This window comes from Squalius cephalus (genome assembly GCF_949319135.1).
Source record: "Squalius cephalus genome assembly, chromosome: 20".
Classification (NCBI taxonomy): Eukaryota; Metazoa; Chordata; class Actinopteri; order Cypriniformes; family Leuciscidae; genus Squalius; species Squalius cephalus.
Window position 1 is genome coordinate 19,700,527 of NC_137141.1, and position 461,880 is coordinate 20,162,406.

Sequence of the window (461,880 nt, forward strand, 5' to 3'; positions counted from 1 at the left end):
CACCGATGGTGAGAGGACCCTATTGTTTTTGCTCCGTTTATTATTATTATTCTTCTCCAAAGTGAATCGCTTTTTAGAGGGCCTAAACATGCTCGAAAACTCATGAAACTTTGCACACGCTTCAGAAGTGGTGAAAATTTACGTGTGATATGGTTTTCAGAATTGGGGGGGGCAAATTCGGTAAATTATTGCCCCCACATTTTGCCCCGGCTCCTGGTTTCACGTACAGGTATGAAATTTGGTACATACATGTAATGACCCAATACCTACAGAAAAGTCTCTTGGAGCATAGCCCTAAACACAACAGGAAGTGAGCTATTTTGAACTTCCTCCTGGATTTTGGGCATTTTTCGTAATTTCCTGATGTTGTACTTTAACGAACTCCTCCTACAGATTTGATCTGATCCTCTTCAAATTTGGTGAGTGTAATCTTAAGGCCTTTGTGACGTTAAATTGCGAAGATCTAGAGTTTTCGTCGAAGGGTGTGCCCTCGGCGGCCTGACAAACATCTATCTATAAATTACAGGAACGTCTGTCTGTCTGTCTGTCTGTGTGTGTGTGTGTCTGTTCCTCGCATATCTCTCAAACCGTTAGTCCGATTGATTTCAAACTCGACAGGTGTCTTGCCACGGGCACGAGTAAGTGCAGTGCCAAGTTTGACATTGTTTGGATGAGAAATGCAAAAGATATCGTTAAATATATCATTTTTAGAAGGTTGTGGTTTAAAAATAAACATTCTGACATTAGAGAGTTGTATCGGTCAAAGAAGCCCCAAGAAGGTTGTGGTTTAAAAATAAACATTCTGACATAAACACTCAGTCAGCTACACTGTTTACTTCTGAATATTATAGTTTGGTTCCCGAACGTGATAAATCCATCTATCTATAAATTAAAGAAACGTCCGTCTGTCTGTCTGTGTGTTATTCGCATATCTCTCGAATGTGAGATAACCACTAAATGTGTGAAAACCACTATTTTCTGTTTCAAACTTTCACATAGCATCTTTAGGTTATAACAACATTGAAAATCAAAATCTGGATTTGAATTTTTTAAGATTTATTATAAAAACGGATTATTTTTTCCCAAAAATGCAATAAATTCATGACTTTTTTTTTTTTTTTCAAAATGCTATTAATCCATTGAATCAATATAAAGTTATTTTTGATCATATTGCCATCGCAAGAAATATCTCCTGAACTTTTTTGACGGCGATCAGCTCACAAAAACTGATTTTGCACGGGCACTTTGCACTGCTCCCTGAATCGAGGTGCTTATTCATTTGTGGATGTAAACTGAATCTGTAAGTCAGCTATGCTGTTAGTGTTTACTTCTGAATATTATATTTCATTCTGGTGCGCTTAACGTTGTCGCTACTGTGTAATAGTAGCCTATGCTATTCACCAACTAAACATATCCTATTCAATGCGTTCACAGTCTCTTTCACGGGCATCATTTGTAGTTGCCTATTCACAAACTGTTTGCTCAAGCATAGCGTTTTCTCGGAGTTCACTGTGTGCTTTTTACCATGCACAAATAAAAATGTCACTGAACTTTTGCTGTGTAATTGTAACAATGAGCACACACCAAACCAACAATTACTAAAAACACACACAAAAACTGATTTTGCACGGGCATTTTTTGTACTAGTTCACCCAATTTCGGCCTTTTGGTGATATATGCATGATCAGATAAGTTCAATATTAATGTTGCTTGCAGTTCTGATGTTGCTAGGCAACCACAGACAGCCTGCAGTAACTCAGGCATACAATTTTCAATTTGCCCCAAACTTCACATGTTTGATAAGAGTCCTGTCCTGAACACATGCCAATGCTCATTATGATTATAGCAATAGCGCCACCTGCTGGTAGCAGGAAGTGTGGCAAATACAAAACGTGCTCGAAAAATCATGAAACTTTGCACACGCTTCAGAAGTGGTGACAATTTACGTGTGATGTGGTTTTAAAAATTGGGTGGGGCAAAATGGCTTACTTATTGCCCCTACATTTTGCCCCGGCTCGACGTTTCACGTACAGGTATGAAATTTGGTACACACATGTAAAGACCCAATACCTACAAAAAAGTCTCTTGGAGAATAGCCCTAAACACAACAGGAAGTCAGTTATTTTGAACTTCCTGTCAGATTTTGGGCAGTTTTTGCCATTTCCTGATGTTGTACTTTAACAAACTCCTCCTACAGTTTTGATCTGATCCTCTTCAAATTTGGTGAGTGTAATCTTAAGGCCTTTCCTAAAGGTGCCGGGTGGCGGTGGCAGGGGTGCGAGGGCCCCTTTCATCGCTGCTTGCAGCTTTAATTATTATTATTATTCTTCTCCGCATTGAATTGCATTTTTGAGGGCCTAAACATGCGCGAAAACTCACGAAACTTTGCACACGCGTCAGAACTGGCGAAAATTTACATCTGATATAGGTTTCAGAATTGGACGGGGCAAAATGGCTCGATAGCGCCACCTATAAAAGTTCAACGGAGTGCGCCTCCTGCAACGTTCCACGTACGTGCACGAAATTCGGTACATACGTGTAATGACCTAATACCTACAAAAAAGTCTCTTGGAGCATAGCCCTAAACACAACAGGAAGTCAGCCATTTTGAACTTCCTCTCAGATTTTTGTGCAGTTTTTGCCATTTTCAGGCCTCGTACTTTAACGAACTCCTCCTACAGTTTTAATCTGATCATCTTCAAATTTGGTGAGTGTAATCTTAAGGCCTTTGCGACGTTAAATTGCGAAGATCTTGAGTTTTCGTCGAAGGGCGGGTCCTCGGCGGCCTTACAAATTTCGATGTTTCGCCATGAAACAGGAAGTTGCTGTAACTCAGGCATGGAATGTCCAATCTCCCCCAAACTTCACACGTTTGATAAGAGTTCTGTCCTGAACACATGGCCATGCTCATATTCAGTTATAGTCATAGCGCCACCTGCTGGCAACAGGAAGTGACATGTTTAACACTGTTATGGACTCCTAATAACATATAAAAAAGTGCCAGCAAGTGCGAAACATGCTAACAACATACTAGAAGCATGCTAAAACATGCTAGCAAACTCTTAGCTAAGTGCTAAAGCATGCTATTATTGCAATTAAATAGGAATTTGCTGTAACTCAGGCATGGAATGTCCAATCTGCCCCAAACTTCACACTTTTGATAAGCGTTCTGTCCTGAACACATCTACATGATAATATTCAGTTATAGTAATAGCGCCACCTACTGGCAACAGGAAGTGTCATGTTTAACACGTTGATGCCATTCTAGCAACATGTTAAAAATGCCATTGAGGTCTAAACATGCTAGAAACATGTTAAAACATGCTAGCAATACTTAGCTAAGTGCTAAAGCATGCTAATTCAATGAAACAGGATGTTGTTGTTACTCAAGAAGGCAATGTCCAATATGCGCCAAACTTCACACTTTTAATAAACGTTCTGTCCTGAACACATGACCATGCTCATATTCAGTTACAGTCATAGTGCCACCTGCTGGCAACAGGAAGTGACATGTTAAACACTGTTGTGGACATATAAAAACATATAAAAAAAGTGCCAGCAAGTGCTAAACATGCTAACAACATACTAGAAACATGCTAAAACATGCTAGCAAACACTTAGCTAAGTGCTAAAGCATGCTATTGCTGCAATTAAATAGGAATTTGCTGTAACACAGGCATGGAATGTCCAATCTGCCCCAAACTTCACACGTTTGATAAGAGTCATGGCCTGAACACATCTACATGAGAATATTCAGTTATAGTAATAGCGCCACCTGCTGTCAACAGGAAGTGACATGTTTAACACTGTTGTGGTCTCCTAATAACATATATAAAAGAGCCAGCAAGTGCTAAACAGGTTAGCAACATACTAGAAACATGCTAGCAAACACTTAGCTAAGTGATAAAGCATGCTATTACTGCAATTAAATAGGAATTTGCTGTAACTCAGGCATGGAACGTCCAATCTGCCCCAAACTTCACATGTTTGATAAGAATCATGGCCTGAACGCATGCCTATGCTCAAATTCAGTTATAGTAATAGCGCCACCTACTGGCAACAGGAAGTGACATGTTTAACACGTTGATGCCGTTCTAGCAACATGTTAAAAATGCCATTGAGTTCTAAACATGCTAGAAACATATTAAAACATGCTAGCAATACTTAGCTAAGTGCTAAAGCATGCTAATTCAATGAAACAGGACTTTGTTGTTACTCAAGAAGGCAATGTACAATCTACCCCAAACGTCACACGTTTGATAAGAGTTATCTCTTGAACACATGTCCATGCTCATATTTAGTTATAGTCATAGCGCCACCTGCTGGCAACAGGAAGTGACGTTTAACACTGTTCTTGACTCCTAATAACATATAAAAAAATGCCAGTAGGTGCTAAACATCCTACCAACATACTAGAGACATGCTAAAACATAATAGCAAACACTTAGCTAAGTGCTAAAGAATGATATTACTGCAATTAAATATGAATTTGCTGTAACTCAGGCATGGAATGTCCAATCTGCCCCAAACTTCACACTTTTGATAAGCGTTCTGTCCTGAACACATGACCATGCTTATATTCAGTTACAGTCATAGCGCCACCTGCTGGCAACAGGAAGTGACATGTTTAACACTGTTGTGGACTCCTAATAACATATAAAAAAGTGCCAGCAAGTGTTAAACATGCTAACAACATACTAGAAACATGCTAAAACATGCTAGCAAACTCTTAGCCAAGTGCTAAAGCATGCTATTATTGCAATTAAATAGGAATTTGCTGTAACTCAGGCATGGAATGTCCAATCTGCCCCAAACTTCACACTTTTGATAAGAGTCATGGCCTGAACACATCTACATGAGAATGTTCAGTTATAGTAATAGCGCCACCAACTGGCAACAGGAAGTGACATGTTTAACACGTTGATGCCGTTCTAGCAACATGTTAAAACATGCTAACAATGCTTAGCTAAGTTCTAAAGAATGCTAATTCAATGAAACATGACTTTGTTGTTACTCAAGAAGGCAATGTCCAATTTGCACCAAACTTCACATGTTTGATAAGAGTTCTGTCCTGAACACACATCCATGCTCATATTCAGTTATAGTCATAACGCCACCTACTGGCAACAGAAACTGACATGGTTAACACAGTAATGCAGTACTAACCACATAATTATTGTGTACTAAGCATGCTAGAAACAGACTGAACATGCTAGCAACACTTAGCTGAGTCATGAAGCATGCTATTATCACCATTATACAAAACATTTTGTAACTGACTTTGACATACTCTTACTATATATACCTCCTTAAATGTACATTTCCCAACCATGCTCTGCCTTCCTAAAGCCACCGAGTGTTGATGGCACGGGTGCGAGGGCCCTTTCATCGCTGCTTGCAGCTTTAATTATTATTATTATTATTATTTTGTCAACCTTTCGGCCACTTTTGGGGCCCTTAACATGCTCGAAAACTCTTGAAATTTTGCACACAGGTCAGAACCCGCGGCCATCAGGGCCGGACTGAAGCTGGTACCCGGGCGTGGCAGGGGGGCTCGACAGCGCCCCCTGGAACGGGATCCGAACACTTGTCCATAAATCAGACACGCTTGCATGTAATAATATGAAACTCGGTACACATATAGAACTCATCGGGCCGAACAACTTTCGTGCTCTAAGTTTTACGCCAGCCCAACAGGAAGTCGGCTATTTAGGGTTGTTTGGAAACGCATGCTGTGGAATTTAATGTACTCCTCCTAGGGAATTCATCGATTCGCCTCCAAACTCGGTGTGCATGAAGTCAAGACATTGAGGATGCTAAATTGCGGACGGATTTTTGATATCTCGAACGGTTTGGCCGTGGCGAGGAAACGAATTTATGGCGAAAAAATGAAACAGGAAGTGTGTTATAACTTCTGCATACATTAACTGATCTTGATGAAACTTCAGCAGTGTGTTCGTTGTAAGAGGCCGATCGCACAGATGTGACTATTGTGAGTCAAAGTTATAGCGCCACCAACAGGCAGCAGGAAGTACATCACTATTAAAATGCTTTGAAATCACTGTCTTATTTTTACCAGATTTGCTTCAAACTTTATGTGTACAATGTAGACACACGGCAGATGTAAACCTGTGAAAGGATTATTGATATCTTAGATACTGTTGCCGTGGCAACGCATCAAACTTTAATATTCTTTTTTTATGCTTTTGAGACTCTTAACATACTTGAAATTGCATGAAACTCGACAGACACATCACATTTATTATCCAGTAGACATGTGCAAAGTTTCAGAAACGGGCGTGGTGAGGGGCTCAGTAGCGCCACCTTTAGTCATAAGTGGGGGTGTTAGTTTTATCAACAGCAACAAAACTTGGTATGTGTATTGTTCTCATCAAGACGGACAACTTTCTAATTTACATGAACCATCTCTGACCAACAGGAAGAGAGATATTTTGGTTTGAATGTGGATTTTCTGAAGAATTTTCTCTCCCTCTCTGTGTCTGTGTGTGTGTGAGGGGAGGGGGGGATTTGACTATTGCTTTTATATTGTTAATCAAGGTTTCAGGGGCTTTTGGGGTCCTTAACGTGCTCAAAAACTCTTGAAACTTTGCACACAGGTCAGAACCCACGGCCATCAGGGCCGGGCTGAAGCTGGGACCCGGGCGTGGCTGGGGGGCTCAACAGCGCCCCCTTGAACGGGGTTCTAAAACTTGATCCATATATCAAACACGCTCGCATGAATTAATATGAAACTCGGTACACATATAGATCTCATCGGGCCGAACAACTTTACCCCGGTCAAGTTTTACGCCAGCCCAACAGGAAGTCAGCTATTATGGGTTGTTTGGAAAACGCTTGCTGTGGAATGTGAAATACTCCTCCTAGAAAATTCACCGTGCCCCCTTCAAACTCGGTGTGGATGTAGTCAAGACATTGAGGATGCTAAATTGCGGACGGATTTTTGATATCTCGAACGGTTTGGCTGTGGCGAGGAATCGAATTTATGGCGAGAAAAGAGAAACACGGAAGTGGAATAACTTCTGCATACATTAACTGATCTTGATGAAACTTCAGCAGTGTGTTCGTGGTAAGAGGCCGATCAGATGGATGTAGCTATTGTGAGTCAAAGTTATAGCGCCACCAACTGGCAGCAGGAAGTGTGTCACTTTCAACATGCTTTTGACAAAAGTGGGGGGGTTAGTTTTAACTACAGTAAAGAAAAAATAGTTTGTATATTGTTCTCATCAAGCCGGACAACTTTCTAATTTACATTCAATAGCTCTGGCCATCAGGAAGTCAGATATTTTGGTCTGAATGTGGATTTTTTTGCAAAATCAGCCTCTGAATTTTTAGCCACTCCTCTTAAACTATTTATTTTATTCGTACCAAACTTTTTCAACATGATGAAACTACATTAAATATGCTAAATTGTGAACGGATAATAAATATCTCAAACGGTTTTGCTATGGCGAGGGATTAAATAATGTCCAAAAAGGAAACACTAAAAATCTTCTAAAAATGTAATTATATACCATTTATTTCTATATAAAAGTATACAAATATCACAACTAAACCCATTTTATTCTGTTTTTGCAATTCAAGAAGAATGAAAAAGTTAAAACAGGCTATTTAGTGCTATTTGGTTCAACAAAAAAGCAAACATAGGGCTATACTGCCCTCTTGTGTCCAAAAGGACATCAAAATAGTATATAAAACTTTTTACCAGGTAGGCCAATATAGTATTTAAATATACATGTATTAGGGATGTGTCTGAGGATATTTTCCCACCGGTTAATCGACGTGTGACACGAGTGGGTGCTTTTAAATCGCTAATATAATAGTGTAAGAAAAATAATGATAATGTTGCACACACAAATCACACACATGTGGGAAAGAATGATGCTTTTAAACAACACTAAACCGCCATTAGGTGTCGCCAGGCATCCATCTTAATAAGCGAGTCATTGATTCATTCGTTCAAACGATTCGTTCGAATGAGTCGATTAAGACAGATGTTTATGGATTGATCATTCAATCTTTGAGTCAACCGATTCGTTAAAAATGCTGAATCGTTCAGTTATGAGAAAACACGTGATGCGTGATGGTTCTGCCGTGATCTTTGTTTAACTATTTTCGCTGCTGAAACAGAACAAAAACAGTCAACATTGCATCTAAAATGTAAATGACTTAATTGTAACTGTTTATTAACCTGTTGTATGAAATCTAGGGGTGGGAGAAAAAATTTATTCTTAGATGCATCGCGATGCGGACGTGGACGATTCTGAATCGATTCACAAATGTCAAAAAATCGATTCTCTAAAAAAATATTTTCTAATAACGTAATATTGACGGAAGGCAAAAGGCGGAACTCTAAGCGGACGTGCGTGCAGTCTGTGGCGCGCACATAACAGAGAAGTTTCTTCTGCTCACCAAGGCTGCATTTATTTGATTAAAAATACAAACAAAAACAGTAATATTGTAAAATATTATTCCAATTTAAAACAGCTGCTTTCTATTTTAATATATTTTAAACTGTTATTTATTCCTGTGATCAAAGCTGAGTTTTCAGCATCATTACTCCAGTCGTCACTGTCACATGATCCTTCAGAAATTATTCTAATATGATGATTGATACTCAAGAAACATTCATTATTATTTTAAATGTCGAAAACAGTTGTGTACAGTCTTTGATGAATAGAAAGTTCAAAAGAACAGCATTTATCTGAAATCTAAAGCTTTTGTAACGTTAAACACTACCGCTCAAAAGTTTTGGGTTAGTAATAATTAAAATTTTATTTTTTGGGGAAATAAATAAAATAAATCAGTACTTTTATTTATGAAGGATGAGTTAAACTGATCAACAGTTACAGTAAAGACATTTATAATGTTAAAAATATATATATTTGAAATATATGCTGTTCTTTTGAACTTTACATTCATCAAAGCATTTTGAAAAAAAAAAATCTGTACACAACTGTTTTCAACATTGAAAATAATAATGAATATTTATTGAGCATCAATCATCATATTAGTATGATTTCTGAAGGATCATGTGACACTGAAGACTGGAGTAATGATGCTGAAAACTCAACTTTGATCACAGAAATGAATTACTATGTAAAATATTTAAAAATTGAAAACAGCTGTTTTAAATTGGAATAATATTTCACAATATTACTGTTTTTGTTTGTATTTTTAATCAATAAATGCAGCCTTGGTGAGCAGAAGAGACTTCTCCTAAAAACATTAAAAATCTTACTGACCCCAAACTTTTGAACAATAATATATATATATATATATATATATATATATATATATATATATATATATATATATATATATATATATATATATATATATATGTATGTGTGTGTATGTATGTATGTATATATATATGTATATATATATATATATATATATATATATATATATATATATATATATATATATATATATATATATATATATATATATATATATATATATATATATATATATATATATATATATATATATATAGCTGCGAGCAGCGATGGAGGGCCAAAGCCGGCGGTACCGCCACCCCGGTGCCTTTAGGTAACTAAAGGCACCGGGGTTGCGGTGCCACCGGCTTGGGCCCGTAATCGCTGCTCGCAGCTATATTTATCAAATTGATGCTGTTTAAGCTCCATCCACACACAGAAAGGAATAAGCATATTTTAAGCCGATACATCAACATCTCTCATCATTGGGGTGGGGGAACGGATTCCGACAGCTGTTTTTTTTGCCGTCGGATTCTGTTCCCCCTATGTTTCTTACACCATGAGGTAATACTTATGACATTGCAGCAGATTTCAAGACACAATAGCCTAGTGGTCAGTGCCCTGGCAATATTTTTTTTTTAGCTTTGGGCGACCCGAGTTCAAGTCCCGGGTCGTCGAACTTTCTTGATACTATACTGTCCTATCATAATAAAAGGCAAAAAAATATATTCTTTAAACTGATGCAAGTTAAGCTCCATCCACACACAAAATAAAATCAGCATTTTTTAAGCCATTACATCAACACCTCTCATAATGGGAGTGGGGGAATGGATTCCGACAGCTGTTTTTTTTGCCGTCGGATTCTGTTCCCCCCATATTTCTGACACACTGAGGTTCTAATATTTATCAAATTGATGCTGTTTAAGCTCCATCCACACACAGAAAGGAATAAGCATATTTTAAGCCGATACATCAACATCTCTCATCATTGGGGTGGGGGAACGGATTTCGACTGCTGAACTATTTGCCGTCGGATTCTGTTCCCCCTATGTTTCTTACACCATGAGGTTCTAATACTTAAGACATTGCAGCTGATTACTAGACCCAATAACCTAGTGGTTAGTGCCCTGGCAATATTTTTTTTTTAGCTTTGGGCGACCCGAGTTCAAGTCCCGGCTCGTCGAACTTTCTTGATACTATGCTGTCCTATCATAGTAAAAGGCAAAAAAAAAATCTTTAAACTGATGCAAGTTAAGCTCCATCCACACACAAAATAAAATCAGCATTTTTTAAGTCATTACATCAACACCTCTCATAATGGGGAGTGGGGGAACGGATTCCGACAGCTGTTTTTTTTGCCGTCGGATTCTGTTCCCCCCATATTTCTGACACACTGAGGTTCTAATATTTATCAAATTGATGCTGTTTAAGCTCCATCCACACACAGAAAGGAATAAGCATATTTTAAGGCGATACATCAACATCTCTCATCATTGGGGTGGGGGAACGGATTCCGACAGCTGTTTTTTTTGCCGTCGGATTCTGTTCCCCCTATGTTTCTTACACCATGAGGTAATACTTATGACATTGCAGCTGATTTCTAGACACAACAGCCTAGTGGTCAGTGCCCTGGCAAAAAAATTTGTTTAGCTTTGGGCGACCCGAGTTCAAGTCCCGGGTCGTCGAACTTTCTTGATACTATACTGTCCTATTATAATAAAAGGCAAAAAAATATATTCTTTAAACTGATGCAATTTAAGCTCCATCCACACACAAAATAGAATCAGCATTTTTTAAGCCATTACATCAACACCTCTCATAATGGGAGTGGGGGAACGGATTCCGACAGCTGTTTTTTTTGCCGTCGGATTCTGTTCCCCCCATATTTCTGACACACTGAGGTTCTAATATTTATCAAATTGATGCTGTTTAAGCTCCATCCACACACAGAAAGGAATAAGCATATTTTAAGCCGATACATCAACATCTCTCATCATTGGGGTGGGGGAACGGATTTCGACAGCTGAACTATTTGCCGTCGGATTCTGTTCCCCCTATGTTTTTTACACCATGAGGTTCTAATACTTATGACATTGCAACAGATTTCTAGGTACAATAGCCTAGTGGTCAGTGCCCTGGCAATATATTTTTTTTAGCTTTGGGCGACCCGAGTTCAAGTCCCGGGTCGTCGAACTTTCTTGATACTATACTGTCCTGTCATAATAAAAGGCAAAAAAAATATTCTTTAAACTGATGCAAGTTAAGCTCCATCCACACACAAAATAGAATCAGCATTTTTTAAGCCATTACATCAACACCTCTCATAATGGGAGTGGGGGAACGGATTCTGACAGCTGTTTTTTTTGCCGTCGAATTCTGTTCCCCCCATATTTCTGACACACTGAGGTTCTAATATTTATCAAATTGATGCTGTTTAAGCTCCATCCACACACATAAAGGAATAAGCATATTTTAAGCCAATACATCAACATCTCTCATCATTGGGTTGGGGGAACGGATTTCGACAGCTGAACTATTTGCCGTCGGATTCTGTTCCCCCTATGTTTCTTACACTATGAGGTTCTAATATTTATCAAATTGCAGAAAGTTGCAAACTTCAATAGCCTAGTGGTCAGTGCACTGGCAATATTTTTTTTTTAGCTTTGGGCGACCCGAGTTTAAGTCCCGGGTCGTCAAACTTTCTTGATACTATACTGTCCTATCATAATAAAAGGCAAAAAAATATATTCTTTAAACTGATGCAAGTTAAGCTCCATCCACACACAAAATAAAATCATCATTTTTTAAGCCATTACATCAACACCTCTCATAATGGGAGTGGGGGAACGGATTCCGACAGCTGTTTTTTTTGCCGTCGGATTCTGTTCCCCCTATGTTTCTTACACCATGAGGTAATACTTATGACATTGCAGCTGATTTCTAGACACAATAGCCTAGTGGTCAGTGCCCTGGCAATATTTTTTTTTTAGCTTTGGGCGACCCGAGTTCAAGTCCCGGGTCGTCGAACTTTCTTGATACTATACTGTCCTATCATAATAAAAGGCAAAAAAATATATTCTTTAAACTGATGCAAGTTAAGCTCCATCCACACACAAAATAAAATCAGCATTTTTTAAGCCATTACATCAACAGCTCTCATAATGGGAGTGGGGGAACGGATTCCGACAGCTGTTTCTTTTGCCGTCGGATTCTGTTCCCCCCATATTTCTGACACACTGAGGTTCTATTATTTATCAAATTGATGCTGTTTAAGCTCCATCCACACACAGAAAGGAATAAGCATATTTTGGGCCGATACATCAACATCTCTCATCATTGGGGTGGGGGAACGGATTCCGACAGCTGTTTTTTTTGCCGTCGGATTCTGTTCCCCCTATGTTTTTTACACCATGAGGTTCTAATACTTCTGACATTGCAGCTGATTCCTAGCCTCAACAGCCTAGTGGTCAGTGCCCTGACAATTTTTTTTTTTTTAGCTTTGGGCGACCCGAGTTCAAGTCCCGGGTCGTCGAACTTTCTTGTTACTATACTGTCCTATCATAATAAAAGGCAAAAAAACATATTCTTTAAACTGATGCAAGTTAAGCTCCATCCACACACAAAATAAAATCAGCATTTTTTAAGCCATTACATCAACACCTCTCATAATGGGAGTGGGGGAACGGATTCCGACAGCTGGGTTTTTTTGCCGTCGGATTCTGTTCCCCCCATATTTCTGACACACTGAGGTTCTAATATTTATCAAATGTATGCTGTTTAAGCTCCATCCACACACAGAAAGGAATAAGCATATTTTAAGCCGATATATCAACATCTCTAATCATTGGGGTGGGGGAACGGATTTCGACAGCTGAACTATTTGCCGTCGGATTCTGTTCCCCCTATGTTACTTACACCATGAGGTTCTAATACTTATGATATTGCAGCTGATTACTAGACCCAATAGCCTAGTGGTCAGTGCTCTGGCGATATTCGTTTTTTAGCTTTCGGCGACCCGAGTTCAAGTCCCGGGTCGTCGAACTTTCTTGATACTATACTGTCCTGTCATAATAAAAGGCAAAAAAAATATTCTTTAAACTGATGCAAGTTAAGTTCCATCCACACACAAAATAGAATCAGCATTTTTTAAGCCATTACATCAACACCTCTCATAATGGGAGTGGGGGAACGGATTCTGACAGCTGTTTTTTTTGCCGTCGAATTCTGTTCCCCCCATATTTCTGACACACTGAGGTTCTAATATTTATCAAATTGATGCTGTTTAAGCTCCATCCACACACATAAAGGAATAAGCATATTTTAAGCCGATACATCAACATCTCTCATCATTGGGTTGGGGGAACGGATTTCGACAGCTGAACTATTTGCCGTCGGATTCTGTTCCCCCTATGTTTCTTACACTATGAGGTTCTAATATTTATCAAATTGCAGAAAGTTGCAAACTTCAATAGCCTAGTGGTCAGTGCCCTGGCAATTTTTTTTTTTTAGCTTTGGGCGACCCGAGTTCAAATCCCGGGTCGTCAAACTTTCTTGATACTATACTGTCCTATCATAATAAAAGGCAAAAAAATATATTCTTTAAACTGATGCAAGTTAAGCTCCATCCACACACAAAATAAAATCAGCATTTTTTAAGTCATTATATCAACACCTCTCATAATGGGGAGTGGGGGAACGGATTCCGACAGCTGTTTTTTTTGCTGTCGGATTCTGTTCCCCCCATATTTCTGACACACTGAGGTTCTAATATTTATCAAATTGATGCTGTTTAAGCTCCATCCACACACAGAAAGGAATAAGCATATTTTAAGCCGATACATCAACATCTCTCATCATTGGGGTGGGGGAACGGATTTCGACTGCTGAACTATTTGCCGTCGGATTCTGTTCCCCCTATGTTTCTTACACCATGAGGTTCTAATACTTAAGACATTGCAGTTGATTACTAGACCCAATAACCTAGTGGTTAGTTCCCTGGCAATATTTTTTTTTTAGCTTTGGGCGACCCGAGTTCAAGTCCCGGCTCGTCGAACTTTCTTGATACTATACTGTCCTATCATAGTAAAAGGCAAAAAAAAAAATCTTTAAACTGATGCAAGTAAAGCTCCATCCACACACAAAATAGAATCAGCATTTTTTAAGTCATTACATCAACACCTCTCATAATGGGGAGTGGGGGAACGGATTCCGACAACTGTTTTTTTTGCCGTCGGATTCTGTTCCCCCCATATTTCTGACACACTGAGGTTCTAATATTTATCAAATTGATGCTGTTTAAGCTCCATCCACACACAGAAAGGAATAAGCATATTTTGGGCCGATACATCAACATCTCTCATCATTGGGGTGGGGGAACGGATTTCGACAGCTGAACTATTTGCCGTCGGATTCTGTTCCCCCTATGTTTCTTACACCATGAGGTTCTAATACTTATGACTTATCAGTTGATTACTAGACCCAATAGCCTAGTGGTCAGTGCCCTGGCAATATTTTTTTTTTAGCTTCTGGCGACCCGAGTTCAAGTCCCGGGTCGTCGAACTTTCTTGATACTATACTGTCCTATCATAATAAAAGGCAAAAAAAATATTCTTTAAACTGATGCAAGTTAAGCTCCATCCACACACAAAATAAAATCAGCATTTTTTAAGCCATTACATCAACACCTCTCATAATGGGAGTGGGGGAACGGATTCCGACAGCTGTTTTTTTTGCCGTCGGATTCTGTTCCCCCCATATTTCTGACACACTGAGGTTCTAATATTTATCAAATTGATGCTGTTTAAGCTCCATCCACACACAGAAAGGAATAAGCATATTTTAAGGCGATACATCAACATCTCTCATCATTGGGGTGGGGGAACGGATTCCGACAGCTGTTTTTTTTGCCGTCGGATTCTGTTCCCCCTATGTTTCTTACACCATGAGGTAATACTTATGACATTGCAGCTGTTTTCTAGACACAATAGCCTAGTGGTCAGTTCCCTGGCAATATATTTTTTTTAGCTTTGGGCGACCCGAGTTCAAGTCCCGGGTCGTCGAACTTTCTTGATACTATACTGTCCTATCATAATAAAAGGCAAAAAAATATATTCTTTAAACTGATGCAAGTTAAGCTCCATCCACACACAAAATAAAATCAGCATTTTTTAAGCCATTACATCAACACCTCTCATAATGGGAGTGGGGGAATGGATTCCGACAGCTGTTTTTTTTGCCGTCGGATTCTGTTCCCCCCATATTTCTGACACACTGAGGTTCTAATATTTATCAAATTGATGCTGTTTAAGCTCCATCCACACACAGAAAGGAATAAGCATATTTTAAGCCGATACATCAACATCTCTCATCATTGGGGTGGGGGAACGGATTTCGACTGCTGAACTATTTGCCGTCGGATTCTGTTCCCCCTATGTTTCTTACACCATGAGGTTCTAATACTTAAGACATTGCAGCTGATTACTAGACCCAATAACCTAGTGGTTAGTGCCCTGGCAATATTTTTTTTTTAGCTTTGGGCGACCCGAGTTCAAGTCCCGGCTCGTCGAACTTTCTTGATACTATGCTGTCCTATCATAGTAAAAGGCAAAAAAAAAATCTTTAAACTGATGCAAGTTAAGCTCCATCCACACACAAAATAAAATCAGCATTTTTTAAGTCATTACATCAACACCTCTCATAATGGGGAGTGGGGGAACGGATTCCGACAGCTGTTTTTTTTGCCGTCGGATTCTGTTCCCCCCATATTTCTGACACACTGAGGTTCTAATATTTATCAAATTGATGCTGTTTAAGCTCCATCCACACACAGAAAGGAATAAGCATATTTTAAGGCGATACATCAACATCTCTCATCATTGGGGTGGGGGAACGGATTCCGACAGCTGTTTTTTTTGCCGTCGGATTCTGTTCCCCCTATGTTTCTTACACCATGAGGTAATACTTATGACATTGCAGCTGATTTCTAGACACAACAGCCTAGTGGTCAGTGCCCTGGCAAAAAAATTTTTTTAGCTTTGGGCGACCCGAGTTCAAGTCCCGGGTCGTCGAACTTTCTTGATACTATACTGTCCTATTATAATAAAAGGCAAAAAAATATATTCTTTAAACTGATGCAATTTAAGCTCCATCCACACACAAAATAGAATCAGCATTTTTTAAGCCATTACATCAACACCTCTCATAATGGGAGTGGGGGAACGGATTCCGACAGCTGTTTTTTTTGCCGTCGGATTCTGTTCCCCCCATATTTCTGACACACTGAGGTTCTAATATTTATCAAATTGATGCTGTTTAAGCTCCATCCACACACAGAAAGGAATAAGCATATTTTAAGCCGATACATCAACATCTCTCATCATTGGGGTGGGGGAACGGATTTCGACAGCTGAACTATTTGCCGTCGGATTCTGTTCCCCCTATGTTTTTTACACCATGAGGTTCTAATACTTATGACATTGCAACAGATTTCTAGGTACAATAGCCTAGTGGTCAGTGCCCTGGCAATATATTTTTTTTAGCTTTGGGCGACCCGAGTTCAAGTCCCGGGTCGTCGAACTTTCTTGATACTATACTGTCCTGTCATAATAAAAGGCAAAAAAAATATTCTTTAAACTGATGCAAGTTAAGCTCCATCCACACACAAAATAGAATCAGCATTTTTTAAGCCATTACATCAACACCTCTCATAATGGGAGTGGGGGAACGGATTCTGACAGCTGTTTTTTTTGCCGTCGAATTCTGTTCCCCCCATATTTCTGACACACTGAGGTTCTAATATTTATCAAATTGATGCTGTTTAAGCTCCATCCACACACATAAAGGAATAAGCATATTTTAAGCCAATACATCAACATCTCTCATCATTGGGTTGGGGGAACGGATTTCGACAGCTGAACTATTTGCCGTCGGATTCTGTTCCCCCTATGTTTCTTACACTATGAGGTTCTAATATTTATCAAATTGCAGAAAGTTGCAAACTTCAATAGCCTAGTGGTCAGTGCACTGGCAATATTTTTTTTTTAGCTTTGGGCGACCCGAGTTTAAGTCCCGGGTCGTCAAACTTTCTTGATACTATACTGTCCTATCATAATAAAAGGCAAAAAAATATATTCTTTAAACTGATGCAAGTTAAGCTCCATCCACACACAAAATAAAATCATCATTTTTTAAGCCATTACATCAACACCTCTCATAATGGGAGTGGGGGAACGGATTCCGACAGCTGTTTTTTTTGCCGTCGGATTCTGTTCCCCCTATGTTTCTTACACCATGAGGTAATACTTATGACATTGCAGCTGATTTCTAGACACAATAGCCTAGTGGTCAGTGCCCTGGCAATATTTTTTTTTTAGCTTTGGGCGACCCGAGTTCAAGTCCCGGGTCGTCGAACTTTCTTGATACTATACTGTCCTATCATAATAAAAGGCAAAAAAATATATTCTTTAAACTGATGCAAGTTAAGCTCCATCCACACACAAAATAAAATCAGCATTTTTTAAGCCATTACATCAACAGCTCTCATAATGGGAGTGGGGGAACGGATTCCGACAGCTGTTTCTTTTGCCGTCGGATTCTGTTCCCCCCATATTTCTGACACACTGAGGTTCTATTATTTATCAAATTGATGCTGTTTAAGCTCCATCCACACACAGAAAGGAATAAGCATATTTTGGGCCGATACATCAACATCTCTCATCATTGGGGTGGGGGAACGGATTCCGACAGCTGTTTTTTTTGCCGTCGGATTCTGTTCCCCCTATGTTTTTTACACCATGAGGTTCTAATACTTCTGACATTGCAGCTGATTCCTAGCCTCAACAGCCTAGTGGTCAGTGCCCTGACAATTTTTTTTTTTTTAGCTTTGGGCGACCCGAGTTCAAGTCCCGGGTCGTCGAACTTTCTTGTTACTATACTGTCCTATCATAATAAAAGGCAAAAAAACATATTCTTTAAACTGATGCAAGTTAAGCTCCATCCACACACAAAATAAAATCAGCATTTTTTAAGCCATTACATCAACACCTCTCATAATGGGAGTGGGGGAACGGATTCCGACAGCTGGGTTTTTTTGCCGTCGGATTCTGTTCCCCCCATATTTCTGACACACTGAGGTTCTAATATTTATCAAATGTATGCTGTTTAAGCTCCATCCACACACAGAAAGGAATAAGCATATTTTAAGCCGATATATCAACATCTCTAATCATTGGGGTGGGGGAACGGATTTCGACAGCTGAACTATTTGCCGTCGGATTCTGTTCCCCCTATGTTACTTACACCATGAGGTTCTAATATTTATCAAATTGCAGAAAGTTGCAAACTTCAATAGCCTAGTGGTCAGTGCCCTGGCAATTTTTTTTTTTTAGCTTTGGGCGACCCGAGTTCAAATCCCGGGTCGTCAAACTTTCTTGATACTATACTGTCCTATCATAATAAAAGGCAAAAAAATATATTCTTTAAACTGATGCAAGTTAAGCTCCATCCACACACAAAATAAAATCAGCATTTTTTAAGTCATTATATCAACACCTCTCATAATGGGGAGTGGGGGAACGGATTCCGACAGCTGTTTTTTTTGCTGTCGGATTCTGTTCCCCCCATATTTCTGACACACTGAGGTTCTAATATTTATCAAATTGATGCTGTTTAAGCTCCATCCACACACAGAAAGGAATAAGCATATTTTAAGCCGATACATCAACATCTCTCATCATTGGGGTGGGGGAACGGATTTCGACTGCTGAACTATTTGCCGTCGGATTCTGTTCCCCCTATGTTTCTTACACCATGAGGTTCTAATACTTAAGACATTGCAGTTGATTACTAGACCCAATAACCTAGTGGTTAGTTCCCTGGCAATATTTTTTTTTTAGCTTTGGGCGACCCGAGTTCAAGTCCCGGCTCGTCGAACTTTCTTGATACTATACTGTCCTATCATAGTAAAAGGCAAAAAAAAAAATCTTTAAACTGATGCAAGTAAAGCTCCATCCACACACAAAATAGAATCAGCATTTTTTAAGTCATTACATCAACACCTCTCATAATGGGGAGTGGGGGAACGGATTCCGACAACTGTTTTTTTTGCCGTCGGATTCTGTTCCCCCCATATTTCTGACACACTGAGGTTCTAATATTTATCAAATTGATGCTGTTTAAGCTCCATCCACACACAGAAAGGAATAAGCATATTTTGGGCCGATACATCAACATCTCTCATCATTGGGGTGGGGGAACGGATTTCGACAGCTGAACTATTTGCCGTCGGATTCTGTTCCCCCTATGTTTCTTACACCATGAGGTTCTAATACTTATGACTTATCAGTTGATTACTAGACCCAATAGCCTAGTGGTCAGTGCCCTGGCAATATTTTTTTTTTAGCTTCTGGCGACCCGAGTTCAAGTCCCGGGTCGTCGAACTTTCTTGATACTATACTGTCCTATCATAATAAAAGGCAAAAAAAATATTCTTTAAACTGATGCAAGTTAAGCTCCATCCACACACAAAATAAAATCAGCATTTTTTAAGCCATTACATCAACACCTCTCATAATGGGAGTGGGGGAACGGATTCCGACAGCTGTTTTTTTTGCCGTCGGATTCTGTTCCCCCCATATTTCTGACACACTGAGGTTCTAATATTTATCAAATTGATGCTGTTTAAGCTCCATCCACACACAGAAAGGAATAAGCATATTTTAAGGCGATACATCAACATCTCTCATCATTGGGGTGGGGGAACGGATTCCGACAGCTGTTTTTTTTGCCGTCGGATTCTGTTCCCCCTATGTTTCTTACACCATGAGGTAATACTTATGACATTGCAGCTGTTTTCTAGACACAATAGCCTAGTGGTCAGTTCCCTGGCAATATATTTTTTTTAGCTTTGGGCGACCCGAGTTCAAGTCCCGGGTCGTCGAACTTTCTTGATACTATACTGTCCTATTATAATAAAAGGCAAAAAAATATATTCTTTAAACTGATGCAATTTAAGCTCCATCCACACACAAAATAGAATCAGCATTTTTTAAGCCATTACATCAACACCTCTCATAATGGGAGTGGGGGAACGGATTCCGACAGCTGTTTTTTTTGCCGTCGGATTCTGTTCCCCCCATATTTCTGACACACTGAGGTTCTAATATTTATCAAATTGATGCTGTTTAAGCTCCATCCACACACAGAAAGGAATAAGCATATTTTAAGCCGATACATCAACATCTCTCATCATTGGGGTGGGGGAACGGATTTCGACTGCTGAACTATTTGCCGTCGGATTCTGTTCCCCCTATGTTTCTTACACCATGAGGTTCTAATAATTAAGACATTGCAGTTGATTATTAGACCCAATAACCTAGTGGTTAGTGTCCTGGCAATATTTTTTTTTTAGCTTTGGGCGACCCGAGTTCAAGACCCGGCTCGTCGAACTTTCTTGATACTATACTGTCCTGTCATAATAAAAGGCAAAAAAAATATTCTTTAAACTGATGCAAGTTAAGCTCCATCCACACACAAAATAAAATCAGCATTTTTTAAGCCATTACATCAACACCTCTCATAATGGGAGTGGGGGAACGGATTCCGACAGCTGTTTTTTTTGCCGTCGGATTCTGTTCCCCCTATGTTTCTTACACCATGAGGTAATACTTATGACATTGCAGCTGTTTTCTAGACACAATAGCCTAGTGGTCAGTGCCCTGGCAATATATTTTTTTTAGCTTTGGGCGACCCGAGTTCAAGTCCCGGGTCGTCGAACTTTCTTGATACTATACTGTCCTATCATAATAAAAGGCAAAAAAATATATTCTTTAAACTGATGCAAGTTAAGCTCCATCCACACACAAAATAAAATCAGCATTTTTTAAGCCATTACATCAACACCTCTCATAATGGGAGTGGGGGAACGGATTCCGACAGCTGTTTTTTTTGCCGTCGGATTCTGTTCCCCCTATGTTTCTTACACCATGAGGTAATACTTATGACATTGCAGCTGATTTCTAGACACAATAGCCTAGTGGTCAGTGCCCTGGCAATATTTTTTTTTTTAGCTTTGGGCGACCCGAGTTCAAGTCCCGGGTCGTCGAACTTTCTTGATACTATACTGTCCTATCATAATAAAAGGCAAAAAAAAATATTCTTTAAACTGATGCAAGTTAAGCTCCATCCACACACAAAATAAAATCAGCATTTTTTAAGCCATTACATCAACACCTCTCATAATGGGAGTGGGGGAAAGGATTTCCAACAGCTGTTTTTTTTGCCGTCGGATTCTGTTCCCCCCATATTTCTGACACACTGAGGTTCTAATATTTATCAAATTGATGCTGTTTAAGCTCCATCCACACACAGAAAGGAATAAGCATATTTTGGGCCGATACATCAACATCTCTCATCATTGGGGTGGGGGAACGGATTCCGACAGCTGTTTTTTTTGCCGTCGGATTCTGTTCCCCCTATGTTTCTTACACCATGAGGTAATACTTATGACATTGCAGCTGATTTTTTAGACACAATAGCCTCGTGGTCAGTGCTCTGGCAATATTCGTTTTTTAGCTTTGGGCGACCCGAGTTCAAGTCCCGGGTCGTCGAACTTTCTTGATACTATACTGTCCTATCATAATAAAAGGCAAAAAAAATATTCTTTAAACTGATGCAAGTTAAGCTCCATCCACACACAAAATAAAATCAGCATTTTTTAAGCCATTACATCAACACCTCTCATAATGGGAGTGGGGGAACGGATTCTGACAGCTGTTTTTTTTGCCGTCGAATTCTGTTCCCCCCATATTTCTGACACACTGAGGTTCTAATATTTATCAAATTGATGCTGTTTAAGCTCCATCCACACACATAAAGGAATAAGCATATTTTAAGCCGATACATCAACATCTCTCATCATTGGGTTGGGGGAACGGATTTCGACAGCTGAACTATTTGCCGTCGGATTCTGTTCCCCCTATGTTTCTTACACTATGAGGTTCTAATATTTATCAAATTGCAGAAAGTTGCAAACTTCAATAGCCTAGTGGTCAGTGCCCTGGCAATTTTTTTTTTTTAGCTTTGGGCGACCCGAGTTCAAATCCCGGGTCGTCAAACTTTCTTGATACTATACTGTCCTATCATAATAAAAGGCAAAAAAATATATTCTTTAAACTGATGCAAGTTAAGCTCCATCCACACACAAAATAAAATCAGCATTTTTTAAGTCATTATATCAACACCTCTCATAATGGGGAGTGGGGGAACGGATTCCGACAGCTGTTTTTTTTGCTGTCGGATTCTGTTCCCCCCATATTTCTGACACACTGAGGTTCTAATATTTATCAAATTGATGCTGTTTAAGCTCCATCCACACACAGAAAGGAATAAGCATATTTTAAGCCGATACATCAACATCTCTCATCATTGGGGTGGGGGAACGGATTTCGACTGCTGAACTATTTGCCGTCGGATTCTGTTCCCCCTATGTTTCTTACACCATGAGGTTCTAATACTTAAGACATTGCAGTTGATTACTAGACCCAATAACCTAGTGGTTAGTTCCCTGGCAATATTTTTTTTTTAGCTTTGGGCGACCCGAGTTCAAGTCCCGGCTCGTCGAACTTTCTTGATACTATACTGTCCTATCATAGTAAAAGGCAAAAAAAAAAATCTTTAAACTGATGCAAGTAAAGCTCCATCCACACACAAAATAGAATCAGCATTTTTTAAGTCATTACATCAACACCTCTCATAATGGGGAGTGGGGGAACGGATTCCGACAACTGTTTTTTTTGCCGTCGGATTCTGTTCCCCCCATATTTCTGACACACTGAGGTTCTAATATTTATCAAATTGATGCTGTTTAAGCTCCATCCACACACAGAAAGGAATAAGCATATTTTGGGCCGATACATCAACATCTCTCATCATTGGGGTGGGGGAACGGATTTCGACAGCTGAACTATTTGCCGTCGGATTCTGTTCCCCCTATGTTTCTTACACCATGAGGTTCTAATACTTATGACTTATCAGTTGATTACTAGACCCAATAGCCTAGTGGTCAGTGCCCTGGCAATATTTTTTTTTTAGCTTCTGGCGACCCGAGTTCAAGTCCCGGGTCGTCGAACTTTCTTGATACTATACTGTCCTATCATAATAAAAGGCAAAAAAAATATTCTTTAAACTGATGCAAGTTAAGCTCCATCCACACACAAAATAAAATCAGCATTTTTTAAGCCATTACATCAACACCTCTCATAATGGGAGTGGGGGAACGGATTCCGACAGCTGTTTTTTTTGCCGTCGGATTCTGTTCCCCCCATATTTCTGACACACTGAGGTTCTAATATTTATCAAATTGATGCTGTTTAAGCTCCATCCACACACAGAAAGGAATAAGCATATTTTAAGGCGATACATCAACATCTCTCATCATTGGGGTGGGGGAACGGATTCCGACAGCTGTTTTTTTTGCCGTCGGATTCTGTTCCCCCTATGTTTCTTACACCATGAGGTAATACTTATGACATTGCAGCTGTTTTCTAGACACAATAGCCTAGTGGTCAGTGCCCTGGCAATATATTTTTTTTAGCTTTGGGCGACCCGAGTTCAAGTCCCGGGTCGTCGAACTTTCTTGATACTATACTGTCCTATTATAATAAAAGGCAAAAAAATATATTCTTTAAACTGATGCAATTTAAGCTCCATCCACACACAAAATAGAATCAGCATTTTTTAAGCCATTACATCAACACCTCTCATAATGGGAGTGGGGGAACGGATTCCGACAGCTGTTTTTTTTGCCGTCGGATTCTGTTCCCCCCATATTTCTGACACACTGAGGTTCTAATATTTATCAAATTGATGCTGTTTAAGCTCCATCCACACACAGAAAGGAATAAGCATATTTTAAGCCGATACATCAACATCTCTCATCATTGGGGTGGGGGAACGGATTTCGACTGCTGAACTATTTGCCGTCGGATTCTGTTCCCCCTATGTTTCTTACACCATGAGGTTCTAATAATTAAGACATTGCAGTTGATTATTAGACCCAATAACCTAGTGGTTAGTGTCCTGGCAATATTTTTTTTTTAGCTTTGGGCGACCCGAGTTCAAGACCCGGCTCGTCGAACTTTCTTGATACTATACTGTCCTGTCATAATAAAAGGCAAAAAAAATATTCTTTAAACTGATGCAAGTTAAGCTCCATCCACACACAAAATAAAATCAGCATTTTTTAAGCCATTACATCAACACCTCTCATAATGGGAGTGGGGGAACGGATTCCGACAGCTGTTTTTTTTGCCGTCGGATTCTGTTCCCCCTATGTTTCTTACACCATGAGGTAATACTTATGACATTGCAGCTGTTTTCTAGACACAATAGCCTAGTGGTCAGTGCCCTGGCAATATATTTTTTTTAGCTTTGGGCGACCCGAGTTCAAGTCCCGGGTCGTCGAACTTTCTTGATACTATACTGTCCTATCATAATAAAAGGCAAAAAAATATATTCTTTAAACTGATGCAAGTTAAGCTCCATCCACACACAAAATAAAATCAGCATTTTTTAAGCCATTACATCAACACCTCTCATAATGGGAGTGGGGGAACGGATTCCGACAGCTGTTTTTTTTGCCGTCGGATTCTGTTCCCCCTATGTTTCTTACACCATGAGGTAATACTTATGACATTGCAGCTGATTTCTAGACACAATAGCCTAGTGGTCAGTGCCCTGGCAATATTTTTTTTTTAGCTTTGGGCGACCCGAGTTCAAGTCCCGGGTCGTCGAACTTTCTTGATACTATACTGTCCTATCATAATAAAAGGCAAAAAAAAATATTCTTTAAACTGATGCAAGTTAAGCTCCATCCACACACAAAATAAAATCAGCATTTTTTAAGCCATTACATCAACACCTCTCATAATGGGAGTGGGGGAAAGGATTTCCAACAGCTGTTTTTTTTGCCGTCGGATTCTGTTCCCCCCATATTTCTGACACACTGAGGTTCTAATATTTATCAAATTGATGCTGTTTAAGCTCCATCCACACACAGAAAGGAATAAGCATATTTTGGGCCGATACATCAACATCTCTCATCATTGGGGTGGGGGAACGGATTCCGACAGCTGTTTTTTTTGCCGTCGGATTCTGTTCCCCCTATGTTTCTTACACCATGAGGTAATACTTATGACATTGCAGCTGATTTTTTAGACACAATAGCCTCGTGGTCAGTGCTCTGGCAATATTCGTTTTTTAGCTTTGGGCGACCCGAGTTCAAGTCCCGGGTCGTCGAACTTTCTTGATACTATACTGTCCTATCATAATAAAAGGCAAAAAAAATATTCTTTAAACTGATGCAAGTTAAGCTCCATCCACACACAAAATAAAATCAGCATTTTTTAAGCCATTACATCAACACCTCTCATAATGGGAGTGGGGGAACGGATTCCGACAGCTGTTTTTTTTGCCGTCGGATTCTGTTCCCCCCATATTTCTGACACACTGAGGTTCTAATATTTATCAAATTGATGCTGTTTAAGCTCCATCCACACACAGAAAGGAATAAGCATATTTTAAGGCGATACATCAACATCTCTCATCATTGGGGTGGGGGAACGGATTCCGACAGCTGTTTTTTTTGCCGTCGGATTCTGTTCCCCCTATGTTTCTTACACCATGAGGTAATACTTATGACATTGCAGCTGATTTCTAGACACAACAGCCTAGTGGTCAGTGCCCTGGCAAAAAAAATTTTTTAGCTTTGGGCGACCCGAGTTCAAGTCCCGGGTCGTCGAACTTTCTTGATACTATACTGTCCTATCATAATAAAAGGCAAAAAAATATATTCTTTAAACTGATGCAATTTAAGCTCCATCCACACACAAAATAGAATCAGCATTTTTTAAGCCATTACATCAACACCTCTCATAATGGGAGTGGGGGAACGGATTCCGACAGCTGTTTTTTTTGCCGTCGGATTCTGTTCCCCCCATATTTCTGACACACTGAGGTTCTAATATTTATCAAATTGATGCTGTTTAAGCTCCATCCACACACAGAAAGGAATAAGCATATTTTAAGCCGATACATCAACATCTCTCATCATTGGGGTGGGGGAACGGATTTCGACAGCTGAACTATTTGCCGTCGGATTCTGTTCCCCCTATGTTTCTTACACTATGAGGTTCTAATATTTATCAAATTGCAGAAAGTTGCAAACTTCAATAGCCTAGTGGTCAGTGCACTGGCAATATTTTTTTTTTAGCTTTGGCCGACCCGAGTTTAAGTCCCGGGTCGTCAAACTTTCTTGATACTATACTGTCCTATCATAATAAAAGGCAAAAAAATATATTCTTTAAACTGATGCAAGTTAAGCTCCATCCACACACAAAATAAAATCAGCATTTTTTAAGCCATTACATCAACACCTCTCATAATGGGAGTGGGGGAACGGATTCCGACAGCTGTTTTTTTTGCCGTCGAATTCTGTTCCCCCCATATTTCTGACACACTGAGGTTCTAATATTTATCAAATTGATGCTGTTTAAGCTCCATCCACACACATAAAGGAATAAGCATATTTTAAGCCGATACATCAACATCTCTCATCATTGGGTTGGGGGAACGGATTTCGACAGCTGAACTATTTGCCGTCGGATTCTGTTCCCCTTATGTTTCTTACACTATGAGGTTCTAATATTTATCAAATTGCAGAAAGTTGCAAACTTCAATAGCCTAGTGGTCAGTGCCCTGGCAATTTTTTTTTTTTAGCTTTGGGCGACCCGTGTTCAAGTCCCGGGTCGTCAAACTTTCTTGATACTATACTGTCCTATCATAATAAAAGGCAAAAAAATATATTCTTTAAACTGATGCAAGTTAAGCTCCATCCACACACAAAATAAAATCAGCATTTTTTAAGTCATTACATCAACACCTCTCATAATGGGGAGTGGGGGAACGGATTCCGACAGCTGTTTTTTTTTGCTGTCGGATTCTGTTCCCCCCATATTTCTGACACACTGAGGTTCTAATATTTATCAAATGTATGCTGTTTAAGCTCCATCCACACACAGAAAGGAATAAGCATATTTTAAGCCGATATATCAACATCTCTAATCATTGGGGTGGGGGAACGGATTTCGACAGCTGAACTATTTGCTGTCGGATTCTGTTCCCCCTATGTTTCTTACACCATGAGGTTCTAATACTTATGATATTGCAGCTGATTACTAGACCCAATAGCCTAGTGGTCAGTGCTCTGGCAATATTCGTTTTTTAGCTTTCGGCGACCCGAGTTCAAGTCCCGGGTCGTCGAACTTTCTTGATACTATACTGTCCTGTCATAATAAAAGGCAAAAAAAATATTCTTTAAACTGATGCAAGTTAAGCTCCATCCACACACAAAATAGAATCAGCATTTTTTAAGCCATTACATCAACACCTCTCATAATGGGAGTGGGGGAACGGATTCTGACAGCTGTTTTTTTTGCCGTCGAATTCTGTTCCCCCCATATTTCTGACACACTGAGGTTCTAATATTTATCAAATTGATGCTGTTTAAGCTCCATCCACACACATAAAGGAATAAGCATATTTTAAGCCAATACATCAACATCTCTCATCATTGGGTTGGGGGAACGGATTTCGACAGCTGAACTATTTGCCGTCGGATTCTGTTCCCCCTATGTTTCTTACACTATGAGGTTCTAATATTTATCAAATTGCAGAAAGTTGCAAACTTCAATAGCCTAGTGGTCAGTGCACTGGCAATATTTTTTTTTTAGCTTTGGGCGACCCGAGTTTAAGTCCCGGGTCGTCAAACTTTCTTGATACTATACTGTCCTATCATAATAAAAGGCAAAAAAATATATTCTTTAAACTGATGCAAGTTAAGCTCCATCCACACACAAAATAAAATCATCATTTTTTAAGCCATTACATCAACACCTCTCATAATGGGAGTGGGGGAACGGATTCCGACAGCTGTTTTTTTTGCCGTCGGATTCTGTTCCCCCTATGTTTCTTACACCATGAGGTAATACTTATGACATTGCAGCTGATTTTTTAGACACAATAGCCTCGTGGTCAGTGCTCTGGCAATATTCGTTTTTTAGCTTTGGGCGACCCGAGTTCAAGTCCCGGGTCGTCGAACTTTCTTGATACTATACTGTCCTATTATAATAAAAGGCAAAAAAAATATTCTTTAAACTGATGCAAGTTAAGCTCCATCCACACACAAAATAGAATCAGCATTTTTTAAGCCATTACATCAACACCTCTCATAATGGGAGTGGGGGAACGGATTCCGACAGCTGTTTTTTTTGCCGTCGGATTCTGTTCCCCCCATATTTCTGACACACTGAGGTTCTAATATTTATCAAATTGATGCTGTTTAAGCTCCATCCACACACAGAAAGTAATAAGCATATTTTAAGCCGATACATCAACATCTCTCATCATTGGGGTGGGGGAACGGATTTCGACAGCTGAACTATTTGCCGTCGGATTCTGTTTTCCCTATGTTTTTTACACCATGAGGTTCTAATACTTATGACATTGCAGCAGATTTCTAGGTACAATAGCCTAGTGGTCAGTGCCCTGGCAATATTTTTTTTTTAGCTTTGGGCAACCCGAGTTCAAGTCCCGGGTCGTCGAACTTTCTTGATACTATACTGTCCTGTCATAATAAAAGGCAAAAAAAATATTCTTGAAAACTGATGCAAGTTAAGCTCCATCCACACACAAAATAGAATCAGCATTTTTTAAGCCATTACATCAACACCTCTCATAATGGGAGTAGGGAAACGGATTCCGATAGCTGTTTTTTTTGCCGTCGAATTCTGTTCCCCCCATATTTCTGACACACTGAGGTTCTAATATTTATCAAATTGATGCTGTTTAAGCTCCATCCACACACATAAAGGAATAAGCATATTTTAAGCCGATACATCAACATCTCTCATCATTGGGTTGGGGGAACGGATTTCGACAGCTGAACTATTTGCCGTCGGATTCTGTTCCCCCTATGTTTCTTACACTATGAGGTTCTAATATTTATCAAATTGCAGAAAGTTGCAAACTTCAATAGCCTAGTGGTCAGTGCCCTGGCAATTTTTTTTTTTTAGCTTTGGGCGACCCGAGTTCAAGTCCCGGGTCGTCAAACTTTCTTGATACTATACTGTCCTATCATAATAAAAGGCAAAAAAATATATTCTTTAAACTGATGCAAGTTAAGCTCCATCCACACACAAAATAAAATCAGCATTTTTTAAGTCATTACATCAACACCTCTCATAATGGGGAGTGGGGGAACGGATTCCGACAGCTGTTTTTTTTGCTGTCGGATTCTGTTCCCCCCATATTTCTGACACACTGAGGTTCTAATATTTATCAAATTGATGCTGTTTAAGCTCCATCCACACACAGAAAGGAATGAGCATATTTTAAGCCGATACATCAACATCTCTCATCATTGGGGTGGGGGAACGGATTTCGACAGCTGAACTATTTGCCGTCGGATTCTGTTCCCCCTATGTTTCTTACACCATGAGGTTCTAATACTTCTGACATTGCAGCTGATTCCTAGCCTCAACAGCCTAGTGGTCAGTGCCCTGACAATTTTTTTTTTTTTAACTTTGGGCGACCCGAGTTCAAGTCCCGGGTCGTCGAACTTTCTTGTTACTATACTGTCCTATCATAATAAAAGGCAAAAAAACATATTCTTTAAACTGATGCAAGTTAAGCTCCATCCACACACAAAATAAAATCAGCATTTTTTAAGCCATTACATCAACACCTCTCATAATGGGAGTGGGGGAACGGATTCCGACAGCTGGGTTTTTTTGCCGTCGGATTCTGTTCCCCCCATATTTCTGACACACTGAGGTTCTAATATTTATCAAATGTATGCTGTTTAAGCTCCATCCACACACAGAAAGGAATAAGCATATTTTAAGCCGATATATCAACATCTCTAATCATTGGGGTGGGGGAACGGATTTCGACAGCTGAACTATTTGCCGTCGGATTCTGTTCCCCCTATGTTACTTACACCATGAGGTTCTAATACTTATGATATTGCAGCTGATTACTAGACCCAATAGCCTAGTGATCAGTGCTCTGGCGATATTCGTTTTTTAGCTTTCGGCAACCCGAGTTCAAGTCCCGGGTCGTCGAACTTTCTTGATACTATACTGTCCTGTCATAATAAAAGGCAAAAAAAATATTCTTTAAACTGATGCAAGTTAAGCTCCATCCACACACAAAATAGAATCAGCATTTTTTAAGCCATTACATCAACACCTCTCATAATGGGAGTGGGGGAACGGATTCTGACAGCTGTTTTTTTTGCCGTCGAATTCTGTTCCCCCCATATTTCTGACACACTGAGGTTCTAATATTTATCAAATTGATGCTGTTTAAGCTCCATCCACACACATAAAGGAATAAGCATATTTTAAGCCGATACATCAACATCTCTCATCATTGGGTTGGGGGAACGGATTTCGACAGCTGAACTATTTGCCGTCGGATTCTGTTCCCCCTATGTTTCTTACACTATGAGGTTCTAATATTTATCAAATTGCAGAAAGTTGCAAACTTCAATAGCCTAGTGGTCAGTGCCCTGGCAATTTTTTTTTTTTAGCTTTGGGCGACCCAAGTTCAAGTCCCGGGTCGTCAAACTTTCTTGATACTATACTGTCCTATCATAATAAAAGGCAAAAAAATATATTCTTTAAACTGATGCAAGTTAAGCTCCATCCACACACAAAATAAAATCAGCATTTTTTAAGTCATTACATCAACACCTCTCATAATGGGGAGTGGGGGAACGGATTCCGACAGCTGTTTTTTTTGCTGTCGGATTCTGTTCCCCCCATATTTCTGACACACTGAGGTTCTAATATTTATCAAATTGATGCTGTTTAAGCTCCATCCACACACAGAAAGGAATGAGCATATTTTAAGCCGATACATCAACATCTCTCATCATTGGGGTGGGGGAACGGATTTCGACAGCTGAACTATTTGCCGTCGGATTCTGTTCCCCCTATGTTTCTTACACCATGAGGTTCTAATACTTCTGACATTGCAGCTGATTCCTAGCCTCAATAGCCTAGTGGTCAGTGCCCTGACAATTTTTTTTTTTTTACTTTGGGCGACCCGAGTTCAAGTCCCGGGTCGTCGAACTTTCTTGTTACTATACTGTCCTATCATAATAAAAGGCAAAAAAACATATTCTTTAAACTGATGCAAGTTAAGCTCCATCCACACACAAAATAAAATCAGCATTTTTTAAGCCATTACATCAACACCTCTCATAATGGGAGTGGGGGAACGGATTCCGACAGCTGGGTTTTTTTGCCGTCGGATTCTGTTCCCCCCATATTTCTGACACACTGAGGTTCTAATATTTATCAAATGTATGCTGTTTAAGCTCCATCCACACACAGAAAGGAATAAGCATATTTTAAGCCGATATATCAACATCTCTAATCATTGGGGTGGGGGAACGGATTTCGACAGCTGAACTATTTGCCGTCGGATTCTGTTCCCCCTATGTTTCTTACACCATGAGGTTCTAATACTTATGATATTGCAGCTGATTACTAGACCCAATAGCCTAGTGGTCAGTGCTCTGGCAATATTCGTTTTTTAGCTTTCGGCGACCCGAGTTCAAGTCCCGGGTCGTCGAACTTTCTTGATACTATACTGTCCTGTCATAATAAAAGGCAAAAAAAAATATTCTTTAAACTGATGCAAGTTAAGCTCCATCCACACACAAAATAGAATCAGCATTTTTTAAGCCATTACATCAACACCTCTTATAATGGGAGTGGGGGAACGGATTCTGACAGCTGTTTTTTTTGCCGTCGAATTCTGTTCCCCCCATATTTCTGACACACTGAGGTTCTAATATTTATCAAATTGATGCTGTGTAGGCTCCATCCACACACAGAAAGGAATAAGCACATTTTAAACCGATACATCAACATCTCTCATCATTGGGGTGGGGGAATGGATTTCGACAGCTGAACTATTTGCCGTCGGATTCTGTTCCCCCTATGTTTCTTACACCATGAGGTTCTAATATTTATGACATTGCAGCTGATTTCTAGACACAATAGCCTAGTGGTCAGTGCCCTGACAATGTTTTTTTTTAGCTTTGGGCGACCCGAATTCAAGTCCCGGGTCGTGGAACTTTCTTGATACTATACTGTCCTATCATAATAAAAGGCAAAAAAATATATTCTTTAAACTGATGCAAGTTAAGCTCCATCAACACACAAAATAAAATCAGCATTTTTTAAGCCATTACATCAACACCTCTCATAATGGGAGTGGGGGAACGGATTCCGACAGCTGTTTTTTTTGCCGTCGGATTCTGTTCCCCCTATGTTTCTTACACCATGAGGTAATACTTATGACATTGCAGCTGATTTCTAGACACAATAGCCTAGTGGTCAGTTCCCTGGCATTATTTTTTTTTTAGTTTTGGGCGACCCGAGTTCAAGTCCCGGGTCGTCGAACTTTCTTGATACTATACTGTCCTATCATAATAAAAGGCAAAAAAATATATTCTTTAAACTGATGCAAGTTAAGCTCCATCCACACACAAAATAAAATCAGCATTTTTTAAGCCATTACATCAACACCTCTCATAATGGGAGTGGGGGAACGGATTCCGACAGCTGTTTTTTTTGCCTTCGGATTCTGTTCCCCCTATGTTTCTTACACCATGAGGTAATACTTATGACATTGCAGTTGGTTACTAGACCCAATAACCTAGTGGTTAGTGCCCTGGCAATATTTTTTTTTTAGCTTTGGGCGACCCGAGTTCAAGTCCTGGGTCGTCGAACTTTCTTGTTACTATACTGTCCTATCATAATAAAAGGCAAAAAAACATATTCTTTAAACTGATGCAAGTTAAGCTCCATCCACACACAAAATAAAATCAGCATTTTTTTAGCCATTACATCAACACCTCTCATGATGGGAGTGGGGGAACGGATTCCGACAGCTGGGTTTTTTTGCCGTCGGATTCTGTTCCCCCCATATTTCTGACACACTGAGGTTCTAATATTTATCAAATTTATGCTGTTTAAGCTCCATCCACACACAGAAAGGAAGCTCCATCCACACACAGAAAGGAATAAGCATATTTTAAGCCGATATATCAACATCTCTCATCATTGGGGTGGGGGAACGGATTCCGACAGCTGTTTTTTTTGCCGTCGGATTCTGTTCCCCCTATGTTTCTTACACCATGAGGTAATACTTATGACATTGCAGCTGATTTCTAGACACAATAGCCTAGTGGTCAGTGCCCTGGCAATATTTTTTTTTTAGCTTTGGGCAACCCGAGTTCAAGTCCCGGGTCGTCGAACTTTCTTGATACTATACTGTCCTATCATAGTAAAAGGCAAAAAAAAAATCTTTAAACTGATGCAAGTTAATCTCCATCGACACACAAAATAGAATCAGCATTTTTTAAGTCATTACATCAACACCTCTCATAATGGGGAGTGGGGGAACGGATTCCGACAGCTGTTTTTTTTGCCGTCGGATTCTGTTCCCCCCATATTTCTGACACACTGAGGTTCTAATATTTATCAAATTGATGCTGTTTAAGCTCCATCCACACACAGAAAGGAATAAGCATATTTTAAGCCGATATATCAACATCTCTAATCATTGGGGTGGGGGAACGGATTTCGACAGCTGAACTATTTGCCGTCGGATTCTGTTCCCCCTATGTTTCTTACACCATGAGGTTCTAATACTTAAGACATTGCAGTTGATTACTAGACCCAATAACCTAGTGGTTAGTGCCCTGGCAATATTTTTTTTTTAGCTTTGGGCGACCCGAGTTCAAGTCCCGGCTCGTCGAACTTTCTTGATACTATACTGTCCTATCATAGTAAAAGGCAAAAAAAAAATCTTTAAACTGATGCAAGTTAAGCTCCATCCACACACAAAATAGAATCAGCATTTTTTAAGTCATTACATCAACACCTCTCATAATGGGGAGTGGGGGAACGGATTCCGACAGCTGTTTTTTTTTGCCGTCGGATTCTGTTCCCCCCATATTTCTGACACACTGAGGTTCTAATATTTATCAAATTGATGCTGTTTAAGCTCCATCCACACACAGAAAGGAATAAGCATATTTTGGGCCGATACATCAACATCTCTCATCATTGGGGTGGGGGAACGGATTTCGACAGCTGAACTATTTGCCGTCGGATTCTGTTCCCCCTATGTTTCTTACACCATGAGGTTCTAATACTTATGACATATCAGTTGATTATTAGACCCAATAGCCTAGTGGTCAGTGCCCTGGCAATATTTTTTTTTTAGCTTCTGGCGACCCGAGTTCAAGTCCCGGGTCGTCGAACTTTCTTGATACTATACTGTCCTATCATAATAAAAGGCAAAAAAAATATTCTTTAAACTGATGCAAGTTAAGCTCCATCGACACACAAAATAAAATCAGCATTTTTTAAGCCATTACATCAACACCTCTCATAATGGGAGTGGGGGAACGGATTCCGACAGCTGTTTTTTTTGCCGTCGGATTCTGTTCCCCCCATATTTCTGACACACTGAGGTTCTAATATTTATCAAATTGATGCTGTTTAAGCTCCATCCACACACAGAAGGGAATAAGCATATTTTAAGCCGATATATCAACATCTCTCATCATTGGGTTGGGGGAACGGATTTCGACAGCTTAACTATTTGCCGTCGGATTCTGTTCCCCCTATGTTTCTTACACCATGAGGTTCTAATATTTATGACATTGCAGCTGATTTCTAGACCCAATAGCCTAGTGGTCAGTGCTCTGGCAATATTTTTTTTTAGCTTTGGGCGACAGCTGTTTTTTTGCCGTCGGATTCTGTTCCCCCCATATTTCTGACACACTGAGGTTTTTAAGCAATTTTAGGTAATAGTGGCGCACAGCATATTAGCAGAAGTATTTCAGTAAGACAGTAATAATGTGAGTTAGCCGGTTAGTCAAAGACCTAGCACAATATAAAACACAAAACTAGTCTTCCTCAACACACGCTTGTACCACCGCTGGTGAGATAGACTATCAGCAGATGGAGATATGCATCGGTACTCTACTGCTATTCCTGCAGTTCCTGGATGTGCAGTGTTGAATATTCTGTCGAATTTGTTGAAGCGAATTTGTAAAACGAAAAAAATTGGTCCGAAAATTGCCTGTCGAAAAGGTTGTATTTTTAAACAGACCAAATATTTTGGAAGTGAAATCTGAAAGGTGTATTATGGATTATTGAATTTTGAATAATGAAAATGTGTGTGAAATGTTTTGAATTGAAATATTCACAGCTTAAATATACAACCATGTTGATTTTCAGCCAATAAAAATTTAAGCCCTAAAAATACAATGCATTAAAATTCAAAAGTAGTACATAAAGTAGTGCAATTCAACAAGCTTTTTTGTTTCAAATACATTTGCCATTATTTTACTTCTATACATGAAACAGACAGTTTAGCAAAAGAAAGAAAAATGATAGATTAAGCCTGACAAAGACTGAGCCAGTCAGTGAAGTCTGAAAGTCTAAAGTCTGAAGTCTGACTCTGGTAAAAGCTTTTTTGTCTCCCCCTCATGGGACATAACAGAAGGTGAAGGGGGCTATTATTAGTATTTTGGTCAGTTCATATGTATACTATTTTACACCAGGGTTACACCCATAGTCTTTCTGAGACAGACTCTTGGGTTTATAGCAACCGCAGAAGGTGCATTTTTACAGCAACATCTCACAGACTGCAGGACGAGCACCCCCTGCTGGCCAAGGGCTCTTCCCGCACCAACATTGGCTTTCCCTTTCATGTACGGACCAGGGTTGTTCCATAAAAGATGCTAAGAAAAGCGGGGATTGAACTCCAAAACCCGACTTGAATAAACCTAAAAAATAAGTTGGGGCTAAAACGGTTTCATAAAAGGTAATTCAAGTTCACGCAATCCCACTAATTTGATCCAGGTTTATCTAGTCTAGATAACTGCGTGTACACGCGTTTTTTAAGCAGCCCTAAAGGTCGATCAGATCAAATCGATCCACCATCAAACAGCGTATATTTTGTGCTGTTTTATGCGTTTTGAGACATGGTGTTTGCAAAACTTACATTTCACAGGAATATTCTCCATTGTAAATCTTAGAAAGTCGTGCAAATTTTCCATTTTGCTGCTAAACTTCACATTGAACGAGCGCTGCTGCGCGCATGCGCGCCAAATAGGAGCGCAATAATTCTGACCAATATACATTTTGCTTGGAAAATTAATAGGCTATGCGATATTTTATAACACCAGAAATATCTTCTAATTATAATAATTTATCTTTAGGATAAGTTGCAGTGAACTTATAGCTCATTTAAAAAAAAAAATTAACAGAAGTAATTCAGGTAAGAATTTTTTAAGAAACCAAATATAATAAAGATACAAAATATAGTTTTGGGTTTAGGACCTAAGCTGCTTAACAAAAACGTGAAATTAAGAGCAAAAGTATACATTTTGAAAAGATATGTGCAACTCTAAAATTAAAGAATATTCCATAAAATAAAGGAATACATATTAGTCTACATTAACTAAATAACTATTTGTATAATTGTGTTAAATGTGTTTGAATCGAAAGACATAATAAAGTACATAATATACATAATATATATATATATATATATATATATATATATATATATATATATATATATGCTAAAATATTTGTTGTTGGACATTAGATGTGCCTTATTTAGAATTTTAAACCTACAAATGTATTTTTATGATAGAAATACCTGTAAAGGGACCATTGTAATGGGGTAAATCAAGTGTAGGCTAATATAGCCAATTACTAAGCTCAGATTCATCTTACCAGTTAAAATGTAATCTGTGCTTTTGTAATTATTTATTTTAAATTTTGTGATTTTAACTTCTGCTTTAATAAGCTTTTTTTAATTTTATTTTAGATTGTAATGTTCTAATGTTCTTCTAATAACCATAAAAATGTACTACAGCTGCCAAATAAAACCAGAGAGAAATGTATTCATAAATCTTTAAAACTATCTAATTAAATCTTGGGCACAAAACAAAAATAAAACCTGGATAATATATATTGTGTGTGTACACACATATATATATAGGCTACAATGATAAATGAGACACTATAGACCTACAAACGTGTTCAATTATATTATTATATATATATTCAATTATATATTGTTCAATTATATTCAGTTATATATATAACAACGTTAACAAACATTTCATATACAATTTAACACGTTTGTAGGTCTATATTGTCTCATTTATCATTGTAGCCTTATTTAAGTTGATTTTCTTTACTGTATATTTATTTTTGGACTGATATTGGTTAATAAAGTCAAATAATGGTATGTCAGTCATTGTGTTCTTATTGGTCAGTGTTAGAGGATCTGTGTAACAACTGAGGCTTAGCCTGACAGTTAGCCTTCCCTGGACCAGGCTAGTTTCCCAGCATAAGTTGCCAGAGTAACTGAGTTCAAACTATTTTAAGTTTGCTTTATGAAACAGAATCAACCGACAATAAGTCTGACTAACCAAAATAAGTCTGGCTTGTATTCTAATCTTGTTTTATGGAACAGCCCTCTGGCTCAAATGAGGTGCTTAGTGCGTGTGCAGGCGAAATCTACGGGCACTTTTTAGGCATGAAAAAGAAACGGCTGTGGAGAAAAAACAATCCATTAACGTACGGAGCTCTGAAACACTGCCAGCGAGACATTAAACAGGAAGTGATCTGTCCGAGCTCAAAACAGGTTTTGCGTGGGAACGCAAATATCTTTGCGAGGGAACGCAAAAGTTTTGCGTGGGAACGCAAATAACTTTGCGTGGGAACGCAAATAACTTTGCGAGGGAACGCAAAAGTTTTGCGTGGGAACGCAAAGTTTCTCGGGGGAACGCAAAAGTTTTGCGAGGGAACGCAAAAGATTTGAAAAAAAAGAAAAATCCCATCCTAAAAAATTTTCCACCACCACGTCCCTTTAGGGGCTCCGTAATATACACCTAGGATGGCTTGAGGGTGAGTAAATCATGGGCTAATTTTCATTTTAAAGTGAACTACTCCTTTAAGGACTCAGGACTGACAACAATATTCTGCTGCTGTGTGAACGTAGATTTATTTTAAACAGCAGGGAGCGCCACACATCACCACACAGACTCCACTCTCTCTGTCTCTCCTAATTAAGATTGAGATTTGTAGGGGTCCAAGCACTAAAGGTTCTGGAACCCTATTGTGTTTGTACTGATTTTCTTCTTCCTTATTTTTCTGCCCTAAAAGTATGGTCGCCTGAGGTCGTAAATCGCAGAGAACCCAAACTCAGCAGGATGGTCACCACTACAATTTCATTTCTCTTATAAAATGTTCACGTCATTTTGGATTCCTTCTTTTTTAACTCCTCCTTAGCCGTTGGTCCGATTTTCACCAAAATAGGCACACAGCAGGGACGGTACTGGCAAAAAGTTATCAAAATAATCTTATTTGTCAAAGCATTGCAAATATATAAGTTAATTAATTGATAAAGCAATGCCCATTTTTACATGTTTTACATGTTTACATGTTTTTACTATGGTAATTGTAATGTTTTTACTTTTATATGGTAACTTTGTAATTTCAGCTGCTGACGCCTTCGTCTTGCTGTATTATTAGCAAAATCATCTGCTGAAATCTATTTCATATTCATACATGCGTCTAACTACGGTTGCAGCAGATGCTCAGTCTCGCTCTCAAATGTTCACGGACCGTTCGAATGTGGCGGACGACTTACGTGTAGTGTTTTTACAGTCTATGGTAGCGGCCCGTTGAAACTGCCGCTAATGAGACATCTATGTATGGTTCTTAACATATCCTCTATGATTTGCACACTTAAAAAAAAAATGGCCACCAGCAGCCAATAAAATTTCAATGGCTAATAATATAAAATCTGAATAGCCCACTGTTACAAAAATGTATATATCTTACTGCATCTTATGTGTAGGTTAGCCTACTATTGTGAAAATCACCCACAAGGTGGCGCTATAATAAGCAATTTTACATTTTAGCTAACTCCATAACCGGTGTGTAACAGAATCAAAATTCTTGTTTCTTCTGAATCCTTGATTTGAGCCCGAACCATAGAAATTTAAACTTATCAGCCATTCTAATTTGTTAAAAATATGTCTTTTCATGTCTTTCAAACATTTCATGTAAGCCTATTTAATAAATAAAAAAATTAAAAAAGAAAGCACAGTATATATTGTGAAATATTACTACAATTTAAAACAATTTAACTGTTTTCTATTTTCATATATTTTAAAATGTATTCCTCTCATGGCAAAGCTGAATTTTCACAGGCCACTTTGCAGTCTTCAGTGTGACATGATCTTTCAGAAATCATTCTAATATGCTCATTATAACCTAGTTATAATGTTAAATATGTTAAAAACAGCTGTGCTGCTTAAAATTTTTGTAGAAACTGGGACATTTTTTTAGGATTCTTTGAATATGAAGTTATAATAAATATGTTCTGACCTTTGGCACACTTGTGATGTCATCAGTGAAATGTAACACACTGGGTGTCCTTCCCAAAAAATAAACTGTAGTGATGTCACTCCTATATATGATCCTATTGGTGCCATGTGGCTTGTTCTTGAGGTCTAAATTTGGAAGGTCAAGATACCACTGACATTAAACTTATGACTTCATGGGAAGAAAAGGTGAGGGAAATAGAGAAAGAAGGTGACTGACAGCAACCTCTTGGATAGAAGTTCAAATGAGATCATCCATGCTAACAAGATCCAAATGAACACAGTGCTACCAGAATACACCCAGTGATCAGCTTATCTGGCCAGTGACAGGTCTAAAAGAGAACAGCTGTGTTATTGAGTCATTGGACAGCACTCAGGAGGGACTATAACTGTGACTCTCATGAATAATGCAATTAGCCAATAGATACTAACAGACTAATACACATGGCAGCAGAATGACGCAACAAAACAGCAAGTGGAGAGGATAACAAATCAAACACTATTTTGTGTCTCCCTGCCCTCTCTGTATCCTATTTTTAAACATTTCTTTTTAGAAGGCTTTTTGATTCACTGGCTAATGGTGATGATCAAAGAATAAAAATAGGTATATGAAATAAAGTACTTGTATATATGGAACTAAGAGCACCGTTAGTGCAATATACTGAAATTATAGTTGTTGTAATGGAGAATGAAGATTCTGTCCCAAGAAAGAAAAGTGACAGTGAATTGAATCATGAACAGTGTTGTATTCGAGCCTGAACTTATGAAGCAATGCTTATATAATCTTCTTTTTTTTTTTTTTTTTTTTTTTAAGTTCCTAATGTCTGTGCCATTAGTTTCTCCAAATGGAATCAAAATAATAGGTATGTTTGACTTGAAGGGGCGAAGCGCAGACCCATCAGTGTATGACATCAAAGTACCATGAGAGTGCTCTCTAATTACTATTGCAGTACTTTGATGTCATACATTGGATTGATCTGCGCAGCGCCGCATCAAGTCGAACACACCTCTCGATGAGTTTTCCCAGAACATCCCCTACGCCTTTTATTGGTTGGATAAAGAGATAGCCCCACCCATTTGCTTCTGTTAAGAAACACCAAATATAAGTTGTCTGGCTTTCACCAGACCAAGCTCAATCTTTTAAGATTGAACATTAGTTTGGGGAGTTCAAATGACTGTGCGCAATTGGATAGTCCTTCAACCAATCAGACCAACGATCCGGGTGACATACTTTACAGCTAAAACTCCAGGCATAAAACGTGTGATCAGCGGTTTGCAGAAGCAGCAATGGAATTGAGCGATTTTTGCAGGTTGTGCAAAAAAAAAAAAAAATATGGAAGTGAGTGTTATTTACACCCACTCGAGCGATTTGTTTGCTAAGCTAAAGAAGCCATTGAGCATCTTCGAGAGGTTAAAAGGAATTGGATTGACTGTCGTGCGAGAGACTGCTTGCCGTCGCTTCTCTATCGTCATCGTGTTAAACCCATCAATAGTGCACCAGGTGGATAAGCCAGTTTGTGATTGGTCCCTGCAGATTTGTAACGGAAGCAGGATAGAAAAATGTACAGGTTTCCAGCCTGAGCAGCAGGGCGAAATCAAATTGCCGGCAGATCGGGCTGGGTTTACCCAGTCTAAAATAGAAGGACAATTATAGGTCAAATGTTTACCAATCAAAAGCCTTAGGCGGCTCTCTGTCCACATCAGCCAATGGTGTGAGGTGTTCGCCTGTTTGAAAACAATCATTAAATTCCATGTTTTGCTGCTAAGGCTTGTTTGAGATGTGCCTTGCCTTGCCTCACCTGAAATGTAGGTGTGAGTAGGCGGCAGCAGTCAGCAGTGAGGGGAGGAGTGAAGAAAGTGCAGGCAAGCCGGACAGTTCTCTCTTCTCGCAGTGGATCAGACATCTGTGAGATAAAAGATGGATCGCGGGATTCACAGGATTCATGCTCGTGCACGTGTTGCTAATAAACTGGATGTAACTTAAGTTCTGTTGCTTTTATATGAAAATAAATATAATGAACAAGACACTCAAAGTACTTGTTATTTAATTCCATTCCAAATACATGTTTATCAATCATTTTTACTTTAATACAAACATGTTTATATATATTATTTTTTTTTAATAAAATGACATCACATAATGTATTGATCACACTGTCAGAAAGTTTGGGAATATTTGCTCATAATTTATACATATAAAACATGATATCAGAGTTTTAAAATCAAACATTTTAAAAGAGAACAATACATCACAGTTGTTTAAACCAATTGAGCATTAAAATGTGTCGTCAGCAAGTCGTTTCCCATCATGCTTTTGATCGACTGCAGAATCCGACACGTCCGCCTTGCGCTCGCGAGAGTTTCTGACATACGTCAGCATGACATAGGGTGACCACCCGTCCCGCGTAGCGCGTGCGCGCACAGCGTTTGAAGCCCAATTCATGCGTCCCGCAAATTGAGACCGTGTCACGCATAATCTATGCTTGCTCAAAAAAAAGTTGGTCGCTCTATATACTCGAGCCCCAAGCAGACAAATGAACATTACTTGACATTTCAGCACGCTATTGTTGCCACACCCACCCCTCAGTTGAACTGCTGACTAGGTTGTTGTCAACTTTTTCGTTGTTGTCATGACAGCGCACGCACGCGCATACCAGACACACTGGGAAGGAAGGAACTTTTAGATGCGCGCTTTCCAATTCGAAAAATTCGAGAAAGAGACTGAGAGGCACCGTCATCATCAATTAAAAAGAGAAGGTGTGGGTACAAGAAAGACTGGGAAAATGAATATTTGTGGCTGAAAGGTGTTGAGGGGGATACCGAGAGGGCTTTTTGTGACCTTTGCAAAACGTCCTTCTCAATCGGACATGGAGGGGAATACGATGTCAATCGTATTTTTTTTAAATACTTTTTTTTTTTTTACTGTTCCTGTGGTGTTGAGCAACTACAATTCCTGTTAATCCTATAATTTTATATTATAATTTATTAAAAGTGAATAAATTGTAATGAAAAATAAATTAAATTAAATAGTAAATCTTAAGTGGAAGTACATCTGTCAATTCATTGAATGTTCAAAATATTATGAATCTTTATTTAGAAAAAAAATACACATTGGTTGGCCTATTCATGAGCATACATCAGCAATTACTCATGTTTAGGGGAATAGGGCATTATTACCATGTAAGGTGGTATGTGCTAGAAATGGGTAAACCACTATCAGTGAGTCTGCCCGTGGGGTGGGGGCACCGCCGCGCCAGGCAGTGTCCCACATTGTCCCTCAGAAACATACCCCTTGTCCCCCCTTGGGCTTATTAGCAGGTGGTCACCCTAGCATGACATCAGAGCAAGGCACTTGTCTCGGACACATTTCTAACCGGCATGCATCTCGCGCTGATCACCAGTGATCGGTTCTGCGAAGATTTTGCTCATCTCAAACAAGCCTAATGTCACATAAATCGCATGCAAAAGCAATGCAAAACCAAGTTTACTTTGACATAGTTGAATAACAGCAGCTCGGTGGGTAAAATGGCGATACACAGAAGTTCACCCAAACCTGAAAATTCTGTTATTACTCACCCTCATGTCGTTCCAAACCTGGCCTTTTGTTCATCTTCGGAACACAAATGAAAATCTTTTTAATAAAATTGGAGAGCTTTCTGTCCTTCCATTGATGCTTCAAAACATTCATAAAGAGATTGTAAATCAAATCTAAATGTATTGAGTGGTTTAGTCCAAATTTTCTGGAGAGACACAATTAACAGATTTAATTTCAGCTTTTATTGACATATAAACATTAATCAACTCACACATAGATCTGGTTAACGGAAGCTCAAGTATCTCGCGTGCAGGAACAAATGAGGTCAAGCAGGTTCTGTTGAGCTTCTGTTTACGTTCACTTAGCAATATTTATATGTGAATAAAAACCTAAATTCAGTCTGTTCATCAAAGCAATCTTCTCTCTTCAGAAAATTTGGACTAAACCACTTAATTCATGTGGATTAGTTTTACGATCTCTTTATGAACGTTTTGAAGCTTCAAAGTGGTAGTTGCAGCTGTCAATGGAGAGTATAGAACTGGCTCAGATTTTGTTAAAAAGATCTTCATTCGTGTTCCGAAGATGAACGAAAGTCTTACAGGTTTGGAAAGGCATGAGGGCAAGTTATTGATGACAGAATTTTCATTTTTGGGTGAACTAACCCTTTAAACACCAGATAGCCTATGTATGCTGGATGAAATGGGATTCCTGCTTTAAACCATGTAAATTGAATGAAAACTACAATCTGCTTCCCTTCCTTTTTTCTGTAATGGTTTAATGTTGAGGTATTAGCAGGGGGCGGAGGGATTCAGTCTCACTTTCTCTGTTTAACAAATGAGCTGTGAATTCTCCAACTCATCCTGACTAAAAATAGAGTTGTTTGTAACATTCCATGATGAAAGGGAAGACAAAAAAAGAGAGACAGTGGCAGACTTTCTTTGTTTATTTACATTTGTGGGATGAACGTGTGTTTTGAACATGTTTATATTCTTGTCTATGTTGACATTAACATCTCATTATGTAGATTTCACGTTTAAAGAATTTTGGGTCACTGATTTATTTCACAGTTTACAAAATCTGCAAACACTTGCAATGTACTGTAAACATCCAAACAAACTTATTGCTGACAGCTCTTCCAAAATCCTACAGCAAACATTTCAACAACTTCAGCTCATAACTACAATAAAATAAGTGTTGCTGCATGGGCATGGACAAATTTGTGATTAAGTGTGTGTTGCCTTTGCCCTACATTAAGTATTTTTGACCTTCTCTTTTGCAAGATGAACGGCAGGGCAAACAGACAGCTGAACAAGTGATGCACAGACTAAAAGAAGAATGCATGTCACATTCCACTTCCTTTTGCATGAGTGGGGGAGAAAGAAAGTGAGCGAGAAAGAGAGAGAGAAGCAGGGAGCTGTGCATAGAAACAGTCTAAAAGAAGGCACATTCTTGTCTTTGTTTTTCATTGTCAGATTTAAACTCTCACACACTAATATCATCACACACTTGAAATGGTGGTTTCGAAGAATGGCTTTCAACAACTTCAAAGGTTTAGCTTCTCTGTTTTTAAGATCTACTGCCCTCAATTTATTTGAATATGAGTATTTAATGCAAAGACTTCTAAAAATTCTTCAATCTAATATGTCTAATAGATCTAATGGCAAGTTATACTGTCATGCAAGTATAATAGGCAGCTTTCAGAAAAAATAAAATGTTTCTGGAATACAGTCGAAGAAAAGCCACTATTTTTTGTCAAATTTTAATGTTCATTAATTAAATAACAATATGTAATGAACAGCATTAGGTAGCTTTTCATGTACAGTGCGAACATTTACAAGGGGAACACATAGCAGGCGGTGGGACGTATAAAAAAAGAATAAATTACCCCAAGCAGCATCATCTATTAGGAAAAAGACAAGCATTGACAAAATCTTTTGATTATAGGTTCAAGTGCGTCAACATACAAAAATACATTGTATTTATAATCAGAGCTCAAAGACACTTCATATTTGATTTGCATGTTTTCTTAGTGGGGAGGAAATTGGATTTGGGAGTGCAGCCAGTGGCCTTTGTCCTAAACAACAACGTCAAGAATTCCACTGAACTGACAGACAGTGCAAATGATTTTTAAGATTCAGTACAATAGATCATGTTGGTATAACATGTTTTAGCTTGTCATAAGAAACATTTGGACAAATATATTTGTACTATTGGTAGACAGGTACAATCCACTTAAAACAGTGTTGCTGAGCAATTCAGAATCATTCTATATTCATCTTTTGATTAACTGTAATGACTTACAGCACTGAAGCGACTCTAATTTCAAACACCCATAGTTAAGATTCCTTGATTCCAAAACTGAACTGGAGAACACAGAACAAACCCTCATTTCACCCGTTGTCACCCCCTGAGATGATCCAAATCAAAGGTTCACGTAATGATTCATGTAATCCTTTTCTACTTTGAGTACCATCACATATAATTTTTGTGGAATATAATCTGGATTGGCAAAGCTCCATGTTTTGAACCCTTAATTCTCAAAAAGCATTCTGAGAATGTGCATGAAATCGGTTTGGCAACTTTATCAGTTTGGCGATCATTTGCTTGTAATTATGATTTTAAATGATTCCTAGGCCACTACACATACAGTAAAGATTTACACTGTCATGTAAACAAACTTAGAAAGCTAACCTATCACCTTATCTGAACTAATGCTCCAAAAAACACCCTTAATATTTAAAATATTTAAAACGTGATGACTGAATTTTAAACTCTCCTTAGAATCATGTCCATGACTTGATATAGTGTAGTAGAGGACCACATTGAGAAATATTGGATTTTGACTTTTCTTCCACTTTGTGGAGGTAAACAAATGCATTATTGCATGTCCCTTGCGCAGTTGTTTTTCCAGACATCACACATTTTTAGAAAGTGCATAAAATAAAACACGTTTTGCACTTAATTTTGTTTAACCAAACATTGTTGCATCAGTATAGCATTATTTTGCTGCGTTACACTCAAAATACACTGTAAAAAGTGCATTATTGACATTCTGGGTTTTAAAATTCAAACATCTAATGAGGTGGATTTGATTGGAATGTCTCAAATATATTTCTGATTAAACAGGAAACAACAGAATGTTTACAACTGACAGACTGTGAGCCAAAGCAACTCTTAGAGAGATGCAGCTGGAACCCTTCAGTCATTCCCCATTCAGCTGTTTTAAAGATGAGAATTTTCAATGAATTAATGCATTAAGCATATCTGGCATCAGTTAATCTTATATCATTTCTATTAAGAAAACAATCTGGTTTGGGTAAATGTAAGACTTGGCCTTCACAGTGTGAAGGAAAAATGCTTACCCAGAGTGCCTTTCAGTGCTGTTATTTTGGGACATATACAGCGCTCTCATTCAATTCCATCTGAATGAGATCCATCAATACTTCAGACTAGAGCCAAAAACACCATTGGAGAAAAATGAGAGTATGAGGGAAGATGGAAATTGGCTGAGAAAGAGGGAGTGAGTGTGCGTGAGCTAAAGAAAGAGAGAGAGAGAATGATGACATGAAAAAGAGTCACTGAATTTATGAGGGACAATGTGGGCGGTTAGAGCAGGAAAGAAAAGTAACTAAAAGTAAAGAGAGAGAGTGTAAAAGGTAAGACAACAGGAACACTACAGTGAGACATTTGGATTTGCCTCTAGTGCAAAATCTTGGATAAAAACACCTAATAAAACATTCTAAAATCTACCTTCTAGCGAGACTTCATTTTAAAAACGTCTCCATTTTCTCTCTCTCCTGTCACCTGGCCAAGACGCAGCTTTGCGACGAGTTTTAGCTTACTTTCTGTGATTGCTAGATTGCTATCAGATAATCCCAACGGGCCACTGAACGCTAAGGCGTTGTCATAGAGACAACATGCAGAGAAAGCTTTGGAGGAATATAATCATCAAACTTGATACAGTGCCAGTGGGCGGAGCCACAACTGTCAAACAGGAACATGAAGGAGGGAGGAATGGAGGAGTAGAGGCTGAAGCAGTGCACAGAAGGAGAGTAGTCCTGTCAGTCATGGAGCTTTGTGTTGTTGAGGTTCAACAGACGCACAATCATTCAGTTTTTCTGCTTTTTTTTCCATCTCTTGACATCAGTCTGCATGAGATTTCCACTAAAGCTGTAAGTGCTGTTTAACCAAAGTCAATCCTCGGACGGTATTCGAGAACCATGGGATAAGCCTGGGGTGAAAACGAAAGTAAAGAATGACTTCACATTTTCTGATGTAAGCACCATATCATATCCATTATATTGTCATAGTTCTCTCCTATTTTCTTGTGGTGTAAAAGGCAAGGACACAAAACTAGGGGCATCATTGTGTCCTCTGATCTGATTTTGTATCAACCTCTAGTGTGTGTGTGTGTGTGTGTGTGTGTGTGTGTATGTGTGTGTAACTGGAGAAATATGACTCATAGATGTGTCAGTAGCTGCGAGCAGGGGTTTTTTTTTTTTTTGCCTCTACCCCCCCCCCCCCCCCCCCACAATCACCACCAACTCAGAGACAGCTGTTCACACTTCTCATGAGCACACACCCACATTTTCAGGGTCAAACTAACTTTTCAATAATTTACCTGTCAATGTTTCTAGTAAAGGTTTTTCAAACTTTTTAATGCCAAAGATTTTGAATATAATATGATGATCCCCGATCCTAAAACATAAATGCAGCTATATATTTTAATAAAAAAAATAAAAAAACGATTTATACTGTGTGAACAATTAAACAAAAGTAGTGACAGTTTTTCTTATTTCGTATTGTGATGTATATCCAAGTGAAACAGTTAATCGAAAAAGCAAAAAATGCATGGTGGGTCTTGGTTCTATCCATACGTTGTTGATTGGATGGAGGCAAATCTAAATGTAAGCTTGCAGTCGAATGTAAGAAAGGTGCTGGGTTTAAGTAGACTAAATGAGAAAAGATTAAAAATTACAAGTTACAAAAAAAAATGAAACATGCATGGATGAATCATTTATAATTAGATCAATAACACCCATTTAGATGTGCAATAGATTTACCATTTCCATTTTATACTGGCTTTAAAATTTTATCTGGGGGAAAAATATACTTTTTAGTCAGTGTGTTTTGGTGACAAAAACAGTTTTGTTTTTGTTCTTGTTCTTACTGGTAAAAACTAGAATACTAGAATAAAATAATCACAATTAATCTCATGATTTATTAGCAGTCTTCAGACAGTAATATTATCAGACTTGGTGAATGTGACTGTAAATGTAAAAATCTGTATCTTAAGAGCACAGTAACTTTGACAGCCCATAAAATTATAAATGAAAGGTAATGTTGCAACACACGCATAAGCATATATATACACACATACATTTGCTTTTCAATAATAGTGGTGACTTTCCAATACCTTTGATTGTTTTAACACTGAGGTAATGATATTTTTCATCCCCAAACCCTGAAGAAAATATTAAGCATGTTTATGAAGCCATTTTCCTTCTGGGGATGATAGGCTGGTCCATATAATGTAAGTCATTCTGGTTTTACTATCGTTGGGGGACATTCAGTCCAAACAATGTTGGTAAAATTTGACCCACACACATACAGACTTACGCTGTCACCCTGAAGTCTCCAGCGAGTGCGGTAGATGAATTCCAGGGTGTGGTCTTTGCCCATGATCTCCCCGTTACACAAAACGTCGAGCTGTAAGAAATACGGACAAGCATCTTTTATGAGCTTTATGAAATCAAATAATAGGCACGTTTAGACTATGGCATGTTGTGTGTTACACATACACTTAGTCAAACATCATAGAGAACAGTAGAGGCTAAGAAAAACAACCTCAGAAACAATTTTCATTGAATATTAAGTTTCACAACTGATGGGTAAACCCATCAAGAGCTTATTTATTAATATCTGTATTGAACTGTGAAAGAAACCTATTAATTCTCAGTACACTCACGCAAATGCAGTTTGCCTGCATTGACAGCCCAGTGATACTGTAATAAAACAGTATTTTACCTCATAAGAGCTTGGCAGCTTCAATTTTACACCAAGGAACTTCTTAATGGTTCCCACCGTAACACGTGTGGAGCAACGGATGAATTTCTTCATTAAACCCTGTTTCAGAGAGACATGGGGTGCAAATTATAAACACACGCACACAAACATACATCTCAACATATACACACAATATATTAAACTATACTGTCTCTGTGCACCTTAACTGTGCTTTCTCCTGATTGGCCATTGTTACGTAGACAGTCCAGACAAATAGCGATCTGAGGATCACTCCTGTGGTAGTCTCCACCTTTCCCATCATCATCCTCTTCATCACTCAGGCGAGCTTTCTTAGCCCTAGGGCCATCTAGAAGACAAAGGAAACCTGACCTTTAATCTTAAAATATATCTGTATATTCACTGTACGTGTAGTACATGTGACTTTGTGTGAAAGGGGTTGTGTATGGAATGGTTAATTATTACCTTCTCCATTTGCTTTGATTTTATTTTTTCTCCAAAACTCACTTTCCTGTTGTTCCTCCTCTAGTAAATAAACACAATAATTTAAAGAAAGTACATTAAGAAACAATTTACGGATATAGAAACACTTACCAACTAAAGCACAACTACATAACCTACAGAGTGTATCTCTGAAGTGCATTATAAAGCATAAAGTATGTATGTCTGTCTCTCTCTCTCCCTCTCCATACATACACACAGACATATACATATAAATGTATATATATATCTCACTCTCTCTTAGTCCAGGCACCAGCTTGAAGATGATCTCCTCCAGGGTTTTATCTAACCTGCAAAAAAGTGCAAAATACCATATAAAACACAGAGGACTTGTGTGTGTACTTAATCTGTGCATGTGAGAAATTAGTGCGGGTGAGTTTGGTTACCTCAGCATCTCTAAAGGGTTGGTTTCATGGACCTGTATCCCACATTCTGGACACTCATTACTCTCCTCAAAGTGCTGAACGATACAACTCTTACAAACTAGAGGAGAATGGAATAAGAAGAAAAGGAGGAACAGAAGAGGGACTTAATGTACTTTCTAAATAAATGAAATGAAATGGACAAGAGAATGAGAGAATCAGGGCAAAGTACTCTAAAACCATAAAAAAAGTTTGGTGTTAAAATGATTATTGTTAAAAAACAATTTATTTTACCTACTACATAACTATCAGATTATATTTTTTGGTTACACATTATTTTAAGGTGTGATTGTTAGTGTAATTATATATTTAAGTACTGAGTAATATTATTTAACAACATTGTAATTATGCATAATTTACTGTTATTACTGTGATAAGTACATGTAACATATGTAACAAGGACAGTGTAAAATAAAGTGTTACTTTTTTTCATTTAGAACAGTATTTATCTGACAAAAACAATGAGTGTCTCAATAAAAGTACCAGCATTAAACAGCATTTGAACAGATTAGATTACAGTGCCACCAACAAAACTAGAAAAAAACACAATAATTTAGAATATTTAGTAAAAACTCTAACCAAAAGCAGCATTAAATAAGCATAATATATTTTGTATAATTATTATACATTATACATCACTGCATTTAAATTATGTTCAACATACACTACCGTTGAAAAGTTTGGGGTCAGTATGATTTTAAGAAATTCATATTTTTATTCAGCAAGGATGCATTATATTGATCAAAAGTGACAGTTAAGACATAATGTTAAAAAAGATTTATATTAAAAGTTTCACTCTTTCCACAAAAATATTAAACAGTGATAAGTGAAAAGTGTTTTCAAAAGTGACAATAATAATAAATAAATAAAAATCTTGAGCACCAAATCAGCATATTAGAATGATTTCTGAAGGATCATGTGACACTGAAGAGTGAAATAATGACTGCTGAAAATTCAGCTTTGGCATCACAGGAATAAATTCATTTAAAAAAAAATTTAAATATATTCAAAACATATATTTTAAACTAATCTTTTTTTCTTTTTTTACAATATTTAAGTTTTTAACTTAAGTTATGAGTTTTTACTGTATTTTTACAGCTCTTTCACCCCTAACTTTTAAACAGTAGTGTACAATACAGTTTTCTTAAGACTTTCGAGTCCTATTTAGACACCCAGACACAGCAGCTCTGCCAAAAAAATCATTCAGGTGGATCAGACAAAGATGGAAATTTGAATGTTAAGCAGAGTGTGAAACAAATAGGTTTTGATATGAGATATGAAACAGGTCAGGCATGCAGGTATGGGTAGGTCTAAGAGACATCCAGATAGTTGCAATTTTTCCATTACATATTATTGACAATAATGGCAGCTATTTTTGGCGCTATAGCTGAACCATACACATTTTTTCAAAAATCTTGCTTATAAATAAACTCACCACATAATGAAACAAAACAATTCTAGAAAAAGGACATTCTTATTTCTGTTAATGAATATTACAACACAGGGGCGTAGAATTTAGTAGGGAGGCTAGGGACATGTCCCTACCAATATCCAGTGACACTGATATGTCCCTAGCAATAATTTTGATCAAAACTTAAAATATATTTATAACCATGCTGTCCGGTGGTGAAATCCGAAGGAAACCTAGATGCGGTAAGCTAGGGAGAAATGCGGGGCAAATCAGTTTTTACTACTGTATTACCATCGCGGGAAAAGTGGCAAACAATCGTTAGTTTTGTGTGTCTATGAGAGAGAGAGAGAGAGAGAGAGAGAGAGAGAGAGAGAGAGAGAGAGAGAGAGAGAGAGAGAGAGAGAGAGAAATTGTGTATGTATGCTTAAGTGTGTATGTGTAACACTAAATTTTAGGGACAAAATGTTACCACAAACTATGGCAATATTTGTACAGAAAGTTTTCTGTGATAGGCAGGGTTAGTGTAGGGGAATATAATATACAGTCTGTAAAAAGTCCCCATAAAAAATAAAAACACAACATTGCTTGGTCTTGTTGAAATGAGAGGACTGTTTGATGAAGTTGAAACCCTTGTCATCCCAGTCTCATGAACAATGGCACAAGTAACACTTAACAGTATTGCTGTGTGCCATGTCCAACAGGACAAACTGGACATTATTAATTTGAAACAAATATGCCAACAGTTCATTTCTGTTAAAGGGACAGTTCACTCGAAAATGAAAATTCTGTCATCATTTACTCACCCTCAAGTTGTTTCAAACCTGTATGCATTTCTTTCTTCTGCTGAACACAAAAGAATATATTTGGAAGAATGTCGGTAACCAGTTTTCTACTATGGAAGTCAATGGGGTCCATCAACTGTCTGGTTACCGACATTCTTCAAAATATCTTCTTTTGTGTTCAGAAGAAGAAAGAAATTCATACAGGTTTGAAACAACTTGAGGGTGAGTAAATGATGACAGAATTTTCATTTTCGAGTGAACTGTCCCTTTAATGACAGATGCAGCTCAGCTTCTGGGGATGTCCCCATCCCCACCAATTTCAAAATCAAACCTACGCCCTTGTTACAACACCAAAGAAAGAAAAAACTATTTGGGGAGAAGAAGGACCAAAATATTTGGTTTGCTGTTATTTTCAGAAAAGAGAGATGGTCATAGAGAACATAATGCGGATTAGCGAGACATGAATGACTTACAAGTGTGCAGGCATTCCGTGACAGCGGTGGGCTTGATCAGATATCCATGGCAAATTGAGCAGGTAATGTGTCGGTTAAAATCTCGGACCAGATGCTTTCGGTGGGTTGCCATCTCGACTCACAGAGGTCAGGAGATCACAAGCTAGAGTCACAGTGCTGCCTGTGCTCCCACACAGGGTTGCCACGGTGATTTCATCATTGCCTCCGTTTTGAGGCAGTTGTAACACTGATCTGAAGACATTATTGGTGAGAGAGTGATCCTAGAATAAAAATAAAAAAACATATATAAAGGGTTATTGTAAGAATTTTCAGTTACATATTATGACTCCACACGACAAGCTAAGTATCAAAAATGATTACACCACACATTCTGTTTTGAAACCAGTCCAACTCAAACCAGACTTGAGCTGAGCCTGCTTTCAGTCTGAAAACTTTTAGGAAAGTCCCTGTCGGGAGAGACGGGAAAAGCGAAGGGTGCGTCATTTCAAGAGTTCTTTTGAGTTTTCATTGGCTTGGCCACAATATAACCACCAGATCCAGCAGGATATTGAGGCCCTCTTTCTTTTGCATCAAATGCACACACAACAAAGTCTTGCCTATTTAAAACTTATGTCAGTACTGAGCAAAGTCTCCCAAAAAGAAGAATATGAATCGATATTTTTAGTGGGTCAGACTCAGTACTAAATATTGTACATTAGCATCATATCAATCACTTAGAGATTATTAGAAGTGTCGCACCAAGGCATGTAGCCTAGCTAAATTGCAATGCTTGATTAAACAATTTATTTACACCTATTTATTTTAGTTTAGAGTAACACTCTGAACTATCAAAGCAAATGTTTTGGTGGGGAAAAACTAAAATATCATACAGCTTTCTAGAGTCACACAATAAGCTTACTGCCTATTAACACAACTGTTAACTTTTTTGTAACAAATAGCGTATTCTTTTTTCAAGTAAACATTTGAACTGTTCTTTCTTAATTATATTAAGCAAATGAAAAATAGACTGAAAATCAGTAAATCAAAGATAAACTACTCTAAATGATCAGTATAGGCCTCTAAACATGACATGAAAGTATGTCATTGCACACATTGACCCCATTGTGACAACATGCCCCAACAGCATGGCACTATATGAAGTCCTCACAGTACAAGGAGCCTGCCTATGATCGTAAACAGTTGTGAAAGTCCAGCATTTTTACAATGTCAAAATTCACATCAAAAACAAAATATGCTTTAAATTAATGATATTTATAACTAGCAGCTTTTTAATGCACTTTCAACACGGAAACGAGAACATACGATTGTAAATAGGCTACTTGGGTCTCTGAGGGTTAAACTTTTTAACAGATTTACACATTTACATGCACTGATACTGTGTTTCAGAAACAACGCCATCGGTCAATCATTTCTAACGATGACGTTCTCCTTACGATGTTCTCTGCCTTTTATGTAATACATATTTGTATAAGAGGAAAACAGCAACAAACAGGCTGCTTTGTGAATAATAACTTACACGAATGGATTGTTATCGTCCCTTTTAAACGCATTATAAACCAATAACCTGTTCCTATGAAGCTTTTAGTGTGCATCAGAAACGCGCAGTGTGTCACAGTCCCGTTATCTCATCAGCGCAAGCTGCGCGCACGGCGTCAAGGACTGCGTGACGTCATCCCCATGGAAATTATAACACATGGTAAGTTGAGCTCGTCTCGCGCGACGTCGTTTCTACATTCTATAATTATGTATCTGTCTGCTCCACTAGAGCGGACTGGCGGGCACACAGACTCTGTCTTACCACATGACACAATTTCTCCCCTCCCCAAACTTTACACACATTCGCTGTCCCCAAACCGATAACGTAGCGCAGATTCCCACGTTCAGTGGCCATCCGAAATACACTCACCGTTACGAATCCCCTCGCCTCGCTCTGTGCTGGGCCGTTAATGGAGACTGAAAAGGGGGGGTTCTGGAAGCCAGAGAGAGTCACATCGTTACAGCCCGGCGGTGGATTGAGCGCGTGCAGGCAGTGCGTGGCTGGTAAACTCGCGGCCGACACGGAACTGGCAGCAGCACGCGCAGAGAGAGGAGCGCTCGCGCAGAGAAGGGGCGGGGGATTCACGCGCTTGTTTACGCGGTTCTGTAGATTGATACCAGCGGAGGGAGAGAACAGTTTAGAACAGTTTCCCAGCATTCGTAACATTATTAAGAGAAAAGTCATTGGGCCAAAAGACAGACTGAATTGAAAATTAAATATATAAATATATATAAATTATATATATAGAGCACTGATATGTCTATAATTTCTCTTATGAATGTGTTATCTGAATCTTCTCTTATGAATGTTTTTTTTCTGTGTAATCTGAATTGGATTTAATGTTTTGGCTACACATCGCAATATGTTACAGAAGCCTGAAATGTAAAAAATATCCAACATTAGGGCATTTCACCCTATAGTTGTCTTAATTTGTTGTCTTGTCAATCAGTTGGACCTTCGTCAACTCCGTCAGTTTATTCAACTTCCATAGTATTTAACACCATCAAATGAAAGTTTCTGTTAAGGTTTCTTAAATATCTCTTTCTTTTTTCCATTTATTGTGTTAAAATATTAAAAGATTAACTGAACTACATGATATTATGCCTGATTTAAGAATATTGGTTATATATGTTTAATATTAAAAAGGAGGGTAGAGAATAAAGGAATAACCCGGAAAAAAATGTAGACAAAAATGTAGACAATGTATTTTTTCACTTGTAAGCTCCTTTACTGAACCCCATTATACATAACGGACGACTTTACATTTTTGTTGGATGAATCAAATTAAAATAGCATGCTTTTTAATGCATCTGATGAAGTTGACACAAATTAAGTTATGAAGTGAATAAATGTAGCCTACATTTTTAGAAAAAAAAAATTTCAGAAAAACCTGTTCCCTTACATTCTTTAGCTGAGACCTTTGTCTACAAATATATCAGTTTATAATAATGTATTATTAAATAATAAAAAAAATAACTTATTTTGTCCCTTATCTCAAGAATCAGTGATATATTTATATTGGTAATATACATTTCAAAACACATTGACCTTTGTGACCTTTCTGATATTAATATATAATATCAAACCAAAAAACAATTATGACACACATAATAGCTCAAATCTAAAATATTGTAATTTACATTTATACATTTTCATTTATTGAAAATAAGTATTAAATTATATAAAATTATTTTGTAACAATTTGATAAAATATTAAAATTTTGAATATACATTTTTTTTATTAAATAACATTTTAAAACATAGGCTATACCTTTGTCCATGAGAACAAAGTTCAAACATTTGGTTGAAATCTACCTTCATTAGTTGACTCATGAATGTATTTTACTGTGAATTTATGTTCACCTGCTTGCACTATTACAAAAAAAAAGTTTAATTTAAATAATTTCAGTATTATATTCAGTATTGAGCTATAGGCATTTTTAACCAACAGGCAAAATTACTGCTAAAGAGGACATCAATTATGACTTTTGACTCAAAACCAGTTACTGATATGAGAGTTCCCCTGTGTGACAACTAGCCCTTGTACTTTACTTAAACCTGTTATCTCCGTTTCAGCCCATGCATTTCTAATCATGTTTAAGATGCTGGGAACCTTTCTACTAACATTGCCCATACAGGGTAGTAGGACCTTGCTCTACTCCTAAGTGTGTGGGTGAGTCCTTGAGTGGGTGATACCACAGGCTCTGATGGGTGAATGGTGATGCATGTACATTTCTTAATGAGATACACATCTGTGTGTTATAGCTTTGAATAATGTAAACACTCTCCATCCGTATGTTACCCTAGCAACAGAACATCAGTGCAGTGCCCTTTGAACTGAAAATCCAGCTCCTCAATGAAAGATCTTCTGACATCTCTGCTGCCTCGTGCATTTTGATGTCTTTATTCAGATGTGTATATTAATGCATTATTTACATGGATTCTAAAACTATGCGTGAGCGCCCATTGACATACAGAACAATAATTTTCTTTTAATTTAAACATGCACAATGCAAATGCATTTTAGAGTGCGTAAAAAGGGTTTTAGTGAGATTTTCTTTTTATACCGCTGGCTGTCCTTCAAATCCGTATTTCACTTGCCATTAGATGCCACTATTTATAGAAAATAAATAAATAAAAACAGTGAGATGTAAGGAAGTGATCGCCTGTCATTTCAAAGGATTTTAGAGCCGGAGTTGTTAACACGCAAATAACATCTTCAAGACCAGCTAGATGTTCAAAGCATTGCACAGATACATTATAACATCAGAGAAGAGTCTCACCAACAGTGCATAAAGCTTGAGGTTGCTGTGTCTATTGAGTCACTCTGACAGCTGGGTTGCTATAGCCGTTTGCTTGTCAAAGCCTAACCTGTCATGAATATAATAAAAAATACCTTTGGATCACCCTCACATAATAAGCTATAAGCTATAAAAATGTTGCACATGGTCACTGAGAAATTACTTAAATTAAACTTTAATTAAAGAAATTACTTTAATTAAAGCTCCTCTTGAACATTTTTTTTAGTATTGACACAATATGTTATTTATATCAACAAACTCATATGCAGACCAAAAGAAAGAAATAGAAAGAAAAATGCAGGGCCAAATATTTAATACAATTCTTTTTTATCAATGTATTAATTATTTATTCAATTAATTTTCTTTCTTTATTAATTGTATTAAAGCTACACTGTGTAGGATTTTCTCCCATCTAGCGGTGAAATTGTTTATGACTACCAACTGAATATTACTTTCTAGCCCTTCCCATTCCGAGGGCGTTTTAACTCCTACGGTGGCCGTATTATTTTAAAATCTGCCGGCAGTCGTGAGTAATCTCCCCCTCGCATTCGTCACGGTGCCACTGAGTGTCAAAACGCGAAAGACGAAGCTTGAATTTCCAGGTATGTCCCTCTTTGGCTGATGTATTTTCAAGATGGAGGCGCAACATGGCTGCCGCCATTCGAGCGACTCGCTCGTATGTATTCTAAATGGCAGATTCTACGAGAATTAGTTGGTACAATTACACATTAATGAGCACATATATTTTTGAAAGAACAAAGTGTTTTTTGCTAAGAATCAACTTAAAAAATTACACAGTGTAGCTTTAAGTTAAAGATTCTAAAAAGGAGTGAAATACCAGGAACTGAGTAAACATATACTGACAAATGAAACATTACATTAAACCTGATGGATTTCTTATACTTTTTAAAGCTACTGTCCCCAGCCAACTTTTTGCCATTCCATAATGATGAAGCAATGGAAAAATCTGAGATAGAAATGTAAAAAATAAAATAATAAGCGAGAGAGAGACTAACGGATTCATTAGCATGCATATTTTGCACACTTATACTGCTTGATGACATTTACCTTAAGATATTTGTATGTACCCTCTCTTGCTCTTCTCTGCTCTGTCTTGCTCTCTCACATCTTTTTTCTCGTCCTCTCACTCTTATCCCCTCACACAATGACTGCCGAAGCAGATAAGATTCTGTTGCTTTGACTAAAAAGAAGGGAACAATGAACTCTTTGCCTTCTATTGATAGTGCTGACTTAAAATAGATAAATAGAAGGGGAGAAAGTAAAATAGAGAAATACTGCTTGCAACATAGTATTGCCTATGTAAATAACGTAACATAAGCAAAACGCATTCTTAAATCATAACACACAGACTCATAAGAGACACATTTGAATTACTAAGAATCATTTCAGCTAAAAGTGAACAGCTGTGGGAAGAACCTGCGTACCAGGTGATCACATTATGACTGTATGTGAAAGAGTGATCAATTTGGCACAAAGAAGGGAAACAGAATACAGTCCCATGAAGAATTATGTGTGTATGTCCATGTAATTTATAACATTTCAACAGCTGCAAGAAAGGCCATAAAAATACAATCTTAAATCTCAAAACCAAATGTTCATACCAGAGCGTGACTGCATTCTCATATGTCTGCAGTATAGGCAAACACACAATCCCTTTTCCCTATAGTGTTTATGGCTGGTTTAGTGTTTAGAGACACAAAGCATCAGACAATCATGTGGAGTCTCAGAAACCTTCTGCAAAAACCAAACACATTCTAAAATTCTAAATGCCATTGGTGGCAACAATAATGGTTCTACGATCTACTTAGGCTTACAGTGCTTTTGGGAAACGCAGCCCCATATGTTTTCTGACTAAATACACCTCCAGCATTGACTAGATTTCATTTTTGCCCATTTAGTTTGAAGTGAGCTCCATCCGTCCTGCCCTGACAGTCTTGTCTGTCTTGTCACTGTTTAATGTTTCCTTGTTTGTCATGTGCTTGAGCACATGGCTCTGTCTTTATTTGTGTTGTTGGCCATGTGCTCCTCTTGTACCGCCTCCTCATTTCCAGTTAAAGCAAAGGAGTACTAGACAAGAGGCTTGTTCGACTTGAATGTGTCTGTGTGTCTGTAGTGTGTCTGTAGTGTGTCTGTAGTGTATCGTTGTTGCTATTTAGTTTTTTCCTCTTCCCAGTCTTGTTTTGTTTTTCTATTTTGATTTCATTTCTACTTAAGATTTTCATCTCCAGTATCTAGTTCCCTGCAAGTTTGTTCTTTTGTTTCATTTTTTGTTTCCAAGGTCCAGTTATTTCTAGTGTGTTTTTTTTTTTAACATTTGTTTAATTTAGTATCTTCTCTCTTGTCTTGCTTTATCTTGTGTCTTGTCTTGTTTCTTGGCCACTGACCCTCACTGCCTGGCAGCTAGATGGGGTAACAGTCTGATTCTCAAGAGTCAAGCCTCTGGTTCTGTGAGCCTCTGCCTGGCAGCAACATTGAAGAGATCATCAAGCCCTGCCCTACAGTTTGAATGTTTTCACGCCTCACTCTCCTTGTTCCCTGTCTACAATCTTGTCAATAAAACATCACTGCTCTTTCTGCATCTGGGTCCTCTCTCTTGCAGAACCATAACATTATTGTCATAAAATGTATTTATTCATGAACCAACCCAAGTTCATGCTGCATCCACCCTTAAAATTAGGTCTCCATTAGGACCACAGTTGATTCCATTGGCTCAAAAATCTTTTAATGGGTGCTCTTTAGCACCCAGTTACAATTCAAAAGCATGTTATGATGTTGTTTGATCTATGTTTATAATGACCATTAATGTCTGTTTAATTAGCATAAGTATAGCATAGCATACAGATAACCTGTTAGCTTAGGTTATCCACCTCAACAATATTTAATGTAATTACGTGTTAAATGTCCAAATATCAGTTATAAAAAGAAAGATGCAATGATGTTCAATTATTAATTTATAATTTTTTTATAGTGTAAGAAATTATGTCCAATTTGTTTTATAAAGTGCAGTATACTAAGATATTATATACATACAGTATTTTAGCAGGCCCTCATGCAAATGTTTTTTTTTTTTTCTTTACGTTTTTTCATGAGATCAGGTTGTTGATACCATGCCTTTGCCTTATAGTTAATTCATTAATGTGCTGTTGTCATAATATCTCACACTGTAAACTTAGTAAAACTTAAAAATCCAAGGCAACTTGATGCATTCAGAATTTTTAAGTTCTCTCCACTATTGTACTAATAAGTAACAGTTTGTTTTGTCAATTAGAATTTGTTTGTTCACTAAATGCAAAAATAACTCATTCAGCCAATGAATTCATCAAAACAATAAGAGTTTTCTTGTTCTGCAAATTTTCATTTAGTAACACAACAAATTCATTTATTGTTTTGATAGCAGTATATATAGTCGTATAGGAAATATTTATATAAGTCAGTAAACTGCAAAACAATAATCATATAACAGTAAACATAATTTATTCATGCTGTAATGGATGCTGGGAATGCACAAACTCTTATTTCAGCTATATGAAGTTCTTTGTTCAGACAACTGTGTTTGGGACAACATTTGGGGGAATTATGTTGGTCTGTCATCGGTTTTATGTAGTTTCAAGAAAACATTATTTCTTTTTACTAAATGTTTCGTTAACTCGAAAATGTAGTTGCTTTTTTACAATGAAGGGTACAATAAAATAAATATGTAAATGAACTAATTCATGAAAATAGAACCTCTTATTAACAATAAAACACATAATGCATGAATTGAGTGATATTGTTTTTTTTACTTTTTTTAGTTTTAACAGACTGTGCCCATTCATCACTAAGACCTAAATGTGGAAGTATTTAATAGATGTGTTGTAAATCAACAGAGAAAAACGTTATCATAGAACCTTGTCAGGTGCTCTTGGAATGGTCAGGTGTTGAGGAAATATATTTGTTTTGGACACATTGAGGGATCAAGTGATTCGCATGCAAGCTGTCATGTGAACCAAGAGGGGAGATAAATTATCTTAAAACAACACACATGGCCACAGCTGAGGACATAGAATCCTAAATCCCTTCACCATTCCCAAAACTTCATAGCACTTCTGAATCCTTGTAGCATTCCAAGCCCCTGCCATTGTGAGAACATGATTCCAACATTCTTGTTTGATTTGTTGGTGTTCTACTGCCCCTGTCCCAGTATGGCCTGGGCTGTTTTTTCAGTTCTGGGATTAAATAAGAATTCCAAATAGCCATTTGTATTGGGAACTGATCTTTTTTTCTTTTTTTTTTAAGCAGAACATTATGTGTTATTTTCTTATTGTGCTCAATCCATGCATGCATGTGGGCAAGGAAGAGTGGGATGTTTGTGTACATTCTGCTAATCTAAACTCTAAGGATGGTCAGTTATTTTGGTGTAGTGCCTGTTTGGATCCACACACACACACACACACAAAAATCATAATAAACTAAGGCAGCTGTTGCATGTGCAGCACCTGCAATCACTTGCCAGAGAAGCCATTTGCCAAGGTAAGTGGGTTAGAGCTCAGAATCCCTACAAGCCTTCAGTAATACTGAAACATATACTCTTGGTAACACCCTGTAAATAACCCTAATTAGAGACACCAACAAAGCCAATGGCTAAATTTAACTAAACCTCACAACTGTTAATATACAGACACACATTCCCAATTGTGTTTGAAAACACGTGGGGTTATGCCTTAAAACCCTATATAAAAAAAATACATGTGAAATCTACAGTAATTTACTGTTTGTGCACAGGAAATTACTGTATATGAGTTCACAGTAGAATACAGTGTAAAGTATTCAGCAAATATACTTTACACGTATTCAAAAAGTGTAAATATACTGCAAGTCAAAAATTGCAGTAATGAAAGAAATACTGTGATAGTCACATCAGCAAAGTCCTGTAAAAACCAACTCAGGACTGAGTTTTATGTCTAGAGTCAGTAGCAGTAGCTTTCTCTGCATAAAAGACCCGCGACTGCAGATCTTAGTGCTACTGCATTTCTCTCCGATACGGTAGGAAATTAAATGTGGAGGAATTTATATTTGACAAGATGATTGACAGGTCAGTTTGCATGACAGGATGCGTGTAACTAAGCGACAGAGAGCAACTGTTAAAGACGCAAATGTATGACGTTATAGTAGGCCTATGTCCCAAAGCTTGTCTACTCTTCTGTACACACTCAAAATGCACTTTTTCTTCACAAAAAGAGTAGCCTACATACTTTCAGGGTGTAGTATAGGCTATAAGTAGGCGAATTGAAACGCAGCATAGGTCCCGGCTTGAATAGGCTACTTCCACCTGCTCACCCTTCAAATGTGAAACCACCCATAGCTGTGGCCAATGATATCATATGGAGATAAAACCAGGAACCCTCTTGCACTCAAGGTTGGTTTGTTCTGGCTACAGATTGCTGATGAGGTGCTGAAGATGAGGGTGACATACTGAAGAGACTGGAATCTATATAATCCCTGCTAACTCCTCTGTGAAGTATTGCCTTTTTCCTGTCTTATCTTTACTTTTGACGGTGGCATAGATTTGGTTCAGGCATGTGGAAGAAGCTGCCATGGATAGGCTACCCCAGATCAGCAAGAACCTCTGTTCAAAATGTACTTCCTTCTCATGTTTTTTGTCTAAATTAAAGATTTGTTAACCATATTCTGCCATCTCTAGGTGGTCTTGTTTTGATGACGCATAACCTCTCTTTGCCTGGGAGGCGTGTTAAAAAAAAAGTATCTGCTATCACATACTGTGTGTGGTAGCATCATGGCATGCTCACCCATTAAGGACAAGAAAAATGTGTTGTTGTTACTGTTCAACAATTAATAATAAATATTGTCTGCTGGCTTTCTGCAGTTATTGTTGAACCCTAATACTGTTTAAGAAAATCTGTAGTTTAGTTAACATTACATTACTGGCACTGTAACTTAGGGCTGTTTACACGACACCATTTTAAATTAAAAATATAAAACTTGTGCGTTTTTGCCGTTCAATTATGACAAGGGTTTAAAAACATGTTTCAAAGTTTAAGTTTTTGAAAGCGGTCTCAATGTAAACAACTAAAAACGTGCATCTCTGAAAACGATAACGTCATGCACATGCGTATGTGTTCAGTCTATAGTGTTTCATCGCCATCTAATGGCCTGGCAGCAGAATACAGTATTTTTAGTCGTTTTTCGCGGATCTGTGTGAGTGGGGATCGTTTTGACAATGGTGTCGTCTGTACGCGGAAAACTCAAAGGAAAAACTTCTCCATTTTAAGCATAGTGTTGTCGTGTAAACGTACCCTAAAAAATACAGAATTAAACTTTCTATTTTACAGTAAAAATCAGAAATGACTTTTATTTTAAAGTTAAAACACTACTTAAATACGTTATTTGGACATTACTATTTTATTTTACAGCGAAAACATTATTAGGCTACCATTAAAAAAGCAGTACTTGCAAATTTGTGTTTTTCTTTACAGGAACATAGTTGCTATTGTAAATGAAAACAGCAAAATACAGTTATTTCTTCTACAGTAAGTTACTTGACACTTGCTGCCAGTTAATAACTGTTTTTATTTTACAGTAAGTTACTTGACACTTGCTGCCAGTTAATGACTTTTTATTTTACAGTAAATTACTTGTCACTTGCTGCCAGTTAATTACTGTGAATTTTACAGTCAATTTAGTGTAGTTTTACAGATCGACAGCTATCATTAAATGAGCAGTTCAGCATAGAAAGCATTATGAGGGCTATAGTCGATTTGAAAATTAACGCTTTTTTCATGCAGTCTGAATTTCATTTTGAATATCAGAGAAAATATACAGCTTTTTTTTCAGTGCTCCATTTTATACCATTACCATGTTTTTTTGTTTGTTTGTTTGTTTTTTTACATGACCGGCTGTTCCATAAAAGAGTTTAACACCACCACTCAATTTATACTACTATTATAGGCATATAAGAGTCCTATTTTAAGGGCTGCTGTCTCAAGCGATGTGGGAGCACTCCTCTCCCACACCCATACAGAGAGCTAAAACTGATCTCAGCCCCACAAGTGACTTTCCTCTCTGCTGTTCAGACCATGTTTCAGGCCATTAACCAACTATATGTTACTTAATCGTTTGTTGCTAATATATATTAATTAATATATTAACCACTGCCATTTCAAAATATTATAAAAGCTTCTTTAAATTGTATTATAAATGTAATAAATGCTAATTTTCCACAAAAAAAAACTATTTCCTCTGTAGCATTCAAATTAATAGAACATGATGTATATTATTCAGTTTAGTACTAATAGAAAGCTATATAGACCAATATGCTCTCTTTTTAAGATCTGTTTAAATACCAAAGTCATGTGTTATTTGTGGATAAAATATTGTGGATTAAATATTTTATTGTATTTAGTTACAAAGGAGACTTGGAGCTGGCCGACGAAGAAGACCTGGGGCTGGGGAGAATCAGTGGGAGAGACAAGGCTTGAATGTGGGCTTGACAATGCAAGAGTCAAGCACTCTGTAAAGTCTGTTCCAGCACATCCCAAAGACTTTCAATTAATTTAAGGTCTGGACTCAGAGATGCCAATTCATGTGTTAAAATGATTCTTCATGCTCGCTCCCAACCATTCTTTCACAATTTGAGCCTGATGAATCTTGACAATGTCATACTGTATATGGCCATGTCTTCCTACATGGTTGTTTAAGAAATGAAAAGCTACATACTCCATCAATTATTGTTAGAAGAACTGTTGCCAAACATATAACATAATAATCACTGTGATAATGCAGCAACTTTTTTTGTCCATGCAGACGTTGTATATAAATAGGCTTACCATTGGGGAAAGTAAAAGTAACCAAAACGCTTTTTAATTATTTTTTATGTACTCGCTTAATTCATTTTGTAAAGATAAAAAATAAAATAAAACGTGTAAGATAATTTATTATGGTTTGTGCAATAATGTTAATAACTGTAGAAATTATTATATTTATTCAGTTTAATCATTAGTACATCTGAAGTGGCTGTTTTTTGTTTGTTTTTTTTTTTTGTTTTTTTTTTTGGGGGGGGGGGGGGGTTGTAAGATTGAGATTGGTGAGAAGGAGAACGTTTGAACCTCACAAATGGCAATCCAGCCCTGTGCCCTTAAGCAATACACTCTCCTTAGTCATTCTTTCTTCATCTCCAAAGTCATGACCTTTGGTATCTCTCAGTGTCTAGTCAAAGTGTCAGTCTAGTGTCCTGGCCTGAGTGTCTCCTTTTAAGGAAAACTCCATTGCAAATAATCTTGTGATTGATTTTGATTTATGTCTGATGGACTGGTTGAGCTCCTCACTCTTTACAGTAAACTCATATCACAGAGTGATCACACTTGTGTGCAATTCTGCACCTGCTCAGCTTGTGGCTGAAGGACATGAGCACCTTGCAGATACATGCATCTGCAAAAACACTGCTGTTGATGGATGACATCAGCTCAGATTTATCTGTACGTATTGCTCTCTGTCCATAAGTGGTGAAAAGGTGTCTCAAACATGTCACTCTGTCATTACCATAAGGCTATTAAAAGCCTATGTTACTGACTGTCATCAGACAGTATTGCCATGTGAAAGGAAGTTCACAGACATCATTCCATACCTGTCATGCTCATGCCAGACTTGCACAACTTCACAGACTGGCACGTTATTTTTGAACATTTGTTACAATGGAGTCTTTAATTATAACGGCCATTAAATATAGTGAGTGTTAACAGCTCTTGATTGCAAAAGGACGCATGGTGACATGAACACTAAAAACGAGCCCATGTGAAAACAGAGAGCGCAAAAATAAATAAATGTCCTTGAATATAAATGTAATCATCACAAACAAACATACAAAGAAATTGTATACTGCTGTTCTATGGGGGTGACTGGGGCTAGAAGTTATTGCATCTTTGTTGTCATACTGTATGTATTTACATATTATCTTGACCAAAAAGATGATATAGGCTATTTGTGTTATCTTTTTTAAATGAATAGAATTTTGTCATTTGTAATTATTTTTAATCTTTAAATTGAAATTAAACGCCTTTAATAGATAGTGTAGACTTTATCATATGCGCCTTAACAGAAGCTGAGTTAAAAAATAGACCTACCCTGAGAAATATTAATTGGAGCAGCAGGCCTGAAAAGTGTGACAACTAGTCTCCCTTACTATTGATTGACAAAAAAGACACGTCACACACTGCTTTATTGCTTTTCTCACGAGAGGAATAGACTATGCAGTCATGCCGTTGTGCACCTGTTGCACACGTGTCAGTGGTCGCAGGTCAGTCCTGTAAGTCTAGAGCTAGGCTACATACCAGAACGGAAGCCGCGCGTTCCTGGCTCGTGCAGTCATCGTGCGCGCGAGATTCATCAGAGGTTCGGGAAGAATGAATGAAGGTGTCATTGGAATTTTGTGGGCGGTGAAAGAGCAGGAGAGAAAGTAAGGGATATGATCTAACTTTTTTATGGTCCGCGCCAGAGTCTGGAACCATATATATGGGTGATGATGGAGAGGAGATACACAGATCATTAGGGAGCTGAGCAGGCAACACCGATTGCTTTGGGACTCTTAATTTACCATTAAAGAGAACTATCGCCCACCTCTGACAGGCAGCCTTACAGCAAAACTCACAACCGAGAGCTGAAGACACAAACTCCAGATAATAGACATGGGACTGCTGCGTGTTGAAGAGCTGGTAAGTTTTGTGGTGATGCATGCGCGTTCTCGTCTTAATGTTGTTGACACACTCTAAACGTTAATGTGTTGGCTAAACAGTTTGCATCTCTTTTTCTTTCTTTCTTTCTTTTTTTTTTTTTTTTTTTTTTTGAGTTATTAATGAAATTATGTTCAACCAACAAACTATATTGAGTTAGTTAGAAGAACTTAATAATTTGTAATTAAACAAATGACCGCATTAGACACTTAACAGGTCTTTCCCTTTACTCTTAACATTTACTCTCCTTGTCCAGTCCTGTGCAAAGCATGCTGGGAACTAGAAATCCACTATACCCAATTTCCAATGTTATCAAGACAATTTCATTATTAAGTTACAAATTAATTTAAAAAATAATTTAATGCAAAACATTTAATTTAAATTACACAATATTAAGTTAATGTAATCAACATTATGTCAACAGAACTCAACAAAATAATGTTTGCAACTTAAAATGTTTAATTATATGAATACGTTTTTAACTTGCAGCCAAGCATTTATTTAAGTTGTGGTAACCGCAGGTTCCCTGAATTACTTGTGCATGTTATGAACTAACTTCAATTTTACTAACAAAATTTATATGGATAGAATTTATTTGCTAAAGAAATGCAAATATCCAATGCAAATACGTGTCATATTTTTTTAAAGAGAAAAAAAGAGATAGAAAGCACACCCACACAACATTGTATGTTTGTGTGTGTATATAAAGGCATAAATGAGAAAAAAAGAAAGAATGGGGTGGGTGGGGGGGGGGTAGTGATGTGGTGTTATTAAATATCTGTCAGCGATTAAGAAGGTTCCAGGATGTCTAGAATAAGCCAACTGCATTGGCCTGTCTTCCTATTTTAAACAACAGAAATGTGTGTAATTATTTTAGGTTCTCAAAACAGCTGAACACTCCCTTCACCCCACCCACACAATCACTAAATCAAATTACATCTACTTTAAACTACACACTTGTTCTTTCTCTGGAAGCTGTTCAATCCTTGAAAAAAAGCTGTGGTCACAGACCACAGATGCTTGTGCTACATTGACTTCCACTCATATGCATACAATATCCAGGACTTATGTGTGTCACATCTAATCACAGGTCACCGGGAAGAGAGGTGAGGGGAAGGTGGCAGGAGGTGCCTGTGCAGAGGCGTTCGCTGCAGGAGAATATGAGACCAGCATCATTCAGGAGAAACAGGATGGTCTTCAGACACAACAGGACCTGAATGACACCTCCCAGAAAGACATCAAACTGAGTGAAGAGAAGCTCAAACTCAATGTAAGACTGAATAGGCATACAACTTGATAAAAGAGAACATGGCTTTACATTTTCGCACAGTAGCATAATGAAAAAACATCTGTCTTTTTATTTTTCTTAGGTTGACCGGTCAGGACATTTAAAACTAGAAACTGTAGAAGACCTCTTTAACATTTTGGAGTTAAGGAAGAGGAGAAAGGAAAGGAAAATTCAAGTGCTAAAGAAACAGCCAGAGCCTGATATCCTGGTAAGGAACTCTTTCCACAATATACTACAAATATAGCTATATAATTTTAAACCCCTAAAATGTACAGATTTGAGGTGTAATTATTGGCTAACATTTTTTCAGCCTGATACAGTGGACCAGGATTTGTTCCTAAAGGCTGTCACAGAGAAAAAAATACTTGTTGTTGAGAAATATTTATCAGATGGTGGAGACCCCAATGCCTGTGATCATGTGAGTGTGTAACACAAAAACACTCACACACACCTCACACTCTCCTTCAGTTGTGCTGCGTGTTCCAATACACATTAAACCCTTGTAAACTAGTGTTATTTCAGTACATATATGTATATTTATAGGCCTATATATATATATACAGTCAAACCAAAATTTATTCAGACACCTTCAACATTTCTCACATTATCACAGTTTATTCGCTATAGTTTAGAAAATAGTAATAAAATATGACAAGAACTCAGAGTTATCAAATCAGTTGATATTTCACTGGTTTTGGCCTTCCTTCTCTTAATGTCTCACAAATTAATTAAGTTTAATAGAATACAATTAACAATTAGCATACTATATACAATAGCAATAGTCTGTGGTGTAAAAAGGTCACATTAGCAATTAAAGAAAAAAACACTTTGTCGGGTCACAAAACATGGTCGGGTCAAAGTGTCTGAAAAATTTTTGGTCCCAAATTTTTATAAATTTTACTTTTTGGGTATAATATGTCACAGTTTACTTCATTTTGCTATCCTGACATAAATGAACTATAGTGTCCTGCACCCACTAGTAAAAAAAAGATCAAAAATTAATTATGGTGTATGAATATTTTTTAGTTAGACTGTATATTTCTATTCAGCTTTAATTTATTTTTATTTCAGCTTTAGTTTTAGTATTTTTGGTAGTTTTTTGTACCTGATATATATATTTTATATTTTCCCTCTTTATTTCAATTCGTTTTTATTTTTTAGTTAACAGGAACAACACTGACTCTCACTTGTTCTCTCTCTCAGTTTAAACGCTCAGCTCTACATAAAGCCAGTGCACAAGGTCACACAGAGATCATGCAGAAGCTCCTGGAGAGTGGAGCATCCATGGATCAAAAAGACAAGGTAGCACAGATGGCTGATGTGACTTTTACACCAGTGCTACAAGATTATTTCCTCACATTTATTGTATATTATAATTCTGAGATGCAATTTTTTTTAATCATAATCATAGCTGGATGCCTCAGCTGTGCACTGGGCCTGTAGAGGTGGAAGCCTGCATGCTCTGGAGCTGCTTCTAAATAAAGGAGCCAAATTCAACACCAGAGACAAGGTAGATATAAAGCTCCTGTGAGCATATGACACCAGATGGTCTTTGGACAGTGATAATAACATCCACAAATCATTCTAATGCTTTACATGCTAAAGTTTCTGTAGCAAGCAACGATAAAGCATAATGTATCCTTCTTGTGCTTAAAGTTTTCAATTTGCGCCTCTGGGTTGGCACTGTAGTTTGCACTCTTAGCACTAGGTGCACTAACTAAAACTCTTCTTGTGTATCTTCAGCTATGCAGCACTCCCCTCCATGTTGCAGTTCGGACGGGACATTACGACTGTGCTGAGCTTCTCATTCACTGTGGAGCGGATGTCAATGCTAAAGACAGGGTAAGAATTCATTTTTTCCACATTTTTTCTATAACATTCAGAAGCTTTAAAGTGCCATTATTATGCTTTTTCAAATATTACCTTTCATGCAGTGTGTAATATAGCTGTCTGTGAGTGTAAAAGGCCTGCAAAGTTTCAAGATCAAAGTGCACGACAAATAAAGTTAATGTCTCCTAAAAGAAAGAATTGAGTCGTCAGCAATTCCAGTTACAAACCTACTTAACAATGTAACACATTTGCATATATTTGCATATGGTCTTCATTGGCTAATCATGCGGATCATGTTTACTTTGACCCACCCTCAAACACTGTAGTTGAAGCTGAGTTTGGTTTGTCGACATGTCAATAGACGCTGTTTTTTAGCTCTGCAAATCCACTTTGCATGCACTTCGAAAGAATGAGGACTCAGGCTCGAATTGATAGTGTAAAACCAACTCCATTATTACTGTTTTTATCACTGTGTGTACAAGTGCTGAGGCAGATCCGGAGCTAATTGTCGTTTGCACTGTAAGTGGTAGACAAATCACAACAGACTGGGCTGTCTGACCAATCAGAACAGAGTAGGCTTGCGGAAAGAGACAGAATGCATTTACGATGCATATACAACAACGTATATTATGAGGATGCATAGGAGACCTACAAAACAAAATTAGGAACCTTTAAAATAGCATAATAGGGGCACTTTAATATGGTAATTTTAATATTTAATGTTATAATATTATAATGTTAACATGACACTATGGTCTTGAGGAAAAGTGAAAAAAACTCATCTCTTCCATGAGCACTTAACCTCATAAAAAAAAAAAATTCCTTTTCCTTTAATCCTTCGTCATCTGGCTTATGCTAATCTGAGCAATGCCTGAACTTTGTATTTTGAGCACTTCTTGCGTTGTTTTTGCCACTTCACGATGACTCACTTAATTTAGCTTAAGTCGTTTTGGACAAAAGCGTCTGCTAAATGACTAAATGTAAATGTGCATTTTTTTTAAATAATTTTAAATAGCAAATTTATAACATTAGAAATGCATTGTCCCATATGTTGCTTTCTTCTCTAATGCTAATGTTTTGTGCTTGTGTAGGATGGAGACACACCAATGCACGACGCAGTGAGGATAAATAGATTTAAAATGATAAAATTGCTGATGATGTATGGAGCCAGTCTAAATGCCAAAAACAAGGTAAGTTCAATCAGGGTACATACAATCTTTACTGTATGAGTTGAAGGTTACATGGTGCCCTCTAGAGACAGATTCAGTCACTACAGGATTATGTTTAATGCCCCGATGCTGACTCTCCACAATATCAAATTTAAGAAGCAAGATATGCAAAAAAAGATGACAGTGCAAATGATAAAATAACAATGAAAGAATGATCTCTTACTGTATTCCTTGGAAGTCTTAGCTGTACAAATATATATGTTTGAATAGGTATATTTTTAATGGATATGTCCTTAAAATGATCTGTCATTTACAGGATGGAAAGACACCAATGGAGACTCTGCTTTCATGGCAAAAAGGTGTGAAACACATCCTGAATAACTTTAATGAAGAGGAAGCACCAAAGCCAGATGAACAACTTTTGTTTTGAATGTTTTCTATCTTTCTTTCTTTCTTTCTTTCTTTCTTTCTTTCTGAACAGTACTTTTCAATTTCCGTAATGATGACGCTAATTGCTGGCAATAGAGCGTCCGAAATATTGATGAGGTTATTTGTAAATATTGTTTTCTCACTTGATTTTGAGAGAAAAAGAAGCTTGAGGGAGTGGCACAAGAAATTAACATGTGTGAGTGGTTGGATGTTTGTTTGCTTGTTCAGTGTATTTATTTAATATTATTTTAATTTATTTTCTAAACTTGTGACAGCATTTGAAAAATGTCCATGGCCGTTTGATCTACTGGAAAAATGTCAAGAAAGAATAGAGACCGAACTATAAGTTTTCAGAAAAGGAACAGAATGTGAATGCTGGTCTGAGAATGTTTATTATGATGGATATTATTATTGTAATTGATTTGTGATTTTGGACTGGATTTGTGAAAGACTTGGTACTGGGTTCACGGGCATTATGAAATGTGCATTGATAAATGTGTTTTGTAATTCTTGCACTTAAATGTAATTTTGAATAATTTGAATCATAAAATAAAGTGTATTGGTATGTGTCACCAATCACCGTGTGTTTCCACCTTCTTCTTTTTGTTAAACAAACATTTGAAATTATATTATTTACAAAAGTATGGATAAATTTGGCATAAGCATTTTGTTTATTAAGAAGTTTTACAATAATACATTTAAATACACAAACTGAAAAAGCCCATTTTAATATCCTCAAGCAGGAATTCAGGCAGCTTTTAAGGCACAGTCTCAAGATCTATTAATAAGAAAGTAATCAAAACATCTAGAATAGGTTATGTATGACATTCTTAATGTTTTCATCAGCGTTAAGGGGCAGACATGGGGACTTGTGACTTGGTGACTTGGACTCGAGTCGACTCGAGTCGCTATTTTTATGACTTGTGACTTGACTTGACAAAAAATTAAATACTTGAGACTTGACTCGGACTTGGAAGTTAAAGACTCGGGACTTGACTTGACTTGAGACACGATGACTTGAATGACTTGAGTGTTAATCCTCATGTTTTCAAGTTTGAATATAAAATATATAAATTATTTTAAAAAATAAAGTTGATTACCCAGCTGGAGCGCAGGCTGAGAATAGCGTTGTCATGACTGGATCACGACACTATCATCAGTCGCGCCCTCTCGTACCTCGCACACCACGCCCACTTAGATCAGATATCACATCAACATGTCAGCCGGAGGGGTACTGACTCCGAGGGTCATCGCTTTCGGCTTCAAGAATTATTCACAAGATGGCAAAAGATGAACAGCGCTTTGCAAGACATGCAACATTAACATCGCGGATAGCCAGACAGAGCTGCCAACTCACGCATTCACCGTGAGACACACGCGACACTTTTCACATGCTCTCACGTCGCCACACATTCATTTTCTCACGCACAGAAAAATCGCGACGCAAGAGCAGGTTACATATGATATAAAAAAAAAATCAGCTCTCAGATTCTGTCACTTTTATTACGAAATTCAAACAATAAATACCGTTTTGGCGCTTGTAAATGTGACGCGACAGATCCTTAGCGGCACGTGAACCGATCATCTCTAGAAATAAACACGAATGAACAATGTTGAAAGATACAGTAGGCCTACAACTTACCGAAATGTATATTCCTCATACATAATATCGACCAATCAATCAAACAAATGGGTCAATAAAACAGCTGGAGAACAATTATGTCACATAACATTTACCCCAGGAAAGCCATTTGATGACCATAATATGGCTATAGCACGTTAGTTGGCTAGAAAAAAGTATTTTGCTAAATATGTGTACTATTACATAGTTATTATATTTTTACTTATCATTAAATAAAGTTGTTATTATAATAAAAAACGCATTATATCTCTCTGTATGTTTACAGCATTAGGTGAGTTGTTTTTTTTCTTGAGAAAAATTAATGCCTATCTTGTGTAGCCTACCTAATATTTATCCAAATGAGTCAATATTAAATCAGATCACAATAATTGAATTGAAATAATAAAAAAGCGTAGCTTACCAGAAATTGTACCATGTAAACATTGTAACATGTTGTCACTAAACCGAATACAATTCAGTTTAGTTACTAAAATGTTTTGACAATCACAATACACTTATTGTAACACAGTTTACGTACAACATTAAACTTTGTTACATTTTAAACACTGTTGGCAGAAGTGAAAAATAAATAATTTTATGAAGTTACAATTTTGTTTGATTCCATGATGTATTTTACTGAACATGAGTATTTACAATGCAACTCCAAATTATTGTAATTTATTGACAGTTACCCATATCTGGTCTTTTCACTTTATTAAGATCAGATTCTGCAGGTAAAATTACAATAATAATGTGACTTGACTTGGACTTGACTTGACCTACTACAGGACTTGACTTGACTTGACTTGACATAGCCTGTGACTTGACTTGACTTGACTTGCCCAAGAAAAAAATACTTGGGACTTACTTGAGACTTGAAGGTTAAGACTTGAGACTTACTTGAGACTTGCACATGTGTGACTTGGTCCCATCTCTGTTAAGGGGTAACCTTTTTTCTTATTTTATCTTCAGTTCTGACTGACGAATTACACTTTAAAAGCGAAATACAACATAGGAAATTAAATAACCACTCTAAAAACCAAACCAAACAACTGTGTTTATAATGAGAAATGCGCATGCAAATCTAGCTGCTGCGCATTTATAACGCCACAATGACGTGCACGAGCACGCGCTCCCAGCAGCCTTTGCTGCTGCTCTCGCTTATCCGATTGGTGGGATTTGAAAATAAGAACGCGCGACAGTTTGGGAGATGAGACAACACAAATAAAACACAGTAACGAAGTCAAACATAATATAGCACACATTTTATCCTTTGACAGCCCTGTAAGTCAACTAAATTAACTTGTTTTAATTCGCATGCTTTGCTGACCTGTTCTTATTTGCTGTTTTTACTCAGTGAACGTGTGAGTTTGGGAGGGTCCTGGTGGCATTTTTTCCCCAGATGCACTTGTAACGTAACATATCTGTAAAAGTTGTGTAAATTGTCTGTTAAAATGTACGTAAGATAATTGAGAATGTGTAAAAATAAGTAGGATCTTTAAAATGTCAAAGGGTCTTTTTACCATCAAATGTGATAAAAGGGTGGACATAAATCAGAGGCTTTTATTTCGTTTTCCTATTTTATGTTTTCTTAAATGTTTCTTTAGAGCAGAATGATGGAGTCAGGGCTAAAGGATGATCCGGCGAGACCGCAGATGATGGTTGTGGAAGATCTAAGGAGAAATCTGTCCTCCGAGTTCAGCGAGTGTTCGGATTTCCTGGTAAGATGATAGACTTCATGAACAAGTCTGTTCATAAATGTATGATTTTTGAAATGGTCAACTGAAATGGTTGGAGCCTTGATGTTTCTTTTGTAGGACCCGTCTGACCTGGAGAAGGAACATTTGAAGGTGTATCTTAGAATAAGACCATTTTCAGCAGCTGAGATGGTGAATGGAGAATCACAGGTGAAAATTAGGAAGAAATGGTTCAGGGATATTTCACATATTTCAAGCACTCATAAAATACAAACCCTCATGTAGAAGTGTTTTGATATGGTGTGCCTTCTCTCTGTTTTTGAAGGAATGTGTGGCCATTCAGCCTCCAGAGACTGTGCTTCTCAAAGCTCCACGATCATCTCTCTCTGCCAGGCTCAGTGATAAATCAGTGCCAGTTACAGCTCAACGTTTCCAGTTCTCTCAGGCAAGCTGATCCATCAGCACACACAGTCTAGATCAGGGGTGTCAAACTCAGTTCCTGGAGGGCCACAGCCCTGCAGAGTTTAGCTTCAACCCTAATTAAACACACCTGATCAGCTAATCAAGTCCTTCAGGCTTATTTGAAAACTGCAGGTGTGTGTGTGTGTTGAAGCAGGGTTGGAACAAAACTGTGTAGGGCTGTGGCCCTCCAGGAACTGAGTTGATAGTGACTGATTGTGTGAGCCAGTGTTTTTTTGACAACCAAATTTGTAAATAAAATGATCTTCTGTTTGGAAATACTACTTTGTCTTGAGTCATGGTCATAACTTGCTCATGAATGAGATACAATGTTTATATTATTGTGTGTTATGTTTAGGTTTATGGCCCAGACACTACACAGAAGGATATGTTTGATGGCACGGTGAAGGGTCTTGTAAAGGATGTTCTAGAGGGACAAAATTCTCTGGTCTTTACATACGGTGTCACCAATGCTGGGAAGACCTTCACATTTTTAGGTTTGTATATTTTATGTTATTGCATTGACAGACTTAATTATTTTCTAAAAAAGAGGTAAAAGTTACTACATTTTAATAAAAGATTACAAAGATTTTATTTTCATTGAAGCAGTGTAAACCTAATGAATGTTTCGCAAAAAGGCCAGGAATGTATATTAGGGTCAATAAATTAAGATCCGTTTTGATCAGAACAACCTTGTAGGGTCTGTATTGATGATCTTGGTGATTAAAGGCACAATGAAACAGAAGTAGCGACAGATCATTTCTTCCGTATTGAAAATAAAAAAGCGGGGTGAGGACTTGGTTATATCTAGTTGTTGGTTGAATATAGACAGATCTGAATGCAAGCTTGTGGTCTACTGTAAGATAAGTAGACCTTTGTTCCCGCAAGACCTTTGTTCATCTTCGGAACACAAATGAAGATATTTTTGATGAAATCCAAGAGCTTTCAGTCCCTCCATTGGGAGCAATGCAATTTACACATTCAAGGTCCAGAACGATAGGAAAGACATCATTAAAGGGGGGGTGAAATGCTATTTCATGCATACTGAGTTTTTTACACTGGTAAAGAGTTGGATTCCCATGCTAAACATGGACAAAGTTTCAAAAACTAAGTTGTACGTTTGAAGGAGTATTTTTGTTCCAAAAATACTCCTTCCGGTTTGTCACAAGTTTCGGAAAGTTTTTTTCGAGTATGGGTATGTGTGACGTCAGATGTAACGGAATTTCCAGTTATATGGGTCCTAAGGGCACTTCTCCGGTAAGATCGCGGCCGCGCGCGCACTCGTAGACCAGAGCAAGAAAGTGAAAGCAGTTCGCCATCAAAGCGCCCTGCCCGGCTTTTGGGAAGTCAATGTCACCAAAGAAGTGTGTTTTTGGTTGCCAGGGCAAGACAACCCTGCACAGATTCCCAAAGAACCCAGCGTTAAGGAACCCGTGGATGGAGTTTGTTTTTCTGAGCATAAACGGAGTTGTGTAGACTGTTTGTTCCCTGCATTTCGACGATGATTGTTTTATAAACAAAGCCCAGATCGACGGATTTGCAGATCGTCTAATGCTTAAGGATCGAGCAGTCGCAATGATAAAGTTTCGCGGTCGTGCGTTGGAACCGGACGGTGAGTAAAACTGTTGAACAAATGTCTCTGTGTGTTGTCACTAGCTCGGCGCGTTAGCACAGCTAAGCTTCGCCCACAGGGCCCGCCCCCAGCCGCTCGTTTTTTTCCGGAAAGACTCGGTACAGCCAATCTTTCTTTTATAAATATAATAAAACAAAAGACTTTTTGGAGATATGAAGGATGCAATATTACTCTATAGGTACTCAAGATTAACAGGAGATTGAGTGAAAATGAGCATTTCACCCCCCCTTTAAAGTAATCCATGTGATTCAAGTGGTTTAACCTCAATTTTATGAAGCAATGCAATGCAAAAATTATATTTATTATATTTATATTTATAATATAATATTATATTTATAAATATATTTACATAAAAATATTATCAAAAGTGCGTTCACGGAACAACTTCTTGATGTCTTTCCTATCGTTCTGGACCTTGAATATGTAAATTGCATTGCTCCCAATGGAGGGACTGAAAGCTCTCGGATTTCATCAAAAAGATCTTCTTATGTGTTCCGAAGAAGAACGAAGGTCTTACGGGTGTGTGGAACAACATGAGAGTGAGTAATTAATGACTAACCCTTTAAGCGCACTAATTGATTGGAGAAGTCGGGTATACTCCATCAGTGAGAATTCTGTCGTTTCACTGAATGACATTTTGATTAAAAATTATGAGTTTGTAAAAAAGAAACGTAATCATGGATTATTTGCAATAAGATCATTAAGATGCCTTTAGTAAATAGATTGGGTGAATTTCCTTTTCATGCTAAATTTAACAGTGCTTTGCTTTTGTAAATTATTCAGATTTAACCATAATGTCCTGATTGTGTTTATGTATTAGGTCCAGATACAGATCCAGGCATCTTGCCACGTTCCCTCAACATGATCTTCACTAGTTTGGATGGACGCATCTTCACTCAGATGTGCTTGAAACCCCAAAGGTGCCGGGATTTCATCAGACTCACCAAAGAGCAGCAAAATGAGGAAGCAGCTGGCAAACGCAACCTGCTCAAGCTTTTCAAAGAGGTACAGTAATGTCATAATGAGTTCAACACCCTCAGTTTTTACAGGAGTGTTCATTTGACTGAATCTTAAGATTTAATCTTCTCTTTAGACTGATGCGCAGAAGTCTTGCCACAGCTCACAGTCTGATCTTGAAGGTAAAAAGAGAATTTTTCAGCTAGTGTGCACATCTCTAATGTTGTGCTTGGCAGTTTGTTTATATTGTTTGTCTGGCTGAAACTATTTTCTGGTTGCCTGTTAGATGGTTCCACTCTCTGTGATATAAGCTCTGCAGCGAATGAGAGGAGTTTGGCTGTGGATATGGACATGCACACTAAGTTTTCTATATGGGTCTCATTCTGCGAGATCTACAATGAGAACATCCACGACTTGCTAGAACAGCATGCGAGCAATGCTTTACGGAGAACCAACCTCCGCCTTTGTCAAGACGTCAAAGGAAACTCATTCATCAAAGGTAAAGGAGCACCTGCTTCTGTAATTTGCTGTTTATTCTGTCAATAAATTGTTAATTTACTGTTTATGCATATGGAGCTCATGTTGCATCCAAGTAAAAGATGAACCCTGATAATCTGATATAATAAAATTTTGCATGTAACAACAAAATTAATCCAGCTTGTAAGGCTAGGATGAGAATGCAATAATGTGCATCTTCATTTACATTTTACCTTTTCTGCATTTTTTTTTTTTTTTTTAAATCTAAAGCATCTTAATTTACCATTTTATTAGTTCATGCATTCCCTAGGAATCTAACTCATGACATTGGCCTTTCTATTGCAGTGTACTGTTTGAGCTACAGGAGTGAGACACTGCAGTATTAAACTGCAACATTTCTTCATTAAATCATTCCAAAAAAATAATTACATATAGGTTCATTTGAATGTACTGGAGTGACTTTCGGGTTTGTTTGGAAATAATGTGTTATAGCTAAAACTGGCCAGGTGCTGGTGCTAGAGCAACAAGAAAAAAATGTAGCAACAATAGCATTTCCATGGGTGATTCAGTTGGTTGATTATGAAAACTGTTTATGTTGCCTATGCAGATTGCGTTCGCGTTCAAAATCATAACTGTTTTTGTGTTTTTTTTGGTTAATTTTCCAGATCTGAAATGGGTTCAGGTGAGCAGTGCTGATGAAGCCTTAAAAGTGATGAAACTGGGGAAAAGGAATCAGAGCATCTCCAGCACTAAACTCAACCTGCTCTCTAGCAGGAGGTACAAATTCCTTCCTGGTGCTTATCTGTTTTAATGTGGTGGATTCTGTATGGAACTGTTATTCTGACTTTGTCCCTTTTTGTTTGATTTTTAGCCACAGTATTTTCTCTGTCCGGATCCTGAAGGTGGAGGATGTGGGAATACCCAGAGTGGAGTCAGTCAGCGAGTGAGTCTGTGTGTTCTGATCTGAGCTCTCTGCAGGGTGTTTGTGTTGTGTTTCAGAATGTTTTGTAAAAGTATGTACTCTGGTTCCAGGCTGGCATTGTGTGATCTGGCTGGATCGGAGCGATGTGCTAAGACACAAAATAAAGGTGAACGGCTGAAAGAGGCTGGAAACATCAACACCTCTCTGCTCAGCCTGGGAAAATGCATCAATGCACTCAGAAATAACCAGCAGGCCAAGTATGCTAGTGCCTTTTTCTTTTATTCTCCCTTTTCTTTGTCTTTTAATCACTCTTACTTTGTCATTTTAGACAGCACGTTCCATTCAGAGAGAGCAAACTCACTCACTATCTGCAGGGATACTTTACGGGCCGGGGCAAAGCCTGTATGATTGTAAACATCAACCAGTGCGCCTCCATGTATGATGAGACACTCAATGTGCTCAAGTTCTCCGCAGTAGCTCAAAAGGTATGTAATGTCCTAATATGTCTGTATCTCACTCATATAAGCATTAATTCTCCAAAAAATGAAAATTCTGTCATTAATTATTCACCCTCATGTCATTCCACCTGCGACTTTCATTCATCTTCATATTTTTAATGTTACCTGTGTGATTTCTGTCCCTCCATTGAAAGTCCATTCCAAAACTTTAATGCTTCAAAGAGTTAATGAAGAGGCACAGTTTCCTTGTACTGCTTTACTCGCAAACTACAATTCCTGTTCATCAATAAGGCGAGAACCAGACCAGTTATAAACCCTAAATATACTCAAATTAATTGAAAGATGTACAGTCCGAGTAGTAATAGAAGATGATTGCTGTCGTAATGATGACATTTAGCGCACAAAAGTAGTAGCTGTTCCGTGCTCTGGCGCTAGCCCAACTGAACCGCGCTCTGGCACTGTACGGAGCAATTACACTAGTCAAACGAATCAGACTTTGGGGGTCAAACGCTCCCAAAGATCTCTTTGTGTGAGTACAGCCTTAATGCATTATTGAGATGTTTTAACTGAAAGCTACTTGACTTATCTTAAAATATGTCAGTGCCATTGTTTTGTCACAAGATGCACACAAGTAATGTTATTTTCTAAGGCAAGTTTATAAAAGCTACTTCAATGTTGTAATTGAACTACGGCCTAATCCTTAATCTAAGCTCTGTCTGTGAAACCTATGCATCAAAGTTTCGGTCGAGTAGACTTTTAATGGAGGGACAGAAATCTCAGGTTTCATTAAAACTATCTTGGTTATTTTTGTTGTGAAGATGAACAGTCTCATGGGTTTGAAATGACATGAGTAGTCAGTCAATTATCCTTTTTGGTTGAACTATCCCTTTAAATGGGCTGTATTCTACACAGTGTACACTTTTGGACCATTTTATTGTTTTCCCATCATGTTTGTTTGTCAAGTTTCTTGACATTACTCAAACTGCTGAAATTTGTATTTTTTTTCTTTCTCTGCTGAAAGGTTACTTGTAGTTATGTTATGGACAGTTCTGTCTTGTTTTTCAGGTGGTGGTCGTCACCACTAAGAGCATTCCAGTAGTGGTGAAAAGGAGTGCCAGAGAGGTGTCCTTCATTATCAACAATGTTGATCGACGGGAAATGCGACGCAGCTCGCTTGTACGATGGGACACCAGCCTTGAGGATGTCCGGGAAGATTCTGACACTGAGGAGGGTGAGGATGAAGAGGGGAGTGAAATGGAGGACACCATACTGGATGCTGAGGAAGAAGGGAAAGAGACTGTGCTGCTTGATAAAGAGGTTTATGAGGTGAGTTTTGGCACCTTCTAGGGCTGCACGATATTGAAGAAAATTGCGATATGCGATAACTCATTAAATAATGCGATACGATAATGCTTAAAGTTTGTAAAATAAACTTAAATTATCTTTAGATTATATTGAAAATTATATAACCTACATGCATGTTTCACATTCTTTTTGTGACAAGAAAACATCCCTACAGCTTCTGAAAGCGAACATCAGTGTTTTACTGTAGCATAAGAAGTGTTATTTTAACATCAGTGTAAACCACAGGGTTTAGGGTTTCAGGAAGGCCTACATTAGGATTATTTAACAACAGAAACTGAATAATCAAATGTAAAAATAAAACACTGCTTAGTTTTCACTGTATGAGTTAAATATATACTGATTATTATAAAAGCTACAAAAGTTATTTAGCCAAGAGCAGTGAGTGATTTTCTTTTTGTCTTTTGTTCATAACCACAGTTATTGCAAGCCGTTGCGTTATGCATATCGCGATACGTACATTGCGATATTTCGATAATTTCTATATATTGTGCAGCCCAAGCACCTTACACAGTAAGTCACATCTATGGTAATTTTAGGTTTTGTCCAAATCAACCATAACTTCAACAAAAATCACACAAGATGTTTTTAAGAATTATTTTTGCTGTGTGATTTTATGTTTGTACAACAATGAGGCTTCTGCATTATGTTTTGTGTTGTATGTAAAGGCCCAGCTGCAGTTTATAGAGGGGATTCAGCAGCAGTTGAGGAAGGAAAAAGCAGAACACTTAGCTCTCGAGGCACATGTTCGAGATGAGGTTACAAAAGAGTTCTCTGAGCTGATTTCCCAAATGCAGGAAGATTACAGGTCAGAGATCACAGGCTTCCGTGTTCAATTATGTGAAATTATTACAAATTACAGGTCCTGCTTTATGATGACTCTGACGGCTTTCTGTGTCTTTTTCTATTTTAGTGAGCGCATATCCAGAGAGAGGGAGCTGATTGAAGAACGGTGTGAAAGGAGACTGGAGATTCTTAAAAACTTGGTGGGAAAAACAGCTGTGGAGGACGACAGCATGGTTTCAGCTGCGACAAAATCCGAGGTTCAGATATGCTTTCAGAATAGATATTGAAGGTTATATAAATACTTCCTTTGAAAGATGATTATATTTCATTTGGGAATAGTAATTGTAGTTGTGAATTTGTGTGTAGGAGGAGAACCATGTTTTTCTAGACAGCATGCTTGACTCTATGAGCAGTAACCTGGCTGAAATCAGACAGGATGCCCAAGCTGCCCAGGCTTGCTTGGTGACCTCTGACCCTAGAGTCTCTACAACGCTGCATGACCTTGAGAAAAAGGTCACAGAACTTTCAGAACTGCTCAGTGAAACTCAGAATCAGTTGTCACTCAAATCAAAGGGTGAGAAATCATTGCAGATGAGCTGACATGCACCAAATCTCCACCTGCACACTTCCACAGAAATATGCTGTGCATCCCCTACCCCTTGTTTGTTAAATTTATTTTTTTATTTTTTTTATTTCAATTTAGGGTTCCCACTGTTCTGGAGAACCTGCAAATTTCTGGGAATTAAAAAAAAAAGGTCTTAAACGTTTTAAAGGGCACCTATTATGACTCTTTTTACAAGATGTAAAATAAGTCTCTGATGTCCCCAGAGTATGTATGTGCAGTTTTAGCTCAAAATACCCAACAGATAATTTTTTACAGCATGTTTAAATTGTAATTTTTTGGGGCTCAGAAAAACGCGCTGTTTTAGTGTGTGCCCTTTAAATGCTAATTAACTGCTGCTGCACGGCACAGGGGGCTGAGCCTCACGAGCTCGCGCTCAGAGTCAGGACAATCTCATCTGATAATATCAGAACAGAAACTCTGTTGCGGTGTTCATTTCGAGTCGGACAATAATGCCCACAGAGCCAGATAATATATGCTGTATGGACATAGAACAGGTATAGTTCAGTTTAATTATGGTTATAACTTATTTGTCATCTGCTTTTATCCACTAATACAAGCCTGCTGTAGCAAAACCCGTCCGAATGATGACCAAAATATACTGACGAGTCCTGTGAAGTTTATTGTACATCACACAAAAGATGAGCGTTAGTTTTACTCCAGAGAATCTCTTTAAGAGCTGAATAAACATAGTATAAGAAGTGCGCATTAAAGTCTTATCCATAAACTCTCTCTCTCTCTCCCTTTCATTATCAACAACATACACAGCGAAGTACTCAAAACACTCGTTACAACTAACAGTAAACAAATATACACACCTTTTCAGTGGGTGCTAAATAAACTGGTAAACCTTATATCCGTAAAATGACTCGATGAGCTGTCACTCGATGTGCGCGCTCGCACTTTCATTTCTTCCGTGTCCAGTCACGTTAGGCCTGTTGCTCCGGAGAGTGTAAGCTTGATCACAAACAGTACAGATCCATCCTTGATTAACAACGAGAGTAAATGAAGACTGCTATGTTCATTCTTACATCCATCAACAACACACCTCAATCGCTTAGGAGACATTCTTGTCTACAGCTGCTCAAGCGTCGAACAATGGCGGACTCTGTGTCCAGCTCACTCAGGGCGGGTCTAGGCTCAAACTGAAGTGTCACTCAACAGTCGTGGGAGGGGCCTGCTCAATTCTACGTCACATTGCGCCGAATCTGAGAACAGCTCATTCTGAGACAGTGCTTATGATGTATTGAGATTGTAAAAAAAACACTGGGTGGATTTTTATCATTCTAGGGTGCTTTTGCTCACACACTGCCAACACACATTTATTTTCAAACACCATGTAAAAGTTAATTTTGCATAATAGGTGCCCTTTAAATTTTGATAAAATTTTCTTCAGCAAGAGCAAAATTTCCTTTGGAAAAGTCATGGAAATTCATTGGCCAGAAAGTGTGGGAACCCTGTATTATGAGACACGGATGCTTTTATTGTAAAACTGTAACCACAATAGACTTGCTTAGTGTTCATACTCCATACTCCAACTTACCAGGCTTCCTAATCACTTGATCTAACATCAAGCCCCATACTCCCTCACAGAGCTGGAAACCAAGAGCCGAATGTCAGATGAACTGGAGGAGGTTAAGAAGGTAAAACTGACATTGTAAAATGCCTCTGCCATTTTAACACGCAATATGAAGTCCAGACTGTGAGGTAATGCTATGCACCACTGTGGGTTTTGCATAAGCAAGCGCCGCTTTTTTTTTCTTCAGAAATTGTAAAAAATCTTGTAGTGAAGCTGTGACTTGTTCTGCTGTTTTTAGGCTCTGGAGAGCCATAGGCAAAGGGAATGGGATCTGAGTGAAATGTGCAGACAGAAGGATGAGATGGTTTCTAAACTCCAAACAGCTCTTGACCAACATGTAGAAAACACGGATCAGGATGTGAGTGTGAACATCTAGACATTGTTTTCCAATGTTCAAAATAATTGGATGTATATTACCTTTCAAAAGTTTGGGTAAGTTTTGGAAATGATTTTGATTTAAGATTTTGAAATGATTTTGAAAGTAGTTTTCATTTATTTGATAAAAAACAAAAAAGAATAGTGAAATATTGCTTAATTTTAGCAGTTAACTGTTTTCTAGTTTAATATATTTTAAAATATAATTTATTCCTGTGAAAGCAAAAGTGAATTTTCAGCAACCGTTATTCCAAAGTTCAGTGTCACTATCCTTCAGAAATCATTCTAATATGCTGATTTGGTGCTAAAGAAACATTTCTTATCAATGTTGAAAACAATTTTGCTTCTTAATATCAGTTGTGTTGAGTTTTCTTTCCCCCAGGATTCTTTGAATATAAAGTTGAAAAGAACAGCCTTTATGTGAAATTTGAATCTTTTATAATTTTATAAATGCATAAAGGTGAATAAATTAAAAGTATTAATACAAAATATAAAAATTACAAACTTTTGAACAGTAGTGTATCTTTTGGTAAAGGTTAAAAGGATATTTTGTCATTATTAACTCATCCTTTCATGGTGTTGATCCTATTTGGAGCTTGTCAGCCCATTGTCACAATGACTTGTTGTGTAGAAAATATCTATGCAATCTAAAATAATTTTTCCACAAGTAAAATATTGGTTTAGAACAACATACGGGTGAGAAAGTGATGACAGAATCGTCATTTTGGGTGAACTGTTCCTTTAATGCAGTTCCTACCTGATTCAAATTTTAGCATTTTTTTTCTTTCTCTTTTGTTGCGGATATCTAGAGAACTCAAATTGACTCCATCAAAAAGGAGATCATCCAACTTAAACGCAATTGTACCTGCTCAGAGCAGCGGCCCAGCGCCCGGACTGACACCAGAAAGCGGCGTCAGGAAGGGGAGGGGCTTGATGGACAACCCCCACTCAAGAAAGGTATAGACTCCGTCTCAGGTGCTGAAAAGTGCCTCCCAGCTTTTGTCACAACCAGAGCGGCCGGCCGAGAGAATCGGGTCAAAGGACGACGATACCTCCACAGTCGAAAAAGGCTATCAAGCATAAAGAAATAATCGTTATAAATGTTTTTGTTTTTTTGTTTTTGTAGAAAAAGTTACCACAGTGCATGATAAGCCCTGTATTTCAAAGTACTTCTGTGAAGTGTATTGTTTTTATGAGCTCAACTGAATAAAGAAGCATTCATTTTACACATGGAGAGCATTGCACAAAAATAAAAGCACTGTAAGCCATATAAGGGGGGCAGAGGATGTTTCACTTTAATATAAAAAAGAATGAGTAAAAGAAATGTAATTATAGTATCAAAACATTCCAGACACATGAGGTGCTTCCTGTGCATAAATGGGAGGCTCTCAAGACTGAGTGATTTCACATTTAAATGCCCCTCTTTCATCTTCAGAATGAAATCAAATTGAAAATTAATTTTACGCTCCATGTGTAAGTAAAGACTAGTGCAATTTAGATACAATAATTACTGGCTTTGTTGCTAGACCAGTAGCTAAAAAAAAAAAAATACCTGGTTGTACCAAACTATTTTGAATGTTGAAGCAATATTTAAATTAAAACAATTTATATTAAGCACACACACAAATACTGTATTATTGCATGTCACAGACACTTCACAAGATTAAATAAAAAAAACGTATATATGACTTTTAAGTATTTTCAAAGCTCTTCATTCTTCATAGGTCCCCTGGAGGACTTTAAAGTCCAAGATGATGTTGCAGATAATGAGTGTCAAGACTCCGCCCTTCTTGAGGTCAAAGGTCAGCTGGAGTGTTGCCTTGCTGAATCCAAACAAAAAGACAAGCAGATCACAGAACTGGAGCAGGAATGCCACACATTAGAAGTTTGCATACAAGATCTGAAGTCTAAACTGGAAGAGAGAAATCCACAGGAACATATTTCATCAGAGAAGCTTTGTCAGACATCCTTGGAAACCAAACATATGACAACGGCAATGGATTGCAGGAATTTGAAGGTAGAAGTTGTGTCCAGTTATACCAACACTACAGAACTTTTGCAAGGTGTGTATCAAGAACTCTCTGCTTCCAAATCACAAATGGCTAAGCAAGATCAGGAACTGGGAGAAAAGAACAAACACATCTTGACTCTTGAACAGGAAATTACACTACTAAAACAGGAGGCTGAAACCTTTGCTTTGCTTCAGTCTAAAAATACATCAGCTGACTGTGATGACCTCAAAAAAGTCAACTTTGACCTGCAGGCTGAGGTTGCTACCCTTCGTGGTGTCAAAGCTGAACTAGAGAAGAAGATCGGATGCCTTCAGAAAAAGGCGGAGACAGATACGGCACTTCTGTCTAAAGATGGGGAGGTGGGGCTGACAAACCCTAACACTCTTGGATCTAAAAGCAGGGAGATCGATAGTGAAATAAACATGCTGTCTGAAAAGGAGGCTGAACTTGCACAGAGGGAGAAAGCCCTAGCATCAAAGGAGGTTCAGCTTTCAGTTCTGCAGAAGAGACTGAAGGAAGCACAGGATCGTCTGGAGGAGGAGGAGACACAAGCGGTGCAAGAGGCGCGCAGGAGGGAGGTGGAGAGAAGGAGAGAGCTGCTGGCTGTGGCAGAGGAGGCCATCGCTCAGAAAGATGCAGATCTACTGAAGAAACAAGAAGAGATTAACCGGTCAGTTATTTTCCTCTTGAACTATAATACCGTTTCCTAAAACACAAGTCACATTAAACCACCATACAAAATCAGTCAATTTTATTACTGTTGCCAAACATATAATTCATTATTTTTGTATTTTGCATATATTTTATTTATATCCAATACCATTCAAAAGTTAAAAGAAATGAATACTTGCCATTCAGCAATGATGTATTAAATTGGTCAAAAATTACAGAAAAGACTTTTACATTGTTACAAAAAAAAAATCTATTTCAAATGAATGCTGTTTTTGAACTTTTTATTCATCAAAGAATCCTGACAAAAAAAGTGTCATACTTTCCACAAAAATGTCAAGTAGCGCAACTATTTTCCACATTAATAATAATATAACAATTATTTCTGAATGATCAGTTGATACTGAAGACTGGAATAATGACTGTTAATCAGCTTTGCCATCATAGAAAAAAATAAAAATAAATAATTCACACATTAAAATAGAAAACAGTTGTTTTAATGTTTTACTGTTTTTTATAGTTTTGAACAAATAAATGCAGCCTTGGGTAAGCATAAGAGACCTCTTAAAAACTTTAGAATGGTAGTGTAATTTTAAAAAATATGTAAAATACAAGAAAATTATTATTTTATTAGGACAACTACCACTAGTGGTGCCGAAATTAGACAATTCACCTGTAAATGTTCCTTAGAATTTAAACAAATTGCTTTTAATGTTGATTCCTTGTAAAACAAAGATTTATGTCTTTGGAACTGACTTTAATGGTGTCAGGCATTAGCAGTTTTTGTATAAGCAGTGATGAATTGTTTGATTACCAAGTGATCAGGAAAGCATTAAACGGTTTGAGAAATTTTTGTGCTCAAGATTGCTGCTTTTGTTAGATTAATTATCATCCCATTCCCACACACAAGAAGACATTGATTTATTTTGGTATTTTGAAAGCCTTTTTGTTGTTTGTTTGTTCTTTCTGAATAAGCATGAAAAGACGAGTATATTCGTAACGGGGATTATGTGTACACTATTCTGTCAGATTAATGGTCTGTGTTTTAAAAGTTTTTAAGTAGTTGATCAACATAGATTTTCATTAGCTGATGCCAATATCTAGGGAGCAGGGTGGGTGACATATACAATCCATTAGTAGAAAATGAGATGTACACAGCCTTGTAGAAGTAAAAAGAAAAAACTTAACTGGAATAAAGTAGAATCTGGAACTAACCAAAATGGAAAGATACGGCAAATAAATATTTTAATTGGCCAAGAAGACAGTTTGATGATGCAGAAAAAATTGCCCAAAAACTGGCCAATTCATCAGACAACAATTTATCAATACTTTTGTCTCAGATTTTTTTTTTTTTTTAATTGTTATTCATTTTGTGTGTATGTGGTTTTTCATCTCAGATTAAAGGAGGAGATTAAAACTATTGAGTGTAAGATGAGCAGTCTGGCTGTTGATCTACGCAGAAGGGAAGATGATTCATCTGATCTTCGGGAAAAACTTGGTGACTCGAAGAAACAGATTCAACAGGTCCAGAAGGAGGTGAGAACTCACTCTTCACTCATTCAAACGTCTTTACTGTCCGGGCTGAAACGTGTCAGAGCAGAGCTTGAATTGAATCTAACTGTTGCTGACCTGTGCTAAAACTGCTTATGTTGTTTGATATAGATCTCCTCCATGCGAGATTCTGAGAGATCTCTACGACTGAAGCTCAGTGATCTAGAAAAGATTAAAGCACAGCTCCAGAATGAGATCGCCAACAGGGACCGCATCATCAACCAGCTGAAAGCTGTAAGCACCATCCAGCGATGAATACAAAAAAACCTCAAAGAGAGAAACATTTACTGAAATTGCCATGTGACCTGAATATTTTCTCTTTCTTCTAAAACAGGAACGATCCTCTGAATCTAAGTCAAATGAGAATCTGCTGCTCTATCAGAAAGCATGTAAAGGTATCGGTTGTTTACTTCCATGTATCTGCATGATGAGTGTGAGCAATAATGGATGTCATTTATTTTGAAGTGCTTAATTAAATGTGTGGCATCACAGTAATGAATGTTAATTTTTGTTGATGGTTTCTGCAGATTTGCAAGAGCGTGAGCATGTTATTGAAAACATGCGTTTGGCTCTGACAGAACAGGAGGAAACACAAACACAGCTGGACCTGGAGCTGGACAACAGAGAGACTCAGATAAATGAGCTCACTCAGGGTATGTGATTACATGGAGAATATTGCATTCATGATACATTAATGTACTGTAATAATATATCATACAATTAAAAAAGGATTATACACAGAAAAAAAGTTATATTTCTGAAAAAAAGTATAATTGTAAAAAAGAAAAAAAAAGAAAGAAATGCACATTTTATGTAACAATTTAAATCAAGCTAAAGATTGTTTAAATTAAAAACCTTTATATTTATGAATTCATGGTAGATATTGAATCCCTGTTATTCAGTATTGTCTCAGATTTTTGACATCACTGTATTTATTTTCAGAATTGGTGAGGTTGAGAGCAACGCTTCCTGAACAGAGGAACAGGAGAGATTCTAGACCAATCTCTGATGACGTTTTACAGGCCAAACAACAGACCACTCAGGCCCAGGAGAGCTTGCAGGTCTGGTGTCCAAATTTCTCTTCAACTGTAAGAGAAAATGTGTGCTCATGGTCTTATAGTGTGGTTGTTCGGTGTTCATGTTTGTAGCTGGCCAATGAGAAGCACCAGGCAGAGCGCAGGAAGTGGATGGAGGAGAAGTTGGCTCTGATTGGTCAGGCTAAAGAGGCTGAGGAGAGGAGGAACCAGGACATGAGACGATTCGCTGATGATCGAGAACGGCATGCCCGCCAACAGGCTGAAATGGTAAAGAGCAGTGTGTGTTTCCAGAGACAATATCAGACAAGTATTTTAGTTAAAGAGAGAATCATTCTCTTGATACATGTCAATTAGGAGTCTCTGGCTGCATGTCTTGCTGCTCGTGATGAAGAGATGGAAAGCTGGAGAAAAGAGAGAGACACACTTGTCTCTGCTCTGGAAGTTCAGCTGAAGAAACTCATCGTGTCCAATGCAGAGAAAGACCAACAGATCAAGATCCTACAGTCCAGTAACACCCCCCAAACACCAGAGGTCAGTGTCGGTTACAGATCTCACCATCTACACAAACTCTTAAAAAAAAATGTGGGTCAGTAAGAATTTTTTTTTTTTTTTGAAATAAATAAATATTTATTACAGCAAAAAATGCATTAAATTGGTTAAAAGTGGAAGTTAAGACATTTATGATGTTCTATGTCAAAAAAATTAAGCGTAGCGTAAGTTCTGGCAGGTCAAGTTAGTCAAGCTCGCATCAGCTGACTCTCAGCTGTTCCACGTCTACCTATAGGAATACGACGCCTATCACTGTATACATATATAGACCTTATGCGCCAGAGAAACAAGGGCGCCGCCATCTTTAGAATATTGTCTTTGAACTTCCGTTTTTGCAGTCGCTCTGTATATTTCTATGGCATTGCTGTCCAGGAGTAATTCGATTTAGAAGTGGATTTACTTAATGTAAAGTTAACGAAAGTTATCATGAGGATTGTAATGTTTAAAGCAGATGTCTTAACAAATTTCAGTATACCGGGAAGATTTTAAAACGAGCCGTTCATTCATAAATACGCAAGATCGGTGTGAAAATACAGACCGGAAGTCAAAAGACAACGAGCGCAGCGCTGAAAAGGGGCGGGGCTAAGGTCTATAAGCTCCTTCAGCATTATCAGCAGCTATCGCGTTTCTCAGGAGCTAATTACCCTCCTCCATCCCCAGCTCCTCCTCATCCGTCAGGATTTGGCATTCTGATTACCCCTGGCCTGAATCAGACTAAAATTCTCTAATTATGTTCTAGATTAAAATTAATTAATGATATTTGCAATACATTCATGTTGGTTCTGTTCTCTTTACCCTAAGGGGGGTTATTGCTGCTCTCCCTGCTCTCATCCATGCTAGGCTGCATGGATGCGCAGGGAGTTCTTTCCCAGAACAGAACCATACCGCCATCCAAACTGTATGCTAATTGTCAATCGTATTTGACGATAGTGGTCATGACAGAAATGCTGTTCTTGTGAACTTTTTCTGAACGTTTTTCACTTTTTACAGTTTCCACAAAAATATTAAGCAGAACAACCATTTTCAACATTGATCATAATTATAAATGTTTCTTGAGCACCAAATCAGCATATTAGAATAATTTCTGAAGGATCATTTGACACTAAAAACTGGAATAATGGATGCTGAAAATTCACCTTTACCATCACAGGAATCTCTGATGAAATATATTAAAATGGAAAACATTTAGGCTATTTTAAATTGTAATAATATTTCAAAATTTTTCTGTTTTACTGTTTTTTGATTGCATAAATGCAGCTTTAGTGAGCATAAGAGCATAAATATATATTTTAAAATCTTACAGACATACAATTTTTGAATGGTAGTAAAATGGTCTGATACATAAAAGCACATTTTAAACCTAATTGAAACCGGTAGATGCATCAGCCCATTTAAAGTCGGTTGCAACTTCTAGTTCACTCAAACTATAACGTTTACACATAACAATGAGCAAAAATCGAAACATTTTATTGATTGATATTTATCATAATATACACCTTTTAATGAAAAATATTTATTTTAATGTCATGTACATTACAGTGAAACATCTTTATCAATAAATAATTATTAACAATTAATTATATTTACTTGGAACTTCACATTTTTTTCATGCAATTTATACATTCATTTGTTTATAGTTAAAAATAATATTGCTTGGTATGAAAGCATGGTTAATTTAGATATTATTTAATAATTCCTGGGGCAAATAACTCAGTGGCAGTTCAGGTGCATGTAGGAAAGTGTGATAGCAGTGCCTTCATTTGTTCAGCGGTGCTGAATAGTTGATTCTGATTGGTTGACAGACGTTCTAAGAGTTAACTTCCTATTAACTGTACGACTATTAGGCAGTCCAGATTTGTTTACAGCATTACAGTTTAATATCACATCAGCAGAACTTCAAAGAGCCGTACAGCTCTTTTGAAGCCAAGCAAATCTAATAAAAATGACACAATTCAGAAGTTATTTTTAGCTGGACTAAAGCTGAATGGGATCTCTGTCCAGTCGGAATTAGTTTTTAATAATATGGAGGCTTAATAATGTAGCCTGTATGACTATATCATCTGGATATGATGTATACATGCAGAACCTTATAATTGTCAACAATAGTTTTACTGAAAATGTAGTTTCTGAAAAAGGTAAACTGCAAAAGCTAAACTAATAGCTGTGTTACCAACTGATTGTTTGCTATATTGTTGTATAATTCATTCCTTCATCAATTTTCCTTACATAAAGTGTTATTTTAACACTCTTAGGAGGTCACTGAGGACAGCAGGACCGAGGCACTGCAGGCAGAGCTGATTGCAAAGGACGCAGAGATCCAGAAACTGAAGGAACTGCTCAGTGTCAGTGTCATGGACGGCAGACTTCGCAGAAACTCATCAACCCAAGTCAGAAACACGTGTTTTATTACTGCCAATTCACCCGTTGCCTTTGATGATTCATTAGAGTCTGCATATGACAAATATAATCACTGTCAAAAGACCGAAGTGGCTTTACTCTGAATGTTGGCATTTGTACAAAACACACTGATAAGTAAAGTGTGGCCTTGTCCTTCAAACAATCATTATTTTATATGAGTTGACTGTATGCTAGGAGGAACTGAGAGTTATATGAATTGAGCTTTTATATGGATTGTATTGTATAATTATAGTCAGAATAGAAACTGCCCTTTATTACTTTTTACTTCTTGGTACATCAATGCCTTCCAAAGAATCATCTCTCCAAACTGATTTGAACACATGGGGAGCTCTCAATCTATATTTGTACCAACCTGGGTGATATGTGTTGTTTATTAGACATAGCTGTGTAATTAAATTGAGTTGGTAATTATATAGAGAGTGAGGAATGTTTTTTGACTCTCTTAATTGTTGTGCTAGACGATGGAAGAAGAATTGTCTGATGTGAAGCCTCTGAACACCAGTACGCTCAAAAACACAAGCAGAAACAGAGGATCTGTCACCAGTCAGGTAAAACAGAAATACACCCTTCCTGGTTATCATTTCATTGTGAAAATGGTGAATCACAATTACATTCTGTTCCAATTTTTATTTTAGTTTTTCATTTAGTTGCTACCCGTTTTATGCATTTAGCAGATTGTATTTGTTTTTTTTTGTTTTTTGACAATTCTAAAACAAACCTGCATATTCATCTCTCTTAGTTTTAAATGATCCATCTGTCAGTAACAAAATTAAATTGGGTTACACTTTAGTTTAGGGTCCAATTCTCAATATTGGCTGTTTATTAACTTACCTTACTAAGAATTAATAAGCAGTAATTAGGTGTTATTTGAGGCAAAAGTAGTTAATAGCTAGTTAATAGTGAGAACTAGACCCTAATCTAAAGTGTGACCGAAAATTGAAACAAGGAATAGAATCATGAAATGACAATTAAATAAAGTAATTTATAATTTGTTACAATATATTTCTAATTTAAATAAATGCTGTTCTTTTGATCTTTCTATTCATCAAAGAAACCTGGAAAAAATTATCTAAATTTCCACAAAAATATTAAGCAGCTCAATTGTTTTCAAAATTGATAATAATAATAATAGATGTTTCTTGAGCAGCATATTAGAATGATTTCTGAAGGATCATGTGACACTGAAGACTGGAGAAATGATGCTGAAAATTCAGCTTTGCATCACAGGAATAAATTAAATTAAAATAAATAGTATAATAGTAATATTTCACAATATTACAGTTTTGCTGTATTTTTATCAAATACATGCAGCCTTGGTGAGCATAAGATACTTTTCAAAAATGTAAAAAAAAAAACTGACCCCAAACTTTTGAACCATAGCATAGTTTAATAAGTGCTGTTAAAATATTGTTCACTGCTATTTCATGATAATTAATGTGTTAACCAATGTTAACAAATGTCTCAAATCTACAGACCTATCCAGGTCATCTTGTGGATAACCTTGTCCAGATCATCTATCCAGGCTGATATTTGGCTTCTTTAGGTTATCAGCATTTGGCCAATGATTGTGCTTGATTGGCCACTTAACAATGGTGGTCATCCCGTGTCAGTTCTGACAGCCTTGCCATTAGATCTTTTATTTACACATTTTAGTGAGATTTCAGTAAATAAATAAAAAATCTCTTTAATATGTCATCATTAAATAAAAAGTTTATTTTTTGTGGCACCTCTCATGTTATATCTCGTTAGATAAATTTATTGCGTTTGCTCATTTTTGATAAAAAGTGATAAATGCACATATTTCTCAGTCCATTGATTATCAAGTTGATGATAATAATCTTCATGTCGCAGAGTTCGTCCGCTAGCTGTCCGCTGGTGCTAGATTCCTCAGTGATCTCCACGGAAACAGGCAGACGTTCCAGGTTTCCAAGGCCTGAGCTGGAAATTTCCTTCAGCCCTCTGCAGCCGGATCGTTTCGCTCTCAAGCGGCAGGGAGAAGACTCCGCCGTTACTGTTAAAATCTCCCGACCCACTCGCAAGAGGAAGAGCGGGGAGCTTGAGAAGGTGAGAAATTAATCCGATGGGGGGTTAGAAAATGGTTCTTAGTTCATATAAAGTGATATAAGTGCTGTGACTGGAAGGACCTGCAATCATCTTGTGCTTGAGCGAAATGTCTAATCTTTTTGATTTCTAGCCTTAAAATCATGGGAAATTTTGTAGAATATTAGTTCAGATTTATCACACAAAGTTAACTCCTCTTTCTCTCTAGTTGATGTTTTACTTTAATTTAAAACCTTAATTATTTTTAAATTATTATTTTTTTAATATAAAATCCATTGACCATCTGATGCTGACCTAATCTGCACAGCCAGTAGCCCTTTAATTGTCCTAATTAGTCATTAACAAGGCTCCAATTTTGCTCACTTACACTTAACGATCAGTGTTCATTGTGCATGGGCAGCAAAATGGCAGTCCTATTAAGCATAAAGTTCTGAGTGTGAGAATATATTTATGTGTGTGGTTGAGTATGCCTTGGCCTAACCTCACACACTCTCCAGGCAACTTAAACACTTGCGGATACTTGCTCTGGGAGCAATAACAATAATTATAGAATACACAGAAGGTTTATAGATTTTTAAAACCTGTTTATGGAAATTTAATTGAGTGGTTCAGACAGAGGGATTACCAATGCACAAATACAAATCGACCATAAATGCTGACTAAACAGGGTGTTAACATTTTATTATAACACACTTGAAAAGGGTAGCCATGCACAGAGTCTGTAGTCTAGGTAGGTTGTGCTATTCTCACTGCAAAACACTGCAGTGAAGATGTAATGTTGCACTCTGAAAGAATGCTCTTCACTCGAAATAAGTGACCCCTTATTGTCAAAGAATCTTGTGCTCTTACGCCGGTTGCTCCTGGCAACAGAGTCACTCTTCCACATATTCTGTAGCTGTTAATTGTTGGAGAGTTTTGTAATTGAATGGCACAAACCATTTGTATGGCGCTTCTATTCACTTGAAGCAGAAAGGAGGCAGGAGCAGCGTGGTGAAAAAGAAAGCTTTCTCTGAACCCAATCCTCAGGTACCCTCTTCCTGTTTAATCCTACTTCAACAGCTGTTCCACCTTCAGGACTCCTAATAGTCTGGAACCAGACATTCACAGCCAAGACACTAAGGGTCATGTTAATTTCGTAAAGTTAACCCACAGAGCTGGAGATTAGAAGTATAAATCCATAAATTATGTGATTACTTTTTTGCCCTCTGAAATTTTCCTCCACACCAAATCAATTTGAGCAAGTCTCTGTGATGTACAGGTGCTGGTCATATAATTAGAATATCATCAAAAAGTTTATTTATTTCAGTTATTCCATTCAAAAAGTGAAACTTGTATATTATATAGACTCATTACATGCAAAGTGAGATATTTCAAGCCTTTATTTGTTATAATTTTGATGATTATGGCTTACAGCTTGTGAAAACCACAAAATCAAAATCTCAGAAAATTAGAATATTACATAAAATCACACAGTAATTACACAGTGATACCATGGTCATTGAACCAGGTTTTGGTTATTTTGCCAGTGTGGGCAGGTGCAAATCCTGCTGGAAAATGAAGGAAGCATCTCCATAAAGCTTGTCTGCTGAAGGAAGCATGAAGTGCTCTGGAAATGTCCTGGTAGACGGCTGCGTTGAGTGGACAGCACAGTGGACCAACACCAGCCGATGACATGGCTCCCCAAACCAACACAGATGTGGAAACTTCACACTGGACTTCAAGCATCTTGGATTGTGTGCCTCTCCATTCTTCCTCCAGACTCTGGGACCTTGGTTTCCAAATGAGATGCAAAATTTGCCCTCATCAGAAAAGAGGACTTTGGTCCACTGTGCTTTATTAAATCCAGAGTCAACGCAGCCGTCTACCAGGACATTTCCAGAGCACTTCATGCTTCCTTCATTTTCCAGCAGGATTTGCACCTGCCCACACTGCCAAAATAACCAAAACCTGGTTCAATGACCATGGTATCACTGTGTAATTACTGTGTGATTTTATGTAATATTCTAATTTTCTGAGATTTTGATTTTGTGGTTTTCACAAGCTGTAAGCCATAATCATCAAAATTATAACAACTAAAGGCTTGAGATATCTCACTTTGCATGTAATGAGTCTATATAATATACAAGTTTCACTTTTTTAACGGAATTACTGAAATAAATAAACTTTTTGATGATATTCTAATTATATGAGCAGCACCTGTAAGTGTCTCATTAAATAAGATACTGGCAGAGCTTGTCCTTAAAGTCAGCATCCAAATTTTCAATCTTTACTTTCTTAAAAGATGCAAAAATGAAAGTTCTGTTGTTATTTGCTTGTCCTCATGTCGTTCCAAACCCATATGCTGTTATCTTTTCAGTGGAACACAAAAGGAGAATTCTAAGGAAATTTAATGCAGCTGCTCTTCATACAAATAAAAAATGTTAAAAGGAAATAAGGATAAAACCTGTATTCCAAGTCTTTTGTGGAGCAGGTTGGATGTCAGTAACAAATGTCATTGGTTCTTGCACTTTTTTGCACTAATGTCAGACAAATATACATCAGGTTTAACATACATCAGACTCTTTAGCATAGAGCTGCTTAATGATTCCTCAGATATTTTTTTAGTTCCACAGAAAGAAAATTACATATGTTATGAAAAATGTAGTTGAGTCATCTATTCCTTTAATATACATTCTTGGTTGGTTCACAATTCACATGGCCTAGTCCAGACGTCTTTGAACAGAGTACTACCTATAAAGTAGGTAAAGATGCAGAAATTAAAACATTTGCAACTACCAGTAATCTTATTAACCCTTTAAAGTTCCTATTAAAGTTTTTGTGACCATCTTATCCAGGCCATTTGGTTAGAGTTCCTGATGGTGGAAATGCAGCTTATGAGTCATTATCCCTGAAGCCTTTGATGCATCAAAGAAATAACATTTCTATCATGGTGGGTGTGTAAATGAAGTGGGTTTTGCTATGTGGTTTTACAGATCCATTAAGGTGATATTGCCTGTAAGAGCTGTCCATGCCCTCAGTGGCAGGGCTTTTTTTTTCTTTATGATGCATAAATAACAAAGGCTTTGGGGGATAATGCTCTGTAGAATTTAAAATAGATCTATAATTCATCATTCACCCATAAAATCCTCAAGGTCATGACTTTTCACATATAATTGGGGGAAATCATTGTAATCGTGTGATACGTTCACCCTCGACATCTCTAAATGATTGTAATTACACTTTCCCATTTCACGGCAGGGAAACACCTGCACCTGACTTCAGAACAAACCATCATGATGATTTTCAGTCAGTCAGTTTCCCTCCGATGCGATTGAACGGTGAATGACTTGACAGGTTCCTGGGAGTCAGGGCATTAGTCTGCTTTTAATGTGAGCTTGCAAGTCGGAGAGCAGGTGACAGGTGTGACAGACAGAGATCCGCCCCGTTTAGGCTGGCAGGTGTTAAGAGCGTGGCATTGGCTGTCACATGCAATGTCACAGATACAATCTTGTTGTCTAGAGAGAGAGAGAGAGAGAGAGATAGTGACAGGAAAGGAGTGATGGAGGGAGAATGCAGAATGGTTGGAGAGAGAGAAAGGAAGAGACTGAAACTGATGAGTCACTGGAGAGAGACTAAGAAGATTTTACTAAAAAAGATTTGAGTATTTTTTTCATGCAGCATTTGTTCTTGCGTGTGTATAAAAGAGGAATCAGACAGATGCTCTGCTGTCTTATTAAAGATGCTTTAATGCACTGCATTCTTGGCACTAGATCTGTCAACTAATCCTCAGGGGTTTGTGCTCTTTTGAGTGTCAAAATTAAACCGCCACTCTTTCCAGCTGACCTGAAACCAATGTGTGTTTTGTCAGTAGGGATTAAAGATTCAGATCATTTAGATGCTGTGTGTTTCTCCATATGCATTTAGCATTGTAAAATTGCCTGCTGACCTGATCATCAGCAAGAGGGTTAATTAACCACCGCGACTGGGTAATTGTTTTTTCCTTAACTAGCTCATCAGTGATCATCATAACATCCATCACATCTTATATGACCAATCACAGCCAAACATTCAGGTTCAACTAAGGCCTGTTTCACTGTCTGCGGTGTGTACTGCGCATATTAATTTTGAGGTTAACAGCACATTTTCTGCAATTTATGCAGACAGTCATTTTCACATGATTGGAACAAACCCTTTTATTCCGTATATCTGCGGTTTGGGTCCAGTGTAGAATTATGACCATTTTGTATGTAAACTACTGTTCAAAAGTTTGTAAGATTTTTTTTTAATTATTATTATTATTATTTGAAAGTAGTCTTTATGCTCAAGGCTGCAATTATTTGATTAAAAATACTGTAAAAACAGTAAAATTGTGAAATAGTATTTCAATTTCAAATAATTGTTTTCTATTTTAATATGCATTTCAATTTCTGCTTGCAAAGCTGAATTTTTTTAGCAGCCATGACTCCAGTCTTCAGTGTCACAAAACAAATATGCTGCTGCTCAACTTTTCTTATTATAATTATTTATCTTGTGTTATAATATATATTATCACTTATTTTTTTATTTGTTTTGTGGAAACAGTGATATGTTTTGTCAGGATTCTTTTCATAGAGAGTTCAAAAGAACAGCATTTATTTGAAATAGAAATCACTGGTAACCATATAATAAATAATTGACTGTCACTTTGGATCAATTAATGCATGCTTGCTGAATAAAAGTATCAATTTCTTTAAAGAAAAAAATCTTTCTGACCCTAAACATTTGAACGGTATTGTATAAAAATCAGTAGTTCTAAATCTGGGGCCGTATTCACAAAGCATTTTATCTTACCACTAGGAGTACTCCTAAATCGCACTAAAAGATTTTAGCTAGGAGTTTTCTCTTAAAAGTTATTCACAACGCCTTTCAGACCTACTCTTAGTAAAGAAAAATGACAACTCCTAAACTAAGAGTGAGTCTTCGTTGCTATGGATGACGTCATTACTCATGCACGAGCTTGACTGAAGTGACCACCTTGATTGGCTGATGATTGTAACACGGGAATGATTCCAAACACCTCCCCTACGATGATGAGTGACAGGTGACAGGTCTGAGAATGCGTGCGCTACACAAGTAGTGCGAAGGACGGAAGATGATGAATCACTGCATAAATAGCCTAAAAGAATAAAGAGTAAGGCAAAACAAATAGCCTAGTAGCCTAATGAAACATGGATTGATGCAATATCTTTGCAACATTATTGAATTAATCTGTCACTATATGCCTCTGCCTACGTTTGCAAAGAGAAGAACATTTTAATTTGATTCACAATGAAACGTTACAATTAGTTTACATGCAATGAGTAGCCTAATTTTGGTTGTTGTTGGTGGCGTTATTGCATCCCTAGTTATGCCTACGATGCAAAATTGTTCCGTCGCGATTGGAAGCTTCTGTAGCCGCCGCATACGCATTTCAAAACATCGCAACGTGAAATGCCACAAAAAGCGTGCTTCGTGAATTACTCTTAGTCAAAAAAATTAGGAGTCCTAAAGTTACGAGTGACACGCCCATTATTTTTAGGAGTTGCTCCTAAATTCGCCAGTTAGGAGCTACTTTTAGCCTTAAAATTCTTTGTGAATACGGCCCCTGATGTCCATCCTCATGTAAGATTTATCACTTCCAATAACCATTTTACTAAATAATAGGCTTTATGACAATAAATATTTAATCTTGTGAGCCAGAAATCACTTTTTCTGTACAGAGCCATTGATCTGTTATAGGCGGCGAGCTACATAGGCCTACCGTGCACCCCCCCCACCTCCCAACAAAACCATACTTTTTTGAAAGGTCTGGATGTGTAGAATATGAATCTGAATGTTAACATTGAAAATTTTGGGTTGCACTACCTGTTTTAGCCCTGTGAATAGGGAAACCCTAAAAAACGATTTTAAGCGATTTTAACACATCGAGATTGTCCTAGTCAATCAGAACAGCTTTTAGGTGACCCAATACACACTCAAACTTAACATATGATGACTTAGGTCAAATACCTACCATGCTGCTTATTGGTAGGTGTCTAAAATTAACATAGGTAAGGCTTTATGTCGATATAATGAGCCCATTTCAAGGCCACGACCTAGATTCGCCTATCATGCACCCCAACCCCCTCCCCTTAAAAAAAATCATGCTTTTCTGAAAGGTCTGTATGTGTAGAATATGAATCTGAATGTTAACATTGACATTGTTGGGATACACTAACTGTTTTAGCCCTGTGAATAGGGAAACCCTAATAAACGATTTTAACACGTCGAGATTGGCCTAGTCAATCAGAGCAGCTTTTAGGTGACCCAATACTCTTACTACACTAAATTGATAATTACTTTAAATAGTTGTTTTTAATTATTTTTAATTTAATATAGTTAAGGCCTTGTATGGATATAATCGATCAAGGACCATTTCCATAGCATCAGTTAATATGCTAACGTGCTAACATTCCAACATCCCAACATTCAAACTCCTCACCCTCCCCATCTTTATTTAATATAATTGACCCCTCTTACTACATTGATAGTTACTTTAAATAGTTGTTTTTAATTATTTTTAATTTAATATAGTTAAGGCCTTGTATGGATATAAAATAATATCCTTTATAAAATATATTATGGATATAATGCAAGATTAGCCAGAATGAAAGAAATACGTGACAAGAGATTAACTGAACCACTGGAATCTGCTCACAGAATGAATGTAACCTGTGAACTTATACCAGACACCATTACAGAAGGTGATGGATATCACAGAGAATGCTACCAAATATTTGATACAGAAAATAAATACAGTGGGGCAAAAAAGTAATTAGTCAGCCACCAATTGTGCAAGTTCTCCCACTTAAAAAGATGAGAGAGGCATGTAATTTTCATCATAGATACACTTCAACTATGAGAGACAAAATGAGAGAAAAAAAGTCCAGAAAATCACATTGTAGGATTTTTAAAGAATTTATTTGCAAATTATGGTGGAAAATAAGTATTTGGTCAATAACAAAAGTTAATCTCAATACTTTGTTATATACCCTTTGTTGGCAATGACAGAGGTCAAACGTTTTCTGTAAGTCTTCACAAGGTTTTCACACACTGTTGCTGGTATTTTGGCCCATTTCTCCATACAGATCTCCTCAGCAGTGATGTTTTGGGGCAGTCTCTGGGCAACACGGACTTTCAACTCCCTCCAAAGATTTTTTTATGGGGTTGAGATCTGGAGACTGGCTAGGCCACTCCAGGACCTTTAAATGCTTCTTACAAAACCACTCCTTTGTTGCCCGGGCGGTGTGTTTGGGATCATTGTCTTGCTGAAAGACCCAGCCACGTTTCATCTTCAATGCCCTTGATGATGGAAGGATGTTTTCACTCAAAATCTCACGATACATGGCCCCATTCATTCTTTCCTTTACATGGATCAGTCGTCCTGGTACCTTTGCAGAAAAACAGCCCCAAAGCATGATGTTTCCACCCCCATGCTTCACAGTAGGTATGGTGTTCTTTCTCCTCCAAACACGACTTGAGTTTTTACCAAAAAGTTCTATTTTGGTTTCATCTGACCATATGACATTCTCTCAATCCTCTTCTGGATCATCCAAATGCTCTCTAGCAAACTTCAGACTGGCCTGGACATGTACTGGCTTAAGCAGGGGGACACGTCTGGCACTGCAGGATTTGAGTCCCTGGCGGCGTAGTGTGTTACTGATGGTAGCCTTTGTTACTTTGGTCCCAGCTCTCTGCAGGTCATTCACTAGGTCCCCCCGTGTGGTTCTGGAATTTTTGCTCACCGTTCTTGTGATAATTTTGACCCCACGGGGTGAGATCTTGCGTGGAGCCCCAGATCGAGGGAGATTATCAGTGGTCTTGTATGTCTTCCATTTTCTAATATTTGCTCCCACAGTTGATTTCTTCACACCAAGCTGCTTACCTATTGCAGATTCCGTCTTCCCAGCCTGGTGCAGGTCTACAATTTTGTTTCTGGTGTCCTTTGACAGCTCTTTGGTCTTGGCCATAGTGGAGTTTGGAGTGTGACTGTTTGAGGTTGTGGACAGGTGTCTTTTATACTGATAACAAGTTCAAACAGGTGCCATTAATACAGGTAACGAGTGGAGGACAGAGGAGCCTCTTAAAGAAGAAGTTACAGGTCTGTGAGAACCAGAAATCTTGCTTGTTTGTAGGTGACCAAATACTTATTTTACAGAGGAATTTACCAATTAATTCATTAAAAATCCTACTATGTGATTTTCTGGATTTTTTTTCTCATTTTGTCTCTCATAGTTGAAGTGTACCTATGATGAAAATTACAGGCCTCTCTCATCTTTTTAAGTGGGAGAACTTGGACAATTGGTGGCTGACTAAATACTTTTTTGCCCCACTGTACCACAAATCCTGTAGAGTCCAATATACACAAAATTTAGAAAAATTGAGAAGTGCAAGCACAGAAAACAAGGCCAAACAAATCCAAATAGTAGAAGCTCACGGTGAGACATTTGGTGCTGTATCTCGAGTTATTGACAAGGAAATCATCGGCAGCAACAAAATGATGAAATTGACTGATCTGACCAAAATCTACATAGCTCATCTAGGATGCACAAACTTGCCTCAGCACCAAATGCCTCACCGTGAGCTTCTACTAGTTGGATTTGTTTGCTTGCACTTCTCCATTTTTCTAAATTTTGTGTATATTGGACTCTACAGGATTTGTGGTATTTAGCTTCTGTAGCAAATAGATCCTTTCCTCTAATTCTGCGAAGCAAATTTTCATCAAATTTTTGTTCTGCAACTTTGAGGACTGTTCTCCACCCATCACACTCAAACTCTCTTAACCCCTCATTCGTCCATATCCCTTTCTTTTGTACCTTCTTCCGTGTAATTGAGTTGCAGAATATACAGTCAGGTGTGAAGAGCACCTTGTCACCAGTTGAGGCCCTCTGACTTTGCCTTGAACTTGCTGCTAATAGTTCAGGCTTCTGGTCGAGTCTTTTGAGATTCATGGTGAATCTTTGGTAGCATTCTCTGTGATATCCATCACCTTCTGTAATAGTGTCTGGTATAAGTTCACAGGTTACAGTCATTCTGTGAGCAGATTCCAGTGGTTCAGCTAATCTCTTGTCACGTATTTCTTTCATTCTGGCTAATCTTGCATCAGAATCTACGTTTGCCCATAATTGCAAGAGTGGTCTATATACAAGACCAGGGACATGCACAATGCATCTGGACTTTGGTTTTGTCCCATGACATACCCTATGCCTTGAAGGACCTGCAGTCACTTGGCCCACTGACTCATGTCTTTACTCAGGCATAACTGAGCAGTTCAACTATGTTGAAGAAACCAACTACATAACCGACTAGATTATCTATGTGTGTGAGGTGTGTGTGTGTGTGTGTATGTGTGTGAGGTGTGTGTGTGTGTGTGTGTGTGTGTGTGTGTGTGTGTGTGTGTGTATAAGCTACTGGACGTCTAAAATTTCCCTTTGGGATGAATAAAGTATATATCTATCAATCTATCAAATGTAATCTAAAATAATTAAAAACAAATATTTAAAGTAAGCATCAATGTAGTGTAGTAAGAGGGGTCAATTATATTAAATTGTAAACTAAAATATTCAAACATCGAGCAATTCAGTGAAACAAATTTCTTGCTGTATAGGCAGAGGATGCAGACTTGGGGTATCTGTCTGTGTGAGTAAGAACAGTCTTTCAGGACAGTCTGCCTGACACAGAGGAAACTGTTAATGAAAATTAAAAAAATATCTTATTTTGTCATTGGATGAACAACCCAGACAGGTTTCTGATTTGTCAATGAAATTACTTCGATGGAAAGGGTAATGAGGGTTGGAATGTTAGCACGTTAGCATATTAACTGATGCTATGGAAATGGTCCTTGATTGATTATATCCATACAAGGCCTTAACCATATTAAATTAAAAATAATTAAAAACAACTATTTAAAGTAATTATCAATTTAGTGTAGTAAGAGTATTGGGTCACCTAAAAGCTGTTCTGATTGACTAGGCCAATCTCGACGTGTTAAAATCGTTTATTAGGGTTTCCCTATTCACAGGGCTAAAACAGTTAGTGTATCCCAACAATGTCAATGTTAACATTCAGATTCATATTCTACACATACAGACCTTTCAGAAAAGCATGATTTTTTTTCAGGGGAGGGGGTTGGGGTGCATGATAGGCGAATCTAGGTCGTGGCCTATACATGAAATGGGCTCATTATATCGACATAAAGCCTTACCTATGTTAATTTTAGACACCTACCAATAAGCAGCATGGTAGGTATTTGACCTAAGTCATCATATGTTAAGTTTGAGTGTGTATTGGGTCACCTAAAAGCTGTTCTGATTGACTAGGACAATCTCGATGTGTTAAAATTGCTTAAAATCGTTTTTTTAGGGTTTCCCTATTCACAGGGCTAAAACAGGTAGTGCAACCCAAAATTTTCAATGTTAACATTCAGATTCATATTCTACACATCCAGACCTTTCAAAAAAGTATGGTTTTGTTGGGAGGTGGGGGGGGTGCACGGTAGGCCTATGTAGCTCGCCGCCTATTACACAGCAGAAACTCTGTTAGTGTGAAAGCACAGAACAAGCCTGCTGTTGAAATTGTTGTTGTTTTGCTCACGCTTCGCAGACACAAATTGTGTGAAACAGGCCTAAAAGAAACCAAAGCATTTACGTTAACCTTCCTAACTCCAAAATATTTGATTACTCTTGCACTTTGCTATTCCTCAGGATGGGATGGAAAGGGAGAACATTAGGAATACAAGGAGTAGAATGACTCCTCACCTAACACCTCATCAGGAAGAGGTGAGTTACAGCACATTCTAACATTGAAGTAAATGCATTAAGAAATGTATTCTATGATAATGACCAGTGACATCGCTCTCACAGTATATGATACTGAGATTCTCGTCTAGACCAATGTGAATGATTAGGTTTTAATAAAGTAGAAATCAGGTAGAATTTGGAAGTATGGACAGAGGAGTTAAGAGAGAAAAAGTGGCTCAGAGTCACTGCATCACACACTCAAAGACTTTGATTGAGAGAATCATGATTCCTGATCCTATCAGTATTGAGTGATTACAGTGACTGATGAACTCCCTCCTTATAGCCCTCAACTTCCCAGGAGTCAAACCAAAGAGGGAAAAAAGACAAAACGATCCAGAAGATTGGAGATTTTCTTCAGGGCTCTCCCACCTTTCTTGGGAGTAAAGGTCAGGATTAGAATTATTCCATCATTATTACCCTTTTGTTCATTTCTAGACTGTGTCATACTCGGGCATCCTATTTGTTTATCTGACCATCACAATATTTCTCTGTCTCAGCAAAGAGGATCATGGGATTAATGAGCGGAAAGTCCCCTGATAGCGGGACGATGTCTCTAAAGCTTAAATCCAAACGTGACAAACGGAAACACGACAGACCAGATATCTCCTCCCCAATGGACATACCGGCCCATCAGGTACTGTAATGGTAAAAAAAAGTTTGGGGTCTGTAAGATTTTTTTTTTAAAGAAGTCTCTTGCGCTCACCAAGGCTGCACTTATTTGATTATTTGCAGTTGTGCTGCCTAATAATTTTGTGGAGACTGATAAAATCTTTTTCAGGATACTTTGATAAATGAAGGTTCAAATGAACAGCATTTATTTGAAATTGAAATCTTTTGCAAAAATGTGTCTTTAATGTCACTTTTAATCCATTTAATATCCTTGCTGATTAAACTTGTTAATTTCTTTTTTTTTTTATCTTACTGACCCAAAATCTTAATGACATGATAGTGTACTTTATATAAATATCCTTGTTTTCAATGCTTTTAACTGTAAAATACATGAATTTCAATTTAAAATGACATCCTCATTAACAGCTGACATTTGACCTTTCTTATAGATCATTGGCCGAAATCCAGGGGAGAAAGAGAGTGAAAACCTTATCAAGAAACGTCTTCGTACTAGGACTGCTAAATGAGCTGGAAGGAAATTTTTTGTTTTGTTCTTTTTCTTCTTTCTTTTTTTTTTTTGTATTTTAAATCAAACTAGTCTTTATAGTCTTTTTTTCTTTCTATCTGATGCACTTTTCATACATATCTATTGTTTATTAGTCAAATTCTCTTTTTACTTTTTATCAAATATGGCACATAATATATTATCCTGGAAAGTAACTAACACTTGTGCGGCTTTTAATGGCAAGTTGAAATGATGGACAGTTATCATAAGCTCATGTATGGTGGAATGAACAAATTTTTGCTGCTAGAGTTAGAATGAAAGTTCAGAAATCACTACTGCACATATCTGACACAAGGTTTCGCTGTACAATTAAACCACGGTTATTCGTTTACACTGTGCTTATGCTCCCTGCAAATGAATGCAAAACGGTTGTTTCCCTCTAACCACTTTCTGTTTTTCAAGAGTTAAAAATGCACACACGCAAAATATATCACAAAGTTATTGTGGGGGTTTTTCCCCACTTGTCAAAATTCTTTTTTTTCTGTGTTAATCACCCTGTCACAAACCTTTAATATGTGCCACTCACTTGATAAAGACTCTCCATTACCATGTGTGCCAGATGCCTAATGAAACCCAAAGGACTATTCGTTTGAATTACTGAACAAATGTTTATGTAACAGACGGGTAATTGAATTTCCCGATTGCAGTGTGCGGCCCGGTGCTCTTATCTAAGATGACATGAAAGGAGTGAGGGGAAGGGTGAGGAACTGGGAACAGGTCTATCTCTTTCTTGGCACTGAATGACAGGATGTGAACGGGGTGGCTGCTTGCAATGATCATGGTTGTGAGAGTGTCGAAAGTGTGGGAGCATGTGGTGAAGACAAAATGGAGGGGTGAAAACCGACTGTGTGAGGAGGAATAAAGAGAGATGATGAAAAAACATACAGAATGAGTCATGTGCAGCCCAGCTGTGCTTGTTGAGCAATTTACTTCTGTTATAATTGTGTGACCGTTAGGAATGAGGTCTGAAAAACTTAATTCAGAGTCTGTTTTGTTTACATGCCCTTATATATATTTCCTTCCTGTCCACTTCCACATCACAAGTGCATGATGTACAAATGGATTTTTATGTGCTTTTTAGTGTAGTGTCAAGAGACACAGTAATCATAAGTTTTGATTGTACGCGTAAAATGGGGGGTGGGGGGTTGGCACAAGGGGAGTCATTGTCCCTGTCATTTGATTGACGCAATTACACAAAGTGTAGTCTTTTTATTTTTAGTTCCATTTCCTTTTCGTCTGGTTCCTCTGCATGCAGAAAACAGCAGGGAGGCATGAAAGCATCAGCCTGATCCAAGGTATCCAAGCCTGGTAAACAATGCAGTAATAATCATCTGCTGCACCTATAATTTAGAGCAGAAAATTACCACATGATTTGAAATGATAAAGTTTGGCAGAGTGCAGCTCTAGAGACTGAAGAATTGAGAGCCTAGTTGGGTCTAATTGCTTGGCTTCATCTGGAGATGCGCTTTAAATAGGTTTGAACGTTGTGAGACCGTCAAGAGGAATGCTCTGTGAAGATTTCCACTTAGTGTATCTGATTGCATTAATCCAAACAGTTTGTTCAGACTTAGAAAATTGGCGCGCAATCCATGCACCATCTTGCCCTGTGCCTGGGTGAGGATTTTTATCTCTTTAGCTGGACTATGTAGGCTAGTGTTTAAATAAAGTGCCAGATCTTAGTTGTACACAAAATACAATTTTAAAAAATTTTAGAAATCAGGGAAACTTGAGTTAGGCGGCAGTGTGGAGATATGGAAAAGATAGAGGAACCTCGATGTGCATTATTTTTATTTAGATATATTTCTTTTAAAAGATGCATTTCTTATAACCACCTTATACTTATAACAACCTTCTTCACCACACAACGTAGTTGTAGCCACCTGTTGGCCATGTTGTTAGAAGGTTGGGTAGGCTACGTTGTGCCAACGTTCTGTGTTTGCTGGGATCCACCTTGTTCATGTTTACACCGTCTATGGTTTACACGATGGAAAAATGATTAATTCTGTGTGAACCCGTTCTCATACTGCATTTACATCTACATTTAGGCCGTGTGTCCACCAAAGCGTTTTTTCATGCGGCCGGTCGTGTTTTTTCAATTGTTTTCAATGGGAGCGCCGCGTTTTTAAAACGCCATGAGCGTATGCTGCGTTCACACCAAACGCGAAAATGCGTCAAAATTCGCGCCTGCCGCGTCTAGTTATACGCGTGACCACTTTGTGTGCATTCGCGCGTCAAGAGCGAAATTGACGCGCGTAAAATCAAAAGTTTGAAGCGAAATTTACGCGCGTCACGCGCGTCAAAGGCGAAGTCCGGGGGCGAAAGTTTCGAAAGCTGTTGGCGGCCATCTTTTTTAGATGTTTATCGAGCATTACGCCGGTTTCACACTGCACGCGATAGCAGAGCGTAAAGGCCCTTTCACACCGGATGCGTAACGAAAAAGCGAAACGAAAAAGCGAATAGTTCGTGTGCGAATAGTTCGCATCAAAACCATTCACATCAGCCGCGACGCGAATTTGCGACGTTCAGAGAGCTTCAACATTCCAAAACTTTCGCGCGAATCGCGCCGACAGCTGAGAAAACATGGACACTTCATCATCATCATCCAGTCATAGTCATAGCATCCAGTGAAGACGAGCTTTTCATTTTATTTAAAAGACAGAAAAGAAGGTTTTGGGTGCAGCCAATCTTACAGAACAGAGAGTCTGAAGGGGAGTATGCTTATGTGCACAGTTTTTTTTGCGTCTTCAACTAAACACAGTTCGTTTTGTAATGTAAATACACATTACATGTAACACACGACGTAAGTAAGTTAAAAATCATTCGACTAGAAACTGTAGATATCAAAGAATGTAAAAGCAGCCCTAAATAGTCTCACTACATTTTGTTACGTGTTCAAAGTAAACAAGGTCTCTGTCTCTATCTTTGACGATAATAGTGTTAGCTTTCTATCCCAAATGTAGTTTAGCCTGCTAGCCTACACAGCACAGGAGTCAGGACTATACAACGACTAAAACTATCACACAGTATACTCACAGTCAAGATAACCGAGTTGGTTGGCAATGCTACGCCACACATTGTCTTTCAAATCGTTGTCCTTGTAGTGTGTGATTGGCTGAAGCCTTTTCTGTCGCAGCAAAAGTAAAAAAAAATCGACATCGAAGCGAAAAAAATAAAAGTCGTTTTTTCGCCGCAGCACATTCGCGTTCGGTGTGGAAGCACTCATTACACAAACAGCTGATCAAAAAATAAACCCATCGCGCGAATTATTCGTGCGTCAAAATCGCGTCCAGTGTGAAAGGGCCTTAAGCAGCGCAGGAGCAGTGCATATGGTGAGCGGGAGCAGGACACGCGCGTTTTGCTTTCACACTGGCAGGGTTTGTCACGCGCGCCTGAACTGCGGGTTTTGTACAGACAGAGTAGGCTACTCTATAATGGATAAGTTGGCATTGCTTTATTTCGTTTTCAAATACATTTAAGAGAAAAGACTTGTCAAGAAGCTTATTTTATTAATAATTTCATTTATATAACTTTTGGTTCATCTTTGTTTTTATTGTTCGGGCAACGGACATTTGTTTTCTTTTTAAATTGTTTTTGGTCATTTGATTGACTGTTTAAAACACAATAGATATCATCAATGCGCTTTTTGGATGAAACTGCGGTGTATTTTGGCCATGATCAATGCATTGTCACTTTAATTCAGCGTAAGCGGCGCAGCAAAAATAGACTCGGCGCCGAAACGATCGCTGCACTGCTGCTCCTGCTCTGCTCCTGCTACGCGCTGCCGCGCCGCCTCTGCGTGCGGTGTGAATGCACTCATTGAATAACATGGACGCCGAAAAAAATACGCGCTGCTCACGCGCCGCTGACGCTTGCGGTGTGAAACCGGCGTCATTCGCGCCGCAAGACCTCCAGACGCGCGTAAACGCGTCTTACCATTGACTTAACATTGAAATCACTCGCGCCAGACGCATTTTCGCGTTTGGTGTGAACGCAGCATAACGAGGCGCTGAGCGTTTGGCGTTTTTTACAGGTCGCCGAGAGTTGAAGAATGTTCAACTTTTGGTAAAACGCAGCGCTCATCACTGTCACTTTTTACCCAACCGTCCAATCACAGTGGAGGAGGGGCGGGACTAATACCACACCGACCAACCACGTCCGCCACATTCTGCTTGTACAACGTACGTCAACAGATGACAACAACAAGCATAATAACGGAACAAAATCATTTAAAACAAGAGCCAGAGAAAATACATTACATTATATTGACATTTTAATATAGAATCAACACAGAAACAAAATATGTGTGAAATGAGATACTAGTAACACTTTCGCGGATATTCCGTATCATAACAAGCAAAGTGTCTCAACTGGCAACGCAAAAACGCAACGCTGGCAAAACGCTCTCAAGCGCCCACAGCTAGGCGTTTTCAGCTGGCTAAAAACGCTTTGGTGGACACACGGCCTTTGCTGTGGTGAAACTGAAGGCTAGGTAAATGGAACTCTATTTTAGCCTATGAAAGCATAGCCTAATTGAGTATTTTCAGCTATAGGCACAGCTGGTCACAGCAGCTACTGAAGTGCTTAAGTTGCTTTTATTTTTTTCCACACATAAGAAACACATTTGTGGTGGTGGTTTTGTTTTGTTTTTAAAGCATTTAGCACCTGCTGTTAAACAATGTTCACACCTCCAGCACCCTACAGTTGCAAGTGATTCTGGGCTATTTAATTGGGTCTAATGACCCCTGATCATTGTAGGCTTACATGCTGGTCCTTTTATCACATCACACCAGCAGCCTACCAAATGAATCTATTTTAGAATTGCATAATGTTCCTAATTGCAATGGTGTTAATAGCCTTTCTTTCCGGTTGAAATAACTTTTTCTAATACAAATTTCCAAACTCTAAATGTATGGACCAGCCAGGGTCATCACTGTGCAAACTAAGATAACCCAGAGAGGCAACAAACTCTGTCACCTTTCATTTTCCCCCTCACTTCATTCTGATGTTGTTCGATAAGCCTCCCTCCTCCACCTTTTTCTTCTTTCTTTTCTTATGTCTTCCCTGCCGTGACTTGTACAGTTCACTAGTTACGGTAAATTCATTTGCTACCTCTATTTTAAAATCTGTTCAGACCAGAGCAAAATGCTGGAGAACCGCCCTCATTGAATTTTGCTCATACGATCGGTTTTGTTTCAATTAAATTAAAGATACTTTTACTGTTAAAATTTACACTACTGTTTAAACTTTTGTAGCCTGTGAGAAATGTTTTTGCAAGAAATCTCTTATGCTCACCAAGGCTGCATTTATTTGATTAAAAACCTAGTAATAACAGTAATATTGTGAAATATCAATATTTAAAATAACTGTTTTTCTATATGAATATTTTGAAATGTAATTTACTCCTGTGATGGCGAAGCTGAATTTTCAGCAGTCTTCATTGTCACGTGATCCTTCAGAAATCATAATATGCTGATTTGCTGCTCAGATAACATTTCTTATTATCAGTGCTGAAAACTCTTCTGTTGCTTAATATTTTTGTGGAAAGTGGAAACTGTAATACATTTTATTCAGGATTCCTTATTGAATAAAAAGTTCAAACGCACTGATAAATGACTTTGCATCCTTCACGCTTAAAAACAGGTTCTTTATTGATATTGATGGTTCCATGAACATCTACAGAACCTTTCCATTGCACAAAAGCTTCTTCATTGTGGAGAAGGTTCTTTAGATTTTTAAAATGTTTATTACTAAGAAAAAAAAAAGGTTTTTGAACTGTTCACTGAAAGGTTCTTTGGGGAACCAAAAATGGTTCTTCAGTGGCATCGCTGTGAAAACCCCATTTGGATTTTTATGTGCTTTAGTTTAATCTTTCACGTGAAAGTAGAAACCTCAAATCAAAGAAGCTGTGTATGGTCAGAGAAGGACAAAAAAATACCTTTAAACTTATTTTACTACCTCTGCTACAAAAAAAAAAAAAAATTAATTAAAGTCTAACTTTGTTCTTTCTGGGGAAAATTAAAGTAGCTACAAAAGAATAATTCAGCTTTTTTTTCGGGGTGGTACTTGGCCATTTGGCCATGTTTTGCTTTTGTTCTTTGACCGCAAAGAAATAATTAACGTTTACAACGATTTAAAAGGCAGTTAAACTAAATGGCAGTCAGACAAAAAAAACACAGATTTCCGTCTGACCACTTAAAACGAGACTCTAATGGTGTGATCTTATTGCTTTTGTTTGACTGTAAAAATTCAGTGTTACTCATTATTGCAAGGGAATAAAGCCTTCTAAATGAGAATTACTGTTGCACATATCCAATAGTGTTAAACCCAGATAAAACTGTCACAAATTGAATTTATAATAAAATAAAAAAATAGCAAAAAGGGAAAAAACAACCTGTTGGATATTACTTGTATTGCTTTAAAGGGATAGTTCACCCAAAAATAAAAATTTACTAGTTGTTCCAAACCTGTATGAGATTCTTTCTTCTGTTGAACACAAAAGAAGATATTTTGAAGAATGTTAGTCACACACTTGACGGTAGGCAGTAGCCATTGACTTCCATATAATTTTTTATTTTCCTATAAGGGGTGCTGTCAACTGTCTGGTTATAATTATTTTGTGTTCAACAGAAGAAAGAAACTCATAAAGGTTTGGAACAACATGAGGCTGAGTAAATGATGACAATTTTCATTTTTGGGTGAACTATCCCTTTAAGGAGTGTCATAATATAAACATTTTTCATAGAAATTTGTAAAGTAACTGTTTAACCTTAATACTGGGATTGTCAGCATGGTTTCTTCCAAAAATGTGTCCTAAGGTGAATGGTGTGTGACATTTGATAGAAAAATGCCTGGAGCAGCAGTGGTGCAGGAGATCAGTAATGGCTGTCTGCTCAGATCTGACCGTCTGCAATAAAGGTCACCACCCTTATTACCACTGGTGCTTTGACCTTTAAATTGACATGACGCCACTTTCATTTTTACAACTACACTGTAAAAAATTTGCTGTAGTTTTGCAGCTGTTTGCCAGTAACTTACTGTAGATTTAAATTGATGTTATTTACTGGCAACAGTTTGTTCAAAGTTAAATGAACATTAAACATTAACAAGTCTTTGTCTTTAAAGAATAAAATTATAAAATAACAATCTAATGCAAAGCATTCTGGGAACCAGAAATATTCATCAACCTTTTTCTGTTTTTTTCCTTCAGATTTTGGTTCCCAGAATGCTTTGCATGAGGATGTTATTTTAGTTTTATTCTGTAAAGATAAAGACTTGTTAATGTTTAATTTTCATTTAATTTTGAACAAATTGTTGCCAGTAAATAACATCAATTTAAATCTACAGTAAGTTACTGGCAAGTAGCTGCCAGTAATACTGTAATTTCTACAGATTTTTCTAACAGTGTAAATAAAGAGCTTTTTTTGTCTTTTTTAATATTCAGATGTTCTGTTGTCCTTTTGCGGTTAATGTTGAGCATTTTGTCTGATTGCTGTGTTCACATGCTTGTTTGCCATGCTCTGCAGAGCGTGAATAAGACACACAGCAGGCTCAAAAGCACTATTTCTGTCTTATATTGCCCCTTTTAAGGTCATTCAATAAAAGCTATGAAATTACTTTTTTTTTAAGCATCTTACCAGATTTGAGTGTCCAAATTGGGCTGGTCTATCTTGTATGGTGTAAAGATTTCTAGGTCAAAAGGGTCTCAAACTATCAGCCCCTCAGGGAATTCCCTTAATTCATCCTGGCTGCAAATCAATTTTCACTTTTTGGTATCCTGTAGGTCTCTTAAGGACTTTAACAGTGAGCATGTAATTGTGTGTGTGTGTGTGTGTGTGTGTGTGTGTGTGTGTGTGTGTGTGTGTGGGTGTGGGTGTGTGTGTGTGTGTGTGTGTGTGTGTGTGTGTGGGTGTGTGTGGGTGTGTGTGGGTGGGTGGTCCTGGTACATTATGGGAATTATTTTTTTGGTGAGACAACTTGTAAATAACACAAAATTATCATATTAAAAATGCAGAAAGTTTTCTGTGATGGTTAGGGTTAGATGATAGAATATATAGTTTGTATAAAAAAAATCAATATGCAGTCTTCAGTGTCACATGATCACTTAAATATGCTGATTTGGTGCTAAAGAAACATTTATTATCATTATCACTGTTGGAAACTGTTGTGCTGATGCTTAATAGTTTCTCTAGAAATCGTAATTCTTTTTTTCAAGACACTTTGATGAATAAAAAGTTCAAAAGAAAAGCTTTTATTCGAAGTGGAAATCTTTTATAATATTATAAATGTTTTTACTTTCACTTTTGATTTATGTAAATGCAATTTAATCTACAGTACTGTGCAAAAGTCTTACGCACGTTACAAAAAAATTGTTTTATGCCAGTTATTTATATCTTTTGCTGTAGGAAGGTTTCTTCAAGCATCTTGGAAACGTTGCCACAGTTCCTCTGGATTTAGTCTGTCTTAGTCTTTTCTGTTTCTTCATATAATCACAGACGGACTCGATGATGGTGAGATTAGATCATACCGGCTGTTGTCAGACTCCTTGTGTATACACAAATCTGACTGGATTATTACAATTAATGGCAAAAGGAATGTTTGGAATTGTAAACTGATATTTCCTGCTGACACACTACAGCAAAAGATCTAAATAACTGCTTAAAACCAACACACACAAAACAAAGCCAGATTGTGTTGTGCCACTGACTTGGTTTAACTCAATAATCTGATGAAAAATGTCAAAGTATCATTTGTCCTAAGAAATACCACTGGAATCAAGATTGCAACCACAGATTTGGGGCACAATGATTAAATTAGAAGTAAGAGAATATAGTAGACAAGGATTAGAAAGTTCAGGATCAGTTGTGCATACATATACTGTACAGTGTATTTGTGCACATACATACATATACATGTGACAAACTCCTGTAACTCCACGGCACACTGAACAAGCAAAAGGCACGAGATAGTAGTGTTTTACATTTTTGACATCCATGTGTAGTTTGGTGTGTATGTGGCTAATCATTTTATGTTTGTGTGTAGAGTACTACGCAAAAACAATTTTTGGACGAGTTCAAATAGTTTTGAACGAAGTGTTTGCTTTTGCAAGAGATGGCTGATGTTTTGCTGTGTGTGTGCTTTGTGGTTTTGTGTGTAGAGTTTCAAGAAATGGAGCCATAGTTTCAGAAATTGTGTGTAAGCAATTTGAAAAAACTAAATGCTTTTACAGTTTTTTCCAATTGCTAACACACAATTTTGCAAACTAGGCTGGTTTTTTATCAAAATACTTAACACAATTCACAAAACCACACACCCAAACTGCAAAATCCCTAATATATCCTGCAAAATGAAGCACTGCAACAAAACTACATATAGCAAAAATCAAACTTTTGCCCAAATGGCGCACACTTCATTCATATTACCAGATTTTTGTCTAACCAGCTCACTGTTGGGCCTAATGAAAAGCACTCTCATCTTTAGTATGCTTTGCCATAATACTGAAATAGTTCAAATTGTAGAAAATTCTTCAGATTGTTCACATGCACAGAAATATTTGCAGATACACACACATGCTGTTGAAACATTTATTTTTTTATTTTTCACCAAACAAGTCAGTGCAACATATGAACAGCAGATATATTTTACATTGGACTGAACAAAAATATGCTCACAAAAAACAGTAAACTGAAAAAGATTGAAGTGTTAACAATTACCCGGTGTTTGGCCAGGTGGCACATGCATTGGCCAATTAGCTCATGTAGTGTCATTTTGAATGGCAGTGTTTTGAAATGGCAAACATGTGACTTTGTCAGATTATTGTCTTATGCAGAGAACCGTGTTCAGTGCATTTCAAAGTGCCATTTTGCAAAATGTGTGTGAAGCAGAAAATGTGTTTAGACTTTTGAAGATTGAGAAGAGGTTTTGCTCTCTGTGTGTCAGTTTAAATAATTGTGCTGTGCATGTCATTTTAGTGTGTTAGCAATTGGAAAAAAATGTATAAACCTGCCTGCTTAGGCCTGACTTCAAGATGTTGATATATACTTTTTAAATGATCTTATAATAATATCTTGGACTTTATAGGTTGTTTTTAGGCTGTCTTTTTTCAAACATTTGTCAAACATTTTTGGGGGGATTAGACCAAATTAAAGTAATCATAATGTCATATACAGACATGTATCTCTCTTTTCAGGCACTTATCTTTTGTGGTTGTGACCTTATTTTTAGATTTTTTCTCAAATAAGACAAAGTTTTTGTGAAATTGGTTTTGCAATTTAATAATTTAATGGTAAAAAGGAACATTTAATTGAATAGTTGTTGCGCTCTCTGCCATTTCGTCTTTCACAGGGCAGCTTTTGTGTGTATTTTTGTATTTTTCTGTTTCTCTGTTGCATGCAGGCACAGAATTCGGTGTTTTGATTTATGTAGTGGACTGTGGAGTGTGTGTGTGTGTGTGTGTGTGTGTGTGTGTGTGTGTGTGTGTGTAAATCATTTTGAGAATCATGCATCAAACCAACTGGAAAGTTGTACTGCTGGCTAAGGTCTGACAATTTTAAAGAGGGTTCACGAAGAGCTGTTAGTGTATCTGCTTCTCATATACTGTTTCTCTAATGTAATTTATTAATTGTTAATTGTTATGTGTACAATCATATCTGCAACATTTAGCCAGGAAAGATGTAATATGTCTGTCAGAAAAGTTAGAAAATGGCGTCAGATATATTCCCAGTGGAATATATAACATCAACACATCAATTATGCATGGGAACCTCTAAAGAACATATGGGTGTGTGTTTATATGTCTGATTTGATCTATATGTGGCATATTTCAGAGTATTGGTCAGCAATTTTAGACTGCATTCCCTAAATGATATATGATCTTTCAGAAGAGTCTTCCTGTGTTGTAAAAAAAACCCAACCATTATCTGATATAAGCATTAGATATAAATACACTTCTTATAGCATCCTCCTGTTTCTATTTGTTCTCCCCCCTCTCTTCCACCTGGATATCCCACACACTGTTATTGCCTGATGTCGACAATCTCTTCAACATACCAGATATGAAGGAAGATGATACTATAAGACTCACAGTCTATGTGCTAAACAGTATACTGTCATTAGTATTTGCTAAGGCAAGCAACAATGTAATTGTAAAAAAATGTAAAAAAAAAACAAGCATTAAAGTAAACTTAAACTTTGGGTGGTCAGTGTTTGTGCTGTGGACATAATTTCATATTGGACCTCAAAACCTCCTAATTTCACATTGGACCTCAAAACGTCCAATATGAAATTAGACCGGAAAAAATCTGATAGACTTCAACTGAGGCAGAGACTATTGAGCCATGTCTTGGGACAAGAATATCTTGGAGGTGGGCTCTAATATCATGGCGGTGGTGAGTTTTGCATGTGCTCGCCATAAGAAAATGTATAAAAAAGTTTTTTTTAAAAAGGATTTACTTTGAAACAACTTTCCCTCCCACTAAATCGAATAACCCACTAAAATGTCCCTCAATGTTTTACTCAGTTTCCCATCGTACACACATTCGATATGGTCATATGTTTCTGATATGTGTCAAGGAGCAAATGAGAGTGTGTATGTGTGTTTGGATGTGTATGTGTTTTTCCTGTGACCATGCTGTGAGATTATGAGATGGTTGTGGGAAGCACAGCCCTCTGTAATCAACCTCACAGAGGGGAACTGACCATAGAGGCTTAATTACTCAGGAGATTGAGATGCCTTTTTACAGTGTCCTACCCACTGAGTGCCCATATCATGTGTATCTGGGCAGGTGTCGGCATGCAGTGGGCAGCCTCAAATTTCCAAATAGGTACTTCAAGACTAATGTTCTCTAGAAAATAGGATAATAAACAGTTTGGTATATGCAGTTTGTACAGGGATCACATCAGACCAACGCTATCTCACGACCAATTCGTACGAGTGAGTAAAATGTGACTGATTCCTGTCTCTTTCATGAAGAATTACAATCAGTCAGTTTAAAAAATAATACAAAACCTGTCCTAAATGAATTTTGTTGAATATTGACAAATTTACCCACAAATAATGCTTTTTTCACTCATAAGGTGCATAAGCAATGAGGCCTACGATCGATCAGTTCCAAAAAGAAATACAAAACCTGTCCTAATTGGAAAAAAAAAGTTGACAAAAAAATGTAATCCAATATTTGGTGATAATAGAATAATGAGAAATTTATAAGCATTTTTTGTAGGCCGGTCATTTTTGACCTAGAACACCACAAGTGTTGAGTGTAACAAAAATTCTAAAAAGAAAAATAAATAAAAATGAAAAAGAAAATTCTCTCTGAGTCAAAATGAGGTGGAAGAAGCTGTCCTCTAAAACCAAGGAGGATATTGTTGAAATGGCTAAATATGGTCAAGCGGTTTTGGATATTGCTAATGTACAGGATGTGAATGGTCACAAAGTCTTTATTTCAAAGCTAAGTGAGACCACTACCATGCAGAGAATGTAAAGTGCTGTGGCTGGTCAAGGAACACGCGTGAGCATTTTGATCGGAGGATGAAAATCACCTGAATGTGGGAAGACTTTAAAACAGCAAGACCTGGATGAGACTTCCAACCTCCAATTTCATCTTGAACTGGTGAATAGAGACTGGATTGAGAGGTTTTGTACCAGTAAAGAAACCATTTATTAGATTTATCTACTGCAAAGTGTTTACCTTGCATTTGCCCAAAAAAGAAAAACAAGGACTGGAGTGTGGAAGATGGGAGCCATGTTCTGCAATCTGAAAAGTCCAAATTTAATAACCTAGCATTTGATGGTGTCAGGTATGTTCGTAGGAGACGACTGGATTGTTTTGAAACCAAATGCATGCGTGGCTCCATTAAGTACAGCAGGGGAAACATGATGGTATATAGGGGATGCATGTCTGCAGCAGGTGTTGGAAGGACCTACAAAGTTGCTGGCACTTTGAAAATGGACCAATACTTGGGAATCCCGCTGAACACAATGTATGGAGGATCTGTTTGGACATCAAATGTACAAACCGCACAAGTGTTCATGCTCAGCATCTAGAAGTCTTAAAGTGGCCTCTTCTGTCTCCTGACCTTAAAGCCATTGAAAGCCTGCAGGAAATTATAAACCTGAATTGTGAAAAGACATGCAGGTCTTCCACTGAAGCTCAGCTTTGGGAAGAACTTAAAGCTACACTGTGTAACTTTTTTAGTTGATTCTTAGCAAAAAACACTTAGTTCTTTCAAAAATATATGTGCTCATTAATGTATATTTACTTCTTTCAAGTAATAAAGTATTCTCTTAAGTTTATAATCTGCCATTGAAAGTACATTCGGGTGAGGGGTTCGAATGCCGGTCGCCATGTTGCCCCTCCATCTTGAAACTACATTAGCCAAAGAGGGACATACCTGTAAATTCAAGCTTCGCCTTTTGCGTTTTTCACTCAGTGACACCGTGACGAATGCGAGGGGGAGATTACTCGAGAGCTCGCGAGTGCCGGCAGATTTGAAAGATAGTGTGGTGTGTGTGTGTGCGTGCGTGCTCACACTTGAAAGAGAGAATTAAAACGTCAACGCGACAGACAAATCAGCAAGACCATAGTCAATATTGGATTAACTTTTCCCAGATGGAAAGAGCTCATGAGGAGAAAAGATTTTAAAACGGACGCCGAGGTTGCCTGCTTTCTTCTCGACAGGTAATTCAGCCTGTTGTAATTCATTTGTGTGAATTCGAAGTTTTATAGTTGCTTGTCTAACCATAGCATGGTTGTGCATAACGCCAGAACGACCTCTAGTATAACTTCATCCTCTCGTCAATGGTGAAAAAGTATTGTTTACCTTGTAACATAAATCTGTGCTGCATAAAAAAATCATTTTTTTACAGTCTATGGCTGCGACGGATCACAGGTGATGAATAGTTTTAAAGGCGCAATTTTTTAAGCTATATAAAAAAAAGGACAAGGTAAATTTTAGTTATTTTTAATTGCTTTTACTTTGTACACATTGTAACGTTAGCCTAATCTGATTATGCTGGGATAGCCGATTCCAAGGGTGACGTTTACCTCCTGACATCTGTCCTGTAGTTTTATTCATTTTAGGCGTATTGTTTATTACTGTCATGGACGAAGTCAATAACTGGAAGCCATGTTAATCTTGGAATAATACGGCCACCGTAGGAGTTAAAACGCCCTTGGAATTGAGAGGAACAGAAACAAATATTCACTGGGTAGTCATATACAATTTCACCGCTAGATGGGGGAAAATATCACACAGTGTAGCTTTAAGGAGGGTTGGAAAGAAGTTAAGCAATACACATGTGTAAAGTTTAGCGGGTCAATGCCCAAAATAATGGTCTGCTGTTATCAAGGAGAACCAACAAAATATTAATAACTGATTACATTTTAGTCAATGAATGCCTTATTTCCTGTGAGCGTTTGTTTTTTCTATGCTTTTTGTGTAATACAGTAAAACCCATATTTAATAATATGCTGGAATTTGCCTTTCTTGACAAATAATTTTTATACCCTTAACCGAGTTTAGTGGATACTTCTTCCCAATACAACATACTCCTCATATTTTGATTGTTTATTAGGACCTGAAATGTCATTAAAAGCAAATATTGTGCAAATACCTCCTCCAGACATCACTTTTGTCAAACATCACACATCTTGATTATAACTTTGCTTCAAGTATTTTGTCCAGTTTTATTTAAAAATTAAGAATGATGGGAACTAGGACTTGTTGTACACTTCTCTACATTGTACTGCCTTTTGGTTCTTATTCCAGAGGAACATAACCTGATGGAAGCCAAATGTATAGACAGTCACTCAAATATCATTATGATCTATTTTAGACATAATTACATTAACCTTTATAATAATTACCTGCATTGGCAATTGAGCAAGTCCTTAGGTTATCACATAATCAGTGCGGCGAAAAAAGCCCTGTAGTTAGACACTGAACAGCTTTCCACTCTGATGAAAAAAAAAAAAAAAAAGTGACAGACAAAAGCAATGAGACAGATCTGAGTGGATTTGTGAGTAAAAGTCATCCTCACAGGGCATCGATGAGTAACAGGCAACATTTTAGATAAGCAGCAACAAGTCCTTTTAGCAGCCCAATCAGAACAACGGTTTAAAAAAAAAATCATGATTTTTGTTTTCTGACTGTTAAATAATGTTTTATAATGCAAATTATGTGATCATGATCAGTGTCTGTAATTACTGTTGTAGTGAAAAAAGGCAGCTTGAATATTTATTTCTTTTTTTAAAGCATAACCGAACACAAGTATGGGCTAATCAGTCTTAAGTGTGCAGAATGCTCAAAGATCAAGCCTCTTGTTATTTTTCTGGTTCTCTGTGCTCTCATCTCTCTCGCTTTCTTTCAGCAGGAAGCCGGAGCGATTTCTGTGACCACCTTATGAGGCACTTCATATGTAAATGGCATGCAGACTGATGAAGAATGCAGATGTATCTATTTTTCCGGCACACAAATCACATAAAGAGCAGTTCAACGATCCACTGACTGCTTCTATACAGCAAGACGAGAGAAAAACAGCAAGAGGAAATTGTATTATTATGATTATTATTTATTTTGCTCAGAGCGCTCTAAAAAGTTGACAAAGTGTGAATGCCAAGGACGCAAATGAGCTTCACGGAAAATATTAGCAGAATTTTAGCAGGATAATTTAGCTGGGCCTAATGTGATTTTCAGAATTAATCTCCAGGTTCCAAATGTAATTAATTTAAGCAAAACAAATCTATAATTAATTAGTGTTCATAAGGAGAAATGGACTCAGGTGAGTCAATAATCTGAATTAAATCACATCACTGATCATTTGTCACGATGAATGGAGAGAACACCTTAACACTGATGGAAAAAAAGGAAATAAAGATATAGGAAAATTAGGAAAGTAATAAAAAGACACAGAAGTGTCAGAGGTGATTATAGTCCATGGGCTATAATCACGCTCTTATATGATTGAAAGGATTTTCTCAGTGGGGGAATTATTATGACCTATAATAGTCCTCCAGTCCATCTACCACTGCGGAATCAGCCTTTAGGTTATTTTATTTCTTCAGCTCAGCAGGCAGAAATGATTTCTTTGTGTCAGCAGGAGCTCATACAATACTCATGCCCCAGAGTAGATTCATGTTGAGTGAAACACTGGTGAAATCAGGACCATCATCATCGGCAGTCCAGCCTCTCTGTGAATGAATGTTTCACCAGCGGCAGGTAGCTGTCACAGGTAGACACGATGGACCTTAAAATAGAATTTCCAGCAGGGCCTCAATGACCGGACAACTAATTAGATTTGAGTCATAACAAGTGCTTTAGTGATTCTAAGTGAATACCTCCCCCGCACTTCGCTTCTCTTTCTTTTCTTTCTCCCGCCATCCTTCGCTCACCCTGAGCGCTGCCTAGGTGTATTCAGTATTCAAGGTGCAGTCATAGAAATGGCATGCTAATGAGAAAAAAAATTATTAGTGGGGTAACTAGGCAGCAGTTCAAACGTATATAGATCTGTCAATGTTCTGGAGTTGATTCGAACTGTAAACAAAAGTACTTCACAAAAATCCCAATTTTCTCATCATTTATTCCAACTCGTATGGGAAAATATGCACAAGAAGTGACATTAAAACATGTATACAACAATAAAGACACACTGAGATAGGTATCTTTACATTTTGGTGCATTTTTTTTATATTTACACAAGCAGACTTTAGACTTTAGCACCATACAAAAGTCATTACAAATTTGATGATATTGTTTTTATGCACAGGTAATTCTGAGGGATTCAAAAGAGTGAATCTGATCACAACGAGATTAATTTTTCCGTGACAAGTATACTAAATAAATACTCGTGACATAAAAGCTAATTGCGTAAGATCCAAGCAGAACCGAACTATAAATAGCTGCCAAAAAAAAAAGAAAAAGAGCTGAGTCAATCTCATCAGAATCCCTTTAATTACTGATTGGTGATCAGATTACCTCCTGTTGCTTCTGGCTTAACCACAGCTGCAGGAAGAAGCTTAGCTGACATTAGACCTGTGTTTTTAACGCAACTTTCCATCAAGGCATAAAATCAGTGGTTTTATACGGAGTGAGCATGTGCAGACTGAAAGTAGAAATGGTCAATTGTGTTTAGCATAAAGTAGCAAGAATCAGACACAGATGAATCACACTTAGTGAGCTAACAGGTGCTGACAGTTGACAAACCAGTTTCTCACAGCTCGTTGAGCTCGATTAACGTTTTTACAGCAGAAACGGAGCTGGGAGGTTTTCTATTTTTAAGAACGGATCAATCTAAACAGATATCTCCCTACAGTTCTATTGATCTGTATATCTCGATTCCCTCAAATCCCTCGAGGGACAAGATTTCACAATATCAAGTTATCAGGATACTGATGCAATATTACACGTGTCCTGTATATTAATTAAAAAAAATATTGAATTCATATATATATATATTCTGTCAAGGTAATATAACACAAAGAATGCCGTTTTAAATATTTTTAAAATGTGAAAAACTTTTGAGAAAAGGGTTTGTCCATTTCTTGTTTTGTGGTTTGAAACAGAACCTGTACTCTATTTGATCCATCCGCTATATGCATCTGCTGTTCTACTAAAGAAAAGCCAGTGATAGTGTGTTCCTGTGTCAGCAAAGATGAGAAAATGCAACTGCATTGACCATAATGCACCTCTGTCTGAAGTGGCCACTGTTTTGACTGTGTAGGTACTGTACCGTGACACCTTCCAAACATGACACGTCCTAAATGCCATCATGACCATTTAGGCTTGCGAGTTCCAAATGTTAACCTCTGAACTCTTTGTATGTTATGTGCACTGTTCGGGTCACCCAGAGACAACCACCTCCGGTCTTTCCACCAGTCGTAGGGCCTCATGCATGCCGGCGGCTGACAGTCTGCGGTTAATATTACGGTAACGGCAGCTGAGCAGGCTTCGGTAGGTGGTGCGCAGGTCGCGGTTGAAGAAAGCATAGATGAAGGGGTTGATGAGTGAGTTGGCGTAGCCCAGCCACAACAGAGTTCTCTCCACCCACAGCGGGACACAGCTACACTCTGTGCCACAGATGAAGGGCCGGGCCGTGGACAGGAGAAAGAACGGGAGCCAGCAGACGGTGAACGCTCCTACCACCACCCCGAGCGTGGCTGCCGCCTTCTGTTCCCGCTTGAAGATGGAAATGCTCCTGCGGTCCGAGCTCCTCCCGCCCACTCCTCGCAGGAGTCGAGGCAGACACGCACACTCTTCCACTTCCCTCTGAAGCTTGATCGCAACAGTTACGCAATCCACACCCATGGGACCTACCGTCCCATCGGCCCCTTCCACTTCCACCTCATCCTCCTCTTCCTCCTCCTGTCCTGCACGAGGGAAGCCAGTGATGGTGTGTTTGGCAGCGCTGAGCTTGGCGGCACGGTAGATGCGGTTATACATGACCAGCATGACAGTCATGGGGATGTAAAACGCAACAGCTGTTGAGTAAATGGTGTAGCCAAAATCCTGGCTGATCAGACACACGCGGTCATCGTTCACGTTCTGCGCCCAGCCAAAGAGCGGTGGCAAGGTGATTGACGCAGAGAGCAGCCACACTGAAAGCACCATTTTGGCCATACACCATCCGTTCTGCCTCACCGGGTATGTAAGGGGTCTGGTGATGCCCAGGTACCTGTGATAGAGGGAAAATATAGATGGAACCATGGATGGAAACATTTTTTGACATCACTTTAAACTAAATAAAAAATAAGAAGTATTGCCTTGGCAAATATAGCTGAAATAAGATACGATTAGGTTTTCTCTATTTTATTTTATTTCAATGAATTTTTTTTTTTGTTATAGTTTTAGTTAACTTAAAATAAAATAAAAACTGTAAAATTATGGTTGATTGTTAGTTAATAATTCCTAATGGATTCACTAATGCCTAGCCATCCCTAGGTCCAGATTGAAACACCATGGTGATCGAGCTTTTTCTATTGCTGGTCCAACACTCTGGAACAAGCTCCCTGTGGCCATCCGAACAGCACCATCTCTTTTTGTTTTTAAACCTATGCTTAGATCCTATTTTCTTGAACAGATTCTGTTAGTCTAAAATATGTTATGTATTTGTATTTTATCCCTTTGTAAAAGATTTATGTAAACCCATGGTTGTTTTCAAATGTGCTTTATAAATAAAGAAAAGAAAGAAAGAAAGTATCAATAAACTGATCATCATTATGATGAACATAATCAGTCCACACTCTAAAAACTGCTGGGTTAAAAAATAACCCAACCTTAACCACACCGCTGGGTCACTATTGGACAGAACACGCGCTGGGTTGGTTTGACCCAAGTGCTGGGTTTTACCATTTAACCCATATTTCTGGGTCATTCATTTGACTCAACCAGTGGGTGAAATTAACCCTCTTGCTGGGTTAAGTCTTACTCATGTGCTGGGTTATTTCTTGTCTCATTGCCTTAATAAAATTAGTAACAAATATTTGTTATATTACGAATGTAAAATAATTATTATCTCTGTAATACAATAAACCAGAGAGGCCACAGTATATGTGATTTCAATCTCATTTAATTTTTTTTTTAAATTTTATACATTTCTTTAATACTTTTCGTTATTGAATACAAATGTTAATCAATGTCAAAGGTCTGACATGTCCCCCTCATTTCATCCCTGAGGCACAGAATGTGCAGCAATTCACCAGTCATCTCATTTTGTAAATATTCAACCATGTTGGTCCTCACCTGTTGATCAAGTCAAGTCATCTTTATTTATATAGCGCTTTTTACAATACAGATTGTATCAAAGCAGCTTCACAGTAATACTGTAACATGAAAATAATACAACAAAGTTTGTTTCTAGAAGAAAATTGCATCATCGTCCACCTTAAGGCAAATCAGTAATATTGTTGAATATTAAATGTCCCTAACTAAGCAAGCCAAAAGCCAAGGCAACAGTGGCAAGGAACCAAAACTCCATCAGTGACAGAATGGAGAAAAAACCTTGGGAGAAACCAGGCTCAGTCGTTCAGTTCTCCTCTGGCCATCGAGCGAACAGTGTATGATTATGATTCAGGCAGCATTACAGGTCAGAGGTCAGATTGAATAAGAAAATTCAGAATATTTATCCAGTTCCATCTGGTTGTAAGTCGGAGTCATCACAGCGGTATGGAGACGAGTTTGTTGAGGATCAGTCGTGTCGATGAGGCCTTCACTGGGCTGATGAGGCTGGCCCTTCAGGGATGTCATGGATGGGTCCAGGCGCAGGTCTACCATCTGATCTGGATATGGCCTGGATCCGGCTGACTTCAGTAAACTTTAGAATGAACAGAAAGACAAAAATTAGCATAGATGCCATTCTTCTTATTAAATAATGAGTACATCAGGTGTTATAGGAAAGTGTCCCCGGTTCCGGCTGACCTATGCAGCCTAATAATCATTTAACTGATTTGAATAATAGAAATGTATAATGTTCTATATGAATGCCAGGTAAAAGATATGTGTTTTAGTTTAGATTTAAACTGACAGAGTGTGTCTGCTTCCCAGACAATCACTTAGAGAGTTGCAATAAAACTGACATGCAAGTTAAGTTTTTTTTTGTGGAAGTATCAATTTATTATTGAATATGCAATTAAAATATTGCAAACATTAAATGGCCAAATGTGAAAAACAAACAAAATGTGTATTCAGTATTTGCAAACTGAATTATAGTAATAGTAATAAAAGAGTAATTTGGACAAATATTATCAACATTAAGGCATTCAAATAAAACATTACTTTATGAAAAGTAAAATATTACTGTAATGTTGATAGTGTCTTTAACGTTAAAACTCACAAACCCACAAAGCTGCTGGGTAATCTCCTGACTGGCAGCGCTGATGATCGCCTCGTTTAGATGTTACACACAATAAAATACTTCGGGTAGGCTATCATGTAAGTTTGCATTTTTTAAGTTTTAAATATTGACGATCATTCGTTCAACTAAACGGGTATAATTTTCTTCTCAAAACTGACGCCTGTCCATTTATTTCTCCTTTCCTCAGTCGCTGTATAGCCTATAAAGATTGCAAGTCATATCCTACATAATAAAAACTAGGCTATATCAAGCTCTTGAAAGCCTTTTTTTGGCAGAAACGATGGTTCGAGACAGTACAGAAGACACACGCAGACTGTGCTGGAACTTACCTCAGTCACTTCTTCTGACGAGTATTTCTAAAACTACGCCAGCAGACTTTTCACTCACAACTCACTAGCTAGCCTACATTAGAGACTCATTTCCCGCTGATTTTACGTGCGAGCCCTGTGAGGAAAGTGCGCGTATGGATTTCATACAAAACGCTTATCTCACTTTTAAATACGCAACGTCCACAATGAATAGGCCTACGATAATTACATGATGAATTTAGAATTTAAACTGCATATTTCAAAAAGGCTGCTGATATAGCTGGTTTAATTTCAACTAAGGATTTAACGTGGCATTTTGTCAAAAAATTCTAACCGGCTAGCTGTGGCTATTTAATGTTTCACAGAAATAAATAGTTACCCCTCACACTTCCATATCAAAGACTGTATGTTGAACAGTGAAATTAGCTTGCTGCTACCACCACAACTTATTAAAAATATAGGTAAACATTCATATTAACTTACCATAAAACACTGCCTGCTCCGAGTGGCGTGCTCCTCGAGTCAGAAGTGAAGAATCCAGAAAGTTCCGCAAAGAATGAAAAAAGTAACCAGTTGCTGGGTCAAAATAACCCAACCAGCGGTTTATTTGTGAATGACCCCCTTACAACTCATTTGACCCAGCATGATCAACCCAATAATGTGTTTACAGTACCCCAAACAGCCCAACTTTTTGACCCAGCACAATCAACCCAACAATTTGTTTACAGAAACAACCCAGCATTTTTTTGAGTGCACTGTTAAGAAAACTCACCGGTCGATGCTGATAACGCAAAGGGTCATGATGGACGCGGTGCAGCACATCACATCCATGGCTATGAACACGTTACAGAAGAACTTGCCAAAAATCCATCGGCCACCGATCAGGTCCGTGATGCTGACGAACGGCATCACCGCGAGCGCAACGGAGAGGTCCGCGAGCGCGAGGGACACGATCAGATAGTTGGAGGGCTGCCGTAGCTTTTTCACAAAACACACGGAGATGACCACGAGCAGGTTCCCGCAGATGGTTATGAGTGTGAGCATAGTCAGCACCCCACCGATCAGCACCTTCTCGACCTCTCCGTAGCTGAGGATCTGCTCCGCGCAGCGCGTGCCGTTTGCCACCTCCATCATCTCCAGTAGGATCGGCGAGCTGGAGGGCTTCATATCCAAGGAACCGGAGCCCGTAGACACTGACATTTCTCCAGACTCGTCTGCAATTTTGAATAGTCGAGGGACGAGGATCTCGGAGATCATTATACCGTTAGATGTTTCAACACCTGTCTCTCTCGTGCGCTCCTCGGCCATGAAGGGCTTCATAGTTTGTCCGTGGCTTTGCGCGACACTAGTTCTGTTGGTATCGCCCAGCACCATGCCGTGCTCCTTTTATTCATGAACTTTTCAGAGAAACCGATGATGGCACGAGACCACAGCTGCGCGCGCAAAGACTGATGCGCATCCGATTAGCGTTCAATCACTGACGCGCGGCTAATTTCTCTATTTTTAGAGGAGATCATTGGTGATTCGTCATTTTCGCACACCATGTTCCGACAAAAACTGAGAGAAGTTTGTCATGTTGTTTTTATGCAAATTATCTAGCAAGCTGGTGTCAGTCTTTTATCCTTCACAACAACAAATAAGAATTTGGAAGATAATAGGCCTAACTTATTTATACACGATGGCAGTTTATTTATAATCGTGATAAATTGTTGTAATTGATATAGCTACTATATTACAGTAACATAATATATCAACATTTTGTGTCTGATGTAAAATCAACAATATATCCCTAAACTGTGTAATTAGTGTTACAGCCTGTACAGTTTTAGTAAAATAAAAACATTTACAGTTTTGTCAGTAAAAAGTGTGGTAATCAAATAAATATTTTGCCATCATCACCATCCAGCACACCTTTATTTCATTTTTAACGTTTTAATTAAAAATGGTATGCTAACCATAGGACACTTTAACTGAAGAAAATGAAGAAGAAAAAACAGGAAATAGTGATGAAAATAGAAAAACATTGCTCTAAATCATAAAAACAATGTGTTATTATTCGCTCTTAAGGTCTCTAATATTAATTAGGTCTCTAATATATTAATATCAGGAATATCTGTGGGTCTAATATAACTATTCTGCAAAGTGAGCTACAACCCCTAGAAAATCACTTTTTAGTATTAAAATAATAATAAAATAACATTATTCCACAGAAACCAGACGAAATATCATTAGCCTACTCTTCTGTTCAATCCTGAAGTTTTATTTAGAAACAAGCTGCACTGTCGCCTCCTAGTGGCAAAATAAATATATATACATTATACCTATTATACCTATATACAAACGGCAAAGGCGCTACCCAAACACATACTTCATAATCACACAAACACATAATCACAAGATTACAGCTGCGCGCATGAGACACATTTGAACAATGTTTTTTCTCTCTCTCTCTTTTCTTTCTAAGACACACGTGTGCTCCTGAGAGCAACTGAAATCATAAATTGACCAAAATGACATTGGGACCAGCTGCTTAAAAGTAACTGCAAAATGTAAAAGTTCATTCTAAGAAATGTTTTCTTCACAGATGCCACTTTTTGAGTCTAATGCAATGACATTCATGCATTTTAAGAGTCGCTTAATTGTTAAATGCTTTTTAGGGTTGTTCAATGCTACATTGGCTGACAATATAGTAAGCCTAAATTTGCAAATGTAGGCTATTTCTGGCTTATTAGATACTTTAGTATTAGTCGTAAATTTTAAATATAGCCTATAATAGCCTACATAAAATACAATGTGATTTGTATAGGCCTAGCTACAATCATAGCTACAATCAACTAGATGTAGGCCTAATCTTTGTAGCCTACTACCTTAAAAAAACACTTTTTTTAATGCCATCAGAATTGAAATTACTCCCAACATCTAGTACGGAAACGCACGATAATACAAGTTACAAAACTAGTTTGTTGTGTAAGCGTCCTTCTGCCGCCCATAGAGGGCAGTCAATACAAATTCACGTGCGTCTGCTTTTGGTGAGGAGTCATGGCTGCTGTGGCGCTTGTGCAGGGAGCAAGCAGAGGTCTGGGCTTAGACTTCTGCAGATATCTACTCTTAAACAAATCTCCAGCAGCCGTTATCGCGACATGCAGAAATCCGGACGCCGCACAACATCTGACAGAGCTGAGCGCGCAGCACGCGGGCAGGATGACTGTACTGAAACTGGATGTCAACAGGGAAGATGACATCAAGAGAGCAGCTGAAAGTGTCAAATCTACCTTTGGGAAAGTGGATTTGATCATTAATTCTTCAGCTATGCTTCATCCATCCGGTAAAGGAGAAACAAGTTTACGGGACGTGTCCGCTCAGGTGACCAATGGACCTTTTAATCAGTATTGAAATAGCTACGTTGTGGGGCATATTCAAATGTTGTGGACGTTAAAAAAAAAATTAACCATTTTTTTTTTTTTAACAGGGAACCATTTCCACTTTGGTCACTAATACGGTGGGTCCTCTAGTGATGGCCAAATATTTTGTCCCCTTGCTTCAGAAGGGAACAGGGGCGTTTGGCCAGCAGCCCCCAGAGAAAGAGAAACAGCACAGCGGCATCATTGTGAACATGACTGCGAGAGTGGGATCTATAGGAGACAATGGTTTGTATCCCTATGCAAAACAGTTCAAGTGCAAGTTTTTCTCCATTAGGTTTACAGGTGCGTATCCTAAATAAATAGCCTAATTTTGTTATATTTTAAATATCAATTAAACGCATTAAAGTCAGTAATATTTTTTTTCAAACGTGTTATTTGTCACGTCTGTATTTGATTGGTATGTGCCACCGATTGTTTTGTAATACCAGTGCTACTTTATGTTGTTTATCTCGCAAAGTCACAAACTGCCCATTCTAGGAAAGACACGAAATAAATCTATCATGGGTCTCTACGAATAACGTGTCTGTAAACCTTTATTTTTTGCGTGATGCTGCACGGACGCACGCCAGTAGGTGTCAGTATAAGTGAGTGTAACACTGGCCAGCGCAAGATTCTCATCTGTGGCTTTGAAGTCCTTACAAAAAGTGTATAAAAAAAATCAGTTATTAAAAATAATTTGTTAGGCTAAGGATTACATACCGAGCTACTAGCAATCTTCTTTATTTACAAGTGCAAAAAAGTGCTCAGTGCATTTTAAAAATTCAACAAATGTTTCGGTCATGCAGGACCTTCCTCAGTACTACCTTTAATATTTAAAAAAAAAAAACGAAAAAAAAATTTATGGAATTATTCAATAAGATAAATATAATCAATTTTTGTTGTACAAATTAAGTATGTGCATATGTTACATAATCTACATTATACTCCGGCAGACAGCTGCAGGTGTCACTACTGGAGGTGCCACAACAAAAAGAGACATGTCAGTTTTAGTGACACAGGCCAACTGGATATTGGCATGTGTCACTAACACGTGTGATGTGCCAATGGATTGCGTCATGTGCCACTTGCATAGCAATTTGCTTTATGCTGTCAGACATCTGATTTATTACATCGCTGAGTTAATGTGTACAATATTATTATTCATAATTCGATACAATTATTTTTGAAATGTTAATACGTTATTCGTAGTGACCCATGATAGATTTATTTCATGTCTTTCCTAGAATGGGTAGTTTGTGACTTTGCGAGATAAACAACATAAAGTAGCACTGGTATTACAAAACATTCGGTGGAACATACCAATCAAATACAGACGTGACACAAATAACACGTTTGAAAAAACATTACTGACGTTAATGCGTTTAACTGAAAATATCACAAAATTAGGCTATTTATTTAGGATTTTGTGTCACAATTACGTCAGTATAGGTGCTCGATTCATCTGTCAGTCACTACTGGAGGTGTCACAACATACAGTGACATGTTCCGTGACTCTGTGTCAGTCAGGTGTCATGTCAGTGTCAATACGCATAGTGACATGTGCCATTGGCTTCTGTGCGTCAGATGCCATGTCACTTAATGTTAATACTGCTACTGGAGAGAAAATAATCCACAGTACAAAAATAAAAGTACACATATGGATTTTAATTTTCTAGGAGCCCTGAAGACCTTGGCTGAATCTGAAATCGCCCTCTATACCCATAAAATAGGGCATTACTTGAGGGGACAGCCATTTGTAGTGGTGTCCGAAACCATAGTGGATGTTATCGAGTGCATTCATTCAATCGGAGGGATATAAATCTTGTGAGGAGTCATCAAAAAAAAAATATATATATATATAATGACAAAATAATATAAATTCACACATAATAATTTTAAAGGGATAGTTCACTCCAAAATAAAAATTCAGTCATAATTTACTCACCCTTAAGTTGTTCCAAACCTTTATTAATTACTTTGTTCTACTTAACACAAAAGAAGATATTTTAGTATAATATAATATTATAGTTTTTTTTCCCTTCATACTATGGAAGTCAATGGTGCCCCACAGTTTTTTAGTTACAAATATTTTTATTTTATTACAGTCTATGGTCTTTGCATGACACTTGCAGTGTTTACCGAGCTTTGATGATGGATGATCTGAAAATACGTTGACTATTAAAAAGAAAAGCCTACCATCCGTTTACCAAAATTATAAATTCAATATGAAATTTGTTATAGTTATTATTTTGGAATAAATGTAAAAATTCTTAAAAAGCACTACTCTACAAAATAGAATTGGACTGGTTGTTTTTGTTTATTTGGTTTATTTAACCTGTTTAAATGTTGTTGTTTTTTTACATTAATTTACCTCCTTTGCCTCCTCAATTCAGAACACAACTGCATGAGCTTCAGATCAATAACTCAAAAATCTGATGAAAACTGATGATTTGAAAAGTTACCTGTACTTGAGCTTAAGTTTATTCTACCAATTACCTGATTAGGGTCCTTCAAATATGACAATAATGAAACAAATGTTGCTTTTGTCTTATTTTTTAAGAAACTCATGCACACATTTCCCACAATGTTTTCTATCCCCATTTAAGTCCGTTTCTCAAAATAAAACAGAACTTGAATATGATGTTGCATTTTAGAGCAAGGCCCAAATTATTTACTCCTACTAACATATAATTATAGCTACATGCTAGAAGTGACTTCAGATGAAATTAACTAGAGTTATTTACAGCCACATCTGGACTATTTCTTAACAGCCTGAAGCTTACCACTCTGTTGGTTTATATTTCTGTCTACAGTTCTTGGAGGCTGGTACAGCTATAGGATGTCTAAAGCTGCCTTAAACATGGCCACCAGAAACCTGTCCATTGAGCTGGGTCGAGGGCGATCTAAAATTGTGTGTGTATCCCTGCATCCTGGAACCGTGAATACGGATTTGTCTCGGCCCTACCATCGAAACGTACCCAAGGACAAGCTGTTCAGCGCAGAATACTCTGTCCAATGCCTTATGAACATAATAGACCATCTAAACATTGACAAAACAGGGAAAGCCTATGCATGGGACAGCAATGAAATACCTTGGTAAACAGTCACGTTGAAAACAACAGCGTTGTGTCTACCTCATTTTAAAATAATGCTGAAACAAATAATCAGGCGATGTAGCACAGAAAATAAATGTTTGCATATTAATAAAACACTGGGATTTAAAATTGACTGTTGGTTTTTTTAGAGAGACACACATGCATTCCAGGAAGACTATAACGGATGTCACCACAGATAAAAGAGCTTATCATAAATTTCACAATATAAAACATCATAAGAATCCACTTGTATTTTTATGTTTGTGATATAACAGTATCAATTTTTACCGTTTTAAAGTCTATAAGCTTAGATAAAATGTTTAATAAATTACATTTTTAAACATGTTTGGTGTTTTCTTCATTTCTGAATTCTTTTGTTTGGATCCAAGAAAACATTGATGTTTGTGTTGCCTTATAGAAGTATTCAGTTTTCCTCAAAGATGTCCAGTTCTTTAGTATCTTTCCAAGTAGTTGTTGAGGTCACTGGTGTCACATTAACAGCAGTTTCCTAAATGATTTGGCTCCTCTCAGTCTTGTAGCTATTTTGGCATGTAAAAAGCACCACGCACTGTACTTTCCAGAAAATGTTCACAGTGAAATGACATTTGATGGTGCACTTGTTCCGCTGGTCTAAAGCTAACTGAACTGACCAAAGTCAGTTAACACTGTGGTGTGTGGAGACTTAAAATTGACTTATTTTGTCTCTGGTTATTGTGGTATTTACTGGTCTCTGCCACTCAGTCAACTGGCTTTTACTCTTTATTAAAACCTCATATTAAATAAAACAGTAAGAAACAACACTCTAAATTAAACGGATACAATCGGTGCCAGTCTTTGTTTTAGTAGCTTGCTTTCCAATGATAAATTAGTCATCAGCCCCGCTCATGAAGAATCAAAATGCTTGTTTTAGCAGTTTGCGTTATGCACTGAATCAGCTCGCCCCTGAACAAACAAAGAGCCCAGCTTCCCGTTCACCTTCTCGTCTTCTGATCCTTTGTCTCACTTTAAATAAGTTGTTTCACCTGGTCTAATTTGTGTGACAATTAGCCTATTAATTCTTCTAGCACCCTTACCAGTCATGCCTCACACAATTCTTCCCCAGGTCCTAGTGTCTCCCTCTCTGCCACACGTTTAAACTTCAAAAGCACACTCTAGTCAACCACATATGTCTGTATTTGGTTACTTAAGCAAGAAAATAGATAAGAGAGATTTAAAACGAGCCGAGTTTAAAAATTAAACTGCACGTGTGTATTTGGTTAAAAATACACTTATTTGAACCCTCCATCTTCTCTGTCTTCCCAATGTCCTTTCTTACCTCCACGATACTTGCTAGACACCCGAGAACCACCATACAGAAACTCCCCTTTGACCTCATTCACCCCACAAGCATTCATGCTGAGAGAACTCGCTTTCAACTTGATAGATAGATAGATAGATAGATAGATAGATAGATAGATAGATAGATAGATAGATGGGCAGGCGTATGATCAACACAACAGAAGTGACGCAGGTACACTTTGAAAAGGAGGTATTTAAAGACCTTATCAGTTGACTTGTGAGGAAAGATCGTTTTGTACTTTGATCTTTTGCTTGCGATAATATTAGAAGATGGTTGTGTGTGTACGTGCGCGCATGGCGCAATGCTCTGCATGCACTGAGCCGTAAACTGGCTCGAGCCATTCCTGGTGACGTCATGAGCCGGTTGTTTGACGGGGTATCTGCCGCAGCGCCAGGACTATGGAAATATGACCGACAATGACCTCGACCGCAGCGCGTGTTGGTGTATTGCTCTAATCGTCTTGTATTCGACACTTGTAAACACGCGATTTTATTATTGCTGCAGTTGTTGTAATTGTCGTTTTTAGATTAAATCCGTGCATTGGTTGTAGGTCATTATTAGCCACGCGCTTTTTCTTATCTCGAGAGCGCGGCACATTCATCAGCGCGCATATCTGTGTGTGTGTTTTGAGGCTTGCAAGAGTCGTACGCTGTTGACATTTGCTGTGCATTGAAATATGGATAAGGCCAAATCAGCGATGGATCAGAAAGGTTCTGGTCCTTGCTACACAAACATGCACAACAAGCCAATCCGGCGACAGCTGAGCAACGGGAGCTGTAACGTTAGCCCGTACAGTCCGACGGACGATAATTACCACCATCTTCTTAACCACGACCCTCAAACCAACGGCTCTCCGGCGAAAAGGTGTCGGCTGTGGAGGCGATTGGAGTCGGCAAAGAAAAACAGACCGCGTAAGTTTATAGTTACAGACACCTTCAGTGTTTTTTAGATAGCTAATATCTGTACATGATTTCCTCAGTGTCTGATAAGTGATGCCCTAAAGATACACACAGACCTCTTAGTAAGGACGTGTTCGAGTCAATATTTAACACATTATTGCGAGAGCAATGGAATTTGTCGCAATTAAATTGAAATGTTGCCAGTGTAATGGCACAATATATTACTTTGCCCTATTTTTGAGCCAGTTACTGGCATTTAGATTTACAGATGTCATCGATTTCAGTTAACCCTCACAATTTTACCTCAGGTAAACTCAACTGAATAAGGGTCCAAAGTGGAAATGGAAATCTTAATAAATGTATCGATTCCTTTATGTAGTAGCCCTAGGCTAGGTTACATTTGAGGGACTGTTTGGGGGGAGAAAGTGCAATTCTTTTTTCGTTCACTTCGCTCATAAGTACGTTGCCACATACTACAAAGAAATGTACTACCGTTCATGTATGTTGACATACTTTTAAGTGTAACACACTAACAGTAGCTGGGTCATGTGGAGTGGGGCAATGGGAATGTAATAATTTTCGGTGCATTAAATAAGTCAGATAAATCAGTAACCGCTCCGACTGATTCATAAGCGCTTTGTTTCAATAAAAAGAACCGAATGAACCGAGTCACTGGTCTCGCTGTGGATCAGTATCATTGAAAAGTACTGCAGGAATTGCCAATGGTCAAAATACTTTAATGGGTTTATTTTCATTTGATGTTACTTGCAAAATAGTAATAAAAAGTAATGCAAGAATCACTGTCAGATTATTTTAATACGTTCAGTTCATATAAAAAAAAAACTGATTCTCAGCTCCCAACCTTTGAACAAACTCATTATTTCTGTGCTGTGTCTGACCTGTACACCGAAGAGTGTCTTTTGTTTTGATGAAACCTTTGATACTGTTCTTCTCGCTCTCTGATTGGTCGGTGTGAAGTCAGGAGGTGTGTTGAAATCGCTCCTGATGTAAAGGCTCGACGCGCTTCGACCAATCAGCGCTTGACTTTTGTCTTCGCGTGGCCGCGTTAAAGGGGCAGACAGAAACGCCCCCATTCTTCAGTAATAAGAATTTCTCTGTATTTATTCACTTTTGCTAAACGACGACAAGAATTCAACTTTGAGAGCGTAGTTATAATGCCATTACAAGCCAAACTGAACTTCTAATTTCTGTCTGTTTGTGGGCTTTCCTACTGGTTGGGCTTTTGTGTTGGGCACTTGAATGTATTAGGGCTACCAGCAGGATGAAGTTAAAGTGTTCAAAGAAGCCAGGTAAGACATCACCTCATCCTTGTGTAATGTAAAATCTCTTGCTTCCTTGGAATTGCTCTGACAGTTTTAGAAATGTTATACTTGCAGCATATTCTGGTGATTGCAACACTAAATGGATTTGATTTTTCTTTCTTTTTACTGAAGTGCAAAAATGTTTTAGAACAAAGTGAATTTTTGTCAGGAATTTGTTTTGCCAAAGGTAACGGCTGCAGAAAAGTGACTGCTTTTTACAGTGCTTATGTAGTTCAGCGAGTCTAAGTCTTAGTTGTGTCAGACAGCATGCCAGGCCAGCTTGTCTACATTCCTCAGCTCCAGCCAACTTTTGTGTGTGTGGTAACACCTTTGTTGTTGCAATTGTTTTTGTATTGTTCTTTTATTTATACTCAACCAATGTTAATGGTGTTAAAAAGTATTCTTACCAGATACACAGTATTCTGAAGTATTTCACATGGTCCTTTTTCACATGGACACTCACTTTGCTCGCCTACCATGTTAGTCCCTCTCCTTCACTCGGTCACATTCTCTCTCTCTCTCGCCACTTTTCCGCCTTTCCCAGCGTCTCACATGGACACACTTGCCTGCCAATTTTCTCTCTCTCTCTTAGTCTCTCTCCCTTTCCATGCCTCTGCTGACTGGGGGATGTAAACAGACCTCTCACCCACATGAGTTGTTTGATGTCATTATGTCACACGACTGTCACACCTCGTTCACCTGCTGCTTCTGGCTCAGGTCATTCAGTTTAATGAAGAAGCAACATTGTTCATTCCTGGCTAGTAGGGCTGCACGATTAATCGAAATGAAACTGCACTCGATTTGGCAAAGGCTGCGATTATTTTATGCGCAGCTTGTCAGTGCAGCACGGCTGATCGGCAGTAAATGCTGCTCCATCTGAAAGCCAGAGGGCGCTCTTACGCAGAAACTCCAAATATGCCAAATAGGTTCATAAATGCTTCTTATGTTTGGAAAGATGTTTGACGCGTGTAAGCGACTCAAACTCGCAGTGCTTTCAGATGGAGCAACATTTACTACGGATCACAGAGCCGTACGTCACTGACAAGCTGCGCATAAAAAATAATTGCAATAATCCAAATCGGTTAAGCGCGATTTAGTATGCGTTTTCCTTTGTACAACTGTGTTTTTAAAACTATGAAAGCAAAGCATGTGGATATTTATTTAGTTGGGCTCTTGTCCACTTGATTTGCATGCTTTGAAATAAGAGTGATGTCCAAAATAAACCTCCCAGCATACGCCCACATCTATATTAGGGGGGAAAGGAAGCGTGAGGGTCATTTGAGATGATTTTGTAGCAGAGAGCATTCTGGTCAAAGACAGGTCATCTTTGCAACACCAGCTGACAATGTCAGTCATAAATCTGATAGAACAAATCAGATCTGAGGAGCACAGATTGGTCTGCATCTACCAGGTTATTCAGGTTCAGATCTGTGTGTCCCTGACCTGCCCAAATTTTTCCTGACTTCTCTGGGTTCAGCCCAGTGAACATCTGATGTAAGGGTCATATCAGTAATAATGTACCTATTAATATCTGATAAGATAAGACTTTGCTCTCCCTGCTTGTTTGAGATTTCTGTCTACTGATCTTTTACATTTATTTCGAAATGATAGAAACAGACATAGGAATCTGTGAACGTTTGTACTGGTTCTGCTTCTAAGCATCCTAGAACAGCCATTTGCAGCCTCATGGCTGTTGCCATGGTAACTGCCTTGACTCCTCATTAGCTGCTGCAGTGTTGCTCATCACTGCCTCTTTAGTTGGCCAGCTAGTTATGTTTGAATTAGTTTACTTGCATTCAAAAGTTTGCTTCTTTTTTTGAAAGACGTCTCTCATGTTCACCAAGGCTGCATATATTTTTGATCACAAAATACATTAAAGCAGTAATATTGTGAAATATTTGTTATGTATTTTTTATCATTTATATAATTAAAATAAAATTAATTTATTCCTGATGGCAAAGCTAAATTTGCAGCATCATTACTCTAGTCTTCAGTGTCACATGATCATTTAGTAATCATTCTAATATGCTGATTTGTTGTGTTTGAGCAGTTGAACTGCTTATTGTTTTTGTGGAAGCCATCATGAATTGAAAGTTCAAAACAAAACGGCATTTATTTGAAAGAAATCTTTTGTAACATTATTAATGTATTTATGGTCACTTTTCCAATCTAATGCGTTCTTGATGAATAAATTTACATTTACATTTAGTCATTTAGCAGACGCTTTTATCCAAAGCGACTTACAAATTAGGACTAAATTAAGCGAGTCATCATGAAGAGGCAAAAACAACGCAAGAAGTGCTCAAAATACGAAGTTCAGGCATTATTCAGAGTAGCATAAGCCCGATGTATTAATTTCTCTAAAAAATATGGTAAAATTGTTCTTAAAATGTTTTAACTGACCTGAGTTGTTGTTGTTGTTTTTTAGTAGTTTTTAGTTGCCAATCCAGTTTCAAAGTCCACTTTCTTAATCTTTGGAACACAATTTACACAATGACATTAATCAGTCTCGTTGTCTCTTTCTAGCCTTCCCATGGTTTGGGATGGATATTGGTGGCACTTTAGTAAAGCTTGTTTACTTCGAGCCAAAAGACATCACCGCAGAGGAGGAGCAGGAGGAGGTGGAGAATCTGAAGAGCATACGCAGGTACCTCACCTCCAACACAGCCTACGGCAAAACCGGCGTCCGTGATGTGCACCTGGAGCTGCGCAACCTGACCATCTGCGGTCGCACAGGGAACCTGCACTTCATCCGCTTCCCCACCGCCGCCATGCATAGATTCATACAGATGGGCAGAGATAAGCACTTCTCCAGCCTGCATACCACACTGTGCGCCACCGGAGGCGGGGCGTACAAGTTTGAGAATGACTTCAGAACGGTAAGGAGATGGCCGCAGTTGGGCTTTCAAACCGTTTTGACAATAAAATCAAATGTTTAATATACTGGTATGTGGGGTAGGATTTTGGACCAGTGAGATTTCACAGTCGGGTTACTGCGTCATGCCAAAGAAAATAGAAACCAAGCAATCTGCAAAATTTCCTAACTCCTGGGTCCTAACTTTTTTGACCCTATCAGACATATAAAAAAATATATATATTTAATATTTTAAATATATTTAAATGTATATTTAAAACAAAACATAATAATTCAACAATGGGGTAAGAAATAGATTTCAAAATAGAAATCTTTTCTAAGAATATAAATCTTTACTATCACTTTTTATGAATTTAACATCCTTGCTGAATTAAATATTCATTTCTTTTTAAAAAAAGAAAGAAAAAATATTGAACAGTTGTGTATTTTGTTACAAAAGATTTCAATAAATTCTTTTAAATAAATGCTGTTCTTTTTTTAAAACTTTTTATTCTTCAAAAATCCAGAAAAAAGTATCACAGGTTATTAATAATTATTAAGCAGCACAGCTGTTTCAAAATTTATAATAAATCAGCATATTAGAATGATTTCTAAAGGATCACGTGATACTGAAGACTGGAGCAATGATGAAAATTCAGCTTTACCATTACAGGAATCTTAAAGTGTATAAAAATGGAAAACAGTTATTTTAAATTGTAATATTTCTCAATATTACTGTTTTTTCTGAATTTTGGATCAAATAAATGCAGACTTGATGAGCATAACAGACTTCTTTCAAAAACATGTTTCATAGCTGTAAATGTTTCATAACTTTTGACCAGTACTGTACGATTTGAAAATATCTTATGCTGAACAAGGCTGCAGTTATTTAATCAAAAAATACAGTAAAAACAATAACAAATAGAAATATTATAACAATTTGAAATATCTTTTGTTTATTTCTATAGAATAATTTTGTATCTAGTTTTTAATGTCACTTTAGGGTGTGTTACTTTTAAGCTGACCTATAAACACATTAACCATCTTATTTTGGTCCAAACTGCTCAATGGAAAGTCGAACCCTGATGTTTTTTAATTAATAAACAATGAATCATCAAGAATTACATTTAATGTACAAGTCTATTGCATGCAGAGCAGTGAGTAGCCATAAATGATTTATATTTTTCTTTGTAGATGGCAGACCTAGAGCTGCTGAAGTTGGATGAGCTGGACTGTCTGATCCAGGGGCTGCTGTACATAGACTCGGTCGGTTTTAACGGTCATCCTGAATGCTATTTCTTTGAGAACCCCTCCGACACACAGAACTGCATCAAGAGACCCTGTTGTCTTGACAACCTTTTTCCCATGTTGCTGGTCAACATTGGCTCGGGCGTCAGTATTCTGGCAGTGTACTCCAAGGACAACTACAAACGTGTGACAGGCACCAGGTCAGCACAGCTGAGCAACGTGCACCATGTAGCAGAAACCCCTTCAAATGTGTTACTCACTCTCAATAACTATGTGATTAAACTAGTATTTTGTGCTTTTTTATTCCATTTGTTTCCAAAAGAAATTCACACAGGGATGTTTTACTTGTAATTGTTAATAATGGCTGAAAAAGCTTGTAGTACCAAATAACAAGCTAACAATAATAATAAAAAAAACACTACATTACTGGTTGTAATTTATTAGATATTCTCTGAAAAACGCTCTTTGCTTATTCTGTCTTATCTGTGAGCAACTTTTGCTGAGATACATCCAGCTTGAAATATGAGCTGTATAACTAATAATATTTACCTTTTAAAATATTCTTCCTATGACAGCATTGGCTATTTTCTAAACACGTGAACCTGATTGTTTCCTCATCTCTCATTGACACAGAATCAAAGCCTGTTAGAAGCATAAGAGCACCTGCTGTGCTAATTTTTCCCTTTGAAACATGAGACATCTTCAGAAGATAACAAATCTGTGATTGACAACAGAGTAGGTAGTCAAGTTCATTTTAAATGTGGTTGTACCAGAATGGAACAGCCTTTCAGCAGTGACTGACAGGAGGGAGGAGATTTGTCAGCAGAAGTAAAAGCGCTTGTGCAAATCTGTCACACTTGCAGGAGGATCAGGAGCTATTACTTCCACTCTTCAACGTTTTACAAATCCCTGTGTATTTCCCTGTCACTTTTACTAAAAATTCTGTTTAGTAATTCTGAACATTTAGCACATTCATTTACACTTCAGGTCAAATGTTTGAAATTAAGATTAAGATTGAGATTAAGATTTTGAAAAAGTCTCTTATGCTCACCAAGGCTGCATTTATTTGATCATCAAAACAGTAATATTATGAAATGTTATTAGAATTTAAGATTTAAATTAGAATGTAAATTATTCCTACGATGGCAAAGCTGAATTTTGAGCAGCCATTGCTTTAGTCTTCAGAGTCACATGATCCTTCAGAATCATTCATTGAAATAGAAATCTTATGTAAAGTTTTTAAATATCACTTTTGATCAATGTAATGCATCCTTGCTGCATTCAAATATTAATTTATTTAAAATAAATCTTATCCCAAACCTTTGAATGAAAATGTATCACAGTTTCCACAAATTAAGCAACAACGGTTTTCAACATTGATAATTTCTGAAGAATCATGTGACTCTGAAGATTGGAGTAATGAATAAATTACATTTAAAAATGCATTAAAATAGAAAATTTTTATATTTTACAACATTACTGTTTTAATGTGTTTTTAATCAAATGCAGCCATGGTGAGTGAACATGAGAGACTTTTTTTAAAAACATAAAAAAATATTAATTATTCCAAACTTTTATAACATTTATAATATAATATGCAAACTAGTCCTTGCTTTGTTTCGCAATGACCACATACTGTAATCTGGAATGTTTGAGACCTTGACCATAGGCACATAGTTTAAATTGAGTTTAAAGGTCAGATGTGAATGCACGTGTGCTCTTCAGATGTAGCCGGTAACCATGTTTTGACGCTCAATGTTTCTTTCTCACTCTTTTTCTCCTGTAGTCTTGGAGGAGGGACGTTTTTGGGGTTGTGTTGCCTGTTGACGGGTTGTGAGACATTTGAAGAGGCCCTTGAAATGGCCAGCAAAGGGGACAGCACCAACGTGGACAAACTGGTGAAGGACATCTATGGAGGGGACTACCAGCGCTTCGGCCTACAGGGGTCTGCGGTGGCTTCAAGGTACAGAAGGCACTCTGTGTCTGTGTGTGGTGTCAGGTGACAAAGATCCACGAGTGAAATGTGATGCTATGGGGTCTTGCATGTAGGCCTGCCTGTATCATGTGACACAAATGTACAGTATGAGTCCCTATTCCTTGGTTATTTTAATATACATTACTTTTCAAAACTTTGCAAAAATGATTATTTAAACAAAAGAATTTAATGCTTTTATTTAGCAAGTATGCATTACATTGCTCAAAAGTAACAGTAAAGACATTTATAATATTACAAAAGATTTCAAATAAATGCTGTTTTTTTGTTTGTTTTTCACTTTCTAAACTCAAAGAATTCTGATGGGGAAAAAAAATGTGTTAAGGTTTCCACAAAAATATTAAGCAATGATGTCTGAAAGATCATGTGACACTGAAGGCTGGAGTAATAACTGCTGAATATTCAGCTTCGCCATCACAGGAATAAATTACATTTTAAAATATATTCAAATAGAAAACAGTTATTTTACATTTTAATAATATTTCACAATAATACTGTTTTTACAGTATTTTTAATTAAATGTGTTCATTATATATTTTTAATTATATTTAATAATATATTATTTTAATTATATATATATATATATTATATATAATTGTTTATTCAGCAATAAACTCCAAAATCTACACAGACTTGGTTGCGTGCTTTCTGTGAGCGTCTGTTAGGTACATAAATATGTGCTTGTGTTTTTGTTATAGTTTTGGTCACATGATGAGCAAAGAGAAGAGGGACAGTATTTCTAAAGAGGATTTGGCCCGAGCAACACTCGTCACCATAACCAACAACATTGGCTCCATCGCACGCATGTGTGCAGTCAACGAGGTGTGTGTGTGTGTGTGTGTGTGTGTGTGTGTGTGTATCTGCGCCCAGTCAGCAGCAGCTGTGAGCGTCTGTCTGGCCACTCTGGGCTTCTCTACAGTGTTGCCTTGTAGCCTGGTGATCAAGCAGCATTGTACAGGGCTTTCAGGGTGTACAGAACACCATCAGAGCAGTGACTCCCAACAATACCTGGAGAATACAGGACTTTTATCACATTAGCTAGTATCTATGACAAGTTGATGATGGCAAAAACTTAGAATTTGTCAAAAACACAGATTTAAGCACCTACTATAAAAAGTCCATAAAAGGAATAGCTTGTATCAGGTCTCCCTCTGCTGGTGAAGAAGAAATGCTGCCAGAATCAACCTGCTGGTAATTCAGCAGAAAGAATGTAGTACTTGGCAGTGGCACTCAGTTGAAGTAATTTTACCATGATTAAATCTGTTTCACGAAATTCTGTTGATTTTCTTCCAAAATGCGTGGAAAAAATGTGAAAAACATCCACAGATTCTATGGTCATAACTAAGTGATGTGATTGTGTTTTGTCCTGTAGAAAATCGAACGGGTTGTTTTTGTGGGGAACTTTCTGCGTATAAACACAGTGTCAACAAAGCTTCTTGCCTATGCTATGGACTTCTGGTCTAAGGGCCAGCTGAGGGCCCTTTTCCTGGAACATGAGGTAATTTTGTCTTCATTAAGTTTTACTGTATTGCTTGTATTTTCTCAAATTTGGAAAATACATTTAAGTTCAAATGTTTGGGGTTAGTAAGATTATTGTAATGTTTTTGAAAGAAATCTCTTATGCTCACAAAGTCTGCACTTATTTGATCAGAAATACAGTAAAACCATAATACTGTGAAATATTAATTTATTACAATTTAAAATAAGTTTTTTTTTCTATTTGAATACATTTTAAAATGTAACATTATTTTTCTGGCAAATTTTATAGCAGTCATGTTGATTTGGTGCTCAAGAAACAATTCTTCTTATTATCAATGTTGAAAACAGTTTCATAATTTTGTGTGGAAACTGATCATTTTTTTCTTTGGATTCTTTGATGAATAGAAAAGCCAAAATAACCAAATTTATGTTGAGTCTTTGCTGTCACTTTTAAACAAATGAATCCATTTTCCAACGGTAGTGAATAACAGCGAAGGTCTCTCAGAATCACATATATTATATGGTAGTAGTTCAATGAAATTATTTTCATATATTGTTTGTTTATATGCACACTCATATGTGTGTATGTGCGTTTCAGGGATACTTTGGAGCCGTTGGTGCTTTTCTAGAACTGCTGAAGTCTTCTGAAGACGCATAAAGGAATCCTCATCTCTGATTATCCAGAAGCTGCTTCAAGACTTCAACAAAGAAGCTCCAACAGGAACGCTGGAATACTGGGAACACTGGAAAAATTGAAAGAAGCCACTATAGTAATTAACCTGTAAATAACCCTTAAAATAAGATTTTAAAGAATATTTTTATGAGCAACAGTCTCCCTCAGACTGACGACTAACGCAATCTAATTGTTAATTTGTTTTCCTTTTGTTGTTCTCCTTTTGTACTGTTTGTAAATATCATTGTGTAGTGAACCGGGAGAGTTTACTGATGGCCAAAACCTGCTGTTTAAAGTTTTGCTGTTCTTGACCAGCCACCAGCAGACCCAAATGATGTTTAACACACTATTTTAAATCAGATGTAAGCATCAGGTGTCAGGAATGTGTCCCGGCTGTTTGGGATACAGATCCTCTAAGTAAAGAAAAGATGTTGACACTGTTATCTGTACAGCTTAGAGCAGCCTTTTCCGGTTGCAACTCCTTTCACTCTTCCTCTTTGCTACAGTTAACAGTTTTCCATGCGTTTATGCAAAACAGTCATTTTAAACAGTTAAGTTTAGAATCTGTTCTCTGTTCACTTTTTAAATATATATATTAGCGCTGATTCACATGAAGCCTTTCATTTTAAAAGGATTCACAGAAAGCTCAGGGTGTCTCACTTTTAGGTCTGAGAGGGAATTCTGTGGGACCAAGTGGCCGATTTGACACTTCAGATAACAAGTTCTCCTAACATCCCATATTTTTTGTCCTTTTTTGCCCAACTTTGCCTCTTATTTTTCCATCCTGCCTTTTCCTATTCTTTTTCGTATGCAAACCAAAACTACTTCATTCATCTTTGTCAGAATGCACACAGTCATATGCATATACTTCCTCTTTGGTTGCCTTCCTCGCATCTATGGTTTGAAAAACAGCACTAACAGTATTCAAAGAAGCAGAGAGATGACAAAACAGAAGGATTAAGTCAGTATGACAGCAATTACCCACAAACCCCCCTTTCTTCACCATTCAAATATCAAACATGTTTAGACAGTTCAAAGACTCACCCATTGTGTTTCCATTGTAGTGCCAAACTGAAAAGGGGAGGAGTCAAACCACAAGCCTGCCAATACAAGCATTCCTGTTTTACCAGGCCATGCACATCATTACTTCTCCCTAAAGTCATCTAGCATTATAATGTTAAGATGAAATTCAATATGTAATCAAAATTAAAAACACTACTCCCTTACTCTGTTCTTCAGTCCTCCTGCTGTCTCTCATGCCTTCTATGTGATCGCTCTCTTCTTTTAACTTGTTGCTTTTCTTTTTACTGATTTCTAAGAAAAATCTGAATTAAATTTTTGGGACCTCGTCAACTGCAATATTTTCTTTTTCAGAAAATACCTATCTTGGTGTTTTTTTTTCTTCTTCACCTTTAATATGAGATTTCTTGGGGTTATGATTGCCTAGGTAAAAAAATTTAATTGCTTTATAATATTTAATTATTGCTTTGGTTGGCCTTGTATATTTGGCATTAAATTATTTTCACTCTTGATTTGGATGCTCTGTTTGTTTGTTTGCTTGTTTGTTTGTTTACCAAACACTATATGACAGCAGTAGTATGCCATATGGATGATTAACATTCATGAAGATTGTACATTTATGGTATTGTTAACAAACTGTCCTTGCCACCCAATCCTAGTAAGATACAAATGTGAACATGCTTCAAAGTGTGCAAGCCTGTGTAATTGCACTGTATATTTCTAGATATTACATATACCTAACAAAGGCTGTCATCTATAGTGTATTAGATCAAAAATACAGCTTCGTTTTGCAAACACGGGTAAGGCCCTGAGAGATTGGTAAGGTTTGAAGTAACTAACTTGTGAAGTAACTTACTGGTAAGTATACCAGTAAGCAGCAAAACTAGCTGCCAGTTACAGCAGTTTTATACATGGAAGAAGCAACACCACAGACTGTATGTGTATTCTGTATCGCAGAAGGTAGTTGAGAGGTCATCTTAGTGTTCTTTTCCTCTGAATAGAGTCAGTTGCTCTGAATGTTGTTTTGCTGAAAGCTGCTTGGTTGTTGGAGTCATGTGTCTCTGAGAAACTAGCTGCTCATGTCCTGTTTGCCACTGTTGGCAGTAATGCTGTTATGCAGAGTGAAAAGGGTATTTGAAATTGTTCTTTTCTCAAGATTTTTCTGTGTCTGTGTTTTCTTTTGATTCCTACTGACAATTTTAAACGCATGATCCTTTGCGTTGCTTGTTTGATGCTACTCTAATGGATACTTTGTGCTGTTTGATCAGATTGTACAAACATGTAAATATTCTTATCTTTGTTTTTCACCTCTCAAAGTGTCTTTAAAGCCTGTGTTGAAATTTGCGGCTTTATTAAGAAGACATGAGAGACTTGATATCTGTGTGATTGATGCTATTATGCATAGACTAAAGAAAGGAAATTTTTAAAAAATAAAAGTTTGAAAACAAAAAATGCATTTTGTGGATTTTATTCAGTATGAATTGCTTAATGCCTCTTAAAGGGATAGTTCACCCAAAAATGAAAATTCTATCATCATTTATTCAACCTCAAGTTATATACACCCTCATGTATAAATGTCTTTGTTCTGCTGTGCACAAAAAGGAAGATATTTTAAAGAATGTTGCAACAGATCCCGTGCCCCATTGACTACCATAGTAGGGAGAATATACTATGGTAGTCAATGGGGCCTGAGATCTGCTTGGTTCCAAACATTCTTCCAAATATTGTCCTTTGTGTACAGCAGAACAAAGACATTAAAACAGGTTTGCAACAATTTGAGAAAGAGTAAACAATGACAGAATTTTTATTTTTGGGTGAACTAACCCACCTAGAAATGGCTACTTTTATGTTCTTTTCAATTATTCAGTCACCCATTTTAAATGCTTGCACTTTAACAAATGCACAGGTTTGTGAAAGTCATTTTTGAGTGAAAATCTTAAAAAATCTCTCCGACTTTTCTTCGTTTATTTTGTCTTAACACTTGATCATATACATTTTTAGTTACTTGGTAAAGTAGGCCTAAACTAAACTGAACCCGAGAGAAGTAACGAGGACAAAAAGAACAATTAAACCATTCACTACCCCCTCTCAAACTTCCCAGATAAATGTTTTTCAATAGCAAATGAGTGATCACCTTTACCCCTAGGGTAATATGCATGAGCAAATCGCTGTTCTCCTGTTATCTCCTGTCTGATCCCCTCAGTTAAGCTTGGGATTGAACCCCACGAACTCAAAACAAACGGTGAGGGCGGGGTCTTAGAAATACACTTTTTTTTTACTTTCTTTCTTTTACATATAAATATATGTTTCCCTTGGGTTTTCAAACACTTCAGTAACCATAAAAGTTAGTTTACAATTCATTCAGGGCGTATTTTCACCTAGCTCTAAACACCTTCGTACACTTGTCGCTGATGAGGTAACAGTAGCGCACTCGAACTCTTTTTTAGGATCATCGGGCAAAACAAACACTATTATTTAGAACTGTAGCCTATTATAGATTTACATTTTAAATATATCTCATTGAATGTTGTTTTTTTTAAGTTATATTTCACAAGATAAAATAAAAAAAGAATTGCGTGATACAATTGCGAGTTATAAAGTCGGAATTGTGAGATATACTCGCAATTCTGAGGAAAAAGTCAGTCCCCCCCCCCCCCCCCCCCCCTCATAATTGAACTTAATATAGCTCGCAATTCTGACTTTATAAATTGTGAGATAAAAAGTCAGAATTGTGTGATAAAAAGTCGAAATTATCCTTTAAATTGTTAGGCTATATTCCGTAGCGGACACAAGCTTCCAGAGTTTGACCAAAAGAGAGTTTTGAACGAACTTCAATCTATTGTGTCCTGAAAACTTCTTATTGAAATTCCATTAAAACAATGAACCCCCCTGAAAGTCACTGTATTATAATGAGAGGGAACCATGGCAAATATCCTACCCAGGACAGCAGTTAACTGTAGTTTAGACCAAGCAGCCCCCTCTACTTCCACCTCACGTTGGCTGGCTGTAGTTTCCGCCCTGCTGATCTGTCCAAGCGCGCGCGCACCCCGCGCAGTGATGCAGAGCCATGTGCGCCAATGTGTACCACACTTTGGAGGAGAGCAGTGGTTGTTTTTGTCCCTCGTCTGTTCCAGACTCTGTACACTGGGAAATATGTTTCAGAGTAAGTGCGCTTCTTTTTGACCACTTCGAAAGCTCAGTCATGTATTTTGTTGTGTGTATGTTTAGAAAAACTTCCTAAGTGTTACACAACTGTTATTACTCATGTGCTAATTCATAATTATTTGAGCTTGTACCTACATTGATCCAGAATGATGATTTTTACATGTTCTCTTCACTCTTCTGACCTCTACTGGTTACAACTTTTCAATGGCTAATTATTTTGTTTAAATTACAGGACAGTGCAAAGTACATTCCTTTATTTATTGATAATTGTAACTATAGCATAGTATAATGTCAGATGAAAACAGCTGCTTAATATTTTTGTGGAAACTGTAATAATTTTTGTTTTGTTTTTTATGAACAGAAAGGTCAAAAGAACATATTCTTTTAAAAAGTTGAAATCTTTTGTCTTTAATGTTATTGTGACCTTTTTTCATGCAGAAGACGTTCCATCAGTGAGGCGGCCTGTTGAGTCTTTCATTTAAAGACTTCAAGTCATTGCATCAGGTCTGACTGTGATCTGGTTTACCAGACATAGATTGAGGTGAGTCCAGGACAAAATCTAACTCTGGTAATGGTTACTGTCAGGAGTTGATTGATTGAATGAAGCTTTGTTTCATGTTTACTAATTTTTGCAATAAGTAACTGCTTTTGCCCCATGAAGTAGTTTTTGGCCCTCTTTCTTGGCATTCATAGACACACTGTTCCCTGCCTCCCTTTGAATCAGACTAGTGTGTGTAGTAACTTGGTCACTGTCTGTATCATGGAAAGCATCTCAGAGTGTATATGTAGGATAGACTCAGCCTAGGACAATTTTGCTCTTATTTCTTTGCCAGGTCTCTCACTCACTAACCAGTCAGTCATAGAGTGGTAACTCCTGAGTTGTGTGAGGGTGAGGGTGAGTAAATGATGACAAGAATGTTAATTTTCTGCCTCAATTTTTTTTTTAATCTCAGAGACATTTAGTATTCAATCCAAACCACGACAATGTCATTTGAAGCAATTTCACTTTTATTACAACACAGATTTTTCTTATAATACAGACTGATTTAGATTGCACATACAATGCGACTAGGATTGAAAAAAATTCTGTTTCTGGTGCAGATTTTGCTTGATGGCATTTAAAAGCTCCTCATAGATGAAAGCGAGAAGGAACAGAAGTAATGAGAGAAAAACAGCAAGTAAATACGTCCCAAACAGAGCCGGAGAGAACAAAACCAGCTGAAACTGGACAGAAGAGGAAACAAGAGGCTGAAAGGAGTGAGAGAGTGAGGGAGAGGATGAAGAGAGGACTAGAGATGACTGAGAAAAACCCACATTCAGCGGCCACTCCGGATGGCGGATGGGGCTGGATGATTGTGGCTGGATGTTTCCTCACCACCGTTTGCACACGTGCGGTCACTAGGTCAGTTCATGACTCCCCACAGACACGTTTTTTTATATGCACTTCTTTGCTTACCAGAATTCAAGGTGATACCCTCACATCACCTCTGTTTTGTCAGTTTTAAGAGGCCATATTATGGTCTTGATTTTGTTTTTGGAGTCTACTAGAATAGGTTTTTAATTCTTGAAACACATAATATATATATATATATATATATATATATATATATATATATATATATATATATATATATAAACAAAATCAAGACCATAATATGGCCAATACCATAATATATATATACACTCACCTAAAGGATTATTAGGAACACCATACTAATACTGTGTTTGACCCCCTTTCGCCTTCAGAACTGCCTTAATTCTATGTGGCATTGATTCAACAAGGTGCTGAAAGCATTCTTTAGAAATGTTGGCCCATATTGATAGGATAGCATCTTGCAGTTGATGGAGATTTGTGGGATGCACATCCAGGGCACGAAGCTCCCGTTCCACCACATCCCAAAGATGCTCTATTGGGTTGAGATCTGGTGACTGTGGGGGCCATTTTAGTACAGTGAACTCATTGTCATGTTCAAGAAACCAATTTGAAATGATTCGAGCTTTGTGACATGGTGCATTATCCTGCTGGAAGTAGCCATCAGAGGATGGGTACATGGTGGTCATAAAAGGATGGACATGGTCAGAAACAATGCTCAGGTAGGCCGTGGCATTTAAACGATGCCCAATTGGCACTAAGGGGCCTAAAGTGTGCCAAGAAAACATCCCCCACACCATTACACCACCACCACCAGCCTGCACAGTGGTAACAAGGCATGATGGATCCATGTTCTCATTCTGTTTACGCCAAATTCTGACTCTACCATCTGAATGTCTCAACAGAAATCGAGACTCATCAGACCAGGCAACATTTTTCCAGTCTTCAACTGTCCAATTTTGGTGAGCTCGTGCAAATTGTAGCCTCTTTTTCCTATTTGTAGTGGAGATGAGTGGTACCCGGTGGGGTCTTCTGCTGTTGTAGCCCATCCGCCTCAAGGTTGTGCGTGTTGTGGCTTCACAAATGCTTTGCTGCATACCTCGGTTGTAACGAGTGGTTATTTCAGTCAAAGTTGCTCTTCTATCAGCTTGAATCAGTCGGCCCATTCTCCTCTGACCTCTAGCATCAACAAGGCATTTTCGCCCACAGGACTGCCGCATACTGGATGTTTTTCCCTTTTCACACCATTCTTTGTAAACCCTAGAAATGGTTGTGCGTGAAAATCCCAGTAACTGAGCAGATTGTGAAATACTCAGACCGGGCCGTCTGGCACCAACAACCATGCCACGCTCAAAATTGCTTAAATCACCTTTCTTTCCCATTCTGACATTCAGTTTGGAGTCCAGGAGATTGTCTTGACCAGGACCACACCCCTAAATGCATTGAAGCAACTGCCATGTGATTGGTTGATTAGATAATTGCATTAATGAGAAATTGAACAGGTGTTCCTAATAATCCTTTAGGTGAGTGTATATATATATATTTTACATTGTTGCAAGTAACGCTCTTTTTAGTTTCGGTCTCGATGAAGCCCCTCCTTCCAAAAGCGTAATGTGCTCTGATTGGTCAGCTGGACAAGTGTGTTGTGATTGGTCAACTGCTTCCAACATGTTTCAGAAATGCCACGCCCCTCACCATAACAGCGAGTTTCAACACAGTACTAAGGCAACTCCACCACGCCTCGCCTTTTAGCGGGAATTATTTAAATGAGGAAATAATAATTATTTGTGACGTGTACGTTCCTGGAAGAAAACACAAGACTACAGTCGAAGCGTTTCAGGGAGATCAGAAACAGTGCTTACTGATATAGAGAATAACTCCCTCTGGAGTGGACTTTGTGCTTTGTAACTTTGCAGACATTTTTCATGCTCAAACAGCAACATTACACATTAAAGGAGGTTGAAAATGTAATGAAGCATAATAGATAATCTTTAATGTGAGACTAAATTAAACTAAATGCTGTGGACATGGCCTTTAAACTCAACCAAGATGAATCATTCAATAAGCAGGATAACTACCCCAGGAAAAATACCCAGTTTTGGATGTTGATTGAAAATGTTGTACTTAAAAGAACTAAAATGAATGTTGCAGTAAGCAACAGATGACCTTTAGCATATTGCTTCCTCAAAACTGTCCATTTTCATGTTGGTTGCAGGTGTGTTTCCATCTTTTTTGTGGAATTCCAGTCATACTTTTCCAGAGATTATTCTGCAACTGCATGGATTCATTCTCTGCTGGACTGCACTACAATGTTGTGTGGTAAGACCCATATAAGGCAAAAGAAAAAAATCCTCTAGTGTTCACCCTATAGCAAAACTCGTGACTTAGAAGTGGCAGCTCAACTATATTGATTTTAGGAGATCTGTGTTTACAGTTTTACAGTGCGTAGTCCACTCTAAACCAGATTTATCTGGCTGACAGTGAGAAAGAATATTCACAGAAACACATTTTATTTATGTGGGGTTTTTGGGTGTATCTTTTGGTATTTATTTTTCCACTGTTTCTTTACAAGCAGTTAGATTATTTTGTCATATCAATTGTGATGCATACATACACAATATTCATTAATCATGAGGATAAACACCCATATAAATGCACACAAATGGTAGGGTTTAATAAAAAAAAGTCACATATGTTAATACTAACTGTAAAAAGGGATTTTAAGGAGCTATTTTCACCTAACACTTTATACTTTTTATATATATAAAAATAATGTTTCTGCATGATGAACAATTTATCTTTTCCTTATCAGTTGGTGGGCTGATATTATTTTTTTATTTATTGGTATAGGTTGATAATGTATATTTATCAGTCAATATTTAATTGTGAATGCTCATTTCTCCTCTTTTTACATTTAGATTACTGTAATCTAACTCTCATTTAAAGTGGAAATTAAATAATTTAATAACACTCTTAAATGTAAACAAAAATATATTTTTTTTCATACTGTAAATTCACTTGTGGCTTTTAAAATGATACATTTTAGTATTTAGTTTTTTTTATTTATATATGCAAGATGTGAGTACAACATGTACTGAATTTTCATATTGTCCATTAATCGGTTATCAGTCATAAAATAATACGAACTTCCACTATCATGCAATCCACCTCATTCTTTTTCTCTTTCTCTCTTTATAGCACCACTGGGTAGTTATATAGGGAACCGCCTCTCTTCTCGTATAGCTGTCATGATTGGTGGACTTCTTTCCTCTGCTGGTCTGGTGCTCAGCTCACTGGCCACTAGCGTAGAGTTCCTGTATCTTACACTGGGTGTTCTTACAGGTTTGATACAGATTACACACACAGCAGCATACACAACATTCTCAATATTTCAAACTCAAACAGAGACTTCTATTTCAACTACACTGATAATCATCATTTTTACCCTGTAACTATTATGTTAAAGGTAATGAAAATTGCTGTTAATTTACTCACCCTCAGGCCATCCAAAATGTAAAGAAGATTTTTAGCTGAAACTGTGGTCCTTGGTGATTCATATAATGGAAGTCAATGTGTGCCGTCACTTTGAGATAAAAAAACAACAACATATGCCGACAAATCAAAATGAATACCCGCGACTCCTGACAATACATTGAGGTATTCTTAAGCAAAATGATTGGTCTATGCAAGAACTGATCATTATTTTAAAAAAAATGTTTACCTCTTATCCACAGCCTTGGCAAACAGTCAAGCATCATAGACAGTAAAAGTCAAGCATGAGCGTGTCTGGAGCGCAAGCTTTCTGTCGCATAATGACCTATTTGTCGGAGCGACCTTGCATGTGAGCTGAGCGCTGTTAAATTATGATTTCATGTAGAAATGTTTATGTATTCATTTTAATTTATTAATGCAAATAAAATTCAAAGGCGTATTGTGTATTGCAAACATTTTAATGAATCAAGCAAAAATAGAAATGTTTATGCGACAGAAAGCTTCCGCTAAGAAAAGCTGCCAAAGCTGTGGATTAGAGGTAAAAATGTGGTAAATAATGTTCAGTTTCTTGCATAGAGCGATCATTTCACTTCTTAAGGCCTCAATGTATCCTCAGGAGCCGCGGGTATTAATTTTGTTTGGTCTGCATATGTTTTTTTAAATCTCCAAGTGAATCACCCATTGAATTCTATTATATGAATGACATAGGACCACAGTTTCAGTTAAAAAATCTTCTTTACAGTTCTACTGAAGAAAAAAAGTCACTTAAATCTTGGATGGCCTGAGGGTGAGTAAATTAACAGCAAATTAAATTTTTTGGGTGAACTATCCCTTTAAGGGTACATTATGTAACTTTTGGCCCTCTAGCAGTTAAAAATCAAAACTGCTTACATTTGCCAAAGGCAACTTCACTACTAGGTTTAAGAGATCTAACCAGTTTAGATGGAAAGGATCTCAAGCTGACTAGCTGAAGACATTACTGTAGATTTACCCATTAATAGACACAGTACTTCCTTGAAAATAAATTCCAGCACAGCACTACAACAACCATAATGGAATGACCCTTAACAAAAGATAATGATTTAATGAACTTTGTTAGAGATCTAAATATGGCAGTATCTGTTCAATAAAATAGCCTACTTTACTCACCTTTTGAGTAATTAAAAAGGCAACTCTGCGTCACTTTACAACATTTCAAATCCCTCAGTTCTCGACATGTATAAATGCAATTTCCAGTGAAAACCATCCCGTCATGTCTAAAATATAAACACTTATAATAGGCTTATATTATTTTATAATAGAAAATCAGGATAAGAGAAAAACTCATTTTGAAAGAAAGATTGATGATGTATTGACACATTCTTTAAATTTTGTTAATTTTGAACATAGTGTACATAGTGTACCTTTAATTTACAACAAACTAGCCATGCATATCTGTAGTCTTGAATACTAGCCTTCCTGATTTTCTGCACAGGTTTGGGATTTGCTCTCAGCTACACTCCTGCAATCGCCATGGTGGGTTCTTACTTCAGCGAGAGAAAAGCGCTGGCTTACGGGATCGCCATGTCCGGCAGCGGCATTGGAACCTTCATACTAGCACCGGCTGTGCAACTCCTCATTGAGTTCTTCTCCTGGAGGGGTGCGCTGCTCATTCTGGGGGGTTTGGTGTCTCACCTGTGTGTCTGTGGAGCCCTTATGAGGCCTTTGGAAGGCCAAAGAGGGAGGCAGAAGGAGATGGACTTGGAGGGTAACAAAAAAGTTGATTTGCTGAATGTGAAACTTGCTGATGGAGTCCTCAATGTTGAATTGAGTGCACAGGAACAGAGATCAGTGGAGGTAAAACATATGGATACGGATAAAATGATGAAAGACAGAGGGTGGAAAGAACAAGCTGACAATATGCCATGGGATGGAAAAGAACAGATGGAGGCAGATAAGTCAGGGCCCTCTGATGCAAAGCATACACACTCCGATGAGGAGCTAAACCATAGACAGGATCTCTCTGAAGACTCAGAGACTGTGAACGGAAGCGCAGATGAATGGAACATCTCAGTCCCAGCTTTAATACAATTAGATGACTTGCCAGCTATCCCAGAATCAAAATCCGAAGCAAACGCTAACTACACCAGTCTGGCACAATCAAAGGTGGTAAACACAAACATACTAAAGGAGTCCAAGGAAAATGTATGGTCTATCATAAGGAAACTCGTATTGAGAGAATATTCCTTCCTGTTGATACCAGACTTCCTGTTGCTGTTGGTGTCCTTCCTGTTCCTTGCATACGGTTGCAGTGTGCCATTTGTGTATCTTGTACCATATTCACTGAGCGCAGGCGTCAGCCCTCAACAGGCAGCATTACTCATGTCCATACTTGGAGTGTCAGGGATTGTCGGAACTATCACTTTCGGATGGATTGCTGATAGAAAGTAAGTACGGTTGTTGTGAATTTTTTTTTCTTATTTTCTCGTAAATTGCAATATTTGAGAGTTACATCTACGCTAGACATCGGTTTACTTCATAGAACCTGTGGAGGTAGACATTTAATTCAATTTGTGGTACTGTAATCTGTCTTTAAAATCACATTCATGTCTACTAATGTACTGTGCTGGGATAACACATTACAAGTAATCAATTACTTTTCCCAAGTAACTAGTATTTTCCATCTATTTCCATTTTCCATAGATTTTAAATTTACTACAAAATACCTGAGTTACTTTGTCAAATAAGTTTTCCCATTTATTGACTGACACCTCTCTTGTCCCCATTTTGAGAGAAATTGCAAAATACATTTAAACATGCATTTACTCATCTCACTTGCACAAAAACAGATTCAGTATTCCTTAAAATTAATAAAAATGGTGAAATGCAAACTCAGTTTATTACTCAAACCTGCAATATTTAAATATATTAATTAGCATAAATATACTTTATGTACTTAATCTCACTTTATCAACCAATGTATCAACCAACGACTGAAAAAGGACAAAAGCACTGAAATGTCATTAGAAGCTTGAACAAACATGTATTCTAAAAATGTATTTACCGTATTGTTAAAAATATCTTCTCTTTTTTTATTAATTCCTTGAACGTACTAAAATACTGTTAATGGAACTGTTTATTACTGTAATTCTTAACGATTCCCATCTAACTCTGCGGTTTGATCTGTATCTTGTGTGTGTTTATGTTTAGGTGTTTGAGGCCATATAGGGTGGTGAGTTACATGCTGGCTGTGGGGTCAGAGGGGCTGAGCTGTCTCTTTCTGCCTCTGCTGAGTGGTTTTTCCCTCCTCGTCCCCTTTTCTCTCATCTACGGCTACTTTGACGGAGCTTACGTGGCACTTATTCCTGTGGTGACCTCGGACACTGTCAGCTCCACCCAACTGACCTCAGCTCTGGGAGTTGTTTACTTCCTCCACGCCATCCCCTACCTCATCAGCCCACCTATTGGAGGTCAGAGAAGATTTACCCACTCTCTTTCACGCTCACAAACTTTCCAATACATGCCAAGAATCAATCACACAAGTTACTGTAGTTACGGAGTTACTGTTTACACATACAGTTGCTTATTCACTTGTATGTGCCTGCAGTATATTTAACTAAATCAGAGTGTTTTGTGAAATTTCTCTCTCTCAGGTTGGCTATTGGATCAGACAGGCTCCTACACATCTACATTCTTCCTCAGTGGAGTCTCTCTGATCTGCAGTGCTGTGATTCTGGCTGCTGTGAGAGTGATCATCCGCTGCACTAGAGGGAGCTCTTGCTTAAACTGACTCACAACCAGGTACTGGAGATTTCTAAAGCAGCAGAAAAGTACAGCAATATTGCTGTCAAGAAACATGAAAGTGCCTCCTCTGGAATTAAACAGGGTTATATGAGAGTTTATTCTGTGTTTCTGATCCAAAGCTCTCATCCGTCAGATGGACTGCCACAAACACATGCTCAAACTCACGGCTCTACTGCCAAAAGACAGGATTTTATTTAGAATTTGGTGATTTATAAAGGTGACATTTTGTGCTTGAGAGTAACTTCTGTCATTGTTCCAAATATTTTAATGAGTTTGCTAAAAAATAAAGTGTTTCATATTTGATACTCATTTGATATTGTAATGTGTCTCTCAAGCTGATATCTGATTGGCTGGTCAGATAAATGAACGATGTCCTTTGCCCAGTAATTACATGTATACTGCTTTATTCACAGTTCAAAGTATTTATAATGTACACAACCATTCAAATGTTTGGGGTCTGTAATATTTTAAGGTTTTTAAAAGAAGCCTCTAATGCTCACCTATTTGTTGAAAACAGTTGTGCTGCTTTTTTTTTTTGGAAACTGTGAAACAGTTTTTTTTAGGATTCTTTAATGAATAGGAAGTTTAAAAGAACATCATTGGTTTAGAAATATAAATCATTTCTAACATTATAAATGCCTTCACTGTCACTTTTAATCAATTTAATGTTCCTGTGCTGAATAAAAGTGATCCCAACCTTTTGAATAGTAGTGTATACAGCTACATGCACTACTGTTTTCAAATAGTCAAGCTCATTGGCCTTAAAACACTCAAATCAAATGTCACCCTATTCAGTGTCAAAAAAGTGTTATTGATTTTAGTGCTGCTATCAATATGATAGCTCGTGGCCCAGATGAAATCAAATCTGCTTCTTTTATTTCCACATTTTCTTTGTTGATTTTTTTTGGGAATGTTTTGAATTCTGCTGAATGTTGTAATGTTTTAAATATGCCAAATGTGTTAAATAGAGCTTTCCTAATTCTGCATCAATCAACAGAGCTTTCTTTGGACTTTAGACTCTTGAAAAATATGGCTAAATCATTACCAAGGAAACAAGAATAATATTAGATACTACCGTATATATTAGAAAATAGTATCAGATAGCCTGTAGGTCATGAATACTTTGCCTTTGATAGGAATTATGGGTTTTTGACAAGAAGGGAAAAATTTGAATTTCTTTTTTACATTTTTAGAAAATACATTAAATACCTTGTGATTCTCAAAAATACACATTTATTTGAAAGTGACTTGTAACTGTTCTGTTTACAGTAAATAACATTCAATTTGTCACAATGTATCATCAGCCTTTCCACTGGCAAGCTACAAAGTTTCCTTAAGAAAATGGAAAACAGAAAAATCATGTTTAAAATGCACTCAACTTGTGAGACACTGTAAGAAAAAGGTTTTAATTTGTATGTTACTGCACACTGAAAACAAAGTTGCAAAATCAACTGAGCAGGTCAAGTAAATATTATCAACAAACTAAAAAACTAATCAGAAATGAAAGAGAGACATGTTTATTCTTGTATTTGAAACATGTAGCTACTTTAAGCAACACATCTGTATATCCACATTTCAGAAATGAAAGTCTCAAAGGAAAGCAGTTGCGAAAGGGTTTTCTGTCTCATATGTGAGCAATAGTTATAACTAGATGCAATAAGCATATGGTTTTTTTACATCAATGGAAACAATGAACAGGTATTGGAATCTACAGTCCATTAACACAACAAATATAACACTGAATACAGTATATTGACTAGAGATTGGGAATTAAGATAGTTGTCCCATTTCTTCATTATGGTTTCTGCATTGAGTGAAATTTAAAGATCCTCCATAATGATTTTTGAGGATTGATGTATGACGTTGGGACATTGTTCATACCTTGTCTGATGCGTTAGAGCACATTTTAATCAGAAGCATTAATTCCCTCCAGAAAATGCTGAATTTCCATACAGCGAGGGTCTCTGCCCCTCCTCATAATGCTTTTAAGGACTTTTATACTCTTTTGTTTGCATTCTGTCATTACTGGGATTTCTGCTGCTTTCATGTAAAAGGAGACTGAATCTCTGGATTGTGATTTATTATGATTTAGATGTTGGGCATAACTATAAAATAAGTGCTGCTGTCTATGAGGAGAAATATCATTTTCCTCTGACAGGAGATTCTTGTAAATCTCATCTGCCTTCTCAATTTCATGTGTGTAACAATGCAGCGATGCAAGGTCTATCTTTACTTTGTATGAGTGAGGGTAATATCTAAGATCCTCCTCAAAGAGCTTAATGGATTTCCTAGCCAAAGTCTCCCTTTCCTCGCTGTCGTTCATGTTGTAAACCTTCCATTTGTAGCAGTCTGCCAATTGTTTCAACGCTTTAACTGAAGAGGGGAACTTTTCATGAGCTGTCTCTGCTATTCGAATAGCTTTATCTAAAGAACCCTGTTCACTATAATACCTGAGAATTACATGAAAGCTCTCCAGGTTTTCAGTTTCAAGAGATCTTTCTAGTAAACCTTGCATCTCCCTTTCAATGCACACCTTTTTCTGTTTGTACAGTTTTAGTAAATAATGAGAATAAAGGAACAAACTATTTGGTTCTTTTTCATGTGCAATTTTCAGTTGCTCTACAATCTCATCTAGAGTGAATTCAGACTGTGCAAATTCCGTGTTCATGGCAATGGCAAGTCCTTTGTGCCATTCCTTCCTATCTGGTTCTGCATTTAAAGCCATCTTAAAGTAATCAATCGCCTGCCGCTTCTTGGACATGTCAAACTTCACCAGCGTCCAGCCCTTTTCTCCACTGACTTCAGGGTGTAAAGTGCATCCAGGTGGAGCAGGATGCATTCGCTGAAGCCTCTCCACCTCTTCTAGATATCCTTTGCTCTTATCCATCTCTCCCAAATGGAAGTAGACCCAAGCCAGGTTTGCTTTATTGACCTGAAGCTGGACTCCTGTCTCTTCTGTTCCCTGCTCCTGGATCACACTTTCTGCTTTGTGCAGGTGCTTCACTGCCTCTGTGTTGGAGCCAAGAGTCTGATGGATGTAGCCCAGCAGGTTGTAATAGTGAACCGGCCAAGTGCATGTTTCCTGGTCCACATAATTCAGCTTGCTCAGTGAATCCTTGAGTTCATTTGTACTGCACTCCAGATCCCAGGTGAAGTGGCACTCCAGCCTCTCAAGACGTTGTTTTAGACTAGAGTTACTGACACAGAAATAAAGATCTATTAATGAAGAGTTACAAATTCTGTGTTTTGGTTTACATATAAATATATCGTAGCAGTCATGGGACAGATAATAAACAGATTCAACTAAGCCACAACATTTTTACACAATCTTGAGTTTAGTCTGGTAAATCACATTAAATTCCTTCATTAGACTAGATTTTTTTCACATTTGTATTGGAAAAGTACTTACTCCATAATAATGGTTAGAGGTGGTCTGGTTTGAGATGTTCCTTCTAGCAATGCTGATTTGAGCTTTGTGTGAGTTGCTGAGAGATTGTTCTGTATTTATAATGATCACACTCATAAAACATCTTCTAACCTACTGGAACAGTCATTAAACACGTCAGCTAAGGATTCTTCTCTAGTTTCTATTCTGTCTAAGGTTTCGTTGTTTACTTCAATGAAGTGTAGTTTACGTAATGACAGTGATAAAGTCCAGAGCCTGCCTTCTTCCTCAAGCATAAACTCTTTAGATGCAGGTTTTAAAGGGATAGTTCACCCAAAAATGAAAATTCTGTCATCATTTACTCACCCTCAAGTTGTTTCAAACCTGTAAGAATTTCTTTTTTCTGCTGAACACAAAAGATATTTTGGAAAATGTCTGTAACCAAACAGTTGATGGACCCCATTGACTTCCATAGTAGGAAAAAAAAATACTATGGAAGTCAATGGGGTCCATCAACTGTTTGGTTACAGACATTTTTCAAAATATCTTCTTTTGTGTTCAGCTGAAAAAATAAATTCTTACAGGTTTGAAACAACTTGAGGGTGAGTAAATGATGACAGAATTTTCATTTTTGGGTGAACTATCCCTTTAAGTGTCATGGATGATTATTAGATCATATATTCCAGACATGTTTTAATCATTTGATATTAATGATATAATGTGGGCGTGAGGGTGAGCGAGAGGGTGAAAGAGGGGGGTTTGCTTTTACAAACTGAACCAATCATATTGAAAGAAGGTGACATGAGTTAGTCACGTTGATCTTATTGTTGTGTCTGTCTTTATCCTATAAAACCTGATGTATTCCTTTTGCGGGGGATTCTCTCTGAAATTTGTCTGAGATCCTCCGGCCGTGATTAAAGCATGTTCGAAGGCATTGTCTGAAGTCTGTCGGTTATTATTGCTGCGCAGCAAGTTAGTCAGGGGAGCAAGTTAGGGCTAGAAAACTCGAAGCCAGTTGTCGACTGTAGACGCAGAGCTAGAGTATAAGCAGAGACAATTTATATAAGTATATGTTGAACTAACATTAACAATGAGCAATACATTTGTTACAGTGTTTACGATTTGTTAATGTTAGTCAAAATAAATCTGCTCATTTTTAGTTCATGTTAGCTCAGTTCCATTAAATAATATTAACAAATACAACTTTTGATTTAAATAATGTATTAATAAATGTTGATATTCACTAAGATTAAATTAATGCTTTATTGTTAGTTCATGTCAACTAATGAAGTTAACTAATGATAACAAATGCAATCTTATTGTAAAGTGTTACCAACAAATTTATATTCAGTTTCACTCTCAATGTGTGCTGCTGTTTACAAAGTTAATTTTACTGTTTTTAAAACATTTTATTATTTCCAGCTGATTCTGCAGCTATTTCTCTCTTCATCAGATTCGGTGTGTATTTAAAGTCAGTTTACGCTTTTCTTGATGAACAGAAACAGGAAATAAAGTCATAAGGAGTAAACAGATTTATTAAATAACTTTGTCACAAGTTCCATTTAACAGGTGCTTTTAATACAGGCAATAGGATGGACAATTGCTACAGTTTTACAGTGAGACATATGATAGAGAGAACTCCTTTATCAGCTGATACAATTATTCTGGCAATTAGACATATAGGGGAATCTATTTATATCTAGTATTTCATAGTGTAATGTCTTAAATACAGGGGGTGAATAAAGGTGAAGTGTGATACTTTGATAATTTGTCATTGCCCTTGTTATAAAATATAAGTCCCCTATAAAATGCCATTTTAAAATGTTGATAAAAAAAGACCTTTACTACACTATACAGAAAAAAAAGAAAGAATTATTAAATATAAATTGTTTCAGATAAAATTGTACATGGGATACTACTGTCAAAATACTCTTAATGAGAAATGTAACAGCACAACATTAATATACCTGTGGAAAAAAAAAAATGTCACCTTGTTTCTTGCTATTGGTATTATATGAATAGCTGTTATATCATGCAAAAATGAATACATAAAAAATGTAGAACATATTAAGAAATCATATTTATGATGCATGTACAATACACAAATACATTTCCACCTTTATTTAAGCTGTGGTCACATTTGGTGAAATTTCACAGTCAAAAGTCTATTTCCAATAGTGTAGAGATGTATGAAGCACAGTTTGTACAGAAGTCTCATTCAAACCAAGTAGCTTTCTCTTCAACACGGTGAATCCACATGACCAACTTGAACCCATTGTGAAATCTGACCAAATTAAACCTATTGCAAATTCTTTTGATCACATGGATTCTTATTGAAATGACTGGATTTCACCCATGAAAATTCACCACACAATGACACATCTTTACACTTAATGCTTAACACCTATTTATACATTGGATCTAGGTTGAGTGATTTTTCTAGCTATTGCTATGCTATGCTTTTCATGTTGCATAAATGAAGTGAAATAAAGAGAATATTTACTCATCTTTGAGAACAATCTTTAGAAATTTTGAAATCTCCTCACAGCGAGAGTTTCTGCCATTCTCCACAGTTTTTTTAAGAATCATTATGCTCTTCTGTCTGTCTTGTGAAATGTTTTGGATTGCTGCTGCTTTCATGAGATAGTCGATCGATTGGTCTCTGGACCGTCTACGCTGATATAGATCTCTGGACTGTTTATTATAATATAGATGGCACGAGTAACTATAGTAAAGAAACTGTTGGGTATGAGGAGGGAGATCATCTTTCTCTGATAGAAGCTGCTGGTAAATCTCATCGGCTCTCTTAGTGTTGTGTGCGTAATGGTGTAGTTTTGCAAGAGAAATCCATCCTCTGACACTATCTGGGTAATCTCTGACAACCTCCTCAAAGAGCTCAACGCCTTTCTGAGCCCAAGCCTGCCTTTTCTGACTGTCTTCCTTCATGGAGTACACTTTACGTTTGTATATATCTGCCAGGATTTTCAAAACTTTAGCGGAAGTGGGGAACTTTTCCCGTACCATTTGTCCCTCTTGAATAGCTCTCTCAAAAGAAATTAGTTTAAAGTATTTGAAAATAAAACCCAAACCATTCAAGTTTCCGGTACTAAGGGTTCTCTCTAGAATACTTTGTACCTCTTCCTCATTGTTTTCGGCCTGCACCTCTGACTTTTTTAGTATATAGAGGGATTGAAGGAACAAATCATTTGGGTCTATCTCTGATGCGGTTTTCACCTGCTCTAGAATATCAGCGTCCAGCTCTGGAGTGAATTCAGACTTTATATATGCTGTGTTCATGGCTATGGCAAGTCCTTTGTGCCATTCCTTCCTCTCTGGTTCTGCATTTAGAGCCATCTTAAAGTAATCAATCGCCTGCCGCTTCTTGGACTTGTTAAACTTCACCAGCGTCCAGGCCTTTTCTCCACTGACTTCAGGGTGTAAAGTGCATCCAGGTGGAGCAGGATGCATTCGCTGAAGCCTCTCCACCTCTTCTAGATATCCTTTGCTCTTATCCATCTCTCCCAAATGGAAGTAGACCCAAGCCAGGTTTGCTTTATTGACCTGAAGCTGGACTCCTGCCTCTTCTGTTCCCTGCTCCTGGATCACACTTTCTGCTTTGTGCAGGTGCTTCACTGCCTCTGTGTTGGAGCCAAGAGTCTGATGGATGTAGCCCAGCAGGTTGTAATAGTGAACCGGCCAAGTGCATGTTTCCTGGTCCACATTCTGCATATACCTCTTCATCCCCTGGAGATCATTTCGATGTTGCCCCAGATCCCAGGTGAAGTGGCACTCCAGCCTCTCAAGACGTTGTTTTAGACTAGAGTTACTGACACATTCAGAAATAAAGATCTATTAATGAAGAGTTACAAATGCTGTGTTTTGGTTTACATACAAATATGTCGTAGCAGTCATGACAAGTGATCAACAATTTCAACTAAGCCACAACATTTTTACACAATCTTGAGTTTAGTCTGTAAAGTCCTTTAAAGTCCTACATTAGACTAGATATTTGCATATTTGTATTGGAAAAGTACTTACTCCATAATAATGGTTAGAGGTGGTCTGGTTTGAGATGTTCCTTCTAGCAATGCTGATTTGAGCTTTGTGTGAGTTGCTGAGAGATTGTTCTGTATTTATAATGATCACACTCATAAAACATCTTCTAACCTACTGGAACAGTCATTAAACACGTCAGCTAAGGATTCTTCTAGTTTCTATTCTGTCTAAGGTTTCGTTGTTTACTTCAATGAAGTGTAGTTTACGTAATGACAGTGATAAAGTCCAGAGCCTGCCTTCTTCCTCAAGCATAAACTCTTTAGATGCAGGTTTCAAGTGTCATGGATAATTATTAGATCATATATTCCAGACATGTTTTAATCATTTCATATTAAAGGGGTGGTTGATTGTGATTTCACTTTTTTCATTTTAAATAGTGTGTAAAGTTGCTGTTGGTGCATGAACATTATCTGCAAAGTTGCTGTGCTGAAAGTTCAATGTAAGCAGAGATATCGACTTTTAAAAATCAGGAAGTTTAATGCCTACAAAAACGACTCGAATGGGACTACAACGAGGTACTTCCCGGGTTTTATACGTAACTAACCCATGCAAAAAAGGGGGCATGGCCATATTTCTGCGGCTTTGTCGGAGAGGAGGAGTTATAGTGGAGAGCTGTAGCTTATTTTCACCCAGCTGCCAGGTCTTCTGTGTTCGGGCTTCATACGGACGCTGTAGTTCGTCAACAATGGCTAAAATTTATGTTTGATTATGTTCCTGAAAATTTCAATCGTAATAGCTCTCTGTGCTGCGCATTTTACGGAAGACAGCTTCCAGAATCTCCACGAATTCAATGCCGGATTCAACAAGAAACTGTTACTAAAACATGAAGCAGTTCCAACTTTACAACCAGAGACAGCAGTTGTTGGGCCACAACCTGTAAGTAAGACTAAATCATTTTAAATGTATTTGCATGTATAATTTCAGACGTAATGTTTTAGTTTTATCAAGGACGTAAACAAATGCCAGCGCTGGCTTTAGTAGCCACTTACACGTACAAACATTTTGAACCTGAATTTGTAATTATGCACTAATTTTGTAAATGTATTTTCCATGTATATTTTATGACGATCGATTTGATCAAGAACGTAAACCAATGCCAACGCTGTAACTTGTTTATAGCCAGTTAGTTCGATGCTATTTTGTGTGTATAAGACAAACGTGTATAAAGTTAAAAATATATATATGTAGCCTAATCGCAACAGCAAACTTCAAACTGCTGAAGTTAAAACAATAACTTTAAAAAACGGTATTACTCAGTCATTTATTCAGTTATATTAAATGTTTAATCAGGAGAAAACCGTATCTCAAAAGCTAACAAGCAGCAGTAGCATTTTCAAGTAACAGCATATCGAAATACATATATAATAATAGTAGATTAGAATAGAATAATAATAATAAAAAATGTACCATTCAGAAACGTTTTGTAAGAGCCGTGTTTGCGGAGGTTGCTTGACTCTCTTCATTGCCGCTTTCTGGGTCTGATATTTACATTTGACCGGAGCACATGCAACTTTCGCCCGTAAAGGTAATGGGCGTGAAGTTTCCGGACAACATGCACTACGCAGTTTAGCCAATTACAACACACCGGCCCAACTAACCAATCTTAGCCCATTGCCTGTTTCCGAGGGAGTGTTTTCATAGAATCGGGAAGTCAACCGGTCGTACAAATGACAGAGGAGAAAGCGGCTTACAATAAAGGTGAAATTTATGAAAAATAAGACTTAAAAAAAAAAGAAAAACCCCGAAGACATGTTATATTGCACCCCATAAACACAATCATACAAAGAAAAAAAGCAGTAAACCACCCCTTTAATGATATAATGTGGGCGTGACCTACTGTATTTCTAGCTGGCTGCTCAGATGGTTGAATTGATTTACATATTTACCATATTATATTAAAAATTTAGTAACACTTAACAATAAACATGAACTAACAACAATGAGCAATACATTTGTTACAGTATTTATTAAGATTTGTTAATGTTAGTGTGGTGGATTTTTAATAGATAAGATAGTAAACTATCTTTTAAACTAACCATGACTAACATCTAAACCTTACTCACCTTTTAGGCCTAACACTCTAACATTTGAACAAAATGTACCAAAATGTTCTCTGAATATTGTGTCCATTGAAAATTCTGAAGTGCTGACCATGACAATATCAAAAATGTACTGTCTTGAATTGTCTCATGACATATTGAGTAATCAACTGAAATCTCAACCATTTTCTTTATTTTTTCTGATGATTCGAGATAATTTTGCTCACGCCAGTAACAGAGGGTGAAAGAGGGGGGCTTGCTTTTACAAATTGAACCAATCATATTGAAAGAAGGTGACATGAGTTAGTCACGTTGATCTTATTGTTGTGTCTGTCTTTATCCTATAAAACCTGATGTACTGCTTTTGCGGCTGGGATTCTCTCTGAAATTTGTCTGAGATCCTCCAGCCGTGATGAAAGCATGTTCGAAGGCATTGTCTGAAGTCTGTCGGTTATTATTGCTGCGCAGCAAGTTAGTCAGGGGAGCAAGTTAGGGCTAGAAAACTCGAAGACAGTTGTCGACTGTAGACGCAAAGCTAGAGTATAAAGATTATTAAGTGTCGACTGTAGACGCTTGGGTGTCGATTGGAGACGCCCCAGGTAATTAGGTTCAAGGTACGCAAGAATAATCTACCACATTAGTCAAAATAAAGCTGCTCATTTTTAGTTCATGTTAGCTCAGTTCCATTAAATAATATTAACAAATACAACTTTTGATTTAAATAATGTATTAATAAATGTTGATATTCACTAAGATTAAATGAATGCTTTATTGTTAGTTCATGTCAAATAATGAAGTTAACTAATGATAACAAATGCAATCTTATTGTAAAGTGTTACCAACAAATTTATATTCAGTTTCACTCACAATATGTGCTGCTGTTTACAAAGTTAATTTCACTGTTTTTAAAACATTTTATTATTTCCAGCTGATTCTGCAGCTTTTTCTCTCTTCATCAGATTCATTGAGTATTTAAAGTCAGTTTACGCTTTTCTTGATGAACAGAAACAGGAAATAAAGTCATAAGGAGTAAACAGATTTATTAAATAACTTTGTCACAAGTTCCATTTAACAAGTGCTTTTAATACAGGCAATATGATGGACAATTGCTACAGTTTTACAGTGAGACATATGATAGAGAGAACTCCTTTATCAGCTGATACAATTATTCTGGCAATTAGACATATAGGGGAATCTATTATGTATTACTATATCTAGTACTTTATAGTGTAATGTCTTAAATACAGGGGGTGAATAAATGTTAAGTGTGATACTTTTTGATAATTTGTCATTGCCCTTGTTATAAAATATGATAAGTCCCTTATAAAATGCCATTTTAAAATGTTGTTTTAAAAAAAAAGACCTTTACTACACTATACAGAAAAAAAGAAAGAATTATTAAATATAAATTGTTTCAGATAAAATTGTACATGGGCTACTACTGTCAAAATACTCTTAATGAGAAATGTAAAGCCACTAAATTAATATAGCTATGAAAAAAACAATGTTACCTTGTTTCTTGCTATTGGTATTATATGAATAGTTGTTATAAGTCATGCAAAAATGAATACATAAAAAATGTAGAACATATTAAGAAATCATATTTTATGATGCATGTACAATACACAAATACATTTCCACCTTTATTTAAGCTGTCGTCAGATTTGGTGAAATTTCACAGTCAAAAGTCTATTTCCAATAGTGTAGAGATGTATGAAGCACAGTTTGTACAGAAGTCTCATTCAAACCAAGTAGCTTTCTCTTGGTCAACACGGTGAATCCGCATGACCAACTTGAACCCATTGTGAAATCTGACCAAATTAAACCTATTGCAAATTCTTTTGAACACATGGATTCTTATTGAAATGACTGAATTTCACCCACGAAAATTTGTGGTTATTGTGACGCATCTTTACACTGAATGTTTAACACCTATTGAGACATTGGATCTAGATTGAGTGATTTTTCTAGCTATTGCTATGCTATGCTATGCTATTCATGTTGCATAGCTGAAGTGAAATAAAGAGAATATTTACTCATCTTTGAGAACAATCTTTAGAAATTTTGAAATCTCCTCACAGCGAGAGTTTCTGCCATTCTTAACAGTTTTTTTAAGATGCATTATACTATTCTGTCTGTCTTGTGAAATGTTTTGGATTGCTGCTGCTTTCATGAGATAGTCGATTGATTGGTCTCTGGACTGTTTATAATGATGTAGATGGCACGAGTAACTATAGTAAAGTAACTGTTGGGTATGAGGAGGGAGATCATCTTTCTCTGATAGAAGCTGCTGGTAAATCTCATCGGCTCTCTTAGTGTTGTGTGCGTAACGGTGTAGTGATGCAAGAGAAATCCTATCTCTGACACTATCTGGGTAATCTCTGACAACCTCCTCAAAGAGCTCAACACCTTTCTGAGCCCAAGCCTGCCTTTCCTGACTGTCTTCCTTCATGGAGTACACTTTACGTTTGTATACATCTGCCAGGATTTTCAAAACTTTAGCGGAAGTGGGGAACTTTTCCCGTACCATTTGTCCCTCTTGAATAGCTCTCTCAAAGGAAATTAGTCTAAAGTATTCGAAAATAAAACCCAAACCATTCAAGTTTCCGGTACTAAGGGTTCGCTCTAGAATACTTTGTACCTCCTCCTCATTGTTTTCGGCCTGCGCCTTAGACTTTCTTAGTATATAGAGGGATTGAAGGAACAAATCATTTGGGTCTATCTCTGATGCGGTTTTCACCTGCTCTAGAATATCAGCGTCCAGCTCTGGAGTGATTTCAGACCATATATATGCTGTGTTCATGGCTATGGCAAGTCCTTTGTGCCATTCCTTCCTCTCTGGTTCTGCATTTAGAGCCATCTTAAAGTAATCAATCGCCTGCAGCTTCTTGGACATGTCAAACTTCACCAGCGTCCAGGCCTTTTCTCCACTGACTTCAGGGTGTAAAGTGCATCTAGGTGGAGCAGGATGCATTCGCTGAAGCCTCTCCACCTCTTCTAGATATCCTTTGCTCTTATCCATCTCTCCCAAATGGAAGTAGACCCAAGCCAGGTTTGCTTTATTGACCTGAAGCTGGACTCCTGCCTCTTCTGTTCCCTGCTCCTGGATCACACTTTCTGCTTTGTGCAGGTGCTTCACTGCCTCTGTGTTGGAGCCAAGAGTCTGATGGATGTAGCCCAGCAGGTTGTAATAGTGAACCGGCCAAGTGCATGTTTCCTGGTCCACATTCTGCATTTTCCTCTTCATCCCCTGGAGCTCATTTCGATGTTGCCCCAGATCCCAGGTGAAGTGGCACTCCAGCCTCTCAAGACGTTGTTTTAGACTAGAGTTACTGACACATTCAGAAATAAAGATCTATTAATGAAGAGTTACAAATGCTGTGTTTTGGTTTACATACAAATATATCGTAGCAGTCATGACAAGTGATCAACAATTTCAACTAAGCCACAACATTTTTACACAATCTTGAGTTTAGTCTGGTAAATCATTAGACTAGATATTTGCATATTTGTATTGGAAAAGTACTTACTCCATAATAATAGTTAGAGGTGGTCTGGTTTGAGATGTTCCTTCTAGCAATGCTGATTTGAGCTTTGTGTGAGTTGCTGAGAGATTGTTCTGTATTTATAATGATCACACTCATAAAACCATCTTCTAATCTACCGGAACAGTCATTAAACACGTCAGCTAAGGATTCTTCTAGTTTCTATTCTGTCTAAGGTTTCGTTGTTTACTTCAATGAAGTGTAGTTTACGTAATGACAGTGATAAAGTCCAGAGCCTGCCTTCTTCCTCAAGCATAAACTCTTTAGATGCAGGTTTTAAGTGTCATGGATAATTATTAGATCATATATTCCAGACATTTTTTAATCATTTAATATTAATGATATAATGTGGGCGTGACCTACTGTATTTCTAGCTGGCTGTTCAGATGGTTGAATTGATTTGCATATTTACCATATTATATTAAAAAGTTGGTAACACTTTACAATAAACATGAACTAACATTAACAATGAGCAATACATTTGTTACAGTGTTTACGATTTGTTAATGTTAGTCAAAATAAATCTGCTCATTTTTAGTTCATGTTAGCTCAGTTCCATTAAATAATATTAACAAATACAACTTTTGCTTTAAATAATGTATTAATGAATGTTGATATTCACTAAGATTAATGAATGCTTTAGATGTATTATTTATTGTTAGTTCATGTCAACTAATGAAGTTAACTAATGATAACAAATGCAATCTTATTGTAAAGGGTTACCAAAAAATTTATATTCAGTTTCACTCACAATATGTGCTGCTGTTTACAAAGTTAGTTTCACTGTTTTTAAAACATTTTATTATTTCCAGCTGATTCTCCAGATATTTCTCTCTTCATCAGATTCATTGTGTATTTAAAGTCAGTTTAAGCTTTCCTTGATGAACAGAAACAGGAAATTAAAGTAATAAGGAATAAACAGATTTATTGAATAACTTTGTCAAAAGTTCAATTTAACAAGTGCTTTTATTACAGGCAATATGATGGACAATTGCTACAGTTTTACAGTGAGACATATGATAGAGAGAACTCCTTATCAGCTGATACAATTATTCTGGCAATTAGACATATAGGGGAATCTATTTATATCTAGTATTTCATAGTGTGATATACTGTATGTCTTCAAATACAGGGTGTGAATAAAGGTGAAGTGTGACACTTTTTGATAATTTGTCGTTGCCTTTGTTATAAAATATGATAAGTCCCTTATAAAATGCCATTTTAAAATGTTGTTTTAAAAAAAAAAGACCTTTACTACACTAAACAGAAAAAAAGAAAGAATTATTGAATATAATTTTTTACAGATAAAATTGTACATGGGCTACTACTGTCAAAATACTCTTAATGAGAAATGTAAAGCCACAACATTAATATACCTATGAAAAAAAAACAATGTTACCTTGTTTCTTGCTATATATTATATGAATAGCTGTGTTATATTATGCAAAAATTAATACATAAAAAATTAATAACATTAGGAAATTATATTTTACGATGCATGTACAATACACAAATACATTTCCACCTTTATTTAAGCTGTCGTCAGATTTGGTGAAATTTCACAGTCAAAAGTCTATTTCCAATAGTGTAGAGATGTATGAAGCACAGTTTGTACAGAAGTCTCATTCAAACCAAGTAGCTTTCTCTTGGTCAACACGGTAAATCCACATGACCAACTTGAACCCATTGTGAAATCTGACCAAATTAAACCTATTGCAAATTCTTTTGAACACATGGATTCTTATTGAAATGACTGGATTTCACCCACGAAAATTCACCACACAATGAATGGTAAATGTGACGCATCTTTACACTGAATGCTTAACACCTATTCATACATTGGATCTAGGTTGAGTGATTTTTCTAGCTATTGCTATGCTATGCTATGCTATTCATGTTGCATAACTGAAGTGAAATAAAGAGAATATTTACTCATCTTTGAGAACAATCTTTAGAAATTTTGAAATCTCCTCACAGCGAGAGTTTCTGCCATTCTCCACAGTTGTTTTAAGAAGCATTATGCTCTTCTGTCTGTCTTGTGAAATGTTTTGGATTGCTGCTGCTTTCATGTGATAGTCGATTGATTGGTCTCTGGACCGTCTACACTGATACAGATGGCACGCGTAACTATAGTAAAGTAACTGTTGGGTATGAGGAGGGAGATCATCTTTCTCTGATAGAAGCTGCTGGTAAATCTCATCGGCTCTCTTAGTGTTGTGTGCGTAACGGTGTAGTGATGCAAGAGAAATCCTATCTCTGACACTATCTGGGTAATCTCTGACAACCTCCTCAAAGAGCTCAACACCTTTCTGAGCCCAAGCCTGCCTTTTCTGACTGTCTTCCTTCATGGAGTACACTTTACGTTTGTATACATCTGCCAGGATTTTCAAAACTTTAGCGGAAGTGGGGAACTTTTCCCGGACCCTTTGTCCCTCTTGAATAGCTCTCTCAAAGGAAATTAGTCTAAAGTATTCGAAAATAAAACCCAAACCATCCACCTTTCCAGCACTAAGGGTTCTCTCTAGAATACTTTGTACCTCCTCCTCATTGTTTTCGGCCTGCGCCTTAGACTTTCTTAGTATATAGAGGGATTGAAGGAACAAATCATTTGGGTCTATCTCTGATGCGGTTTTCACCTGCTCTAGAATATCAGCGTCCAGCTCTGGAGTGATTTCAGACCATATATATGCTGTGTTCATGGCTATGGCAAGTCCTCTGTGCCATTCCTTCCTATCTGGTTCTGCATTTAAAGCCATCTTAAAGTAATCAATCGCCTGGCGCTTCTTGGACTTGTCAAACTTCACCAGTGTCCAGGCCTTTTCTCCACTGACTTCAGGGTGTAAAGTGCATCCAGGTGGAGCAGGATGCATTCGCTGAAGCCTCTCCACCTCTTCTAGATATCCTTTGCTCTTATCCATCTCTCCCAAATGGAAGTAGACCCAAGCCAGGTTTGCTTTATTGACCAGAAGCTGGACTCCTGCCTCTTCTGTTCCCTGCTCCTGGATCACACTTTCTGCTTTGTGCAGGTGCTTCACTGCCTCTGTGTTGGAGCCAAGAGTCTGATGGATGTAGCCCAGCAGGTTGTAATAGTGAACCGTCCAAGTGCATGTTTCCTGGTCCACATTCTGCATTTCCCTCTTCATCCCCTGGAGCTCATTTCGATGTTGCCCCAGATCCCAGTTGAAGTGGCACTCCAGCCTCTCAAGACGTTGTTTTAGACTAGAGTTACTGACACATTCAGATATAAAGATCTATTAATGAAGAGTTACAAATGCTGTGTTTTGGTTTACATACAAATATATCGTAGCAGTCATGGGACAGATAATAAACAGTTTCAACTAAGCCACAATATTTTTACACAATCTTGAGTTTAGTCTGGTAAATCACTGGTAAAAACTACATTAGACTAGATTTTTTTCACATTTGTATTGGAAAAGTACTTACTCCATAATAATGGTTAGAGGTGGTCTGGTTTGAGATGTTCCTTCTAGCAATGCTGATTTGAGCTTTGTGTGAGTTGCTGAGAGATTGTTCTGTATTTATAATGATCACGCTCATAAAACCATCTTCTAATCTACCGGAACAGTCATTAAACACGTCAGCTAAGGATTCTTCTCTAGTTTCTATTCTGTCTAAGGTTTCGTTGTTTACTTCAATGAAGTGTATGTACTGTAATGTCATCTAATCTCTTTAGATGCAAGTGTCATGGATAATTATTAGATCAAATATTCCAGACATGTTTTAATCATTTGATATTAATAATATTATGTGTGTGTGACCTATACTGTATTTCTAGATGGCTGTTCAGATGGTTGAATTTATTTACATATTTACCATATTATATAACAAATTTAGTAACACTTAACAATAAATTTGAACTAACATGAACAATGAGCAATATACATTTGTTACAGTATTTATTAAGATTTGTTAATGTTAGTGTGATGGATTTTTAGTAGATAAGATAGTAAACTACCTTTTAAACTAACCGTGATTCTAACATCTAAACCTTACTCACCTTTTAGGCCTAACACTCTAACATTTAAACAAAATGTACCAAAATGTTCTCTGAATGATCTCAGCAAGTTAGTTAGGGGAGCAAGTTAGGGTTAGAAAATTCAAAGCCAGTTGTCAATGTTGTGGCAAATTCAAAGTCTTTTTGGTTCGGGTCTCAAAGAAATCTTTCAGAGTCGAAGTTCCAGGTCTCAGAAGAATTAACTTTATTGACAAGCAACAAAGTGAGATGCCAGCTGGTCATCTGGACATCTAAAGTTAGCATTCCCAGTCATGTCTTATACATTTTTCTTATCGCTTGGGCACCCTCATTTCTATCTCTTCTTTTTTGCCACTCCTTGTATCCTTGCCACCATTAAAATATCTTCCCCTAGACCTTCTTCTATTGGTGGAACATCTCAAAACATCTTATATAACACATTTTTCTTCCAGTGCCTCCCAACACCTGCATCCCTCCTACAGGTTTTTGGGTACTTTTCCATTCTCTTATCCTTGTGACCTATTTTCTGATTGGTATTACTGCATTCAGACTTTTACATGAGACAAGGGAAATTCTCCAACACATCCCCCTTTTGGGACTAACTGTAATCCCACCTTCACTTTTGTCCCAGAATGTATCTTCATGAATAAACCTCTCTCTGTTATCTATCAATCATGGCCAATATAGACATCCATCTTTCTTATCAATAGGCTTTCATCACAAAGGTACACTCTGGAGGAATAGTGAGACCAAACATCTCCACCCCCTTTGACTGGAGTGGAGTAAAAGATCTAACCTTCCTGTTGGATCATCACTTTGAAGGGATAGATTCCTTCAAACATTTGATTTCCAGTGTTATCAACATATCTCAGTATACAGACTTGAAGTTAGGATTGTCCCACGGTGCCAGAGGAACTACACAGGCACTTCTGGTGGCCTGGAGTGCTATCTGGGTTGCTCCATCGTTGCCAGAGGTGCCCTGGTCCTGCCTAGGGCGCTATCTGGTGTTGGAGCAGACAGCGGGTTTTTAAACCACCAGTTGAGTCTGCCCTTGCTGGTCCGGCATTTGGCGACCGCGCTTGTAATTAATTTCTCTTTTTACCCCGTTGAAACGTTTTCCAGTAGTCTGCATGTACTAAACATTTAATTCATAAAACACTTTAAAATATTAAAAGAACTATTTAATAGTGAGTAAAGTGATTAATAAGTGATAAAAAGTAGTAAAAACATTCTTATCTTTTCCCTTTATATCTGGTTGCCTTACCTCGTACCACGGGCAATGACCTGCTTCAAACCTTGTATCGTCCCCTCTCATTCACATGAACAGTTTGTGTGATTATATAAAATATACTCAGTAGGATTATATCTAAGATTATATGTAAGAATATACTCTGGAAGGAGCCCTTGTACCAAATCAAAAAAAAAAAAAAAACTCTAACTAACTCCCTACTCTACCCATGTTCTAATGATCTATCTAATTTTACCCCAAAAATAAAATACACAGTGTGGCTACCTCCCTCTCTATCAAAAACAGTGTCAAATTGTTAAACCCAATAAAGGTAAAGTAAAAAACAAAAATAACAAGGCACCCTCTTCCTTACTCCTTCATCAGGACTTCTTACAGGAAGTCATCTAGCTCGTCCAGCCCTGGCCCAATTGGGTACACTCCTGAGTTTGTGCACCCGATGTCAACTCCTGATGGTTTGACTGGCACATTAATCATCTGTTTGGCGGCCATGTTGGCTAGCATGGATCTGAGAAAAGGCACAACACAGCAGAACAACAAAAGAAAAATGACAACAGCCACAGCTATTATTATTCCCACCTTAATGAACCATTCTTTCCAGGACCCAAATATAGAGTCAAACCAGTATCCAACGTTTCTGTCTCTCCCTGCATCTTCAGCAACCTCTTGTCTTAGATCCTTCAGCTTCTTCATGGCCCTAGTAAAAGCTCCATCAGGGGCTGTATTATTTGGAATAAAGGTACAACAGTCAGTTCCAAACATCACACACACGATTGTGGTCTCTACTTTCTCTGCCAGTAGCCAATTCAGAGCTTGTCTATTTTGCCATGTCATCTTGCTGGTGTATTTCAGCTGATGGCCTAAGGCATCCATTGCTTGATCCGTATAGTTAATAACTCTCTGCTGGTTATAATAAAGATAGTTGATCCACTCTTGGTTCTTATTTGGTAATATCCATACAAGTATGGATTCCCAACCTGCTGATATCTCATTTCTAGCTTTAAATTCATGGAGTATTCCCCTTGGTTGTCCAATTGAATCTATCGTTACTTTAGGGTCTGGGACAATCTAGCAAATTATAGACCCATTTCAAATCTACCTTTTGTGTCTAAAATACTAGAAAAAGTTGTGTCCGCTCAACTGGGCTCCTTCTTGCAAGAAAATGACACCTATGAAAAGTTTCAGTCTGGATTCAGGCCGCATCATAGCACTGAAACTGCGCTCGTTAAAATCACAAATGATTTACTTTTAGCTTCTGACCAAGGCTATATCTCAATACTAGTTTTACTTGATCTTAGTGCTGCATTCGATACTATAGATCATACAATACTCTTAGATCGACTACAAAATTATACTGGTGTTCAAGGACAAGCATTAAGCTGGTTTAGATCGTATTTATCTGACCGCTACCATTTTGTTTATTTAAATGGAGAAAAATCGATCATAACTCCAGTAAACTATGGAGTGCCGCAGGGATCTGTGTTAGGCCCTCTATTATTCTCAATATATATGCTGCCACTTGGAAATATTATAAGGAAACATGGAATTAGTTTCCATTGTTATGCTGATGACACTCAAATCTATATTTCATCACGGCCAGATGAAAACGCTAAATTATCCAAATTGACAGAGTGTGTTAAAGATATAAAAGATTGGATGACACGCAATTTTCTTTTATTAAATCCAGATAAGACAGAGGTAATACTTATCGGTTCAAAAAACCACCCACAAAACCTCTCACAATACAACTTTAACATAGTAGGATGTCCTGTTACTTCATCCTCTACAGTAAAAGACCTGGGTGTTATACTTGACTGCAACCTGTCTTTTGAAAATCATATTTCATATGTTACAAAAACAGCCTTTTTCCACCTTAGAAACATTGCTAAGCTACGTAATATGCTATCAGTTTCTGACGCAGAAAAGTTAGTTCATGCATTCATGACCTCGAGACTAGATTACTGTAATGCTTTATTAGCTGGTTGTCCTGCATCCTCAATAAACAAGCTACAGTTAGTCCAAAATGCTGCCGCTAGAGTTCTAACTAGATCAAGAAAATATGATCATATAACACCAATTTTATCATCACTACATTGGTTACCTATAAAGTCCCGTATTAATTACAAGGTATTGCTACTGACTTATAAAGCCCTAAACGGCTTAGCTCCAGTCTATTTAACCGATCTTCTATCGCCCTATAATCCATCGCGCTCTTTAAGGTCACTAAATTCGAGGCTTTTGGTCATACCTAGGATATCCAGATCCACCAAAGGAGGGAGAGCATTTTCACATTTAGCTCCAAAACTCTGGAATAGTCTTCCGGATACTGTTCGTTGCTCAGACTCGCTCTCCCAGTTTAAAACTAGATTAAAGACGCATCTCTTCAGCCAGGCATTCATATAATACTTTTAATCTTACAGTTAAATCCGGTCTCTAGTTCATAAACGCCAGAGGAGAACTGGCCCCCGACTGAGCCCGGGTTCTCCCAAGGTTTTTTTTTTTCTCCATTAGGTCACCTGATGGAGTTTTTCGGTTCCTTGCCACTGTTGCCTTTGGCTTGCTCAGTTGGGGATATTTGGATATTTAATTTAACTAATCAATCAACGATACTATTGATCAGCATTACCAAACATGGACGTTCCATTAGAAACAAACATTGATGTATTGTTTTAATTTATTACTGTGAAGCTGCTTTGATACAACCTATGTTGTGAAAAGCGCTATATAAATAAACTTGACTTGACTTGACTTGACATAAGCTCTCTTAACTCTGCGTTTTTGTCTATTAAGTTTCTCCAGTGTTCCCGTATCATTATGATCCCAGTCTACAATTCCCAATTCCTGAGCCAATACTACTCTGATACAGAGTCCTTTCCAATCCACTAAGGTGGCTCTTAGTTGCTTACCTCCACACAACCAAAAATAGTCAGCTATTGCTTCATTTTGATTTTCTTGGGGTTCTATCAAAGGAAAAGTCAATGTGGCATTTTCACAATTCTCTTGAACATTCATTATTGTCATGTTATTGTTTACTGTTGCTGTGGCATATATTATGCTGAAAGATTTATACACATTTGGGTCATAATACATTTCTTTGTCTAGGTGCCATATTATGGCACACTTGCCTTGGAATGTCCCCATTTCCTGTCGACCATTACGGTACGTTCACACGGGGCGTGAGCGTCAACGCTTGACGGAAGGCGTGGCTGAAGTTTGGTACTGACGCCATGGTCATAGCAGCGTCAGCCAATGAAATTAGACAGGAAATTAGACAGGAACTCAACAACAAGCTTCATTGTCATTCAACATGGACGCCAATTTGGTTGCATTAGCGATAGCTTGTGTGGTTACTGTGAACGTTCAACGCAAGTTGAAACGACGTGGTACTCGGCGCCTCTGGGTACATTCTATTCTCAGAGAGCGAAAACAACGGGGAGAGTATCACGGACTTGTCCGGGAGCTGCGTCTGGATGGGGTACTGTTTGAGCGGTACTTCAGGATGTCCCCGGACACCTTCGACGAGTTGCTGGGCAGGGTGGGACCACTGATCACAAGAGCTGATTCCGTGATGCGGAAGGCAATTGGACCTGCCCAGCGACTCGCTATCTGTCTTCGGTAAGAATAACTTTATATTACTGCGTATTCTTTATATATACCGGTACACACACATACATACATGTAGAAACCAAGCTCATGGTCGTTGGTAAATAAATAAAATTGAATATCTCATAGTCTGATTGTCTGCGTAGTAAAAGGTAGTAAAACGTATGTGTATGTAATTTATGTGTATGTGTGTGTATATATATATATATATATATTGCAGTGTCTTTACTGTATAATGCTAAAGGTATGTGTATGTATGTGTGTGTGTATATATATATATATATATATATATATATATATATATACAGTATATATATATATATATAGCAGTATCTTTAATGTATAATGTTAAAGGTATGTGTATGTATGTGTGTGTGTGTGTGTGTATGTGTGTGTATATATATATATATATATATATATATATATTGCAGTGTCTTTACTGTATAATGCTTTTTTTTCCCCCAGGTACTTGGCAACTGGAGACTCTTTTAGAACTATCGCCTTCAGTTACCGAGTGGGCCTGTCTACTGTCGCAGGCATTGTGCCGGATGTGGCCAGTGCAATCTGGGAGGCTCTGGTGGAGGACACCATGCCAGTTCCAAAAAAGGAGGACTGGAGGGCAATAGCTGACCAGTTCTATGCACGCTGGAACTTTCCCAATTGTCTCGGCGCAATCGATGGGAAACATGTCCTCTTGCAAGCGCCGGAGAATTCAGGGTCCTTGTTCTTTAACTATAAGTCAAGCTATTCGCTGGTGCTCCTGGCTGTTGTGGATGCCAACTATCTCTTCCGTGTGGTGGATGTTGGTGGCTATGGCAGGACCAGTGACGGTGGGACACTCCGGAATTCAGCGTTTGGAGAGAGTCTGAGAGATGGTACGCTGGACTTACCACCAGATGCTGCTATCCCTGGAGCAGAGCATCGTGGGCCCCTTCCCTGTGTCTTTGTGGGAGATGAGGCCTTCCCGCTCACTACAAACCTCCTGCGGCCGTACCCTGGACATCACATCCCACCAGAGAGAAGGGCATTCAATTACCGCCTCAGCCGTGCTAGGTTGGTAGTTGAGTGTGCCTTTGGCATCCTATCTGCTCACTGGCGGATGTATCGTCGTGTCATCGCGACAAGTCCGAAGGTTGCTGAGGCATGTGTGCTGGCCACATGCGTGTTGCACAACTTCCTCCGAAAGAAAATGCTGGAAGGTCGGAGATGCACACCCACAGCTGCACCTGCCAATGAAGCACCTTCAGCTCCAGAGGGCCTGAGAGATGCACCAAGGATGGGCTCCAACAATGCAAGCCGTAGAGCCATCCAACTCCGGGACACATACTGCGCCTATTTCAGCCAGGAGGGTGCAGTGCCATGGCAGCCGAGTGCATAGAGGACTCCAAAGGCTCTTTTCAGAACCAACCAAAGGCTCTTTTCAGAGCTACCTACACTTTATGTGAAAAGGGCACATTTCAATTATGTCATAAATGTATAATATTAGTCTGTATTTCATTCCATTGCCTTGTATGACAATCTATTTTATGTTTGCATTTTCAGGTTTTTAATCATGATCTGTGCAGATTTCTGGAGAGAACATACAAATGTCTGCATCTGTTAGTTCTGCTGAAATGAGGTAAGTAAAAATGGCATATATATGCACATACATAGACAGCTACACACACACATGCACATATATGTGTGTTTATATATATATATATATATATATATATGTGTCAGTGATGATATACACAATAAAGTGTAGGCCTATGTATTTCAGTGAAAATATATATATATATATTTGTTTATGTATGTATGTATGCATATATGTCATATATATATATATATATATATATATACACATACATATATATATATATATATATATATATATACACATACACATATATATACATATATATATATATATATATACACATACACACACATACACATATATATACATATATACACATACACATATATATATATATATATATGTGTGTATGTGTATATATATATATGTATATATGTGTATGTGTATATATATATATATATATATGTGTATGTGTATATATATATACACATATATATATATATATATATATATATACACATACACATATATATACATATATATATATATATATATATATACACATACACATATATATATATACACATACACACACATACACATATATATATATATATATACACATACACACACATACACATATATATACATATATATATATATATATATATACACATACACACATATATATATATATATATATATGTGTGTATGTGTATATATATATATATGTGTATGTGTATATATATATGTGTATGTGTATATATATATATATATATGTGTATGTGTATATATATATATATATATATATATATATATATATATATATATATATATGTGTGTGTATACATGTTTTTTGTGAGAGAAAACACAGCACAAGCATGAGTTCATTTTAATTGGTTTATTTATGCAAGTAGAAATGTGTGTGAATGTATGAAAAAAAAATATTTTTAATTATTATTATTATTTATCGTATTTATTTTTTTATATTTTTTTTATTACAGGACGACGTCAGCAGCCTCCAGTTCTGCCTGGTACACAAGTTGGTGGATCTCAAAACGCAGCCTTGCTCTTCTCGTCAGAGGAAGTCTGCGAATGGATGGTAAGAGGCTTTTAAAGAAAATTTCATCTTCATCCTCTGGAGATGTTTGAGGCAGTGGGGGACGTGGCAGTGAAGCCATCTGTGTCAGAGGCTCGATTGCTGATAGCATCTCCCTTTCAAAAGCGGACATGTCATGTCCCTTTCTTTTCCTTCCCTTGTTTGCAACCCTGGTTTCCTCCTGCTCCGTCTGCCTTGCTACCATGGTCTGTCTGCCTGCCTCTGTCTGTATGCCTCTGTCTGCCTGACTGTCTTCCTCATTCCCTGTCTCATCTCTGCCTGCAGGTGCTTGCTGGGAATTGCTCTGACTGCTTCCCTCGGCCTGGCTGTCCTCTGGATCTGGATTGAGGGATTCTCGGACAGAAGATGAGCTGGTTAAAAAGGATGGAGGCCTCTGGACATTACTAGATGTCTCCCTATCAGTGATAAATGGAGTGAGAAACCCCATCACCGCCATAAATCGCCATGGCTGTGTGACCGAGGACCCTGCTCCACTCCTTCTCATCTCCCTTTCTTTGTTTTTTTCTTTTCTGAACCTGTCTCTCAAAGACTTCCACCTGGTCTTGCATATGTCCTCTGAGATGCAAAAAAGAGAAATAAACAGTTCCTTCATATACACGTTTTTGTCAATTATTTATAAAATGTGTAGTTATGAAATAAATATGAATATTGGGGAAAATAAGAGTTTAATAACGTTAATAATAAAAAAAAATCCTGTATATATCCTGTATATATTTATATTTGTATATTAATTATATATAATAAATAGTAAAAAATCACCCACCTCTCTGATCATGTATATATATATTTTTTTATATGAAATTAAACCTAAATTTCTGATGGGCCGCTTTTCTTGGCGGTACATTATATGTATGCTAGTTGTCATTCATGGGTCCAGTTATATGTATGCTAGTTGTCATTCACGGGTCCAATACACACCAGATTCACCAACGGCCTCTGCCACCTCCTTCCACGCCTGTTCTCTCCGGTATGAATCCCGGTAGATAAAAAGTGATTGGTCATAAAGGACCGGGTGATTGCCCACCGCAATAATTAGCTTCTCCTCCATTTTAAAATTTATCCTGTTTGCTGCTCTTGAACAGGATGAACGTGATTGGCTGCCGCCTGGCTACTGTATTTGCATAGAGCGATCCTGATTGGCTGACGCTTCCGTCTGCGGCGCTTCACTGGCGTTGCTCGCGGCAGAAGTTGAAAAATTCTCAACTTCTGCCGCGAGCAACGCCAGTGAAGCGCCGCCGACGGATCCACAATTCTTTTCGGCAACGCTTGACGTCACCCATTCAAGTCAATGGGAAGCGTTGACGCTCACTCCCCGTGTGAACGTACCGTTAGTTTTGTTAAAGCATTCATACTCTAATGATGTGTCTAGGTTGGGTCTATTCTTACATCAAGATTTTTGCATTCACTTCCCCACCCTTTCTAATTGTAAAATCTTTGGTAATAGTGACTCCCCAACATTGCTAAACTTTCCGCTGGGCAGTATGGAATTATTTGACCAGTTTGATTGTCTTAATTGTTCCGTTGACACGTTCGCAGCCCAGTCTTTGTTGTATCCTTAGTTGTTGTGTTACTGTCTTTACTGCTCTTTGGATAAGTGCTGATCCATTGTCAGAGCTAATCTGAGATGGTATGCCGAACCTTGGGATGACTTCTCTGGTTAAAAATTTGATCACACTTTGTGCTCCTTGGTCTGCTGAGGGTTTTGCTTCGACCCATCTGCTAAATCTGTCTACAATAACTGTCTATGTATCTTTTTCCTCTTACTGATTTTATCATGTCCACATAATCCAACACTAAATGCTTGAAAGGTCCTTTTGGAACTGGGATAGAGCCTATAGGAGTTGCTGTTCCTTTTCTGACATTAGTTTGTGCACAAATTTCACATTCACTTAGAAATTCATCAACGCTTGTTTGTAAGTATAGTGACCAGAATCTCCCCCCTTGCGCAATGGTCAAAACCATGCGCATCTGTAATTAAAATGTTAAGCAATGGGGTGGGGGCTATCATATGGCCTTCACGTGATCTCCATATATTGTTAGCGTCTCTTGTCGCCCCCCTTTGCTGCCATAAATGTATTTCAGATGGAGAGGCTCTGGATTGCATTTGAGCAATGCTGTCTACGGGCTGGATCAGAACGGACAGTGCCATAACTGCTAATTGACATCCTGAGGCTTGCTTAGCCTGTATATCGGCCGCATTATTGCCTTTAATCACAAAGTCATTGCCTTTTTTATAAGCCTGACACTTGATAATGGCCAGTTGGTGGGGAACATCATAGCTGTGATTAGTTTAGTAATTTGGTACCCATGTTGGATTGGGGTTCCATCACTCTTTTTGAATCCTCTTTGTTTCCATACTGCACCAAAGAGATGACATAAATACAGATAATACACCAAATACAGATTGTTCTGTATTTATAATAATCACACTCATAAAACCATCTTCTAATCTACCGGAACAGTCATTAAACACGTCAGCTCACGATTGTTCTCTAGTTTCTATTCTGTCTAAGGTTTCGTTGTTTACTTCAGTGAAGTGTATTTTACGTAATGACAGTGATAAAGTCCAGAGCCTGCCTTCTTCCTCAAGCATAAACTCTTTAGATGCAGGTTTTAAGTGTCATGGATAATTATTAGATCATATATTCCAGACATTTTTAAATAATTTAATAATAAACATTAATATTATTATCTGGGCGTGACCTACTGTATTTCTAGCTGGCTGTTCAGATGGTTGAATTGATTTACCTGATTTAAATAATATTAACTAATACAACTTTTGATTTAAATAATGTATTAATAAATGTTGATATTGACTAAGATTAATGAATGCTTTAGAGGTATATTTTATTGTTAGTTCATGTCAACTTATGAAGTTAACTAATGATAACAAATGCAATATTATTGTAAAGTGTTACCAACAAATTTATTTTCAGTTTCACTCTCAATATGTGCTGCTGTTTACAAAGTCACAGTAGACCCAAGCCAGGTTCAATTTGTTGACCTGCAGCTGGACTCCAGCCTCTTCTGTTCCCTGCTCCTGGATCACACTTTGTTTTATACAGCAGATGTCCTCAGCAAACAGGGCTGCAATTACTTGAAACATGCCTTTCCACATTTCAAGTGAGGTTACCCAGCATACAGACTGTAGCATTGTAAACGAAGATACAATCCATTCTGAAAGCCTACATATGATAAACATAATTTAAACAGTAACCTTACAAGTTAATAAAGTCTGGGTGGAGGTTTGCTGATTGAAAAAGAAATGACACTGAAATAAGATTTAATTACAAGTTTACCTTTCTGTTTGCATATCAGTCTAAATTGACCTATTTTGGGGCATAATAAACCAGGTGTTTTCAAATTATTTCTCAATATGAAACTTAAAACTAACAATTTGGCTGTTATTTATAACTGTTAAATCTGACAAGGTAAAGTACTTCATTTTTAACATTGTGTATTGTGTAGGGCTGAGCAAATATGGGCAGAACTCTTACTGCCCTAGTACTTCAAAAAGCCTTTTAAAGGTATACATGTGAATTAAACATGGCACAATGGCCTTCATCATCACAGTATGCTAATGCCTATCTAGTGCAAGGGCTTCATCATCACTATGCTGATTTGAGGACTGTTGGGAAACTCCAGGCACAGGATGGTTCTGTGGGGATAGACAGTCATCTGCACCTCAATGACACATCTGTACCATTTGCTTCACAGGACATATGCTTTCAACTACATACTGTTTATTTACTAGTGTGTTCTAATATGCAACTATGCCATGTTTGGTCTCATCTGACCAGCTTATAAACTGAAATGAATGGTGGTGAACTTAATAGAGATATTAAAGTATCCTAATGTACAATCTACTATTGGTTAAACATGCATTGAGGAGAATATGTTAATGTTCTTCTCCCCCTCTTGATCACTCCCCATTTGCCTCATCTTTTGGTTTCCTGTCGGTCAGTTTCAGTGTTGGTATTCCACTCATGTTTAACAATGCTTTGCTCAGGGTATAAGAAGGAAAGGTAACTGTTGATCTGGGAAAAAGGCTTTTACCCCACCACTCCCGCACACCTCATAACATAAGAAAGGCTTTTACGGCCTCTTCTGCACAACAGTGCATTATTTGTTACAAAGTTTTCTACAGTATGTTGTTCCATTCTACTGTCTGAATATTTAAACATGTAACTTAAAAATAAATTTGCCTGCTTTAAAGGCTTTGAGAATCTTTCCTTTTATCACTGATTATGTTGAAAGCAAAAGTGATTATAACTTTCGTTCAGGTTAAATCCTACGTTTTCCTATCAGTTCTAAGAAAGACCTTTACCTTTAAAGAATAAGAGGTTAAAGAATGACAACTTTAATGGAGTCAGATTAATTATATTGGATAAATATTTAAATTATACATGTCATCCTTTGACCGCCTTTTGTTTCCGATTATTGGTTCAAAATAGCAGCGTAAGCTTCCAGCCTTACAGTTTTTCACCATCTGTAAGGGTGGATTTCCTGCAGTGGTTCAGGCTACAAGACTGCTGAATGACTAAAGAAATGTTGTCAGCAAGATGGTAGAAAACTGTACATTTCTTGTCTATTACCACTCACTGCTACTTATACCAACGACGGAAATAAGCGCAGTTACAATAGCTAAATATGTGGGAGAGTGTTGCTTATATAGAGTGATGATATTGTATTGAAATAGGTAGCACTTCAAAGCCAATAGCAAATCAAAACTAGTTAGCACATTATTTGTAACTGAAAGGGTTTAATGACAATATATGGTAATGGTTACACATAAATAGTTAAAAAATAGATGTATAAGATGATAATAACAAACCATTAATTGTACCAAAGTAAAATGTTATCAGAGAGAGAGCGAGAGAAGGGTTTAGAAAAGAGGGGAGAGAAAGGACCAAAGTCAAGAAGGGCCCGAGAATTAAAAAAGCCAGAGCATCAAAGCGACAGAGCAACAGTTACAATCTTCTTTTATCCTTTCCTTGACCATGTGACTGAAACCCAAATGTGAGACATTCTAGCACACCAATCAGATAATTACAACTTGTAACTGTTGTACTAAAGGTGTGACAATTCAATTCTTGGCCAACAGGCCTCAAATATCTTGGATTATTTTCAATCCTACAAGTGCACATCTCTTGTTCAGTCTATGGCTGAGCATTAGCCTGTCCTTTCTCAACGATTTTCTTGATCTCATCTGCTGTTCTTCTTTCCTTTATGGCATGAAGAGTTTTGATGAGAGCTGGGTAGGCTTTATATAAACCTTGTGTCTGGTACCAATCCCGCAGAAGTTCATAGGTCTGTTCTTTCGCATCATTAGGGTGGTTACACTCGTGATTGTCAATAGAAGCTTTAGTCATGCCACTGTGCAGGGCAACACGTTTCATCACTTTCCAGCCCAGATGATCAGCAATTTCAGTTAACAGTTTAGGGTTCAGGTCCAGTTCTACACAGAAAAAGACACCATTGATTTAGGTTTCTTATACAGCTATTTTTTAAGCCAGTGGTTCCTAAACTTTTTCTGCCGGGCTTTTGTGGAGAAAAATATTTTCAGGAGCAGAACACGCATCATTCATTTAGAACTTTCTACGGCTTCCTGCAATACTCAGTTATGATTCTTCAATTGCACAATATAGTTGGTATTGTGTCATCTTGAGGTAATAAAATGTCAAATTAATATTTTGTGTTCAATTAATAACTTATGTGGCAAGTCGCTGCACAAGCGGGATCATTTAGCAATGAAGTCTTGTATCACCCTGAAGAAGTTTCTTTTGCATAAGAATCTGCTGACTGCACCCTTAGCTTTTGCTGGACTGGACCTCCGTTTTTATCATTTTGAGCCCCCCAGGTTTGGAACCACTGATTTAAATGTCTTTTTCTTTTTTTTTGCCCACCATGCACTTTCCAGGTACAGAGTACAAATAACATTTTTTTTTACTGTTAATTTTTTTTCCATACAAAAAAAAGCCAAAATAGGTGCTTAATCTTAAGAAAAAATAAATTAACCTCACATGGCTAAACCAAATATTAAATTCTGCTTTTTCTTCATTTAAAGGGGTCATGACATGGGATTCTTTTATTATTTAATATGTTCCTTCAGGTTCACTTATAATGTTAATGAAGTGTTTTTGCGCACACACACATACTGTTATGATTGGCTCATGTCATTGCATAGGAAAAAGTATCACTCGTTATTGCACGTGAGTAAACAAACAAAATCCTCCGATGTGATCCGGGACCCCACGCAGATGTCCTTCTGACATCAGTACAGAGACACAAACAAGCTGTTTAAACAGGACGTGTTGTTTACACTTTCATTTGACCTATTGTCAGCAGACTCAGGAGTGGAGTATGTCAGAGATTGAACAGGCATCTGTATACTTTATTTAGTGTATACAGTGCAGTGATTATAATGGACGATTATAATTGATGCAATACAAGTGTCTGAAGTAGAAAGCAGTCAGCCGTTAAGCGACTGAATGGCAGTCGGCGTGGCTTGTGGTGCGATGATATCGATGATTTGTCAATATCTTGCTCTAGAGGCAGTCATATGCAAAATGTATTTGCCCGTATGATATGATGTCACAGATCCCACAGCTTGGTAAAATAAATGCTTAGTTTAAAAAGAGGGGGGCGTTTGAAACTTGCAGGATGTTTTAATGGTACAAAGAGCAAATTTGATTTCTCATGCCATGACACCCAGAAGGGGCAAGTTTAGGACCAAATGATAATTAGAAGTTGATTAACATATTTCCCATAAACGAAAGGGAAATATTTTATTTATATATATATATATATATATATATATATATATATATATATATATATATATATATATATATATATATATATATATATACACACACATACATATATACATACACACACATATATATATTTGATGTAGATGAAAAGTACAAGCACACTTACCTTTCAGCTGTTCTGCCTATATGAAAAAAAGGAAGACAAACAATCAGACACAAATGTTTTGAAATACACACACAAACTAATATGCAGTTCCACAGTAACACCACAAGGGTGCCATGAACACTTAAAAAAAGATAACTTACCTCAGGCCCTGTGTCTATGTCCTTTTTGTTCTTTTTTTGTTTCCATAAATAAAAGAGAACCAGGCAGATTGTGATTATTATGAGTAACAGAACCAAAACAGCAGCTGCAATGGCCCCTGGAACAGAAGCAACCATAGATATTTCTCCATTACCAGTTTACCACCCCCTGTACTGTACTTTGTGTTTATACTGCATAAGCTTTAAAGTACATTTCCAGTCACATCTTATACTGTGTGTGTGTGTATAGAGAAGAACACTTGTAACAGAAGCATTTTAACAAATTATCCCTTGGCTATGCCTGTGGATGTGTGTAGCTTGTGGATATACATGCCTTCTGGCATCGTTGTATCTTTGGCATCTTTGCACACTGTGTTGCTGGTTTCTGTGCATTTTTTTTCCACTTCATCACACCTGTTGGATAAACATGAACACAACAAAGACTGAGCTGAAAACTAATTTTCTAAATATAAAGCTTATGAAATGCTGAACGCTAAAACAAAAATTCTGATTTTGAAGGAACTGGGTCTTCAATGTTCCCTCTAACTTTTGCTCTTGCTTAGCAAACCTTTATAAATTACATTTATATTGGGCATATCCTTCAGGCATCTGAGCAGAAACACTCTGCGTATCAGAAATGTGAAGCCCTCACCGACTCCCTCTTTAAGCATGATTCATTTTACACAAACTAAAAACAAACTAATATTTATTATTCAAATATTAAGGACAATTTTGCCAGGATTTAATTTGTTTATTTTTCTGTCTTGTCTATTTAAGATTTTTTTTTTAAATGCTAAGATCATGAGGGGAAAAAAAGTAGAAGAAAATTAAAAGACGGGGCTTTTTGTTTTGGACACAGTCACTGAAATCCGGATGGATGCAGCCATTATCTGAGGAATTAGCACACACAGCTTCAGTTTTGCAGTGAAAATCAAATGGACATGCTTTTCCCCCCGCACATTTCGGAGTCTGACTTCTGCATGAATATTCTTGTGATTTGTGTGGGAGCAAATTAAGTACTGTATGCATCTGCACACAGCTTTTTAGAAGGAACTTTGGTCTCCATTAAAACTAACAATATAACTTTCTTCACACACACGTGTCATTCTGTCCAGAGAGAAAAGGGTCTTTGGCTGACTACATACGTGTCACAAGGCTTACACATCCTGCAGTGTTCACCCTGGTCACAGTAATGATCCTTCTGACACCTGCAGACAGTATTGGAGTACAGTGAACATCTCTCTTTCGCCTCCATGTTTGCTAAAGCAGGGAGACAAAGCACAAGTTAGACTTTTTGCCTGTCCTTCAATTTGAGCTTCAAGATGCACCATTTTTCCCTTTGACAACAGTCCCACCTCTGGCATTAGAAACTTTGAGTAATATTTCCTTGTGGTTTGTGGTTGACTGTCTACTGTTCATTTGTTAGATTTGCATGTTTGTTATACAGTATAGAAAAATGGCCACTCTGAATGGGCTTTTCCTCAGTGCATCATCAATAAGCAATCACAAACATTTGCACAAAATAACCATTAACCTGACTAAACTAACAAGGATAAGATGTTAACACCTACCTTCGGTTTCGCATATTTTACAAGGCTGGCAATTGTGCTCATTGTTCGAGTGGTCCAAATAGGTGTTAGGCTCACACCGATCACAAGCTGTGTCAGTTGTGTCAGTGCAGTAATGTAAGACCCGGTAACCTGTAACACACACAAATACATACATTATGTGTGCATATACCCATGAGAACATCCTATTGTCTTTATTCCTTTTAAATAAAGATAATTACATGGTTCTCTGAAATACTTGATTCTGATTGGTCAATGAGAGTAAAATATCTACTGGCTGCTAAACTTTTTATTTCTCCGTTGCCAATGACAACGCTACTTTCAAGTTTCTCATATCACGCCACAGTCTGTGGAAACAAAAATGTAAAAAATAAATAAATAAAAATCACTGAAAAATAAATAAATAAAAACCTTTCCAGACCCAAACGCTACACTTTTCATGTGGAATAAGACACAAAGTCTACCTCGCTAACCAAAATATAACGTTTAGATCTTACCAGCTGGACAGAGGCAGCAGGTTTTCCCCTCAATCGTGTAGTTCCCGTGTTCGCATCGCGTGTCGCGTCTCATGCGCATGATCCTGCCTTCTGTCAAGCCGACAGCGAACATCTGACACACGAAAAAATACATTTCACAGATAAAATAAGAAATGAAAGTTATGTTTTCTTATTGAAACATTCTTTTAAAAAGATCTTTTGTTAACCATTATAAACCAGTGACGACCTCAAATAGCTTCAGTATACAAATCGAAAGTGAAACTCATGTTTAGTATACAATTTATAATATTTTCAATCAAAATTACATTAAATTGGTTATTTTTAACTGATTAGAATACAATCAACAAATATAGGACAAACCAAGTCCATACATTTCCGTATTCCCCTAGTAAATAGTCGATGTTGTAGGGCGTTGGCTATACACGATATTTTTTCAGCTAACTTTGCTATAAGTTACAGTATACATTGAATAAGGTTTAAAAGGCATGACTTACCACACAAAACAGAAATGCGATGAGATTGCAAACATACATGTCTGAAGAGTAACAGGCAAATAAGAAGCTGTGGATCTTTCCACCTATTTAGCTAATGTTACATGAACAACTCGCGCAGTAGGCTAACTTACACTACTGCGGTCATGCCACCTGTGCTCTCAGATTGCTTGACCGCAGAAACTTAACTGAGTAAGTTACAGTAAGTGTTGTAGAGGTATCCGATTCGTGAGCAAATAGTTATTTTGAACCAGATCTTCTCAATCGGTTGAAGCAAAAACCGGCCAATGTAAACCTGCTGTGCTCGTACTGTAGCAGCTACTCTAAAGGAGCGCGGGATTTTTCCAAAATACGACGTGAGTCACGTGACGTAAATGAATCACTAGAAGGGTTTTTTTTAATCGAAACAAACTGTGCGAAAGAACCGATGTTCAGCTGTGTTTTTCTTAGAAAATGTGTCAGAAAGAAACATCCGTTATTGAGCTGCATTCAAATTTCAGGTCGTTCTTACTGCAGACATTTGTAGACCAAAAATATTTTTAATATATATTTTATATTTAAAATAAAATATTTTTTAGATAGGCATCTGACACTAACTGACTTTTGCAAGTTCTATAAAACAACAGTTAAAAGAATAGTTCATTTAAAAATACAAATTCTGTCATCATTTAGCCTACCTTTAAGATGTGAGGCTTTGTACCAGCTGCATTGGAACAGTCATGTAATTTACAACAATTGATTAAATACTCAAACATTTGTATTCAATTAAATGCAATTAACTAACAATTAATTTTCACTTCTCCTTTATGGCACTATGTGAATCTTGGACATGTCAGGGCAATGCAAGCCATTTCATAACAGTTTCAATAAACTTCTCATTCTCCAAACACAGGAACTTGAGATAAGTTTGAGTTTTTTTAAGTGCCTGTAGTGAAAGTTAACTTTACAGGGGACTTTACATAACTCGGTGTTCACTTCACTAATATGTGCAATGATTGACTTACAGGTTTAATTTGACTTAAATCTAAAATGCACTGGCATCACACATCTGCGCGCTAGACCACAGCAGTTTTCCCCTGAGAGTAGAACAAAGCTCAAACATGCATTTTAGCCTGGGACTAACCGAAAGCAACTTGCACTGAAATATCTTAAAATATGTCCGTGCCATTGTTTTGTCTCAAGATGAACAACATAGTGTTTTTTATTCTAAGGCAAGTTTATAAAAGCTACTTAAATGTCCTAATTTAACTAAGGCCTAAGTCTATGAAACCAGGCCTTAGTGAATAATGTCTCGTATTCAAACCTAAAGTATAATTTGAGATGCCATTACTTTCCCTAAATTCATCTACCTGCCTTTAAACCTAACCGTGACAGGAAAAATTTGGGGTACCTGATACTACCCAACCCTTGATATGCATGACCTGCAGTTGTTATGTGCAGAAACCGCACGCGAGTGAGCGCTCTTCTTTGTTTGGGTGTTACCACAATGTTGCATCATCTTTTTTTTCTGAGACACACAGAGGAAGGTGACACTTATCTGGGGCAGGTGGGGGGAGGAAGGCGAGATGGCCATTTCAGATCAACCCTTTCATTCCTGAAAAACAGTTTCTCAGCAGCCAGGAAGTCTAACTCTGAGACATTATGTGTTCCTATTCTTAAACAACACTGGCCATGCGCTTTCTATCATAGACAGACTCTCAGCTGTGCGACCCAGTTTCTGCTATTTTCTTATTGGTTGAGCCCCTGCTGTGAATTATGGGATGTTTTACTTCTGCTTTGTTACTGGCAGATGGCACCAGAGGACAATACACACATAGTACTTCTCATTCTGACAAATATCCATGTGGCTCACACAGTATGAATATGAAAATTAGTCAATTTAAATTATGATTTGCCATCTAGACTATGGTCAGATAAAGAACTTCAATGGAACCTTTCCATTGCACAAAAGGTTCTTTATAGTGGAAAAACTGTTCTATAGATTATTAAATGTTCTTTACACTAAGAAAAAAATGGTTATTTTAAGAACTATTCATTGTAAGGTTCTATTGGTGAACCCAAAATGGTGGTTCATTGTCATCACTGCAAAAAACACCTTTAGGAAACTTTACTTTTAAGAGTGCAGGAGAGAAATAATTTGATATGAACAAGCAACAACTATTATGTCAACACTTTCCTCTTTCACAATACCAACTAGCACCTCTGTCTGCCATAAATCTGACACATTCATTGATGTATCAACCTGTTACTCAAAAGTGACACTGGTGACACGGAAACCGCAAAACTTACTATAAGCGTCAACTCAGCTGTTGGAGTGGAGAACATGTCGGATGAAAAACCTTTTCCTGCATGACAAGTATTACAAGTTATAGAAGACCAAACAAGTTTTTACATTAGAAATCTCAATTTGTGCTTGCTTAAAGACAACCCATTTCCTCTTTTATGAAAGTCCTTTAATACTAAGCAGCCATAATAACCCAATAAATTCCTGTTCTTATGCTTGTTTGTCTTCATAAATTCTCTTTAGCTAACAGCACCAACAGATGTTTTTTGTTTTAAAACCACATAACAAAGCTTCATGGGAACGACTGCATGTGCACGTATTCAAGTCTAGTGCAGCGTTGGTGTTATCTTTATCCTTGTGTGTGTCGTTGGGTATTAGTGCGTGTGTGTGTTTATATCCTGACGTGTTAATGTGTCACATCAACAAAGACTGAGATAGTTTCTGCGGTTTTCATAATCTAGGGTCGACTCGAAGCCATTTCAGACCTCTTTATGATCGCCTTTGTGCTCGTATGAGATGCGTGACAGTAAGCCGGGTTCATGGAGAGGACACACTCCTCTGTGCTGATAGGAGAAGTGTTGGTGCCTGTTATCTGAGCCCCATATTAATTTGGCGGTGACGGATGTTAGCCTGGTCTAGCGTGGCCGATCGTCTCTAGGGAAAACACGCCATAATCCTCTAATCCTTTCCCTTTCGGATTCTGTCTAATCAAGCGCTCTTTAAAATGAAAGAGCGAACACACTCTGAATACAAACATCTATACATTGCACATTCTTGTCCCTCAGAATCTGCCACAGCTCTTCTCCAAGTAAAGATTTTCCTTCAGAGACTTAAAGGAATATTAGTTTAGTGTCTACATTTATATTGTTTATAGACATTTTCAGGTAACCTATTTGATTTAATCTTAGAAACCTGAAGAGGCAGTGTTTATGTATTGATACTGGAGCTAGTGTGCTGTCCACAAACAATCATAATGTTTGAGCTTGACAGACCTCAAAGGATTATTCCCGGCTCAACAGAGTTAAGCTCAATCAAACGCACTTGTGGCGTAATGTTGATTACTTGTCCCTACTTTCATAAAAAAACTAAAATCTAGGTTAAAAATTAAAGTGAATGAAGCCAATTCAACAGTATAACAGTACAATTAAACAATAAGCCATGATGAAACAGAAGTAGCGGCATTTTTTCTTCTGTATTGTACGTACATGCAAATGTGTAAAAAATAAAGAAAGTGGGGCAGTGACTTTGCTCTACCCATCAATTGTTGAAATTCTGAGATTTTGGTGTTGCACTCAAAAATGAATGTGAGCTTGCAGTCAATTGTGGAGGGGTGGGGTTTAAGTGGACTAAATGATTGGAGAAGTCTGGTGTATATCAGCAAAGAGAAGTCTGATGTTTTCACTGGAAGACACTGATTAAAAATTACAATCTCAATTAAAAAACAAGTAATAAAAACTCAGTGAGTGTTTTAGCGCAATTTTCTGACGTGATGGGATCACAACACTAAGAGATAGTAAATGTTTTTAAGGTTTTTTTTTTTTTTTTTTTTTTTGTGCGTTCCCGAGATTAGACCTTCCTTAACATAATGCCGAAAACCCGAAGTCTCTAGGTGGTCTGGTTGAGGAGGAGATAGAAGTGCAAGATTGGTGCGCACAGACAGAACAGAAATCATGAGTTAACATCGCAATTTTGTCCGTAGGAAAATTGCGCTAAAAAATAAAGGTATATAAATTCTTCATAATAAGATCATTAATATGCATTTAAAAGACAGGGTGAATTTTCATTCATGCTGACTTTGAAATAATAATAAAAATTGGCTTATTTAGCCATTTCTGGGTAGTTGAATCCAATTGTACAATTTTGTTGCCCTGACAATTTGACACCTAAAATGGCCGTAAAAATGCCATTTTAAGTGTCACGTGGTCAGCTCAAAAATAGTTTTAACAATCAAATTAAGTGCTTCTATAAAATAAGCATCACATTTCTGCTTTTGAATCCTCTAAACACTGGCCCCTTCACTCTTCCATCTAAAGTGCCTCACTGTAACCTCGACTTTTGCGGGACTTATTTTTGTAATAACAGTACGCCACAAATGCTGTTGATTGGGCTTAATTTTATTAAACCCAGAATATTCACTTAAGGTCTAAATTGAGGTCATTAGGTTAATTCTTAAACAAGCCTACACTTTCTGATTTCATCTATGACCACAGGTATATTTTCTAAAAAATAAAATAAAATATAGTACAGCACAACTACTTCTCTTTGAGCTGTTTAGAGCTGTTTATCTCTTAAATAAATGCAGAACTTGCCACCCAGGCCAGTTAATCCCCACTTTCGGTTTTATTCTGGGCCTAATCCAAACATAGCACAGCTGTGCTCTAACAGCAAGTTTTCGCTAGATTAGTTTCATACTGTCCCACAGTGTAGATGAAGTGTTGACTTGCAAGATTGAGCGAATACTTTCCAAACCAAAAAAAAAAGACACGAACATGCTAATGCTGCAATTAGATGAAGCTTGAGTCAAAGCGAAGAGAATTTCCAAACTCTAATCAATATTGCTGTATAAAGCAGCTCTTAAAATCTCCTAAAAATATGCATAGCAGGGTACAGCGGTTGCCATATTGTCGTGGCATTGCATCAGCGGCAAGTTCTAAGATGTAAACTGGAGGCGTAGCCGTTCTTGGTGACTGAACATCTTCCTAATGAAAGAAACCGTGCTTGCCGACAGAGGACAAGCACCTCATTGGTCATTCAGGGCTCATTTCTATGACTCCCCAATGGCCAACCAATTACGGTGTAGTGGAACAGTTCCCGTCTCCATCATTAGCGGCTGTGGGTCTAGTTTGATGTTTTTATCAAAATCAGAAAAAGATAAACGACAGCATCGAGCGAACGGACAAAGGGGAATAAAACCGACCAAGAGGAGAATTAAAAGGAAGGAGGAAGACAGAGCGACGAGGAGAGGGGTGGATTATATATCTATGTCCTTTTCTCTTTGTTATGAGATTTATATTTCCCTCCATGTCTACACGCTCTAATCTAATGACTGCAGAAAGCTACAGATATGCAGAGACAGCATTACGGCTGGACAATTATATACAGGATAGACTAGTCAGATTACTGATTCCCACAGTAACTATCAAGATTCTTTTATAATCGTAATTATAAGAGTCAATTTTCACTGCTTATATCAAGCACTAAGCCCTAAATAGCTGCCTGAACCAACATCTGCTTCAGAGCACTAAAGTGCTGTGCCTAAACCCATCACAGGGATTTGCATCATTTATGTCAAGCTAAAAATATCCTCATCAACCTGGAAACCGACAGAAGACCCCAATTTCAAAAATGTATAATACTGCATTATAGCTGAGAAACACATTCTCCATTCACAATATAGAAAGTTCAACCCTCAAAGACCCAAATATAGAAAAAAAACTACAATTTATTGTTTCATCTTTAAAATGTTGTAGGAGGCCTCTAACGCAGAAATAAATGGGTTTTTATATATTTTACATTTTAATAAGTTTTTAGGGAAATATTTGATAGCAGAATTTCAGATTTCAGATTTCAATTGCAGGGTGTACTGCTTATGTAGCCCCATAACCGTAGCCTATATACACACTAATAATCACACAATATTAATAATTGCACAAGTAATATTTTTATGAAAAATGATTTATTATAAAAATATGTTCAGATTATATTTACAAGTCCTGATGAACTGAATGAAAAATTTGGCATTTATGTGATTTAGCTCATAGCCATGCTCAATTGTGATAATCACAAAGCATCAGCATCTTTTCTCTCTCTCTCTCTCAAAATGCGCAAATGGCTTCACATCGATTATATCCACACCGATTTTGTTTTTCAAGCGAACTGCACTTTAGCGCACATCGTTTTATATCGTGACAATTTATAAATTCAAGCGATTTTAAACTATAAAGTACTCGCACGCTCTCTGAGAGAAGGTCTTCAGTCAGTACGTGCTACCAAATCGAACACACACAGTCGATTTTAGCCGCTTATAACACATAAACGTTCAAATACACAGTTATGTCAAAATGCCTGTCTTGGCAAATATTCGCGTTGGTTATGTAACTGTGAACAGCATATATTGTCTCCGTCCATTAGGTCTTAGTGACAGCAGCCTTTTAAAACCTGCTACTGTCTAGGCTACTATTGGCTGTCTGTATTATTAATGAAAATCAAACAACAAAATAAAAGCTTTAATAAGTTTTTATCTATATTTAACTTAATTATGACTATGCAGAGTTATTTTATCTTTGATTATTCAATTTCTGTGGTATTTTTACTGAATTCTACTGTTAGACCTGAAAAAATATACAGCATTGTTTAACTAGTATCTTTATTCCATTAATTATGCTACTGCTTCTAATGTGTTTATTCATTCTTATTTACTGACTATTGCAACAAATTACCTCATAAAAACACAAATACATTGAGTGAGCAAACATTTCGGCAAGATAACTAATTTCTTTTTAAAAAATAAAGTAACCCCATAAGAGTAACTTAAGGGGAGAATTTCCCCCATTTTCCAAAATGAAATTTTTTTTTTAGTCGTGGTATCGACTTTGGTATTGAGTATCGTGTACTTTTGGCTACTATCGATTTTTGGTATCATAACATCCCTAGTTGGGACTGATAAAATCCTTTTTCAGCCAGCGATACCTGTCACGGGACATGGTCTGTGTTCTTGAATGACTTGATTTTGATCATCAGATGGGTGATCACTGGGTTATTTATTTTTCCGGTTCACAGGCATCTCCGCATTCCTCTTCATCACTTGTATCAGAATCCATTTCAAAATCACTGTACCCATTTTGGATGGCATCAATGACATCACACACTTTGTAGATAATATGGACTTTACTGGCTGGTGGCATTCTGAAATGGAAAAAAACACTGGTTATTTTCCATATTCCAATCATTCCAACATTTTAAAGAATTCACACATTCCACAGAATTCACACAATACTGTCTGGTTAGCTTATCAGCCCCCACATTACAGAACGTTATCACCTGTCCCTCACGCAGCAAGCAGATATTTGGTTAAAAATAATTTGATTCAAAATCAAAATTGTAACAAAGACGACATTTAAAACTTGTGAATGATCAAAAACATGTTTCTATTAGTATTTATTTCACATGGAACAGGTGAGAAGTAAAATTCATCCATGTAATGTGCAAGGTGCACAGGCAAACTTTGCTACCCCTTTCACCCATGTTGTAAAAATTACAAATTTGACATTACAAGCTCAAAATCTGACATTAACATCATACCTTAATATCTGCATGATCTAGACATATTATTAATCAAATAAAACATATTTTGGGTATTTTACTTACTTGAATGTTGATTTATTCAGTCCAGTAAAACAAGATGAGGTGTTAAGACAATTTCGTAGGTTGTGTGAGTTCGTGGCTACGTGAACAGGCCTATTCACAAAATATTCCATCCAATAGCATTGCAAGGCTGAACAATAGGACCTATTAGATGTGTAAATGAGGTCTTAGAGAGAAAAAAATACATATGCTAAAATTGATGTTGTAATATTACAACAGTGGGCCTTACAGGATTAAGAGCAAGATTACAGAAGGAATGAGCATCCACCAAGGACAAAAAACACAAAACTTCTACTTAAGGAGAGACTTTCAAAAATGTGAACCTAGAAAATGAAAAAAAAAAAAAAAAACATGTGTTCAAAGAAAAAGAGAACAAAATAGGGATATGTTGATATTAATATTCATATTAACTAATAAATAGCCAATACTAAGTGTATTCTATAATTTACACTGTTCAAAAGTTTGGGATCTTATTCAGCAAGGATGCATTAAATTCACAGTAGACATTTGTATTGTTACAAAAAAAATATATTTTTCAAATCAATGCTGTTTTTTTTTTAAAAACTTTCTATTCATTAAAAAGACTCCTTATAAAATGTATCACAGTTTCCACAAAAAAATATTAAGCAACAATTGTTTTTAACTGAAAATAATACGAATATAATAAGAAAATGCTTCTTAAGCACCAAAGATTTCTGAAGATCATGTGACACTCAAGACTGGAGTAATGATGCTAAAAAAACAGGAAGAAATTACATTTTAAATACAGTTTTACTGTATTTTTGATCAAATAAATGCAGCCTTGGCGGGCATAAGAGACTTTTCAAAAACAATGAAGATTCTTACCGACTCCAAACTTTTGAACTGTAGTGAACCATTTTGTAAATAATTGAAAATAACACCAAAAAAAAAAAACATTTTAAAATGCAAGTGAATTTAGGCATGACCACATCATAATGTACAGTATGAAGTAAATAAGACATTCATTTTGTGATTTGCTGAAAATTAAATTTAAGTGTTGTTAAATGATTAGTGTTTTAAAAAAAATGTGAGCATTAGATGTAAATGTAAAATACGGGAAATGAGCATGTACTAAAAATACTGATAAATAAAAATAAATAAAAAACACTTGCAAACATAGTACTTGTATATTGTGTTTCACTAAAAGTGCTTTAAAAAAATTAACAATTACAGCTTAAGGTCTTAAAACCAATTTACCTTTGTGAATTGATCTCAGACGACCGTTTAAGAGAGTTCTGACACTTCTGTTTTAATAAAAACACATCATATAGCATTTATTAAACATGGACACTGACTCCAATGACATGCACACCAATTTATCCTTTAAATGTTGTGTTAACATTATTGCAAACACTGGTTCCCTGCGCTTTCATGTATTATATTTTTTTATTATCTTAGGATAAAAAAGAAAAAATAAAGAAAAAAACCGACAATTACATGGGATGTCGTGTTTTTCTGCATAATTTATCGTTATACACAGTGGGGGTGGGGAGGGGAGTGGGATGGGACGGGACGGGTCGGGTCGTGAGACTAGGAAAAAGGAATGCTGGCAAGTCGTAGCCTTTGTACAACAGCCTGAAGGACTACGTACACCAGCACACACTGCGCAGGAAGGGGTCAAAGGTCTTAGCGCCTGCGGACAGCACGAGAAGCATTCACAGTAAGGAGGGGAAGAGCGAGGGAGAGGGGGAGAGGGTGATTGCAGCACTGGCCTGGGTGAAGACAGGGAGAAGGAGAGATGTGTGGTCTGCTCTACCTCTCCTCCTCTCCCCTCCCCTCTCCTCGCCTGATTGCCTAGATTTTTATTGTCTTTGACACAAAAAAGGGATTTTATATACACAGAATAGCTACAGGACCTTCCCTCCCACCTCAGGCAACGGTGTCGTTATCCACACACCAAAATCAATCAAAATGAAGTAAAACAATATATTGGTCAGGATATTTTCTTCGTTATGATCAATGGCGTCCGACACGACTGTCCTCGAGCTGTTGGAGGGGTGGGGAGGAAGGGTCCTTTTTCTCTTCAGTTTATTTTCAAGTTTTCTCCTTTTTTTTTATTTCACTGGTGTTGGTTGGTTTTTCTTGTTTTTGTCCGGCATATGTATTTGTGTGTGTGCGTGCGTGTGTGTGTGTGTGTGTGTGTGTGTGTGTGTGTGTGCAGTTGCCAAAAAGTGTTCAGACTTTTGTAATCTGTGCGTGCTGTTCCTCATCAAAAGGTTCGTTTTCCGGGTCGGAATCAGTGGTGTCTGAATACCGGTAGTGATCTGGTTCATTATCACTCACATCCGGAGTGACAGAAGTTGAAGTGCTCGCTTCTGAGTTTGAGGGCTCCTCCACTGTCTTGGTAAAGTACAACTTCACCTGAGAGAGAGAGAAAGAGACAAAAGACAGGGTACAATAAATAAGAGTCATCTGGAGTACACAAGAAAAATAAAATCTATTCTAAATGTATAATTCAGCTTATTTTCTTTTTATGTACACCATCATTCAAAAGTTTGTGTCAGTAGGAATTTTGGATGTTCTTGAAAGAATGCTCATATGCTCATCAAGGGTGTATTTATTGAATCAAAAGTTCAGTAAAATTAATAATATTAATCATAATAATAACTTCTTTATTTAAATATATTTTAAAATGTATTTTATTCCTGTGATGGAATTTTCAGCATCATTACTCCAGTCTTCAGTGTCACATGATCCTTCAGAAATTCTAATATGCTCATTTGCTGCTCAACAAATATTTCTTATTATCAATGTTGAAAACAGTTGTGTTGCTTATTTTTGCGCAAACCATGATCAGGGCTCAAGACTAACATTTGAGAGTAGCACTGGTCCCACCAAGCTCTATGGATGGTGGTACCAGCACCTAATTTGGTAGCTCAGAGGGGGGAGGGGGGATTGTTAATCATAAAAGCAATTTAATCATAAAAAAAATAATTAAATTGCATTAATAAGTGCAGTTACTAATAATATTTCATGTTTATTTCTTGGAAATGCACATTGGACAGTAAAGCTCTGAGCTTGAGTTGCTGATAAAATTAACTTTTAAAAAGTAGGTTGTTTATAAAAGGAACATTTTTAATAATCTTCTCTTATTAAATGTACCATTGTTCTTCTACAGTATCTTACTGAACTGACAGCTTCAGTGATTTTAAAGGAGCACTCTTTACTTGCTTTCTATGCAATTCGAAGAAGTTTAGTTTCTGCCACAATATCAGTTACAGTTAGCATTACTACATTAAATCCATGGTGAATGTTGGTGATTTGTGGACTGAAAAGCCTTCTATAACTTGTTCATTTATGGTACAACGTTTCTCCTGGTTTCCACGCCAGCGTTGTTTGATCTGATATCTGTGGTTTATAAGAGTAAATTCCGTGCTGAACTGAAATGCTGCAGCGAAAGCATCTTCAAACCTGTGTAGTAACAGTGTCACGTGATCAAAGACTGGCCCGCAAATACCTGTTCTGAGCTCACGCTGCGCAAATGTTGGTCCAAGCTGATAAGCGGTACGCGATACGCAGCTCAAATGAGTAGCATGGTTTCGTTCCACTTTTGTTTTGTTTGCCACTTGATGTTTCTCATGCGCTAAAGAAATGGCCGCTTTTGTCAGTTAACCAACTAACAAATTTAGTCTCACGGACAGGAAAAGAGAAGTTGCACAGTGTGGAGCTCTGTGCGATACATTTTTGAGTCTTTAATAAAAAAATAAATGTTCAACATTAAATTAAAATAGAAATAACATGAAATGTCTTGACTGTTACTTTTGATCAATTTAATGTGTCCTCCTTGCTCAATAAAAATTCTACTGACCCCAAACTTTTGAATGGTAGGGTGTGCATGTATATGAATATAATTTGCAGTCATCTATGACTCACTTAACGAAAGGTAAGACAGTGAGATAAAGAGTAATGTTTGGCCAGTCATGTGACCAACACCCTAAACCCAAGAAGATAAATAAAACATGACTGTAAGTGTACATTATTTTAAACTAAATTACTAAAGTTGCACTATAGGCATCTAGGGAGGTTGCTCCACCAGAGTTTCACTGTACATCTACAGTGACAATAAGAATCTTATCTTAGTCAAACAAATGTATATTTTGAATTGTGATTTAAACATTTAAAACTCCACATTGCAGCGGTCTCATATTGCTACAATATTTAACAAATTTTGTCTCCAGTCTCCAAATTAAGTCATGTTTTGCTGCCAGTAGAAAGAGTTATTATCTTATGTATGCATGCATGTATGCCTGTATATATGTATACACACACATACATACACACACACACACATATATATATATACAGAATATTAGAAGAGCATTATACAATAATACATTTCGGTTAAAATCCTCAATCCTGTTACCCTGGTAATCCAGAGTTCTCGCGAGAGCACAAGTTGAATTTGCTCAGCGAGTTATTCTGTGTCGAACAATGATGCTCATTAAATGTGCCCCTCGATCTGAGCTGCACCAATCACATCGGGTTATCTGATATAGGCGGGCCAGAGGCGAGATGACAACAGCTCTGTGACGTCGAAGTCATTAGTAAACATTGCAAGATGGCTATGGATGAACACCAGTTGTTTGAAATGGCTTTGGCCGCTATAATGAACGAGTTAGACTTGGCTTTTTATCTAAAACAGGAACAAAAGACGCCGCTCGAATCGTTCCTTTGCAAGAAGGAAGTTTTTGCTGTTTTGTCGACCGGACACGGTAAGAGCCTAATCTACCAGTTAGCTCCGCTGGTAGCTAAGCGTATGGGGTTTATTGTTGTGATTGGTCGTAGTGTTATCCAATTGCGTGCAGTGAGATTTTCAAATGCATGCTTGGTGCCACCCCTCGAGCTCAGATTCATGTTTTTTTGAGTTTTATAACTTGTAGCCACCAAGTATGTTTGAAATTATGCAAATGTCCAGCGTTGAATAGCGTTTCCTCACCTTGAAGTTGGGTGAGAAGTATCGGTTAGCTTTGTCCTTATTGGCCTTATCCAAGTCATTCTTCGTTAAGGTCAGAATCAAGTAGTCTTTATCTCCATCCGCTATACCCGCTCGCTCTCCTCCCCTTTCCGCTCCCTTTTCTCTTTCAAGTCCGCCTGCTGCAACTCCTCTCTCTTTCTCTCTTTCCCTCTCTGCCGGAGAGCTCTGGCTCTGAGAGGAGAGGCTGTCCACATCGTTGACCACCGACCCATTCTCCACTTTCTCCCCAGCTTCTTCGGGACCCGGGATGAAGAACGTGTTTATCCAGAAATGGAACATTTTATCCTGCGCACGCACACAAGCACACAAGCAAAGGTTTACATTTGGGCATTGGATGGCCATAAATAGCAAGTGTTTACAAACACTGCACAAATACACATTCCAACAAATGCACTTATAAACACATTTATATAGAGCACAGAAACGCAAACAGGCAAAGGACAGTAATGCTCTGTTGGGAGGGAAAAAAAGAGAAATTGAGGAAGAAAACATTTAGAACACACATAGCTACTGAAGCAGAGACCAAAAACATAAAACAATAGGAAAACCACAAAACACCAGAAGGCAACGTCTCTCTGCAGCCATGGTAACAAGGTCAAGATCCTGTGATGCGATGTACCAAAGAGATTATGGTTTTGAGAGGTGGTCACAAGTCAAAGTTTACACAAGATCTTACCTTCTTCATCATCTTGCTCTGTTTGTGGAAGAATTCTACTTTGATGTCGCCACAAACCGGAAGAGGCTGAGGGAACTCAAAGATCATGTGCTTCTCTTCCCTCCGTGTGTGAGCTGGATTTGACGTATGGATCTTTACCTTCAACTGATACACGACGAACTGAGGGTCTGTTTGATAGAACAGAGAGATGGGGAGAGTGAGAAAGGGAGGGAGACAGGGAGAAAGAGGAGATCAAACGGAGGGAATAAATAAAAAAATAAAAGGTAAGCAAAAACATTGTATTGAGGAAAAGAGGACAAAAGAAAGGTGTTAATTATCAAGGAGCCCACACTGAGTGAAATAACTCCACCCCCAGCTCTGACATCATCAGTAAAGACATGTCAGTGATTAGGAACAGGGTTGATGCAAAGGGAGAATATATGTATCCAAGAATAACCAGCCGCCCAACCCCTGCATGCACCCAGCACAGTCAGCATGTTACAAAGGGAGGTTCTTCTTTTAATCAAGTACACTAGGTGTGCGGTATGACAGCCCATAGATGTTTTCCTATATATACACACACTACCATTCAAAAGTTTACATATATTTATTCAGCAAGAATTGATCAAGTGGCAGTAAAGACTTCTACATCGTTACCATTTTTTTGGTAATTTCTATTCTTCAAAGATTCTAAAAAAAAGAGTATCACAGTATGTCAAGTTTGAATGATATATTGATATATTTTTAGACTGAGGCAATATCGTTTATATCGATATACAGTAGTTTGAGCGCACCTGAAAAATAGCGGAGGACACAGAGTGAGCTGCTGCGTGGAAAGTGCATAATCCAAATTGTCCTAAACATGAGACATGCTTCAGGGCTCCAGACTGCGACCAAATGGTCGCATTTTGCGACCAAAATTTGAGAGTGTGCGACTGAATTTTACATCAGTAAATTTCATCTCGTATAGTGTGTCATAGTGGGCAACAACCGACGTCGCGTCTGCGATGCTTCACGACATCACGACAAAAAGACTAGCATGTTTAATTTTTTAACGGTCCTCCATGACGGGTTCCGTCAAGAGTGAATGAGTGTGTGTGTGTGTGTGTGTGTGTGTGTGCGCGCGAGTGAGTGAGTGAGAGAGAGTGAGTGTGCGCGAGTGAGTGAGTGAGAGTGTGTGCGTGAGTGAATGTGTGTGTGCGTGCGCAAGCGAGAGTGAGTGAGTGTGTGAGTGAGTGAGAGCGTGGTGTGTGTGTGTGTGTGTGTGAGTGTGAGTGTGAGTGCGTGTATGTGAGTGAGTGCGTGTGTACATATATGTGCGAGTGAATGTGTGTGTGAGACGGCTCGCGATGACTGGTCGTAAAGCAACGTGTAGTCTGACATGTTTCTTGTCCAGGACATGACAAGATTTTTAGGAGTCAAAATCGTGTAATCTGACACAGTGACTATCGTAACATACAAAAAAAATGTGTAATCTGAACCAGGCATAACTATAACTATGGTATACTATGGTTATAAAAGTAGCCTACACATCTTTTTCCAGCACTTCAAAACTATATCATATTTAAATGTTATTTTTAATGTGTTGACCAAAACATTTTTGTTCATCCTTTAAAGATTGTCTCTATTTATAAAACTGAAGGTTTCAAGAAGTAGGAAAACTCACACTTATTTTTTAAAAAAAAAAGACTAAATTACTATAGTAAACATGGTAATGGTTAACATGATAAGGGCGCTTATTGGCTATTTTCACTCCCTAATATCTATTTTGTCACTCATTTTGCTTTTGAATTAATATTAAGACATAATGAATGATAATAATTAAAGTTAACTATACACCTCAAATTAAGCTCAGTGCTTTGTCATCCCACAGTGCTACCAAACACTTTCTGTAGAATTTAGTGCTGCTGCCCTCAAATGTTAGTCTGGAGCCCTGCGAACTTAAAATAAAACTGCACCATAATTTCTGTACGTTAAGTCTATTTATTATCAAAGCATTTGTCTGTAATAGTTATTTAGGGGGAAAATGTGAAGGTGTGCCCCTAAATTTTCTGCTTGCGCTCCTAAAATTTTAAGTCAGGGGCTACAGCGCTCCTAATAAAAAAAGTTAGTCTGGAGCCCTGTGCTTTACATTAAAGGCTTCAAAATTACTGGTAGGATATAGTTAACCCATATAGTTTAACGCTGCCTGCCCCATCAGATGTTCTGACAGTTGAGATGTGGTGTTTTCCTCAGTGCATAACTTACATTTCACAGGTATTTTCTCTATCTGTAAATGTTAGAAAGTTATGCAAATATATCTATTTTAATGTCAGGAGTGGACGAGCCTTATGTAAGCGAGTCTCCACTAAACTTCATAGACTTCAGCGGACGAGCACCAGAGCACAATAATTCTGACTAAAATATACATTTTGCTAAAAATATTTGTTGTTGGATATTAAATTTGCCATGTAGAATTTTAAACCTACAAGTAAGTGTATTTTTATAACTGTGACTATTGTAATGGGGTAATTAAATCTAGGCTAATATAATTACTGATTGAATGAGTGATCCTCTTACCTGTGCTTTTGTTTTTATTTATTTTAATTTTTAATTTGTTCAATTTAACTTCTGCTTTTAAAAGCATTATTTTAGTTTTTAGATTGTAATGTTGTTGTTACAATGTTAGAATGTAATGTGATTTAAAACTTTTTTGCACATAATATACAGCCTACATGGTTACATGAATTATATTTGTTTTCATAGCCTTCAATTTGAACATTGTTTGTAGAACAACATTGGGCAGGATGTGAACACATTTTCTTTTTTCATAAATACAGATTATTTCTTTATTAAATAAGATATTATTTTTAGGCTATATTGCCCAGGTGTAGCATTATAGTTTCCATACAAATTTTAAGCAGCACAATTGTTTCAAAATAAATTACATTACAAAATATATTAAAATAGTAAAAAGTTGTTTTAAATGGTAAAAATCAAGTGGGTCATACATTTCAGGTCGGAAAACACAGAAAATAAATATGGAAAAATCACATCGCTGAATAATGTTTCACAATATTAGTGTTTTAACTATTTCTGATTAAATAAATGCAGTCAAACTAATTAACATCAAACATAAAAAACATAAAAAAATTGTACCGACCCCAAACTTTTGAAGGTGTGCATATAAATTATAAGTGCATATATGTCCAGAAGTTACAGTATATAATATATCTAACTAGAAGTAAATGTATAACACTATAAACATAATAATAAAATCATAATAATATTAAATATTAATACATTTAAAACTTTTTAGTACTATAATACATTTGATTCTTTTAAAGCATTTAATTCACCAGTAGTACTTAATAATTTACTGCAAAATAAAATTACTCGTACCATGATATGAAATTTAGGTCATACCACCCACCTAATGCACAACAAATTCATTTTGTTACCCAACTTGATTCATTTATAATTATATCATTATAGTTAAATTCCTATTGCTTTTTGTTCTTGATGAAAAGAGTACATCTCTAAGGGTTTTTAGAGAAGATAAAATATTTAGGACTTCTCACTACTTCATGTTTTAGGCTCCTGCCTGGAAGAAACTAGAGCAACAAAAGCTGTACTGAACTGTACTGAATGCTGCACAGGGCAGGGCCTGTCTGACATTTAAAGATGCTTCTATTAACAGTAGTAGTAAAGTAATGCCGTTTTACCCCAGTGCCAGCTGCCTTTCTTGAAGCCCTGGGGATTCACCTCACTCCTGTTTCTAACAGTATTGTCCCCTTAGAGAGAGAGAAGGAAGTTAAACACCACCATCAGCCTGACCAAGAGCTCAGCACCGCACTGGCCTTGGCATGACAGCAACCTCTACACACACACACACACACACACACACACACACACAGGTCTGGAACTCTGGAATCTACCTCTGAATCATGGGAGTTCTGAGACTGACTCTGCACTTTTAGTTCCAATTTCAAAACATGAAGAACTTCCCAAAAATGGCAGTGATGTAGGGTGCAGTTCGGGTTGGCGTTCAGCCTGGCTGTGGCGCACAAGTCCACGAACGTGAACAAAACATGGACTAGCACACTATGTACGAATGGGGGGGAGGGGAGGACAGAGGGCACAATGTGTGATGTCATTATGTGTGAGACTGTGGTGGGCGGCAGGAGCCGATATGTCGAAACAAGAGTTCTCAGTGGAAAATTTTAAAGAAAAGAAAACAGGAACAGAGAAAGAAAACGTACCCATGAGTGTTAGAGTGTTAAAGACAGAACCAAAAGATGTGGTACAGGGTTAAAATGACAAACACAACAGCAGCTCCTTGTGAGTGTGACCACAACCCCACATGACAGCATAACCATGTCAGTTACATCGAACACTTTCAAAACATCTCAGCATTCAAAAAAGCTTCATCGTGTTCAAGAAAGGTTAAAGGAGAGTAAGACTTACTGCAGGTGCCACCACTGAACATGGGCAGAGTCTGGAAAACCATTTTATGGAAGAGGAGAGCAACAGGTTTATAGTCCAGCTTGTTCTTCAGCAGGTAGCTGTAGTAATACACATACCTGCGCTGACTGGGAATGGTCACCCCCTGAAAAAGAAAAAGATGAAAAGGCTCAGTAACATCCACACAAAACATTTTGGTGAACCGTTAAAACTCGGAAATGCAAACTAGCTGTGAGAACTCATCGTCGAAGCAGTTCCAGATTGAAAATAGAATGCATGAGTAACGAGTGTTGTACCTTTTTATCCCTGGTCCTGACTTCCCCATAAAAGTCCAGTGCCTCTTGTGCCTCTGAAAACTTTCTGCGATGCAACAGGTAGGCGCATATCATGACCCCCGTGCGACCTTTGCCTGCCTTGCAGTGGATGGCCGCCACGTGGTTCTCGTCCTCGGACAGCCACTGGTCGAGATCCTCGCAGAAGGGCTTAATTAACTCCAACTGTGGCGGGTTGTGGTCCTCGAAGGGATATTGTGCCACTGAAGACAAAAAGATTTAAGGTTCTAGAATCAACTTTATATTCCTTGAATGTTCCTTTTGTAACATTCACTGAAATAAAAGTGCTTCAGCCAGGATAAAGAATATGAAAAGTGCTCAGAGTTGCCCGACTGATGAATCTGAATGTAGCGTTTACATGAACGCTACACGTGACTGGATTGATATGCGCGTTTATATGTCACAAGATTCAAAACCGAAATGGATTTTTTGACATGTGCACACTGCACAAATATACAGAGTTTCTCACTCTTTGCGCATTATAACCATTCTCCTACATTGGTTTTTTATTTGTATTAAACAGCAGACTTAATATTTATCAATTTCTGGTCAAAATTCGGAGACAATGAACATATAAAACGTTGTGTCGTGCTGCTTATATTTATCACGCAGTAAAAATGCCCCTTCAAGCGCCCGTCGTCTGTGGATGAGAATCCGAAAGAACAAGTACTGGTGGGACATTGTCCTGCTCCACTTCACAGACGCGGAGTAAAAGGAGAATTTTAGAATGATGGGACACTCATTTATATGATACTTTATTCAACGGGAAGAACAGTTTGCTCCGCACGTCATACATCACATTATGCTATTTCTACGTCATTGCACATGCGCAGTCCTTTCAGTTTCGGTTTTCAATCCGATCAAGTGTTTGAATGTCCTATATCGGTTTATAAAAATGAGAATCGTAAAAAAAATAAACAAATCGATATTTTTAAAACAGACATCAATACAGTAGCTTTTTGTGTTTTAAATAAACAGCAGAATAGCTTACAAAGTTCAATACATAAAAGAATTATAAAAAAACCTCCTTTTTCAATATTTCAGGTTAAAAAAAGACCGTCAAGTGTTGGCTTGCTTGTCACAGGTCACTGCATGTGATCAGCACAGCCCGCAAAACTATCATAACTAGCAGCCAAAGCTGCCTAATGACTTCCCACTAATAACAAACCATCTCAACTGCAGTGGACACTCAAATCACTTCATATAATGTGTGATGACTGCTGTTTAACTGTGGATTTAAGAACAAAGCAATTGTTTTTCTGAAATTCTGTATTATAATCTGAATCTAAAACATTTGTGCACATCACATATGACTGCGGTTTCCACAACTTTGACTCCCTCCAGACTGCAAATCTGAGCAAAAGTTGTGTAGTGTATTCTAGCCTTAAAATCAAACTCAGTCACTTCATGTCGGCTGATAGGAAAGAGCGCATGTCTTCCATTTAGGTGTAAAAAAAGAGGTATTGTGGGAAAGTACTCATGTCATCACAAATTTTACACACAAAAAAAACCCTACAAGCGCCATTTAAACATTTTATTATTGCAAAATGGATGTACTCACCCCTACAGTTGAATTTGGATGCATCGTAGTGTCGTTCAGCACATCTGGTAAGAAAAGCATAAGAGCAGCTCTGAGAATCCAATTTTCTTACAATAAACACTTATCTGTAACTTCTTCAAATATAATTAAATACTTACAGGTTATAGATTTTATAATGGTTCTTATGTTTCGAATCAAGAAATCTGGAAGGAAAAACAACACCATAAAACAATTTCGAGGCTGTGATTTAGACAATGTTTAATTCTAACTTACAAAAACACTTGATTTGTCAAATATAAAGGAAGATGAGAGACAAAGAGGAAAAAAAGACAGCTTTATAGGTAACTCCAACTGGACTTACCGGACGACGTCATCTATGTTATTCCTATAGACCCCCTCTAACCTTTCGGCAGGAAAGCCCATGGCAATAATGTTGGGATAAATATCTGATATGCTTGTTAAGGAAAATGAAGAAATATGCGGACCACTTCACAAGTCTAAAGTTCACAAAGAATAATTCATCTACAAGTGGCCACAAGCAAAACAACATGAACATTAAAAATGTCAATACATACATGCAGCAACATAAACAAGCAACAATATTGCTTATTTGGACAGAGATTCCCCAGAGTGTGTCATTCCATGTCTGGTAAAATTGCTGTAATTATGCAGCCGGTCAATTGTTCCCATGGCCTGTACCTTACCAAAGACTTCAAAATCAACTAAGGAGAAAACAAAGGCAAAACCTGTGATGCAAAAGCTCAGCTGTCTGTAAAATGTAAATGTCACACTCTCACTATCATCATTAGAAGTTGACCTTTTAGCAAAGTGACAGACCGTAGGCACAGGAGTGTCTGCACTTTCCACCAACGCAAAGCAGGTCAAACAGCTTCACAATCCTGACCTACACCAACCAGGTCAAAGGTCACCAAGCAGCCTACGCACTCAAATGCAACTTCGATACTTAATCATGCAGCTATTTTTTGACACGGAAAGACAATGCAGTCTCCTTACAAAGCCTCGTTCATATCCATTCTTTCGTTTCTCACTTCCCTTGCTCACTGTGCATCTGCAGGCATTTCTACTGTATGCTCTCGCTCCCATGATGTGTGCAGACTCTGGGGGAGGTTCACACCTCAACCACAACACGGTGGAGAAAGAGGGAAAGAAGCAGGGCTTCTCTGTTCTGCTCGTTTCCTGTCGTACACTGTCAGAATAAAAAGCCAGAAGCTTTATAATTGGATGAGTCATGCTTATTTTTAGCCCAATTCCTTTAAAACGGTTGGCGACTCATTTATCATAACTAATGTTAAATAAATCTAAAGCACTAAAATAGCTGGTGTTCAGAACCCATACAGACTGGACCAACCACAATAGACTGGAAAAAAGAAATAGAAAGGCGGGTGAATTGGCACTGTATGGTACGTGGAAAGGAAAAACGCCATGTTTTTAAGGTAATCACACTTCAGAATAAGGCAGATAGTGAGCAAAGCATTTTCAAGGACTCTCAAAGCAAAGTTGAGACACAACAAAATCAAAAATCAAACTTCTTGCAAACAACCGGATTCTGCGTCAATGGTAACTACAGCAGATGCCCATGTTTCACAAGCCTTGACAACACTTCTGAAAAATGCGGAATCCACATGTCACTGAGCAAAATGATCAGGGCTTACAGGAAGTATGCACAGGATGCACTGATTAGCCGATTTTTATTTTAATGTTATGGACAATAACGGATCAATAGCTGATACTAAAAATGTATTTCAATTATACCATCAATCATTTAAAATGCAAAACAAACAAACATCCAATATCAACCAACACACGCATATACACACGCACATGAAATCTACACCACCTTCATTAATCAGGTCAGGGTCATTAGTCAGGGGCATGTATTTTGGCAAATGCACATCTTATGAAAAGAAAAGATGGAACATCAATGTGAATGAAACATCTATCAAGTCAGGCATGTTCATCATGTGTAAGTATTATGCGTAGCAGACCACAGGCAGAAGAACAAGGCATCTGCATTGCATCCCTCTCCCTCATCAGCTGCTAAGCAATATCTCAATGTCAGCCAAGTACACAAGGCACACTGCTAGAGCTAGTGGTTTTGACATGTAAACCATTTCCACCCAGAATGCTAAAACACCCTCCACCCCTTCTGAACATAGCAGCATGCGAGAATTCTGACATGACACTTCAACCACACACACATAGACTTAAAAAAATCTCAGAAAACAATCAAAAACAAATGAAGTGCGGCTGTTTAAAACAGCAACAGAGAATACACTAATTTAATGTCTCTGATGAGCAGACTTAAGCGTTAAACTCTGCAGCTCAGACAGCTTGAATGACATTTGACCTTTCCCAGCATGCTCAGTACTCCAGTGGTGTAGCTTTTCAGAATCAGAGGTGAGATTTACAGCAGCAATGAAAAGGAAATGCTGGACAACCAAGAGCATCACTGAGTTTAATAATGACAAGCTGGGGTTCTTGATTATTTAGAAAACACTAAAAAGATTCAACCTCATTTATGGATCTGATAGATAGGCTACTCTTTATACTTCCATTCCAAAACGACAGCAGGCCATTTACTGTCAAACACCTGACCTGCCGCACTTCCTCAAATCTACGAGGCTTAGCGGCTGTAAACTCCAACCGCTCGCTGGTGCAAAAACTACACAAGTCAGAACCAGAGATGCAAAAACCAGAGATCTTTTCTCCGCAGATCGTGAAAGTTTGGAAGAACTCACACACTTTACCTCAATTCTCCTGCACCAACAGGGGCCAAAGTTAAAACAAAAGGCCGCCTGATATCAGCCAGATGAAAATGAGGAAGAGGTCTCTAAATGCTAAAAGCAAATGGAGATCTATCATAATTCCTTTAACAGTCATGAGTTCACAACCAAAAGGGAATTTCCACCTTCTGTTTTTATTTATTGGAAAATAAAATATTACTTCTATTTTGTTGTGGATTCATATATAACATATAGACCAAGCTGATTAATCAGCAGGCATCTGGAAATGGAGTTTTATCAGTTCCTAATTGAACTGACAGCTTTGTCAATTGATAACAGATTTGTTTTCAACGTTAATGAATTGTATCTAAAGTTAGTACATTGATAAAACATCTCATTGATATACATCAGCCACTGGCTAAATTGCTCTCTAGACATGGGTCTAGAAATCTAATCCCACTATTAGATACAATAATCAAAATGTTTCAGACATCAGAATCATGACTGTCGTTTATCATTGCCCAGAGCATTTGAACTTGATGACTAAGCGTTACATGCTGACCTTACCATATGATCAAGTAATTACCTTTTTGACAGGCTAAAGATGTTTGACATTTTCTTGTAAAATGGACCAAGTCGGACCTTCCATGGACAGGGTGTCCCAGGTAACCAAACTTCTCTCCACAAGTGTGTTTGGAAATCAATTGATTCCAAGATAGCTAGAATAGCAAGGTTAGAACACACTGCATTATGCTCACTGAATAGACCTCTCATGTCTTTACATGATCAATACTACTGTCATTAGCCAGTAGAAGAAATCACAGATTTGTCAATACACACTGATTTGTGCAATCTCTTCAGCAAACTGTTGTCATTGTTGTGCCAAGCACATATAGGAGCTGTCAAACTGCTAAACACACACTGCTATAAAACGAAATAATAGAGCATCCTATAATGTATGTAATATTGGCGGTCTGGAAAGAGACTGTGCCGTTACATCCATGTAGCTGTCAAACCAGAGATCTGACTGTGGGTAATGGGTATTCTACAGGAGAGGTTAAAACAATATTTCATGATTAAAACAGCAAGAGCGTCATGACAAGCATTTTTACAAGGATTTGCCTAACATATAAAAAGACGTTAAAAAAAGGAAGCCATATTGAGAAAGCATACCCATCATTCTCACTAAAACTTGACGTTAACAAGACATAAACACACACACAACACAAAATGTAAAGAAAAATAATTCAAAAAGTAGTTTAGACACAGTAAATATGAGTAAGGATACAGGTTAGATCCAAATCGAACCCATCCTCCTGGTACCTCCTCTTATTCCGACTCACTATTTCTTTAATTTTAGCAGTCATTGCCATGACAGCAGTTCAAAACACTTCAGTTTTATTCCGGTTTATTGTTAGAAAGGGGATTATGTTTGTTTGGGATGGTTCTGTGCCTCTCTCACCCCTGACTGTGTTATATGTGCGCGCGGGCTGTCTCGGTGGGTCTCGCGCAGCGGGCCGGATTAGAGCTTCTCGCAGGCGGGCCTCTATCCGATCCGGCGCAGCAGGCCCGACTCTCCCGGTCCCGATCGCTCAGTCCTCCGAGCTGCTGAAAAGGTCCTCCGATCCCGCGGCCCGGTCAAGCCGGAACGCATCCGATATAATAACAACAACAACAATAAATCAGAAGTCTGTGTGTCCGGCGCACGCGCCGTGATCAGGTCCAGAGAGAGGAGCGAATCCTCTCCATCTCCGCGCGAAGAAGAAAACACACAGGCGAGCCTTTCCCGACTAGCATCGCCCGCTAGCCACCACAGCTAAACCCCCCCTCCCCAAAACCCTCCTAACGAATGATCATCGTCGTCGCTGGATGGCCAAGTTGGTTCCGTGAAAAATGACAACTGACAGTCTCCACCTGAAGTGTGTGTTAGATATGCGACGGTAGCCGTTGAAGAAGCGTGAAGATGTGCGGTTTATCGGTGGGACTCATCTCTCCTCAGGGCGCTCCGCAGCTCCACTCTCAAACTGCCATCATGGCTTCCCACGGAGGAAAAAAGAACGTAGATCCGGCACGTTTACCCAGAGAAAAAAAAAACATATCTTACCGCCACGAGCAGAAATAGTGCGCGGACGCGTGCCGTTTAGTGTTTTAAAAAAGCGACCCGACCTGTCGTTTTAAAAAATAGCAGCCAAGGAAAAAATGAAACATGTATAACACGCTGTGTGGTAGGGAAATTAGATGATTTCTAAAACGCGATGGTGATAAAGCGACATTCACGTTGAAGGGCGGAAAGATATGAATGTGAGGATGTACGCAGTGCTTCACCCTGTCAGAGCGGTCACGTGCGCGCACGGTGTCGGTACATTGTTTCGTTCCTTGCAGAGCGCTGGTCTCACCCCCACATACATGCAGTAGAGTGAGTAACCTATATTTTCGTGGATGATTTTTTACAGCGGAGTCTGTGGGGGTCGATGGTCCCTAAAAGTACTCCAGGGGCCCCATGATATATATATATATATATATATATATATATATATATATATATATATATATATATATATATATTTTATTGCATTCTCTTTGCATTTCTAGCTATGAATTCATAACTTCATAACTAATGCATTGGTTATCAGTTTGACTTTTGACTTTTTCTTTTTAATGTTTTATTCACCATTTCTACTTGATAATATATTTTGGCGTTTGGTATAACTATGTAACATGTACAAAATATATATTGATTAGCCTATATTGTCCATGGAGTTTTATGATTTTATTAATTTATATGACTTTTCCAGGTTTAGAAATCACACTAATTCAATAATTAAAACAGCATTTTAGTGATCTTGAGGCCCCTTGGAAATTTGTTGAGGACCCCTGGCAGAACCACTGAACTAATGATCTGTTAAAAGTAATTAATACTTAATAATTGCTGCTAAAATTATTGTTATTATGTTGTTGTTAACATACACTGTAGTGATGTTAATGGTCCTAAGTTATTAAAAATTGTTATTGAGAAGATCTAGCATTTTATTTGGTGGGTCCCTGACTGTGCTGACAGAGTCTGGGTGGGGTTTCCTGCATCTATAATACCCCTGGTTTAGTGCATTAGAGTTAATAGGCCTACTTACAAAAAAAAAGAAAAAAGAAAAAAAACAACCCATGAAACATCTTCAGCAACATTTTCAGAAACACAATGAACTTATCAACTTTTTGATTTTTGATACTTTGCAAATTATATTTAAGATTAAACCTTTGTTGTTTTAGGTGTGTGTTGACCTATACTTCTAATATTTAAATTTCTAGTAATATAGTGAATATATGCATATTTACAGTAAAAAATAACCTGTAGGTGGCAAAACACTAAATTTCCCATCTAACTATTTGTTTTTGATGGAGATTTTTTTAGGCACAGGGCCAGGCCTTAAGAGCTGGTTAAAACATTGATACAGTAATAACTGACATTGCGCCACCTATTGTAGACCATAAACACAAGAACTATAGTAGGCTATTCCTTGATGTTTAATGAGTAATGTCACTTATTCACTCATCTTCCTACTTTCATATTTATTATGAAAAAAGCATTGCAGCATCTGATAACCTTGAAGAAAAAGGGAATAAAATAGGTAATTTGATTAATCAATAAAGACCTTTTAGAATAAAATATCTGTTATGTGGGGTTCTGATGCCATGTGTAGTGCACGCCTAAATATTGACACAATTCACCTATAAAATTAGCATATACACATTTACAGTAGCTGAATTCTGAATAGTAAACTAGTATTTAAAGCAGGGTTATTATTGTTAACTAAAACTATATTAAAACATTTTCATATTACCTGCATCTGATATAGCGTTGTTTCATCAGGTCTATGTCCATAATATTATATCCCAAAAAATCTGTTTGAATGTCCGCTGAGGAAAGCGCGCTAAAACAACTTCCTTGTTCTGACTCACTCATAAAGACAGTCTTTGCCGCCATCTAATGGCGTAATGTAACTTTCACTGAAGTCCATATCACGACCCATTCTCAATGCCAAATACGGCATATTATGTATTTAAAATAATATTTATTGAACAACAATATTTAAATTAACAACAATAGCCATTATAAAAGACAATAGGAAATAAACGCATGCAAACAATTCAGTCAAACGTACAAGCAGCACTCTAACGTTACAGGATTTAAGTGTAATGTAGCTATGAAAATTAATTTTCCCCTTAGCCAAAATCGATTTGCTATAGTAATAGATTAGACCAAAGATTGCCCGAGTGATATACACCAAATATCATATTTCATATAATATTTAAACACTACATAAGAGCCAGCGGCAAATTCTCGAAAGACTGGCCGAGATTACGCTGTTCTCTGCGGGTAAGTTGCATGAGCGAAAGGCCGCTAGCCTGGAGCTCGCGTCTGTGAAAGCGTCTAATAATCAGATTGTAAAATAGGCACTATGATTATACATTAGTCACATATTTGAGGTCTTAATAACAACATTCTCGCCTAAAAAAAAAAAAAACTCTTAACCTGGGAACACTTAACGACTGTAAAGCCGATTATGAATGGCATTTGATAGGCCTACTTTTAGCCTACTGATCATGCCCAAACGCGCCGAGAGACAGTTGCGTTCAGTCGGTGTCAGTGTTTAAACTCTGCTCCAGTCAGTGGCTTTTGGTGTGTTCAAGTCCTCCTGGGAAGTTCGTATTTACGAGGCGGGACGTCGTTTACGACGGCAGGTGCGTTCAAGTCACATTGGTCGTAGTAAGATGGTGGTGAAGTGATCAGAGAAATGTGCATCAGGTGTGCTTTGCTTTTTTATGTTTTTAATTCATTTAAGAAGCCACTGCAAACTTTATCGTCACATAATATATTGTTATATTATAATGCAATCATATTCTGTGCAGGCAATTAGATTACTTCACTGTAAATAGAAAAACCTTACCAGAGAAAGTCTAATGAGGGACGGGCTTTGACCTTACAATATCATATATTCCGCCATGTTTTTCACTGACACGCCCCCAACTCGTAAAGATCGGATTAAAGAAAATCCCGAGCCTCCCACTCGTATTTACGACATTGTGGTGGCGTTCAACTCATAAATACGATCTTTACGAGATGACTTGAACGCTCAATTTGACTACTCTTGTCTCTAGTTGGGATTTTCTCCCGTACGTGCCCTGACACGCTAGTCATTTGTCAGTTGCTTCTTACAACAATAAGTTTCAGTCCTTTCAATATAAAAGTCTTATCTACTGACTGACTTACTCATAAAGACAGTCTTTGCCGCCATCTAATAGCGAAATAATGTAACTTCTGTTGCTGTTCACGGTCAGGGACTATTTTTTCCAGCGGAAGGAAGCCTTTTAGTGATTTTACTTCATGAAAGTTGCATTGATACATATTTTTGGGGTTTAATATACATACAGGACAGTCTCTCGTACCTTATTGATTACATATATATATATATATATATATATATATATATATATATATATATATATATATGTATATGATAAATGTTAATTATTTTTTTACAAAAAAAAGTATATTTTTTACTGTCCTGAATAAGTTATTTTACATAAAATGTTTATATATAATTGACAAGACAAAATAAAAATGATAAAAATTGCCATTCAAAAGTTTACATACACTTGATTCTTAATACTGTGTCGTTACCTTGATGATCCACGGCTGTTTTTTTTTTTTTTTTTTTTTTTTGTGATGGTTGTTCACGAGTCCCTTTTTGTCCTGAACAGTTAAACTGCCCAATCAATGTTCTTAAGAAAAATCCTCCAGGTCCCGCAAATTCTTTGGTTTTCGAGCCTCTTTTGCATATTTAAACCCTTACCAGCAGTGACTGTATGGTTTTGAGATCCATCTTTTCACACACAATGCATCAAGAGCAGGGGTGTACTAATTTGATGTATAATACAACCATCGGGTCATGGGGACTTTAAACCCACTCAGCAGCTCTCGGATGATAAAAACCCTTTATTAACACAGTGTTTCACAAACCTGAATACCTCCAACTCTACATAGTTTTCCTAATCAAACATACTTGATTCCACTCTACTTATTATTAATCTACTCCAAAAATGGGTTTTAGAAACACTATAACACAAGGCACTAGATTTAGGGAAATGGGTGAGTGTGTCTTGTCCTTAACCCAAAGTAGGTCTCCCTGCCTCCAGCGGCTTATTTTATAGATGCTTGTTCCCTGGGAAAATCCATGCCACACATCCTGTACATACTCACTCGTAACCTTTTCAGGATTGCATAGCACTGCAACTGCAGTTAGCATATTTAAATAGGGTTACCTAGAACATGTTAGATCTAATGCTCTCATCCGCATTAAGTCTAATTGGGAATCCCCTAAATCCATTTGGGAATGCCTAGGGTCAAGTGGAACACACTCACAGCCCTGCTCCCTAAGTCGATCCATCAGCTTAGGAGTGATTCACCCGTAACAGATTTTGGGACCTATATTCTAGGGTGCATTATTTATGTTCAGGCCATGACCTCATATAATCTGATTATGAATTGCTCTTTGCATCACACGGGAATGAAAAAGTTCCCTAACCCTAACCACAACAGTTTGGTTACAAACTGTAACTGTTACCTGAAGTTATATTTGCATAATCAGCTATTTTTCCCATGGTGCCATGTGGTTTCTGTATGCTGTATACTGACGACCACCAGATGGCAGAGGAGCATCAATATTTCTGTGGATGAGCTGCATAACTTTTGCCCTTGATTCAAAGAACAGGAAGCAAGCTGTACATACAGTCACACTGTGAGCATCTGAAAAAGCAGCCACATGGTCATAATTATGTAATCACAGTACAAAGGTTTAATTAAAACAGAATAAGATATACAGATATCTAATTGACATTATATTTCATTTGCTGTTAAATCTTTGATAAAACAGTGTTACTCATTATCGTTTTTGAATGAACAAAATAAATATTTCCCTATATGCTTTCCCCAATATGGTCCCCAGATAACAACCCCTTTCTTATGTGATGTAAACAAAATTATTCAGGTTACGATGTAAAATCTGACTGCAATTTGGGCCACATGAAGACTGCTTTGATATACGCTAAGTTTGGGGTCAATAAGATTTTATAAGTATTTAGCAAGAATGCATTCAATTGATCAAAAGTGACAGTAAAGACTTTTACATTGTTAGAGAAAATGTATATTTCAAATAAATGCTCTGTTTAACTTTCTATTCATCAAAGAAAATAATAAGAAATGTTTCTTTAGCACCGAACCAGCATATTAGGATGATTTCTGAAGGATCATGTGACACTGAAGACTGGAGTAATGATGCTAAAAATTAATCTTTGCCATCACAGTAATAAATGACTTATTTTTTATTTATTAATCAAATAAATACAGCCTTGGTGAGCATTCAAAAAAAATGTAATCTTACCATCCCCAAACTTTTGAACAGTAGAGTAATTGCTTCATTTAGATTACAATCGATATATATTTTCACTTAAATGCACATTTCTAAATACAATTTAAGAACAAGATCTCATAATCTCTTTGGAACTGGCAATCTATAAATCAAGGCACATCAGTTTAAATTTCACAGTTGAGAAAGCATGTTCATATTTCCCTTTAAAAACAATGCTGTCGTAATATAATTATTCACAGGAAATCTTGACCACCTTTCCCACCAGCTCGTTGTAAGTGCGCACCTTCATTTTTCAATGCCTGAAGTAGTTCTAGAGGCAATGTGAACTACATGCTCTGTGATCTTCTGAGGTTTTCTGTGTTGGAACTTTCTTGTATGTGTCATCACTGGTCTTTCTGTAGGGAATTGTAATACTCGGTAAGGACCTTCCAGGCTTTAGGGGCCATGAAGCCCTCAGGAGGGTTCTCTCCACTGCGAGCCAGCTTGCGCATCTTGGTCCCGGAGATGAACTCAAACTCAGCATGTCTGAATTGAAAAATAGAGGTAGAACCAGTCTGACTTTCATGCTTCAGAACCACTAAGCAACCAGTTTACATGGTAATAATTTTTGCATAAGTCCCTGGTTATTGCGAAAAGACATTTATATACGTCACATCTATTCATAGTTTTCACGTGGCATCACACACTTATTGGAACTCCCACCTGGAGGGCAAAACAAGGCGTTCCTCCTGTTTTACTACATTGCGGCACTTTAAGTGTTTTCCGCATTAAGCGTTTTGGAATGTCCTGCTGATTTTAGTGATTGAAATACTGCAGCAGGTGCTGTGTATGGATCACAAGTGCCCAAAACTTGCAAAGAATTTTGTTCACATAGAAAATTGACAGGCCTGTGCTGCAGTTCTGTGGAAGATGTGCCCTCAATGTCTCCGTATCAGTCACATGACTGAAAACTATGAATTGGAATTTTCCATGGAATGCAATTTCCATTGGAATGCATGCAATCAGCATATTTTCAATGATTTAAATGCCCATTCATCTGTTCCTGTTAATGTCTTGTGAAGTACTGGAAATGCTCGGTCTTTCCATTTTGGTCATTTTTATTACTTTTGCAGTGACATAATCGATGAGCACAATTAATTGAAATGCCAAGAAACATGAGTCATGAGACTTTGCTTACAGGGCTTTTACTGGTCTGTATAATATTTTACTTTCATTTCTTTGGATAACTGTAAAAACAACTCTGTATTTTCTTTTCTCAAATGTGTTTATACTATTTTTGATAGATTTTTATGTACATGTAAATATGGTCAGTGTGTGTCATAACCATTGCCATAGTTAATTAATGGATACCAATAATAGAGATTTATAACCAGTAAATTTAAAAATATTTCAAGTACTGTTAGAATTTTGCACTTTATGCACTTCAATCTCACCTATCTTTGTCATAGAAGTCCATAGCTTTCTTGGTCTTATTGTATGCAGCCACTCTGAAAGGGATAATATCCACAGATGTGAGTCCAGGTGCCATGGACAGAACTTTAGCTCCATGAGTTGGTTCATAAAGGTCCTTCCCTGACTCTGGGTGGGGCATCCCAGCAGGATCACGACCCACAATGTAAAAATTAGAACCTGCTACCATCCTTGCACGACAGTGCCACTGGACCTGACAGACACATGGACAAGGTTAGTATTTGTAAGGGTGGCACTTATATGTTATGTGTAAAATTAAATGAATTCATGAGAATCTTAGATTATGAACCGGATATAATTTTAGATAAATCTCTTTAAATATATAGCTTTATTTAATCTACCATTCAAAAGATTTTTTTTATTTTTTTTTACATTTTTAAAAGTAAAATACAGTAAAAAAAAAACAGTAATACTGTGAAATATTATTACTATTTTACATATATTAAAATGTAAAAAAAAATTCTAAATCATTCTAATATGCAGATTTGGTGCTTAAAAAAACATTGATTTTTATTATAAATGTTTAAAACAGTGATACACGATTCTTTGATAAATAGAAAGGTCAAAAGAACATCATTTATTTTAAATAAATATCTTTTGTTACATTATAAATGTCTTTACTCTCACGTTTGATCAATTTAATGGATCCTTGCTTAAGAGTATTAATTTCTTTCAAAAATAAAATATACACCCCAAAATATTGGATGGTTGTGTAAACTAAAAAAGTGCTTAAAAAATGCTTAGCATTACTAAAATCTGCGTGTGTAAAAGGGCTCTATATGTCATTGTTCATAGGCATGTGTGAAAGAACACCTAGTACGTACCTCTGTAGGCCCAGCGTACATCATAGGAGAGGGAAAGATGGCCACAATGGTGGACTGAGGGTCTAGAATGCCGTCGTCCAGCACGGCAGCATGCTGTTTCATTCTCCATTCAAGAGGCACGTCATCATCTTTGGTCCAGCCACCCAAAGGATGCAAAAGTAGCACTGGTCTACGATACCCATGTTCCTTCAATTGTCGACGCGTGTCGGTCATTAAAAGGGCGTGGCCATTGTGCACTGGGTTCCTCAACTGAAAAGCAAACACTGCGTCTGGGAAAACAATGAAATTGTCAATTCCAGTTAGTGCTTTAATTGGTTTAATTGGAGGTCAATGGGGTCCATTAACTGTTTAAGTTACCAACATTCTTCAAAATATCTTAATTTGTGTTCAGCAGAAGAAAGAAATTCATACAGGTTTGGAACAACTTGAGGGTGAGTAAATCATTTTGGTGAACTATCCATTTAACTGTCCTCTTTAACCCATTTGCTTATACCTGCTTTCATCTCTTTAAATCTCTGCTTCAGCTCCCTTGGAGTGAGACGGTACTGATCCAGTCCATCATTCCATCTGATTCGCTCCAATACCTCTAGCTCACCCCCTACCAGCCAGTCACCGCTTTCCAAAACCATCTATTCACAGGTAAGTGGTTAAAGAATGTAGTTAATGTGCATTTGTGAGTTTTAACAGCAGAGGTGGACAAAGTACACAACTTCGTTACTTGAGTGAAAGTACAGATACTACTGGTCAAATATTACTCCGTTACAAGTAAAAGTTATAAAGACTGATTTTTACTTAAGTAAAAGTACAGAAGTACTTGTTTTTAAAAGTACTAAAGTAAAAAGTAAATGTCAATGCATTGTTTTATTATTGTTGCATTGTTGTATGTAATACTTACAGTTTTTTGCCTCTGAATCTATGGCTGCCCTCATATCATTATCAACTTTATTTCTAGAACGCAGTTCCAGTAGTGGGATTGAATGTGAGATTGAATGAGTGCACTCAATAACGTCCACAATGGTTTCGGACACCCAAATGGCCCAAATAGTGCCCTATTTAAAGTTTTTTGACTTTTAGTATTAATATGTTAGCCTTACTGTTATCTATAAGCTAGTGTGCTCCAAAACAATGACAAAATTCGCATTTAGGAGACCAAACCCAACGTTGAAAATAAAAATCAGGTTGATGTCAGAATCCAACGTCAGATTGACGTTAATCTCCAATGTTGGACAGACGTTCCAAACAAAATCCAACGTCGGATGCTGACGTCAATCCAACGTCGGGTTCAGACGTCAACCTGACTTTCATTTCCAACCAAAATGCAACCTCTGCAACCAAAATCATCCCCTGACTGACGTTACTACTTTCTACTCAAGGACCTTGACACAAATGTAGTGGAGTAAAAAGTACGATATTTGTCTTTCAAATGTAGTGAAGTTAAAGTAAAAAGTTTCCGGAGAAAATAATACTCAAGTAAAGTACAGATACTTAAAAAGTGTACTTAAGTACAGTACTCAAGTAAATGTACTTTGTTACTGTCCACCTCTGTTTAACAGTCATTCATTGCAACAGTTGTATTCTCTCTTTTTTTGGTTTTTTAAAGCAAGTATTATGAGTTTCAGTTAGTTAGTTTTATTATTTAAGAAACAATTTGTGCCATTTCGGAGCCCTTAAGTTACGTGTATTCAGCTGAGACTTCTTAAAGTTTTCCTCAATACTTTAGTATTTTTTATGCATTCATTATCATTACATTGGTTAAAAAATATTTAATACCTTTATGTAAGGGTGTTTGGGACAGGTTGTCCCCCACTGGTGAGCACATCGCTCTTCCTTTCGATGTTCAAAGAACTCTGGGCTGCGTATGATGGCGACACGTTTTCCCTGGTACTCAAGAGCCACAGCTGCACTGCCTTGAAGACGTTCTTTAATCTCGCTGGCAACAGGAAGGACAATGGGTACTGAGAGGTTGATGATACCACCTGTATTTAGGGATAGGTAAGTTAATCAACACATATTATAAATAATTTTGAAGAGATCACTTTATTTATTTATAAAACATCTAAATTCACATTTAATCATGACTTACAAATGAGGAGAACAATACAGTCGATTAAACCAACAAAAGGGCAACAATAAATGCTGTGACGAGTCCCAGTTTGTCTAGCACATTTTTTAAAAATAAATAGAAAAAAATCTATATAATACAAATCAAATAGAAAGTGTTAGTATTAATGGATCAAGCCATTTTCAAGAAATGGCTAAAGTCTCAGCAGCTCAGCTTGAGTTAAACAGATCATTCCAAAAGCAAGGAACAGTCAAATAAAAGTCTGTAAAAGTGATTTTGTGCCTCTTTGAGATGACACCAGAAGGCGCTGTTCAGTTTTTGGAGGGCACATAAGTCTAAAGTAGTGAATTTAGGTATAGGGGAGCAGAGCAAGTGATTGTTCTCCATAGGCAAACATTGGTGCCTTGAATTTGATGCGAGAGGCTGTTGGTAACCAGTGCAAACTGGTGAAGAGAGGTGTGACGTGCTCATTAGCATCATCATTAGCTACCTGCTCAATTAAATGCCGCTAACAATGTATGTCAGTACACTGAATAATATTCGCTTGCATGCAATTGCAAATACTTTGAAAATACTGCCTCCTCCCCTGACCGATGTTTGCTAACCACCCCAATTAAAGCGAGCAAAGCGTGCGAGTTTCACAGAAAGCCAGATCATTGCATCATTCTGTCTCCTGCAAGCAGCACTGGCACCTGCTATTTTATGCATGAAACATCTTCTTTTTCAGACTTCTGCTACTGGTGCCATCGCCAACATTAAGACGATTATCCTGACTAAGTGTGATTACTTGTGTGTCGAATAAAAACGAGTTGTACTAATAATTGGAAGGAGTTGTCTAGTACAGCAACAAGAGACTGCCGATGGCTAAAACATTTGAGACACCTTTTTAAATGTGTGTGCTTGTACGTTACTGAGAACAGGCGCGCTCAACTCCCAAACCGTTTATGGGTGCGAGTTATAAAGAAGTTATCAAATGCTTGTATGTTACCATCCAGGAGGGTGTTGAAGTGAATGACTTGTAGGTATTCTTTCTCCGTCATGAAGCCCTTTAGAGGACTGGCCCATCCTTCAGCCAACACCTGCACCCACTGTAAGTCTAACTACACACACAAACACAGAAAGCTTTTTACAAACGGAACAGCTAGCTAATATCATATTCTTCAAAAATGTCTGTTATGATTGATTGTCTGTAGGAAGGATTATGTAACAACTTTGTGCAATAATAAGTGAAAATACATCTCAAGTCAATAATTTTATCCCTTAAAACTAATCGTTGATAACCGAAATGACATATTTAAATATTTTTTCCTGTGAAAAAATGTATTCATGCCTTAAAATAGCTTGAATGTAACTCTACACCAGCGGTGTCAAACTCAGTTCCTGGAGGGCCACAGCCCTGCAGAGTTTAGCTTCAACCCTAATTAAACACACCTGATCAGCTAATCAAGTCCTTCAGGCTTATTTGAAAACTGCAGGTGTGTGTGTGTGTTGAAGCAGGGTTGGAACAAAACTGTGTAGGGGTGTGGCCCTCCAGGAACTGAGTTTGACACCTGTGCTCTACACCAGTGGTTCCCAATCCTGGTCCTGGGGACCCACAGCTCTGCACATTTTATATGTTTCCTTTATCTGACACACCCAGTTCAGTTCATAGAGCTCTTTCCTAACGAGATGATGATCTGAATCAGGTGTGTTAAATGAGGGAGACATACAAACTGTGCAGAGCTGTGGGTCCCCAGGACCAGGATTGGGAACCACTGCTCTACACCCTTGCTTCATTTAGTATAAGCGGACACATGAATATGCATATTAGTCCCCGCCTCCACTCACTCATACAGGGTCGTCTACAAGTCGATGTATCAGAATGGTAATGGGTTTTATGTATCACTCTCTACAATGTTGGACACATAACGATAATTAATATGATTAGCCTTTTGCTTGACTAAGTTATCAAACAGCTAATGTTACATAAAACTATGTTCCCGTTCGCCATCCTAGAGTCAGAAAGCTGCCTTCTAAAAAATTAGCATCTTTAGAAACGTTTCGAACAACTCAGAACGTCAGTGGAGAAAGGCATATAATTCATTGTAATATACATAATTCACCTGATTTTTCATATCAACAGAAAAATATAGCAGGATAACCTGACTTCTCTTGAGAGAATAGTTAATGATATGCTAAAGCCCACTCACACAATGATATGATTGGTTATAAGGTAGTTTGTGACGTAAGAAACACAGACGATTTCAAACCGCGTTTTTGAGACTGTTTTTCACTGGAGATTTAAGGAGAAAATACTCATCAATGGTGTTGACTTATGAAATTGCACATGGTTTGTCTTAAAGCATATTAAATACACCACATAGACATATAAACAACATTAAAAACTTGATTTTCACCACAGGGGGTCTTTAAGAAATAATTATTGTTGTGGGATTCTGGAATAAATTTCCATCGTAATAAGGGAACACTGTTCACAGGCTGATAAAGCTGCTGTGTGTCATCCTGTCAATAATTCACTCATATTTATGAACACTTGAACATGAGTGGTCCCTGGCCTTGAGGACTAATGCTACCTGTTACCTTGGTGATGCTGATAGAGGGCAGGGTGTTAGCGTCTGCCTGTGCCAGCTTGAGTCTGTTCTCAGGCACAAACAGTTCATTAATCTCCTCTACAACTCCACTGGGAACAATGCTCTGAGAAAGACAGAGAAAGAGAGATCAAAGAAAAAGAAAAAAATGTATTCATCTAATGGCATGTGCAAATGTTACCTTGAGCTATTTCTACCTGATCTGACCCTTGAAAAATACTTTCATTGCTGAAATTGCAATGAAGTCAGGTTTGTTCAGTAATAGATAACTTCCTTGATGTGAATGAAAGCAGTTAATTAAAATTTGACAACATGAAGTACGTTACAAGTTTTTTACCATTATTAATGTGGAGGTGAAGATTATAAGTATAGAATAGTTTGTACTTTCATAATATAATTTTTTCTAATGTTCGGCCAAGGAAAGTTGACATCGTCACCCTTTGTTAAAATATTATTAAAGATTTTATAAGGACTTTGCATTGTTGTGCTTGGAATCAATTGTTTTATTTGTGAAAACACAATGAAATCTGCCAAACTGTGCAGAAGTTATTTTTTGCCAGGCCATCATACAAAGAAATTATGAACACATGTACTGCCAAACAAGAGAGAACTAAAAAATGATTAATAACTGGTTAAGTTATAGTCAAAATAGCTGTACTTTGCATTTTTTGCCAAATAATTTTGTCAGATAAATTCCTTAACCAAGTTTACCATAATGAAAAATAAATATACTAAAATGTATTTGAAATACATTTATTTTATGCTAAGCATACTACAAATACATTTACATATGTATGTACTTAATATAAATACCCTGCAATTGTACTTTTGGTATACTAAATTGATGTACTTAAAGTCTGCTAAATTGGAACAAGTCATTTTGTACTTTGTGGTTATCTGGAAATAGTGCTGAAGTTCAACTAAAGATATACTTAAGTATATTTGATTGTGCTAAAGTGGAACTAGTCCAAGTGTACTCTAGGTACACTTTAAATATATTTAAAGACTTATATTATACAGAGATCCTACTATCCTTACTAATAGTGATATTAAACACATTTTAAGGCTTAATTTTAAGAAATGTGCATTGTGCAATAAAGAAAAACTCCAAATAAAGTTGAATTATATGTAAGTCTCAAGCGATATGTTAGTAAATATTTACTATATATATGGATTTGTAGTATACTTAGTATGAAATAAATGTATTTTAAATACATTTTGGTATAGGTTTTTTTTTGTGTGTGTGTGTTTTTCCTTCATATTTAAAATATATAAAAAAAAATAATAATAATATTTTCCTTATATTTTTATGGTTTAATACTAGTAGGGTAATTAAAAACGTCTTTGGCCAATACTGTATTTAATAAGATGTAGACTATTTGCAAACAATCAAACTTTTCCGTAGTGTTTTTAAAGCTCGCCAGCTCCTAATTATGAACTTATTGTATGGAAAAGATCTATGTATGTTGCATGTCTGGTTGTATTTCTGGATTTCTTTTCATGTTCATGTTGGTCAGCTTCCCGCCACTTCTTGTTCACAGGTTCACCGTCCTCATTAGTTCATTTAGTTTAGCTGTGTCTTGTTAATTAGTCTAGTTAGCTCCCCTTGTTTTCCATGTATATATTCCCTGTTTTCTTCCTCTGCCTTTGTCGGTCGACATTGATGTTGGGTAGTGTTTATCCATGTAATGTTGTGTTCGATGATTAAAGTCTTCTTTCTCCAGTAATTCCTTGTCGTGAGTACTTCTATATGCACCACCTTATGTAACGATGTAAAGGTTCTTTAAAAATTACACTAATGTTCAAAAGGTTTAGGTCAGTACAAACTGTTTTCTATTTTCAGATATTTCATAGATTTTATGCTAAAGAAACATTTCTTTGTATTATCAATGTTGAAAAGAGTTGTGCTGCTTAATATTTTTGTGGAAACCGTGATCCTTTTTTTTCAGGATTCTTTGATCAATAGAACATTCAAAAGAACATTATGTCTTTATACTCACTTTTGATCAGCTCAGTATTAATTTCTCTGGGGGTGGGGGTGGGGGTGGGGGTGGGGGTGGGGGTTGGGGGGTTAGTTCATGGTTCATGACTGTTTCAGGAAGCACGGAAGGGAGGGGGGTGGGGGGGACGGGATGAGGAGGAGGGAGGGTCGAGCTAGCCTCCGTTTTGTTTGACAATACTTTGAACGTCAACAAGAAGTGACGTCACCCAACATCGATTAGAGCACCTTTAAAGAAAGAACCAGATTCAATTTTACTACCAGGAAACTAGAGTAAAACATTCTGCTCTCTCTATTAATGTTGTGGCATTCAGATAGATATGTAGCCAGAGGCTTGTGGTAATATCTGACAATGGCTTCAACCTTGGACTTCTGACCATGAGGTACTCTAAAGATAACGGTAGGCTATTTGTGCACCAATTGAGAAACGGTAAATAAAATGTATTCCCAAGCCTGTGTTCAGCTCCTGACTAACCTGCTCCTTCAACAGGTTCACCACCTGCTGAATGCATTCGTTCACTGTGAGCTCTCCGGTCTTCAGAATCAGCTCACAAGTCACTGGACACTCATACATAGAATCTATACCGGTGAAGCCTGGGTGAGAAATGAAGCATGGAAAACAGGGGAAGATGAGAATGAAAGAAGAAAGTTGAGTATATTTATGTTTAGTCTGCTCTTTTTGCAGGATGTGTCTATGGTTTTCTGTTAAGTTGTTTTGAACATTTTTCTTTTTTTTGGAACAGCACAGTTTTAAAGTTTCAATTTTTTATAGTACCTTTAATCTCCCCAGCTCTTGCTTTTTTGTAGAGTCCTTTAACGTCTCTGCTCTCACACACCTCCAGAGGAGCGTTTACAAACGCTTCAAAAAATGGCAAACCCGCTTTCTCATGGATGCTTCGGGCCTCTGCACGGTCCTGCAGAGTAAAGAAGTTGAGCATTATGGATTTTATTTTTTAAAAAACAAAGTTTTTGTTGCTCTTTGTGTTGCATGTGTCGGGTTATTCTCATTTGTATGTCGCTTTGAATAAAAGCGTCCACTAAATGAATAAATGTAAATGTTAAGACCTTTTGTACTACAGTGAAAAACCCATCAACATATATCCTAGAAGACACATTTGATTTAAAGAAACCTTGCATAAACTTTCTAATAATGTTGTGATTTTGTTTTGATCTTCTGATTCAAATCAAAACGTAGTACAACCAATTTCACTGGATTAGTGATAAAATAATCACAGTCGCTGGTGTGGTTGCTCACTTTGGTAAACGGCGAGATGAAGCTTGTAATGCAAACAAGCCCAGCATCTGCAAACAGTTTGGCCACCTCAGCAATACGCCGAATATTCTCCTCTCGATCCAGAGAAGTAAAGCCCAGGTCCTTATTCAGGCCGTGACGGATGTTATCACCATCCAAAGAGTAGCAGGGAATGCCGTGAGAGACCAGATACTCCTCTAAAGCGAATCCCAATGTTGTCTTTCCAGCCCCTGATAGACCTGCACACACACACAAAGGCAATGAAATAAGAGATTCCTTACACTTGGATATCATTTGAAAAGATTTTTTTTTTTTTTTTTAAAGAAATTAATACATTAAATTGCTCAAAAGTGACAGTAAAGACATTTACCCTCGGTTACACAGATTACAATGCATGTTTGAGCTGTTTTAACTAAAAGGAACTTGCACTGACATGTCTTAAAATATGTCAGTGTCATTGTTTTGTCTCAAGATGCACACTAGTAATGTTTTTCCGTAAGGCACGTTTATTAAAGCTACTTAAATATCCTAATTGAACTAAAGCCTAATCCTGGCTTAATTCAAGCCCTGTCTGTGAAACCGGGCCTAATAATGTAATGGTTTCTACAAGGATATTAAGCAGCACAACTGTTTTCAACATTGATAATAATAAGAAATGTTTCATGATCACTAAATCAGCATATTAGAATGATTTCTGAAGGATCATGTGACACTGAAGACTGGACTAATGTTTGCTGAAAATAAAGCTTTGCCATCAAGGAATAAACGACATTTTAAAATATAAGATTTTTTTAAATTGTAACAATATTTCACAATATTACTATTTTTACTGTATTTTTGATCAAATAAATGCAGCCTTGGTTTGCATAAGAGAGAAATATTACTGAATCTTTTGAATGGTAGTTTATAAAACAGTAAAATTCCCATGATTTTTCACTTCTTTTTAAGTAAATAAAAAAATGTATGAATCCAGTGTAAGATGAGTTTTACGGAATACATTTCTGTTTTGGTGTTCTTGATCCATACTGATGGGGCAGTGGAGGTATAAGGCAAAAAAAAACTTAGTGTTTTTTTATTAGTTGGCGCCTGGGGTTTAAAGTTCAGACCAACTTGTTTTACAAGCATCACAGGTTTGTGAATTTATTTCCCCATTTAAATTTGCTTTGCCAGACATCTTGTGTGATTTCTCCTGGTTTTAAAGTGAAGAAATGCATTACCTGTGAGCCAGACTGTACATCCTCTGAAACCTCCTCTGGTTCCTACGATCTGCCCCCTCTTGCTGCGGCTGACATGATGAGCCTGGAATACCACATTAGTGGACTTTTGCAGATCCTACAACACACACATGGAAACATACTAACATTTAGAGCAATATTTAGTGTAGTATTAGTATTGTATACACTATACCTGAGCATAGGAATACACAATGGGCTGTCATACTCCAGTTACATTTTCCGTTTACAATACATCCACATTTGGCAGATGCTTTTGTACTATTGCCTTTTGACATCAAGGAAGTTTTTTGTCTTTATGTACCTCCAGAGCTTGTAGCCACATTGCATTCAAGGGATATATGCAATCCCTGGGAATCAAACCCTATATTGCCATTAATAGTGTCATGCACTGCTGTTTAAACCACAGAAATGCTGGAACTCTTCATGCACTTTATTCTAATACATTAATTTACTCACTGCAGTTTAAGTCTCATAAAGAGATCCACAGAAAAATAATAATAAAAAAAATTCCATATATATTTTTAATGCCTTTTTACAGTGCATTTACAGGCTGTTTGGTTCTAGTATTTAATAAAAACTGCTTCTTAGTAGAAGCTTTCCTGAGTGCAGGGTTCGTACACATACTGTAAATGAAATTTCATGACTTTCAAGGATTTTTCAAGCACTACTTTTTTGGTTTTCAATGACTACCATCGGAGATCTCACTTTTCAAACAATATCCTTATCTTTTAAATTCGAAAAAAGCTAAATAGATAAATAAAAATATACTATTAAAACAGAATGGTACAAATAAAGTGCAGCGCATGCAAAGTATACAATGACTGTGGCAACTTTAAGTATTGGACCATTAACAAAACCCTAGAACTTTTAGTGTATAAAAGGCCAAATAGAAAGTATATAACCTTCTTATTCAATTCTTATTAAAAGATGTAATAACAGAAGAATAAGGATTTAATTTGTAAAATGTAAAGCATTTCATTGTAACAATCTAATGACTTGATTGCACTAAAATATTATAATTTTTTATGGGTTTGTTTTTTGTTAGAACTTATTTAAATGAAATACAATTAAATACAAAGTTTATAATGGCTATATTCTTCAATAAATAATATTTTATATTATAATGTTGGCGTACTAGGTATTGAGAAGCAAGGTTGTCAACAAGGAAATTATTTTGTCTTTGAACAACACCTTATAATGCGCATTTGACAGGCAAAGCGGCTCTGGGGTGAAGCTGAATCTGACGTTTTACTTTAAAGAGATCAATCCATTGACCAGCGCTGTACCATTTATTGGGAAATCCTCTTGACCATTGAAAGGGCAGTGATACTATGACAAAGATATCGCTTTCCTCATTTAAACAATTTTTTTAATATGAATATATGATTGACCCGAAGAATGAAAGCTGTATCATATACTTGGACGTAGGGGTGGGCGATATACCGGTATTAACCTGTAGAAATTTGTCAACCGGTAGAGATTTTTGACTATTGTCTCTATCGTGTTTTTTTAACCATTGCGGTTTGAAAACAGGTGGTTTTAAACCATTGAAACACAATTGCAAAGAGAACTCATTTCAGTATATGTGCGCGCTCTCTGAGAAACTCTGAGAAACGAACTAAACGGAGTGCTTTTTGCCAACTAATTAGGCTTGAACGGTTAAATATACATACCTATGTTTAAGTGATGTATTTGCAAGTAAACAGTCATTTATGTCTAAAGTGAACGTTAACAGTAGCCTACAAGTTCACTTAACGCACAAGTATATTGGATCCGTGCAGTCGATCTTAAAGTGACAGCATCCAACCAACACTATCTCACGACCAATTCGTACGAATTCGTACGAGTGATAAAAAGGTGGCTAATTCGTATGAATTCGTACGACCCCACTCGTACGAATTTGTACGATTTGTTTAAACCCACGTGATGGGTAGGTTTAAGGGCGGGGTCAGGGGTAGGTCATTCGTATGAATTCATACGAATTGGGCAATTCGTAAAATATGTACGATTTAGCAAAAATCTACGAGTGAGGTCGTATGAATTCGTACGAATTAGCCACCTTGTTGAATTGTTACGAATTGCCGTGAGATCAGGTTGATCCAACTGTACCTGCTTTCATTATTAATGCTAATCAAACAACAAAAAAAGAGAGAAAATCTCTCACTGCTCTTGACTGAATCACTTTTGTAACTTTAAAAAGAATAAATGTATATTTAATTTACACATTAAAGACTGTGCAGTGTTTCTTGTATACTTTAATGTAATATTTCTAGCGCTTGAAGTTTTTTAGGTTGATCTATTTCATTTGTGTCTTTGTTCTATTGTAATTTGTTTTCTTTGCTCTTTCTTTATCCCAGTTTACTTGTCTTCGGTAAGCTTGAGAGTTTATTTAGGCTAGTATTAGTTTTTAAATGATATTGAAAATGGTAATAAGAATCATGAAATTTCAATGGTATAAAAAATGTTGATATCATAACCGTATTTAAAGCAAGAATAACTATAGCGTGATATAAGACTTTGGTCACATTGCCCACCCCTACTTGGAAATATATGAGTAATATCAAGCTCATAGCCAAGTTTCACAATTTCCACAAAAATATGAATCAAAGCAAATGTTTTCGACATTTATAATAAGACAAAATGCTTCTTAAGCACAAATTTTCACAAACAGATTTTCAAAGGATCATGTGGCACTGAAGACTGAAGTAATGATGCTGAAAATTCAGCTTTGCCAAGCAGGAATAAATGACATTTTAAATGATAATAGAACAGAAGTGTTTTAAATTTGAATAATATTTCACACTTACTGTTTTTACTGTATTTGAGATCAAATAAATGCAGCACAAGAGATTTCTTTAAAAAACAAACAATTTTGAGTGGTATTGTATGTGTGTGAGGCAGAAATCAAAGCAATGGACACAATATATTTATTAATCCTAAAGATAAAACATATATAAGCAGAATCATAATTATGCAAGTTGATTTACTTCTCTTTTTCTTAGTTTGGAAAATCCATATGTGCTGGGAAGAATTTACTGTTAAATGCACAATGGATCTAAGATATGATAGAAGAAGTACTTAAAATATCAGTGTTACAGCTATTGGTCTCAAATTGGGAGTTTAATACAATGTGGTTATTGTACAGTCATTGTAGCCATAACTTATACATCTCTCTCTCTCTTACACACACTCATACGTTGTGTTGTATTGCCTTAACCCCAGTTCCCTGCAGAGCTCCGCTCTTGAGAACTGAGTTGGAAAAATACTGTTTGTGCAAGACAAAACAGAAAAAAAAAACAACGCTGGTTTATAAACAGAAAACTATATTCATTAACTAGGAATGTGTCTGCATCAACTTTGGACAGGACACACACCCATAGGTCAGATATAAAAATATTGCTGGCTGCTACATGTCAGATAAAAAAAAGATAAATCATGCATTAACCACTGTCAGTGATGTAATTTATCTGTACACTCTCACACACAGCCTTTTCTTTATACCCCCGTCTCCAATTTACTTGTGGGGTGCTTGAAAAACAAATAGATTCATTCATTACACACCCTACATGGCTACCAAAGAATCCCAATAACAGACCACCTCTCTTAAACGCACACTTTTTCTCTGTTAAGCCAGACATGCAGTGTCAGTAGGCTTATGAATGAACACTGTACTAACAGCCTGAATATGTGAATGACTTGCATGGCATGAAATAAGCTGAATATACTCTGACCTCTGAACAGACTCTGGATCTTTGTCTTTCTGACTGCAGTGCAGATGTCATATTTCAGTGTATTCTAAGACAGCAAATCAGGGCAGAGAAATCTTGTAACGTCTTTGATGGTTTGTCTTATAAAAATATGGTTTTAAAAATCAGTGTTATTTTTTTCAGCTATAACTTGAAGTGATTTCTAAAATATTTAAATGATATGTTAAAATGTATTGAAAATAGGCAGTTAAGAACTACTGCTCCCTTTTACTCTTATCTTTGAGAAGGACTTTATTATATAAAGTTAATTACAAAGTTAGTGTTTATAGACTCAATATAAAGGTACATGGCCGCACGAAAAACACCTAAACTACCAAGTGTGATGATAGTTTTTTTCAAGTGCACATTGCCTCACTATGAACTCTGGTCTATGACTCAGATTAACTGACATGAACTCTAAGACAGAGCACTACGCAAGCGTGAAACATTTCATATTGTATAGATGGAACTGTGCTATTTCCAAATATTACAAGAAATTATTCCTATATTATTTGTACAGTTATTATAGCAATATTTGTACAAATATTATAGGAATGATTTCTTGTAATATTTGGAAATAGCAAATTACAGGAATACTGTTTATTTTCTCTAGCAATGGTTTTGTATATTGGTTTTAAACATCTATTTCAAAACATTCTTTTTTATTTTTTTATAAATGAAGTTTTTATTGGTTTTCTTAATACATAAAACATACCAAAACAAGCAACAACAAAAAAAAAAAAAAAAAAAACTTCATACAAAACAAACAGACAAAATAATAAAAAATAATAATACTAATTATAGAATTTACATTTCAATGCACAACAGTGTAGGCAAGTCTCAACTCCATCATGTGTCCCAAAACATTCTTAAATTAAGAAACTATTCCAGTATTATCATATTTTAGCAGTACAGTGGTTCGATAAACAAGTGAACACAATCAAATTACACTGGCATATTTAGACAAGCATATAGGCTATATAATAAAGGTCGATTTTTATTACATTTTTCTAAAATTTTCTCGGTATTTTCTCGTAAATGGCATGGTGTCACATTATTTTAAATGGTATAAATTTATAGGCAATTTATTAATTTCAGTATAGGCCTACCTATTGACCAACATAATGGTGTTATAGGCTATTTCTGTATATTACATTTTACATTTTTTTCACGACATGAAAATTCATAATTGTTTTGCTTTTTAAATTTAGCTACAAGGCCAACGTTTATGTTCTCACATTTTTGTTTAATATTAATGGGATAGTTCACTTCAAAATTAAAATTTTGTCATCATTTACTCACCCTCAAGTTGTTTCAAACCTGTATGAATTTCTTTCATCTGCTGAACACAAAGGAAGATATTTTGAAGAATGTCAGTAACCTGGGACGTTAACTGGACCCATTTACTTCCATAGTATTTTTTTGTCCTACTATGGAAGTCAATGGGTCCAGTTAACTGTTTGGTTACTGACATTCTTCAAAATATCTTCCTTTGTGTTCAGCAGATGAAAGAAATTCATACAGGTTTGAAACAACTTTAGGGTGAGTATATGATGACAGAATTTTCATTTTGAAATGAAAATCTCTTTAATCACTTAGTTTACAGTATTTTTTTCAGTTATATACATTTAACAAGCTTTTTGTCAAGCCAGTATGTCTAGCCTAACACAGATTTGAAGCAGAGCGCTTGCCCAATATCTCCCCAAATGATCGCAGACTGTTATATAACACTAACACATTTAAAAAAAAAAAAGTTGTCTGACATTACGGCGAACCCCATTCAGGCATCTCAGACAACCCTTGCTAAACACACCGATTGCCTAAAGCACGCCAACGAAGAAAAATACAGCCCTGACAAAATAAACAATCCACGACAGAGAAGTTTTGCCAGCAACGGCTCCTAGTCTAAATCTCACCGGTTTTAGTGTTGTGTTTCCAGGCATCTCGCTGCGGTGAAGTGCGCTCTGGTTTGGACTTTCGCTCGGAGGCGGGGCGGACTGAACGCGCAGGTGAACTTTAAGGAGGTAGCCTAGTCTAGTTTGTGGAGATGCAGACAGAGAAGCGTTTTTAAGAGCGATGCGCGACACGTAGCATTCCAACGGCCCAGCTTTCGTCCCACCTCCCGGGACATACAATCTGCATACGGCTGAATGGAGAGCAGTGTACCGGTATGAGACTGTAAGCACGGAGGAGGAGGGATCAAGAGCTACGGGATAGAAGGGGCGGAGAGAAGGATGTGAAGAGAAAAGAACCCCTTGTTCTGCGTTCATGTGTAAAATTAAAATGATTTTGGGAAGAGTGCAAATGATTTATGGAGTGAAACTGTCGTCAATTGCCAAAAAGACATTTTAAACAAAACTTTTTAACGATATAAAATAAAATGAAATTTCTCACGCGTTTGGTTTGTTAATATTAGTTAACATGAACTAACAATGAACAACACTTACATAGCATTTATTGAACTTCGTAAATGTTAATCACAACATTTAGCCTATTTATCACCATTGTAGTAGGCCTATCTGTTAACATTAGTTAATGATGAACATGAACATTTTTATTAACAAACAATAACAAAGGTTAATAATTGCTGTAAAAAAATACAGGTAACACTTTACAATAAGGTTTCATAACTACTTGAGTTAACATGAACTAAGAATGAACAATACTTCTACAGAATTTATTAATCTTAGTTAATGTTCATTTAAACATTTACTAATACATTATTAAAATCAAAAGTTGCATTTCTTAACATTATAGTTAATGCTCTGTGAACTAACATGAACAAACAATGAACGACTGTATTTTTATTAACTAACATTAACAAAGATTAATAAATATTGTAACAAATGTATTGCTCATTGTTAGTCCATGTTAGTTAAAGCATTAACTAATGTTAACAAATGAAACACTGTAAAGTGTTACCAAATGTTGCCCATTGCGAGTTAATGCATCAACTATCAAATGTTAACATATGAGACCTTATTGTAGTGTTACGAAAGCTTCCAACTCAACACAAATTTGCTGTCAAGGTGCAGTTTAATGTATTTCGGTAACAAATTGACAAATTATATCAAATCATTTCAAAGCTCCCAAAGAGTTTCCCTGACATTTCCAGGCCTTCCTGATAAAAATGTAAAAACATATTTTAAAGTATACTTTAAATATAATTTAGTAGCAATAGTAATTTGTAGTCTAAATGTTTTAGTACTAAGTCATATTCACTATAGACATTTCCATTACTTTTTTGATTTTATTAACTTCCTTACTTATATGGGGGAAAAAATATGTTGAGATGTTTGAAGCAAAGTGTAGCCTACCTTTTATTGGCCTTTATCTCATAGGAACAAAATTGCATGCAAATTCAATTCACTAAATTACACATTTTTACATACAAATTATTTATTTTATAAATGTGGTCAAGAAATAAAGTCAAACAGGCAGTACATACTTGCCAAAATAGTCTTTGGTTTGAATAGATCATATTACAACTGACTGAAGCATTAACAGAAATACTGTAGTAAGCAAGAACAAAAGACTCAGGAGACTCTACCAAAACCAACCATTTACAATTCAAACATGTAAACAAGGTACAGTCGCTGGGTCATTGTTTAAAAATGCAGCCATGATAAAAAATGTATGTGGAATTTAAAAAACAAACCAATGTAAAGACCTTTACTAAAGTGACATTGTAGTGCTGAAAGATTTTTCATGTCAAATGTCAAATGTGCTTATTTGTTTAATTGGTTGCTTTCTCTAATATGTCCTTTTCTTAAAGTACTCATATTTTGGAATTTTCAATCTCTTATTGGTCCAGTAATTCAGTCCATAACATCAGTACGTAATAGTGTGGGGGTAAATTTGGTTATACTTATAACAGATATAATGTATTGTATGGTAACAGATATAATGTATACTGGCAATTTCTTTTTCTACTATATACTGTTCTATCAACAGTAAAATGTTATTCACAGTGTCAGTGAGCTGGCCGTGGTGAGTGGTATTGTTCTTTTATGTTCATGAATAGTTCATTTTACACACAGTCTCTTGGTCACAACCCCCCAGTAGAGCGCTGTAGCGTTCCTTCACATCCTCATACATAGGGACAGGGTCGGTAAGTCCAGGCAAGGTCAAAGATTTCTCATTGAGTCGCACGCCCATTCTTATCCCCTCCGGGCATTTATAGAGCACTACCAGCAGATTGGCAGCGTATGGCACAATGCGCCCGCTGCGAAATATTCTATTCTGTTGGGTTGCAAAGTTAGTTGATTTGAGAGGGACGTCATCCTTGAAGAGATCCAGCAGGGTGAGGAGGGGTATCAGTGTCTCAGCGTGGCCAACCTGCACTGTTACAGCCTCTGATACAGTAACATTCGAGCTGAGAGAGAGACAGAGAGAGAGAGAGAGATCAGTAAACCTTTCATTTTAATAGCTCTCACACATTACAAAAAATAAACGAATATATTTAAAACTATTTAATACATAAACTGTCAATCAAATTGACCCGCAAACATCGTAATTGTATGTAAGCACATTCCACAACAATAAACTAAATTGACCTGCAACCTAATACGATGGTTAATCCTGCCTCTACAAAAAATGCAATATAATACTCTACCTTAAATAGTCCTGAATGCATGTCTTTCAAAGTTTAAGTAAGAGTTATCTCACATTGCCCTTTCATTACAAAACCACAACTACTAGAATTACAAATCATGGTTTGGATTTTTAGCTGACATGAGAGTCAGCCTAGGTACTGTGGGTTTCTCCCTTCCTACTGTTTGCTACCACTGATTGTAGAGGAGTGCTGCTCCGCAACCTTTGGACATGAACAAAGGTGATCTTTGAAAAGAAAAAAATAGAAATATATATATATGTATACACACAAATACCCATGTCCTCGTACTGAGAACAATGAAACAAACACAAAGAGAATGTGAACGGCCAAAACCCAACAAAAGAGAATCAGATTGCAGAAGAGAATCACCACCTGCCACACAATCATTCATAGAACACATTGATCATAAATGGGCCTGTGCAGGGATTTTATGACTATGTAGGTCAAAGCCATCATTTCATAAACACATTTGATAGAGCCAATTAAGAGCTGGGCATCAAAATATGTCACTGCAAATAGGCTGATCAATTGGCAAAGGGAGGAAGCTTGGTCAGTGATAATGACAGTAGTTTTGCAAAGAGTTTTAGGGAGTGTTCAGAATGCACTTTTGCATTCCACTGTAAACGTGATACAAAAATGTTTGACCATTATACCCACTTTCTTTTTTTGCAGTATCATGTGTATGACACAGCATTTTAAACAAGTGACACTAAGGTAAAAGTAGTTTAACTTTTAGAAAACGCATCTCTTGACTTTTTTTCCCATTCCACTTCCAATTTTAAATGCAAAAATGTACTGAGTGTGAGTCACCCCTTAATGTACTTTGAGAATTCTGAGCATTTAAAAATTGGTTAACAATCGAGGGCCCAACACAATACAACATATGACTGTTTTGAAGTTTTCTTTTTACAAAAACTGCAGCAATTAAAATGCTGTAAGCTGTAAACCTAAAGATGTCAGAGATGGTCATTTTCTTGGCTGACAAGGATATCATATCTCAGATGGGTCTTATTGGTCAAAAATTAACAGTTGTACTCAATCACTTGATCTAATGTTGCAACATCCTTCTTCTGACATCAAGCAGTGGGTTTCTAAATAACAGGTAACCTGGACAATGATAAAAGCATAAGCGTTTCTCACACATGGTAACCAAAATCTAACATTGCTAGGATTCAACAGGGTTCAGGGAACTATCTGAAATCACTTCTTTAGCATTAAAAACAGATTTTAAAATGACTGTGGCAATAATCAAAGTTACTAGACAACACGTATAAATATCATAGCCAAGATAATTTAGTTCTGTCAGGGACATTTCAGTTTACAATATTTTACCACCAAATGGAGTATAATCATCTGATTTTCTTCTTGTCTGATGCTATTACCTACTTTCACATTTGCTTAGTTAAGATCATTTAAAAAAAAAAACAGCCAGATAAGTATCGAGAAGCGAATGAAAAACCTGTTTGTTTGGATTTCTGGAAATGTTAAAGGAATAGTTGAATAAAACAAATTAAATTTCCATCATTACTCATTGACATGCAATTCCAAACTCATATGACTTTGTCTTTATGTCTTTCCTCTGTCAAACACAAAAGGACAAGTTTAGCACGAGCTGCTCTTTTTAATTAATTATTTTGTTTTATACAGCAAGAATAAATTAAGCTCATCAAAAGGGACAGTAAAGACTTTCCCAAAAGATTTCTATTTTTAAAAAATGCTGTCCTTTTGAACTTTCTATTCATCAAAGAATCTGGAAAAACGTGCAGCAGCACAACTGTTTTCAACATTGGTAATAATAAGAATATTATAAATATTATAAATTTCTGTCATGACAACTCTCTGAGTGTTTGGCATGGTAATGGGTATGACAATGTTGATATATTTGGTCTTGGCAGAATAAATCTGCTACGCTGCTGCAAAGCAAGTATGGGACTAGCTACTGCCAATACATACACAACACGCTGCTGCTGTACAATATAGCATACATGAATTACCCGTAGCAGATCTATACAGGTGGAGCTGGGGAAGGTGGAGGGTTTCTGAAAGCGTGCTGCAACTGCTACAGAAAATGCTGACCAGTATTTGAAGGTTGATAAATTGAACTTTTAAATATATTAAAATAGAAAACAAATTAATGTATCCTTGGTGAGTCTTCTTTCAAAACATTTAAAAAAATCCTACCAACCCCAATATTTGAATAGTTGTGTAATTGTGAACCATAAGTAGCTTTGTGCGAAATACAAACTGAAATTTACAGTGAGGCACACATTCAGAACCATGTCATTAAATAAAGTTGAATTTCGTACATATAAATCATCATCCACATTCTTAATAGACAACAGCAGTCAAGACATTCAGTTTGGAACAACAGGAGGGTGAGTAAATTATGAGTTTTTGGTAACACTTTATTTTAAGGTGACGTAATTACATACTACTGTACATGTACTATAGTAATAACAGTAGGCTAAATTATGCATAATTAGTAACTAACTATAAACCAAACCCTAACCGTTTACTTTATACTAAGTACATGTAGTTAATTAAAATGACTCAGTACTTATTTGAGTAAGTACAATGTTACATCACCTTAAAATAAAGTGTAACCCAGTTTTTTTCATTTAAACATCAGATCATGGCGCTAGCAATGCAAAAGGTATGGGTTTGGTTCCCAAACAATGGTTTGGATAAACACATATTCCAAATGCATAAATGTAAATATAAGGATGCATATCCGTATTTGTGGATACCCTCAGCCATGTAAATTTATGACACATATACCCCACACCCAAGTTTGCTTAACTTTCAGTATGACATTCAGTAAGGATGTGTGACAGACCAAAGAGAATGAATAGGAGGATTGCTGATTATTACACAAGAGAATTATATCACTCTAGTTCCTGTTCAGATGTTGTGTATTCTGTGTGTAATGTGTTGTGTGGGGCTCCATGTGGGAAGTGGGCAGTGGGTGTGAGGCGTATTTGTGTTATGATGCTAGTTAGGCAATAAATTTAACTAGAACAAGTTTTTATGCATGCTCACCTGCTCTCAAATAGCAATATTACAGGTTAGGCAAACACTCACTCTCTGGCTATGTTCACATATTTAGGGTAGAAAACAATGTTTACTAAGAGGTTTGATGCTTAGTAGCAGACAGGAACGGATAAAACAATGGGCAGGTATTGGTAACCAAAGTCAATGTCCTTCTCATGACAGCCTTGAGTAAAGCCTGAAACCATGGTGACAGATGGTAGCAGCAAATGTCATTGTGTCTGTTCTATCTGGTTCCATGAGGGTTTTTTTTGTTTTGTTTTTTTTTTTTTTTTCATCACAGACGCTTTTTCGATCACACAATGCCCAATTTTTCTGCAAATTTTTTTTTTTTTTCGAGTTTGGGGATAATAAGAGTCTTTTTTTTTTTTTTTTTTAAATAAATGAATACTTGTATTCAGCAAGGACACATTTGTCACGAGGGGCTGGATAACGAAGACGAAGAGTACAAAGGAATAGTCTTTAAATCAATATTCCACAGGAGATGGGGTATAACCATGGGAAACACATCCACTTTACAGACGAGACAGGACAGAACAAAACAGGGAGTACTTAAACCAAAACTAAACGAGGGAACTAATGAAATAATAGAAAAACACTAGGTGAACTAGATTACTAATTAGACACACTGGGAAAACTGGATCACAGGGAAAAAGCTAACTGAAACTAACTAACAACATTAAATTGATCAAAAGTGACATGAAAGTGATTCATAATGATATAAAAGATTTCCATTTCAAATAAATGCTGTTTTTTCTGTTCATCAAATAATCCTCACGGTTTCCACAAAAAAAAATAGAAAAAATGTCAACAGAACTGTTTTCAACATCGATAAAGTTGTTTCGATAAAAATGTTTATTGAGCACCAAATCAGTATATTAGAATGATTCCAGAAGAATCATGTGACACTGAAGACTGGAGTAATGCTTTAGAAAAATCGTCTTTGCCATCACAGGAATAAACTGCATTTTTTAATATATTAAAATAGAAAACAGTTTTAAATTGTAATAATATTTTACAATATTGCTGTTTTACTGTATTTTTGTCAAATAAATGCAGCCTTAATGAGCATAAGAGACATACAGTTGTGGTCAGAATTATTGGCACCCCTGGAAAATATGATCAAAGATGGATGTAAAAAATAAATCGACATTGTTTATTCTTTTGATCTCTCATTTAAAAAAAATGCAAAAATCGAACCTTTCAATGAAGTATTGAAAGTGGGGGAGAAATCACATTATGAAATAAATGTTTTTCTCCAAAACTCATTGGCCACATTTATTGGCACCCCTAGAATTTTTTATAGTAAAATATCTCTGAAGTATATTCCCATTAATATAAAATATTTTTAGCACACCAGGGTGATAGGAACATGATATTGTCTAGCTATGACTTCCTGTTCCACAGGAGTATAAATATGAGGAAACAAAGGCCAAATTCCATTAATCATCCATCATCACAATGAGTAAAACCAAAGAATAGAGTTCCGATGTGCAGCAAAAGTTTGTTGAGCTTCACAAAATAGAAAGTGGCGAAGAAAAAAGCTAAAGCATTGAAATTCCCCCCTTCTTTGAAAAAAAAAACTTCAAACAACCCCTACATCACCACATTTTGTTTGGGAGTGTTTCCAGAAAAATCCATCCTCACAACGACTAGAACTTCATAAGGGATCAGATTCTGTGATCAGATGAAACTAAAAAAATAGCTTTTTGGCAGCAAACCCACCAGAAGGACTTAAAGGTCCCATGACATGAAATTTTCACTTTCTGAGGTTTTTTAACATTAATATGAGTTCCCCTAGCCTGTATATGGTCCCCAAGTTTCTAGAAATTTCAATCGGTGTAAATCGAGCTTTTGCTATTTTTCTCTGCCTTTGAGAAAATGGAGGCTCATTCGCGCTGATCTTGAATCTCCTCTTTATGACGTCATAAGGAGGAAATGTTACCTCCCCTGTCTCTGCTTTGCCCGCCTAGAGAATATTTTCCGCCCATGAGAAAATGCGATAGGAAGTAGGAACGCGCGCGCGCGATATTAGTTTGTCCACGAGAGATATCATGGCTTTTGAGCGAGTGAAGCATAACAATTGCTCAATAATTGGATGTACAAATGAACACCGAAGGGTCAATACAGAGCTGGGCTTACTGAACGTCTGAAACTAAAGTCTGGATCACTCTCTTTGGCTCAGCTACACACCTCGGACAAGTAAGTCAACTAATGATATATAAGTGTGTTGCTTTACTGTTTATGGTTACCTAGATTGTTACACGTAGAATGTGGCTGTAACATTAGCTATGCAGTTTATGTGTGTGAATACACACACTGTAACGCGAGTGTTGTACACTTCTTTGTTATTTGGATAACCGTTTTCCTGTTGGTTATATGGCGCGCGCGATATCCGCATTTCAAGATTGCAGAGCTTGATGATGTAATTGTAATAAGATAAATACAGACGTTACAGATCTCTCATGAAAAGGCAACAGTAGGTTAGCGTTAGCTACATGATAATAACTGTAAACCATCCGAATAAAGTACCGTATTCAGACATAATATTTTAAACTAACCATTCGGAAACGCCCTGCTGGAGCCGCTGAGTTGCAACTTCTTCATCCGTTTCTTCTCCATCCGGATCAGATTCTGGGTCAAACTGAAATGCTTGAAAGACTGCATGTCTTCGTGCCATTGCTATATCCAACGTAAACATGCACGCCACGGTACCGTTGCGCAAGATGGTCAAGGCCACACCCACCCTCCACCTTGCGCCACCTTTCTCCTCCTCATTATCATTTAAAGCTACAGACACCGAAACGGCCTGTCTGAAGGAAGCTCATTCTGGGACTGGCTTGTAGTGGCTATAATTCTGCACCGAGGCTGAATTTTTGGAAAGAGATTTCAGATACAGTACTAGGGAGGGACCACTAAGGCCTATATTAAAGCCTACAAAAATAGCATGTCATGGGACCTTTAATGCAAATAGGGATAAAAAGTACCCCATGTCCATGGTTAAATATACTGCTGGATCTTTAATGTTGTGGGCCTATTTTTTTGCTGGATACATGGTATCATGGATTCTATCAAGTACCAACAGATAAAAAAAATCAAAACCTGACGGCCTCTGCTAGAAATCTTATAATGGGCCGTGGTTGGATCTTCCATCAGGAAGATCATTTATTTTAACAATCATCTTTGAACATATTTACAGGGGTGCCAATAATTCTGACCACAACTGTAGGTAGACTAAAGCCCTATTCGGGCGGTAATTGTTTCTCATGGGGACATAAGGAATTTTCTCAATTTACAGGGGCTGACAGTGACAGGGCAGTTCAAATGTCAATGTTTTTCTCCCACCATCCGCAAAAAAATCCCCGGCCGAAATACCTACAGTTTTTTTGACAAACACTAAGGTACTGTGGTAATTTAATTGCCATCCGAATCCACATCTTTGAGTTTACAAGAAGAGATCACTTCAATTCACTATTTAAATCCTTTTTGACCACTGCGGTGTACCGTATGATAACTGTTGCGCTTCACTGTAATTTGCATGCATTTTAAAGATGTACACTTTTATTACTGAAATGCTGGAAAGTTTTTAAAAGAACATTATTTCGTCACTGCTCCACTTCAGTGAGTGGGAGCTTTTAAGAACAAAAAGGAGAAAGAGAAAAAAGCACTTAAACATTTGAAATGGCCGTTATTGTGGCAGCAATCTATGCAATACAATTTTAAAATATGTATCATATACAATTATATACATTAAAAATATAAACTAAGCAGCTTTATGTTTACCTAACGTAAGAGGCTACATGAACTTATTTCCGCTAATTTCCATATTTTTATTTTCACAGAACTCGCTCCTCCACTGTGGATAAATCGGCCATCCGAATGCATGAGTTTTATCACTCATATATCAGTTGAACTCAAAATTCCCTTAAAGAGTTAAGTCACTTCAGTTAAATGTGGGTTTCAATGAGCCGTGTCTGAACAAAAGCAAATTTATCCCTTTTACGACCGCTACTCTCACAAACAGAAAGAAATCTGTATTTAACTTCTTCTCTTTTGCTCATGTGAATTGGATTCTTAAAAATAAACAGCACCGAATTAAACAAAATACACAGGGTTTAACTGATGTTGAGTAAGGCTGTCACCTTCAAAGCTAAACTAAGACACAACTAGCTAAGAAATCTAGGTCTTTCCCAGGGCCGTCTGTCTGTTCCTGCTGAACTTATTCAATTTCTTCTCAGGCATAACTGATACTGCTGTGAAAGCATGTACCAGATACTTTATTCTTTCTAAGAAAGGAGAGCTGGTCCTCAACTCTTTTATGGGAGTAAAACTTCAAGGTTTTTTCCCCCCGCCAAGGCCATTTGTGACACAAAAGTAAAAAGGTTTTAACTTAAGAAACAAGAAACAACAGCACAAATATAGATGGACTTTTGAATAAAGTGGAAATAGCATAAATTCTTTCTTATATGCAATATATAAAAAGACATGTCACAGTGCTCTTACTTGATTTGGGTTACAACTTGGTCAAGACGATAGAAAAGATCATGGAAAAGAATACAGCTGGATTTGCTGTTGATATCATGTCCATAGCTTCGCTTCCAGTACTGTTTCAGGTCACCAGCGTACTCCATCACCTTAAGAGACACAACACAGTGTCTTCAAACATCTGCAGGAGCGTATGACCTCTCACCAGTGTGGAAGAACATTCACAAATATATTTATTGTCATTAGACTGACATTCTGAATTGAAAATTCACATTAATAAAAGTTGTATCTTAAAACATACACTACCGTTCAAAAGCTCAAGGTCGGTAAGATTCCTAAAATGTGTTGAAATGGCTCTTATGTTCACCAAGGCTACATTTACTTTTTTTTTTTTAAGAAATGAATACTTTTATTCAGCAAGGGCACATTAAATTGATTTAATTTTACAAAAGATTTCTATTTCAAATAAGTGCTATTCTTTCGAAGTTTCAGTTCATCAAAGAATCCTCACGGTGTCCCGAACAATTTGCAACAGAACTGTTTTCAACATCGATAATAATAATAAATGTTTCTTGAGCGGAAAATGAGCATATTAGGAGAATTTCTGAAGGATTATTTGACACTGAAAACTTGAGAAATGGCTGCTGAAAATTCAGTTTTGCCATCTCAGGAATAAATTACATTTTTAAATATATTAAAAACTATACATGGCTTCATTTATTCGCTCAAAGTTTTTTATTTTTTAGGAGTAGGATTTTTTTTGTAACAATGGAAAGGCTTTATTGTCAATTTTGAAACATTTATGCATTCTTGCTGAATAAAAGTATTAATTTTTGTGTGTGTGTGTGTATGTATATATATATATATATATATATATAATTATTATTATTATTTATTTGTTTCCCTCCCATTTTTAAAACTCATGCAGTTCCAAAGCAGTGTGCTATTACATTTTTTGGAACACACAGGTTGAAAGCACCATCAAAATCTAAGTAATCCAAGTTGCTGAAGCAAACAGCTCAAGCTGATATTGTGAAATCATAAATCATTTCCACTTGTTCTTCACACAAACCTATTGTATAACTTCACATGATCAGCTATGATTGAAAAAAAGAGCAATCTCATCCTATATAAATTAAAAACAACCACAGCTATCAGAATGTATTGACAGTACAGATTTTATTTGTTTAATTTTCCATCTGAGGAAGAAATACTCCTGGTAAACTTCAAATATTACCTAGGTCCTAAGATAGGTAAACAGGAAAAACCGCTCTGTGCCAGTACCTGTGCATCAACCTCGTCAAACAACTGGCACCAGGGTGAGTTCACTTCGAGGATAGTAAACTCGTATGAACACAGGTAGAATGCTGCTTCCACTGAATCTACAAAGAAAAATAAATATTAGGACAATGTGTCAAATAAAAAAGGATCAACACTGCCATCTAACGGCCATAGCAGTAAGACTGCAGTAGCAACACTATTCAACATTCTTTCCCTCTCTCACTATCTCTCACTCTCTGTTTGTGCATTGATATACAACTGCTGACAGCAGCAGATCAAGTGAGCAGCCCTGACCTCTAAACTCTGAGTAAGTTAAACTTGCTTCATCGACATTTGGTCGTTTTCTTGCTTTTGTGATTCTCATTCCCAACTCTTCCCATTTTTCTTCTGCTCTCCAGAGAAAACGCTGGAATTTTGGACTCCACAATTTTGTTTATTGATTTTTAACATTTATAAATCTTCTCAAAAACCTCTAATCTGATGCATCCTCACTGCAGAGGAAATAATAAAAATAACAATTGAATTGAATTTATTTGACATGTAAACATGAGGTCAGCCTGACATGCATTGGGGAAGAAAGCGTATGCAATAATCTACCCATGTCCAAAGTTTTGTGGTTATGGTTGTGAGAAGAGAGTAACATTGAAAGGGAAGTGAATTTGACACGTGTGTTCTAAAATAGAAACAGCTCTTTCCATAAAACATAACATAAAAATGAATCACAACATTACCACAGTTTTAAACTGCACAATAGCATCTTGGATGTTGCTTTATTCCAGCACTTCAGCAGGGACTGTGTAACAGTTCATGATCATGTTATGCAATCACTGACCATCGGTGACGCTGGTGTAAGGGACCTTCAGCCTGTCAGCCATTTTCTCCATTACTCTTTTCATCTCAGGGCCTTCACTGAAACGTTTCACTTCCTCCAAGGCACTCTTGTTGTTCTCCACTTCATTCACGAACCGTTCGCACTTGTCAAAGTAACGCATCAAAGCGTCGTTCACAGCAGGTTCCAACTCAACTGAGCAATGAAACATAATAAAACAATTTAGCAGAATTAACATTATGGGTTTATAACCATGGCACTTTGACTCTTAAAACTGGCATTACAATATGTTATCTTATTTGATCAGTGGAGGAAGCTAATCAAGAAAGTAATATAGATTTCTAATACAAATAGGTCAATCAAAATAAATTGATTGTTCAAAATGGATTTTTATGTGTTTTCTGTGTTTGTCTGCCCATATAGCTAACAGGCAATCTCTTTGTTTGTGTGTGAATTGTAAGCATACTATATAGGCTTTATACGTATACTGGTTATAAAGGCAACAAACACAACCAATAAGGCAGATTGCTGAAGGTCCACATGAGCATATTTAAGTTTTTAGATACCCCAAAGTCTATTAAAATTTTGTTTGTGCCTCCTTAAGATTTTTTTTTTTTCTTCAAATAAATGATTTGTGTAATTCAACATTTTGGCATCAATGACTTTTGATGTGTCATACATAAACCACTGCATAATACACATAGTACTAAAGAGCTCAATTTAGGAGAGAAAGAATGCCATCAGCAAATTTTGATATATTGATATATCAGTCAGGATAAAAATCTGAGGAAAAGACTAATTTGTTCTTCACTGAATATCATTGCTCTCAAGGAAAAACAACTAATAAAGATAATAAAGAGATCTATTTTTGATTTATATATGAGCATGTAGAAATGCAACAGGCATGAATTGTTTGGTTAATTACACCAGTATTTAACAAGTCTCCATTTTCTCTCCACTGAATCTCACTGAGGTGAAACAAGTGAGCACTATCATGAATGAAGAGCCAGATTAAATTAAACATATTTCATGCTGGAAAACAATGATGTGGCATTATGGCATGCAGATGATTCAGTGCTTGCGGTAATTGCAGGGCTGGGTCCTCATGCATTACCTTCTTCTTCTATGCGGAGTCCTGTCATTAGTCCCTCTCTGAAAGCGATGGTACTGTTCACACACCTGTGCTTGGAGCTGGTGATCAGTTTCACGCGTCCTTGACGCACATTGTCCTTGGTCAGCAAAGAGGGGAACCATCTAATGAGTCTCTGCGCCAGGTGCATGTGATCCTCACGACCCTTTTTCACCAGTCGCCCGTCCATCTCATCCTTATACCACATCTTCCACCGTGACTTTATCTCTGACAAACAGTTTAAGTTGTCGGTCGCATTACGCACGACGAGATCATAAAAGTCGCGCATCTTTTTAATGTTTTTAATGGTCGGGAACCTCGTCCCGTGCCGGATTATAGCTGTCAAATGAATTGCGAGGCATGTCGAGGAAGGCAGCGTCACGAGGGAACTGTTTATGGCCAAAATATCGTCGGTTAAGTACGTGTTAACCTCCTCATAGCGACCTTTGGTGCCAAAATACCTGGCGATATCTGGTATGCTGGTTTTTGTGGATGAGTGGATGCTACAAGATGACATAAACGCCCAGTAACTTATAATGCAGTGAAAAAGAACAAAACATATTGTTGTTACCACTTGTTTGGCCATGTTTGTGTTTTGGGGTGCGTTGCTCGCCGTCTCCTCTCCGTTGCCTGGTTTTGCGCAACTATAAAGTGACTCATTTCACTAGACTTTACTCGCAAGCTGATGTTTACGGATATTTACAATGACTGAGGACCTAGAAATGTTGGCCAAATAGTAGCTTTCCCTGTTTTTCTGTACTGATAGTGCTGGTCCTAACAAATAGTCAAACATACAGTATTCAACATACGGGATTCCCTCATGAAACCCCTGGAAATATTAAACTTTTAAAAGTTGTATTTCAAATCGTGGAAAAGTCATGCATAAGTTATCCATAAATTCTTAAAAGTCAGGGGAAATGCTTCTTAAAAGTCAGGGAATATTCATACTGTCAGGTCACTTTTTGGTGACTTACTTTTGTGAAGATATTTTCTTATGGCTCTAAAAAGTGACACTTATTTTGGTCAACTATTTTCATTGAACGAATTCATTTAAATTAACCGCTTCATAAGCTATTCAACTTGAAAAGTGAAAACAGGTAGCCTATTGTATGACTATAAGGCGCCTGTAGAGCAACTAAACACATACAAAAAATAACTAAATGTAATTCTATTGAACCTATTTTTCCACGGACAAGAATGTGGCTAAAATATCGACTTCACTTGTGAATGTAAATCCAGTGTTACATTCTGGTTGGACCTCGGAGAGGGGGCGGGGCGTTGAGTACCACGTCACAGGCAGTGGAAGAAGACGGGATCCCCCCTCCCTCCTCCTGTTTCTTCTTCACGCAGCACAGACCGATTTTTAGCAATCCGCCCACTGACGCGCACGTCTCCAGCTTCGTATACGCGGCCAAAACCACCAGCAGCCCCATCACAACACAGCTACCCACTTCTGACGAGGATATATTACGCGAAAGCGGGATTGTCAGGAGAGGCGTGTTGTTTTGGCCTGGTTCGCGATCGCGTTGGATCGCCACGGCTCGGGATCGGACCAGCTACAAGTCTCCTTTGGAGAAAAAAAGAAAAGAAAAACCAACACGGTGAGTTCGACTCAACGGAGCTGCTGATCTCTACTTCTCCAGGCCCTTTCTAAGAACACGTTTCTTGTATTTTGACGTCAACTAGTCCTCTATATGTAAATAATAACCGCCCACTGTGGACTAGGGGGATTTATTTTCCACTAGGGTCGAATGATCCTTTACTGTGTAATCTCTCTTTAATCGCTTGCCTAGTCATCTGGACCAGCTCTACCGTTCCCGAAGGTAAAGAGGCGTTATGACACGACACACCGGCAGGCAATGCCAGCATTTGCCACGCAATATTAGTGGAAAGCACATTTGTTGGTGATTTCGTAGTGTAGTGTAATCAAGCATAACGCACCAGACGCATTATAGTTTATGAAAACCGCAAAAATAATCACAGTGACTCATTGACATGCTGCCGAGTCAGGTGCGAAGAGGCGTTTGTTAACATTGTGAAGAGGCTGAGTGGCCCACATGTTGCTCTCTGTGGTTGTTGTTTACGCCACTTAGCCCGATTTAACATGTCCTAATTAAAATCTTTGCCAACTATGCCACCGAACGATTAAGGTATCGTTCACCCAAAAATAAAATTCATTGTGAGAAGTATCCAGTGACTTTCAGTCTGTTATTTTCGCCTCGCTCAAGTCAAATTGAGTCCCTACAAGAGACTCCCCCTAGTATAATTTTTACTAATCTGATGTCAACCGTCGTAAAGACGTTTTATACAAAACATTAACAATTTTCGAGTTGTATGGTTAAGTGTGAGTCTGTAACGCGATAAATAATGACAGCTCTTACCTCCTCAAGCAAATGCGCTTTCTGTTCGTACATTGGCGCATTCAGACTGAAACGGATTTCCAGAAATGATTTTAATATTTCAAACTACACATAAATGTTGCTTGAAATGGATTTCGGATTTCATGTGAATTTTTTTTTTATTATTGTTAATAATATTATTGCCTTTCACACTTGCTAAATCAGATATGCATAAAAATCAGATTTGTTTACTGAACGTTGTTGGAAAATGGTTATGTAAAAAAGTTTATGGATGTATTTAAAACAATATTTCACAGTTTTTATGACCTCCTTTGGGTGGTTTCAAGCCAAGCATCAGGCCTATTGCTCCAACATCGTTCCAAACCTGTATGACTTTCCTTCCTGTTTTTTCGTGGAATAAAAGAGGGAGATCTTTTAGAAAACCTTTCACTTATTTTCCATCCTTTTCCATGAACTAAAATGAATAGTGACTGAGTCTGTTATTATGGCTATAACTTCTCTTTTTGTGCTCCATGGAAATTAAGTCATATGGGTTTTTTTTTAACAACACGAGGGTGAGTAAATTAAATATTAATTTTGGGTAAAGTCTTCTGGTGTGTTGTAATGGTGGAAGGCAAAATATTATTTGTACCTGAATTCCAGTGAGCTTTTTTTGCACTCTGAATCCATTCAGATACACATGAGTGATGCCTGATGGCTCTCACGTGTCTCTTGATATTTCTCACTGATTGATTAATATTTGTCCACTAGAGCTGTAAAACTACTGCTGCGTCCTCACAGTTGATACTTAATGTACTGAAAGCAGTGAGGACTTTGACCTTGTTCTTTCTGCTTTACAGTAAATGGAGAATATCTTGTAAGAGAGTATTGACCCGTCAAAATGCTGCAAAATCACATGACCTTAATAGGAGAGAAGAGTTAAAACAGTTGGTCTTAAGCCACGTAGAAAATTGCCTGATCTTTTTTAGGGCATGGGGGGAAAGCTGAATGAAATCTACAGATGTTTTCTGTGTTGTTGAGTTGGCCGTAGTTCTGCAGTTTGAGACTCAAGGTTACAGATTGTTTCAGTCTAAAGAGACTCAGGAATGACTTGAAACTGGGCCACATCATGGAAGCCATAGTGAGAAAAATGTGTTTCTAAATACTGGAAAGGAGAGCAGGAAAGAGGGAGATAGCAACATGCTCATATGGCCGTGTTTCACACATAGGCCTATATGTATAAAGGAAGATATAAATCACTGGTCTCTGGTGAGCAGAGGTGTAAAGTCCAGGGGTCAGAAAGTAAAAGTCCTGCCATACGTTTATTCCACCCATGAACTCAGCCAGCTGATTTCACTAATTAGTTTTATCTCCTGGCTAAAAAACTGCAAATCCAGGTGATTGGAACAAAATACTGAGGAGGACTTTTACTTTCTGAACCTGGACTTTACACCTATGCTGGTGAGATGTTATTCCACGTATCCATGTAATCTTAAACAAGTTAGATGTGATGTAAGATTAAAACCAGTTATGCATCTGGTTTTGCAATGTATGTATGACTAGGATGTGGAGTCTTTGTGACATGTCTCTTCAGTTTCTTTCATACTCCACCCTTTCTCTTTCAGTGTTTCCAATGATTTCTTTTTCTCTCTGTTTTTCTTTTTTTACTCAGACACATATTCTCTTGTTCCTGTGTTTTACTTTCATACAATGTGTCCTACTTAAAGTGAAGTGTCATACAGTCTAATTATAGGAAGAGGTCTATATTTTTATCATCAATATCCCAAGGAGGTTAATAACAACATTCACGAGCAGTGCCGTCCCTTAAAATCATTGGGCCCGGGGCAGTTTTTTTTATTTTTTTTTAATGTGTGGGCTCAATGAGGGGACACCTTATGAGACATTAGTAGATCCCCTTTGTCACAGATCACAAGTAAGAGTGTGTGTGTGTGTGTGTGTGTGTGTGTGTGTGTGTGTGAGATATATAGCCTATTCCCCGCTCAAGCACACACATAAAGCTTGTCATAAGTAATGATTATGAATGTGTCAGAAAAAATAGCAAGGTGAGATTTTAATTATTAAACTAGTGTTTTCTGATTCAGTGTCGGGTGCACAGATGATGTTGTTGATGCTGACTCGCCATCTCCGTAGTAGCCTATAGTGTATGCACCTATAGAGAGATGCATTTTTCATACGGATTATTATTAGAGAATATTTGTTGACGATTTGAGTTGGTTCATTTAAAAGTAGACATTTCAAGCTTTCCATAGATATATTTCTCATGTCTGTGAGGCAAGTAGCCTAGGCTATATGTTGAGTTTCGGTTCATTTTTGTGGCGCTCCAGTTCACAGTAGGGCTGTCAAAATTGCTCAAAAATGACGTTCGAATATTCCCTCTAAAAAACACACGAATATTCGAACTATTCGAACATCTGGTGGCGCATTTTGTCAATGACGCACATTACGTCAATAACAGGACACATTAATAAAAAGAGACATAACTACTTGTATAGGTAATTAATTTAAGTTTAAACATATTTGACAATGTATTACCAACACAAAACCAAGTAAATAAACTAATGGCCAAGACCGCAGACCTCTCTCTCTCTCTCTCTCTCTCTCTCTCTCTCTCTCTCTCTCTCTCTCTCTCGCCCTCGCGCTCACGCTCACGCTCTCTCTGCGCATAACGGTTTAAAATGAACAGCAACAATAAGCACATGTTGAGTGCTGATCAAGAGTTTTGTGCAAGCAATTTAAGCGACTCTTGTCCCAAATATAGCAGGCTTCATTCAGTGACTGAAACAAATTTATTAACATTAATTGAAGTTTTACAGTATAGAACCGACATTGAACGCTCCGAGCGAGCTGTGCTGTGGTAAACGTGGAACTTTTCTGTTTAACGTTAAATAAAATGAGGCACACAATTCCGAGAACTGTGACAACAAAGAACTTTTACCCTGAGGTTCATAAAAAAAAAAGTGATATTAAAAAAGAAAAAGGCTACTAACATTCTTGGTGCTTGTATTAAAAAAAGGGGAAAAAAAGAGAAACAAGTAATAAAAACTCAGTGAGTGTTTTAGCGCAATTTTCTCACGTCATGGGATCACAACACTAAGAGATAGTAAATGAAAGAGAAAATAAGTTGCTCGAGAATATAACTTTCTCTTGAAATTCAAATGAACTTTCTGAAATCAAATCAGCAATGGATAATAAAAAGGCACAATCACTTGACTAGTTGAACATCATTTTTTTTATTAGCTCATTATTTTTTACATCTTTTTTGTGCGTTCCCGAGATTAGACCTTCCTTAACATAATGCCGAAAACCCGAAGTCTCTAGGTGGTCTGGTTGAGGAGTAGATAGAAGTGCAAGATTGGTGCGCACAGACAGAACAGAAATCATGAGTTAACAATCGCAATTTTGTCCGGTGGAAAATTGCGCTAAAAACTGACTGCAATTTATTCCATTGTCTTTTTAGTGCACTGTCAACTTTCAGCAGTGACGCTGTGCTAGACAGTGCGACTCGTGTGACCTGTCCCTGACGCCTCAGCAGCGCGCGCGCCCACTCGCAAAGCAGACAGCAGCGCCTCTGCTTCCGCGGGCGTGTTTTTCCATATTCGAAATTCACATTGGAATATTAATTTTCACGTTCGAATTTCTGTTTTTTAAAACTATTCGAATATATATTCGAATTTAGAATATTCGTTGACTGCCCTAGTTCACAGAGACTGAGACGGCAGAAAGCACATATTCTTTTTGTATTATATATTTTACAAAAGCACAACGTTTTTTTGTGATTGTGAGTTTATACAAATAAAAGTACCTTTACAGTTTCAAATGATGTATTACCCTTGTCTGTATGACCATAAATGACGGAGTATTTTTAAGTTGTTTTCGCTGTTATCATGGAAAAAATGCAAGTTATTGTGCCGTGCCGGTGCCTCCATGTCACACTGTAAGTGTGCTATACTTTAGCAAACACTTCGATATGCGCCTCATAGCCCACATTTATCTAGGTTAACGTTAGAGCAAGCGCCCATGTTAAGTTGCTGATACTTGCATGTTTCAAATGATAAGCCATATTTGAGGTCAATGGATGATAGGAGAATGTTTGGATTTCCTGCCTGACATACTACCACAAGGACCTACTGTTAACGTCATCATGGACTGCGTGCCTGTTACAAACTGTATTGTGCAACGTAGCTTCTACAGGTATGAAAAACAGGTGTGCTTTCAGAATTCTGTCCTTTTTAGGGTCGCATCGGTTAACATCATGTCCTGTTTTTGGTTCTTTTAGATGTCTTTGGTCCATGTTGCATTCATATTTCTGTCTAACCACATCAGAGTTTGTTTTGAAGTGCACTGAGACCCACCTTTTCAGCAGTCTTGGTCCGCTTGTTTGGTGTGCACCAGGGTTCAGATGGCAGCGTTCACACTTAATCAAATGAACAGCACCAAGAGTTCATTTCAATCGAACCAAACCTGCCAAGTGTGAGAACACCCATTTACTCTTCGAAAGCTATGCAAACCAACTGCGGTTTGCAATACCTCGCAATCATGTTTGTATGAATGTTAGACACGCTTCTATACATGCATTTAGATGGCAGGTGGTGTTTTGATGTGGTTTTAAGTGCAAGACTCTGGAGTATTCCAGTTGTTTTTTCAACCAGTTAATGCACTGATTACACACTTCACTTCATCACATGCATAAAAATACACGATTACTGCACTCAATGCATATTAAGGAGGTTAAATATCAGAATTGAATCTTATTAACAAAATATGAAGGCACAGAGTGAGTATAATGATGTAATAACAACTTTAAAGCATGTTTTGGGAGACCCACATGCCCTCAATACCACTCTGTTTGTAGCACAATGTTCTTGTAATTTGTAAGATTATACTATAAGACATTTCACTCTTTACACACTAATGGCTACTTGGTTTCAGTGTGCCAGTGTTTATGGATGTGTGTTTGTGTGTTCAGTGGTTCATTATGATGCGAGCAAAGAGTAAATAGTGTAAGCCAAAATTTGTATTTACAATAAACTGTTCAGGGTTTACTGTACATTACTGTTCCTGGTTGTATTTTTATGCAAATGAATTGTGTGGTATTTATTACAAACAAAATTAAAAGAAAGAAAACATGAGGGGAAAAAAGCGGGATTGAAGAAGAATATAAGGAAGAGAAATTTATAATGTGTGGCAGGGAAATTTAAATTTGAGGTAGTGCGTTGTGGTTGAGTTACTAAAATGGGAATGTGTGACCTTCGGGGAGGATTTGTGCTTTCTGGGGCATAAACGTCCAAGTTATGTGGAGGTCAGATAGTTCCTGCTTTGGGGATGGTTATGAGAACATGCATACTAATAAGATTAATTGATTGAAACTTTTAAAAATGCAAATGCAAAGCAGGTAGAGCTAAGGTTATTGGAGTTTGTACCTAGAGCCGCAGGTGTTTAGAGGAGCTGGATGGATGAGGACATGGTCAAGGTCACATGAAAGGAGGAGTACATGTTTTGCATAACAGCAGTTACATTGTATTTCATTACAAGAAAATAAGGGACTGTATTTTGAAGATAAGAGTAGCAGATGCTCCTTCTCATTATCCACACACACACACAGGCGGGGTGTGGGAATAAAAAGACCTTCAACAGTCTTGTGGACAATATCAATGGACAACTTAAGGAGATTTATAAAACTTTTTCTTTGAGGAAATACCAAAGATTATGTGTATGCATAGTCCACCACGCATGGTAATCTATATTGCTGGGTCAGGACAGGAGTAATCCTGTTCGTATAAAGAATTAGTTTAATTAATCAGTTATGGGGAAAATTAATGCGTTCATTTTTAATATTAGCCTACACGTAAAGCCAGAGCAGAACTGTTATCTGTCTCCGAGCAACACGAGCAGCAAGTGTTTAGTTTCTGAATGATTCTGCATTTTAAGCCAATCAATCGGGTGAACCAATGATTCAATGGCCCATTCGTAATGAAAGCCATTTATTCCTGAATTAATCAGCCTTTTGAAAGTTATTGAATGAATAACTCTATTGCTGCATCCCAATTCGCCTACTACTATGGCTTAAATGTACTGTTTTTGTGAAGAAAAAGTACATACTTTAGAGTGTGAAGCAGAAGAGTATACAGCTTTGGGACATGGCCTACTACTTCTTCATAATTGCCTCTTTTTTAAACGGACATCAGCTCTGTTGCTTAGTTACATGCATCCTGTCACCGTATAAACTGCCAGTAATATAGAAATTCTTAGTATGAGGGGCCGTACAAGCCAAAATCCATTCTTCTATTGTCACACTCATACATTCTCCTTTCACATAGATACATTTCTACTGTCATACTCATACATTCTCCTTTCACATACATACATTTCTACTGTCACACTCATACATTCTCCTTTCACATACATACATTTCTACTGTCACACTCATACATTCTCCTTTCACATACATACATTTCTACTGTCACACACATACATTCTCCTTTCACATAGAAATGTATGTATGTGAAAGGAGAATGTGTGTATATTTATATTTATATAATTGCAAACCCCATTCTTCAATGGAAAACAAAAGATACAATGAAAGTCAATGAAGTTCCCCTTGTACTTTCACTGGTATGGACAAAAGACAGTTCTTCAGAAACATTCTTCAGAATATCTTCTTTTATATTCCACATAAGAAAGAAAGTCAGGTTTGGAATGACATGAGGATGAGTGATGATGTCAAATGATGACAAAATAATCATTTCTGGGTAAACGGTTCCTTAAACTGCCCTCACAAATAAATAGCTTTCTCTCTTCATATAAATTGAGTAGAAAACAAAAGTCCCTCTGGCATCAGCTGTTTAAGTTGCATTCCTGTAGCCTGTATTTGGTAGAGCATAGCAATGCTAAGGCCATGGGTCTGATACCAAGGGAACACAGCCCTGTAGATTTTAGTTCCAACCCTGCTCAAACATGCTGCCTTTCACGTGCTATCGGAAATTTCTTTCTTCCTACTTCCCGCATTCAACTGCTTTGTTGTCAGAACGACCAGGAATCATGGAGGACACCAGGTTTATTCTTGCCTAATGATTGGGAATATCTTATTAAAGCCAAAATGATATTTAGCTTCCCATTCTTTAACAACTATAGGCCTAAACATTTAGCATGCTATCTAGATAGTCAGCTTACTGGTGATTCTAGAAGTTTCTGTCAGATACATACAATATGCTTTAAATGATTCATAGAAGTAAATATGCATTACTTTAATGACAAGACAGACACTATGACACTGTTGGAGAAAACTAATAAGAATAGCAGTCACAGCAGCAATCATTCTCCCCTCCGCCAAGTTTAAAGTTTATGGCTCGTCCAATTAAGGAACTTGGATATCAAAATTAATCCCCGAGCTTCCCAGTGGTAAATACGACTTGAGAAGGCGTTCATGTCCAGTTTTGAACCAGGAAACTCGTATTTATGATAATTCCGACAGCATGCAAAGGCAGCATTAGTTTTCAAATAAGCCTAAAGGACTTGATTAGCTGGATCAGGTGTGTTTAAATTAGCATTGAATCTAAACTCTGCAGGTCTCTCGCCCTACAGGAACTTAAAGGGTCATTTCACCCATTTGAACATTGATTTTTATTTAAAGTGGGTCATATATGTAGTCGAAATGTAAAATAATTTTTGAATTTGGTGCCTTCGTGACCGAGAAAAGACAAAAAATAACTTCAGAACGCATTTGTATGAAAGACAACAACTCCCACAATGCACCACATTGCACAGCTCCGCAAGCCACTCCCACTAATCCAGAAAGCGCATATCTGCCTATAAGAGAAATCACTCTTCCGTCTACAAGGCTAGCTACTACCAGAGCTTGAAATTCATTTCACATTCACACAAAATGTCTAGTTAGTTGGCGAACTCATATAGTGCATTACTCCTCGTTTGTATTTCTTTCGAAAAGGTGAATTATTGCATGGTACCTGGATGTTCAGTCAGAACATATGCGGTGCGAAACTAGGATAGTTCTCAACACAAACGTCCGTGTCCTCGTCTGATTCAGAGATTTCGTCCAGGAGAAATTGTCATCGTTGAAATTCTTTGCCGCAGACGGACTCTATCTCTGTGTTCGTAGCGGTTCGTAGCTGCATTGTGAGATCACCGGCGCCACCAGTCCGCCCTAACTCGAGCCAGTCCGGGCTCCTCGTCCGCGGCAGGCAGGTCTTCTGCCTCGGCTGCTCTTCGCTATAATGCGGCTTGTAAAGGTAGCCACAAACACCTGATTCAAGCATCAGACTTCCGAAATCCTCTTCTTCTATATCATATTGAGCACTCTCCTCCGCTATTGTCATAACTTTACATCTGTCTCCACAGCGCCTGTTAGCTTAGCTTCAAACAAGATGGAGGATATTGCTTTCAGTTTCAGAGAGTAAAGTCCCACCAAAGTCCTTTTAGGCAAGTCGTGCCACTCGGCCGCCATCTTGGCAACGCCTCCGGGCAGCTATTTCGGACTAACAAGACCAGGCTCCTATCTAAATGAATGGGCAGAGAGTCAGAACTGCACTTTCACTGGACACCGGGACATGAAAACTGCATGTATAGAAACAGCAGTAAAATATGATAAAAATCGCTGAAAAAGTTTGATGACTTTGCCCCAAAATAAGGTTTAAAACGCCTTTTCCCCCACAGTTTATACTTTTACTACGCATGCGCAAGGATTCACGTTCACGACACCAACTTCATTCACGTCTCTATCCAGAATGCCGGTGTTGTGCCAAGCACTTAAACAATTATATGTATTTAAATGTCTGAAACCTAAAATAAACATTATGTGGTTAAAAACACTGAACAGTTGTGATATAGCCTATGACAAGCGCTGAGCGCGTCCGGCTTTGGCTCAGCGCCAGTCACAGCGCGAAAGCACAGGTTGAATATGGCAGTTATGTCACGTCACTGTACATTCGCTCCTTAGTGGTCAGCTGCTGACTGTTAAAAGCAGATGATTGGCTTTCCAGCGGGAGGGGCGGGACATGTGCATACAACCGCCATCTTTGCCGTTACGGGTTTTCCTTATATATTTGTATTGAGGATTGAGGAAGTGGCATGTCTCATATAAATTGTCTCTGGTCCCACCCACTGATCTGTAATAGGTCTGTAGCGTGAGCGCGCCCCACCCTGGGAAAGATGAGAAACTAGTGTCTGTAGTCTTAACAGAAATCCCCTCTAACACTTCCTCCTACAATGACGCAAAATGACGATTTTTGCGTCATTGTAGGAGGAAGTGTAAGAGGTAAATAACAGATTTCTCCCGTCTCAGGGGAAAATGAGAGAGTGTTGCACGACCATTCAATAGTATGACTGGGTTTCTAACAATGCAAAGCTTAATGCAAATGGGTGAAGTGTCCCTTTAAGGCCCCTGCCCTAATGCATAAATGGAAATAACAAAATGGCATCTGTGGCAGATTCAGGTTTACAGTGCTATGGTAAGGTTCATGTCTGTGAGGAGGATGTGGGCTGTAGATGTAGGGCAGAGCACCAAAATGGTGTTTATGTAGTATTTGAAGCACTGATGAATTAATTTGCACAATATGGAGTCACGGAGATGGACACTGAAAACGTCTCCTAATGGAAAAATCCAAACACACACACACTGACACACACACACACACACACACACACACACACACACACACACACACACACACACACACACACACACACACACACACACACACACACACACACACACACTTGCAGAGCACAGTCAGAGATTCTAGTAGATGGTTTGCTTTTCTTCTCTAAAGAAACATTTGTTTTACCACAGCCAAGAACTAGAGCTTGTGGGAAAGTAGAGAAACTGCAGCTCTCAAGGACCGTATCTCTCAGTGATTATGGTTGCACAACTGGTGGTTCATACACCTGCGTCTTCCATAAATTACTCCTTAACAACATGACCTTTGATTTCCTGTCTTAAGATGTTGAATATTCACATTTTGGGCTTGACTGAGCCCTCTGGCAAAAGTATTTTTATGTCATCTGTTAAATTAGAATTTTGTGTTTTCAGATAACAAGTAAAATGTAAAACAGTTCCTAAAGGACTGAAATGCGTAAGACTTCTTGGGATAATTTTGCTGATAACTGCATGTACATATCTACAATTTTGAATGGTCATATGAACTCCACTAACCTTACGCAACTAACCCAACTAACCCAACACACTCTTTCTTAAATGTGACTTAAATTATAAAAGTCTGAACTAAACCAAAAGTATGATGCCACAAAAGTATAACTACATATTGTATTTCTATCATTCAGAAATGACAGATAGAATTGTATGGGTTGCCAAACAAATGACTTTTACTTTCATGTGCGTTTAACTTTGTAAAATTTAAATATAAACCAAATTGTCCAGTTGTAAGCAAATCTTTATATCCAGCTTGTGCACTTACTGTGAATAAAGGCAAATAAGCTATTTATTACTGCTGTTACTTTAAAGAGAACTGCAGCTTTTACCAAGAGAGAGTGCTTATCTGTCCTGTTTGTGTGTGTGTCTGTGTGTGTGTCTGTGTGTGTGTCTGTCTGTGTCTGTGTCTGTGTGTGTTCTCCTGCATGACTAACTGTTAGTAAAGACATCGCTGTGTGCTGTTTGGCCCAACATTGAACTTTATGTTGGCTATGTTTAGTCCAATAGGCATTCTTTTGTGATAGCAGGTGTGTTTTTTCATAAATTTCATGCATGACTGTTTCCACCTCACTATCAGCATAATAAAGAACGAACAATATTGTAATGACATAGATTTCAATGGCCAGATGACTCTTCTGTTCATTTTTCTATAGCTTTTTTCTTTTGCTTGATTGCATATATGAAAGGAGTTGCGTCCTTGTATGTGTGTGTTCTGTAAATATTTGCCACCTTTTGTGAATAGGAACTGGGCCAGGTGTGTTAAGAGGCCATGTTTGTTTTAAGATGATGTAAAATGAGAGGTTATCAAAACTGTGCAGCTATACACAAATGAAAAGCCTTGCAAATCAGTCATGCAAAAGCTCATTTGATCTGTTCTGCTGCTGATATAAATGCTGGTTTTGTTGAATGGTTTTGTAAAATGCACATGAAATTTTGAAATGAAATTTTTCCGTCACCTAAGATTATTTTAAAAAGAAAGAAAATGTTGAAATCCTTTAGTTTTAAAGGATAATGAGGAGGATATAATAGCTCAAACTTAAGCATTGTGTGTGTCTTTACAATTCATTTTTCAAAATTTTTTAAATGCTTCGATATGATATAAAAATGTCATGAAATACATTTTATGTTTTGGAATTGAATGTTACTCAATTTCACAGAATTTTGTGGATTGTTAGAATAGTGTGTGAAATGAAATGTCATGAGATTCCTTGAAATTCTACAAAACTATGACATTAAATTTCATGATATTGTATTTTCTATGATACGCGATTGCATGAAATCCAATTGAATTTCCTTGCCTTAGTAATTATCAGTGAACAAGGCAATGATCAGATCCTTAATCCAGTTTCATTTTTAAGATTTAAAGAAGACAAAAGGGTTTTGAAGAATCACCAGTGTATAGGATGTTTTATTTTTATTTATTTTTATGGTCACATCATTAAATTATGAAGATCCACTGTAATACGACTAACATGTGACACCCTCGGAAAAATTTTGTAAATGCTAAATCATATTTTAAATTACAATGTAAAGCGTTTTCTGACAAGAGGATGAACAATGGGAAATGTCTGATAAAAAAGAGGAAGACCGTAGGTCTAGAAAGGTGAAAAGTGAAAGCCATGCGTTTGCGAATGTTTTCTTGAATATTGTGGTGTTTTGTTCAGTGTTGCTTATCAGTCATGCAGGTTTTTTATTCACTGTCAGCTGTATATGTCTGTGTTTATCCACGTGGGTGTTCTCGCCCAAGCTGGCCAACATCCGCTTGTTTTGTAATTTTCTGTATCAGATGCTGTCGCTTTTCCATTCATAGCTATTTTGGGGCGTCACCACTTTGGAATTTTTTTGGGGAAAAGGCTATGCATTTGGTTTGTGTACAAAGCATCAGCAGCAGTGTTAAATGATGATTTATAGAAAATATTATTAAGTAGGCTAGGTTTTATTTTAGTCAAGGTGAGATTTGTTTATTCAAGTCAGTTTGTTCACGTTTAATTTGAATAAAACATCATACACCCTGTTTACTGCTGATAAATTACTGGAAAAACTGGTAAACACTAATTAGCATAATCAACAGCTGAACTCTCGTTAATAATTAATTGTATTGAATATAAATATATTGTTTTTGGACTATTGTTAACATTAGTTAACATGAACAAACAATGAACAATACTTCTGCAGCATGTATTAATCTTAGTTGTTAATCTCAACTGTCAAAACTGTTGTATTTGTTAACATTAGTTAATGCACTGTAAACTAACATGAACATTTTTATTAGCTAACATTAACAAAGGTTAATAAATGCTGTAAGAATATATTGCTCATTAACAGCCCAAGTTAAAATGTAACTTTTAAAATGCAAAAAGATATTTCGAGGAAGGAAGTGTTCCAGCACTGTTAATGCCCATCACAAATACTCCTTGTATGTCTAATGAATGCGATGTGTTGTAACACATAAAATCATGAAACAAGATGAGCTGATGAATCTGACCGAACCGGTTTAGCGACATCATAAGGTTGAGAGAAAAATGAAACTAAAACATCATTTTAGAATAAAACAAGAATAGATGCTGTGGAAAATGAACAACTAAATCAGCTTTTGCCCATAGGTCAGTTCACTAAGAGCAACACAGATTCCTATCGCTGCTAAAAGGATAAAAGCTAATGGTTGGCTAGTCATCTGACAAATGTCCTGTGGTTATTTGGCATAATTTCCAAGTTGCTATTTACTTGTTGTTGTTTCTTAATGCTGACTGGTTGTTATTTGTGTGTGTGTGAGTGTTTTTCCCCTAAGCTGATTTAATAACCAAAGGTCTTCCAGACATAATGTTGAGTCAGAGACTTTTAATCTCTCTCTCTCTCTCTCTCTCTCTCTCTCTCTCTCTCTCTCTCTCTCTCTCTCTCTCTCTCTCTCTCTCTCTCTCTCTCTCTCTCTCTCTCTCTCTCTCTCTCTCTCTCTCTGTATTGTTTATGCTCAATTACGCACACATACAAGTTATAGCTTGGCAAGTAGAAGTCATTATCCGCATTCCAGAACATTAAGGGGGTATGTGACGTTTTCTTGTGTAACAAGTAATATAATATCTATCTGTATGCTCTGTCAGCATACATGCATACAGACAGTACATACATAGTTAAAAGCTGAAAATTTAGTTTGTACAGCTCTAAAATTACCTACTGATATATGAGAAAAAATATTTGTTATTAATCATGTTTCTATTTTCCGCAGCTTCGAACCAAACCAAACATCTCAGAGATGAATTACAACATTGCATGCATTTAAAAAAACAAAGTCTATGACAAATGGAAAAAATAGACTCTGCTTAAGTTATTTTATGAGTCAAGGAATGACACATCCCATGAATCATTATGAACTATTGGTAATAAGTGGATGCATTAAATTGACCAAAAGTTACTGTAAAGACATGTTACTAAATATTTCATCAAAGAATCTTCACAATTATTTTCACAATAATATCAAGCCGCTCAACTGTTTTCAACATTGATAATAATAGGAAATGTTTCTTGAGCTCCAGATCACAATATATGAATGATTTTTAAAGGATCATTTGACCGAAGACTGGAGTAATGGCGATACAATGAAGCTTTTTCCCCCCTTTTTTTTGCCATGCTATGCCACAGTTACTGTTGTTGGTCAAAACTGGTGAACAGAATGCATGCTCTTGATACACACAAATGTCTACATAATTGGCAGCAAATATTATTGTTTTCTATAATTGCTTTTTCGGTATAAATCACAGTCTGTTAGCTAACTTGAATGTGCTTTTCTTTTTCAGGGCCATACATTGGTGCACACTGACACTAAGGGATTCAGCACCCTTGAGACTACGAAATTTGAGTTACTGAGTTTATCACCGCAGAGCTGGACCTCCCAGCTACTCTCTTCCAATGTCCCAGAGACGCCATGACTGCTGTCGGGGCACCAAACTGCTGAGTGTGGGCTCAACTCCCCTCCCCAGCCCCTGAAACGGCCCTCCTACTCTCTCTCACCCAGACATGAAGGAGGTGAGGCTGTGGACAGCCAGTGACGTCTCCGATTGGCTGACAGATGAGGGCATGCAGGAGTACACGGATGCGTTGCGGAACAAGGACGGCCCTGCCCTCTTGCAACTCTCTGAGGAAGACTTTAACGCCTCGCCTTTGTCCCTGGTCACCGGGGACGGTGGTCGACAACTTTTGGAGCGCATAGAGACGTTGCGCTTCACCAGCCACATGAAGGCACACAAGAACAACAACCATGAAAACAGTCACCACGCCAACGGACACGTCAGCGGCGGCCTTGCCAACGGCAGTGTTAGCAACGGCAAGATCCTCAACGGCTTTTCAAAGAACAGCTTGCACTCTGATGCAGTTCGTATCTTGGTTCCGCCTCTGCCTGAGCAGGAGCGAACGGCGTATCCCACGGAGTGGTCCAAAACAGGTGTAGCCTTCCTGTACGCTCTGTGTTGCTTCCTCACAACAACAGTTGTGATCTCAGTGGTGCACGAACGTGTCCCACCCAAGGAAGAGTCCCCGCCCCTGCCAGATAAATTCTTTGATCTGTTTGATCGTGTGGAGTGGGCGTTTTCCATCTGTGAGATCAATGGCATGCTGCTTGTGGGAGTGTGGTTTGCACAGTGGCTTCTGCTTAAACACAGGTTGGTTCCTCACTCATTATACCAGTGGTTTTCAACCTCTTTGATTCCAAGGATCTGCATTGTCCACATTAAAATGTTGTTGGTGGGTTTTTTTTTTTTTTTTTTTCAAAACATATTTTAATCTATGGACAGTTCTAGTATATGTTAAAAAAAGTTACTAAAATAATTATAAAAATTGCAGTTAAAATAATTACACGGTTCAATTTTTTTAGATCCCACTCTTTTTAACCCATGAACCTACATGACTTTTCCTGTCATTTTTATGGCTATCTTTGCAAGGACATTCATTGATATAATGAAACCCCTAGCCCCTTAACCTAGCCTTAACCATCACAACTAAATGCCAAATCCATGATGTTTATTCAGCCAGCGCACATACCTGTATTTACATCCTGTTTTCGGTCAAAGTCCATAGTAATCGATTGTCGAGTTCACGCGCATTGGTTTAGTACCTATGATGATGCGCGTGAACTCGACAATCGATTACTATGGACTTTGACCGAAAACAGGATGTAAATACAGGTATGTGCGCTGGCTGAAATAACATCATTTTTATTCATATCTTTCACATCTACTGCAGTCAGATTGACCCGCGTTCACTCCGAAGGAATCACTCACATGACCTGTGCACTTGTAATGACACATCAAGGATGTTAAGAGGCTAAAAGCAGGTTTAAAACTTGCCCCATTGAAGTCAACAGGGTGCAAATTTTAAAAAGAGGATAACACTGTGTAGGCAACACCGATTTTTGTCGTTGTTCTCTATACTGACAGCACTCCAAATGTACAACAAAATGAGCTCAATGTTAAAATTGACCGGAGTTCTCCTTTAACCTAATTCTAACCCTATCCCTATAACCAATCTTAACCCTCAAACAGCCATTTAAAAGTGTCAGAAAGTGAGGACTGGCCAAAACGTCCTCACTTTACTTTGTCCTCACTCTGATGGTTGAAATCTCAAACTGGCCCTCACAAACATAAAGGCCCCGATATACTCACAGCGAAGTTCTTTTTCGTTCTTCGCTTAGGGGTAAAAAGAAGTTAGAAATACATAGCAGTGGTATACTGTTAGCGAACATCCCAACGCCACCCACACTAGTGGAAAATTGGAATATCGCATAAAACATGTGTTATTGTTATGTCATGTTATCTTGCTTTCGGAGGCAGATCATGCCTGCTGTTTGGGAACGCAGTCGTGTAAGACGGTTCCTGGAGGTAATTATACCAAACCACTTTGACAACAGACTTTGCTCGGGCATTTCAGAACGACCAATTTCAGGTGCTGTGTAACGAGATCCATCCGCTGGTTAGTCCGGTTATGCTGTCCCATCGTGCAAAGTCGCATTTTTTGATGTGCATCGAGGAGTTTATTCGGTAAATGTGTTTCCATCGTAGTTTATGCACGTTTGCTTAACGGATAAAAATGTATCCGACTCAGTTGAGCGCTTAAGGTTTTTTTTATGCACATTTTAAGAAATGATGCGCATCTTGCCGTTTCCATCCAGCAATATCCCAAAATGCGCATAAAAATAGGTGGATGGAAACATAGTCATTGCTGAGAGCATTGTTTAGATGAATATGTAAACATGTTATGCATGCTTTCCTTTCAATAACAAAATAAATAGAAAAAATGTAAGAAAACCAAGTATTTTTAGCATAAGAAATTCATCTGATCATAGCAACAGGATTTGCACAAGCTCTTTAATTCAACACTCTAGTAACATCCCTTCAAGTTTATTGCTTAAAAGCAAGCAGCTTTACAGTATTAAACATGAAAAACGGTCGCAGTGTCTCATTTCAACAGAAGTACAACATTTTATACTATAAAGCAGTTCTCATGTGTCCAACACAGTCCAGTGTGTTCATGTTTTTACACACGGACATCTGACCTTGCCGGACTGAACAGAAGAAATAAAGTGTATCACTTCATTTAAGTGTTTTCACTTGTGTATTGGGGCCTTAACTTTACAAGCGCACACACACGCACACACGAGAGAGAATTAAAATAAGAAAGATATCTTTATTTAGTTTTATTATGTTATTTATGTTAGCCTTTTGTGTTATTTTAAATAGCCTAATTAAATAATTTTAACTCTTCTGGTGATATCATACAATGGCAGGTAAAAAAAAAAAAAGGTAAAAAGCATGTAAATTTGGAGTTGAAACTGAGAAATCAATGTTATGCTGTTTATGTTAGCCTTTTGTGTTATTTAAAAAAAAAAAGTAAGTTATCTTGAGGCCTCATTTGGAAGTTTGCTGAGGCTAACTACTACCTAGTGGGCCCCTGTTAAGAACCACTGCTTTATCCCTCAAAGCTGATCCCATCTTGTTCAATTTAGTTCATGGCGTCATCTCCTAAACTGCTGAGTCACAATAATTTAACTCCTGTTGTGACTACTAAATAATCAAGAATGTTTTCTTTAGCATTGACATCCTTAAACCATGTGACCTACCCTATGATCCTTCTCTGGCTGTTATTTTCTCTGACTCTGTACCTGATTTCTCTCTGTTTGCAGGGCCATAATCGGTCGCCGGTTCTTTTTTATCGTGGGAACCCTGTATCTGTACAGATGCGTGACCATGTACGTTACAACATTACCTGTGCCAGGCATGCACTTCAAGTGTTCCCCCAAGGTAACTGCTGAAGAATGACAGTACTCTTAGCTCGACACTGTAACTAAAATATGATGGTTAATGTTGGTGATGGTAGCCATGATGGTAGAATAGGCATACTGTTGATCTAAAGTTGGATGATGGATGTGAAATCGAAAATCTTTCACAGTCTTTCGAGATTTACAGTGAATCATGACCTGTAACAAAGCTTGTATAACTTGATATAACATAACCATTTTTATGTTTCTAGCAAAGTAACTTTTGGTCACTGTCTGGTTTATGGGTTCATACTTGTGAACTAGTCCTTAAAATCAAAGTTTGTGAGAGAGAACAAAGATATAGTCAAGAAAATAGTTGTTTGTCTATCCATACATGTTTGTGTGCTTGTATATGCTTATGTGTTTGTTTGTGTGTGTGTTCTAGCTCTTTGGGGACTGGGAGGCCCAGTCACGGCGGGTAATGAAAATGATGGCAGGTGGTGGCCTGTCAATCACTGGCTCTCACTCTTTGTGTGGAGATTACCTGTACAGTGGGCACACAGTGATGCTGACTCTAACATACCTCTTTATTAAAGAGTGTGAGTACACATATTAATAAACAATCATGGAAAAACTCCGATTTTTAGCCTCTGTCTGAACGTTGTTTTTGTTGATAACGCCATCTAGTGGACATGAAGAGCAATAACACCATCTAGCATACATAAAACCATTGAAACATCTGTGAGTTTGTTACTTCTGCCTACACTGTGAAACCAATACAAAGAATTAAAAAAATGTTTATGGGTGACAGATTCTCCACGGAGGTTCTGGTGGTACCACTGGATCTGCTGGTGCCTGAGTGCTGTCGGTATCTTCTGCATCCTGTTGGCTCATGACCACTACACCATCGACGTGGTGGTGGCCTACTTCATGACCACACGCCTCTTCTGGTGGTACCATACAATGGCCAATCAGCAGGTAAATTTGGAATTGAAACTGAGAAATCTCTACTGATTTAAGCATCTTGTGCTCACTTAATTTTTCAAATAATATTTTTTGAAAAATCATGTTCTCAAATATGATAGAGCTGGTATCTTGAGGTATATTTATTTCAGTCATAGCTTTGCTTTTATTTATGTATTATGCACTCCATATATATTATTCTATATAACATATATATTAATAAAAAAAATTTTTTATATAGTTCATACTTGGTGTAACAGTTACACTTGCCTTCTTTGATCTGATTGGCCATCTTCATTATTTTGACATTGACGAGCACTGTTACACTGCTGATCAGCTCAGATGAGAAAGTTGGATATCTTGGCATTGTACAATATTTTTGCTGCACTAAAGTGCAGTTATTATTGGGCAATTATTTCACAACTTTTATTATACACCCTGGAAAAAACTACAGAGGACCTGAATATAACAATAACAATAAACATTAGTATTAAAATAAGGTGCTGAGTTATGAATAAAAATACAACCCCAAATCAAGTTGGGACATTTTGTAAAATGCAATGAAATCAAGAATCTGATTTGTTAATTCTCTTTCAACTTTATTTACCTGACAAAAGTGCAAAGAAAAGATTTCCAGTGTGTTCACTGAACAACGTAATTGTATTTTATAAATATAAACAAGTTTTGATGGCTGCTATACACTCCAAGAAAAGTTGGGACAGAGGCTAAATAAAAGTGAAAAGCTTATAGAATATAGTTAAACTCTTTTGAAAAAGTCCACAATAAGAATTGGTAATAGGTGAGGGTATCGTGTTTGAGTGTAAAAGGAGTATCTCAGTCTTTGCTAGCACTTTGTGCCAAATATCATGAGAGAATTGTCGAACAATTCAAAAATCTCATTTCTCGATGCAAGATTGCAAAAACCTTTCACCTTCTACCATACATAATATTATGAAAAGATTCAGGGAATCCTAGAGAAATCTCAGTCTGTGTAGGGCAAGCCAGGAGACCTCTGTTGAATGTGTGTAACCTTTGAGCCCTCAGATGGCATTGCATGAGAAAACATCAAGTTACTGTGTTAAATATAGCCTCATGGGCTCAGGAGTACTTTGGAAAACCGCTGTCACTTAACGGTCTGACGCTGCATCAAGAAATGCATCTCAAATCTCTGTAACGCAAGGAGAGAGCTATACGCCTTTTCAGGGTTCTTTGAGTTCTCTGGGCCTGATCTCATCTCAGATGGACTAGAATACAGTGGAAGTGTGTGTTGCGGTCACATGAGTCCAGGTTTCAGCTTGTTTTTTGGAAGTCCCAAAAACGAAAGGGACCATCCAGACTTTCATCGGTGACGGGCACAAAAGCAAGCATCTGTCATGGTATGGGGGTGCATCAGTGCAAACGGTATGGGTGACTTGCCTGTGTGTGAAGGTACCACTGACGTGGAGATGTATATTGGAATTGTACAGAGACATTTAATAGCATCAAGATTACATCTTTCCTGGAAACCAAGTCAGTGCCAGGCCTCAATCAGCACGTGCTACAACAGAGTGCTTTCTAGACACTCTGTCTACACCGAAGAAGAGATGTGCTTGACTGGCCTGCCTGCCTGCCTCCAGATCTGTCTCTTATTGAAAATATATGGCCCATCATGAAAAGGAGAATCACACAACGACTGCACAGTTGTCTTGTATCAGGCGAGATTGGGCAAAAAATCCACTTGCAACAATTAGTATCCTTAATTCCCAAACTATTAAAAAGTGTAATAAAAAAGAAAAGGTTATGTGACAGTTGTAAACATGCCTCTGTCCCAAATTTTTTGGAGTTTTGCAGCCATCAAAATCAGAAATTGTTATGATCCTGACCTGGGCTTGCTTGTTCATTTTTTAATAACAACAAACAAAAGTTCTATTTTTGGCAAATGTAAAGGCTCTTCCACAACAAAAAGTGAAATTAAAAAGCCTCAGGCTGAAGGAAATGCAAATTCACGGCTGTACAGTAGAGGGCGCAGCTCAAACAAATCTTTCAGTTGTGCTGCCATTCTCTTACTTCAGCAATAAATAAAAAAAACAAACAAATGTGATGTAAGTATTTGTGTTTACATATTTAATTATTGCAGGTTTGTGTATTTATTCTGAGTTTGCATTTCACTGTTTTTATTCTTTTTGAGGAATACTGAATCTGTTTGTGTGCAAGTGAGATGAGTAAATGCATACTCAAATTTAGTCGTGTTTACACAACACCTCTGCACCTTTAAGAATGATTTCTCTCAACATGTGGGTAAGAGATGCAGAAGGAAACTTGCATTACTTGTTTGAAAAAGTAACTCAGATGTTTTGTTATAAATTAAAAAGTAATAGATTACTTAACTAGTTACTTGGGGGGAAAAGTAATCAGATTACTTAACTTGCATTACTTGTAATGTAACCCCCAACACTGCATATAATAGACATTTATCAGGACATTATGAAAAAAATTCTGTGATATATGTACAGAGATGGTCTTTGATTATATTGATCGAGGCAATATTTGGATTCTGTGGATGTGTAGCTGAAAAATGAATGTTGCCGTAATTGATGGGTATCTTTCTTCCTCCATCTGCATCTGGTTCATTTCTGAAGAACTGGAAAACAGTGGTATTTCAAAATCTAACATAATCTCTCTCGCTCTCCTATAGGCTCTAAAGGAAAATTCCACTGGCAATCTGTTCTCTCGTGTGTGGTGGTTCGGCCCATTCCAGTACTTTGAGAGTAACGTCCGTGGCATTGTGCCTCGAAATTACCAGCTACCATTCTTGTTGCGAACGATGACGAGCACCCGGGTTAAGTACAGTAAGCTGGACTCCCGTGAGTCGTGACCCCGTGACCCGTGACTCCTGATTGGCTGGAGCTCTGTGAGACTCTAAAAGAGAAATTGCTCTTCCCATCAAGCCCTGCAAAACTGGTTGAGCACTGTGACGCATATACACCGATCATTTTGTAGTATTCGAAGCATTTCAATGCCCCTAGCAGGTATGTATATGTAGAGCAGAGCGTCTAACAACTGGATTCTATTTGCTGCTCTTTATGGTTACAAATTGCCAGGCCTTGGTGTCATAGAAAACTGAGCCTTCCTGCTGTCTCCTCGATGGACTTGGCCTCGCAGAATATGTAATTTAAGGTTCATTTACCTGCCAAAACTGTATTGAATAAACTGGAACACTTATAGAAACAGATTTTCTTTTTAAAAAGCATCTTTTTGTAATAATTTTAATAAATCTGGAGCAAGAATTTTTTCTAAATATTTTGCAGGGTTATTTTACAAAAAGTGTCATCCAAATAGAATATCTTTTTTAGATTTGTACCTTCCTGATAGCTGGAACCCGTACAGCTTCAGTGTTTTATAGTGCCTTTCTTCCACACACACACACACACACATATATATACATATATATCAACATACATACACATGTAATATACTCATACACATGCATCCATACATCCACAATGTACATTTACATAATGTGTTAACCCACAATGTTGTCTGTCCGAATGTTTTGCTTGACCTGGGGTAGTATGATTTTATAGAAGCTATGAATGTGGGAGTTCAGTTCTGCCTTTCACAGTACAACAATCCTTCAAATCAACTTAGAAGCACACTTCCTAATGTTTGAATTGGATAATTGTGTTGAATTATTAATTACTGAAGATTTTCTTTTTCTTGTCTGTATCATCCATTGTTCTAGCAAACAGATTCAATAGAGGAGAAACTAGTTTGAAATGAAATGTTGCGATCAGGTCGCTCGTTTGACAAAACACTGCTCAAGTTTTGTCACGACTTAAGGGCTGTTCACACAGGATGTGTTTTAACAGTTTACCTGTTTTTAACTTGCCAAACGCAGCAGTTGTGGAAAGAGATGTAGTGCGTGTTTACATAGCAAGACAATTAAAAGTGGTGCAGATGTATGCAAGAACGTGTGTGAATGGCCCCAGTGTGTGTTTTGTTAACTGAATTAAATTGTTAACCATAAGCTCAGTCTCTGATTTAAAAAAAAAAAAAATAAAATAAATTCAGAGAATCACTGCTAAAAATATTAAGGAAAGTCAGATTGTCTTCCTTTACAGAAAAGATTCACTCATACCTACTGAATGTTTACAATATTACACATGAAAATAATGATGTGTGTGTAGATGGGGTAATATGTACATTTAAATAACATATTGTTGTATACTGTACAACATAACACGCCCATCTGTCACCTATCCTAATTGTGTGGTTTAAACCATTAAAAGTGGTTTGTTTGGTAACAGAAGGAGTGAGTTTGCTTAAAATGTGCTTCCTCTATTTAGCCAAAGGGAGGATCATCAAGTCTCTCACTAAAAAGCCAGAAGGGTTGTACATGTTTTGGAGCAAGAACCAAATAGAAACTGAAGGTACACCCAATTATTTGTGACAGGTAGACTGAATGATAGGTGAGACGGGCCTGTAAAAGGCCCTTAATCAAGTCTTTGATTGTACAATAAGTGGCAGCCCTCAGTTTAGAACTGGAAGGAAATTCAGAAGCACTTTAACATAATGCCCAGCCACACAGTTCTTCTAAACCCTGCACTTCAGTGACCTGCACGCTAATAACCCTGCAGGATAAAACACTGTTTTATTATTCCCCTAAGTAACAGCCTGATTGATGATGGTTTTATATTCTGTATTTCATATGAAACTGACAGTGGGATAAGACCTGTGAATGTGCGATATATGTGGCCAAAGTGCATGTACCATGTTGAAATGGATTGCTTCAGTATGCCGTTTAATTGGTTTTTGTTTTGTTTTTTGACCATAGAAAAGTCATTCAAACCAGTGTTGACTTATAAAAGATTTTAAGTTCTTAATAATGAAGTATTTATTTAATCCAGAATCGGTGAAATTCAGATTGTTCAACCATTCATTTGCTTTGTGTTACACTGCCAACTGAATGGCTTGAGAAATGAACCGTGTGATATGATGACTCTAAATGCATGTGGTTTTTTGTTGTGGTTTTGTTTCTTTTTCATTGTCAATCATAAATCCAGCATTGTCAAATTACTTTGTTGTCTAATGTAAACCAGGTTATTTGTGCTAAACAATCTCTTAATATGAGACCAGGAGTGGAGCAGATATTGAATAAAACATTTAATATTCTGTATCGTCTTTTCATTCATTTTCCATCACTTTCCCACAAGCATCAGCTCTTATTTTAAATGCTAGCGTGCAAAAACATTTAGGCCCGGTTTCAAAGACAGGGCTTAGATTAAGCCTAGATTCAATTAGGACATTTAAGTAGCTTTAATAAACGTGCCCTGGAAAAAAACATTACTGGTGGTGATAAAAGACTGCTTTCAGTTAAAACATGCATTCTAGTCTGGGACTAGACTTAAGCCTTGTCTGTGAAACCGAGGGTTAATGATGCTCTATTTTGTCACCTTGTTATCTTGCAGTCATGTTGTTCTTCCATAGTGGGGTGTTTGGAGCAGTCTAGCACTCTAATATGCCTGTGGAAGTTGTGACAACCTCATTGATCCCAATGCAATATATTCAAAAATGGAATTTCAATTTTGCGTTCTTAAAAACAACACCTGCAAAATTTCACATAGAAGTAATCCTATGTGAACTGTTTGTCCTCATGTATACTAAAAATACTGTTTGAGAAAGTGTTAAATGATATCACTCTTCTGGTAAAACAAGGAGATTTTAAGAACTGACATGCAGAAATCAACATATTAACAAAGCAAGCAAAGAAATCAACAGTAGTGTAAACTAAAAGAACATTGCTGGCATAAACACAGGACATTGTATGTAGTTAATCGTTGGTGAGCTTTCTCAGTACTTGTTTTGCTTTGAAAATGCATTTGCATGTAAGGATTTCCAGTTGCCTTGATAAGGAACTTTTAGTCTCATAATTTTGACTTCTCATATTTGTTTTTGTTTTTTCTTGTGTTTGAAATAATCTTCCATACCTTCATGTTTACTTTAGTGTGGCAACAAGATGTAGCCAAATTCAAACCGTATGTGAAAAATACTCATTAGCATAAAATGATGTTTCATATTATTGAATAATATGTAATAATTCTTCGTCTGACAACTGGTGAAAATAGCGTCTCTTACAAATCAACAGTAAATGTCTAGATTGCTAAAGTATTTATTTCTCAACTTACAGCAATGCATTATATCTGATAGACCTATACACTCACCGGACACTTTATCAGGTACACCTACTGGATTGGACCCCCTTTTGCCTTAAGAAACTGCCTTAATTCTTCGTGACATGATTCAACAAGGTGCTGGAAACATTCCTCAGAGATTTTGGTCCATATTGACATGATGGCATCATGCAGTTACTTCAGATTTGTCGGCTGCACATCTATGATGCAAATCTCCCGTTCCACCACATCCCAAAGGTTCTCTATTGGATTGAGATCTGGTGACTGTGGAAGCAATTTACAGTGAGTACAGTGAATTAATTGCGTTATCCTGTTGGAAGTAGCCATCAGAAGATGTGTACACTGTGGTCATAAAGGGATAGACATCGTCAGCAACAATACAGCTCTTCTTAGCTGTGGCAAAGAAAATATCCCCTACACCATTACACCACCAAAACCAGCTTGAACCATTGATACAAGGCAGGCATTTGTCCAGTAGCTGATCTGGAATCTGTAGGTGGCAAACACATGGCTTTCTGCATAAATATTTACTCAATTAGAACATTAACCAGACAAAGGAGCTTTCAAAGCTTCTGACTGCTGCCAAAGCCAGGTATATACAAATACAGTAGCATGGTTTTCTTTATATGGGTTCTGTGGTCTTCTACTACACTGCTTTTATTTTACGATTCAGTTTGATGTTAAGTGAAAGTGAGAGCAGAGGTGTCCATGATGGGAGCATGCCTATGTTCCCACAGCCCTATGTTCCCACAAATGGCCTACCCCTGACCCCACCCCTAAACCTACCCATAACTGGGGTTTACACAATGTTCCCACAAATGGAGCTACCCCTGACCCCACCCCTAAACCTACCCGTAACTGGGGTTTAGACAAATCGTTAAAAAAAAGAATTCTTAGAAATGTGGGAACATAGGGCCGTGGGAACATAGGGCTGACCCCTCCATGATATGTGTGTAGTCTTGTATGCTGAATGATGCCACTTCCCCTCAAGAGCATCACATGCAGGTAATTAGCTATAATTAGCTATAAGTGACCCGTCAAGTGCATCTTTATTAGGCTATCCGGTGAAGTTTTCATAGGTGAAACACTGAAGATGCATAAGAGTCAAGTGCAGTGGATAAGTGCATGGCAGCATGGTCATAAATAATTCAGACATGTCAAGAAACTGTTAAAAGGCCACACCTAATGCTAAGACACTGAGAACAAAAACTGTACTGATCACTCCCGGTATACAGCTAGCAAAATGATGATGATGATGAGCATTTTAATATTTTTATAAGCCAACAAATGTATTTATTGTTTCCATATATAATATAGCTATGAGTGGCAATTAATTCCTTCATTAAATTATTGCCTAGCCAATATATCTCAAACTAATGCATATGCACAATGCTAAATACAGTAAAAGTTGTTAGCTTTGGTTAGCGTTGTTTACAGTGAGCAATTCCCCAAAACACAGGTAGCCTAGCTTACTGTCATATTCAACACGAAAATATAGATTTACACATCACTTCACAACTGTTAACCCCAAAACAATGTTTACACATATGTTCTTGTGGACAATAAAAGTTTCGTGGAGCCCTGGCATCCAGGCTAAAATTTCACCCATCCCCACCTGTCGCTCCCATAGCTCCTCCAAGCAGAAATAGCCCATGCTTGTTGTCTCTTGTTAAAGGTCCCATTCCATGGATTATTTTTATTATTTTATAATGTTTCCAGGGGTGCCCTTATAATGTTAGTATGTTTTTTAGATCAAAAATTGTTATAATTTAGAAATAAAAGGCATATTTCCTAGCCTGATTTCATTCCCTGGTTTGAACACCCTGTTTGAAGGGGCGTGTCTGCTGTGAGACTTCAGTGTAAACGCCCTCTGCTGTGATTGGCTGACATGCTTGCATATGAAATATCTGGCATTACATGTGGAACTATCTGGAAAACTTTTACTATTACAGCTATTATACGTTTTTACTATTACAGCTATCGGGATTAACGAATCATGAGAAGTTTTTTAAGTATTTAGATCTATTACCATCACATAAAAGGTTGCAGTGATGATGAGCATTGAGCAGATGACAGTCTGTTGATCGCGTGAAAGATCTTATCATTGCAACGCAGTTCCTGCACTCTCACTAATGATTTCACCAATGCAAACATGAGGCATATAAATACAGTAAGAGCTTCGTTGTGCAGTGTAACAGCGTCATTGATTTCATAACGAGTTTTGGCAAGTGTCCAGATAAACTCGCGCTGTGTCACGGACAGCAGCTTGGGCGACTGGAAAGGGATTGTTCTTTGATCGCTTTCTGTATATTAATCACAGTTTAAGTAAGATTATTTTCATCCTACTAAGAGAAACGAACGATGTGAAGTTGATCGCTACTTCATAGTAAATCACTACTTACCGCTTGCTGGAATATAGTTGAAATTGCCCCCTTCGTCAGTATGAAACGCTGAGAGAAGCCTGCTTGATATTATTCCAGGTTAGAAAAACAGTCCGTGGTGAAATGGACAGAGCAAACTAACAACTTCGAATTAAACTTTTGCGGTATCCGATTAGATAAACATCAACCACGTCTGTTGACTTTTCGCCATCAATACGCCTGTGTTCCTGTGGGCGGAGGTTACGGTTCTAGTGACATCACTAAAGAAGGAAGTAGAGGGGTGTAGTCCAATCGAGCCGTTTTTTGTAGTCAACTTCTGTTAAATAAAATATCTCGCTTGGCATTGAACTTTGAGCTTTATAATTTTACAGATATTATTTATACTCTAACAACAACATTACACACTAACTAGAGTTTGAAACATGGGATCACATAGAACGGGACCTTTAAATCTGCATTGTGAGGCTATCACGGTTAAAAAAAGTTGAACGAGGCATGTTTGCGAGCATACAGAGGTGAGGTCATTGTTTGAGCTATTAAACATACGGTTGAACAGGCAGTTTAGGTTTGTGGTTTCTTTCTGCAGCGGGGTGGTGACCATCCTGCTCCTCAGTACACTGCCATGAGAGGACAGATTCATCTCAGGATTAGCCATTACCGAGTCTCTGACTGACTGAGAGACATGTCCGTGGAGGTGGAAGAAGAACGAAAGTCAGACCCAAAAAGGATATGCGCGAGACAGTTTTGGCGTTTGTTTCCTCACGTTGTCATCATTTTATCACTCATTTTATATGCGTTTTTAGGAGCGCAGATCTTTCAACAGATTGAGAAGACGAGGACTTACAATGACTCGGGACAGATCGATGCACTGGTGCGAAAAGTATTGGAGACAGTGCAGAATCACTCAGGTCTTTCCTTGAGCTTATAGAAATGATTTATTTTTAACATATTTCAGCCTATATGTAGGCTGTATTTTTTATTATTATTTTTTCTGTGTATTTTGATGATAGATGATATTAGAAAATGTGAATAATACACACTTGCAATGTAAATATGTATATAGGCCAGCCTATTACTTTTTTAAATAAGGTATTCATTTTAAGGTATTATTTTAAGGTCAAGATTAATTTCTTTTCTCGTTTCATTTCATTTTCTGAATTAGATTCCTCAACACGGGAAGAGTCGATAAGAAATATTTTGAATGAATTCTATGATGACATAAAGAGGACAGATGACAAGGAGAAATGGGACTTCTATAATTCTCTTTTCTTCTGCTGTACAGTGCTCACTACTTTAGGTGAGTAGTTATTTTTCTGGGACTTCACAAAGTTTGTAAAGTTTTCCAGGATATTTTAAGTCTGTATGTTTGTTTAAATTGCCATTGAATTTAATGCACCATTGAGTTTGTTATTTGCATGAGAAGTTCTGACCTTTGGCTTTATCTCTTTCTCTGTTGCCCACAGTAACCAGCCTTACCATGATAAGACAGAAAACTGGTGTCGCCAGGAAAGAAAATTGTTATTTTCCTAAATGAATTATATGCCGAATAACAGCAGAATATGCACTGTAAAAATGATATGATCAAAAAGTTATGACAACAAATGTTTTTACATTGCTTTAACTCAATAATTTTATTTTTTTATTTTTTATTTTTTTACAAGTTATAGCTACAAGATTCAACTATTTTTTCAGCTGAAATGAAATATCCAATTTGATTGTACTTAAAATTTTAAGGAAGCAACTTTTTTTTTTCACAGTGTGGGAACATTTCTCTTTTCATTAAGAAATGTGTTTCCATATCATTAAAATCAGTGATTGTAAATTTTACACTGTAAATTGGATGAGAGTGAGACCCCTATGATGGAGGGTCTAAGACATTAAAAATATATATTTTGCGTGTGGTGCAGTATTCATGCAATGGACAAAAACCATAAAGGATGTAGATCATACATTAGGTTTTTGTATAATTAGGTTATTTATGGTCCTCTGCCATTATGCACTTAGCCTGCCAGACCAGCATATATTGAAATTTATGATCAAGATCTCACATTCCTGTTACGGATTGAATTTTAAACACAAATATTGATATATAATTTGTTTTAAATTGTCATTAAGTTATTAAATGTAATGACATGTAGCCACCGTATAAGTGTAGTCATGTTCATAGGATGCACGTTATTGAGGAAAACATGAAGAGAACAGTTTATCAACAAGTACATACTACAGTTTATCATCTACATTTTCCTAATAAAGTCCCTAGAATAATCAAAATACTGTGACCATAGATGGGAAACACAAGTTTCAGACACTTTTCAAGCAATACAGATGGGGCAGAGTCCTGCATTATGCACTAATGATTTACAGGCTAATAAAGTGAAACAATTTCCAATAAACCATTATGTAAAATCATGATTTATTATACAGAATCACAAACAGCACTTTTTCAGTGGTACATTTTTGTTGTTAAACACGACTGTGGAAGAAATCTCTCTCCCTTTCAACCCTAATTGTAAATCACAGCTAACCACAGCTCAGATATTAATTGAATTTAAACTTGTATCTTTCAGGACATCTTACAGAAAAGCATTATACAAAAGTGCCAAACGCAGCAGTCTGTTGCTGTGGATGTCCATGTTATCTAGGAAGGGCGTATCTTTGGTTATCTCAGCAGCTAACCTTAATGAATATTGTTTTTTTTTGAAGCAGCTGAGACTGATGAGTTCAATCTTTTCTTTCTCTGTGTCTTACTCTTTTTGACATCAGCAGCTCTGACACTTGTTCTGATGAAAAATGGTAGGTGATGATGGCAACTGCAACAATAAGACCTATTTGTCCTCTGACAAAATGATTACAGATGCTTTTCCAGGTTGAACAACTTAATATTTTCAATTGGTTTGAATTGTTTAAATATTTGGCTTTGATACTTGGACAAAAAGGGACAGACAAACGTGCATGGTTATTGAACTTTGGGAAGAGTTTCCAAATAGTGTAGCCTAATAGTGGCAGAGGTGCTTTGAAGAGGGATTTATGTGACTGCATGCAGAATGGGGAACTTAAACAACAGTAGTTTACTCTTTTTTTTCATAGAAAAATACTTGATAGAATAAAATATAGCAATCATGTAACATACTGAACTAATATCTTAATTAAGTCATTGCCATATCTAATGAGAACCCCTTTTTAGGCCATCACATTATTTAAATAATAATAATAATGTAATTAATAATCTAATCATTTTTCAAAATGTAAAATTAATATTAATAATAACAACAACAATAATAATAACTGTTAATATTAATTATATTATTAACAATAATAGTAATAATAACAATGTACTTAAGAATATAATAATTACTATTATTTGTGTTGTTGTATGTACAGAGCTTTGCTTAGACTTATACAGTATTTGCATTGCAATTGCATTACTCATGCACTGATAAAGACCTTCAGCAGGTGGCAGCACTGAAACGTGTTGTCTAATGAGTGAAATTATGGAAGAATTTTTTTTTTCTAACTCTCAGTCCTGCTCTGTTTTCTTGTATAACAGGTTATGGACGAATGTATCCAGTGACCTATGAAGGGAAGGTGGCTTGTATCCTGTATGCGATGGTGGGCATCCCTCTCATGCTGCTGGTCATCTCAGATGTGGGCGATATCTTAGCTGTTCTCCTCTCTAAAGCGTACACTTGCCTCAGCCTGTTCTTCAGCCGATGTATGGCACATCGCTCATGGAGCCTTCAAAGGCATGAAAAGTCATCACCTCCCCAACAAGTGCAAGGTGATGATACTGACAACACGTATACCTTCAACCATGTTGTGGTGCATGAGACAAAGAACATTCATCAGGTGATAAGAACCCAGTCTTCCCTCAGACGCACATCTTCACAGCTTCGAACCAACAAAGAGACCTTTGACCGCATTATTGCTAAGGAGAGCTTCAGGGTTAAGGAGTCTATGACAAAATCCTTCTCATGCACAGACCTTGACCGTATGGATTCCCCAATAAACAGCTCCAAGTTATTCACCGGCATCGGAGAGAAGATGGATCGCTTTAACGTCCCTCTGCTGGTCATCTTGCTGGTGGTGTTCGCATACATGGTCGTCTGCAGTCAAATTTTGAGACGCTGGGAGACACAGATGAACCACTTTGATGCCTTTTACTTTACCTTCATCACCTTGACCACCATTGGCTTTGGTGATATTGTGCCTGAACACCCAAAGTACTTCATGGTTACCTTTCTGTTCATTATCATGGGCATGGCCATCATGAGTATGGCCTTCAAACTCGGCCAATTCCAAATTATTAGCTGTTACAGGCGGTGCATAAAGTTTCTTAGTATGGGCAAGATAGGAATACACAATGACTTAAACAGTAACTGAAGGCAGTGGTTTTGTGGCTTTGCTAATGGCACATGAAATTACTACAGGAAAGCATAACCACTCTCAGTAGAAGATGGTAATGTCTTTCACTGCCAGTTTGATATAGTGGGTTGAAGGGGAATGGACCACAGTCATGCTGCAGTATAAAACTGTGATAAACAAGTAGACGAAATAGGCTCAGAATGATGAATGCACTCCTGTTTACTGTTTGAGCCAAAAGAAGTGTCACTTCGATGACTGTATTATTGGGAAAATTGCATGAGACATTGTTTATTTTTTGTTTAGATATGTAACTTATCAGAAATGCACTTGTAAGTCACTTAGCAAATCCATTTATTCCTGACATTTATAACCCTATATGGCTATTCATAATATATCTGACAAAAATATGATGATATAGTCCAGTGTTTGTTTGTTTATTTAATGCCAAATAATAAAGAATGTAATATGTTTCACCTCTGATCAATGCATCACCTTTCTCTATTCCTGTTTGCAAAAATAGGCCTATCTATCGGTATCCATCTCTCTTGAAGCATAATAAAGGATGTGATTTTCCTCAGCTGGTGCTAACTGCACCAAAGTCAAAGGATTTATTCGCAAGAAACACATTTACAGTACATGTATGCATTTGGCAGATGCTTTTATCCAAAACGACTTGCATTGCATTCAAGGTACAAATTTGATCAGTTTATGCATTCCTTAGGAATCGAACTCTTGGTATAGCTAGTTTGAGCAGTCATGTGTCATATCATCACATATGATCATAGAAAATACACCTTTCCTCTGTAAGACAAATTAGATAAAAACATCTTTCAAATGCCAATGTAAAACATCCTATATCATCCTACGCCACAAGATGACGCTGTTGTAAAACTGTTGAAAGAAGAGAAGGCTGCTAATTTCACCCAAAATGCGTGGAAACTTGATATCCGAGCGATATAATGTTAAACTCATCAACTGTTTGCAAATTTCCCTCTGTAGATAACCTCCTAACGCTAGTCAAGCTGGCTAGATCATCGCAGTCTTACAGCACATGTAGGCTATATTATGTTCATATTAACATAATATAGCCTTGAAGTCCAGCTCCTATACTCCCTGGATGTAATTTGGGCGTATTAGGTGGAGCTAGAAGGTCCAACCACACCCTAACCCCACCCTAACTCTGTCTGTCCCTCTCTATCCATTAGATTCACACAGAGGTGCTGGACTAGGTCAAGCTCAACCCATGACGTCCAGATGCGGTGAGCGCCACTTGTTTAAAGAACTTTCATAAGATTTCAAAGCATAGGCTATGTTGATATGAAATTAAGTAGAAGTTATAATAGGTTAAATAAAGTGCTCCCGCCTTTCTTCTTTTTGTGTGACGGTTTATTCGTCCGTGGCACAGCAGCACAGCCCATTTGAGTTCTCTGAGAAACAGCGTGACGTCAAACAGCAGTCGAGCAACTAACGCATCCATCCAGCGTGCCTTTCACCCGGGATCTGACTGCAAAGCTCAGTGCAAATGTGCTTATAAGGTAAGAATTAAAACCATACTGAATGTATTGTTCATTACAATATTCAGACTTAGAAAAAGCATGACAAAGAAAGAAAACAATATTGTTGGTATAGTTTATTGTTTTCAGAAAGCTTCAGAGCATAATTGTTTTAATGTGTTTTATTTTTACTTTGATATTTGCCGTATTTCTCTCATATTAGGAATCATCCCCTGAAGTAGCCGATTTTGATGGTTTTTGACAGTCGTTTTCTTGCTGTTACAGGATTTCTGGCTCGCTCTCTGGCAATTGGATTTTAATAAAAATGGGATTATTTGATGCTCTTAGAGATTTTAGTTTATTAACATGGCTAAGAGAAGAAAGGCAGTCTCGGAGGCTGATTCTGTTCATCGTTTTCATTGCTTTGCTGTTGGACAACATGCTGTTGACGGTGGTCGGTAAGTGCTACTGATGCTCACACCTGTTAGCCTATATGTGAAGGCACACATATGATGCAAAGTCAACATCCCTCAATGGGACCACTCTGCTTTTTGTGATAAAATATATGATCACATAGGCTTATTAGTCTACTGACACAATGAATAAAAAATATCTGTAAAAGGCTATTCACGTGTCTTACAATTTAATTTGATATATTTTGCATTGTTATTATAAAATTGTACATTGTAAAATTGTGAATTCAAACGAAACTCAAACGTATAGAAATGTTAAATACTGCACGTCTGTTTTACTTTTTCTTTGTCAAAATAGAGAACTGGGCAAAACCAACTAATAATTCACAGTGGATAGAAATAAAATAACGTAGCCTAATTAAAACGATCAGTTATTTTTAAATAACGGAAATTAGGCTGGGTCTTCTAAAATAAATAAATACATTTTTTTTATTTCTTTAATAATTCATTTTAAAGCAATTTTGCAGTACTAATTTTAATGAATTGTTTGATTTAAATTATTTCAAAAACTTTATTTGCTCGAAAAAATGCATCAAAAGTAAAATGATAAATCTGCTAATACGCTAATGATAGAAAATAAAATGCGTTTATCTCTACTAAACGTTTGTTTCCCATTGTAAAGTGTAAATTGTCGGCTGCATCAGGCAGCAGTTGATCTGAATTAAGGTATCATGTCCTCGAGCGCTGCCAGTGCTCCATTCTCATTAAATGTGACAGTGACGCGCGCTAAACTGTCTGTGTTTGTTCTCACGTCCGCGAGCCAAGAAACGGGAACGTTGAATAATGATGTTTGTGTACATGTACAGATAGAACCAGGCGAAAACTGAACCTGTCGCTCTTTGGCACAAGTGTTGAATGAAGAGTCTTTCGAGCGTTATCGCACACGGTGTCCCTGTGGGTTATTTATTTACACAGGATAATGTCAAACGCTTTCAACGGACCCACCTGAAAGGTCAAATGTGGTCTAACACAGCTAGATAAATCGTTGCACTTCACTTTTTTCAGGCAAATGGTAGGTTATCTATCGTTGGTAGCGTTTCAAGCTGTCAAAAACTGATTAGTAATTTCCTGAATATTATGTTTTTAAGAGTAGGCTACAACAAAGTTGGATTTCTTAGGCTGCTGTGAAACCTCAAAAGATATCATTTAAGACCATATTTAAACAAATCGGTCAATCGGTTTAATCTCTGTCTTATGGTTGTTATTATTATCTATTATCTTTTCTCTCTGTAGTGCCTATTATTCCAAGCTACCTGTACACCGTGGATGACGAGGCCGCTCAGGTGGTCCGGAATAACTCCGTGTCCCCTCTTTCCCCATCTGGCACCTTCCAGAGCATTGTGTCTTTGTACGATAACACAACACGCCTGACAGGCTTCACCCCGCAGATGAGCAATGCTGGCCCAATGACCCCGGCCCCTACTTTTGGGACACCCCCTCAAAATGGGTCAGACTGCCCCAAAGCAGATGACCAGCTTCTGAACGAGAATGTGAGAGTGGGTCTGTTGTTTGCCTCTAAAGCAACAGTACAACTAATCACTAACCCCTTCATAGGGCCCCTAACTAACAGGTGTGTTATGGCAAAACACACATTTAACTTTGAAAGTACAGCAAATAGCATTTCTTTCAAAAAGAGCATGAGATTGCATGATATTTGTGTGTGCAGTGAGTGTAAATGGAGTGTAAGTAAAGCGAATATTGCAGTGCAATTCTTTTTCTGCCGCTGTTCAGCGACCAGCTGTTGTGTGATCACTCGTGCATGCCCTGTCACCCCTCCACATGCTCAGATTTGGCCAGACCAGTTTAATTCGGCACCGCTGCATTGAACAGATCCCAATAGAGCTTTGCAAACTCCTGGGATCAGTCAGCCGTAATATTTTGCAGCAATGTGCAACACTATTAGTGATACACAAAAGGTTAAATTAACTCAAAAGATGTGAAGCAGAGGCAAAAAAACGAAACAAAAAACATGATTTATAAGATAATATAATTACATCTTAATTTTACTTATGAGAGATGCCAGCACTGCAATATGTAACACAGCTTCCTCACTTCAAGTTCAATGTTTGTGGTCAAATTTAAAAAAAAAATGTCTTAAAATGTTATTTCTTACCTGTAATTGCAGAATAGGATACCAGATCCCAATGTTTGCTGGTTTCTGCATCATGTTTGTTTCTACCCTCAGTGAGTACATACAATTTCTAGTGTTGTTTTTAACATCAATCTCACATCTAAGTGTCTTTATGAAAAGAAGATGCCATATATTTATGCAATGCATGATTTTAAATCCGGTGTGTTATATTTCTATAATAAAACTTCTTTTCCTCTTTCTTCTGTCTGTGTTTTACCCTGTGTGAAGTGTTTGCGTTTTCCTCGAGCTATACGTTGCTGTTTTTGGCCAGATCTCTACAAGGTGTCGGCTCTTCCTGTTCTTCTGTGGCAGGTAACAGATTCTGTGCAACGTTACATTAGATTTCAAAAGCTACAATGTAATATCTAATGATACCTTATTTAGTGCACAATTTGTAAACCTGAGTGCACTAAATTGCATTTGACTTTGATGTTCTCAGAACTCTGCATGCATAAAGCCACTGTTAATGTTAATGGTGTTCAGGTGCCGGTGTACAATGGACCCCGCTTCCATTGAAAGATGTGTACAGCCTTGGATCTAGATTACACTATAACCGACTCTTGCAACTCCTGATTTGTTCTTTCATTGTACGGATCATTATTTATTGAGTTTATTTTATGAATTTAAAGGGCGGACATCTTAAGGAATCAATTTTGCCTCAATCTTTTGAAAAAGTCTGAACACAGAACTCAAAATGAGCATTTACTTTCAGAAAAATGTGAAAAAGCAAAAGAATATTGTTGATATAATCTCTTGAAGTAAGCTACAGGACATTTTGCCCTTTGTGGCTGACCTTTACCCTCTGTAACTTTTTCTATGTCGTTATGCAGGTATGGGGATGCTGGCAAGTGTCTACACAGATGATGAGGAAAGAGGAAATGCTATTGGAATTGCTCTGGGAGGACTAGCCATGGGAGTTTTGGGTGTGTACTGTATGTTTAGGATCCATATTCTGCAGTACTTGGTTTGCACAGGTACCGCTGGAGATTGTGATAGAGTCCTAATTCTAATCTTACTCCTTTGAGCACATACAGAGAAAAAAGAGAGATGTTAAGTTGGGGGTTATGCATTAAGTTATGTCTCTGAGTTAAAAATTGGGAGTTAACTTTAAGTGCCCTCTTTAAAGGAGCAGTGGTCCGAAGAAATGCCCTGAGTGGGGCCTGAACCTGGTGCTTCCTGTTAATGGTGTCATGCTTTAACCACTGTTACAGGATGTTTAATCCTTGATAGATCATTGTTTTATTCATAATGGCACTACATAATTGATCCACTGGATAAGAGCAAAACTGATTAAATGTGTCTGTTGTCATTAAAGTGTGCACATACTGTACCATAATCAAGTGGAGTGCAACAGAAAAAATGGAGCACAATCATTTTTATTAAAACCTATGAAACTATATTCATCCAAATAGTTCAGACTCAAAATGGGTGTGTTCCTGCAGAACACTTTCTTACTGTGGTTTGCTAACCTTGATTATGTAACCTGTTCTGCAGAGCAATTAGTATTGGACTTGTGGCATCTGATGATTCAAAGCATACTGGCAACGTCACAGTTTTCAAAGTAAAGATTCTAAGTTTGAAGTGCAGTGCTTGCAGTCTGTGAGTCATTTATCTTGACTAATATATACTGTATATGTGTGTATGTTGTGCAGTTGGCCCTCCGTTTGGCAGTGTCATGTATGAGTTTGTCGGTAAGACGGCTCCTTTCCTTATCCTGGCAGTGCTGGCGGTGCTTGATGGAGGTGAGTGAATCAATCTCTCCAGCATTTCAAAACAATGGGAATGACGGAATCAGTCGCAAACCTTCATGTTATTGTGATACACATGTGGAATTAAATGCTGGTGACAGAAACTCATTGTAACAGAGTTTCTGATGCTCAACAATATTTGCTTCATATCTGACGTGTGCGTTTTCCCCTCAGCTCTGCAGCTATTTGTGCTTCAACCATCGAAAGTTGAACCAGAGGTGAGTACAGTACCGTCTTTCCTGATCTGATTTAACCATCTGTTTTTCAACACTAGTTTTTGAGGGTTAAGCAGTGATGTACTGTATAGTATTAGATAAAACAATCACCTAAAGGTCAAGCTCTACATTTGAAAGGATTTGTGGGAGAGAAAATTAAGAATGTGTGTTTAGGTGTCAATACTTGGATTTAAAACTCCACTGTTAAAACACTATCTACATTGATATTTTGGGATTCAAAATGACTTATCCGGAGCAAGAGACTTACTATGACTTAGCAATAGATCACCACAGCCTATTTATTAATCATGACTTGGGCTCTGTTTTATAAGTGCTGATGGTTATAACCTTAATGGGGAAATGTAACCTCAACAAGATGCCCACTGAATATTTACATGGTATTCCTCTTGTGGGCACAAAATGGGAGAAGCTTTGGGGATAATGTGCATTTCGTACTGTGATTGCTCTAGTCTTATCAGTAACAGGACTAGAATGATTTGCAAGGAGAGTTTGGGTCTCTCACGCTGGGTATTTTAAACCTCAATATCATGGATTATATGGATTACAGTGTATGTCTGTGTAGATTGTATTGCATGTTGATAGCAATGTGTGTAGAGGGTCGGTGTATTAGGAGTTATGTGTGCCTTGGTTTGCGTCACAGTAATGGGAATTGTACAACGGAGTGGCTGATCCAATCAAAGCATGTCTGACTTTGATCAGTGGTGTTGATGGGTATCAGTTACTACGGAGACCCCAAGTGCCCCTACAGACCGTGTGTGTATGTGTAGCTACTTTTCTTTGGGTGATCTGTTTTTTTTGTGTCATCTTTCTTTCATGAGGAATGAAGAATTTAACCCATTGTTTTTCAGCAATAAATAAGCTTAAACAGAAAACTAAAGGGAAATGTTGCTATGTAACATATCTGTCAGTTAGTGATGTAAAAGAGTAATCAAGTCAAGTGAAGCTACACATTTTGCTCTGGAAAAGAACAAAAAGATTAGAGTACAAATGTCGTTCTGCAGGCTCTCAACTAATTTCATATACACTGACAAAGAAAAGCTTATGTGACATAATGTTGACATTTGTTAAAAGGTCAGTTGCTTTTGTCATCATAGCACAGTTATGGCCAGAAGGTGATGGACCTGTCATCTCAAATAATCAATCAATTTAATAATGCTTGGACATCAGGTAATAGTTATGATAAGACAGATCCTTTAACCAGTAGCCCCCTCGAGTGTCAATATCCAACAGGATTATGGGGAAGAATAGCAGTGACTGACAACTAATTGTTTGGGGCCTGTGATCATTAATGAGACCATTCGCAGGGCAGGACAACTGAATGTGACAGGGTGTTTTGAGTGGGATGACATGTCCACAGAGGAGCAGTATGTGCACTGAAGTGGAGTAAAGAAGTGCTGATTTAATGAGGGGAGTACTTGTCAGTCGTTGCCTGGTGACTGCTCTGGAAAAGTCACTACGGACATTTGGATAGAAATATCCTAAATATATTGTCACATTTAAAGCTGAAGTGTGTCACTAACATCAAAATGACTGATTGTTTTCACATAGATTGCCTAACGGTCCCCATCTGCCATTGGTTGAACAAACAAACAAACAGTAACGCCGTCGCCAAATTCACGCCAATGTTTTAACCAGTGTTGCTGTTAGGATGCTTAAACAAACAAAGCAATGTTTCAAATCAACCTAAAAATAGTTTACTCATTGTCTCTATGAATTATGCTCTGATGAAAGAAGCTATTTTAGCATTGAAGAAAATTATACACGTCATCTTTTAATCACGTTGAAAAAAAAAAAGTCTTACTGATAAGCTTTATTTCTTTTGACAAAACAGTCATAGCTAAAGTTATTTCTGGAATCTTTCTCTCCCTTCAGTAAATGTAGCCTAGGCTTTTGCACTAGAGATGCCACAATTCCCACATCAATATGGAGAGTTAAGGCTGGTATATTTTGTCACTCACAAAGTTGTCTGTGATCTTTTCACTAATCGCTTAGAGGTGTCATAAAGGGAACAGACTGCGTATGGGGAATTATATATATTGTTTTGTGTGACTCTCAAGTAGCCAATTTCCATTGGAACCGCTGTGGTGAAGATGGTGATGTTTCTCAAATGGCATTATATGCACAGAAGTACATCCCTTTATTAAAAAAAGCTCCTGACCTTAGGCATGGATTGTTAATGGAATGAAATCAACCCCAAATAAATAAATAATATATATCCTAATAAATTAATAAAGAAAGTAAACATGTTAAAACAACATATTTGGCTTTAATTAAAAAAAAAAAAACGTTTTGTGTGGTATTCTGCAATTCAGATACAGGATAGCAAAATCTATGGAACATTTCTTTTGATTTTCCCCATAGGAATAAATGGGTGACTGTGTAAACCAGAACGTTTGACGTTGACTCTATTTGCTTTCCCCCATGGGTGACCAGGGTCTCTCAGCTGTTGTTTTCCATTGGAACATTGATGTTCAAGGAAATTTCTTTGTAATTTTCAAAAACTGTTTTTTAATGAAATCATATTTGTTTTCATTTATTTTTACCAGAACCAAAAAGGAACTGCACTATTTACCCTCATGAAGGATCCATACATCCTCATCGCAGCAGGTCAGGCCAGTAAACACAAATAAATGGTTAATTCCCACTGTTTTATCAAAAATAAAAATTGCAAACCTTATTATCTATGCATAAACCATCTTGCATTCATATTATCTGTTCAAATGTGAATGTTTTTGTTTAGAATGTGTGTTTTTGGAAACATGTAAAGAAAGATTTAGTCAATTATTTGACTAATGTGTGACACTGGTTGTGCTTTAGGGGTTTTGACACAATAAAGAGGGTCATCTTTCTGTGAGAGAAGGATAAGAAAGTGTCAAGTCTGTGTGTGTGTGTGTGTGTGTGTGTGTGTGTGTGTGTGTGTGTGTGTGTGTGTGTGTGTGTGTGTGTGTGTGTGTGTGTGTGTGAGAAAGAGAGAGAGAGAGTGAAGTGGTCAAGAAACACATCTGTGTTTGTCTCTGCCTCCCCTCTTCTCCAATTACAGTGGCCTGAGTGCAGGGGCAAGATGATGCTGTTTATTATATCTGAGAAAGGACAAGAACGGGCTCTGACGGAGGGGGGACAGAAAGAGAGAATTCTTCAGAGGATGAATCCACTTACCCTCATCATTTTCTTTTTCAGGTTCCATTTGTTTTGCTAACATGGCCATTGCAATGCTGGAGCCGGCTCTGCCCATCTGGATGATGGAGACGATGTGTCCTAGGAAATGGCAGCTAGGTTGGAGAATCTGCCTCTTGTTAATGTACACACTTACACATTTCTTCAATTCCTGTCCTTCCAAAGAAATTGACACTTTTGGCAAGATGGAAATAGGTCATAATTTACAGTGAAAGATGGACAAAGAGAGAGCAACAGCAAGTAAAGCTAAAGTATGTTTCATGTATTAGTACATTGATGTTAAGTTAGCAGGGCACAAGCTAAAGAGAGTGAATATCAAGAAAAATGTCCAAGTGGTTATTTAGAAAAAAATACAAAAACAGAAAAATATATTTTATTTTGATTATATTTAATATTTTAAAAATAATTCATTTAAAATTATTTATTTATTTTAAATGTATAATTAATTATTAGCTTTTATTCAACTCATAAACCCCTGCAGTTCATCATGTTAGTATTTATTTTACTGAACTTCATTAATGCAAATTTTCATTTTTGTTAAACATTTTCATTAAAGTTTTATTGTGGTAATGAGAATTTTAGGGTGAAATATTTCTCTTTTCTGTCATTACAATAATATTGCAATTTTTTTTTTTTTTTTATGACACCAATTTCTTATAGTGAGATCTACATAATTGCTAAAAACATAATCTACATAATTCTCTCCAGCTTTGTGAGTGAAGGGATTATCCGCCAGACATTATCTAGAAACTCACAAATTCTTTCCACAGACTTCCAGAATTGTGTAAAAAAACCAGAAACCTGGTAACACTTTACATTAAGATCTCAATTGTTAACATTGATGCATTAACTAACATAAACTGACAATGATCAGTACAGTATATTTGTACAGCATTTATCATCCTTTGTTAATATTAGTTAATAACATTGTTCGTGTTTGTTCACAGTGCATTAACTAATCTTAACCGATACGACTTTGAATTTTAATATTGTATTAGTAAATGATTAATAAATGATGTAGAAGTATTGTTCATTCTTAGTTCATGTTCACTAATGCAGTTAACTAATGTTAACAAATGAAACCTTACTGGAAAGTGTTACTGAAAAAGTACTAAAAGCAGTAAACTCTTGTTCCCCTTATAGTACCCTTCACACTCCAGACTGTAAAATACAATTTAAACAGTTAGCGTCTTCTGGGTTTCTTCACGGTTTTCCTGCTGTTTACGAAGATTTGACAGATAATAAAGAGAAAGAGAGAAAGGAAAGCAGAGAACCAGGGGGAGTGAGAGCTGGCAAGGGAGTGTCTTTGGTCTGACAGGATATTGAGGTGTCATTGGCAGGCAAAGGAAAAGCAAGAAAGCTAATGAAAGAGAAGGAGCGAGAGAATGAGAGAAGCAGCTTCATAACAGCGTCTGTGAGACGAACAGCAGCTTTGAGATCAAACTGATATTGTGTCGTCTTATCTGAGCTCTCCCCTCTCTCTCTCTCTCTCTCTTTCCTCTCTCCTTTTAGGGGTTGCGTTCGTGCCAGCCAGCATCTCATATCTAATAGGGACCAACATCTTTGCCGTTTTGGCTCACAAAATGGGGAGGTAGGAGAGGGAAATTAATGTGTTTTTTCCCCTACTTCTCTTTCCTTATCTTCCTCCGCTCTGCTATCAGCTTCCTCTGTTTTGAAACAGCTCTAAATGAGTTTCTGTCACCAGGTTTTGTATGTGTGTTTTTAAGCATTCGTCTCAGCATACTGTTTGTTTATTTATTGTATATACTATGCTTATTATGAACCATAATAACTTATAAGAGGTGTATACATGTTTACCATTTTCATAATGTGTCTTGTCTGCAGGGTCCGAAATTAACTGTCACACCTGCCAATGGCGACTGAATTGAGAAAATTATTGGCCATAAATATTTCTTACAAATTTTTTCAATTAAAATTGTATATATATATATATATATATATATATATATATATATATATATATATATATATATATATATATATATATATATATATATATATATATATATTACCGTTCAAGTAAGATTTATTGGTAACACTTTACAATAAGGTTCACTAGTTAACTACCTTAGTTAACATGAACTAAGAATGAACAATACTTCTACAGCATTTATTAATGTTAGTTAATGTTAATTTCAACATTTACTAATACATTATTAAAATCAAAGGTTGTATTTGTTAACATTAGTTAATGCTCTGTGAACTAACATGAACAAACAATGAACAGCTGGATTTTTATTAACTAACATTAACAAATATTCATAAATACTGCAACAAATGTATTGCTCATTGTTAGTTCATGTTAGTTAATACATTAACTAATGAACATTATTGTAAAGTGTTACCGATTTATTTAATGTTTTTGAAATAATTGTTATTCATTTATTTGATCAAAAATTCAGTACATTCAGATCAAAACAGTAATATTGAGAAATAATATTGCAATTTAAAAATTGTTTTCTGTTTAAATATATATTAAAAATTTAATTTATTCCTGTGATGCAAAGCTGAATTTTCTGCATACTTACTCCAGTCTTCAGTGTCACATGATCCTTCAGAAGACATTCTACAATAATATGCTGATTTGTTACTCAAGAAACAGTTATTAATGTTGAAAATAGCTGTGCTGCTTTATATTTATGTGGAGACGAGATACATTTTTCATCAGAAGAACAGTATTTATTTGAAACTGAAATCTTTTGTCACATTATAAAATGTATTTACTGTAAATTTCGAACGTTGGTGTATATAATTTTTTATATAAACTACTTTGGTCACTTCCATCAGCCATAAAGGGTCAAACAAACTATCTTTCTTACAGTCTCTCTCTCTCTCTCTCTCTCTCTCTCTCTCTCTCTCTCTCTCTCTCTCTCTCTCTCTCAATCTCTCTCTCTCTCTCTCTCTCTCTCTCTTTCTCTTTAGATGGCTGTGCTCACTTATAGGGATGCTGCTGGTTGGAGTCAGTATTCTCTGTGTAAGTTCTTCAAGACTAAATCCATGTCAAGATTAACTTTTCTCAGAGAACACACAACACTTATGAATATTTTAACTCCCTATCTTTCTGTATTTTTAACAGTGTTGTGGATTACAGAGGCCTAAAATATTTTGTTGCCCATTAGCTTTGTTGAGGGCTGGAAAGAAGGTTTATTTTTAAATTAGAGCTTTGACTTTCTTTGCCCTGGACACATCTTGCTTAGCAGGAAGACAGTCTGTTCTCTTATAGATGTTTATCAGATTAGTCTGGAAAACAAGTTCAGATAAGAGTCAAGTACACATTTGGAGTTTTGCTTATGGAAAAAAATATCAGGGTTAAAAAGAAGGATAGAAACCTTGTTCTGATGCTCTACATAATGCTTTACTGTATTTGGTGTTTTCTCATAATAATACGTTAAAGACATATGCGGTACGCCCTGTATTGAGCTCTTCTAATTGTGTTACAGGTGCCTTTTGCAAAAGACATATACGGACTCATTGTGCCTAACTTTGGAGTTGGATTCGCAATAGGTGAGTCTTAATACAAGTATTCATAGCTTTCAGTCAAGAGACCTGGAGGGCAAAACATCCATAGAACTGCAGCACAGGCCTGTCAATTTTCCATCTGTTTCAAGCCAGATCACTTCTCAGAAGAATAAAAATACAAATATGTGGACAAAATGCAAGTTTTGGGCACTTGATGTGATCCATATACAGCAAGTTAATAAAAGCAAGTTGACAATCTAGACCACTTAATGTGAAAAACACTTAAAGTGCCTTAATGAACTACAACAGTGATATTAAAAGATCAAATTCAGTATACACCTTATTTATAATGCATTCTATAAACAGGTGAGCAGATGAGCCTAGAATATGAGTGCAATTAGCTAAATGGTTAAATGTTTTCTTTATAATGGTTTTCTATGGAAAAACGCTTAATGACAAACTGCGTTGAGATTACACTCTGGGTTCATCTGCTTGCCTGTACATAGTATTCATCATCAAAAATGTGTATATTGAATTTGGTCTTTTAATATCACTAGTACTAAGTACAAACCAGGTAAAAATGACTGGTGGGCAATGGAGGAAAAGCCTTGTTTTGCCCTCCAGGTGGGCGTAACATTTTCTCTATTATTGAACTGTGTTAATAACTTACTTAGTGGTGCTTCTCTAAAATGCAAAATAGAAGTATTTTCTGTGACATCAGCCCCACTGTAAGAAATAGTCTTTATCTTGTTGTCTGCAGGTATGGTGGACTCTTCGATGATGCCTATCATGGGTTACCTAGTAGATCTGAGGCACGTGTCTGTGTACGGTAGTGTCTACGCCATTGCTGATGTTGCCTTCTGCATGGGGTTCGCTTTAGGTAATAAACCAAATGAAAATTGATTTTAATTATGTTCAAGCCATCATAAATGATTTCATTAGTTTTCATGAATTAATTTTAATTTCAACTTGGAATTTAACACTCGTGTCTGTTGTGTAGGTCCATCCGCAGGCGGAGCGATTGCGCGGAGCATCGGCTTCCCCTGGCTCATGACCATCATTGGTGTTATAGACATCCTATTTGCTCCTCTCTGTTACTTCCTGCGAAATCCTCCTGCCAATGAGGAAAAGATGGTCAGACCCCACTATACGTCATTCATCAATTCAACATTACATTCATTCCAATCTACTCACCTTTAAACACAAATATTTATGCAGTGTTATAGCTGATATGCTTATTTTCCGTTTCCATATTTCCGAGTAAATTTAAATTTGCAACCCATTTACTCCCAAAATGTAACATATTTCAAAGTGAAATTTCATATTCAATGAGAAAAAAATGTAGGGACTGAATTTTATCTAAAGGGAATTTATTAGATGATGGCTGTTACAGAATGGAGCCACAACAAATGCATGTTTGTTAATACAATGTTTAAATAGCCAGCATACTCAAAAAGTCAGAAAAACAGTAAGTCACTTCATAGGAAGAGCGAGTTATTATATTTCGTTTAAATATTACAAAGACAAACATTACCGTGCACCAATGAATAATTTACAAAAAGTCCAGGACAATGCATTAAAGTAAAAAGCATCCATGTTGCCTTTAACACATGGGCAGTTTTGGTGGGTTTCTAAGATAAGCTAAAACAAACATTATACTGCATTTATTAGTAGATTCTGGTGAATACAGTCCAACTGTTTCAGTGTCAGCTTATATAATAAATAATTAACTGTAAATAATGTATCGTATGAAAGCAAGTGCAAGCTTTGATGTGGTTTATTTGGGTTTTCTCAAATAATCTCTGATATTCTCTTCATTATTATCATTAGTATTATTCCAAATAATAACCATGATTTCACTCTCTATCTGACATTCACATATGCTTTCCTTTTGATTTCATCCCTAACTTCAAGTCACTGACCTGATAGAATATGACTGCAACAGGAAATTATGTTACATAATAGATACAAATAAAAACTGCCCTTAAGCTAAGATCAAAGAGTGATGCTGATCCGAACAGACTCGTGCGTTTGCCCTCAAATGCTGCGTGATCAAAGCCAAGCATCATGGTCTTTCTCTCTCAAGAGGAGCACTACACTGCTCCTGAAGAGCACTAACATGCACACACACACAAGCCAGATCTGTACGCCTCTGTGCTTACGCACTCTTTATCAAAGCTTCATTCAATCACAGTGCAATAAACCCACCATCGCTCACTATCAGGGGCATATTGCGAATGAGACGAGCCCCACCCACAGTTGATGATGTCATGCACTAGTGGTTGTATCGGGTATTAAATAATAGTATCGTTGATGGAGACAGTAATGTTATGTTTATGTTGTTAAATACTTTACTATTTATTTGTCGTGTAAAAATTCTGTTCGTCTTAAAGCTGCGGAAGCTTTAGCCAATCAGATTTACACAGAGTCCCACTTATATAAAATAAAAATGTGAATAAACATTTTTCAAATTGACAAATAAATAGCTACAATAACATTTTAACCCTCTGGTGCTTTTTGGCAATATTTGACCGAAAAATTACGTTTTTTAATTTTTAATTTCAAATTTTTTACTTCAGCAGAATGGTACAAAACTTGGTAAAGGTTTTGGCACTTGCCATGTGAACACAAAAAGATTATGGACATGCTTCGAAAAGGTTTAATGGTCCTGAAAAAAATAGTCACACTTGTACTCCTCATTGGAAATGAATAGGAACACATTTCATCTAGTGGAAACGTTTGGTACTGCACTCAAACAAAATCTTACTGAAAGCTAATTTTTTTAGATAATAACCTTAAATTTGGAGCAGATTAATTTGTTGATTTCCTCCGTTTTAGAGTAGAACATGTTATGGAAAATAAATATTTCATATAAAAATTGAAAATAGTAATTTTGTGTTCATAACAATAAACTTTTCCCTTCAGCAATAATCTGCCAAGTGTCTTCTTTAAAAAGAGACCAACTTAAGTCTGTGCTCTAAAACATTCAAGATTTATGACAGTTTATATTGGAAAGTTAATTTTTAGGTCTATGCTCGAAAAGTAAATAAATGAATTATAGCTACTGCATAAGTATCATTTAGTACCATAAAATCCCTTAAAAATACAAAATAATGTCTAAAAAACATTATCGAACTAAAATATAGTACATTCATTGAAAAAAACAAACAAACAATTAGTCATTTTTGACCGACACGCGAATAGCACCAGAGGGTTAAACATTAATTTAAATTATTTAATATCTATTTATTTGATTATTAATCAATTTATTTGTCAATTTGGATATTTTTTTTTTAAAATATAATAATTTATTATAATTTATTTGGGGGGGGGGGGGTATTAGCATTGGAAAGTAAAACATTTTTAGAATTTTACATTATACAAATGATGCATCTTGTTTCTGGTCTTTTGTGCTCACAAATCTATAATCAACAGTCGAGTGTGTGATATATTGTCTCCTGCATATATAATGCTTGTGTAAATTCATGTATGCCGAGTAAGTCTATGTAAACCCACAGTATATTTGCTTTGTTTGTATGTAGAGTAAGATCCCTCTAGATACTAGGCTTTGAGGTGATGTTCCTTACATCTGTCTTTTTCAGGCCATTCTAATGGACTCTAACTGCTCAATGAAGACCCGTTCCTACTCCACCCAGGGCTCCAGCTACCAAATGGGCGATGATTTTGATCCTGAGAGCCCTGAATAGGCCTCATCAGTTCAAAGCCCTCAGCCATGTATGTCACCCAGAGTATCTATTTTGTTGTATGAAAGAGGAAAACAACAGACTTTAAAGAAAACCACAATGCTGATTTGTAAGAATGTCCCATATCTGTCCCATGCTGTCCTGTGGTTGTGATGGTAATGTTATTCTGAAGCAAACCAAAGTTGTTCTTGTCGCTGTTTGTTCTCAATGTGGGAGAGGTGAAATATCTAACCAACAGCCTTATCGAAATGGATAACACTTGTATTCCGATTCAAAACGCGGGATTTGAGAGAGGAGGACAAAGGGAAATATTAACTACACTTTTATTCGACACAACAATGCTCATTTTTAAATTCAAAAGTCAGAAAGGGCAGTTGAGAAGATAAATAATGAAAGATTCATTCAGTATAACTTAATGGACAGATATGTATTGGATATTTATTGTTTGCCTGTGGTGGTAGGAAAGTGTGGTCTTCATATGTATCTATCGGTCCTGTTGAAGTCTTTTCATAGGCGTAAACGTTAGTGAAGGTGCATTTGAGTCAGATAAACCTTGAAATGGGCCTTAAAATGTTGCCATTCATATCATAATCAGCTTAAACTACATATATTATAGAAAACAGCTACAAGACATTTTAGGCCAATTAAAACTGGAATTTTTACGTTTGGTATCGATTGCTGCAAATCTGGTACATTATTTGATTGCATTGCTGTTGTTTTCATTTAGACGTTTGAGAGGGCAAACTGAGATTTTACTGTTATCTTGCATTTGAGTGAACGTAAGCTTAACACATTTAAAAATATACGCAGTCCTTTATTTTTGTGAAAAAGCAAAATGTCTGACAGCATCAGATAATCAAGCAGAATGTCAACCAGTCCTACTGTCACACTTGCGTGATGTCCGCTGAAAATTATATACTGTACTATCAAAGATTTGCCACAGTTACATTTTGATTACACATGGTGACAAGCTGTTTCATTTTAGTTAAATAAAGAAAAGTAGATTATTGCTGTAAAGCATCCAGGTACTTTAGGTACTTTCGATTATATTTTGCTTTTAAAGTGTATATAGTATATATGTATATTTATATATTTTAGTAAGTCCTTTGAATGTGCTGGAATGCTAATACGTTCATTTGTAAAGAATGCCTCAATATTGCTCTATTGCTCTTTCCCACAGCCATTTTTGACTTTTCATCTTTTTTTCCAGTTCCAGTTTTTTCAATTTATTTATTTATTTTTGCTTCTAGCAAATTTGTTATCGATCTTCTTTTAAAGAACTGAACTGGCTGTGAAATGAAACATGGCCTTAAATTGAGCTCCTTAAATCTTAAATGCTTGAAGCATAGGCCTATACAAAATTAATGGGGTTTTATCAAGACTATAAATATTTGTTAATTGTCCAATCAGAGGTTTGTATGGAAGTTTGTTTCCGCCACAGAATAAAAAAATAAAAAAGGTAATTGCGACTTTTTATCTCACAATTCTTTTTTTTCTCACAATTGCAAGTTTACATCTCACAATTGCAAGTTAAAATGTCAGAATTGCATGATATAAAGTTGCAATTCTGAGTCTGTTTTTCCTTAGAATTGGACTTTATAACTCGCAATTGCGAGTTTATATCTCACAATTCGTAGAAAAGATGTCAAAATTGCAAGATATAAACTCGCAATTGCAAGAAAAAAAGTCAGAGTTGCGAGAATTGCGCAATTCTGACTATATAACACAATTTTGAGTTTATATCTCGCAGTTCTGACTTTATAACACGCAATCGTGTTTTTATTTTACAATTGTGACTTTATATCATGCAATTCTGACTTTATATCTCAATTCTGAGAAATAAAGCCAGAATTGTGAGATGTATACTCGCAATTGTGAGAAAAAAAGTCGCAATTCTCTTTTCCATTTTTTTTATTCTGTGGCTGAAACAAGCTTCCATAGTTTTGTGCAGGTCAATGTTTGTTTTGTTTTTTTTAAATAAAAATGCATTCTATGCCTTAAAATTAGACAACCTGCTGCAAAACACCATTTAATGGTAAGTTTAGCTATAAATGTGATTTTGACCCAATTCAGAAACCAAATCCATGGACTATTCTTCATATGCTAACAAGATAAATCACAGGATAGTCTAATATTGAAAATATGTGTAATTACCATCTTTTCTTGATGTTATAATCAAGTAGATTATAACAGGCATTTTCATGTGGGCTAAACAGGTTGGCTTTTGCGGAAAATGATCTGACTCGTACCGGTAAAATAGCGAGGAAATAAGTCTTCAATACTGCTTGACCCTCCTTTGTTTTATTTGGCATCTATGTAGTGAGGGGAAACGTGTTCTTTTATTGCCCACAGGAAAATGAAATCATGTTTTCCTCTGGAGCCACAATCAGTTTAACGCAACAGTTGCGACCAGAAGTAGCCTTTGAGAAAAATCATGTTAGCTCAACTTTAAGTATCTGCACAACTGGAGGTTGTTTGTGTTGATGTGAGGAACGCTGCCCTGCTTCCAGTCTGCTATCATTGCAGTAGAAATTCGCCAGAGACACTGCACAGGTTGAGTCCACTATGATCTAAAACAAGCTCAGATTTTTAAAAGCAAACACAAATGAGAGGTGTCTACACAGGTTTAATCAGATTGGTAAATGTGCTGCCAATGTTTGTCAGATTACTGAGTTGCTGCGGTGTCCTTTAACCTCTATGTCATTTTTTTTTTTACCTGTTTACCCAGTAAGGGTTAGGAGTATTATGTCTTTTATTTTAATTGTTTTTATCAGAAATTAGTGTATGTGCCAATGTCAGTGTGTGCCTTCAGACTGGTATGTCCTGTTTGTGTTTATATCAACTAGGAGGTTGAGTTGATGGTTTTATATGCAGTGTTTGGTCTGGTGGTTAGGTTTTACATCAGCTTTAGAGCTCTGAAGGTAATGTGTGTGTGACTGCAACAGAAAATAAATGTTTAAAAAGATGTCATGTTTTTTCCCCCTAAATGATTCTTCATTTTGCAAACAAAACAGAGTTTACATGATTGACAAATCATTTTAGTTTATATAATACTGGCATTAAAAGAGAACCTGCTAGAATAGCAATTCAAGACTGTGTTATCCAATCAAATCGAACTTTAATATGGTCTATTGATTTAAAAAGATGTGTTGCTTTACTCAATAGGCCCAAGGTTTAAAAGTGTTATTTCCTGTTATCGATTGTGCAGCGTGGCAATCTTGTTAACGGGTTCACCGACTAACAGAATGCCACCTGCTCCCAACAGTCTTAATAATGGCTAATGTTATGAACATTTAGTTTATGATAATCCTGCAATCAGCTGACAGGGGATTTTTTTTAGTAGTTTATACAGTTTTACCTTGTAAATGTAAGTGGTAAGGGGTAGTTCACACGGATGGAAAAAGAAAATAACCAGTTGCAGTGATTGTCTGGTTTCTAGGTCGATTGTGATAAGTGATACACTAGACCTTTCTAAATGGGAAGGTGCAAAAATTACAGAGGACATTTTTTTTTTATTTCTAACAATTTATTTATCTCAAGTGCATAAGCAAATATGATATGTCAGTGCGTAAAGGTCTTGCAGCAAATTTAAAAGCTGTGCACTTTGTCGATGGATGCCCTCCACCGTAATTAAAACTCACAAAAGAATAAAATCATATTTACATAAAGCAAAAACAACAACAAAAAAGGTGGACCCACATGTTGAGCACTATATAAGTTCAGGGAGAAAGGACATGGTTTAAAGTCACCCACATTTCTAGGCTATTTACAATAGCACTTTAAAACATGACACAGCTTCCAATAAGAACAACAGCTTTCCAAGAAAAGCTTAACCACAGTTTGCCACGGTGGATATGATGTTTTATACTTGTTATTTTACTGTTTTTCACCCATTGTGATAGAGATAATTGGAGCAATATTTTGAGAGCATATGTTGGTGGCATTGAATTCGAGAAGCACAGGATAACAGCAGCAGCAACTAGACAAGTAGAATTAAAACAAACAATTCTTAGTCATTTTTTTTAGACTATTTTAGTGAGCTTAGCATTTAAATGTTTTTCATTTCAGTTGTTTAAAAGGAAAAAGTTCCTTTCTGGTTTGAGTGGTGAAACGTAATTATTGGGCCAGGGTGTGGGGGACCCACTCTAAAAATGTATTATGTTCCAGGCCCAGTGAATAGTATAGATGTTCTAGCAGCAGAAACATTACCTAGGGCAGCACGACTGGAAATTCAGGAAAACAGGTCCAACAATGCATGTACCCAATGATGGATGCCCATGTGTAGACCACATTTAAATAATAATAAAATGTGAGTGATAAGAGAAGAAGAAAAAAAAAAAATGAATTTACACATTAGCTTTGGGAATTAAAAAATACTGTATGCATTGACAAAAGAAAGTTTTTAATGATGTAGTTTTACACTTTGAGAAATTATGTTTTGTGAGGTGAATGGAATAATGAATGTAAAGCGAGTCATATGGGAGATACATTCAGTAGTACACATGTAAAAAATAACGTTCGAAGGTGCTAAAACATGCTCAAGCACACAGATGTGAGACACAATGAAAAGTTCAAAGCATCAAAACAAAACATTACAATACATAAAGGAAACCAAAAATAAACTGGCTGAAACATTCACACAAACATAACCATTCACCCGGACCAAATGATGGTTGAGAAAAATTGCCACCACTTAAAAAACTCATAAAGGTTCAAAGCAAATTAATTGTGAGATTAAAATATGAGATTATTGACAATTATTGGAAACATATATTATGAAATGCAATATAAATATCCCTCCCTCAAAAAAAAAAAAAAAAGTCACATTGGCTTTGTGACATAAATTAGACAAAGAATGATCCCCAATAGTATAATAACATCAAGATTATCTGTCCTATGAGGATTCCCTCTCAGTTCAGCTTTAAACATTTTAAAATCAACAACAACAAAAAAGAATATTAAAGAAATTACTCTTTAAAATTAGTAACAATTGTGAAGTAACATGAGAAAGGTGCTTATCAGAGAGGACAAGGTTGGTTAGGAATGGCATCATGTTCTATGGACTGTTCAGGTATAATCCTACATTTTGTAGTTGATTGATAAGGCAGAGGGGCTTGAAGCTCAAAACACACTAGGCAGGGTGTATTTCCAACCATGAACATCACTAACAGCACACATGTATATAATTCAGTCTGTACTAATACACAAAGTTTGAATAAAAATACCTATTCAAGCTCACACTGACTCTCCCTTTTGAAGCTTATGTTTAAAAAATTGACTAAACCTTTCAGGTAAGGCAGGTAAAACTCGGCTTGATCACAATGTCACGGGAACTCATATTTTGTGTATTTTGTTTAATACTGCTGAAAGTCTTCAGATTGATGGTTTGTCCTCTACAACTGCAACTAAAAGACTAAAGGGGGAAATTATTTTTAAAAAGTAAAAAAAAAAAAATTGGTAAACTACTGACACTCTCACAAAATTCCTCAACAGTACATTGCAGTGATATTCAGGAATACTTTTGCAAACCTCACAATCACATGTGGAACGCTCACAGGTCAACCTTAATCCAAATCATACATGAAAAAAAGTCTTTGTTCTTGAGTCCCAAGCCCCTAGTACCTTTTGTCATCTTTACGGAAATGCCTCTACACAGATCTGCTCCTCCGTAATGTCATCCAGCATCTGAACATCAACGGGACTGCAAATGTCACTGTCGTACACTTCTGTGCCCAACAGGGCCTCCTCCAGACCTTCAGCCTTTGCCTTCGGAAAGCCATGCTGTTCAGATGGTGATGTGCTTTCTACAGACTCTAGATCTTCGATGCCAGCACGGTAGTGAATCATGAGCAGAGTCAAAGCTTGGAGACGTTCACCGGACTTGGCCAGAGCTGCAGAGATGAGTGCCTTGCGTCGAGAGTCAATCGTCTCTCGTTCTTCCATATTTAGAGAGTTGTTATGCTCCAACTCTTGGTCAATCTCCTGCTGCAACTTGTCCAACATAAACTCCAGTTTCTGCGAACGCTCATCTGTCGGTAGGCCACGGTAAAGATCTCGACCAATCTCTTTGACGGCGATGAACACGCTGTCATCTAGCCCACCTTCCTTACGCACCAGTTTGGATCCACCACTACCAGGTGGCTGCTTGGAAGGACTGGCCCCAGCATAGGTCTCGGTGTCACTGCTCTCGTTGTCAGAAGTGTTAGGCGTGTGTTTTGGAGAAGGTTCCACCGCCCCTGATCCTATTTCTGCAACCTGTTCTGCAAGTCTGGTTTTGGGCACCTGCCTCAGATTAAGGAGTCGAGAGCTAGTGTTGATAATGTGACGTGTAAGTCCAGTAGTTGCCCGGTTAATGGTGGACTTTGCCTCAGGATCTGCCCCACGCCGGTCTGAGGCGGCTACGCAGAAAGGGTGCTCTGTTAGACATTTCTCTTGACACTTCTTGTGACAGACATAAGAACAGGTCATGCACTGTGAGGCAGCCTTGGTCCACACCTTCTTCTTACAATACTCGCACCAAGTGGGATTCTGGAACTGAGTGTCTTGAAAATTGTGCCGCATCTCTCCTATCTGCATGCCGCTGTAACTCTGTTCATCCCGGGTTACCATGAGCACCTGGTCCCTTTCCTTTTCCCGGTCTTTTAAGTCCTCTTCCTGAAGACTCCCTTCTCGCTCACGTTCTGTCAGTCCACTGGAGAGGTCTGACTCCCCGTCTGCCAGGTAAGTGAAGTTGACTGTAACATCTCCATAGCAGAGTTTCTCGTTGAAACCTTTGTGAGTGCTTAAGTTGCGCAAAGCGGTACGGCTGACGCTGGCCCTTGGTTCGGGAGCACATAGACGGAAGGTGCTCTGATATTCAGCAGATGACGTAGATAAGCACTCCAGTGCTATGTGTTCCAAGCGCAAGCTGACATGCCCTAAGCACAAGAGACTACCGAGCTTGAAGGGGTTCTTGCACCAAAGTGCTATATTAAGGAATTTGTGGTTGTTTTCCACTTCAAAGATCACAGAGGCTTTGTTCCAGCGAGCAGTTCTGCTGCGGTACATGGTCTCAGACGATTCCCAGAGACCCTGCTCGTCTAAACTGTCCCTAGTGTTGGAGGAGCTCTCAGATATTTTGTCTTTGGCTGATTCTTGTTTGTTTGTGGCTGGAATATTTAGGATTTCCTCTGTGGGATCTGGGTTCTTGCTCACAGGCTTCAACTCTGGTGACTTAACAGGGATTTTTTCTAATGGTTTTTCACCATTGCCAGTAATGGGTTGTGTTTTCTCTGGACTTTTTTCCACTGCAGGTTCATTACCTTCTACCAGGCTTTGGCTTTCTGAAGCAGATGTGACTTTTATATGAGGTCTGGGAGGAACAGGAGGGCGTGCAGGTGGTGGAGGAGGGGGCACTGTTGGTCTCTGTGGCTGTTCAGAAGGTTCAGCAGACTTGGGAGTTGCCGGCTTTGGTGATTCTTTGGACTGGGATTTGAGTGGTGACTGAAGGTTCAGCCTGCGGTTGAGAATTGGTGAGATGGAACCAAGGGGCTTGGCCAGGTTGGCCACAGTTTTTTTGGGACTTTGGTTTACAGAGAGCAGGAAATCCTCCTTCGTGTCAACAGTGACTGGAGCTGCAGTTGATTTGGACTCAACGATCAGCTCCTCAAACTCAGAGTCATTGTCTCTGTTATCAGATATGTCCATGGTAGTTATTGGGGCTGGGTCCTCCTCGTAGCCCCCAGGATGAGGAAGATAGCTAGGCTCCTCCATTGGGCCAAGGGTTTCTTGGAGTGTCCCCAACCCCACAGCAGGCACCTGGTGACGGACCGGCCTCTCATATAAGACTATCACTCTCTCTCCAGCTTGTTTCAGCAGTTTCGGCACTTGGACAGAGGACGTCACTTTGACTCCTGTGCAAACAGACATGAACAACACTTGAAGCTTTGCGAATGTATTATAAAACTATACAAAATTGGCATCAAATGACCTACCCACCATGTCAAACATTCCATTTGAATGGTAATGAGTAAATTTATGTAGTTTCTAACCTCCAATAGCAATGAGGCGATCTCCTCTCTGTAAGTCCGCCAGGGCAGCTGGAGAGTTTGGGGTGACGGTCTCTATGCTCACATGCACTGTGTCACCATCAGTGGCCGGAACATGCCTGAAAGTCATCCCCACGCTCCCAGATGGTCCTTTGATCACCTCTGTCTGCAACACAAAACAAAGCGAAACAATATCAGATTTGCTAATAATCTTAATGAAAAGGTTATGTAACTGAAGAAACTAAGGCTTCACAATTATAATTCATTTCCAAGTAGCTTTGTAAATGGTAACATCTTTTCTTTATTGCAGGTGTTGTTACGGCATACATTACTTTAAGTCATAAGATCACCAAATGGGACTTGACAGGATAGAAGTAGTTAGGGGAAGCCTTTTTGTTACTAGTTGAGAGGAATGGTAGGAGTTAAGCCAAAAGACAGTTTTTTTTAAGCTTATCTTTTGACAGCAACAGCAGTTAATAATTAGGGCGGACAACCTACATTATGATGTGAAAAAAACAGCCTTCACTTTCTATACAAAGCTCTCTCTACCAATCACATCCAACAGTTTTCATGGTGATAAAACAATGCTCTCTGAAACGAAGGGAGGGGAAGTCTGCAATTACTGTTAATTTCACTCCAAATGTGCCACGAAGTAGCAGCTGCAGTTTCAGAGCTGGCTGTATCACAAAGCCTGCATCATAATATCCACCTGTAGCTCCACCTGCACTTTGGTTTGGCACCATACAACACCCACCAGGTACACAAGGAGCAAGTTAAGTGTGCCAATGTAAGGAAAAATTCCACTAGATCCACCAAGAAACAAAAATGGTGATCTGGGCTATATAATAGTTGCACAAACACTAGTAAGATTTCTTTTCATTGATCTTTCCATGTCCTCTGTGTCTCCCTTGTTCTCTTTCTCTTTCGTTTGTGCTGGGGGTGGGCAAGAAAGACAGGATGCAGATCCACGCTGCCGAGATGGATGACTGTAATTTTGCTGCTGTCATTTGTTATAACCCTTGAGAAGGGCACTGATTGAGTTAAACATGGGATGAAAAAACAGACAATCTACTCAAGCTGGCAAGCTGAAGACTGACTTGCCCAGTTTTGACCAATGACTGTATATAGAAACATTCAAGAACCATCAGAAATTTCTTATAAGGTAACTTACATATATCCATTCAAAAAGATATCTATCTTTGCTGTAGTTGCTACTTTACTTAGTAACCATAAACAGACTACACTTAATGAACTGTATTACTTGGCATATTAATATTTTTAATTTGAATGTTTTAATAATAAATTTAACTATTTAACATCGATATCTAATCATAATGTTGTTGCCAATGTTTTTTTTTTAATCGCTCTAGTTGTTTTAATAACCCTTCTTTTTATAAAATGTTTGATTTGAATATTCCTGTTTAAAATAGTCAAGGGAACATCACAAGAATGGATTACTTCAAAGAAACTTTTTTTACATAATCAATTGTATTGCCATTGAAGGAGGGTACATGCAGCGTGGGAGTGAATCAGAAAAAAGACCAGGGAAGAACACTAGTGCCAATACTATTTGCATACATGTCATCTAAGTCTTAGCTGAGATGCTGAAGATAAATTTGCTTATAACAGAAAAAATAAACACACAGGAACATAAATCTTAATGACTGAAGGGATGCTGTTAAACTCTCCAGAGATGATTAATTCTGAACATTTCTTCCCTCAGGACACAACCTGATCCTACCCTTTACACATGTCAGAGAGGGTTTGTGGGAGAAAAACAAAAGCTTCAGGCCTTTTTGAGGCCACTGATGGTCTTCTTAACCGGCATGTTTGGGATAATTCATTGCAACCTGTTCAGGAAAAAGAATGAAAGCAAAGTCTACGTGAGAAATCTCCTTATTCACCACCTGTGGGGTCCAGAATTAAACAGATGTTCTGTATTACATTTTTTCAATTGCTGAAACAAACATAGAAAACAAGACACCATTGTTTGTTGCATGGGCTGTGATCTAGAGAAGACTTTCATCTGATATTAATCTTAACAAGCACTAAAAATTACCTCCAAACATCCGGATCTAAGTGTTCTAGTACAGGTACATATTGTACCTCAACATCAGAACTAAGAATAAGACAACTAAAGCGCTACCAAAAGACTTCATTTCAATTAAGTCCACGACCGAATGAGAACCAAGACACTTGGAATTACAGTAGAAAACAAAACGAATCTGCATTAAAACCATAAATAAATAAAAAATAACTAGCAGAGGGTGAAAAAGACATCTGCACTTAACGTGCACCTTTGTTTTCCCATTTTTAGAACGACAAAATGACAAGGTTCAAAGAGTGAGAGAGAAAGATTTGTCTGACACAGGAAACAAACAGCGACATTGAGCGGCAATTACAGGCGATTTCTGTAGCTGAGTGGTGGCTAAGGCGTAATTACACAACCATGGAAAGGCACAGCAGGAGGAACGCTCAGACACTCATTGTGTGCGTTACTGTGTGTCTGCATGTGTTGAGTGCAGGTAAACGGACTGCTGCCGCTCCGACTGGTTCGTGAGGACGCTGTTCATGTGTCAATTTGATGTTCGTCTCACCTCATCACCACAAGGTTCACATATACACCCTCACATCGAGTATCATGGAAATATAAAACAGCTTTTCAACAAACAAACACGGGGCCTGTGGGACATTTTCAGGTCAATTCCATTGATTACAGCATAAATGTCAGAATTAAAACACCCACTTAAATACCATTACACACATTCAATACCACCACGATAAAAACAAGCCAACAGCTGATAAAACAAAACCTCTGTCATAATTTCTCACTTACATGTCATGCCAAACTCATATTCATTTCTTCTGTAAAATATAAAAGGAGGAAATGTGAATAATGATTTGTAGTTTCCCTGTCAGTATTTTCAACATTTTAGCATATTAGCAAAAGTTACAGCAATTTATTGCATTTTAAAGCAAGCTTGGAAAGAAAAGAAAGAAATCAACAATTTCGTTTGTGACAGTAAAGACAGTAAAGCTTACATTGTAACCAAAAATAATCTGAATTTTGTTCTTTTAAACTTTTTATTTCAAAGTTATATATTTATATGTATATTATAACAGTTTCCACAAAAATATTAAACAGCACAACCGTCTTTAACATTGACAATAATAAGAAACTGATGACTGGAGTAATGATGCTGAAAATTCAGCTTTGCCAACACGGGAATAAATTACATTTTAAAATACACTAAAATAGAAAAATTGCAATCATATTTCACAATATTACTGTTTACTGCAACCTTGGTGGTTATAATATTTACTTAAAACTTAAGACTTAAAAAATATTTAACAATCTAACCAACCTCAAACTTTTTAATCAAATATTTAAGTTTGCAAGGCACATATACACCTGTTCAAGATAAATAAGAAAAACAGCATTTAGTGACAACATTTTGTGTCCCATCATGATATCAAGTCAAATCAGTTAGGAATATGACAGTGATTAAATCATTTTCATTTCTGAATTATTTGAAGTAACAAAACAGCATCAACTTTTGATTTCATTTACTTTTCTAGTCTTTCTGATGCCTCCCAAAGAAAGAATGCGTGTCTCTCACTCTCTTGTATGCACAGCACACACAAAAAAATGCATACAGTGAAATGCTTGGCCACCCTAACATTGCCTCTAATAAGCACAGACATCAAATCGTACTGTGCACTCAAAGAGACAGACAGATGAAGAACTGCTCAGAGAAAGAAAACATGTCACACAACATCAGCCCTACACACTCACAAACACACACATCCCAGATCCAGCACACCCTGTACCACAAAATGGAAGGTTCCTTCTAGTCATCAGGTGTCAGTGAGTGTGTACGTGCTTGTAGGTGGTAGACGCGTTACGTGCAGCGGTGTGATTGTTGACAGATGCCCATTGAAGCTATTGTGCCGAACGGACAGTTGCCTTGTGTATACACCTGTTGCTGGAGGAGTGAGTGTGTGTGTGTGTGTGTTCAGCCAAACCTCCCACTCTTCATTTTTCTCTCCACCTCCATTTTTCCTGCTATCCATTTCATTCATCCTCCCACTCCCTTCATCCCCCACCTTTCTCCCTGACTGGCTTATAGAAATCTAGCCTTTTCAGAGCAGGCCCTTATCCTTTACTTAAGCAACACAGGTGATAATGATGATGCCCAACAGAAAACACACAATTGATACACACTTTGCTTAGCATTGGGGTCAGCAAACATTTGGGGTCAGTCAGTAAGACTTTTGAATGTTTTTAAAAGAAGTCTCTTATGCTCACCAAGATGGCATTTATTCAATCGAAAATACAGTAATATTGTGAAATATGTTTCAAACTGTAATGAATTTCTGTGATGGCAAAGCTGAATTTTCAGCATCATTACTCCAGTCTTCAGTGTCACGTGATCCTTCAGAAATCATTCCAACATGCTGATTTGGTGTTCAAGAAACATTTCTTATTATTATTATCAATGTTGAAAATAGTTCATATTTTGTGGAAACCAAGACACTTTTTTTCAGGGTTCTTTGATGAAGAAAGTCCAAAGCTAAGTCCAAAAGAACAGCATTTATTTGAAACCGAAATCTTTTGTAACATTATAAATGTCATTACTGTCACTTTTAATCAATTTATGACTTTTAATCAGTTTAATGTATCCTTGCTAAAGGTTGGCAAAATTAAACCTTGGTTGAATCGGACTGTGGTTATCTAGATCAGACCTGGTTGACAGAGAGCGTGCCAAGTCAAACACTCGTGTGATAAATCAACAGAATCAACAAACAAGGTTTATTTTGTGCTTTGTTGAGTGAATGAGGAGTTCGGTAAAAAGATCCATCGTCACACAACGATGGAACAACTCACCGGAAATGTAATGTGGTTTGACGTGTTTCAATGACTAGAGCAAACAGTAAGGATCGAGGCAGCAGCCTTCAGCAACTTTAAACCAACACAGACGGATGAACAATCTCTGAACACAGACCTTTTGTAAGAGCCTTTTTCTCTTTAAAACGAAAGGTTTTTTTCTTCAATCTGTTAGTTTTATCTGCAACCTGAGCTAATAAAATTAAAATCGACTCGCTCCCACCACCTGGCAAAAAGAGAAAACACCAACCAAAGAGTAATGCCACAACAAAGAAATATTTCTGTAAATAATATTTAAAATACATCTCTGTAGAGATGACCGAGATGATTCTAGAATGAGAATGCAAACTTCTAGCTTTCTCCATATGGTTCATTTAGTGAAAAAGAGGATGAAAACAGATAATTAACTATCTTGTTTTGTATTTCACTTCTTACATTAAACATTTTGAATGTAATTGGCCATAATAGCTGTTGATTCCACTGAAAAACACTTTTTTAAGTCATTTCAGAGCAAACACATAAAAAGATATCAAAAATATCAAGATGTTATGTATATTTTTGCTACAGTATATTGGCCAGTTCTACTGCACAAACTCTCTGTGTCTTTCTCACACACACAATGGCTGAGTTGGGTGGCCTGATGCTGTAGTGAGAGCCGTCAGAGCAATGGTCAGTAATCGAATCATCTGGCACATGTCAGAGAGATTAGTGTTAGGGTATAGGGTAGCAGTCCCCGCAAGGCATGTACACACACACACACACACACACACACACACACACACACACACACACACACACACACACACACACACACACACACAGCTAGCGATTAATAGTTTATTTCAAAAGGGAAAGAAAAAAGACACGTGAAAGAAAGGAGACTTAGACTGATCCACCCAAGTGGAGAGATGGAGGATTATCAAAACAGAAGTGAACGTCATAGATTTTAAAAGATTACGTTTTCTCAAATCACAAATCAGACTGCAACTTTTTTTTCTAATTTTCCATTAAAAATACAGCATTTAAACATCCTTGGAATCATTTTCTTTGATTTGCCAAACTGCAAAACATATTAAGACTTATTTCAAGTATACTGAATTGAAATCTTTATTTTTCCTACCTTATTTGGGTCTTGTGTCAAGCATTAATTTTACCAAATTTCATTAGATTTATACTTAAACAAGAAAAAAAAATAGCTAATGAAGTTAGAATTTATTTTACATATATAAAATTATATCTATATAACTATATTATCTATAAGTATTTTTCCTTCAAATTATATATATATATATGATCAACACAAAATTAATACTAAAGTATGGAAAGCAAACGCCTATAAAGTGCAAAACTAATAATTTGTATTCTGATTAAAGCGACCTGAATATTGACCTCAGCAAAGGTTCTCAATGACCCCCCATCCCCCCTCCCCTCAGTATTACACCAAAACTTTATTTTAAACTATCCCACTAGTAACAAGGTTAAAAATTAAACAGTTCAAATGTAATATTGAGAATTTTCTGAGCTTGATGAAAACTCAATTTCAAAACGTGCGACAGGCGAAGCTGGCAGGAAGTGAGGATAATTAAGCAAGCATTGCTGTGGATTAATGTGTGTTATATTAAGTTTCCTGGTTTGAGTCACATGTAATAACTGATGGTGTGGTGGAATATCGTCAACGCTGCCCTTTTCTGACACTCTGCTAATTCAATCACTCGCTCTTCTTCTTTTCACCCATCCTTCAATCCATCCTAATTAACAAAACACTGTCACACATAGTTACATGGCAATGACATGAGGTTACCTTTATAGAAAATCTGCTTTATCCAGTTCAGTCTCAAAGTTATGAGTTAGAGGGAAACAATTTGCACTAAATATAATACATCAATAAAAACCTTAACAAAACAAACTACCACAAATTTTCTGATTCCAAAGCAAACTTTAGCACCACAAAATATTATACATTTTGAAAACATTGAATACGCCTTTATTTCTTGGAAGAAACCCTTAAACATGGGTTCAGCAAGTTGCACTAATTGCTTCTCATTTTCTGTTCGTAGACAAACCTATTCCAGGGAACACTGATTTGCAAAAAAAAATTCAAAGCTGGGATGAATGCAGTCGCGTCTCATCACGGACGGGCTGAATTTTCATGTTTCATGTTTTTGTGATTGGAGGAGGCTTTTCAGAGAGCGCCGCACAAAAGGGAGGGTTGTTATGGAGACCGAGGACATTCAAAAAACAAGACCCTTCTCATCCCTCTCATTTGCAATTGTTCACAGTGGCCACAGCGTTCTTTAACATCCGTCCGAGTCGGTTCCGTTTTTAGCGCCTTCATTGTTATTCACCCGCTCAGTCTCCTAATCTACATAGACCCTCCCCCAGTTTAACCCACACGCGAACGCCCCGGTAGAAAGGTAGAATGAGAATGAGAACGACCAAATGAAGAGTCTCTCGTATCAGCACTCAAAGGCCATCCAAGTGAATCCTTATCATTCTGGCATTTTGTTTGTCATTTCCATTCTCTCAGCTTAAACTGAGTCAGTTACTTAAAAGTGGAGTTTCAAATGTCCCTTTCCCATGAAATCAGCAGCTGTCTGACTCTGTCAGAAGATTCGTGGGTTTATAACACTCTCCACTGCAGCTCTATATTCAACAGGTGACATTTTGCTTCAAAGAGTGATGGACTTTGAACAGAGGGTTGACTGGCCCCAATCTGACTGCAAGAAATGAATGTTCAGCTGGTATCCATTGAGAACTGGGCAACGGATGTGGCCAGTGAGAAACCTCCAAATGTGTGTCAAACGCTGTCAATCCATTTACATCAGTTTCAGTTGAAGGCCCTCAACATGGATGTCAGAAATGTGGACAAAGGAAGACACCATTGTAGTTGTTTTCCTTAGATTACCATCAAATAAACACCACTTATCAACCCAACCACAGACAATAACTGCTCCATGTTTCTGCATCAACGTAATGAAAGAAAGAAACAAATGAAATGAGTAAAGATAAAAATGAGGTATAGAGGAAAAGGATGAAGAAAAATAATGAAGGAATGAAAGACAGAAGGAAGGGTGAAAATTCAAGGAAATGAAGGAAGAAAAAGAGTAAGGAAATAAGGTCAATTTATAAGGAAAGGAAATTAAGGAAGAAAGGATGGAAGGAAACAAAGGAGGAAATGAAAGGAAGAAAAAGAGGAAGAAAATAAGGAAGGAGGAAGGGAACAAATGAGGAAATAGGAAAGTGTAGCACAGGAAAGTTTAGAAAAGTTGGAAAGGAAAAGAACGAGAGAAGGGAAAGGACAAAAACAAAATTACAACAAGAGAAAAACAAGGTAAGGAAGAAAAGATTATGGAAGTAAATTATGTAAAGGAGTACAGAAAGGAAAAGGAAGGATTGAAGGTAAAAGGGTAAGGAAAAGGAGTAAGGACAGGAAAGGAAGAAAAAAGCCAAACAAATAAAAGAAAAGGCAGTAGTAAGTGAAGATAATGTTAGAGCATCATGGTTCTCTCAGGTCCTGATCTGTCTGCAGTGCTCTCTCTCTCTCTCTCTCTCTCTCTCTCTCTCTCCAATCTCTTTATTTCCAGGGAAGGTGCCCGGACAAGCAGAGAGCAGCAATAAACTGCATAAAAATGAGATTTAGCTGCAATATACTTCAGACTGCATCAAATCGTAGCAGCATAGACAAAGAGCAGCTGGCCTGTCAGACACCCTAGTTACAAACAACAATTAACTAAAAATACACCAGCAGCTGACTGCGGGCAATACATACTTCAGAACAAAGTTAAAGTCACTCGACCCTGACCCTGTACACACAACTGACTAAAGTAAAATAATGCTGTCATTAGATACAAATCTTTGTGGCTGCAAAAAGTGTGCCTGTCTGTGTCTTAAGATAGAAATCCATTAAATTGATCTCCAAAATATTGATTTATTAGAAATTTTATAACATAATCTGTTATCTGTTGCAGAACATAATAAAACTATGTTGTTTGCGTCAAGACTCTGCCAACCAATCAGTGCACTGCTTTTTCTGTTGTAAAGGGCATGGCTAAGATTAATTTACCGATGGGGCTGGAATAGCCAGCAATGAGTTTTGGTGTCTGTGGTGTTGGTAATACACCCATTAGATGCTCTGTCATGCACAGGGACGGCTGTCAAATTAGTTCGATTATCGTCATTGGCACACAGAGCAAAATCAATTGGAAATACAAAGGAGCAAAACAGCCTGGGAAACCCTTAAAGGCATAGTTCACCCAAAAATGAAAATTCTGTCATTAATTACCCTCATGTCGTTCCAAACCCGTAAGACTTTGTAACACAAATAAAGATCTTTTTGATGAAATCTGAGAACTTTCTCTCATTGACAGTCTACACAACTACCACTTTGACGCTTCAAAAAGATCATAAAGAGATTGAAAAACTAATCCATATGAATAGAGCGGTTTATTCCAAATTTTCTGAAGAGACTTGATCGCTTTATATGTGGAACAGATCGAATTTAGGCTTTTATTCACATATTTAAAAAAAAAAAAAAAAAAAATACAGATTAGGGGGAAATGACTGTTCATCATCTAAAATCAGACAAAACACCAAACTATGACCCAAACTAGTGCTGCACGATTAATCATATCGCAATCGCGATGTCAAGCCTATGCGATTATATGACGCAAAATGCTGCGATTTTATATTAAATAAACAAATTAGTGCTGTTAATGCAAATAACGCAGCATCTGTTCATTTGTGGCATCCTTTGGCTAGTGTTACATGATCCCGCTCTTATTCATGCAAATGCTTTTAAACCAAGCATGCGCGATAAGACAAACAAGTAATAAAAACTCAGTGAGTGTTTTAGCGCAATTTTCTGACGTCATGGGATCACAACACTAAGAGATAGTAAATCTTTTCCTTGATTTTTTTTGTGCGTTCCCGAGATTAGACCTTCCTTAACATAATGCCGAAAACCCGAAGTCTCTAGGTGGTCTGGTTGAGGAGTAGATAGAAGTGCAAGATTGGTGCGCACAGACAGAACAGAAATCATGAGTTAACAATCGCAATTTTGTCCGGTGGAAAACTGCGCTAAAAAGAACGCGCTGCCTGTGAATGTCCTGACTGTAGCCTAGTTTCCATCCACTTTTTGCGCTGTTATGTTATCGACAAAGTGAATATTATGCGATAAAAAAACATTACGAACTTTGCCGTCTCCAGACTGTTTCCATTCAATTGGCCTTTTACCGATAAGATTGTGTGCGTGATGACGTCACGAATGACGAAAGCGATTTGTCGCATATGTTTTGGTGTATCGCAAAAAAAAAGTGCCCTTGAGCCGTTTCCATACATCTTTTATTTTATTTTATTTTTTTATCGCAAATTCTACCTTTTGGGGTTCCAGTCAGCACACTTGATAAATGTTGCAGATATGTTTTACATGCATGCACAAACAAATGCCTTTCAACTTATGTGTGCAAAATTCAGAATAAAATGAATGTGCAGCAATTTGTACAAATAGAGAGTCTGTAGGCCTACTGTGTTGTTGCTATTAAATAAGCGCATTTTGTTTCATATTTGTTAAAATATTATAATGTTATTTTTTCATCTATGTTGATTATGAAAAGTGAACCGCACGGGATGAGCAATATCGAGAGACATGGAGCGGGTCAGACATGATTTTGACCACTTAATTAAGTTAAGTTTTGCTGAAAGACTTTGTTTAAAGTGAATTTCGTTTTGTATAAATTGTATGTTAATTTTAATATTTTTTTATCAACCATTTACCTGCATTTAATAAATAAAAATATTTAAATATAGCAGACAACAATCATAGAGGCGCCCGTGCGGTCACTTGCATTGCTCGTGAACAGGAGCGCATCTCATCCTAACTTAACGAAACTCAGCATATGCCTCACAGACATGAAATATATCTTAAGAAAGCTTGAAATGTCTTTTTAACAATTTAAAACGAAAAGAAATAGGCTACTCTCTGGTTATGTAATCCATGATGTGCATTTCTCTCTATAGGCGCGTTCACTACTATGGAGATGGCGATCGTCAACTTCATCTTTACAGTTGTTGTTGCTGTTAATAAACTAAAAATAATAGGCCTATAATTGTATTAAACAATACATTAAATGAAATTGTAATTGTATTAAAAAAGCAACAAAAAATCCCTGTTTAATTTTTTTTAAACCTATGCTAATTACGCATTATTTAAATTCAGGTAGGCTACTGAGTTGCTGTCCTCAGTGCTGCAGAAAAGCGCTGAAACGGAGATGAAGGGGAACCCGTTTTTTTTTTTTTTTGGCTTATTTTAACTGGCCCATCCAGTTTTCTTTGATTCACCTACAATCAAAATCCTGGCGCCGCTAGTGCGCACGTGATGAAAATCATGTGACACCACATTTATTTGCGTTAAAGCCCTTTTTTTTTTCGACAAAAAGTGTTTCCAAACTAGTTTTTCGCGTCATTTAAAGTATCGACATAGAATGTATGCGCTAAAGTTAAACGGAAAAGGATTGTGTCGACATTTGCAAAAAATATCGATAATTGCCATTTCCATCAGCTATATCGGTAAACATTTTGATGCGCTAAGCCTTTTTTCGCAAAAAAACACTTGGATGGAAACCTGGCTATTGACACACAGAACGACTCGCGCTAATATCGTGCGTGCGCACAAAACAGCATGCCAGAATACAGTTCTCTTTCGAGCTTGAACGAACAATAACACACACAATTATGCCAAAATGTCTTTTTGTCGAGTATCTTCATAACATAAGAGTAGTCTTATGATGAACGTGAAGAGTTGTGACTCGTGAGAGAATGAGGCGCGTGTGAGATCCGCGTCTCTGACAACAGCGGCTGGTCTTAAAGGGACAGTACACAGTAGCCACTAAAGTTAATCAAAGAACATAGGAAACAGACAAAAACACTCACTGCTCTTGACTAAAGAACTTTTTTCTTTAGGCAGATTATCACTAATCTGTGTGTGCATTTATTTTCCTTGAGAACCAAGCAAGTTGACTCATGAAACCATTTGTTTATTATATCGCAATCGCAATATTGACCTCAATTATCACAATATGACATTTTCCTCAAATCGTGCAGCCCTAACCCAAACTGAAATCAATGCTAAACTATAGAAAACACATGCCTTTTTTTTTTCGACAAAAAGTGTTTCCAAACTAGTTTTTCGCGTCATTTAAAGTATCGACATAGAATGTATGCGCTAAAGTTAAACGGAAAAGGATTGTGTCGACATTTGCAAAAAATATCGATAATTGCCATTTCCATCAGCTATATCGGTAAACATTTTGATGCGCTAAGCCTTTTTTCGCAAAAAAACACTTGGATGGAAACCTGGCTATTGACACACAGAACGACTCGCGCTAATATCGTGCGTGCGCACAAAACAGCATGCCAGAATACAGTTCTCTTTCGAGCTTGAACGAACAATAACACACACAATTATGCCAAAATGTCTTTTTGTCGAGTATCTTCATAACATAAGAGTAGTCTTATGATGAACGTGAAGAGTTGTGACTCGTGAGAGAATGAGGCGCGTGTGAGATCCGCGTCTCTGACAACAGCGGCTGGTCTTAAAGGGACAGTACACAGTAGCCACTAAAGTTAATCAAAGAACATAGGAAACAGACAAAAACACTCACTGCTCTTGACTAAAGAACTTTTTTCTTTAGGCAGATTATCACTAATCTGTGTGTGCATTTATTTTCCTTGAGAACCAAGCAAGTTGACTCATGAAACCATTTGTTTATTATATCGCAATCGCAATATTGACCTCAATTATCACAATATGACATTTTCCTCAAATCGTGCAGCCCTAACCCAAACTGAAATCAATGCTAAACTATAGAAAACACATGCCTATGAAGTACAAAAAAAAAGATACACAAACTTGTCTTTTGAGACTAATACTGTCCCAAAAGCAAGTCCTCAGGGCTACCTCACTGCCCACAGAGAAGAAAAGAACATGACCGGATGCTGCGGATGAAACAGCCATCTCAGAGCCATTATAAGAGATGTCTTTATCTGAATAAGCTAAGATGAATAGGACTCTGTACTGATATCCTGACAAAGCAGGTATACAGAGGGTTATTTGTTCTGCTTTAAATGAGATTTAAATCTAGGTGGGCAAATGGAAACACGCCAACATTGCAGCTGGGTAACCCACACACACCAAAGTGAAGGCAAAATTGAGTACAAGTACATGTGTGTGCGCGCATGTGCGTGCGTCAAAGGAACATTCAACGGCAAAACATCTGAAATTATACACAAGCACATCACAAAAGCTATACGGACCTTACAGAAATAATTTTATAAAACACAAACAAGCATAATGCATGTCAATCAACAAAAGGGAAAAAAAGGAAATAAAAGCCACTGATCTGAAATGACAGGAGGCAGCATGTTTTAAACGTCACACGACCCTCTAAAGTTTAAACAACGGTGATGGGAAAAATCCCAGTGACGGAGCTAGATTCCCATAACACACACTAACATATACATGCACAAATATACAAATAAACAAAGCAAACACACCCCCTGCAGTGCTAAGTGGTGTTATTTTGTTTGTAAGGAATTCACACAGACTACTTTTTGAAGAGCGAGGACAGTGATATTCACACTGCAATGTTTAATATGTTTCTATTGAATCTTGCATCTGGAATAACAATAGAAAATAGATGTTAAGTGGAGTAAAAGCCTGCTGACTGCATAGAAATGTCCACACAGAAAATTTCCACTGGGCATGGGTCAAAATGGCCTGGCTGACCGGATAAAGTCTGGTTGGTAAGAGTGATGATCAGTCAGGCACCAGAGCAGATGTGCAAATATACATCAATTCAAACACTGAAACACAAACTCGCAGATGTACAAAAAAATGTACTGACGTTTTTTGACCAATGAACTTTTCTTTTTCCAGCCTTTAGCAAATAATGAATAAGAACTTTGGATAATCATTTTTGAATTCATTAATAATCATTTGATAGACTTTGCACACTCAATATCTATAAAAAACTTTTACAGCAGATACAAAAATATAATCTAATATAATTATTTTTAATATTTATTTTTTAAAATAGGGTTTAAATGTTTAAAGTATTTTGTAAATATTGCTCTTTGAGAGTGAAAACTAAAAAATGATTCTTAATAATAATGTATTTAAATATCATATATATATAGTTGTAATCGGAATTATTGGCAACATTTACACTTTCAGCTGTTTGCAATGAACAAATCAAACTTAAGTAATTGAAATAGCTTCAAATGAAAATGCAACCTTTAATGACTTCTGTCTCAAAATTATTCAACCCCCTGATTAGAATCCCTCACAAAAGCACAAATCTGCTAAACAGGTGTTGTCTCAAGCACACCTGATGCAACTATAATCAAGGGAATTAAAATAGCCCCACATCATCACATAGCCTTCACCATACCTAGAGATTGGTATGGGGTACTTTCCATAAGATCATCTCTCAATGCAAATCAAACTAGCTTTTAGGCTAACTGAAATAAAACCATGCCAATCTCTAGGTATGGTGAAGGCTATGTGATGATGTGGGCCTATTTTAATTCCAAAGGCCAAGGGAACTTTATCAGGATGCATAGTATCCTAAAAATTTTTTTAAAAAATACTTAAAAATAAAAATCTGCCTGCCTCTATGGGAATTTAACATAGGGGTGTACTAACTTATGCACCATGTATTTTAAGGAAGAACATTTATTTATTTACGATACATTATTCATTCACAAAGAAAATTGGTGTCCTTAAAGGTTGGATTTTTCCTAATTTTTTAAATTAAGGCATTACGTTCAATTTCCAAAATATGATTTTTTATTCCTCTTTTTAGTCAACTTTAGCATGGGTGTATTCACTTATGCATAGCACTGTATATATATATATATATATATATATATATATATATATATATATATATATATATATATATATATATATATATATACACATTTATTTATATTTATATATATATATATATATATATAAAATCAGTGGCGAGCGGTGACTTTTAACCGGGTATGCTGGGTGATGCGTTGTCACAAATGCACCTGGTGCAACGTTGGATGGTTTATAATAAGCGTGTTCGCTCTAGACAGTGTTAGCTGCTCAGTTGCTAACTCTCATGACAAATGGCAACACAGCTAAAGGTTTCCTTTATTTTACCATTTAAAGTAGCCACCATTTACCAGTTGATGCCTTCACAAGCACCGTAAAAGCTGTTGAGTCATGCGCAACGCGCGAAAGGGCGGGCTTTGCAAAATATGTCGTGTTTTTGTAATTACGCTAGGTGGCACTAATGTCACAGAAACTACATGCTTCACCTTTAAACGATATGGTGCACCAGCACGCATCTAAATCAGAGACGACAAATAAGAAACACCATGGCAGGCATCAATTCAAATGTATGCCAGAAGTGTTTTTTTTTTATTAAAAATTAAAAATAAGTATGATAATAAATATTAGTAGCCTATTTTTAAATCAAATATAAGTAAAATATCATTAGAATAAATTATAGAGTAATAAAAATAATTATTCTTTTAAAAATAAGTTGAAATAATGCAAATTGATGACTTTACAAATGCATACTACGATTAACAGCCTAGTTACAGGTCTGCTTACAGTAGGTCTGTCTTTAACAGTTTATAAGTTTTCGTTAAAAAAATCAATGTCCCTATGGTATGGAGAAAATAAAGTACTATGAAAATAGTTTCAAATTTTTTTTAACTTGATTTAGTCTAGTTAGTCTTGTATCAAACACAATATGATTTTCGTTGATCGAGATCTGGCAGCAGCAGCAGCAGCAGCACATTTTTCCTCTTGGACGAGCCATTCGTGGACAGCTTTCCCTGCGCAGTAAATCCCCCATATGCCAGCAAACCAATGAGAACGCAGGACAATGATGACGATACATAACAGCGTAGGCGGCAAAGCTGCTGCGGATCCGCTAACCCGGAACTATTACTGGCAGAATTTAAGAAAATTACCGTTGTTTGGCAAATAAATAAATGACCGAGAGTTACATACATATTGCTAACATTTTATCATGTAAGCTTTATGTTAGACCTTAAACAAGGGAATTTATAGTAATTTATAGGGTTAATAATAATCAGCGAGTCCATGAATGGCTTGGGTATGCAGAGCATTCGCTGGTTATATGGACCCCACGCCACTGATAATGTTAGTTGTAATGTAATTATTAATGTTAAAAACATTTAATTAATTTAGAGCTCTTCTTTGCATGGACATTCCTTGCAGTCTCTAAAATCTCTAGATGGCCACGTACACTGAGGTGTGCTGGAAATGGGCATCGGCGGGTGGGCGAGGCGGTGCAGGTCGATGGTGAGAGCGGCTAGAAGATAAGAACAAATGAAAAGACCCCAGAGGCTCAGTATCACTTACTTATTACTGATAGCGGTGTTAGCCTCTCTGCACCAGAGCCGTAGGCTAAGAAAACATGCTTTAACACTTTAGCGTTTAGATTGTGTTAAAAAACAATCCCCCAGCATGCACACGAAGACAAAAGTGCTATGATATCATGCACAAGTTTTTTTGGGCACATAACCAGAAGTACCATGTAAATACCATGTATTTGAACAGTTGCACTAGCACTTATGAAATCACAGTGCTGTTTTACATGTGGAAAATGTAAAATTAGTTAAGGATATGAGGAGCGTAATTGAGAGAGGTGGGAAAAAAAACAAAGAGAGGAAAGAGATATCAAGTGGAGTGAGAGAGAAAGAGAAGGGTGGGAGTGGGAGAACATGAGAGAGAGAGGGAAAGAAAACAATGACCTTTTCCAGATGATATCTGTACTAATCCTGTGTTTGAATCCCTGCTGAGGTCTCTGAATCTGGGGGTCTGGGGGAAGCTGATAAAAACGAGGTGAAACGCACAGCGACCAATGTGCATCTGCATCTCCGTGCACAATTTTGCATTTCAAACAAGCATGCTCATACTCAAACATATCATTCATACTCAAACACACACTTATGCATGCATGCGCACACACACTACATAAAAAGACATCCAAACACAGCATTGCAAGCCATTAGTGATAGGACTGGTTAATGCTAAATATGTGAACCCTTAAATAAATGAAGAGTCATCAAGCATGTGAACACATGCGGTGTCAGTGCTGGTGCAAGCCTGTTATAGTGATTAGAGATCTCTTACACACTCATAAACACAGCCACACACACACACAAAGTCTGGGTCATTGTGCTTCTTAATTAATTAGAGTCTACAGACACACACAAAGAAATCTATTCTAGTTTCAGTTCAGCGGTTCATTTCAGATGTGTTATTGTACTTCTAAAAATGAGATGAAGTAAAAACACAAATAGGTCAGTGGAAAATGGTCAGTAAGAAGGTTTTTTTTTCTCAAAAGAAATGCATACTTTCATTGATCAAGGATGCACTAAATTGATCAAAAATGACATTAAAAGCCTGGGGGAGAAAACAGCCCGTTTACAAAAAATATAAAGTGAATATTTATCACATAAATGCAGCCTTGGTGAGCATAAGGGCTTCTTTAAAAAAATGTGTATATATATATATATATATATATATATATATATATATGTATGTATGTATGTATATATACGTGTGTGTGTGCGTTTTCCTCCAGTTTGCATTTATAATGGAGTTAATACATAATCTACTTCAAAATATAGCGATAGTAACCAACTAGTATTACTGAGATCTGATATCATGGTATAAAATCAGGAATCACAATAGAGTTATTTTTGCTAGAAATTCAACTTTTTATATTGCCATATATTAATGGCTATGAATATTCCATTGGATTAAATACTTATCACATGAAAGGTGCTTCATCTCATTTGATTATTTTCTTCTTTAATAGCAACTTTTGGACACAATCCAAAAGATAAGATTATTCATAACAAATGAATGATGAATCTGGCATCAGTGCACAAACGGCTCCAACATTACGTAACAGACACATTAATAACAAAAGACTCACAGTAATAGATAACAAATCGCATTGGATGAGCCGCTGTACAATAGCTGATCTACGGACACCTGTGAACGTAGTTCAGTTCAGAAATCTATATTACTTCAAGTTGTGAGTGACATGTAAACAACCTACTCTTTCTACACCGGAAGGGAGCTTGGTGATACACTAAATAAAAAGACTAGAATGGAGCAATTTAAATTGACATTTTCTCTCATTGACTGCTTTGAGAAGCCGCAGTTATCAGGTAGAAAATGAAAGTGTTTATGCAAAACATGCATTCGTTTAAATCAATAGTCAATAACACGTTTGTCCTTCCTCCAAAAGGAAGACAAATAGACATCTATAATAGAGAGAAATAGATAACAAATCTATAATGGAGGATTGGCACTTCATAAAGCTGCCCATTTTGGTAGACAAGCAAAAAAAGAAACAAGCTGAACTAAAAAAATAAATGCATAGATTTTCTATGCAATAAAGCACAGCCAACATCCACTTTTTGTACTGAATGAAAACAACTCATCATAAAGAAGAACAAATGAGCAACACTAACTCCCACCAAAACAACGGTTGACCTCGCATATAACTGCGTCATTTCTAATGATGACAAATACACTTCCTGAACATTTTCCCATGACCACTAGCATTCACAAACAACACCCCCAGGAATGAAGACATGTTAATAATTTCAACCTGTAGAGCTGTGCTGCACATCATTATTTCCTGTTTCTTACTTTTGCCAAGTATGCCAACACTAAAATGAATAGCAAATAATTATAGTTTAATTGTAGCTGGATATTTACTGGTTCATCTATCTACCTATCTATCCTTGACCTGTGCTATAGACAACAGTGGGTGTGTCTGTTTGTGCTTGTGTATTTATTAATGCATATCAAACATGCATGTTTGTGCATATGTGCAGCAAACGTCCTGCAGCGCCCTCAGGCAGAGAGAAGCACATGCATGTGTACCTCTTTGATGGAGCTGCGAGTCTTTTCCCGCCACTCGTCAGAGCTGAGCTCTAAGGTGCAGTGAACATATGTCTCCCTTTCATATGAGCCCAGGATGAACAACCTATAGAGACAAAACAGAGAAACGTCACTTTCAGTTATTTAACAATACCACTATGTTTCACAACATTAATATATACAATAACTGGATAGGTGTTAGGACAGAGAAATTAAAAAGGAAATTGTGTTTTAATAATGTGATCAAAAGAAATGAATAGGCAAAATTTCAATTACAAAAGTCATTCAGTTCATAAAATAACAATTTATAAAGCCACTACTGCCATCTGCTGGCTAACTAACATTTTCACTACAATCACTAAGCATTGATGGCTATAAAATGACTATTATATACTCACTATCATTCAAAAGTTTGTAGCCAGTAAGATTTATTTTTTAATTATTAATTTTATTACTAGTAATCAGCCAGGCATTATGCAGTAATTTAATCAAAAATGACAGTAAAGATGTTTCAAAAGATTAAAAAAAAAATGCTTTTTAACATCATATTCAAATAATCCTAAAAAATACATCAGTTTCCCAGATTCAATATTGATAAAAAATAAGAAGAAATTAATCTTGAGCAGTAAATCAGTATATTAGAATGATTTCTGAAGGATCATGTGACACTGAAGACTGGAGTAATGATGCTGAGAATTCAGCTTTGCATCACAGTAATAAAATTACATTCATGACAACATTGCATTCAACAAATGTATGCAAACAAATCAAAAACCTTGGAGTGATCTTTGACTCTTCACTATTGTTTGATAAACAAATTAGTGCTGTTATTAGAGGAAGCTTTTTCCATTTAAGATCTATTGCAAAGTTGAAGAACATTCTTTCAAGCAAAGATTTAGAAGTTGCAATTCATGCATTTGTAACATCACGATTAGACTATTGCAACTCTCTTTATTGTGGTCTTCCTCAATCTTCACTATCTCGTTTACAAATTGTTCAAAATGCAGCTGCAAGACTTTTGACTGGGTCTAGGAAGAGGGATCATATTTCTCCTGTTTTGGCATCCCTTCACTGGCTTCCTATTAAGTTTCGAGTTGATTTTAAGATACTTATGTTTGTTTATAAGGCATTGTCTGGCTGTGCACCAAGATATATTTGTGATCTTATTGTGCCATACTGTCCTGCTAGGGCACTTAGATCTTCAAATCACTTGCTTTTAAATGTGTCACGAAGTCGCTACAAATTAAAGGGTGATCGGGCCTTTTCTGTGGCTGGGCCCAAGCTTTGGAATGCTCTCCCTTTTCATGTGAGGTCTGCTCCTTCATTGGACATTTTTAAATCTACTCTGAAAGCACATTTTTATTCTTTAGCTTTTGGAAACTTGTAATTGTTGTTATTTATAGTGTAGTCCTGTTATGCACTATGTACAGCACTTTGGATCAATTTGTATTGTGTTAAAAGTGCTTTATAAATAAAGGTTGTTGTTGTTGTTGTTGATGACATTAATATAGAAAAGTTATTTTAAATTGTAATTTTTTTTACTGTTATTACTGTATTATTTTTGATCAAATAAATGCAAATCAATTGATTTCATCACATTTGTAACTCTAAAGCAGAGGTGCCAATCCTGCTCTTGGATGGATGTTGGCTCTCCAGGAGCAGGATGTCACTGATCAAATTATAGTCCACTGTTGCCCTCTCATGGTGGAAAGACCTCAGCACAGTTGAGACATAAACTGACCAGTGCAAACACACACTGGATGGGCATTTAACAGCAAGTTTACCAAACTCTTAAACTCAATGCAACATGCAAAGATCCAGTGTACAGACTATAAACTGTGGAACTGTGTGTGTGTGTCCATTCATCAGGGCTGAGTTGGGTTTGTAATTGTTAGAGGCTCTGCATTATTGATGGAAGGCTATTACAAACACTATTGTGGTCTGTTACTAGTCTGACAAAAAAAAAAAAAAGACACAATGGTAAGAAGAATGTAAGAGAGTGTGTGTGTGTGTGTGTGTGTGTGTGTGTGTGTGTGTGTGTGTGTGTGTGTGTGTGTGTGTGTGTGTGTGTGTGTGTGTGTGTGTGTGTGTGTGTGTGTGTGTGTGTGTGTGTGTGTTCTCAAACACAGCAGCTTGCAAACGGCCATTTCAAGGTTCATTGGCTTAGAATGTTATGGCTGTCTATGAGTTTTGTGTCCCAAAAGAATAAGAAAACAGAAACAGCAGTATATACTACCCTTAACAGACACCTATATTTTCATATTCTTTATATAAATGTCATTGTACTATATGAAGTTTTATATGTACCACCAAATTGAACAAATGTGTGTGAGTAAAAAGAACTAAAGAAAACAATGGCAAGTGTATAAGCACACAGCAACAGAACAGAAGCTAGAACTGTCTACTACACCAAACACGAGCGGCGCCACAAAAACAAATAGAACCCATTATACAGTCTACACTTGATGCGGTGCAATGCAACACAACAAATTCCCGACTGTAAACTGATGCCCCATTCTATTTCTGACGTACTTCAAGTGCTCACACTACTTCTGATAGGAAGAACTATGGAAGTAAAATAATGACAAATGTTTTTGAAACTAAAAAGCTTGTTGAATTGCACTACTTGAAAAATATGCATTGCATTAAAGGAGAACTCCGGTCAATTTTAACACTGAGCTCATTTTTTTGTACATTTGGAGTGCTGTCAATACAGAGAACAACGACAAAAATCGGTGTTGCCTACACCGTGTTATCCTCTTTTTAAAATTTGCACCCTGTTGACTTCAATGGGGCAAGTTTTAAACCTGCTTTTATCCTCTTAACATCCTTGATGCGTCATTACAAGTGCACAGGTCATGTGAGTGATTCCTTCGGAGTGAACACGGGTCAATCTGACTGCAGTAGATGTGAAAGATATGAATAAAAATGATGTTATTTCAGCCAGCGCACATACCTGTATTTACATCCTGTTTTCGGTCAAAGTCCATAGTAATCGATTGTCGAGTTCACGCGCATTGGTTTAGTACCTATGATCATGCGCGTGAACTCGACAATCGATTACTATGGACTTCGACCGAAAACAGGATGTAAATACAGGTATGTGCGCTGGCTGAAATAACATCATTTTTATTCATATCTTTCACATCTACTGCAGTCAGACTGACCCGTGTTCACTCCGAAGGAATCACTCACATGGCTGTGCACTTGTAATGACACATCAAGGATGTTAAGAGGCTAAAAGCAGGTTTAAAACTTGCCCCATTGAAGTCAACAGGGTGCAAATTTTAAAAAGAGGATAACTCGGTGTAGGCAACACCGATTTTTGTCGTTGTTCTCTGGATTGACAGCACTCCAAATGTACAAAAAAATGAGCTCAATGTTAAAATTGACCGGAGTTCTCCTTTAACCCTGCTTGCATTTTTATGGGCTGAAATTCAACATGGTTATATATTTAGGCTGTGAATATTTCAATTCAAAACATTTCACACACGTTTTAATTAATAAAAATTCAATAATCCATGTTCACCTTTCATATTTCACTTCCAAAATATTCATTCTGTTTAAAAATACAACCTATAATATTCGACAGGCAATTTTCGGTCCATTTTATTTCGCTTCCACAAATTCAGTGGTTCAAATTCGACAGAAAATTCAACATTTGACATCCGGGAACGGCAGGAATAGCAGTAGATTGCCGATTGATAATCTCCATAGCAGTTAGTCGTCCTCACCAGCAGGGGGTACAAGCGGCTGTTGACGAAGAAAACTACAGCAACGGGTGTGAGAGACTCATTCATTCATAAAAACGGATTTACAAAAATGGAGCAAGTGGTAAGTATTTGTGATGATGATCAGGGCCAGTATATATAAATTAGTTTTGCACATGTAAGCAGCTTTCTCTACCGTGAATGAGATTATAATATTATTCCCCGATGCTGATGTACAGATAAAACGTTAAATCTGAGGTAGTAGAAAAATATTTCTCTCGGTTGTTTAGTTTTCTTAACTTTATATTGCAGTGATGTGCGGGGATTCCCTCAATAGTCATTCTCCAGGATTCCCCTGTGGTCAGGACACTTAACTTGACTAATACAGTAATAAAAAAAGACCAAACTCCCACCTTATTGGGGATGTAGGCTATAGGCTACTAGATATAGGAACAGGCAAGTGGACTCAGAAAATGAACGTAACGCGCAAAGTTTCACGCTGAGCGATTCCAAGTGAAATACTGGCATAAAATTAGCTTGACACTGCATATTCATATTCGCACATTTAGGGACCGTCTCTAAAGTTACATACGACATTGCTACACGTTTCTAACTTCTAGCATTTGAAGAAGAATGACTTACAGTCATAAAACCAACTGTAAAGTGTTCATGTAGGCGCTTGCTAGGCATGATGCACACCTATTAGATTTTTGATATTTAATAAAATAAACTGTCAAATCATGTATAAATATTGCTATTTTTTTAGTAAGCCTACCGCATGATCTCATATTTATTTTAATATCAACTAGGCCTCTCTAAAAAGTGTGCATCATGCCTGACACCTACATGAACAATTTACAGTTGGTTTTATGACTGTAAGTCATTCTCTTCAAATGCTAGAAGACGGCAATTTAGAGATGGTCCCTAAATATGCAAATCGAATATGCAGTGTCAAGCTAATTTTATGCCAGTATTTCACTGGGAATCACTCAGCGTGAAACTTAGCGCGTCCTAATGTCCTAAATTCACTTGTAGCATTGACTTTATTTTTTAGAGTTTATTTGTAATATTATTTAAACACTATAATGTGTGATATCAAATTCAAATTCAATATGAATTTGAATATCGGCCACAACATGAAAATAATTATCTGCTTGCACTGGCCAGAATTTTGATAACGCATCCCTATTTTTACCTAGTAAAGTGTGCATCCTAACACCTCATGTTTTATTTTGTTTTTAAAAAGGAACAAAATAAAAAAATATTAAAAGGTGAATGTTGATTGTGTCAAACACAGCAACAGGTCTCTGCCCTACCTGCTACATTCAACAAGAGTGACACGTAGACGCCCCTCCACCAATAGTGTGTCTCGGATGGAGATGTCCAGGTCACATGATGACGCTAACGGTGGCTGCACTTGGAAAGGAAAAAAGGGCTTGTACCTGTCAATCAAAAACAGACAAAATAATTAGACAATCAACAATCAGCCTTTGCATAAATAATGCTTTTCACATATTACTGTATGTTCATTATTCCACAATAGTAATATATACTATATACGAATAGTGAGGTCAACAGGAAACGTTTGCCAAGTCAACGGTTATTTTGGGTGTGTGTAACCCATTCACCCAGCCCTTACAGGGAAAACAAGCATTTCTTTTGTCCTTCCACACAGAACACTTCAGGGGCTCAGAACAGACCGTGTGTAAAGAGCAGAAGAACAGGTTCAGTTAAATACTGCTGCAAGGATTTTTAGGTCCTTTCAAATTATGCAAATCATTAGACAGGTAGCCTATGCATTCAAGCAAAACTAAAAGTAAAAACTATGATGTTAATTGTCAGACTACATCAAGGTGAAATGAACCCTTATGCCTTTGCTCGAGGTCTCGTCACAGCTACTACTCATTAGCTGGGAATGAATTCATTAGCGTCCAATGTTTTTATAAAGCATTAGAGGCACAAATCCTATGTTTTTTGTTGTGAAAACTAGTACAATCTTATCCAACATAACATTAACCTAGCATGATAATCTGATTATCATATTAAATGAACAAAAACAGAGGTTTCTGAAGGTTAACCACCTCAGAAAAAAAATAAATAAAAAAATAATAAATTGTGCCATATTCATGGAATCCCTTCACACCACAATTGACAAAATATTCTTAATAAATTACTTTGTGATTACTTTTATCCCACCCCAAAAAAGGTGAAATGAAGAGAAAAGGATCAGAAAATCAACAGGGAGAAGAAAAAAAAAAACATCTGGAGCTTCCTCCTCTTAAATTATCTACTCACTCAAGCATGGATTAAGATGTTTTTTTTTTATAGTTTCCCACATATTAATTTAGAAAAACAAGTATTGAACTGAATTTTTTTAGTAATGGGAGAGTGTTCTTTCTTAAAGACCACTCATTGCTGGAGGTTTTACACACTTTTGCATCATTTTATACACAAATAAACAATGAGTTAGTATTTGTTTCACAATGAAAACTCTGAAAAAAAAGGTCAATCATGTGTTCGACCAAAATTGGCAGTGAAACCAGATTGAATATAGTTAACTTTAAAAACAGAGTGATCCCTCATGCAGTTTTCTAGCATTCCCCTGAGGAGAGCGGCTCTGCTATTTCAAGACTCTTTAGTGCTAATAATAACCGGAGAGAGATTAGTGTTCCTAAAACAGGAAGTGGCTTTCTCTCTCCATAGACAAAGCACTCCGCTTTCCCCTTGTGAGGTACAAAATATTACAAATAAATCAATTATTGTAAAGGATGTAATGACAGTTTTATATAATATTGCGGTGTTTGTTATAAATAATTCATCCGTGCACAACATTTTTTATTATTATTAAAATGCCCTCATAGCCTTTAATCAAAATAACTTCCTGTCCCACATCTCCTCTCCTCTCCTCTGATGACGTTTTTACTGGCGTAAGGGCGGGACAACCTATCACTCACATGAGATCACAACAACAGCAAACCACAACAATCCAAATGATTCGATCAATTCCCAATGGACAAAATCAAGTCCCGTCCTACATTTTGGCTTGTTTGAGAAGCCGTTTTACTTTGATATATATTACAATATGGAAGAAAAGACTATCGCATCTTCCATTTCATGCCGACTTTAACATTTATATTATAAACAAACACAAACCACTGATATCTAAAAATTTGAAGTTGTTATGAAGAAGTTATTATGTCCCTGAAAACAGGAGGTGAAAGTGAAATGAACCGCTCCTCTAAACCGCACGAATAGACAAAAGGCAATTTCATTAACTTCTCTAATGTAAATGCTGATAAGGCTTTCACAGCCAAAATCCTGAGATTAAGGCATGACCAAGTGCAGTCACATGGATATAATGCTTTGTGGATAAAAGTCACGATCAAAAACACCATCCGCCCTGAAAACAAAGCCTGTATACATGCATGTCTCAGCATTTAATAGATCCAATCAATATCAGTACTACTGATATCTTTCATGCTAAAAATAGCAGCATGGACAGAGGCAACGTTTTTGTGTTTGCGTGGCTCAGTTTCTTTTAAATTCTGTCTCTTCATGCCATACTTCTCATCAGTCTTCTCTCTATAGCCATCTGTACAACAGGGAATAAAGAAAACATTAAATAGAGATCTCTGAGTACAGTTTGAAACATTCCAGCTTGAGAGAGAACGTAAGAGAGAAAATGACAACATTAGATAAATGCCTGCAAGACAATGGCTGTTTCTCAATTCCAAGAAAGCAAATAATGGACTTGCGTTCTCTTGGAGACCGGTCTTGCCAGGCGACCTTGAAAGAATAAGTTCGGAAGGACGCAAGGACACAGAACGCGTCTTGTGAGAATTGAGATGTGCTGCAATCTTGTTGCTCAACTGACCGTGCCAACATATTATAAGTAGAGTCCAATGCACAATAAATACAACATAACATCACAAATGTCACAACCTATTAAAACAGTTATTTCATATTAGTATAGGCTACATATTATTTTCATAGTAATTGATATAATTTTAATTAACCATGAGTATTTGTGAACATTAGTATGTTTAATTACTTATTTTTATCAATGTTAAGATTCTTTTTAATATGCCAATAAAAATACCGCAGGCTTTCTCCAAGTCTTCATCACGTGAGCTTGCAGCTGGATGGAATGTCTTAAGTGAGAATGAGAGGTTTAAAGCTAACAGGCTTCCGTACGTCGACCGCCCGAAGCGTCTTCTGTGATTTCTAACGATTTCTAACATTCGATGCATCCTCGATATCAAGAACACATCATGCTACTTTCATGCATCCTCTGTAATTGCGTTCTTGAGAATTGGAATTAAACTTCGACGGTTGATGACAAAAGGACGCAATATTGCTTAAGAACTAATTTTAAGAAACGGCCAATGAGAGAGGATTTAAAAGACTACATTTTGAGAATGTTTCCTAAGTCTTCATCTAATTCAATGCCTGAGATGTATTAGTACCTATTGGATTTCCCTGTTGAAACACCTAAAACCAGTGTTGGGGGTGACTCATTACAAATAACTTGAGTTACGTAAACAGATTACTTTTTCAAGTAACTAGTAAAGTAACAGATTACTTTTAAAATTTACAACAAAATACCTGAGTTACTTTTTCAAATAAGTAACGCAAGTTACTTTGTTTTCCCATTTATTGACTGACAGCTCTCTTGTCCTCTAAATCTAAGTGCAGAGGCGTGTGTAAACATGATGGTTATTGTAATATGAGCAGGCAAACCAGCAATGCAAGTTTGAGAGGTGGCGCCCCGACAAATCTCGCAAGAATCATGACTTGCATTACGGCACGACGTCACATACATCAACAACATATGAAGCAGCCTCTATGGAAGACACTAGCATGCATTTCATTTATTGGTAAAGTAATTGTTAAACTTTCTTCTGTTATCCAAAATATCAGCACAGCTGAAAGGTTTGCTTGAGCGGCGGCCTCTACTGTACAGGAGTAAATCTGCATTTCCTTCAGCCTGAGGGTTATTATTTCACTTTTGGTGTGAAAGGGTCCTTACATTTGCCCAAAATTAGAACTTTTTTGTTATAAAAAAACAAGCCCAGCCCAGGTGGAAAAAAAGTAATGCAAAAGTAACGTAACTTTTCTTTAAAAAAAATAACTCAGTTACTTTTTATGGGAGTAACGCTATATTGTAATGCATTACTTTTCAAAGTAACTTTCCCCAACACTGCCTAAAACTACCTAAATGGCAATTCTGTGACAACTCTAACCCTGCTGCTTTAAAGATTTATATCTGTAACTTAAAGTATTTTATTTTATTAAAATAAAGTTTAAATTAAAGTAATACAAAATAATGCTAAACAGACATACTGACATACATACAAAATGTATATAAAACTGGTGTAAACGTGGTCCAAATTGTTGTATGACAAATTCAGTAATTCTACTTCCTGTTCAAATACCTCATGATGCAAAATTCTAAGAACAACATCCTGGTATGGTAACACTCTCATAGCGCCCCATGCTCCCTCTCCATTTCCCAGCTGCTTAATTGCAGGACATGACTTCAGTTTGTTTCAGAGCACACACAGGGCACGAAGCGCAGCCCTATCACTTACCACCAACACTGTTACAGGAACATAGCCAGCCTGCGGCATTAAAAATACAACACTCTCACCTCATACACACACACACACACACACACACACACACACACACACACACAATAAAGTCTGGAGCTGGACGTCTAAGCCAACTGTAAGCAGTTGCATGCACACACATACACTGGTGTATATTAACAACAGCAATTACCTGATAAAGAATATACAATTACTGCATGCGTTAGGTAAAGAATGACAGGTTTACTTGACTTACACTAGCATATTGCTAGACTACTGTCTTTCTATTTACTTTGTCAATCTACTGTTCTGGTCAATGAGTAAAGCAGTCACTATGGTTCATGGTGTTGGTAGCTAAAGGAAATGCAGAATGGGGAAATAACTCAAACTAATTTTTTTTTTTTTTTTTTTTTTGGTCAAGAAAGACACCAAGTGTAATGCAACCCAAAATGAAAATTCTGTCATCATTTATTCTGAAATCTCATTCACACTTTTGCATGTTCAGATTTAGTCCATCACAATCAGTTATGAGACATTTAACAACCAATGATGTTTTGGCAAAATTCATGTCAATCTTGGGGTGATACATCTTGACACAGCCTATCAAATGTTACTGTAGTATTTTCTTTTTATACTATTATGCATTTATTAATATTCTGAATTTGCATTTACAATTATATTTTCAGTTTTCATTTTAGTTTTAGTTTTAGTAGCCTACTGTTTTTTATGTGCTTTAGTAATTTTTTATTTCTATTTCAGTAATTTTTGTACTTTAAACTTGTATGGAAAAGAGCAGCTTAAACATTCTTTAAAATATACTCTGCAAAAAAAGAAACATCCTTTTTCAGGATACTGTATTTTAAAGATAATTTTGTGAAATCTAGGGCTGCTCCCGACGCAAGATCTTTCTTGTCGACTAGTAGGAAAAAAAAAATGGTACGTGTTTCAGGGCTGAGAAAGAATACAATATATAACATTGCTACCATATTTCTACATTACAGAGAAATCCTAAACAATAATAATGAGCCTTTGAAAATATACCGAAAATATATGCATAAAGCTTGCAGCATCGCACTGGCAAAAGTAATGATTAATGTGTCGGAAATAGTCTAAACATTTTAATAATTTACTAGTGCTTTCTGAGTCAATGTTGGCGGCAAACATGAAGTTGACAATGCTGACTCTCATCTTTGTAGTATAGTGGATGCGCCTATATAGAGAAATGCACATGTTAAACATGTCGCTGTACCAATTTAGCTTCCATACTCCACAGTCTGCACGAACACTAGGATGTGTCCCTAACGCACATATTTATCTAGTAAGCATTAATATAAGAGCGAGCAGCCATGTAAGTGGTTAACCTTAAGCTACTACTTGCATGTTTCAAATTACGCCGATGAATAAAAGACGCATGTTCCTGCCCAAGATTGTTACCATCAAGCCGCTGTAAACTAGTGTTTTTCCTTGATGCTTTGCCACAGCCAATCACCAGCACTTGATTTGGGAACATCATACAGGCTGCATGCTTATTGTTTCACTGATGTTGACAAGATTAACCCCTCAAGTACCGAAATTTGGTACCGAACGACAAGACATTTTTTGATACTCGATGGTATCAAGGCAATTTGGTCGGGTGCCTAAAAAGTATCAAACTCGATACCCAGCCCTAGTTGAAAGTGGGAGAACGTTTCTTTTTTTTTGCTGAGTATATATCCTTTTGGGTTCATCAAGCGAAGAAAAACATACAGGTCTGGAACAACACGAGGGTGAGTAACTGAGGAAACTTTTATCAATGTGACATCTTTAAAATAGCACCCTATGTACTTTTCACTACAGCATACAGAAGCGATGAACTAAAACGAAGAACACTTAACCTGTATGGTGAAATGCTTCGCTGTCTAAAGTACCTTAAAGCTACACTGTGTCATTTTTTAAGTTGATTCTTAGCAAAAAACACTGTTCTTTCAAAATCATATGTGCTCATTAATGTGTAATTACCTCTACCAACTAATCAACTAATCAAGTATTCTCGTAAGCGTAGAATCTACCATTTAGAATACATACGAGCGAGTCACTCGAATGGCGGCAGCCATGTTGCGCCTCCATCTTGAAAATACATCAGCCAAAGAGGGACATACCTGGAAATTCAAGATTCGCCTTTCGCGTTTTGACACTCAGTGGCACCGTGACGTAATTGCGAGGGGGAGATTACTCACGACTGGCGGCAGATTTGAAATAAGTTAAAAAACCCTCGGAATGGGAGGGGCTAGAAAGTAATATTCAGTTGGTAGTCATAAACAATTTCACCGCTAGATGGGAGAAAAGCCTACACAGTGTAGCTTTAAAGGGCTTCCAGCAGCACTGCAAGAATACTTGCTGTAATCACCTCCAAGGGAAAAAAGCCAGCAAACGACTATTGACTGTGAAGGCCTTGTCCTGCTTATCACCATCTATCTTCCTCTGCACTCCTGAGGCGTTAAGTGTAAGCAGTTTAAAAAACATTTTCTCATTTGAAGACAACCAACAGATTTCAGATTTCTGCTATATCTGCAAAATCTTTCAGAAACCACAGGAAATTTGTTGGTTTGCAATGAGACAAACTACAAACTCACACGCACATATAAAACAGGCGCACGCAGATACCCGCACACACACCTCAAACTCTTCCAGTAGTATAGTATTTATATAAGCATATGACTGTCTTCAATAATTTTACAATACACAAATACTGCATAATTAAATGCATAAATAAATTATACATTTTTCGATAGACCATTAAAGTAAGTGTCAACCAATTAGGTTTTTTAGTCCACATACATATATTAATCAGCATCTAACAGTTATCAGTGGAATAAAAACATGCATGATAGTTATATGGTGAGATATGCGTGTAATAAAAGTTTATGTAAGCCACACAAACACACCTGCTGTGTCTTTTACTGAGAATGTGTTGTTGACCGGATTAAAACCCACTCATATCACCAGCACCTCTCTAAATACCTCATATACACCACAGCCAGGTCACAGAGGACAAACCAAATCAGCTTTGCTTTTATATGCAGCAGGAAGAAATGTATGACTTTGCCAATCGGGTAAGAGAGAGTGCCAGGAGCTTATGGTGTGTTCTGAAAACTGCACACAAAAAAAAAAAAAAAAAAAATTTGTTCCCGTTTCACACTGCACATGTAAACATGTAAGCACTGCAGAGGAAAAGTATGATGAGTATTTCATTTGATATAATTGTTATAAAGAGTGGGCAATTGAGTCATAAAATCTCATTTACATTATCAATGCACAATATATGTACCATATTAAGTTTTTTTGACCAGTATTAATGTTTTTAATTTATTTTTACTTGCTATTTTTACCTTTAGATAGTTACTTTTTTATAATCATTAATAATGTAATAACACTATCAAATAATAATCTTTCGTAAATAATCTTTCGTGTCTTCCAGACAAAATAGTATAGAGCTTAAATATAGGCCATTTGTTGATTATCAGTCATTAATTTTAAAATAATTATCAGGTTATCTGCATAAGCTAGAATTTTAATATCGTGCAAACCTGATTTATGTAGAACAGATCATTTTCATCCCTTAGTAAAGGGGTCAAAACAGCAGCTGCTTGCATTAACATGACTGGAAAATGTGCTTGGTAATGTTTGTGCTTTCCCAGGGGTTTGCGATGTAATCAAATAACAGTGATTACCAAAATGATAAAGGGATTTCATTTCAGCTGAACTTTGGCCTGACTGAATTTGCCAATGTACACTGAAGCTCTTTGCCTCCAAGTTTACACTTTGAGATATGAGGTCTAATCACTCAGTGGTCAGATGAAACATGGATAGAATGATCGAAGAGGTGCATTAAGACGTCATGGTGCCATCTGGCTTGGGACAGGTTACTGTTATTTTAAATTCACTGCTGAGGCTTACTCTAAGTCTACAGAGAGAAAAATGAGAGAGAGAGATGCATATCGTGAGAGGGGGATGTAAAATAACGTTTGTGTACTACACACGGAAGCACAACAGATGTTTTCTGAAGAGCACTTATATAAGTGGGCTTTAGATACATGGTTAGCAGGAAAGAAGAGAGAGAATGAGGTACGAGTATCCATCATGGTCAAGTCAATCACAGCTGATGATCTGAGACGGCCGCAATGCGCATTGCAAAGTCAGATGACGAATGTAGAACTGAGTCACTGAGAGATTGTCACACTTGGGTTGCAAAAAAAAGATGAGATAGGATATACTCGCAGCAAAATAGTAATAGAACTAAAATACTAAGAACATTAAACATAACCACATTACACACACGACTGCACACATGAGGAAACTAGGGCTCAGGACTGTGTCCGAAATCGCCCCCTGTACCCTCATTCACTATTCCCTACATTAGTCCACTAAAAGTTCACTTGAGGGAGTGAATGAAAACAAGTGTGCGAATTCGGACACAGACTGTGTCAGTAGGCCTACTGCTTTTGTATAGTTTGTGGTTGCTGTTTAATAATTAATTGAAACTAAGCAAATAGGCAGCTAGTAGTAAGATGAAAAGATTGATCTTGAACTTTGTCACTGAAACTATGTATAAACCTTAATTAAACAATTTAATAATCAATTAAAAAGGAATTTATACCTGTATGAGATTACGCTGTAGCCACATTGACCAGCGGGTCAGACGCGGGTCAGATTTGGCGCACGATTCTCAGTGCATTATGGGTATTCTGTAGCCGTTGAGCATACATATGACCGAAATCTTATATCACGATATGAATAATTTTTTAATATTGTACATGCCGAAAAAGATTAAACCACATTATAGAGTAAGTTGTGGTAATTTCACAGACAAAACTCAGAAAACGGAGCAGAACGTATAGCTTTTCTCGTGGATATCTACTTAACATGATACTACTGGGAGCCTAAAACAAAATCTGTAAAAAAAATTATTGCCAAAATGATGTTGTTGTTGTAGTATTGAATTGTATTGTCATATCAGCTTCAGGTGTTTTAAAGATTAAAAAAATATTCAAAAATGTTTGTGTATATATATATATATATATATATATATATATAAACACATAACCCTATAAAAGATTCTTGAATTGTACTTGTGATTTAAATTGTAAAAGTTTTTCTAGGTCATCTTACAAAATGAGTAAAATGTGCTACGATATCAACATTGTCTCTGTCTGCACCTTCATTAAACACCCATAAGTCACAAAAACTAAAGCTAGCCAATCAGATCTGGAGATGGCAAACACAAAAATGGCATCTGACTTTGAATATAGGTTACTAGTTAATCATGAGACAGAGATATCAATTCCTGTTTGCGCTGAATGTGCTCCACAGGAAGAAGCTGTAAGTTGACAGTTTCAAACGAGTGCAGCGGTTGACAGTTTCTCTGGCAAAGGGCATTTAAAAAGCCAAACTCCATCAGTGTCACACGGATGGATGAATGGATTGAACGCCATCTATCTCTAATGAGAATGTGTTTCTCTAGTGCCTCTGAGGAACTGGACCATTAAATAAGCACAGTCAGGAAAATTTGTCCCGAGCCTTGCTCAAGGGCACGCAGCTGATAGGGGCCTATCAGTAACTCTTTTGTACAGATTACCCCCAAATTGGCCCAAACACACCCAGATAGAGTCAGTCACTCCATCTTTGAGAACAGAAGGTGTCATTAAACACCTATCAATAACAGCTGGACACGCAAACACACCAGACATGACATCAACTGCAGGTAACCGGAGACCAGTCCGGGTCAATACTTTGAGTTCGCAAAAATACATTCTTATGCACACACACACACAATGCGCACCATATATCAAACATCTACAACATCTGAGAACATAGTTCATAATAATTTGCAATAACGAAATTGGTGATTATGGGGAGGGAAAAACCCTAACAATTACATCTCAACATTTTGATAAACAGTAATTCCTTCACACACACTTGAACAACAAGCATGCACATAAACAACAAGCGCACATTTCTGAAGTCTCAAGTTTTGGCCATCTGTGACATGGAGCCCATCCAGGATGCACCAGAGAAGACATCATACTGTTTTGGGTTTTATAAATACCCCTACGGGTACAAAGTACAGGATTCTTGTGCATTAAATAGCTAATTATAAAAATGTATATAGTTAGTTTAGACTATTACTTCAAGTATTACAGTAAGCCAATTCAATTCTTTATACACATTGTACATTTGCCATTCTCCCAATATACAGACCTTTCATGGCACTTCTGCAGATTAAGTACACTTTAAAACTGCCTTTGAGGACTGTTAAGATCTACATTCGGACAAAGGAGCTGGATCAGCGTAATCAGGCCGTCCTCTACACAATAACAGAAGGTGTTTGCTGAGGAAATCAGAGCATTTCCCTGCATCAAAATGCCCTTTATATTGCACTGAATCAGTGCAAATGCAGCATTTTTGTCAAAAAATGTACAATGAGTTCCAAAAGACTGAGATCACTAGTGAACATGCTTTGCATTTTAGTTATTTAATAGAAAATGTTTAAAACATTTACTGGAAAAAATAAAGACTGCAGGATGAGTCATCAATAATTTTAATCCCATTTTCCCAAGTGAAAAAGTTAAAAAATGAAGAATATTTATACATTTATACACACACAATACATGTTTGGGTCAGTATTATTCAGTAAGATTTAGTTAGAAATTAGTACTTTTATTTAGCAAGAGTGCATTAAATAAGCGACAATAAAGACATTTATGTTACAAAATATTACTTTTGATTTATCAAGAAATCCTGAAAAAAAACCTTTCCCCCTAAAAACTATTAATCAGTTAATCCCCAAAAACAATTAATTTAAACTGTTTTCAACATTGATAATAATGTTGAACAAGAAATGTTTCTTGAGCACCAAAGCAGCATATTATAATTATTTCTGAAGGATCATGTAACACTGGAGCAATGATGCTGCAAATATATTAAAATAGAAAATAGTTATTTTAAACTGTAATATTTCACAATAATAATTAAATCATAATAGACTTTGTTCAAAAACATTAAAAAAAAACACTTTAAAAAAATGTGATATTATATGTACTGTATTCCACAAAAAAATGTTTTTACCAACAGCACTTCCCTAATCTACTACACAAACTGTTTCTTCATCCTGGTGATGCATAAAACAGTTATCTAAAATACAGACAGCAAATCTATTGATTTTTCATCCCACATCTATTGCCAAAGTATATTAAAAGCATTTTAACCACGCTACGTAAATCCAAGTCTTCAGCAGTTTGGTCCACAAACACACACACACACACACTTGTCCTGCTCTGAACACCTCCTCCATCTGTGACACTTCCATCCCACACAGAGATGACTGAAACGGATTGTGGCCTGCCCCCTTGTTTTGTCCCTGGGCCATGCTGTCTGCTTTTTAAACAAAGTTCCCACTCACACACTTGTTTAAAAGAGAATATTGTCAGCTTCTTAACGTCACTTCCCACGTGACAAATTAAACAGTAAGTACTTCTCGTCTCAGCCCTAAAGCAAATGTTGAACTCTGAGGCAGTAAAACATGACTAGTGCATGAATTAAAGAGGAAAAATATCTGCCATCTCAACCACCAAAAGAAGTGATTCCCACTTTTGGGAAGACGGCAATACTGAGAAAATGAGTGTGTCATTTAAAGGTCCCGTATTATGCCCCTTTTCACAAGATGTAAAATAAGTCTCTGATGTCCCCAGAGTGTGTATGTGAAGTTTTAGCTCAAAATACCCAACAGATCATTTTTTACAGCATGTTTAAATTGTCATTTTTGGGGGCTCAGAAAAACGCGCTGTTTTAGTGTGTGCCCTTTAAATGCAAATGAGCTGCTGCTGGACGACACAGGGGGCGGAGCTTCATGAGCTCGCGCTCAGTCTCTCAGGACAATTTCATCTCACGGAATGATGATAATATCAGAAACTCTCAGTAACGGTGTTCATTTCGAGTCGGACAATAATTCCTACAGAGTCAGAGTGCTGTATAGAGATGATACAGGTATAGTTTAGTAGTTTAATTACGGTTATTATAACGTATGTCATCTGCTTGTATGTATCCATTATTTATTAATAGCCTACAAGTCTGCTGTCTGAATGATGATCAAACATATACTGATGAGTTTAATAAAGTTTATTGTACATCACACAAAAGATGAAGCGTCAGTTTTACTTCAGAAAATCACCGTAAGAGCTGAGTAAACACAGTAAGTTATTAGAAGTGTGCAAGTACATAAACGAATTTCGGTAGAGTTAAGGGAGCATTCCTGTGGGCGGAGGTTAGTCAAAAAACGGTTCTAGTGACGTCATTAAAGAAGGAAGTAGAGGGATGTAGTCCAAACGAGCCGTTCACTGTAGTCAACTTCTGTTAAATAAAATATCTCGCTTGGCATTGAACTTTGAGCTTTATAATTTTACAGATATTATTTATACTCTAACAACAACATTACACACTAACTAAAGTTTGAAACATGGGATCACGAAGAACGGGACCTTTAATGTCTCGCATCACTGAGAAGCTCTTTCCCTTTGGGTAATGTAAAGCGTTAAGAGTTAAGAGTTTGCTGCCGGTTGTGCGTTGTGATGACTAAAACTCTTTTAGTTCTGTAGCAGCACGCGTCCTTATGGTAATAGCAGAGGGGATTTCTGAATAACAGAACGTGATTTATGAATATTCTTTGAACGTTCAAAACGTCAATGTTTTTAACATTTTAAGAACTTTTTTTGATCATCCGAACGTTAAGGGAACATTCCATTTTTCGCAAACGTTACTTTTGGGACGGTTATGAAACAAGTATTAACATTTTTTTTAAAAAGATGAACGTGCAATTAAAATGTTTCAGAAAAATAAAAACTTTACATGAATGATGTATTAATAAAAATTATGCTAACATTTTTAAAGAACATTATTAAAGACCAGATAACTCTGAATTAACATTCTATTAACATACTGGAAGAATGTTTGTTCATAACTTTGAGAACCTTGCCAGAAAGTTAGCAAAAGTTCTGACGACTTTATTCAACTATCAATTTTCTTCTGTGTGGTTCTTCTGTGTAGTTCACGTAACGTAACAGCGCAGCGCTTCTGGGTTGTACGTCAGAACGTAGGCTCACTATTACACTTTTTCTGCACACTACGTCAACAGCTTATGAGAATGACTTGGAAGAGAAGAGATGGTTGAATAAAGTTGTTATTTTTGCGCACAAAAAGTATTCTCGTCGCTTGATAAACTTAAGGTTGAGCCACTGTAGTCACTTGGACTATTTTAACAATGTCTTTACTAACTTTTCTGGGCTGGCATATATCAATTACCTTGCAGCCTATGGACGAGTGACCCAGCTCTCAGATTTCATCAAAAAATATCTTAATTTGTGTTCCGAAGATGAACGAAAGTCTTACAGGGTTGGAACAACATGAGGGTGAGTAATTACTGACAGAATTTTCATTTTTGGGTGAACTAACCCTTTAAGTATGACATTTACAGAGAGCACAGTGATTTAATTCACTACTCACACAACCCAGCTGTGTGAGGTCAAAGTTCAAATGTGCTGTTTTTGCCTTTCATGGAAACTACAATTAACTTAATAGATAAAATCACAGTGTGGTGCAGTGTTATGTTTGACTTTGTGATTTGAACATTATGTTCATATTGACTGTACACAGACACAGTATGTCAACATAAAGATGAGCAGTTTGACTGATGAGCCAAAAAAAACAACATCAGAACATTTTGTGAACCTGACAACTTACAAAGACAATGTTAAACCTAAAGAATCTAAAACAGCAGAGAAAGTCAAACCACACGCACTTGCTGAGATGTCTTAATGTTTATTGGCAACCAAACGTTTTAGGTGTGCCCAGTAATGTTGAGTGATAGAGAGCAGTGAGGTGTGGATGAATACAGCAAGCAATCAATCCACAGCTTGGTTGAACGCCTTAGTCACAGACCTTGTATTTTTATCAGCTAAAAACAGGAAGTAACTCAATCTCGAAGTTGTTTCACTTTTAACAGTCGGGAATCATCTGACCATAGTAAAGAGAAATTGCGACCAAAGGAGGCCTCCATTTCCAGTTTCACTGGGGGAAAATGAACATACACACCCTCAGTACACTTGTGTTGTCATCACATGACCTTGTCAAACACCTCAGAAGTCTCTTATTGCAGTTCCACAGTACTTTTGTCTCTTCACTTTTTACAACCCCCTTCAGACATGAACACACACTACCAGTTTCACAACCTCTCTCCAAAGCAATGCTAAAAAACAAATACAAATATACTGCTAAGGAATTGCATGACAAATACTTTACTGATTTTACTATTGCTGCTGCTGCTTTTAAAAAAGTTGATGATAGATAGATAGATAGATAGATAGATAGATAGATAGATAGATAGATAGATAGATAGATGCAAAATCTGTCTTTCTCCATAGATAGAGTAATATCTGTCTTTCTCCATAAAAATGTTTTTACCTGAATTCAGGGAAATAATTTTGGGATCAGCTACACTCATTCGTCTTCAAGACACCTAACTGTGACTGTCCAGCCGTAGCTGATGGACCTGAGACCACAGATGAACGTCACTGTCATGTCAAAGGCAAGGGACAGATTGCACTTGGCATGTGACAGCATGAAGACACTTAGACATTACCTTATTTTGTAGTTCGGTAAAGTGTGCTTCTTCTTGATAACTCTCTTGAGCTGGTTGACTATGATGGAGGTGAGCTGGGGCAGAGGACGGCCCTCAAATTGAGACTTCACCTCGAAGTCTATGAGCGGGTCCTCCAGGAAGGAGAAGGACCAGTGCGTGAAAGGCATGCGGGTGAACTGCAGCTTCAGGCGGCCCGCCACCCGGGTCATCTTCACAAACAGATAAGCCGATTTACCGAATACTAAATCGACATCGATGGCCAGATGAAAGCCGCCGTTATATTCTAAGTCAACCTCGAAATTGAGCTCCTCGGGCATGTTGTCTTCATTGAGAGCCACGGGTTTCATGAGTCTGGCTGTTTTGAAAACGGGCACCGAGTTACCCAGGGAGATATCACGCAGACTGAGCCCCTCCAGCAGACGCCCGGCGGTCTTGGTTTGGAGGAGCTCCTCAAACTCTACCTTGATCTTTTTAGTGATCCAGTGCCTGACGACGGGGGTGTCTCGGAGCTCGCGGAATAAAAACAGAAATATGGAATTGAGGAAATCGCATGTCTCTGCTTTGGAGGCGTGCTGAAAGTCGCTCAGGGAAGGCGGTGGCGAAGACGGCTGCTGTTTGGGGCTGCTGCCGGGGACGGTGGTCTCTTGCTGCTTTGGAGAAGCGGCCTCCGGTTGTTTGGAGGCAGACGATGTGATATCCGGTTGTAGCTGCGTTGATTCGCATTGTTGGTTGCTAAAGTAATCCCTCAGTGCGGGATCAGGAACTGCTTTGACATATTGAACTGTCCTAGCGACAGGCTCGGGGCTCCTCCGGTACACCAGTAAGAGCTGCAGAAGGAGCGTGACGATGGCCCCGGAGAAAGCAGAAATTAATATCAGGTATATCATTTTCGGATCCCCCGCTGCGGCGTGCGGGTTAAACTGTGCTCATGTTCCGCTGTCAGCCCGATTAAACAAAAGCGAGTTCCACCTGGCCGCTCACAAAGCTGCCATATCATCTGCTCCTTTCCTGGCTGGGCTTCGGAAACTCCGGCTGATTGGTGGAACGTGTCATCACGTCAACGCGCTGGAAGTCCTGCGTCATGACGGCATCTGCCGGGCAGCCACCGAATGGATGTGATCTCGACAAATAAAATTGTCACAAGAAACATGTACTCAAACGTTTTACACTGAATATTGACTAGTCATGAGTTTTTTTAATGAAATTCATTCATTTTTACATTTTATAGTCTATTTGCAAAGATGTTTTGGACTGACAAATATCATAAAGAGGGAACTTTCAGAGTCAGAAAGAGCTTTATTGTCAAGTGTGCTTGCACACACAATGAATTTACCTTGGTATTGAAGCTTCCAGTCCACCCATATACATATAAATATAACAAGGCACATAATAACATTTAAGAATTTTAAAAAGTATAAAGACAGATAGTTTTAGTCAGAATAAACATTTACAGTATTGTGAATAATAATATGAATAAATAGGGCTAAATAAATGTACAAGGATATTGCACAAAAAAAGTGTGGTATAGCACTTGGAAGGTATTTAACTGTTCAAGAGGGAACTAGCCTGTGGGAAGAAACTGTTCCTGTCCCTAGATGTTCTAGTGCCTGATCTGACTGAGGCGCAGTCTGGAAGGCAACAGTTCAAACAGGTGGCCGGGGTGAGTGGAGTCTGATGATTTTACCTGCCCATTTCCTCACCTGGGAAGAGTCCTGGAGGGTGGGCATGGGGGCACCAATAATCCTCTCAGCAGTCCGGACTGTCCGTTGTAGTCTCCTGATGTCTGATTGGTGGCTGAACACAGGACAGACTCAATGATGGCTGAGTAGAACTGTGTCAGCAGCTCCTGTGGCAGGTGGAACTTCCTCAGCAGGCAAAGGAATTACAACCTCTGATGGACCTTTTTCACTATGGAGTCATGTGATTGTCCCACTTCAGGTCCTGAGAGATGGTGGTGCCTAGGAACCTGAATGCTTCCACAGTGCTGCTCATGATGGAGAATGGGGGGAGTGCTGGGGTGTTCCTCCTGAAGTCCTGAATGTAGTTTTACAGCTAGATGGAAATGATTATATAATGCAAAGACCATGAGATAGGGAGAGAAATGACCTGGTTCCAAACCATTTTTTTATTTTATAAATTAATGTAAATCTTCTGATGTAGTGTTTTGTATAAATGCAAAAGCAACATGTAATGTCATTATTATATGTCATATTAAGTCATAAATATATGGGGCTGGGGTGCGTTTCCCGAAAGCATCGTTGGCCAACTATGGTCGCAAGTTCATCGCAATGTCCATTGAACTCTATTGGTAACGACGGAACTTGCGACCATAGTTGGCCAACGATGCTTTCGGGAAACGCACCCCTGCTTCTGAGGATTGTGTTTTGTTCTCAGCCGATAGCAATGTATATGTTTAACCACTGGGTGTGCAGCCATTAACTTGATTGAAACAATTAATCCCCATGTTGGCTGGCAGCAATACTCTCACACATCCTGTTTGATCTTTATCAACTTATGTTTCATTGGTGCTGGAGATCTGAGAGACACATTTATAATAGATTACAAAAGTGGTAAACCAAATCCAAACTGAGGTAAACATTGCTCCAGCTCCATCTTGTGGGCTGTCAAAGATATTGCTGCAAAATAAAAACAGACAAAACATTGCACTACAATAGACTACATTCTGCCTCTATTGCGGCGTAAATTTTACATTTTACATAACTAGACTAACCACATAACGTATTATATTATAGCTGTATATATTACTACCATATGGACATCAATTTGATACACTCATCTCTGACTGATAACAGATTACTTCCTGAAGTGTAACACTGAAACAAGCATTTTTGCTGAAACGCTGTTTGAGAAAATTGAAACCCATTGAAACTATCTGTATTGGGAAAAGAGCTATACAAATACTACATTTGAATTTGATTGAATTGAGCAATGACAGTTAATCATTAATCATTGAAAGACTGGGTTTGGGAGAAGGGTAAAGCAATAAAAATGAATGGATTTGAAAATTAGCATTTGAGAGAAAGAAAATTATGAATGCATAGTAAAATGTTTCTGAGACAATACAAATATGCTCAGATTATAATTGTGAAGGATACAATTTGACAGTAAGAATTTTATGTTTATTTATTTATATTTTATTTTATTTAAAAATCAACTAGGTAATAAAAATGCAAATTGCCACTAGGGCTATTGGTGCCTGTTCCAGTGTATTCCAGTGCACGTGTTTCCTCGTGTCAGAATGGCCGAGCGGTCTAAGGCGCCAGACTCAAGGGTTCGTCCTTCTCAGGTGATGAGGTTTCTGGTCTCCGAATGGAGGCGTGGGTTCAAATCCCACTTCTGACAATACGTTTTAGATATTCGAAATAAAAAATACCTTACATGTATAAGTTTAAATGACTTAAACAATATAGCCTGTGTTCAATTTACAAATTAGACAAATATCAATGATCACTTGACTTGACATTTGCTAATCGAGAGATTTTTAAAACATAAATAAAATCTGTTTGAATCTATTAGGCTAGGTTAAGTTTACAGCAAAAAAGTCTGTAGAATAAAATATGGAATTATAATCATATTTTATAATTCCAAGGCTATCTTCTTCTTCTTGTCAGAATGGCCGAGCGACGTGGGTTTAAATCCCACTTCTGACAAGAGTCTTTTAGAGTGACAGGACTCAAAATGAAAACGAGGTTTATTCACGCGGTGTGTCGTGAGCTAGAGCAATGTAAAATCCACAACAGATTTCTAGCTGTCACGTCTCACGGTCACGATTTCCATATCAAATATTTCAGATTAGTCAGTGATCGTGCTTGATATGCACCATTAGACGAATTTGCAGTCTGGTTTCAGACATTTTAGCAGCAGATCACCGGAATTAGATATTGAATTCATTAACGACTCCTCACACACATTGTATGTTAAATAAGTAAAACTTAAGACGGCAAACACAGATACGACCACATCGATTCAATTATAGATTGCTTTAGTCTCGTCTCGAAAGACAGTCAGAACTGTGAGAATGATCGATTGCTTTAGTCTGGCGAATGGGACAGTTTCTGTTCCTGACGTTTATTGTGCAGCTCGACTTTTGGTGTAAAATATTAAATAATGGCACAGCCTCCACCAAAACCATGGGAAAGGCGAATCCCTGGAACCATAACTGGACCATTAAACTATCGGTTCGTAATAACTCGTCTTATTTTGGCCAGCATGTCCAGCATGTTGGAACGCTAGCGAACCTATTAGCTCTCATGCAAATATAAAATCTATATTTGACGAAGTGGTATTTTTGTTGTAAAAATAATAAGTAACGTTATGTGCATACGTTTGGTTTTACGGTGATTCTGATAAAAGTTCTGTATGGTTGTATTGACAATTATACTTTTGTTGTTAAGTTACGTAAACTTAATGTTTGGCTCGTACTCGAGCATGTCAAGAAGTGTTTGCATGTGAGTGTCAAAGTTCACAGATACAGTGTTCAGTCTTTTACTTTTAAATAGAGAATATTTGACAACTTTTAACTATGTTTTATTATTATTGCTTTTCTATAGATATGCCATTTCTTTTTAATGTTTTTATTTTATTTCCTATCTAGCTCTACTGACTTTGGATCAGCATCACATAGTGGGCCATCAATGTCTGGTCCTCCACTTCTAACACGTGTGGCACCACCCATCCCTCCAAGATCCGTCCAACAGGCATACCGCCCTACATACAGCTCATTGCCCTCCTCATATAGCCCTTATGGGAGCTCCATGTATGGGGGGGGTTACAGCCCCTACAGCTACAGTGGTTATGGAGTTGGAGGTGGCCTGGGTTATAACCGTTATAACTTAGGGGACGACGTCCCACCCAGCCGTTTTGTCCAGCAGGCGGAGGAGAGCAGCCGCGGAGCGTTTCAGTCCATTGAGAGCATTGTCCACGCCTTCTCGTCGGTCAGCATGATGATGGACGCTACTTTCTCTGCTGTCTATAACAGCTTTCGCGCTGTTCTGGATGTGGCCAATCACTTCTCCCGCTTACGCATACATTTCACAAAAGTGCTGTCTGCTTTCGCCCTGGTTAGGACCCTTAGATACCTATATCGCAGGCTGCAGAGGCTGCTGGGATTGCGTCAGGATTCAGAGGTGGACGATTTGTGGGCCGACAGCGCGGCCTCCTCTTTGGTGTCTGCTTCAGGAACCAGAGGTGCTGGGATTGATGACCCCAGAGTGAATTCTGTCAAATCATGGCCCATTTTCTTGTTTTTTGCTGTCGTTCTTGGAGGGCCGTATTTGATCTGGAGGCTTTTGAGGTCTGCTGAGGGTCCTGAGGAAAATGGTGAGACATTCCCTTCATGTTCTGTCTGTTCTCATTCCAGTCTTAAACCTCACTCACTCTTCTCACTATTTATTGGTCTGACATGAAGTCCGGTATTATTCAGTATCTAGCCTATCACTTCTGTTTCTATTTTGCCTTTAACGTAGGACCATGGGACTGGTAATGAGAATGATTTACACTACTGTTCAAAAATTAGGGGTCAGCAAGATTTAAAAAAAAAAAAAAAATGGTAACACTTAAAGTGCCGCTATTATGCTATTTTAAAGGCAGTTTCATTTTCTCGTAATATACATTGCACATCACCACATTTTTCAATTATTCTAAAACGACTTGGTGGATGAATCAGTCTCTCTAAAATCCCTCCTTTCTGAGAGCTTGCTCTGCTCTGATTGGCCAGGCGCCCCAGTCTGTTGTGATTGGTCTACCGTGTACAGCGTATTACGATTACCATAACTGAACTTCAGTTCCGTCCGAAGGCTTCCTAAAGCTCAACGATTGTACACCCTGTAAAGACAGTAACTATGACGTCTATTTTACCATATCAATCCGAGCGCAAGTCCGATGATGAAACATTGGAAGAACTAGTTATTCAACCTGAACCTCCATCGCAAAAATGACTTGATCAGGACGTTTCTCAGTGATATGCTACTCATTTTGATGTACATTATGAGATGTTTCAACTGTAATTCCTCACCATCAGCATTAACAAGTGTATGTTCATCAACAAACCAATGTGTATATTTCTAATTTTGCGGTGCACATGCAGGAACTGTATTAACTGTATCAATAACGGTGCATATGTTAGCTGAGCACTAACGTGAATGACTGAAGTGACATTAAAGTTTGCAAAAAAAATCTTGCTCCATCCTTTATCTTTACTCAAAGTAGTAAGAACAACAGACATCTGCATTAATACACAGTTTTAGGTAATAGTGGCCCACAGCTTGGCCTACTTAGCAAAAGTATTTCAGTAAGACTGTAATAACGCGAGTTAGCCGGTTAGCCAGAAACTTTCACAATATAAAACAGAAAGCTACGGATTTTGAACACCCAGAAGAAAATATATTCATCAGCAATTAATCGTACTTACAGGTTGTGGTTCTGAGGAGCAAGCTGGTCCAAATAAACTGGGTACTGACCCATATTTCAAGAGCAAGCGTTTTGCAAATCCTGCGTTGAACTCCGAGATTTGAGAAGCAGTCGTCAGTAAAATGACTTGTTTGAGGGCGGGTCAAGTTGTTTGCAGACGGACAACGTACAACATAGGTGGGCATTATGCATTATGTAAATGTATTTTCTAGTGACGTAGAACCGTCACGCAGTGAGATTCAAATTACAAACGACTCGTTCAGGCGGTTCTGAGTTGATTCTTTCTTTTTGGAGACAATAACTTAATAATTTATCGCACACTTTCGACTCTACAACTTTACAGAATTTTTATAATATTCACAAACTGCTATATTACACTGGATGAAAGTGAATATTTGAAAAACCATAATGGGGCACTTTAAGGCCTCATTTGTTAACATTAGTTAATGTAGTAACTAACATGAACTAACAATGAGCAATACATTTGTTACAGTATATATTAATCGTCGTTAATGTTAGTTAATAGAAATCCAGCTGTTCATTGTTTGTTCATGTTAGTTCACAGTGCATTAACTATTGTTAACAAATACAACATTTAATTTAAATGATGTATTTGTAAATGTTAAATTAACATCAACTAAGATTAATAAATGTTGTAGAAGTATTGTTCATTCTTAGTTTGTTAAATAAAGAGGTCAACTAATTTGAACTAATTAAACCTTATTGTAAAGTGTTACCAATAAATGAATACTTTTATTCAGAAAGGATGCAATAAATTGGTCAAAAAAGTGACAATATATTGTACCACTAAACAAACATCACTGAAATTTTTTTTTTTACATTTCTCAGGCTGAGACTTGTCACTGAATTTGATGCAGGACTGAGTCATTTTATCACTGTGTCATTGTGAAATGTTTTTATAGGGTGCTGATGTACAGGGCTTCTGTAGTTTTATATGTAGTCGTGTCTATATGTTTGTGCTTAATATAAGTTATGTTCTGTTTTTCAGCCACTAACTGGGCAAGTGGGGAGGATGACCATGTAGTAGCACGAGCTGAGTATGACTTCACAGCTTCGTCTGAGGAAGAGATCTCTCTACAGGCTGGAGACATGCTTAATCTTGCCCCTAAAGGTAAGAACAAGAACAAGACTCTTAACATAATCTGAACAGAAGTGTACTTCAACACTTTATCACACGCAAACACACTGTCTACAGTCTAGATAATCCAATGAGAAAATTTAAATAAAACACAAATCCTTTTTGCACAGCAACTTATCAACAATGTAATATTTTAAATTTGCCTGATGTCAAGCATATACACTTTGTACCATGTACATTTTGTTCTAGGCATTGTCTTACAGCTTGTACTCAATGTATTCCTCTCTTTTTTGCAGAACAACAGCCCAGAGTGCGTGGCTGGCTGTTAGCCAGTGTGGATGGGCAGATCACTGGCCTCGTCCCTGCCAACTACGTTAAAGTGTTGGGCCGGAGGAGAGGCACAAAGCATGCAGAATTAGAGAGGATGGCACAGGCCCAGCAGGCGGCACAGAACCTTCCAGCACCTCAAACTGCCCTGGCTACAGCTTCTCTTCCCAACTCCAGGCTGGCTGTTCCTACCACATCACATCCAGATGATCTGCTGGAGTCTGTTTACGGGGAGACACTTCATGCTGCCCTGGAGGTGCAACCTTCCACAAACAATAGCAGTGATACTGTAGTGATCACCTCAGAAAAGATGGACTTATGAATAATCTGGATGTGTGGGGAGGTGTGTGTGTGTGTGTGTGTGTGTGTGTGTGTGTGTTTGTGTTGGTGGGAGCTAAGAGAAAAAGTGTATCCTTCATTAGAATGTATCACCCTCTATATAAATTGGTCCAACAGATAAAAAAGGAGAGGAACAAATGAAAAGTGGAGGTATTGAAAGGGAGGTGAATAGTCTTATACCTTTATAATGTATCATTTGAACTGCATAATTTCACAAATTTCAGTAGACTGTTAGGCTCAAAGCCATTACCAATGTGTTTTTTTTCCTATAACAAAAATGGTGGAAATTTCAACATTATAGTTTGTGTTAATAAGACCCATTAATTTATTTTGAAGAATAATGGATACAATTTGTAATGATATGCTTGCTTTAAGCATAAAATGTTACACATGTTGTCATTCATGTATACAGTTAATGCATCTGATTAGTTTAAATTGTGAGTTCTTATATCAATCTGAATTTGTAATAGAGTGTTTCTAGTGAATTTCATTATGGGAATTCTCTCACTCTCCAATGTAAGAGTTTTAGATTGCTGTTCATCTTTCTTCAATGTTGTGAATATTTAATATTTTATTTTTAAGATGTATCAAGGATTAGTTTGTGCATTTCTCTGTGTTTTCAGGCTTGTTTGTTTTCTCATACTGCTACTCAGTGTGCAATTATGTAAATACAAGCAATTCTTTTGCCAGTAAATGATTAAAAAAAATTATATCCTGTCATTTTCAGTTGTATAATAGTTCCAACATTTCTAAGATTACAGAATTACTAATTGACATTCAGCTGGTTAAGAAATTGCTTTTGGAAATAAATAAAAAGAAGTAATAAAAATGTGTTACACAATCAGTTTGTCTACCGTTCAAAAGTATGGGGTTGGTCATTTTTAGATGTGTTGTAAAGGAGTTTCTTATGCTCACCAAGGCTGCATTTACTTGTACAGAAATACAGTAAAAACAGTAATATTGTGAAATATTACAATTTAAAACAACTGATTTTTATTTTAATATGTATCGAATTAATTTATTCATGTGATGGCAAAACTGAATTTTCAGCATCATTATGTCAGTCTTCAGCGTCACATGATCCTTCAGAAATTATTTTAATTATGCTGATTTGCTGCTCAAGAAACATTTCTTATTATTATCAATGATGAAAACTGTTGTGCTGCTTAATACTTTTTTCAGAATTCTTTGATGAAAGTTCAAAAGAACAGAATTTATGTTAAAAATAAATCATAAAAACATATAATGCAACATAATAAATGTCTTTAATGTCACTTTTGATAAATTCAATATGTCCATGCTGAGTAAAAGTATAAATGAAAGAAAACATACTAACCCCAAACTTTCGAGTGGTAGTAGTTAAATCCATGGCTGTACACTAACTTACGGTTATTAAATCAGGAGACTGTATTGCACAATAATTTAGACCTTGGTGTGCCTCACAGTTGTACTGAACCTCATCTCTTTCTGTCTAAAAATAAGCCTTTAGTCAGTCAGAATATCTACAGTGCTACATTTCGTTCAGCAATCTAACTGACTTGATTATAGAGAGTAAATTAATTTGTGTTTCTCTGGGGCCCATATTAAAAACAGAATCCCATCAATCAAATAGAATGTTGGGGTTGTCGCCTGGCAACGGAGACGCCGGCGCGCACCTGCTGCACTGCGGCACCGGAAACACAGGGCACAACACAGCAGCAGCGCAGGGGATGTTAATGGGAGTTAATCCTCTGCCACGGGCTGCCTTCAATCGTTTTTCTCAGTTCTCTTTATCAGGGATGGGTCAGTGAGCTTTGGCATCCCGTCAAATCGCAGTAGACAGACAGACAGACAGCAGAGGGAGGAGGCGCTCAATCGGGGACACTGCAGCGAGACGAGAGCATCATCATGGCACACGCGCTCAAAGCGCTGCGCGTGCACGCCGCATCATCTCTGGCATTTTAACAAGAGGAGAGAGAGATACGACCGTGGGTAGTCATGCACAATAAATCTGCGAATTTCACGCTGACAATTTGTTTTTATTATTATTTGTATATGCTGTGTGGATGTGGACTTTACTGGTTTACCCGGATAAAATCAAAGTAAGCCACAGCATCTCTGTTGATGTTGCTCAAATCCAGCCCGTTATCAGCACCGCTCAGCTGGAATGAAAGAAGAGCATTGCTACCTGAGGAAACAGCGCATAAACCTGGAACAGGGTAAATGTGATTGTGTGTTAGGCTAGCTTAGCATTTCACTGAGCGATGCGACACGAAACGTGGGGAGTGTCACGATCTGGTATTTGTTCTGCTGTCTAAGCATCTTTACAGCTCCACACACTTAACATTGCCTACTTATCTGCATAAATTATATTTCCTTTGTACCGTAGTGTATCTGTGCTCATAATCTCACATTATACGACAGCTGTCATTCCATCAAATTGTCCCTTGTTTCTCTGGAGTGGAGATCAATATAAAGGGACAATAGAGAGCTAGTAGATGGCTTAATTGTTAATGTTAATGGCTCAATCATATAGATGATGGCTTTCTTCCTTCTTCGCAGAAATGAATCGTCTTTGCTCTGTTAATAATAACTTTCCATATGACAACAACCTCCTGGTGCTGGACATAGTGCTGAGCTCGTTATGGGCATCGCCTCAGCCAATCAACTGGGAGAATGTTGCCAAGTTGGTGCCAGGGTTCACACCTAAAGAGGTAAGAGACACGAGGCCTCTAGAAAATAACTGTATTTACTGTGCAATAAACTATAAAAACTATATTCTTAAATCATAAGATTATATTATAAAACTATTCTTATATAATAAACTATATTCCTATGAATAATTGCTTTTTAAAACTATGATATTCTAAAAAAAAGAATAGGAACAAAACATAAACCATTTCCATTTTTGTTGTGTGAAAATATATAGATATTTACAAGATATTTAGGTAGTTGTGTCATTCTTTGTATCCCAACTAAAATTTTATTCACTAAAGTTAGTGTAAAAATAGTGTATAAAGGAAAAAATGACTTTAGAAAGATGGCAGCACATCATTTTATTTTTACACAGAGATTGGTTGGTCTGTTAGTTAAATCTGTTTACTTTAGCAATCTTTGTTGCATTATATAGAAACGGTGACAGTTCAAAAATGGGAAAAAGCACTTCTTGTGCACTTTTTCCATAGTTTGGATGTCTGTAACTGTGTTAAATATATCTTAAAATATCCTCTTAGATTTGGATTTTAACAAACATTTCTTTTGGTATCTCAATTTTAAAGGCCCTCAATGGTCCAATCCCAGAGATATGGCGATCTTAATGCAGCTCCATGAGTACACAAAAAACACAAGAAGTGCTTTTTCCCATTTTTGAACTATCACCGTTGGCATATAATGAAACAAAGATTGCTAAAGTCAACAGATTTAACTAGCAGACCTACCAATCTCTGTGTAAAAATAAAATGATGATGCTGCCATCTTTTTAAAGTCATTTTTACCCCCCTGTAATTTGGCTCCAAATCTTATTTTGACCCCCCTCTACAAAATAGTGGATTTCTATTTAATATTTTGGTTTTCATCACTGTTTATGTTTGTGTTTCTTCAGAAAAAAAGTTAACAAAATATATATATATTTTTCCAGAAGTTTCCGAAATTTGGTGGATTTGACACGGAATGACCCTATAATAAAATATTAAGTATTATAATGCTGGTAATAATAATAATATTTCCCATCACAGAATGCTGTCAAACACAGTACATACGTTTGAGAGGTTAATACCTACACCTTTCATACAAAGATCCAGAAGATTCATTAGCAAATGTTTGGAGATGTTCAGCTTATCTTCTTATATTTTTGTAGTGTGCACAGAGGTTTGAAGAGCTGAAGACCACAGGCAGTTTCCCTCATGTTGATGAGCAGTGTAACCCACTGACCGGAGCAGTGAGCTCTCCATCAGAACCCTTTTCCACTTACATCAAATCCAATTTATTGGACAATACCGGAGATACGGGGGAACCACAGTCCAATCAGGCCACTCTCTCAGTGTCAGGTGAGTCAGTGAGTGGGGTCTGGACAAAAATGGCCAGTCTTTTATTTAGTGCTGGACTGTAAACTACTCCTTAATATATTGAATTTTGGTATTCAAAGTTCTTGGTATCCTATTTCACTTTGGTATCCACTTGTATGGGACGAATTCATAGATACAGGCAAACAAAAACGCATTAAAAGGGGGTTGTTTATGTATTCAGGCCTCGCTGTGATCCCTACTGGTCGAGGAGCCTCTGCAGAGAGTGAGATTGCAGATACTACCACAGAAGGGAATAAAAGGTGAGGCACATTCATACCAATCAGACTGGCCATCTGGAGCACCGGGCCCCGGGCCACCGGACAATGTGGGCTGGCTCGTCGCTACATAAATATATAGATAAAGAATGATTTCTAGTTCATTTACGTAGCCTATATCCTTCTGTCAGCCCAGACGAATGGTCCGCGTGGCCCACTTGAGGCAACAACTCTAATCTGTTTAGCAAGCTCAGTCTCAGTGCAGCGGTCTAAAAGCACTCGTCAATGACAAAATGTTTGAGATATCCAATCAAATCGAAGGAGGCGGGGTTTACTGTCCACAGAAACCGAGCAGCACGGCACTTAATGATGGATAATAATCACGGACATTAATTTCCGGGGATGCAAAATACTTCTAACCAAATCAAATTTCTCAGATTTTAATGCCATTTACATTATTCGTCACACAATGCACAAAGAAATAATAATGTAGCAGTTGTTTTTAGCATATCAGATAAGAGTGAATGTTTGTGTATCTGTTTCCAGGCTTTATTCAGTAATTTCACAGTCATAATTTCATTATATGTGAATATTTTATAAAATGTCATTTATTTTTTCTGTGATCAAAGCTGAATTTTCAGCATCATCACTCCAGTCTTTAGTGTCACATGATCCTTCAGAAATCATTCTAATATGCTGTATTTTTCATAAATATAAGAATGTTTACACTCGTTGTCCACATTTGGAGCTCTATTGCATAAAATGACACGAGATGTCAAGCTCCTGAAAGGTCAAATACTATAACCACAAGAAAGGCACCACAAAAACAGTCCACATTCTGTACTAGTCTTCTCTAGACCATACAAGAGCATTGTGTTATATGGACTGATTTTATGGTAGGTATTGAACTTTAGTGATATTAAACTGTCCCTGTATGGAAAATAACAATTATTTATTGTTTGCCATGTGCACCAGGAAAGACTAATTATAACGTAAAGAAGTATGCCAGTCATTCGTTAATGTTAATGATAAGCATTTCAATAATAAAATAAAAATAAATAGCATTTATATCTCTGTATAAATAGCATTTATATTTTTTGTTTGTAAGTGGTGTTAAAATTTGCTCTGTGCAAAATGAGCTGGTGGGTTTATGGTGAGGTGTGTTGCGGACCGGGTGTGACCGGGTGTGAAGTCCAGGGCCACTTTTTTGCTCCAAGTCCACCTCTGCCAACCAGGCCACCAATGAATCACCTACTAATAATGTCCCTGCATTTGTTCACTAAATGCGGTTTTCTTTCTCACAGCCCCAATATGGTAATCCACGTTTGCGATGAGGCAAAGAACCTGAAGCAGGACTTTGTGTGTCGAAGAAACCTTCTGGTGAAAGAGATGCGATACTTTGAAGAGTATCTTTCTGTGGACCCACAGCGCTGGGACGAGGTAGACATTTCTGTCCACTGTGATGTCCAGATCTTTGACTGGCTCATGAACTACATCAAGAGTCACAACACTGAACATCCGCACGGAAAACACACGGACAAACCCAAGCTGGGTAATTGTCTTTTTGGAACTGTTTCAGAAGTTCTGTGTGTGTTTACTTTTGTGTTTTATTTTATTTTATTTCTATAATCAAAGATACCATCAGAGGTGTTGTGTGGCTGAATGGTGTTTGACGTGGTTGTAAACAGTTATGCATTGGCTGTGAGTTTGATGTTTCGCTGTTTGTGATGTTGTCGGTTATGTTATGTGGTGTTTGGTTGCAGAGCACAGCAATGTCATCTCAATCCTGATCTCCTCCGAGTTCTTGAAGATGGAAACTTTAGTAAGTGTTGTGAGGGGTGACAATGTTTTGGGTAATGTAGCAAGTGTGCTCTGAGCTGGGTGACCTTTAGGTTGTAGTGGACACTTTAAAGAGCATGATGCATGATGGCTGTTTCATCATTTGTGTTGTTCTTCTGGACAACTCCGTGCACTGCCCAAACGAGCGCTAATGAGACACAATATTTTCATCATTTTCAGGAAAGACTTGGCGAATCTTGATTATTGTATGTGCTTGTAGCGAATTTTCCCTAGTTAAATGATTGCTTTTATTTAAACCTTGTCTGAGCAGTGTGCAGAAAGCATGTTTGGTCGATTTCATTTATTTATTCATCCATTTGATAAATGGGCTTCAGGTGTTTGATTATCGTGTGTTTTGTGGATCTGAAGGTTGAGGAGTGTATCCAGTATTGTCACAAACATATGAGTGCCATCATAGCAACACCGTGCAATATGAACTGCATCAACAACAACCTGGCCGGACTCATCGCTGATCTCTTCAGCCACAATGAGGCAGATGACCTCAAGGACAAAAAAGACAAATTCAAAAGGTGAGAGCAAACATACACAGGACAAAAGTGGAGTTATTCAAAAGAGCTGGATATTTATTAGCTTTAACATGTAAATAGTTTACATGTAAACACTATATTCAGTTGTCGCTCTTGTCTATATTCTATACTAGCACAAATTGATTTTAATCCTATATAATTCTGTACAATTCTATAATGTTCACCATTCAAATGTTTAGGGTTGGTTTTTGAAAGAAGCCTCATATGTTTGCCAAGGCTGCATTTATATGATCAAATAAATCATGATCTTTCAGAAATCATTCTAATATGCTGATTAACTGCTCAAGATACATTTCTTATTATCTGTTGACATTTTTTAAGATAAAAAAAAACAAACTTTTGAAACATTACGAATATCTTTACTGATGCCTTTAGTCTAAAAAAAATATTGACCCCAAAACTGTAGTGTACAGATAATATAATGTTGTTAATACAATATAATGTTCATATAAAATATTTTGTTATTGATCATACTTTATTTGTGATGATTTGTACTTTCTCACCAGTAAACTGTTTCAGAAAAAGATTGAGAGATTATTTGATCATGGTTATCATAATCACGATTCCCCTGGTAATGCATCTACTCTGTACAGGTGAGAAACTTTTGCATTGCTGTGCAAGCTGATGATAGTAGCATGATGTATCATAGTATAGACATGTACTGGAAGTATTATAAATTATTCTTTTGGTGCAATTAAGTGGATTTCAGTGCAATAATTTCATGTTGTGATTCTTTCCCCAGATGTGGACTTTGCCTTAAGCTTTTAACCAAAGAAACTGAGAGAAAAATCCCTTGTGTTCCAAACAAAATCAACATAGATGCCCGGGGAAACATTATATTCACTCACACCAGGTTAAATGAGGCACTCTGTATTTCTATCACATACACACCAAGTGTTTTTAAAACACTCTAATAAAACTTTCATTGAAGTCTTAGATTCCAATTGCCGATATTCCAGTCTTATACACACACATATGTGACCCTGGACCACAAAACCAGTCATATGTTGCACGGGTATATTTGTGGCAATAGCCAACAAAACATTGTATGGGTCAAAATGATTGATTTTTCTTTTATGCCAAAAATCATTAGGATATTAAGTAAATATCATGATCCATGAAGATATTTTGTAAATCCCCTACCTTAAATATATTAAAAATGTATTTTTGTGAGTGGATGCAGCAAAATCGCCAACATAAATGGACAACTTTAAAGGCGATTTTCTCAATATTTCGATGTTTTTGCACCCTCAGATTCCAGATTTACAAATAGTTCCTATCCTAACAAACCATGCATCAATTGAAAGCTTATTTATCCAGCTTTCAGAAGATGTATAAATCTCAATTTAAAAAAATTGACCCATAAGACTGGTTTTGTGGTCCAGGGTCACATATGCAATGACATGTTGGTAATTGTGCTGTGTCTGTGTAGACATAAGGCCTGGGAGGTACATGAGTATTTGAATGGGCTTTATGAAGAGTTGAAGTCCTGGGTACTGGTTTACTGGAGGATCTGGGGTACCATCAATTTCCTTGCCTGCTCACGCTGCAAACAGGTAAAAAAAAAATGTACTTCACGAGTCACAAATCATAGTTTAAGATTGTAGATAAACATAGATATTGATTGATTGGTTACTAATTGAATAAGTTGTTTGGCTTACGGCAGGCATTCCTGTGTACGGAGTTGAGCCAGTGTAAATACCACCCAGAGGCGGTTGTGTATCCTGGCATTGGGGCAGATCATAGATGGCACGGCATTGGTCTTTACCCCTGCTGCAACCAGAAAGTCCTACGATTCGATCCCTCCTCCATGCCCAAGGTTTGTGTTGTTGCTTTAGAATACGTTCTCTTAAACTCTTGAACCCATCTCACTTTGTGAATGCCTGTGTATGTTTTGTTGCAGGGCTGTAAAATAAGAGACCACATTGTAAGTGCGGTAGATGGTGGTGACTGCGGCGATCACAATGTAAACTCAACCCAGACCAGAATACTCAATGACCTGCTGCTCCACAGAGAGGCTGTGTGTGTGCCTGATAGGTCAGACTATAGTAACTTCCTTCAGAAAAAACTATTAGACGATCTGCATGCCATATTTGATTGTTGTGTCAGGTCTTTTAACTGATGTTTTAAGCTCTAATCCATTTTGTTTTGCAGTAGCTCTGAGGACCCTTCCACAGCCAGTGAACATGTGCCAGGATATGATGTAACGCTGGAGCCAGGGATGCTTACAGCTCACAGACCCAAGGAAACAACAGCTGTGAGTCAATCACATTTCTGATCATCTTTGTTTTTATTCTTTCTATTTATTTTGGTCTTTTTTTTTTTTTTTGTGCTTTTTATTCATGCAACCATCAGCAACATACAATCACAAATTAACACAAAAGACAATACCACACTGCACACGTACAGACAGACAAAAAAAACATAATATTGTGTATATATCAAAGAAAAAAAAGGAAATCATAGTCATTATTACATGCATGATATTTTTACATCACTGCAGAATTTTTTTTCTTTGTAATATATTTCCTCTTTATATTATGGAAACCAATTTTTACCCCAGAGTAAAAAATAAAATAATTGTGAGATATATTTTAAAATAGGAAATGAAGCCACATTCTGAGATAGTTGCAGTTGCATTATGACACAAATTCACATTGTGATATATATATAAAGTTACAAGAACTACATTTGCAATTGTGAGACAAAGTTTAAATGAATAAAAAATAAAGTCACAATGTAAGATTTGAAATTGCAATTGCAAGTAATAAAGTTGCATAATGACAAATTCACATTGTAAATACACATTTGTGAGATAATCGCATTGTTATATATAAAACCATAAACATGAGATATAAATTAAGTTAAATAATTGTGAGATATAAAGTGAGAATAATTTTTTTATGTCCTTGGTTGAGGAATCTGGCATTTATTGTGATACATGCATCAGTTTATTGTTGACCTAAATTTGTTTATCCAATCTCAAATTATGACAGCACCTTTTCCTTCTCTTCTGTTGCAGTTTTCACTCTTAAAAAACTGGAGTCTTCAGCTGGTAAGAAGCCATTTCCTCAAATATTTAACGCAGCACCATACAGTACACGTCTACAACGAAAATGACACATCTCACATGTTCATTTGTCCTTTTGCAGCGGCAGCAGTCTCTGCTGTCTGAAGATGAGGAGTACACTACAGGTTCAGAGGTCACAGAGGATGAGGTCGGGGATGAAGAAGAGACTTCAAAAAAACAAGGTGAGCCAAAATGTTACCCATCTGTAAGAAAATCATCAGATAATCTTTAGGCAGTACCTAATTGCGGTCAGAAGGTGGCAGTCACATACAATTTTCAAGATTTCTTTTTGTACACAGCTGCAAAGAAGGCAAGAAAATCTGGCAAACCTTTGAAAAGACAAGTGTCCTCCCCGAATTTTCAGCGTAAGGAAAAATCTGGAGAAAAGGTGAATGCAACACATTCATTTATTGGTGCTGGATTTTTCTAAGCAATATGACTTAAGTTGACTTTTACATTGGAATCACCCGCATTTTCTTCAGAAAATATGAATGTCTGGTTTAGTTGTTGCATGCCACTTTTCTCTTTTCATTCATTCTATCCTGTTCCTTTAAAGGCACCATCTCGAGACTCAACCCCGTTCACGTGAGTGATTCCAAAGACTTGCTGTTTTCTGGAGGAGTGATCTGTTTAAACGCTGTATTGATATGCTTACTCATGCCATTTGATTGAGAAGAAATTTCTAGGCCTCTGAATAATACATTATTTCACTCTTAGTGTCAGCATCCAGAAGAATAAGTGGGATAGCAATCGTTCCATGAGGTACAATCAGGACGCACAGAGGGAGGAGGGTAGGAATCTTTTTCAGATGCTCTGACTATAACAAAGATCCTCACAACTGCACAGTGGTAGAGCCAGTCTTATAAAACAAGAGTCGTGATTTAAAACCTCTTGAAACCCCTAGAAAATCTCATCAGAGAAAGTTAAATCCAGCCACAGCAAGTACATCTGCCAGCTCTTCAGAGGAATAATGATTTTGTTTTATAAACACTTTTGTATTCTAAATACGATTAAAACTATAAGCTTACCATTATTTAATGATTTATTATGGTAATTAATCAATGGTATTAAATATTTTATGGACAATTTTAGCTGTGCTTCTGACACTAAAGCTATCAGGAGCTTATGTGTAGATTTGCAATGATCTTGATGGATGTCTATACGTCCAAACTCTTTCTAGATCAGAGGAGAATGGAGGAGATTATAGCAAATCTCACTAAAATGCGCTTCGGTGACCAGGAGCAGACGAAGCTTAAAGACACAAAAGAGGTACAAAACATCTTTACTCCCTTCAGATAAACCAGCTAAAGCAGCTTTAAGAGTGTGATTGTACGTTTTCACGTGTGTGTTCTGATTTGTTGCTATGTCATTACCATCTTTTTGAGCAGTTTTCCAGCATTGTACTCTAGTATTTTGCACCCATGTGTGTTTGTGTGCTTGCAGCCTGCAGGGGGGCTCTACCCGAGACTGGAGGCCCAGTTTAAGGCCTCCTCACAGTCCAGCGGAAGACACAGCAGCTCAGAGAAAACGCTAAGGTACCGCAGTCACCTCAAGCACTGAAGACACTGTGGAGGCGAGCGTATCAAATCATAATTCATGATATTAATCATGAGATTTGGAGGGATTATGAACATGTTTGCTGTGGTGCACTAACTAAACTGGCTTGTCTGCTCTTGTCAGGCACATTTATAGGGATAGTTCAGTCAAAAATGAAGAACTCTCATGATGCTCTTCTGTGAGAGAAGATATTTTGGTCCATACAATGCAAGTCAATGGGGTCCAATGATGTTTTGAACCCTATTGACTTTCATTGTACAGACAAAAACTAATTTTTCAAAATAACTTCTTTTGTGTTTCACTGAAGAAAGAAAGTCATACAGGTTTGGAACGATATGAGGGTGGGTAAATGATGACAGAACTGTCCCTTTAAAATACTTTTATGAAAGACCCACTGTTTATATAATATTGCGTTACTTTTTTTGTTTGATTTACTTGTGTGTGGCTTTAATTTTACCTTTTTTCTTACTCACTTTCTCCTTTTTCTCTCAGTTCTATTTTTAACCAGCACTTTGGTCTTTTTTTAGAGCAAAGACACGCTCGGGGCCGTCAAGACCGACTTAGAGGAAATGTGGAGATAAGTGGATGAGTTTTTTAAAAAGGAGGATTTTGCTGCTGTTTGACGAGGCAGAAGAAACCATCGCACTCTTCATCCATCCTTTGCTCCACACCTCACCCCACCCTCCTTCCGAACTCTGTCCTGACACAGCAGGAATAGTCTTCTCCGTTACAATCCCAGGAGAAGAATGGATTGCTGGTGTGGTCTCTGATGTCATAATTGTAGCTAAAGAGCATAAACAATGGACCTAATAAAACCTTCTGTTGCACTGTAAACAGTTCAAGCTTTTGGCTGCTATTGAATTGGTTGAACCCACTAAAAAAAATGTATGTATTACCATTTCAGTTGATTTTGCATCTTTGGCTTTATTTTATCTCATCTCTAGCTCAGGATTCATTCCAGCCGCAGTGAGTTGCTTCGTTTTAGCCGACTCAGGTGACCAGACAAAGCTCATCTCCGTGGTACTGACCCTGCACTTTAAGCCGTCTTAATGCAATGACTCAAACCTGTATAATACGCAAAGTAGCCACTGGGTAAAGAGTGACGCTGACGACTAATACCTGTGAGGTCCATGATTATGTTGCACTGGAACTGTCACAACTGTAACATTTGGACCAATGTGACATGGGGTAGAATACAGAATCAATAGAATAAATCATTTAATATAAACCTGTGTTTCTTTTTTTTTTTTTACTATGGCAGAATTGTTTTAAATACAAGTTTTTATGAATGAGTAATTCCCTGGGAAATGCATGTCTGTAAATACGCAGTCCTATTTTAAACAATTACTTCATGCAATGTCTTGTTTAAAAAAACCGCAACAGGAAGGGGAAGTAGAACGTTCTGCATATGTGGACGGAGGCGGGGGAGATTTGATGAGCTGGTCTGCCTTTTTTGGTGACAGGCGATGTTTGATTGAGCTCAGGCAGGTTGGGTTACAGTACTGGGCCGCTTGCCAGCCAAGAACACAAATGATCATGTGTTAATTCCCTCTTTACTGGTGGGAACCAGATCCATCACAACCCCCACCATTCAATTCAACGGATCTCTCTCTCTCTTTCTTTCCAAGAGTTGTCTCTCTCTTACTCTGAAAAGCTGACAGTTCTGGAGCAGAAGACCATGCAGGCAGTTTTAAATAACCCTCTGAATCAAAACAATTTAATATTTCGATTCAGATTCTCTTCAGATCCTTCTGATTTTTTTTTTTCCATTCTTGTGTTGTACACTTTAAAAATAGTATACGGTTGTATGTACACTACCATTCAGGGGTCAGTAAGAAAGAAGTCTCTTATGCCCACCAAGGCTGCATTTATCTTATTAAAAAATACTGTAATCATGTGAAATATTATAACAATTTATTCCTGTGATGGCAAAGCTGAATTTTCAGCATCATGACTTCAAGTCTTCAGTGTCACATGATCCTTCAGAAATCATTCTAATATAATGATTTGCTGCTCAAGAAACATTTCTTATTATTATCATCAATGTTGAAAATGTTGCTTAATATTTGTGTGGAAACCATGATACATTTTTCAGCATTCTTTAATTAATAGAAAGAACTACAGCATTTATTTTAAAAAATGTGTCTTTAAAGTGAATTTTGATTAAATGTAATGTGATTTTTTTTTTTATTACAAATTGTTAGAATTTGAGTAAGAAGAATATCTAATCTCCTAAACATCACAAATTATTATTTTTAATTAACTTTATTTCATAATGTTACTTTCTTTTTTTAACACGTTTGTTTACAAGTTTCAATTAGATTTAGATGTGTCGTGCAGATTCTAAATTAACTTTATGTCAAGATGGAAAAAGTCATGCTTTAATAAAAATTCTACAGGTGACAGGGATCTGAGCTAATCAGATAGAAGATGCCTGTCTTTTTTAGTTACAAGGAGCAGAAAGAGCCGGACAGAAGCTGCCCTCATTCCCTCAGAACTTGGTCAAAGGTCATATCCTGATCATTCAATGGTCTTTTGTCTATTGTTACTTGTAGCAAATGCTATGTTGGCATTGTGCATTTGTTTAGAAAGACATGGATTTGTCTGCTTTAAAGAATGACAGTACTACGATACTGCAACAATCTTAATGTTACGGTATAAATATTTCTATATTTAATATTTATATCTCACTTTACCTAAAATACACTATAGCCTATAAAATATACAATTGTATATTTCATTAAAGCTAATTTACTTCACATATCGTATTGCTACTATTAGCTGCTGAAACTATAAATATTGCAACACTGGTTAGCCATTAGGCCTCAATGTCATTTCTAGATCAATGGAAAATAATGAATTACTTCTGTTTTTGGGTTGTTCTATCGTCGCTAGAGGGAGCTGTTTGCATCTAGACGTTCTCCCATTGAAGCCAAACTTCCTGTGCAGCAAGGACTCCCTCATTGTCTGTGTTGTTGTCATGAAGTTCACTTCTCTCAGGAAGGACAGAGCTATTTATAGTGACCACCATTATGAAGAGACTCCTGCAAATAACCTGTGCTAGAACAATATCTTATAATGCTTTATTATGTCATGCACAATATAATCAAGCCAGAATATAATTATAAATAACCACAAAATCATAATAGTAATGTAAATAATTTGTGATGCTTCATGATGGTATGCATGCTGATTTTGTAGTGAAACATTTTTCAATAATAATAATAATAAAGCACTTATAAAAAGGCTGGTCTTTATGTGACCACTGTACTTAATAATAATCACTGAGTCATAGGTTATGAGAAAGTAAATAAAACACCCTAAACAACTGTCAAACTTGTTTGAGTGACATGGGAGGAGCAGGTGATGTCATTATAATGTATGTAAATGAACAGGCAGGACCAGACGGAACGGGCTTAAACCAGCCCAATCCTGAACAGAGCAGCCCACTTCATTTCACATGTATGTGCCACAATGCACGCGCACCTCCTACTGCTCACTTCAGCAAGATGACCTCTTTCAGTCGTGCCCCGGACCCTGTTAACTTTCAGACCCACTGTATGTGTTGCTGATCGATGACATACTTTAATAGAGGAAACATGCAAGGTTTTCAGATCAAACACTGATACAGGTTTTCCCTCTTTATGACAAAAACGCATTCGGTCCTTTCGTACATATGCATGATCTGGGTGACCTGTCCTGCAATGAACTAAACCAGACGTCCAGAGGAGTTTCAATGGTTTATTGTATTTCTCAAAATAATTCTAAACCGCTCTGAGACAACAAAGAAAGGAAGCATGGCGAGTTTTCTGTTACACACAGAGTGAAGTCATAGTCATATCAGACATTTCTTATTTCTAAAATAAGAGCACATTTGCTGACTTTAAATCAGTTACAATTTAAAAACAAAGTTTCAACTCAACGTGCACAAATATGTCTCTTAAATGATGATCTGAGCAAAAACGTTTTAACAAATCCAGTATTATTCAGCTCATACTGGTCAGGTGACAATGTATTAAGTATTATCTAAAAAATATGAAGCTACACCCACTCTGTTCATTTATTATTAATAGATTTATTACAAAACCTGCAGCAAAGAATTCAACATTGATCTTTAAAAACGGGAACATCAGTCTTGGGGTTCAAACAAAAAATGTTGCCTGTGATTGCTGGAAAGCAGGTTGACTTGTTTTCTAGAAACTTCCGTATTGACACTTTCAGTTGTGGAATACATACAATTCATTTCACACTTATCTCTGCTTCCAAAGTTTACAGCAGCAATGACCTACATCATATTCACTCCTTTTTAAATTTTATTACATGCTAATAAAGGTAAAAGAGGAGTGAATGTGAATCTGATCAACACAACATCAGCTGATTATCAAATGATGACTGGATCCATTAAATGCACTAAATTGCAACACTTGTCTGTTCCAGAATAAAACTGAAGACCAGCTGCCATTGGACTAAAGGTTCAACTTCACTAGAAGTGCGATCAGTTTGTTGGTTAAGGCTGAGCATATAATTTACCAAATTACTGGCCCTAAACTGCTGTAACTGCTTATTTAGTTAACCATTTTAAAAGGTGTGTAGAATGGGCCTTATGCTGGACTAAAGAGAAACACTTTATCAGATATTCAACATGTATAAAATGCTGTCGTGACCTTCTAAAATGTATGTCAAATGATTGCTAGACTAAAGGAGAATGTATTCTTTTTCTCATTCTTTGTTCACTACAGACACTAGTTTTGCACACAAAATCCAGTATTTTTCCATCAACTGACGTTTAAGTGGCGTTGCGTCACGTGACTTGCAAGGAAGGGGGGAGAAACATGCAAGCATTTGACGTCCCTTTAAAGCAGTACACGGACAGTTTACTATTATGTTTTCGGGTGATTCGATGCGTTTATAATACATCACTGCCATATTGGAGTTAATTTCTCGGTAGTTAAGTTTATGGAGACCATCACAAGCCAATTGTATCAGGATCTGACCCATGCCATGCGTATCATACCCTGACTCTGAACAACCACTCCCCTTCGTGGCTCTGGCTCGTGGAAAATTACCAGCTTACAATCAGCACAAGTACAAGCTCCAACATCCGCCTCACGGACTCGATGCCCTCGATCTCCTTCAGTCCACCGTGAAATTAATTTTTCCGAACATGTAACGTTATACAATTACCAAGCGGACACTGTTGTTAAATATAAAAAAGTGGACCATTTAAAGCTCAAGAAGGGTATAAACGCGAGTGTTTTTCGGAAGAGTCGCGCGACAGAGCTAAAACAACAACAAATAATACACTACCGTAATATTAAAGCAAATTACAAGTCCACTCTGCACGCAGTTTGCCTTCTTTTTCTCCAAACGGGCGGAGCAGTCGCGTGGGCGCCCAAAAGACTTGAGATTGATTGATGTGCACGCTGTCCAATGGATCGCGAACAAGGACGTGCTTAGCAACGCTGCGGCCAATAGCACGCCCCCATGGGCGTGACGTTAATCCAAACTTTTCGCGGCGCCATCGGCTGAAAACTAAACCGAGATGGAATCTCCCAGTCTGAACCGGTTTCAACCGGTTACGAGTTTGTTGCTTGTGAGAAGAAGAGGCACAGGCTCAGTCTCTAATACCGCCCTAGTGCAAAATATACTTCAGTACAGAGCACATATCTTAATTAAGGTTAACTTTGTTTCGTAAAATGAACCGGACTGAGAAAATATTGAACTCGCCGTGATTGTTGGTGCGGAATTCACATCCTAGTGGTCCTTATATCAAGCAAGTAGCTCGTGTAGTCTTCACAGAGGAATAGTGTGGCTGGCCAGTCAACGGCTCATCCTAAAGCTTTTTTTTTGCCAGAAAGCGTGTACAAGCAGGCACCAACGATACTGGATAAATTAAACATAATTTTAGCAACTCTGGCAGACAAGCCCACCTTCTTTCTCTCAAAGGCTTGGACTTTAGGTAGGTAAATATGGGGTGAAAACTTATAGCTGGAGTGTTTGGGTTGGTCTGTGGATAATGATGATGCTGTGAGATTGTGTAGAAATGCATAGAAATTGTACGTATGAAGGTTAAGGTCGAAAGAAAGTGAGATGGCTTTGCTGCTGAGGGTTTATGAGGGATGTTGCGGGTGTGTGTTGCGTGATGACTCGTGTTCAGCACTGGTGTCACGCTGGTCTGAATAATGTATCTGGGTTTTATGGGTTTTAGCAATCGTTATATCTCACTTAACATAAAAAACAATCACAAATACACTATGCTACTAAGTGCTATCCGTAAGCATAGCCCAAGGTATCTTGACTTAGCGAGCAAAATTCAATTGTAAAATGCATGCAGAAAGCTATGGCATTCATTTAAATAATTAACGGCATGTAAAAATACACGAATACAATTCTATGTCTTACCTGGTTTACTGCTAGTAACAGTTAAAGCCTGCAGAGCTTCCAGGTGTAGGGTGCAGAGCATGGGGTTGGTGGGAGGGGTTGCTCCGGAGTCAGGGAGGGAGATCATTGCAAAGTCACCCCCGTAGAAGTCATCTCTAGACGGGTATAGACAGTTAGAAACATCGGTGTTTGTTGCTATATGGACGAGGCGTTCGCTGGGACGTTTTTAACGTCAGTTGCGCGCTAAGCCATTTGCCTTTCTGTCCATTTAAGCGCATTCTTATGACAGCATGCATGCGTAATAGTTGCCAAAGCATGAAACGCGATGCATTATCATGGCTTTTAACACATAAACGTGGCTAAACAACCACTGTAAGTTAGAGAATAATAAACAGCTTTCGCATCAATAGTGCAAGTTGTTGTGCTCCTCGGCGTGGATCTTAGTCCAACTTAGTTGTGTTTTTAAGACGTGTGTGCATGCATGAAATCAGCTGATAAGTAGCTCTGTGTTGGAAGACGGATCATATTGTAGGAGTTACTTGCTTACTGAATGAAATAAGGTGTGGAAAAGGCGGGTAAATCAACAGGTTGCGCAGTACCGAGCACTAGTTATGACACCATCACTTTATTTAGGCCTGCAAGACTCACAAAGCTTGACTGTGTCGTGTCGTCCAAGCAAATTCTCGAAATTTCCTTTTTTTTATTCTTGGCCGTAGTGCTTACATCGTTACGCAATAGTTTGGCTCCGGGGTGCAAATTGAATTAGCTTGAGTAATGGTCATTCTTATTCAGTTGTCCTTCAACTGTGTGCACATTATTAAAGTCTCGTGGTCTTATGGAGGCTCGATCAGAGTAGGGAAAACAGTTTGTAATTCAGAGCTCCTCTTGTGTTATATGTAAACAGAATGACGTCAGCGAAAGGGCTGCCTAGCACGTGGTCTCATTCAGAGAATAATGGCTCGTGTGATCACGAGCCCAGTGAGTGGCCCTTGTTCTTCTGGCATATCAGGATGTGCAGACTGCAAGCATGTTACCTTTATCGCGCCACCCACCTATCCCATTGTTATTGAGGATTGAACCCTCCAGCAGGCATTGGTGCTTTGGCATTGGCAGGCCAGGTCATATAAGGCTTTTTGGATTGTCCTGGGTCGAGGGAGGGGGGGTGACGGTCAGCTGTTTGAATTTGTGTACCCAAATGTTCATTTCACATGACTTTGCCCCTGCTGGATGTTTCCTCCCTGTGCCCCACAGAGCTCTATGCCAGCAATTATGACAATGTTAGCCGACCATGCAGCCAGACAGCTGCTGGACTTTAACCAGAAACTGGATATCAACCTGCTGGATAATGTGGTCAACTGCCTGTACCATGGGGTCGGGCCACAGGTAAGGAAGACCATTTCACAAACCGGTGAAATATAGTACCAAATGTAAGTATATGTGTGTGTGTGTATATATATATATATATATATATATATATATATATATATATATATATATATATATATATATATATATATATACACATGTATGTGTATATATATATATATATATATATACACACATGTATGTGTGTGTGTATATATATATATATATATATATATATATATATATATATATATATACATGTATGTATACATGTATGTGTGTGTGTGTGTAGGCTATGTACATATTTGTGTGTGTGTGTGTGTGTGTGTGTATATATATGTATATGTATGTATATGTATAGGCTATGTACGTGTGTATATATATATATTTATATATTTTGTGTGTGTGTGTGTGTGTGTAAGAAATAAACTGCACTAGATGCATTGAAATATTATTCTTTTGAACTTTCTATTCATCAAAGAGTCCTGAAAAAAAAACTATCACAGTTTCCGCAAAATATTAAGCAACACAATGGTTTTCAACATTTTATAATAATAAGAAATGTTTCTTGAGCAGCAAATCAGTATATTAGAATGATTTCTGAAGTACCATGTGGCGTTGAAGACTGCAGTAATGATGCTGAAAATTTAACCTTGCCATCACAGGAATAAATGACATTTTACAACATGTTAAAATAAAAAAAACAGTTATATTAAATTTAGGGCTGTCAAGTGGTGAAAATTTTGAATCCAATTAATTACATTGATATGCCGATTAATAAATCTAATTAATCGTACAAAAAATTACCCCAAAAAATATAATTTAAAGTCATTATTGCGTTCAATGAGAAAAGCATCAAATAGACATTACAAAAAGTAGCTTCAGAATGAAATATTTTATTTAGCCTATTACTTTTAGATAGATATAGCCATGATTAACGGCCATGATTTATTTATTTTTTTCAGGAGCTGCATCTGAATTGGTATTTAAATATATTTTAGAGATGGGCATTTTGTGCAACTCCTAATATACACTCAAGTCAGCAAATGGTTATCGTGTTTATATTGTTTCCATGTTCATGTTTGAGAAACAAAAAGAATATCCACATGCTCGGGTGAAAGTTGGCACCGCAGTCTGATAACAAAAAAGCAGAAATAACGAAAATGCACTCCACCGACAGACGTTGCCGGGACAGATAATCATGTGCTAAGCAAAGTTTCTTACAGCGCTTTGTGTTTTCTGTTCTTAAACCTGTCTACCTCGATAAAGGGAGCATATGTCTCACGATCATTTTGCTATCAGATAAGTTATCTTCTCGGCTCACTCGGGGGTACAGCTCGGGGGTACGGGGGCATTTTTTTAATCAAATAAATGCAGCCTTTCTGAAGTTGTCTTTCAATAAAATAAAATATATATGTGTGTATAAATACACATTAGTGTATGCACTGACATCATTAAATATTGGCCACAGTTTTGTTGTTTTATAGTGTAAGTTAAGACAAATGTTTCTCTATTTCAGCAACGAATGGCCCAGGAGGTGCTGACTCATTTGAAGGAGCACCCAGACGCGTGGACACGAGTTGACACCATTCTAGAGTTCTCTCAGAATATGAACACCAAAGTAAGCCAAGTCCCAACTTACTCTGGTGGAGGGTCATGGTTTCTATACTTTGAGGAAGATCTGATCTCTTATCTTATATTATACAGGAACACAATTTGGTTTTCTTTTCCTTCAAACCAGAAAGATTGCCTTATATCAGCAAATACCCATTTTCTTAAGTGCATTGGGGTTGCTTAGCGTCATGTCAGAAACAGATTCCTCTGTACACATGTGAGATCACATTTTCCTACACCTCTCCTCACAGTCCTGTCTTGGTCAAGCAAAGTCAGAGTTAAAGTTGGTGTGTGAGGATCCTCTGTTGACAGTGAAATACCTCAGTACCTTCATCTGTACAGCAGCCAGAGGTGTGTTAATGACTGACTGTTTGAGGTCAGGATATATAAAGCACCTGATCCATGTGATCCAAGTTCTGAGCCATGGATTTTTATTTTAATATTGATGAGGAAAGCAGAGGATCCATGTAGTGTAGAATTTCTGGATGCCTGAAACAGAATTTCTGCACCGATAAACTACACACTCCCAGAGTTCATAACATTTGTTCACTTTGTAGTGCGTAGACTGAATGTAAATCATTTAGTAATTTGTGAATAGTGTAGTATTTGGGATGAATTGTCTTCCTCAGTGTGTTAATAGACTTCCTCAAAGTACTGCTGACCCAGTTTGCCGTCTGCTTGCCTTTTAAGATTGCTCTTAACACTCTGGTCATTACTAATGTTTGAGTTGATTTATCAACAGTATCTGTAATATCAAAATGATAATGGTCCAAAAGTGAGGGCTCTAGAAGAACAGACAGGAAAAAATGCAGAGCAGGTAAATTCTTTGAATTTGTCTAAATTCATCAAGCAAAATACAGACAGAGCGCATTTAATGTGCTTTTTGAACATTTGGCTTTTTGCTTAATTTATTTACAGCCTTGAAAAAGCAAACAAAAGACAATTAATTGAAGTTGTTCATATTTGATATTAATCACAATGTTCCATTATGTTGATTGCTTGTAATAGGACGAAAAGGGGTGTGTCTTCCTGTGCACCTTGACACAGCTAGGCTTTGGCGGCAGGCCTCCACAAGGTCTACCTTTTCATTCCCTTACTCTCAATTCTGCTGTGCCTCCATTCACACTGCACATGCCTCATATGGAGCTGAGAGACGGCAGGGAGATAGGCAGGCAGTTTACCCCATTTTGTTTTTACCCCAGTCATGGATGGTAACAGTTATTTCCACTGTAGGGATCATCAGTGTCTCTGTGTGCTGTGGTTCCTCTTTTCTCCCCAAGCATTTGTGACCCGTGCTGGCAAGATGTGTCGGAATGCGCACAAGCTAATTACGAGCTACAGGCAAAACAAGTGAAATGTCAATTTTGGTCGAAATTGAGGTTTTCACAAAAATGTGTTCATTAAGCCCTCGTCTAGCGATTCCAATGCCCCAAATAGTAATAAAGCATCTAGGATTATCTTTATTTGTATGTTTTCTGAGAGGCTACCTTTCTACATCATGAAAAAATGCAGTTTTTCTCTGCTCGCTTCTCTGTGATTTCTGCTTCTCAAGTTTGGTATCGTTGTAAAGTGCAGCATTCCAACTTTGAGCATATTCATAACGAATCTCAATTGCAAGAGTCTGAACCAATGAAATGTGATTTTCAAACTCATGCTGATGTAAACAAAACGATCTTACTCTTGCTGTCTGACACATCCGAAGCATGCGCACAAAGACCCTTCTCAGACAGCGCGCGATCCCGATATACACATATACAGAGAATTAAAGTATTTAAAAATAATTGGCGTGTATTCACGCAAAAATCTGTTATGTCTTAAATTAACATTTGGTTAACTGTTGGGGAAAAACATCTGATGTGTAACATTACATTAAATCCGTGCATTACAGTAGGTCTTAATATATAGGCTGTCTGTCTCATCAATGTTAATCAAACAATTGTGGTATCATGGGAAAAAAAGTTGAATATATATTTTTCCTATAGATATGGGTTTTGACTTGGTGTGTGCCAAATTTGGTGTTATTACCAGGGATTTTAAGGTATGATTGCTAGGTGAATTTGTTTTGAAACCTTCAGAATATAAAAATTTTCTCAAAATTGACTTTGCTGACTTTATCGACTTAACCAATAGGTGTAGCTCAATAAATGTTTTGTCTGATTCCAACAAATCATATATCATTTAAAAAAAAAATGTTTATAGAGAATGTAAAAATAACAATAACAATTTTTTTTATTTGCTCATTGTGACTCATTTTGCCAGCACTGATCACATTTCTCCTCTCTACCCTATTTTGTTTCTCCTCTTGATCATGCACCAAGAAATATAGCAACATCACATGTGAACAATAAAGACTTTGCGTGCTGTTGCAATGTTTTTTGGCCTTGCCCTTTTTCTTTTTTTTATATTTATTTTTAAACCTCTTAAAAAATAAAGGTGAAAAGATCCTGGTGATTTGAGGAAGCGAAATCTGTCTGTATGCAAGTAACCTACCTCTCCAGGCCTCACCTTTAATACCCTCACATAGCGTATGATCTGTATTCCCTGTTTTGCTTTAACACATTTCCTTTTTGCGTCATGTTTTTCCTCTTTCCTCATTAATCCCTACAGTCGAAATGCTGATGATCCAAATAACACTAATGATCATGACAAGGACACTAATGCACCATGAATACCCTCTTAAAAGCAGCATGGTGGCAGTCTTAAGGCAGTCTATAGACCCAAACCTGTGGCTTGTCTTGCTGTTCCTGAGACCCACACCAGTTATTGGTGGAAACATTAGTGTCACTTTAAAACAGAAAGGGGTTTGGTCTTTAGTTCGCCAATGGGAAAACATATCTATGATGATTAAAGCCTTGTGAGTGGCCATTGACTCATAAAAAATCCTTCGGCTCTTTTTTGTTTTTTGACACAGATGTTGCGTCGCTCCCCCAAGCTGCTTGCTTTGTTGTGGCCGAGTATGGAATCAAACCATTAGCTTTTTGATATTAACGTAACATCTCCTTTCCTGTCTTTCACATTTTGGTGTGACATGGCCAGAAACAGCAAAACTTCTACAGAATCTCATGCAAACATTGTATAGTTTTTATGGGGGATTATGGACTTTTTTTTTTTGTGTTCTCTTTTTGAGTTTGTAATAAAAAATTTCACTGAAGTCAAATCTGCATGATGTTTTTTTCAATCTGAATCCATTTGAAACAAACCAAAGAATGTGTGAAAATACATTAGGCAGTCAAAGTTAAGAGCAATTTTTTTGTTTTCCTTGTTTAACGGTACAGCTCTGGCAGATTGGCTGGTTAAAGCTTGGATCCTTAAATCTTGATTTGTTCTCTTGGCATTACAGTACTATGCTCTGCAGATTCTGGAAACAGTTATTAAAACAAGATGGAAGATTCTGCCCAGAAACCAATGTGAAGGTAGGACTGACTCACAAGAATTCCCCTTACCACTTTGAGATAAACGAGTAATTCATAGCTCAGTCTAAATCAATTCTTAAGTCATAAGCAGCTCAAAGGCTGGATTTGGACAAGCAGTGAAGGGATCATTGAAACGTAGAAGTAAACATTTCACTCTGTGACAGACTTGACTCTACAAAACGTTTTTAGCAGGCCAACACATTCATTAGTCAAGTGAGTGATTGCCAAGTTGAGCTGAATTCCCCTTTTAAAAATGCACGGAAGGTTGTCTGCTCAGCTTAGTGTTCATTTGTTTCCAAAAAGACTAGAATCTGCTCTTTTAAAGATAAAATGAAATGAAAAACATGACGTAAGCACCTATAATTGATAAATAAAGCATCACTTAGATACTTTCTATGCTGTTCAGCTTAACCAACATTTATGTCTATGATGTATATATATATATCTTACACAAAGTTAAAGGGATAGTTCACCCAAAAATGTACATTCTGTCATCATTTACTCACCCTCAAGTTGTTCCAAAATGAATTTCTTTCTTCTGCTGAACACTTTTCCCCCCATACTTTGAAGTCAATGGTGTCCATCAACTGTTTGGTAACCCATATTCTTCAAAATATCTTCTTTTGTGTTCAGCAGAAGAAAGAAATTCATACAGGTTTGGAATAACTTGAGGGTGAGTAAAAATGTAGTTAGTTAGAAGTATGATTTAGCAGATCTGCAGATGATCAGACAGTAGCAAGTCTTCTGAGAAGAGCTGCTTCCATCCGAATGGAGAGCTCATGGGGGTATGTGCTGTCTTACTGTATGCATTGACGCTCTTCACTGCTCTGCTTTATTTCAGGCATTAAAAAGTATGTTGTGGGGCTCATTATCAAGACATCATCAGATGCAGCCAATGTTGAGGTCAGTGAACGTCCACTTATTTAGTTTACTGTCTTCCCGTGGTTGATATCTATTTTATTCTATGCTCTGCCTCCTTTCAGAAAGAAAAGGTGTACATTGGAAAACTCAACATGATATTAGTACAGGTGAGTTTTGTTTGACTACTTTTTCTTAGTGCACATTAGAGGGATTCATAGCCATTCATAATGATGATGTGGGGGCATATATTTGACGACTGCAATAAAAATGTCTGTTACCCTTCATGTTACTTGATGTGTTTGTGTTTAGATCCTGAAGCAGGAGTGGCCAAAACACTGGCCCACATTTATCAGTGACATTGTTGGTGCGAGCCGCACCAGTGAGAGCCTTTGCCAGAACAACATGATCATTCTGAAACTCCTCAGTGAAGAGGTGTTTGACTTCTCCAGTGGCCAGATGACACAAGTGAAAGCCAAACACCTGAAGGACAGGTGAGACCGCATTTAAAGAGAATAACTGTCATATTTTATGATTTATTATTAAATAGGGGTAACCCCGAATAGTTGAAGATTCGATCCTTCGATAGGAGGAGCTTAATTCGACTACCAGTCTCATGGTCGAATCTTCGCAGAGGTGTTATGAAACGAGGATCATGCCATTTTGGCTAAATGGGGGGCGCTCAATGTCTGATTTTACATCTAACTACCGGTTTTCTGCCAATAAGTTAATATACTGCCTATTATGATAATGCTGTAAATAAAAATGTGAAGAGAAAGAAGCTTTTAATAAATATTTTTAATGTGCGTGAATAAATCCAACCACCCCTGTGAGAGATTTAAGTTTCACTTTCCATGATCCGTGACCGACAGAGGAGCATCTTGGCGGCAGGGATTTAAATCTTTAACAGTATCAGGAATAAGAAAATCTAAAGTGTGGATGCACACCATCAGAAAGGATATACTCCAAGGCTGGATTTAGCATCATGGAAACCATGATCGTACTTCTGCCGGCCAACATTAACAAGTTGTTTTTCCTCAGGACATTCTAAAACGCTTAACGCAAAAAACGCTTAAAGGGCACTTTAACGTGGCTTAATGTATTTTAAGACAGTGATGTTAAAAGACCAAACTCAGTAAAGACCATACTAAGCATAGCCTACTATGTTCAGACTACAGAAAAGCAGATGAGCGCAGAATATGAACGCAACGCGTTTAACTACATGGTAAGCATTTTCTATGGGAGGAAAATGCTTAACGTGTAATTAAACACGCTGCGTTCATATTCTGGGTTTTCTGTAGGCTATATAGTATGCTTTATTAATAAGGTGTGTACAGAATTTGATCTTTTAATATATAATATATTAAGCCGTTAAGCGTTTTTTCACGCATACATTTGAAAAGACTCAAACGGACACAGACAGAATGAAAGACTAGGTTTTTTTTTCGATCAGGTAGGGTATAAGTGATTTCAAAACATTTCAGCTGGTTCTAATTAGATTTTTGGATGCTGTGAACATGTTTAGCTAAAAAGACTGCCACTCCAGTTTAGCGTTTATTGTTGTCTCTGCAGTTAAAAAGACAAAGTTGATAATTCTGGCTATACTTTCGTTATTTTAATAATTTCTTTATTTTAATTTTATTTATTGATCACTCTGGGTTATCTAATTTAACTATTTGTGGCTTGTTTTGAATATATGTTCCCCTGCAGTTTAGGCATTTTGCACACATTTGTTCTGCACCTTGTGACTTGATTCTGACGTATTTCATTTTGTATTTTTATTTATTAGAAAGGTGTATTCTGTTCTAATTTAATTCTGTAAATTAATTGTTGATTATTTTTTGGTGCATCGATGTTGTGCTGTACTTAGAGTGTAAGTGTACTTAGACTTACAATTTAGCTGATTTAATTTGATTTGCCGACATGTGAAATGCAAATCCTGTCTTTAGTGTGGCCTTTCATCAGTTATTTATATTATTGCTTAGTTTTATTGATCCAAAATGTTTTTATACATTTTCTTCTATATATTTGTGTGATGTTCTGTACATCATGGCTTTAAAATGTTCATTTAAAAATGCTGATTCCACTATGAAAATCCTTAGTCGGGGACACCCCTATTATTAAATGAGGTCATATTCACGTTACTTCTTGTTCTTGTTAATTAATCTGTATTGTTTTGTGATCCATCTGCAGCATGTGCAATGAGTTCTCTCAGATATTCCAGTTGTGCCAGTTTGTGATGGTATGTATTGTTTTCATATTGTTTTTCTCTCGACTTTCTCTAAATCATTTAAACACTCTCTTAATTATTTTTCAGCTTTTCTAGTTAATTATTAAATTATGAACTAACAATCTTTTTCATTTATTATGTGGCAACATAATTCTCATAAACCTCAAAAGAAATCTCTGATTTTAATGTCACAGGAATAACATTTTAAAATTGAACCATAAGTTTGATTTTCATATGCATAAAACCCATGTTAATGGCTTAATTTTATTGGCTTGAAAATTGTTTTATTTTTTCCTACAATTTTTAGGAAAATTCCCAGAATGCCCCACTTGTGCATGCTACCTTGGAGACCCTGCTAAGGTTTCTCAACTGGATTCCCTTGGGCTATATCTTTGAAACTAAACTCATCAGTACTCTGGTGTACAAGGTAACAACATATCTAAAGGTTTTATTACTTTATGAAGAACTAGGAATATAGTTGTTTGATAGATGACTTCATTTTTACCTTTACTTATAAGTAACTCATATAAAGCAACACTCATTCATCCTTTTATTAAAAAAAACAAAAACAATATTGGGCTGCAGCATGCTTCAATTGACCAATCAGAATGAAGTGTTCCAGACAATAGTGTAATAACTATATTTATAGTGTATGTTTTTTTGTTGTACAGTTAAATAGATTCATGCAAAGATCATGAAAACAACTACAAAGATTGTTTTTCACACCTACAAGCAGTGGTCTTTGAGGTAATTGTTGACCCCTCTTCTCTATTGGGTTGATTTGTAGTTTTTAAACGTGCCGATGTTTCGCAATGTGACACTGAAGTGCTTGACTGAAATAGCAGGAGTCAGTGTCAGCCAGTACGAAGAGCAGTTTGTCAGTCTCTTCACTCTGACCATGATGCAGCTCAAACAGGTAACCTCCTTTCTGGTTTAAATCAAAGTAAAATTCCCATTTACCCGTTGGTCTTGGGCTAGTCTGATGTTCTCTTTCTTACTTGTGTGCTGAAGATGCTTCCACTGAACACCAACATCCGGCTGGCATATGCAAACGGTAAAGATGATGAGCAAAACTTTATTCAGAACCTCAGCCTGTTCCTCTGCACCTTCCTTAAAGAGCACGGACAGCTGATAGAAAAGAGATTGAACATCAGAGAGACGCTTATGGAGGTATGCACAGACTGAACTTGGTTATGGAGAATCAACATCAGTCTCTTTGCTGATTAGATGCCATTGTGTTAAGACCCTGTTTGTTGTTCTGTTCAGGCTCTACATTACATGTTGCTGGTGTCAGAGGTGGAGGAGACCGAGATCTTTAAGATCTGTTTGGAGTACTGGAACCACCTTGCAGCTGAGCTGTACAGAGAGAGTCCTTTCTCAACGTCCACTTCTCCCCTACTCTCAGGCAGCCAACACTTTGATGTACCGCCCCGCAGACAGCTCTACCTACCTGTGCTGTCTAAGGTTAGCTCACATACAAGAAATTCAAGATGAAAATTAAATTTTTAGGTAGAAACAATAAGGGTTTTTGTGTTACTGTTTTGCAGGTGCGTTTGTTGATGGTGAGCCGCATGGCCAAGCCAGAGGAAGTACTGGTGGTGGAGAACGATCAGGGCGAGGTGGTTCGAGAATTCATGAAGGATACAGACTCCATCAACCTCTACAAGAACATGAGGGAGACGCTTGGTGAGTGCTATACTCCGTTGTACTATGAATGCAGATTTTTTTGCCCACTAATCTGTGTTTATTATAAGTGTCATCATATTTCTCTCTCTGCAGTCTATCTTACCCATCTGGATTATGCCGACACAGAGCGTATTATGACAGAAAAACTTCATAATCAGGTGAATGGTACAGAGTGGTCCTGGAAGAACCTGAACACACTATGCTGGGCTATTGGTTCCATCAGTGGAGCCATGCATGAAGAGGATGAGAAGCGGTTTCTCGTCACAGTCATAAAGGTACAGAAATCTTAAAATGCAAAGATGTAAAGTCTTGTAATGAAAAATAAGAACCATAACAATGTTCCCACGTCATCTACAGGACCTGCTGGGTCTATGTGAGCAGAAGAGAGGCAAGGATAACAAGGCCATCATTGCCTCCAACATCATGTACATTGTTGGCCAGTACCCACGGTTCCTACGTGCGCACTGGAAATTCCTGAAGACTGTTGTCAATAAATTGTTTGAGTTTATGCATGGTGAGTCGCAAATGCTTTGAGCCTTAGAATAGAATCAAAGATTTGCATCTGTATACAGCTGTGATATCTATTGGTCTGATTTTTAAATAAAAGCAGCTTTGATGTCAGATTTGATTACACATACTGCAGATACTGCATTTCAGTAATTTATGGAGCATCTCGGTAATAATACATAAAGTTGAGCTTCTAATTTTAGCTCGATTTAAAAAAAACACGATTACATCAGTTCTTTTACAGTTATATTTGACTATTTATTCTTCTCAGAAACCCATGATGGAGTTCAGGACATGGCGTGTGACACATTCATAAAGATAGCTCAGAAGTGCAGGAGGCATTTTGTGCAGGTGCAGGTGGGAGAGGTGATGCCCTTCATTGATGAGATCCTCAACAACATCAACACCATCATCTGTGACCTGCAGCCCCAGCAGGTATCAAATAACCCCATCTGTCTCAGTTAGCCTGCTCTATGTGTAACTGACACATTATGCTTTAGAAATGTTTAACATTTGAGGAGAAGTTCTTGCAGCTCTGCTGGACCTGAGCGACCATTTGTTGTTCGCAGGTGCATACATTTTACGAGGCTGTCGGCTATATGATTGGAGCACAGACAGACCAGGCTGTACAGGAACATCTAATAGAGAAGTACATGTTGTTGCCTAACCAGGTGTGGGACAGCATCATTCAGCAGGCCACCAAGGTGTGTGTTTTTTTTCCTCAAACATCAAATTTTGTTCCATGAACCTTTTTTTAACTAATTTTTAAGACTGACCTTAAATGTATGGTGTTATCCTGCTATAGAATGTGGACATCCTGAAGGACCCGGAGACAGTGAAGCAGTTGGGCAGCATCCTGAAGACCAACGTCAGAGCGTGTAAAGCTGTGGGACACCCTTTTGTAATTCAGCTGGGTCGCATCTACCTGGACATGCTCAATGTATACAAGTGCCTCAGTGAAAACATCTCTGCTGCTATCCAGACCAACGGTGTGTTTTTCTTTAGACAATCAAATCTCTCTACTTTTCAGATTTTATCTTATGTGTGTGCACGTGTTTAAGACAAGGAGTAAGTTTAATTCTAGAGTTACCATATTCATGTGTATATTTTTCCGTGTATATGTATCTCTGTTGGTTGTCTCAGAGTGACAGATCAGCATTAAACTGAAGTCAGTCTGATTACACAAACTCGCTCAGCTGGAAGACAAAAGGCTGTCACAGAGCTTAGCACTGTGTTGTGTGTGTGTGTGTGTGTGTGTGTGTGTGTGTGTGTGTGTGTGTGTGTGTTGTGTGTGTGTGAACAGCGGTCTATTACAGGGCTGTCTGAGCAGCTATATATAGCACTGTAGCTAGAACAGAATGAGTCAAGTTTAACTAAATAATTGCCTAAAGAAAATTCTTACTATTGAGAAAGTCTGACTTTCTCTGAATACTATAATGCATGACATAAACAGTATATAATAGACTTCACTCAAAAACCATAAGTGCTTTGTTTATGTCTGTTTATTTGATTTGTTTTTTTATAGGTGAGATGGTGACAAAGCAGCCTCTCATCAGGAGCATGCGCACGGTGAAGAGAGAGACTCTGAAGCTGATCTCAGGCTGGGTCAGCCGCTCCAATGACCCACAGATGGTGAGACACAAATCACAGCTTTTAGGTAGGGATGCACCGAGATGAAAATTCTGGGCCAAAACAGAAAAGTATTTATTATTTTAAATTAGCGCTTTTTTTATACTTGTATTAATATTAGACTTTTTAATGAAATTCAGTAATTTTAATGATACTGAATTTAAGAAATACAAGCCAATAAAAATAAAATAACCACACTTTTATTGAAAGTAAAATTGGATAGAAAATATATTAATATTAAATATCAATATATTGTTATTTTACTCAGTTTTATGCAACAAAATCAGATTTAAAATATTTATTTTATGATATATTAAATAATATATATGTAATAATATATTGCCCAAATAATATATTGTCCTACAAAGCTGCTGTTATCGGAGCATGTGAGCAGAGCGTAGCGGGGAGTGGATCAGTGAACAAGAGGGTAGCGTCATTTTACCAGCATTGCCCAGCACGGCTATACCACACCATGATACTGCACAGTAGGGCTATTCCAAACAGAATTAAACTGTGACGTGGAGAAGCATAAGGGTGCATCGCTAGCATTAGCATTAAAAAGCCCAGCTAAACCCAGAGATGATAGAATTATTCTGCTCCCGCCACGGTGTACAGCACTGAAGTTTGAACTCATTTTGGCTACCACTATAAAGAAACTACAAAGGAGATCGACAAGAGTCATGTTGTTTGCAAAATAAGCCATGCTAAATACAATACTCGGGAAACATTGAATCTGAGAGCTCATTTAACATCCCGACACCATCCGCACTGCTGAGTACGGCGTTTCAATAGAATATGTAAATATGTGCTGCACGCTTTCCTCTCAATAACAAAATAAACAAAAATGACAGCGGTGGCAGCAGCAAGAAAGCATCTAATCATAGTGATGTTGATGTTTTCACGAGCTCTGCAATTCAGCACTCATGCTGAAGGCATGTTTAGTTATATAGCACTTTATACAATAGATTTATTTAAAGCAGGCAACATTACAGTAGTACTTTTTTTTTTTCCAAAGTGTCATGCAGTCATGGAGTGGACTATGCACTTTCTAGGGGCGTAACGGTACACAAAACTGACGGTTCGGTACGTACCTCGGTTTTGACGTTACGGTTCGGTCCAGCGGGGGGGGGGGACAAAACTAAACATATAATTGCATCTTTTTTTTATTAAACCGTGGTTTACTGAAAAAATTGCAGCCGTTGGACGGGCCATGTTCGGTATGCCATGAGTATCCATGAGGTTTTTAAGGTTTGAATATCGTTACACCCCTAACACTTTCTGTTGTTAAATACTTTAGTAATTAAAACTACTACACTGTGAACCTATATACTGTGAATATAGGGAAAATAATAAAGTGCAGGTATAGATATATACCTAAAGAGTCACTTACTCTTACTACTTCCCCTTTACTTACATTGCACAAAATAGTGATTAGTGATATAAATGAAAATACAGATTCCACTGTTTTGATTAAATAAAGTAAAGTTTTTGCTTGGGTGTTGTGCATGTGGTGGTGTCTTTATGGCAGTTTTTCTAAAATCTTCCAAAAAAAAAACCAAGAAATACAGTATCACAATATACCACCTTTCTTACAGTTTTGCAATATATTGTATCGTAGCCCCTGTGTCGGGATGCGTACCGTGTTGTCAGATTATTGGTGATACACAGCCCTACACCTGAGCAGAGCGTACGTGATTAGAGCGTATATTTTCAGCCGTTTGTCTCTTTCGGCCAAAAACCACAAATGCCATTTTTTGCGGTCGGAATTTTGGCTCATCCCTACTTTTAGGCAAAGAGTCTGTACTTAAAATCAATCTGTGTAAATGTGTAGTTGAAATACTTTTGAGTTGAAATACTGTCACAGCACATTTAAAGTTAACTGTTGACGACAAGAAATAAAACGAAACAAAAATTGTGACAGGATCTAAGATATGAACTTTCTCTTATGCATTCATCTAATTTTTAAACTAAAATCTTGATGTTTTTCATCATGAGACTTTATTTGTCCAGCTCAAGGCTTTTCTGTGTCGTGCGTTTGATAGATCCAGTATTCCTGTCTCTGTGCAGATAATTCTGTTATACCTGCTTCAGGTCCGTCAGTTTGGACTTGTTCAGATTAGCGCTGTCCTTACACAACACACACTTATCCGCTCATCCTTTAAGCCTGTCTGCGCATGTGTTTATTGTTCATACTCTAGGTGGGGGAGAACTTTGTCCCTCCGCTGTTGGATGCTGTGCTCATTGATTACCAGCGCAATGTCCCAGCAGCAAGAGAACCGGAAGTGCTTAGTACCATGGCAACAATCGTAAACAAACTGGGTGGACACATTACTGGAGAGATCCCTCAGATATTTGATGCAGTGTTTGAGTGCACATTAAACATGATCAACAAAGTAAGCTGCCCTTATTTATCCATCAATATTGTGTGATAAAAATGTAATATTCTATTGTCGGTTATTTTTGAAACCAGACTGCATTTTATTTTTCTGAAGAATCTTTTGAAATGTGTCTGTTGTTTGGAATTGTGAAGTGCATAATATCCTTTATTTTTGTTTAGGATTTTGAAGAATACCCAGAACACCGGACGCATTTCTTCTATCTGCTGCAGGCGGTGAACTCTCACTGTTTCCCAGCATTCCTGGCTATCCCACCAGCCCAGTTTAAGCTTGTGCTTGACTCCATTATATGGGCTTTTAAACACACTATGAGAAACGTGGCAGACACTGGTGAGAAAACAGATGCACTCATCACAGCCAGATGTCAGATTTACCCTAATCATTTATCATAACATGCATATAACAACTGTACATTGAAAAATGTCACGTAGGCCTTCAGATTCTCTACACGCTGCTGCAGAACGTGGCCCAGGAGGAGGCGGCAGCTCAGAGCTTCTATCAGACATACTTCTGTGACATCCTACAACACATCTTCTCTGTTGTCACGGATACATCACATACAGCCGGTCAGTACTGGCCACCCTCCCCTTTCTCTTTTTATTTATTTATTTATTTATTTTTTGCCTGAACACTGTGTAACCATGTAGTAATCATGAGTGTTAAGATTTTTCTAGAATAATCATTGAAATAGTACAGGAATAATCAATTTAATGATTTAACAGTTCATTTAAATTTCTAAAATTATTATTTTCTAATTTAACTTTAATTCTGAATAATTTAAAAATCTTTAACTGCTCAGATATTTACTGATTTACATCCAGTGAAAATGAAAGTTATAGCCACGTTGTTGTTTTTATTTATATTATAAAATTAACATACTTTTTTAGTGACATGATTAAATCTGTAAATGCCTCCGTTTGTTCAACCTCTGCATATTTGTCATCCAGGTTTGACCATGCATGCTTCTATTTTGGCGTACATGTTTAACCTTGTTGAGGAAGGAAAAATCAGTGCAACTCTGAACCCCACAAACCCAGTAAACAACCAAGGATTTATCCAGGAGTATGTGGCCAACTTGCTCAAATCAGCTTTCCCCCACTTACAAGAGTGAGTATCCTACAAACTAATGCTCCACAAGAACTTGCGCACTCCAAAGACTGCATCTGGAGATGCACTGCATGAAATGTCACTTTTACAATTACAGTAGTAGTAATGGAAAGTGTGATGTTCCAAAACATTTAGGGCCATTGTATGTTCTTGGCAGGTGTTGTCTTAACATGTGGATTTATTAAAGAAATATATAGATTGTTCTTTGCAATTGGTTAAATGTTACACAACATATCTCTTAGGTATAAGCTTGTTCTCTCTCAGTAGACAGTTTGCTCTGAGAATAATTAGTAAAGTTTTTCTCACCAGCAGAAACATTTTTTTTTTTAAATGCTTTGGACTATGTTTATGTCTATTCTTTCTGACTGTATGTTTGTTTTCTTTTTCTTTGTAGTGCCCAGGTGAAAGTATTCGTGACTGGCCTGTTCAGTTTAAACCAAGACATCCCAGCATTTAAAGAACACTTGAGGGATTTCCTTGTACAGATCAAGGTGAGCTGCAAGCCGTTTATCCTACTGAGACAAGGACACTGAAAACCATAATAGTTAATTGCATAATAATGGTTATTGAAATATGTTCTCTTTGTAATAAGCAAATAAATCTGTTTTGAAATCATTAGTAATAGTGCTTATGTGGATGAGAGTTCATGGATCGAGGAAATAGATATGGTGTGAGAGAAAGCGTGCTGTCCCTTTGACCTTTAAGGGATCGTGAAGCATGGTGTAACTAAATGGGTCATCTGGAGTGCACAGGGACAGAGGCTGTGTGTGAGATGGAGAGAGGGCGATTATGGCAGAGATGACAGCATCCTGGCAGAGCAGTCAGTGCAAGCTGAACCCACTAATTGCTTACTCGTTTCTCTGTGTACCTGCAGGAGTTCGCCGGCGAGGACACCTCTGATCTGTTTCTGGAGGAGAGGGAGGCTTCGCTGCGCCAGGCGCAGGAGGAAAAACACAAGCTGCAGATGTCTGTGCCTGGCATCCTCAACCCTCACGAAATACCAGAGGAGATGTGCGATTGAGTTTGCATGCAAACATGCAGCGCACACACTTCGCTGACTCCTAAACAAACTAAACACACAGCTAAAGCAGTGTTGTGGCTACTCTTCTGTGGGCCCCCTGTGTGTTTTCTCATAAGTGTGTGTGTGAGTAATTTAGGATCTTCCTGTGAGGAGGCGATTTCTGCACTTGGCTGTCTCTTGACCAAAACAATGCCAATATGTAAACAATACCGTCACCCAGTGGCCCTTTTTGCATAGTACGTGTTTCATACACACTTTTATGTATTACCTTTCCATTGTTAACTGCTTACGTTTGGTCACTGTAATCCAAATGATGCATGAAGTGTCACATCTGTACAATTAACTCGCTTGTGCTCGCTTTTTTTCATTGCCCCTCTCCCCTTCTATTTCCTCCTCATGTATTTGTCTATGTATATTATCATGTATAAAGACCAGAGTGCAGTTTGTTGTGTTTGCAGAGAGCTGTATGTGTTCTGGCAGCGGGTAGATGGTACCTAGTGTCAGTGTGTGGGACAATGAGCTGCGCACCTGATCCACCCAATGAGAATGTCAACGAATGTCTGTGATTGGTGAGTTTGCAGAGGTGCTGCGTGCTCATTGGCCGGCGTTTCGTGTGTTGGGAAGCCAGAAGTGGTTCGGGGACTAAAGTAGCTCTCAGCAGAATGTGAAGTAGATCGCTGAGTTGAACGGTCTGATAGATGCTGCTGTGGTTGTGAGTGGGACTTGGAAGTGGTGCTTCGTTTGCTTTTTCTACACGGGAGTGTTCAGCAGCCCTCTATGTGTTCATATCAGCATCACTGTAAAGCATCTTTACTACCATGGGAACACACAGATGTTTCGTCCTGTTTTGTTGTGGGTGTGCGAGCGTGCGTGCGTGTGTGTTGTCGCTAAGCCGACATCAGGTTTTTTGTTTTCCTCAATGAGGACGGTTGCTCCTTTTGTGAGCTTTCATTAAATTGAAGTTTAAAAAAAAGTGGTTGAAATATTTATGGGTTCTTGTAGGCTACACCTTTATAACTGCTCATGTTAACTCACTCAGAGACTGCTTTGGAGTTTTTCAAATTGTACTAATTTACATTGTTTACCATGCTGTAGTGCTGCAGGACACTACTTAGAGCAAAATAAATCTCAGTTTACATTTAATTTTGTATTTTTGCATTTTTCATTTTTATCTTTAAGTCCTGTCCAAATAAAACACAAGATTTGTATTAAGAGAAAAAGACGTAAATGCCAACATTCTCATTAGGAAGTAGAATGTACCAATCCAAATACTGATGATCAGTGGTGAATTTCCCATTTAATATGTGTTGCATTTGTTGTGAATCTTTTTGAACTGATTAAAGTTGGAAGAATTTTATAATTCCGTCTGATTTCTCTTGGGTTTGTTCTATCTTTTGGGTAAATTCATAGCTGGAGATGTGAAGTACACTACAGGGATACTTCAAAAATGAAAATTGTCATTTATTTACCCTCATTTCTACAGAACACAGAAAATTTGTTTGTTTTTTTTGTCTACAATTAGCCCCCTGCAATCTTCAAAATTTTGCTATTTATATATTATTATAGTGTTTAGTAATGTTTTGATCTAGCTTTCATTTTTATATTCTCAATTTAGGTTTTAATAATTTTATGTACGTTTGTAATTTGTGTTAGTTTTTTATGGCTTTAAATTATTTTAGTAGTCAACTTCACTTAACTTCAACTTGAATATTTCAGTTAGATGCTATAGGAAACATTTCTAATTTTGTTTTAAGTTTTGCATCTAATTGCATCAGGGGGTTTTTATGATCAAAAGCAATTTTTAATAGTTTTAGTTAACAACAACACTGTTTCACAGAAGAAAGATTGTCAAACTTGTTTGGAATGACACAAGGGTGAGTAAATGACAGAATCTTTGAGTGAACTATCCCTATGGGCCCAACACCTCCCAACCTCCTCGGGAGAGTTACCTCACATTTCCAAACCCTACCCGGCCTCCACCTGCTCGGATCTAGCAGCTGAGATCCATTTCCTCACTAATGCTTCTCCTAGGCTGTGGTTTAAATGAACCTCGTCTTCCACTGAGTTCTGTCAGTACCCTGCTGTTTGAACAGATCTCGAGAGCGATGTGACTGGCACGGAAGAACAGTGTTGAGTTTCTCCTCTGGTGCAGTTTCCTTGAATCGTTCTACTCTAATATGCACATCCCAAGAATCGCATCTCGTTTTGTGTTCTCACGCAGACGCAGGCCTCATTTGACATGCCATGACAGTTGTTTGAATGCATCACTGCTGTTTGTTTTTGCCTGTGCCACGTCCCGCACAGCTCTGGAGATATGATTCAACCAAGTCTCTGGAGTTCTCAGGGAATGTGTTTGGGACTAAAACTTTCAGAAAACACTCAAGAGAAGTTCTGAAGCCCTTGGGATTCCACTGAAGTTCTAGAACTTGGGTTGGAAGTTTTTTAACTGGCTCTGTGATGTATTATAATAATAATCTATATCCTGTGAGCTTGTGTGACATGTTAGTTGCCTGCAATAAAAATCACTACCAAGGAAAGATGAGCTCTCTCCTCCTGACCCACTTTGAAACCGGAATCCGGTCTTGGGGGGGTTCCAGTACGACTTCTTCCAGAAATGCTGTTCAGAGGTCAATCCAGTTCACAACCCCTACTCATTTAAACAGGCAGCTTAGTTTTGAACAAAATCTGTTTAGCATTTTATTTCTGAAAGTAATTTAGTATTTAAAGTATGAAAAGTTTATTTTATACACACACACATATATATATATATATATATATATATATATATATATATATATATATATATATATATATATATGTATATATATACTGCCAAGCCCCAAAAAAGTCGGTGGTTGGATTAAAATAGACAAATGCTTAAGAGTCTGTGATTGTATCTTTATTGCAGTGATTATTATGTTTCTAGCATGTTATATGTTTGGCAACAGTTCTTCTAATCCTAACTGATGGAGTGTGTAGTTTTTTATTTCTTAAACAACTATCTAGGAAGACACATCATGGCCATATTCCAGGATGACAATGTCAAGATTCATCAGGGGAATGGTTGGGAGGGGAGCATGAAGAATCATTTTCACACATGATTTGAGTGCAGACCTTAAATGCATTGAATGTCTTTGGGAAGTGCTGGAATAGAGTGCTTGACTCTTGCATTACATATAGATGATTATATAATGATAATGTACTAAATTAGATTATGTAAAACATGCCTCATTTTATATATATATATATATATATATATATATGTGTGTGTGTGTGTGTGTGTGTGTGCGTGCGTGCGTGCGTGCGTGTGTGATCTTGAGCACATCTGCCGCACTGTATTCAACGAGTGAAATGTATTTTGCTCCAAAAACAGATGCATAAAGAGGCATATGTTCTACATAATCTAATCTACATTATTATTACATAATCATACAAACCCTGAGGGAAGATGAATGATTCTTCCTGTGCAATGTGGGTCACAACTTGAGAAATAAATCTGTACTGGCTCGTGTAGTATTGTAAACTAAGCTTATACTGCCATCTACAGGTGTGATTCACACTATTTCGTCTGTGAGTTGCTTGTAAAGCAGTGGCTCAGTCTCAACCTTTTTGACTCCAAATCCCCCATTGTCCATAACAATACAATAATTCAATTTCAGAATTCCCGAAGTGTTCATTCATCTAAGTGAGCATTCATCTTTTAACCAATGAATTTACATGATTTTTCCAGTCATTTGTGTTTACTGGATAAGGATTTAGAATATATATTTTTTACTCACAAATTCTATGTGATAAAATATATTAGAGTGTGGCATAACTATAAAAATAACATGACTTTTCTGGGTCTAGAATATAATTGATTTTTAGTATAGTTTTAGTTTGTTTTAATGCTTGTTTTGTCTTATATTAAATCATTTGATTTAAACAATGTGAGAGTTCATATTAAACTTGATTTTACACATTCCTATTATTATCCATAAAGTAATGAGGAAATACCTAATATTAACGATTATACCTTCATACAATTATACCATTTTTACCCATTATAGCTATAGGGAAAGGATAAATGTCAGGTGAAGTGACACAAGACACCGAGATACAGAGCATCAGGAATCTCTGCCCTTTGACACTGACACAGCTGGCAATGGCAGCACTAAACTGTGTCCCATCATTCCTCTCTTTCTCCCTCTTTGTCTCTCTCACCAATCCCGGGTACAGTACGAAATACAAGACTATTAAGACTAAGAGGACATCTTCATCTTTCATTTGTTCGATTAGTAACAGTGTAACAATGTGTTGACATTGACGCAGTATATGTGTTTTAGAGTTACATCAAATATTTTTTTTCCCATTGGGTAAGTGTGGCTCCTATTGTTTGCTTTAGGGCATCAGAAGCTTAAACACTTTGTTTTATTATGCACATTCTTCCTACAAGCACATTGTAAAGGAGCAGTAAAGGACACTGCTGGAGGAGAGGTACAGAGGTCAAGAGGAACCGCCATACGCCAAGTCACACACAAGAATTCCAGGATGGTGCTCCGGCAACGTCTGGCTGGGTGTAAAAGAGTGTGGTATGGTTGAACATACTTTATTGATAAATATGACCATGCAAGCTTCTTAAAGGGGGGCATCTTAGACCAGCATAAGATATTTTCTGGTCTAAACTGGTTTGTTGGTTTTATAGGGATTCTTGGTGATCTGGCTTGGGTGACCAGCTTTGGTGACAATCTTTGTGAGACCATCTAAAACCAGAAAAACAGGCTTTTTTTAAGTAAGTATATTAAGTTATTGATTGAGCTTATTGGATGCATTACAATATCTATTAAAGGGATAGTTCACCCAAAAATGTAAATCCTGTCATCATTTACGCACCCTCTAGTTGTTCCAAACCTGTATGAATTTTTCTTCAGCTAAACACAAAAGAAGATATTTTGTTTAACCAAAGAGAACCCCAATGATTTCCATAGTATGAGGGAAAAAATACTAGGAAGTAATTTTTTTTGGGTGATCTATCCCTTTAAACTACTATAACTATCCTATAACTACTAATATACCTACTACAATAACTACTAAAATCAAAATAAATTTCTATCAGTTTCCAGTTTTTTGTATTGGTTTGAATAATTGGCTCAAAAATTCGCGACACATCATCACAATCAGAGAGAAGCGTTCACGCGCCTCACGGCGAGCGCGTGGATCATCGAAACGCCAATTCGACTCTCATCCGCTCGACCTGAGGTGAGGAGTGATGAACAACAGGACCTTTCGAAGTATTAAAACAAAAACATGTCAGCAACACCCTGAGTGAGATTTTTCCAGCTCTACAGAGACGGGCTGTTTATCTGAAATGGGATTCCAAGGATGTTATTCCAGGAATAATGTGCTCGGGAGAGACTGTGTCTTGATTTCATAAAGAAACAGCTGAAGCAGTTGAACTGAGGTAGGTCTTTCAAATGATCTTGTCTCTCATATTGTTTTTCAAATGAAAATTTTAAGCGCGTCAATTGTGGGATACAGGATCAACTTTATAAGCAAACTAAATTTTAAATAGGCTAGCTATAGAAATCATTTTAATTACATTAATATCAATTGGTTTTATTAGTAGGCTAATTTCATTTATCTTGGTGTTTATCTTACACTTTATATTGTTTAGTTAATGTTTAATGTTAATTGAATGATTTAAGAATCATATGTGATACCCTGATGGTGTTTTATATTTGTGTATGACAGTCCCCCATCTATGTTTCCAGATTCAAGCGTCCTTATATTTTACAAAAAAAAAAAAAAAAAAGGGTTTCAGTATAAAGTACATGTAGCCTAAATTTTAACAATGTGAATTAAGATTATAGTTCATACTTTTTTACTCACACCCATATATACAGTAGGCCTATTTTACAATACGGTAATTTTTTTTAGTGTTATTAGTTTTGCCACTGCAAGCACCACTCACATTTTCTTCAGGAAATGTACATTCTAGTTCCTCTTATTATTAAGTTCTTATTCTTATTTATTATTTTCTATAAAAACCAATACTGGTGATCTGTCTCAAAGAAAGAAATGGCACTAGTTTTTTTTTCTTCTATGTGATCATATTTGGCCAAAAAGCATGCTTTTACTGCATTCCAGTAGTCTTTAATTATTATTATGATTAAAATTATGCATTCATATGTTCATATTTTTTACTCTATGAACAGCATTTATCCACTGGACAAGAATCCCAAAATTGGAAGAGGATGTCTGGGGTAGATAAAAACCTAAACTCAGAGAAAAGTTTCAGAGTGGTCGTCCGTCTGTGTGCCTGTGAGAACATACACTCACTCACGCATATATATCAGAGTTTATTATGCAGTTGGACATGCTGAAGTTTGCATGAAATTGTGTTTTGTTTACCTTTTCCCATTGTTCTGATCTTTATTTCTGCAAACATTCCGAAGCTATATATTTAACCCAATTTTTTTAATTCCTCAGTGAGCAGACCAGAACATTCTGTCTCTTTAGATGAACCCAGAGCGTCCATCAAAGTGACACATCTTAACAGAGTAGTTGTTGACACTGGAAGGGTGAGTGTTGAATTGGATGAGATCAAAGATGTCATTTAATTAGATTCATCATCCTCATTTTGCAAAAACAGAAAGAAATGATTCAAGTGAAACCAAAGTATGCATTAAAGTCAAGTTTACTGATTGTCTGTTTTCATTCTGCAGAGTCACAAGCCTCATATTATAGATCTTGATGCAGTTTTAAATGAGGAGGCGTCTCAGAGATATGTTTATGAGTCAACAACAAAGGTTCACAGAATGTTCTTCATAGCATCAGTTACAGTTGTAATCAAAATTATTCAACCCCCATCTAAAATCAGGTTTATTGCCCAAATTTACAGACTTTCAGCTGTTTACAATGAACAAATCACACAAAAGTAATTGAAATAGCTCAACACAACAAATGTTTCAAGTGGTTTCCCCAAATTCAACTGAAAATGCAACTTTTAATAACGACTTCAGTCTCAAAATGATTTAACCTCTTCATGGCAAACATCTTTAGTACTTAGTAGAACACCCTTTTGCTGTTATGACCTGCTGCGAACAAGATGTATAACCAGACACCAGCTTCTGGCAGCGTTTCTGAGGAATCTCAGCCCATTCCTCATGAGCAATGGCCTCCAATTTAGTAATATTCTTGGCTTTGCTTGATTCAACCGCCGCCTTCAAATCCCATCAGAGATTTTCTATGGGGTTCAAGTCCGGTGACTGTGATGGCCATTGTAGAATCTTCCTTGACTTCTTCTGCAACCAAGCCTTGGTGGAATTTAAAGGTATGCTTGGGATCATTGTTCTGTTGGAAGGTCCAATGACACCCAAGCTCCAGCTTCCTCCCTGATGGCATGACGTTTTCTCCTAGGATTTCCTGATACTTCAATGAATCCATCTTGCCTTCCACACGCTGCTGGTTTCCAATGACAGAGGATGCAAAGCAGCCACAGAGCATCACTGAGCACCACCATGCTTAACTGTAGGCAGAGAGTTCTTTTCAGCATATGCTTCATTCTTCTGCCTCCAGACAGACCGCTGATCCATAGGGACAAAAAGTTCCAGTTCTGTTTCATCGCTTCACAGAGCAGAATCCCCAAAATTCTGTGGCTTATTTATATGATTTTGAGCACTTTTCTTGTGCTTTTGGGTCAGTAGTGGTGTACGTCCTGGAGTTCTGGTATGCGTTTAGTAAGTGCCTTACTGTGCCTGTTGCCACCAAGTCTTGCTGCAGGTCTTTTGCAGTCACTCAAGGGTTTTTCTAAACCTGTCTTCTCAGAAATCTGGTTGCAGCCGTTGATAGCTTCCTTTTTCTAGTCTGTCCAGGAAGTGTTTTTTATTTGTGATATTAGTGTTCTAGCTCAAGCACACCTGGTGCAATTAATGAAGCCCTTGATTATAGTTGCATCAGGTGTGCTTGAGACAACACCTGTTTAGCAGATTTGTGCTTTTGTGAGGGATTCTATTCAGGGGGTTGAATAATTCTGAGACTGCAGAAGTCAATAAGAGTTGGATTTTCAGTTGAATTTGGGGAAACCACTTGAAACATTTGTTGTGTTGAGCTATTTCAATTACTTTTGTTTGATTTGTTCATTGCAAACAGCTGAAAGTCTGTAAAATTTGCCAATAAACCTTATTTGCAATGGGGGTTTAATCATTTTGAGTACAACTGTATGTTCATGTTTCACACTAGTCCTTAAAATATTTGCTAATCTCTTTCTTTCTGTCTGCCCCAGTCTCTGGTGGAGTATCTAATGCAGGGTTATAATGGCTGTGTAATTGTCTATGGCTCTCCGGGCAGCGGTAAGACTCACACCATGCAGGGATGCAGCGTTTTAGCCAAACACAGAGGCATCATCAGCCACGCTGCCGAGGACATCTTCACTTGTATCAAACCTTCAGGCTATTGGTTTTTGGAAAACACATTTTAACCAAGATTTCCTCCTTCTCTTTTTCAGATAAGAGAGACTTTTAGCACATATTGTTGAAACATTCCAACATTCCACTCCTCATTCATTGCACCACAACAATTCAATGTCTTTTATTCATGATCTCCAGACTACACATAATAAGACCTGAATAGCAGCATCCTTGAACAAGCCTTAATTTGAATAATCCAGCACACAAGGCATCTCACTGCAAAATCAGAGTGTCATTCTACCACATCTTCAATGAAAAGATTTATGACCTATTGGTAAGTAATTTATAGTGTAATTAAATAAATCACGTTATCTATGAATCAATCACAATTATTTTACATTAATGCATTTGGAAGATTTTATTCAGAGCAACTGATGTCATGACAACATTCCCATGGCCTTGCAATACTGTTTGAGTTACAGGAATGTCAAATCAATCAATCATTAAGCATAATTGTCCTGTATTAAATCTGTATTAATGTTACATGTATATACACACTACTGTTTAAAATTGGTGCCAGTAAGATTTTTAAATATATATTTTTTTTTTTTTGAAGGAAGTCTCAATAAAAAAACTCTTTAAAATTTCAGCATTTCTCAATTAAAAAATACAATAAAAACAGTAATATTGCAAAAATTATTTCACTTTTAAAATGTAATTTTTTCCTGTGACGGCAATACTGTATTTTCAGCAGTCATTACTCCAGTCTTCAGCGTGACATGATCCTTTAGAAATCATTCTAATATGCTGATTTGGTGCTCAAGTAACATTTCTTATTATTATCATAATTTCTTTCATGATTCATTTGATAAATAGAAAGACAGAATTTATTCTAAACTGATTTTTTTTTGTAACAATTGTAATAGTTTTTACTGTCGCTTTTGATCAAATTGATCAATGCGACCTTGCTGAAAACATTTCTTTAAAAAAAAAAAGAATCGTACTGACCCCAAACTTTTGAATGGTGGTGTGTAGAATTTTGTAATACATTTTTAGGGTACCAATAAATTGCATAATTCTATTAAATCCCTGGCTTTGATAAACTAAAAGAGGAAATGAACACTTGATGTAACAACAGGTGTTCCGATGCTCCTGTGTCTCTCTTGCATCTGCTCAGGATCCGAAGGGGAGTGAGGTGATCTGGGTGCGGGACTGTGACGAGGTGGTGCACCTTGATGGGTTGACGGAGGTGGAAGTGAGCTCTGCCCAGGATCTGCTACAGGTGCATCGCCGTGGCTCCGCCCTCAGGCACACAGGTAACAGAGCCATAACTCAATCTGAGCCCAAATGTTTTGATAGAGCTCATGAGCAAACACTATTTAATCTTAAGCATGATGATCAAAGTGATCTCAACTTACTTTATTCAATCAATTCGATCAGACTCCTACATTCCTTTCTAAAATTCTGCAGGGATCTCAAAGGGAGATTTTCCAAGCCGATCCCACACGGTATTTAACATTGTGGTCATTAACACAACGGTCCAGTCCCCTGGTAGGTGTTTTTATGTTTTCTAAACATAAACGTCTTTCTAAAGTTTCCCTGAATTATGTTTTTGCACTTTTGCCATGTTTTTATTATCTTATTACATTTGTAAAATAAATTGTTCATAGATGTTTTAGGATAGTTACATTGACATTCTATTACATTTTGACTTGTTTTTAATGGGTAACTCAGTCCATTTGTCGGTCATTAATTCCCCTCAGTCGACCCCCTACGCATTAGTCAGCTCTAGGAACCTCTGCATCTGGTCTGATTGTTATTGTAGAGAGATATGAACATACCAGAGCCTCCCACAGGGTCTCCCAGTACCCCCTGAAATGGTGTGTTGCAAACTCACAGTGTTGCGGTGTAATTATTTTATAATACAAATCTGATTAACCACCTCCCTTGTGTGTATTTTTATTGAATGGTTGCAGAGGGAGTTTTGACAGCCAGCAAACTCACTCTGGTAAGATGATAGCATCGGAGACTCCTTTTAGCATAACTGAAATGTAAGGTATTCTCTGCATGAAATACACAATCTTGGCATTCTTGTGGTAAGTACCATATTTGTCTGTGAATTAATAAAGAATTATGAAACTCACATGATTGTTGCTCTTTGTTAGGTGGATCTGGCAAGCTCAGGAAAAGTAAGTTTATATGTTGTGTCTGATCAGCTATGATATTTTTAGTCAGAGATTGATTGACCATTATTGATTTGGCCTATTATAACATTTAAAACATTTTTTAAAGGTTTTTGTTATACGCCTAAAGAAAAAAATTGTAGGCCTATGTGATTACATCGATAAGCCATTAGGTGGTGTCTTTACGAACAAATCATTAAAGCCATGAATGAATGATTCTTTACAAACTTATTCATTCATCTGATTCGTTCAAACACGCTGATTCATTCAGGAATGGAAAAAATAAATGACTCACTGAATTCGGGAACCGCATATTTGCATATTACTTTAAAATAGTTCGAGTAATATACTAGTATCCGGTTCCGAATTCAGAAACTATCTTTACAAGTCTTTGGGCCCTATCAGACGTAAGTTTTTCTTGCTAGTTTCAGTCTTATGCAGTTATAATTTTCACGTCCTGCGCCATGTTGTTTAAATAGCAAATGCATTTGCTCCCATTTGTGCGCCCATGGGCTGCGGGTCTGAAAACGAGGTGTGTTCAGTCGCATTGTTGGAGCGTTGCTATTTTGAGGCAACTGAAATAGAGTTTTTTTTTTTTAAGCCTATAGGTGGGTACATAATGCGCGTACACTCTGCTTATTACACGCAGCAGCACACAAACATGCCAAATATTAAAAATAAAAGGATTACAATGTAAAAGATTAATATTGTGTACATAAAGGTATGGTGGAATCCGGCTTGTCCCGTAGATGGTCTGCTTGCGCGCTTTAACCTCGCGCACGAGCAGATCCGTTTCCTCTCTGGAGACGTTCAGTCTTTCAAATTCTGCCATGTAAATAGCGAATCCGCCAGACTCTGGTTGGTTTATTACACGTTACGCCCAAAACACACCCATTACTCATTAAGAGTAGGGACAACCCTTTTAAACCATGCGCCGAGCACGCCGACCATTTTCCCCGTCGTTAAACTAGCAAAAGTGGATTCGGACACGCCTTAAGTGCACTTGCGACATGCGCTTTAGACCATGCGCTTAGATCGTAAAAATAAGGCCATTTGAATCTGTGATTCAACTGATTATTGATTCAATCACTGATGAAACTCTAATGTGTTGATGTGATGCTTGGAGAGGCGCAACGGACATTACTCTAACTATTTTTGTTGTCTGAGCAAAACAAATTATCAATATTGTGTCTAAAATGTAATTTGCTAAAAAATAATTCCTTGCTTAATGAATTGTTGTAGAAAAGCAATCTCACAGTGATTACCTGCGACATGTGGTTGATTGCAAGAATGTCTTAAAAATACACAGGTTTAAGTGATAAATACTGTACGTCGGTTTCAGTTTTAATGTTCACTCTTTCTTTCTCTCTTACTGTCGCGTCAGTGTCGTAGTTCTGTGGCTCCTGACATGAAGAGAACTTTCAATTCCACAATTGAAAACCCGCAAGAGACCAAGATGCTGAAGCGCTCCCTCACCATATTCGGAAATGTTAGTACCTCAAACATGTCAGCAAAAAAGAGCATGTTCTATCTTATTATCACTGTTGTCCCGGTCAGACTAAGGGTATTTTTGAGAGCAGAGTTTGTTTTGAGTATCTCAAGACGTACCCCAGTGATTTTTTATCAGTCTAAGGGCCCTATCTTAATCATATCAATGTGCTGGCTGCATATGCAAGAAATTAGACACAGGAAATGATCTGTAAGGTTACATAGTTTCCATTTAGGGAAGGGTGATGTCATGTCACATCTAACTGAGAAAATGATTTCTGCAGAATATTGGCCTCTTCGTCTGATTATTTACATTTAGATAATGTTGAGGCCTCTTCTTCCCTGTTACAAAATTTCTCATAGTAAAAAAAATTCCAAAATATGAGAGTAAAAAAGAACAATCCTTCCTTTCTTTTTTAGGTGATTTTTGCCCTCAGCTCTGCAGGGTCCCAGCACATCCCATACAGAGAATCCAAACTAACCCGAGCACTTAGGGACTGGTGAGTATCATCAATAATCGCCATGATCATTTCTCCATTTTCTTCAACATTTGTGTAAAATCATCGACTGTTTCTGATTTGGATATTTATTTTGGTGTGTGGTTTAGTTTGGGAGGGAACTGTCGGACGTGTTTAGTGGTCACAGTGTCATCTCAATCATCTTCAATAACCGAAACTCTCAGCTCTCTTCAGTTTGCCTCCAGAGCCATGGCTGTTCCTTCTCGACCCATATACACATCTCAGTTACATTACACACCTGAACAGGTAAACCCATTCTTCCCATGAACATTTCAATTCTGAAAACACATACTTTCAGTATATACTGGACATCACACTTTGAACAAATGCACACAAATCTTTACAGATACATCACTCACATACATATTATTCACCTCTCAAAAAAACACCACAATAAACTTTTATCCTATAATAAATGTCAAATTTTGCTAATACTACCTAACAATTTATTCACTTTTAAATCTTATGCTAAATTTTTAAATAAATTATTTTTGTTATGACCATTTATACACTTAGACATGCACAATACTGGTGAAACCTTACACACAACACTCTTATCTTACTGTTTTCTAAATCAGCTAGTTGTAAATTAAGTAATCTTACAACAATATTCTAGCCATGTGCATATCTGAATGGGAAGAAGGACAGTAATCATCTGAACAGACAGCAGATTTTACCACCGGTCGGATCTGACAGAAGGGTGAGACTCAAGCTCGCACACATACACAGCACATACTCGCATAGACGTAATTTATAGCTTCACTTTAAACCCTGAATGTGTTTGTATGTCGAGTGCCCTTTTGCAGCTGAGTGAGTCGTAAAAATGAAAGGGGCAACTTTTATTGTGCTCATCAGTTTGACTCTTCATTTGAATAGTTTTGCCTCTTGTGGCCTGTTTCTAAAGTTACAGTATAGTAAGAGAGAACATCAGCAGGACACTATGAGTCAGAGGAGGACTGTGTTCATCCGAATATATAAAATACAATGTTTAATTGGGACACTCAGACCTTGTGTCCATTAGAAATGGGAGAAAGATGCCATAGAATTACCATGGAACAAACCTGGGGTCAAATAGGTCACATTCCTTTTTTAACAACTTGTAAAATCTTACAAAATCTTTTAAAGTTATAAAGCACAGCTATATTTTCCAGATTTGGAAAATAATGGCTCTTATGAACCAGTTCTTTATGAAGAGTCAGTCGACAAATTTAACGAAACAGCATCGAACTCGAATCAGTCAGTGAATTTGAATCCAGTCAGTGAATCGTTTAGTGCCATTATTTGAAGTCACAACTGACTCTCATTACTGTTACTGTGCTGTATATGGGCAGTTTTACATCAGTCAATTTACTGATCGATTATTAATAATGATAAATAATGGTATTCTTGAAAAAAACAAGTAATAAAAACTCAGTGAGTGTTTTAGCGCAATTTTCTCACCTCATGGGATCACAACACTAAGAGATAGTAAATCTTTTCCTGGATTTTTTTTGTGCGTTCCCGAGATTAGACCTTCCTTAACATAATGCCGAAAACCCGAAGTCTCTAGGTGGTCTGGTTGAGGAGTAGATAGAAGTGCAAGATTGGTGCGCACAGACGCACAGAACAGAAATCATGAGTTAACAAGTTAACGCTAAAAAAGTCTAATAGTTTACCAAAAAAGCTGTTGGTTTTTGTTTAACATACTAAAGTGTTTTATTTTAGGAGAATTGAAATTCGTGAATAGATATGATTAGATTAGAGCAAACAAGCAATCATTTTTAAACAGTATCTTGACAAGCATTATATGACAAATATTCTTATTTAAATGTCGGATGATAGACCTGTTCTTTATGTTTGATGTTTCATTCATCCCTGCTGTATTTTCAGTCGCAGACATGCTTGCTTCCCATCCTCTTAAGTTCAGTCAGTTCCTCTGAATCTAAACTCAGCTCAAGTCACTGTGGAGATGGGCTGGAGCTCAGAACTTTTCTCCCCCAGTTGGAGAAACCAGGCCAAACTGAACCATCTGGACGTTACCGCCGTGAATCCCGACGTGGAGATGAGAAAAACAGAGCTGATGGTAACAAGCTGCATTTTCAGCTTTATCCCATAAAATCAGGGAGTCACTTTAACATTAAACAAGAACTTTTAACTACTTTGCAGGTAGGATGACCCGCTCCCTGTCTCATTCCCTCTCTGGGGCAATACTCCATGATGCTGGAGGGAGAGAAAGAACTGGAAAAGGATTGGAGTTTTCATCTGCACAGCTCCGCGGTTCTGTAGAGCGGCTTTCCACGTCCTCTCTTGAACCTTTTTCAGCTCCTTCAGCTGCTGTGGAGTGTCCTAATTGTTCACGGGAACGAAATATCCGAGAGGAATACGACAAGATCATTCTTCAGGTTAAGAGAGACAAAGATTCTCTGAGTCAAAAAGTAGCAGAACTGGAGAATGAGTTGAAGATGAGAGCAACACAGGAGAGAGAAGATGGGATGAGTTGGGAAAAGAAAAGCGGAAATGAAGAATCTACCAGCTGCACATCTGCAGGTTCAGAGGTACCAACACATCACAGCATCTAATGTATTGAAAATGTGCTGGGTTATGTCACCGTTTGTCACTTTGTTCCTATAGAGGAACTCCTTTTCCTGTTCCACATCATACAACTCTGGGACCCTGCAACTCTTCAGTAATAACAGGGAAATTTCACAAATCTCAATACAAATTAGCTTAAATCAGTTTGTTAATGAGCACACTCTTATATTGAAAATGTTAAATATATTTTAAAATGATTATAATATTTACTTTTTAAATATTATTTTATATATTTTTATGCAAAAATATAAATGTTTTCACATCAATATTTGGGCAAGATAGGAATTTTGATCAAAAGTGCATTTGACAGTTTAAGATTGTCTGTGTCGTTTCCAACCTCAAGTACTGTCAGCTTAAAATGCAAATTGGGGTCTCAGACCATTGAGTGCTTTGATAAAAAACAAAGATGAGCGCTGAAATGTCTCAACCTGTTCTATAGGTGTGTTTACAATCAGAAGCTGAGTGTCTGAGAGCAGAGCTGAGCGCATGTCATGAGAGAGAGAGGATGCTGACAAACACGCTGCACTCTGAGAGAGAGAGACTGACCCAGGATGTCCAGGATATGCTCACACAGCTTAACAGCACCAGAGAGAGGAACAGCCAACTCGTGTCAGCACTTAACAACCAGCAGGTACATATACCAATACTGATTTTTTTGGAAAGTCTGTTTGATTATGAACATGTGAAACTACACCAGAAACCTATTTTTATTTAAGATTACATACATTTATTTTATTTACAACATTTATTTGTAGGTGATTGTAGTTTGATATTAGTGGTGTAATTGTGCTGTTTGTATGGTAGGAGAGCTTGATGGCAGAACTACAGACCAGCAGAGAGGAGCTTGTAAAATTTCGAGAGAGTGTGTCTCTTACCCTCAGCCAGCTCAAGACTGAAAAGGTTTCATCTCTCTATCCTGTTTCTATAGGCATAGGATATTTATATAGTAGCCTATTTTATGTGACAAAATACCACACATCAGCGATCTCTTGCTACGCCACCTACTGGACAATGAAAATGACAAGTGTTGCCCTTTATTGGTAGATTATATGAACTGCAGTTTAATTTCATTTTACAGACTGAACTGATGTCACACTTAGAGGAAACAAAGAATTCCTATGAAAAGGTAATCTAAGACATTATCAAAAGTTTGGGGTTGGTAAGATCTTTCTGAAAGAAGTGTCTTATGCTCAAGAAGGCTGAATTTATTTGATCAATAATACAGTAAAACTGTAATATTGTGACACACAATTGTCACACAAAGCTATCAATTACAATTAAAAATGACTGTTTTCTGTTTGAATATATTTTAAAATGTAATTTATTTCTGATGGCAAAGCTGAATTTGAGTAGTCATTACTCCAGTCTCATTACTCCATGTCACATGATCCTTCAGAAATCATTCTGATATGCTGATTTGGTGCTCAAGAAACATTTCTTATTATTATCAAACGATATTTTTGTGGAAACTGATACATTTTTCATTTATTTGACATGAATTTTTTCGTTTTACTGTCACGTTTGATCAATTTAATGCATCCTTGGCTTGCTGAATAGTATGTATTAATTCTACAAGAAATCATACTGACCCCAAACTTTTTATTTATATTTATTTATTTTTAATAAAGAAATAAAAGATGAGATTTTATCTGTATATGTACTGCTTCTACAGGTGTGCTTGGAAAATGCTGGTTTAAGGCAGAAACTAAAGTCATTTTTGAGGGAGATCAACGCAGCACCCTTTACGGGATCCAGCAGTCCCGACACAAACCCTTCACACACGCACACAGACACAACAAATACCGAGATGATTGTCGTATCACACCATGTGTCTCAGCAATATCCTGCAGGTGTCACAAAAGGCAAGATATCCATATAATCTCATTTTCATCATTTGAAGAAGAAAAAAAACAGTTATAACATCTATATTAGCCGTATTCATTATTCAGTAGTTAGGCTGTGTATTGTTGACGACATTTATTATTTTTGGTAAACAGGAAGTGAATGCTGCTTCAGTCAATGTGAAGGGTTTCAGCATCCTGAGGAGGGGTTTGTGTCAGAAAAATGTGAAACCACAAACAACAGCAGCTGTGAACCACCTCTGTATAAACCCCAAAGTCTCTACAAGCAGCTGTGAGCCTCTGTTGAACAAATCTTATGAATATGAGTTTATAGAACCTGAGACCTTACGTAGTGGGTTATGTGTGGTTTCTGCAGGAGGAGGGAACACAGTCTGTTACTGGACATGATGCTGGCTCTGTACAGGAGAGAGTGGTTTCAGCAGGATGCCATACCATATGTCAGACGTACGCTCAGGAAGTGTGGACTGAGGCCTGAGGATATAGACTAAAGACTGTGTACTTTTGTGTGAGTGAATGAGAGAGGTGACAGATGTCCTGTATGAATCACAGGTAAAGTCATAGTTCGACATGAAAATTCTCACCATTTACTTACCCTCAATTTGTTCCAAACCTGTATGGATTTCTTTCTTCTACTGAACACAAAAGAATATATTTTGAAGAAACAATTACACTGAATGGGTTAAAAAGTGCACAAAAGCACTGTAAAATTATCATAAAATTCATAAATTATCAAAAGTCATATAATAGCTTTGTGTGAGTAACAGACCAATATTTAAGTTGTTATTCACTGAAAAATAGTGGCATTTTCCAATTTACGAGTGAATTGTTGTTTTACCTCGGTTATCACAGCACCTGAAAATGACTGCCGTTTATCAGTAAATTGTCACACAAAGCTATCACATGACTTCAGAAGACTTAGAATATAGTGCATGAACCATATGGTCTACTTTTATGGCACTTGAATGATGCTTTTACTTTTTTTTTTTTAAGTTAAAAGCTTCAGTCCCTATTGCAATAGCATGCAAAAGAATGACCAGAAAAGTATGTTCATGTTCTACAGAAGAAAAAGTCATACAGGTTATACAGGAGCAATCACAGTGTGTCAATTATGGAAAAAAATCACTAATCTTTTTGTGAATCACTTTGAAACTTACATGATAGTATATTTAAATTAACTAAGGGTAGAATAATGCAAAAGCTGTTCCTTTTGAGCTAACAAAGTGATGAACTTGGCACCCAACATCATCATGTTTGTATCACAATTTCAGTTATTTAACACAACCAACTCTGTTACACAAAAGACATATAATAGAGACTATTGGTTTGTGAGTTTATTTATTGGCTACATGATTTTTACTCCACAGTAACAATGAAAAACCAAAACATATACCTCTTTCTATCACACTATATAGTTACAGAGTTTTACAACTGATGATAAGTTGTTTGTATTGTAGGCTATGGTTTAGTCTATGTCAGCATTTAGACACTGATGTAGTCACTCTTGCAGGTGTTCGGGGGTTCTTGGCCGTTGCAGAGGCTGGTTCTGCGCAGGGGATGAATGTAGGACCAGTCTCGGTCTCTCTCTCTATTGCTCTTTCTTTCCATTTCTTCCTCCACCTGCAGCACACCCTTGTTTTTCCATTTTCTGAGGTTGCTGCTGCAGCGTGATATACCTGTGTTCTGTGGCCTTGAAAATTCATCATCGTACTCATTCTCGGCCTCCTCTCCCTCATGCAGTGGGTCCTCCAGGATGCTAGGGGGCAGTGCTGAGTGTCTGTGATTCAGATTAACTGCCTCGTATATCTGGGGGTTTGGTGAGCTGGGCCTATATAGAGACCTTGGCACCGGTCTGGCTTTGAACGCCGTTCGTTCTGCTTTGGGAGGCAGGTTGTTGAACTCATCTGCTAGTTTTTTTTCTCTTTTCTTTTGCTCTCTTTCAATGAAGCTAAATGGTTGCTGCGGAAGTGGAGAGGCATGTCGTTGAGTGCCTTGTTGTTGGTGGTTTTCATGGTGACCGTGATCCGTTTGGTTGATTCGATTTTTTTGGCTCTGCAGCTTATTCGGTCGCTTATTGTTGATGTCATAGAAGAGCAAGTAAGTGGAAGCAGGGGCCGGCTTAGCGCGGAACTTCTTGCCACGTTCTTTCAGCTCGTCCAGCTCTTTCTTCAGTCTCTCATTTTCGAACTCAATCTCAGAGCGGGTTTTCACATTGCGGCGTTTGCGATCCTCCTCACGAAGCATCATGCGAAACGGTTTGGGAATGGTTACTTTAGAATTCTGTCTCAGGCTGTCCATTACCTGATTGGCTGCACTGTGAGATGAGTTCTGCTGGGAGTGACACAACTTCCTGTGCTCCTCTATTGAGTTCTGCCGCGCCTGCTGTGAAAAAAAAAAAACTAATTAAATGTTAGATTTTTGTACTTTGCTATTAGAAATGTTCTGTGCAACTGTTCGTACCAATCACAATTCAGATTTTTATGAGGTTTTGGTTTTTAAATTGGATGAAAAAAATTTAACCTCAATATTCCAAAATAATGTGTGATATAATTATGTGTAATGCATACATATCTAATAAAAACATTTGTTTTAGGGTTTTATGACACTTTAAGAATTATAATTTACAGCAGTGGTTCTCAAACAGAAAGGTGGGGCCCACTGAGGGGCCTCAGCAAACTTCCAGGGTCTGAATAAGTCTGAAAATTATTCAAATCTGGCTATGTTAATATAATTAAAATGCTAAAATAAAGATGTACAATATTAAACTGACATCATTTTTCTGATTTTATTTATTTCTGTTACAAAAGAGGTACATGTCAGCTTAGATTGGAGGGGCTTTTAAAATTGTCTTAGACAAGGGGATGGGGGGGGGGGGATATGTTGATAACCAATGTCTTTTTTTTTTTTTTTTTACAATTACTTTCTTATTTTTCAAATTGAATTACAAATTATATTCTCAGCATAACATTGAGTGATAAATTTTTTTTTAAATATTAACATGAATTTCAGAATGTCTCAGTATTTGGTTCGTCCCCCTTATACGTTAAAGGCACAATATGTAAGATATTTGGATTTAAAGTAGAACAATGTTTTGTATATTTTGTTGACTTGTGTACTTTATCCCAAATATTTTCAACAATGTTTAAATCCAGAGAAATCCATAATTTTAACCAGTGTAACGTCCCGTGTCATTGGCTCACCAGTCAATGTCGTCATATCTCCGTTACCCTCGATTTCTGGGTATGTGTTTTATTAGACAGGTGAGCAACTGTTTGGATACCTTTATAAACAGAAAACTAATTGTTATATACTAGCTCAGCACGGTTAGTCTTTTTGTTTGAATCTCTTGATTCTTGATTTACCGCGAGTGTATACCATGACACAACACTATTTTGTCAAGTAGCTAACATAGAAAAATCAGAAAGATCTTAATTTGTAGTAACAGTAATACAGCATTTACTCTCCCATTCAATATATTTTAAATTAATTAATTAATATTCTAAATTAATTTCATGCCATTTTGCAACACAAGGCATCCAACTTTTATTAATATGATATTCTAATATCAATCTAGCTTACCGCAACGTCGAACAAGTAGAGTGACATTATAACATAACTTTCAACACACTCAAATGTATTTTTAGTATGATTGCTTTGACTAAGTAAAACAGAGCTGCATTACCCCACAGTTTTAATTAGTCAAATAAAGTGACCTGTACGTGAAAAAGTGAAAAATAAACGTAACTATAATTGTAAAATAAACAAAGGAGCTGCAGCAGCCGACTGCGTAACGTTAATAAAACTTGAATACATTAGCTCATCCATGAGCATGATTTCTGCCTGAGTCCCGTCGGATTGCTTTTCATCGGCTGTGGAGGTGAAGACGACAACTCCCATGATTCCACGCTCATTCATGGCGTCATTAAGCTACGTCTTTGTTATTGTTTTTAATAAGCGACCTTTAGTGGCAAAACTTACAAACTGTGCCTTTAATGACAGCAGCAATTGAGCTGCATGAACTCCACGTGTTTGTGTAACATCTGACTTGATGTTCATGTTCTCCAGCATGATATGAGATGATCTAAAATGCGTTATGTGCCTCAGTGGAAACAAGATCATCTGTACAGCGTTCACACGTTTGTTAAAAAAAATTCAAATTTTATTAGTGACCTTTTCACGCTAGAGGTGTTTGGAAATCTCAACTCCACCAGAATAACCACAAAGCATAAGAAACCACTGACTCATTGGTATTTTCAGAGGAAACAGTTCTTCTTTAGAAAGAACACTTGATTAGGAAAGGCCATTAAATTTCGTTGAATAAATTTAGACTGGTGACTAAATTGTAGGTTGGTTTTTGTAATGCACTATATTTTATACCATTATGTCTAAATCTGCTTATTTGTGCACCATAACAACCTTAAGTAAACTACAGTAAAGAACATTTATTGAAAAAAGTCACTTGAAAAGTCACATGTTCAGTCTGATGGGCACTTTATAAACAACTATATGTTCTCAGAGAATTAAAAGGTTCTTGAATATGACGAACATATCATTGAATGAGATCATCTCAGCCTCCACACTGCTCTCATTTTCTGATTAATTCACTGACCTTTATCTTCAGAGAAGAATCACCATTCTTCAGACGTCCCACTGATACCTTGCTGCCAACCTTTATGGTACTACTGAAAGAGGTCAAAGGTCAGGGATCAAACATTGTGCGTGATCTCACTGTCTAGATACGATATTGTGAAGAAACCAAGTTACTTGGAATATTAATCATGCACTCTTTGGGAAAAAAAATGGTTCAGTGGAGTTCAGTATAGAACCCTAGTTGCTGTCATTTTGCCAAGTAAGACATGTTCCTGGATCAACATATTTTGTTGATCCTGGAACAACATTCCTATCGAAAACCATAGTCCTAAACCTAACCCTACCCATAACTTATCCCTAAAATCAGTAAATGATAGGTGAATAACAATGATGCAGAAGCCTGGTTGTAAGCCTAAACTTGACAAACTGTAAACTTGTCTTTTAATCTGATTAGTTGATTGGAATGTTATTCCAGGAACAACAAAGATGTTGGGAGAAACTGAGAAATGGTGAAAAATATCATCATAATTTAGTGTTTAATGTTTTTTTTTTCTTTTTTCGATTGATAAAGTATGTTTAATTTATACAATTTAATAAAATATAAAAATAAAACAAAAATAGTTAAAACTGAATCTATAAAATATCCCCATAATGGGAACCCCTAAAAGGTTCTATATATAGCGCCTGACAGAACTCTTTAAGGTTCAATGTAGAACCTTTACTTCTTTTACTTCCTTAAGTTCCTGAACTGTTTCAAGTACATTGTCACTCTTTTCATTTTCAGCCCCAAAAAGTCTGAAAGGTGCTCTATGTAGTTTTTACTGTAATAAAGCATAAAAATACCATAATATGTTTCCAGAATGTAAGAAACGTGCATACAGCCACTTTGAAATAATACGTTCCGTGTCTGAACATCATTTTTAGTTTTGATCTGTGTGATCCCGCACACTGCCAGTTTCCCCATGAGTATTGCGACACCTCGGGTTGCCAGTTGGCTGAAACCACAGTGATGGAAGCCAACGAACGAACTGGGTCAACAGATTTTCAGATCTTTCACAGATTCTACCTGATCTTTAAAAAAAAAAAAAAAAATCTAATTTTTAATGTTCAGCTTTGCTCATTACTCATTATTCAATAAAGAATTTGATTTATTTTTTTATTTTTTTTAAATCACAGACCTCTCTGTATCTTCTCCATTTTGTCTCCAGCAGGTAATGAGCTGTCTTTCTCTCTGACCAGGTTTGATCTGGCTCAGATAGAGTTTTTCCATCTCAGCCATGTTTCTCAGGTGTTCTGTCTTCAGCTCCTCTAGTTTGGTATAGTATTCCTGGTTGGAGAACACGGGTCTCTGCAGTTGATGGCTTGCACATGGCTTCCCATAGTCAGGATCAGAGAGAGAACTGAAGTCACACACCGCTATATTCTCACTGTCAGACTGCTGCTCATACTCCTGAGAGACCGAAAGAGAGCAAAACGTAAGTTACAGTGTTACAGTACAGTATGTAAACGTATCAAGTGGTTCTTCCATTACAGATTCTTACTTTCATAATACGTAATCTTCAAAATTCACCTTGAAATGCTTAATTACACAGTGAACTAGTCTTTTGCATTGTAGAAGTCAAATATCTACCTCTGTGTGGTGAACAATGTCATCCAGGGAGCATGAATAATCCTTCTCCTCTCCAAATAGAGCCTGAAGTTCACTCGGCTGCAGCCTCTCTGTGCGCAGTATTGGGGTCATGGTCCAGGTGCTTTATTCTTCTGAAGTACAGCACAGCTTGCAATTCTGCTCTCATATAGCTTCAGATAAGTATTTTTTTGCTTCCTTTCGCCTCTTGATTTTGCTCCTGCCACACTACAGTAGGTTATAGGATTTCTCACCCCACACGTTCACACTCAGATGTGCCAATCACAGTTTAACCCTGTGGATAAGCCTCAAAGGGTCACGATTTAGAGCCCGATGCCTGTTGACCATATGTCCTATATATTCTTCAATCCCTGATTTACACCTTCAGATGTGATTTGTGAACTGACCCATTCCAAACCTCAAATTAGATTTAGAGATTAACAACACTGTTAATTACAGAGTGAGTCCAGGATGTGAAAAGGTTTCAGCTAAAGGTGTTTTGAGAGATGTTATCAGTGAGGGTTTTGGGTTTAGTGGGAACCATATTTTTTTTCACTATTCTCCTATATCTGTATCCTGTTATTATTGTAAAAGTTCAATAAACAGATTAAAAAAAAACGTATTAAAAAAAACTCCTGAGAGGAAGTCCTTGGTGCTGGAGATTGATGAAAGCTACTGCTAAATCCATCTGTAGAGGTTCTGGTATTCTGTCACACTATAGTGTAGATTCTAAGCACAAGACAAAGGGAGAAATCCAAAGAAACCTTCATTTAAATCCACCAACAGAAATACAGGAATTTGCTGGAGAAAACAGTGCTACACAACAACTGAACAGCAAAAACATTACTAATACCAGAACAAAGGGAGAACCAAGACTGTGAGTATAAATAGGGTGAGCAATAAATGAGGAGCACCTGAACTGAATGAATGAGACAATGAGTAACCATGGTGACAAACAGGCAGGGAATGGAAGATAAACAGAAATAATTACAACTAACCATTAAACTTAGGCATTAACATAACAGAAAAGCAGATCAGATACAAACTCAAAATGTGAGACTGTCACAGTTTAGATAAAAAAATAATTAAAAAAAACATAATTGTGACTATTTTTTGCAGTCGGGACTTAATATTGTGCAAATTGCAAGTATATTCTCGTACTTAAGACTTTAATTTCTCATAACTGCAATTTAATATCTCATAATTGCATCTTTATTTCTCATAATTTGTATTTCATTATGACTTTGTATTTCACAATATAGCAACTTTGTTTTTCACAATTGTGACTGTGTCTTGAAATTTGTTTATTTTTTAAAGTTTAAAGTTTAAATTTTAAAGTTTATTTCTCGTAATTATGCAATTCTCAAGATTGTGATTTGATTTCTGAATTCATATAATGTGTTTGTTCGAGCTGTTCAAATCTGTGCATAGGTGTTCAGGGTTAATCAGTTTATCAAGAAGCTGTTTTCACACTCTTAGAGTTATCAGACATCTGACACTTCAGTCTGTCAATCCATCTGCTACCACAAGTAATTACAAACACATGCACTCAATTCTGACTCTCTGCGATTTACTGTGAAACATACTACATACTACAAGAATATCTAAGTTAGGTGTCTTTTCTCATTAACTCCCTCTAAACTGAGATTTCTATTTTCTAGAACTAGCTAGATTTCCAGATTGTCAGCAGCTCTTGAATGTTGGAAAAAAAAAAGTTCTTCTCGCAGTTGGCAAGACATTGTTGATGAATTGATGTATGAATGTGAGTAAGATCCAATATTTTGGATTGTCCACAAGGGGGCGTTATAAGTATTCATACTGATGTTGTGATTTTCCAGGTGAAATGGAGACGATTGCCCTGTCTAAATATCCTATATATTGCTGTCCTGGCCACTTGAGAGCGTGTGTATGCGACAGCAAGGAAGTGCGCAAGACTGTCTCATGTCTAAAAAATGCCAAAGTGCAGTGGCCATAATGCACACTAAACCCACTCTATCTTGAGGCCCTATCCCAAATGGCACCCTAAACACTCGTGGTCTTCCTACGAGTCCGCACTTTCGTGATGTAACAGAGCTTTGACTGTCGGGAAGAAGTCTGCTGTGGAGCTCGCACCAGTACGGGCTCGGCAAAAGTGCGCATTGAGGGCTCATATCGACCGCAAGGGCGGCGCTCGCGAGCACCCTTCTGAAACCTAATGGACTTAACAGACATGGCCAAAAAGTGCATATGAAGCGTGCCATTTGGGACAGGGCCATAGAGCCTAAACGTATCCCATTATGCATTATATTCGGGAACTCACTTGCCCCGAAATCGCGAGATGTCAAGGAAAAGGTTCCCCTGTAAGTTAGATTAGATAGTACATATCCTATAATTTGGAAGTGAAACATAAATTGGTGCTCATTTTATTGGTGCAAAGATGAGTAGACTGTATTTTGTACAACATTTGCAACTGCTTTTTATCACTTAAGCACCACAATTTTAAAATCTTGTCTTGTTAGTTACATAGCGACTACTGAACAGACATTTAGAAGTTTATTTTCAATGCAAAGTATTGAAAATAAAATAGATCTGTAAACACTTTTTTTTTTTTGCAACACTATAAGTGTGTCCCATCGGGTAATCATTAGTTATATACACACTTTCAATCTTCATGCCTACTTGAACACTTGGGCCAAATACAGGAAATACGTCATGTAAGTAGACAGGGGCAAAAGAACACTAAAGCAGTTTTTTTAGTTTGTGTAAAGTTTAGGGGTGAAACTACACCTTGTGAAATGTTGCACTTATTTATTTGTCAGTTATTACGGTAGAAGTTTGCCTCACTTCCAGTCTTTCTCATTTGGTCATTGCGAATGTTTGAGGAGTTTATGTATTGCATTGCATACTTGTGAAGTAAACCATGTGATTATGAGCACTGAGTTGAATGTTCCTCTTTTTGCACTTCCCTAAAGGTGTCACATCACACTTTTGTAGATGTGACCCATACTCACAAGTTCCTCAAAACAATGCTCTCACACAAGTGTGTGAGAAAGTTTTCCAGTGCAGGTCATACAATCCAGAGTACATTAGTCAATGATTAGCTAAATTCCTGACTCAAGGTCAGCAATTAATAATGGAAAGTTACAGAATATGTTGATAGACTTGTGTAGGTAAATATGAGCACTTCAATAAACACACAGTCATCCTGAAGTCTGGTACCGTAATGATGATCGCCCTCTGCAACGTCGTCTGGGTGGAGTGTCACTGTTACGTCACGTGTGCTCTTGGACAAGACTGAGATTTTCTTGTTCTAATCTGGATATGAAAGGGCCCTGTGTTCTGTAAAAGGACAGTTTGTGTAAACAAGTCTTGCTCCCACTGCAGCCAAACATGTATGAATGTGTATTTTTAACTTGGAAGTGTGAGTGTGTCAGTGGAGAGTCAATATCTCGCTCTCTACTATAAATGTGTGGGGTCAGAAAGCACAAAAACATTTTCTTAATTAGTGTTTTGTGCCAGTAAAAATATTGAAACATCCTTAAAATAAGTACTTGATCATTTTATTTTCGATATTTGAACTTGAAAATAGCACTAAAATGCTTGTGATTTTTTTTTTTTTTTTGCAGTGAATGTATATTTCCCCTTTGAAGCCACAGAAAAGGAAAAGCACATGCACTGCACACGCTGCATGCATGATTGAACTCCTTCCTGTTCTCTTCAAAACCACATCATGGGCAAAAGCACCAGAACAGAAACAGAAAGAGGATTTGAGCCCAGGTATATCTTGGATCGTTCTCACTCATTATCTTTTACTGAAATTTTTACTCATTTACTGTTCATCTCACTTTTCTCAGTCTTGTTTCACTCTCTTTCTCTCACAAGATTGCTATCTAAATGTAGTCTCTTTTGTGCCATGTGTCCTGCACAGAAGTGCTTCCCTGTGCTTTATATTTTCATAAAAATAACTTCTCATGGTTTGACTTATGCTGTTGGATATGGAAAACTGACTGCACATAATTGTATAATTGTGTTCTTGGGTAATTTTCCGGTTACTCTAAGAACACAGGCTTCCTTTATTTTCCGGATTTAATCAGAGCTCTAGATCTCACAGGGACCTTCTCTTTTCTCTTCTCTCTCTCTTTCTCTCCCCTTGATAATTTCCACGGTGCTTCATTTTCTGAGGAACATTCTGAATCCAAACTATTCTCTCCGTGTAATTCTTGTCTGTTTCTCTGTGAATCCATCAAGAGGAGACTCTGAAGAGAGTTTGCCCTCTGACCTTTAGGTGTGTGTAGTTTAGGCACTGTTGGTTCCATAAATAGTGTCTTGCAATACTGGCTTTCTGGGTATCTTGTGTAGCAAGCATTCGAGACCAAATCCACACACACACACTGACAAAAGTCAAGCCATGGTCAAGAGCATGTGAAGAACGTTCAGCTGGCTGGGAGTGAGATCAAGGCTGAAGACTTTTGCCTTTTATAGCTGGAGAGAGGAGTCTGGACAAAGTAAACAGTGAGTAAACTACTGCGCTCTTTCCTCTTCCTCTCTCTTTGTCTATGGAACATTAAGAATCTTCCCAGGCCTGTTTACATGACTGCTGGAAATTAAAAGGGCTTATATTTATGGGTTCACTCTCCTTTTCCAGGATAGAGATTGTGTGCTGCATATAGGCGAGGACAAGGGAGAGAGAAAGCAGAGGGGTGGTGCTGTGTAAAGTTCATTGTTCACATTTTAAATCAGCTAACCTTTTGGAAATCCTTTTGTTGTCTCATGTTCTTTAGGAAATTTGGTGCTGAAATCCCTTTATGTTGTGTTGACTTGGGATGTTAGGATTGTGGCATGCCCTGTTTATTTATAAAGCAGTCATCAGATCAATTTCCTTCATAAAACATGTGATCCGAATCTTGTACTGCTTATAATGAAATATATGAATAGCCTTGATGACCTAATTTCCATACCTCATGAGACTTCAAGCAGTTCTTAGTCATGTTTCATTTAGTCTCAGATGTTTCTAAACCTTTAAAATCCAGATAAATTAGAATTGTTGACAAAGGAGTAGAGCTATGACCTTAATGTGGATAGAAGAGCTCAGATAATGAGTTCATATTCTTCCTAATCTATGACATATGATTGCAGAAGGTTTTTGTGTGTGTGTGTGTGTGTGTGTGTGTGTGTGTGTGTGTGTGTGTGTGTGTGTGTGTGTGTGTGTGTGTGTGTGCGTGCAAATCTGAGCACAATGTGTGACACCGACAAGTACATTTAATCAAGTTAAAGTATTCAATCTGGCAAGTGTACATGCACAAAACAAAAACTTGATACAGATTGTATTGCGTCCGTCACATGTCTGTCTGCGTATGCGCTCAAGGTCAACTGTAGCGATGTATGAAGCACAGCTAAACGAGTAAATAACAGTAAATGTGACCTTACCTTAAGTTTGGACTGGCAGATTTCAGTTGGACTATATAGATGATGAAAATTGAAAATTATGATTTATTAGTTTAGTCTGACTGAAATTGAAACATTATGTATATAGTTACACTTTAATTTTGAGATATCTTCTGTAATTCTAGAGAAAACAAGTGAGCTTACTATATAAATCTGAGAAGCAGAAAAAGCAAGACCATTTACTCTGCATTAATCTCATTACTGAAAAGTGGTTGAGAGAGAATTCAAATTAGATGTGAATGAAAGATCTCATTTGTGATTTTTGACCTTCAAAACTAGAACTTTCAGTAAATGATCTTGGAATTCTTAGAATTCTATAATCTATTGTCAGTAAATGATTAAAAGCACACAAGTCTCTAGAATGTCATTGTCTGCTGTTGCTTTTAGATTAGTATTCACTGAAAATGAAGGGCCAAACCACATCTAATAATTATTGATTTTCCCGTATCTTTGTCTGTGTAAAATATAATAGAATAATGAGCAGCAATAAAGCTCTCGACCATCTTAACTTGCCTTTATTTCCTTCTAAACTTAACCTTATACTGGAAGATACCCTTACAAAAAATATGTTTATTCAAGTGTGCTATTAGTATACTTCTTTTAAACTAAAAATACCATGTTGAGTGATTCCTTCAGAGTGAACACGGTGAATCTGACTGCAGTAGATGTGAAAGATATGAATAAAAATGATGTTAATTCAGCCAGCGCACATACCTGTATTTACCTATGGTATTTACATCCTGTTTTCGGTCGAAGTCCACAGTAGTTGATTGTCGAGTTCACGCGCATAGGTTTAGTACCTATGATCACGCGCGTCAACTCGACAATCGACTACTGTGGACTTCGACCGAAAACAGATGTAAATACAGGTATGTGCGCTGGCTGAAATAACATCATTTTTATTCATATCTTTCACATCTACTGCAGTCAGATCCACTCGTGTTCACTCTGAAGGAATCACTCACATTGGCTGTGCACTTGTAATGACACATCAAGGATGTTAAGAGGATAAAAGCAGGTTTAAAACTTGCCCCATTGAAGTCAACAGGGTGCAAATTTTAAAAAGAGGATAACACGGTGTAGGCAACACCGATTTTTGTCGTTGTTCTCTGTATTGACAGCACTCCAAATTTACAAAAAAATTAGCTCAATGTTAAAATTGACCGGAGTTCTCCTTTAAGTATACTTGACTTATACTGACAGAAAAGTCTAAGTAGATTTGCCCTATATAAATTCAATCTTTGATTTGAGATTAAAAGTATAATTAAGTATTCTACTTGGCTTGTAGTTGTGTTTACTCTTTTGATTGAATAGCCTATTAAATACTTATTCACATTTACATACTGTCTTATAAACTTACATTTTTGTAAGAAAACAGATTTATACAGAAAACAGATAGGCTATGTTCCTAATTCTGATTATGTGAGTTTTTGTGTAGTCCACTGGGAGTGTACATAAGAATTTACTTCAAATCTACTTACAGTTAAAGATACATTTCAAGTATAAAAAATGAATACCTAAATGGGAACATAGTATACTTAAAGTGCAAAATATAAATAGTAAACTAAATGTATGATGTTAAGTTCACTTAAAGAAAACAGTATAAAACTACTAAACTAGTTTACTGAGAGAATTCTTCAAACTGTACTTTCAAACAAACTTAAAAAAAGTGTTGTACATGTATTTAACTAGTAAAGTAAATGTATACCTGTTCATTCACTTAGTATAGTTGCTGTACAAACAAAAAACGTAGTTACTTGCAGTGTACTCGAAGTTTACTGTTACACTTAAAGTATACATTTAGACACTAAAAAGTGGGCCAATTTAGTCCCTAGGGGTAATGAAATAGTAAACTTACAAGTATACTAGTACATTGATATACTTATACATAAAGTGTTCTTAAAAAATATTCTTGAACTTTACTTAAGTATAGCTACTTTAAAAAAGTTAAACTTGAAGTATACTTATTTTTTTGTAAGGGTTTCCTGTAAAGATGCAGCTCCAGATATACATGTTCAGCCAGTGTGAAGATAAAGTTCTAGTGTTTTAGGCAGATTTTTGCCAAATTCTTTAGGCACAGGTGACTGTTCCCCTTGAGGACAGCTGGTCCTCTGTGTCAGAGAGAACTGAGAACGCCCACTTGGATTCAGTGACTAGGCTGAAAGACAAGCTCTTTTTTCACTCCATAGTCAGCAGTATGGAGATCCGGCAGATCTGGTGGATTGATGTTACAAAAGACGATGAGGTACTGACCCTGAGTCAGAGTGAGGTCACATCCTAAACTAACACCAAAGAACCACAAAAGAAGCAGGAAAAACTGCATAGATGCTTGGTGGTAGCACAATCACCATTGTGCTCTTCGGCAATCTCAGGTTCCTCTAGGTATAGTTGTGTTCATGGATAGTGAATTGTAATTGGCTTTGGATAAGGGGCATCTGGTACATGGCAAGATTCTCAAACTGAATTACAGAGATGGGAGATATTTTACGTCTATATGTTGATGACTTTATGGAAAATTAGAATATAATTGGCTCTTTTATTCAATAGTTCCCTTCTCTTAATAATATCTTTTCCTTCTGATTGCTTCTGACTGATCTTTTCATCTCCTCCTGTGGCAGATGCTGTGGTTGCTGTGTTGTCCTGGCAACACTGACAGTGAAATAAATGCACTGAGAGCGCTGCATTATTTATCAGCGTTAATGAGTTAAAGGTGTGGCAGATCGTGTAGAAGGACTCTGTTGTCAAAGTCTCTGTATTCTGAACCACTACCCTGCTGTGTGTGTGTGTGTGTGTGTGTGTGTGTGAGAGAGAGAGAGAGAGAGAGAGAGAGAGAGAGAGAGAGAGAGAGAGAGAGAGAGAGAGAGAGAGAGAGAGAGAGAGTGAGAGTGAGTGAGAGAGAGTGAGAGAGAGTGAGAGTGAGTGAGAGAGAGTGAGAGAGAGTGAGAGAGAGAGAGAGAGAGAGAGAGAGAGAGAGAGAGAGAGATGCCTCTGGGAACTTACAGTATGTCCCAGATCTAAAATCATGAACATCATGATAGGGGTGGGAATCAGTATGGACATGGTGATATGATATGATATTATATCAATATCTGGTCGCCATATAATAACATTGCTATTTTTTATGTTATTCAAATAATTATATGTTGGTATTGACAAGCACCTGAAAGTGAAAGACAACTGATTTACCTTTTTGCTTTTATATAAGCATAAAATTGTCATTATTATTATTCATGTATTCCCTTATATCCCTTATCTAAAAAAGGAAATCAATGTTTTTAAAAGGATATCAATACTTTTATTCTGCAAGGAAGCATTAAATTCAGCTTTGCCATCACAGCAATAAACTACATTTTGAAATATATTACAATAGAAAATAGTTGCTTTAAAATGTAATAATATTTTACAATATTACTGTTTTTACTGTATCACAGTGGTGTTTATTTGCGTCATTGTTTGGTAACACTTAAAAATATGGTCGATAAAAAATAGATATCACAAACATTTAAAAGTCTTACTGGCCCAAAACTTTTGAACGGTAGTGTGTAAATGAAAAGCCCAAATAAACCTCTTTAGCAACTGAAAGCGGTACCACAACGCTCACTTTGCACATGTGACACACTGTATGACCACAGACAGCTTAGATGATGAGGATATTTTTGTCATGGAGAAAATTAGGCCTACCGTAATAGTCTGTGCTTATTGTCTATTAAAAAGACAAGCCTTAGGAGAAAACAGAGCTAATGGTCTCAAATGGTAAACAGCAGTCTGTCTTTTGCTCTGTGTATCCAAACAACGCTATCTCACGAGTGATTAAAAGGTGGCTAATTCGTATGAATTTGTACGATTTGTCTAAACCCACGTGATGGGTATAGGGGTGGGGTCAGGGGTAGGTAATTCGTACGAATTTGGCAACTCGTAAAATATGTACGATTTAGCAAAAATCGTACGAATTGGTACGAGTGAGGTTGTATGAATTGGTACGAATTAGCCACCTCATAAAATTCGTAGGATTTGCCACTCATTGGTATATCTGCGTGTTTGTTTAAAGGCTTGGTATTGTATCTAGGCAGCTTTCAATGCTTTGAGCGCTCATAAAAAACAACAAACCTTCTCACACTTCTGAGATGACAGAAGGTCTCGGTATGGATTTGTCTTGGAACAATGCAACATAATTCATCAGAAAGGGACGACAGGGTTTTCTTTGAAAATGCTTAAGGAGGGGCCTTGTGTACAGAACACAAACTCATTGTCCCTCGTTCCGTTTCCGTGGTTCTGTCTCCCCTGGTGATAATAATGCTCTCTTCCTTATCATCTCTATGGTTACAGGGTTTCATAGAACCAACAACATTTGGAATTCTACTGTACTGAGTACATGTAAGCAAGCAAAACAAACAGCACAGAGTTGCTCAGTGCTTAATGGCCTTTGAGGAGAGCTGGCCACAAGACCAGAGAACAAAGCACATTTTGTTCTTCTCAGCATGTCTTGGTGGATTAACATCTTAACCTTGCTTAATGCTTAATCTAATAATGCAAAAGTGGGTCATGAATACAAATATTTTGAAGTAAATAAATTTTTGTGTGTTTGATAATCAAACATGCACGCAAGCTGTGAAGACACATCGGTGGATATTTCCTTGAAACTACCCCTGAGTTCCACAGAAATCAGACAAGAACGACAATAACCACAGCCAAGCCATGTGCAATTTTAGATTCTGTGGTATTGGTCTGTACGATGGTATGCTCAGGAATTATTTAAATATATAAGACTGCATTTACAATTTTATACAACACACAACTGAAGTATAAATGTTCAGAATTAATACACTCTAAAAGATTCTGGGTTGTTTCAACCCAAGTTTGGGGCAAATATGGACCCAACCGTTGGGTTTAAAATGTAATTAAAACATTTTAACCAACGCTTGGGTTTGTCCATATTTGACCCAAACATGGGTTGAAACAACCCAATATTTTTTAGTGTATTAATCGTCATTTATTCTTTTCCCTGGGAGCTCCAGACAGAGTTTTGCAATGGTTAACTGGGCCTCTACTAAAACAGTGAATGCACTATAAGCATGGAAATATTTGCTGCTAATGTTTGGTTTTAAGGTTTGAGTCTGGGCTTAAGGGAAGGTTAAGAGATAATAAGTGTGCATTTTTGTCATCGGCAGATTTTGTCCAGATGCACTCCTGGATTCAAATCAGCGTTTTAGGCATGGTAGGCGTGCGCTCAAACAAGGATGCTAGGTTGCTAGTGCACCCCTTGAGGCCAGGAGAGTGAGGTTTACTCACACAGCTCTTTCTAATGGTCTCCATTACACACCTAGACATACTTTCACCAAAAAAAACAAAGCAAAAAAGAAAACCCCCGGAAGCATTTTCTATATGTTCATCTTACTTTAATTTGTACATTTGATAAACATATTTTTTGGGAGAAAGGCACATTTATTTTTCATATTTCTTTCTTTTTTTTATTGGTTCTTTTTTCCTGAATTTTTTTGAAGGTCAAGATTAAAGACACAAATTTGGTTTGAGGTGGCAGCCTTATTGTAATGGAAATGGTCTGCTAACAAACACACACAGATTGCAGGTTCAGTCTCACATAGACATGACCTAAAACTTTAGGGTACTGTTAAAATCCCACCATATAAACTATTGTGGACATTGCTCCAGGAAACTGCTTCTTTGATTACAGTAGAATACGTTTGTTATACAGAAGGTTTAGTGTTGACAGAGAACAGTGGAGGCTTGACATTTTACTTAATTGTTTTACACTGCGTTAACATTTTATTTTATAATATGTTGCCATGATATATTAGTTTCAAAACAACAGGATGTTCTCACGCACACGCACACACACGCGCACACACACACACACACACACACACACAATCAGAACATATCCTTTCACATGACCTCACATACTTGAACGCCTGTAGATATTAATACAGTCCTGGTCAGAATTATTGTTACCCTTGGTAAATATGAACAAAGAAGTCTTCTTAAATATTGCCTTGATGGTAGAAATGGGAATTTTCAATGCTTTAGCTATTTTCTTACAGCCACTTTCTATTTTGTGAAGCTCAACAATCTTTTGCTGCACATCAGAACTCTTATTGGTTCACCGATAAATGAAAATTACCCTATAATTTACTCACCCATCCTAGGTGTATATGACTTTCTTCTTTCAGCTAAACACTTTGGAGTTATATTAAAAAAATCTCCTGGCTCTTCCAAGCCTTATGAGTGAATAGTAACCTGAAATTTTGAAGCCCAAAAGCGCCTCCATCCATCATAAAAGTACTCCACACGGCTCCAGGGAGTTAATAAAGGCCTTCTGAAGCGGAGCGATGTGCTTTTGTGAGAAAAATATACATATTTAAAACTTTATAAACTATAATCACTGGCTTCTGGTAACGGTGAACTCTGACAGGTATAGGCCTATATTAGGCTGCTGTCACTTTAAGAGCTAATACACGGATCCAATATACTGATACACATGCGTTTTCTTTATGTTCTTATGTTTCTATTTGCGTTTCTTTCGATTGACACTTATCATATAATTGCCAACACCTATATATATATATATATATATATATATATATATATATATATATATATATATATAAATCTTTGTTAAAAATGTGTTTAGATTTTTTTTCCGTTGAATTTTATTGGTTTATTGGATGTTTGATTAATTCACTGATTGACCCTGTCAGGTTGTTCATCATGTTGATATAAGAGTTGTTGATATTTGTTGTTTTCTTTGCCTGACGAAGACTGCTTATGGTCGAAACGTTGCAATTTATTAAACTTATTTGGGTGCAGAAATAGCAGTGTGCTGGTTCTTTTGCATTTCAGCTGTTTTCTTTTAATCAAGCCCCTGCTTAAGTGATGTTTGGATGTGTGCATACTACTTTGAGTTTAAAAAGTTCACTGAGAGATGTTTCTAAATATTTTCTCCCTAATGTTCCACTGAAGAAAGTGCTGGCAGAATTTTCATTTTTGAGTGACCTATCCCTTTATTTGCCTAGTAAATGCTACATCATCATCAAAAAAAAAAAAAAAAAAAAAAAAACTTGTTTAGTCTAGAAATAGCCTAAATTTGGAAACTTGGCTCTGAGAATAAACTCAATGAGATTTTGAGGGTAAAAATTGCAAGGCTTGAACATTCTCTCTGACCCTCTCTAACTAATCTAATCACACTAACAGAGCACTCTTGACATCTTTCTTTTATCACCCGCTAATGAGCCATTCAGTTCCTCTCATCTACCCTTTTAACTTGGCAAAACAGTGCAGTATTATCTATGGTTTTAATCATCTCTCTGTTGTTAATGGTCAGTGTGTGGGAGTGTTTTACTGAGACACCCTCTCAGATTTCAGCAAAATGTAAATGAAGGGCCTTTTGATAGATCACTGGTGCGGATGTTTTTGAGTCTATGATCCCTGTCTGGCCCATGTGCATACCACATGCTATAACCAGTTCAGTCTTTGCATAACTATGGATCATCTAAGGTTGCTGCCTGCGTGGCTGGCATGCAAACAACCAACCCAGAAATGATGCAGCAGACATGACTGACAGATGTTAGGGGGCATTCTTAGCCTATATCTTATGTGGTCTAGAGTCTATATATGGAAGTCTATTTTTAACTCAGTGGGGTAAAAGAGAGGTTGGTCTTCAGTCTCCATTTCACATTCGTATAGAGTAGTGTCCAAAAGTCTGAAACCTCCTTGAAGATTTGAGATTTAAAAAGTTTAGGATTTTGAAAAATGATAAAGAAACATGAATAAGAAATATTTAGGATTCTGCACTATTTCTGGGTCACTAATTAAATCAAATTGATCGTGTGTGGTGTGACTACTGACTCTTACTTTCTTACATACAGAAAGGTCTTGCATTCAAGACTACTGAAAAAAAAAAGGTAGGGTGGAGCAGGAATGCCACAAGAATAATCGGAATGAGGTAAGGGCTGTTTATACTTTCTCAACGTTGTTTGGTGGATTCATATGATGCTCCTCAGGAAACCTGTGAGGAACTTACAGCTTACTGTTTATTGTAGTCACAGATAAAGCCCCACCTGTGTATTCTGATGACAACTAAACAGAGAGAAACCTATCAGCACATCTCCCTCACCTCACGCCCTTCTAACACATCTATTGTTCCTAATGAGACATCCTATTTGGAAAGGATAAACTTGTGAACTGAACTGTAATATGAACTAATAGAAAAGAAAGAATAACAAACATGAACATATACTTTTTGTGTGAAGACAACAGGTGTCAGCACGAACAACTTTGTCTGTGGTGAGCAAACAATGGAAACTGAGATTTATTAAAAAAACATGACTTGTTTCCCCCTGTGACTGACAGCAGAGTCATGCATAACATCTGACCTTATAGGCTACTTCAGCCAACTTGGTGCAGGGAATTCAGCAGAGCCCTGTGAATTTCAACACATCCCTGGTGAAAAACTGGTTAGCTGGTTATATCTGGTATTCCATCCTGGTCGAGGTAGTTAGATGAGTTTTGGGGTGGCAGTGAAAAAACTAAATTAACAGCTCATTAGGCTACTCCCTGTTAGAAAATCCAGTTTATTTAGCTGGTCCTTTAAACGTGGTGAAATGGTAGCTGGTTTAGCCTACTGCTGATCCAAGATGGTCTACCAACAAAGTGACTAGTTAGAGACAACTGCAAGTTCCAAAACACGTATTTTACTACCTTTTCGCCAGAATTTAACCCTAACCTTTAGCCTCCTGAACCCCAAATAAATCAACCAGTTGTAGTAGGCCACAAGAAACCCCTTCCAGGTAGGCCTAATCACGTTTTCATTCCAGTGATGAACAGAGCTCTGTAAACAAAGTGAATGTTTGGTAAATAGTGCGGTAAATAGTGAGGTAGGTTGTTACCCCGCCCTGTGCTTTTTACCCTGAAATGGGGGGAGTGGCTGCATGCATCATGGATCTGGAGACAGGCAGGATGTGAACACGCTCTCTCCCAGCTGGAGCTGAAAGGTAATGATGACCTTTACAAAGATTTTGGCTGAAGTGTTGCATTCAATCAATTCGGGTTCGCTGTTTGATAGCAAGATGTTTGAAGACTGTGTGTTCCGGTTATAACTTTCATGTTGTGTAAGGAGCGCGAGACTTTCCTCCGCGTGCGGGTGAGTTTTGACGTTAGCAGGTCCGCTAAAACAATCCGCATTTTATTTGCTCTACAGCTTTGTTTAAATAAAGGTGTGAGCGGTTACAATTTACAAATACTGTTTCTGATCAAGTTAAAGTGTCTGTGGGCTTGTTTTCAGCATTTCCCCGGTTAAAAGTAAAGTTCGCTTGGTTGCTGTGTGGCGTCACCTGGTGAGAGAGTAGCTACAATCACAGATTGCATAATGTTGGATAAAAACTAGTAAACATCTTCAGGAAATTCAAGCATCTTGTAAGCTGGTTCAGAGAAATAATTACTCCATAACAGTCTAAATGTAGTCATTGACAGGGTGCATGCCCGTGGAAACTGCGTACGGTGTAGGCTATGTTTTGTACACACATCTTTGTTAGATGTCAAATCAAATTAGGTTTAATAGTAGGCTAGTTCATAACAATGGATATAATTTGTTCCCTGTTATACATTTTAAATTAGGCTATAATTGTGATTTGCTTGAAACCTCGTTAGCTTGTAGTCCACTTGTGATCTTTATCAGGTTGTGACCTGCCTAATCGTGCCTGTACGTTGAATGAATTTACTTTCAAAGTTGGTATATGGAGTAGGCCTAACTGTTTGTTTAGCACAGCTCACTTGGTTCATGGAATGAACAGGAACATTCTTCTTCCCGTTTAACTTCTAAATGCATCATTTAATCTCCATTACGTTTTACCCAAACACTTTTAACAGCTTTTTGGTATGCTCCTTGTTTGCATGTGGTTTGCATTGTGACTCCTGCACTCAGTCAGGTGGACAGTGAATCAGACTGTCAATTAATAGTTTTAGGGAAACAAAGTTCGACTGGTCAATTAAATGACCTCTAAACTCTTCCAGTTTTGTTCTTCCCCTCTATAAATCCAGCCATAATAATTCTTCATAATATAACGTATGATTGTTGCTTCCTGTTTCCATAAAAGCTTTATTTGTTGTTACAGTTGTCAGTTAAAAGTAGTTTTTTTTTTAATGACATTAAGTGTTTGCTTTCATCAGTAATACTTCTAATCTTGTAATCTAAATGTGTTCAGACTGTGCCCTGAAGAGGCAAAAAAAAAGAAAAGGCTGACAAAGATTAAATCAGTGGCCACTTAAAGGAAAATTTCTTTAGACCTGTTTGATTCTGAATGACCTTTCACAGAGAAGAAAGAGAGATCCTGGAAAAAGAAAGTCATTCTACTAGTCCTACATCCTACTTGGGAGTACTCGAAAGTGAAAGCAGTGACCTATGATAAAAATGATTGCACGTCTTATAGTCATGTATATATTTCTTTTTGATGATTGGTTATGTTGGCATTTTGAGCGGTACTTTGCAGTCTGCTGGTGTTGGGTGAGCATATCATACCAGCAAATTGAGAAACTATCCCCTGGTTTCACAGGCCTGCCTATGCCACAGACCTATATGCCTAGTCCCAGACTAAAGGCGTTCACACCAAAAACGATAACTATAAAAGATAATGATGAAGATATAGTTCTAAAATTGTTCTCAGTATTACAGAATAGCAGAGGCCACACCACAGCTATAAGGAAAACGACACAGAGAAATGATATCGCTGGAATCACTTTCAGAATGATTTTTTCCCCAGCTGATGAACGATAAAAACATCGACAGCCATTCAGAATCATTCCTGCTATAACGAACTCAAGCATTTAAAGCAAAAGATAAGCACATGCTTAGAATAAACAGAACGATATCGTCTGCTAGTGTGGATGCAAATATAGTTATCGTTATATTTATTGTTTGGTGTGAATGGGCCTTAAGGCCCGGTTTCACAGACAGGGCTTATATTAAGCCAGGTATAGGCCTTAGTTTAATTAGGGTATTAAGTAGCTTCTATAAATGTAACTTAGAAAATAGCCTAACATTACTTATGTGCATCTTGAGACAAAACAATGGCGCTGAGTCCGCTGATGTTTTTCAAGGTATGTCAGTGCAAGTTGCTTTCAGTTAAAACAGCTCAAACATGCATTTTAGTCAAAAGTATGTTTTAATTAAAATAATATACTCATGTATTTGTTCTATTGATCGAGTATTTGAAAGGAAACATTGGGGAAAAAAACCTATCCCTAAATCATTTACTTGTTTACTCATAATATTACATATTTTTCCTGTAGTAGTATCTTAATAGTTTCCCACTCATATCGTATGTGCTTGTGTTTTGTGGTCACAGGAGCCCTGAGCAAAAGCTTCTTAACTGACATTTAGGCATCCCACATTTAAATTTCTTGGGTGAATATCCCTTGAATTGCATGACACATCCACACAATAATGGTAACCATTTACAGCCTGTCCCTCTAAGGGATTTTAACTCTGGAGTCAGAATGAGGTTCATTCCTGCCTGGTTTTCACTATAGTGTGTAAAACGTTAGCTTCATTATAGAGAGATTGCATGCTCTCAGGGAATGTAGTATTCATCAAGTCTGAGCTTAGCACAACCCTCATACTAGGCCTTTTAGGTTGTGGCAGTTCATTTGGACTTTAACTTTTGTTTTGAGAGGTAAGACTGAAATGGTTTCTGTATGACTCCAAAAAGAAAAAAGATGTTAGAAGTAATGAAGTATTACTTCTAGGAGCACTTTTTTCTTTTCTTGTGCTTCTGCATGGTGAGCAGGAGGGGTAGGAAGACCAAGTGCTCAGTTTGCGTCAGTGGGTTTTTTGACTAACTAGGGAAAATCCCTTGGAGTTTTACTCATAATGACTCAAGGAATGCCCTTCAAGGTACGCTTGTGCCCCCAAGATGTTAGCCTGTCTCATTCTACCCCTTTTAAACCTAAGCATTTTCAAAGCAACCTACAGGTTGTGATCAATGCAGTGGCTTATTTTGTGAGAAAACCGCGAACATGCAGTCAGTTTCATAAGGACTGTTGGCTGGGGTGGGTGGGGGACCTTCCTGGCGGTGTTCCTCGGATGTGTTTTTAAGATCCCTCACACTTTCATGTACTTTTGTTTTGGTCACATGCATTCCATTTAGCTGCCACATGGGAAGTACTCCACCCAATTCCTGACAATTAGCTTCAGTGATGGAGAATTCATCCTCTTCCAGGAAATCTGCTCTGAAGTGACTTCACATGTATTAGACTGTTAAAGGGGAGATCATGTTTTTGTTTCATGTTGCCAAGCTGTGTATGTGAATAAGCCCATGTCATTTTTATTCTCATTTCTTCCTTCATACACTATTATTCAAAAGTTTGGGGTAATTCTTTTTTTTTTATATATATGACAAAATTATTTTGCATTAAATTGATCAAAAGTGACCATAAAGACAAGTAAATATACTGTTATTTTGAAGTTTCTATAATCCTGAAAATAAAAAGTGTGGTTTCCACAAAACTATAATGGTTGCTGAAGATTCAGCTTTGCCATCACAGGAGTAAATTACATTTTAAAATGTATTAAAAACAGTTTTGAAATTGTAAAATATTTCATAATATTGCTGTATTTACTGTATGTTTAATTGAATAAATGCAGCCTTGGTAAGCAAAAGAGATTCAAAACAAACTTTCAAAAACATTCAAATAAATCTTCCAACTCCAAACTTCTTAATAGTAGTGTAGGGCCTAGGTCTTCATTTTGAGACATTGTTTGTGTTGAGGAAAATTTAGTCATTTGGACCCTGGTCCAAACCCCAACCTCATTAGCTGGGTTACCATCCAAAAACACCATCAGCAGAAACATCCGATTAGTCAAGTGGGTTTAATGTTCACTATGTCAGAATTTATTCGGCAAATGCATTTCCATCACCTATTATTCACATTAACTCTTTTTCGCACAAGTCAAATACCACCTCAAGGGAGCGTGTAAACTTTTTTGCGACTTAAGGAATTTTTTTCTGAATTTTGCCGTTTCCATCACTATTTTCTGCGATACTTCAAAATGCGCATAAAAGCAGTGTTCTTTTTTTTCTGTCCATCTTTTTGAGTTGATGTGTTTGTGATCAGTTTCTAAGGGTGTTTGATCTCTATACACAGATGAGTTTGCAAACCTTCCCTTCTTAATATTGATTTAATCCACACAAGTTTAGTCATCATGCACCTTAGCCAAGATAGTTCATCACAGAGTGACCGGTTTGCTTTTTGTTTAGCCCCAAACATTTTTATTCATGTGTGACATTAATCTCCTAAAATGTCAGTGGACTGGAAGTCACACAGAGATTATCATCAGTGAGGATGAATAAAAGACAGTGCTTCTAAACTGTACTGGAGCTAAATATAGTTTGCTCTGTTCTCATTCATACACGTCACAGTTTTTGCTTCATGGTTTCTTGTTTATCATTTGTGAACTAGAACAGTGGCTCTCAACTGGTGGGTCACAGGTCTGATCTTAAAGTGTTACAGGCAGTGTTACAGTGCATATTCAATGTAAATATAAGCAGGTTTGCACTTTATCAGTAATAACAATATATAGTATAGATATATTGTATAGATCAGTTGTTTTAACTATTCATTAAAATGAATCGGTTCAAATGAATCATTAGTTCGCAAATTGGACGTGTCATACGGTTGTGTGATTATCCCAGCAGTTAGGACATGGACATCCCACAAGGTTATTGTCAACACAGAAAACATTACATCACTGGATAGGTTTTTTCGTTTATTTAGAGTAATTTTATGTCAGCTGAATGTGCGGAATGCATTTCAGAGAAGATAAGGCAACGTATTTTAGCACAATTCACACCCAGCGGTAATTAAGGGGGAAAAAAATCTCCGAATGCTCCAACATGAAACTTAGGTCTTCCGACCTTTTACCATCATGTCGTTTTATTTTGTTTAATATGCGTGCGGGAGAGAGAGCAAGACAGCGTTTAATTTGGAGACGGTGAAGTCTTGTTTACACTTTCGCCTGGCTTCGGAAAGAGAGAGAGAGAGAGAGCACGCGCGCGACCGGGGCTCTCCCTCTCTGCTTGTCCTTTCCATATGGTTCTTTCAGTTAAATATGCGCCCTGTCACTGATCTTGCACACACAACAACTCGCTGTCCCCAAATCGTTTCCGCTGTCGCAAAACATCAACTGTGCGCATGCGTCAGTGGAACCAGACGATAGGTTTAAATGTTTCGCGGCTTGACTGTTAAAAGCAGATGATTGGCTTTCCAGCGGGAGGGGCGGGACATGTTCATACAACCGCCATCTTTGCCGTTACGGGTTTTCCTTATATAGTTCTATTGAGGATTGAGGAAGTGGCATGTCTCTTATATAAATTGTCTCTGGTAATACTAATGTAATGCGGTCACAGGTGTATGTTTGTTGAGTAATTTACAACGGCTTCGAACACGGCTCAACCAATCAGAATCAAGGACTGGAACTATCCGTTTTATAACATTGAATTAAACCACACTTTTAAAGTATATGCTTTACTTAGAAACATCCAAGTAAATAATACAATAGATATTGTGTGAGACACCGTATCTACTTATCAGAAATTACACTTCACGTGAACACAGAGACCTCATTACTTGGTAGACACAATGAGGGTAACATTTGATGTATAGTTTGTGTTTGAATGTCTCATTTTAAGTAGAAAATGAACTCCAAATGTCACAAAATGGCAAGTTACTAATCCTAACAACAAAAGCAATGATAAAACCGTGTAAATACCACTGGAAAACAGTGAAAAATCAACTTCATTAATTATTCAAGGCCCAGTGCATGATGGGAACATCAGTAAAAGAAAAGTTGAGTAATTTTACTTAATTTTATAACGTTGATATTTACGCTTTAATTTCTACACGCTTGAATTGAGTACTAATAGCCTATAGAATTGACTTATTTTTTTTAATTCTTGCCTGAACTAACTCTTTCATGTTGCATTATTCTGTAGTATTTACTTAACCACAATCATTTTTATCAGTGTATGCCATTAGAATTCTGTGTTCGTGACGCTGGTTGGCAGCTGTGATCAACTCTGCTTTGCATTGTGTCGAACAACATAACGACAGGTTCTTTCTTGTTTTGACTTGTTCAGGACATGTCCTGTGCTGTTATTTCTCTTTACATTCACATTCTTCACCTTTTCTCACATGTAAGAAAATGTAAATCTGTCCCGCCTGCTGATACCTGTCCAAAAATAGATATAACATCAGGTGCCGCTACTCATCCTAGGGGACCAGAATGCAAAACAGACAAGCAAACATGCGTGCAAAAAACATTTACCAAAAATACATACTGGAATATAACATGCCAAATGCATATGCAGCAGCATCGCATTATATCTACCACCCCATGTTGTATTGTCCTATTTGTAATTACCATTGACTAGCTGCTATGGTTTCTACTGTGCATTTTGTGCACAATTGCTTAAGTGTCTTTATTAACCATTAGCTGTTGGTAAACCAGGAATCAGGAAAAACAAATCAGGAATATTCTTGAAATTCAACAGTAAATGCATTGTCTGTTCACTTTTACAATCCAGCTGGAGTTAAACAGTTTGTAAAGGGTTTGTGAATGGATCTGTCTGAGTGTTTAGTCTGGTGATGTGAGGCACGGAGAGATTCAGTTCATTGTTTACACAGCAAACGTAGTGTTAATTATTAATAAGAGACTTCACCTCCTGGGGACGCTTACAGTTTCTCTCTGACCGTAAGTGCACTAAGTAGGAGCAAATGTACTGAATGCCTGGATTGCAGCTCTTGCACAAGTCATAAGTGCCCTCAAAAGTATTTTTTAGCCCTGCAGGGCATCTTTTAACAAGAAGTTGTAAATCTACTGAACTTCAGCTTCCCTGACGTTGCCTTATTGCATAGGCTAATAGAAATGAGAATGTTGTAGTCAATGTATGCTTTTTTGCATGGTAAAATCAAATCTGTAGCTGCCCTTTTTTGCCAAATAATTTTGTTAGATAAATACCTTAAAGGGGGGGTGAAATGCTCATTTTCACTCAATCTCCTGTTAATCTTGAGTACCTATAGAGTAGTATAGCATCCTTCATATCTCCAAAAAGTCTTTAGTTTTATTATATTTATAAAAGAAAGATAGGCTGTACCGAGTCTTTCCGGAAAAACCCGAGCGTCTGGAGGCGGGCCGTGTGGGCGAAGCCAGAGCCGTCGATCTGGGCTTTGTTTATAAAACATTCATCGTCGAAATGCAGGGAACAAACAGTCTACACAACTACACAACAATCTGCATCCACTGTTCCTAACGCTGGGTTCTTTGGTAAGCTTTCCCTCACATCCAAAAACACACTTTGGAGACACTATGCAGCGCTGCCGATGATTTCCTGTTGAAGCGCGTTGATGTGCGCGGTCTCGCTCTCCTCTGGTCGACGTGTGCGCGGCCGCGCTTTTCCGGGAGAAATGCTCATATAAGGAGTTCCACTCTGGTCTACGTCATTAGATCCACGGTCGAAAAAAAAACAGCCGAAACTTGTACCAACCCGGAAGTAAGATTTTCGGCACAGAAATTCTCCGTTATTCGTCCAAAATATTTTTTAAAAACTTTGGCCATGTTAAGCATGAGAATCCATATCTTTAACACTGTAAACAACTCTGAATACATGAAACACCATTGTACCCCCCCTTTAAGCAAGTTTAGTGTTTTGTTCTTCCCTTTACATTTAAAAAAAATAATAAAAATAATAATACATGCATACACACAGTGAAATAATGTAATGTCTGGAGGGGATATTTGTTTTAATGACCCTACAAGTTTGATTAAGCCATAAAAATCTGTGAAAAAATAAATATCATTTATTCACAGCAGAAGAGACTGTGAAAACTTGTTTAGCTTGTAGCTTGAACACACACACCTTCAGTCACTCAAAGATTAAACTGATATTTTTCTCTCTTCTGATCAATTCAAGCAATGTCAACAAATACTTGCCCAGGTCAGACTACCTGATCTAATCCATGTGTGTGAACAGACCGTGTTTACTCTTGCTGTTTCAGGCTCTGATGTTCCATGTAACCATTATTACAGCAGCAGCAGCAAAACATGTCTGTTGTTCTTTCTCCTCAGACTCGGATTTCCTCGCCACATCATCCTTGTTTCTGTGATTTGATCTGCCAGTTTGTCAGGATGGGCTAAAAACAATTGCTAGCAGCTGAGCACCGTACACCTGGACCCTCCTCCGTCTCACCTGTGCACAGGTAAACATGTACACACTTTGGCCCAGAGTAATTTCACTTTATAAAAAAATCATTTTGATTTTATCAATTGTACAATCAATTGATTTCATTGTGTTTTTTTACTTGTCCATTGCTGATACTTTGAGAGCAAGGTGACTGATGTTGATATTTATATAATAGAATACAGTTTAATGACCATAAATGACTTAATTATATTGAAATTAAGTTTTATTGTATACAGTATTTAATCATAATTTATTTAAAATGAGAAACGCATATTTCAGAAATATGAAACCAAGGAAATTGGTATTATGCATTTAAGTCAAAACATACAGATAATGTTGTTTCTCGTTGAAAATAAATGGCTCTCTGTCACTGACAGGGACATATGTAGTCTTTAAATCACCACTGATCCCAGAGGCCAGCTGGCCCCTGAGGCCACTCTAAATTTAGTCCTTTATCCCATACGTGTAAAACTAGACTACCCCTGCACTCGGATACAACGCTGTTCCCATAGCTGCCAACTTTTGAGTAAAAAAATAATAATTGCATCACAAAAAGTGTATCGTGATTGTCACTAACATTTTAGTAACTAAAATGAATTTTATTAGGTTTAGTGACAACATGTTACAATGTTTACATGGTACAATTTCTGGTAAGCTATGCTTTTTTATTATTTCAATTCAATTATTGTGATTTGATTTAATATTGACTCATTTGGATAAATATTAGGTACACAAGATAGGTGTTAATTTTTCTCAAGAAAAAAACAACTCACCTAATGCTGTAAACATACAGAGAGCCCTATCAGCTGGCAGTATTATTTAAGGTTAAAAATAACTCAAATGAAATATAATGCGTTTTTTTATTATAACAACTACTTTATTTAATGATATAAGTAAAAATATAATAAATATGTAATATAGTACACATATTTAGCAAAATACTCTCTATAGCTCTTTTTTTCTAGCCAACTAATGTGCTATAGCCTATTATGGTTATTAAATGGCTTTCCTGAGGTAAATGTTATGTGACATAATTGTTCTCCAGCTGTTTTATTGACCCCTTTGTTTGATTGATTGGTCGATATTATGTATGAGGAATATACATTTCGGTAAGTTGTACTGTATCTTTCAACATTGTTCATTCGTGTTTATTTACTATTAGCTTGTAGAGATGATCGGGTCACGTGCCGCTAGGGATCTGTCACGTAACATTTACAAGCGCCAAAACGGTATTTATTGTTTGAATTTCGTAATACAATTGACAGAATCTGAGAGCTGAGATTTTTTTATATCATAAGTAACCTGCTCTGTCTAGTCTGTCGGTGTCCGTGTCCTCTTTGCTTCGCGATTTTTCTGTGCGTGAGAAAATGGATGTGTGACGTGAGAGCGTGTGAAAAGTGTAAATTGCGTGAGTCTCACGGTGAATGCGTGAGGGTTGGCAGCTCTGGTTCCATAGGCGATACTGGGCCTTTTACTAGTATCCCTTAGAGAGTTACGGTGTGGGGTGTACAAAGAATAAGAGAAGACTGAAAGGAAAATGGGCTAAGGCAGAGCTGGAAGAGAGAAAGGGAATGGGAATGTAAGCTAAACTGAAGAATGTGAAGTTGGAATAAATGAGAGAAGCCATGTGCAACAGAGCAAAGGGGTTGCTGGGAGACAAAAGCAACAAAACAAGAGAAAGAGTGAGGAGATGTTGAAAGAGAAGCAACAGGTGAATGGGAAAAGGGTATGTTCAGAGTAAATGAAGTATTGATAATTAATCTTTAGTAAGTGTGAACTGTCAGTTTAATGAACTCAAAAATATTAAAAGGGGTTTTTATGTCTAAAGACGGTTACTCCAAGGCATCCCAAATAAAGTGTTCTTTATAAACTAGTGCGTTAATTCTCATATAGAGTTAAACATAAAGAGGTTCACTTAGTTTAATTTTAGCTTGAAGGTCTAAAATTTAAAACAGCCTAGCTTGAAATAGGGTCAAGTCCTTAAAGTAACTCATGTCTTTGTGTCTACTAATAGTTTGTCTTCTCGACTTAGTGTCTTATGAAGTCATCTACGGTTGGCATTTAGACTTGTTAGCATGCAGTACTCAAGAATTTAGTTGCAGACATTCACACACACGTGCAAACAAACTCTGAAGCAATGCATGTAGTCATCTAACAGAATTAAATTTGTGGTTATTTGCATCACTTTTCTGTGGCAAGTAGAAACTTGTCAACTGTCAGCTAAACTGTTCTGGTGAAAGAGAATCTATCCTAGGAAATGAAAACCGAAAGAGGTAAGGCAGGTAAAAAATTGAAACCGAAACTTTGCAGTTTTCTGCAGTTGACCCAGATAGCATCTTGTGTCGTGAAGTGCCTTTAGTTAATTATATATTTAAGAGTGCATGGCAGGGTTTTCTGGATGCAGCGCAAGCTACGATGTTAAAGTCTGTTAAAAAGATTCACAAAACGGTGTCAATTCACTGAGTTAGTGGTTTGAATTGGACTCAGACCTGTGGTTGAGTTCACAACAGACTCCCTCACTAATTATTTTTCAGTTCTGTCATGACAACTGTCGGGGTGATTGGCATGGTAATGGGTATGACAATGTTGTATGTTTGGTCTTGGCAGAATAGATCTTCTGCTGCTGCTTTAATTGCTGCTGTTAGGTTATTGCTGCGGCAGAACAAGTACGGGACTTGCTCCTGCCAATACATACACGACACACTGCTGTGAGCAAGTAAGACATGCTGCTGCTGTACAATATAGCGTACATGAATTACCCCCAACAGAGCAGGTGACATGATATTTGACAATACAATACAAGCCGAGTGTACTGTACGTCAGAAAATCCCTCACCCCCAGCAGATCTACCGCCAAAACATATGTGCTGTTGCTCCAAAGAGCCATAGGAACGTGTGTATGCTAGCTATGTGTGCCTGGTCCTTTAGTTTTGAGAATGAGAAATGGGGCATATGCTTGGTCTTGGCGGACTAGATCTGCCTACGCAGTATTCCCCCAAAGCAGATCTAACCGTTAGACATAGGGCTGGGTATCGTTTAAAAATTTGCGATACTGATACCTTGACTTCGATACCGGTACCTGAACGATACTTTTTCGATACCAATTTTAAATTCGTTTTAACAACATTACATTACCTAAAAAAAATGTTGGGTTTTATTTCCTATAAAAAGCACCAGTGGTAAAGTTTATGTATTCTAATCATTTAACAATATGTATTCTATACTTCAGTGAGCTCGTTGTTTCTGCCTTAACTTAATGCATTGTTTAACAATGAAACTGAATGAAAATTTCATTGAAATGCATTACTTACAGTCACCTCTCTGATTACAGATCACTCTAAATTGTAATTTAGACGCATGCATTTTCTGTAAAGCTGCTTTGAAACGATATGTATTGTGAAAAATGCTATACAAAGAAATGTGAATTGAATTAAATTAAATATAGGCTACTGTGGGGCGGGATATAAGCCTCACGCTCAGCATACATAAAGCTTGCCGCAAAGCTTGCACACCTATAGAGAGAAATGCACTTTTTATTTAGATTACATAGTCAAACTATTTTGTTTTGAATTGGTTCGTTTAGACATTTCAAGTTTCTATAGGCCTATTTCTCATATCTGTGAGGCATGTATCCTGTAAGCTGAGTTTCGGTTAATTTGTGACGCGCTACAGTTCTTCTTGCAGTCGAAGACGATCAACTTTCTGCTCTCTAATTTATTCTGTGCACTGTTAAGTGCTTCATCAGATTTGTCATGTTGCCAGTCTTGGCAGCAATCATCTTGTCGCAAATATTGCATCGCGTGCTGCTGGCATCGAGTCTGGTGAAACGTAGCTACACTTTTGATCTTTTCCACATATTTTCCATCTATGTGGGTTGGGATGCTTACACACTACAGCCTCATGTGCAAGCCACGTCTATTTGGGCAACCGCGTAAACTAGTGTTTTTCTGCCACAGCCAATCATGCTGAATGCTTATTGGCTCACTATCGTTGACGAGATTAACCCTTTAGGTATCGAAATTTGGTACTGAACGACAAGACATGTTTCAATACTCGATAGTATCCAGGCAATTCGGTCGGTACCTAAAAAGTATCAAACTCGATACCCAGCCCTAGTTAGACGTGGGCTGCCATGAGGTGCATAAAAGCCGCGTGAAGCATCTCGCAGTGTAGCCCTATGTGTACTAGTGTACCCTTTTTTTTTTTTTTTTTTTTTTTTAAGGGGTGTCCCTAGTGACTTATCAATGCCTACATACCAGTGTATACGTGCCACTAAACTAAGTAGTTTGGGCCATAAGGCTTAGCTCTAGTGGCCTATTAGACTGTGTGCATGGGCCTGCTTTGCCGAATGGCTTAACTCTATTGGCCAGTGACTGTGCACCTGGGCTACCACGCTGAATGGCTTAACTCCAGTGGCCTATGACTATGTGTGCCTGAGCCAAAAGCTCAAACATATCCAATTAGAACGTGCATTATGTGTGGCTTTAACAAATGGTAACACGTTGCAGGCTAATAGAGATGAGAAAAGAAACCCCCCACAACCACCTGAGCAAATAGTATGATGATTTAGCATCGTTTGATAATCGTCATTGTCAAACCCTCTATACTCCTATTTAATTAAATAATAATTTATAATTAATTAATTACATTTATATAGTGCTTTTCTAGGTACTCAAAGCGCTTTACATATGAAAGTGGGAATCTCCTCAACCACCACCAATGTGCAGATGATGTGATGGCATGGCAGCCATATTGCGCCAGAACGCCCACCACACACCATCTTATTGGTGGAGAGGAGACAGAGTGATGAACACAAACAGTATATATGGGGATGATTAGGATGCCAGGGTTACACCCATACTCTTTCGAAGGACATTCTGGGATTTTTATGACAACAGAGAGTCAGGACCTCGGTTTAACGTCTCATCCTAAGGACGGTTTATTTGTAAATGTGGAGTCATTTGGACAACGGATGAATAATGGAGTATGACTAACATGTATTCAGCTGAACCGAGCCCGAACACGCACAAGTAAATGAAAACATCAGCCTTTAAAAGTGTTGTAAATAAAGTAATAAGCCCCAGTTTTAAATGCTATGTTTTCTCATGAACATTTTCTCATGTCCACTATGCTTAGTCTCAGTAACCTTGCGTAAAAGGCTTGCTGCTGCTGTATCTTAATACACATCTCTGCTGCTGTATGCTAGTATTTTACTCCTGCATCAAATGCAAGATTGTAAAACGTCTTTCTTAAACAAATAAGGCATTGTTTGATGTTTTGTAGATTAAGCAAAGGTTAATATTTAAACACTAATGCCCATCCAGGTTCTGGAACCCAGAGTTCCCAAAATTTAGTGATGGTGCTTAATGCAGATGCTGTATAGCAGTGTCCACCAAAAGATTAGAAATGTACCCCTAGCATTAGATTTACGAGTCATTATTTTATGATATTTGGAGAAGAACTAAAATATTTGAGCTGATATTCTATTATATCTATTATCGGAGTTATATTGCTAATGCGTTACTACTTGGCATTTCACATCTGTCCCATGCAATGGTTATGTCAACAACACAATTTGAGAGTGAATCCCACATCACTCCTGAACTTCACAACATGCAACCTAGCTCTGTTAGATATGTGAATACAAATAAAAGCCTTTCACTTTAAAGAGTTCAGAAAAGCTTTTCTCTGTATCCTTACATTGCCTGCTTGATGCTGCATAAAAGTAAAATGCATGTTCTCTAGCTGCTAATGCTAGTAATTCACTCTAAGCATTAAATCTGACTGTTGACATGACACATGATTTAAACCTCATGAAATGGTTAGTTCATAAGGATTGATTAAGCAGACTACGCAAAACGCATAGTGATATAGTGTAAAAAACCCCATGCACTGATCTTAGATGTTGAATTTCAGAGGATATCTGAAAGCGTGCAGCACTGCAAAGGCAAATGCTAAGTATTTAAAGGTTAAGTAAAACACAAGTATTTAAAGGTTGAGCAGTGAGCTCATTGGCTACTGATACGGCAGGAACCGATCAGCTGCGACCTATAGATAACGCTGTGATAATGAGCAGGTGAGTAAAAGGACCTATTAGCCTAGAGTTTCATGCCAGAACTTTGTATTTATGTCTGATTCTAAATGAACCAGTAAACCATTGCTTGTGATTAATACATATTCAGAAGTTGTTGTTTTTTTTTTTAATTGTAAACGATTCAACAAAACATTCACATATTTCACAATAAATATTATTGGTCATTGTTTAGAGGTCCAGTCATAATGTAGAATCTATTGTAAGGGAAACTTTGTTTGGGAGTAAAAAAATACAGGGCCAGCCCAGTAACTAAATTTTTTTTTTTGATAATTCTCTGTTATCTAAATGAAGTCTCTTCTGCTCGTCAAGGCTTTTTATTTGATCAATAAACCCTAAATACTGTGAAATATTATCACAATTTATTTATTTGCATTTATTTGAAATGGAAATTTATTTGCATATATTTGAAATGGAAATCTTTTGTAACAAACATCTGTCACTTTTGATAATTTATTATCAGAATGAATGCATCCTTGGTGAATTAAAGCATTCATGTAAAAAAAAAGAAAAAGATTTTCTGACTTATTGGGTTTTTTTTTTTTTTTTTTTTTAATTAGGTCTGTTGTCCTGTGAGTAGTTCTTAACATGTCCTGATCCATGTCATTTTTTTTTTTTTTTTTTGTCTCTGCTGTTCAGGTGGTGAGATTTGACACCATGCAGGGACCTCGGAGGAAGGTGAAGGTCATGTTGATGATGACAATGGTGTTTATCTTCATAGTGGTGGAGGTCTCCCGCAATGCTGGGAAGGGCAACAGCAACAAAAATAAGAATCTGGTTCCCTTGAAGCGTTTTTGGGCAAAAGATCTTCCGAATAACGCCTACTGGAATCGCCAGCAGCAACAGCTAAATTACATCAACAACCCCAACCTAGAAAAACTCAACTTCACAATTGATAAACTTCCAGACTGGCTAAACGACACGGTCAGTCTTGATTCCTGTGACCCAGACTTCAGGGTGACCACCCAAGTCAAGGATTTCAACTCCTTACCGGATCGCTTCAAGGACTTCCTGCTTTATATGCGATGCAGGTCCTATCCCATCGTGGTGGACCAGCCAAACATATGCAAAGACCAACCGTTCCTCCTCCTAGCTATTAAATCTTTAGTCCCGCACTTTGATCGACGTCAAGCTATCCGCGAGTCGTGGGGCAAAGCTGGCCGCCTTGCAAACAGAACGGTCGTTACGGTTTTTCTTCTTGGAAACGCAGCCATGGAAGACTATTTCCCTGATCTCTCAAATATGCTCCACCATGAGAGCTCAATGCATAGAGATATTCTTCAATGGGACTTTAGGGACACCTTCTTCAACCTCACCATCAAGGAGGTGCTTTTCCTGGAATGGCTGAGCACCCGCTGTCCTGGAGCCAGTTACATCTTCAAGGGGGATGATGATGTTTTTGTTAACACCATCCGCATTATAGACTTCCTAAGCCGTCTTTCTCATGCCAAAGCCAAAGAACTGTTTGTAGGGGATGTGATCACTAATGCTGGTCCACACAGAGACAAAAAGGTCAAGTATTTTATCCCGGAGAGCGTGTTCATTGGAGCGTACCCTGCGTATGCAGGCGGGGGCGGTTATTTGTTCTCGGGACAGCTGACCCAGAAACTTCATAACGTCTCGAGGTCGGTGCCCCTGTACCCTATTGATGATGTCTACACAGGTATGTGCCTTAGGAAACTGGGTCTCGCGCCTGAGAAGCACAAAGGCTTCAGGACCTTTGATATCGAGGAGAAATATCGCAATAATGCCTGTGCCTATAACAGCCTGATGCTGGTCCATCCCAGAAGTCCTCAATATATGATCAAAATCTGGGCCTGGCTGAATGACCCAGCCTTGAACTGTCACTGAACTGCTGCTCTAGGGTTTGGCTGCTTTAAAGGGACAGTCCACCCTTTGATTATAATTCTGTCATCATTTACTCACTTTCATGACATTCCAAACCTGTAAGACTGACTTTCTTTGTATGGACCAAAAAAAATGATTATTTTTCAGTGAAAGTCAATGGGATCCAAAAACCTTTTGAGTTCTGCAGAATTAAGTCATACAGTTTGGAACAACATGAGGGCAAGTAAATGATGACAGAATTGTCATTTGGTGAATTATCCCTTTAATGTTTTACCGTTGTTCTATTATGATTTCTTATTAGCATCTTTTCATGTCAATGGTCTGGAGCAATGATGAGCTCTTTACATTTCAAATGTGCTATCAATTTCTAAAGTGGCTCTGAATTGCTACCTTTACAGTATTGCAATGGCTTGACTTTGTGTCAAATTCTGTTAATTATGTTACAAGTATTTATACTCTGCCCTCTGGTTGTGAGGTCATAGGTGCTGAGGATTGTGGGAAATGTAGTTCAGCTGGTCTGGACATGAACACACAATACACGGCTCACCTGAGCACAAATATCTGTTAGTTATTTTAAGTGTTTTTTTGTCTTTGTTTTCAATGGGAGAGTTGTATCATGGTAAAGTGAACTGACATGTTCAAACGATCATAAGTTTTAACAAACCTTTTTTAAAGCATCTATGTCACAAGCATAATCTCACTGTCCATACTTGCCGCTTTATTTCTCAGCAATGCGAATGAAGATATCGCCTTCCTGTTTTACACACAAGCAGCCTGAAAACTTAAACGTGTTCGTGTGTGTTTAGATTCATGAAGAATTGGCTCATTTTAGAGCCCTGGTTGTGGGGACAACAGTTTCGGACCTCAACTGAATATAGGTTGCCTACCCAAACCTCTACATATGTGTTTTTGATTTTAATGGACTGCTGTCTCTCTTCCTTCTAGATTGATTCTTATGCAGAAACAGACAATCAGTTGCTAGTCTTAATCTTATTTTTGTTCAAAAAAAAATGAAGACCTGGCCATTTCATCAAAGAAATGTGTTAAAGGAACAAAATCATTCACTCCTCTGCTGGAAAAAGCAGACCAAAAGCTTGTTTCCCTCTTCGATCTGATTTGAAGTCTTCTCAAGATGTGCTCAGTGTTTTGGTCAAACAATTATGGTTGTAAATGAAGTAAAAAAAACAAGAATATGAAAGGCAATGGGTTTAATCTTACATTTGAAATCAAGGCATCTCACAATTTACCTTCTTGCCTAAATGAATGAAACTTTGCAGCCAATTTTCCAGCCCCAGATTAAGCCCGTTGCTGTTGTTCATGCTGTTGTTGTATTTTCCCCTCCCATAAAGAGGCCAGGAAATGGTCTCAGCTGGATGACTTAATTACGGTACTGAATTTGATACAGCAGCCCCCAACTGTGTTACAGTGACACCTGCTGGTCTGCATATGTATCTTTTTCTTTCTTTTATGAACACTGGACATTTTTCATAACCTGCTTTCATCTTGATGGAATATTTAAATCATGCATGTGGCCTTCCAGTCAACTAGTAGTTCAAATATATTTTCTTTTTTAAGAGGCATAGGGCAAGTAATCATCACAGACTTAAGGCTGTGCGTCTTCAGTCTGCCTCATTGGTTGTTTGCTGAGGAGTTAAATCAATTTTGTGTCATATTTTTGTTTAATATTAAGTTGTCCACCCTGCTATGAGGAACGAGGGTCAGACGGATGCGTGTTTTATTTTGTCTCTGATAGCAAGGCAAGCACACCGTTTAAAAGCCTGATCTTGTGTTTGGTGAGAAAACAAAATAAAAGTGTTTACATGTGTTTATGAACAGTACAAAAAGCTTGTATGTACTATTTTATTAATCACAGAGGGAGATTATACAAGTTTTATACACTGGTATTTACTGTACTCTTGTGAGTTCTCCACAGGCTGTTGTTGTATGATTGATGGTTTTTGTATCACATTGCAGAATGAACACTTGTTCTTGCCTTATGCTGTTTATTTAGGTAATGCCTTGATGATAATTTGGTCTTTATGTAAATAAGATATTTGAATGTTAAAATGAAAATGTGTTGGGTAAAATGTGGCTTTAGTTGTGTATTTATGTGTATTTAATGTAGGTATGTATATACAGGCTCAGGAGTATGATCATGATAAAATCAGTTTGTATTTTGGAATTGTTCATTTATTCAGTCATGTCTATATGAAATTTCTGAAACTGTAATGGCTTTCAGGTATTTCACTTCACATCACCTTCAAGAACATTCAAACTACTTTTTTTTGCCATATATTTATATGCTGATTATTTTCTATTTTTATTTGTTTGTATTTCACAACGCCTCTTACCAAAAACACATTGTCAACCATGCAAACATTCCTACCAAAATGTGCCTGTTAATAATTTTGATCAATTTTGTGTCTGGCCGTGTTTTGTAATTGAATATGCACATTTATGTTTTTGTCACGTCTCTGTCTACCTTTTTTTGATTTAACTCTTATAATAAATTGAATAAATGGATGTTTTGTACCTCTGTCATTCTGTCCATTCCTGAGTGCTTCTTGCAGAGTACTTTGCTACTTTTTTTTTTTTCTGCACATAAATGTGATCTTATTGTGATGATGGCATTGTGTGTGTTGCAGCAATTGTTTTTTAAACCAGCAGAGGGCATCTTGGTGCTTTGTGTGTCTTTTAGCATCAGTGTGCCACAGTGGATATTTTTTTGTCACTGTGTGGCACATTTTTTTTATGCTGAATTCCGCCCTCTTTTTGATTTACTAAGGTACTTTGTCATGATCGGTTCTGTGAAACTATCTTGTTCCAACGTGCAGTGTAATTTTTCCTCCAACACTCTGACATTTAATTATAGCAGAGCTCACAAATCATCTGCGGCTCTGCAAGAGGTCTAGAGCTCAGCTAAACACCGAATTTTCATCCCTAACTACACTAAATCTTACTCACACTTCATGATTTTGTCTTAGTACTTGATTTGTGCCATTTATTACCTGCTGAGATATAAAATGCTGTTACATGCACTTTCTTGTTGGTCGCTTGGAAAGGAAGGTGTCTGTCAAAAAAAATGTAACTGGATAATCAAGATATAACATGGAGTTGAATGCTTTTTCTAACATCAAGATTTTGTGTTAATTTATATTTTAAAACTTATGGAGTCCATCTCAGCTTCTATTATTAAAGCAAAAAAGACTATTCCTGCATATTTTTATTTTCAATTCAGCCTTTTACTTAAATTGATATGTTGATAATTGAAAAATAATATGCAATGCTGTTCAAAAGTTTGGGGTCATTATGATTTTGTGTATGAATGTCTCTTACGCTCACCAAAGTTGTATTTATTCACTGAAATATACAGTAATATTGTGGAATGTTATAGTTTTCAATGTAAATATGTTTTAAAATGTAATTTATTCCTGTGATGGTCACATGTTGATCTGGTGCTGAAAAAACATCATCATTATCAATGCTGAAAACATTTGTGCTGATTAATATATTTTTGTTGATATTTTTGTGGAAACTGATTTTTTTTTTCTTCCAGGATTTTTTTGATTTAATAGAAAGTTTAAAGAACGGCATTTATTTTAACTAGAAATCTTATGTAAAATTCACTTTTAATCAATTGAATGTGTCCTTTCTAAATATCTTGCCAACCTCAAACTTTTGAACAGTACTGTATTTTAATATATTTTTTATTTTTATCAACATCAACTTGGATGAAAGTATGTTGTATTAAGACGATGTGACAAATACATTTGTAAAAGTTCAATTTTGCTGCATTTTAATGTTAAAATTCTAACTGAAAAATGAAAGAGACATTTGAATTACCATATTTCTCAATTGTCTTAAAAAACATCAGTTTGTGGGGTTGCATATCCTTGTTAAGGGACATTTTGAAGCGTGTGGTTGTGTGTGTTTTGTAATTGAAAAATTGCAGTGCAACACCCTTTCTTGTCATCTTGTCCCTCAGGACATGGAGCGAGAGGATGGTTGAGGAGTTGCTATAGAGACTTTCTCTCAAGGGATGAAGAGATGCTATTCTGAAGGATTAAGAGTGGATGAGTGTGAATGTGTTAGTGAGAGGTTTTGAATGGGTTCAGAGTGTCTCAGAGACCAGATGATGGTCTAATCAGATGTGTGTTTGCGTGAAATGCTGTTCAACTTTGATCAGGACAGTGGAGTAACAAACAAGAGTGTGTTTTACAATCATGTTTCTCATTGCCTCATGAGTGAAACTAGTGTGTGTGCAATATATATTGCGTTTGTGGAACTGAAAACAATAGCAGATGAAGAACGATGAGGTGTCTGAGCATGTAGGGGGTATACAATAGTCACCTTTACTTTCCCATTCCTCAAAACACGCAGAGCAAACATTTGCGGCCATGTATGGATATGAGAAAGCAGAAATGAGACACAAAAGAAACAAATCTAGTCGACAGAGAAGCATGTGCTGATTTCTGTTCGGCTTGGCTGTGGTGAATGCAGCTCTGCCAAGTCACTCTCTTATAAGCAGCCAGAACCATCTCCTCATGTTTTCCTTTTGCTCCCTGCTTCCAAATTGTCTTATTTTGAATTATGTCTCTATATGAAGAGTCAGACAGTAGTGGACTATAAAAGAAAACCTGGTCTGTAAATGATTTATGACTATGTGCCCTGTTGCTCTGTCAGGATTTGATAGAGAAGTCCTTTCATGCACACTTGTTTTTTTTATGCACAAGTGTTTTCCAAAAGTGTCCACCCCCTTCCATTTTTATTGGCATGCTTTGTGACAGCTAATGTCTTTGGCACTCATTGAGCACATTGGAATTTAGAACCGGTTTTTGTCTTCTGCTTGTGCATGCAATGCAATGCAATAAATAGCAAATACGGAATTGTTCAGTCTCACAGGTGGAGGAATGCAGGATGTTGGACCTGGATCAGCGGATCTAGAGCAGTTCTTATAGGCCATTCACACAGAACCCCTTTTTTGCATTTAAAATGTGAGTTGCAGGGCAGTGGGGTGAAGAAACCCTGCAAGGTGAAAGGTTTTTTTTATTTTTTATGTGGAACTTTTTAAAGAAGTTTTGGAGCGCATGCAGTGTCATTAGAGGTGGACAAAGTACACAACTTCCTTACTTGAGTGAAAGTACAGATATACTGGTCAAATATTACTCTGTTACAAGTAAAAGTTGTAAGGACTGATTTTTACTTAAGAAAATCTGTTTGATGTCAGAACCCGACGTCAGATTGACGCCAACCAGACTTTCATTTCCAACCAAAATCCAACATCTGTCCGACGTAGGATGTTGACGTCAAACCGACTTTCAATTCCAACAAAAATGCAACCCCTGCAACTAAAATCATCCCCTGACTGACTTTACTCAAGGACCTTGACAGAAATGTAGTGGAGTAAAAAGTAGTGAAGTTAAAGTAAAAAGTTTTGAGAAAAAAATAATACTCACGTAAAGTACAGATAATAAAAAAAGTGTTCTTAAGTGCAGTACTCAAGTAAAAATGTACTTTGTTACTGTCCACCTCTGAGTGTCATGCACGATCCACTGAAAAATATGCCAGATGCGAGTGCAACATCATGAGTTGTTAAAGTTGTTAAACCTGGAGTGTGCGTTTTATTTCATGTGTAATAGTGAGGATTGAAAGAGTATTGGTGCTCTTGTGCTTCTGAGAGTGTGGAAAAAGTGGACAGAAGACTGCAAACTTGACAGAAGGGAGTTCTATCAAGGCTTCCAGGCTCCTCCTCATTAATCACTCTCTGTAAGAGAAAACAGACGTTAGTGAATGTCTGGAAGATCAGAAACGCATGGTCTTTCTTCACTGGTGTTTATATGGCCCCAGTGATGAGTTGGTCGATGGCCGTCAGGTGTGTGCGTTGATTGCTGGTCAGCAGCTCTGTATGTGTTGCCAGGGGCGACTGATGTCGGACCAATGGTAGTCCGCCACAATATATATATATATAAAGTGGTGATGGCTAAGGAACCTATTATTTACCAATAGGTTTATAAATCTATTTGTGTATATATTTATATATACATACATACAAGTTCTGTATGAATGCCAATGGCCTTATATTGTGACCTTTTTATAACTTTGTTATAGAGTGACCATGAAAGATGGAGTATCACTCATCTGGAGTAACTGCTGCAGAGGAACATGGAACATTTGAACCTTTTAGGATGGCCTATGAATTCTGATTTCCTACAAGTCCTTGAAGACTCTGTGTGATTGAGAGAATTGGATTTCTGACAAACAGAGAGCACCACAGGGAAATATTACACTCTGATCCTTCTCTCTGTAAACACACGCATTTGTTTTCTGTCATAGTGGGGCCTTCCCGTTGATTTTACAGGATGATAGTTTTTATTGCATACCCCTGAGTCTAACCATCACATAAATGTTTTTGATTTGTTTTTGTTTTTTATTATTGTTATTCCGTTAAGACAGTATTTAGTACATTTTTTAAGCCATTTACATTTCAGGGGGACCATTGGCTGCTCATGCAAAATGTAGGTGATTTTAAATTTTACTACCTTGGGACAACGATTTATTATACTCATATGTACTCTTTTGAAACAAACAAACACCATTTTATCTGATGTGCTGCACATAGTGGTCCTCTTCTAGATGGAAGAAACACATTTGTAGTTGTGTTAATGGTCCAACATATGAAGAAGGAAGTAATCACAGTACTCATATATGTAGGCTATGTGATATAGATCTGCAGCACTGAATGACTGAGATGTTGCAACTTCTGTCTTCCCACTTCCTTTAAGCAGATCTCAGATGCTTTTCTGCTCACCCCAGTGTTTAGACATATAGATCTGAGGAACAGAAAGAGGACAAAGTGTCAGCCTCAGGACCAGGATTAAAATGAGTTTGGCAGCTGCTCTGCATTCATCCACATAATAGCGTGAATATTATTGAAAGACGGTGAAAATGTCTGTCTGACAAAAGATTAAGTACCTGAGATGATGTTTCTGACATGTGTAATGAAGCGTGTGACATTTTATAATTGTCTGATGTGTCCTGATGTGTGTCTGTGACCTGATTTCATTTGAGTGATCAAATCAGCTTTACAGATATTATAGATGGATATTATACTCTGAGGATGTCTACCCCCATCTCTCTTTATTATTATTTTTCTTTGTAGACATAAAATATTAACAGTTTATCGGAGAGCATTATTTATACAGATGTGATTATCTGTATGAATGGATGGAGACAGGATACAGAGACTAAAGTGATGACAATAAATGGAAAGAGCAAGAGAGAGAGAGAGAGGACCTATAGCATTCATCAAAGTGATTCATCTTTTTGTTTGTTCAGAGAAATAAAATTATCAGTCATTACTTCCTCTGACGCAGCAGGTCGGTGGAAAAAGGAGCCACAGAATAACAGTATTGTTACATAACATTTGGTCTGGTAAAGACAGATGGCATAAATGCAAGCCAATACAAAGTGACAAAAGCTTGAGTGGATTCAGTTTTGTTTAAGGCCCCAAATACAAGAGTGTTCATTATTTACTGTTTTACTATATTTGCCTCAATGAGGTTCTGCTGCAGATTCTATGACCTGAACACACACTCTCTCTGTCTGCAGTAATGGCAGTAAGTCTCACTCAGTCTTTCCATGTTGCCCGACTGGAAACTCAACAGGACTGGAAAATCTCTGTCCTTGGCAGTCCCTTGAAGAAGTGTTTTACATGGTGTTAATGTTCAGCAACCACTTTCATACTGAATGTTTTTATTGCTTTATTTGTGAAGATGGTCTCTATAGCAGCTTAGGCTTGTGCGAGATGTAGATGCTATCTCTTGTGGTCAGTTAAGCCAGAACCAGCAGTAATTTTCAACCAAACAAATACAAAATGCTGTGAGACGAGAAGCTACTGGTACAGAAATTTTCATTTTTGCTTACTAAATTTGACCACATTACACAACTGCATTTTGTATTTTCACAGTAGGCCTTGAAATTAGGCCTTGAGCATTTAACAATCGGTTAGCCTAAAAAAAATAAGCTTGTAAGCTTGTACATAGTTTAGTTTTACTGACTAGGGACAATAAACGCACGTTTGACGCAATAAACAGAGTTACTGAAATCAGTACTTGGTTAAAATTGAATGCAGTCACTGTATTTGTGAAGTGATTTTGCACTTGGGACTTGAAAATATAGTAGTGAAATAAATCGATTCATTCAGTGGTGTGACAAGAACTGTCTTGCGTTAAATGTACAAAAAACACAAGAAATGGTCCTTGACCCAAGAAATGTATCTGAACATAAGTCTGTGATCATTAAAGACACAGTGATACAGCAAGTTACATCTTATAGATACCTGGGGTTTTACATGGACAATGTTCTTTGTTGGAAGACACACATTGACCGTCTGTGCACACGACTACAACAGAGGCTGTACTTTTTAAGAAGATTAAGACTGTATGGGGTGGGCAGTGACATTTGACTTGTTTTTTACCGAGCCACACTTGAAAGTCTTATTCGTTATGGAATTATAGTCTGGTTCGGAAATTTGTCTGTTCAATTGAAAAGGAAATTGATCCATATCCACAAAACAGCCATGAAAGTCATAGGATTAAAACAATATGAACCCATACAGACTCTATACGAAGAGGCAATGATGAGGAGAGCAACGAGTATTAGTACTGACTCTGAACATCCTCTTTTTAGTGAATACCAGCCGCTGCCATCGGGAAAGAGACTGAGAATGCCAATATGTAAGAATAATAGACTGAAGCTTTCATTTGTTCCTGCCTCAGTAAAACTGCTGAATATGACCCGGAGCAATGCACCTATAACACATTAGCAGTAGCAATTAAATGTGTTAAGTATTTAACATATCTTGTATTATTTTTTATTTATTTATTATTTTTTTTTATACATTGGTGTGCTGTGTATACATTGTTGTGTTGTGTATAGTGTTGTGTGTTGTACTGTAGCACTTTTCCCAGGACAAATTTCCCTTCGGGGACAAATAAAGTTTATCCTTATCCTTATCCTTAAATGCAAAGCGGGAAGTATGTGTAAAAAAGAGAGACTAATAGATGGGAAAGTTTTTCAATTTCTGTGGATTTGCTTCAGGCGATGAACTTTCATCACGAGAGAGAATTAGTGTGTGGGTGGACATGTAGCTGCTTTCTCACCACTCACATGTTCTTCATACTTTAGTGTTGAGTCCCTCACACACTCACAAATATATCTTCACAAGCGCATAAACACCCTTCAGGATCTGTGTCAGACACTTGTCCTAGTTCAGCCGTGACACCGATATGACTGAATAAGCTGACGCCGCGTTTCCCCTGCTGTAGGGACTTCATTTTATCCCCTAAACAAATCAACTCTGAAGTTCCCTGCTTTTGGTCTCCCCTCAGCCACTCTGGCAGCTCCACAGAGGCCTTTATTATTTCACCTGCAAGCAATGAGAGCTGAACTACACACCGTATCAGTAGAGAGATCATTTTGCCCTCCTCCCCCTTTGGTTTTCCTCTCATATCACATGCTGTCTGCTGTCAAAGTCAGCTGCGAGACAAAAATTCTTGCTTTCTATTTTCCACTCTTGCTTCATTTTTTTTTATTGATCTCCTTCTAACTCTATTTTTACTAATTCATCTTTAGTTTTTTAAACACTCCAGCAGGGTGGCCAGAGTGGGCCACAAATGCACAATTTTGGAAGATTATATGAAATATCCCTGAGAATTGAATGCTCTAACAGCTGTCTACATTGTTTTTGCTCTTGCAAAACTTAACTTTATAACTTATATTCATAACTTTATTCTAGCTAATAATTTTTATTTAGCATATAAGACCATTCAATTTTGGAGCCAAGTCCTCCCTGTCTCTGCACTCCGGAGTCCAAACCCTCATTATAAACCCTGTTCCCTCCCCTTCAAAATTTTCTTCCCATCCATTTTTCTGCACTTTTGCATTGTGAACAGAGAAAATTCGCCAAAGCTCATCATGTGGCTGTCAGCATGTATTGGAGCATGTGTGCATTTTTTGTGTTGCTCATATCAGATGCTCCACCAAGATTGAACGCTCCACTGCAGAAGATAAATATGATATTACAGGCAGCGGAACAATTACAAGGTACCCTGTAGATGGAGGTACCTTTACATGGATCATGCATTGACTCCATGCATGTTTTATAAGGCATGCATGATACCACACTGCCCATAAAGTCATTGTTAACACTTTAGTTTAGGGTCCAGTTCTCACTATTAAGTTTCTTATTAGCATGCATAATACTAGGATATTGGCTGTTTTATTATAAAGCACATATTAATGCCTTATTCTGCATGACCATATTCTACATCTCTTAATCCTACCCAGTACCTAAATATAACAACTACCTTACTAGCTAATAATAAGCAGTAATTAAGAGTTTACTGAGGCAAAAGTCATAGTTAACCAAAGTCATAGTGTGACCATACATTTTATTGCAGGTATGTTGCCAGGTTTTTTGAGACCTTTTTTTCTGGTTAGAGTTTGTTGACCATTCCAGAAACGATGCAAGCTTAATTATGCTCATTTGCATTTCTACATAATCAGACTTGTCGTGTAATGATTTGTCTTGTCATCATTTGACACTCAATTGTTAAGATTGTCAAACCTGACATGTTGAATAAATTCATGATATTTGAACTGATCCGGATAGTGGACCTCATGATTAACAATTAAATGTTTTATCTGTTCATATATGTTACAAATAGTACAAACTACTTTTATAATACTTTTATTGTGTTTTTAGAGCTTTACAGCTCATCCTAATTTACTTATATGGAAATACCGAGCACCGATGGTGTGAGGAGGACCCTATTGGAATTGCTCCGTTTATTATTTATTGTCTTTAGAATTCATTATTGTCTTTATTGCGAAACATTGGTAGTCACAACTGATCTGGAATATGATGACATTAAATTAGATTTTGTTAAGTCATGCACTCCTGCAGCATAGTATTGTGAGTTGCTTTCTCATCAGAGAGCACAAAAAAACAAACGATAAAGCTGCCATGTCTGCTTCAAATTAACAGTCCCATCTGTTCTCCATTATTTAGTGCTAGAGCACAAGAGTGAAAATATACCACAGCGTCAGCTGAACTACAAGGAATCCCAACAAATCCCAAACACACTTGAATGTAATCTACACCAAGGACTAACACATGTTTGTGTGTGACCCAGCAGTATGAAGTCGGTGGTGGATCGGCCCTTTCAGGCCTCGCTGCCCCTGGGAACCGCTGGAAACCCTTTGTCGGTCTCAAGAGGCCACTGCGTGATCTGAAGTGCCAAACAGCAGGAGGCGATGCCATACAGACTGCAAAACATCACAGATCAAATAAATCCATTTCAATGTAATGTTTTTTATTGGCATTATTGTGTGTTTACAAAGCATTATACACAAAACAAGTAGACATTTATCGAGATATTATGAAGATATATGTACAGTGTTTGTACTGATCAAGGCAGTAGGTTGTACTTGTACTGTTGTTTTGTCCCCTATGTTGAAATTGATTTCTCGGGTGGGTGGTTTGGGTTCTCCCTCAGATAAAATCGCATACCGGGGGAGGCCCGCTCGGTTGAAATCGTCAGGAGGCCCTCAGAATCGTCACCGCCTTTCGCCCCGCTAGCGACGGCCCTGCAAAGAACACAAACGTTTTTGCGAGCTATAGCGCAAAGTTTATCGGGGGAACCCAAAACATTTGCGAGAGAACGCAAAAGCATTGACATATTTTCCTGGAATCTCATATTTTTTTCCATCACGGTGTCCCTTTAGAGGCTCCATATTTTTTAGGTGTTTGCATATGAAGTCAAACTTCAAACTTTACTGTTAAGCAATCTTCCGTAACCTAAAATATCATAGATTTAACATTAATTCTGTATTACTTCTAGACAATTCATCCTCTTATCTAGATCCCTTGTGCTTTTTCACAATCTTGTATGTTTACATGTTGAGGTTGCACTTAGTGCTTCCTTGTGTTTATTTTCAGAGGACATTCAGCTGCAGTTACAGAATCTTCTATCCAACAACACACACACACACACACACACACACACACACACACAAACAAATGAACAATGATAGATACTTGATTAACTATACACACCATTGCATTGTGGAAAACTGATTTCCTCATAATGAGGCTCATAAGGTTCAAAAGAAACTGTATAGAGAATTTAATTTCCCATAATGAGGCACATTAATGTTCAATAGTTTCTTCTGTGATGTCATTGTCTCTTTCTGCAGTCTAAGGCTCCAAAGCTTCCATTGTGTGTGACATCACTGTTCTCTTCTGTCTTTGTCTTCACCCACTGCTGTGCCCGTGTGTCCGTGCCCGTGCATGAGGGAGTGATTCACTTACAGTAAGCGTGCTTATCTCACTGCCAGGACACACACTCACATTACCACTGGGACACACACAGGAAGAGAGAGAGAAAGTAAAGTCTATACACAGACAAACTGCAGACTCACACCACACCAAAACTGGCGTTAGGAAGATTTCAGTAAATTGAGGGAATTTTTTTTTTTTTAGCAGTGATGTATTGTTAATGGAAAATCACTGGCTACTTTTTTTTTTTTTACAAATACTTTTTTAATAAACAAAAAAGGGTCAATTTTCCTAAATCACAGCTTTTTATTTATTTATAACATCTTATCTGTTACAAGATGGTGTTGGCAGCCCCTGAGCTTTCAGAGTAGTGGCCTAATAGGTTTAATGTTGGCTAACATGTGTCCTGAAGTGTTGGCAGCCCATAAAAAGCAGGATCTGATCTAGAGACTTCTTGAGTCTCTGTCTGACACATGGCAAAGGTGTCTGATTGGCTGTCTTTCCAAGAGCTCTTGGCACTGTGACACTGCAGTCAGGATGTTTCAACTCTCTGTAGACACTGTGACTGCTTTTGTGTAGAGATCACACCCTCCTCTGTCCCATGTGCCCACATCCTCACATCTTCTGATATACACGCGCACACCCGTTCATCAGGGAGGAAACTCATCTCATGCACTCAAAAGATAAGGATCAAGATGCCGGAGAACTGGCAGAAAGAGTCTGTTCCCCCCAAATACTCACAGACATATGTGTCTTTCCAAGAATGCTGGCTGCTTTAAAGCATTTTTTGACACGTGGTGTGTCTCTGTAATATTAAAGCACTGATGTGCAGGCATCAACAAGTTTCTGAAAATCGTGTGAATTAAGGCTATTAAAAAATATTATTACGGTAAAAACGCAAAGTAAAATTTTACAAAAAAAAAAAATTGTTTACTTAAAATTCTTATCTGGTTGAAAGTGGCCTTTGTGTTTCTCTTCAGACTGGCCAGAAAGACACAAAATGTAGACCTACTGTAATGAACTGTTTGCCAGTTGAAGCTGTAGAAGAGTATTAGAACATTAGAACACAAACTCTCACCACATGTCTCTCGCTTCATTTTTCCAGTTATTAAAATATCAAGGCACATTACTGGCACAACAGTTTTACTTCACTTTTTATCGTTTTAGAAATAAATAAATCATTATATTACAAACTATAATTGCAGTATATAATATATAATACAATAAAACAATATCTCTTTCACAAATAGTTTTTGTT

General features: G+C 37.4%; 25 protein-coding genes and 2 long non-coding RNA genes across 41 annotated transcripts; 14 read left to right on the top strand and 13 right to left on the bottom strand.

The window, feature by feature from the left end:
• Nucleotides 1-45,488: 45,488 nt before the first annotated feature.
• pcgf5a (polycomb group ring finger 5a) lies at nucleotides 45,489-55,038 on the bottom strand. 2 transcript variants are annotated; one of them, XM_079853710.1, is made up of 9 exons: nucleotides 54,856-55,038; nucleotides 52,950-53,209; nucleotides 50,248-50,344; nucleotides 50,096-50,151; nucleotides 49,826-49,885; nucleotides 49,564-49,709; nucleotides 49,364-49,462; nucleotides 48,956-49,045; nucleotides 45,489-47,567 (listed from the first exon to the last, which is right to left on the bottom strand). In XM_079853710.1, exons 2-9 carry the CDS (start codon nucleotides 53,059-53,061, stop codon nucleotides 47,520-47,522), a joined length of 708 nt encoding a protein of 235 aa, XP_079709836.1. In that variant the 5' UTR covers nucleotides 53,062-53,209; nucleotides 54,856-55,038; the 3' UTR covers nucleotides 45,489-47,519. The 2 variants fall into 2 exon arrangements, with proteins under 2 accessions (XP_079709836.1, XP_079709837.1); XM_079853711.1 differs by lacking the exon at nucleotides 54,856-55,038 and adding an exon at nucleotides 54,466-54,712.
• Nucleotides 55,039-66,835: 11,797 nt separating this feature from the next.
• ankrd1a (ankyrin repeat domain 1a (cardiac muscle)) lies at nucleotides 66,836-72,322 on the top strand. The gene is made up of 9 exons (XM_079854398.1): nucleotides 66,836-67,012; nucleotides 68,121-68,300; nucleotides 68,401-68,526; nucleotides 68,629-68,736; nucleotides 69,522-69,620; nucleotides 69,730-69,828; nucleotides 70,062-70,160; nucleotides 71,240-71,338; nucleotides 71,634-72,322. Exons 1-9 carry the CDS (start codon nucleotides 66,986-66,988, stop codon nucleotides 71,745-71,747), a joined length of 951 nt encoding a protein of 316 aa, XP_079710524.1. The 5' UTR covers nucleotides 66,836-66,985; the 3' UTR covers nucleotides 71,748-72,322.
• Nucleotides 72,323-74,302: 1,980 nt separating this feature from the next.
• kif20ba (kinesin family member 20Ba) lies at nucleotides 74,303-107,906 on the top strand. 2 transcript variants are annotated; one of them, XM_079852718.1, is made up of 34 exons: nucleotides 74,303-74,651; nucleotides 74,975-75,088; nucleotides 75,185-75,274; nucleotides 75,390-75,509; nucleotides 75,882-76,020; nucleotides 77,977-78,161; nucleotides 78,250-78,295; nucleotides 78,400-78,612; nucleotides 79,256-79,367; nucleotides 79,462-79,533; nucleotides 79,623-79,769; nucleotides 79,841-79,997; nucleotides 81,036-81,296; nucleotides 82,001-82,140; nucleotides 82,246-82,375; nucleotides 82,485-82,692; nucleotides 84,334-84,383; nucleotides 84,558-84,677; nucleotides 85,504-85,651; nucleotides 86,419-87,376; nucleotides 88,773-88,911; nucleotides 89,038-89,160; nucleotides 89,261-89,321; nucleotides 89,454-89,579; nucleotides 89,869-89,987; nucleotides 90,075-90,230; nucleotides 90,318-90,494; nucleotides 92,765-92,899; nucleotides 93,389-93,478; nucleotides 94,782-94,994; nucleotides 105,731-105,805; nucleotides 106,110-106,212; nucleotides 106,324-106,460; nucleotides 106,885-107,906. In XM_079852718.1, exons 2-34 carry the CDS (start codon nucleotides 74,981-74,983, stop codon nucleotides 106,960-106,962), a joined length of 5,136 nt encoding a protein of 1,711 aa, XP_079708844.1. In that variant the 5' UTR covers nucleotides 74,303-74,651; nucleotides 74,975-74,980; the 3' UTR covers nucleotides 106,963-107,906. The 2 variants fall into 2 exon arrangements, with proteins under 2 accessions (XP_079708844.1, XP_079708843.1); XM_079852717.1 differs by lacking the exon at nucleotides 74,303-74,651 and having other exon boundaries at nucleotides 74,940-75,088; nucleotides 106,885-107,905.
• A 15,888-nt stretch (nucleotides 107,907-123,794) lies between these two features.
• htr7a (5-hydroxytryptamine (serotonin) receptor 7a) lies at nucleotides 123,795-129,601 on the bottom strand. The gene is made up of 2 exons (XM_079852729.1): nucleotides 128,926-129,601; nucleotides 123,795-125,667 (listed from the first exon to the last, which is right to left on the bottom strand). Exons 1-2 carry the CDS (start codon nucleotides 129,525-129,527, stop codon nucleotides 124,836-124,838), a joined length of 1,434 nt encoding a protein of 477 aa, XP_079708855.1. The 5' UTR covers nucleotides 129,528-129,601; the 3' UTR covers nucleotides 123,795-124,835.
• A 1,540-nt stretch (nucleotides 129,602-131,141) lies between these two features.
• On the top strand, nucleotides 131,142-134,994 carry LOC307147779 (C-signal). Its single transcript, XM_079852733.1, has 3 exons — nucleotides 131,142-131,516; nucleotides 131,623-131,800; nucleotides 134,368-134,994. Exons 1-3 carry the CDS (start codon nucleotides 131,193-131,195, stop codon nucleotides 134,652-134,654), a joined length of 789 nt encoding a protein of 262 aa, XP_079708859.1. The 5' UTR covers nucleotides 131,142-131,192; the 3' UTR covers nucleotides 134,655-134,994.
• Nucleotides 134,995-136,327: 1,333 nt separating this feature from the next.
• On the top strand, nucleotides 136,328-148,210 carry pank1a (pantothenate kinase 1a). Of its 2 annotated transcripts, none has more exons than XM_079852730.1 (7): nucleotides 136,328-136,899; nucleotides 140,736-141,088; nucleotides 142,258-142,511; nucleotides 144,098-144,274; nucleotides 145,003-145,126; nucleotides 145,677-145,802; nucleotides 146,382-148,210. In XM_079852730.1, the coding sequence occupies exons 1-7, from the start codon at nucleotides 136,665-136,667 to the stop codon at nucleotides 146,439-146,441; spliced, it is 1,329 nt and encodes a 442-aa protein (XP_079708856.1). In that variant the 5' UTR covers nucleotides 136,328-136,664; the 3' UTR covers nucleotides 146,442-148,210. The 2 variants fall into 2 exon arrangements, with proteins under 2 accessions (XP_079708856.1, XP_079708857.1); XM_079852731.1 differs by lacking the exon at nucleotides 136,328-136,899 and adding an exon at nucleotides 137,987-138,197.
• A 2,317-nt stretch (nucleotides 148,211-150,527) lies between these two features.
• Nucleotides 150,528-160,534, top strand: slc16a12a (solute carrier family 16 member 12a). The gene is made up of 9 exons (XM_079853258.1): nucleotides 150,528-150,639; nucleotides 151,080-151,182; nucleotides 151,475-151,536; nucleotides 151,743-152,043; nucleotides 154,229-154,332; nucleotides 155,212-155,355; nucleotides 156,980-157,931; nucleotides 158,695-158,954; nucleotides 159,138-160,534. Exons 4-9 carry the CDS (start codon nucleotides 151,802-151,804, stop codon nucleotides 159,272-159,274), a joined length of 1,839 nt encoding a protein of 612 aa, XP_079709384.1. The 5' UTR covers nucleotides 150,528-150,639; nucleotides 151,080-151,182; nucleotides 151,475-151,536; nucleotides 151,743-151,801; the 3' UTR covers nucleotides 159,275-160,534.
• Nucleotides 160,335-162,909, bottom strand: LOC307148067 (interferon-induced protein with tetratricopeptide repeats 1-like). Its single transcript, XM_079853259.1, has 2 exons — nucleotides 162,698-162,909; nucleotides 160,335-162,485 (listed from the first exon to the last, which is right to left on the bottom strand). Exons 1-2 carry the CDS (start codon nucleotides 162,700-162,702, stop codon nucleotides 161,195-161,197), a joined length of 1,296 nt encoding a protein of 431 aa, XP_079709385.1. The 5' UTR covers nucleotides 162,703-162,909; the 3' UTR covers nucleotides 160,335-161,194.
• A 2,227-nt stretch (nucleotides 162,910-165,136) lies between these two features.
• Nucleotides 165,137-166,765, bottom strand: LOC307148548 (interferon-induced protein with tetratricopeptide repeats 1-like). The gene is made up of 2 exons (XM_079854155.1): nucleotides 166,712-166,765; nucleotides 165,137-166,499 (listed from the first exon to the last, which is right to left on the bottom strand). Exons 1-2 carry the CDS (start codon nucleotides 166,714-166,716, stop codon nucleotides 165,173-165,175), a joined length of 1,332 nt encoding a protein of 443 aa, XP_079710281.1. The 5' UTR covers nucleotides 166,717-166,765; the 3' UTR covers nucleotides 165,137-165,172.
• Nucleotides 166,766-170,800: 4,035 nt separating this feature from the next.
• LOC307148521 (interferon-induced protein with tetratricopeptide repeats 1-like) lies at nucleotides 170,801-172,303 on the bottom strand (the record flags this gene model as incomplete). The annotated part of the gene is made up of 2 exons (XM_079854131.1): nucleotides 170,801-172,100; nucleotides 172,299-172,303. 2 exons carry the CDS (start codon nucleotides 172,301-172,303, stop codon nucleotides 170,801-170,803), a joined length of 1,305 nt encoding a protein of 434 aa, XP_079710257.1.
• A 1,938-nt stretch (nucleotides 172,304-174,241) lies between these two features.
• On the bottom strand, nucleotides 174,242-180,782 carry LOC307148522 (interferon-induced protein with tetratricopeptide repeats 1-like; the record flags this gene model as incomplete). Its single annotated transcript, XM_079854132.1, has 3 exons — nucleotides 174,242-175,541; nucleotides 177,930-178,061; nucleotides 180,712-180,782. 3 exons carry the CDS (start codon nucleotides 180,780-180,782, stop codon nucleotides 174,242-174,244), a joined length of 1,503 nt encoding a protein of 500 aa, XP_079710258.1.
• Nucleotides 180,783-182,695: 1,913 nt separating this feature from the next.
• LOC307148069 lies at nucleotides 182,696-184,447 on the top strand. The gene is made up of 3 exons (XR_013819408.1): nucleotides 182,696-182,774; nucleotides 183,740-183,837; nucleotides 184,120-184,447. It is a non-coding gene; the product is annotated as an uncharacterized lncRNA (long non-coding RNA).
• Nucleotides 184,448-189,005: 4,558 nt separating this feature from the next.
• On the bottom strand, nucleotides 189,006-193,853 carry fas (Fas cell surface death receptor). Of its 2 annotated transcripts, XM_079854058.1 has the most exons (8): nucleotides 193,494-193,853; nucleotides 193,000-193,111; nucleotides 192,506-192,634; nucleotides 192,080-192,194; nucleotides 191,269-191,348; nucleotides 190,938-191,053; nucleotides 190,798-190,813; nucleotides 189,006-189,313 (listed from the first exon to the last, which is right to left on the bottom strand). In XM_079854058.1, exons 1-8 carry the CDS (start codon nucleotides 193,530-193,532, stop codon nucleotides 189,015-189,017), a joined length of 906 nt encoding a protein of 301 aa, XP_079710184.1. In that variant the 5' UTR covers nucleotides 193,533-193,853; the 3' UTR covers nucleotides 189,006-189,014. The 2 variants fall into 2 exon arrangements, with proteins under 2 accessions (XP_079710184.1, XP_079710185.1); XM_079854059.1 differs by lacking the exon at nucleotides 190,798-190,813 and having other exon boundaries at nucleotides 190,934-191,053.
• Nucleotides 193,854-202,900: 9,047 nt separating this feature from the next.
• On the bottom strand, nucleotides 202,901-217,900 carry ptena (phosphatase and tensin homolog A). 2 transcript variants are annotated; one of them, XM_079854399.1, is made up of 10 exons: nucleotides 217,137-217,900; nucleotides 213,466-213,550; nucleotides 213,263-213,307; nucleotides 213,126-213,169; nucleotides 211,529-211,767; nucleotides 211,236-211,377; nucleotides 210,494-210,562; nucleotides 206,811-206,977; nucleotides 206,096-206,419; nucleotides 202,901-203,520 (listed from the first exon to the last, which is right to left on the bottom strand). In XM_079854399.1, exons 1-10 carry the CDS (start codon nucleotides 217,219-217,221, stop codon nucleotides 203,335-203,337), a joined length of 1,386 nt encoding a protein of 461 aa, XP_079710525.1. In that variant the 5' UTR covers nucleotides 217,222-217,900; the 3' UTR covers nucleotides 202,901-203,334. The 2 variants fall into 2 exon arrangements, with proteins under 2 accessions (XP_079710525.1, XP_079710526.1); XM_079854400.1 differs by lacking the exon at nucleotides 210,494-210,562 and having other exon boundaries at nucleotides 217,137-217,896.
• A 4,771-nt stretch (nucleotides 217,901-222,671) lies between these two features.
• papss2a (3'-phosphoadenosine 5'-phosphosulfate synthase 2a) lies at nucleotides 222,672-240,633 on the bottom strand. Its single transcript, XM_079852728.1, has 12 exons — nucleotides 240,365-240,633; nucleotides 234,685-234,799; nucleotides 233,471-233,706; nucleotides 232,991-233,129; nucleotides 232,691-232,809; nucleotides 230,209-230,322; nucleotides 228,617-228,728; nucleotides 227,337-227,542; nucleotides 226,060-226,195; nucleotides 225,567-225,835; nucleotides 224,706-224,935; nucleotides 222,672-223,797 (listed from the first exon to the last, which is right to left on the bottom strand). Exons 1-12 carry the CDS (start codon nucleotides 240,389-240,391, stop codon nucleotides 223,656-223,658), a joined length of 1,845 nt encoding a protein of 614 aa, XP_079708854.1. The 5' UTR covers nucleotides 240,392-240,633; the 3' UTR covers nucleotides 222,672-223,655.
• An 835-nt stretch (nucleotides 240,634-241,468) lies between these two features.
• On the bottom strand, nucleotides 241,469-254,553 carry minpp1a (multiple inositol-polyphosphate phosphatase 1a). The gene is made up of 5 exons (XM_079852719.1): nucleotides 253,821-254,553; nucleotides 252,710-252,901; nucleotides 251,881-251,978; nucleotides 250,615-250,745; nucleotides 241,469-242,823 (listed from the first exon to the last, which is right to left on the bottom strand). Exons 1-5 carry the CDS (start codon nucleotides 254,419-254,421, stop codon nucleotides 242,463-242,465), a joined length of 1,383 nt encoding a protein of 460 aa, XP_079708845.1. The 5' UTR covers nucleotides 254,422-254,553; the 3' UTR covers nucleotides 241,469-242,462.
• Nucleotides 254,554-255,186: 633 nt separating this feature from the next.
• sgms1a (sphingomyelin synthase 1a) lies at nucleotides 255,187-279,717 on the top strand. Its single transcript, XM_079852732.1, has 6 exons — nucleotides 255,187-255,436; nucleotides 270,152-271,012; nucleotides 273,529-273,646; nucleotides 274,049-274,202; nucleotides 274,415-274,581; nucleotides 277,241-279,717. The coding sequence occupies exons 2-6, from the start codon at nucleotides 270,372-270,374 to the stop codon at nucleotides 277,418-277,420; spliced, it is 1,260 nt and encodes a 419-aa protein (XP_079708858.1). The 5' UTR covers nucleotides 255,187-255,436; nucleotides 270,152-270,371; the 3' UTR covers nucleotides 277,421-279,717.
• Nucleotides 279,718-283,751: 4,034 nt separating this feature from the next.
• On the top strand, nucleotides 283,752-287,523 carry kcnk18 (potassium channel, subfamily K, member 18). Its single transcript, XM_079852734.1, has 3 exons — nucleotides 283,752-284,025; nucleotides 284,280-284,414; nucleotides 286,665-287,523. Exons 1-3 carry the CDS (start codon nucleotides 283,800-283,802, stop codon nucleotides 287,495-287,497), a joined length of 1,194 nt encoding a protein of 397 aa, XP_079708860.1. The 5' UTR covers nucleotides 283,752-283,799; the 3' UTR covers nucleotides 287,498-287,523.
• A 1,165-nt stretch (nucleotides 287,524-288,688) lies between these two features.
• slc18a2 (solute carrier family 18 member 2) lies at nucleotides 288,689-304,005 on the top strand. Its single transcript, XM_079852727.1, has 17 exons — nucleotides 288,689-288,738; nucleotides 288,885-289,014; nucleotides 289,258-289,430; nucleotides 290,679-291,015; nucleotides 291,571-291,629; nucleotides 291,805-291,888; nucleotides 292,407-292,499; nucleotides 293,229-293,318; nucleotides 293,499-293,542; nucleotides 296,107-296,167; nucleotides 296,738-296,833; nucleotides 298,247-298,325; nucleotides 299,678-299,729; nucleotides 300,196-300,259; nucleotides 300,975-301,094; nucleotides 301,215-301,348; nucleotides 303,817-304,005. The coding sequence occupies exons 3-17, from the start codon at nucleotides 289,298-289,300 to the stop codon at nucleotides 303,919-303,921; spliced, it is 1,551 nt and encodes a 516-aa protein (XP_079708853.1). The 5' UTR covers nucleotides 288,689-288,738; nucleotides 288,885-289,014; nucleotides 289,258-289,297; the 3' UTR covers nucleotides 303,922-304,005.
• A 3,431-nt stretch (nucleotides 304,006-307,436) lies between these two features.
• On the bottom strand, nucleotides 307,437-352,964 carry pdzd8 (PDZ domain containing 8). The gene is made up of 5 exons (XM_079852725.1): nucleotides 350,776-352,964; nucleotides 335,832-335,957; nucleotides 330,809-330,911; nucleotides 311,949-312,111; nucleotides 307,437-311,810 (listed from the first exon to the last, which is right to left on the bottom strand). Exons 1-5 carry the CDS (start codon nucleotides 351,660-351,662, stop codon nucleotides 309,553-309,555), a joined length of 3,537 nt encoding a protein of 1,178 aa, XP_079708851.1. The 5' UTR covers nucleotides 351,663-352,964; the 3' UTR covers nucleotides 307,437-309,552.
• A 1,545-nt stretch (nucleotides 352,965-354,509) lies between these two features.
• On the top strand, nucleotides 354,510-359,827 carry pex13 (peroxisomal biogenesis factor 13). Its single transcript, XM_079853412.1, has 4 exons — nucleotides 354,510-354,974; nucleotides 355,391-356,115; nucleotides 358,214-358,336; nucleotides 358,600-359,827. Exons 1-4 carry the CDS (start codon nucleotides 354,904-354,906, stop codon nucleotides 358,950-358,952), a joined length of 1,272 nt encoding a protein of 423 aa, XP_079709538.1. The 5' UTR covers nucleotides 354,510-354,903; the 3' UTR covers nucleotides 358,953-359,827.
• Nucleotides 359,828-360,631: 804 nt separating this feature from the next.
• Nucleotides 360,632-370,850, top strand: sanbr (SANT and BTB domain regulator of CSR). 3 transcript variants are annotated; one of them, XM_079853799.1, is made up of 21 exons: nucleotides 360,632-361,167; nucleotides 361,511-361,662; nucleotides 362,805-362,994; nucleotides 363,194-363,272; nucleotides 364,532-364,779; nucleotides 364,991-365,049; nucleotides 365,436-365,596; nucleotides 366,121-366,207; nucleotides 366,357-366,467; nucleotides 367,047-367,170; nucleotides 367,281-367,433; nucleotides 367,518-367,651; nucleotides 367,769-367,871; nucleotides 368,637-368,669; nucleotides 368,767-368,866; nucleotides 368,984-369,072; nucleotides 369,241-369,269; nucleotides 369,402-369,475; nucleotides 369,865-369,953; nucleotides 370,128-370,219; nucleotides 370,769-370,850. In XM_079853799.1, the coding sequence occupies exons 1-21, from the start codon at nucleotides 361,116-361,118 to the stop codon at nucleotides 370,803-370,805; spliced, it is 2,196 nt and encodes a 731-aa protein (XP_079709925.1). In that variant the 5' UTR covers nucleotides 360,632-361,115; the 3' UTR covers nucleotides 370,806-370,850. The 3 variants fall into 3 exon arrangements, 2 of the variants coding, with proteins under 2 accessions (XP_079709925.1, XP_079709926.1); XM_079853800.1 differs by having other exon boundaries at nucleotides 360,632-360,936; XR_013819440.1 differs by having other exon boundaries at nucleotides 360,635-361,167; nucleotides 369,870-369,953.
• On the bottom strand, nucleotides 367,023-376,898 carry LOC307148354. Its single transcript, XR_013819441.1, has 3 exons — nucleotides 376,644-376,898; nucleotides 367,276-367,519; nucleotides 367,023-367,160 (listed from the first exon to the last, which is right to left on the bottom strand). It is a non-coding gene; the product is annotated as an uncharacterized lncRNA (long non-coding RNA).
• xpo1b (exportin 1 b) lies at nucleotides 375,352-395,793 on the top strand. Of its 3 annotated transcripts, XM_079853798.1 has the most exons (27): nucleotides 375,776-376,200; nucleotides 377,874-378,005; nucleotides 379,507-379,608; nucleotides 380,344-380,418; nucleotides 380,610-380,676; nucleotides 382,942-383,014; nucleotides 383,856-383,917; nucleotides 383,998-384,042; nucleotides 384,185-384,366; nucleotides 386,066-386,114; nucleotides 386,410-386,529; nucleotides 386,890-387,018; nucleotides 387,114-387,272; nucleotides 387,369-387,566; nucleotides 387,650-387,788; nucleotides 387,882-388,063; nucleotides 388,146-388,302; nucleotides 388,567-388,730; nucleotides 388,865-388,999; nucleotides 389,101-389,284; nucleotides 389,821-389,927; nucleotides 392,123-392,317; nucleotides 392,482-392,650; nucleotides 392,752-392,886; nucleotides 393,268-393,427; nucleotides 393,822-393,918; nucleotides 394,302-395,793. In XM_079853798.1, the coding sequence occupies exons 8-27, from the start codon at nucleotides 384,028-384,030 to the stop codon at nucleotides 394,446-394,448; spliced, it is 2,823 nt and encodes a 940-aa protein (XP_079709924.1). In that variant the 5' UTR covers nucleotides 375,776-376,200; nucleotides 377,874-378,005; nucleotides 379,507-379,608; nucleotides 380,344-380,418; nucleotides 380,610-380,676; nucleotides 382,942-383,014; nucleotides 383,856-383,917; nucleotides 383,998-384,027; the 3' UTR covers nucleotides 394,449-395,793. The 3 variants fall into 3 exon arrangements, with proteins under 3 accessions (XP_079709923.1, XP_079709924.1, XP_079709922.1); XM_079853797.1 differs by lacking the exons at nucleotides 380,344-380,418; nucleotides 380,610-380,676 and having other exon boundaries at nucleotides 375,352-376,200; XM_079853796.1 differs by lacking the exons at nucleotides 375,776-376,200; nucleotides 380,344-380,418; nucleotides 380,610-380,676 and having other exon boundaries at nucleotides 377,856-378,005.
• Nucleotides 395,794-399,841: 4,048 nt separating this feature from the next.
• Nucleotides 399,842-412,495, top strand: LOC307148070 (uncharacterized protein). Its single transcript, XM_079853263.1, has 22 exons — nucleotides 399,842-399,888; nucleotides 400,643-400,748; nucleotides 400,917-401,008; nucleotides 401,153-401,236; nucleotides 402,712-402,862; nucleotides 403,096-403,169; nucleotides 404,013-404,151; nucleotides 404,306-404,386; nucleotides 404,812-404,843; nucleotides 405,001-405,024; nucleotides 406,403-406,507; nucleotides 406,927-407,006; nucleotides 407,114-407,270; nucleotides 407,641-407,724; nucleotides 408,894-409,086; nucleotides 409,170-409,558; nucleotides 410,035-410,226; nucleotides 410,400-410,495; nucleotides 410,674-410,721; nucleotides 411,268-411,457; nucleotides 411,593-411,728; nucleotides 411,813-412,495. Exons 2-22 carry the CDS (start codon nucleotides 400,682-400,684, stop codon nucleotides 411,943-411,945), a joined length of 2,547 nt encoding a protein of 848 aa, XP_079709389.1. The 5' UTR covers nucleotides 399,842-399,888; nucleotides 400,643-400,681; the 3' UTR covers nucleotides 411,946-412,495.
• On the bottom strand, nucleotides 412,489-418,042 carry LOC307148071 (protein FAM161A). Of its 2 annotated transcripts, none has more exons than XM_079853264.1 (4): nucleotides 417,675-418,042; nucleotides 417,223-417,494; nucleotides 416,064-416,136; nucleotides 412,489-413,836 (listed from the first exon to the last, which is right to left on the bottom strand). In XM_079853264.1, exons 1-4 carry the CDS (start codon nucleotides 417,783-417,785, stop codon nucleotides 412,937-412,939), a joined length of 1,356 nt encoding a protein of 451 aa, XP_079709390.1. In that variant the 5' UTR covers nucleotides 417,786-418,042; the 3' UTR covers nucleotides 412,489-412,936. The 2 variants fall into 2 exon arrangements, with proteins under 2 accessions (XP_079709390.1, XP_079709391.1); XM_079853265.1 differs by having other exon boundaries at nucleotides 412,778-413,836; nucleotides 416,064-416,133; nucleotides 417,675-417,962.
• A 3,318-nt stretch (nucleotides 418,043-421,360) lies between these two features.
• On the top strand, nucleotides 421,361-450,805 carry b3gnt2b (UDP-GlcNAc:betaGal beta-1,3-N-acetylglucosaminyltransferase 2b). Of its 5 annotated transcripts, none has more exons than XM_079852723.1 (3): nucleotides 421,361-421,427; nucleotides 440,230-440,360; nucleotides 447,074-450,805. In XM_079852723.1, the coding sequence occupies exon 3, from the start codon at nucleotides 447,092-447,094 to the stop codon at nucleotides 448,283-448,285; it is 1,194 nt and encodes a 397-aa protein (XP_079708849.1). In that variant the 5' UTR covers nucleotides 421,361-421,427; nucleotides 440,230-440,360; nucleotides 447,074-447,091; the 3' UTR covers nucleotides 448,286-450,805. The 5 variants fall into 5 exon arrangements, with proteins under 5 accessions (XP_079708849.1, XP_079708848.1, XP_079708847.1 ...); XM_079852722.1 differs by lacking the exon at nucleotides 421,361-421,427 and adding an exon at nucleotides 421,743-422,162; XM_079852721.1 differs by lacking the exon at nucleotides 421,361-421,427 and adding an exon at nucleotides 430,780-431,055.
• The last annotated feature ends 11,075 nt before the right edge of the window (nucleotides 450,806-461,880 follow it).

Coding starts and splice junctions, on each gene's coding strand:
- ptena (XM_079854399.1), bottom strand. CDS start 217,221: ATGGCAATGACTGCTAAAATTAAAGAAATAGTGAGTCGGAATAAGAGG. Junction 213,308..213,465: donor AACATAGATGACGTCGTCCG/GTAAGTCCAGTT, acceptor TTTTCCTTCCAG/ATTTCTTGATTCGAAACATA. Junction 210,563..211,235: donor GTTCAGTGGTGGCACCTGCA/GTAAGTCTTACT, acceptor TCTCTCTCTAAG/GGGACAATACTGTTAGAAAC.
- LOC307147779 (XM_079852733.1), top strand. CDS start 131,193: ATGGCTGCTGTGGCGCTTGTGCAGGGAGCAAGCAGAGGTCTGGGCTTA. Junction 131,517..131,622: donor TACGGGACGTGTCCGCTCAG/GTGACCAATGGA, acceptor TTTTTTTAACAG/GGAACCATTTCCACTTTGGT. Junction 131,801..134,367: donor GGGATCTATAGGAGACAATG/GTTTGTATCCCT, acceptor TTCTGTCTACAG/TTCTTGGAGGCTGGTACAGC.
- LOC307148071 (XM_079853264.1), bottom strand. CDS start 417,785: ATGACCCCAATACTGCGCACAGAGAGGCTGCAGCCGAGTGAACTTCAG. Junction 417,495..417,674: donor ACATTGTTCACCACACAGAG/GTAGATATTTGA, acceptor TCGGTCTCTCAG/GAGTATGAGCAGCAGTCTGA. Junction 413,837..416,063: donor ATTCTTCTCTGAAGATAAAG/GTCAGTGAATTA, acceptor TTTTTTTCACAG/CAGGCGCGGCAGAACTCAAT.
- kcnk18 (XM_079852734.1), top strand. CDS start 283,800: ATGTCCGTGGAGGTGGAAGAAGAACGAAAGTCAGACCCAAAAAGGATA. Junction 284,026..284,279: donor GACAGTGCAGAATCACTCAG/GTCTTTCCTTGA, acceptor TTTCTGAATTAG/ATTCCTCAACACGGGAAGAG. Junction 284,415..286,664: donor TACAGTGCTCACTACTTTAG/GTGAGTAGTTAT, acceptor CTTGTATAACAG/GTTATGGACGAATGTATCCA.
- sanbr (XM_079853799.1), top strand. CDS start 361,116: ATGAAAGAAGAGCATTGCTACCTGAGGAAACAGCGCATAAACCTGGAA. Junction 369,073..369,240: donor AGGAAAAATCTGGAGAAAAG/GTGAATGCAACA, acceptor GTTCCTTTAAAG/GCACCATCTCGAGACTCAAC. Junction 370,220..370,768: donor AGCTCAGAGAAAACGCTAAG/GTACCGCAGTCA, acceptor GTCTTTTTTTAG/AGCAAAGACACGCTCGGGGC.
- sgms1a (XM_079852732.1), top strand. CDS start 270,372: ATGAAGGAGGTGAGGCTGTGGACAGCCAGTGACGTCTCCGATTGGCTG. Junction 273,647..274,048: donor ACTTCAAGTGTTCCCCCAAG/GTAACTGCTGAA, acceptor TGTGTGTTCTAG/CTCTTTGGGGACTGGGAGGC. Junction 274,203..274,414: donor ATACCTCTTTATTAAAGAGT/GTGAGTACACAT, acceptor TATGGGTGACAG/ATTCTCCACGGAGGTTCTGG.
- pcgf5a (XM_079853710.1), bottom strand. CDS start 53,061: ATGGCAACCCACCGAAAGCATCTGGTCCGAGATTTTAACCGACACATT. Junction 49,463..49,563: donor CAGGAGAAAGCACAGTTAAG/GTGCACAGAGAC, acceptor TCTCTGAAACAG/GGTTTAATGAAGAAATTCAT. Junction 49,046..49,363: donor AGCTGCCAAGCTCTTATGAG/GTAAAATACTGT, acceptor TATTTCTTACAG/CTCGACGTTTTGTGTAACGG.
- papss2a (XM_079852728.1), bottom strand. CDS start 240,391: ATGCCTGGAAACACAACACTAAAACCG. Junction 225,836..226,059: donor ATTTAAAGAGATGAAAGCAG/GTATAAGCAAAT, acceptor TTGTTTTCCCAG/ACGCAGTGTTTGCTTTTCAG. Junction 223,798..224,705: donor GACTTCTATGACAAAGATAG/GTGAGATTGAAG, acceptor TTTTCAATTCAG/ACATGCTGAGTTTGAGTTCA.
- ankrd1a (XM_079854398.1), top strand. CDS start 66,986: ATGGGACTGCTGCGTGTTGAAGAGCTG. Junction 69,829..70,061: donor AATTCAACACCAGAGACAAG/GTAGATATAAAG, acceptor GTGTATCTTCAG/CTATGCAGCACTCCCCTCCA. Junction 71,339..71,633: donor GTCTAAATGCCAAAAACAAG/GTAAGTTCAATC, acceptor TGTCATTTACAG/GATGGAAAGACACCAATGGA.
- b3gnt2b (XM_079852723.1), top strand. CDS start 447,092: ATGCAGGGACCTCGGAGGAAGGTGAAGGTCATGTTGATGATGACAATG.
- pex13 (XM_079853412.1), top strand. CDS start 354,904: ATGGCACAGCCTCCACCAAAACCATGGGAAAGGCGAATCCCTGGAACC. Junction 354,975..355,390: donor ACTGGACCATTAAACTATCG/GTTCGTAATAAC, acceptor TTTCCTATCTAG/CTCTACTGACTTTGGATCAG. Junction 356,116..358,213: donor TGAGGGTCCTGAGGAAAATG/GTGAGACATTCC, acceptor TCTGTTTTTCAG/CCACTAACTGGGCAAGTGGG.
- pdzd8 (XM_079852725.1), bottom strand. CDS start 351,662: ATGATATACCTGATATTAATTTCTGCTTTCTCCGGGGCCATCGTCACG. Junction 335,958..350,775: donor TTACCGAACTACAAAATAAG/GTAATGTCTAAG, acceptor TTTGATTGACAG/GTACAAGCCCTTTTTTCCTT. Junction 330,912..335,831: donor ACTCTTGTTGAATGTAGCAG/GTAGGGCAGAGA, acceptor TTGTCTCTATAG/GTTGTTCATCCTGGGCTCAT.
- kif20ba (XM_079852718.1), top strand. CDS start 74,981: ATGATGGAGTCAGGGCTAAAGGATGATCCGGCGAGACCGCAGATGATG. Junction 79,534..79,622: donor AGAGTGGAGTCAGTCAGCGA/GTGAGTCTGTGT, acceptor CTCTGGTTCCAG/GCTGGCATTGTGTGATCTGG. Junction 89,580..89,868: donor GATAAATGAGCTCACTCAGG/GTATGTGATTAC, acceptor ATTTATTTTCAG/AATTGGTGAGGTTGAGAGCA.
- minpp1a (XM_079852719.1), bottom strand. CDS start 254,421: ATGGCCAAACAAGTGGTAACAACAATATGTTTTGTTCTTTTTCACTGC. Junction 252,902..253,820: donor ACTCCGCATAGAAGAAGAAG/GTAATGCATGAG, acceptor TTCATTGCTCAG/TTGAGTTGGAACCTGCTGTG. Junction 251,979..252,709: donor TTACACCAGCGTCACCGATG/GTCAGTGATTGC, acceptor TTTTCTTTGTAG/ATTCAGTGGAAGCAGCATTC.
- slc18a2 (XM_079852727.1), top strand. CDS start 289,298: ATGGGATTATTTGATGCTCTTAGAGATTTTAGTTTATTAACATGGCTA. Junction 291,630..291,804: donor CATGTTTGTTTCTACCCTCA/GTGAGTACATAC, acceptor CCCTGTGTGAAG/TGTTTGCGTTTTCCTCGAGC. Junction 293,319..293,498: donor GCTGGCGGTGCTTGATGGAG/GTGAGTGAATCA, acceptor TTTTCCCCTCAG/CTCTGCAGCTATTTGTGCTT.
- slc16a12a (XM_079853258.1), top strand. CDS start 151,802: ATGAGAGAAAAACAGCAAGTAAATACGTCCCAAACAGAGCCGGAGAGA. Junction 152,044..154,228: donor TGCACACGTGCGGTCACTAG/GTCAGTTCATGA, acceptor TGTTGGTTGCAG/GTGTGTTTCCATCTTTTTTG. Junction 154,333..155,211: donor CTGCACTACAATGTTGTGTG/GTAAGACCCATA, acceptor CTCTCTTTATAG/CACCACTGGGTAGTTATATA.
- htr7a (XM_079852729.1), bottom strand. CDS start 129,527: ATGGTGCTGGGCGATACCAACAGAACTAGTGTCGCGCAAAGCCACGGA. Junction 125,668..128,925: donor TGCGTTATCAGCATCGACCG/GTGAGTTTTCTT, acceptor CCTCTATCACAG/GTACCTGGGCATCACCAGAC.
- fas (XM_079854058.1), bottom strand. CDS start 193,532: ATGTATGTTTGCAATCTCATCGCATTTCTGTTTTGTGTG. Junction 192,635..192,999: donor CTGCTGCCTCTGTCCAGCTG/GTAAGATCTAAA, acceptor TGTGTGTTACAG/GTTACCGGGTCTTACATTAC. Junction 191,054..191,268: donor AGATACAACGATGCCAGAAG/GCATGTATATCC, acceptor CTTCTGTTCCAG/GGGCCATTGCAGCTGCTGTT.
- pank1a (XM_079852730.1), top strand. CDS start 136,665: ATGGATAAGGCCAAATCAGCGATGGATCAGAAAGGTTCTGGTCCTTGC. Junction 136,900..140,735: donor GGCAAAGAAAAACAGACCGC/GTAAGTTTATAG, acceptor GTCTCTTTCTAG/CCTTCCCATGGTTTGGGATG. Junction 142,512..144,097: donor AAACGTGTGACAGGCACCAG/GTCAGCACAGCT, acceptor TTTCTCCTGTAG/TCTTGGAGGAGGGACGTTTT.
- xpo1b (XM_079853797.1), top strand. CDS start 377,880: ATGCCAGCAATTATGACAATGTTAGCCGACCATGCAGCCAGACAGCTG. Junction 383,918..383,997: donor CAGATGCAGCCAATGTTGAG/GTCAGTGAACGT, acceptor GCCTCCTTTCAG/AAAGAAAAGGTGTACATTGG. Junction 388,731..388,864: donor GTGACCTGCAGCCCCAGCAG/GTATCAAATAAC, acceptor TGTTGTTCGCAG/GTGCATACATTTTACGAGGC.
- LOC307148070 (XM_079853263.1), top strand. CDS start 400,682: ATGTCTGGGGTAGATAAAAACCTAAACTCAGAGAAAAGTTTCAGAGTG. Junction 401,009..401,152: donor TAGTTGTTGACACTGGAAGG/GTGAGTGTTGAA, acceptor TTCATTCTGCAG/AGTCACAAGCCTCATATTAT. Junction 407,271..407,640: donor TACATTACACACCTGAACAG/GTAAACCCATTC, acceptor ACAATATTCTAG/CCATGTGCATATCTGAATGG.